A 533,600-nucleotide genomic window follows, 5' to 3' on the forward strand; every position below is an offset into this window, starting at 1 on the left:
ATCTCTCTATTGGATAGACAGATCTCTCTGATATAGTAGTATCGATGAGGGGCGGCCATAACTTTTGTGCCGTTCCTCCAAGCTCTGCCCACAACACACCCTACTCCTCCTGCGCGCCACATGGTGCTGCAATGGCAGCGGTAGTGGCGGCAATTAGCAGTTCAATGGTGTCTAAGTTAAGCACAGTCTCTTAGGTGCACAAGACCCATTTTAATGGGTCGGTCCATCCTGTTCAGGACGCCAAGGTCATTAAAGGGGTAGTCACAGTGGCAGTGACCAGGTCTGTGGGTCTGGGCATCCAAGTTAAAGGGAAGGTATTTAAAGGGGGTTGTTGTGAATAAAGAATAAAGTTTGTTTGTGATGTCACCTGTGGTATTTGGTCAGGGATGACCGACGCTGCTTAAAGAGGTCCACTGGGAAAGATGTTATTGCTGCAGGGATGGTATGGCTTCCCACAGGTGAAGCTTAGTCCCCAGGGCTCCTGGTGTAGTAGGCAAAGATGGTAGATGGTGTGGTGCCAGAAAGAATTAGAGGACACAAGGCTGTGGTCTCTTTACCTTTACTGGTAGTATGCAGCCATAGTCCGGGGTACGGATCACAGGTGATGGTGAGGTCTGGCCAGCCTGGAAGCAATTCGGAATCCCCCTAGCCAGGTGGGGTTGGAAGCCTTCCTTATTGTGCTGTGTTGCAGTCTCTTGCTGCGTAAGGCTTCACACAAGGTCTTCACTTTCTCTCTCTGTCCTATTAATAGGATTGATAGGACAATATCCGTACGGCAGACAACTTAAGCCTTTTTACAGGTGTCCCTACTTGCGGCGACTCCGGGCTCTATATGCTGCTATGTAATGATGGACAGGTGACTTGAAATCTCCTGTCCGCCGGTTTCTGCTGTGGGGCATACAGTTATCCCCACAACCTCAGAATTCTGGCTTCTGGTTTCTTGCGCTGATTCTGGAGTGAGCCCTCTCGCAGCTCCACTCCCAGTATCTTTCCTCTCCTTTGCTCCTTCTCCCCTCACAGTCTCTTACAATCTGCTCTGTATCTCTCTCCTCTTTCCAGGAGCTGCAGAACCTCATGTCTGCCAGGCTCTCTCTGATAGACTCTCTCTGACAGACTAACTCCTCCCCAGGCAAGAATATATATAGGAAACCGGGTCTAGAGCTCCCCCTTCTGGCCTGGAGTCAGAGCAGAGTTTGTCATGATAATATAAATATGCCATATTATGAGTATAGTTCTGGAAGGTTCCATGGCACACACACACTCTGCAGATTCGATCCCCCCTCCTTTTTTCCCCCACAGCAGCACCAAGCAGCTATGCCACACTGCCTGTCAGCTCTGTGTAATCCTATACTCCTTTCCCCCTCCCTAAGGAATGCTTTTGTTTGCAGCCATGCGTCTTCTGAGTTGTGTGAGAATTATTCATGATGAATAATTCGACCTCAGGTAGTGTCAGAGATATGAAAGTTATATATTTGGGATGTGCCACGATAGGGCTACACACCTGTGTGTTTTCTAAGCACAGTGCCTAACAGAAACAGAGAAACAGATTACTGCTTTACCGGGGTTCATACCCACTTCGTGTTTATACTTAAATGAACCCCCATGTCATGGTGAGCATAATGATAATTTTGTCTTTCTTCTACAAGGTTCATATGCCGAGATATGAGTAATAGAAGATTTTACATAACTTCCAAAAAGGGAGGGCATTCCAGGGTGCAGCCCACTCAGTGAGTTCATCAAGCAGAGCATATACATTTAGGAGCTGAGTTAGGAGGGGTAGCTTTCGCCCAGGGAGTCAGATGAGAGGCTCTGCAAATCTGCCTGATGCATTGGGAAATATGCTCCCCTTCCCCCAGCTGCATGGTCTGCTATAATAATTATAATAATAATAATAAAATGACTTAAGAACTGTAACTGTTTTTCTTCCTTTAATCCCTGTTTATTTTGTAATTGTCTGTACATACGATACTTGTCTCCTTTTATAATATTTTTTATACGTTTGTAAACACTGCCTGCCTTTTGGAGTAAAATATATAAAATTACTAGCTTCATTTCTCCTTGCTCTATAACGTACTGTCACGTCCTCTGAAGTAAATTACACTACTAATTGGGTTGGCTCCTGACCCATTATTAATTAAGAAATAGGAGCTGGTGGCAAGCGAAGGGTCCTGCGCTGGTGGGTAACGCTGGCAGTGACAGAACGGGGTTTTTATAGTGTATTGCTCGGCTGTGGCTGGGAATAATTATATCACCCTTTTTGCAGTGTGTGCTGTCATGATTCCCCAATGGCATGGGAACATCAGAAGCACCAAATAACAGACTAGCTGTCGGGTGATGGAACCTCAAGCTGACCGTGACCTAAATCTACCACACAACTAACAGTAGCCAGGGAGCATTCCTACGGCTGCCTAAATGCCACGCGCCAGCCGGAGAACTAATTACGCCTGGAAGAGGAAGGAACAGACCTGGCTTACCTCTAGTGAAATTCCCCAAAGATGATAGTAGCCCCCACATATATTAACGGTGAGTTCAGAGGAAAAGACATACACAGTATGAAGGTAGATTTAGCAAAGCGAGGTCCACTTACTAGATAGAGGAAGGATACAAAAGAGGACTTCACGGTCAGCTGAAAAACCCTTTCAAAAACCCATCCTGAGATTACTTTAAGACTCCTGTGTCAACTCATGACACAGGAGTGGCAATTTCAGTCCACAAGAGCTTCCAGTAACAGGGAATGACAAAACTGTAAACTGGACAAAAAAATACAAAACAAAAAGGACAAGAGTCCACTTAGCTGATCAGCAGACTAGTAGCAGGAACATGCAACTGAATGACTCAGGTTACAATGATGACCGGCAAGGAAGTGACTGGAGAGCAAGGCTAAATAGGGAACTCCCAAAACTGATGGAAACAGGTGAGCTGAGGGAGAAAAGCACACACAAGCCTCCAGTACCACCAGCCACCACCAGGGGAGCCCAAAAAGCGGATCACAACAGTACCCCCCCCTTAAGGAGGGGGCACCGAACCCTCACAAGAACCGCCAGGGCGACCTGGATGAGCCCTATGAAAGGCACGAACCAAATCCGAGGCATGAACATCAGAGGCAGTTACCCAAGAATTATCTTCCTGACCATAGCCCTTCCACTTAACCAGATACTGGAGTCTCCGCCTGGAAATACGGGAGTCCAAGATCTTCTCTATAACGTACTCCAATTCACCCTCAACCAGCACAGGAGCAGGAGGCTCAGCAGAAGGAACCACCGGCACCTCGTATCTCCGCAACAACGACCGATGGAACACATTATGGATAGCGAAAGATGCCGGAAGGTCCAAACGAAAGGAAACAGGGTTAATAATCTCCAAAATCCTATAGGGACCGATGAACCTAGGCTTAAATTTAGGAGAAGAAACCCTCATTGGGACAAAACGGGAAGACAACCACACCAAGTCCCCAACACGAAGGCGAGGACCAACCCGACGGTGGCGGTTAGCAAACCGCTGAGTCCTCTCCTGGGACAAATTCAAATTGTCCACCACTTGTCCCCAAATCCGATTCAACCGATCCACCACAGCATCTACTCCAGGACAATCCGAAGATTCCACCTGACCAGAAGAAAAACGGGGATGAAACCCCGAATTGCAAAAGAAAGGGGAAACCAAAGTGGCAGAACTAGCCCGATTATTAAGAGCAAACTCCGCCAACGGCAAAAAGGCAACCCAATCATCCTGATCCGCAGACACAAAACACCTCAAATACGTCTCCAAAGTTTGATTAGTTCGCTCCGTCTGGCCATTAGTCTGAGGATGGAAGGCAGACGAAAAAGACAAATCAATGCCCAACCTGGCACAGAATGCCCGCCAAAATCTAGAAACGAACTGGGTACCCCTATTAGAAACGATATTTTCAGGAATACCATGCAAGCGAACCACATTTTGAAAAAACAAAGGAACCAACTCAGACGAGGAAGGCAACTTCGGTAATGGCACCAAATGAACCATCTTAGAAAAACGGTCACACACCACCCAGATAACAGACATCCTCTGAGAGACAGGAAGATCAGAAATAAAGTCCATAGAGATGTGCGTCCAAGGCCTCTTTGGAATAGGCAAGGGCAACAACAACCCACTAGCCCTAGAACAACAAGGCTTGGCCCGAGCACACACATCACAAGACTGCACAAAAACACGCACATCTCGAGACAGAGATGGCCACCAGAAGGATCTAGCCACCAAATCCTTGGTACCAAAAATTCCAGGATGACCCGCCAGCGTAGAAGAATGAACCTCCGAGATGACTCTACTGGTCCAATCATCAGGAACAAACAGTCTACCAGGTGGACAGCGATCAGGTCTATCCGCCTGAAACTCTTGCAAAGCACGTCGCAGATCTGGGGAAATAGCGGATAATATCACCCCATCCTTAAGGATACCTGTAGGTTCCGAATCACCAGGGGAATCAGGCTCAAAACTCCTAGAAAGGGCATCCGCCTTCACATTCTTAGAACCTGGTAGATATGAGACCACAAAATTAAACCGAGAGAAAAACAACGACCAGTGCGCCTGTCTAGGGTTCAGGCGCCTGGCAGACTCAAGGTAAATCAGATTCTTGTGATCAGTCAAAACCACCACCTGATGTCTAGCACCCTCAAGACAATGACGCCACTCCTCAAATGCCCACTTCATGGCCAAAAGCTCCCGATTACCGACATCATAATTTCTTTCGGCGGCAGAAAATTTTCGAGAAAAGAACGCACAAGGTCTCATCACTGAGCAATCGGAACTTTTCTGCGACAAAACCGCCCCCGCTCCGATCTCGGAAGCATCGACCTCAACCTGAAAGGGGAGAGAGACATCGGGCTGGCGCAACACAGGGGCAGACGAAAAGCGGCGCTTAAGTTCCCGAAAGGCCTCCACAGCGGCAGAGGACCAATTGGCAACATCAGCACCCTTCTTAGTCAAATCCGTAAGAGGCTTAGCAACACCAGAAAAACCAGTTATAAATCGACGATAAAAATTAGCAAAGCCCAAGAATTTCTGAAGACCCTTTAGAGAAGTAGGCTGCGTCCAGTCACAAATAGCCCGAACCTTGACAGGGTCCATCTCAACAGAAGAAGGGGAAAAAATGTACCCCAAAAAAGAAATCTTTTGAACCCCAAAAACACACTTAGAACCCTTTACACACAGAGAATTCTCCCGCAAGACCTGAAAAACCCTCCTGACCTGCTGAACATGAGACTCCCAGTCCTCAGAAAAAATCAAAATATCGTCCAAATACACAATCATAAATTTATCCAGATATTCACGGAAAATATCATGCATAAAGGACTGAAAAACTGAAGGTGCATTAGAAAGGCCGAAAGGCATCACCAAATACTCAAAGTGGCCCTCAGGCGTATTAAATGCGGTTTTCCACTCATCCCCTTGCTTAATTCGCACCAAATTATACGCCCCCCGGAGATCAATCTTGGAGAACCACTTAGCCCCCCTAATACGAGCAAACAAATCAGTAAGCAGCGGCAACGGATACTGATATTTGACTGTAATTTTATTCAGGAGTCGATAATCAATACAAGGCCTCAGCGAGCCATCCTTTTTAGAGACAAAGAAAAACCCAGCTCCTAAAGGTGACGAAGGACGAATATGTCCCTTTTCCAGGGACTCCTTAACATACTCTCGCATGGCAGCATGCTCAGGTACAGATAGGTTAAACAAACGACCCTTTGGAAATTTGCTGCCTGGAATCAGATCTATGGCGCAATCACACTCTCTGTGGGGAGGGAGAGAACCAATTTTAGGCTCCTCAAAAATATCCCCAAAATCCGACAAAAAAGCCGGAATCTCAGAGGGAATAGATGACGAGATAGAAACCAAAGGTATGTCCCCATGAGCCCCCCGACATCCCCAGCTTAACACAGACATAGTTTTCCAGTCCAGTACTGGGTTATGAGATTGTAACCATGGTAATCCAAGCACTAAAACATCATGTAGATTATGCAACACGAGGAAGCGAATCACCTCCTGATGGTCTGGAGTCATACGCATAGTCACTTGCGTCCAGAACTGTGGTCTATTACAAGCCAGAGGTGTAGAATCTATCCCCTTTAGAGGTATAGGAACTTCCAGAGGCTCCAAATCAAACCCACAGCGCCTGGCGAAGGACCAATCCATGAGACTCAGAGCGGCGCCAGAGTCCACATAGGCATCCACGGTAATAACTGATAATGAACAAATCAGAGTTACAGACAGAAGAAATTTAGACTGTAAAGTGTCAATAGAAACAGACTTGTCAACCTTCCTAGTACGTTTAGAGCATGCTGATATAACATGCGCGGAATCACCACAGTAGAAGCACAAGCCATTTTTGCGCCTATAATTCTGCCGCTCGCTTCTTGACAGAATTCTGTCACATTGCATTTTCTCTGGCATCCCTTCAGAAGATACCGCCAAATGGTGCACGGGTTTGCGCTCCCGCAAACGCCGATCAATCTGAATCGCCATTGTCATGGACTCATTCAGACCTGTGGGCGTAGGAAACCCCACCATGACATCCTTAACGGCATCAGAAAGGCCCTCTCTGAAATTTGCCGCTAGGGCACATTCATTCCACTGAGTAAGCACAGACCATTTACGAAATTTTTGGCAGTATATCTCAGCTTCATCTTGCCCTTGAGACAGGGCTATTAAAGCTTTTTCAGCTTGAATCTCCAAATTAGGTTCCTCATACAGCAACCCTAAAGCCAGAAAAAACGCATCCACATTGAGCAACGCAGGATCCCCTGGTGTCAATGAAAATGCCCAATTTTGAGGGTCACCTCGCAGCAAAGAAATCACAATCTTAACCTGCTGAACAGGATCTCCAGAGGAGTGAGGTCTGAGAGAAAGGAATAATTTACAATTACATTTGAAATTCAGAAACCGAGATCTATCTCCGGAAAATACCTCTGGTGTAGGAATCTTAGGTTCAGAAATAGGAGTACGTATAACATAATCTTGTAAATCCTGAACCTTCGTAGCAAGATTATTAAAACCTGCAGCCAAACTCTGAGGGTCCATCCTTAAACCGGAGAGATCAGAGCCATTCAAGGGTTAGAAGGAGAGGGAGACAAAGACTGCAATTAGAGCTGAAATGCAACTGATTCAACTATAAAGCAAGCACCAAGGAAAAAAAAAAAAAAAAAATTTGCAGACTTCTTTTTCTCTCCTTTCTTCTGCCAACAGTTTTAACAGTGGCCGGTCATACTGTCATGATTCCCCAATGGCATGGGAACATCAGAAGCACCAAATAACAGACTAGCTCTCGGGTGATGGAACCTCAAGCTGACCGTGACCTAAATCTACCACACAACTAACAGTAGCCAGGGAGCATTCCTACGGCTGCCTAAATGCCACGCGCCAGCCGGAGAACTAACTACGCCTGGAAGAGGAAGGAACAGACCTGGCTTACCTCTAGTGAAATTCCCCAAAGATGATAGTAGCCCCCACATATATTAACGGTGAGTTCAGAGGAAAAGACATACACAGTATGAAGGTAGATTTAGCAAAGCGAGGTCCACTTACTAGATAGAGGAAGGATACAAAAGAGGACTTCACGGTCAGCTGAAAAACCCTTTCAAAAACCCATCCTGAGATTACTTTAAGACTCCTGTGTCAACTCATGACACAGGAGTGGCAATTTCAGTCCACAAGAGCTTCCAGTAACAGGGAATGACAAAACTGTAAACTGGACAAAAAAATACAAAACAAAAAGGACAAGAGTCCACTTAGCTGATCAGCAGACTAGTAGCAGGAACATGCAACTGAATGACTCAGGTTACAATGATGACCGGCAAGGAAGTGACTGGAGAGCAAGGCTAAATAGGGAACTCCCAAAACTGATGGAAACAGGTGAGCTGAGGGAGAAAAGCACACACAAGCCTCCAGTACCACCAGCCACCACCAGGGGAGCCCAAAAAGCGGATCACAACAGTGTGCCCCACAGCCAGTACATAGCAGGCAGCCTTTCTGGCAACTAATTATTCTAGGTGCAGTTCCCTGACTGACCTGTGGTTAAGGGGGCGCCAGAGAGCTGTGAGTTCCAAACCAGAACTGGGAAGTGGGATATAAATAAATCCCCTTCGGAAAAGAACCACGGCCAATCAAACAACCCTAGTTCATGACATATTGGTGTCAGCAGTGGGGATGATAAAAATATCCTCCCTGTGATTCTTAACATATTGGTGGATAATAAAAATATCCCCCTGTGATTCGTGACATATTGGTGGCAGAGCAAAAGGAGAAGGCTGATATAAGCAGCATACCGAGGACACTCTAACTGCCCTTTGCGGGTTGAGGCAGATTTGTTGCAGAGTGCGTCTTCTTGCAGTCACCGCTGTAGTTAGGAGAGCTTCAATCAGCAAGATATCTTGAGTAAACAGTCTTTACTTCATACTGGATAAACATGAGATACAATTCAGTGTCACACAGTCCGTGCACTGAGGCATATAACACATTCAAGAAGAAGAATGAATAATCAGGAAGTAAGAAAAACAACCAACAATTGCGAGCTTCCCTCCCCACATTACAGCAAGTATATAACTTTACACACTATCGCCATCTGCTGTCTGGTTAGTATAAAGTCCTCCTTTCACTTATAATAAGTCCTAATCTGTTGCATATGCCAACACCCTTTCTCAACAATAAGGACTTATTCAATCAAACCCAACTTTTTTATTAGTCTCTGATGTTTATCAGCATTCAACGCCTTCGTAAAGATGTCTGCTGTCATTTCTTCAGTAGGACAGTACTCTAACTTCAAGACTCCTTGTTCCTGATGATCTCTCAAGAAATGATATTTCACATCAATATGCTTGGTTCTTGGATTGACTCTTTCCATCTGAGCAAGAACAAGACATCCTTGATTGTCCTCTTTCAGTTTTGTTGGTGCCAACTGTGGTTGTCCTAATTCTGTCAACAATTGTCTTAACCACAGTACTTCTTGACTCGCATGTGCTGCGGCAACATATTCTGCTTCTGTTGAAGACAGTGTCACAATTGACTGTTTCTTACTTGTCCAACTTATTGGTCCACCTGAGAGAAAAAAAATATGTCCACTGGTAGATCTTCTGTCAGTTGGATCTCCAGCCCAATCTGCATCAACATATCATGTTAGAATGCAATCATCACTTGTGGGTAATTTCAGCTTAACATTGCTAGTTCCTTTCAAATAACGCATTACTCTCTTCACGGCATTCCAATCAGCTTTATTTGGTTTTGATACCTTTCTACTCAGGATTCCTACTGCTGCTGCGATGTCTGGTCTTGTAACGGTCGCTAGATACAGTAGTTTTCCTATTGCTGTTCTGTATTCTTCATTATTTGGTAGCATATTTTTTTTCACTGTTCATCTCTTTGAGATAATTAGTTTCCATTGGAGACTTTACTGTTTTTGCATCCTTTAATCCAAATTTTTCTGTTATGTTTTGAATCATGTGATTTTGATACAGTAGGAAACTTCCGTCTTCTTCTCTTTCTACCTGTATTCCTAGATATTGTTTTACATTTCCCAAGTCTTTGATTTCGAAATGTTGCTTCAGGATTTTTAGAATGTTTTCGTTATCCCTTTCTTGTTCAAAACAAATCAAAATGTCGTCTACATATATGAGTATATAAATCCATCTATTAATCAGCCTTTTTGTGTATAAGCATGGATCAGCTTTGCTTCTTTGAAATTTTTCATTTGTAAGTACTTCCGTGATTTTGTCATTCCACGCTTTAGCTGCTTGCTTTAAACCATATATGCTTTTCTGTAGTTTACAAACTTTGTTTGGATTTCTTTCATCTTTGAATCCTGGAGGTTGTTCCATATAAATGTCTTCTGTTAAATCTCCATTCAGAAAAGCTGTCTTTACATCCAGATGTCTCAGTTGCATCTGTTTCATTGCTGCAACTGTAAGTAAAGTTCTTATTGTAGTGTGTTTGACAACTGGAGCAAATGTCTCATCATAGTCTTCTCCATATTTTTGAGAATACCCTTTAGCTACGAGTCTTGCTCGGTATCTTTCAGCTGTGCCATCTGTTTGGTATTTAACTTTAAAAATCCATTTACATCCTATGGTTTTTCTTCCTTCTGGTAAATCTGTTAGTGTCCATGTATTTGAGTCTTGCATGGATTTAATTTCTGTTTCTGTTGCTTCTATCCATTTATTAGCTTCTTCTACAGGAAGGTTAGATATGTCTTCCCAAGAGGTAGGCTCATAGATTTTTCTTATGCTTGTCTTGTATGAGAGACGTTTTGGTGGTTTTCCTTTGTTCTCTCTCATTGAACGTCTTGGTTCTGTGTTTGTTTGTAGTTGTGATTCTGCACTTTCAGTATTTTGTTCTTCGTTAATTTCTGCTTCTTTCTCATCAGATATTTCTTCAGTTGTGTCACTACTGGTTTTCTCATTTTTTGTTTCAACTGAAATCATAATGTCTTCATTTAAATCTTCAATGAATGTCACACTGTTACTCACTGTAACTCTGTCTGTTTTGGGATCTAGGATTCTGTATCCTTTGCAATTTTCACTATATCCAACAAATATTCCTTCCATGGATCTGTTTTGAAGTTTGGAACGTTTTTCTGTTGGAATGAATATGAAAACTTTACAACCAAAAACTTTTAAATGATTGACACTTGGTTTCATACCTTGCCACAGTTCATATGGAGTTTTCGGGAAAAAAGTCGGTTCTGTAGATATGTAGCTGTCATTGCTGCCTCACCCCAATATTTCTCTGGTAGTTTGGAATCTGTCAGCATACATCTTATCATTTCTGTTAGAGTTCTGTTTTTCTTTCTGCTACTCCATTTTGTTCAGGTGTGTATGGAACCGTTTTCTGGTGTTCTATTCCATTTTGTCTTAAATAGTCTTCTATTCTGTGACCTAGGAGCAAAAAGAATGCAGTCATATAATCCAATAAAAACCACTTTTTATTAATAACATGAAAGAAACTAGTCACCCGGGAACTAACGTCCCCAGTGGTGGTCCGGAATCAGCCCGTACAGGTAAAGGGGCATATAGTACAGCGCAGGATCAGTGCACAAAAGGTATCAAATAGTCACAGTGTCTGTAACCTAGTATAACCAGGAATATCCAGCAATACCGTGGCTATAAATAGGGAAGAAGCACTGAAGTAGACATATCACCTGCTATGAAGAGTCCGGTCCAGCCCAGGGGACGTCAGATCACCCCATCTGACGTCCCCTGGGCTGGACCGGACTCTTCATAGCAGGTGATATGTCTACTTCAGTGCTTCTTCCCTATTTATAGCCACGGTATTGCTGGATATTCCCGGTTATACTAGGTTACAGACACTGTGACTATTTGATACCTTTTGTGCACTGATCCTGCGCTGTACTATATGCCCCTTTACCTGTACGGGCTGATTCCGGACCACCACTGGGGACGTTAGTTCCCGGGTGACTAGTTTCTTTCATGTTGCTTTAGGCGTACTTTCCATCTACTGGTCTCACCATATACTGTTTGGTCTTCTATTTATGTAATTTTACTGATTATTAATAAAAAGTGGTTTTTATTGGATTATATGACTGCATTCTTTTCGCTCCTAGTTTACTATGTGTTGGCAGTTATCCGTATTGTCCATACACGGGTGGTGCATTTATCTGGTGTTTCAATACTAATATCCGTGCGATCTATATGCACCACCAATGTTGTCTATTGGAATTTCTATACTTATTCTGTGACCTGTAAATTCACCTCCATTATCACTTCTGATGACAATTGGCTTCCTTTGAAATTTGTTACTTGATCCTGTTACATAGTCTACAAGTTTATCAAAAACTTAACTTTTGTTTTTAATTATGTGACTGTGTATCTTGAGTAATCGTCTATAAAAGTCAACATGTATCTATTGCCTCCTGATGTAGTCACTTTCATGAGTCCACATACGTCAGTATGCACCAAATCAAGTGGTCTTTCGCTTTTCATCTCACTTTCTTTTGGAATAGATATCCTTGTGGCTTTGGATTTTATACAACATTCACATCTTATGGTAATTGAGAAATCTGATATCTTTAAATCTTTTGTCAATTCTTTTCTCTGTAGTTCCCTTATACTGTCAGGGTGTCTATGTCCTAGACATCTATGCCACATGTGAATACAGTTTTTGTGATCATGTGTACATACCTTCATCTGTTCCTTTGGTGTGTCAAAATGATATAATTGTTCATCTGCCTTGACTTTGGTTATCACCTTGTTTCCTGCAATAATTGCACACTCATTGTCTTTGAATTTCACTGTAAGGCCTTTTGCTGTTAAACGTTTCACAGATAATAATCCACCTTCCAATTTTGGAACATACAACACATCCTGTACAAGTATCTTTGAATCTTGTCCGAACTCGTTTGAACAATTTAGCATACCTTGTCCGATACCTTCTGCGGTTATTTTGCTTCCATCTGCAAGATAAATGGCTTCTTTCTTATCTAAATCAAGATCAGTAAAGAAATTCTTGTCACTTGTCATCCTTAGATAACAACATCTCTACTTTGAATTTCCATAACTGATAATTTTCACTATTCAGTTTAGCTACTGTAAATTTCAGTTCTGTTACTCATCATCTTTATATAGTCTTAAGGCCCCGTCTCACTAAGCGATTTACCAACGATCATGACCAGCGATACGACCTGGCCGTGATCGTTGGTAAGTCGCTGTGTGGTCGCTGGGGAGCTGTCACACAGACAGCTCTCTCCAGCGACCAACGATCAGGGGAACGACTTCGGCATCGTTGAAACTGTCTTCAACGATGCCGAAGTCCCCCTGCAGCACCCGGGTAACCAGGGTAAACATCGGGTTACTAAGCGCAGGGCCGCGCTTAGTAACCCGATGTTTACCCTGGTTACCAAAAAAAACAAACAGTACATACTCGCCTTTCGGTGTCCAGGTCCCTTGCCGTCTGCTTCCTGCTCTGACTGAGCCGCCGTACAGTGAGAGCAGAGCGCAGCGGTGACGTCACTGCTGTGCTCTCACTTCTCACTGTACGGCCGGCAGTCAGTGAGAGCAGGAAGCAGACGGCAAGGGACCTGACGGACATCAGAAGGCGAGTATGTATTGTTTTTTTTTTTTTACATTTACGCTGGTAACCAGGGTAAACATCGGGTTACTAAGCGCGGCCCTGCGCTTAGTAACCCGATGTTTACCCTGGTTACCAGTGAAGACATCGCTGGATCGGTGTCACACACACCGATTCAGCGATGTCAGCGGGACCTCAACGACCAAAAAAAGGTCCAGGCCATTCCGACACGACCAGCGATCTCACAGCAGGGGCCTGATCGCTGGTACGTGTCACACATAGCGAGATCGCTATGGAGGTCGCTGTTGCGTCACAAAACTTGTGACTCAGCAGCGATCTCGCTAGCGATCTCGCTATGTGAGACGGGGCCTTTACTTGTTTAGAGAGTTGTTCTGAAGATAATCTCCTGTATGTCCAGCTCCTGGGATCATGAATTCCTCTGTCACTCTGTATTTATTTCCTTCTGTTTACAGAGCTTATCTGTGTGCTCCATTATCTGGGGTTATAAACCAGAATCCTGTGCCTGGGCTTGTAGTGCAGACCTGTAGTGTCTGGGGTGCCTGGGCCCATAACCTTTTGCAGAGTGCGTCTTCTTGCAGTCACCACTGTAGATAGGAGAGCTTCAATCAGCAAGATATCTTGAGTAAACAGTATTTACTTCATACTGGATAAACATGAGATACAATTCAGTGTCACACAGTCCGTGCACTGAGGCATATAACACATTCAAGAAGAAGAATGAATAATCAGGACGTAAGAAAAACAACCAACAATTGCGAGCTTCCCTCCCCACATTACAGCAAGTATATAACTTTACACACTATCGCCATCTGCTGTCTGGTTAGTATAAAGTCCTCCTTTCACTTATAATAAGTCCTAATCTGTTGCATATGCCAACAAGATTGACGCCACGGGCAAAAACAAAAGCCAACTGGTCGTGGCTCTGATGCAACTGGAAATCGCTCAGAGCCCAGCGGACGCAGAAGCCGGCCCAAGCGAAAATGGTACTGCAGCAGAGTTTCAACCACTGAATGCCGGCCCTACTTGCAACCAGGGTGGATTGGATCCCCACCTGCTGGCGGCCTTGGATCAACTCCCCGCCGATGACCATGATGGACGTCTGCAGCTCATCCAACAATGCCAAGAGAAAGCGGAAAAGCTGGAGGCGGAGAGAGCCCAGCGGGAGGAGGAGAGAGCCCAGTGGGCCGAGCGGGAGGCCCAAGCTCAGAGGGACCAGGAACTGCAGATGGCCCAACTCAGAGCTGTACCATCTACCACGCGGAGCAGTGAGTCCAGCCACGCACCATTCCCTAAACCCCGGCTAGAGCACTTTCCTGTGATGGAAAAGGACAGACTTGAACACTTTTTTGAGGGCCTTTGAGAAGGCCTGCAGACAGTATCGGCTGCCAGATGACGAATGGGCCCAATACCTGACCCCTGAGCTAAGAGGAAAAGCTCTGGAGGCATTTGCTGCTCTCCCTCAAGACTAAGATGGTGACTATGAGGCCATCAAGCAGGCCCTGATAAAGTACCAACTGACTCCTGAGATTTACCGTAGAAAGTTCCGGAACCTTAATGTGGCCCACACGTCAGCTACGGCGATGTGGCGCATGGACTCGGGACCCACTTTGACCAGTGGACCCAAGGACTGTCAGAGTCCACCTTTGCACAGCAGGATAAGGCAGGGTAGATTGCCGTCGACTATGAGGCCAACCGTAAATCGAAGGTCTGGAATCCAGTCACTTACAGCTGGAGAGGGTAAGCCTGCAACCAACCTCAGCAACCCCACCAGTCAACTCACCGGAGGCCCTGTCCCCATTGCCAACAGCACCAGACCTACCACCGATCTTCACAAGTGTTTTGCCTGCAATAGGACTGGTCATATCAGTGCCCACTGTCCAGAGAAGCAGAAGAACCCTCCAGCCAAGGACCCAGGGCCTAATGCAGCAGTTCTTTTGGTGAGTGGGGCAGTTGGGAGGATGTATGACAATGTGCAGCACGTCACCGTGGAGGGCCATGTCGCTCAATGCCTCAAAGACACCGGGGCTGAACTAGCGGCCCATGAAGAGATTATTCCGGGGAAAATCCTGACTGTCACCGGGATTTGGGGACATTCGCTGTTCCCTGCCAATGGCCCGGGTGTTTATAGATTGGGGTGGAGGGAACAGGGTAAAGGAAGTGGGGTTGTCCGATAACTTGCCCACCAATGTTTTATTGGGGACTGGTTTGGGGCGGATGGTTGCATATTATGTCACTGACCCACCTCCCCAATCTAATGCTGATGATAGCAATGGGAAATTGCATGTGTTACCCGACAACGCTTTACCGTTTAATGAGTTACCTGATAACCATTTTTCTGAAAATGCCAAGGGTGATACTGATGATGGTAATGTAAATGTGCATGTGTTACCTGCTAACCGTTTATCTCCTAATGATGATGTGTCTACAGGTGCAGGAGTGCTCAGTCACATCACTCTGCGGGGTGGGATGGCTGAGGAACCTCTAACAGGAGCAAGCGATGGTGCTCGGGGAGATGCATGGGAACCGTGAGGAGGATGATGCCGTGCAACTGACCAATGCCACAGAGGAAGGTAACTGCCCCATAAATAGCACTGCTCCTGAGGTGATGGGGGTGGATGGGGAGATAGTACCCATCTCTGGGTCTATATAAATTCCCGGGAGACAGCCTACGTAGCTGCTGTCACCCGCAGTCAGAGTGCCCGGACCGCAGATAACGTTCTGCCTTCTGGACCCTCCTCAGTCACAGGGGTGACTGAACCAGAGATGGACCCAGAGCAGGTCCCAGAGGGTTCCCGTGGGGAAGGGACCCTGACGTTGCTTCTGGCTGCCCCTGGCCAGGAGTTCCAGGCTGCTCTGCACTCAGATGCAAGCCTGGAGAATTTGAGACACCTCGCCGAGATGCCCACCTCTGTGCCTGATAAAGAGAAGGTGTTCTGGGAAAGAGGGAGGTTATACCGTGAGACACGGTTGATGCTTGATTCTATCCTGCCGACTACGCCACTTGTAAGGTGCCAGAGAGTGGTCGAACTGCTGCCCAATGATGCTCTAGAACTTTGCAGAAAAATTATATCCCAGTCCCAGTGTGCTGTCTCGTGTAGGGTGCGTTACACTGATTTGTAGGCCACATGCATCCGCTGTCTTAAATTCTCCATGTTCAGGAACAGCCGAACACAACTCATGGGACACCTGGATTGTTAGAAAACATAAAAATTTACTGGACAGTTCAAGTACATCACATTGTATCAAGCATTATTGGGCACAGCCCCTTGTTTCAGTAATACAGTACATTTCCCACTTTGCTTTCCGTTCTTCCTGAACTATCCCTACATCCACTGATCCTGTCAGCCGCAGCTATTTCTTGTTTAGTCCCGCAGTATATTCGAGATCCGTTACCTTTCACTCACGTGGTTCAACATCCATCTTTCTCTGTACTGAAGGGGTTAAGGTGCTCTCCATAGCTCCTGTATCGAGCTGTAGCCTTCGGACGTTGCAGGAAGGTCCGCAGTGTTACTGCCCAAAACACATTGTACTCGCTTCTTCCTACACAACAGCACCATTACCTAAAACATTATGCACTATTACACATTACATTCCTAAAACTGCATGACTTAGTTCACACTTCACATATTACAATACATGTACAAAAAACGCATGATGCTATTCACTTTATGCGATTGTTGTCTTCTGGGGCAAGAAAAAAGGCAGTCACTGTCCACATCCTTACAGATAGGAGTTAGACTTGCGACAACCAGCTGATGTCTCTCAAGAGAAGACATTTTTTGACAGGTTGTCTTTGATGAGACAACCACTTGAATTGCTGTGTTAACCTTAGAGTTATAAGCATTCTGCATTTACTTTAGAGCACAGGTGGTCAGCGGGTGCTCTGGTACGCTAGCCGAAACCACATGTACCAGGGCATATCCCACCAAACGCTCACATTCCTTTTACAGTTGGCGTAATACTACACAGACAACACGGTGAGGGTAAAACAGTGTGGCAATACTTTATTGAACCACAAAATAGGCAAGTAACACATAGAACAGTCCAAGCAAAATACCTAAGTTGGTGCAAAATTACAAAGTCTCACCTTTCCGCTGACTCGCCGGGATTAGAGCAACTGCGACTCGGGGTATTCCAGGGCCAACTACCTCACCTGTGGCATGCACAGAATGGAGGTAGTGACAACTTTAGGAAGTTGATAGTCCATTGAGGTACAAGGTCAGTTGACCAGAGGGTCACAACCTGGCTTCTCCGAAACTCTCCATGGAAACAGGTGATCGGTGGGTCCAAATCCTGACTACCCCAAACATTTCCATGGGTTCAGTGATGGTCAGTGGAGCAGATCTGTATTCATTCAGCCGGGCCTATGGTCCCATAAGCTGGCATCCTGTAGAATGAAAAATCTGTGTCCCTCGTGATTGAGCTATGATATCTTGGCTGCTGTCTTGTAAAGAGTCTCTGGTTCTTTCGATCTCTTGGATGTCTGGATGTCTCTCTGTCTATGGAGGTGTTTTTATAGATAACAACTGTCCTTCAAGCCAGCATCCAGAGGTAAAGGGGAAAAATGGAGACAAGATCAACTAGCATTGTTTAATTATTTAATATATTTGCATAATTTCTCTTCCTCTGTGTCACGACCCAACAGGTGTCGGTCCAGCGGACTGCACAACACACACAACGGGAAGGAAAAAGGTGGAGGAAGGCTCTAACAATAGGGAACGAGGGAAGAGGCACCTCCTAAACAACAACCTGTGCCTAACCCTAAGCTCCCCTAAAGCCCTATGCGGGTCCTACCCCCACCGCCGTCACGTGCCTAGTCCCTAGCTGTCAACTCATTATACCCTGGCTAGTGCACTGGCCGGCAAGCACACTAGCCTCACCGCTGCAGATGGTATTAACACAGGGGGTAGTGACAAGCACGAGACAGACAAGGAAAGGAACAATGAAAAACTTAGCTCAAGCTTCTGCTGCAAGCTCCACACAGCAGAGGATACGGAAACAGGACCTCAAGCAGCTGATACACAGGAGGCACAAGAGAGCTCCCAACTTTTAGGCTGGTCTCCAGAGAAAAACTCTACTACCAGCAGTCAGCTGGTGCATCATGTGACTATTTAAAGGATGGATTGAGTGGTCACCAACCACATCAGCTGCCAGCAATACAGCAGCTGCCAGCAAGGAAACGGACATTAACCCTTGCTGGCCCAAAAGTAAAAACCACGTTTAAATTTAATGCAGAACCAGAGCTGTCACGAATCCAAAAATGAGTCATGATAGTCTGCTTTGCAAGTCAGCAAGTTAGCTGGCCTGGAAAATGTGTAATACACATATCAGCAAACATCATTGTTCAATTATCTTGCATCTCTAATCATCCAGGATAACGGCACAATATATTACATCAAATGTCAACTTACAAGTCAATATTACAGGCTTATACGAACAAAAGTCTGTGTTTTCTTAACCAACCAGAAAGAAACACATACAGCTCTGGCAAAAATTAAGAGATCACTGCAAAATATTGTTTGTGTGATTTTTCTCTTTATATGTATATTTTTGAGTAAAATGTTAACTGTTCTTTTATTCTATAAACTTCTGACAACATGTCTCCGAATTTCCAAGCAATAAATTTTGCTTTTTTTTTCTCAAAAGGAGAAATGGTGAAAATTAAAAAAAAAAAACAGTGCTTTCAGACCTCAAATAATGCAAAGAAAACAAGTTCATATTCATTTAGAAACAACAATACTAATGTTTTAACTCAAGAAAAGTTCAGACATCAATATTTTGTGGAATAAGCATGATGTTTAATCACAGCTTTCATGTGTCTTGGCATGCTTTCCACCAGTCTTTCACACTGCTTCTGGGGCAAAAATGTAAGCAGTTCTTCTTTGATGGCTTGAGACTATCTATCATCCTCTTGATTACATTCCAAAGGTTTTCAATGGGGTTCAGGTCTGGAGCAAGTGATTCAAAGAATGTCATAGATTGTAAGCTTGCAAGCAGGAATCTCACTCCTCTTGGTATCTGCTAAATTGTGTTTACTCTGTTATATTTTTATTGTCTTTAGAAGTCCCATATTTAATGTAAAGTGCTGAGGAATATGTTGGCACTGTAGAAATAAAAATTACTTTTATTATGTCATAAAAGGATCTTTTAAAAAACTTGGTAATTAAAACTAAACTAAAACCATTGAGTAAACTGTGTCCTTTTGCCATCTTCCTACCAGAAGAACATAAGCTAAAGATCACAAAAGTGTTTCTAGCCTAGAAGTGAATTAACCCCTTCTTAAAGTCACTATTATTTGGTAAGAGATGAAAAAAACAATAATGGCTTGCCTCTGAATCAGATAAAGCATCTTCTACTCTTATCTATTTAATAAGATCGCTAGCAGAAAAAAGCTGAACAAAACAATGGTCATTGTAGTCAGCAAATAGGAAAAAAGTAGTAGTCTCAAGATGTCTAGTGATTAGTGAAGATAAGAAAATGGAAGTCAGAAAGGTAGAGACCAAAAAGGCTAAAAATGAAATTATTCCAAACTCTAATTTAGAAAACCATTGTTCTACCATTTTAAAGGGAACCTGTCACCTGAATTTGGCGGGACCGGTTTTCGGTCCGATGGGCGGTGTTTTTGGGTGTTTGATTCACCCTTTCCTTATCCGCTGGCTGCATGCTGGCCGCAATATTGGCTTGAAGTTAATTCTCTGTCCTCCGTAGTACACGCCTGCTCAAGGCAATCTTGCCTTGCACACGCGCAGTATGCTTTGCCCAACTGCGGGCAAAGCCGAAAAGCATTTGTGCGCATGCGCTGGCGCACTATGTCCCGGAAGTATTTCGCTGTGTTCCGGGACATAGTGCGCCGGCGCATGCGCAATAATTCAATATCTAAAATCTGCTCCATTAGTGCATTAGTGACAGAATAGGGTCACAAGAAACAGTCACACAACCAGGACCCCCCCCCCCCCATGGTTTATAATAAGATGGACTTTGAGCCAAACATCGATCAGATTTTCTTGTTTTGGAGGAAGTCAAAGTCTTGCGGCCATAAGAGATGCTAAAACATGGCCACATTTGTAGCAGGCTGCGTCATAATTGCCTCGTGTGCACATTATATCAAGGTGACGTGAAACAAGTGACCCAAGTACAGTTACATTTGTGGCAGAATGTCTCTCTAAGCCTCAAAAAAACAAAACAAGTCATGACTATTGCGGCCCTGTTATCTAAAGGACTGATCCGAGAATGCAAGACGTACAAGTCGGTGCCATCTTCCATCCGTTCCAGGCAGATGGTCACTATGATTATAGGCAAAGGAGGCCACGTACATATGATATTCAGTGCACCCTCCCGCTGTGTGTATAGACAGACATTTGTATAAGTTTTGGGATAATACCCAGCTATGCTTTTTCAACTGCTTATCATAGACCACTAATTATGTATCCATGTGTTTCTATGTGAACTATTGTGGTTAATTGTTTTTGTTTGAACCATGCTGTCTAATCAGCTGTGTGGCCCCTCTGATGTTGCCTGCAAGTCCTGTTAAAACTATGAAGGGACCATTATCTTTATTCAATCGCCATAGTTTCTATAGGATTCATTAGTCCAAATCAATTATATTAACTTTTTGTGGAAGTCCTATTTAAATGTCAAAAACCATACATCTAATTTATATGATCTCAACAGGATTTGTGTTAGTCTAAACCTGACTATTGCAGGGAGACTATTATTTTTGCCTTTATTAGGCCAGTCTCACACGTCCAGATAATTCCAGTACTGGAAAAATCGGTACCAGAGTTATCCGTGTGTCCGTGTGCTCACGTGGCACATCAGTGTGGCACACGTGCGGCAGCTGTGTGCCGCCCGTGTGCCGACTGGGTACCACACGGACCGTGCAGGAGACAGCGCTACAGTAAGCGCTGTCCCCTGCTTTGGGTGCTGAAGCCGCCATTCATTTCTTCTCTCCAGCAGCGTTCCTCCTATGGGAGGTGGAGCCGCATATTCATCACTGTAATGAGCGGCACCACGTGACCCCTCATACAGGACAAGCTGCGACGCTGAGAGGAAGCATCGAGGGAGCTGGGTGAGTATTTTATTTCCAGCGGGCGGGCGCACAGGGGGTGGGAGGGGGTTGGTTACCGGGAACTTTATTTCAACCGCAAAAAAAATAAAAAAACAATGATTTTTCATTCCTTCTCTCCAGCGAACGCTGCTGGAAAGAAGAAATGAATGGCGGCTTCAGCACCACAAGCTGGGGGGACAGCGCTTACTGTAGCGCTGTCTCCTGGATGGTCCGTGTGGTACCCAGTCGGCACACGGGCGGCACATGGCTGCCGCACGTGTGCCACACTGATGTGCCACGTGAGCACACGGACACGGTGTAGCGCTGTCTCCTGCACGGCACACGGACGGCACACGGACAGCATCCGTGTGCGGTACGTGTTTCACACAGACCCATTGACTTTAATGGGTCCGTGTGATCCGTGCGCTCCCACGAACACTGACATGTCTCCGTGTTTTTCAAACTGACACACGGTCCGTGAAAACACACTGACATGTGCAGAGACACATTGATTTTAATGTGTCTACATGAGTCAGTGTCTCCGGTACATGAGAAAACTGTCACCACACGTACCGGAGCCACTGACGTGTGAAACAGGCCTTATATGAGGGCACAAACACTTTAAATAACCTGTTCTTTGTAAATTGATATGTACTATCCCTTCATCTCTTTTTATAGACATCTCTCCATTACTAAACCATGGGCTTGATGCCACCAAACAATACAAAGGTGACATCAACTCCATTAATAAGAACCCCACTTGCCACTGAGTCAGGGCAAGTGGGAAGAGCCGGGCAAAGCACCAGAACAGGCACATCTAATAGATGTGCCTTTTTTGGGCGACTATTTTTAGGCTGGGAGGGGGGCAATATCCATGGCCCCTTACAAGCCTCAGAATACCAGCCCCCAGCTGTCAGCTTTAGAAAGGCTGGTTGTCAAAAATGGGGGTACCCTATGCCTTTTTTAAAATTATTTAAAAAAAAAAAAAAAAGACAGCGTGGGCACCCCTCTTTTTTTGATAACCAGCCTTGCTGAAGCTGACGGTTGCAGCCCCCAGCTGTTAGTTTTGTCTGGCTGCTTATAGAAAATACAGGGGAACCTACACCAAATGAATATTCCCAGCAGCCGATCCTGATGTCAATGTTATTAGCGGCAGCAGGTGTAGGCTGATGGGAGTAATAGTCCCATCAGCTGCCGCCTGCTATTTCTGTTATCACTTGAATATAACACTCATCATTCTACCCTGCTTGCACCGATCCCCGGCAGAGCAGGGGAGAATGATGAGAGCCGTGTTCAGCACCAGCCGCCGGGGAACAGCGCTGTCTGTACTGCAGCTTTCTGACGCCTGTGCTACAGATGCTGGATATACTACTGTGCGGGCTGTGCTGTATATACTGTGTGGGCTGTGCTGTATATACTACTGTGTGGGCTGTGCTGTATATACTACTGTTTGGGCTGTGCTGTATATACTACTGTGTGGGCTGTGCTGTATACTGCTGTGTGGGCTGTGTTATCTACTATGCGGGCTGTGCTATATACTATGGGAGGTATATTATCTTCTATGGGGAGGTCATGTTATGTACTATGTGGCTGTGGTATATACTATTGTGGGGGTATATTATATTCTATGGGGGAGGTTGGGTTATATACTATGGGGGAGGTTGTGTTATATACTATGGGGGGCTGCATTATATTCTATGGGGGGCTACATTATATATTATGGGGAGGTGGGCTGTATTATATTCTATGGGGTTACATTATACTCTGTGGGGTGGCTGCATTATACTCTGTGGTTGCCGCATTATATTCTGTAGGGTGGTGGCTACATTATACTATATGTGGGCTGCATTATACTGTATCGAGGACTATTGGGAATACATTATACTATATGAAGAACTATGGGGTGCATTATACTATGGGAAGTGAATTGTACTACATGGATGACTATGGCGGTGCATTATACTATATGGAGCACTATGAGGAGTGTATTATGCTATATGGAGGACTATGAGGAGTGTATTATACTATGTGGAGGACTGAGCAGTGTATTTTAATATATGGAGGACTTTAGGGAGTGTATTATACTATATGGAGGACTGTGGTGCACATTATAATATATGGAGGACTATGGGGTGTATTTTACTAAACAAGTAAAATGCTGCATATTCAGATTGTTTTTGCCGGAACAAAAATCATTGTTCTCAGCAGCATATCGCCGGTGTAAACTGTAGATGTGCTGCTAACATAATACTCTATGGTGATCTGTTAGTGATCTATTAGTGATTGTTATGTCCCATCATTATTTCTTAGACGGTGGAAAGAGGCCGGGAAACAAGCGTTGAACAACTTCAGTATTGTGGATCAAAATCATTTAGCGGCCTGAACTCAGAGCTTGTAAATACAACTGAAATGCTTTTGTGTGATGTGCAATATGTTAGCATTTGGGGCCCCATTTTAAACTTTGCCTAGGGCCCCACTTTGCCTAAAACCGGCCCTGCCTACAAGTGTACAAAGATATTATACAGTCACCATGTGACAAGTGGGCCTGTGTAACTTCAAATGCCAGGGCTGAATTTTAGTCCCAGTCCGGCCCTGGTCCCTCTGCAATGTAAAGTGCTGCGAAATACCTTGGCGCTAGACAAATTATGTTTTTTGATGCTGAAGAAAACTATATCATCATTTTTACTGTAATCATTTTACAGTGAATGCAGCTAATTGTTATTAGTTGTATTCACTGTAAAATGATAATTACAGTAAAAATAATTTTATAGTTTTCTTCAGAGTAAAAAAAAAAAAGTAATCACTTTTTTTAAGGACAGAGCAGAAAAGTGTCCTATTTGTACGGATAGGCCTGGGATTCCTGGGCGGTTGGCAACCGTGCGTCTTTTCTCCATTGTTTCTGTGGCCGTCACAGACAGGTATATTGCCAGCTAGATACCATGCCCTATGGTCAGAGCTATTTTGGGGCGGCTATGGACACCATTATGCCAAGAGCTCTCGCGTATACTTTATGGCTCAGTGAGGCACAGCAGCACCCTCACATAATACAGCTGGAGCTGTGCCGTGCACAGGTGCTGGCCGCACTGAGCCAAGTACTGGAAGCCACGTGACAGAATGGCAGCGCACCAACAACACACGTGACGTCACCCGGACCTGTCCCTCGCCGGCTCCCGTCCTACGAACAATCCTCGCGTCCCTGAGAGGCGGAGTCTCTTGCTGTTGACCTCCAGTATCTCAGCGCAGATACCGGGCGGAGACCTAGTGGAGTCATGTTCCGGCTAGAAGGTGTTGGGCCAAAAGCCGATCCCGAAGAGATGCGGGCCAAGATGCGGCAGGACGTGCTCAGCTCAGTGCGGAACTTCCTCATCTATGTGGCCGTGCTGCGGATCAGTAAGTAACGCGCATGCGCCCTATACTATACAGTCTCTTCCCCTTGTATATGGAGCCACGAGGACTCCCGAGCACGGACGGTCGGTGCGGCGTGCAGCTCCTGTTACTAATATGGCCGTTCTGCTTTTTGACAGCTCCTTTTATCCTGAAGAAGCTGGACAGTATATGATGAGGCGAGCCTTGCCTGCAGCGGATGCCTCCTGCACTGGCCTCACCTCCAGATAAGGACTTGTGTGGGGCATGAAGGTGACTGTGGGCTGGTGGCACTATGCTGCCAGAGCCAGGCGCCATTCCTTCTCTGCAGCAGCCGGACACAAGCCGAGGCCTTCCCGGACTCTTCTGGCTTTTGTGTATTGTAATAAAGTAGAGCTGTTTCCTGACACGTCTCCAAGATTATTCACGTGCTTTCTGGAAAAGAGCCAGTCCCCTGAATACCGGCCATACTTGTCAAAGGGAACCGAGAGCAGCTTTACCCCTGATAGCTAATGGCGGTGCTGCATTCATCAGGTAACGCTGACCTCCAGCAACCCCGAGCCAAAGGGCAAGTGCGCAGCGTCATCCCAACATTCGGCCCAGCCACCCAGTATGGCGCCCACGGAGGTGCGGGTGTAGCGCCCTCCGCCTGCTCCTGCATCACACACTGCAGTTAGCCAGTAGAGGACATCCCTTTACCTGTGACCCAATAAGTCCTGCTTACCTCAGCCACAGCATTAGCTTTAAGTTCGTCTGTGAAAAAACAGTAACGGTGCCATCAGGGTGTCAGCGGTGTACGGTCCGTGTGCCCATTTATACCATCAGTGTTTAGGATCAGGGTGTCAGCGGTGTACGGTCCGTGTGCCCATTTATACCATCAGTGTTTAGGATCAGGGTGTCAGCGGTGTACGGTCCGTGTGCCCATTTATACCATCAGTGTTTTGGATCAGGGTGTCAGCGGTGTACGGTCCGTGTGCCCATTTATACCATCAGTGTTTTGTGTCAGGGTGTCAGCGGTGTACGGTCCGTGTGCCCATTTATACCATCAGTGTTTTGGATCAGGGTGTCAGCGGTGTACGGTCCGTGTGCCCATTTATACCATCAGTGTTTTGTGTCAGGGTGTCAGCGGTGTACGGTCCGTGTGCCCATTTATACCATCAGTGTTTTGGATCAGGGTGTCAGCGGTGTACGGTCCGTGTGCCCATTTATACCATCAGTGTTTTGGATCAGGGTGTCAGCGGTGTACGGTCCGTGTGCCCATTTATACCATCAGTGTTTTGTGTCAGGGTGTCAGCGGTGTACGGTCCGTGTGCCCATTTATACCATCAGTGTTTTGGATCAGGGTGTCAGCGGTGTACGGTCCGTGTGCCCATTTATACCATCAGTGTTTTGTGTCAGGGTGTCAGCGGTGTACGGTCCGTGTGCCCATTTATACCATCAGTGTTTTGGATCAGGGTGTCAGCGGTGTACGGTCCGTGTGCCCATTTATACCATCAGTGTTTTGGATCAGGGTGTCAGCGGTGTACGGTCCGTGTGCCCATTTATACCATCAGTGTTTTGTGTCAGGGTGTCAGCGGTGTACGGTCCGTGTGCCCATTTATACCATCAGTGTTTTGGATCAGGGTGTCAGCGGTGTACGGTCCGTGTGCCCATTTATACCATCAGTGTTTTGGATCAGGGTGTCAGCGGTGTACGGTCCGTGTGCCCATTTATACCATCAGTGTTTTGGATCAGGGTGTCAGCGGTGTACGGTCCGTGTGCCCATTTATACCATCAGTGTTTTGTGTCAGGGTGTCAGCGGTGTACGGTCCGTGTGCCCATTTATACCATCAGTGTTTTGTGTCAGGGTGTCAGCGGTGTACGGTCCGTGTGCCCATTTATACCATCAGTGTTTTGTGTCAGGGTGTCAGCGGTGTACGGTCCGTGTGCCCATTTATACCATCAGTGTTTTGTGTCAGGGTGTCAGCGGTGTACGGTCCGTGTGCCCATTTATACCATCAGTGTTTTGTGTCAGGGTGTCAGCGGTGTACGGTCCGTGTGCCCATTTATACCATCAGTGTTTTGTGTCAGGATGTCAGCGGTGTACGGTCCGTGTGCCCATTTATACCATCAGTGTTTTGTGTCAGGGTGTCAGCGGTGTACGGTCCGTGTGCCCATTTATACCATCAGTGTTTTGTGTCAGGATGTCAGCGGTGTACGGTCCGTGTGCCCATTTATACCATCAGTGTTTTGTGTCAGGGTGTCAGCGGTGTACGGTCCGTGTGCCCATTTATACCATCAGTGTTTTGGATCAGGGTGTCAGCGGTGTACGGTCCGTGTGCCCATTTATACCATCAGTGTTTTGTGTCAGGGTGTCAGCGGTGTACGGTCCGTGTGCCCATTTATACCATCAGTGTTTTGTGTCAGGATGTCAGCGGTGTACGGTCCGTGTGCCCATTTATACCATGAGTGTTTTGTGTCAGGGTGTCAGCGGTGTACGGTCCGTGTGCCCATTTATACCATCAGTGTTTTGTGTCAGAATGTCAGCGGTGTACGGTCCGTGTGCCCATTTATACCATCAGTGTTTTGTGTCAGGATGTCAGCGGTGTACGGTCCGTGTGCCCATTTATACCATCAGTGTTTTGGATCAGGGTGTCAGCGGTGTACGGTCCGTGTGCCCATTTATACCATCAGTGTTTTGGATCAGGGTGTCAGCGGTGTACGGTCCGTGTGCCCATTTATACCATCAGTGTTTGCACTGTAAAGAGGTTGTCTGGGACTTTAACGTTGATGGCCGATCTGTGGGGAGCAACATTCAGTACTCCCGCCTATAAGCTGGTGTCGGCAGCTGCTGGAACTGCTACGGAGCTGTACAGGTATGTCAACTGTATAGTAGCCATGGCCGGGTACTGCGCATCTGTCACCTATCCAAATAAATAGCGGGCAGATGTGCTATATACGGCCACTATTCCATCTGCTTAGCTGTGCAGCTCTGCAACTGAGCAGTTCCATCCGCCGACACCAGGAACAGCTGATTGGCGGGGGCTGCTGGGTATCGCACCTCACCGATCAGACATTGATGACCTATGCTAAGGAAGGGCCATCACTGGTAAAGTCCCTGACAACCCCTTTAAATATGGACTGCACAAATATGGCAAATGAATGCCATTTGTGTGCTGTATTTGTTTTTCATGGACCCATAGACTTGAATTAGTCCTTCTCATCCGTGATACTTTATAAAAACATGATATGTCTGCATGAATTTTGCATGAATATGAAAAAAGTAACAGCCCAAATATTATAAGATAAAAAATGCCTAATTACATAAAAATGGGGAGATACCTACTCCCTACAAATAAGGCAAGATAATAGAAAAAAACGCTACATAAAAAGTGATTGGCAGACCATTCGGTGTACTAGAAGAACAACAAAGAACCCTATATATGGAAGTCAACAAATTTGCGCCTTACATATGGAAGGTAAAGAAATATGTATACACATTAACCAAATTAAAAATAGACAAGATAAAAACGTAATAGAATATAAAAATGCCTTTATTAAATTTTAATATAATGGGCAAAAGTGGCACTTACAAAAGTGTGCCTGTACCTGGAGGTAAGTATAGACTATATGCTAAAAAGATATATATATGTGAAGATACACTAGCACCAATTAAGCGGACACAAAAAAGGCCAGGTATGTATATAGGAGAAATGCCTGAAATTCATTTGCTCGAACCACGAGGCACACAAAAGTGCATCAAGAGGTATATATAAAGTGCAACACACTATAAAAAAATTCATACAACTGCAGAAAAAGTGCATATAATAAAAACTAGAAAATGTGTGTGCAAAAAGTACAAATAAAGTGCACTAGTGCGAAAACAGATATATGTGAAGCCTGTTATAGGCAAAAATATGAACAGTGTATGTATACCAATGTAAGTAGCAGTATATGCGCCAAGAAATAATATATAGTAATAATAGTATATGTGAACTATATAAGTGGTAGTATTTGCACCCAGAACACACATAATGAGTGCCAGGTTCAGTAAGCAAGAATAAATGAAGTATATACCTTATCCTTTTAGGGGTCCGAATTTTGCATGGACACTGTAAAAAACATGAACAGCACCCTAAATTACAGTGGGTATGTTTTATATCCCTGAAAAAACATGCTAAACGGATGTGCAACGGAAGTCTGAATGAGGCCTTAAAGTGTGCATAGGGAACAGATGGAACGAAGTAAAGCTAGGATCAAGAAATGTTTAGTTTCTACAATTAACCCCTTCACCCCTGGAGCTGTTTTCGTTTTTCGCTCCCCTCCTTCCCAGAGCCATAACTTCTTAATTTTTCCGTCAATATGGCCATGTGAGGGCTTATTTTTTGCAGGATGAGATGTACTTTTGAACAATATCATTGGTTTTACCAGGCCGTGTAACAGAAAATGGGAAAAAAATTCCAAGTGCGATGAAATTGCAAAAAAAGTGCAATCTCACACTTGTTTTTTGTTTGGCTTTTTTGCTAAGTTCACCAAATGCTAAAACTGGCCTGCCATTCTGATTCTTCAGGTCATTTCGAGTTCATAGACACCAAACATGTCTAGGTTCTCTTTTGTCTAAGTGGTAAAAAAAAATTCCAAAGTTTGCTAAAAAAAAAAATTTGCGCCATTTTCCGATACCCGTAGCGTCTCCAATTTTCGTGATCTGGAGTCAGATGAGGGCTTATTTTTTGCGTGCCGAGCTGGCGTTTTTAATAATACCATTTTGGTGCAGATACGTTCTTTTGATCGCTTGTTATTGCATTTTAATGCAATGTTGCGGCGACCAAAAAAATGTAATTTTGGCGTTTTGATTTTTTTTCTTGCTACGCCATTTAGCGATCAGGTTAATCCTTTGTTTTTATTGATCAGGCGATTCTAAATATGTGTAGGTTTGATTTTATTTTTTTTTTATTGTTTTATTTTGATTAGGGCGTAAGGGAGGTGATTTTAACTTTTATATATTTATTTTTTTTATATTTTTAAACACTTTTTTTAATTTTGGCATGCTTCAATAGCCTCCATAGGAGGCACAACTCGATCGCCTCTGCTACATAGAGGTTAAGCACAGATCACCTCTATGTAGCAGAAATGTAGGGTTGCTTTGAACGCCGACCACAGGGTGGCGCTCAAAGCAATCGGCCATCAACAACCATAGAGGTCTCAAGGAGACCTCTGGTTGTTATGGCAATGCACCGATGACCCCCGCTCATGTGACGGGGGTCAGCGGTGCGAGTACTTCCGGCTGTGCGGCCGGGAGCGCTAGTTAAATGCCGCTGTCAGTGCTTGACAGCGGCATTTAACTAGTTAATGGGCGCGGGTGGATCGCGATTCCGCTAGCGCTCATTGCGCGCACATGTCAGCTGTACAAAACAGCTGACATGTCGCGGCTTTGAGGTGCGCTCACCGCCGGAGCCCACCTCAAAGTGGGGGTTCTGCCAGCTGACGTACTATTCCGTCAGCTGGCAGAAAGGGGTTAAAGGGAACCTGTCAGCAGGATTGTGCTCAGTAACCTACAGTGTCAGGTCACCCCCGTTATACTGATTAATATGATATTTTGGTTGATGAAATCAGTCTGGTGGTTGTTGTTAAATCTTTTTTTTTTTTTTTTTCAGGTTTAAGAAATATATTTAATAACACATGCAATTTTCCTTGTGAAATCTGGTAACAACAGTGTTAGACACATTGATTTACAAACATCAACCATATTACCATCCTAATACAACCAGTGATTCGCAGCCCAAGTCCCACGCCTAATCGGTGTAATGGTGTCCAATCTGCCATTCTCGCTGACTAACAATGATCTTCTCCATAGGATCTTTTCAAAATATGGTAAAGTAGTCAAAGTTACTATCCTAAAGGACGAGTCCCGGAGAAGCAGGGGCGTTGCGTTTGTGCTGTTCCTAGATAAGGAGCCTGCGCAGACCTGCATCCGAGCGCTGAACAACAAACAGCTCTTTGGCAGGGTAATAAGAGCTAGTATTGCTATCGACAATGGCCGAGCAACAGAGTTCATCCGGAGGCGGAACTACACGGACAAGTCCAGATGCTATGAGTGTGGTCACAGGTCACTTGAGTTATGCCTGTCCAAAAAATATGCTAGGAGATTGGGAACCTCCACAAAAGAAAGAGAAGAAAAGAAAGCAAAGGGTAGAAATGGAAGAAGTAGTTGAAGATGAACAGAGTGAGGATGAAGGTGAAGATCCTGCTCTTGACAGTCTCATCCAAGCCATACCATTCCAGCAAGCAAGAATGGAAGAAGAAAAAAATCAAATTCAGACAAGCAGCGGGGGAAACCTCCACATCCAGAGACTCAAGGCGACCAAGAATCAAAAAGAGCGCGTACTTCAGCGATGAAGAAGAACTTAGTGACTGAGTGTATACGGGAACACAACTGCGCTCCAGGAGGACTTGTCATTAGTCGGTTCCAGACTTACCTCGAACATTGCATCTTCCCAAGGGACTATTAAGATTTTGCTTTACTTCGTTTCCACAGTTTAATCTTTATTTTGAGGTAATGATATGCTCGTGCTTTGGGGTGGCCTGTGGAGGGGGAGGTCTTCATGTGGTGCTCTGCTTAGGTATTCATCTGTATGGGTTATGACGGATCACTGTTCTCAGTGACCTGCCCCCTATCATTTTAATCAGTATAATGACACCAACCTGACAATGTCTGTAGGTTACTGAGCGAAACCCTGCTTACAGGTTCCATTTAACATAAACATTTAACCCCTTTCTGACATATGTAGTAAAAATATGGCCCTGGGCCTATCTGACCAGGGACATATTATTACTGCATGGCAATCGTGCACGCACTTGGGCCTTGCGCAGGCGATCGCCGCTGGGTGTCAGCTGATTCTGACAGCTGACACCCAGCACTAAGTACCAGGAACGGTCACGCATTGCTCCCATTCCTTTAAGAGAGAAGTATAATATCTGATAGTCCAGAATTAGTATCCACAAAAATATATAACCAAAACTAATATTTACAATACCTTTATTTAAATCAGAAAATAAGATTAAAAACTGACACAACACCCAAACCCCTCTTAGTGGGAGTGGGTCAATAAAAACCTGGCCCGATGATTAGAGGGCAATGGGTGGGAGCAAAAAAGTGGAGTATAAACTCTACGCGTCCCTAATATGCTCACGCCTGTCTGCGGAGGTTGGCACCCTCTTGGACGCAATGTGGTGCCCCCGCTCCTCGACGGCTAGCCCTATAAGCCCTGCCGGTCCCTTAACTAATCAAAATGTCCCGGTAAAGAAGGCCTGGTCTGACCGTACACAACCCCTGACCATATATACCCGACCTACTCAAATGGCTAGTACACCCTCCAGAGTCCCTAATTGGACCACCCTGCCTACCAGCGGAGGTTGGCACCCTCTGGAGCGCAAAATGGCGCCCCCGCTCCTCGGCGGCTGTCCCTGTTGGCCCTGGCCGAATCCCTATAAAAAATTGGGGATCCTATAAATGTGGTGGTGCCTAGGGGGCTACACTAGTGAACCACAATAGCGGACATCACAGCAAGTAGTAATGTCTGTCAACCAAACAGGTTCCTGGCATTACGCACAAACCTTTAAGTGCCCTGTACCTTATATTTGTCAATACTATGTTAAAGCGCCCAGACTGCCCACTCACTTATTATTCGTGGGCTCCAGTGCACATATGCTCTGCTATCATCAGTAAGCCCTATGGGCCCCTCATGCAGGCGTGTCACACAAATGTTAATAGAATGATGTCCTAGCGGTGCGCTCAAAAGTTGCAAATTCAAGGTGATACGTACAATATCCCCCTCTAGTGTGGACTCATCAAAGATATATTTCCTAAAGATGATATCTTCCAGGTGGGCACAAATATGCCCACAAATGATAATTTTCAATGACCCTATATCAGTCAGCAAATCCCCAAACCACAATTAACTTATCCTAGAGCCTTTATACAATGGCTACTTGGGAGTTATAATTTTTGATCAAACTCCTGTGTCTCTACATTATATGCTGCAAACCATCTAATAGGTCTGCACGGCCGTCCTATTCATATCAGGGGAGCAGGAATGAAACCGGCGAAGACAATTCACACGAAGCAACTATAGGTTAACCACTCATTAAGTCCTCTAGGGACCACTGACTCCATCCTAAATATCCACTGGGTTTCTTTTTGCTGGATAACCCTGTCCCAGTTCCCTCTCCTCCCATTTTGCTTCACCACCTCCAGGACACAGAAGGAGAGTACCTTATTGTCACCCTGGTGTGTCTCCCAGACGTGACGTGCTATGGGGGTGTCTCTGCAATTCTTAATATCTCCCAAGTGTTCCCCGATCCTCCTCAGCTCTCTTTTGGTCTTCCCTATGTAATTTTTCGGACATGTACACGTAGCCATGTAAACCACCCCGGTGGTCTTGCAGTTAGAAAAATCCCTGCAAAAAAAGTCTTCCATTGGAAGCACTGGCAAAGCTCTTAAATGGTACTATATAATCACAGAATGAGCAATTTCCACATCTGAACGTACCATTAACCCGTCTGTCAAGCCAGGTTCCTTCATGTTTTTGTCTTTTATAATGGCTGTGTACAAGCCGATCTTTGAGAGAGCGTCCCCTCCGGAAGGTGATCTGGGGTCTACTTGGGACGATATCTATCAGAGTTTCATCCATCTGTAGAATACTCCAATATTTTTTGAGGACACTGAAAACACAATTAGCCTGATTATCATAAGTTCCAATGATCCTCGGAGTACCCTCAACTTCCGGTTTTCTCTTAGTATGTAGGAGAGTTCGTCTATCTCTACCCATAGCATTCCTAAAGGCTGGATCCAGGACCTCATCCGGGTAGCCTCGATCCCGGAATCTCTCCCTCAGATCATAGGCTTGTGTCCTGAAGGTGGCAGGACTGGAGCAATTCCTCCATGCCCTCAGGTATTGGCCCCGAGGAATGCCCCTCTTCAGGGGAGCCGGATGATGACTCTCCCACCGAAGAAGGGCATTAGTAGCTGTTGGCTTACGGAACAATCTTGTATCTAACATGCCATTAGCGTTGATGGTGACTTTTACATCCAGAAAGGCCAGTTCACGCATGTCACTTTCCGATGTAAATCTCAAGCCAACCTCGTTGTTATTTAACCCTTGTACAAATCTGTTAAACTCCATTTTTGTACCACTCCATATGACCAGGACATAATCTATATATCGGAACCATGCCGATATTTTGTTGTTCCACCATTCCTCAACTCCAGGGAACACTACGGTTTCCTCCCACCAGCCCAGGAGCAGGTTTCATTCCTGCTCCCCTGCTCCCCTGATATGAATAGGACGGCCGTGCAGACCTATTAGATGGTTTGCAGCATATAATGTAGAGACATAGGAGTTTGATCAAAAATTATAACTCCCAAGTAGCCATTGTATAAAGGCTCTAGGATAAGTTAATTGTGGTTTGGGGATTTGCTGACTGATATAGTGTGTCATTGAAAATTATCATTTGTGGGCATATTTGTGCCCACCTGAAAGATATCATCTTTAGGAAATATATCTTTGATGAGTCCACACTAGAGGGGGATATATATAGGGCTTACTGATGATAGCAGAGCATATGTGCACTGGAGCCCACGAATAATAAGTGAGTGGGCAGTCTGGGCGCTTTAACATAGTATTAACAAATATAAGGTACAGGGCACTTAAAGGTTTGTGCGTAATACCAGGAACCTGTTTGGTTGACAGACATTACTACTTGCTGTGATGTCCGCGCGGCGTTTATGCTGCTAAGGAGACGGCGCCTGCGCATTTGCAGAGGCCGATTGAGATGTAGAAGGGTCTACAACAAAATGGAGACCGGGAGCGCATGCGCTGTTGTAAAGGTGAAAATAGACCTCTAGGGTCTGAAAACGGCGCGTGCGCAGTGTAAGGACGCCAATGAACTTACAGGGATAATGGCGGCCATAACGCTCAACCAGAGATTCTGGAGCCTGGATACAGGCCCTGGTTCTGGGACGAATTATTAGTAATTACGTACAGGTATGAATTATCCCCTTGATTTTATCCCTTAGGGCGGGGGCTATTTAATGTCGTCTTTGTCAGTGTAATCCCTACACCTGCAATCAGGCACAGCACGTATCTCTGATGTGGTTTAAGCACACGGAATGTCTTTTTCCCATATGCCTCCTGAGGAACCATATCATGGGGGGAAACGCGTAGAGGCGAGACCTGAACACAGATAAGTGTATCAGTGCTTTTTAATTGTTTGTGTACTGGTTTTTCACCATCTGTGGATTCATAAACAGGGTATGGATTTGCACTTAGGCTACTTTCACACTAGCGTTAACTGCATTCCGTCACAATGCGTCGTTTTGCCGAAAAAACGCATCCTGCAAAAGTGTTTGCAGGATGCGTTTTTTCACCATTGATTAACATTAAGTGACGCATTGTGACGGATTGCCACACGTCGCACCCGTCGTGTGACGGATGCGTCGTGCAGTGGCGGACCGTCGGGAGCAAAAAACGTTGCTTGCAACGTTTTTTGCTCCGTCGTAAACGTCTTTTCCGACCGCGCATGCGCGGCCGGAACTCCACCCCCACCTCCCCGCACTTCACAATGGGGTAGCGGATGCGCTGGAAAAATGTATCCGCTGCCCCCGTTGTGCGGCGGAGACAACTCTAGCGTCGGGAACGTCGGCCCGACGCACAGCGACGGGCCGAGCCCGACGCTAGTGTGAAAGTAGCCTAAGCTGTATTTTTTGCGTACATCAATAACTATTATACAGCTTAGAATATAAGATGTATCTGAACTGGGCTAAAATGCTACCATAAGTATACCTGCATTTGTGTATATCTGGGGAGTGGAGTTATCACACCTCCCCCCTGTTTGTGTGAAATAGTTGCAACTTAATCTGGTGGGTTGTATAAAAATATCCTGGTTTCTGACTGCCTGGTTTATATGTTTTATATCAATGTTGGCTTTAATCTTGGTTGTACCGAGATGTATCTACCCGCTATTGTGATTCACTAGTGTAGACCCTTAGGCACCACCACATTTATAGGATCCCCAATTTTTTTATAGGGATTTGGCCAGGGCCAACAGGGACAGCCGCCTAGGAGCGGGGGCGCCATTTTGCGCTCCAGAGGGTGCCAACCTCCGCTGGTAGGCAGGGTGGTCCGATTAGGGACTCTGGAGGGTGTACTAGCCATTTGAGTAGGTCGGGTATATATGGTCAGGGGTTGTGTACGGTCAGACCAGGCCTTCTTTACCGGGACATTTTGGTGAAATACCACCTGGCATCGATTTGTGTATAGTATCTCTGAGCCCTGAGGTGTGGGCAACTTAGGGTTATCCACAGTAGTATAGCACTTCCATATTAGTTGAGGGACCGGCAGGGCTTATAGGGCTAGCCGTCGAGGAGCCGGGGCGCCACATTGCGTCCAAGAGGGTGCCAACCTCCGCAGACAGGCGGGAGCATATTAGGGACGCGTAGAGTTTATACTCACTTTTTTGCTCCCACCCATTGCCCTCTAATCATCGGGCCAGGTTTTTATTGACCCACTCCCACTAAGAGGGGTTTGGGTGTTGTGTCACTTTTTAATCCTATTTTCTGATTTAAATAAAGGTATTGTAAATATTAGTTTTGGTTATATATTTTTTTTTCTCCCATACCTTTAACCCTTAAATGCTGCAATCACAGCATTCCAGAAGCTGGCAGAGGGCTGACAGCCCCTCTTCCTTTGAATTGGAGACCCCGCGGCTTGTCACTTGGTCCCGATCGTTGCCATGGTGACCCAATGTCGTCGTCATGACATCCAGGTCACCAGAGCTAGTAAAGTTGCTTGATCTGATCATATGCAGTGCATGATAAGCAGGTTTCTCTCAGTGCAGAGCTGACAGTTTGTACAGCACAGGGATGCTGCTGCATCCCCATGCTGTACAAGCGGTCAGCCTGCAAAAAATGATAATCCCAAAGTGGGACAAGTAAAAAAAAAATAAAAAAATTTTAAATTGTAAAAAGTTTTTTTTTTTTTTAAATGAATACATACTGTATCTATAAATATTTGTATGCCAAAAAAAATAAACTATAAAAGTACACATTTGGTATCGCCGCGTCTGCAGCAACCCGACCTATAAAACTGTCCCACTAGTTAACCCCTTTAGTTAACACCATAAAAAATAAAAAGGCAAAAAACAATGCTTTATTATACTGCCAAACAAAAAGTGGAATAAAACGCAATCAAAAAGATGGATATAAATAAACATGGTATAGCTGAAAACGTCATGTTATCCTGCAAAAAAAGCCCCCCATACAGCTACATCAGCAGAAAAATGAAAAAGTTATATCTCTCAGAATAAAGCGATAGAAAAATAATTATTTTTTCTATAAAATAGTATTTGTATAAAAGCACCAAAACATAAAACTATATAAATGAGGTATCGCTGTAATTGTACTGATCCGAAGAATAAAACTGCCTTATCAATTTTACCACACGTGGAATGGCATAGTGATAATGAAACAGTGTCCGGCATGATTGTAAATGGCCGATACGTGTCGCAGAGGGGGTCTGCGCTGTAAGCCTTTAGTATTGCTGTTCTGGGACCTGTAGTCCCACAAGTATTTGTATAGTTAAAAGGGAGGCTTGCAGGGTTAGTCGGAGAGCTGGGTGGGACTGACTAACCACACACACACCTCCCACCTATGGGGGTGGTTACAGCTACATAATGTGATTAGGGTTTGGACACATGGTTCAGAATGTATGGACCTGAATGTTCAGAGTGTGAGGTCCTGTGAATGGCCTGTGTGTTGGAATGTCCTGGAGTGGACTGGATTCCTGGAAGCACATGGTGAGGCCGTGGACTGATGGCCTGTGTGTTGGAAGTGCCAGGGACTGGACTTCCTGAATAGCGCACGGAGAGGCCGTATCTGCAGAGCCTGTGATGGCTACTGTTTTGGGGAAGCTACAGTTGCGTCTGCAAGTCTGGACTATCTGAAGTGCCCTGGTCAAGGACGTGATCCCAGTTCGGCAGCTTCCCTGAGAACCAGGACTGACAGGAGTCAGTGTGTGGAGCAGGAGCTCCTGTAAGGCAACTCCAGATAAAGGGGGTTACAGGCAGAGAAGTATCTGCCATTGGAACAGACTGTCAGTGGTTTAATGTGTTCCATTGATGTATAATAATGAACTGTTTGTGACGTGGTTTATGGGTCTAAATAAACCGGAATAGACTGTTTTTTGAGAAACCGTGACTGAGTGCTTTAATCCCGTTGCCAAGCGAGTGTCTCCCAACCCACTCAGGTAGCGCTATCTCACATACACGAGGAACGGTGTAAAAAATAAAGCCAATTCTTCACCTGCTGTTAATTTATTTTATTTTTTTATTCTGCCTCCTAAAGATCACAGTAAGGCTCAGCACACATTTATCCTGCGCTCTGTGCTGAACACTTACACCGTGGTTTCCATGTAAATCTCTGAAATACGTAATTGAAACAGAACCTCTGGCGGAAGATTCCCTATAATGAGACAGATGGAGGCACTGTGGACGCCGTAGGACCTGTGGTCTGGCGGTGTCTGTCTTTTAGGATTGCATAAATGTGCCGTCAGCCACAGTTTTGTGCACTTCTGAAAAGGACACCACTGAACAGAGGCCAGAAGGAGTCCAGAGTAAATCTGCTGCCTCATAGTGAATAGAGCGCTGGACAAATGTGATCCCAAACGTTATGTAAAATGTTCCCAATGAAAGCTTCAACTCAATCCACAAAAAAAGTCCCCACTCAAGTCTGTCATCTGTTAACGGAAATATAGGGGGCTTTCACATTACTGGTAGCACAAAGGCTCTAGAAAAGCTAAATGGCTCCTCACCCGCCAAAAGAAATTTAGCAAATTCTTTGCTCCCAAATCCAAATACCCCCCTCCCTTCTGAGCCCCACAGTGTACCTAAGTCACATATAGCGTCCACATATTTGGCATTTCTGATGTGATGAGAGCCTGCCTAACTTACGGGTGCATGCCTCCAGAAGCACGGGCTGGGCATAATGTACTGGTGACTGCAAGGTACTGTTCACTACAGCGGCAGTTTGCAATTTTCACTCGCCAACATTAATTGCTGTTTGTTTCTGCAAAATAACCATGGAGTCAAAATCGTCAGTACACCTGTAGATACATTTTCCAAGGGGTATAGTTTCCCGTATAGGGTCACTTGAGGGGGGATTCTGCTCTTCTGGCAATTAGGGCTCTATATAGAGTCCGCAAACTGTTCTAGGAAAATCTGCGCTCCAGGAGGCAAATAGCGCTCCATTCCTCCCGAGTCTCTCCATATGGCTAAGTAGTACTGTACAGCTATATATGGGGTATTGCCACGTTCAGTAGACATTGTGGGGCAAATTATGGTGCTATTTTTACCCACTTCTTGTGTGAAAATGTAAAATCTGGGGCTAAAACTACATTTTGGTGGTAAAAATATATTATTATTTTGTCTTTTGCCCAATGGTATAAAATTCTGTGACACACCTGTGTTGTCAATATGATCACTGCTCCCCTAGATGAATTCATTGAGAGGTGTAGTTTGTAAAATGGGGTCACTTATGGGGGGTTCTGCTGTTCTGGCACCTCATGGGCTCTCCCAGTGGGTCATGACACCTGCAAACCATAACAGTAAAATCTGGCGCTCCTTGCCTTCTGAGCTTTGCACTGTGCTTTAAAAATATTTCCTGATTACATGTAGGGTATTGGCACACTCAGGAAAAAATGGACTTCAGTTTGTTGTAAAGAAAATTCCTATTAGCCCTTAGAAGAATTAAAACCTTGGGGCTAAAACAACATTTTAGTGGTAAAAATGTAATTTCTTTCTTCACCGCTCAGTGGTATAAATTTCTGTGAGGCACATGTGGTGTCAATATGATCACTGCACCACTAGATGAATTCATTGTTGAGTGTACTTTGTAAAATGAGTTCACATATAGGGGGTTTCTGCTGTTCTGGCACCTCAGGGGCTCTGCCAATGTGACATGGCACCCTCAAACCATTCCAGCAAAATCTGAACTCCAGTATGGCGCCTCTTCCCTTCTGAGTTTTGCACTGCGTCTCAAAAGTAGTATTCCTCTACATATGGGGTATCGGCGTACTCAGGAGAAATTGCACAGCAAACTGTATGGTGTAATTTCTCCTGTTACCCTTATGAAAATGCAAAGTTTGGGGCCAAAATAACCTTTTTGTGGTTAAAATTTGATTTTTTTTATTTTCACGGCTCAATGTTCTAAGAAGCCCTTGGGGGGGGGGGGGGGTCAAGGCACTCACCATGCATCTAAATACATTTATTGAGGTGTCCAGTTTTCAAAATGGGGTCACTTCTAGGGAGTTTTCACTGTCTAGGCACATCAGGGGCTCTCCAAACATTGACATGTCCGCCAATTGTTCCAGCAAATTTTGCATTCAAAAAGTCAAATGGCGCTCTTTCCCTTCCGAACTCTGCTGTGCGCCCAAACAGTGGTTTTCTCCCTCATATGGGGTATCTGCATGCTCAGGAGAAATTACACAACACATTTTGTGGTCCATTTTTTCCTGTTACTCTTGTGAAAATTAAAAAATTTGGATCTGAAGTAAATTTTTTGTGGAAAAAAAAAGTTAAATGTTCTTTTTTTTTTTTCCCCACATTCCAAAAATTCCTGTGAAGCACCTGATGGGTTAATAAACTTCTTGAATGTGGTTTTGAGCAACTTGAGAGGTACAGTTTTTAGGCCTTGTGCCCACGTTGCGGATTTGATAAATCCGCAGTGAAACACCGCTGCGGTTTTTACTGCGGATTTATCGCGGTTTCTAGTGCGGATTCCTCTGTGGGTTTTCACCTGCAGATTTCTATTGGAGCAGGTGGAAACCCGCAGCGGAATCTGCACAAACAATTGACATGCTGCGGAAAATAAACCGCTGCGTTTCCGTGCGTTTTTTTCCTCAGCATGTGCACTGCAGATTTCGTTTCCCATAGGTTTACATTGTACTGTAAACTCATGGGAAACCGCTGCGGATCCGCAGCTGCGGAAACGCGGTTCCGCAGCGAAATCCGCAGCGTGTTAACATACCCTTAGAATGGTGTAACTTTTGGGTATTTTCTACCATATAGACCCCTCAATATCACTTCAAAAATGGTTTTGTAAATTTTGTTGTAAAAATGAGAAATTGCTGGTCAACTTTTAACCCTTATAACTCCCTAAGAAAAAAAAATTTGTTTTCCAAACTTGTGCTGATGTAGAGTAGACATGTGGGAATTAAATATTTTGTGTGACATATCCCTGTGATTTAAGGGCATGAAAATTCAAAGTTGGAAAATTGCAAAATTTTCATTTTCTTCACAAATAAATGCAAGTCATGCCAAATAAATTTTATCACTATCATGTAGTACAATATTGTCACACAAAAATAGTTTCAGAATCACCAGGATTCGTTGAAGCGTTCCAGAGTTATTACCTCATAAAGGGACAGTGGTCAGAATTGTAAAAATTGGCCCGGTCACCAACGTGCAAACCACCTTCGAGGGTAAAGGGGTTAATATGTACATGGGCAATAATTTGAAAAACACATATACTGCTTCCTGGTAGGAAGTTAAAGGGGTTGTCTGCCCTTAGGAACAATTTAAATAATTTTTGCAATTGGATTCCTTAAAAATGTTGCACCATTTTGCCTTTGTATTGTGCTGTCCGTGCAGAATGAGTTAAATGAAAAATCATCAGTCATCCTGCTATGACAGGCTGGCCATACACATTTAATGGCTGTCAGTCATATGAAGCTTTGGTCAGCAGCCAGCCCCCCCATAATACAGGAGCTCTCGTTCGGACGAGCGATCCTAAGTGCTCTATGAGAAAGAGGCTAACTGACGCATTGGGCAACAACTTATCTCTGGGAAAACAATGCGATGATCAGTCAAAAATCAGACATGCATGATCAAAATGTATTCTGGCCATCAGTCGGCCTGTGTCACCATATACATTGCACTGTCAGCCAAACCCATTAATATTAGCGGGTGCTGCCAACAGTAGCCTAATGAGTATGAGGGCCTTAAAGGGGTTGTCCCACGAACAAAGTACATTTTAATGAATAGAAAAAATATATATATAAATCTGGTATTGCTGTAATCGTACTGACCCGGCAAACAAATGGGTCTTATCACTTTTACTGCATGGTAAATGGTGAAAAAAATAAAAACAACTGAATTGCTGGTTTTTGTTCATTCTGTCTTTGACAAATCTGAATAAAAAGAGATTAAAAAAAAAAAAAAATTGTGCCCCAAAAAATCTGCAACTCAAAAATAAGCCCTCATACAGCTTTGTTCACCAAAAAATAATAAAGCTACAGCTCTCATAATATGGTAGCAAAACAACTACTTTTTATTTTTTTAAAAAAAGCATTTTTACTGTGTGATAGCAGCAAAACCTAAAAAAATATATAAATCTGGTATCACTGTAATCGCACCGATCCGTAGAATAAATCCGCCTTATCACATATATCGCATGGTGAACAGTGCAAAAAATAATTACTATTCCTGTACTGCTGTCTAGTTGTTTATTCTGCCTCCCAAAAATCGCAATAAGGCTTGGTTCACATTTATCCTGTGCTCTCCTCTGAGCGCTTACATCGGGGTTTCCTTGCAAATTCCCCGAAACTGCGATTCAGACAAAACACCCGACGGAACCACTCACTTATGAGGCAGATTGAGTAACTTTGGACTGGTCTGTGTTTCAGCAGTGTCCCATCATTTTAGATGTCTTTTTACTTCACAAGTGTGGACGAACATAGATCTGTGCACTCCTAAAAAGATGGAAACCACTGAAACAGATGCCAAACGGAGGCCAAAATGTCTCCTGCCTCAATATGGTGGGTGGTTCCATCGTGGGTTTCATCTGAATCACATTTTTGTGGGATTTACACGAAAACCCCGAGGTAAGTGCTCAGCATAGAACACAAGAGAGCACTTAACAATTTACAGGTGCATGTCTCCAGAAGCACAAGCTGGGCACAATGTATGGGGGTGCTTCAGTATATGGAGGCTCTACACTTTATGAAGCACAATGTCTGGGCACTAAACTGTCAGATTAGCAATTCTCTAGAATAAAGCGTAGCGTGGACTATTAAGAAATAGTCACTGCAGTCATAGATGAATTAATTGAGAGGTGCAAATTGATAGGTGTAATTCCTACAATGGGGTCACTTTTTGTTTTTGTTTCTGCTGTTCTGGCACCTTTGGGGCTCCGCAAATTACATTCACATCAGATGGACATGGGAGATTCCCCATCAAACACTACATATACTGCTGCTCTGCCTACGTCGTCTACTATGCCAAAAGTATGTGCTCACAAATATATGTTGGCCTCACCTCACAACAACTACGTTTGAGAGTACGTGAGTACATACATGACATAGTGAATGCACAGAAGGTAGACGACATGGCAACCTTAAAAATGTTGCCAAGACATTTCTTGCTACATAACAATCGTTAACCAAAAAGTTTGCAAGTGCGTGGAATCGACTGTGTCCATGGTGGAATTCGGGGAGGTGATGTTAAACGATCCTTGGCACAACTTGAATGCCAATGGATCGTGGATTTAGATACCATGACCCCCAAAGGCCTAAATGAAAAATTAAGTTTTTTTCCGTTCCTCTAGGAGAAATATTAGAGATTAATTGACCATTAATTCCTGACACCTTTTTGTTCCAGATTTTAATTTGTATGTCTTATCTGTTTTTAGTCACATTGATGAAAATATCTGTCTTTTTTCAATTTGAACAAGTGCCTGCGGCCAGAAAGGACTCTCCATTTTCTGGATGAACAGCTTGCCTTATCTTTATATTATTTTATTTGTATTTTACATTGCAATTTGTTCCATGTGCATTTTTCAATTTCACCTCAATACTCATCCTTTCCCCCATCTATGTCATTCACTTGGCTCTTTTTCTTCCCCTCCCCTTTTCTTATCCCCCCTCCCTTGTTTTATGTATAGGTTTGTCACACTTATAATAATTATTATTATAAGTATTTATATTAACAACTATATAACCATGTGTATAACCTGTATTCTATTTAGCAAAAAAGAGAAGCCAGCACTGCTTGTGGTCAGGACACAATACATAAGGTGCACATGCACATACTAAATTCTATCTGTATTTCAAATATGAGACATTTAGCAAACAATTGATCAATTCTTTGAGCTGCCCCGCCACTTCACGGCATTCTCATAATGGGGCAGTCCTACTCTACGTATTTTATTTACATTGTGCCATTACGGCCTCCTAAATGTATTAAGAGTGAGAAAAAAAAAAAAAGGAAAGACCACATTAAATAACATTACCATAACATGCAAGCTGTACCTGGAGCATTTCAGAATCACTCCCCTGGTGCCGGGAAAGGCAAGCGCAGGTAAAAGCCGATCAGGTCCTGTGCAGTTGGAGCGCCCCCACACCGCCGCAGGGCCGAGGGGTACCCGGAGCCGGGCCTCTGAGAGTCTGTTCAGTTCTGGGGTTGTCACGGTGGCTAGACCCGGTCCGTGGCCCTGTCTGTCAGTGGGGGACGTCCGATGCAATAAGTGGTGTTAATGGTGCAGTTGTGGGGTGCAGGTCGCGATAAATAACGAGGACACCAGGTTGCAGTCTCTTTACCTCTTTACTGAAGATCTCTGGGTCCTCAGTCCAGAATACGGTTCACCAGGCTGCGCATGTCCGGCCGGACCAATGGCACCTCCAGAGTTCTCTTCACAGGTGGAAATCTGTGCCTTCCTGCTTGCGCTATGTGTTGTGGTCCTTCCCTGCTGTGCTTACGGAAAGTCCCCACAACTGTTGTGTCTGTTTCTTAAGTTCCCTCACAACTCGATTAGATGATGTTCTGCTAATCCTCCGTCCCTCCCTGATGTTCTGGTTGGGACGGCACCCGTTTGACGGGTAGGCTCGGAGCTCTTCCGGGACCCTAGAGTCGCCCCTCTCCACAAGTTGCCCCCCAAGACTGCATAGGTGATTTAGGTGAGACAGCCCGCCTTAGACTGACTGTCCTGCCGCTGTTTAGAGTATTGCTTGAAGCTGAATGTTATAATACTCTCTCGGCGTTCTGGCCACCGGTTGTGCGCCTCAGTAGGATGTTGCCTCGGTCTTACAGCACGACTCCTACTGGTATTCTCCTATCGCTTTGATCTCGTTTCTCACTCAGCACAATCTATCTCGCTTCTAGTCCCTCCTTGGGCACCGCCGCTATCCTGAGCAGGCACGGTCCCGTTACATTCGTTCAAGTTGCCAAGCCTCTGTCAGGATCCCACCCCTGACAGAGACCCTACTGTATCTTCCCCCACAACACCCTCTGCCACAAGGTGTTGCCTGGTTCCAACCCAGTCAGCTTCTAACTAACTTCCTGCCTGACCCCCAGTTTACCCACTATGGTGGGGAGTGGCCTAGTGAATAGAACCCTTAGCTCCCCCCGGAGGCCCGGCTGTGAAATGTATTGGTGTCTGTGATACCTGGTCAGATGAACTCCTTCAGTGCCATCAGACGTACCATAGCTCCCCATAGTGGCGGAGCCACAGTACTGCAACGACCAGGACTCTGGGGCGCTGCACGGACATTTCAGATCTGGCTTCCACACTGCCGAACCACAGGACCAAATGTCCGCACAGGACCTGATCGGCTTTTACCTGCGCTTGCCTTTCCCAGCACCAGGGGAGTGATTCTGAAATGCTCCAGGTACAAGCTGTACCTGGAGCATTTCAGAATCACTCCCCTGGTGCATGTTATGGTAATGTTATTTAATGTGGTCTTTCCTTTTTTTTTTTTTTTTTTTTTTCTCACTCTTAAAACATTTAGGAGCCGTAATGGCACAATGTAAATAAAATACGTAGAGTAGGACTGCCCCATTATGAGAATGCCGTGAAGTGGCGGGGTAGCTCAAACAATTGATCAATTGTTTGTATTTCAAATATGAGACATTTATCACATAGAATTTAGTATGTGCATGTGCACCTTATGTATTGTGTCCTGACCTTAAGCAGTGCTGGCTTCTTTTTTTTTTTTTATGTCTTTACATTGGTAAGTGGCTGACCACCACTGTTGCCGCGCACGCTGGGTTAGGTGCGCCTTTTTTTCTATGTTCATTGTGATTGATAGGCTGCTATTCACACACACAGCAGCCCTGCCCTGCCTCAGGCTCTAGTTAATTGTGCACCTGTGTCTCAGCCTGTCTCACCTTTTAACTTTGGTGCTGGTTTGGCAGTGTGGAAGCCAGATCTGAAATGTCCGCACAGGACCTGATCGGCATTTTCCTGCGTGTTGTGAATTCCGTTCTTGGGCTCCATCCTGTGGTCATGAATGGTATTTTTGGGAGTTCTGCTCTTGGGCTCCCTCTGGTGGTTTCAAGTGGAACTTAGCAGCTGCTTTCACTAATCGGTGCCCTGGCCTTGTTATTTAACTGGGCTTTAGGCTGTAGTTGATGCCAGCTGTCAATGTTTCTTCCTGTGGATTCAGTCCTTTCCTGGAAGTTCTCTGTTGGCCAGTCCATTTCAGCTTAAGATAAGTTCTGCTAGTTTTTGGGTGTTTCCCTGCTTATGACCTTCTGTTCAGTTTAAGTTATGTCTCTTTTGTCCAGCTTGTCATTATGAATTATTCCGGCTAGTTGGAAGCTCTGGGGTCGCAGATTTGCTCCTCCACACCGTGAGTCGGTGTGGAGGTTATTTTTTGTAAACTCTGCGTGGACTTTTAGTTTTTATACTGACCGCACAGTAGCCTTTTCTATCTCTGTCTATTTAGATAGTTTTGGCCTCCTTTGCTAAATCTAGTTTCATTTCTGAGTTTGTCATTTCCCTCTCCACTCACCGTCAATATTTGTGGGGGGCTATCTTTCCTTTGGGGGTTTCTCTGAGGCGAGAGAGTTTTCCGTTTCCATCTTCAGGGGTAGCTAGTTCTTAGGCTGTGAAGAGGCGTCTAGGCAGAGATAGGCACACTCCACGGCTATTTCTAGTGTTGGTGTTAGGAGTAGGGATTGCGGTCAGTAAAGCTACCACCTCCCCAGAGCTAGTACTTTATTTGTTTTACCCACCAGGTCATTTCAGTTCTCCGTAATCACTAGGTCATAACAGTGATTACTGTCGGTGGAGCTGCCACCTCCGCTGAGCTTGTCCATGATTGGTCTTACCCACCAGGTCATCTTAGTACTGCTCCGTAACCACCAGGCCATAACAGTACAGCTGGCCCACAATGTGTTAAATGCATCTCAAAAGAGGGAAAAGAAAGTTCTGAGTCATTGTTTTTTTTTTTCTTGTTGCCTGTTTTGTCTTTTTTTTTTCCCCTTGATTTTTGGATGGTGCAGGAGCTTGGTGCTGATATGGAGGTTCAGGGTCTGTCTGCGTGTGTTGATCATCTCGCTGCAAGGGTACAGAGTATCCAAGACTATGTTGTTCAAACTCCTGTTTCTGAGCCTAGAATTCCTATCCCTGATTTGTTTTCTGGGGATAGATCTAAGTTTTTGAACTTTAAAAATAATTGCAGATTGTTTTTTGCTCTGAGACCCCGTTCCTCTGGTGACCCCATTCAGCAGGTGAAGATTGTTATTTCTCTGCTGCGTGGCGACCCGCAGGACTGGGCATTCTCCCTTGAGCCAGGGAATCCTGCATTGCTCAATGTAGATTCATTTTTTCAAGCACTTGGACTGCTTTATAACGAACCTAATTCTGTGGATCAGGTAGAGAAAATTTTACTGGCTCTGTGTCAGGATCAGGAAGCAGCAGAGATATATTGTCAGAAATTTAGAAAGTGGTCTGTGCTTACAAAATGGAATGAGGATGCCCTGGCAGCTATTTTCAGAAAGGGTCTTTCTGAAGCCCTTAAAGATGTTATGGTGGGGTTTCCCACGCCTGCTGGTTTGAATGAATCAATGTCTCTGGCCTTTCAGATTGATCGGCGCCTACGTGAACGTAAGATGGTGCACCATATGGCGGTGTCCTCTGGGCAGAGTTCTGAGCCTATGCAATGTGATAGGATTTTGACGAGAGCAGAATGGCAGGAGTTCAGACGTCAGAATGGGCTGTGTTTTTACTGTGGTGACGCTACTCATGCTATCTCTGACTGCCCGAAGCGAACTATGAGGGTTGCTACGTCGGTTACCATCAGTACTGTACAGCCTAAATTTCTCTTGTCTATTACCCTGATTTGCTCATTGTCGTCCTTTTCTGTAATGGCATTTGTGGATTCTGGCTCTGCCCTGAACTTAATGGACCTAGAATTTGCCAAGCGCTGTGGTTTTTCCTTGGAGCCTTTGCAGAGCCCTATTCCCTTGAGGGGGATTGATGCTACGCCATTGGCCAAGAATAAACCTCAGTACTGGACACAGTTAGCCATGAACATGGCTCCAGCACATCAGGAAAATATTCGCTTTTTGGTGTTGCATAATTTGCATGATGTGGTTGTGCTGGGGTTTCCATGGTTACAGGTACATAATCCAGTGCTGGATTGGAAATCTATGTCTGTGACTAGTTGGGGTTGTCAGGGGATACATAGTGACATCCCCCTGATGTCAATTTCCTCGTCCCCTTCTTCTGAAGTTCCTGAGTTTTTGTCGGATTTCCAGGATATATTTGAGGAGCCTAAATCCAGTCCTCTGCCTCCTCATAGGGACTGTGATTGCGCTATTAATTTGATTCCTGGCTGTAAGTTCCCTAAGGGTCGACTTTTCAATCTGTCTGTGCCAGAGCATGCCGCTATGCGGAGTTATGTAAAGGAGTCCTTGGAGAAGGGGCATATTTGCCCGTCTTCGTCACCGTTGGGAGCGGGGTTCTTTTTTGTTGCCAAGAAGGATGGCTCCTTGAGGCCCTGTATAGATTATCGCCTTCTCAATAAGAGCACGGTCAAGTTCCAGTACCCTTTGCCTTTGCTCTCTGATTTGTTTGCTCGGATTAGAGGGGCTAGCTGGTTTACCAAGATTGACCTTCGAGGGGCGTATAATCTTGTTCGCATCAAACAGGGTGATGAATGGAAAACAGCATTTAATACGCCCGAAGGCCATTTTGAATATCTTGTGATGCCTTTCGGGCTCTCTAATGCTCCATCTGTGTTTCAGTCCTTTATGCATGATATTTTCCGGGAGTATCTGGATAAATTCATGATTGTATATTTGGATGATATTTTGGTTTTTTCCGATGATTGGGAGTCTCATGTGAAGCAGGTCAGGATGGTATTTCAGATTCTCCGTGCTAATACACTGTTTGTGAAGGGGTCTAAGTGCCTTTTTGGAGTTCAGAAGGTTTCTTTTCTGGGGTTCATTTTTTTTCTCCCTCCGCTATTGAAATGGACCCTGTTAAGGTCCAGGCTATTTATGATTGGACTCAACCCACATCTGTGAAGAGCCTTCAGAAATTTTTGGGCTTTGCTAATTTTTATCGCCGCTTCATTGCTAATTTTTCTACTGTGGTTAAACCTCTGACCGATTTGACCAAGAAAGGTGCTGATGTGGTGAATTGGTCCTCTGCGGCTGTGGAGGCCTTTCAGGAGCTTAAGCGTCATTTTACTTCTGCCCCTCTGTTGCGTCAGCCAGATGTTTCTCTCCCTTTTCAGGTTGAGGTTGATGCTACTGAGATTGGGGCAGGAGCTGTTCTGTCTCAGAGAAGTTCTGATGGCTCTGTGTTGAAACCGTGTGCTTTCTTCTCCAGAAAGTTTTCGCCTGCTGAGCGTAATTATGATGTCGGCAATCGGGAGTTGTTGGCTATGAAGTGGGCATTTGAGGAGTGGCGACATTGGCTTGAGGGAGCTAAGCATCGTGTTGTGGTCTTGACCGATCATAAGAATCTGATTTATATTGAGTCTGCCAAGCGGTTGAATCCTAGACAGGCTCGGTGGTCTTTGTTTTTCTCCCGTTTTGATTTTGTGGTCTCGTATCTTCCAGGATCTAAGAATGTGAAGGCTGATGCCCTGTCTAGGAGTTTTTTGCCTGATTCTCCGGGAGTCCGTGAGCCGGCTGGTATTCTCAAGGAGGGGGTGATTCTTTCTGCTATCTCCCCTGATTTGTGGCGGGTGCTTCAGGAGTTTCAGGCTGATAGACCCGACCGCTGTCCTGTGGGGAAATTGTTTGTTCCTGATAGATGGACTAGTAAGGTGATTTCTGAGATTCATTGTTCGGTGTTGGCCGGTTATCCTGGGATCTTTGGTACCAGAGATTTGGTTGCCAGGTCCTTTTGGTGGCCTTCTTTGTCACGGGATGTGCGTTCCTTCGTGCAGTCCTGTGGGACCTGTGCCCGGGCTAAGCCCTGCTGTTCTCGTGCTAGTGGGTTGCTTTTGCCTTTGCCTATCCCTGAGAGGCCCTGGACGCATATTTCCATGGATTTTATTTCTGATCTTCCTGTTTCTCAGAAGATGTCTGTCATCTGGGTGGTTTGTGACCGGTTTTCTAAAATGGTCCACTTGGTGCCTTTGCCTAAGTTGCCTTCCTCCTCTGATTTGGTTCCTTTGTTTTTCCAGCATGTGGTTCGTTTGCATGGTATTCCGGAGAATATTGTGTCTGACAGAGGTACCCAGTTTGTTTCTAGATTTTGGCGGTCCTTTTGTGCTAGAATGGGCATTAATTTGTCTTTTTCTTCGGCATTTCACCCTCAGACAAATGGACAGACGGAGCGAACCAATCAGACCTTGGAAACCTATTTGAGATGCTTTGTGTCTGCTGATCAGGATGATTGGGTTACCTTCTTGCCGTTGGCCGAGTTTGCCCTTAATAATCGGGCTAGTTCGGCTACTTTGGTTTCGCCTTTTTTTTGTAACTTCGGTTTTCATCCTCGTTTTTCTTCAGGGCAGGTTGAGCCTTCGGACTGTCCTGGGGTAGATTCTGTGGTGGACAGGTTGCAGCGGATTTGGACTCATGTGGTGGACAATTTAACATTGTCTCAGGAAAAGGCTCAACGTTTTGCTAACCGCCGTCGGTGCGTTGGTCCTCGGCTTCGGGTTGGGGATTTGGTCTGGTTGTCTTCTCGTCATGTTCCTATGAAGGTCTCTTCCCCTAAGTTCAAGCCTCGTTTTATCGGTCCTTATAGGATTTTGGAAATTATCAATCCGGTGTCTTTTCGTTTGGCCCTTCCAGCTTCTTTTTCCATTCATAATGTGTTCCATAGATCTTTGTTGCGGAGATATGTGGTGCCCATGGTTCCCTCTGTTGACCCTCCTGCTCCGGTGTTGGTTGAGGGGGAGCTGGAATATGTGGTGGAGAAGATTTTGGATTCTCGTCTTTCAAGGCGGAAACTTCAGTATCTGGTCAAGTGGAAGGGTTATGGCCAGGAGGATAACTCTTGGGTTTTTGCCTCCGATGTCCATGCTGCCGATTTGGTACGTGCTTTTCATTTGGCTCGTCCCGATCGGCCTGGGGGCTCTGGTGAGGGTTCGGTGACCCCTCCTCAAGGGGGGGGGTACTGTTGTGAATTCCGTTCTTGGGCTCCATTCTGTGGTCATGAATAGTATTTTTGGGAGTTCCGCTCTTGGGCTCCCTCTGGTGGTTTCAAGTGGAACTTAGCAGCTGCTTTCACTAATCGGTGCCCTGGCCTTGTTATTTAACTGGGCTTTAGGCTGTAGTTGATGCCAGCTGTCAATGTTTCTTCCTGTGGATTCAGTCCTTTCCTGGAAGTTCTCTGTTGGCCAGTCCATTTCAGCTTAAGATAAGTCTGCTAGTTTTTGGGTGTTTCCCTGCTTATGACCTTCTGTTCAGTTTAAGTTATGTCTCTTTTGTCCAGCTTGTCATTATGAATTATTCCGGCTAGTTGGAAGCTCTGGGGTCGCAGATTTGCTCCTCCACACCGTGAGTCAGTGTGGAGGTTATTTTTTGTAAACTCTGCGTGGACTTTTAGTTTTTATACTGACCGCACAGTAGCCTTTTCTATCTCTGTCTATTTAGATAGTTTTGGCCTCCTTTGCTAAATCTAGTTTCATTTCTGAGTTTGTCATTTCCCTCTCCACTCACCGTCAATATTTGTGGGGGGCTATCTTTCCTTTGGGGGTTTCTCTGAGGCGAGAGAGTTTTCCGTTTCCATCTTCAGGGGTAGCTAGTTCTAGTGTTGGTGTTAAGAGTAGGGATTGCGGTCAGTAAAGCTACCACCTCCCCAGAGCTAGTACTTTATTTGTTTTACCCACCAGGTCATTTCAGTTCTGCTCCGTAATCACTAGGTCATAACAGTGATTACTGTCGGTGGAGCTGCCACCTCCGCTGAGCTTGTCCATGATTGGTCTTACCCACCAGGTCATCTCAGTACTGCTCCGTAACCACCAGGCCATAACACCTGCGCTTGCCTTTCCCGGCACCAAGGGAGTGATTCTGAAATGCTCCAGGTACAGCTTGCATGTTATGGTAATGTTATGTAATGTGGTCTTTCCTTTTTTTTTTTTCTCACTCTTAATACATTTAGGAGGCTGTAATGGCACAATGTAAATAAAATACGTAGAGTAGGACTGCCCCATTATGAGAATGCCTTGAAGTGGCGGGGTAGCTCAAAGAATTGATCAATTGTTTGCTAAATGTTTCATATTTGAAATACAGATAGAATTTAGTATGTGCATGTGCACCTTATGTATTGTGTCCTGACCTTAAGCAGTGCTGGCTTCTCCTTTTTTTTTTGTCTTTACATTGGTAAGTGGCTGACCACCACTGTTGCCGCGCACGCTGGGTTAGGTGCGCCTTTCTTTGTGTTCATTGTGATTGATAGGCTGCTGTTCACACACACAGCCGCCCTGCCCTGCCTCAGGCTCTAGTTAATTGTGCACCTGTGTCTCAGCCTGTCTCACCCTTTAACTTTGGTGCTGGTTTGGCAGTGTGGAAGCCAGATCTGAAATGTCCGCACAGGACCTGATCGACTTTTACCTACGCTTGCCTTTCCCGGCACCAAGGGAGTGATTCTGAAATGCTCCATGGCTTCTTTAAAAGATCCTCTTGATAAGAAGGCAGATTCGTTTCTTAAAGGGACTTGGTAGATGTCGGCTGGTGCTCTAAGACCTGCAGTAGCTGCGACTTGCGCAGCCAGATCGATGATGGTCTGGCTGGACCAACTAGGGTCTAAGCTAGAAGATGGAGCCTCTAGGGAATCCATGTTAAAATCCCTGCCCACAATCCAGAATGCTGCTGCTTTTCTTGCTGACGCGTCCGCAGATTCTGCAAGGATGGCAGCTAGGGCTGCAGGGTTATCAAATGCGGCAAGTAGGGCCCTATGGCTGAAGTGTTGGCCCGGGGACATTCAGGCCTGATCCCGTCTTTGCTCTATTCCGTGCGAAGGAGAATACCTGTTCGGTCCGGTTCTAGACAAACTGCTGGAGAAGGCCGGAGACGAGAAAAAGAAATTTCCCAGTCTACCGACCACTTCTTATAGGCGTCCCTTCACAGGGAAAAGGTTCTTTCGCAGAAGGCTGGCTAGGGACCAGGGCAGATGGGACGATAAAAAGATAAATAGATAAAAAGAAAAAAGGTACTGGATTCATGTTTGGAGGTGGGGGACGTCAGGAGCCATCCCGTGAGATCAAAAAGCCACCCCAATGACTAGTCGCGCCGGTGGGAGGTAGACTAGCTGCCTTCTACCCAGCCTGGTCCAAAATTTCCAGTAGAAATTGGATTCTGGGAATAATAGCTACGGGTCTACGGCTAGAGTTTACTTCTATCCCTCATAATGTCTTCAGGGTTACCCCGCTCAGGTCCTCTCCAGCAGAACAGATGGAAAAGGATATTCACGACCTGCTCAGTAAGAAGGTCCTATCAGAGGTTCCGGAAGAAGAATGGGGTAGAGGATTCTACTCTTCTCTATTCCTTTTCCAAACGTTTTTATTGATTTTGCAAAATTTTTATGAAGGTAAGGGACGAGGGGTAGGGAAAATAGGTAAGGGGAAAGAAAAGACAGGTGTATCAATGTACATATACATGCTTTCGAAGATTGCGTAGTTATTTGTAGCTAGTTACGGCATTGAAGTAAACCTAAAGACCTGTAAGAAAAGCAAGTTAATTAAAGTAAAAGTACAATAAATTCTTTCGTACACGTAGGCCCGTCGTGTCTGGAAGCGCCCTAAGGCGATCCTAAACTGAGTGGGGGGAAAGTTCGGTTCTTAGGAGTAGTTAAAAAAGTGGAAAAGGTTCTTATAGTAGTGAAGAAGTAACATAAAGTTCTCTTAGTCAGGACAACCGGAGCCAGTATCCACGAGATCCAGGTTTTTTGTAGAGAAATGTCTGGAAGAGACCGCTGAGAGTTTGATTCCAGCACCTTTAAGGAAAACTACTCCCTCCTCCGGAGAGAGTATATGAATAAATTCACCGGTGTATTTCACTCTGGGGGTTGAGGACCTAGTCCAGGTATAGGGAATCCCAGCTTGTAGAAGAGCACGTGTGGTTTGGGAAAATGCTTTCCTTTTTTGTAGAGTTTCTTTTGAAATGTCTTTGAAAAAAATTAAGTGGTTGTATGGAGATGAAAGAAATTTTTGCTCCTTTGACATGTCCAGGAGAGCGTTTCTCAGCCAATTTGGGTAGAACGACACTATGACATCTGTAGTTAAATCATGCGAAAGAGAAGGCGGTCTGCGGATTCTAAATGCTTTATCAATCAGATGGCTCCCAGCGGTACCAGGAAACAAATGAGAGACCATTGAGGAGACATAACTCTTAAGTTGAGAAGTTTGGATCGAATCAGAAATTCCTCTAATCTTGATATTATTTTTTCTCCTATAATTCTCATAAATGTCCAGATCGGATCTGAAGAGGGCAATGTCTCTTTGGATATTATTTATGGATTCTGGAATTGTGGGAAGAGTTTGCGTAGTGTTGGGTTTACTTTTTTTTATAAGTGGCATAGTTAGCTTTGCCCAAGGTTCTGGATGAAGCAGAGAAATCATCACTGGCCACTGACATTAGTGTGTCCTGGAAGATCTTTTTAACAAAGGTTTCTGTAGCTTTGGGGTTATTTGTCAACGTGGACTCGGGCCATTTAATCTTGAGGCCATCCGGTATAACTCTGTGGTTATCTTTAATATGTGGCAAAGAATCAAATGAGTTTAGGAAAGCTTTCAATATCATGATCATGAAACCTTCTGTGGGATGGTAATTTTCCGCTGGGATTTCATCTAATTGTGAAAAGAAAGGAGAAAAACACTCGGGGTTGGAGTTTCTAGCTGGCTTAAAATAATCATGTGAAGACGCGTTATCTGAAGAGGAACATGAGGACGAGGTTTCGTTGGAAGAGTCACTGAGTTTATGGTCAGATGAGCCTGTATCAATAAAGAATTCCTCTGAGTGTATGCTCTCTAGATTCTCTCGTGAGCTGAGAGAGCCATCCGAGTGACTTGACGGAGTTTCATTATCCGAGTTGACTGCGTAAGCTTGCAGGTCATCTGTTTTATATGAAGATCTACGCCTTTTTAAGTAATCTATAAAGTCATCAATAGAGTCATGGCCATTTGGTTGTGTTATGGGGGCATACGACTTCCCATCCCCCTCGGTAGACCCAATTGATTCCCCTGTATTATACTTATTGGGGCTAAGCTGTATGTTAGAAGTAAAGAGTCTGTGATGAACTGTTCACCTGCGCAGATGATGCCTTGGAATTACTTTTTGTCTGGTGTGTCCCCATAGATAGTGTCCCCCTGTATGATCTCTGTGATTTTCGTGCAGCTATTAGGGGATTTAGGGGTGGCACACCTCAATTGAAAACTATGGGGCTGCTGCATACTGTAGCATTGTTGGATCTGAGTAGTGCAGCCGACATCGTTATTTCTCATAGGTGTGGGTATAATGCGGTCTTTTAGGCTGTTAGGCTGCAGGGCTTTTGTTAGCAAGGGTGTCCTTCTCCGGACTCCCTTATTACCCCGGCGTGTAAAAGTATTGCCATCCCCCTGCAGTGTGATCAGACTATCAGCTGCCGCCATCTCTCCCATCTCCCCGCAATCCTCTGCCTTCTGGCACCTTCCACAGCTGGCTCCCGCATTCTCACCAGTTTGCCGCTCCCCGGACCGGTCCCGCTGCATCGGCGTGCTGTCCCTCTCTGGTGTGGCTGTGCTCCGCTGCTGTATCTCTTCAGCCGACCGCAGCCTCGGCACAAACTCCGGAGCGTTGTGCCTCAGTTGCAGCGGCGCCATCTTGTTTTCCTGTCTGCGCCCGACAGGCTGAATCACCTCTTCCTCCCCGCTCGTCGCTCCATACTGCAGGCAAATCCCGGGCGCTCTATTCTGTGCCTGTTGCGGAGGCACTGCTGAGTCTCCTTCTTTGCTGTGCCGATCCACGGCACTTGAGATCCGCTCTGCCGGGCTGCTCCTCTGGTCCCGGACGATCAGCTGTTGCTCGCCGATCAGCTGTTTCATGCCGGGTGACTGCTGCAGAGAGATCGCTGAATCATCTCTCGCTGCACTCCCCTTCATGTCGGCTCTCGGGCTTGCCGCGGTCGGCCTCCTTACTCCGAGGTCGCCGGCCACTGCTGTTAAGTCCTCAATTAGGGAAGGTTTTTGCCCGGCTGGGGTCACAAGAGTCTGTTTCTTGTTGAGGGTCTCCGCTTTCCCCATTGACCGGCGAGAGGACAGCGTTTGCTTCATAATCCCGGCCTGATTACCTCCAGGCACTAGACGGCCATGCTTGTGAAAGCGTCCTCCAGGTCTCTCACTGCTTCTCAGTCCTGGTAGTGGCTTTTCCTCTGTGGGAGCAAGTCTTTTCTTGGTTTGGCTGGAAATAGGCATGTTATAAATGCCTTCTTGTCCAATATTTCCACTTTTTGTAAGCTTTTTTAAGCTAAAAACAGGGAATTGGCAGGATCTCTTGTTGAGCACGACTGCTCAGTTCCCCATGCAAACTACGCCCCCCCCCCCCCCTCTTCTCTATTCCTAATACGTAAACCAGACGGCTCCTTCAGAACTATTATCAACCTTAGGGCTCTTAATAATTTTCTGACCATGCAACCGTTTAAAATGTAGACTAATAATACTGCAATAAAACTACTGTTTAAAAATTGCTTTATGGTGGTGTTGGATTTAAAGGACGCCTACTGCCTTATCCCCATTTATGCAGGACACCAACGATTCCTGAGGGTAGCGGTCCGGTTAGATGGGGTGGTCAGACATTTCCAGTATAGGGCCCTCCCTTTTGGTATATCGGTCGCCCCCCAGGTATTTACTAAAGTCATGGCTGAGGTCATAGCCCACCTACATGAGTCTGACATTCTGGTAATCCCCTACCTCGACGATCTCCTTATCGTGGGTAAAACATCGGATCACTGTTTAGAACAATTACAAAGAGTAATGTCTGACCTGGAACGTCTAGGATGGTTACTAAATGTCAAAAAGTCCCGGTTGCAGCCCATGAAAGTATAGCGATTTTTAGGCCTGACCTTGGATTCCCAGGATCAGGAATGCCGTTTACCTCACGAAAAAATAGATCGCCTGCATCTTCAGGTGCTAAACTCATCCAAAAACCCCACCATGTCACTTAGGAAAGCGATGTCTCTGTTAGGCTCTCTCTCGTCCTGCATTCCAGCGGTCCGATGGGCCCAGTATCATACAAGGGTACTTCAGGGCGAAGTATTATTACAACAAAAGATTTTGGGGGGTCACCTAGAAAGCCAGCTGACCTTGTCCCAAAACACTATTGTATCCCTCGAATGGTGGCTAGACCGAAATAACCTGTCCACGGGGGTCCCCTGGGAATATAACGTAACCCGTATAATCCCCCCAGACCTAGCCCTTCTGGTTGGGGGGCTCACATGGGTGAAATTATAATTCAGGGACTTTGGGACCAGCTTCAGACGGAAATGTCCTCTAACTTGAAAGAGTTAACAGCGGTGGAGCAGGCAGTTAAAAAACTCCTTGTTTATCTACAGGGTCACCACGTGATGATATTCTCCGACAATCGGGTCACCGTGGCATATATCAATCATCAAGGCGGAACCCGTTCCAAATCCCTGATGAACGTGGCAAATCGTCTGTTCCAGCTAGCAGAGCAACACCTCTCATTGACGGCTCTTCATATAAGAGGAGCAGGAAATACTATGGCGGATTACTTAAACCGCAACACCTTGAGGCAGGGAGAATGGTCACTAAACGACGCCATCTTCAACCTCATTGTGGAAAGGTGGGGTCAACCGGAGGTAGATCTGTCATGAATCCCCAATGGCTAGGGATAGCACAGGACAAGCAAAGTACAAATAAATAATGGACGAGCTCTAGGGTGATGGAACCTGGGCTGACCGCTGCCCTACGCCTGACAAACGCAACTAGAGATAGCCAGGGAGCGTGCCTACGTTGGTTCTAGACGCCACGCACCAGCCTAAGAGCTAACTAGTACTGCAGAGAAAATAAAGACCTCACTTGCCTCCAGAGGAATGAACCCCAAAAGATATAGTTGCCCCCTCACATGTATTGACGGTGAAATGAGAGGAAGGCACACACATAGAGATGATATATATAGATTTAGCAAATTGAGGCCCGCTGTAAACTAGAAAGCAGAACGATACAAAAGGGGACTGAGCGGTCAGCAAAAAACCCTAATCAAAAAAACCATCCTGAGATTACAAGAACCCATGTGCCAACTCATGGCACATGGGGAGAACCTCAGTCCACTAGAGCTACCAGCTAGCATAGAGACATAATAAGCAAGCTGGACAAAAAACCAAACAACTGAAAATCAGCACTTAGCTTATCCTGAAAGATCTGGGAGCAGGTAGGCAGGAACCAAACAGAGCACATCTGAATACATTGATAGCCGGCAAGGGAATGACAGAAAGGCCAGGTAAAATAGGAAACACCCAGCCTCTGATGGACAGGTGGAAACCAAAGGCCGCAACCCACCAAAGTCACCCAGTACCAGCAGTAACCACCAGAGGGAGCCCACAAACAGAATCCACAACAGTACCCCCCCCTTGAGGAGGGGTCACCGAACCCTCACGAGAACCCCCAGGGCGATCAGGGTGAGCTCTATGGAAGGCGCGGACCAAATCAGTCGCATGAACATCGGAGGCGACCACCCAGGAATTATCCTCCTGACCATAACCCTTCCACTTAACCAAATACTGGAGTTTGCGTCTGGAAACACGAGAATCCAAGATCTTCTCAACAACATACTCCAATTCTCCCTCCACCAGCACCGGAGCAGGAGGCTCAACCGAAGGAACAACGGGCACCTCATACCTCCGCAACAACGACCGATGGAACACATTATGAATAGCAAACGATGCTGGGAGATCCAAACGAAAAGATACAGGGTTAAGAATCTCCGAGATCCTATAAGGACCGATGAACCGAGGCTTGAACTTAGGAGAAGAGACCTTCATAGGGACAAAACGAGAAGACAACCACACCAAATCCCCAACAAGAAGTCGGGGACCCACGCGGCGACGGCGATTAGCAAACTGCTGAGTCTTCTCCTGAGATAACTTCAAATTGTCCACCACCTGATTCCAAATCTGATGTAGCCTGTCCACCACCATGTCCACTCCAGGACAATCCGAAGACTCCACCTGACCAGAGGAAAAACGAGGATGAAACCCCGAATTACAAAAAAAAGGAGAGACCAACGTGGCAGAACTAGCCCGATTATTAAGAGCAAATTCGGCCAGTGGCAAAAAAGCAACCCAGTCATCCTGGTCAGCAGAAACAAAACACCTCAAATAAGTTTCCAAGGTCTGATTAGTTCGCTCCGTCTGGCCATTCGTCTGAGGATGGAATGCAGACGAGAAAGACAAATCAATGCCCATCTTGGCACAAAACGTCCGCCAAAATCTAGACACAAACTGGGATCCCCTGTCAGAAACGATATTCTCCGGAATCCCATGCAAACGAACCACGTTCTGAAAAAATAAAGGGACCAACTCAGAGGAGGAAGGCAACTTAGGCAAGGGCACCAAATGAACCATCTTAGAAAAGCGGTCACACACAACCCAGATAACGGACATTTTCTGTGAAACCGGGAGATCAGAAATAAAATCCATGGAAATGTGCGTCCAAGGCCTCTTCGGGATGGGCAAGGATAACAACAACCCACTGGCCCGAGAACAGCAAGGCTTAGCTCGAGCACACACTTCACAAGACTGCACAAAGGTACGCACATCCCTAGACAAGGAAGGCCACCAAAAAGACCTGGCCACCAAGTCTCTAGTACCAAATATTCCAGGATGACCAGCCAACACAGAAGAATGGACCTCGGAGATGACTCTACTGGTCCAATCATCCGGAACAAACAGTCTTTCTGGTGGACAACGATCCGGTTTATCCACCTGAAACTCCTGCAATGCACGTCGCAAGTCTGGGGATACGGCGGACAATATTACCCCATCCCTAAGGATACCAGTAGGCCCAGAGTCTCCAGGAGAGTCAGGCACAAAACTCCTGGAAAGAGCATCTGCCTTCACATTCTTTGAACCTGGCAGGTATGAAACCACGAAATTGAAACGAGAAAAAAACAACGACCAACGAGCCTGTCTAGGATTCAAACGCCTGGCAGACTCAAGGTAAATGAGATTCTTGTGATCAGTCAAGACCACCACACGATGTTTAGCACCCTCAAGCCAATGACGCCACTCCTCAAATGCCCACTTCATGGCCAAAAGCTCCCGATTACCCACATCATAATTGCGCTCGGCGGGCGAGAATTTTCTAGAGAAGAATGCACATGGCTTCATCACCGAGCCATCAGAACTTCTCTGTGACAAAACCGCCCCCGCTCCAATCTCGGAAGCATCAACCTCAACCTGAAAAGGAAGTGAAACATCTGGTTGACACAACACAGGAGCAGAAGAAAACCGGCGCTTAAGTTCCTGAAAGGCCCCCACAGCCGCAGGAGACCAATTAGCAACATCAGCACCCTTTTTAGTTAAATCAGTCAAAGGTTTAACAATACTGGAAAAATTTGCAATGAACCGACGATAAAAATTAGCAAACCCCAAGAACTTCTGTAGGCTCTTAACAGATGTAGGTTGTGTCCAGTCACAAATTGCCTGAACCTTAACGGGATCCATCTCAATAGTAGAAGGAGAAAAAATGTACCCCAAAAAAGAAATCTTCTGGACTCCGAAGATACACTTTGAGCCCTTCACAAACAGAGAATTGGCCCGCAGAACCTGAAACACCTTCCTGACCTGTAGAACATGAGACTCCCAGTCATCAGAAAACACCAAAATATCATCCAAATACACAATCATAAACTTATCCAGATATTCACGGAAAATATTGTGCATAAAGGACTGGAAGACTGACGGAGCATTGGAGAGTCCAAAAGGCATTACCAAATACTCAAAATGGCCCTCAGGCGTATTAAATGCGGTTTTCCACTCATCACCTTGTTTTATCCGCACCAGATTATACGCACCGCGAAGATCTATCTTAGTGAACCACCTAGCCCCCTTAATGCGAGCAAACAAGTCAGTCAATAATGGCAATGGATACTGATATTTGACTGTAATCTTATTCAGAAGGCGATAATCTATACAAGGCCTCAGGGAACCATCTTTTTTTGCCACAAAAAAAAAACCTGCTCCCAGAGGGGACGAAGATGGACGAATATGTCCCTTTTCCAAGGACTCCTTAATATAATTCCGCATAGCAGTATGCTCTGGCAGTGACAGATTAAATAAACGACCCTTAGGGAACTTACTGCCAGGAATCAATTCTATAGCACAGTCACAATCTCTATGAGGAGGGAGCGAATTGAGCTTAGGCTCCTCAAAAACATCCCTATAGTCAGACAAAAACTCAGGGATCTCAGAAGGAGTAGATGAAGCGATAGAAATCGGAGGTGCATCATCATGAACCCCCTGACATCCCCAGCTTAACACAGACATTGTTTTCCAGTCCAGGACAGGATTATGAGTTTGTAACCATGGCAGACCCAGCACTAGTACATCATGTAAATTATACAGTACAAGGAAGCGAATCACCTCCTGATGAACGGGAGTCATGCGCATGGTCACTTGTGTCCAATACTGCGGTTTATTCATAGCCAATGGTGTAGAGTCAATTCCCTTCAGAGGAATAGGGACTTCCAGAGGCTCCAGACTAAAACCGCAGCGTTTAGCAAATGACCAATCCATAAGACTCAGGGCAGCGCCCGAATCCACATAGGCATCAACGGAAATGGAAGACAGTGAAAAAAATCAGTCACAGACAAAATGAACTTAGGCTGCAGAGTACCAATGGCAAAAGATTTATCAAGCTTTTTTGTGCGTTTAGAGCATGCTGATATAACATGAGCTGAATCACCACAATAAAAACACAATCCATTTTTCTGCCTATAATTTTGCCGTTCACTTCTGGACTGAATTCTATCACATTGCATAGTCTCAGGTGCCTGTTCAGAAGACACCGCCAACTGGTGCACGGGTTTGCGCTCCCGCAAACGCCGATCAATCTGAATGGCCCTAGCCATAGACTCATTCAGACCTGTAGGCGTAGGGAACCCCACCATAATATCCTTAATGGCCTCAGAAAGACCATCTCTGAAGCTTGCAGCCAGGGCGCACTCATTCTACTGAGTAAGCACCGACCATTTCCGAAATTTTTGACAAAATATTTCCGCTTCATCATGCCCCTGAGAGAGGGCTAATAAAGCCTTTTCAGCCTGAATCTCCAGGTTGGGTTCCTCATAGAGCAATCCCAATGCCAGAAAAAACGCATCCACACTGAGCAATGCAGGATCCCCTGGTGCCAATGCAAATGCCCAATTCTGAGGGTCGCCCCGCAGGAAAGATATTACAATCCTGACCTGTTGAGCAGGGTCGCCAGAGGAGCGAGATTTTAAAGAAAGAAACAATTTACAATTGTTCCTGAAATTCAGGAAGGTAGATCTATCTCCAGAGAAGAACTCTGGAATAGGAATTCTAGGTTCAGACATGGGAGTGTGAACAACAAAATCCTGTATGTTTTGAACTTTTGCCGCGAGATTACTCAGGCTGGAAGCCAAACTCTGGACATCCATGTTAAACAGCTAATATCAGAGCCATTCAAGGGTTAAGAGGAGGTAAGAAGCAGCTAGACAGCAATTAAGGGCTAGGCAGCAAAACTCTGAAGGGAAGAAAAAAAAAAAAAAAATTTCCCTTAAACACTTCTATTTCTCCTGCTTCAGCCCAAACAATTAACACTTTGTGGGCCGGCTATACTGTCATGAATCCCCAATGGCTAGGGATAGCACAGGACAAGCAAAGTACAAATAAATAACGGACGAGCTCTAGGGTGATGGAACCTGGGCTGACCGCTGCCCTACGCCTGACAAACGCAACTAGAGATAGCCAGGGAGCGTGCCTACGTTGGTTCTAGACGCCACGCACCAGCCTAAGAGCTAACTAGTACTGCAGAGAAAATAAAGACCTCACTTGCCTCCAGAGGAATGAACCCCAAAAGATATAGTTGCCCCCTCACATGTATTGACGGTGAAATGAGAGGAAGGCACACACATAGAGATGATATATATAGATTTAGCAAATTGAGGCCCGCTGTAAACTAGAAAGCAGAACGATACAAAAGGGGACTGAGCGGTCAGCAAAAAACCCTAATCAAAAAAACCATCCTGAGATTACAAGAACCCATGTGCCAACTCATGGCACATGGGGAGAACCTCAGTCCACTAGAGCTACCAGCTAGCATAGAGACATAATAAGCAAGCTGGACAAAAAGCCAAACAACTGAAAATCAGCACTTAGCTTATCCTGAAAGATCTGGGAGCAGGTAGGCAGGAACCAAACAGAGCACATCTGAATACATTGATAGCCAGCAAGGGAATGACAGAAAGGCCAGGTAAAATAGGAAACACCCAGCCTCTGATGGACAGGTGGAAACCAAAGGCCGCAACCCACCAAAGTCACCCAGTACCAGCAGTAACCACCAGAGGGAGCCCACAAACAGAATCCACAACAGATCTTTTCGCCACAGAGGAAAACAGAAAAGTGACACAATTCTGCTCTCTGAACCCCAGAGAAAATCATCTGTCAGTAGACGGCCTCCTTATAGACTGGAACTTCAGGCTAGCTTACGCCTTTCCTCCCCTGTCTCTACTTCCTCTGGTGGTGAGGAAAATCAGGAAGGACAAAGCCAGAGTTATAGTAATTGCCCCGTTCTGGCCCAGAAGGACGTGGTTTTCATGCCTCAGGACCATGTTGATATCTGACCCATGGGTCTTACCAGACATTCCAGATCTCCTATCCCAGGTCCCAGTCTACCATCCATGGGCGGTTGGCCTTCATCTGACGGCGTGGATTTTGAGCGGTCACTATTAAGAGATAGAGGTTTCTCACCGGGCCTGATTAACACTCTGCTGAAAAGCAGAAAAATAATCACCACAAAAATTTGTCAGGATCTGGAAAAGATTTCTTCAAAACTCGGGGGTAGTAGCTGGTCAATCAACACCAATAGACCAGTTTTTGGAGTTGTTATTATTATTTATTTATATAGCATCATTGATTCCATGGTGCTGTACATGAGAAAGGGTTACATATAAGTTACAGATATCACTTACAGTAATCAAACTAACAATTACAGACTGATACAGAGGGGCGAGGACCCTGCCCTTGCGGGCTTACATTCTACAGGATTATGGGGAAGGAGACAATAGGTTGAGGGTTGCAGGAGCTCCGGTGTTGATGAGGCGGTAGCTTCGGTAGTGGTGAGGAGGCAGCAGGGTCAGTGCAGGCTGTAGGCTTTCCTGAACAGATGGGTTTTCAGGTTCCGTCTGAAGGATCCGAATGTGGTTGATAGTCGGATGTGTTGGGGCAGAGAATTCCAGAGGATGGGGGATATTCGGGAGAAGTCTTAGAGGCGATTGGATGAGGAGCGAATAAGTGTGGAGGAGAGAAGGAGGTCTTGGGAGGACCAGAGATTACGTGAGGGAAGATATCGGGAGATTAGTTCAGAGATACATGGAGGAGACAGGTTATGGATAGCTTTGTAGGTCGGTATTAGTAATTTGAACTGGATACGCTGAGGGAATGGGAGCCAGTGATGAGATTTGCAGAGGGGGGAAGCGGAGGAGTAGCAAGGAGAGAGATGAATTAGTCGGGCAGCAGAGTTAAGGATGGACTGGAGAGGTGCAAGGGTGTTAGCAGGAAGGCCACAGAAAAGGATGTTGCAGTAGTCAAGGCGGGAGATGATGAGGGCAAGCACAAGCATTTTAGTAGATTGACGGATGAGGAAAGGACGGATTCTGGAGATATTTTTGAGATAGAGGCGACAGAAGGTGGACAGAGCTTGGATGTGTGGTTTGAAGGACAGGGCAGAGTCAAAGGTTACTCGAAGCAGCGGACTTCCGGTACGGGGGAAAGCATGATGTTGATTGCGATAGATAGGTCAGGTAAGGAAGATCTATGGGATGAAGGAAAGATGATGAGTTCAGATTTGTCCACATTGAGTTTGAGGAAGCGAGAGGAGAAGGAGGAGGATATGGCTGATGGACACTCTGGGATTCTTGACAGCAGAGCGGTGACGTCTGGGACAGAGAGGTAGATCTGAGTGTCATCAGCATAGAGGTGGTACTGGAATCCATGGGACTTTGAGTTGTCCCAGGCCAAGTGTATAGATTGAGAAGAGTAAGGGTCCTAGAACAGAGCCTTGGGGGACTCCAACAGAGAGAGGGTGGGATGAGGAGGTAGTGTGGGAGTGGGAGACGCTGAATGTGCGGTTGGAAAGGTACGAGGAGATCCAGGATAGGGTGAGGTCTTTGATGCCAAAGGAGGAGAAGATCTGTAGTAGGAGGCAGTAGTCAACTGTGTCGAAAGCAGAGGACAGGTCTAGAAGGAGCAGTACAGAGTATTGTCCGTTAGCTTTGGCGGTAAGTCATTAGTGATTTTGGTCAGGGCTGCCTCAGTTGAGTGATGGGGGCGGAAACCAGATTGTAGATTGTCAAAGAGCAAGTTAGATGAGAGGTGGGAGGAAAGTTCAGAGTGGACGTGCTGCTCCAGGAGTTTGGAAGTGAATGGGAGCAGCGATATTGGGCGATAGCTGGACATACCAGTTGGATCGAGGGTTGGCTTTTTAAGGATAGGTGTGTTGTTTAAGGATAGTTCTTGCAAAAGGTGTTGGATATGGGGTTATCCCCAAACACTCTTAAAGGGCCACTGTCACCCCCCTCCAGCCGTTATAAACTAAAAGAGCCACCTTGTGCAGCAGTAATGCTGCATTCTAACAAGGTGGCTCTTTTAGTTTTAGGTTCAAGCATACCCCAAATAAAACGTTTTTATACTTAGCCACAATTCCTGTCTCTAGCCACGTAGGCGGGTCCTTACTCCCCAGCTTGGCCAGCTCCTCTGCCGTCACTCCAATCTTCCTGCGCTTTCGGCGCCGCCCCCTCAGCGCTGTTATCTTTTCAAATCCGGCATCTGCGCTGTGTACTGGTGTCCTGCGCAGACGCAGTAAGCTCTGGCCGTCTGATGTAATGGCTGATACCAGAGAACAAAAGACATCCACAGAACACCAGGATGGATCTGCTGCACAGCAAATAGCTGTAGGACCTGCGATGATGTCACTGCCATGTGATTAGGGCAAAGGGGGGTGACAGTGGCCCTTTAAAGTACAGGTGTCAGCCTTAGGGGCCCTCTTTGGCTACATTTCTGAAAATTACTGAGTCAGCAGATTCATCAAGGCAACAAAGCGGTCTAGACCAATGGTGAAGAATAGGGTCATGCCGTGGGACTTAAACTTAGTCCTCTCGGCCATGACAGAAGCCCCATTTGAGCCAATTTCTTCAGCCTCTATTAAAAATCTGTCTCTTAAAGTAGCCTTCCTGGTGGCCCTAATGTCAGCTCGTAGGATAGGCGACATCCAGGCATTATAATCAGGCTTCCCCCTTACATGCAACTTAGAGATGATAGAGTGATACTTTCCCCTGATCCAGCATATCTTGCTAAATTAGTGTCTAGGTTCCATAGAACACAGGAGATAGTTCTTCCATCTTTCCTCCCTAATCCTACTACACTGTGTTCCAAATTATTATGCAAATTGGATTTAAGTGTCATAAAGATTTAATTGTTTTGTTTTTCAAATAAACTCGTGGATGGTATTGTGTCTCAGGGCTCAATGGATCACTGAAATCAATCTTAAACACATTTCCAGGTGATTCTAATTAAAGGAAAACTACTTAAAAATGATGTTCCACATTATTAAGCAGGTCACAGTTTTCAAGTAACATGGGAAAGAAAAAGGATCTCTCTGCTGCTGAAAAGCATCAAATAGTGCAATGCCTTGGTGAAGGGATGAAAACATTCGAAATTTTCCAAAAACATAAGCGTGATCATCGTACTGTTAAGAGATTTGTGGCTGTATCTGAGCACAAATGTGTTTGTGCTGATAAAGGCATAATGAGGAAGATTTCTGCCAGGCAAGTTCATCGGATTAAGAGAGCAGCTGCTAAAAAGCCATTACAAAGCAGCAAACAGATATTTGAAGCTGCTGGTACCTCTGGAGTCCCTCGAACCTCAAGGTGTAGGCTCCTTCAAAGGCTTGCTGTGGTGCATAAACCTACTATTCGGCCACCCTTAAACAGTGTTCACAAGCAGAAATGGTTGTATTGGGCCCACACATACATGAAGACTAATTTCCAAACAGTCTTGTTTACTGATAAGTGTTGAGCAACCCTGGATGGTCCAGATGGATGGAGCAGTGGATGGTTGGTGGATGGCCACCATGTCCTAACAAGGCTGCAACGTCAGCGAGGAGGTGGAGGAGTCATGTTTTGGGCCAGAATCATGGGAAACAGCTGGTAAGGCCCATTAAGGTTCCTGAAGGTGTGAAAATGACCTCTGCAAAGTATATAGAGTTTCTGACTGACAACTTTCTTCTATGGTCTAAAAAGCAGAAACGTGCCTTCAGGAGCAAAATCATCTTCATGCTGACAATGCCCCATCTCATGCTGCAAAGAATACCTCTGAGTCATTGGCTGCTATGGGCATAAAGGGAGATAAACTCATGGTGTGGCCACCATCTTCCCCTGACCTCAACCCTATAGAGAACCTTTAGAGGATCATCAAGCAAAAGATCTTTGAGGGTGGGAGACAGTTCACATCCAAACAGCAGCTCTGGGAGGCTATTCCAACTTCATGCAAAGAAATACAAGCAGAAACTCTCCAAAAACTCACAAGTTCAATGGATGCAAGAATTGTGAAGGTGACATCAAAGAAGGGTCCTATGTTAACATGTAACTTGGCCTGTTGGGATGTTTTGGCATTAAATAACTTTTTTGTTCAGTGAATGTGACCTCCTAATGCTGCAAATTCCACAAATGAGCATTTTCAGTTCTTTAAAACATATGAAATGTATAAAAATTCTACTGTGCATAATAATTTGGAACAGTGCATTTTGAGTTTTTATTCATTTTGGAGATTATACTGTTATCATTGGGAGGTTTCTTCAATAAAATTCGATGTATAATCTAACAGGTGATGACTTTTATTAGACTGACTGTCATTTGCACCGACCATTTAGGAAAATCTGATAAAAATGTAATTTGCATAATAATTTGGAACATAGTGTAATGATAAAGAAAGGAAACTACACACTTTAGACGTAAGAAGATGTATCCTAGAGTATCTAGCAGTGACTGATCCCTGGAAGATAGATAACGCCCTATTCGTGTCCTATCAGGGTAGTAGGAAAGGTCATAGAGCATCAAAATCTATGCTAGCTAGGTGGATCAGGGAGGCTATTTCGCTGGCATACGTCTCAAAGGGCAAGCCGGCGCCTGAAGGTCTAAGAGTGCATTCCACTAGAGCTATGGCTGCCTCGTGGGCGGAGAGGTTAGAGGTGTCGATCGACCAAATATGTAAGGCTGCTACTTGGTCTTCTCCAAACACATTCTATACCCATTATAGATTAAACCAGGGTGCTTCCTCGGACCTCTCTTTTGGTGTAAGGGTGTTGCAAGCAGTAGTCCCTCCCTATACAGTTACTCTCTGTAATTCTCTCCGTGGTGCTGTCATGGACGACCGATAAAGTCTTAGTTACTCACCAGTTAACGGTGTTTTTCAGAATCCATGACAGCACCCGTACATACCCTCCCGTCTTATTAAGTTCTGGGTGTACACCTCTTCCCTTTTTTTTTTTATATAATCCACTCGTGGTGAATAGTTAGTTAGCAGTAGTATCTTTGTATATAAATTATGCTGTTAACCTTGGTGGTCCTTTTGTGCTCTGTAAACCAACTGATGCGTGGGAGAGGTGCCACCCTTATATATCTGTAGGTTTCCTGTTCCTGAAGGGCGGATCCCCTCTCTCCGTGGTGCTGTCATGGACTCCGAAAAACACTGTTAACCAGTGAGTAACTAAGAATAAATATAAATATATATATATATATATATATATATATATATATATATATATATATACAGTGGGGCAAAAAAGTATTTAGTCAGTCAGCAATAGTGCAAGTTCCACCACTTAAAAAGATGAGAGGTGTCTGTAATTTACATCATAGGTAGACCTCAACTATGGGAGACAAACTGAGAAAACAAAATCCAGAAAATCACATTGTCTGTTTTTTTTATCATTTTATTTGCATATTATGGTGGAAAATAAGTATTTGGTCAGAAACAAACAATCAAGATTTCTGGCTCTCACAGACCTGTAACTTCTTCTTTAAGAGTCTCCTCTTTCCTCCACTCATTACCTGTAGTAATGGCACCTGTTTAAACTTGTTATCAGTATAAAAAGACACCTGTGCACACCCTCAAACAGTCTGACTCCAAACTCCACTATGGTGAAGACCAAAGAGCTGTCAAAGGACACCAGAAACAAAATTGTAGCCCTGCACCAGGCTGGGAAGACTGAATCTGCAATAGCCAACCAGCTTGGAGTGAAGAAGTCAACAGTGGGAGCAATAATTAGAAAATGGAAGACATTCAAGACCACTGATAATCTCCCTCGATCTGGGGCTCCACGCAAAATCCCACCCCGTGGGGTCAGAATGATCACAAGAACGGTGAGCAAAAATCCCAGAACCACGCGGGGGGACCTAGTGAATGAACTGCAGAGAGCTGGGACCAATGTAACAAGGCCTACCATAAGTAACACATTACGCCACCATGGACTCAGATCCTGCAGTGCCAGACGTGTCCCACTGCTTAAGCCAGTACATGTCCGGGCCCGTCTGAAGTTTGCTAGAGAGCATTTGGATGATCCAGAGGAGTTTTGGGAGAATGTCCTATGGTCTGATGAAACCAAACTGGAACTGTTTGGTAGAAACACAACTTGTCGTGTTTGGAGGAAAAAGAATACTGAGTTGCATCCATCAAACACCATACCTACTGTAAAGCATGGTGGTGGAAACATCATGCTTTGGGGCTGTTTCTCTGCAAAGGGGCCAGGACGACTGATCCGGGTACATGAAAGAATGAATGGGGCCATGTATCGTGAGATTTTGAGTGCAAACCTCCTTCCATCAGCAAGGGCATTGAAGATGAAACGTGGCTGGGTCTTTCAACATGACAATGATCCAAAGCACACCACCAGGGCAACGAAGGAGTGGCTTCGTAAGAAGCATTTCAAGGTCCTGGAGTGGCCTAGCCAGTCTCCAGATCTCAACCCTATAGAAAACCTTTGGAGGGAGTTGAAAGTCTGTGTTGCCAAGCGAAAAGCCAAAAACATCACTGCTCTAGAGGAGATCTGCATGGAGGAATGGGCCGACATACCAACAACAGTGTGTGGCAACCTTGTGAAGACTTACAGAAAACGTTTGACCTCTGTCATTGCCAACAAAGGATATATTACAAAGTATTGAGATGAAATTTTGTTTCTGACCAAATACTTATTTTCCACCATAATATGCAAATAAAATGATAAAAAAACAGACAATGTGATTTTCTGGATTTTTTTTTCTCAGTTTGTCTCCCATAGTTGAGGTCTACCTATGATGTAAATTACAGACGCCTCTCATCTTTTTAAGTGGTGGAACTTGCACTATTGCTGAATGACTAAATACTTTTTTGCCCCACTGTATATATATACATACACACACACACACACACACACACACACACACACACACACACACACACACACACACACACACACACACACACACACACACACATATATTCACAGTACAGACCAGAAGTTTAGACACACCTCATTTAAAGATTTTTCTGTATCTTCATGACTATGAAAATTGTACATTCACACTGAAGGCATCAAAACTATGAATTAACACATGTGGCATTATATACTTAATTTCAGTTGTTTCACACTTTTTTATTATGTCTTATATTCTAGGTTCTTCAAAGTAGCCACCTTTTGCTTTGATGACTACTTTGCACACTCTTGGCATTCTCTTGATGAGCTTCAAGAGGTAGTCACCGGGAATGGTTTTCAATTCACAGGTGTGCCCTGTCAGGTTTAATAAGTGGGATTTCTTGCCTTATAAATGGGATTGGTACCATCAGTTTGTGTTGTGCAGAAGTCTGGTGGATACACACCTGATAGTCCTACTGAATAGACTGTTAGAATTTGCATTATGGCAAGAAAAAAGCAGCTAAGTAAAGAAAAATGAGTGGCCATCATTACTTTAAGAAATGAAGGTCAGACAGTCCGAAAAATTGGGCAAACTTTGAAAGTGTCCCCAAGTGCAGTGGCAAAAACCATCAAGCGCTCCAAAGAAACTGGCTCACATGAGGACCGCCCCAGGAAAGGAAGGCCAAGAGTCACCTCTGCTTCTAAAGATAAGTTTATCCGAGTCATCAGCCTCAGAAATCGCAGGTTAACAGCAGCCCAGATTAGAGACCAGGTCAATGCCACACAGAGTTCTAGCAGCAGCCACATCTCTACAACAACTGTTAAGGAGACTTTGTGCAGAAGGCCTTCATGGTAAAATAGATGCTAGAAAATCACTGTTAAGGACAGGCAACAAGCAGAAGAGACTTGTTTTGGCTAAAGAACACAAGGAATGGACATTAGACCAGTGGAACTCTGTGCATTGGTCTGATGAGTCCAAATTTGAGATCTTTGGTTCCAACCACCGTGTCTTTGTGTGACAAAGAAAAGGTGAACGGATGGACTCTACATGCCTGGTTCTCACTGTGAAGCATGGAGGAGGTGTGATGGTGTGGGGGTGCTTTGCTGGTGACACTGTTGGTGATTTATCAAAATTGAAGGCATACTGAACCAGCATGGCTACCACAGCATCTTGCAGCGGCATGCTATTCCATCCGGTTTGCGTTTAGTTGGACCATCATTTATTTTTCAACAGGACAATGACCCCAAACACACCTCCAGGCTGTGTAAGGGCTATTTGACCAAGAAGGAGAGTGATGGGGTGCTACGCCAGATGACCTGGCCTCCACAGTCACCAGACCTGAACCCAGTTGAGATGGTTTGGGGTGAGCTGGACCGCAGAGTGAAGGCAAAAGGGCCAACAAGTGCTAAGCATCTCTGGGAACTCCTTCAAGATTGTTGGAAGACCATTCCCGGTGACTACCTCTTGAAGCTCATCAAGATAATGCCAAAAGTCATCAAAACAAAAGGTGGCTACTTTGAAGAACCTGGAATATAAGACATAATTTCAGTTGTTTCACACTTTTTTGTTAAGTATGTAATTCCACATGTGATAATTCATAGTTTTGATGCCTTCAGTGTGAATGTACAATTTTCATAGTCCTGAAAATACAGATAAATCTTTAAATGAGAAGGTGTGTCCAAACTTTTGGTCTGTACTGTGTATGTGTATATGTGTGTGTATATATATATATATAATATATAGGCTAAGGGGTACTTACGTCTTTCTGTCTGTCCTTCTGTCTGTCTTTCTGTCTTTCTTTCTGTCACGGATATTCATTGGTCGCGGCCTCTGTCTGTCATGGAAACCAAGTCGCTGATTGGTCTCGCCAGCTGCCTGTCATGGCTGCCGCAACCAATCAGCGACGGCCACAGTCCGATTAGTCCCTCCCTACTCCCCTGCAGTCAGTGCCCGGCGCCCGCTCCATACTCCCCGCAGTCACTGCTCACACAGGGTTAATGCCAGTGGTAACGGACCGCGTTATGCCGCGGGTAACTCACTCCATTACCGCCGCTATTAACCCTGTGCGACCAAGTTTTTACTATTGATGCTGCCTATGCAGCGTCAATAGTAAAAACATCTAATGTTAAAAATAATAAAAAAAATCATTATATACTCACCATCCGCCGCCTTTCCTGCTCCTCGCGACGCTCCGGTGACCGCTCCATGCAAGCAGCAGGTTCCGGTGGCAAGGAAGGTCTGCGAGAAGGACCTGCCATGATGTCACGGTCATGTGACCGCGACGTCATCACAGGTCCTGCGGGAGAAGGACCTGCCATGACGTAACGGTCATGTGACCGTGACGTCATCACACCCTGGGACCGGAAGCTGCCACCTGCACCACACACAGGCGACAGAACTATTACAAGGCGCCCTCGGAAGGTGAGTATATGTTTATTTTTTATTTTTTAACCTGTGACATACGTGACTGGCCAATATACTACGTGGCTGGGCAATATACTACATGGCTCTGTGCTGTAAACTACGTCGCTGTGCAATATACTCTGTGGCTCTGTGCTGTATACTACGTCGCAGTGCAATATACTACGTGGCTCTGCTGTATACTACGTAACTGGGCAATATACTACGTGGCTGAGCAATATACTACGTCAATGGGCAATATACTACGTAACTGGGCAATATACTACATGGCTCTGCTGTATACTAAGTTACTGGACAATATACTACGTGGCTAAGCAAAATACTACATCACTGGGCAATATATTACATAACTGGGCAATATACTATGTGGCTCTGTGCTGTATACTACGTCACTGGGAAATATACTACGAGGCTGGGCAATATACTACGTGGCTGGGCAATATACTATGTGGGCTGTGCAGTGTACTATGTGGGCTGTGCAATATACTACGTGGACATGCATATTCTAGAATACCCGATGCGTTAGAATCGGGCCACCATCTAGTGTATATATATATATATATATATATATATATATATATATATATAATATATATATATATATAATATAGATAGAGAGGGATAGATATATAGTACACACACACACACACACACACACACACACATTTTAGGGGTATACATCGGGGTGTGTATATATTACTTAGGTATATAGGAGAGGTGTACATGCATATATATATATTTTTTATATATATGCATATATATATTGTTATATATATATATACACACACACACACACACACACACACACACACACACACACACACACACACACACACACACACACACACACACACATTATACGGGTATACAGCATAGTCTGTATATATTACTCAGGTATATAGCAGGGGTGTACATACATATACTGTACATTATAGTGGTATACATCTGGGTGTGTATATATTACTCAGGCAGATAACAGGGGTGTACATACACTATGTTCCAAATTATTATGCAAATTACATTTTTCTCGGATTTTCCTAAATGGTCGGTGCAAATGACAGTCAGTTTAATAAAAGTCATCACCCATTAGATTATACATCAAATTTTATTGAAGAAACCTCCCAATTATAACAGTATAATCTCCAAAATGAATTAAACCTCAAAATGCACTGTTCCAAATTATTAGGCACAGTAGAATTTCTAAACATTTGATATGTTTTGAAGAACTGAAAATGCTCATTTGTGGAATTTGCAGCATTAGGAGGTCACATTTACTGAACAAAAAAGCTATTTAACTCCAAAACATCCTAACAGGCCAAGGTACATATTAACATAGGAACCCTTCTTTGATATCACCTTCACAATTCTTGCATCCATAGAACTTGTGAGCTTTTGGAGAGTTTCTGCTTGTATTTCTTTGCATGAAGTCAGAATAGCCTGCCAGAGCTGCTGTTTTGATGTGAACTGCCTCCCACCCTCATAGATCTTTTGCTTGATGATACTCCAAAGGTTCTTTATAGGGTTGAGGTCAGGAGAAGATGGTGGCCACACCATGAGTTTATCTCCTTTTATGCCCATAGCCGCCAATGACTCAGAGGTATTCTTTGCAGCATGAGATGGTGCATTGTCATGCATGAAGATGATTTTGCTCCTGAAGGCACGTTTCTGCTTTTTAGACCATGGAAGAAAGTTGTCAGTCAGAAACTCTATATACTTTGCAGAGGTCATTTTCACACCTTCAGGAACCTTAAAGGGCCCTACTAGCTGTTTCCCCATGATTCTGGCCAAAAACATGACTCCTCCACCTCGCTGACGTAGCAGCCTTGTTGGGACATGGTGGCCATCCACCAACCATCCACTACTCCATCCAGTGGACCATCCAGGGTTGCTGGACACTCATCAGTAAACAAGAAAATTAGTTTGAAAATTAGTCCTTCATGTATGTGTGGGCCTACTGCAACCATTTCTGCTTGTGAACACTGTTTAGGGGTGGCCGAATAGTAGGTTTATGCACCACAGCAAGCCTTTGAAGGAGCCTACACCTTGAGGTTCGAGGGACTCCAGAGGTACCAGCAGCTTCAAATATGTGTTTGCTAGTTTGTAATGCTATTTTGGCAGCTCCTCTCTTAATCCAATGAATTTGTCTGGCAGAAACCTTCCTCATTATGCCTTTATCTGCATGAACCCTGTCTGTGCTCTTTTTCAGTCACAAATCTCTTCACAGTATGATGTTCACTCTTAAGTTTTCATGAAATATACAATGTTTTCATACCTTGTCCAAGGCATTGCACTATTTAACGCTTTTCAGCAGGAGAGATATCCTTTTTATTTCTCATATTGCGTGAAACCTGTGGCCTGCTTAATAATGTGGAACATCATTTTTAAGTAGTTTTCCTTTAATTAGAATCACCTGGAAAACTAATTATCACGTGTTTAAGATTGATTTCAGTGATCCATTGAGCCCTGAGACACAATACCATCCATGAGTTTATTTGAAAAACAAAACAAATGTTTATGACTCTTAAATCCAATTTGCATAATAATTTGGAACACAGTGTATATATACTGTACATTATATGGGTATACAGCTTGGTGTGTATATATTAGGATGATAGCAGGGGTGTACATATATGTACTGTACATTATATGGATATACACAGGGTGTGTATATATTACTCAGGTATATAACAGGGGTGTACATATATATACTGTACATTATATGGGTATATAGCACGGGAAGATGTATGCTTGCTTTGTGGATTTTAGAAAGGCTTTTGACTCAGTTGGCACCCAGACCTGTTACTGAAACTGCTGGAGAGTGGAATAGGAGGAAAGACCTATGATGTCATCAAAAGTTCCTACGTGAACGGTAGAAGAATGGCTGATTTCCAGCAGAGCCACGGAGTCAGACAGGGCTGCACCCTAAGCCCAACGCTCTTCAACATTTACATCAATGAGTTGGCCACCGCTCTGGAATCTTCCACGGCACCAGGTCTCACACTCCATGATGCCCAGGTGATATTCTTGCTGTATGCAGATGACCTACTGCTGCTGTCACCAACTGAGAAAGGTCTCCAAGAAAACCTGAAAATCCTGGAGAAATTCAGCTCCACATGGGCACTGCTGATCAATGCAAAGAAAACCAACATTATGGTGTTCCAGAAGAGAAAGCCAAGACCGAACCAGCACGTTCCATTCGTGCTAAACAACTGTGCTCTTACAGAAACGGACAAATACACCGACCTGGGCCTGGAAATTCATCAGTCAGGGAGCTTCAAACAAGCCATAGAGACCCTGAAGGACAAGGCCTGCAAAACTTTCTATGCCAGCCGAAGGAAACTCTACCATCTGAAGCCTCCAGTGATGGTCTGGCTAAAAATCTTCAATGCCATAATCACCCCAATCCTCCTGTATGGCAGTGAAGTCTGGGACCCTCACACATACCCAGGCTGGTCAAAGTGGGATTCCAGACCAATAGAAATATTCCTCCAGGAATTCTGTAAACACCTCCAGGTCCATCAGAGCACCACCAACAGTGCCTGTCGGGCTGAGCTGGGCAGATTCTCACTGAACCTAGCAGTCCTGAAGAGGGTGCTACCCTTCCAGGGTCACCTACAGAGTAGCAACCCAAGCTCCCATCACCATAAAGCCATGCTACATATAGGTGGTCCCCACAAACCAGGACCCCCAAAACAACTCACCCAAACCCAACCTGACCAAACCATCAACCAAAACAACCTGACAAAAGCCACAATCAGGAAGATGGTAGAGGAGGGGCAGGAGAGGTACGTTAGAGTCTGGAGGAACGAGATCAGCAGCTCACAGAAACTGAACAGTGTACCAGAGACTACAGACTGGCTCCATATCTGGAGAAACTCCAGGATCCCAGAGACCGCCAGATCCTGAGCTGGTATAGACTCAGTGCCCACAATCTGGCCATCGAGGTCGGCCAGCACAGACAGAGCTGCAAGCCCAGAGAAGACAGAATTTGCCTACACTGTGACCTGGAGGCCCTAGAGGATGAGACCCACTTCCTGCTACACTGCCCCAAATACTCAGCAGTGAGGGACACTCACTTTAAGAGACTCTCCGATCTCTTCTCGGATTTCAGGTCCATGAAGGAGGAAGACAAAACATATATCCTGCTGGGGGAGGAAGAGAGCGCAGTGGAGATAGCAGCGCAGTATGCGAGTGCTTGCCATAGACTGCAAGAAAGACAACCATGATATGCCATGGACTTCCTTAGCCCCCACCCTGTACCCCATTCATTGTCCCCACAGTCCCCACCCATTATCCTCACAGTCACTACTCCCTATTCCCTACTGTACACGTGCTTTGGCAAAACTAATGTTTATTTGGTCCTGCCATTAAAGCTTCATTGAATTAAATTGAATATATTACTCAGGTATATAGCAGGGGTGTACATATATATACACTGTGCATTACATGGGTATACAGCAGGGTGATCAATGCAAACCGCTGTCATCTGGGTAATTTCGCAATGCATTCTGGGAACAGAAGATGGCGGCAGCCGCGCGCTCATCGCCAGAGCTTCGCTGGATCCCTGCGGGTGAGTATATAACTTTTTTATTTTAATTATTTTTTTTTAACAGGGATATGGTGCCCACACTGCTGTATACTACGTGGGCTGTGTTATATACCGCGTGGCTGCTGTATACTACGTGGCCAGTGTTAGATACTATATGGGCTGTGTTTTGTACTTCGTGGGCTGTGCTATCTATTACGTGGGCAGTATTATATACTGCGTGGCCTGTGTTATATACTGCGTGGCCAGTGTTATATACTGCGTGGCCAGTGTTATATACTGTGTGGGCTGTGTTATATACTGTTTGGGCTGTGTTATATACTGCGTGGCCACTGTTATATACTGCGTGGCCACTGTTATATACTACGTGGCCTGTATTAAAGCATCGGGTATTCTACAGTATGTATGTATGTATGTATGTATGTACACTCACTGGCCACTTTATTAGGTACACCTGTCCAACTTCTTGTTAACACTTAATTTCTAATCAGCCAATCACATGGCGGCAACTCAGTGCATTTAGGCATGTAGACATGGTCAAGACAATCTCCTGCAGTTCAAACCGAGCATCAGTATGGGGAAGAAAGGTGATTTGAGTGCCTTTGAACGTGGCATGGTTGTTGGTGCCAGAAGGGCTGGTCTGAGTATTTCAGAAACTGCTGATCTACTGGGATTTTCACGCACAACCATCTCTAGGGTTTACAGAGAATGGTCCGAAAAAGAAAAAAAATCCAGTGAGCGGCAGTTCTGTGGGCGGAAATGCCTTGTTGATGCCAGAGGTCAGAGGAGAATGGGCAGACTGGTTCGAGCTGATAGAAAGGCAACAGTGACTCAAATCGCCACCCGTTACAACCAAGGTAGGCCTAAGAGCATCTCTGAACGCACAGTGCGTCGAACTTTGAGGCAGATGGGCTACAGCAGCAGAAGACCACACCGGGTACCACTCCTTTCAGCTAAGAACAGGAAACTGAGGCTACAATTTGCACAAGCTCATCGAAATTGGACAGTAGAAGATTGGAAAAACGTTGCTTGGTCTGATGAGTCTCGATTTCTGCTGCGACATTCGGATGGTAGGGTCAGAATTTGGCGTAAACAACATGAAAGCATGGATCCATCCTGCCTTGTATCAACGGTTCAGGCTGGTGGTGGTGGTGTCATGGTGTGGGGAATATTTTCTTGGCACTCTTTGGGCCCCTTGGTACCAATTGAGCATCGTTGCAACGCCACAGCCTACCTGAGTATTGTTGCTGACCATGTCCATCCCTTTATGACCACAATGTACCCAACATCTGATGGCTACTTTCAGCAGGATAATGCGCCATGTCATAAAGCTAAAATCATCTCAGATTGGTTTCTTGAACATGACAATGAGTTCACTGTACTCAAATGGCCTCCTCAGTCACCAGATCTCAATCCAGTGGAGCATCTTTGGGATGTGGTGGAACGGGAGATTCGCATCAGGGATGTGCAGCCGACAAATCTGCGGCAACTGTGTGATGCCATCATGTCAATATGGACCAAAATCTCTGAAGAATGCTTCCAGCACCTTGTTGAATCTATGCCACGAAGAATTGAGGCAGTTCTGAAGGCAAAAGGGGGTCCAACCCGTTACTAGCATGGTGTACCTAATAAAGTGGCCAGTGAGTGTATATAGCAGCCACATTGTATATAGCACAGGCCACGTACTGTTTGTCTGCTATATACTACATGGCTCCTATATACTACGTGGCCTGTGCTATATACTATATGGCTGCTATATACATACATACATACATACATACATACATACATACATACATACATACATAAAAAATCAAATGGTTACCCCAGCAATGGAGGACGCATATATATTATAGTTTAACGAACATAAATAATGAATATAAGGCGTCCCAAATACTGGAAATAGATAAACGTTCAACGCTATATGGATACAATCAGATAAAGGAATTGCGTGTATAGAACAATTGATATAATAATCTTTATTAGAAAACAGAAAAAAAATTATATACAAGGGATATAATCCCTATAAGACATACAATACTTTAAGATTGGTAGCCACAGGTGTGTCACAATGATGAGCCAAAACGATATATGTGGCACCACTGCTGAGTGTGAACTATAACAAAGTATAATGAAACTAATTAGCCATGTTGCCAACGCTGGCAGATAGCACTAAATACATATAAATATAGAGCTACAGGCACACAATCGGTACAAAAATACACCGTTACATTGAGCCACTGTGGTGTGTGCCAAAAGTAACTACACAGAGTTATATGGCCAGAGTTGATAGCAACATGACAGATAGTTGGTATAACATAAGAAAAACAATATCTAGTACATACCTACACTCAGAAGATGGTGCCACAGCCCCTACGCGCGTTTCGGCAACGTGCCTTCGTCAGGGGGAGTGGCATCATGTTCCAGGAAGCCCCTTTTAAACTAAAGAAAACCAATGGTGCGATGATTACACCCACAGAACGGTCACATGGTGTCGGCGTGAATGCCGGGACTTGTAGTCTCTATGATCGCCATAAGCACAGATGTGTCACGGCGCACGCGACACTAACACTCATCAGGGGGGCAGGATGAACAGGCGTGCCCGCAGCGGTCGGTGACGCGCCGGACATAAGCAACCTACCATGCGGCCGTACATGGACGGAAGCCCAGCCCAGCAGACCGCCCACCGCCGGTGACGAACATCAATGCCAGCCGCCTCCCCAAGGTAGTAGTGCACATGCGCACCGACAATAATCATCTCAGAGAGCTCGACCATAATATATATAGCAGGATGGTGCTTCTAGACCCAACAGAACAATTCAAAATATTAAAATGTATGAATATTATAGCGTCCATACTTTTATTAAGTGTAATAAATATTATAAAAATGCAACATTAATTCGGTGCACAGGAAAAGTGGTGTGCGGCCATAATAAGAATACTGTGCCTATAGATCAAGTGAAAATAACTAACAAAGACTAAAACCGATAAGTTGACAAGTGCAGACTTTAATTGGTGATAAAATAATGTGACAAATGCACAATAAAATCAATATCTCAGTGAGGTGGCTACATAATACCATGGGTCAAAAAGATGACCAATGAATATAAAAAAGTGATACAGATCAATAAAACCAAGTGCATAGTAGTATGTCCAAATATAACTTGGCAAAACTATAAATAACCGTACCAAGAGTGAAAAATGACCAAACAAAGTGAACCAAAAGCAAGAGAAATAAAGTGCAAAATAATGCAAAAATATATAAAAATATGTAAAAAATAATAATATATGGCCGGATATACCCCTGGCCATGGCCGTAGGTGCAAATAGAAGAAAGTGCAAACGTGCAAAAATACAACTATGTAATAGCATGTAATCACATAAATACAGGACACAGAGTGCATAGAACACCATCATAAAAAATAATAATAAAACATCATCCTTATCTACAGATTAAAACCTTCATCGAAAGGACCCCCCGCCCAGGGCCGAAGAATAGGAAGTCCAATCCAACAATATGTGAGGTGAGTATAAGATCTCAATGTTCATTTAGATAATAATGATAGTTAACTCAGCCCAAGTCCATGTGTTTTGCGGAATGAAGGAGCCTAATATACATCCTCCTTATATGGAAGTTCTTCTCTCCTTTTTTCCCCTTTTATAGTTTCTCCTCCACTCGAAACCAGCCAAGAAGAAGACGGGGACCGAAGAGAACACCAAATCGAAACAACAACAAGGTAATCAATACATCGATCTCCCATGGTACACTGAGGGGCATAAAAGTAGCAGATGTTAATACCAAGATAAAAACACCATAAAAGCATATAAAAACATCATTATAAATATACATAAAAAGACAAAATATGAACAACAATATGCCAAAAATTAAAATAGAACATTGCACGGGGTCAGAATTTAGATAAACGGAATAAAGCTTAAAGTCTCATTGAGTCCATCTGGTTGGAGCGTGCGTAGTGTCCAAATCCATTTGGCCTCTTTCTGTGCCAAACTGCGACTAACATTGCCCCCCCGAAGGTTAGATCTAATGTGGTCAATACCTTTTACTTTCAGGCCGGATGGATCGCATGAATGGTATTTCCTGAAATGTCTCGGGATAGTTTTAAGTTGTTCCAGGTCGTCTTCTTTAGCCGCTGCGAGAATATCGCGGACATGTTCTCTTACTCTGACCTTGAGGGCCCGTGTTGTGAGGCCTACATATACTAGTGCACAAGGGCAACTTGCATAGTATACAACTGCCTGAGTCAGACAGTTGATGCTATGAGTGATAGTAAATCTCCTGCCATCAGATGACAGAAATTCCTTAGCCTCCTCTACATTTGGGCATGCTATGCATTTCCCGCAAGGTCTACATCCCCACACATTAATAGATTTAATATTTTTCCTACCTGTAAAGATAGATGGTTGGTTTGTGGGTGTGTAGTAGCTCCTCACCAAGTGATCCCTCAAATTGTCACAACGTCTTGCAGTTAATGTGGGCATTGAAGGTAAATATTGTCTCAGGGTCTTGTCCGCCAATAGAATTGGCCAATGTTTTTTCATGACTTCGTACATTCTCTGCCACTGGGAATGGTACTGCGTAACCATCCTTGGAGACTGCGACCTCTGCCTCAACTGTTTCGAGTACATCAGATCATGGCGATCAACATTCCTAGCCCGATTATAGGCATATTTCACAGAGCGTTTACTGTAACCTCTCTCATAGAACCTTTTCTTCATCTCATTCGCTTGTTCCTCAAAATCACTGTTGGTTGAACAGATTCTTCGTATCCGTAGAAACTGACTAATAGGGATGGATTTTACAACATGTGACGGATGAGAAGAAGTTGCATGTAAAATCGCGTTTACGGCTGTTTCTTTGCGGAAGATGTCTGTCTGTAGGGAACCAGAAACATCCTTTTTTACCATAACATCCAGAAATTCAATCTGGGTAGCATGATATTTAAAGGTCAATTTGATATTACAGTCATTAATATTGATGTCATGGAAAAACTTCTCCAAGGTGTTAACTGTCCCCCGCCAGATCAGGAATATGTCGTCGATGTACCGGGCCCATAAAATGACCCGGTCCATCGACGAACACTGATCCGCGGAGAATATGTCCCTCTCCCACAGCCCCAGGAACAGGTTGGCATATGATGGTGCACAAGAAGCCCCCATCGCTGTCCCCTGGAGCTGTAGGTAGAGGGACCCATTGAAAATGAAAAAATTGTGTGTAAGAAGAAAATCCAAGAGTTGAAGCAAAAAGTCAATCTCGTCACGAGACATTGTGGTGGTGGAAAGGTAATGTTTGACAGCCCGCAATCCATCATGATGTCTGATACTTGTGTAGAGGGACTCCACATCACATGTGACGAGCAACATGTCCTCATCAATGTGTATGGAGTCCACTCTACGCAAGAAATCAGAAGTATCCTGTAAAAAGGATGGGATTGTTTCAACCAGTGGTTTTAGGAAGGAGTCAATATATTTGCCCACATTCTCGGTTAGTCCCCAATTCCCAGATATAATGGGCCTACCTGGAGGGTTCTTAATGTCTTTATGTATTTTTGGTAGTAGATATAGCGTTGGGGTGACCGGGTCTTTTGTCCACAAGATATTTCGTACTTCCTGGGTAATGATGCCCATATCCATAGCTGGTTGAAGAATCTTTCCCAACTTTTCCCTGTATGACAACATAGGATTAAACGTGAGTTTTTTATAACAGGTTGAATCTCTGAGTTGGCGGTAGGCCTCAACTTCGTACATCCTATTCGGCCACACTACAATATTTCCCCCTTTATCAGCGGGTTTGAACGTAACGTCATCTAGCCTTTTGAGACGCTTTAAACAAATACGTTCAGATGTCGTCATATTATCATTGTCAATCTTGGAGGATATATTTTCAAAATCTTTTGCTACCAATTGTACAAAAATTTCAATGTTTGGGCATATTGATAGTGGAGGAAACTTCTTAGATTTTGGTTTAATTGTTAAAGGTACAATACCTAAAGTTGGCATCTCATGCTCTCTGCTCAATTCCTCCAATATTTGCAACGCCTCCTGTTCTTCAGGCATCGGAAAAGTTGATCTTGTCTCCTCATTGTGGAACCATTTTTTAAAAACAAGTAATCGGGCAAAAACATGGAGATCTTTCACAGCCGTGAACAGATCAAACCTACTACTGGGCGAAAAAGTTAGACCTTTAGACAATAGATCAAGTTCAACATTAGAGAACGAATGTTTAGAGAGGTTAATCACCTTAGGTACATTTGTTGATTTATGCGCCCCCCTCTTGGTGTTCGGGAGTTTATGTTCCCCTTTGCGTTTGTTGTTACCAAAATGAGTCTTCATCGATTTATATGAAAATTGTGAACTATCCGATGCCTCACCAACAGAGGATGCAGATGACATTGAAGCTGACCTTTTATCACGTACCCTTACCCCTCGTCTACGCCACCTATATACTTGATTTTGTTGATAATCAGAGGTGTCACGTGTCAACTTCTTGGCCTGTGTAGACTTAATCTGTTCCTCCCATTCCTCAGATTTTTTTGTCATAAGTGTATTGAAGGCAGCGATTGTCTCTGGAGTACCGTCCTTTTGTAGTGTGGTGTATAGTTCATCAATTTCACTTTCAATTGTGCTGATTGAATTTCTGTTCAATTCAATTAGTAATTCCATCAATTGAAATGATCCCCTATCACAGACATCCTCCCATTTTGAAATAAAGCTCTCATCTTCCACCGGGAATGAGGGAAAAATTTGAATCCTAAGGCCTCGTGGAATAAATTTCTTTTTACTGTAGTTTTCAAGGAACGCCCTGTTCCACCAGATTTTAGTTCTTTTATGCATGAGCCTTTGTATTTTTGCTTGTAGCGTACTCAAATCATTGTTTATTCCTGACCCCGTGCAATTTGACTCACCAAACACTTGTGCTACTTTTGTCAGCCAGACGCTATCCCTGGCTTTAAAGTCCATGACTGCAGGGGTGCTTTATTCTGTGAAAATACACAGCAAGATTATGTAAAAAATCAAATGGTTACCCCCAGCAATGGAGGACGCATATATATTATAGTTTAACGAACATAAATAATGAATATAAGGCGTCCCAAATACTGGAAATAGATAAACGTTCAACGCTATATGGATACAATCAGATAAAGGAATTGCGTGTATAGAACAATTGATATAATAATCTTTATTAGAAAACAGAAAAAAAAATATATACAAGGGATATAATCCCTATAAGGCTGGGGTCACACATGCGTGTTTTACGTACGTAAGAGCGCAAAAACTACGTACGTAAAACTCGCATTACATACGGCACAATGCTTCTCAATGGGGCTGCTCCTATTAGCCGTATATTACGGTTCAGTATTATACGGCGTTCTACGGCCGTACAAAATCGCAGCATGCTGCGTTTGTCAGCGTATTGCGCAAATAATACGCCAATGAAAGTCTATGGGGGCGAGAAAAATACGGATTCCACACGGACCAGCAGTGTGACTTGCGAGAAATACGCAGCGCTGTTAGTGAAAAGTCGGTAATTCAATTGCCGGCTTTTCATTTCTCCTGCACAAACCCGACAGGATATGAGACGTGGTTTACATACAGTAAACCATCTCATATCCCCATTTTTTTTGCATATTCCACACTACTAATGTTAGTAGTGTGTATGTGCAAAATTTCAGCGCTGTAGCTGCTGAAATAAAGGGTTAAATGGCGGAAAAAATTGGCGTGGGCTCCCGCGCAATTTTCTCCGCCAGAGCGGTAAAGCCAGTGACTGAGGGCAGATATTAATAGCCAGGAGAGGGTCCATGGTTATTGGCCCCCCTGGCTAAAAACATCTGCCCCCAGCCACCCCAGAAAAGGCACATCTGGAAGATGCGCCTATTCTGGCACTTGGCCACTCTCTTCCCACTCCCTGTAGCGGTGGGATATGGGGTAATGAAGGGTTAATGCCACCTTGCTATTGGAAGGTGACATTAAGCCAGATTAATGATGGAGAGGCGTCAATTATGACACCTCTCCATTATTAATCCAATTGTAGGAAAGGGTTAAAAAACACACACACATGATTGAAAAGTATTTTAATGAAATAAACACAGCGGTTGTTGTAATAATTTATTGTTCTCTCAAATCCATTTGCAGTCCCTCGCTTGGCAACATAATAAACGCACAAGATACATACCTTCTGATGTACTGTCAGGTCCAACGATGTAATCCATCTGAAGGGGTTAACTAATATTACAGGCAGGAGCCCTGCTAAATGCAGCGGTGCTCCGTGCCTGTAATCCCCGGCGAATGAATGAAATGTAGGTCATTGACCTACATTTCATTCATTCGCGGTGATGCGCCCCCTGGTGGATGTCCTCATATGACCTGGAGCGTGGGAAAAAGTTCCCAGGCTGCAGTTCATGAGAACATCCACCAGAGGGCGCCTCACCGCGAATGAATGAAATGTAGGTCAATGACCTACATTTCATTCATTCGCCGGGGATTACAGGCACGGAGCACCGCTGCATTTAGCAGGGCTCCTGCCTGTAATATTAGTTAACCCCTTCAGATGGATTACATCGTTGGACCTGACAGTACATCAGAAGGTATGTATCTTGTGCGTTTATTATGTTGCCAAGCGAGGGACTGCAAATGGATTTGAGAGAACAATAAATTATTACAACAACCGCTGTGTTTATTTCATTAAAATACTTTTCAATCATGTGTGTGTGTTTTTTAACCCTTTCCTACAATTGGATTAATAATGGAGAGGTGTCATAATTGACGCCTCTCCATTATTAATCTGGCTTAATGTCACCTTACAATAGCAAGGTGGCATTAACCCTTCATTACCCCATATCCCACCGCTACAGGGAGTGGGAAGAGAGTGGCCAAGTGCCAGAATAGGCGCATCTTCCAGATGTGCCTTTTCTGGGGTGGCTGGGGGCAGATGGTTTTAGCCACGGGGGGGCCAATATCCATGGACCCTCTCCTGGCTATTAATATCTGCCCTCAGTCACTGGCTTTACCGCTCTGGCGGAGAAAATTGCGCGGGAGCCCACGCCAATTTTTTCCGCCATTTAACCCTTTATTTTAGCAGCTACAGCGCAGAAATTTTGCACATACACACTACTAACATTAGTAGTGTGGAATATGCAAAAAAAAGGGGGATATGAGATGGTTTACTGTATGTAAACCATGTCTCATATCCTGTCGGGTTTGTGCAGGAGAAATGAAAAGCCGGCAATTGAATTACCGGCTGTTCACAGATATCGCGCTGATTGAAATCTAAATACAGAATATATATATATGTGTCACAATGACATATATATATATATATATATATATATATATATATATATATATATATATATATATATATATACTGTATATATGTTTTCCCGAACATTTGAGCACATAAATCCATTAGATGTCGGTTTTGCAAGCCTGCGCGAAAATCTCGCAGTACGGATGCCATACGGATTACATACGGAGGATGCCATGCGCAAAATACGCTGACACACCCTGACTACGGATCACTATTTTGGGAACATTTCTCCGTATTACGGCCGTAGTACGGACGTATAATACGTGGCGTATTGTCTTACGCCATGTGTGACCCCAGCCTAAGACATACAATACTTTAAGATTGGTAGCCACAGGTGTGTCACAATGATGAGCCAAAACGATATATGTGGCACCACTGCTGAGTGTGAACTATAACAAAGTATAATGAAACTAATTAGCCATGTTGCCAACGCTGGCAGATAGCACTAAATACAAATACATATAAATATAGAGCTACAGGCACACAATCGGTACAAAAATACACCGTTACATTGAGCCACTGTGGTGTGTGCCAAAAGTAACTACACAGAGTTATATGGCCAGAGTTGATAGCAACATGACAGATAGTTGGTATAACATAAGAAAAACAATATCTAGTACATACCTACACTCAGAAGATGGTGCCACAGCCCCTACGCGCGTTTCGGCAACGTGCCTTCGTCAGGGGGAGTGGCATCATGTTCCAGGAAGCCCCTTTTAAACTAAAGAAAACCAATGGTGCGACGATTACACCCACAGAACGGTCACATGGTGTCGGCGTGAATACTATCTGGCTGCTATATACATACATACATACATACATACATACATACATACAGTTAGGTCCATATATATTTGGAAAGAGACAACATTTTTCTCATTTTGGTTATAGACATTACCACAATTTAATTTTAAACAAAACAATTCAGATGCAGTTGAAGTTCAGACTTTTAGCTTTCATTTGAGGGTATCCATATTAAAATTGGATGAAGAGTTTAGGAGTTTCAGCTCCTTAACCTGTGCCACCCTGTTTTTAAAGGGACCAAAAGTAATTGGACAATTGACTCCAAGGCTATCTCATGGGCAGGTGTGGGCAATCCCTTCGTTATGTCATTCTCAACTAAGCAGATAAAAGGCCTGGAGTTGATTTGAGGTGTGGTGCTTGCATTTGGAAGGTTTTCCTATGAAGTAAACATGCGGTCAAAAGTGCTCTCCATGAAGGTGAAACAAGCCATTCTTAAGCTGTGAAAACAGAGAAAAAACCCATCCGAGAAATTGCTACAATATTAGGAGTGGCAAAATGTACAGTTTGGTACATCCTGAGAAGGAAAGAAAGCACTGGTGATCTCATCAATGCAAAAAGACCTGAGCGCCCACGTAAGACAACAGTGGGGGATGATCGCAGAATAATCTCCATGGTGAAGAGAAACCCCTTCACAACAGCCAACCAAGTGACCAACACTCTCCCAGAGGTCGGCGTATCAATATCCAAATCTACCATAAAGAGAAGACAGCATGAAAGTAAATACAGAGGGTTCACTGCACGGTGCAAGCCACTCATAAGTGTCAAGAATAAAAAGGCTAGACTGGACTTTGCTAAAAAACATCTAAAAAAGCCAGCACAGTTCTGGAAGAACATTCTTTGGACAGATGAAACCAAGATCAACCTCTACCAGAATGATGGAAAGAGAAAAGTATGGCGAAGGCGTGGTACCGCTCATGATCCAAAGCATACCACATTATCTGTAAAACACGGCGGAGGCAGTGTGATGGCTTGGGCATGCATGACTGCCAGTGGCACTGGGTCACTAGTGTTTATTGATGATGTGACACAGGACAGAAGCAGCCAAATGAATTCTGAGGTATTCAGAGACATACTGTGTGCTCAGATCCAGCCAAATGCAGCCAAACTGATTGGTCGTCGTTTCATACTACAGATGGACAATGACCCAAAACATGAAGCCAAAGCAACCCAGGAGTCTATTAAAGCAAAGAAGTGGAATATTCTTGAATGGCCAAGTCAGTCACCTGATCTCAACCCAATTGAGCATGCATTTCACTTGTTAAAGACTAAACTTCAGACAGAAAGGCCCACAAACAAACAGCAACTGAGAACCACCGCAGTGAAGGCCTGGCAGAGCATCAAAAAGGAGGAAACACAGCGTCTGGTGATGTTCATGAGTTCAAGACTTCAGGCAGTCATTGCCAACAAAGGGTTTTCAACCAAGTACTAAAAATGAACATTTTATTTAAAATTATTGAATCTGTCCAATTACTTTTGGTCCCTTTAAAAACAGGGTGGCACATGTTAAGGAGCTGAAACTCCTAAACCCTTCATCCAATTTTAATGTGGATACCCTCAAATGAAAGCTGAAAGTCTGAACTTCAACTGCATCTGAATTGTTTTGTTTAAAATTCATTGTGGTAATGTCTATAACCAAAATGAGAAAAATGTTGTCTCTGTCCAAATATATATGGACCTAACTGTACATACATACATACATATATACATATTCTAGAATACTCAATGCGTTAGAATCGGGCCACCATCTAGTATATTATATAGGTATTTAGCAGGGGTGTACATACTGCACAGGAGCTGGTGGATGGAACCCCACACACAACATGCTATGATGTCACGTGACTGTGATGTCACAATAGACTCCAGAGACCGGAACTCAGAGATAAGGTGATGTGACATCACTGGAAGTCAGAACACAGAGACCAAGTGACCAGGACAGCAGCTCAGATAACAGAGGGATAAGAAGAAGCAAGGTAAGTCCACAGGAGCTTCTCTGGGGCAGGTGGTTCTCATGACAGGGACTTGTGAAGTATTGGACAACTGGTGATGGGCAGTGTGGATTTCTGGAAGTCAGTGTTATCTGCTGCCGACAACAGCCATTTTAATTCCCATGAGACTGCAAGCGGCTCTTGGTCGCCGACACTCATCACTCATATTTATAGGGATATACAGCAGAGTGTGTATATATTACACAGGAGTAAAGCATGGGGCGTTCATATATACACACACATTATAGGGGTATACAGCAGGGTGTATATATTACGCATGTATACAGCAGGAGGTGTGTGTATATATATATATATATATATATATGTATATATATATATATATATATATATATATATATATATATATATATATACATACACTGTACATTATAGGGGGGTATACAGCAGGGTCTGTATATATTACTCAGGTATATAGCAGAGGTGGACACATATATATATATATATACACACACACATAGGGGTATACAGCAGGGTATGTATATATTACTCAAGTATATAGCAGGGGGTGTACATGTATATACTGTACATTATAGGGGTATACAGCAAGGTCTGTATATATTACTCAGGTATGTAGCAGGGGTGTACATATACAGTATACACATTATAGGGGTATACAGAATGGTGTGGATATATTACTCAGGTATATAGCATGGGTGTACATATATGTACTTTACATTATATGGGTATACAGCAGGGTGTGTATATATTACGCAGGGGTGTACATATATGTACTTTACATTATATGGGTATATAGCAGGGTGTGTATATATTACTCAGGCATATAGCAAGGGTGTACATATATATACTGTGCATTACATAGTGTGAGGCTGTGGCCTCTGATACAGCTAGGGGGCGCTGTTTGTTCTCCCCAGAATGTGCATGCAGACAGATGAAGTCCATAGGTGTGCATGAGAGTCACGGATTTCCGGTCCGGGTTTTCCATGTGGCTGAAGGCCACAGGTTTGTGTGTGTGTTTAAAAACCCTGCAGTAAGGGGTATGGGTGTGTCAGGTGTGCGTCAGTGTCAGTCTGGTGTGTGCTGGTCTGCAGAGTGCATGGAGGCCAGCAGAGCCAGCACCCAGGACAGCTGAATAGCCTGGCACCTGCAGCGTACACAGAGATGCAAGTCGTCCATGGTACTGGTCTCGGATGTGGACAGTCCTGTGCCTGGAGGTGGATGTCCTGTGCCTGAAAGAGGACTAGCATGTGCAATGATTGCAAACAGGTGGATATGGTGCCCGGCTGCTATCCGGAGGATATTCTGAACTGTGTACGACTGTGTGAGTAAAGAGTCTGTAAAGAGACTGTGATACAGCGATGCAGGACACCCACGAGAACTAGTCAGAGGAGGGCTGGCATGTGTAGTGTCTGCAACATATGAGGCTGTGTGTATGGAGATGTATAGAGACTGTGAGATGGCGTGCGGTCGCCCAGGGAAACTGGACAAGGGAAGTCTGGCCTGTTTAGGGACCGCAAATCTAAAGCCATGTGATATGTATTGCTTTGAACCAGGTGTAAACTGCTCACTGATAATTTCCACTGAAGTTATATGCATTTATGTGAATTGGACTTTAATGATGTGAAGAAACACATTAAAAGAGACTTTGTGTTTGAATTTGTGGGTCACTGCCTCTTCACTGCGTACGATGCTACTAAAGCTTTACATATGGTGGAGAGAATGCAGGCAGTGTTAACTGAGGCATATCCCAAAGCGTGCTGCATAGCATTGTGCAAAGTCGGCTGGAATTTTTTTTTTTTCTCTCTCAAGACTGTCTTGCTGTGGCTCGGCGGGGCCATGAAGATTGAAGGCTTCTGGCGGTAACTCAGTGGGGTTACGAAGATTTGCTGTGGATCGGCGGGTCCACGAAGTCTGTGCAGCAGGAGCTGCAGTTCTGGCAGCAACCGCTAGAGGCGCTGCAGTTGCAGCAGAGAATGTGTTTATGTACTGTTTTGGGCATAGAACCTGAAAATATTGAGATACCTGCCATAGGGGTCGCCAAATTAGGGTCAGAGTGTAATCCCGATAGGCTTCCCCTAGAGGTATTGGCAGGAGAAACTGAAAACGTTGTTTTGGGCGGGGATGTCACAGGGTCATACGGATGCCTTATTATCTCGCTCCCATACGGGGTAACAAGTGTTCAACCCCACAGGTATGAACAGGGGGGGGAGGATATGTGAGGCTGTGGCCTCTGATACAGCTAGGGGGCGCTGTTTGTTCTCCCCAGAATGTGCATGCAGACGGATGAAGTCCATAGGTGTGCATGAGAGTCACGGATTTCCTGTCCTGGTTTTCCATGTGGCTGAAGGCCACAGGTTTGTGTGTGTGTTTAAAAACCCTGCAGTAAGGGGTATGGACGTGTCAGGTGTCTGGCCAGGTGTGCGAGGTGCACGTCAGTGTCAGTCTGGTGTGTGCTGGTCTAAAAAGTGCATGGAGGCCAGCAGAGCCAGCACCCAGGGCAGCTGAATAGCCTGGCACCTGCAGCGTACACAGAGATGCAAGTCGTCCATGGTACTGGTCTCGGATGTGGACAGTCCTGTGCCCGGAGGTGGATGTCCTGTGCCCGAAAGAGGACTAGCATGTGCAACAATTGCAAACAGGTGGATATGGTGCCTGGCTGCTATCCGGAGGATATCCTGAACTGTGTACGACTGTGTGAGTAAAGAGTCTGTAAAGAGACTGATACAGCGATGCAGGACACCCACGGGAACTAGTCAGAGGAGGGCTGGCGTGCGTAGTGTCTGCAACATATGAGGCTGTGTGTATGGAGACGTATAGAGACTGTGAGATGGCGTGCGGTCGGCCAGGTAAACTGGACAAGGGAAGTCTGGCCTGTTTAGGGACCGCAAATCTAAAACCATGTGATATGTATTGCTTTGAACCAGGTGTAAACTGGTCACTGATAATTTCCACTGAAGTTATATGCATTTATGTGATTTGGACTTTAATGCTGTGAAGAAACACATTAAAAGAGACTTTTTGTGTTGGAATTTGTGGGTCACTGCCTCTTCACTGCGTACGATGCTACTACAGCTTTACAATGGGTATACAGCAGGTGTATGTATGTATGTATGTATGTGTATATATATACACTCACTGGCCACTTTATTAGGTACACCATGCTAGTAACGGGTTGGACCCCCTTTTGCCTTCAGAACTGCCTCAATTCTTCGTGGCATAGATTCAACAAGGTGCTGGAAGCATTCCTCAGAGATTTTGGTCCATATTGACATGATGGCATCACACAGTTGCCGCAGATTTGTCGGCTGCACATCCCTGAACCGTTGATACAAGGCAGGATGGATCCATGCTTTCATGTTGTTTACGCCAAATTCTGACCCTACCATCCGAATGTCGCAGCAGAAATCGAGACTCATCAGACCAAGCAACGTTTTTCCAATCTTCTACTGTCCAATTTCGATGAGCTTGTGCAAATTGTAGCCTCAGTTTCCTGTTCTTAGCTGAAAGGAGTGGTACCCGGTGTGGTCTTCTGCTGCTGTAGCCCATCTGCCTCAAAGTTCGACGCACTGTGCGTTCAGAGATGCTCTTAGGCCTACCTTGGTTGTAACGGGTGGCAATTTGAGTCACTGTTGCCTTTCTATCAGCTCGAACCAGTCTGCCCATTCTCCTCTGACCTCTGGCATCAACAAGGCATTTCCGCCCACAGAACTGCCGCTCACTGGATTTTTTTTCTTTTTCGGACCATTCTCTGTAAACCCTAGAGATGGTTGTGCGTGAAAATCCCAGTAGATCAGCAGTTTCTGAAATACTCAGACCAGCCCTTCTGGCACCAACAACCATGTCACGTTCAAAGGCACTCAAATCACCTTTCTTCCCCATACTGATGCTCGGTTTGAACTGCAGGAGATTGTCTTGACCATGTCTACATGCCTAAATGCACTGAGTTGCCGCCATGTGATTGGCTGATTAGAAATTAAGTGTTAACAAGAAGTTGGACAGGTGTACCTAATAAAGTGGCCAGTGAGTGTATATATATACACTCACTGGCCACTTTATTAGGTACACCTGTCCAACTTCTTGTATATATATATACACACACATTATAGGGGTATACAGCAGGGTGTATATATTACACATGTATACAGCAGGATGTGTACATATATCTACTGTACATTATAGGGGTATACAGCAATGTGTGTATATATTACTCAGGTATATAGCAGGGGTGTACATATATATACTGTGCATTACATGGGTATACAGCAGGGTGTGTATATATTACATAGGTATATAGCAGGGGTGTACAGACTGCACAGGAGCTGGTGGATGAAACCCCTGCACACCACGTGGTATGATGTCACGTGACTGTGATGTCACAATAGACTCCAGAGACCGGAACTCAGAGATAAGGTGACGTGACATCACTGGAAGTCAGAACACAGAGACCAGGTGACCAGGACAACAGCTCAGATAACAGAGGGATGAGAGGAAGCAAGGTAAGTCCACAGGAGCTTCTCTGGGGCAGGTGGTTCTCATGACAGGGACTTGTGAAGTATGGGACAACTAGTGATGGGCAGTGTGAATTTCTGGAAATCAGTGTTATCTGCTGCCGACAACAGCCATTTTAATTCCCATGAGACTGCAAGCGGCTCTTACTTGGTCGCCGACACTCATCACTCATATTTATAGGGATATACAGCAGAGTGTGTATACAGTTAGGTCCATATATATTGGGACAGAGACATCATTTTTCTAATTTTGGTCATAGACATTACCACAATGAATTTTAAACAAAACAATTCAGATGCAGTTGAAGTTCAGACTTTCAGCTTTCATTTGAGGGTATCCACATTAAAATTGGATGAAGGGTTTAGGAGTTTCAGCTCCTTAACATGTGCCACCCTGTTTTTAAAGGGACCAGAAGTAATTGGACAGATTCAATAATTTTAAATAAAATGTTCATTTTTAGTACTTGGTTGAAAACCCTTTGTTGGCAATGACTGCCTGATGTCTAGAACTCATGGACATCACCAGACGCTGTGTTTCCTCCTTTTTGATGCTCGGCCAGGCCTTCACTGCGGTGGTTTTCAGTTGCTGTTTGTTTGTGGGCCTTTCTGTCTGAAGTTTAGTCTTTAACAAGTGAAATGCATGCTCAATTGGGTTGAGATCAGGTGACTGACTTGGCCATTCAAGAACATTCCACTTCTTTGCTTTAATAAACTCCTGGGTTGCTTTGGCTTTATGTTTTGGGTCATTGTCCATCCGTAGTATGAAACAACGACCAATCAGTTTTGCTGCATTTGGCTGGATCTGAGCACACCGTATGTCTCTGAATACTTCAGAATTAATTTGGCTGCTTCTGTCCTGTGTCACATCATCAATAAACACTAGTGACCCAGTGCCACTGGCAGCCATGCATGCCCAAGCCATCACACTGCCTCTGCCGTGTTTTACAGATGATGTGGTATGCTTTGGATCATGAGCTGTACCACACCTTTGCCATACTTTTCTCTTTCCATCATTCTGGTAGAGGTTGATCTTGGTTTCATCTGTCCAAAGAATGTTCTTCCAGAACTGTGCTGGCTTTTTTAGATGTTTTTTAGCATAGTCCATTCTAGCCATTTTATTCTTGATGCTTATGAGTGACTTGCACCGTGCAGTGAACCCTCTGTATTTACTTTCATGCAGTCTGCTCTTTATGGTAAATTTGGATAATGATATGCCGACCTCCTGGAGAGTGTTGTTCACTTGGTTGGCTGTTGTGAACCATGGAGATTATTCTGCGATCATCCCCCACTGTTGTCTTCCGTGGGCGCCCAGGTCTTTTTGCATTGATGAGTTCACCAGTGCTTTCTTCCTTTCACAGGATGTACCAAACTGTAGATTTTGCCACTCCTAATATTGTAGCAATTTCTCGGATGGGTTTTTTCTGTTTTCGCAGCTTAAGGATGGCTTGTTTCACCTGCATGGAGAGCTCCTTTGACCGCATGTTTACTTCACAGCAAAACCTTCCAAATGCAAGCACCACACCTCAAATCATCTCCAGGCCTTTTATCTGCTTAATTGAGAATGACATAAAGAAGGGATTGCCCACACCTGTCCATGAAATAGCCTTGGAGTCAATTGTCCAATTACTTTTGGTCCCTTTAAAAACAGGGTGGCATATGTTAAGGAGCTGAAACTCCTAAACCTTTCATCCAATTTTAATGCGGATACCCTCAAATGAAAGCTGAAAGTCTGAACTTCAACTGCATCTGAATGGTTTTGTATAAAATTCATTGTGGTAATGTCTATAACCAAAATTAGAAAAATGTTGTGTCTGTTCAAATATATATGGACCTAACTGTATATTACACAGGAGTAAAGCATGGGGCGTTCATATATACACACATTATAGGGGTATACAGCAGGGTGTGTATATATTACACATGTAGGCCGGCGTCACTCAGCGTAAGACAATACGGTCCATTTTTTACAGCTGTAATACGGCCGTAATACGGAGAAATGTTCCCAAATAGTGGTCCGTATGTCATCCGTAGGCAGGGTGTGTCAGCGTATTTTGCGCATGGCATCCTCCGTATGTAATCCGTATGGCATCCGTACTGCGATATTTTCTCGCAGGCTTGCAAAACTGACATCTAATGGATTTATGTGCTCAAATGTTTGGTAAAACATATATACAGTATATATATATATTTTTTTTTTGTCATTGAGACACACATATATATATTCTGTATTTATATTTAATTCAGCGCGATATATGTGAAAAGCCGGTAAATCAATTGCCGGCTTCTCATTTCTCCTTCACAAACCCGACATGATATAAGACATGGTTTACATACAGTAAACCATCTCATATCCCCTTTTTTTTTTGCATATTCCACACTACTAATGTTAGTAGTGTGTATGTGCAAAATTTGGGTGCTGTAGCTGCTAAAATAAAGGGTTAAATCGCGGAAAAAATTGGCGTGGGCTCCCGCGCAATTTTCTCCGCCAGAGTGGTAAAGCCAGTGACTGAGGGCAGATATTAATAGCCAGGAGAGGGTCCATGGTTATTGGCCCCCACTGGCTACAAACATCTGCCCCCAGCCACCCCAGAAAAGGCACATCTGGAAGATGCGCCTATTCTGGCACTTGGCCACTCTCTTCCCACTCCCGTGTAGCGGTGGGATATGGGGTAATGAAGGGTTAATGTCACCTTGCTATTGTAAGGTGACATTAAGCCAGATTAATAATGGAGAGGCGTCAATTATGTCACCTATCCATTATTAATCCAATTGTATGAAAGGGTTAAAACACACACACGTTATTAAAAAGTATTTTAATGAAATAAACAAACAGGTTGTTTTAGTATTTTATTGCTCTCTCAATCCATCCGGAAGACCCTCGCTTGGCAAAATAATAAACCAACAATACACATACCTTCGGATGAACTATCAGGTCCCACGAAGTAAATCCATCTGAAGGGGTTAAATCATTTTACAGCCAGGAGCTGCGCTAAAGCACTCGCTCGTGGCTGTAAAAACCCCGGGTGCTGAAAGGAAAGCTGGGTGATCTGTACTTACATTGAGTCGCAGTGAGGCGCCCTCTGGTGGATGAACTCATATGAACTCGAGAGTGGGACCTTTTCCAAGGCTGCAGTTCATGAGAACATCCACCAGAGGGCGCCTCACCGCAACTCAATGTAAGTACAGATCACCCAGCTTTCCTTTCAGCACCCGGGGTTTACAGGCACGAGCGAGTGCTTTAGCGCAGCTCCTGGCTGTAAAATGATTTAACCCCTTCAGATGGATTTACTTCGTGGGACCTGACAGTTCATCCGAAGGTATGTATATTGTTGGTTTATTATTTTGCCAAGCGAGGGTCTTCCGGATGGATTGAGAGAGCAATAAAATACTAAAACAACCTGTTTGTTTATTTCATTAAAATACTTTTTAATAACGTGTGTGTGTTTTTTAACCCTTTCATACAATTGGATTAATAATGGATAGGTGACATAATTGACGCTTCTCCATTATTAATCTGGCTTAATGTCACCTTACAATAGCAAGGTGACATTAACCCTTCATTACCCCATATCCCACCGCTACACGGGAGTGGGAAGAGATTGTCCAAGGGTCAGAATAGGCGCATCTTCCAGATGTGCCTTTTCTGGGGTGGCTGGGGGCAGATGTTTGTAGCCAGGGGGGGCCAATAACCATGGACCCTCTCCTGGCTATTAATATCTGCCCTCTGTCACTGGCTTTACCACTCTGGCGGAGAAAATTGCGCGGGAGCCCATGCCAATTTTTTCCGCGATTTACCCCTTTATTTTACAAGCTACAGCGCCCAAATTTTGCACATACACACTACTAACATTAGTAGTGTGGAATATGCAAAAAAAAAGGGGATATGAGATGGTTTACTGTATGTAAACCATGTCTCATATCCTGTCGGGTTGGGGAAGGAGAAATGAAAAGCCGGCAATTGAATTACCGGCTTTTCACTAACACCGCTGCGTATTTCTCGCAAGTCACACTGCTGGTCCGTGTGGAATCCATATTTTTCTCGCCCCTATAGACTTTCATTGGCGTATTTTTTGCGCAATACGCTGACAAACGCAGCATGCTGCGATTTTGTACGGCCGTAGAAAGGCGTATATTACGGATGCGTTATATACGGCTGATAGGACCTGACCCATTGGGAATAATTGGGCCGTTTGTTAGGCGTGTTTTACGGACGTATTTTATGCGCTCTTACGTCCGTAAAACTCGCTAGTGTGACGGCAGCCGTATACAGCAGGAGGTGTACATATATATCTATTGTACATTATAGGGGTATACAGCAGGGTATGTATATATTACTCAAGTATATAGCAGGGGTGTACAGGTATATAGTGTATATTATAGGGGTATACAGCAGGGTCTGTATATATTACTCAGGTATGTAGCAGGGGTGTACATATACAGTACGTACACATTATAGGGGTATACAGAATGGTGTGTATATATTACTATGGTATATAGCAGGGGTGTACATATATATACTGTACATTATATGGGTATACAGCAGGGTGTATATATATTATATAGGTATGTAGCAGGGGGTGTACATACTGCACAGGAGCTGGTGGATGGAACCCCACACACAACACGGTATGATGTCACGTGACTGTGATGTCACAATAGACTCCAGAGACCGGAACTCAGAGATAAGGTGATGTGACATCACTGGAATTCAGAACACAGAGACCAAGTGACCAGGACAGCAGCTCAGATAACAGAGGGATGAGAGGAAGCAAGGTAAGTCCACAGGAGCTTCTCTGGGGCAGGTGGTTCTCATGACAGGGACTTGTGCAGTATTGGACAACTAGTGATGGGAAGTGTGGATTTCTGGCAGTTTCATCAGCTGCCGACAACAGCCATTTTTATCCCCATGAGACTGCAAGCGGCTCTTACTGGGTCGCCGACACTCATCACTCATATATATGTTTATAGGGATATACAGCAGAGTGTGTATATATTACACAGGAGTAAAGTATGGGGGGTACATATATATATACATACATTATAGGGGTATACAGCAGGGTGTGTATATATTACATATGTATACAGCAGGAGGTGTACATATAAATACATTATAGGGGTATACAGCAGGGTATGTATATATTACTCAGGTATATAGCAGGGGTGTACATATATATACTGTACAATACAGGGGTATACAGCAGTGTTTTATATATTACTCAGGTATATAGCAGGAGTGTACCTATTATATATATTTTTTAATTATATGGACTGAAAACAACCGATGGACGGGCTGTTTAGGCTTTGCACCCGAAGCTAAGTATAGGATTTGTGCTGTTCCAATTTTTTTCTATTATGTCTGGAAATTTTTGCACATATATAATTTATTTATTGACTTTCTCTAACATCCTTAAGCCATTTTGTGGGAACATGGATGGAGTTACCATGGACCCGGGGTTTTTTAACTATACGGCTGAAGATGAGGAACGTATTTTGAGTAACATAGAGGGGGATGCAGCTTTCTTGAAGATACCCTCACATACTGATATGAAGCATAAGTATTAGAATGGAGATGTGGGCTTAATAAATACCTGCACATTGTCTCAAAGAAAATGGAGTGCTGCCTGCTTTTTTGAATTATATATATATATATATATATATATATATATATATATATATATATATATATATTTATATTTTGTAGCATAGCGCCTACTACGTGTCTTGGGGATACTCGCTTGGCAGCAGAATCAAAGCACTCGGGCACGGTTTTCTATCAAAAACACAGTCTTTTCGGTTTATTTCACACAATGTAAACCACATCCACAGGAACCTGGTAACAGTTTGAACACAGTCTGCATATATTCATCTTTACCACAGTTCGTCTCTTACCCCGGTCAGCATTATACACGGTTTTCAGACCGTTACCCGTTGGCAACCTTTACGGGTTCCTGGACACCCCTTGGCCTCCGAGGTGCCCATACACAATGTCTCTTACTCTAACCCCGGTCAGTATCACACGGTTCCTTCCTGTTACCTGTTGGTGCCACACAGGTTTCCCGGATCCCTCTTCTCCACAGAGGTATCCATCAGACGTTTCTCACTCACACTGACTTCAGGTCAGTCCCAGGTCCTCAACACAGACCTATTAACTATTACATAGGTATATAGGGGTGTACATACTGCACAGGAGCTGGTGGATGGAACCCCACACACAACACGGTATGATGTCACGTGACTGTGATGTCACAATAGACTCCAGAGACCGGAACTCAGAGATAAGGTGACGTGACATCACAGGAAGTCAGAACACAGATACCAAGTGACCAGGACAGCAGCTCAAGTAACAGAGGGATGAGAGGAAGCAAGGTAAGTCCACAGGAGCTTCTCTGGGGCAGGTGGTTCTCATGACAGGGACTTGTGAAGTATTGAACAACTAGTAATGGGCAGTGTGGTCTTTTTTTGGAGAGATGGATCATTTGGATTCCAAGCGGATCCCAATTTATTATATACTAACCTGTGTATACAAATTATGGTAAAATCAACAGAATCAAATGTGGATGAAACCCCGTCCACCTACAGTCAGCCAATAGCAGCATTATTCAGGATGGATGTCTAACATTCAGTTTCATCAGTCACGGACAACAGCTATTTTTGTCCCCATGAGACTGCAAGCAGCTCTCACTGGGTCGCCCGCACCCATCACTATGGCCAACCCCTTTAAGCTTGAGAAAAACGATATTGACAGTAATATGGAAGGATTTGTCCTGGTAATGTAGTAGTGTGCCCGATACCAGACTCACAGGAGTCGCTCAGGTCTGTGCACTCAGTATAAAGAATTCTTCCATTACTGGTGATCCCTGTGTAGGATCCAGGTTACAAAGTGTGAACAGAAAGACGTCACTGATATTCTGCTCCAGACGCCAAAAAGGTCTTCTCAGAAGCTGAAGTTTTCTCTGCAAGATTAAAGGGGTTTTTCCATGAACAAAGTATATTTTAATTAAAAGATCTTTCAATAATAATAAGTTCCACAATTGGATTTGTTAAAAAAAAAAAGTTCCTGTGCTGAGAGATCTAATAAATGTGTCCCTTAAATGTATTGTGTAATGGCTGTGTCTGACCGTGCAGGAACCATACCACATCATACCACAGCTCCTGGGCAGGGGAGGAAGCAAAAAAGCATACAGGCATTACAGCATGGCAGAGGTGTAGCAAGGTTTTGGTTCAGGGGGGCTAAGCTTCTGAGTGGGCCCCTAACTAGGTAACCTTCATTACAATTCGGTGACGCGGAGGAGAACCTCAGCAGATGACCGTGCTATTACTGAAGATAATCTCTATATAACGACCAACATGGATATTACCGCCATATGGTCAGTGGTAAATACCAGCCCTACAGAACATGTAAGAGATCACAGCACAGTTACAGATAAATACTTACTGCTGACTTTCTTTCTGATGGAATCGTTCACTTTTCCCGTCTTTTCCATCTGGCCCAAACCAACATGACAACTTCAGAAAAAAGGAATGTAGTCAGCTTACCGGTCTTAGACGAAATCCCCAGACCTGCCAACGCCCAGCACGGTTCGGGGTGAGCACCCACAGCAAATGAAGACAAAAAGAGAAATGATCCAGCTGGAGGTGGAGGCAGTTCAGACTTTGTGAGACTTTATTAGACAACTAAAGCGATAAATAGTTCTTCAAAAAGAAAAATCTTTACATAGCAAACACCTGGCACACCAGTGAGGAGGATCAACGCGTTTCAACTATGAAGTCTTACTCAGATCATGAGTAAGACTTCATAGTTGAAACGCGTTGATCCTCCTCACTGGTGTGCCAAGTGTTTGCTATGTAAAGATTTTTCTTTTTGAAGAACTATTTATCGCTTTAGTTGTCTAATAAAGTCTCACAAAGTCTGAACTGCCTCCACCTCCAGCTGGATCATTTCTCTTTTTGTCAACATGACAACTTCTTCCACCCAGGACTCCTCTGCAGAGAATACAACAAAGACGCATTTCACTTCTCATATTCCAGCCATCACCGTCTATTCCCAACCTGCACAAACCCCTTATCCTAATGATATCCCAATACTGAGCTGCTGCTGCTGCCGTGTGTGTCCCTATTACTGCACCTGCTGTGCGGTTCTGTGTGCCTTCTAAATTCTAAAGCACCCCTCTATAATATAGTAATGCCGGGTGCAAGTGCCCTAGAAAACAGTACTCACATTTTTCTCCCTAGAAAGTAATATTGCCATGTGTGCCCCTTTGATAGTCACAGTAACCTGAGATCCCCTATAACAAGAAGTGCCCACCTTACATTTAATAATGTCCCGAGTTTGCCCCCCTGTACAGCTTCCCTATACAGTATAATGCTCCCTCACTGTATAGTACCATCCACACAGTATACTGACCCCTTAGTAGCCCCCTAACTGTTTGATGGCTCCAATACTGTATGATGACCCCTTCACTGTAATCTCCACACTGTATGATGGCCCACTAGATGGCCTCCATATAGTATAATGCACCAGATCATCCTAAATATAGTATAATGCACTCCCCATAGGTCTCCATATAGTATAATGCACTCCCCATAGGACTCCATATAGTATAATGCACTCCCCATAGGCCTACTCTATAGCACAAGGCAGTACCCATAGGCAGACTATAGCACAAGACACCACCCCATAGGCAGACCCTGTAGTATAAGGCTATGTTCACACTTTGCGGGTTTTGCCGCGGATCCGCAGCGGATTTGACACTGCGGATCCGCAGCAGTTTTCCATGCAGGGTACAGTACAATGTTACCCTATGGAAAACAAAACCCGCTGTGCCCACGCTGCGGATTTCCGCGGGAAAAGCCGCGCGGCTTTTCTGCGGAAAAAAAGAAGGAGCATGTCACTTCTTGGTGCAGAATCGCAGCGATTCTGCACCCATAGAAATGCATTGATCCGCTCACTTCCCGCATGGGGCTGTGCCCACGTTGCGGGAAGTTAAGCGGATAATGTGCCGATGGTACCCGGGGTGGAGGAGAGGAGACTCTCCTCCAGGCCCTGGGAACCATATTTTGGTGTAAAAAAAAGAATTAAAATAAAAAATGAAGCTATACTCACCTCTCAGTGCTGCCCGCGGCGTCCGGTCTTCAGTTTGCTATGCCAAACAGGACCTGTGGTGACGTCGCGGTCACATGACTGTGATGACGCCGCGGTCACATGACCGTGACATCACGAAGGTCCTTGTCGGCACAGCCGGGTGCAGCGCCGAGGAGATCGCGACGTCAGAGGGTGAGTATAACCAATTTTTATTATTTTTTACATTGCTATTGATGCTGCATATTGCTGCATATGCAGCATCAATAGTATAGGCGGAAACCCGCAGCGGAAACCGCGGAACAAACCGCGATAAATCTGCAGGGATAACCGCAGCGGGTTTGCCCTGCAGATTTATCAATTCCGCTGCGGGATTAACCCGCAGAGCAGGCCGCACAGTGTGAACGTGGCCTAAGGCAGCCCCACTATAGGCAGATCCTGAAGTATAAGGCAGCACCCCTATAGGCAGATCCTGAAGTATAAGGCAGCCCCCCTATAGGCAGATCCTGAAGTATAAGGCAGCCCCCTATAGACAGATCCTGAAGTATAAGGCAGCACCCTTATAGGCAGATCCAGAAGTATAAGGCAACATCCCTATAGGCAGATCCTGAAGTATAAGGCAGCCTCCCTATAGGCAGATCCTGAAGTATAAGGCAGCCCCCTATAGGCAGAACCTGAAGTATAAGGCAGCACCCCTATAGGCAGATCCTGAAGTATAAGGCAGCCCCCATAAAAAAAACAAATACTCACCTCTCTTCCTCCTTGTTCCAGCCGTGCTCCGACCTCCCGATCATCTTCTAACAGAGGGCGCCGAATGGTGACGTCATGGCGCCCACTGTCGGCATCCGTGACACCGGCCGCTGACAGGGGGATGATGGGAAAAGGAGCGCAGCCCCTTTTCCCTCATCCCTGCGTGCGCCGATACGGTTACATTAGCGTAGCTCCGGGTGGGCCCCCTCTGAGCAGAGGGGCGATGGCCCCCTCTGCCCCTCCGGTAGCTACGCTACTGCAGCACGGGATCTCAGCTGGTTCTTCTGTGAGACAAAATATTTCACTGCCTATTTTAAAGCAATGCTTTACCTCAAAGAAAGAGTCAGCTGTGATCACCAGCTATAATGGCTGTATACTCTTTTACTTCCTCCTCTGCTCAGGAGATGTAGCATGATCAGACTATGTCAGTACATAGCAGGGGCTCATTTATATGATTATTATATGATTAACATTTTTTTAAATACATCCAATTGGGGAACTTACATTTATATGATTATATGATTATTATATGATTAACATTTTTTAAACACATCCAATTCGGGAAACTTATTATTATTCAAAGCTCTATTAATTCAAATGTTGATTCCTGGAGTGGAAAACGATAAAGGAAAAAAAGCTGGAAAAACTAGTCATTGTAGAACAAATAGGTTCCAATATCTGTGTTGGTGTGTGCCCTCCAGGCCAGCCCATGTATGTTGGTTTGTGGCCTCCTGTTCCCTGTGTGTGAAGGGACCGGAGGCCAAACCCCAGCTCTGAGGGGACCGAAGGCAGCACCCGAACTCGGTGGGTACCGTAGGCTGCATCCCAGCTGAGAGGGGATCGGAGGCCACACCCCAGCTCAGAGAGGACAGGAGGCCACATCCACACTCGGAGGGTATCGGAGGCTATACCCCATCTGGGAGTGTAGTGGAGGCCACACCCCAACTCAGAGGGTATCAGAGGCCACACCCCAGCTTGAAGGGTAGCTAAGGCCACACCCCAACTCGGAGGGTATCAGAGGACACACCCCAGCTTGAAGGGTAGCTGACGCCACACCCCAACTCGAAGGGTAGCGGAGGCCACACCCCAAATCTGAGGGTAGCAGAGGCCACACCCCAGCTCGGAGGGTACTGGAGGCCACACCCCAAGAGTCCACACCTCAAATCAGAGGGTAATCGAGATCACACCCCAAAAGACCACACCCCAACTCGGAAGGTAACAAAGGCCACACCCCAACTTGGAGGGTACCGGAGGCCACACCCCAACTTGGAGAGTACCAGAGGCACACCCTAGCTCGGAGGGTACCAGAGGCCACACCCCAGCTTGGAGGGTACTGGAGGCCACACCCTAATTTTGGGGGGTACTCGGAGGCCACACCCTAAGAGGCCAAATTCTAACTCAGAGGGTACCGAAGGCCTCACCCCAATTCGGAGGGTACCGAAAAACACACCCCAACTTGGAAGTTATCAGAGGCCACACCCCAGCTCGGAGGGTGCCGGAGGCCACACCCCAAGAGTCCACACCCCAACTCAGAGGGTAATCGAGGTCACACCCCAAGAGGCCAAACCCCAACTCGGAGGGTACCGAAGGCCACACCCCAACTCGGAAAGTACCACATGCCACACCCCAACTCGGAGGGTACCGGAGGCCACACCTCAAATTGGCAGGTACTGAAGCCACACCCCAACTTGGAGGGTACTTGAGGCCACACCCTAGCTCGGAGGGTACCGGAGACCACACCCCAGCTCGGAGGGTACTGGAGGCAACACCCCAGATCGGAGGGTACACAGAGGCCACACCCCAATTGGGACTGTACCAGAGGCTGCACCCCAATTTAGCAGGGAACCAGAGGCCACACCCCAATTTGGAGGGTACCAGAGGCCACACCCCAATTTGGAGGGTACAAGAGGCCACACCCCAATTAGGAGGGTACTGGAAACCACACCCCAACTCGGAGGGTATTGGAGGCCACACCCCAGGTCAGAGGGTAGCAGAGGCCACACCCCAAGAGTCCACACCCCAACTCGGAGGGTACTGGAAGCCACATCCCAATACGGAGGGTACTCAGAGGCCACACCCAAATTTGGAGGGTAATGGAGGCCACACCACAAGAGGCCACACCCCAACTCAGACGGTACCAAAGGCCACACCCCAACTGGGAGGTAACCAGAGGCCACCCCCCAACTCGGAGGGTACCCGGAGGCCACACCCCAACTTGGAGGGTGCTCGGAGGCCGCACCCCAAATCTAAGGGTACCCGAAGGCTACTCCGCAACTCCAAAGGTGCCTGAAAGGTAACGGATGCCACACCCAACTCGGAGGGTACCGGAGGCCACAAGCCAAATCGGAGGGTACCTGGAGGCCACACCCCAACTCAGAGGGTACCAGAAGCCACACTCCAAATCGAAGGGTACCAGAAGGCTACACCCCAAATCCGAGGGTGCCTGGAAAGTAATGGATGCCACTGACCCATTCAGAGGGTACCGGAAGCCAAACCGCAACTCGGAGGGTACCCAGAGGCCACACCGCAACTCAGACTTTGCCTGCAGGACACACCCCAACTCAGAAGGTATCAGAGGCCACACCCCAACTCGGAGTGTAACAATGGCCACACCCCAACTCGGAAGGTATCGGAGGCCACACCCCAGCTTGGAGGGTAGCGGAGACCAAACCCCAACTCGGAGGGTAGCGGAAGCCACACCCCAATTTGGAGGGTACTGGAGGCCACACCGCAATTTGGAGGGTACCTTTGGCCACACTCTAATTCGGAGGGTACCAGAGGCCACAGCCCAAATTGGAGGGTACCAGAAACCACACCACAACTCGGAGGGTACCGGAAACCACACCCCAACTCGGATGATATCGGAGGCCACAGCCCAGCTCAGAGGGTACCGCAGGCCACACCCCAAGAGTCCACAGCCCAACTCAGAGGGTACTGGAGCCCACACCCCAATTCGAAGGGTACTCGGAGGCCACACCCAAATTTGGAGGGCAATGGAGGCCACACACACCCCAACTGAGAGGGTATAGGAGGCCAAATGCCAACTCGGAGGGTAGCGGAGGACACTCCTCAACTCGGAGGGTATCGGAGGCCACACCCCAACTTGGAGGGTACCGGTAGCCACACCCCAACTGGCAGGGTGCCCGGATGCCACACCCCAACTCGGGGGTTACCAGAGGCCACACCACAAATCGGAGGGTACCCGAAGGCTACACCCCAACTCCGTGGGGGGGCCTGGAAGGTAACAGATGCCACACCCCAACTCGGAGGGTATCGTAGACCACACCCAGACTCGGACCGTACTGGAGGTAACACCCCAATTCAGAGGGTATCGGAGGCCACACCACAATTTGGAGGGTACTGGAGGTCACACTCCATTTTGGAGGGAATCGGGGGCCACACCCCAACTCGGAGGGTAATGGAGGCCACACCCCAACTCGGAGAGTACCGAAGGCAACACCTCAACTTGGAGGGTACCGGAGGTCACACTCCATTTTGGAGGGAATCGGGGACCACACCCCAACTCGGAGGGTAAAGGAGGCCACACCCCAACTCGGAGGGTACTGGAGGCAACACCCCAATTCAGAGGGTATCGGAGGCCACACCACAATTTGGAGGGTACTGGAGGTCACACTCCATTTTGGAGGGAATCGGGAAGGCCACACCCCAACTCAGAGGGTACCAGCAGGCCGCATCCGAAGTCCGAGGGTGCCTGGAAGGTATCGGATGCCACACCCCAACTCGGAGGGTATCGGAGGCCACACCCCTGCTCACAGCATACAGGAGGCCACACCCCAACTCGGAGGGTATCGGAGGCCACACCCCAACTTGGAGGGTATCGGAGGCCACACCCCAGCTCTGAGGGTATCAGAGGCCACACCCAAACTCGGAGGGTATCAGAGGCCACACCCCAGCTCAGAGAGTACAGGAGGCCACACCCCAACTTGGAGGGTACCAGAAGCCACCCCCTAAATCGAATTGTGCCCGGAGGTCAGACCCCAACTTGTAGGGTACTGGATGCCACACCCCAATTCGGAGGGTACCAAAGGCCATACCCCAGCTCGGAGGGTACCGAAGTCCACACCCCAACTTGGAGGGTAGCGGAGGTCACACCCCATCTTAGGCGATACCCGAAGGCCACACCCCAAGTCCAAGGGTGACTGGAAGGTACTGGATGCCACACCCCAACTCGGAGGGTACCCAGAGGCCACACCCCAATTCGGAGAGTACCAGAAGCCACTCCCCAACTCGAGGGTAATGGAGGCCGAAACCCCAGCTTGGATGGTATAGAAGGCCACACGCCAAGCATCCACACCCCAACTCGGAGGGTAATGGAGCCCACACCCCAAGAGGCCACACCCCAACTCGAAGGGTACCGATGGCCACACCACAACTTGGAGGGTACCGGAGGGTACACGCACCCCAACTCCGAGGGTACCGGAGGCCACACCCCAACTCGGAGGGTATTGGAGGCCAAACCACAACTCGTAGGGTAGCGGAGGCCACAAACCAACTTGGAGGCTACCGGAGGTCACACTCCAAACTGGAGGGTACTGGAAACCACAACCCAACTCTGAGGGTATCGGAGGCCACAGCACAACATGGAGGGTACCGGAAACCACACCCCAACTAAGAAGGCATTGGAGGCCAGAGCCCAGCGCCGAGGGTACCGCAGGCCACACCCCAAGAGTCCACACCCTAACTAAGAGGGTACTGGAGCCCACACCCTAATTCAGAGGGTATTCGGAGCCCACATCCAAATTTGGAGGGCAACGGAGGCCACACCCCAACTTTGATGGTAACGGAGGCCACAACCCAAGAGGCCACACCCAAACTCTGATGGTACTGAAGGCCACACCCCAAATCAGACAGAAGCAGAGACCACACCCCAGCTTGGACGGTATCGAATGCCACATGCCAAGTATCCACACCCCAACTCGGAGGGTAATGGAAACCACACCCCAAGAGGCCACACCGCAACTCGGAGGGTACTGAAGGCCACACCACAACTCAGAGGGTAGCGGAGGCTACGCACACCCCCACTTTGCTGGTACCGGAGGCCACACCCCAGCTCTGATGGTACTGAAGGCCACACCCCAAATCAGACGGAAGCAGAGACCACACCCCAGCTTGGACAGTATCGAAGGCCACACGCCAAGCATCCACACCCCAACTCAGAGGGTAATGGAGCCCACACCCCAAGAGGCCACACCCCAACTCGGAGGGTACTGAAGGCCACACCACAACTCATAGGGTACCGGAGGCTATGCTCACCCCAACTATGCTGGTACCGGAGGCCACACCCCAACTCGGAGGGTATTGGAGGCCAAACCCCAACTCATAGGGTAGCGGAAGCCACAAACCAAGTCGGAGGCTACCGGAGGCCACACCCCAAATTGGAGGGTACTGGAAACCACACCCCAACTCTGAGGGTACCAGAGGCCACAACACAACTTGGAGGGCACCGGAAACCTCACCCCAACTCGGAGTGTACCGGAAACCACACCCCAACTAAGAGGGCATCGGAGGCCACAGCCCAGCACTGAGGGTACCGCAGGCCACACCCCAAGAGTCCACACTCTAACTAAGAGGGTACTGGAACCCACATCCAAATTTGGAAGGCAACGGAGGCCACACCCCAACTTGGAGGGTAATGTAGGCCACAACCCAAGAGGCCACACCCCAATTCGGAGGGTACCAGAGGCCACCCTCCAATTCGGAGAGTACCAGAAACCACACCCCAACTCGAGGGTATCGGAGGCCACACCCTAGCTTGGAGGGTATCGGAGGCTACACCCCAAGCAACCACACCCAACTCGGAGGGTAATGGAGACCACACCCCAATTTGGAGGGTACTCGAAGGCCACACCCAAGTTTGGTGGGTAACGGAGGCAACACTCCTACTTGAAAGGTAATGGAGGGCACACCCCAAGAGGCCACACCCCAACTCGGAGGGTACCAAAGGCCACACCACAACTCAGAGCGTACCGAAGGCTACGCACACTCCAACTCTGTGGGTACCGGAGGCCACACCACAACTCAGAGGGTATTGGAGGCCAATCTCCAACTCATAGGGTAGCGGAGGCCACACACAAACTCGGAGGCTACCGGAGGCCACACACCAAATTGGAGGGTACCGGAAACCACACCCCAACTCAGAGGGTACCAGAGGCCATACCACAACTTGAAGTGTACCGGAAACCACACCTCAACTCTGAGCGTACCGAAGGCCACACCCCCAACTTGGAGGGAAGCGGAGGCCACAACCCAACTTGGAGGCCACAACCCAATTCGGAGGGTACCGGAGGCCACACCCCAATTCGGAGGGTACCAGAAACGACACCCCAACTCGAGGGTATCGGAGGCCACACCCCAGCTTGGAGGGTATCGGATGCCAAACCCCAACTAGTAGGGTAGCGGAGGCTACAAACCAACTCGGAGGCTACCTGAGGCCAAACCCCAAATTGGAGGGTACCGGACGCGAAAACTTCTGAGGGTATCGGAGGCCACACCCCAACTCTGAAGGTATCGGAGGCGACAACGAACTCGGAGGGCCCAAAGGCCATACCCCAACTCGGAAGGTACAGGAGGCCACATCCCAACTCGTAGAGTACCGGAGGCCACACCACAAATAGGAGGATACCGCAGGCCAAACCCCAACTCGGAGGGTACCGGATGCCACACCGCAACTCGGAGGGTACCCGGAGGCCACACTTCAACTTGGAGGGTGCCCAGAGGCCACAATGCAATTTGGAGGGTACCGGAGGCCAAACACAAAATCAGATGGTATCGGAGGCCACATACCAACTAGGAGGGTGCATGGAGGCCACACCCCAACTCAGAGGGTAACAGACGCCACATTTCAACTCGGTGGGTACCGGATACCACACCCCAACTCAGAGGGTACTGGAGGTCACACCTCAATTCAGAGGATACCAGATGCCACATCCCAAGTGGCAATACCCCAACTCAGAGAGTACCGAAGGTCACACCCAAACTCAGAGGTTACCGAATTCCACACCCCAATTCGTAGGGTACTGAATGCTACACCCCAAATCGGAGTGTACTGGAGGCCAAACCCCAACTCAGAGGGTACCGGAGGCCACATCCGAGGGTCCACACCTCAACTCGGAGGGAATCGAGGCCATACCCCAATTCGGAGGGTACTAGGAGGCCACACTCCAATTCGGAGGGAACCGGAGGTCACACCCCAACTCAGTGTGTACAGGATGCCACACGCCAACTCGTAGGGTAGTGGAGGCCACAAACCAAGTCGGAGGCTACCGGAGGTCACACCCTAAATTGGAGGGTACCGGAAACCACACCCCAACTCTGAGGGTACCAGAGGCCACAACACAACTTGGAGGGTACCGGAAACCTCACCCCAACTCGGAGTGTACCGGAAACCACACCCCAACTAAGAGGGCATCGGAGGCCACAGCCCAGCACCGAGGGTACCACAGGCCACACCCCAAGAGTCCACACCCTAACTAAGGGGGTACTGGAACCCACATCCAAATTTGGAAGGCAACGGAGGCCACACCCCAACTTGGAGGGTAACGTAGGCCACAACCCAAGAGGCCACACCCCAACTCTGAGGGTACCGAAGGCCACACCTCAAATCGGAGGGAAGCGGAGGCCACACCCCAACTTGGAGATACCAGAGGCCACACCCCAATTCGGAGGGTACCAGAAGCCACCCTCCAATTTGGAGAGTACCGGAAACCACACCCCAACTCGAGGGTATCGGAGGCCACACCCCAGCTTGGAGGTTATCGGAGGCTACACTCCAAGCGTCCACACCCAACTCGGAGGGTAATGGAGACCACACCCCAATTTGGAGGGTACTCGAAGGCCACACCCAAGTTTGGTGGGTAACGGAGGCAACACTCCTACTTGGAGGGTAATGGAGGGCACACCCCAAGAGGCCACACCCCAACTCAGAGGGTACCAAAGGCCAAACCCCAACTCAGAGGGTACCGGAGGCCACACCCGAGGGTCCACACCTCAACTCGGAGGGAATCGAGGCCATACCCCAATTCGGAGGGTACTAGGAGGCCACACTCCAATTCGGAGGGAACCGGAGGTCACACCCCAACTCAGTGTGTACAGGATGCCACACGCCAACTCGTAGGGTAGTGGAGGCCACAAACCAAGTCGGAGGCTACCGGAGGTCACACCCTAAATTGGAGGGTACCGGAAACCACACCCCAACTCTGAGGGTACCAGAGGCCACAACACAACTTGGAGGGTACCGGAAACCTCACCCCAACTCGGAGTGTACCGGAAACCACACCCCAACTAAGAGGGCATCGGAGGCCACAGCCCAGCACCGAGGGTACCACAGGCCACACCCCAAGAGTCCACACCCTAACTAAGGGGGTACTGGAACCCACATCCAAATTTGGAAGGCAACGGAGGCCACACCCCAACTTGGAGGGTAACGTAGGCCACAACCCAAGAGGCCAAACCCCAACTCTGAGGGTACTGAAGGCCACACCTCAAATCGGAGGGAAGCGGAGGCCACACCCCAACTTGGAGCTACCAGAGGCCACACCCCAATTCGGAGGGTACCAGAAGCCACCCTCCAATTTGGAGAGTACTGGAAACCACACCCCAACTCGAGGGTATCGGAGGCCACACCCCAGCTTGGAGGTTATCGGAGGCTACACTCCAAGCGTCCACACCCAACTCGGAGGGTAATGGAGACCACACCCCAATTTGGAGGGTACTCGAAGGCCACACCCAAGTTTGGTGGGTAACGGAGGCAACACTCCTACTTGGAGGGTAATGGAGGGCACACCCCAAGAGGCCACACCCCAACTCAGAGGGTACCAAAGGCCACACCACAACTCGGAGTGTACCGGAGGCTACGCACTCCCCAACTCTGTGAGTACCGGAGGCCACACCACAACTCAGAGGGTATTGGAGGCCAATCTCCAACTCGTAGGGTAGCGGAGGCCACACACAAACTCGGAGGCTACCGGAGGCCACACACCAAATTGGAGGGTACTGGAAACCACACCCCAACTCAGAGGGTACCAGAGGCCATACCACAACTTGAAGTGTACCGGAAACCACACCTCAACTCTGAGGGTACCGAAGGCCACACCCCCAACTTGGAGGGAAGCGGAGGCCACAACCCAACTTGGAGGCCAATAGAGACCACACCCCAATTCAGAGGGTAACGGAGGCCACACCCCAATTCGGAGGGTACCAGAAACAACACCCCAACTCGAGGGTATCGGAGGCCACACCCCAGCTTGGAGGGTATCGGATACCAAACCCCAACTCGTAGTGTAGCGGAGGCTACAAACCAACTCGGAGGCTACCTGAGGCCAAACCCCAAATTGGAGGGTACCGGATGCGAAAACTCCAACTCTGAGTGTACTCTGATGCCACATTCCACCGCAGAGGGTATCGGAGGCCACACCACCAACTCAGAGGGTATTGGAGGCCACACCCCAACTCAGAAGGTACCAAAGGCCTCACTCCAACTTGGAGGGTACCTAAGGCCACACCCCAACACGGAGGGTATCAGAGGCCACACCCAGCTTGGAGTGTAGCGCAGGCCACAACCCAGTTTGGAGGGTAGTGGAGGCCACAACCCAACTCGGAGGGTACTCAGAGGCCACATCCCAATTAGGAGGGTACCGGAAACCACACCCCAACTCCGAGGGTACTGGAAACCACACCCCAACTCTGAGGGTACTGGAGGCCACACCCCAATTAGGAGGTTACCAGAAACCACACCACAACTTGGAGTGTTATGGAAACCATACCATAACTCAGATGGTATCGGAGGCCACACCTCAACTCGGAGGGCACCAAAGGCCACACCCCAAGAGTCCACACCCCAACTCAGGGGGTACTGGAACCCACACCCCAAATTGGAGGGTACTTGGAGGCCACACCCAAATTTGGAGGGCAACGGAGGGCACACCCCAATTTGGATGGAGGCGGTGGCCACACCCCAACTTGGAGGCTACCAGAGGCGATACCCCAATTCGGAGGGTACCAGAAACTACACCCCAACTCGGATGGTATCGGAGGCCACACCCCAGCTTGGAGAGTATCGGAGGCCACACCCCAAGCATCCACACCCCAACTCAGAGGATAATGGAGCCCACACCTCAATTTGGAGGGTACTCGGAGGCCACACACCAATTTGGAGGGTAACGGAGGCCATACCCCAACTTGGAGGGTAATAAAGGCCACACCCCAACTCGGAGGGTACCAAAGGCCACACCACAACTTGGTGGGTATCCGGAGGCCACACCCCAACATGGAGGGTATCCGGAGGCCACACCCCAACTCAGAGGGTGCCTGGAGGCCACACCCCAAATCACAGGGTATCCAAAGGCTACACCCAAACTCCGAGGGTGCCTGGAAGGTAATGGATGCCACACTCCAACTCGGAGGGTACCAGATGCCACACCCCAACTCGGAGGGTACTAGAAGCCACAACCCTATTCAGAGGGTATTGGAGGCAGCACCCCAATTCGGAGGGTACCAGAGGCCACACTCTATTTCGGAGGGAATCGGGGGCCACACCCCAACTTGGAGGGTATTGGAGGCCACACCCTAATTCAGAGGGTAACGGAAACTACATCCCAAATCGGAGGGTATCGGAGGCCAAACCCCAGCTTGGAGTGTACCGGAGGCCACACCCAAACTTGGAGGGTACCCGTAGGCCACACATAAACTCTGAAGGAGCCAGGAAGGTACTGGATATCTCACCCCAACTAGAAGGGTACCAGAGGCGACACCCCAGCTTGAAGGGTACTGTAGTCCACACCCCAATTTGGAGGGTACCGGAGGCCACACCCCAGCTCAGAGACTAACGGAGGCCATAACTTAACTCGGAAAGTATCGGCCACACTCACACCCGGAGGATATCAGAGGCCACACCCCAACTCGGAGGGTATCGGAGGCCACACCCTAACTTGGAGGGTATCAGAGGACACACCCCAACCTGGAGGGTATCGAAGGCCATACCCCAACTTGATGGGTATCGGAGGCCACACCCCAGCTCGGAGGGTACCGGAGGCACTTCCCAAGAGATCACAGCCCAGCTACTGTGGGTAACCGAAGGCTAAACCCCAACTACGAGGGTGCCTGAAAGGTACTGGATGTCTTACCCCAACTCAGAGGGTACCAGAGGCCACATCCCAGCTGGAGAGTACCGGAGGCCACACACCAACTACGAGGGTGCCTGAAAGGTACTGGATGTCGCACCCCAACTCGGAGGGTACCAGAGGCCACACCCCAGCTTGCATGGTACTGAAGGCCACACCCCAACTCTGAGTGTATCGGCAGCCACACCCAAACTCAGAGGGTACCAGAGGCCACACCCCAACTTGGAGGGTGCGCAGAGGCCAAACTCCAACTCGGATGGTACCGTAGGCCGCACCCCAACTAAGAGGGTATCGGAAATCCACACCCCAGCTCGAAGGGTTCTGGAGGCCACTTCCCAATTCTGAGGGTATCGGAGGCCACACCCCAACTCTGAAGATATCGGAGGCGACTCACGAACTCGGAGGGCCAAAGGCCACACCCCAACTCGGAAGGTACAGGAGGCCACACCCCAACTCATAGAGTACCGGAGGCCACACCACAAATAGGAGGATACCACAGGCCAAACCCCAACTCGGAGGGTACCGGATGCCACACCGCAACTCGGAGGGTACCCGGAGGCCACACTTCAACTTGGAGGGTGCCCAGAGGCCACAATGCAATTGAAGGGTACCGGAGGCCAAACACAAAATCAGATGGTATCGGAGGCCACATACCAACTAGGAGGGTGCATGGAGGCCACACCCCAACTCAGAGGGTAACAGATGCCACATTTCAACTCGGAGGGAACCGGATACCACACCCCAACTCGGAGGGTACTGGAGGTCACACCCCAATTCAGAGGATACCAGATGCCACATCCCAAGTGGCAATACCCCAACTTAGAGAGTACCGAAGGTCACACACAAACTTGGAGGCTACCGGAGGCCACACACCAAATTGGAGGGTACCGGAAACCACACCCCAACTCAGAGGGTACCAGAGGCCATACCACAATTTGAAGTGTACCGGAAACCACACCTCAACTCTGAGGGTACCGAAGGCCACACCCCAAGAGTCCACACCCCAACTCAGAGGGTACTGGAGCCCACACCCCAAATCGGAGGGTACTCGGAGGCCGCACCCAAATTTGGAGGGCAACGGAGGGCACACCCCAACTTGGATGGAGGCGGTGGCCACACCCCAACTTGGAGGCTACCAGAGGCGATACCCCAATTCGGAGGGTACCAGAAACCACATCCCAACTCGGAGGGTATCGGAGGCCACACCCCAGCTTGGAGACTATCGGAGGCCACACCCCAAGCATCCACACCCCAACTCAGAGGATAATGGAGCCCACACCCCAATTTGGAGGGTACTCGGAGGCCACACACCAATTTGGAGGGTAACGGAGGCCATACCCCAACTTGGAGGGTAATAAAGGCCACACCCCAACTCGGAAGGTACAGGAGGCCACACCCCAACTCGTAGAGTACCGGAGGCCACACCACAAATAGGAGGATACCGCAGGCCAAACCCCAACTCGGAGGGTACTGGATGCCACACCGCAACTTGGAGGGTGCCCAGAGGCCACAATGCAATTTGAAGGGTACCGGAGGCCAAACACAAAATCAGATGGTATCGGAGGCCACATACCAACTAGGAGGGTGCATGGAGGCCACACCCCAACTCAGAGGGTGACAGACACCACATTTCAACTCGGAGGGTATCGGATACCACACCCCAACTAGGAGGGTACTGGAGGTCACACCCCAGTTCAGAGGATACCAGATGCCACATCCCAAGTGGCAATACCCCAAATCAGAGAGTACCAAAGGTCACACCCAAACTCAGAGGTTACCGAATGCCACACCCCAATTCGGAGGGTACTAGGAGGCCACACCCCAATTCGGAGGGTACCGGAGGTCACACCCCAACTCAGTGTGTACGGGATGCCACACGCCAACTTGAAGAGTACTTGGAGGCAACACCCCAACTAGGAGGGTACTGGAGACCAAACGCCAACTCGGTGGGTACCGGAGGCCACACCCCCACTCAGAGGCTACCAGATTTCACACCAAGATTCATAGGGTACCGGATGCCGCACCACAATTTGGAGGGTTCTGGAGGCCACACCCCAACTCGGAGGGTACTAGAGGCAAAACCCCAAGTTGGAGGATACCAAAGGCCACACCCCAACTCGGAGGATACCGGAGGCCACACCCCAACCCGGAGGCTACGGAATGGCACACCCCAACTCGGAGGGTAGCGGAGGCCACACATCAATTAGAGGGCACCCGGTAGCCACAACCGTCTCGGAGTAAACAAAAAGACCACATCCCAAATCGGAGGGTTCCCGGAGGCCACACCCCAACTCAGAGGCTACCAAATTCCACACCCTAATTCGAATTGAATCCTCCAAATTTTGGTGTGGCATCCTATAAGCTCTGAGTTAGGGGGTGGCCTCCGGTACCCTCCGAGCTGGGGTGTGGCCTCTGGTACCCTCCAAATTGGGGTGTGACCTGAGAGTAACCTCCAAATTTGGGTGTGGCCTCCAGTTTCCTCCTAGTTGGGGTGTGGACTCTGGGGTTGTGGCCTCCGGTACCCTGAGAGCTGGAATGTGGCCTTCGGTACCCTCCGAGTTGAGGTGTGTCCTCCGATATGTCAGAGTTGGGGTGTGGTCTCCGTTACCCTCCGAGTTGGGGTTTGGCCTCCGATACAGTTAGTTGGGGTGTGGCCTCCGACATCCTCTGAGTTGGGGTGTGGCCTCTTGAGGTGTGGCCTCCGGTACCCTCCGAGCTGAGGTGTGGCCTCCAATACCCTCTAAGTTGGGGTGTGGTTTCCAATACCCTTCAAATTGGAATGTTGCCTCTGGTACCCTCCAAATTGAGGTGTTGCCTCCAGAAACCCTCCAAATTGGGGTGTGGCCTCCAGTACCCTCCTTGTTGGGGTGTGGCTTCCAGTAAACTTCGAGCTGGGATGTGTCCTTCGGTGCCCTCCGAGTTGAGGTGTGGCCTCCGATACCATCTGATTTGGGGTGTGGTTTCCAACACCCTCTGAATTGTGGTGTAGCCTCTTGTACTCTCCGATTTGGGATTTGACCTTTGGTACCTTCCAGGCACCCTCTGATTTGGGATGTGGCATCCGGTACCCTCCAAGTTGGGGTGTGGCCTCCTGTACCCTCCGAGTTGGGGTGTGGCCTCTTGTACTCTCTGAGTTGGGGTGTGGCCTCAGATGCCCTCCGATTTGGTGTGTGGCCTCCGGTACCCTCAAAGTTAGGGTATGGCCTCCGAAACCCTCAGAATTAGGGTGTGGCTGTCTGTACTCTCTGAGTTGGGATGTGGCCTTTGGTACCTTCCAGCACCCTCTGATTTGGGGTGTGGTTTCCTTTGCCCTCAGAGTTAGGGTGTGGACTCCATTACCCTCAGAGTTAGGATTTGGCCTCCAGTGCCCTTCGAGCTGGGGTGTGGCCTCCGGTACCCTACGAGTTGGGGTGTGGACTACGGTACCCTACGAGTTGGGGTGTGGCCTCCAAAATGCTCCGAGCTGGGGTTTGTCCTTTGATACCCTCCGAGTTGGGGTGTGGCCTCTTGTACCTTCCGAGTAGGAGTGTTGTTCCCCGTCACCCTGCGAACTGGGGTGAGGCCTCCGATACCCTCTGAGTTCGGGTGTGGCTTCCGGTACCTTCCAGGCACCATCCGAGATGGGGTGTTGCCTCCAGGTACCCTCTGCTTTGGGGTGTGGCCTCTGGTACCCTCTGAGATGTGGAGTGGCCTCCAGTACCCTCCGAATTGTGGTGTGGCCTCCGAGTAACCTTAGAGTTGGGGTGTGGCTTACGGTACCCTCCGAGTTCGGGTGTGGCCTCTGGTAACCTCCGAGTAGGAGTGTGGTCTCCGGTACCCTGCGAGCTGGGGTGTGGCCCCGATACTCTGCGAGCTGGGGTGTGGACTCCGGGTACCCTCCGAGTTGAGGTTTGGCCTCCGGTACCATCCAAGCAGGGGTGTGGCCTCCAGTATCCCCTGAGTTGGAGTGTGGCATCCAGCTACTGACCTTCCAGGCACCCTTGGAGTTGGGGTGTGCCCTCCAGTACCCTCCGAGTTGAGATGTGGCCTCCGAGCACACTCTGAATTGGGTTGTTGACTCCTGGAACCCTCTGAGTTGGGGTGTGGCCTCTGGGCACCCTCTGAGTTGGAGTGTGGCCTCTGGTACCTTCCAGGCACCTTCTGAGATGGTGTGTGGCCTCCAGGTACCCTCTGGTTTGGGGTGTGGCCTCCAGTACCCTCCGAGTTGGAGTTCCAGTACCTTCTGAATTGTGGGGTGGCCTCCAGCACCCTCTGAATTGGCATGTGGCATCTGAGTAATGTCAGAGTAGGGGTGTGGCCTATGGTACCCTCCTTGTTTGGGTGTGGCCTCTAGTACCCTCTGAGTAGGGATGTGGTTGCCAGTACCCTGCGAGCTGGGCTGTGGCCTCCGATACCGTTCGAGTTAGGTGTGGACTCTGGTACCTTCCAGGCACCTTCCGAGATGGGGTGTGGCCTCCAGATATCCTCTGCCTTGGGGTGTGACCTCCAGCGCACTCCGAGTTGGGGTGTGGCCTCCGGTACACTGGCCTCCAGTACCCTGCAAATTGGAGTGTGGCCTCCAAGTAACTTCAGAGTTGGGGTGTGGCCTACTGTTCCCTTCGAGCTGGGGTGTGGCCTCCGGTACCCTACGCGTTGGGGTGTGGACTACGGTACCCTACGAGTTGGGGTGTGGCCTCCAAAATGCTCCGAGCTGGGGTTTGTCCTTTGATACCCTCCGACTTGGGGTGTGGCCTCTTGTACCTTCCGAGTAGGAGTGTTGTTCCCCGTCACCCTGCGAACTTGGGTGAGGCCATCGATACCCTCTGAGTTCGGGTGTGGCTTCCGGTACCTTCCAGGCACCATCCGAGATGGGGTGTTGCCTCCAGGTACCCTCTGCTTTGGGGTGTGGCCTACGTACCCTCTGAGTTGGGGTGTGGCCTCCGGTACCCTCTGAGATGTGGAGTGGCCTCCAGTACCCTCCGAATTGTGGTGTGGCCTCCGAGTAACCTTAGAGTTGGGGTGTGGCTTACGGTACCCTCCGAGTTCGGGTGTAGCCTCTGGTAACCTCCGAGTAGGAGTGTGGTCTCCGGTACCCTGCGAGCTGGGGTGTGGCCCCGATACCCTGCGAGCTGGGGTGTGGACTCCGGGTACCCTCCGAGTTGAGGTTTGGCCTCCGGTACCATCCAAGCAGGGGTGTGGCCTCCAGTACCCTCCGAGTTGGAGTGTGGCATCCAGCTACTGACCTTCCAGGCACCCTTGGAGTTGGGGTGTGCCCTCCAGTACCCTCCGAGTTGGGATGTGGCCTCCGAGCACACTCTGAATTGGGTTGTTGACTCCTGGAACCCTCTGAGTTGGAGTGTGGCCGCTGTGCACCCTCTGAGTTGGAGTGTGGCCTCTGGTACCTTCCAGGCACCTTCTGAGATGGTGTGTGGCCTCCAGGTACCCTCTGGTTTGGGGTGTGGCCTCCAGTACCCTCCGAGTTGGAGTTCCAGTACCTTCTGAATTGTGGGGTGGCCTCCAGCACCCTCTGAATTGGCATGTGGCATCTGAGTAATGTCAGAGTAGGGGTGTGGCCTATGGTACCCTCCTTGTTTGGGTGTGGCCTCTAGTACCCCCTGAGTAGGGATGTGGTTGCCAGTACCCTGCGAGCTGGGCTGTGGCCTCCGATACCGTTCGAGTTAGGTGTGGACTCTGGTACCTTCCAGGCACCTTCCGAGATGGGGTGTGGCCTCCAGATATCCTCTGCCTTGGGGTGTGACCTCCAGCGCACTCCGAGTTGGGGTGTGGCCTCCGGTACCCTGGCCTCCAGTACCCTGCAAATTGGAGTGTGGCCTCCAAGTAACTTCAGAGTTGGGGTGTGGCCTACTGTGCCCTCCGAGTTGGGGTGTGGCCTCCGGTACCCTCCAAGTAGGGGTGTGGTCTCCAGTACCCTGAGAGCTAGGGTGTGGCCTCTGATACCCTGCAAGCTGGCCTCTGGGTACCCTCCGAGTTGAGGTTTCACCTCCATACCCTCCAAGCTGGGATGTGGCCTCCAGTACCTTCCATGGAACCTAGGAGTTGGGGTGTGGCCTCCAGTACCCTCAAAGTTGGGATATGGTCTACGGCCGGGCACACTCCGATTTGGGGTGTGGCCTCTTGGAGCCCTCTGACTTGGGGTGTGGCCTCTGATATGCTCCAAGCTTGAGTGTGGCCTCTGATACCCTCCAAGTTGGGGTGTGGCCTCTGGTACCTTCCAGGCACCTTCCATGATGGGTTGTGGCCTCCAGGTATCCTCTGGTTTGGGTTTTGGCCTCCAGTACCTTCCGAATTGGGGAGTGGCCTCCGTTACCCTCTGAATTGTGATGTGGCCTCCAGTACCATCCGAATTGGGGTGTGGCCTCGAGTAACCTCAGAGTTGGGGTGTGGCCTACATGGTACCCTCAAAGTTGAGGTGTGGTCTCTGGTACCTCACAAGTTGAGGTGTGGCCTCTGGTACCCTCCGAGTTGGGGTGTGGCCTCCAGTACCCTCAGAGTTGAAGTGTGGCCTCTGGTACCTTTCAAGTTGGGGTGTGGCCTCTTTTATCCTTCGATTTGGGGTTTTGCATCTGGTACCCTCCGAGTTTGCCTCCGACGCCTTCTGAGTTGGCGTGTGGCCTCCAGTACTCTCCGCTACCCTCTGAGTTGGGGTGTGGCCTTTTGGGGTGTGGCCACCGATACCTACGGTACCTTCCAGACACCCTCCAAGTTGGGGTGTGGCCTCTGTTATCCTCTGAATTGGAATGTGACCTCCGGTACCATCCGACTTGGGGTGTGGCCCTTTGAGGTGTGGCCCCCCCATACCCTACGAGCTGAGGTGTGGCTGCCGATACCCTGAGAGTTAGCCTCCGGTACCCTACGAATTGTGGTGTTGCCTCCTGTACCCTGCGAGTTGGGGTGTGGTTTCCGAGTACCCTCTGAAATGGGGTGTGGCCTCCAATACCCACCGAGTTGGGGTACAGACTCTTGGGGTGTGGCCTCCGTTACCCTCCAAGCTGGTGTGTGGTATCCGATATCCTCCGAGTTGGGGTATGGTTTAGGCCCCACCTCAACTCGGATGGTAACGGAGGCCAAACCCCACCTTGGAGGGTACCCGGAGGTCATACCCAACTCAGAGGGTAATGGAGGCCACACCCCAACTGGGAGGTTTCCGCCAGAGGCAACACCCCAACTTGGAGAGTAACGAAGGCAACACCCTGACTCGGAGGGTACGGAATACACACCCCAACTCGGAGGGTACCCGGAGGCCACACCCCAAGTCACAGGGTAACAGAGGCCACACCCCAACTCAGAGGGTGCCTGGAAGAAGGCCACACCCCAACTCGGAGGGTAATAGACTAAATACCCCAACTCGGAGGGTACCCCAAGTTGGAGGTATCAAAGGCCACACCAAAACTCAGAGGGTGCCCGGCCAGAGGCCACACCCCAAGTCGGAGGGTACCGGAGGTGACACCACAATTCGGAGGTTACTGGAGGCCACACCCCAACTTGCAAGGTGCCCGTAAGCCACACCCCAACTCGAAGGGTGCCTGGAAGGTACCGGTGGCCACAACCCAAATAGGAGGATATCGTGGCCACACCCCAGCTTGGAGGGTACCGGAGGCCACACCCCAATAGGCTTCACACCCCAAGCAAGAGGGTACCAGTAGGCCACACCCAAACTTGGAGGGTAACGGAGGCCAAACCCCATGGAACTCAGATGGTGCCCGAAGGCCACACCCCAACTGGCAGGGTTCCTGGAGGCCACACCCCAACTGGGAGGCTAACACAGAGGCCACATCCCAACTCGGAGGGTAACACAGAGGCCACACCCCAACTCGGAGGACAATGGAAACAAAACCCCAGCTCAGAGGGTACCGGAGGCTACACCCCAAGTTGGAGGGTATATGAAGGCCACACCCAAACTCTGAGGGTGCCTGGAAGGTCCCCGAGGCCACATCATCAGAGGTTGCCCGGTGGCCACACCACAATTCGGAGGTTACTGGAGGCTACACCCCAACTTGGAGGGTACCTGGAAGTTAACAGAGGAAACACTCTATTAGCTTAGAGGGTACCGAAGGCCGCACCAAGAGTCCACACCCCAACTTGGAGGGTACCGGAAGCCACACCACAACTCGGAGGGTACCAGAGGCCATACCCCAACTCAGAGGGAACTGTAGGCCAGACCCCAACTCGGAAGGTATCGGAGGCCACACCACAAGTCAGAGGGTACCTGGAGACCACACCCCAACTCGGAGGGTGCCTGGAAGATACCGGAGGCCACACCCCAACTCGGAGGACAGTGGAAACAAAACCCCAGCTCAGAGGGTACCCGACGCTACACCCCAAGTTGGAGGGTATCTGAAGGCCACACCCAAACTCTGAGGGTGCCTGGAAGGTCCCTGAGGCCACATCATCAGAGGGTGCCCGGAGGCCACACCACAATTCGGAGGTTACCTGGAGGCCACACCCCAACGTGGAGGGTACCTGGAAGGTAACAGAGGAAACACTCTATTAGTTTAGAGGGTATCGGAGGCCGCACCACACCCCAACTTGGAGGGTACCAAATGTGTTGTGAAATTGGATTTTGGGCTCCCCCGGTGGCCACTGGTGGAATTGAACTGGTGTGCATCATCCTCTCTGTTCACCTGTTTCCATCAGGATGTGGGAGTCGCTATTTAGCCTTGCTCCTCTGTCACTTCCATGCCGGTCAACATTGTAATCAGAAGCCTTTCTGTGCATGTTCCTGCTGCTAGACAACTCCCAGCTAAGTTGGACTTTAGTCCTTGTTTGTTTTTGCATTTTGTTCCAGTTCACAGCTGTAGTTTCGTTTCTGTGTCTGGAAAGCTCTTGTGATCTGAAATTGCCACTGTGATGTTATGAGTTAATACTAGAGTCTTAAAGTAATTTCAGGATGGCGTTTTGATAGGGTTTTCAGCTGACCATGAAAGTGCCCTTTCTGTCTTCCTGCTATCTAGTAAGCGGACCTCAATTTTGCTAAACCTATTTTCATACTACGTTTGTCATTTCATCTCAAATCACCGCCAATATTTGTGGGGGCCTCTGTCTGCCTTTCGGGGAAATTTCTCTAGAGGTGAGCCAGGACTATATTTTCCTCTGCCAGGATTAGTTAGTCCTCCGGCCGGCGCTGGGCGTCTAGGGATAAAACGCAGGCTACGCTACCCGGCTACTGTTAGTTGTGCGGCAGGTTTAGTTCATGGTCAGTTTAGTTTCCATCCTTCCAAGAGCTAGTTCTTATGTTTGCTGGGCTATGTTCTCTTGCCATTGAGAACCATAACAGTTTGACCGGCCATAAAGGGTTAAATTAATTGACAGAGAAAGGAGAGAAAAGAGAAGTCTGCTGAAGATTTTTTTTTTTTTTTTTTTTTTCCTTCAGTTCTGAGTGTGCTTGTAATTGAATCTCTTGCAAGTCTGCCTATATTGCAGCCTTTCTCTCTCTCCTTCTAATCCTGGAATGGCTCTGTGTTCACCTGTTTAAAATGGATATTCAGAGTTTAGCTGCAGGTTTGAATAATCTCACCACGAAAGTTCAGAATTTACAAGATTTTGTTGTTCATGTTCCTATATCTGAACCTAGAATTCCTTTGCCTGAATTTTTCTCGGGGAATAGATCTTGCTTTCAAAATTTCAAAAATAATTGCAAGTTGTTTTTGTCCCTGAAATCTCGCTCTGCTGGAGATCCTGCTCAGCAGGTCAGGATTGTGATTTCCTTGCTCCGGGGCGACCCTCAGGATTGGGCTTTTGCATTGGCTCCAGGGGATCCTGCGTTGCTCAATGTGGATGCGTTTTTTCTGGCCTTGGGGTTGCTTTATGAGGAACCTCAGTTAGAACTTCAGGCGGAAAAGGCCTTGATGTCCCTATCTCAGGGGCAAGACGAAGCTGAAATATACTGCCAGAAATTCCGTAAATGGGCTGTGCTTACTCAGTGGAATGAGTGCGCCCTGGCGGCGAATTTCAGAGAGGGTCTCTCTGATGCCATTAAGGATGTTATGGTGGGGTTCCCTGTGCCTGCGGGTCTGAATGAGTCCATGACAATGGCTATCCAGATCGATAGGCGTCTGCGGGAGCGCAAACCTGTGCACCATTTGGCGGTGTCTACTGAGAAGACGCCAGAGAATATGCAATGTGATAGAATTCTGTCCAGAAGTGAACGGCAGAATTTTAGACGAAAAAATGGGTTGTGCTTCTATTGCGGTGATTCAACTCATGTTATATCAGCATGCTCTAAGCGTACTAAGAAGCTTGATAAGTCTGTTTCAATTGGCACTTTACAGTCTAAGTTTATTCTATCTGTGACCCTGATTTGTTCTTTATCATCTATTACCGCGGATGCCTATGTCGACTCTGGCGCCGCTTTGAGTCTTATGGATTGGTCCTTTGCCAAACGCTGTGGGTATGATTTGGAGCCTCTTGAAACTCCTATACCCCTGAAGGGGATTGACTCCACCCCATTGGCTAGCAATAAACCACAATACTGGACACAAGTAACTATGCGGATTAATCCGGATCACCAGGAGATTATTCGCTTTCTTGTGCTGTATAACCTACATGATGTGTTGGTGCTTGGATTGCCATGGCTGCAATCTCATAACCCAGTCCTTGACTGGAAAGCTATGTCTGTGCCTGAACATGCTGCTATGCGAGAATATATAAAGGAGTCCTTGGAAAAGGGACATATTCGTCCTTCGTCATCTCCCTTAGGAGCCGGTTTTTTCTTTGTGGCTAAGAAAGATGGCTCTTTGAGGCCGTGCATTGATTATCGGCTTTTGAATAAAATCACGGTTAGATATCAATATCCGCTGCCACTGCTGACTGATTTGTTTGCTCGCATAAAGGGGGCCAAGTGGTTCTCTAAGATAGATCTCCGTGGGGCGTATAATTTGGTGCGAATTAAGCAGGGGGATGAGTGGAAGACCGCATTTAATACGCCCGAGGGCCACTTTGAGTATTTGGTGATGCCTTTTGGTCTTTCAAATGCCCCTTCAGTCTTTCAGTCCTTTATGCATGACATTTTCCGTGATTATTTGGATAAATTTATGATTGTGTATCTGGATGATATTTTGATTTTTTCGGATGACTGGGACTCTCATGTCCAGCAGGTCAGGAGGGTTTTTCAGGTTTTGCGGTCTAATTCCTTGTGTGTGAAGGGTTCTAAGTGCGTTTTTGGGGTTCAAAAGATTTCCTTTTTGGGATATATTTTTTCCCCCTCTTCCATCGAGATGGATCCTGTCAAGGTTCAGGCTATTTGTGATTGGACGCAACCCTCTTCTCTTAAGAGTCTTCAGAAATTTTTGGGCTTTGCTAACTTTTATCGTCGATTTATTGCTGGTTTTTCTGATGTTGTTAAACCATTGACTGATTTGACTAAGAAGGGTGCTGATGTTGCTGATTGGTCCCCTGCTGCTGTGGAGGCCTTTCGGGAGCTTAAGCGCCGCTTTTCTTCTGCCCCTGTGTTGCGTCAGCCTGATGTTGCTCTTCCTTTTCAGGTTGAGGTCGACGCTTCTGAAATCGGAGCTGGGGCAGTTTTGTCGCAGAGAAGTTCCGATTGTTCCGTGATGAGACCTTGTGCCTTTTTCTCGCGTAAATTTTCGCCCGCCGAGCGGAATTATGATGTTGGGAATCGGGAGCTTTTGGCCATGAAGTGGGCTTTTGAGGAGTGGCGTCATTGGCTTGAGGGGGCTAGACATCAGGTGGTGGTATTGACTGACCACAAAAATCTAATTTATCTTGAGTCCGCCAGACGCCTGAATCCTAGACAGGCGCGCTGGTCGTTGTTTTTCTCTCGGTTTAATTTTGTGGTGTCCTACCTGCCGGGTTCTAAGAATGTTAAGGCGGATGCCCTTTCTAGGGGTTTTGAGCCTGACTCCCCTGGTAATTCTGAACCTACAGGTATCCTTAAGGATGGAGTGATATTGTCTGCCGTTTCTCCAGACCTGCGGCGGGCCTTGCAGGAGTTTCAGGCAGATAGACCTGATCGTTGCCCACCTGGTAGACTGTTTGTTCCTGATGATTGGACCAGTAAAGTCATTTCTGAGGTTCATTCTTCTGCGTTGGCAGGTCATCCTGGAATCTTTGGTACCAGGGATTTGGTGGCAAGGTCCTTCTGGTGGCCTTCCCTGTCTCGAGATGTGCGAGGCTTCGTGCAGTCTTGTGACGTTTGTGTTCGGGCCAAGCCTTGTTGTTCTCGGGCTAGTGGATTGTTGTTGCCCTTGCCTATCCCGAAGAGGCCCTGGACGCACATCTCGATGGATTTTATTTCGGATCTTCCTGTTTCTCAGAAGATGTCTGTCATCTGGGTGGTGTGTGATCGTTTTTCTAAGATGGTCCATTTGGTTCCCCTGCCTAAGTTGCCTTCTTCTTCCGAGTTGGTTCCTCTGTTTTTTCAAAATGTGGTCCGTTTGCATGGTATTCCGGAGAATATCGTTTCTGACAGAGGTACCCAATTCGTGTCTAGATTTTGGCGAGCATTCTGTGCTAGGATGGGCATAGATTTGTCTTTCTCGTCTGCTTTCCATCCTCAGACTAATGGCCAGACCGAGCGGACGAATCAGACCTTGGAGACATATTTGAGGTGTTTTGTGTCTGCAGATCAGGATGATTGGGTTGCTTTTTTGCCTTTGGCGGAGTTTGCCCTCAATAATCGGGCCAGCTCTGCCACCTTGGTGTCTCCCTTTTTCTGTAATTCGGGGTTTCATCCTCGATTTTCTTCTGGTCAGGTGGAATCTTCGGATTGTCCTGGAGTGGATGCTGTGGTGGAGAGGTTGCATCAGATTTGGGGGCAGGTAGTGGACAATTTGAAGTTGTCCCAGGAGAAGACTCAGCTTTTTGCCAACCGCCGGCGTCGGGTTGGTCCTCGGCTTTGTGTTGGGGACTTGGTGTGGTTGTCTTCTCGTTTTGTCCCTATGAGGGTTTCTTCTCCCAAGTTTAAGCCTCGGTTCATCGGCCTGTACAAGATATTGGAGATTCTTAACCCTGTGTCCTTCCGTTTGGACCTCCCTGCATCTTTTTCTATTCATAATGTTTTTCATCGGTCATTATTGCGCAGGTATGAGGTACCGGTTGTGCCTTCCGTTGAGCCTCCTGCTCCGGTGTTGGTTGAGGGCGAGTTGGAGTACGTTGTGGAAAAAATCTTGGACTCCCGTGTTTCCAGACGGAAACTCCAGTATCTGGTCAAATGGAAGGGATACGGTCAGGAGGATAATTCTTGGGTGACTGCCTCTGATGTTCATGCCTCCGATTTGGTCCGTGCCTTTCATAGGGCTCATCCTGATCGCCCTGGTGGTTCTGGTGAGGGTTCGGTGCCCCCTCCTTGAGGGGGGGGGTACTGTTGTGAAATTGGATTTTGGGCTCCCCCGGTGGCCACTGGTGGAATTGAACTGATGTGCATCATCCTCTCTGTTCACCTGTTTCCATCAGGATGTGGGAGTCGCTATTTAGCCTTGCTCCTCTGTCACTTCCATGCCGGTCAACATTGTAATCAGAAGCCTTTCTGTGCATGTTCCTGCTGCTAGACAACTCCCAGCTAAGTTGGACTTTAGTCCTTGTTTGTTTTTGCATTTTGTTCCAGTTCACAGCTGTAGTTTCGTTTCTGTGTCTGGAAAGCTCTTGTGATCTGAAATTGCCACTCTGATGTTATGAGTTAATACTAGAGTCTTAAAGTAATTTCAGGATGGCGTTTTGATAGGGTTTTCAGCTGACCATGAAAGTGCCCTTTCTGTCTTCCTGCTATCTAGTAAGCGGACCTCAATTTTGCTAAACCTATTTTCATACTACGTTTGTCATTTCATCTCAAATCACCGCCAATATTTGTGGGGGCCTCTGTCTGCCTTTCGGGGAAATTTCTCTAGAGGTGAGCCAGGACTATATTTTCCTCTGCCAGGATTAGTTAGTCCTCCGGCCGGCGCTGGGCGTCTAGGGATAAAACGCAGGCTACGCTACCCGGCTACTGTTAGTTGTGCGGCAGGTTTAGTTCATGGTCAGTTTAGTTTCCATCCTTCCAAGAGCTAGTTCTTATGTTTGCTGGGCTATGTTCTCTTGCCATTGAGAACCATAACACAAATGGCACACCACAACTCGGAGGGTACTGGAGGCCACATCCCAGCTTGGAGGGTATGAGAGGTAAATCACCAACTCGGAGGGTACCCAGAGGCCACACCCCAACTCGGAGGCCACACACCAACTCAGAGGGTATTGGAGGACATACCCCAACTCGGAGGGTACCGGAGGCCACACCCCAACTCAGAGGATACCCGGAGGCCACACCCCAACTCTGAGCGTACCGTAGGCCACACCCCAACTCAGGGGGTATCAGAAGCCACACCCCAACTCGGAGTGTATAGGAGGCCACACCCCAATTCGGAGGGTATTGGAGGCCACACCCCAATTCGGAGGGTAATGGAAGGCCACACCCCAACTCAGAGGGTACAGAAGGCTACACCCCAACTCGGAAGGTACATGAGGCCACAACCCAACTCAGAGGGTACCCGAAGGCCACACCTCAACTCCGAGGGTGCCTGGAAGGTACCGGATGCCACACCCCAACTTGGAGGGTAGTGGAGGCCACACCCCAACTCGGAGGGTAGTGGAGGCCACACCCTAACTAGGAGGGTATCAGATGCCACACCCCAACTTGTAGGGTATTGGAGGACACACCCCAACTCGGAGGATACCCGGAGGTCACACCCCAACTCAGAGCATACCGTAGGCCACACCCCAACTCGGAGGATATCGGAGGCCACACCCCAGCTTGAAGGAAACCGCAGGACACATCCCAATTCTGAGGGTACTCTTAGGCCACACTCCAATTCGGAGGGTACTGTAGACCACTCTCCAATTAGGAGGGGACTGGAGGCAACACCTCAATTCGGTGGGTATCGGAGGCCACACCACAACTCGGAGGGTACCAGAAGCCACACCCCAACTTGGAGGGCACCCGGAGGTCACACCCTAAATCGGAGGGTGCCCGGAAGCCAGACCCCAACTCGGAGTTACCGGATGCCACACTCCAATTTGGAGGGTACTGTAGGCCACACCCCAGCTCGGAGGGTACTGAAGGCCACACCACAACACGGAGGGTAACGGAGAACACACCCCAACTCGGAGGGTATCGAAGGCCACACCCCAACTCGGATGGTATCAGAGGCTACACCCCAACTCGGAGGGTACCCTAAGGCCACACCCCAAGTCTGAGGGTGCCTGGAAGGTACCGGATGCCACACCCCAACTCGGAGGGTACTGGAGGCCACATCCCAGCTTGGAGGGTATCGGAGGTAACTCACCAACTTGGAGTGTATCCAGAGGCCACACCCCATCCCTGAGGGTATCGGAGGCCTCACCCCAACTCAGAGGGTACGGGAGGCTATACCCCAGCTCGGGGGGTAACGGAGGCCACACTCCAAGAGGCCACACCCCAACTTGGGAGGGTACCAGAGGCCACATCCCAACTCTGAGGGTGCTCGGATGTCACCTCAATTCAAAGGATACCGGAGGCCACACCACAATTTGAAGGGTACCGGAGGCCGCACCCCAACTTGGATAGTACCGGAGGCCACACCCCAACTCGGAGGGTACCCAGAGGCCACACCCCAACTCTAAGTGTACCAGAGGCCACACCCCAACTTGGAGGGTACCATGGACCACACCCCAATTTGGAGGGGTACAGGAGACCACACTCCAACTCGGAGGGTAATGGAAGGCCACACCCCAACTCGAAGGGTACAGAAGGCTACACCCCAACTCAGAAGGTACAGGAGGCCACAACCCAACTCAGAGGGTACCCGAAGGCCACACCTCAACTCCGAGGGTGCCTGGAAGGTACCAGATGCCACACCCCAACTCGGAGGGTAGTGGAGGCCACACCCTAACTAGGAGGGTATCGGATGCCACACCCCAACTCGGAGGGTATTGGAGGTCACACCCCAACTCGGAGCATACCATAGGCCACACCCCAACTCGGAGGATATCAGAGGCCACACCCCAGCTCAAAGGAAACCGCAGGACACATCCCAATTCTGAGGGTACTCTTAGGCCACACTCCATTTCAGAGGGTACTGGAGACCACTCTCCAATTAGGAGGGTACCGGAGGCAACACCCCAATTCGGAGAGCACCGGAGGTGACACCCCAACTCAGAGGGTATCGGAGGCCACACTCCAACTTATAGGGTACCCGGAGGCCACACCCCAACTCTGAGCGTACCGGAGGCCACACCCCAACTCAGAGGGTACCGGAGGCTACACCCAGCTCTGAAGGTACTTGGAGGCCAAACCTCAATTTGATGGGTATCGTAGGCCACACCACAACTTGTAGGGTACCAGGAGCCACACGCGAACTTGGAGGGCACCCGGAGCTCACACCCTAAATCAGAGGGTGCCCGGAGGCCAGACCCCAACTCAGAGGGTACCGGATGCCATACCCCAATTTGGAGGGTACCGGAAACCATACCACAACTCAGAGGGTACCGGAGAACACACCCCAACTCAGAGGGTATCGAAGGCCACACCCCAACTCGGACGGTATCGGAGGCCACACCCCAACTCGGAGGGTACCCAAAGGCTACACCCCAAGTCCAAAGGTGCATGGAAGCTAGTGAATGCCACAACCCATCTCGGAGGGTACCCAGAGGCTACACCCAAACTTGTAGGGTGTCAGAGGCCACACCCCAATTCAGAGGGAAAGGGAGGCTACTCCCCAGCTCGGGGGGTAAAGGAGGCCAAACCCCAAGAGGCCACACCCCAACTTGGGAGGGTACCAGAGGCCACACTCCAACTCTGAGGGTACTCAGATATCACCCCAACTCATAGGGTACCCAAAGGTCAGACCCCAACTCGGAGGGTACCAGATCCAACACCCCAACTCGGAGGGTACCATAGACTACACCCCAATTTGGAGGGGTACAGGAGACCACACCCCAAATCGAAGGATACCAGAAACCACACCCCAAGAGTACACACACCAACTCGGAGGGTACTGGAGGCCACACCCCATTCAGAGGGTACTTGGAGGCCACACCCAAATTCGAAGGGTATTGGAGGCAACATCTCAATTCATAGGGTACCAGAGGCCACACCTCAACATGGAAGGTATCGGAGGCTACACCCCAACTAGGAGGGTAGCGGAGGCCACACCCCAAATCGGAAGGTACAAGAGGCCACACCCCGACTCTGAGGGTACCAGAAGCCACACCCCAACTCTGAGGGTACCCGGAGGCCACACCCCAAATCAGAGGCTTCCAGGAGGCCAGACCGTAACTCAGAGCGTACCAGAGGCCACAACCGAATTCGGAGAGCAGCGGAGGCCACACCCCAACTCGGAGGTTACCGTAGACCACACCCCAACTCCAGGGTGCCCGGAGGCCAGACCCTAACTTGGAGGGTACCAGAGGTCACACACACCAACTCGAAGGCTACGGGATTCCACACCCCAATTTGAAGGGTTTCGGAGGCTACACCCCAGCTTAGAGGGTACTGGAGGCCACACCCCAACCTCAGAGGGTATCAGAGGTCACACCTCAGCTCGGAGGGTATCGGAGGCCACACCCCAACTCGGAGGGTATCGGAGGCCACACCCCAATTCGGAGGGTACCGGAGGCCACACCCCAATTTGGAGGGTAACGGAAGGCCACACCCCAACTCGGAGGGTACGGAAGGCTACACCCCAACTCGGAAGGTACAGGAGGCCACAACCAATCTCAGAGGGTACCCGAAGGCCACACCTCAACTCCGAGGGTGCCTGGAAGGTACCGGATGCCACAACCCAACTCAGAGGGTACTGGAGGCCACACCTTAACTAGGAGGGTATCGGATGCCACACCACAACTCGGAGGGTATCGGTGGCCACACCCCAAATTGGAGGGTATTGGAGGACACACCCCAACTAGAAGGGTATCGAACGCCACATCCCAACTCGGAGGGAACCAGAGACCACACACCAACTCGGAAGGTATCCGGAGGCCACACCCCAGCTCGAAGGAAACCGCAGGACACATCCCAATTCTGAGGGTACTCTTAGGCCACACTCCAATTCGGAGGGAACTGGAGGCCACTCTCCAATTCAGAGGGTACAGGAGGCAACACCCCAATTCGGAGGGCACCAGAGGCCACACCCCAACTCGGAGGGTACAGGATGCCACACCCCAACTTGAAGGGTACTTGGATGCCACACCCCAACTCAAAGGGTACCAGAGGCCAAATCCCAACTCGGAGGGTATCGTAGACCACACCCAATCATGGAGGGTACTTGGAGGCCATACCCCAACTAGGAGGGTGCCGGAGGCCACACCCCAACTTGGCGCCTGGAGGCAACAACCCAACTCGGAGGGTGCCCAGAGGCCACACCCAAATTTTGATGGAACTTAAAGCCACACCTCAACTCGGAGGGTACCAGATTCCACACCCCAAATCAGAGGGTATCCGAAGGCCACACCCAAATTCCGAGGGTGCCTGGAAGATACCGGATGCCACACCCCAACTCGGAGGGAACCAGAGACCACACCCCAAATTGGAGTGTGCCCAGAGGCCATAACCCAACTCAGAGGGTACCGGAGGCTATACCCCAACTCCAGGAGCCACACCCCAACTCGGAGGGTACTGGAGGCCACACCCCAGATTGGAGGGTACCAGAGGCCACACCCCAGCTTGGAGGGTACCAGAGGCCACACCCCAACTCGGAGGGTACAGAAGGCCACACCCCAACTCTGAGGTTACTCGGAGGCCACACCCCAATTCGGAGGGTACTGGAGGCCAGGGTACCAGAGGCCACACCCCAACTCGGAGGGTACTGGAGGCCACACCCCAAAGCAGAGGGTACCTGGAGGCCAAACCCCATCTCGAAAGGTTCCTGGAAGGTACCGGAGACCACAGCCCATCTCGGATGGTATCAGAGGCCACAATCCAGCTCGCAGGGTACCGGCAACCACACCCCTACTAGGAGGGTACCAGAGGCTGTCACATCCCAACAAGGAGGGTTCTGTAGGCCACACCTTTACTCTGTCGTTACTCAGAGGCCACACCCCAATTCAGAGTGTGCTGGAGGCCACACCACAATTCAGAAGGTACCAGGAGGCCACACCCCAACTCGGAGGGTACTGGAGGCCACACCCCAAACCAGAGGGTACCTTGAAGCAACACCCCATCTCAGAAGGTGCCTGGAAGGTACCAGAGGCCACACCCCAACTCAGAGGGTGCCCGGAGGCCACATCCCAACTCGGAAGGTACTGAATGCCACACCCCAACTCGGAGGGTACTGGAGGCCACACCCCAGCTTTGAGGGTATGGCCACACCCCAGCTGGAGGGTACCAGAGGCCACAACCCAACTCGGAGGGTACAGTAGGCCACACCCCAAGTCGCAGGGTATCGGAGGCCACATGCCAACTCCAAGGGTGCCTGGAAGGTACTGGATGCCACACCCTAACTCGGAGGGTACTGGAGGCAACACCCTAGCATGGAGGGCACCGGAGGCCACACCCCAACTCGGAGGGTGCCAGATGTCACACCCCAACTCCGAGGGTGCCTAGAAGATACTGGAGGCCACACAGGGGGGTATCGGAGGCCACACCCCAGCTCGCAGGGTACCGGAGACCACACCCCAACTTGGAGGCTACTGGAAGCCACACCCCCACTCGGAGGGAACCAGAGGCCACACCCCAACTCGGAGGGTACCGAAGGCCACACCCCAACTCGGAGGTTACTCGGAGGAGGCCACACCTCAATTCGGAGGGTACTGGAGGCCACACCACAATTTAGAGGGTATTGGAGGCCACACTGGGCCCAATTCGAGGGTACTGGAGGCCACAACCCAAACCAGAGGATACCTGGAGGCCACACCCCATCTCGGAAGGTGCCATGAAGGTACCAGGGGCCACACCGCAACTCAGAGGGTATCGGAGGCAACACTACAGCTCGGAAGGTACCAGAGGCCACACTCCAACTCAGAGGGTACTGGAGGCCACACCACAATTCATAGGGTACCGGATGCCACACTTCAATTCGGAGAGTTTTGGAGGCCACACCCCAACTCGGAAGGTACTTGAGGCAACACCAAAAATTGGAGGATACAGGAGGCCACACCCCAACTCGGAGGGTACTGGAGGCCACACCCCAACCCAGAGGCTGCCGAATGGCACACCCCAACTCGGAGGGTAGCGGAGGCCACACATCAACTTAGAGGGTACCCGGTGGCCACAACCGTCTCGGAGTATACAAGGAGGCCACACCCCAAATCGGAGGGTGCCCGGAGGCCACACCCCAACTCAGAGGCTACCAAATTCCAAATGTTGTTCTCTATGGAGTCGGACCGGTGACCCAATGTGACGGTGACTTCAGTTCACATTACAGCTCAGATGAGTTACATGGCTAACTGTATACGCTGTGACCTTTGCTTTGACCCTATCAAGGACAGTATCTGATTCATGAGCTGTAACTCTATGATGGTCCTCGGACATAATATGGGATATTGTGAATTATGGTGTTAGATTGGTGACTCAGTGTGATAGTTTTCTGGGTCCACAATATAGCCTAGATGGACTGTGACTATTTTTTGACCCTATTTAGGGTAGTGCTTGATTTATGAGCTGTGATTATATGGTGGCTCACGGCATTTCTATGTCTGAGGATATTCTGTATATTGGAGTCTGACTGGCGACCCAATGTGGACAACAATTTCTCTTTCTACCACTAGGCATTTATGACCAATTATAATAAGATCTTTATTGATATATTTTTGGTGGGAGAGAGATGGTAAGAGAGAAATAAATAAATATCTGTTTTTTCTCTCCTAAATGCATTTGAACAAATGAGATAAGCAAACAATTCTGTTGCACTCTACCTGCCTTTAGGCTGTTTTGGTTACTATGCCATAAAGGGGATTATTTATCTTCCATTTTTGGGTTAAATTTAGGCCTTCATTGTAAGGACAAAAATCTCCTCATTTATTATTTATGTTTTTTCATTTTTTCTATTTTTGTGTTTTTCATTTTTTTGTATTTTTTCATGGACAATGGGTGTAGTGGGACACTTTTTTACCATAGGGACATATAGGGACAGAAGGACGAGCCGCCGCTGAGTGTGGGCGCCTACCACTGAAAATTAGGGTGCCAACTTCCACTGTCAGGTAGGGTCTTATTTAGTATTTTCATAGGGCCCATTAGGACATATTGTGTTACCTACCTGAATCCCTGTGGTAATTTGAAATCTATAGTGCTTATTTCCAAATCTGGAATATTTTAAAACTTTATATATTAAAAGTTATTTTTTAGGGGTCCTTGTTTTTGCTTTGGTGTTGTTTTACCAAATTCCACACCCTAGTTCGAATTGTACCCTCCGAATTGTGGTGAGGCATCCTATACACTCTGAGTTAGGGTTTGGCCTCCGGTACCCTCCAAATTAGGGTGCAGCCTCCAGTTCCCTCCTAGTTGGGAGTGTGGCCTCTGGGGGTGTGGCCTCCGGTACCCTCCGAGCTGGAATGTGGCCTTTGGTACCCTTCGAGTTGAGGTGTGTCCTCCAATACGTCTGAGATGGGGTGTGGCCTCCAATACCCTCCAAGTTGGGGTTTGGCCTCCGATATACTTAGTTGGGGTGTGGCCTCCGGCACCCTTTAAGTTGGGGTGTGGCCTCCGATACCCTTCGAATTGGGTTGTTGCCTCCGGCACCCTCTGATTTGGGATGTGGCATTCGGTACCCTCCGAGTTGGGGTGTGGCCTCCTGTACCCTCCGAGTTGGGTGTGGCCTCTTGTACTCTCTGAGTTGGGGTGTGGCCTCCGGTACCTTCCAGGCACCGTCTGATTTGGGGTGTGGTTTCCGGTACCCTCAGAATTGGGGTGTGGCCTCCTGTATCCTCGGAGTTGGGGTGTGGCCTCTTGTACTCTCCAAGTTGGTGTGTGGCCTCCGATACCCTCAGAGTTAGGGTGTGGCCTCCAAAAAGCTCCGAGCTGGGGATTGGCCTTCGATACCCTCCGAGTTGGGGTGTGGCCTCTTGTACCTTCCGAGTTGAGGTGTGTCCTCCGATACGTCCGAGATTGGGTGTGGCCTCCAATACCCTCCGAGATGGGGTTTGGCCTCCGATACATTTAGTTGGGGTGTGGCCTCCGGCACACTTTGAGTTGGGGTGTGGCCTCCGATACCCTCCAAGCTGAGGTGTGGCCTCCAACATCCTCTACGTTGGGGTGTGGCCTCCGATACCCTTCGAATTGGGTTGTTGCCTCTGATGCCCTTCGAATTGAGGTGTTGCCACCGGAACCCTCCGAATTGGTGTGTGGTCTCCAGTACCCTCCTAGTTGGGGTGTTGCCTCCAGTGCCCTTCGAGCTGGGATGTGGCCTTCGGTGCCCTCCGAGTTGAGGTGTGGCCTCCGATACCAACCGAATTGGGGTGTGGTTTCCAACACCCTCTGAATTGGGGTGTAGAATCTTGTACTCTCTGAGTTGAGGTTTGGCCTTTGGTACCTTCCAGGCACCCTCTGATTTGGGATGTGGCATCCGGGACCCTCCAAGTTGGGGTGTGGCCTCCTGTACCCTCCGAGTGGGGTGTGGCCTCTTGTACTCTCTGAGTCGGGTGTGGCCTCCGGTACCCTCAAAGTTAGGGTGTGGCCTCCGAAACCCTCAGAGTTAGGGTGTGACCTTCGGTACCTTCCAGGCACCCTCTGATTTGAGGTGTGGTTTCCAGTACCCTCAGAGTTGGGGTGTGGCCTCCTGTACCCTCGGAGTTGGGGTGTGGCCTCTTGTAATCTCTGAGTTGCTGTGTGGCCTCCGATACCCTCAGAGTTAGGGTGTGGCCTCCAAAAAGCTCAGAGCTGGGGATTGGCCTTCGATACCCTCCGAGTTGGAGTGTGGTATCTTGTACCTTCTGAGCTGGGGTGTGGCCTCTCATACCTTCCAGGTACCTTCCGAGATGGGGTGTGGCCTCCAGGTACCCTCTGGTTTGGGGTGTGGCCTCTGGTACCCTCCGAGTAGGGGTGTGGTGCCCGACTCCCTGCGAACTTGGGAGTGGCCTCCGATACCCTCTGAGTTGGGGTGTGGCCTCCGGTACCCTCTGAGATGTGGAGTGGCTCCAGTACCCTCCGAATTGTGCTATGGCCTCCGAGTAACCTCAGAGTTGGGGTGTGGCCTACTGTACCCTCCGAGTTGGGGTGTTTCCTCCAGTACCCTCCAAGTAGGGGTGTGGTGTCCGGTCCCCTGCAAGCTAGGGTGTGGCCTCCGATACCCTGCGAGCTGGGTGTGGCCTCTGGGTACCCTCCGACTTGAGGTTTCACCTCCGGTACCCTCCAAGTTGGGGTGTGGCCTCCAGTACCTTCCAGGGACCCTTGGAATTGGGGTGTTGCTTCAAGTACCCTCCGAGTTGAGATATGGTCTCCAGGGAGGCACACTCTGATTTGGGGTGTGGCCTCTTGGAACCCTCTGAGTTGGGGTGTGGCATCCGATACGCTCCGAGCTGGGGTGTGGCCTCGGATACGCTTCGAGTAGGGGTGTGGCCTCTGGTACCTTCCAGGCACCTTCCGAGATGGGGTGTGGCCTCCAGGTATCCTCTGGTTTGGGATTTGGCCTCCAGGCACCTTCCGAGATGGGGTGTGGCCTCCAGTTATCCTCTGGTTTGGGATTTGGCGTCCAATACCCTCCGAATTGGGGTGTGGCCTCCGAGTAACCTCAGAGTTGGGGTGTGGCCTCTGGTTCCCTCCAAGTTGGGGTGTGGTCTCCGGTACCTCACGAGTTGGGGTGTGGCCTCTGGTACCCTCCGAGTTGGGGAGTCGTACTTCGGTACCCTCTGGGTTTGGGTGTGGCCTCCGGTACCGTCAGAGTTGGGGTGTGGCCTCTGGTACCCTCCGATTTGGGGTGTGGCCTCTGATATCTTCTGAGTTGGGGTGTGGCCTCCTGTACTCTCCGGTACCCTCTGAGTTGGGGTGTGGCCTTTTGGGGTGTGGCCTCCGATACCATCCAAGTTTTGGTGTGGCCTACGGTACCTTCCAGCCACCCTCCGAGTGGGGGTGTGGCCTCTGGTATCCTCCAAATTGGAGTGTGGCCTCCGGTACCCACCGACTTGGGGTGTGGCCCTTTGAGGTGTGGCCTCCCGTACCCTACAATCTGAGGTGCGGCTGCCAATACCTTGTGAGTTGGCCTCCGGTACCCTATGAATTGGGGTGCTGCCTCCGGTACCCTGCGAATTGGGGTGTGGTCTCCGAGTACCCTCTGAAATGTGGTGTGGCCTCCAGTACCCTCTGAGTTGGGGTGCGGACTCTTGGGGTGTGGCGTCCGTTACCCTCCAAGCTAGGGTGTGGCCTACGATATCTTCTGAGTTGGAGGGTACCCGGAGGCCATACCCCAGCAGGACTCACAGGATACCGGAGCACACCCCAAGAGACTGCACACCCCAACCAAGATGGCCTCCGATATCCTCTGAGATGGGCTGTGGTTTCCGATACTGGAGGCCACACCCCAACTCAGAGGTTACTCCGCGGAGGCCAAATTCCAAATCAGAGGGTATCAGAGGACACACCAAGAGTCTGCACACCCCAACCAAGAGGGTACCAGTAGGCCACACCGCAACTGGGAGGTTTCTGCCAGAGGACACACCCCAACTTGGAGGGTACAGGGGACCACAACCCACCTTGGAGGGTAATAGAGGCAACACCCCAACTCAGACGGTATGGAATCCACACCCCAACTCGGAGGGTAACAGAGGCCACAACCCAACTCGGAGGGTAACGGAGGCCACAACCCACCTAAGAGGGTGCCTGGAAGGTGGCCACACCCCAACCCGGAGGGTATCGGAGGCCACACCCCAGCTCGGAGGGTATCGGAGACCACACCCCAGCTCTGAGGGTATCGGAGGCCACACCCCAACTCAGAGGGTATCGGAGACAACACCCCAGCTCGGACGGTATCCCAAGTTGGAGGGCATCAAAGGCTACACTGTTGTGAATTTACTTTTTGGCTCCCTCTAGTGGCTACTAGTGATTTGACTCTGGGTTTGTCAGTCATTCCTTTTATGCTCACCTGGGTTGTTAGGTCAGGGGAGTTGCTATATAAGCTCCCTGGACCTTCAGTTCAATGCCTGGCAACGTTGATATCAGAGCTAATCTGTAGTGCTCTTGTCTACTGATCCTGGTTTCCTGCTTGATTAAGTTAAGTCTGCTTTTTGCTTTTTGCAATTCGTTTTTGTTTGCATTTTCTGTCCAGCTTGTATATAATCTGTATCCTGACCTTGCTGGAAGCTCTAGGGCGGCTGGTGTTCTCCCCCCGGGCCGTTAGACGGTTCGGGGGTTCTTGAATCTCCAGCGTGGATTTTTTGATAGGGTTTTTGTTGACCATATAAGTTATCTTACTATATTCTGCTATTAGTAAGTGGGCCTCTCTGTGCTAAACCTAGTTCATCTCTGTGTTTGTCATTTCCTCTTACCTCACCGTTATTATTTGTGGGGGGCTTGTATCCTACTTTTGGGGTCTTTTCTCTGGAGGCAAGAGAGGTCTTTGTTTTCCTCTTCTAGGGGTAGTTAGCTCTCCGGCTGGCGCGAGACATCTAGCGACCAACGTAGGCATGATCCCCGGCTACTTCTAGGGTTGGCGTTAGGAGTAGATATATGGTCAACCCAGTTACCACTGCCCTATGAGCTGGATTTTTGTACTTTGCAGACTTGCTGATATCTCTGAGACCCTCGCCATTGGGGTCATAACAGTTTGCCAGGCCAGTATTAAATGTTAAATGCATTGCAGAAGTGGGATTATAAGAAAGAAAGCTCTGAGTTTTTTTTTTCTCTTTCTCATTTTTTTTTCTTTTCCCCTTTACCTTTGAGTGGCTTGTGATTGCTGCAGACATGAATGTCCAGACCTTGATTACAAGTGTGGACCAGCTTGCTGCTCGTGTGCAGGGCATACAAGATTATGTTACCAGAAATCCTATGTTAGAACCTAAGATACCGATTCCTGAACTGTTTTCCGGAGATCGATTTAAGTTTAGAAATTTCAGGAATAATTGTAAATTGTTTTTATCCCTGAGACCCTGTTCCTCTGGAGACTCCGCTCAGCAAGTGAAAATTGTTATTTCTTTTTTACGGGGCGACCCTCAGGATTGGGCTTTCTCGCTGGCGCCAGGAGATCCGGCATTGGCTGATATTGATGCGTTTTTTCTGGCGCTCGGTTTGCTTTATGAGGAACCCAATCTTGAGATTCAGGCAGAAAAAGCCTTGCTGGCTATGTCTCAGGGCCAGGACGAGGCTGAGGTGTATTGCCAGAAATTTCGGAAATGGTCCGTGCTGACCCAGTGGAACGAGTGTGCATTGGCTGCAAATTTTAGAAATGGCCTTTCTGAAGCCATTAAGAATGTGATGGTGGGTTTTCCCATTCCCACAGGTCTGAATGATTCCATGGCCCTGGCAATTCAAATTGACCGGCGGTTGCGGGAGCGCAAAACCGCAAATTCCCTCATGGTGTTATCTGAACAGGCACCTGATTTAATGCAATGTGATAGAATCCTGACTAGAAATGAGCGGAAAATTCATAGACGCCAGAATGGCTTGTGTTACTACTGTGGTGATTCTGCACATGTTATCTCAGCATGCTCTAAGCGCCTTACTAAGGTTGTTAGTCCTGTCGCTATTGGTAATTTGCAACCTAAGTTCATTCTATCTGTAACTTTGATTTGCTCACTGTCATCGTATCCTGTCATGGCGTTTGTAGATTCAGGTGCTGCCCTGAGTCTTATGGATCTGTCATTTGCCAAGCGCTGCGGTTTTGTTCTGGAGCCATTAGAAAATCCTATCCCTCTTAGGGGTATTGACGCTACGCCATTGGCAGAAAATAAACCGCAGTTTTGGACACAGGTTACCATGTGCATGACTCCTGAACATCAGGAGGTGATACGTTTTCTTGTTCTGCATAAAATGCATGATTTGGTTGTTTTGGGGTTGCCATGGTTACAGACCCATAATCCAGTCTTAGACTGGAAGGCAATGTCAGTGTCAAGTTGGGGCTGTCATGGAATTCATGGAGATTCCCTGCCCGTGTCTATTGCTACTTCTACGCCTTCGGAAGTTCCGGCGTATTTGTCTGATTATCAGGATGTCTTCAGCGAGTCTAGGTCAAGTGCATTGCCTCCTCATAGGGAATGTGACTGTGCAATAGATTTGATTCCAGGCAGTAAGTTTCCTAAGGGAAGACTGTTTAATCTGTCGGTACCTGAACATACCGCGATGCGTTCATATATCAAGGAGTCTCTGGAGAAGGGGCATATCCGTCCTTCTTCTTCCCCTCTTGGTGCGGGATTCTTTTTTGTGGCTAAAAAAGACGGATCTTTGAGGCCTTGTATTGACTATCGGCTTTTAAATAAGATCACTGTCAAATTCCAGTATCCTTTGCCGTTGTTGTCAGACTTGTTTGCCCGGATTGAAGGTGCCAAGTGGTTCACCAAGATAGACCTTCGCGGTGCGTACAACCTTGTGCGCATTAAGCAAGGAGATGAATGGAAAACCGCATTCAATACGCCCGAAGGTCATTTTGAGTACTTGGTGATGCCATTTGGGCTCTCTAATGCACCTTCAGTTTTTCAGTCCTTTATGCATGACATTTTCCGGAAGTATCTGGATAAATTTTTGATCGTTTATCTGGATGATATTCTGGTTTTTTCTGATGATTGGGACTCGCATGTGGAGCAGGTCAGGATGGTTTTCAAGATTTTGCGTGAAAATTCTTTGTTTGTTAAAGGCTCAAAGTGTCTCTTTGGTGTACAGAAGGTTCCCTTTTTAGGGTTCATCTTTTCCCCTTCTGCTGTGGAGATGGACCCAGTCAAGGTTCGAGCTATTCATGATTGGACTCAACCCTCGTCAGTTAAGAGTCTTCAGAAGTTCTTGGGTTTTGCTAACTTCTACCGTCGTTTTATCGCTAATTTTTCTAGCGTTGTTAAACCATTGACGGATATGACCAAGAAAGGCTCTGATGTGGCTAACTGGGCTCCTGCTGCCGTGGAGGCTTTCCAGGAGTTGAAGCGCCGGTTTACTTCAGCGCCTGTTTTGTGCCAGCCTGATGTCTCGCTTCCCTTTCAGGTTGAAGTGGATGCTTCGGAGATTGGGGCAGGGGCCGTTTTGTCGCAGAGAAGCCCTGGTTGTGCTACTATGAGACCTTGTGCCTTTTTCTCTAGGAAGTTTTCGCCGGCAGAGCGAAATTATGATGTGGGCAATCGGGAGTTGTTGGCCATGAAGTGGGCATTTGAGGAGTGGCGTCATTGGCTCGAGGGTGCTAAGCATCGTGTGGTGGTCTTGACTGATCACAAAAATCTGATGTACCTCGAGTCTGCTAAACGCCTGAATCCTAGACAGGCCCGCTGGTCATTGTTTTTCTCCCGTTTTGACTTTGTGGTTTCGTATTTACCAGGTTCTAAGAATGTGAAGGCCGATGCTCTGTCTAGGAGCTTTGTCCCTGATGCTCCTGGAGTCGCTGAACCTGTGGGTATTCTTAAGGAAGGAGTTATCCTGTCAGCTATTTCTCCAGATCTGCGACGTGTGTTGCAGAGATTTCAGGCTGGTAGGCCTGACTCTTGTCCACCTGACAGATTGTTTGTGCCTGCTAAATGGACCAGCAGAGTCATTTCCGAGGTTCATTCCTCTGTGTTGGCAGGGCACCCGGGAATTTTTGGCACTAGAGATCTGGTGGCCAGGTCCTTTTGGTGGTCTTCCTTGTCAAGAGATGTGCGGTCATTTGTGCAGTCCTGTGGTACTTGTGCTCGAGCTAAGCCTTGCTGTTCTCGTGCCAGCGGGTTGCTCTTGCCCTTGCCTGTCCCGAAGAGACCTTGGACACACATCTCTATGGATTTCATTTCGGATCTTCCGGTGTCTCAGGGCATGTCTGTCATCTGGGTGATATGTGATCGTTTCTCCAAGATGGTCCATCTGGTTCCTTTGCCCAAACTGCCTTCCTCTTCTGATCTGGTTCCTGTGTTCTTCCAGAACGTGGTTCGTTTGCACGGCATTCCTGAGAATATTGTGTCGGACAGAGGATCCCAGTTTGTTTCCAGGTTCTGGCGATCCTTTTGTGGTAGGATGGGCATAGATTTGTCGTTTTCGTCCGCTTTTCATCCACAGACTAACGGACAAACGGAACGAACTAATCAGACTCTGGAGGCGTATTTGAGGTGTTTTGTCTCTTCTGATCAGGATGATTGGGTGACCTTCTTGCCGTTGGCTGAATTTGCCCTTAATAATCGGGCTAGTTCTGCCACCTTGGTTTCGCCATTTTTCTGCAACTCTGGTTTCCACCCTCGTTTTTCCTCGGGACATGTGGAGCCTTCTGACTGTCCTGGGGTGGATTCTGTGGTGGATAGGTTGCAGCGGATCTGGAATCATGTGGTGGACAACTTGAAGTTGTCACAGGAGAAGGCTCAGCGTTTTGCCAACCGCCGCCGCGGTGTGGGTCCCCGACTTCGTGTTGGGGATTTGGTATGGCTGTCTTCTCGATTTGTTCCTATGAAGGTCTCCTCTCCCAAATTTAAGCCTCGATTCATTGGTCCTTACAAGATATTGGAGATCCTTAATCCTGTATCCTTTCGCCTGGATCTTCCGGTGTCGTTTGCCATTCACAACGTATTTCATAGGTCCTTGTTGCGGCGGTACGTTGTGCCTGTGGTTCCTTCTGCTGAGCCTCTTGCTCCGGTGTTGGTTGAGGGCGAGTTGGAGTACGTGGTGGAGAAGATCTTAGATTCTCGTCTCTCCAGGCGGAGGCTTCAGTACCTGGTCAAGTGGAAGGGCTATGGTCAGGAGGATAATTCCTGGGTGGTCGCCTCTGATGTGCATGCGGCCGATTTAGTTCGTGCCTTTCACGCCGCTCATCCTGATCGCCCTGGTGGTCTTGGTGAGGGTTCGGTGACCCCTCACTAAGGGGGGGGTACTGTTGTGAATTTACTTTTTGGCTCCCTCTAGTGGCTACTAGTGATTTGACTCTGGGTTTGTCAGTCATTCCTTTTATGCTCACCTGGGTCGTTAGGTCAGGGGAGTTGCTATATAAGCTCCCTGGACCTTCAGTTCAATGCCTGGCAACGTTGATATCAGAGCTAATCTGTAGTGCTCTTGTCTACTGATCCTGGTTTCCTGCTTGATTAAGTTAAGTCTGCTTTTTGCTTTTTGCAATTCGTTTTTGTTTGCATTTTCTATCCAGCTTGTATATAATCTGTATCCTGACCTTGCTGGAAGCTCTAGGGCGGCTGGTGTTCTCCCCCCGGGCCGTTAGACGGTTCGGGGGTTCTTGAATCTCCAGCGTGGATTTTTTGATAGGGTTTTTGTTGACCATATAAGTTATCTTACTATATTCTGCTATTAGTAAGTGGGCCTCTCTGTGCTAAACCTAGTTCATCTCTGTGTTTGTCATTTCCTCTTACCTCACCGTTATTATTTGTGGGGGGCTTGTATCCTACTTTTGGGGTCTTTTCTCTGGAGGCAAGAGAGGTCTTTGTTTTCCTCTTCTAGGGGTAGTTAGCTCTCCGGCTGGTGCGAGACATCTAGCGACCAACGTAGGCATGTTCCCCGGCTACTTCTAGGGTTGGCGTTAGGAGTAGATATATGGTCAACCCAGTTACCACTGCCCTATGAGCTGGATTTTTGTACTTTGCAGACTTGCTGATATCTCTGAGACCCTCGCCATTGGGGTCATAACACTACACCCAAACTTTGAGGGTGCCTGGAAGGTCACTGAGGCCACACTCCAACTCAGAGGGTGCCCGGCCGGGGGCCACACCTCAACTCGGAGGGTACCGGAGGTGACACCACAATTCGGAGGTTACTGGAAGCCACACCCCAACTCGAAGGGTGCCTGGAAGGTATCGGTGGCCACACCCCAAATCGGAGAATATCGGAGGCCACACCACAGCTCGGAGGGTACTGGAGGCCACACCCCAATAGGCTGCACACCCCTACCAGGAGGGTACCAGTAGGCCACACCCCAACTTGGAGAGTAACAGAGGCCAAACCCCATGGAACTCAGATGGTGCTCGAAGGCCACACCACAACTGGCAGGGTTCGCGGAGGCCATACCCAAACTCTGAGGGTAACACAGAGGCCACACCCCAACTCGGATGGTAACACAGAGGCCACACCCCAACTCGGAGGACAATGGAAACAAAACCTCAGCTCAGAGGGTACCAGAGGCTACACCCCAAGTTGGAGGGTATCTGAAGGCCACAACTAAACTCTGAGGGTGCCTGGAATGTACCCGAGGCAACATCAGAGGGTGACCGGAGGCCACACCCCAACTTGGAGGGTACCGGAGGCCACACCACAATTCGGAGGTTACTGGAGGCAACACGCCAACTTGGAGGGTACCTGGAAGGTACCAGAGGCCACACTCTATTAGCTTAGACGGTACCGGAGGCCGCACCAAGAGTCCACACCCCAACTTGGAGGGTACCGGAAGCCACACCACAAATTGGAGGGTACCAGAGGACACACCGCAACTCAGAGGGTACCGTATGCCACACCCCAATTCGGAAGGTACCGGAGGCCACACCACAAATCGGAGGGTACCTGGAGGTCACACCCCAACTCGGAGGGTGCCTGGAAGGTGCTGGAGGCCACACCCCAACTGGGAGAGTATCGGAGGCCACACCCCAGCTCGGAGGGTATCGGAGGCCACACCCCAGCTCTGAGGGTATCAGAGGTCACACCCCAACTCGGAGGGTATCGGAGGCCACACTGTTGTGAATTTGGATTCTGGGCTCCCCCGGTGGCTACTGGTGGAATTGAACTTGTGACATCATCTTCCCTGTTCACCTGTTCTGATTAGATCTGGGTGTCGCTATATAACCTGGCTTCTCTGTTAGATGCTTGCCGGTCAACAATGTTATCAGAAGCCTCTCTGTGCTTGTTCCTGCTCCCAGACATCTACTAGATAAGTTGGACATTCGTCCATGTTTTGTTTTTGTATTTTGGTTCCAGTTCACAGCTGCAGTTTCGTTACTGTGTCTGGAAAGCTCTTGTTGATCAGGAATTGCCACTCTGGTATTATGAGTTAATGCCAGAGTCCTAAAGTAATTTCTGGATGTGTTTTGTTAGGGTTTTCTACTGACCATGAAAGTATGCTTTCTGTCTTCTGCTATCTAGAAAGCGGACCTCAAATTTGCTAAAACTATTTTCCTGCTGCGTTTGTTGTTTCATCTCATATCACCGCCAATATATGTGGGGGGCCTCTGTCTCCTTTTTGGGCATTTCTCTAGAGGTGAGTCAGGTCTTATATTTCCCTCTGCTAGCATTATTTAGTTCTCCGGCCGGCGCTGGGCATATAGGGATAAAAAGTAGGACATGCTACCTGGGTACTTCTAGATGATGCGGTAGGTTTAGTTCATGGTCAGTATAGTTACATCTTCCAAGAGCTTGTTCCTATAGAGGCTTATGCTAGTTCTCTGGCCATGGAGATCATGACAGTTTGACCGGCCCACTAAAGGGTTAAAATCCTTGGCTGAGAAAGGAGAGAAATAAGAAGTCTGCTGAGAGTTTTTTTTTTTTTTTTTTTTTTTTCTCTGTGCTCTTAATTGGATCACTTGCCAGTCTGTCTATGCTGCAGTCTTTCTTTTTTTTTCTCTCTCCTTATAATCTTTGAATGGCTTTGTGTTCACCTGTTAATAATGGATCTTCAGAGTGTAACTGCAGGTTTGAATAATCTCACCACGAAAGTACAAAATTTGCAAGATTTTATTATTCATGCTCCGGTATCTGAGCCGAGAATTCCTTTGCCGGAATTCTTCTCAGGGAATAGATCTAGCTTTCAGAATTTTAGAAATAATTGTAAGCTATTTTTGTCCCTGAAATCTCGTTCTGCTGGAGACCCTGCACAGCAGGTTGAGATTGTGATTTCCTTGCTCCGCGGCGACCCTCAAGACTGGGCTTTTGCATTGGCACCAGGGGATCCTGCGTTGCGCAATGTGGATGCGTTTTTTTTGGCCTTGGGCTTGCTGTATGAGGAACCTCATTTGGAACTTCAGGCAGAAAAAACTTTGATGTCCCTATCGCAGGGGCAAGATGAAGCTGAAATTTACTGCCAAAGATTCCGTAAATGGTCTGTGCTTACTCAGTGGAATGAGTGTGCCTTGGCGGCTACTTTCAGAGAGGGTCTCTCTGATGCCATTAAGGATGTTATGGTGGGGTTCCCTGTGCCTGCGGGTCTGAATGAGTCCATGACAATGGCCATTCAGATCGATAGGCGTCTGCGGGAGCGCAAACCAGTGCACCATCTGGCGGTGTCCACTGAGAAGACGCCAGAAAGCATGCAGTGTGATAGAATTCTGTCCAGAAGCGAGCGGCAGAATTTTAGACGGAAAAATGGGTTGTGTTTCTATTGTGGGGATTCTACTCATGTTATATCAGCATGCTCTAAGCGTACTAAAAAGCTTGATAAATCCGTTTCCATTGGCACTTTACAGTCTAAATTTATTTTGTCTGTGACCCTGATTTGCTCTTTGTCATCTATTACTACTGACGCCTATATCGACTCTGGCGCCGCTTTGAGTCTTATGGATTGGTCCTTTGCCAATCGTTGTGGGTATGATTTAGAGCCTTTGGAAACTCTTATTCCTCTGAAGGGGATTGACTCCACCCCATTGGCTAATAATAAACCACAATACTGGACACAAGTGACTATGTGTATTAATCCGGATCACCAGGAGACTATTCGTTTTCTAGTGCTGTATAATCTACATGAGGATTTGGTGCTGGGATTGCCATGGCTGCAGTCTCACAACCCAGTCCTTGACTGGAGAGCTATGTCTGTGTTGAGCTGGGGATGTAAGGGGACTCATGGGGACGTACCTTTGGTGTCCATTTCATCATCTATCCCCTCTGAAATCCCTGAGTTCCTGTCTGACTATCGTGACGTCTTTGAAGAACCCAAGCTTGGTTCACTACCTCCGCACCGTGAGTGCGATTGTGCTATAGATTTAATTCCGGGTAGTAAATACCCAAAGGGTCGTTTATTTAATCTGTCTGTGCCTGAACATACTGCTATGCGAGAATATATAAAGGAGTCCTTGGAAAAGGGACATATTCGTCCATCGTCATCTCCCTTAGGAGCCGGTTTTTTCTTTGTGTCAAAAAAAGACGGCTCTTTGAGACCATGTATTGATTATCGGCTTTTGAATAAAATCACGGTTAAATATCAATACCCATTGCCGTTGCTGACTGATTTGTTTGCTCGCATAAAGGGGGCCAAGTGGTTCTCTAAGATTGATCTCCGTGGGGCGTATAATTTGGTGCGGATCAGGCAGGGGGATGAGTGGAAAACCGCATTTAATACGCCCGAGGGCCACTTTGAGTATTTGGTGATGCCTTTTGGTCTTTCTAATGCCCCTTCAGTCTTCCAGTCCTTTATGCATGATATTTTCCGCGATTTTTTGGATAAATTTATGATAGTGTATCTGGATGATATTCTGATTTTTTCGGATGACTGGGACTCTCATGTCCGGCAAGTTAAGAGGGTTTTTCAGGTTTTGCGGTCTAATTCTCTGTGTGTCAAGGGTTCTAAGTGCGTTTTTGGGGTTCAGAGAATTTCCTTTTTGGGATATATTTTTTCTCCCTCTTCCATTGAGATGGATCCTGTCAAGGTTCAAGCTATTTGTGATTGGACGCAGCCCTCTTCTCTTAAAAGTCTTCAGAAATTTTTGGGCTTTGCCAACTTTTATCGTCGATTTATTTCTGGTTTTTCGGATGTCGTTAAGCCATTGACCGATTTGACTAGACAGGGTGCTGATGTTGCTAATTGGTCCCCTGATGCTGTGGAGGCCTTTCAGGAGCTTAAGCGCTGTTTTTCTTCTGCCCCTGTGTTGCGTCAGCCTGATGTGACTCTTCCTTTTCAGGTTGAGGTCGACGCTTCTGAGATCGGAGCTGGGGCAGTGTTGTCGCAGAAAAGTTCTGACTGCGCCGTGATGAGGCCTTGTGCCTTCTTTTCCCGTAAATTTTCGCCCGCTGAGCGGAATTATGATGTTGGGAATCGGGAGCTTTTGGCCATGAAGTGGGCGTTTGAGGAGTGGCGCCATTGGCTCGAGGGGGCCAGACATCAGGTGGTGGTATTGACTGACCACAAAAACTTGATTTATCTTGAGACCGCCAGGCGCCTGAATCCTAGACAGGCGCGCTGGTCATTATTTTTTTCTCGGTTTAATTTTGTGGTATCGTACCTACCAGGTTCTAAGAATGTTAAGGCGGATGCCCTTTCTAGGAGTTTTGAGCCTGATTCACCTGGCAACTCTGACCCCACAGGTATTCTTAAGGAGGGAGTTATCTTGTCAGCCGTTTCTCCAGACCTGCGGCGGGCCTTGCAGGAGTTTCAGGCGGATAGACCGGATCGTTGTCCGCCTGATAGGCTGTTTGTTCCTGATGATTGGACCAGTAAAGTCATCTCTGAGGTGCATTCTTCTGCGTTGGCAGGTCATCCTGGAATTTTTGGTACCAGGGATTTGGTGGCAAGATCCTTCTGGTGGCCTTCCCTGTCACGAGATGTGCGAGGCTTTGTGCAGTCTTGTGACGTTTGTGCTCGGGCCAAGCCTTGTTGTTCTCGGGCTAGTGGATTATTGTTGCCCTTGCCTATTCCTAAGAGGCCTTGGACACACATCTCGATGGATTTTATTTCAGATCTGCCTGTTTCTCAGAAGATGTCTGTCATCTGGGTGGTGTGTGACCGTTTTTCTAAGATGGTTCATTTGGTTCCCCTGCCCAAATTGCCTTCTTCTTCCGAGTTGGTGCCCCTGTTTTTTCAAAATGTTGTTCGTTTGCATGGTATTCCTGAGAATATCGTTTCTGACAGAGGAACCCAATTTGTGTCTAGATTTTGGCGGGCATTTTGTGCTAGGATGGGCATAGATTTGTCTTTTTCGTCTGCTTTTCACCCTCAGACTAATGGCCAGACCGAGCGGACTAATCAGACCCTGGAGACATATCTGAGGTGTTTTGTGTCTGCTGACCAGGATGATTGGGTTGCTTTTTTGCCATTGGCGGAGTTCGCCCTCAATAATCGGGCCAGCTCTGCCACCTTGGTTTCCCCGTTTTTCTGTAATTCGGGGTTCCATCCTCGATTTTCCTCCGGTCAGATGGAATCCTCGGATTGTCCTGGAGTGGATGCGGTGGTGGAGAGATTGCATCATATCTGGGGGCAGGTGATGGACAATTTAAAGTTGTCCCAGGAGAAGACTCAGCTTTTTGCCAACCGTCACCGTCGTGTTGGTCCTCGGCTTTGTGTTGGAGATTTGGTGTGGTTGTCTTCTCGTTTTGTCCCTATGAGGGTCTCATCTCCTAAGTTTAAGCCTCGGTTCATCGGTCCGTATAAAATATTGGAGATTCTTAACCCTGTTTCCTTCCGTTTGGACCTCCCTGCATCCTTTTCTATTCATAACGTTTTTCATCGGTCGTTATTGCGCAGGTATGAGGCACCGGTTGTGCCTTCCGTTGAGCCTCCTGCTCCGGTGTTGGTGGAGGGTGAGTTGGAGTACGTTGTGGAAAAAATCCTAGACTCCCGTGTTTCCAGACGGAGACTCCAGTATCTGGTCAAGTGGAAGGGATACGGCCAGGAGGATAATTCTTGGGTCACTGCATCTGATGTTCATGCCTCTGATCTGGTTCGTGCCTTTCATAGGGCCCATCCTGATCGCCCTGGTGGTTCTGGTGAGGGTTCGGTGCCCCCTCCTTGAGGGGGGGGTACTGTTGTGAATTTGGATTCTGGGCTCCCCCGGTGGCTACTGGTGGAATTGAACTTGTGACATCATCTTCCCTGTTCACCTGTTCTGATTAGATCTGGGTGTCGCTATATAACCTGGCTTCTCTGTTAGATGCTTGCCGGTCAACAATGTTATCAGAAGCCTCTCTGTGCTTGTTCCTGCTCCCAGACATCTACTAGATAAGTTGGACATTCGTCCATGTTTTGTTTTTGTATTTTGGTTCCAGTTCACAGCTGCAGTTTCGTTACTGTGTCTGGAAAGCTCTTGTTGATCAGGAATTGCCACTCTGGTATTATGAGTTAATGCCAGAGTCCTAAAGTAATTTCTGGATGTGTTTTGTTAGGGTTTTCTACTGACCATGAAAGTATGCTTTCTGTCTTCTGCTATCTAGAAAGCGGACCTCAAATTTGCTAAAACTATTTTCCTGCTGCGTTTGTTGTTTCATCTCATATCACCGCCAATATATGTGGGGGGCCTCTGTCTCCTTTTTGGGCATTTCTCTAGAGGTGAGTCAGGTCTTATATTTCCCTCTGCTAGCATTATTTAGTTCTCCGGCCGGCGCTGGGCATATAGGGATAAAAAGTAGGACATGCTACCTGGCTACTTCTAGATGATGCGGTAGGTTTAGTTCATGGTCAGTATAGTTACATCTTCCAAGAGCTTGTTCCTATAGAGGCTTATGCTAGTTCTCTGGCCATGGAGATCATGACACCACACCCCAGCTCAGAGCGTACAGGAGGCCACACCCCAAGTCGGAGGGTACCAGAGGCCACACCCTCGCTCGGAGGGTATCGGAGGCCACACCCCAGCTCTGAGGGTATTGGAAGCCACACCCCAACTCAGAGGGTATCGGAGGCCACACCCCAACTCGGCGGTTACCGGAGGCCACAACCCAACTCTGAATGTACTCGGAGGCTACACCTCAATTTGGTGTGTATCGAAGGCCACAACACAACTCGAAGGGTATTCGGAGGCCACACCTCAACTCGGAGGGTACCAGAGGCCACACCCCAAATCGGAGGATACCAGAAGGCTACACCCCTACTTCGAGGGTGCCTGGAATGTAACAGATGCCACACCCCAACTCAGAGGGTACCGGATGCCACAACCCAAGTCAGAGGGTACCAGAAGCTACACCCCAGCTTGAAGGGTACTGGAGGCCACACCCCAATTTGGAGGGTACTCTGAGGCCACACCCAAAATTGGAGGGCAAGGAGGCCACACCACAGCTCGGAGGGTACCAGAGGCCACACCCCAGCTCAGAGAGTAACGGAGGCCACAACCTAACTCGGAAAGTATCGGAGGCCACACCCACACCCGGAGGATATCAGAGGCCACACCCCAACTTGGAGGGTACCGGAGGCCACACCCCAAGAGACCCCACCCCAAATACTGAGGGTACCCAAAGGCTACACCTCAACTCCGAGTGTGCCTGGAAGGTACTGTAGGCCACATCCCAATTCTGAGGGTATCGGAGGCCACACCCCCAACTCTGAAGGTACAGGAGACAACACCCCAACTCGTAGAGTACCGGAGGCCACACCACAGAAAGGAGGATACCGCAGGCGAAACCCCAACTCGGAGCGTACCTGAGGCCACACCGCAACTCGGAGAGTACCCGGAGGCCACACTCCAACTTGGAGTGTGCCCGGAGGCCACACCGCAATTCGGAGGGTACCGGAGGCCAAACCCAAAATCAGATGGTATCGGAGGCCACATCCCAACTAGGAGGGAGCATGGAGGCCACACCCCAACTCGGAGGGTAACAGATGCCACATTTCAACTTGGAGGGTACCGGATACCACACCCCCAATTTGGAGGGTATTGGAAGCCACACCCCAACTTGGAGGGTGCCTGGAAGGTACTGGACGCCACACTCCAACTCGGGGAGAGTACCGGAGACAACACCCCAGCTCGGAGGGTACAAGGCTACACCTTAACTCGGAGGGTACTGGAAGCCACACCCCAACTCAGAGAGTACTGGAGGCCACACCCCAATTCAGAGGATGTCGGACGCCACATCCCAAGAAGCAATATCCCAACTCAGAGAGTATCGAAGGTCACACCCAAACTCGGAGGTTACTGAATGCCACACCCCAACTTGGAAGGTACCGAACGCCACAGCCCGAATCGGAGGGTACCGAAGGCCACATCCTAACTCAGAGGGTAACAGAGGCCACACCTCCAATTTTGAGGGTACAGAAGGTAAAACCACAATTCGGAGGGTATCGGAGGCCACACCCCAAGTCAGAGGGTATTGGAGGTCAAACCCCATTTCAGAGAGTATCGGAGGCCACACCCCAACTAGGAGGGTGCCTGGAGGCCACACCCCAATTTGGATAAAACTGGAAGCCACACCCCAACTCGAAGGGTACCAGATTCCACACCTCAAATCAGAGGGTATCCGAAGGCCATACCCAAACTCCGAGGGTGCCTGGAACATACCGGATGCCACACCCCAACTCGGAGGGTATCGGAGGCCACACCCCCAATCAGAAGCTACCAAATTCCACACCACAATTCATAGGGTACCGGATGCCACACTCCAATTCAGAGGGTTCTGGAGGCCACACCCCAACTCGGAGGGTACTGGAGGCAACACCCCAAATTGGAGGGTACCGGAGGCCACATCCGAACTCAGAGGGTACCGGAGGCCACCCCCCCCCAACTCAGTGTGTACAGAAGGCAAAACCACAATTCGGAGGGTACCGGAGGCCACACCCCAAGTCAGAGGGTATTGGAGGCCAAACCACAACTCGGAGGGTATTAGAGGCCAAACCCCAACTGGTAGGGTTGCGGAGGCCACAAACCAACTCGGAGGCTACCGGAGGCCACACCCCAAATTGGAGGGTGACGGAAACCACACCCCAACTCGGAGGGTATCGGAGGCCACACCACAACTCGGAGTGCACCGGAAACCACACCCCAACCAAGAGGGCATCGGAGGCCACAGCCCAGCTCGGAGGGAACCGCAGGCCACACCCCAACTCAGAGTGTACTGAAGCCAACACCACAATTCGGAGAGTACTCGGAGGCACACCCAAATTTGGAGGGCAACAGAGGCCACATCCCAACTTGGAGGGTAAGAGAGGCCACACCCCAACTCGGAGGGTAAGAGAAGCCACACCCCAACTCGGAGGGTATCGGAGGCCACACCCCAGCTTGGAGGGTAACGGACGCCACACCCCAAGAGACCACACCCCAACTACTCAGGATACCCAAAGGCTACACCCCAACTGCGAGGGTGCCTGAAAGGTACTGGATGTCTTACCCCAACTCAGAGGGTACCAGAGGCCACACCCCAGCTGGGAGGGTACCAGAAGCCACACGCCAACTCCGAGGGTGCCTGGAAGGTACTGGATGTCTCACCCCAACTCGGAAGGTTCCAGAGGCCACACCCCAGCTTGCAGGGTACTGGAGGCCACACCCCAACTCGGAGTGTATCAGAGGCCACACCCCAACTCGGAAGGTACAGGAGGCCACACCCCAACTCGTAGAGTACCGGAGGCCACACCACAAATAGGATACCGCAGGCCAAACCCCAACTTGGAGGGTACCGGAGGCCACACCGCAACTCAGAGGGTACCCAGAGGCCACACTCCAACTTGGAGGGTGCCCGGAGGCCACACCACAACTCGGAGGGTACCCGGAGGCCACACTCCAACTTGAAGGGTGCCCGGAGGCCACACCGCAATTCAGAGGGTACGGGAGGCCAAACCCAAAATCAGATGGTATCGGAGGCCACATCCCAACTAGGAGGGAGCATGGAGGTCACACCCCAACTCGGAGGGTAACAGACGCCACATTTCAACTCGGAGGGTACCGACACCACACCCCAATTCGGAGGGTATTGGAGGCCACACCCCAACTTGGAGGGTGCCTGGAAGGTACTGGACGCCACGCCCCAACTTGGGGAGAGTACCGGAGACAACACCCCAGCTCGGAGGGTACGAGGCCACACCCCAACTCGGAGGGTACTGGAGGCCACACCCCAACTCGGAGGGTACTGGAGGCCACACCCCAATTCAGAGGATACCGGACGCCACATCCCAAGAGGCAATACCCCAACTCAGAGAGTATCAAAGGCCACACCCAAACTCGGAGGTTACCGAATGCCACACCCCAACTCGGAGGGTACCGAACGTCACACCGCAAATTGGAGGGTACCAGAGGCCACATCCCAAATCAGAGGGTAACGGAGGCCACACCCCCAACTCTGAGGGTACAGAAGGCAAAACCACAATTCGGAGGGTACCGGAGGCCACACCCCAAGTCAGAGGGTATTGAAGGCCAAACCACAGAACACAGAGGGTATCGGAGGCCACACCCCAACTAGGAGGGTGCCGGAGGCCACACCCCAACTCAGTGGCCGGAGGCAGCACCCCAACTCGGAGGGTGCCCGAAGGCCACACCTCATCTCCGAGGGTACGGGAAGCCACACCCCAATTTGGATGGAACTGGAAGCCACACCCCAACTCGGAGGGTACCAGATTCCACACCCCAAATCAGAGGGTGTCCGAAGGCCACATCCAAACTCCAAGGGTGCCTGGAAGATACCGGATGCCACACCCCAACTCGAAGGGTACCAGAGGTCACACACCAACTCGTAGGCTATGGGATTCCACACCCCAAAGGTATCGGAGGCCACACCCCAGGTTGGAGGGTATCGGAGTCCACACCCCAAGAGTCCACACCCCATCTCAGAGGGTGCTGTAAGCTACACCCCAATTCGGACGGTAGTCGGAGGCCACACAACAATTCGGAGGGTAGCGGAGGCAACACCTAAATTCATAGGGTACCGGAGGCCACAACCCAAATTGGAGGGTATCAGAGGCCACACCCCAACTCAGAGGGTACCAGAGGCAACACCCAAAATCTGAGGGTACCAGAGGCCACACCCCAAATCAGAGGGTGCCCGGAGGCCAGAACCCAACTCGAGGGTGCCCGGAGGCCAGACCCTAAGTCGGAGGGTACCGGAGGTCACACACACCAACTCGAAAGCTACCGGATTCCACACCCCAATTCGGGGTACCGGAGGCCACACTCCAGCTCGGAGGGTATCGGGGGCCACACCCCAACTCGGAGGGTATCAGAGGCCACACCCCAACTCGCAGGGTATCAGAGGACACACTCCAACTCAAGGGTGCCTACTGGAGGCCACACCCCAACTAGGAGGGTATTGGAGGTCACACCCTAGCTCAAAGGGTACCGGAGGCCACACCCCATCTCAGAGGGTGCATGGAGGCCACACCCCAACTCAGAGGGTATTGGAGGCCACACCCCAACTCGGACGGTAACGGATGCCACACCCCAATTCGGAGGGTACCAAAGGCCATACCCCAAACTGTGAGGGTATGGAAGGCCACACCCCAACTCGGAAGGTACAGGAGGCCACATCCCAACTCAAAAAGTAATGGAGACCACACCCCAAAAAGGAGGGTACCGCAGGCCAAACTCCAGCTTGAAGGGTACCGGAGCCAACACCTCAACTGGGAGGGTACCAGAGGCCACACCCCAACTCAGAGGGTAACGGATGCCACACCCCAATTCGGTGTGGGTACCAGAAACCCCACCCCAAGAGTCCACAAGCCAACTTGGAGGAAACTGGAGGCCACATCCCAACTCAAAAAGTACCGGAGACCACACCCCAAAAAGGAGGGTACCGCAGGCCAAACTCCAGCTCGAAGGGTACCGGAGCCAACACCTCAACTCAAAGGCTACCGGATTCCACACCCCAACTCTGAGGGTAAAGTAGGCCACACCCCAACTCTGAGGGTATCGGACGCCACCCAACAACTCGGAGGGCACCTGGAAGGTACCAGAGGCCACACTCTTGTAGCTTAGAGGGTACCAGAGGCCACTTGGCAACTCGGAGAGTACGGTAGGCCACCCCACAACTTTGAAGGTACCGTAGGCCACACCCCAACTCGGAGGGTACCGGAGGCCACACCACAAGTCGGAGGGTACCTGGAGGCCACACCGCAACTCAGAGGGTATCGGTGGCCATACCCCAGCTAGGAGGGTATCGGAGGCAACACCCCAGCTTGGAGGGTATCGGAGGCCACACCCCAACTCGGAGGGTATCGGAGGCCACACCCCAGCTCAGAGCTTCCTGGAGGCAACACCCCAACTCGGAGGGTACCTGAAGGCCACACCTCAACTCCGAGGGTGCCTGGAAGGTACCGGATGCCACACCCCAACTCGGAGGGTACTGGAGGCCACACCCCATGGAGGGTATCGGAGGTAACACACTAACTCAGAGAGTACTTGGAGGCAACACTCAGAGTATGCGAGGCTATACCTCAGCTCGGAGGGTAGTGGAGGCCACACCCTAAGAGGCCACACCCCAACATAGGAGGGTACCGCAGGCCAAACCGCAACTTGGAGGGTACCGGAGGCCACACCCCAACTCGGAGGGTATCTGGAGGCCACACCGCAACTTGGAGGGTGCCCAGAGGCCACATCCCAACTTGGAGAGTGCCCGGAGGCCACACCCCACCTCGGATGGTGCCTGGAAGGCACTGGAGGCTACACTCCAACTTGGAGGGTATCGGAGGCCACACCCCAGCTCGAAGGGTACTGTAGGCCACACCCCAGGAGGCCACACCCCAACTCTAAGGTTACTCAGAGGAGGCCACACCTCAATTCGGAGGGTACTAGAGGCCACACCACAATTCAGAGGGTATCGGAGGCCACACTGGGCCCAATTCGAGGGTACTGGAGGCCACAACCCAAACCAGAGGATACCTGGAGGCCACACCCCATCTCGGAAGGTGCCATATAGGCACCAGAGGCCACACCGCAACTCAGAGGGTATCGGAGGCAACACTACAGCTCGGAAGGTACCAGAGGCCACACCCCAACTCGGAGGGTACTGGAGGCCACACCACAATTCATAGGCTACCGGATGCCACACTCCAATTCGGAGAGTTTTGGAGGCCACACCCCAACTCGGAAGGTACTTGAGGCAACACCAAAAATTGGAGGATACAGGAGGCCACACCCCAACTCGGAGGGTACTGGAGGCCACACCCCAACCCAGAGGCTGCCGAATGGCACACCCCAACTCGGAGAGCAGCGGAGGCCACACATCAACTTAGAGGGTACCCGGTGGCCACAACCGTCTCGGAGTATACAAGGAGGCCACACCCCAAATCGGAGGGTGCCCAGAGGCCACACCCCAACTCAGAGGCTACCAAATTCCAAATGTTGTTCTCTATGGAGTCGGACCAGTGACCCAATGTGACGGTGACTTCGGTTCACATTACAGCTCAGATGAGTTACATGGCTAACTGTATACGCTGTGACCTTTGCTTTGACCCTATCAAGGACAGTATCTGATTCATGAGCTGTAACTCTATGATGGTCCTCGGACATAATATGGGATACTGTGAATTATGGTGTCAGATTGGTGACTCAGTGTGATAGTTTTTCTGGGTCCACAATATAGCCTAGATGGACTGTGACTATTTTTTGACCCGATTTAGGGTAGTTATGATTTATGAGCTGTGATTATATGGTGGCTCACAGCATTTCTATGTCTGAGGATATTCTGTATTTTGGAGTCTGACTGGCCACCAAATGTGGACAACAATTTCTCTATCTACCACTAGGCATTTATGACCAATTATAATAAGATCTTTATTGATATATTTTTGGTGGGAGATGGTAAGAGAGAAATAAATAAATATCTGTTTTTTCTCTCCTAAATGCATTTGAACAAATGAGATAAGCAAACAATTCTGTTACACTCCACCTGCCTTTAGGCTGTTTTGGTTACTATGCCATAAAGGGGATTATTTATCTTCCATTTTGGGGTTAAATTTAGGCCTTCATTGTAAGGACAAAAATCTCCTCATTTATTATTTATGTTTTTTCATTTTTTCTATTTTTGTGTTTTTCATTGTTTTGTATTTTTTCATGGACAATGGGTGTAGTGGGACACTTTTTTACCATAGGGACATATAGGGACGGAAGGGCGAGCCGCCGCTGAGTGGGGACGCCTACCGCTGAAAATTAGGGTGCCAACTTCCACTGTCAGGCAGGGTCTTATTTAGTATTTTCATAGGGCCCATTAGGACATATTGTGTTACCTACCTGAATCCCTGTGGTAATTTGAAATCTATAGTGCTTATTTCCAAATCTGGAATATTTTAAAACTTTATATATTAAAAGTTATTTTTTAGGGGTCCTTGTTTTTGCTTTGGTGTTGTTTTACCAAATTCCACACCCTAATTCGAATTGTACCCTCCGAATTGTGGTGAGGCATCCTATGCACTCTGAGTTAGGGTTTGGCCTCCGGTACCCTCCAAATTGGGGTGTGGCCTGAGAGTAACCTCTGAATTAGGGTGCAGGGTATGGACTCTGGGGGTGTGGCCTCTGGTACCCTCCGAGCTGGAATGTGGCCTTCGGTAGCCTCCGAGTTGAGGTGTGTCCTCCGATACGTCTGAGATGGGGTGTGGCCTCCAATATACTCCAAGTTTGGGTTTGGCCTCCGATATACTTAGTTGGGGTGTGGCCTCTGGCACCCTTTGAGTTGGGGTGTGGCCTCCGATACCCTCCGAGCTGAGGTGTGGCCTCCAACATCCTCTAAGTTGGGGTGTGGCCTCCGATACCCTTCGAATTGGGTTGTTGCCTCTGGCACCCTCTGATTTGGGATGTGGTATCCGGTACCCTCCAAGTTGGGGTGTGACATCCTGTACCCTCCGAGTTGGGGTGTGGCCTCTTGTACTCTCTGAGTTGGGGTGTGGCCTCCGGTACCTTCAAGGCACCGTCTGATTTGGGGTGTGGTTTCCGGTACCCTCAGAATTGGGGTGTGGCCTCCTGTATCCTCGGAGTTGGGGTGTGGCCTTTTGTACTCTCCGAGTTGGTGTGTGGCCTCCGATACCCTCAGAGTTAGGGTGTGGCCTCCAAAAAGCTCCGAGCTGGGGATTGGCCTTCAATACCCTCTGAGTTGGGGTGTGGCCTCTTGTACCTTCCAAGTTGAGGTGTGTCCTCCGATACGTCCGAGATTGGGTGTGGCCTCCAATACCCTCCGTGTTGGGGTTTGGCCTCCGATACATTTAGTTGGGGTGTGGCCTCCGGCACACTTTGAGTTGGGGTGTGGCCTCCGATACCCTCCAAGCTGAGGTGTGGCCTCCAACATCCTCTACGTTGGGGTGTGGCCTCCGACACCCTTCGAATTGGGTTGTTGTCTCTGGTACCCTCTGAATTGAGGTGTTGCCACCGGAACTCTCCGAATTGGTGTGTGGTCTCCAGTACCCTCCTAGTTGGGGTGTGGCCTCCAGTGCCCTTCGAGCTGGGATGTGGCCTTCGGTGCCCTCCGAGTTGAGGTGTGGCCTCGATACCAACCGAATTGGGGTGTGGTTTCCAACACCCTCTGAATTGGGGTGTAGAATCTTGTACTCTCTGAGTTGAGGTTTGGCCTTTGGTACCTTCCAGGCACCCTCTGATTTGGGATGTGGCATCCGGTACCCTCCGAGTTGGGGTGTGGCCTCCTGTACCCTCCGAGTTGGGGTGTGGCCTCTTGTACTCTCTGAGTCGGGTGTGGCCTCCGGTACCCTCAAAGTTAGGGTGTGGCCTCCGAAACCCTCAGAGTTAGGGTGTGGCCTTCGGTAACTTCCAGGCACCCTCTGATTTGGGGTGTGGTTTACGGTACCCTCAGAGTTGGGGTGTGGCCTCTTGTACTCTCCGAATTGGTGTGTGGCCTCTGATACCCTCAGAGTTAGGGTGTGGCCTCCAAAAAGCTCTGAGCTGGGGATTGGCCTTCGATACCCTCCGAGTTGGGGTGTGGCCTCCGCTACCCCCTGAGTTGGGGTGTGGCCTCTCATACCTTCCAGGCACCTTCCGAGATGGGGTGTGGCTTCCAGGTACCCTCTGGTTTGGGGTTTGGCCTCTGGTACCCTCCGAGTAGGGGTGTGGTCCCCAACTCCCTGCAAACTTGGGTGTGGCATCCTATACCCTCTGAGTTTGGGTGTTACCTCCGGTACCTTCCAAGCACCCTCCAAGATGGGGTGTTGCCTCTAGGTACCCTCTGCTTTGGGTGTGGCCTACCATACCCTCTGAGTTGGGGTGTGGCCTTCGGTACCCTCTGAGATGTGGAGTGGCTTCAGTACCCTCCGAATTGTGCTATGGCCTCCGAGTAACCTCAGAGTTGGGGTGTGGCCTACTGTACCCTCCGAGTTGGGGTGTGGCCTCCAGTACCCTCTGAGTAGGGAAGTGGTCTCCGGTCCCCTGCGAGCTAGGGTGTGGCCTCCGATACCCTGCGAGCTGGGTGTGGCCTCTGGGTACCCTCCGAGTTGAGGTTTCACTTCCGGTACCCTCCAAGCTGGGGTGTGGCCTCCAGTACCTTCCAGGGACCCTTGGAGTTGGGGTGTGGCTTCCAGTACCCTCCGAGTTGGGATATGGTCTCCAGGGAGGCACACTCCGATTTGGGGTGTGGCCTTTTGGAACCCTCTGAGTTGGGATGTGGCATCCGATATGCTCTGAGCTCGCGTGTGGCCTCGGATACCCTCCGAGTAGGGGTGTGGCCTCTGGTACCTTCCAGGCACCTTCCGATATGGGGTGTGGCCTCCAGGTATCCTCTAGTTTGGGATTTGGCCTCCAGTACCTTCCGAATTGGGGAGTGGCCTCCGGTACCCTCTGAATTGTGATGTGACCTCCAATACTCTCCGAATTGGGGTGTGGCCTCCGAGCAACCTCAGAGATGGGGTGTCGCCTACGGTACCCTCCAAGTTGAAGTGTGGCCTCTGGTTCCCTCCAAGTTGGGGTGTCGTCTCCAGTACCTCACGAGTTTGGGTGTGGCCTCTGGTACCCTCCAAGTTGGGGAGTCGTACTTCGGTACCCTCTGGGTTTGGGTGTGGCCTCCGGTACCCTCAGAGTTGGGGTGTGGCCTCTGGTACCCTCCGATTTGGGGTGTGGCCTCTGACACCTTCTGAGTTGGGGTGTGGCCTCCTGTACTCTCCGGTACCCTCTGAGTTGGGGTGTGGCCTTTTGGGGTGTGGCCTCCGATACATCCAAGTTTTGGTGTGGCCTACGGTACCTTCCAGCCACCCTCCGAGTTGGGGTGCGGCCTCTGGTATCCTCCGAATTGGAGTGTGGCCTCCGGTACCCACCAACTTGGGGTGTGGCTCTTTGAGGTGTGGCCTCCCGTACCCTACAATCTGAGGTGTGGCTGCCGATTCCTTGAGAGTTGGCCTCCGGTACCCTATGAATTGGGGTGTGGTCTCCGAGTACCCTCTGAAATAGGGTGTGGCCTCCAGTACCCTCTGAGTTGGGGTGCGGACTCTTGGGGTGTGGCCTCCGTTACCCTCCAAGCTGGGGTGTGGCCTCCGATATCCTCCGAGTTGGGGTATATACGGTTTCCGATACCGGAGGCCCCACCCCAACTCGGAGGGTACCCGGAGGCCATACCCCAGCAGGACTCAGAGGATACCGGAGCACACCCCAAGAGGCTGCACACCCCAACCAAGATGGCCTCTGATATCCTCTGAGATGGGGTGTGGTTTCCGATACTGGAGGTCAAACCCCAACTCAGAGGGTACCGGAGGCCAAATTCCAAATCACAGGGTATCAGAGGACACACCCCAACCAAGAGGGTACCAGTAGGCCACACCCCAACTTGGAGGGTAACGGAGGCCAAGCCACAACTTGGAGGGTACCCGGAGGTCACACCCAACTCGGAGGGTAATGGAGACCACACCGCAACTGGTAGTTTTCTGCCTGAGGACACACCCCAACTTGGAGGGTACAAGGGACCACACCACAACTCAGAGGGTACCTGGAGGCCACACCCCAACTCGGAGGGTAACGGAGGCCACAACCCAACTCAGAGGGTGCCTGGAAGGTGGCCACACCCCAACCTGGAGGGTATCGGAGTCCACACCCCAGCTCGGAGGGTATTGGATACCACACCCCAGCTCTGAGGGTATCGGAGGCCACTCCCCAACTCGGAGGGTATCGGAGACAACACCCCAGCATGGACGTTACCCCAAGTTGGAGGGCATCAAAGGTGACACTCAAACTTTGAGGGTGCCTGGAAGGTCACTGAGGCCACACTCCAACTCAGAGGGTGCCCGGCCGGAGGCCACACCCCAACTCGGAGGGTACCGGAGGTGACACCACAATTCGGAGGTTACTGGAGGCCACACCCCAACTCGAAGGGTACGGGAGGCCACACCCCAATAGGCTGCACACCCCTACCAAGAGGGTACCAGTAGGCCACACCCCAACTTGGAGGGTAACGGAGGCCAAACCCCATGGAACTCATATGGTGCTCGAAGGCCACACCACAACTGGCAGGGTTCGCGGAGGCCACACCCCAACTCTGAGGGTAACACAGAGGCCAATCCCCAACTCGGATGGTAACACAGAGGCCACACCCCAACTCGGAGGACAATGGAAACAAAACCTCAGCTCAGAGGGTACCGGAGGCTACACCCCAAGTTGGAGGGTATCTGAAGGCCACAACCAAACTCTGAGGGTGCCTGGAATGTACCCGAGGCAACATCAGAGGGTGCCTGGAGGCCACACCCCAACTCGGAGGGTACCGTAAGCCACACCACAACTCAGAGGGTACCAGAGGACACACCGCAACTTGGAGGGCACCGTAGGCCACACCCCAACTCAGAAGGTACCGGAGGCCACACCACAAGTCAGAGGGTACCTGGAGGCCACACCCCAACTCGGAGGGTGCCTGGAAGGTACCGGAGGCCACACCCCAACTGGGAGGGTATCGGAGGCCACACCCCAGCTCGGAGGGTATCGGAGGCCACACCCCAGCTCTGAGGGTATCAGAGGCCACACCCCAACTGGGAGGGTATCGGAGGCCACACCCCAGCTCAGAGTGTACATGAGGCCACACCCCAAGTCAGAGGGTACCAGAGGCTACACCCTCGCTCGGAGGGTATTGGAGGCCACACCCCAGCTCTGAGGGTATTGGAGGCCACACCCCAACTCGGAGGGTATCGGAGGCCACACCCCAACTCAGCGGGTACCGGAGGCCACAACCCAACTCTGAAGGTACTCGGAGGCCACACCTCAATTCGGTATGTATCGAAGGCCTTGTGGTATCCGGGGGCCACACCTCAACTCGGAGGGTGCCCGGAGGCCACACCCCAGCTCGAAGGGTATCGGAGGCCACACCACAACTCGGAGGGTACCGGAAACCACACCCCAACCAAGAGGTCATCGGAGGCCACAGCCCAGCTCGGAGGGAACTGCATGCCACACCCCAACTCAGAGTGTACTGGACCCCACACCCCATTTCGGAGGGTACTCGGAGGCACACCCAAATTTGGAGGGCAACGGAGGCCACACCCCAACTTGGAGGGTAAGGGAGGCCACACCCCAACTCGGAGGGTATTGGAGGCCACACCCCAGCTCTGAGGGTACCGGAGGCCACACCCCAAGAGACCGCACCCCAACTACTGAGGGTACCCAAAGGCTACACCCCAACTACGAGGGTGCCTGAAAGGTACTGGATGTCTTACCCCAACTCAGAGGGTACCAGAGGCCACACCCCAGCTTGGAGGGTTCTGGAGGCCACACCCCAACTCGGAGTGTATCAGAGGCCACACCCCAACTCGGAAGGTACAGGAGGCCACACCCCAACTCGTAGAGTACCGGAGGCCACACCACAAATAGGATACCGCAGGTCAAACCCCAACTCGGAGGGTACCGGAGGCCACACCGCAACTCGGAGGGCACCCGGAGGCTACACTCCAACTTGGAGGGTGCCCGGAAGCCACACCGCAATTCGGAGGGTACGGGAGGCCAAACCCAAAATCAGATGGTATCGGAGGCCACATCCCAACTAGGAGGGAGCATGGAGGCCACACCCCAACTTGGAGGGTAACAGATGCCACATTTCAACTCGGAGGGTACCAGACACCACACCCCAATTCGGAGGGTATTGGAGGCCACACCCCAACTTGGAGGGTGGCTGGAAGGTACTGGACGCCACGCCCCAACTTGGGGAGGGTACCAGAGACAACATTCCAGCTCTGAGGGTATGAGGCCACACCCCAAATCGGAGGATACTGGAGGCCACACCCCAACTCGAAGGATACTGGAGGCCACACCCCAATTCAGATGATACCGGACGCCACATCCCAAGAGGCAATACCCCAACTCAGAGAGTATCAAAGATCACACCCAAACTCGGAGGTTACCGAATGCCACACCGCAACTCGGAGGGTACCGAACGTCACACCGCAAATCGGAGGGTACCGGAGGCCACATCCCAACTCAGAGGGTACCGGAGGCCACACCCCCAACTCTGAGGGTACAGAAAGCAAAACCACAATTCGGAGGGTACCGGAAGCCACACCACAAGTCAGAGGGTGTTGGAGGCCAAACCACAACTTGGAGGGTACCGGAGGCCACACCCCAAGAGACCCCACCCCAACTACTGAGGGTACCCAAAGGCTACACCCCAACTCTGAGGGTGCCTGGAAGGTACTGGAGGCCACATCCCAATTCTGAGGGTATCGGAGGCCACACCCCAACTCTGAAGGTATCGGAGGCAACACCCCAACTCTGAGGGTATCGGAGGCCACACACCAACTCGGAGGGTTCCAAAGGCCACACCCCAACTCGGAAGGTACAGGAGGCCACACCCCAACTCATAGAGTACCGGAGGCCACACCACAGAAAGGAGGATACCGCAGGCCAAACCCCAACTCGGAGCGTACCGGAGGCCACACCGCAAGTCGGAGAGTACCCGGAGGCCACACTCCAACCTGGAGGGTGCCCGGAGGCCACACTGCAATTTGGAGGGTACCGGAGGCCAAACCCAAAATCAGATGGTATCGGAGGCCACATCCCAACTAGGAGGGAGCATGGAGGCCACACCCCAACTCGGAGGGTAACAGATGCCACATTTCAACTTGGAGGGTACCGGATACCACACCCCAATTCGGAGGGTATTGGAAGCCACACCCCAACTTGGAGGGTGCCTGGAAGGTACTGGACGCCACACTCCAACTTGGGGAGAGTACCGGAGACAACACCCCAGCTCGGATGGTACAAGGCCACACCCCAACTCGGAGGGTACTGGAAGCCACACCCCAACTCGGAGGGTACTGGAGGCCACACCCCAATTCAGAGGATGTCGGATGCCACATCCCAAGAAGCAATACCCCAACTCAGAGAGTATCGAAGGTCACACCCAAACTCGGAGGTTACCGAATGCCACAACCCAACTCGGAGGGTACCGAACGCCAGAGCCCAAATCAGAGGGTACCGAAGGCCACATCCCAACTCAGAGGGTACCGGAGGCCACACCTCCAACTTTGAGGGTACAGAATCAAAACCACAATTCGGAGGGTACCGGAGGCCACACCCCAAGTCAGAGGGTATTGGAGGCCAAACTACATCTCAGAGAGTATTGGAGGCCACACCCCAACTAGGAGGGTGCCAGAGGCCACACCTCAACTCGCTGCCTGGAGTCAACACCCCAACTCGGAGGGTGCCTGGAGGCCACACCTCATCTCCGAGGGAACAGGAGGCCACACCCCAATTTGGATCGAACTGGAAGCCACACCCCAACTCGGAGGGTACCAGATTCCACACCTCAAATCAGAGGGTATCCGAAGGCCACACCCAAACTCCGAGGGTGCCTGGAAGATACCGGATGCCACACTCCAACTCGGAGGGTAAAGGAGGCCACACCCCCACTCAGAGGTTACCAAATTCCACACCACAATTCATAGGGTACCGGATGCCACACTCCAATTCGGAGGGTTCTGGAGGCCACACCCCAACTCGGAGGGTACTGGAGGCAACACCCCAAATTGGAGGGTACCGGAGGCCACATCCCAACTCAGAGGGTAGCGGAGGCCACCCCCCCCCAACTCAGTGTGTACAGAAGGCAAAACCACAATTCGGAGGGTACCGGAGGCCACACCCCAAGTCAGAGGGTATTGGAGGCCAAACCACGACTCGGAGGGTGTCGGAGGCCACACCCAAGCTCGAAGGGTATCGGAGGCCACACCACAACTCGGAGGGTACCAGAGGCCACACCCCATCTCAGAGGGTATTAGAGGCCAAACCGCAACTGGTAGGATAGCGGAGGCCACAAACCAACTCGGAGGCTACCGGAGGCCACACCCCAAATTGGAGGGTACAGGAAACCACACTCCAACTCAGAGGGTACCAGAGGCCACACCACAACTTGGAGAGTACCGGAAACCAGACCACAACTCGGAGTGCACCCGAAACCACACCCCAACCAAGAGGGCATCGGAGGCCACAGCCCAGCTCGGAGGGAACCGCAGGCCACACCCCAACTCAGAGTGTACTGGACCCCACACCCCAATTCGGAGGGTACTCGGGGCACACCCAAATTTGGAGGGCAACGGAGGCCACACCCCAACTTGGAGGGTAAGGGAGGCCACACCCCAACTCAGAGGGTATCGGAGGCCACACCCCAGCTCGGAGGGTGCCGGAGGCCACACCCCAAAAGACCGCACCCCAACTACTGAGAGTACCCAAAGGCTACACCCCAACTACGAGAGTGCCTGAAAGGTACTGGATGTCTTACCCAAACTCAGAGGGTACTAGACACCTCACCTCAACTTGGAGGGTACTGGAGGTCACACCCCAATTCAAAGGATATCAGATGCCACATCCCAAGTGGCAATACCCCAACTCAGAGAGTACCGAAGGTCACACACAAACTCGGAGGCTACCGGAGGCCACACACCAAATTGGAGGGTACCGGAAACCACACCCCAACTCAGAGGGTACCAGAGGCCATACCACAACTTGAAGTGTACCGGAAACCACACCTCAACTCTGAGGGTACCGAAGGCCACACCCCCAACTCGGAGGGAAGCGGAGGCCACAACCCAACTTGGAGGCCACTAGAGGCCACACCCCAATTCGGAGGGTACCGGAGGTCACACCCCAATTCGGAGGGTACCAGAAACGACACCCCAACTCGAGGGTATCGGAGGCCACACCCCAGCTTGGAGGGTATCGGATGCCAAACCCCAACTGGTAGGGTAGCGGAGGCTACAAACCAACTCGGAGGCTACCTGAGGCCAAACCCCAAATTGGAGGGTACCGGACGCGAAAACTCCAACTCTGAGTGTACTCTGATGCCACACCCCACCTCAGAGGGTATCGGAGGCCACACCCCAACTCAGAGGGTATTGGAGGCCACACCCCAACTCGGAAGGTACCAAAGGCCTCAATCCAACTTGGAGGGTACCTAAGGCCACACCCCAACACGGAGGGTATCAGAGGCCACACCCAGCTTGGAGTGTAGCGCAGGCCACAACCCAGTTTGGAGGGTAGTGGAGGCCACAACCCAACTCAGAGGGTACTCAGAGGCCACATCCCAATTAGGAGGGTACCGGAATCCACACCCCAACTCCGAGGGTACTGGAAACCACACCCCAACTCTGAGGATACTGGAGGCCACACCCCAATTAGGAGGTTACCGGAAACCACACCACAACTTGGAGTGTTATGGAAATGCAAATTTGGAGGGCAACGGAGGGCACACCCGAACTTGGATGGAGGCAGTGGCCACACCCCAACTTGGAGGCTACCAGAGGCGATATCCCAATTCGGAGGGTACCAGAAACCACACCCCAACTCGGAGGGTACCAGATTCCACACCTCAAATCAGAGGGTATCCGAAGGCCACACCCAAACTCCGAGGGTGCCTGGAAGATACCGGATGCCACACTCCAACTCGGAGGGTAAAGGAGGCCACACCCCCACTCAGAGGCTACCAAATTCCACACCACAATTCATAGGGTACCGGATGCCACACTCCAATTCGGAGGGTTCTGGAGGCCACACCCCAACTCGGAGGGTACTGGAGGCAACACCCCAAATTGGAGGGTACCGGAGGCCACATCCCAACTCAGAGGGTAGCGGAGGCCACCCCCCCCAACTCAGTGTGTACAGAAGGCAAAACCACAATTCGGAGGGTACCGGAGGCCACACCCCAAGTCAGAGGGTATTGGAGGCCAAACCACGACTCGGAGGGTGTCGGAGGCCACACCCAAGCTCGAAGGGTATCGGAGGCCACACCACAACTCGGAGGGTACCAGAGGCCACACCCCATCTCAGAGGGTATTAGAGGCCAAACCGCAACTGGTAGGATAGCGGAGGCCACAAACCAACTCGGAGGCTACCGGAGGCCACACCCCAAATTGGAGGGTACAGGAAACCACACTCCAACTCAGAGGTTACCAGAGGCCACACCACAACTTGGAGGGTACCGGAAACCAGACCACAACTCGGAGTGCACCCGAAACCACACCCCAACCAAGAGGGCATCGGAGGCCACAGCCCAGCTTGGAGGGAACCGCAGGCCACACCCCAACTCAGAGTGTACTGGACCCCACACCCCAATTCGGAGGGTACTCGGGGCACACCCAAATTTGGAGGGCAACGGAGGCCACACCCCAACTTGGAGGGTAAGGGAGGCCACACCCCAACTCAGAGGGTATCGGAGGCCACACCCCAGCTCGGAGGGTGCCGGAGGCCACACCCCAAAAGACCGCACCCCAACTACTGAGAGTACCCAAAGGCTACACCCCAACTACGAGAGTGCCTGGAAAGTACTGGATGTCTTACCCAAACTCAGAGGGTACTAGACACCTCACCTCAACTTGGAGGGTACTGGAGGTCACACCCCAATTCAAAGGATATCAGATGCCACATCCCAAGTGGCAATACCCCAACTCAGAGAGTACCGAAGGTCACACACAAACTCGGAGGCTACCGGAGGCCACACACCAAATTGGAGGGTACCGGAAACCACACCCCAACTCAGAGGGTACCAGAGGCCATACCACAACTTGAAGTGTACCGGAAACCACACCTCAACTCTGAGGGTACCGAAGGCCACACCCCCAACTCGGAGGGAAGCGGAGGCCACAACCCAACTTGGAGGCCACTAGAGGCCACACCCCAATTCGGAGGGTACCGGAGGCCACACCCCAATTCGGAGGGTACCAGAAACGACACCCCAACTCGAGGGTATCGGAGGCCACACCCCAGCTTGGAGGGTATCGGATGCCAAACCCCAACTCGTAGGGTAGCGGAGGCTACAAACCAACTCGGAGGCTACCTGAGGCCAAACCCCAAATTGGAGGGTACCGGACGCGAAAACTCCAACTCTGAGTGTACTCTGATGCCACACCCCACCTCAGAGGGTATCGGAGGCCACACCCCAACTCAGAGGGTATTGGAGGCCACACCCCAACTCGGAAGGTACCAAAGGCCTCAATCCAACTTGGAGGGTACCTAAGGCCACACCCCAACACGGAGGGTATCAGAGGCCACACCCAGCTTGGAGTGTAGCGCAGGCCACAACCCAGTTTGGAGGGTAGTGGAGGCCACAACCCAACTCAGAGGGTACTCAGAGGCCACATCCCAATTAGGAGGGTACCGGAATCCACACCCCAACTCCGAGGGTACTGGAAACCACACTCCAACTCTGAGGATACTGGAGGCCACACCCCAATTAGGAGGTTACCGGAAACCACACCACAACTTGGAGTGTTATGGAAATGCAAATTTGGAGGGCAACGGAGGGCACACCCGAACTTGGATGGAGGCAGTGGCCACACCCCAACTTGGAGGCTACCAGAGGCGATATCCCAATTCGGAGGGTACCAGAAACCACACCCCAACTCGGAGGGTATCGGAGGCCACACCCCAGCTTAGAGAGTATCGGAGGCCACACCCCAAGCATCCACACCCCAACTCAGAGGATAATGGAGCCCACACCCCAATTTGGAGGGTACTCGGAGGTCACACACCAATTTGGAGGGTAACGGAGGCCATACCCCAACTTGGAGGGTAATAAAGGCCACACCCGAACTCCGAGGGTACCGAAGGCCACACCACAACTGGGTGGGTATCCGGAGGCCACACCCCAACATGGAGGGTATCCGGAGGCCACACCCCAACTCAGAGGGTGCCCGGAGGCCACACCCCAAATCACAGGGTATCCGAAGGCTACACCCAAACTCTGAGGGTGCCTGGAAGGTAATGGATGCCACACCCCAACTCAGAGGGTACTAGAGGCCACAACCCTATTCAGAGGGTATTGGAGGCAGCACCCCAATTCGGAGGGTACCAGAGGCCACACTCCATTTTGGAGGGAATCGGGGGCCACACCCCAACTTGAAGGGCATTGGAGGCCACACCCTAATTCAGAGGGTAACAGAAACTACATCCCAACTCGGAGGGTATCGGAGGCCAAACCCCAGCTTGGAGTGTATCGGAGGCCACACCCAAACTTGGTGGGTACCCGTAGGCCACACATCAACTCTGAAGGAGCCAGGAAGGTACTGGATATCTCACCCCAACTAGAAGGGTACCAGAGGCGACACCCCAGCTTGAAGGGTACTGGAGTCCACACCCCAATTTGGAGGGTACCGGAGGCCACACCCCAGCTCAGAGACTAACGGAGGCCATAACTTAACTCGGAAAGTATCGGCCACACCCACACCCGGAGGATATCAGAGGCCACACCCCAACTTGGAGGGTATCAGAGGACACACCCCAACCTGGAGGGTATCGAAGGCCACACCCCAACTTGATGGGTATCGGAGGCCACACCCCAACTTGATGAGTATCGGAGGCCACACCCCAGCTCGGAGGGTACTGGAGACACTTCCCAAGAGATCACAGCCCAGCTACTGAGGGTAACCGAAGGCTAAACCCCAACTACGAGGGTGCCTGAAAGGTACTGGATGTCTTATCCCAACTCAGAGGGTACCAGAGGCCACACCCCAGCTTGGAGGTTACCGGAGGCCACACACCAACTCCGAGGGTGCCTGAAAGGTACTGGATGTCGCACCCCAACTCGGAGGGTACCAGAGGCCACACCCCAGCTTGCAGGGTACTGAAGGCCACACCCCATCTCTGAGTGTATCGGCGGCCACACCCAAACTCAGAGGGTACCAGAGGCCACACCCCAACTTGGAGGGTGCGCAGAGGCCAAACTCCAACTTGGAAGGTACCGTAGGCCGCACCCCAACTCAGAGGGTATCGGAATTCCACACCCCAGCTCGAAGGGTTCTGGAGGCCACTTCCCAATTCTGAGGGTTTCGGAGGCCACACCCCAGCTCTGAAGGTATCGGAGGCGACACACGAACTCGGAGGGCCCAAAGGCCACACCCCAACTCGGAAGGTACAGGGGGCCACACCCCAACTCGTAGAGTACCGGAGGCCACACCACAAATAGGAGGGTACTGAATGCTACACCCCAAATCGGAGGGTACTGGAGGCCAAACCCCAACTCAGAGGGTACCGAAGGCCACACCCGAGGGTCCACACCCCAACTCGGAGGGTATCAGAGGCCGCACCCCAATTCGGAGGGTACTAGGAGGCCACACCCCAATTCGGAGGGTACCGGAGGTCACACCCCAACTCATTTCTACAGGATGCCACACGCCAACTCGAAGGGTACTTGGAGGCAACACCCCAACTAGGATGGTACTGGAGACCAAACCCCAACTCGGAGGGTACCGGATGCCACACCCCAACTTGGAGGGTACTGAATGCTACACCCCAAATCGGAGGGTACTGGAGGCCAAAGCCCAACTCAGAGGGTACCGAAGGCCAAACCAGAGGGTCCACACCCCAACTCGGAGGGTATCGGAGGCCACACCCCAATTCGGAGGGTGCTAGGAGGCCACACCCCAATTCGGAGGTTACCGGAGGTCACACCCCAACTCAGTGTGTACAGGATGCCACACGCCACTTCGAAGGGTACTTGGAGGCAACACCCCAACTAGGAGGGTACTGGAGATCAAACGCCAACTCGGAGTGTACCGGAGGCCACACCCCCACTCAGAGGCTACTAGATTCCACACCAAGATTCATAGGGTACCGGATGCCACACCACAATTTGGAGGGTTCTGGAGGCCACACCCCAACTCGGAGGGTACTAGAGGCAAAACCCCAAGTTGGAGGATACCAAAGGCCACACCCCAACTCGGAGGATACCGGAGGCCACACCCCAACCCGGAGGCTGCGGAATGGCACACCCCAACTTGGAGGGTAGCGGAGGTCACACAACAATTAGAGGGTACCCGGTAGCCACAACCGTCTCGGAGTAAACAAAAAGACCACATCCCAAATCTGAGGGTTCCCGGAGGCCACACCCCAACTCAGAGGCTACCAAATTCCACACCCTAATTCGAATTGAATCCTCCGAATTTTGGTGTGGCATCCTATACGCTCTGAGTCAGGGTGTGGCCTCCGGTACCCTCCGAGCTGGGGTGTGGCCTCCGATACCCTACAAATTGGGGTGTTGAGTCCAGTACCCTACAAATTGGGGTGTGACCTGAGAGTAACCTCCGAATTTGGGTGTGGCCTCCAGTTCCCTCCTAGTTGGGGTGTGGACTCTGGGGGTGTGGCTTCTGGTACCCTGAGAGCTGGAATGTGGCCTTCGGTACCCTCCGAGTTGAGGTGTGTCCTCCGATACGTCCGAGTTGGGGTGTGGTCTCCGATACCCTCCGAGTTGGGGTTTGGCCTCCGATACACTTAGTTGGGGTGTGGCCTCCGACACCCTCTGAGTTGGGGTGTGGCCTCTTGAGGTGTGGCCTCCGGTACCGTCCGAGCTGAGGTGTGGCCTCCAATACCCTCTAAGTTGGGGTGTGGTTTCCAATACCCTTCAAATTGGGGTGTTGCCTCTGGTACCCTCCGAATTGAGGTGTTGCCTCCAGAAACCCTCCAGTAAACTTCGAGCTAGGATGTGTCCTTCGGTGCCCTCCGAGTTGAGGTGTGGCCTGCGATACCATCCGATTTGGGGTGTGGTTTCGTTTCCAACACCCTCTGAATTGGGGTGTAGCCTCTTGTACTCTCCGAGTTGGGGTTTGACCTTTGGTACCTTCCAGGCACCCTCTGATTTGGGATGTGGCATCCGGTACCCTCCAAGTTGGGGTGTGGCCTCCAAAATGCTCCGAGCTGGGGTCTGTCCTTTGATACCCTCCGAGTTGGGGTGTGGCCTCTTGTACCTTCTGAGTAGGAGTGTTGTTCCCCGTCACCCTACGAACTGGGGTGAGGCCTCCGATACCCTCTGAGTTCGGTTGTGGCTTCCGGTACCTTCCAGGCACCGTCCGAGATGGGGTGTTGCCTCCATGGAACCCTCTGCTTTGGGGTGTGGCCTATGTTCCCTATGAGTTGGGGTGTGGCCTCCGGTACCCTCTGAGATGTGGAGTGACCTCCAGTACCCTCCGAATTGTGGTGTGGCCTCCGAGTAACCTTAGAGTTGGGGTGTGGCTTACGGTACCCTCCGAGTTCGGGTGTGGCCTCTGGTAACCTCCGAGTAGGAGTGTGGTCTCCGGTACCCTGCGAGCTGGGGTGTGGCCCCGATACCCTGCGAGCTGGGGTGTGGACTCCGGGTACCCTCCGAGTTGAGGTTTGGCCTCTGGTACCCTCCGAGTTGGAGTGTGGCATCCAGTTACTGACCTTCCAGGCACCCTTGGAGTTGGGGTGTGGCCTCCAGTACCCTCCAAGTTGGGATGTGGCCTCCGGGCACACTCTGAATTGGGTTGTTGACTCCTGGAACCCTCTGAATTGGGGTGCGGCCTCTGGGCACCCTCTGAGTTGGAGTGTGGCCTCTGTTGCCTTCCAGGCACCTTCTGAGATGGGGTGTGGCCTCCAGGAACCCACTGGTTTGGGGTGTGGCCTCCAGTACCCTCCGAGTTGGGGTTCCAGTACCTTCTGAATTGTGGGGTGGCCTCCAGCACCCTCTGAATTGGGATGTGGCATCTGAGTAACGTCAGAGTAGGGGTGTGGCCTATGGTACCCTCCTTGTTTGGGTGTGGCCTCTAGTACCCTCTGAGTAGGGATGTGGTTGCCAGTACCCTGCGAGCTGGGCTGTGGCCTCCGATACCGTTCGAGTTAGGTGTGGACTCCGGTACCTTCCAGGCACCTTCCGAGATGGGGTGTGGCCTCCAGATATCCTCTGCATTGGGGTGTGACCTCCAGTGCACTGCGAGTTGGGGTGTGGCCTCCGGTACCCTGGCCTCCAGTACCCTGCAAATTGGGGTGTGGCCTCCAAGTAACTTCAGAGTTGGGGTGTGGCCTACTGTGCCCTCCGAGTTGGGGTGTGGCCTCCGGTACCCTCCAAGTAGGGGTGTGGTCTCCGGTACCGTGCGAGCTAGGGTGTGGCCTCCGATACCCTGCAAGCTGGCCTCTAGGTACCCTCCGAGTTGAGGTTTCACCTCCATACCCTCCAAGCTGGGATGTGGCCTCCAGTACCTTCCAGGGAACCTAGGAGTTGGCGTGTGGCCTCCAGTACCCTCAAAGTTGGGATATGGTCTCCGGCCAGGCACACTCCAATTTGGGGTGTGGCCTCTTGGAGCCCTCTGACTTGGGGTGTGGCCTCCGATACGCTCCGAGCTGGAGTGTGGCCTCTGATACCCTCCAAGTTGGGGTGTGGCATCTGGTACCTTCCAGGCACCTTCCGAATTGGGGATTGGCCTCCGTTACCCTCTGAATTGTGATGTGGCCTCCAGTACCCTCCGAATTGGGGTGTGGCCTCTGAGTAACCTCAAAGTTGGGGTGTGGCCTACACGGTACCCTCAAATTTGAGGTGTGGTCTCTGGTACCTCACAAGTTGGGGTGTGGTCTCTGGTACCCTCCGAGTTGGGGTGTGGCCTCCAGTACCCTCAGAGTTGAAGTGTGGCCTCTGGTACCTTTCAAGTTGGGGTGTGGCCTCTTTTATCCTTCGATTTAGGGTTTTGCGTCTGGTACCCTCCGAGTTTGCCTCCGACGCCTTCCGAGTTGGCGTGTGGCCTCCAGTACTCTCCGCTACCCTCTGAGTTGGGGTGTGGCCTTTTGGGGTGTGGCCACCGATACCTACGGTACCTTCCAGACACCCTCCAAGTTGGGGTGTGGCCTCTGTTATCCTCTGAATTGGAGTGTGACCTCCGGTACCATCCGACTTGGGGTGTGGCCCTTTGAGGTGTGGCCCCCCCCCCGTACCCTACGAGCTGAGGTGTGGCTGCCGATACCCTGAGAGTAAGGGCCCCGTCTCACATAGCGAGATCGCTAGCGAGATCGCTGCTGAGTCACAAGTTTTGTGACGCAACAGCGACCTCAGTAGCGATCTCGCTATGTGTGACACGTAGCAGCGACCAGGCCCCTGCTGCGAGATCGCTGGTCGTGTCGGAATGGCCTGGACCTTTTTTTGGTCGTTGAGGTCCCGCTGACATCGCTGAATCGGTGTGTGTGACACCGATCCAGCGATGTCTTCACTGGTAACCAGGGTAAACATCGGGTTACTAAGCGCAGGGCCGCGCTTAGTAACCCGATGTTTACCCTGGTTACCAGTGTAAATGTAAAAAAAAAAAACAGTACATACTCACCATCTGATGTCCGTCAGGTCCCTTGCCGTCTGCTTCCTGCTCTGACTGAGTGCCGCCGTACAGTGAGAGCACAGCACAGCAGTGACGTCACCGCTGCGCTCTGCTCTCACTGTACGGCGGCACTCAGTCAGAGCAGGAAGCAGACGGCAAGGGACCTGACGGACATCAGATGGTGAGTATGTACTGCTTGGTTTTTTTGGTAACCAGGGTAAACATCGGGTTACTAAGCGCGGCCCTGCGCTTAGTAACCCGATGTTTACCCTGGTTACCCGGGTGCTGCAGGGGGACTTCGGCATCGTTGAAGACAGTTTCAACGATGCCGAAGTCGTTCCCCTGATCGTTGGTCGCTGGAGAGAGCTGTCTGTGTGACAGCTCCCCAGTGACCACACAACGACTTACCAACGATCACGGCCAGGTCGTATCGCTGGTCGTGATCGTTGGTAAATCGCTATGTGAGACGGGGCCTTTAGCCTCCGGTACCCTACGAATTGTGGTGTTGCCTCCGGTACCCTGCGAGTTGGGGTGTGGTTTCCGAGTACCCTCTGAAATGGGGTGTGGCCTCCAATACCCACCGAGTTGGGGTGCGGACTCTTGGGGTGTGGCCTCCGTTACCCTCCAAGCTGGTGTGTGGCATCCGATATCCTCCGAGTTGGGGTATGGTTTAGGCCCCACCTCAGCTTGGAGGGTACCCGGAGGCCATACCCCAGCAGGACTCAGAGGGTACCGAAGCACATCCCAAGAGGCTGCACACCCCAACCAAGAGGGTACCAATAGGCCACACCCCAACTCGGAAGGTAACGAGGCCAAACCCCACCTTGGAGGGTACCCGGAGGTCATACCCAACTCAGAGGGTAATGTAGGCCACACCCCAACTCGGAGGGTACCCGGAGGCCACACCCCAAGTCAGAGGGTAACAGAGGCCACACCCCAACTCAGAGGGTGCCTGGAAGAAGGCCACACCCCAACTCGGAGGGTAATAGACTAAATACCCCAGCTCGGAGGGTACCCCAAGTTGGAGGGTATCAAAGGCCACACCAAAACTCAGAGGGTGCCCGGCCAGAGGTCACACCCCAAGTCGAAGGGTACCGGAGGTTACACCACAATTCAGAGGTTACTGGAGGCCACACCCCAACTTGCAAGATGCCCGTAAGCCACACCCCAACTCGAAGGGTGCCCTTAAGGTACCGGTGGCCACAACCCAAATAGGAGGATATCGTGGCCACACCCCAGCTTGGAGGGTACCGGAAACTACACCCCAATAGGCTTCACTGTTGTGAAATTGGATTTTGGGCTCCCCCGGTGGCCACTGGTGGAATTGAACTGGTGTGCATCATCCCCTCTGTTCACCTGTTTCCATCAGGATGTGGGAGTCGCTATTTAACCTTGCTCCTCTGTCACTTCCATGCCGGTCAACATTGTAATCAGAAGCCTTTCTGTGCATGTTCCTGCTGCTAGACAACTCCCAGCTAAGTTGGACTTTAGTCCTCGTTTGTTTTTGCATTTTGTTCCAGTTCACAGCTGTAGTTTCGTTTCTGTGTCTGGAAAGCTCTTGTGATCTGAAATTGCCACTCTGATGTTATGAGTTAATACTAGAGTCTTAAAGTAATTTCAGGATGGTATTTTGATAGGGTTTTCAGCTGACCATGAAAGTGCCCTTTCTGTCTTCCTGCTATCTAGTAAGCGGACCTCAATTTTGCTAAACCTATTTTCATACTACGTTTGTCATTTCATCTAAAATCACCGCCAATATATGTGGGGGCCTCTGTCTGCCTATCGGGGAAATTTCTCTAGAGGTGAGCCAGGACTATATTTTCCTCTGCCAGGATTAGTTAGTCCTCCGGCCGGCGCTGGGCGTCTAGGGATAAAAAACGTAGGCAACGCTACCCGGCTACTGTTAGTTGTGCGGCAGGTTTAGTTCATGGTCAGTTTAGTTTCCATCCTTCCAAGAGCTAGTACTTATGTTTGCTGGGCTATGTTCTCTTGCCATTGAGAACCATAACAGTTTGACCGGCCCAAAAAGGGTTAAATTAATTGACAGAGAAAGGAGAGAAAAGAGAAGTCTGCTGAAGATTTTTTTTTTTTTTTTTCCCCTTCCCTTCAGTTCTGAGTGTGCTTGTAATTGAATCTCTTGCAAGTCTGCCTATATTGCAGCCTTTCTCTCTCTCTCTCTCCTTCTAATCCTGGAATGGCTCTGTTTTCACCTGTTTAAAATGGATATTCAGAGTTTAGCTGCAGGTTTGAATAATCTCACCACGAAAGTTCAAAATTTACAAGATTTTGTTGTTCATGTTCCTATATCTGAACCTAGAATTCCTTTGCCTGAATTTTTCTCGGGGAATAGATCTTGCTTTCAAAATTTTAAAAATAATTGCAAGTTGTTTTTGTCCCTGAAATCTCGCTCTGCTGGAGATCCTGCTCAGCAGGTCAGGATTGTGATTTCCTTGCTCCGGGGCGACCCTCAGGATTGGGCTTTTGCATTGGCTCCAGGGGATCCTGCGTTGCTCAATGTGGATGCGTTTTTTCTGGCCTTGGGGTTGCTTTATGAGGAACCTCAGTTAGAGCTTCAGGCGGAAAAGGCCTTGATGTCCCTATCTCAGGGGCAAGACGAAGCTGAAATATACTGCCAGAAATTCCGTAAATGGGCTGTGCTTACTCAGTGGAATGAGTGCGCCCTGGCGGCGAATTTCAGAGAGGGTCTCTCTGATGCCATTAAGGATGTTATGGTGGGGTTCCCTGTGCCTGCGGGTCTGAATGAGTCCATGACAATGGCTATCCAGATCGATAGGCGTCTGCGGGAGCGCAAACCTGTGCACCATTTGGCGGTGTCTACTGAGAAGACGCCAGAGAATATGCAATGTGATAGAATTCTGTCCAGAAGTGAACGGCAGAATTTAAGACGAAAAAATGGGTTGTGCTTCTATTGCGGTGATTCAACTCATGTTATATCAGCATGCTCTAAGTGTACTAAGAAGCTTGATAAGTCTGTTTCAATTGGCACTTTACAGTCTAAGTTTATTCTATCTGTGACCCTGATTTGTTCTTTATCATCTATTACCGCGGATGCCTATGTCGACTCTGGCGCCGCTTTGAGTCTTATGGATTGGTCCTTTGCCAAACGCTGTGGGTATGATTTGGAGCCTCTTGAAACTCCTATACCCCTGAAGGGGATTGACTCCACCCCATTGGCTAGTAATAAACCACAATACTGGACACAAGTAACTATGCGGATTAATCCGGATCATCAGGAGATTATTCGCTTTCTTGTGCTGTATAACCTACATGATGTGTTGGTGCTTGGATTGCCATGGCTGCAATCTCATAACCCAGTCCTTGACTGGAAAGCTATGTCTGTGTTAAGCTGGGGATGTAAGGGGACGCATGGGGACGTACCTGTGGTTTCCATTTCATCATCTATTCCCTCTGAGATTCCTGAATTCTTGACTGAATTTCGTGACGTTTTTGAAGAACCTAAGCTTGGTTCATTACCTCCGCACCGGGAGTGCGATTGTGCCATAGATTTGATTCCGGGTAGTAAATACCCTAAGGGTCGTTTATTTAATCTGTCTGTGCCTGAACATGCTGCTATGCGAGAATATATAAAGGAGTCCTTGGAAAAGGGACATATTCGTCCTTCGTCATCTCCCTTAGGAGCCGGTTTTTTCTTTGTGGCTAAGAAAGATGGCTCTTTGAGACCGTGTATTGATTATCGGCTTTTGAATAAAATCACGGTTAAATATCAATATCCGTTGCCACTGCTGACTGATTTGTTTGCTCGCATAAAGGGGGCCAAGTGGTTCTCTAAGATAGATCTCCGTGGGGCGTATAATTTGGTGCGAATTAAGCAGGGGGATGAGTGGAAGACCGCATTTAATACGCCCGAGGGCCACTTTGAGTATTTGGTGATGCCTTTTGGTCTTTCAAATGCCCCTTCAGTCTTTCAGTCCTTTATGCATGACATTTTCCGTGATTATTTGGATAAATTTATGATTGTGTATCTGGATGATATTTTGATTTTTTCGGATGACTGGGACTCTCATGTCCAGCAGGTCAGGAGGGTTTTTCAGGTTTTGCGGTCTAATTCCTTGTGTGTGAAGGGTTCTAAGTGCGTTTTTGGGGTTCAAAAGATTTCCTTTTTGGGATATATTTTTTCCCCCTCTTCCATCGAGATGGATCCTGTCAAGGTTCAGGCTATTTGTGATTGGACGCAACCCTCTTCTCTTAAGAGTCTTCAGAAATTTTTGGGCTTTGCTAACTTTTATCGTCGATTTATTGCTGGTTTTTCTGATGTTGTTAAACCATTGACTGATTTGACTAAGAAGGGTGCTGATGTTGCTGATTGGTCCCCTGCTGCTGTGGAGGCCTTTCGGGAGCTTAAGCGCCGCTTTTCTTCCGCCCCTGTGTTGCGTCAGCCTGATGTTGCTCTTCCTTTTCAGGTTGAGGTCGACGCTTCTGAAATCGGAGCTGGGGCAGTTTTGTCGCAGAGAAGTTCCGATTGTTCCGTGATGAGACCTTGTGCCTTTTTCTCGCGTAAATTTTCGCCCGCCGAGCGGAATTATGATGTTGGGAATCGGGAGCTTTTGGCCATGAAGTGGGCTTTTGAGGAGTGGCGTCATTGGCTTGAGGGGGCTAGACATCAGGTGGTGGTATTGACTGACCACAAAAATCTAATTTATCTTGAGTCCGCCAGACGCCTGAATCCTAGACAGGCGCGCTGGTCGTTGTTTTTCTCTCGGTTTAATTTTGTGGTGTCCTACCTGCCGGGTTCTAAGAATGTTAAGGCGGATGCCCTTTCTAGGAGTTTTGAGCCTGACTCCCCTGGTAACTCTGAACCTACAGGTATCCTTAAGGATGGAGTGATATTGTCTGCCGTTTCTCCAGACCTGCGGCGGGCCTTGCAGGAGTTTCAGGCGGATAGACCTGATCGTTGCCCACCTGGTAGACTGTTTGTTCCTGATGATTGGACCAGTAAAGTCATTTCTGAGGTTCATTCTTCTGCGTTGACAGGTCATCCTGGAATCTTTGGTACCAGGGATTTGGTGGCAAGGTCCTTCTGGTGGCCTTCCCTGTCTCGAGATGTGCGAGGCTTTGTGCAGTCTTGTGACGTTTGTGCTCGGGCCAAGCCTTGTTGTTCTCGGGCTAGTGGATTGTTGTTGCCCTTGCCTATCCCGAAGAGGCCCTGGACGCACATCTCGATGGATTTTATTTTGGATCTTCCTGTTTCTCAGAAGATGTCTGTCATCTGGGTGGTGTGTGACCGTTTCTCTAAGATGGTCCATTTGGTTCCCCTGCCTAAGTTGCCTTCTTCTTCCGAGTTGGTTCCTCTGTTTTTTCAAAATGTGGTCCGTTTGCATGGTATTCCGGAGAATATCGTTTCTGACAGAGGAACCCAGTTCGTGTCTAGATTTTGGCGAGCATTCTGTGCTAGGATGGGCATAGATTTGTCTTTCTCGTCTGCTTTCCATCCTCAGACTAATGGCCAGACCGAGCGGACGAATCAGACCTTGGAGACATATTTGAGGTGTTTTGTGTCTGCAGATCAGGATGATTGGGTTGCTTTTTTGCCTTTAGCGGAGTTTGCCCTCAATAATCGGGCCAGCTCTGCCACCTTGGTGTCTCCTTTTTTCTGTAATTCGGGGTTTCATCCTCGATTTTCTTCTGGTCAGGTGGAATCTTCGGATTGTCCTGGAGTGGATGCTGTGGTGGAGAGGTTGCATCAGATTTAGGGGCAGGTAGTGGACAATTTGAAGTTGTCCCAGGAGAAGACTCAGCTTTTTGCCAACCGCCGGCGTCGACTTGGTCCTCGGCTTTGTGTTGGGGACTTGGTGTGGTTGTCTTCTCGTTTTGTCCCTATGAGGGTTTCTTCTCCTAAGTTTAAGCCTCGGTTCATCGGCCCGTACAAGATATTGGAGATTCTTAACCCTGTGTCCTTCCGTTTGGACCTCCCTGCATCTTTTTCTATTCATAATGTTTTTCATCGGTCATTGTTGCGCAGGTATGAGGTACCGGTTGTGCCTTCCGTTGAGCCTCCTGCTCCGGTGTTGGTTGAGGGCGAGTTGGAGTACGTTGTGGAAAAAATCTTGGACTCCCGTGTTTCCAGACGGAAACTCCAGTATCTGGTCAAATGGAAGGGATACGGTCAGGAGGATAATTCTTGGGTGACTGCCTCTGATGTTCATGCCTCCGATCTGGTCCGTGCCTTTCATAGGGCTCATCCTGATCGCCCTGGTGGTTCTGGTGAGGGTTCGGTGCCCCCTCCTTGAGGGGGGGGGTACTGTTGTGAAATTGGATTTTGGGCTCCCCCGGTGGCCACTGGTGGAATTGAACTGGTGTGCATCATCCCCTCTGTTCACCTGTTTCCATCAGGATGTGGGAGTCGCTATTTAACCTTGCTCCTCTGTCACTTCCATGCCGGTCAACATTGTAATCAGAAGCCTTTCTGTGCATGTTCCTGCTGCTAGACAACTCCCAGCTAAGTTGGACTTTAGTCCTCGTTTGTTTTTGCATTTTGTTCCAGTTCACAGCTGTAGTTTCGTTTCTGTGTCTGGAAAGCTCTTGTGATCTGAAATTGCCACTCTGATGTTATGAGTTAATACTAGAGTCTTAAAGTAATTTCAGGATGGTATTTTGATAGGGTTTTCAGCTGACCATGAAAGTGCCCTTTCTGTCTTCCTGCTATCTAGTAAGCGGACCTCAATTTTGCTAAACCTATTTTCATACTACGTTTGTCATTTCATCTAAAATCACCGCCAATATATGTGGGGGCCTCTGTCTGCCTATCGGGGAAATTTCTCTAGAGGTGAGCCAGGACTATATTTTCCTCTGCCAGGATTAGTTAGTCCTCCGGCCGGCGCTGGGCGTCTAGGGATAAAAAACGTAGGCAACGCTACCCGGCTACTGTTAGTTGTGCGGCAGGTTTAGTTCATGGTCAGTTTAGTTTCCATCCTTCCAAGAGCTAGTACTTATGTTTGCTGGGCTATGTTCTCTTGCCATTGAGAACCATAACACTTCACACCCCAAGCAAGAGGGTACCAGTAGGCCACACCCAAACTTGGAGGGTAACGGAGGCCAAACCCCATGGAACTCAGATGGTGCCCGAAGGCCACACCCCAACTGGCAGGGTTCCTGGAGACCACACCTCAACTCGGAGGCTAACACAGAGGCCACATCCCAACTCGGAGGGTAACACAGAGGCCACACCCCAACTCGGAGGACAATGGAAACAAAACCCCAGCTCAGAGGGTACCGGAGGCTACACCCCAAGTTGGAGGGTATATGAAGGTCACACCCAAACTCTGAGGGTGCCTGGAAGGTCCCCGAGGCCACATCATCAGAGGTTGCCCGGTGGCCACACCACAATTCGGAGGTTACTGGAGGCTACAACCCAACTTGGAAGGTAACAGAGGAAACACTCTATTAGCTTAGAGGGTACTGGAGGCCGCCACAAGAGTCCACACCCCAACTTGGAGGGTACCAGAAGCCACACCACAACTCGGAGGGTACCAGAGGCCACACCCCAACTCAGAGGGAACCGTAGGCCAGACCCCAACTCGGAAGGTATCTGAGGCCACACCACAAGTCGGAGGGTACTCGGAGGCCACACACCAATTTGGAGGGTAACGGAGGCCATACCCCAACTTGGAGGGTAATAAAGGCCACACCCCAACTCCGAGGGTACCGAAGGCCACACAACTGGGTGGGTATCCGGAGGCCACACCCCAACATGGAGGGTATCCGGAGGCCACACCCCAACTCAGAGGGTGCCCGGAGGCCACACCCCAAATCACAGGGTATCCGAAGGCTACACCCAAACTCTGAGGGTGCCTGGAAGGTAATGGATGCCACACCCCAACTCAGAGGGTACTAGAGGCCACAACCCTATTCAGAGGGTATTGGAGGCAGCACCCCAATTCGGAGGGTACCAGAGGCCACACTCCATTTTGGAGGGAATCGGGGGCCACACCTGTTGTGAATTTGGATTCTGGGCTCCCCCGGTGGCTACTGGTGGAATTGAACTTGTGACATCATCTTCCCTGTTCACCTGTTCTGATTAGATCTGGGTGTCGCTATATAACCTGGCTTCTCTGTTAGATGCTTGCCGGTCAACAATGTTATCAGAAGCCTCTCTGTGCTTGTTCCTGCTCCCAGACATCTACTAGATAAGTTGGACATTCGTCCATGTTTTGTTTTTGTATTTTGGTTCCAGTTCACAGCTGCAGTTTCGTTACTGTGTCTGGAAAGCTCTTGTTGATCAGGAATTGCCACTCTGGTATTATGAGTTAATGCCAGAGTCCTAAAGTAATTTCTGGATGTGTTTTGTTAGGGTTTTCTACTGACCATGAAAGTATGCTTTCTGTCTTCTGCTATCTAGAAAGCGGACCTCAAATTTGCTAAAACTATTTTCCTGCTGCGTTTGTTGTTTCATCTCATATCACCGCCAATATATGTGGGGGGCCTCTGTCTCCTTTCTGGGCATTTCTCTAGAGGTGAGTCAGGTCTTATATTTCCCTCTGCTAGCATTATTTAGTTCTCCGGCCGGCGCTGGGCATATAGGGATAAAAAGTAGGACATGCTACCTGGCTACTTCTAGATGATGCGGTAGGTTTAGTTCATGGTCAGTACAGTTACATCTTCCAAGAGCTTGTTCCTATTGAGGCTTATGCTAGTTCTCTGGCCATGGAGATCATGACAGTTTGACCGGCCACTAAAGGGTTAAAATCCTTGGCTGAGAAAGGAGAGAAATAAGAAGTCTGCTGAAATTTTTTTTTTTTTTTTTTTTTTTTTTTTTTCTCTAGTAGTTTGTGTGCTCTTGATTGGATCACTTGCCAGTCTGTCTATGCTGCAGTCTTTCTTTTTTTTCTCTCTCCTTCTAATCTTTGAATGGCTCTATGTTCACCTGTCTATAATGGATCTACAGAGTGTAACTGCAGGTTTGAATAATCTCGCCACGAAAGTACAAAGTTTGCAAGATTTTGTTGTTCATGCTCCGGTATCAGAGCCGAGAATTCCTTTGCCGGAATTCTTCTCAGGGAATAGATCTAGCTTTCAGAATTTTAGAAATAATTGTAAGTTATTTTTGTCCCTGAAATCTCGTTCTGCTGGAGACCCTGCACAGCAGGTTGGGATTGTGATTTCCTTGCTCCGCGGCGACCCTCAAGATTGGGCTTTTGCATTGGCACCAGGGGATCCTGCGTTGCGCAATGTGGATGCGTTTTTTCTGGCCTTGGGCTTGCTGTATGAGGATCCTCATTTGGAACTTCAGGCAGAAAAAACTTTGATGTCCCTATCGCAGGGGCAAGATGAAGCTGAAATTTACTGCCAAAAATTCCGTAAATGGTCTGTGCTTACTCAGTGGAATGAGTGTGCCTTGGCGGCTACTTTCAGAGAGGGTCTTTCTGACGCCATTAAGGATGTTATGGTGGGGTTCCCTGTGCCTGCAAGTCTGAATGAGTCCATGACAATGGCCATTCAGATCGATAGGCGTCTGCGGGAGCGCAAACCAGTGCACCATCTGGCGGTGTCCACTGAGAAGACGCCAGAAAACATGCAGTGTGATAGAATTCTGTCCAGAAGCGAGCGGCAGAATTTTAGACGGAAAAATGGGTTGTGTTTCTATTGTGGGGATTCTACTCATGTTATATCAGCATGCTTTAAGCGTACTAAAAAGCTTGATAAATCCGTTCCCATTGGCACTTTACAGTCTAAATTTATTTTGTCTGTGACCCTGATTTGCTCTTTGTCATCTATTACTACGGACGCCTATATCGACTCTGGCGCCGCTTTGAGTCTTATGGATTGGTCCTTTGCCAATCGTTGTGGGTATGATTTAGAGCCTTTGGAGACTCTTATTCCTCTGAAGGGGATTGACTCCACCCCATTGGCTAATAATAAACCACAATACTGGACACAAGTGACTATGTGTATTAATCCGGATCACCAGGAGACTATTCGTTTTCTGGTGCTGTATAATCTACATGATGATTTGGTGCTGGGATTGCCATGGCTGCAGTCTCACAACCCAGTCCTTGACTGGAGAGCTATGTCTGTGTTGAGCTGGGGATGTAAGGGGACTCATGGGGACGTACCTTTGGTGTCCATTTCATCATCTATTCCCTCTGAAATCCCTGAGTTCCTGTCTGATTATCGTGACGTCTTTGAAGAACCCAAGCTGGGTTCACTACCTCCGCACCGTGAGTGCGATTGTGCTATAGATTTAATTCCGGGTAGTAAATACCCAAAGGGTCGTTTATTTAATCTGTCTGTGCCTGAACATACTGCTATGCGAGAATATATAAAGGAGTCCTTGGAAAAGGGACATATTCGTCCATCGTCATCTCCCTTAGGAGCCGGTTTTTTCTTTGTGTCAAAAAAAGACGGCTCTTTGAGACCATGTATTGATTATCGGCTTTTGAATAAAATCACGGTTAAATATCAATACCCATTGCCGTTGCTGACTGATTTGTTTGCTCGCATAAAGGGGGCCAAGTGGTTCTCTAAGATTGATCTCCGTGGGGCGTATAATTTGGTGCGGATCAGGCAGGGGGATGAGTGGAAAACCGCATTTAATACGCCCGAGGGCCACTTTGAGTATTTGGTGATGCCTTTTGGTCTTTCTAATGCCCCTTCAGTCTTCCAGTCCTTTATGCATGATATTTTCCGCGATTTTTTGGATAAATTTATGATAGTGTATCTGGATGATATTCTGATTTTTTCGGATGATTGGGACTCTCATGTCCGGCAAGTTAAGAGGGTTTTTCAGGTTTTGCGGTCTAATTCTCTGTGTGTCAAGGGTTCTAAGTGCGTTTTTGGGGTTCAGAGAATTTCCTTTTTGGGATATATTTTTTCTCCCTCTTCCATTGAGATGGATCCTGTCAAGGTTCAAGCTATTTGTGATTGGACGCAGCCCTCTTCTCTTAAAAGTCTTCAGAAATTTTTGGGCTTTGCCAACTTTTATCGTCGATTTATTTCTGGTTTTTCGGATGTCGTTAAGCCATTGACCGATTTGACTAGACAGGGTGCTGATGTTGCTAATTGGTCCCCTGATGCTGTGGAGGCCTTTCGGGAGCTTAAGCGCCGTTTTTCTTCTGCCCCTGTGTTGCGTCAGCCTGATGTGACTCTTCCTTTTCAGGTTGAGGTCGACGCTTCTGAGATCGGGGCTGGGGCAGTGTTGTCGCAGAAAAGTTCTGACTGCGCCGTGATGGGGCCTTGTGCCTTCTTTTCCCGTAAATTTTCGCCCGCTGAGCGGAATTATGATGTTGGGAATCGGGAGCTTTTGGCCATGAAGTGGGCGTTTGAGGAGTGGCGCCATTGGCTCGAGGGGGCCAGACATCAGGTGGTGGTATTGACTGACCACAAAAATTTGATCTATCTTGAGACCGCCAGGCGCCTGAATCCTAGACAGGCGCGCTGGTCATTATTTTTCTCTCGGTTTAATTTTGTGGTATCGTACCTACCGGGTTCTAAGAATGTTAAGGCGGATGCCCTTTCTAGGAGTTTTGAGCCTGATTCACCCGGCAACTCTGACCCCACAGGTATTCTTAAGGAGGGAGTTATCTTGTCAGCCGTTTCTCCAGACCTGCGGCGGGCCTTGCAGGAGTTTCAGGCGGATAGACCGGATCGTTGTCCGCCTGATAGGTTGTTTGTTCCTGATGATTGGACCAGTAGAGTCATCTCTGAGGTACATTCTTCTGCATTGGCAGGTCATCCTGGAATTTTTGGTACCAGGGATTTGGTGGCAAGATCCTTCTGGTGGCCTTCCCTGTCACGAGATGTGCGAGGCTTTGTGCAGTCTTGTGACGTTTGTGCTCGGGCCAAGCCTTGTTGTTCTCGGGCTAGTGGATTATTGTTGCCCTTGCCTATTCCTAAGAGGCCTTGGACACACATCTCGATGGATTTTATTTCAGATCTGCCTGTTTCTCAGAAGATGTCTGTCATCTGGGTGGTGTGTGACCGTTTTTCTAAGATGGTCCATTTGGTTCCCCTGCCCAAATTGCCTTCTTCTTCCGAGTTGGTGCCCCTGTTTTTTCAAAATGTTGTTCGTTTGCATGGTATTCCTGAGAATATCGTTTCTGACAGAGGAACCCAATTTGTGTCTAGATTTTGGCGGGCATTCTGTGCTAGGATGGGCATAGATTTGTCTTTTTCGTCTGCTTTTCACCCTCAGACTAATGGCCAGACCGAGCGGACTAATCAGACCCTGGAGACATATCTGAGGTGTTTTGTGTCTGCTGACCAGGATGATTGGGTTGCTTTTTTGCCATTGGCGGAGTTCGCCCTCAATAATCGGGCCAGCTCTGCCACTTTGGTGTCCCCGTTTTTCTGTAATTCGGGGTTCCACCCTCGATTTTCCTCCGGTCAGATGGAATCCTCGGATTGTCCTGGAGTGGATGCGGTGGTGGAGAGATTGCATCATATCTGGGGGCAGGTGATGGACAATTTGGAGTTGTCCCAGGAGAAGACTCAGCTTTTTGCCAACCGTCACCGTCGTGTTGGTCCTCGGCTTTGTGTTGGAGATTTGGTGTGGTTGTCTTCTCGTTTTGTCCCTATGAGGGTCTCGTCTCCTAAGTTTAAGCCTCGGTTCATCGGTCCGTATAAAATATTGGAGATTCTTAACCCTGTTTCCTTCCGTTTGGACCTCCCTGCATCCTTTTCTATTCATAACGTCTTTCATCGGTCGTTATTGCGCAGGTATGAGGCACCGGTTGTGCCTTCCGTTGAGCCTCCTGCTCCGGTGTTGGTTGAGGGTGAGTTGGAGTACGTTGTGGAAAAAATCCTAGACTCCCGTGTTTCCAGACGGAGACTCCAGTATCTGGTCAAGTGGAAGGGATACGGCCAGGAGGATAATTCTTGGGTCACTGCATCTGATGTTCATGCCTCTGATCTGGTTCGTGCCTTTCATAGGGCCCATCCTGATCGCCCTGGTGGTTCTGGTGAGGGTTCGGTGCCCCCTCCTTGAGGGGGGGGTACTGTTGTGAATTTGGATTCTGGGCTCCCCCGGTGGCTACTGGTGGAATTGAACTTGTGACATCATCTTCCCTGTTCACCTGTTCTGATTAGATCTGGGTGTCGCTATATAACCTGGCTTCTCTGTTAGATGCTTGCCGGTCAACAATGTTATCAGAAGCCTCTCTGTGCTTGTTCCTGCTCCCAGACATCTACTAGATAAGTTGGACATTCGTCCATGTTTTGTTTTTGTATTTTGGTTCCAGTTCACAGCTGCAGTTTCGTTACTGTGTCTGGAAAGCTCTTGTTGATCAGGAATTGCCACTCTGGTATTATGAGTTAATGCCAGAGTCCTAAAGTAATTTCTGGATGTGTTTTGTTAGGGTTTTCTACTGACCATGAAAGTATGCTTTCTGTCTTCTGCTATCTAGAAAGCGGACCTCAAATTTGCTAAAACTATTTTCCTGCTGCGTTTGTTGTTTCATCTCATATCACCGCCAATATATGTGGGGGGCCTCTGTCTCCTTTCTGGGCATTTCTCTAGAGGTAAGTCAGGTCTTATATTTCCCTCTGCTAGCATTATTTAGTTCTCCGGCCGGCGCTGGGCATATAGGGATAAAAAGTAGGACATGCTACCTGGCTACTTCTAGATGATGCGGTAGGTTTAGTTCATGGTCAGTACAGTTACATCTTCCAAGAGCTTGTTCCTATTGAGGCTTATGCTAGTTCTCTGGCCATGGAGATCATGACACACACCCCAACTTGAAGGGTATTGGAGACCACACCCTAATTCAGAGGGTAACGGAAACTACATCCCAACTCAGAGGGTATCGGAGGCCAAACCCCAGCTTGGAGTGTATCGGAGGCCACACCCAAACTTGGTGGGTACCCGTAGGCCACACATCAACTCTGAAGGAGCCAGGAAGGTACTGGATATCTCACCCCAACTAGAAGGGTACCAGAGGCAACACCCCAGCTTGAAGGGTACTGGAGTCCACACCCCAATTTGGAGGGTACCGGAGGCCACACCCCAGCTCAGAGACTAACGGAGGCCATAACTTAACTCGGAAAGTATCGGCCACACCCGGAGGATATCAGAGGCCACACCCCAACTTGGAGGGTATCAAAGGACACACCCCAACTTGGAGGGTATCGAAGGCCACACCCCAACTTGATGGGTATCGGAGGCCACACCCCAGCTCGGAGGGTACCGGAGGCACTTCCCAAGAGATCACAGCCCAGAAACTGAGGGTAACCGAAGGCTAAACCCCAACTACGAGGGTGCCTGAAAAGTACTGGATGTCTTACCCGAACTCAGAGGGTACCAGAGGCCACACCCCAGCTTGGAGGGTACCAGAAGCCACACACCAACTCCGAGGGTGCCTGAAAAGTACTGGATGTCGCACCCCAACTCGGAGGGTACCAGAGGCCACACCCCAGCTTGCAGGGTACTGAAGGCCACACCCCAACTCTGAGTGTATCGGCGGCCACACCCAAACTCAGAGGGTACCAGAGGCCACACCCCAACTTGGAGGGTGCGCAGAGGCCAAACTCCAACTCTGAGGGTATCGGAATTCCACACCCCAGCTCGAAGGGTTCTGGAGGCCACTTCCCAACTCTGAAGGTATCGGAGGCGACGCACGAACTCGGAGGGCCCAAAGGCCACTCCCCAACTCAGAAGGTACAGGAGGCCACACCCCAACTCATAGAGTACCGGAGGCCACACCACAAATAGGAGGATACCGCAGGCCAAATCCCAACTCGGAGGGTACCGGATGCCACACCGCAACTCGGAGGGTACGCGGAGGCCACACTTCAACTTGGAGGGTGCCCAGAGGCCACAATGCAATTTGGAGGGTACCGGAGGCCAAACACAAAATCAGATGGTATCGGAGGCCACATACCAACTAGGAGGGTGCATGGAGGCCACACCCCAACTCAGAGGGTAACAGACGCCACATTTCAACTCGGAGGGTACCGGATACCACACCCCAACTCGGAGGGTACTGGAGGTCACACCCCAATTCAGAGGATACCAGATGACACATCACAAGTGGCAATACCCCAACTCAGAGAGTACCGAAGGTCACACACAAACTTGGAGGCTACCGGAGGCCACACACCAAATTGGAGGGTACCGGAAACCACACCCCAACTCAGAGGGTACCAGAGGCCATACCACAACTTGAAGTGTACCGGAAACCACACCTCAACTCTGAGGGTACCGAAGGCCACACCCCCAACTCGGAGGGAAGCAGAGTCCACAACCCAACTTGGAGGCCACTAGAGGCCACACCCCAATTCGGAGGGTAACGGAGGCCACACCCCAATTCGGAGGGTACCAGAAACGACACCCCAACTCAAGGGTATCGGAGGCCACACCCCAGCTTGGAGGGTATCGGATGCCAAACCCCAACTCGTAGGGTAGCGGAGGCTACAAACCAGCTCGGAGGCTTCCTGAGGCCAAACCCCAAATTGGTGAGTACCGGACGCGAAAACTCCAACTCTGAGTGTACTCTGATGCCACACCCCACCTCAGAGGGTATCGGAGGCCACACCCCAACTCAGAGGGTATTGGAGGCCACACCCCAACTCAGAGGGTATTGGAGGCCACACCCCAACTTGGAAGGTGCCAAAGGCCTCACTCCAACTTGGAGGGTACCTAAGGCCACACCCCAACACGGAGGGTATCAGAGGCCACACCCAGCTTGGAGTGTAGCGCAGGCCACAACCCAACTCAGAGGGTACTCAGAGGCCACATCCCAATTAGGAGGGTACCGGAAACCACACCCCAACTCCGAGGGTACTGGAAACCACACCCCAACTCTGAGGGTACTGGAGGCCACACCCCAATTAGGAGGTTACCGGAAACCACACCACAACTTGGAGTGTTATGGAAACCATACCATAACTCGGATGGTATCGGAGGCCACACCTCAACTCGGAGGGCACCGAAGGCCACACCCCAAGAGTCCACACCCCAACTCAGAGGGTACCGGAGCCCACACCCCAAATCGTAGGGTACTCAGAGGCCGCACCCAAATTTGGAGGGCAACGGAGGGCACACCCCAACTTGGATAGAGGCGGTGGCCACACCCCAACTTGGAGGCTACCAGAGGCGATACCCCAATTCGGAGGGTACCAGAAACCACACCCCAACTCGGAGGGTATCGGAGGCCACACCCCAGCTTGGAGACTATCGGAGGCCACACCCCAAGCATCCACACCCCAACTCAGAGGATAATGGAGCCCACACCCCAATTTGGAGGGTACTCGGAGGCCACACACCAATTTGGAGGGTAACGGAGGCCATACCCCAACTTGGAGGGTAATATAGGCCACATCCCAACTCGGAGGGTACCGAAGGCCACACCACAACTTGGTGGGTATCCGGAGGCCACACCCCAACATGGAGGGTATCCGGAGGCCACACCCCAACTCGGAGGGTGCCCGCAGGCCACACCCCAAATCACAGGGTATCCGAAGGCTACACCCAAACTCCGAGGGTGCCTGGAGGGTACCGGATGCCACACCCCAACTCGGAGGGTACTAGAGGCCACAACCCTATTCAGAGGGTATTGGAGGCAGCACCCCAATTCGGAGGGTACCAGAGGCCACACTCCATTTTGGAGGGAATCGGGGGCCACACCCCAACTTGGAGGGTATTAGAGGCCACACCCTAATTCAGAGGGTAACGGAAACTACATCCCAACTCGGAGGGTATCGGAGGCCAAACCCCAGCTTGGAGTGTATCGGAGGCCACACCCAAACTTGGAGGGTACCCGTAGGCCACACATCAACTTTGAAGGAGCCAGGAAGGTACTGGATATCTCACCCCAACTAGAAGGGTACCAGAGGCGACACCCCAGCTTGAAGGGTACTGGAGTCCACACCCCAATTTGGAGGGTACCGGAGGCCACACCCCAGCTCAGAGACTAACGGAGGCCATAACTTAACTCGGAAAGTATCGGCCACACCCGGAGGATATCAGAGGCCACACCCCAACTTGGAGGGTATCAAAGGACACACCCCAACTTGGAGGGTATCGAAGGCCACACCCCAACTCGGAGGGTATCGGAGGCCACACCCCAACTTGGAGGGTATCAGAGGACACACCCCAACCTGGAGGGTATCGGAGGCCACACCCCAACTTGATGGGTATCGGAGGCCACACCCCAGTTCAGAGGGTACCGGAGACACTTCCCAAGAGATCACAGCCCAGCTACTGAGGGTAACCGAAGGCTAAACCCCAACTACGAGGGTGCCTGAAAGGTACTGGATGTCTTACCCCAACTCAGAGGCTACCAGATGCCACACCCCAGCTTGGAGGGTACCGGAGGCCACACACCAACTCCGAGGGTGCCTGAAAGGTACTGGATGTCGCACCCAAACTCAGAGGGTACCAGAGGCCACACCCCAACTTGGAGGGTGCGCAGAGGCCAAACTCCAACTCGGAAGGTACCGTAGGCTGCACCCCAACTCGGAGGGTATCGGAATTCCACACCCCAGCTCGAAGGGTTCTGGAGGCCACTTCCCAATTCTGAGGGTTTCGGAGGCCACACCCCAACTCTGAAGGTATCGGAGGCGACACACGAACTCGGAGGGCCCAAAGGCCACACCCCAACTTGGAAGGTACAGGAGGCCACACCCCAACTCGTAGAGTACCGGAGGCCACACCACAAATAGGAGGATACCGCAGGCCAAACCCCAACTCGGAGGGTACCGGATGCCACACCCCAACTCGGAGGGTACTGAATGCTACACCCCAAATCGGAGGGTACTGGAGGCCAAACCCCAACTCAGAGGGTACCGAAGGCCACACCCGAGGGTCCACACCCCAACTCGGAGGGTATCGGAGGCCACACCCCAATTCGGAGGGTACTAGGAGGCCACACCCCAATTTCGGAGGGTACCGGAGGTCACACCCCAACTCATTTCTACAGGATGCCACACGCCAACTCGAAGGGTACTTGGAGGCAACACCCCAACTAGGAGGGTACTGGAGACCAAACCCCAACTCGGAGGGTACCAGATGCCACACCCCAACTCGGAGGGTGCTGAATGCTACACCCCAAATCGGAGGCTACTGGAGGCCAAACCTGAGGGTCCACACCCCAACTCGGAGGGTATCGGAGGCCAAACCCCAATTCGGAGGGTATCGGAGGCCACACCCCAATTCGGAGGGTACCGGAGGTCACACCCCAACTCAGTGTGTACAGGATGCCACACGCCACCTCGAAGGGTACTTGGAGGCAACACCCCAACTAGGAGGGTACTGGAGACCAAACGCCAACTCGGAGGATACCGGAGGCCACACCCCCACTCAGAGGCTACTAGATTCCACACCAAGATTCATAGGGTACCGGATGCCACACCACAATTTGGAGGGTTCTGGAGGCCACACCCCAACTCGGAGGGTACTAGAGGCAAAACCCCAAGTTGGAGGATACCAAAGGCCACACCCCAACTCGGAGGATACCGGAGGCCACACCCCAACCTGGAGGCTGCGGAATGGCACACCTCAACTCGGAGGGTAGCGGAGGCCACACAACAATTAGAGGGTACCCGGTAGCCACAACTGTCTCGGAGTAAACAAAAAGACCACATCCCAAATCTGAGGGTTCCCGGAGGCCACACCCCAACTCAGAGGCTACCAAATTCCACACCCTAATTCGAAGTGAATCCTCCGAATTTTGGTGTGGCATCCTATACGCTCTGAGTTAGGGTGTGGCCTCCGGTACCCTCCGAGCTGGGGTGTGGCCTCCGGTACCCTACAAATTGGGGTGTTGAGTCCGGTACCCTCCAAATTGGGGTGTGACCTGAGAGTAACCTCCGAATTTGGGTGTGGCCTCCAGTTCCCTCCTAGTTGGGGTGTGGACTCTGGGGGTGTGGCCTCCGGTACCCTGAGAGCTGGAATGTGGCCTTCGGTACCCTCCGAGTTGAGGTGTGTCCTCCGATACGTCCGAGTTGGGGTGTGGTCTCCGATACCCTCCGAGTTGGGGTTTGGCCTCCGATACTCTTAGTTGGGGTGTGGCCTCCGACACCCTCTGAGTTGGGGTGTGGCCTCTTGAGGTGTGGCCTCCGGTACCCTCCGAGCTGAGGTGTGGCCTCCAATACCCTCTAAGTTGGGGTGTGGTTTCCAATACCCTTCAAATTAGGGTGTTGCCTCTGGTACCCTCCGAATTGAGGTGTTGCCTCCAGAAACCCTCCAGTAAACTTTGAGCTGGGATGTGTCCTTCGGTGCCCTCTGAGTTGAGGTGTGGCCTTCGATACCATCCGATTTGGGGTGTGGTTTCCAACACCCTCTGAATTGGGGTGTAGCCTCTTGTACTCTCCGAGTTGGGGTTTGACCTTTTGTACCTTCCAGGCACCCTCTGATTTGGGATGTGGCATCCGGTACCCTCCAAGTTGGGGTGTGGCCTCCTGTACCCTCCGATTGGGGTGTGGCCTCTTGTACTCTCTGAGTTGGGGTGTGGCCTCAGATGCCCTCCGATTTGGTGTGTGGCCTCCGGTACCCTCAAAGTTAGGGTATGGCCTCCGAAACCCTCAGAATTAGGGTGTGGCTTTCTGTACTCTCTGAGTTGGGGTGTGGCCTTTGGTACCTTCCAGCACCCTCTGAATTGGGGTGTGGTTTCCTTTACCCTCAGAGTTAGGGTGTGGACTCCATTACCCTCAGAGTTAGGGTTTGGCCTCCGGTGCCCTTCGAGCTGGGGTGTGGCCTCCGGTACCCTACGAGTTGGGGTGTGGACTACGGTACCCTACGAGTTGGGGAGTGGCCTCCAAAATGCTCCGAGCTGGGGGCTGTCCTTTGATACCCTCCGAGTTGGGGTGTGGCCTCTTGTACCTTCCGAGTAGGGGTGTTGTTACCCGTCACCCTGCGAACTGGGGTGAGGCCTCCGATACCCTCTGAGTTCGGGTGTGGCTTCCGGTACCTTCCAGGTACCGTCCGAGATGGGGTGTTGCCTCCAGGTACCCTCTTCTTTGGGGTGTGGCCTATGTTCCCTCTGAGTTGGGGTGTGGCCTCCGGTACCCTCTGAGATGTGAAGTGACCTCCAGTACCCTCCGAATTGTGGTGTGGCCTCTGTTGTGAATTCTGTTGTGGATTCTGCTCTTAGGCTCCCTCCGGTGGTTATAAGTGGTAGTGCTGCTGTTTGTCCTTCACAACAGTCATCAGCTGCTTCCACTTTGGACGGGGCTATTTAGTCTGGCTCCTTCCTTTATTGAGTGCCAGTTGTCCATGGTTTTCTAGGGATCCACATCTCTGCTTGGTTTCTCCTTCTGGATTGTCCAAATCATCAAAGATAAGTCCTGGCTCTGTTTTTGCAGTCCACATGCGGTGGACTTAATAGTTCTGTGAATTGCTATGTTTTTTCTTGTCCAGCTTTGTCTGTGTTAGGATTTACTCAGCCAAGTTGGAAGCTCTGGAGTCACAGAGTTACCTTCCATGCCTTTAGTTAGGTGTGGAGATTTTTGTATTCTCTGTGGTGGATTTTGTAGTATTTTTATACTGACCGCATAGTACTCTTTCCTGTCTTTTCTTTCTACGTAGCGTGGCCTCCTTTGCTAAATTCTGTTTTCAGTCTGCGTTTGTAATTTCCCTCTCCTCTCACAGTCAATATTTGTGGGGGGCTGCCTTTCCTTTGGGAATTTTCTCTGAGGCAAGATAGTATTCCTGTTTCTTCCTTTAGGTGTAATTAGTCCTCCGGCCGTGACGAGGTGTCTAGGGAGTGACAGGAACATCCCACGGCTACTTCTAGTTGATGTGTTAAGTTCAGGGTCTGCGGTCAGTATAGAGGCCACCTACTCCAGAGCTCGTCCATGCTGCTCCTAGGCCACCAGTTCATAACAGGCCTCCGAGTAACCTTAGAGTTGGGGTGTGGCTTACGGTACCCTCCGAGTTCGGGTGTGGCCTCTGGTAACCTCCGAGTAGGAGTGTGGTCTCCGGTACCCTGCGAGCTGGGGTGTGGCCCCGATACCCTGCGAGCTGGGGTGTGGACTCCGGGTACCCTCCGAGTTGAGGTTTGGCCTCCGGTACCATCCAAGCAGGGGTGTGGCCTCCAGTACCCTCCGAGTTGGAGTGTGGCATCCAGTTACTGACCTTCCAGGCACCCTTGGAGTTGGGGTGTGGCCTCCAGTACCCTCCGAGTTGGGATGTGGCCTCCGGGCACACTCTGAATTGGGTTGTTGACTCCTGGAACCCTCTGAGTTGGGGTTCGGCCTCTGGGCACCCTCTGAGTTGGAGTGTGGCCTCTGAGTAACGTCAGAGTAGGGGTGTGGCCTATGATACCCTCCTTGTTTGGGTGTGGCCTCTAGTACCCTCTGAGTAGGGATGTGGTTGCCAGTACCCTGCGAGCTGGGCTGTGGCCTCCGATACCGTTCGAGTTAGGTGTAGAATCCGGTACCTTCCAGGCACCTTCCGAGATGGGGTGTGGCCTCCAGATATCCTCTGCATTGGGGTGTGACCTCCAGCGCACTCCGAGTTGGGGTGTGGCCTCCGGTACCCTGGCCTCCAGTACCCTGCAAATTGGGGTGTGGCCTCCAATAACTTCAGAGTTGGGGTGTGGCCTACTGTGCCCTCCGAGTTGGGGTGTGGCCTCCGGTACTCTGCAAGTAGGGGTGTGGTCTCCGGTACCCTGCGAGCTAGGGTGTGGCCTCCGATACCCTGCAAGCTGGCCTCTGGGTACCCTCCGAGTTGAGGTTTCAACTCCATACCTGTTATGAGCTGGTGGTTTAGGAGCAACATGGGACGTGCTCTGGAGGAGGTGGTACCTGTACTGACCGCAGTTCCTGAGCTTAACACAACACTAGAAGTAGCCGTGGGATGTTCCTGTCACTCCCTAGACACCTCGTCACAGCCGGAGGACTAACTACCCCTAAAGATAGAAACAGGAAAGCTATCTTGCCTCAGAGAAAATCCCCAAAGGATAGGACAGCCCCCCACAAATATTGACTGTGAGTGGAGAGGGAAATGACATACGCAGAATGAAACCAGGATGTAGCAAAGGAGGCCAGTCTAACTAGATAAATAGAACAGGAAAGAATACTGTGCGGTCAGTATTAAAAACTAGAAAAATCCACCACAGAGTTTACAAAAATCTCCACACCTGACTAAAGGTGTGAAGGGTAAATCTGCTTCCCAGAGCTTCCAGCTTAGCTGAATAAATCCATACTGACAAGCTGGACTAGAAAAAACATAGAAAGTGCAGAAAGATTAAGTCCACAACAAGTGGACTGCAAAAGAACAAAGCAAGGACTTATCTTTGCTGAACTGGTCAGAATATCAGGGAAATCCAAGCAGAGATGTGAATCCAACCAGGAACCATTGCCAACTGGCACAGGCTGAAGGATAGAACCAGGCTAAATAGTCGAGCCAGAAAGACAATCAGTGGAAGCAGCTGCTGACTACTAAATCCAAGGAGCAGCAGTACCACTTAAAACCACCGGAGGGAGCCCAAGAGCAGAACTCGCAAAAATGCCACTTACAACCACCGGAGGGAGCCCAAGAGCGGAATTCACAACAGTACCCCCCCCCCTTGAGGAGGGGTCACCGAACCCTCACCAGAGCCCCCAGGCCGATCAGGACGAGCCAAGTGAAAAGCACGAACCAAATCGGCGGCATGGACATCGGAGGCAACAACCCAAGAATTATCCTCCTGGTCATAACCCTTCCACTTGACAAGATACTGAAGCCTCCGCCTTGAAAAACGAGAATCCAAAATTTTCTCCACCACATATTCCAACTCCCCATCAACCAACACCGGGGCAGGAGGATCAACAGAGGGAACAACGGGCACCACATATCTCCGCAACAAAGATCTATGGAAAACATTATGGATGGCAAAAGAGGCTGGAAGGGCCAAACGAAAAGATACCGGAATGATAATCTCAGAAATCTTATAAGGACCAATAAACCGAGGCTTGAACTTAGGGGAAGAAACCTTCATAGGAACATGACGAGAAGATAACCAGACTAAATCCCCCACCCGAAGCCGGGGACCAACACACCGACGGCGGTTAGCAAAACGTTGAGCCTTTTCCTGAGACAACGTCAAATTGTCTACCACATGAGTCCAAATCTGCTGTAACCTGTCCATTACAGAATCCACACCAGGACAATCAGACGGCTCAACTTGCCCCGAAGAAAAACGAGGATGAAAACCAAAATTACAAAAGAAAGGCGAAACCAAAGTAGCCGAACTAGCCCGATTATTAAGGGCAAACTCGGCCAACGGCAAGAAAGCCACCCAATAATCCTGGTCAGCAGACACAAAGCATCTCAAATAGGTTTCCAAGGTCTGATTAGTTCACTCAGTTTGGCCATTTGTCTGAGGATGAAATGCCGAAGAAAAAGACAAATCAATGCCCATCCTAGCACAAAAGGCCCGCCAAAACCTAGAAACAAACTGGGAACCTCTGTCAGACACAATATTCTCCGGAATGCCATGCAAACGAACAACATGCTGAAAAAACAATGGAACCAAGTCAGAGGAGGAAGGCAATTTAGGCAAAGGTACCAAATGGACCATTTTAGAGAACCGGTCACAAACCACCCAGATAACAGACATCTTCTGGGAAACAGGAAGATCCGAAATAAAATCCATGGAAATATGCGTCCAGGGCCTCTCAGGGACCGGCAAAGGCAAAAGCAACCCACTAGCGCGGGAACAGCAAGGCTTGGCCCGGGCACAAGTCCCACAGGACTGCACAAAAGAACGCACATCCCGCGACAAGGAAGGCCACCAAAAGGACCTAGCAACCAAATCTCTGGTACCAAAAATCCCAGGATGACCAGCCAACACCGAACAATGAACCTCAGAAATTACCTTACTTGTCCATCTATCAGGAACAAACAGCTTCCCCACAGGACAGCGGTCAGGTTTATCAGCCTGAAATTCCTGAAGCACCCGCCGTAAATCAGGGGAGATGGCAGAAAGAATCACCCCTTCCTTAAGAATGCCAACCGGTTCAAGGACTCCAGGAGAATCAGGCAAAAAACTCCTAGAGAGGGCATCAGCCTTAACATTCTTAGATCCTGGAAGATACGAGACCACAAAATCAAAACGGGAGAAAAACAGGGACCATCGAGCCTGTCTAGGGTTCAGCCGCTTGGCCAACTCGAGGTAAATCAGATTCTTATGATCGCTCAAGACCACAACGCGGTGCTTGGCTCCCTCAAGCCAATGTCGCCACTCCTCAAATGCCCACTTCATGGCCAACAACTCCCGATTGCCGACATCATAATTGCGCTCCGCAGGCGAAAACTTTCTGGAAAAAAAGGCACACGGTTTCATCAAAGAACCATCAGAACTCCTCTGAGACAAAACGGCCCCTGCCCCAATCTCAGAAGCATCAACCTCAACCTGAAAAGGAAGAGAAACATCCGGCTGACGCAACACAGGGGCAGAAGTAAATCGGCGTTTAAGCTCCTGAAAGGCCTCAACAGCCGCAGAGGACCAATTCGTCACATCAGCGCCTTTCTTCGTCAAATCGGTCAGGGGCTTAACCACACTGGAAAAGTTGGCAAAGAAACGGCGATAAAAGTTAGCAAAGCCCCAAAATTTCTGAAGACTCTTCACAGATGTGGGTTGAATCCAGTCATGAATGGCTTGGACCTTAACAGGATCCATTTCTATAGACGAGGGAGAAAAAATAAAACCCAAAAAAGAGACCTTCTGAACTCCAAATAGGCACTTAGACCCCTTCACAAATGAATAAATAATAAATTAATTATATGAATAAATCCATACTGACAAGCTGGACTAGAAAAAACATAGAAAGTGCAGAAAGATTAAGTCCACAACAAGTGGACTGCAAAAGAACAAAGCAAGGACTTATCTTTGCTGAACTGGTCAGAATATCAGGGAAATCCAAGCAGAGATGTGAATCCAACCAGGAACCATTGCCAACTGGCACTGGCTGAAGGATAGAACCAGGCTAAATAGTCGAGCCAGAAAGACAATCAGTGGAAGCAGCTGCTGACTACTAAATCCAAGGAGCAGCAGTACCACTTAAAACCACCGGAGGGAGCCCAAGAGCAGAACTCGCAAAAATGCCACTTACAACCACCGGAGGGAGCCCAAGAGCGGAATTCACAACACATACCCTCCAAGCTGGGATGTGGCCTCCAGAACCTTCCAGGGAACCTAGGAGTTGGGGTGTGGCCTCCAGTACCCTCAAAGTTGGGATATGGTCTCCGGCCGGGCACACTCCGATTTGGGGTGTGGCCTCTTGGAGCCCTCTGACTTGGGTTGTGGCCTCCGATACGCTCTGAGCTGGAGTGTGGCCTCTGATACCCTCCAAGTTGGGGTGTGGCATCTGGTACCTTCCAGGCACCTTCCGAATTGGGGAGTGGCCTCCGTTACCCTCTGAATTGTTATGTAGCCTCCAGTACCCTCCGAATTGGGGTGTGGCCTCTGAGTAACCTCAGAGTTGGGGTCTGGCCTACACCGTACCCTCAAATTTGAGGTGTGGTCTCTGGTACCTCACAAGTTGGGGTGTGGCCTCTGGTACCCTCCGAGTTGGGGTGTGGCCTCCAGTACCCTCAGAGTTGAAGTGTGGCCTCTGGTACCTTTCAAGTTGGGGTGTGGCCTCTTTTATCCTTCGATTTGGGGTTTTGCGTCTGGTACCCTCCGAGTTTGCCTCCGACGCCTTCCGAGTTGGCGTGTGGCCTCCAGTACTCTCCGGTACCCTCTGAGTTGGGGTGTGGCCTTTTGGGGTGTGGCCACCGATACCTACAGTACCTTCTAGACACCCTCCAAGTTGGGGTGTGGCCTCTGTTATCCTCTGAATTGGAGTGTGACCTCCGGTACCATCCGACTTGGGGTGTGGCCCTTTGAGGTGTGGCCCCCCGTACCCTAAGAGCTGAGGTGTGGCTGCCGATACCCTGAGAGTTAGCCTCCGGTACCCTACGAATTGTGGTGTTGTCTCCGGTACCCTGCGAGTTGGGGTGTGGTTTCCGAGTACCCTCTGAAATGGGGTGTGGCCTCCAATACCCACCAAGTTGGGGTGCGGACTCTTGGGGTGTGGCCTCCATTACCCTCCAAGCTGGTGTGTGGCCTCCGATATCCTCCGAGTTGGGGTATGGTTTAGGCCCCACCTCAACTCGGAGGGTACCCGGAGGCCATACCCCAGCAGGACTCAGAGGGTACCGGAGCACATCCCAAGAGGCTGCACACCCCAACCAAGAGGGTACCAATAGGCCACACCCCAACTCGGAAGGTAACGGAGGCCAAACCCCACCTTGGAGGGTACCCGGCGGTCATACCCAACTCAGAGGGTAATGGAGGCCACATGGAGGTTTCCGCCAGAGGCCACACCCCAACTTGGAGAGTAACGGAGGCAACACCCTGACTCGGAGGGTACGGAATCCACACCCCAATTCGGAGGGTACCCGGAGGCCACACCCCAAGTCAGAGGGTAACAGAGGCCACACCCCAAGTCGGAGGGTACCAGAGGTGACACCACAATTCGGAGGTTACTGGAGGCCACACCCCAACTTGCATGGTGCCCGTAGGCCACACCCCAACTCGAAGGGTGCCCTTAAGGTACCGGTGGCCACAACCCAAATAGGAGGATATCGTGGCCACACCCCAGCTTGGAGGGTACCGAAGGCCACACCCCAATAGGCTTCACACCCCAAGCAAGAGGGTACCAGTAGGCCACACCCAAACTTGGAGGGTAACGGAGGCCAAACCCCATGGAATTCAGATGGTGCCCGAAGGCCACACCCCAACTGGCAGGGTTCCTGGAGGCCACACCCCAACTCGGAGGCTAACACAGAGGCCACATCCCAACTCGGAGGGTAACACAGAGGCCACACCCCAACTTGGAGGACAATGGAAACAAAACCCCAGCTCAGAGGGTACCGGAGGCTACACCCCAAGTTGGAGGGTATCTGAAGGCCACACCCAAACTCTGAGGGTGCCTGGAAGGTCCCCGAGGCCACATCAGAGAGTGCCCGGTGGCCACACCACAATTCGGAGGTTACTGGAGGCCACACCCCAACTTGGAGGGTACCTGGAAGGTAACAGAGGAAACACTCTATTAGCTTAGAGGGTACCGGAGGCCGCACCAAGAGTCCACACCCCAACTTGGAGGGTACCGGAAGCCACACCACAACTCGGAGGGTACCAGAGGCCACACTCCAACTCAGAGGGAACCGTAGGCCAGACCCCAACTCGGAAGGTATCGGAGGCCACACCACAAGTCGGAGGGTATCTGTAGGCCACACCCCAACTCGGAGGGTGCCTGGAAGATACCGGAGGCCACACCCCAACTCAGAGGGTATCGGAGGCCACACCCCAACTCGGAGGGCAGTGGAAACAAAACCCCAGCTCAGAGGGTACCGGAGGCTACACCCCAAGTTGGAGGGTATCTGAAGGCCACACCCAAACTCTGAGGGTGCCTGGAAGGTCCCCGAGGCCACATCATCAGAGGGTGCCCGGAGGCCACACCACAATTCGGAGGTTACCTGGAGGCCACACCCCAACGTGGAGGGCACCTGGAAGGTAACAGAGGAAACACTATTAGCTTAGAGGGTACTGGAGGCCGCACCACACCCCAACTTGGAATGTACCGAATGCCACACCCCAACTCGGAGGGTACTGGAGGCAACATCCCAGCTTGGAGGGTATCGGAGGTAACTCACCAACTCGGAGGGTACCCAGAGGCCACACCCCAACTCGGAGGCCACACCCCAACTCAGAGGGTATTGGAGGACATACCCCAACTCTGTGGGTACCGGAGGCCACACCCCAACTCAGAGGGTACCCGGAGGCCACACCCCAACTCGGAGCGTATCGTAGGCCACACCCCAACTCAGGGGGTATCAGAAGCCACACCCCAACTCGGAGGGTATAGGAGGCCACACCCCAATTCGGAGTGTAATGGAAGGCCACACCCCAACTCGGAGGGTACAGAAGGCTACACCCCAACTCGGAAGGTACAGGAGGCCACAACCCAACTCAGAGGGTACCGAAGGCCACACCTCAACTCCGAGGGTGCCTGGAAGGTACCAGATGCCACACCCCAACACGGAGGGTAGTGGAGGCCACACCCTAACTGGGAGGTTATCGGATGCCACACCCCAACTCGGAGGGTATTGGAGGACACACCCCAACTCTGAGGGTACCCGGAGGTCACACCCCAACTCGGAGCATACCGTAGGCCACACCCCAACTCGGAGGATATCGGAGGCCACACTCCAGCTCGAAGGAAACTGCAGGACACATCCCAATTCTGAGGGAACTCTTAGGCCACACTCCAATTCGGAGGGTACTGGAGACCACTCTCCAATTAGGAGGGAACCGGAGGCAACACCTCAATTCGGTGGGTATCGGAGGCCACACCACAATTTGGAGGGTACCAGAAGCCACACCCCAACTTGGAGGGCACCCGGAGGTCACACCCTAAATCGGAGGGTGCCCGGAGGCCAGACCCCAACTCGGAGGTACCGGATGCCACACTCCAATTTGGAGGGTACTGTAGGCCACACCCCACCTCGGAGGGTACCAGAGGCCACTCTACAACATGGAGGGTAACGGAGAACACACCCCAACTCGGAGGGTACCCTAAGGCCACACCCCAAGTCCAAGGGTGCCTGGAAGGTACCGGATGCCACACCCCAACTCAGAGGGTACTGGAGGCCACATCCCAGCTTGGAGGGTATCGGAGGTAACTCACCAACTTGGAGGGTACCCAGAGGCCACACCTCATCTCGGAGGGTGTCGGAGGCCACACCCCAACTCAGAGGGTACAGGAGGCTACTCCCCAGCACGGGGGGTAACGGAGGCCACACCCCAAGAGGCCACACCCCAACTTGGGAGGGTACCGGAGGCCACACTCCAACTCTGAGGGTACTCGGATGTCACCTCAATTCAGAGGATACCGAGGCCACACCACACTTCGAAGGGTATCGCAACCCCAAATAGGAGGGTACCGCAGGCCAAACCCCAACTCAGAAAGTACCGAGGCCACACCACAAGCCGGAGGGTACCTGGAGGCAACACCCTAACTCAGAGGGTGCCTGGAAGGTACCGGAGGCCACACCCCAACTTGGAGAGTATCGGAGGCCACACCCCAACTCTGAGCGTACAGGAGGCCACACCCCAACTCAGAGGGCACCGGAGGCTACACCCCAGCTCTGAAGGTACTTGGAGACCAAACCTCAATTTGATGGGTATTGGAGGCCACACCACAACTCGTAGGGTACCAGGAGCCACACGCAAACTTGGAGGGCACCCGGAGCTCACACCCTAAATCAGAGGGTGCCCGGAGGCCAGACCCCAACTCAGAGGGTACCGGATGCCATACCCCAATTTGGAGGGTACCGGAAGCCATACCACAACTCAGAGGGTACCGGAGAACACACCCCAACTCAGAGGGTATCGAAGGCCACACCCCAACTCGGAGGGTATCGGATGCCACACCCAAACTCGGAGGGTACCCGAAGGCCACACCCCAAGTCCAAAGGTGCCTGGAAGCTAGTGAATGCCACAACCCATCTCGGAGGGTACCCAGAGGCTACACCCAAACTTGTAGGGTGTCAGAGGCCACACCCCAACTCAGAGGGTACGGGAGGCTACTCCCCAGCTCGGGGGGTAAAGGAGGCCAAACCCCAAGAGGCCACACCCCAACTTGGGAGGGTACCGGAGGCCACACTACAACTCTGAGGGTACTCAGATATCACCTCAATTCAGAGGATACTGGAGGCCACACCACAATTCGAAGGGTATCGGAGGCCACACACCAAATAGAAGGGTACCGGAGGCCACACCCCAACTCGGAGGGTACCCAGAGGCCAGACCCCAATTTAGAGGGGTACAGGAGACCACATCATAAATCGAAGGATACTAGAAACCACACCCCAAGAGTAAACACGCCAACTCGGAGGGTACTGGAGGCCACACCCCATTCAGAGGGTACTTGGAGGCCACACCCCAACTAGGAGGGTGCCGGAGGCCACACCCCAACTCGGAGGCCACACCCAAATTTTGATGGAACTTAAAGCCACACCTCAACTCGGAGGGTACCAGATTCCACACCCCAAATCAGAGGGTATCCGAAGGCCACACCCAAACTCCGAGGGTGCCTGGAAGATACCGGATGCCACATCCTAACTCGGAGGGAACCAGAGGCCACACCCCAACTTGGCCATAGGCCACACCACAATTCAGAGAGTTCCAAGAGGCCATAACCCAACTCAGAGTACCGGAGGCTATACCCCAACTCCAAGAGCCACACCCCAACTCGGAGGGTACTGGAGGCCACACCCCAGCTTGGAGGGTACCGGAGGCCACACCCCAGCTCGGAGGGTACCAGAGGCCACACCCCAACTCGGAGGGTACAGAAGGCCACACCCAACTCTGAGGTTACTCGAAGGCCACACCCCAATTCGGAGGGTACTGGAGGCCAGGGTACCAGAGGCCACACCCCAACTCAGAGGGTACTGGAGGCCACACCCCAAAGCAGAGGGTACCTGGAGGCCAAACCCCATCTCAAAAGGTTCCTGGAAGGTACCGGAGACCACACCCCATCTCGTATGGTATCAGAGGCCACAATCCAGCTCGCAGGGTACCGGCGACCACACCCCTACTAGGAGGGTACCAGAGGCTGTCACATCCCAACAAGGAGGGTTCCGTAGGCCACAACTTCACTCTGTCATTACTCAGAGGCCACACCCCAATTCAGAGTGTGCTGGAGGCCACACCACAATTCAGAAGGTACCGGAGGCCACACCCCAACTCGGAGGGTACTGGAGGCCACACCCCAAACCAGAGGGTACCTTGAAGCAACACCCCATCTCAGAAGGTGCCTGGAAGGTACCAGAGGCCACACCCCAACTCAGAGGGTGCCCGGAGGCCACATCCCAACTCGGAAGGTACTGAATGCCACACCCCAACTCGGAGGGTACTGGAGGCCACACCCCAGCTTTGAGGATACGGCCACACCCCAGGTCGGAGGGTACCAGAGGCCACAACCCAACTCGGAGGGTACAGTAGGCCACACCCCAACTCGCAGGGTATCGGAGGCCACACACCAACTCCAAGGGTGCCTGGAAGGTACTGGATGCCACACCCTAACGCGGAGGGTACTGGAGGCCACACTCTGGCATGGAGGGCACCGGAGGCCACACCCCAACTCGGAGGGTGCCAGATGTCACACCCCAACTCCGAGGGTGGCTGGAAGGTACTGGAGGCCACAAAGGGGGTGTCGGAGGCCACACCCCAGCTCGCAGGGTACCGGAGACCACACACCAACTTGGAGGCTACCGGACGCCACACCCCCACTCGGAGGGAACCAGAGGCCACACTCCAACTCGGAGGGTACCGTAGGCCACACCCCAACTCTGAGGTTACTCGGAGGAGGCCACACCTCAATTCGGAGGGTACTGGAGGCCACACCACAATTTAGAGGATATTGGAGGCCACACTGGGCCCAATTCGAGGGTACTGGAGGCCACAACCCAAACCAGAGAATACCTGGAGGCCACACCCCATTTCGGAAGGTGCCATGAAGGTACCAGGGGCCACACTGCAACTCAGAGGGTATCGGAGGCAACACTACAGCTCGGAAGGTACCAGAGGCCACACTTTAATTCGGAGAGTTTTGGAGGCCACACCCCAACTCGGAGGGTACTTGAGGCAACACCAAAAATTGGAGGATACAGGAGGCCACACCCCAACTCGGAGGGTACTGGAGGCCATACCCCAACCCAGAGGCTGCCGAATGGCACACCCCAACTCGGAGGGTAGCAGAGGCCACACATCAACTTAGAGGGTACCCGGTGGCCACAACCGTCTCGGAGTATACAAGGAGGCCACACCCCAAATCGGAGGGTGCCCGGAGGCCACACCCCAACTCAGAGGCTACCAAATTCCAAATGTTCTCTATGGAGTCGGACCGGTGACCCAATGTGACGGTGACTTCGGTTCACATTACAGCTCAGATGAGTTACATGGCTAACTGTATACGCTGTGACCTTTGCTTTGACACTATCAAGGACAGTATCTGATTCATGAGCTGTAACTCTATGATGGTCCTCGGACATAATATGGGATATTGTGAGTTATTGTGTTAGATTGGTGACTCAGTGTGATAGTTTTCTGGGTCCACAATATAGCCTAGATGGACTGTGACTATTTTTTGACCCTATTTAGGGTAGTGCTTGATTTATAAGCTGTGATTATATGGTGGCTCACAGCATTTCTATGTCTGAGGATATTCTGTATTTTGGAGTCTGACTGGCGATCCAATGTGGACAACAATTTCTCTTTCTACCACTAGGCATTTATGACCAACTAGATTGGGGCCCGATTCTAACGCATCGGGTATTCTAGAATATGCATGTCCCCGTAGTATATGGACAATGATGATTCCAGAATTCGCGGCAGACTGTGCCCGTCGCTGATTGGTCGAGGCAACCTTTATGACATCATCGTCGCCATGGCAACCATTATGACATCTACGTCGATACTGTGACCGTCGCTGATTGGTCGAGGCCTGGCGGTCTCGACCAATCAGAGACGCGGAATTTCCATTATGACATCTACGTCGATACTGTGCCCGTCGCTGATTGGTCGAGGCCTAACGGCCTCGACCAATCAGAGACGCGGGATTTCTACGTCGATACTGTGCCTGTCGCTGATTGGTCGAGGCCCAGGCGGCCTCGACCAATCAGAGACGCGGGATTTCCTGTACAGACAGACAGACAGAAAAACCCTTAGACAATTATATATAAAGATTATAATAAGATCTTTATTGATATATTTTTGGTGGGAGAGAGATGGTAAGAGAGAAATAAATAAATATCTGTTTTTCTCTCCTAAATGCATTTGAACAAATGAGATAAGCAAACAATTCTGTTGCACTCCACCTGCCTTTAGGCTGTTTTGGTTACTATGCCATAAAGGGGATTATTTATCTTCCATTTTGGGGTTAAATTTAGGCCTTCATTGTAAGGACAAAAATCTCCTCATTTATTATTTATGTTTTTTCATTTTTTCTATTTTTGTGTTTTTCATTTTTTTGTATTTTTTCATGGACAATGGGTGTAGTGGGACACTTTTTTACCATAGGGACATATAGGGACAGAAGGACGAGCCGCCGCTGAGTGGGGGCGCCTACCGCTGAAAATTAGGGTGCCAACTTCCACTGTCAGGCAGAATCTTATTTAGTATTTTCATAGGGCCCATTAGGACATATTGTGTTACCTACCTGAATCTCTGTGGTAATTTGAAATCTATAGTGCTTATTTCCAAATCTGGAATATTTTAAAACTTTATATATTAAAAGTTATTTTTTAGGGGTCATTGTTTTTGCTTTGGTGTTGTTTTACCAAATTCCACACCCTAATTCGAATTGTACCCTCTGAATTGTGGTGTGGCATCCTATACACTCTGAGTTAGGGTTTGGCCTCCGGTACCTCCAAATTAGGGTGCAGCCTCCAGTTCCCTCCTAGTTGGGGTGTGGACTCTGGGGGTGTGGCCTCCGGTACCCTCCGAGCTGGAATGTGGCCTTTGGTACCCTCCGAGTTGAGGTGTGTCCTCCAATACGTCCGAGATGGGGTGTGTCCTCCAGTACCCTCCAAGTTGGGGTTTGGCCTCCGATACACTTAGTTGGGGTGTGGCCTCCGATACCCTCCGAGCTGAGGTGTTTCCTCCAATATCCTCTAAGTTGGGGTGTGGCCTCCGATACCCTTCGAATTGGGTTGTTGCCTCCGGCACCCTCTGATTTGGGATGTGGCATTCGGTACCCTCCGAGTTGGGGTGTGGCCTCCTGTACCCTCCGAGTTGGGGTGTGGCCTCTTGTACTCTCTGAGTTGGGGTGTGGCCTCCGGTACCCTCAGAATTGGGGTGTGGCCTCCTGTATCCTCAGAGTTGGGGTGTGACCTCTTGTACTCTCCGAGTTGGTGTGTGGCCTCCGATACCCTCAGAGTTAGGGTGTGGCCTCCAAAAAGCTCCGAGCTGGGGATTGGCCTTCAATACCCTCCGAGTTGGGGTGTGGCCTCTTGTACCTTCCGAGTTGAGGTGTGTCCTCCGATACATCCGAGATTGGGTGTGGCCTCCAATACCCTCCGAGTTGGGGTTTGGCCTCCGATACATTTAGTTGGGGTGTGGCCTCCGGCACACTTTGAGTTGGGGTGTGGCCTCCAATACCCTCCAAGCTGAGGTGTGGCCTCCAACATCCTCTACGTTGGGTTGTGGCCTCCGATACCCTTCGAATTGGGTTGTTACCTCTGATACCCTCCGAATTGAGGTGTTGCCACCGGAACCCTCCGAATTGGTGTGTGGTTTCCAGTAACCTCCTAGTTGGGGTGTGGCCTCCAGTGCCCTTCGAGCTGGGATGTGGCCTTCGGTGCCCTCCGAGTTGAGGTGTGGCCTCCGATACCAACCGAATTGGGGTGTGGTTTCCAACACCCTCTGAATTGGGGTGTAGAATCTTGTACTCTCTGAGTTGAGGTTTGGCCTTTGGTACCTTCCAGGCACCCTCTGATTTGGGATGTGGCATCCGGTACCCTCCTAGTTGGGGTGTGGCCTCCTGTACCCTCCGAGTTGGGGTGTGGCCTCTTGTACTCTTTGAGTCGGGTGTGGCCTCCGGTACCCTCAAAGTTAGGGTGTGGCCTCCAAAACCCTCAGAGTTCGGGTGTGGCCTTCGGTACCTTCCAGGCACCCTCTGATTTGGGGTGTGGTTTCCGGTACCCTCAGAGTTGGGGTGTGGCCTCCTGTACCCTCGGAGTTGGGGTGTGGCCTCTTGTACTCTCCGAGTTGGTGTGTGGCCTCCGATACCCTCAGAGTTAGGGTGTGGTCTCCAAAAAGCTCCGAGATGGGGATTGGCCTTCGATACCCTCCGAGTTGGGGTGTGGTCTCTTGTACCTTCCGAGCTGGGGTGTGGCCTCCAGGTACCCTCTGGTTTGGGGTGTGGCCTCTGATTCCCTCCGAGTAGGGGTGTGGTCCCCGACTCCCTGCGAACTTGGGAGTGGCCTCCGATACCCTCTGAGTTGGGGTGTGGCCTCCGGTACCCTCTGAGATGTGGAGAGGCTTCAGTACCCTCCGAATTGTGCTATGGCCTCCGAGTAACCTCAGAGTTGGGGTGTGGCCTACTGTACCCTCCGAGTTGGGGTATGGCCTCCAGTACCCTCCGAGTAGGGGTGTGGTCTCCGGTCCCCTGCGAGCTAGGGTGTGGCCTCCGATACCCTGCAAGCTGGGTGTGGCCTCTGGGTACCCTCCGAGTTGAGGTTTCACCTCCGGTACCCTCCAAGCTGGGGTGTGGCCTCCAGTACCTTCCAGGGACCCTTGGAGTTGGGGTGTTGCTTCCAGTACCCTCAGAGTTGGGATATGGTCTCCAGGGAGGCACACTCCGATTTGGGGTGTGGCCTCTTGGAACCCTCTGAGTTGGGGTGTGGCATTCGATACGCTCCGAGCTGGGGTGTGGCCTCGGATACCCTCCGAGTAGGGGTGTGGCCTCTGGTACCTTCCAGGCACCTTCCGAGATGGGGTGTGGCCTCCAGGTATCCTCTGGTTTGGGATTTGGCCTCCAGGCACCTTCCGAGATGGGGTGTGGCCTCCAGTTATCCTCTGGTTTGGGATTTGGCCTCCAATACCCTCCGAATTTGGGTGTGGCCTCCGAGTAACCTCAGAGTTGGGGTGTGGCCTACGGTACCCTCCAAGTTGGAGTGTGGCCTCTGGTTCCCTCCAAGTTGGGGTGTGGTCTCCGGTACCTCACGAGTTGGGGTGTGGCCTCTGGTACCCTCCGAGTTGGGGAGTCGTACTTCGGTACCCTCTGAGTTTGGGTGTGGCCTCCGGTACCGTCAGAGTTGGAGTATGGCCTCTGGTACCCTCCGATTTGGGGTGTGGCCTCTGACACCTTCCGAGTTGGGGTGTGGCCTCCTGTACTCTCCGGTACCCTCTGAGTTGGGGTGTGGCCTTTTGGGGTATGGCCTCCGATACTATCCAAGTTTTGGTGTGGCCTACGGTACCTTCCAGCCACCCTCCGAGTTGGGGTGTGGCCTCTGGTATCCTCCGAATTGGAGTGTGGCCTCCGGTACCCACCGACTTGGGGTGTGGCCCTTTGAGGTGTGGCCTCCCGTACCCTACAATCTGAGGTGCGGCTGCCGATACCTTGAGAGTTGGCCTCCGGTACCCTATGAATTGGGGTGCTGCCTCCGGTACCCTGCGAATTGGGGTGTGGTCTCCGAGTACCCTCTGAAACGGGATGTGGCCTCCAGTACCCTCTGAGTTGGGGTGCGGACTCTTGGGGTGTGGCCTCCGATATCCTCCGAGTTGGGGTATATACGGTTTCCGATACCGGAGGCCCCACCCCAACTCGGAGGGTACCCGGAGGCCATACCCCAGCAGGACTCAGAGGATACTGGTGCACACCCCAAGAGACTGCACACCCCAACCAAGATGGCTCCGATATCCTCTGAGATGGGGTGTGGTTTCCAATACTGTAGGCCACACCGCAACTCAGAGGTTACTCCGCGGAGGCCAAATTCCAAATCAGAGGGTATCAGAGGACACACCCCAAGAGGCTGCACACCCCAACCAAGAGGGTACCAGTAGGCCACACCGCAACTGGGAGGTTTCTGCCAGAGGACACACCCCAACTTGGAGGGTACAGGGGACCACAACCCACCTTGGAGGGTAATGGAGGCAACACCTCAACTCAGACGGTACGGAATCCACACCCCAACTCGGAGGGTAACAGAGGCCACAACCCAACTCGGAGGGTAACGGAGGCCACAACCCAACTCAGAGGATGCCTGGAAGGTGGCCACACCCCAACCCGGAGGGAATCGGAGGCCACACCCCAGCTCGCAGGGTATTGGAGGCCACACCCCAACTCGGAGGGTATCGGAGACAACACCCCAGCTCGGATGGTATCCCAAGTTGGAGGGCATCAAAGGCCACGCCCAAACTTTGAGGGTGCCTGGAAGGTCACTGAGGCCACACTCCAACTCAGAGGGTGCCTGGCCGGAGGCCACACCCCAACTCGGAGGGTACCGGAGGTGACACCACAATTCGGAGGTTACTGGAGGGCACACCCCAACTCGAAGGGTGCCTGGAAGGTATCGGTGGCCACACCCCAAATCGGAGAATATCGGAGGCCACACCACAGCTCGGAGGGTACTGGAGGCCACACCCCAATAGGCTGCACACCCCAACCAAGAGGGTACCAGTAGGCCACAACCCAACTTGGAGAGTAACAGAGGCCAAACCCCATGGAACTCAGATGGTGCTCGAAGGCCACACCACAACTGGCAGGGTTCGCGGAGGCCATACCCAAACTCTGAGGGTAACACAGAGGCCAAACCCCAACTCGGATGGTAACACAGAGGCTACACCCCAACTAGGAGGACAATGGAAACAAAATCTCAGCTCAGAGGGTACTGGAGGCTACACCCCAAGTTGGAGGGTATCTGAAGGCCACAACCAAACTCTGAGGGTACCTGGAACGTACCCAAGGCAACATCAGAGGGTGCCGGGAGGCCACACCCCAACTCGGAGGGTACCGGAGGCCACACCACAATTCGGAGGTTACTGGAGGCCACACGCCAACTTGGAGGGTACCTGGAAGGTACCAGAGGCCACACTCTATTAGCTTAGAGGGTACCGGAGGCCGCACCAAGAGTCCACACCCCAACTTGGAGGGTACCGGAAGCCACACCACAAATTGGAGGGTACCAGAGGACACACCGCAACTCAGAGGGTACCGTAGGCCACACCCCAACTCGGAAGGTACCGGAGGCCACACCACAAGTCGGAGGGTACCTGGAGGTCACACCCCAACTCGGAGGGTGCCTGGAAGGTACTGGAGGCCACACCCCAACTGGGAGAGTATCGGAGGCCACACCCCAGCTCGGAGGGTAGCGGAGGCCACACCCCAGCTCTGAGAGTATCAGAGGTCACACCCCAACTTGGAGGGTATCGGAGGCCACACCCCAGCTCAGAGCGTACAGGAGGCCACACCCCAAGTCAGAGGGTACCAGAGGCCACACCCTCGCTCGGAGGGTATCGGAGGCCACACCCCAGCTCTGAGGGTATTGGAGGCCACACCCCAACTCAGAGGGTATCGGAGGTCACACCCCAACTCGGCGGTTACCGGAGGCCACAACACAACTCGAAGGGTATTCGGAGGCCACACCTCAACTCGGAGGGTGCCCGGAGGCCACACCCCAACTCAGAGGGTACCAGAGGCCACACCCCAAATTGGAGGGTACCAAAAGGCTACACCCCTACTCCGAGGGTGCCTGGAATGTAACAGATGCCACACCCCAACTCGGAGGATACCGGATGCCACACCCCAACTCAGAGGGTACCAGAAGCCACACCCCAGCTTGAAGGGTACTGGAGGCCACATCCCAATTTGGAGGGTACTCTGGGGCGACACCCAAAATTGGAGGGCAAGGAGGCCACACCCCAGCTCAGAGGGTACCAGAGGCCACACCCCAGCTCAGAGAGTAACGGAGGCCACAACCTAACTCGGAAAGTATCGGAGGCCACACCCACACCCGGAGGATATCAGAGGCCACACCCCAACTTGGAGGGTACCAGAGGCCACACCCCAAGAGACCCCACCCCAAATACTGAGGGTACCCAAAGGCTACACCTCAACTCCAAGCGTGCCTGGAAGGTACTGGAGGCCACATCCCAATTCTGAGGGTATCGGAGGCCACACCCCCAACTCTGAAGGTATCGGAGGCAACACCCCAACTCTGAGGGTATCGGAGGCCACACACCAACTAGGAGGGTTCCAAAGGCCACACCCCAAGTCGGAAGGTACAGGAGGCCACACCCCAACTCGCAGAGTACCGGAGGCCACACCACAGAAAGGAGGATACTGCAGGCGAAACCCCAACTCGGAGCATACCGGAGGCCACACCGCAACTCGGAGAGTACCCGGAGGCCACACTCCAACTTGGAGTGTACCCGGAGGCCACACCGCAATTCGGAGGGTACCGGAGGCCAAACCCAAAATCAGATGGTATCGGAGGCCACATCCCAACTAGGAGGGAGCATGGAGGCCACACCCCAACTCGGAGGGTAACAGACGCCACATTTCAACTTGGAGGGTACCGGATACCACACCCCCAATTTGGAGGGTATTGGAAGCCACACCCCAACTTGGAGGGTGCCTGGAAGGTACTGGACGCCACACTCCAACTTGGGGAGAGTACCAGAGACAACACCCCAGCTCGGAGGGTACAAGGCCACACCCCAATTCAGAGGGTACTGGAGGCCACACCCCAATTCAGAGGATGTCGGACGCCACATCCCAAGAAGCAATATCCCAACTCAGAGAGTATCGAAGGTCACACCCAAACTCGGAGGTTACTGAATGCCACACCCCAACTTGGAAGGTACCGAACGCCACAGCCTGAATCGGAGGGTACCGAAGGCCACATCCCAACTCAGAGGGTAACGGAGGCCATACCTCCAATTTTGAGGGTACAGAAGGCAAAAAAACAATTCGGAGGGTACCGGAGGCCATACCCCAAGTCAGAGGGTATTGGAGGTTAAACCACATCTCAGAGCGTATCGGAGGCCACACCCCAACTAGGAGGGTGCCTGGAAGCCACACCCCAAGTTGGATCAAACTGGAAGCCACACCCCAACTCGGATGGTACCAGATTCCACACCTCAAATCAGAGGGTATCCGAAGGCCACACCCAAACTCCGAGGGTGCCTGGAAGATACCGGATGCCACACCCCAACTCGGAGGGTACCGGAGGCCACACCCCCAATCAGAAGCTACCAGATTCCACACCACAATTCATAGGGTACCAGATGCCACACTCCAATTCGGAGGGTTCTGGAGGCCACACCCCAACTCGGAGGGTACTGGAGGCAACACCCCAAATTGGAGGGTACCGGAGGCCACATCCGAACTCAGAGGGTACCGGAGGCCACACCCCCAACTCAGTGTGTACAGAAGGCAAAACCACAATTCGTAGGGTACCAGAGGCCACACCCCAAGTCAGAGGGTATTGGAGGCCAAACCACAACTCAGAGGATATCAGAGGCCACACCCCAGCTCGAAGGGTATCGGAGGCCACACCCCAACTCTGAGGGTACCAGAGGCCACACCCCAACTCGGATGGTATTAGAGGCCAAACCCCAACTGGTAGGGTGGCGGAGGCCACAACCCAACTCGGAGGCTACCGGAGGCCACACCCCAAATTGGAGGGTACCGGAAACCACTCCCCAACTCGGAGTGCACCGGAAACCACACCCCAACCAAAAGGGCATCGGAGGCCACAGCCCAGCTCTGAGGGAACCGCAGGCCACACCCCAACTCAGAGTGTACTGGAGCCCACACCCCAATTCGGAGGGTGCTCGGAGGCACACCCAAATATGGAGGGCAACAGAGGCCACATCCCAACTTGGAGGGTAAGGGAGGCCACACCCCAACTCAGAGGGTATCGGAGGCCACACCCCAGCTTGGAGGGTACCGGAGGCCACATCCCAAGAGACCACACCCCAACTACTCAGGGTACCCAAAGGCTACACCCCAACTAGGAGGGTGCCTGAAAGGTACTGGATGTCTTACCCCAACTCAGAGGGTACCAGAGGCCACACCCCAGCTTGGAGGGTACCGGAGGCCACACACCAACTCCGAGGGTGCCTGGAAGGTACTGGATGTCTCACCCCAACTCAGAAGGTACCAGAGGCCACACCCCAGCTTGCAGGGTACTGGAGGCCACACCCCAACTCGGAGTGTATCAGAGGCCACACCCCAACTCGGAAGGTACAGGAGGCCACACCCCAACTCGTAGAGTACCGGAGGCCACACCACAAATAGGATACCGCAGGCCAAACCCCAACTTGGAGGGTACCGGAGGCCACACCGCAACTCGGAGGGTACCCGGAGGCCACACTCCAACTTGGAGGGTGCCCGGAGGCCACACCACAACTCGGAGGGTACCCGGAGGCCACACTCCAACTTGGAGGGTGCCCGGAGGCCACACCACAATTCGGAGGGTACGGGAGGCCAAACCCCAAATCAGATGGTATCGGAGGCCACATCCCAACTAGGAGGGAGCATGAAGGCCACACCCCCATCTCGGAGGGTAACAGACGCCACATTTCAACTCGGAGGGTACCAGACACCACACCCCAGCTCGGAGGGTACGAGGCCACACCCCAACTCGGAGGGTACTGGAGGCCACACCCCAACTCGGAGGGTACTGGAGGCCACACCCCAATTCAGAGGATACCGGACGCCACATGCCAAGAGGCAATACCCCAACTCAGAGAGTATCGAAGGCCACACCCAAACTCGGAGGTTACCGAATGCCACACCCCAACTCGGAGGGTACCGAACGTCACACCGCAAATTGGAGGGTACTGGAGCCACATCCCAGCTCAGAGGGTACCGGAGGCCACACCCCCAACTCTGAGGGTACAGAAGGCAAAACCACAATTCGGAGGGTACCGGAGGCCACACCCCAAGTCAGAGGGTATCGGAGGCCACACCCCAACTAGGAGGGTGCCGGAGGCCACACCCCAACTCAGTGGCCGGAGGCAGCACCCCAACTCGGAGAGTGCCCGAAGGCCACACCTAATCTCCGAGGGTACGGGAAGCCACACCCCAATTTGGATGGAACTGGAAGCCACACCCCAACTCGGAGGGTACTAGATTCCACACCCCAAATCAGAGGGTATCCGAAGGCCACACCCAAACTCCGAGGGTGCCATGCACCAACTCGTAGGCTATGGGATTCCACACCCCAATTCGAAGGGTATCGGAGGCCACACCCCAGGTTGGAGGGTATCGGAGTCCACACCCCAAGAGTCCACACCCCATCTCGGAGGGTACTGGAAGCTACACCCCAATTCGGAGGGTAGTCGGAGGCCACAGAACAATTCAGAGGGTAGCGGAAAAAACACCTAAATTCATAGGGTACCGTAAGGCCACAACCCAAATTGGAGGGTATCAGAGGCCACACCCCAACTCAGAGGGTACCAGAGGCAACACCCAAAATCTGAGGGTACCAGAGGCCACACCCCAAATCAGAGGGTGCCCGAAGGCCAGAACCCAACTCGAGGGTGCCCGGAGGCCAGACCCTAAGTCGGAGGGTACCGGAGGTCACACACACCAACTCGAAAGCTACCGGATTCCACACCCCAATTCGGGGTACCGGAGGCCACACTCCAGCTCAGAGGGTATCAGGGGCCACACCCCAACTCGGAGGGTATCAGAGGCCACACCCCAACTCGCAGGGTATCAGAGGCCACACTCCAACTCAAGGGTGCCTACTGGAGGCCACACCCCAACTAGGAGGGTATCGGAGGTCACACCCTAACTCGAAGGGTACCGGAGGCCACACCCCATCTCGGAGGGTGCATGGAGGCCACACCCCAACTCGGAGGGTAACGGATGCCACACCCCAATTCGGAGGGTACCGGAGGCCATACCCCAAACTGTGAGGGTATGGAAGGCCACACCCCAACTCGGAGGGTACGGAAGGCCACACCCCAACTCGGAAGGTACAGGAGGCCACATCCCAACTCAAAAAGTACCGGAGACCACACCCCAAAAAGGAGGGTACCGCAGGCCAAATTCCAGCTCGAAGGGTACCGGAGCCAACACCTCAACTCAAAGGCTACCGGATTCCACACCCCAACTCTGAGGGTAAAGTAGGCCACACCCCAACTCTGAGGGTATCGGACGCCACCCAACAACTCGGAGGGCACCTGGAAGGTACCAGAGGCCACACTCTTGTAGCTTAGAGGGTACCAGAGGCCACTTTGCAACTCGGAGAGTACCGTAGGCCACCCCACAACTTTGAAGGTACCGTAGGCCACACCCCAACTCGGAGGGTACCGGAGGCCACACCACAAGTCGGAGGGTACCTGGAGGCCACACCGCAACTCAGAGGGTATCGGTGGCCACACCCCAGCTAGGAGGGTATCGGAGGCAACACTCCAGCTCGGAGGGTATCGGAGGCCACACCCCAACTCGGAGGATATCGGAGGCCACACCCCAGCTCAGAGCTTCCAGGAGGCAACAACCCAACTCAGATGGTACCTGAAGGCCACACCTCAACTCCGAGGGTGCCTGGAAGGTACCGGATGCCACACCCCAACTCGGAGGGTACTGGAGGCCACACCCCATGGAGGTTATCGGAGGTAACACACTAACTCACACTCAGGGTATGCGAGGCTAGACCCCAGCTCGGAGGGTAGTGGAGGCCACACCCCAAGAGGCCACACCCCAACATAGGAGGGTACCGCAGGCCAAACCGCAACTTGGAGGGTACCGGAGGCCACACCCCAACTCGGAGGGTATCTGGAGGCCACACCACAACTTGGAGAGTGCCCAGAGGCCACTTCCCAATTTGGAGGGTGCCCAGAGGCCACACCCCACTTCGGATGGTGCCTGGAAGGCACTGGAGGCCACACTCCAACTTCGAGGGTATCGGAGGCCACACCCCAGCTCGATGGGTACTGTAGGCCACACCCCAGGAGGCCACACCGCAACTCTGAGGCTACTCAGAGGAGGCCACACCTCAATTCGGAGGGTACTGGAGGCCACACCACAATTCAGAGGGTATCGGAGGCCACACTGGGCCCAATTCGAGGGTACTGGAGGCCACAACCCAAACCAGAGGATACCTGGAGGCCACACCCAATCTCGGAAGGTGCCATGAAGGTACCAGAGGCCACACCGCAACTCAGAGGGTATCGGAGGCAACACTACAGCTCGGAAGGTACCAGAGGCCACACCCCAACTCGGAGGGTACTGGAGGCCACACCACAATTCATAGGGTACCGGATGCCACACTCCAATTCGGAGAGTTTTGGAGGCCACACCCCAACTCGGAAGGTACTTGAGGCAACACCAAAAATTGGAGGATACAGGAGGCCACACCCCAACTCGGAGGGTACTGGAGGCCACACCCCAACCCAGAGGCTGCCGAATGGCACACCCCAACTCGGAGGGCAGCGGAGGCCACACATCAACTTAGAGGGTACCCGGTGGCCACAACCGTCTCGGAGTATACAAAGAGGCCACACCCCAACTCAGAGGCTACCAAATTCCAAATGTTGTTCTCTATGGAGTCGGACCAGTGACCCAATGTGACGGTGACTTCGGTTCACATTACAGCTCAGATGAGTTACATGGCTAACTGTATACACCTTGACCTTTGCTTTGACCCTATCAAGGACAGTATCTGATTCATGAGCTGTAACTCTATGATGGTCCTCGGACATAATATGGGATACTGTGAATTATGGTGTCAGATTGGTGACTCAGTGTGATAGTTTTTCTGGGTCCACAATATAGCCTAGATGGACTGTGACTATTTTTTGACCCTATTTAGGGTAGTGCTTGATTTATGAGCTGTGATTATATGGTGGCTCACAGCATTTCTATGTCTGAGGATATTCTGTATTTTGGAGTCTGACTGGGGACCCAATGTGGACAACAATTTCTCTTTCTACCACTAGGCATTTATGACCAATTATAATAAGATCTTTATTGATATATTTTTGGTGGGAGTGAGATGGTAAGAGAGAAATAAATAAATATCTGTTTTTCTCTCCTAAATGCATTTGAACAAATGAGATAAGCAAACAATTCTGTTGCACTCCACCTGCCTTTAGGCTGTTTTGGTTACAATGCCATAAAGGGGATTATTTATCTTCCATTTTGGGGTTAAATTTAGGCCTTCATTGTAAGGACAAAAATCTCCTCATTTATTATTTATGTTTTTTCATTTTTTCTATTTTTGTGTTTTTCATTGTTTTGTATTTTTTCATGGACAATGGGTGTAGTGGGACACTTTTTTACCATAGGGACATATAGGGACAGAAGGGCGAGCCACCGCTGAGTGGGGACGCCTACCGCTGAAACTTAGGGTGCCAACGTGCACTGTCAGGCAGGGTCTTATTTAGTATTTTCATAGGGCCCATTAGGACATATTGTGTTACCTACCTGAATCCCTGTGGTAATATGAAATCTATAGTGCTTATTTCCAAATCTGGAATATTTTAAAACTTTATATATTAAAAGTTATTTTTTAGGGGTCCTTGTTTTTGCTTTGGTGTTGTTTTACCAAATTCCACACCCTAATTCGAATTGTACCCTCCGAATTGTGGTGTGGCATCCTATACACTCTGAGTTAGGGTTTGGCCTCCGGTACCCTCCAAATTGGGCTGTGGCCTGAGAGTAACCTCCGAATTAGGGTGCAGCCTCCAGTTCCCTCCTAGTTGGGGTATGGACTCTGGGGGTGTGGCCTCTGGTACCCTCCGAGCTGGAATGTGGCCTTCGGTAGCCTCCGAGTTGAGGTGTGTCCTCCAATACGTCTGAGATGGGGTGTGGCCTCCAATATACTCCAAGTTGGGGTTTGGCCTCCAATATACTTAGTTGGGGTGTGGCCTCTGGCACCCTTTGAGTTGGGGTGTGGCCTCCGATACCCTCCGAGCTGAGGTGTGGCCTCCAATATCCTCTAAGTTGGGGTGTGGCCTCCGATACCCTTCGAATTGGGTTGTTGCCTCTGGCACCCTCTGATTTGGGATGTGGTATCCGGTACCCTCCGAGTTGGGGTGTGGCCTCCTGTACCTTCCGAGTTGGGGTGTGGCATCTTGAACTCTCCGAGTTGGTGTGTGGCCTCCGATACCCTCAGAGTTAGGGTGTGGCCTCCAAAAAGCTCCGAGCTGGGGATTGGCCTTCGATACCCTCCAAATTGGGGTGTGGCCTCTTGTACCTTCCGAGTTGAGGTGTGTCCTCCGATACGTCCGAGATTGGGTGTGGCCTCCAATACCCTCCGTGTTGGGGTTTGGCCTCCGATACATTTAGTTGGGGTGTGGTATCCGGCACACTTTGAGTTGGGGTGTGGTCTCCGATACCCTCCAAGCTGAGGTGTGGCCTGCAACATCCTCTACGTTGGGTGTGGCCTCCGATACCCTTCGAATTGGGTTGTTGCCTCTGGTACCCTCCAAATTGAGGTGTTGCCACCGGAACCCTCCGAATTGGTGTGTGGTCTCCAGTACCCTCCTAGTTGGGGTGTGGCCTCCAGTGCCCTTCGAGCTGGGATGTGGCCTTCGGTGCCCTCCGAGTTGAGGTGTGGCCTCCGATACCAACCGAATTGGGGTGTGGTTTCCAACACCCTCTGAATTGGGGTAGAATCTTGTACTTTCTGAGTTGAGGTTTGGCCTTTGGTACCTTCCAGGCACCCTCTGATTTGGGATGTGGTATCCGGTACCCTCCGAGTTGGGGTGTGGCCTCCTGTACCCTCCGAGTTGGGGTGTGGCCTCTTGTACTCTCTGAGTCGGGTGTGGCCTCCGGTACCCTCAAAGTTAGGGTGTGGCCTCCGAAACCCTGAAAGTTAGTGTGTGGCCTTCGGTACCTTCCAGGCACCCTCTGATTTGGGGTGTGGTTTCCGGTACCCTCAGAGTTGGGGTGTGGCCTCCTGTACCCTTGGAGTTGGGGTGTGGTCTCTTGTACTCTCCGAGTTGGTGTGTGGCCTCCAAAAAGCTCCGAGCTGGGGATTGGCCTTCGATACCTTCCGAGTTGGGGTGTGGCCTCTTGTACCTTCCGAGCTAGGGTGTGGCCTCCGCTACCCCCTGAGTTGGGGTGTGGCCTCTCATACCTTCCAGGCACCTTCCGAGATGGGGTGTGGCCTCCAGGTACCCTCTGGTTTGGGGTGTGGCCTCTGGTACCCTCCGAGTAGGGGTGTGGTTCCCGACTCCATGCGAACTTGGGTGTGGCCTCCTATACCCTCTGAGTTTGGGTGTGGCCTCCGGTACCTTCCAAGCACCCTCCGAGATGGGGTGTTGCCTCTAGGTACCCTCTGCTTTGGGTGTGGCCTACCATACCCTCTGAGTTGGGGTGTGGCCTCCGGTACCCTCTGAGATGTGGAGTGGCTCCAGTACCCTCCGAATTGTGCTATGGCCTCCGAGTAACCTCAGAGTTGGGGTGTGGCCTACTGTACCCTCCGAGTTGGAGTGTAGCCTCCAGTACCCTCCGAGTAGGGGAGTGGTCTCTGGTCCCCTGCGAGCTAGGGTGTGGCCTCCGATACCCTGCGAGCTTGGTGTGGCCTCTGGGTACCCTCCGAGTTGAGGTTTCACTTCCGGTACCCTCCAAGCTGGGGTGTGGCCTCCAGTACCTTCCAGGGACCCTTGGAGTTGGGGTGTGGCTTCCAGTACCCTCCGAGTTGGGATATGGTCTCCAGGGAGGCACACTCCGATTTGGGGTGTGGCCTTTTGGAACCCTCTGAGTTGGGATGTGGCATCTGATACGCTCCGAGCTGGGGTGTGGCCTCGGATACCCTTCGAGTAGGGGTGTGGCCTCTGGTACCTTCCAGGCACCTTCCGATATGGGGTGTGGCCTCCAGGTATCCTCTGGTTTGGGATTTGGCCTCCAGTACCTTCCGAATTGGGTAGTGGCCTCCGGTACCCTCTGAATTGTGATGTGACCTCCAATACTCTCCGAATTGGGGTGTAGCCTCCGAGTAACCTCAGAGATGGGGTGTCGCCTACGGTACCCTTCAAGTTGGAGTGTGGCCTCTGGTTCCCTCCATGTTGGGGTGTGGTCTCCAGTACCTCACGAGTTGGGGTGTGGCCTCTGGTACCCTCCAAGTTGGGGAGTCGTACTTCTGTACCCTCTGGGTTTGGGTGTGGCCTCCGGTACCCTCAGAGTTGGGGTGTGGCCTCTGGTACCCTCCGATTTGGGGTGTGGCCTCTGACACCTTCCGAGTTGGGGTGTGGCCTCCTGTACTCTCCGGTACCCTCTGAGTTGGGGTGTGGCCTTTTGGGGTGTGGCCTCCGTTACCCTCCAAGCTGGGGTGTGGCCTCCGATATCCTCCGAGGTGGGGTATATGCGGTTTCCGATACCGTAGGCCCCACCCCAACTCAGAGGGTACCCGGAGGCCATACCCCAGCAGGACTCAGAGGATACCGGAGCACACCCCAAGAGGCTGCTCACCCCAACCAAGATGGCCTCCGATATCCTCTGAGATGGGGTGTGGTTTCCGATACTGCAGGTCAAACCCCAACTCAGAGGGTACCGGAGGCCAAATTCCAAATCAGAGGGTATCAGAGGACACACTCCAACCAAGAGGGTACCAGTAGGCCACACCCCAACTTGGAGGGTAACGGAGGCCAAACCCCAACTTGGAGGCTACCCGGAGGTCACACCCAACTCGGAGGGAAATGGAGGCCACACTGCAACTGGGAGTTTTCTGCCTGAGGACACACCCCAACTTGGAGGGTGCAGGGGACCACACCCCAACTTGGAGGGTAACGGAGGCAACACCCCAACTCAGACGGTACGGAATCCACACCACAACTCAGAGGGTACCCGGAGGCCACACCCCAAGTCGGAGGGTAACGGAGGCCACAACCCAACTCGGAGGGTAACGGAGGCCACAACCCAACTCAGAGGGTGCCTGGAAGGTGGCCACACCCCAACCCGGAGGGTATCGGAGGCCACACCCCAACTCTGAGGGTATCGGAGACCACACCCCAGCTCTGAGGGTATCGGAGGCCACACCCCAACTCGGAGGGTATCGGAAACAACACCCCAGCTTGGACGGTACCCCAAGTTGGAGGGCATCAAAGGCCACACCCAAACTTTGAGGGTGCTTGGAAGGTCACTGAGGCCACACTCCAACACAGAGGGTGCCCGGCCGGAGGCCACACCCCAACTCGGAGGGTACCGGAGGTGACACCACAATTCGGAGGTTACTGGAGGCCACACCCCAACTCGAAGGGTGCATGGAAGGCATCAGTGGCCACACCCCAAATCGGAGAATATCGGAGGCCACACCCCAGCTCAGAGGGTACGGGAGGCCACACCCCAATAGGCTGCACACGCCTACCAAGAGGGTACCAGTAGGCCACACCCCAACTTGGAGGGTAACGGAGGCCAAACCCCATGGAACTCATATGGTGCTCGAAGGCCACACCACAACTGGCAGGGTTCGCGGAGGCCACACCCCAACTCTGAGGGTAACACAGAGGCCAATCCCCAACTTGGATGGTAACACAGAGGCCACACCCCAACTCGGAGGACAATGGAAACAAAACCTCAGCTCAGAGGGTACCGGAGGCTACACCCCAAGTTGGAGGGTATCTGAAGGCCACAACCAAACTCTGAGGGTGCCTGGAACGTACCCGAGGCAACATCAGAGGGTGCCTGGAGGCCACACCCCAACTCGGAGGGTACCGGAAGCCACACCACAACTCAGAGGGTACTAGAGGACACACCGCAACTTGGAGGGTACCGTAGGCCACACCCCAACTCGGAAGGTACCGGAGGCCACACCACAAGTCAGAGGGTACCTGGAGGCCACACCCCAACTCGGAGGGTACCTGGAAGGTACCGGAGGCCACACCCCAACTGGGAGGGTATCGGAGGCCACACCCCAGCTCGGAGGGTATCGGAGGCCACACCCCAGCTCTGAGGGTATCAGAGGTCACACCCCAACTCGGAGGGTATCGGAGGCCACACCCCAGCTCAAAGTGTACATGAGGCCACACCCCAAGTCAGAGGGTACCAGAGGCCACACCCTCGCTCGGAGGGTATTGGAGGCCACACCACAGCTCTGAGGGTATTGGAGGCCACACCCCAACTCAGAGGGTATCGGAGGTTACACCCCAACTCAGCGGGTACCGGAGGACACAACCCAACTCTGAAGGTACTCGGAGGCCACACCTAAATTTGGTATGTATCGAAGGCCACAACACAGCTCGAAGGGCATCCGGAGGCCACACCTCAACTCGGAGGGTGCCCAGAGGCCACACCCCAACTCAGAGGGTACCAGAGGCCACATCCCAAATCGGAGGGTACCAGAAGGCTACACCCCTACTCCGAGGGTGCCTAGAATGTAACAGATGCCACACCCCAACTCGGAGGGTACCAAATGCCACACCCCAAATTGGAGGGTACCAGAAGCCACACCCCAGCTTGAAGGGTACTGGAGGCCACACCCCAATTTGGAGGGTACTCTGAGGCCACACCCAAAATTGGAGGGCAACGGAGGCCACACCCCAGCTCAGAGAGTAACGGAGGCCACAACCTAACTCGGAAAGTATCGGAGGCCACACCCACACCCAGAGGATATCAGAGGCCACACCACAACTTGGAGGGTACCGGAGGCCACACCCAAAGAGACCCCACCCCACTTACTGAGGGTACCCAAAGGCTACACCCCAGCTCTGAGGGTGCCTGGAAGGTACTGGAGGCCACATCCCAATTCTGAGGGTATCGGAGGCCACACCCCAACTCTGAAGGTATCGTAGGCAACACCCCAACTCTGAGGGTATCGGAGTCCACACACCAACTCGGAGGGTTCCAAAGGCCACACCCCAACTCGGAAGGTACAGGAGGCCACACCCCAACTCGTAGAGTACCGGAGGCCACACCACAGAAAGGAGGATACAACAGGCCAAACCCCAACTCGGAGCGTACCCGAGGCCACACCGAAACTCGGAGAGTACCTGGAGGCCACACTCCAACTTGGAGGGTGCCCGGAGGCCACACCGCAATTTGGAGGGTACCAGAGGCCAAACCCAAAATCAGATGGTATCGGAGGCCACATCCCAACTAGGAGGGAGCATGGAGGTGACACCCCAACTCGGAGGGTAACAGACGCCACATTTCAATTTGGAGGGTATCGGATACCACATCCCGATTCGGAGGGTATTGGAAGCCACACCCCAACTTGGAGGGTGCCTGGAAGGTACTGGACGCCACACTCCAACTTGGGGAGAGTACTGGAGAAAGCACCCCAGCTCGGAGGGTACAAGGCCACACCCCAACTTGGAGGGTACTGGAAGCCACACCCCAACTCGGAGGGTACTGGAGGCCACACCCCAATTCAGAGGATGTCAGACGCCACATCCCAAGAGGCAATACCCCAACTCAGAGAGTATCGAAGGTCACACCCAAACTCGGAGGTTACCGAATGCCACACCCCAACTTGGAGGGTACCGAACGCCACAGCCCAAATCGGAGGGTACCGAAGGCCACATCCCAACTCAGAGGGTACCGGAGGCCAAACCTCCAACTTTGAGGGTACAGAAGGCAAAACCACAATTCGGAGGGTACCGGAGGCCACACCCCAAGTCAGAGGGTATTGGAGGCCAAACCACATCTCAGAGAGTATTAGAGGCCACACCCCAACTAGGAGGGTGCCGGAGGCCACACCTCAACTCGGTGCCTGGAGTCAACACCCCAACTCGGAGGGTGCCTGGAGGCCACATCTCATCTCCGAGGGAACGGGAGGCCACACCCCAATTTGGATCGAACTGGAAGCCACACCCCAACTCGGAGGGTACCAGATTCCACACCTCAAATCAGAGGGTATCCGAAGGCCACACCCAAACTCCGAGGGTTCCTGGAAGATACTGGATGCCACACTCCAACTCGGAGGGTACCAGAGGCCACCCCCCCAACTCAGAGGCTACCAAATTCCACACCACAATTCATAGGGTACCAGATGCCACACTTCAATTCGGAGGGTTCTGGAGGCCACACCCCAACTCGGAGGGTACTGGAGGCAACACCCCAAATTGGAGGGTACCGGAGGCCACATCCCAACTCAGAGGGTAGCGGAGGCCACACCCCCCAACTCAGTGTGTACAGAAGGCAAAACCACAATTCGGAGGGTACCAGAGGCCACATCCCAAGTCAGAGGGTATTGGAGGCCAAACCACAACTCGGAGGATATCGGAGGCCACACCCCAGCTCGAAGGGTATCAGAGGCCACACCACAACTCGGAGGGTACCGGAGGCTGCGCACACCCCAACTTGGAGGGTATCGGAGGCCACACCCCAGCTCGAAGGGTATCGGAGGCCACACCACAACTCGGAGGGTACCAGAGGCTATGCACACCCCAACTCTGAGAGTTCCAGAGGCCACACCCCAACTCAGAGGGTATTAGAGGCCAAACCCCAACTGGTAGGATAGCGGAGGCCACAAACCAACTCGGAGGCTACCGGAGGCCACACCCCAAATTAGAGGGTACCGGAAACCACACTCCAACTCGGAGAGTATGGGAGGCCACACCACAGCTTCGAGGGTACCGGAAATCACACCACAACTTGGAGTGCACCGGAAACCACACCCCAACCAAGAGGTCATCGGAGGCCACAGCCCAGCTTGGAGGGAACCGCATGCCACACCCCAACTCAGAGTGTACTGGACCCCACACCCCATTTCGGAGGGTACTCGGAGGCACACTCAAATTTGGAGGGCAACGGAGGCCACACCCCAACTTGGAGGGTAAGGGAGGCCACACCCCAACTCGGAGGGTATTGGAGGCCACACCCCAGCTCGGAGAGTACCGGAGGCCACACCCCAAGAGACCGCACCCCAACTACTGAGGGTACCCAAAGGCTACACCCCAACTACGAGGGTGCCTGAAAGGTACTGGATGTCTTACCCCAACTCAGAGGTACCAGAGGTGTTGTGAATTCCGTTCTCGGGCTCCCTCCTGTGGTCATGAGTGGTACTGTGTGAGTTTGTTCTTGGGCTCCCTCTGGTGGCCTTTAGCGATATGGCTGGGCTCAGCTGCTTCATTTCCTTCTATGCTGGGCCTATTTAACTCACCTGGACCTTCATTTGTTGCCTGCTGTCGGTGTATTCAGTCCTGATTCTGAGCTCTCCTGAATATTCCTTGTGACCAGTCTCCTGCTGGAGAAGCTAAGTTTGCTTGTTCATTTTGCTCATTATTTCCTTGAAAACGTTTCTCAGTATATGATGAGTTCAGTCCAGCTCGCTTTTATGTGATTTTTTGCTTGCTGGTTAGTTCTGGGGTGCAGAGGGTGCCCCTCACATCGTGAGTCGGTGTGGGGGTTCTTGTATTCTCTGCGTGATTTATTTTTGATAGTTTTTGTACTGACCGCACAGATTCCTATCTATTTTCTGTCTATCTAGTGTTAGCGGGCCTCATTTGCTAAACCTGTTTCATTTCTACGTTTGTAATTTCCCCTTAACTCACCGTTATTATTTGTGGGGGGCTGTCTATAACTTTGGGGTTATTTCTCTGAGGCAAGTGAGGTCTTTGCTTTCTCTCTAGGGGCAGTCAGTTTCTCAGGCTGTGAAGAGGCATCTAGGTTTTTAGGTAACGCTCCACGGATGCCTTTAGTGTGTTGGATAGGATCAGGATTGCGGTCAGTATAGCTTCCACATCCCCAGAACTTGTCCTATCATTCTGGTTATATGTGTCAGGTCAGTTTTGAGATCCTACCACCGGATCATAACAGTACAGCAGGCCACAAAGTGTTAATGCAGCAAAGAGGGAAAAAAGAAATCCTGAAGTCATTTTTTTTTTTTCTTCTCTGCACTGTGTTTAGTCTCTCTCCTCCCCTTAATCTCTGGGTGGTTCTGAACTCAGCTGCAGATATGGACATTCAGAGTCTGTCTTCTAGTGTGGATCATCTCACTGCAAGGGTACAGGGCATTCAGGATTATGTAGTCCGCAGTCCTATGTCAGAGCCTAAAATACCAATTCCTGAGCTGTTCTCCGGAGATAGATCTAGGTTTTTGAACTTTAAGAATAATTGTAAGTTATTCCTTTCTCTGAGACCTCGCTCCTCTGGTGATTCTGTTCAGCAAGTTAAAATTGTTATTTCTTTGTTGCGTGGTGACCCTCCAGATTGGGCGTTCTCTCTGGCGCCAGGAGATCCTGCATTGCTAAATGTGGATGCGTTTTTTCTGGCGCTTGGAGTGCTTTATGAGGAACCTAATCTGGTAGACGAAGAAGAGAAGGGTTTTGCTGGCTCTCTCTCAGGGTCAAGATGAAGCAGAGGTTTACTGTCAGAAGTTTAGGAAGTGGTCTGTGCTCACTCAATGGAATGAGTGCGCCCTGGCGGCGATTTTCAGAATGGGTCTTTCTGAAGCCCTTAAAGATGTTATGGTGGAGTTCCCCACGCCTGTGGGTCTGAATGAGTCTATGTCTTTGGCCATTCAGATAGATCGGCGTCTGCGGGAGCGCAAACCTGTGCACCATCTGGCGGTATTTTCTGAGCAGAAACCTGCGCCTATGCAAAGCGACAGGATTCTGACCAGAGTTGAACGGCAAAACCACAGACGTCAGAAGGGGTTGTGCTTTTACTGTGGTGATTCTACTCATGTTATCTCAGAGTGTTCTAAGCGCACAAAAAGGTTCGCCAAGTCTGTCACCATTGGTACTGTACAACCTAAATTCATTTTGTCTGTTACTTTGATTTGCTCTCTGTCATCCTACTCAGTTATGGCTTTTGTGGATTCAGGTGCCTCCCTGAATTTGATGGATTTGTCATTTGCCAGGCGCTGTGGTTTTATCTTGGAGCCTTTACAGTTCCCTATCCCACTAAAGGGAATTGATGCTACGCCATTCGCCAAGAATAAACCTCAGTACTGGACCCAAGTGACCATGTGCATGGCTCCTGCACATCAGGAGGTGATTCGCTTTCTTGTACTACATAATTTGCATGATGTTGTCGTGTTGGGTCTGCCATGGCTGCAGGCTCATAATCCAGTCCTGGATTGGAAAGCAATGTCTGTGTCAAGTTGGGGTTGCCAGGGAATTCATGGCGATGCTCCTTTGGTGTCAATTGCTTCTTCTACTCCTTCTGAAGTCCCTGAATTTTTGTCGGACTACCAGGATGTATTTGATGAGCCCAAATCTAGTGCTCTACCTCCTCATAGGGATTGTGATTGTGCTATAAATCTGATTCCTGGTAGTAAGTTCCCTAAGGGACGACTTTTTAATTTATCTATACCAGAACATGCCGCTATGCGGAGTTATATAAAGGAGTCCTTGGAGAAGGGGCATATTCGCCCGTCCTCGTCCCCTTTAGGTGCGGGGTTCTTTTTTGTGGCCAAGAAGGATGGTTCTCTGAGACCCTGTATAGATTATCGCCTTCTAAATAACATCACGGTCAAATTTCAGTACCCTTTGCATCTGCTGTCCGATCTGTTTGCTCGGATTAGGGGGGCCAGTTGGTTCACCAAGATAGATCTTCGAGGAGCGTATAATCTTGTGCACATAAAGCAGGGCGATAAATGGAAAACAGCATTTAATACGCCCGAAGGCCATTTTGAGTACTTGGTGATGCCTTTTGGGCTTTCTAATGCCCCCTCTGTGTTTCAGTCCTTCATGCATGACATCTTCCGAGAGTATCTGGATAGATTTATGATTGTGTACCTGGATGATATTTTGGTCTTTTCTGATGATTGGGAATCTCATGTGAAGCAGGTCCGGATGGTATTTCGGGTCCTGCGAGCCAATGCCTTGTTTGTGAAGGGCTCTAAATGTCTCTTCGGAGTCCAGAAGGTTTCCTTTTTGGGCTTTATTTTTTCTCCTTCTACTATTGAGATGGATCCAGTCAAGGTCCAGGCTATTTATGACTGGACTCAACCTACATCTGTGAAGAGTCTTCAGAAGTTCTTGGGTTTTGCTAATTTTTACCGTCGCTTCATCACTAATTTTTCTAGTGTGGTTAAGCCTTTCACGGATTTGACTAAGAAGGGTTCTGATGTGACGAATTGGTCTCCTGCGGCCGTGGAGGCCTTTCAGGAGCTGAAACGTCGATTTTCTTCGGCTCCTGTCTTGCGCCAGCCCGATGTCTCTCTTCCCTTTCAGGTCGAGGTTGATGCTTCTGAGATTGGAGCAGGGGCTGTCTTGTCGCAGAGAAGCTCTGATGGCTCTGTGATGAGACCATGTGCTTTCTTTTCAAGAAAGTTTTCGCCTGCCGAGCGGAATTATGATGTTGGTAATCGTGAGTTGTTGGCAATGAAGTGGGCATTTGAGGAGTGGCGACATTGGCTTGAGGGAGCCAAGCATTGTGTGGTGGTCTTGACGGATCACAAGAATTTGACTTATCTTGAGTCTGCCAAACGGTTGAATCCGAGACAGGCTCGATGGTCGCTGTTTTTCTCACGTTTCAATTTCGTGGTTTCATATCTTCCGGGTTCGAAAAACGTGAAGGCTCATGCCCTTTCTAGGAGTTTTGTACCTGACTCCCCGGAAGTTTCTGAACCGACTGGTGTCCTCAAAGAGGGGGTGATTTTGTCTGCCATCTCTCCTGATCTGCGATGGGTGTTGCAGGAGTTTCAGGCCAATAGACCTGACCGTTGTCCACCGGAGAGACTGTTTGTCCCGGACAGATGGGCCAGTAGAGTTATTTCCGAGGTTCATTCTTCGGTGTTGGCAGGTCATCCTGTGATTTTTGGTACCAGGGATTTGGTGGCGAGGTCCTTTTGGTGGCCTTCCTTGTCGCGGGATGTGCGTTCCTTTGTGCAATCCTGTGGGATTTGTGCTCGGGCCAAGCCTTGCTGTTCTCGTGCCAGTGGATTGCTTTTGCCTTTGCCTGCCCCGAAGAGGCCTTGGACGCATATTTCCATGGATTTTATTTCGGATCTTCCTGTCTCTCAGAGGATGTCTGTCATCTGGGTGGTTTGTGATCGTTTTTCTAAAATGGTCCATTTGGTACCTTTGCCTAATGTGCCTTCCTCCTCCGATTTGGTGCCACTGTTTTTTCAGAATGTGGTTCGTTTACATGGTATTCCGGAGAACATTGTGTCTGACAGAGGATCCCAGTTTGTGTCCAGATTTTGGCGGTCCTTTTGTGCTAAGATGGGCATTGAATTGTCTTTTTCATCGGCCTTCCATCCTCAGACGAATGGCCAAACCGAACGAACTAATCAGACCTTGGAGACTTATTTGAGATGTTTTGTTTCTGCTGATCAGGATGATTGGGTGACTTTTTTGCCATTGGCTGAGTTCGCCCTCAATAATCGGGCTAGTTCTGCTACTTTGGTTTCACCTTTCTTTTGCAATTCTGGTTTTCATCCTCGTTTTTCCTCGGGTCAGGTTGAACCCTCTGACTGTCCTGGGGTGGATTCTGTGGTGGATAGGTTGCAGCAGATTTGGAACCATGTGGTGGACAATTTGACGTTGTCCCAAGAGAAGGCTCAGCGCTTTGCTAACTGCCGTTGCTGTGTGGGTCCCCGACTTCGTGTGGGGGATTTGGTGTGGTTGTCTTCTCGTTATGTCCCGATGAAGGTTTCCTCTCCTAAGTTCAAGCCTCGTTTCATCGGTCCTTATAAGATTTTGGAAATCCTCAACCCTGTGTCATTTCGTTTGGACCTCCCAACATCGTTTGCCATTCATAATGTGTTCCATAGATCATTGTTGCGGAGATATGTGGTGCCTGTGGTCCCTTCTGTTGATCCTCCTGCTCCTGTCTTGGTCGAGGGGGAGTTGGAGTATGTGGTGGAGAAGATCTTGGATTCTCGTATTTCAAGATGGAAGCTTCAGTACTTAGTTAAATGGAAGGGCTATGGTCAGGAGGATAATTCCTGGGTTGTCGCCTCCGATGTCCATGCGGCCGATTTGGTTCGTGCCTTTCATTCGGCTCGTCCTGATCGGCCTGGGAGCTCTGGTGAGGGTTCGGTGACCCCTCCTCAAGGGGGGTACTGTTGTGAATTCCGTTCTCGGGCTCCCTCCTGTGGTCATGAGTGGTACTGTGTGAGTTTGTTCTTGGGCTCCCTCTGGTGGCCTTTAGCGATATGGCTGGGCTCAGCTGCTTCATTTCCTTCTATGCTGGGCCTATTTAACTCACCTGGACCTTCATTTGTTGCCTGCTGTCGGTGTATTCAGTCCTGATTCTGAGCTCTCCTGAATATTCCTTGTGACCAGTCTCCTGCTGGAGAAGCTAAGTTTGCTTGTTCATTTTGCTCATTATTTCCTTGAAAACGTTTCTCAGTATATGATGAGTTCAGTCCAGCTAGCTTTTATGTGATTTTTTTGCTTGCTGGTTAGTTCTGGGGTGCAGAGGGCGCCCCTCACATCGTGAGTCGGTGTGGGGGTTCTTGTATTCTCTGCGTGATTTATTTTTGATAGTTTTTGTACTGACCGCACAGATTCCTAGCTATTTTCTGTCTATCTAGTGTTAGCGGGCCTCATTTGCTAAACCTGTTTCATTTCTACGTTTGTAATTTCCCCTTAACTCACCGTTATTATTTGTGGGGGGCTGTCTATAACTTTGGGGTTATTTCTCTGAGGCAAGTGAGGTCATTGCTTTCTCGCTAGGGGCAGTCAGTTTCTCAGGCTGTGAAGAGGCGTCTAGGTTTTAAGGTAACGCTCCACGGCTGCCTTTAGTGTTTGGATAGGATCAGGATTGCGGTCAGTATAGCTTCCACATCCCCAGAACTTGTCCTATCATTCTGGTTATATGTGTCAGGTCAGTTTTGAGATCCTACCACCGGATCATAACACAGAGGCCACACCCCAGCTTGGAGGGTACTGGAGGCCACACACCAACTCCGAGGGTGCCTGGAAGGTACTGGATGTCTCACCCCAACTCAGAAGGTACCAGAGGCCACACCCCAGCTTGCAGGGTTCTGAAGGCCACACCCCAACTCGGAGTGTATCAGAGGCCACACCCCAACTCGGAAGGTACAGGAGGCCACACCCCAACTCGTAGAGTACCGGAGGCCACACCACAAATAGGATACCGCAGGCCAAACCCCAACTCGGAGGGTACCGGAGGCCACACCGCAACTCGGAGGGTACCCGGAGGCCACACTCCATCTTGGATGGTGCCCAGAAGCCACACCGCAATTCGGAGGGAACGGGAGGCCAAACCCAAAATCAGATGGTATCGGAGGCCACATCCCAACTAGGAGGGAGCATGGAGACCACACCCCAACTCGGAGGGTAACAGATGCCACATTTCAACTCGGAGGGTACCAGACACCACACCCCAATTCAGAGGGTATTGGAGGCCACACCCCAACTCGGAGGGTACTGGAGGCCACACCCCAACTCGAAGGATACTGGAGGCCACACCCCAATTCAGAGGATACCGGACGCCACATCCCAAGAGGCAATACCCCAACTCAGAGAGTATCGAAGATCACACCCAAACTCGGAGGTTACCGAATGCCACACCCCAACTCGGAGGGTACCGAACGTCACACCACAAATCGGAGGGTACCGGAGGCCACATCCCAACTCAGAGGGTACCGTACGCCACACCCCCAACTCTGAGGGTACCGAAAGCAAAACCACAATTCGGAGGGTACCGGAGGCCACACCCCAAGTCAGAGGGTATTGGAGGCCAAACCACAACTTGGAGGGTACCGGAGGACACACCCCAAGAGACCCCACCCCAACTACTGAGGGTACCCAAAGGCTACACCCCAACTCTGAGGGTGCCTGGAAGGTACTGGAGGCCCCATCCCAATTCTGAGGGTATCGGAGGCCACACCCCAACTCGGAGGGTACCCGGAGGCCACACTCCAACTTGGAGGGTGCCCAGAAGCCACACCGCAATTCGGAGGGTACGGGAGGCCAAACCCAAAATCAGATGGTATCGGAGGCCACATCCCAACTAGGAGGGAGCATGGAGGCCACACCCCAACTCGGAGGGTACTGGAGGCCACACCCCAACTCGAAGGATACTGGAGGCCACACCCCAATTCAGAGGATGTCGGACGCCACATCCCAAGAAGCAATACCCCAACTCAGAGAGTATCGAAGGTCACACCCAAACTCGGAGGTTACCGAATGTCACACCCCAACTTGGAGGGTACCGAACGCCACAGCCCAAATCGGAGGGTACCGAAAGCCACATCCCAACTCAGAGGGTACTGGAGGCCACACCTCCAACTTTGAGGGTACAGAAGGCAAAACCACAATTCGGATGGTACCGGAGGCCACACCCCAAGTCAGAGGGTATTGGAGGCCAAACCACATCTCAGAGAGTATTGGAGGCCACACCCCAACTAGGAGGGTGCCGGAGGCCACACCTCAACTCGTGCCTGGAGTCAACACCCCAACTCGGAGGGTGCCTGGAGGCCACACCTCATCTCCGAGGGAACGGGAGGCCACACCCCAATTTGAATCGAACTGGAAGCCACACCCCAACTCAGAGGGTACCAGATTCCACACCTCAAATCAGAGGGTATCCGAAGGCCACACCCAAACTCCGAGGGTGCCTGGAAGATACCGGATGCCACACTCCAACTCGGAGGGTAGAGGAGGCCACCCCCCGACTCAGAGGCTACCAAATTCCACACCACAATTCATAGGGTACCAGATGCCATACTCCAATTCGGAGGGTTCTGGAGGCCACACCCCAACTCGGAGGGTACTGGAGGCAACACCCCAAATTGGAGGGTACCGGAGGCCACATCCCAACTCAGAGGGTAGCGGAGGCCACACCCCCCCAACTCAGTGTGTACACAAGGTAAAACCACAATTCGGAGGGTACCGGAGGCCACACCCCAAGTCAGAGGGTATTGGAGGCCAAACCACAACTCGGAGAATGTCGGAGGCCACACCCCAGCTCGAAGGGTATCGGAGGCCACACCACAACTCAGAGGGTACCAGAGGCTACGCACACCCCAACTCTGAGAGTTCCAGAGGCCACACCCCAACTAAGAGGGTATTAGAGGCCAAACTCCAACTGGTAGGGTAGCGGAGGCCACAAACCAACTCGGAGGCTACCGGAGGCCACACCCCAAATTGGAGGGTACCGGAAACCACACTCCAACTCAGAGGGTACCGGAGGCCACACCACAACTTGGAGGGTACCGGAAACCACACCACAACTCGGAGTGCACCAGAAACCACACCTCAACCAAGAGGGCATCGGAGGCCACAGCCCAGCTCGGAGGGAACCGCAGGCCACACCCCAACTCAGAGTGTACTGGACCCCGCACCCCAATTCGGAGGGTACTCGGAGGCATACCCAAATTTGGAGGGCAACGGAGGCCACACCCCAACTTGGAGGGTAAGGGAGGCCACACCCCATCTCAGAGGGTATTGGAGGCCACACCCCAGCTCGGAGGGTACCGGAGGCCACACCCCAAAAGACCGCACCCCAACTACTGAGGGTACCCAAAAACTACACCCCAACTACGAGGGTGCCTGAAAGGTACTGGATGTCTTACCCCAACTCAGAGGATACCAGAGGCCACACCCCAGCTTGGAGGGTACCGGAGGCCACACATCAACTCCTAGGGTGCCTGGAAGGTACTGGATGTCTCACCCCAACTCGGAGTGTATCAGAGGCCAAACCCCAACTCAGAGGGTACCGGAGGCCACACCGCAACTCGGAGGGTACCTGGAGGCCACACTCCAACTTGGAGGGTGCCCGGAAGCCACACCGCAATTCGGTGTGTACGGGAGGCCAAACCCAAAATCAGATGATATCGGAGGCCACATCCCAACTAGGAGGGAGCATGGAGGCCACACCCCAACTCGGAGGGTAACAGACGCCACATTTCAACTCGGAGGGTACCAGACACCACACCCCAATTCGGAGGGTATTGGAGGCCACACCCCAACTTGGAGGGTGGCTGGAAGGTACTGGACGCCACGCCCCAACTTGGGGAGGGTACCGGAGACAACACCCCAGCTCTGAGGGTACGAGGCCACACCCCAACTCGGAGGGTACTGGAGGCCACACCCCAACTCGAAGGGTACTGGAGGCCACACCCCAATTCAGAGGATACCGGATGCCACATCCCAAGAGGCAGTACCCCAACTCAGAGAGTATCGAAGATCACACCCAAACTCGGAGGTTACCGAATGCCACACCCCAACTCGGAGGGTACCGAACGTCACACCTCAAATCGGAGGGTCCCGGAGGCCACATCCCAACTCAGAGGGTATTGGAGGCCACACCCCCAACTCTGAGGGTACAGAAGGCAAAACCACAATTTGGAGGGTACCAGAGGCCACACCCAAAGTCAGAGGGTATTGGAGGCCAAACCACAACTCAGAGGGTATCGGAGGCCACACCCCAACTAGGAGGGTGCCAGAGGCCACACCCCAACTCGGTGCCCGAAGGCAGCACCCCAACTCGGAAGGTGCCCGGAGGCCACACCTCATCTCCGAGGGTACGGGAGGCCACACCCCAATTTGGATGGAACTGGAAGCCACACCCCAACTCAGAGGGTACCAGATTCCACACCCCAAATCAGAGGGTATCTGAAAGCCACACCCAGACTCCGAAGGTGCCTGGAAGATACCGGATGCCACACCCCAACGTGGAGGGTACCAGAGGTCACACACCAACTCGTAGGCTACGGGATTCCACACCCCAATTCGAAGGGTATCGGAGGCCACACCCCAGGTTGGTGTAAGGACGCTGAACATTTTTTACCTTTTGTGCATTACTGCCCTTTACCAAGATGGCGTCTTTGGTCTCATGTGCACTGTCTTCCTGCTATAAACTCCACCCCAGCCTTCAGTCTGTGCTAGAGTATTCTGCCTTGCATCCAGCTCCTGACCTCTGATTACTCCCTGGCTATATACCTGCTCCTGTGAACCTGTGTGGTGATCCTGCTACTCTGCTCTGAGTTCCTGCTGCATACACCAGTTTCCAATAATCCTCCTTCTTCTGCTGCTCGTGCTTACTTCCATCTGCATTTGCTGGACATGTAAGCTGTTTCTGCTCTGCAAAAACCTGAGACAATTAACCAGGCCTCCCTGGTTGAGCTAAGATATGATTTGAACTGCCTTATAAGCTTATCTATCTATGTTTGGACTAAGACAAAGATTTATTCATGTCAAGTATCCGCAAGAATAACTGTGCTTCATAGACTTTCTGCTTGATTGCATTTTCCTCTGAAGTTTCCCTTAGACTGCTAAGCTGCGTTTAATATTTACACCAAGTGTTGTGGACTTGAGTTTCTCTCTGCACCTGTTTGAATCACCGTGTGATAATATAGACTTTACCACTTATAAAACTGTGTCCTGTAGTTGTCTTGTTCCACGCAAAGAGTCTCCTGAGTTATCCCCTATAATTATTACAGTTGGAGGGTATTGGAGTCCACACCCCAAGAGTCCACACCCCATCTCGGAGGGTACTGGAAGCTACACCCCAATTCAGAGGGTACTCGGAGGCCACACAACAATTCGGAGGTTACTGGAGGCCACACACCAACTTGGAGGGTACCTGGAAGGTACCAGAGGCCACACTCTATTAGCTTTGAGGGTACCGGAGGCTGCACCAAGAGTCCACACCTCAACTTGGAGGGTACCGGAAGCCACACCACAACTCGGAGGGTATCAGAGGACACACCGCAACTCGGAGGGTACCGTAGGCCACACCCCAACTCGGAAGGTACAGGAGGCCACACCACAAGTCGGAGGGTACCTGGAGGCCACACCCCAATTCGGAGGGTGCCTGGAAGGTACCGGAGGTCACACCTCAACTGGGAGGGTATCGGAGGCCACACCCCAGCTCGGAGGGTATCGGAGGCCACACCCCAGCTCTGAGGGTATCAGAGGTCACACCCCAACTCGGAGGGTATCGGAGGCCACACCCCAGCTCAGAGCGTACAGGAGGCCACACCCCAAGTCAGAGGGTACCAGAGGCCACACCCTCGCTCGGAGGGTATCGGAGGCCACACCCCAGCTCTGAGGGTATTGGAGGCCACACCCCAACTCAGAGGGTATCGGAGGCCACACCTCAACTCGGCGGTTACCAGAGGCCACAACCCAACTCTGAAGGTACTCAGAGGCCACACCTCAATTCGGTGTGCATCGAAGGCCACAACACAACTCGAAGAGTATCCGGAGGCCACACCTCAACTCGAAGGGTGCCCGGAGGCCACACCCCAACTCAGAGGGTACCAGAGGCCACACCCCAAATTGGAGGGTACCAGAAGGCTACACCCCTACTCTGAGGGTGCCTGGAATGTAACAGATGCCACACCCCAACTCGGAGGGTACCGGATGCCACACCCCAACTTGGAGGGTACCAGAAGCCACACCCCAGCTTGAAGGGAACTGGAGGCAACACCCCAATTTGGAGGGTACTCTGAGGCCACACCCAAAATTGGAGGGCAACGGAGGCCACACCCCAGCTCAGAGGGTACAGGAGGCCACACCCCAGCTCAGAGAGTAACAGAGGCCACAACCTAACTCGGAAAGTATCGGAGGCCACATCCACACCCGGAGGATATCAGAGGTCTCACCCCATCTTGGAGGGTACCGGAGGCCACACCCCAAGAGACCCCACCCCAACTACTGAGGGTACCCAAAGGCTACTCCCCAACTACGAGGGTGCCTGGAAGGTACTGGAGGCCACATCCCAATTCTGAGGGTATCGGAGGCCACACCCCAACTCTGAAGGTATCGGAGGCAACACCCCAACTCTGAGGGTATCGGAGGCCACACACCAACTCGGAGGGTTCCAAAGGCCACACCCCAAGTCGGAAGGTACAGGAGGCCACACCCCAACTCGTAGAGTACCGGAGGCCACACCACAGAAAGGAGGATACCGCAGGCGAAACCCCAACTCGGAGCATACCGGAGGCCACACCGCAACTCGGAGAGTACCCGGAGGCCACACTCCAACTTGGAGGGTGCCCGGAGGCCACACCGCAATTTGGAGGGTACCGGAGGCCACACTCCAGCTTGGATGGTACCGGAGGCCACACCCCAAGAGACCACACCCCAACTCGGAGGGTACTCAGAGGCCACACCCCAACTTGGAAGGTGTCGGAGGCCACACCCCAACTCAGAGGGTATGGGAGGCTACTCCCCAGCTCGGGGGGTAATGGAGGCCACACCCCAACTTGGGAGGGTACCGGAGGCCACACTCCAACTCTGAGGGTACTCAGATGTCACTTAAATTCAGAGGATACCGGAGGCCACACCACAATTCAAAGGGAATCGGAGTTCACACCCCAAATAAGAGGGTACCATAGGCCAAACCCCAACTCGGAAAGTACCGAGGCCACACCACAAGCCGGAGGGTACCTGGAGGCAACACCCTAACTCAGAGGGTGCCTGGAAGGTACCGGAGGCCACACCACAGATCGGAGGGTATCAGAGGCCACACCCCAACTTGGAGAGTATCGGAGGCCACACCCCAACTCTGAGCGTACAGGAGGCCACACCCCAACTCAGAGGGCACCGGAGGCTACACCCCAGCTCTGAAGGTACTTGGAGACCAAACCTCAATTTGATGGGTATTGGAGGCCACCCCACAACTCGTAGGGTACCAGGAGCCACACGCGAACTTGGAGGGCACCCGGAGCTCACACCCTAAATCAGAGGGTGCCCAGAGTCCAGATCCCAACTCAGAGGGTACCGGATGCCATACCCTAATTTGGAGGGTACCGGAAGCCATACCACAACTCAGAGGGTACCGGAGAACACACCCCAACTCAGAGGGTATCGAAGGCCACACCCCAACTCGGAGGGTATCGGATGCCACACCCCAACTCGGAGGGTACCCGAAGGCCACACCCCAAGTCCAAAGGTGCCTGGAAGCTAGTGAATGCCACAACCCATCTCGGAGGGTACCCAGAGGCTACACCCAAACTTGTAGGGTGTCAGAAGCCACACCCCAACTCAGAGGGTACGGGAGGCTACTCCCCAGCTCGGGGGGTAAAGGAGGCCAAACCCCAAGAGGCCACACCCTAACTTGGGAGGGTACCGGAGGCCACACTACAACTCTGAGGGTACTCAGATATCACCTCAATTCAGAGGATACTGGAGGCCACACCACAATTCGAAGGGTTTCGGAGGCCACACACCAAATAGAAGGGTACCGCAGGCCAAACCCCACCCCAACTCGGAGGGTACCGGAGGCCACACCCCAACTCGGAGGGTACCCAGAGGCCAGACCCCAATTTGGAGGGGTACAGGAGACCACACCATAAATCGAAGGATACTAGAAACCACAACCCAAGAGTAAACACGCCAACTCGGAGGGTACTGGAGGCCACACCCCATTCAGAGGGTACTTGGAGGCCACACCCCAACTCGGAGGGCACCATAGGCCACACCCCAACTCAGGGTACTCGTAGGCCACACCTCAATTTGTAGGGTACTGGAGGCCACACTACAATTCGGAGGCCACACCCCAAGTCGGAGGGTACCTGGAGGCCACACCCCAACTCGTAAGGTGCCTGGAAGGTACCGGAGGCCACACCACAATTCGGAGGGTATCGGAGGCTACACCCCAGCTCGGAGGGTATTGTAGGCCAAACCCCAACTTGGAGGATATCGGAGGCCACTGTCAGGAATCCCACTGCGCTGCCACCAATATGTCACGTATCATGCAAGATATGTCAGGGATCCTACAAATCTGTCATGGTTCACAGGGAAAATATCTTTATCATTCCCACCACTCACACCAATTTGTCACGAACTGCGGTTGTTTGGTTGCCCCTGGTTCCTTCTGAAGGGGATTTACCTATATCCCACTTCCTAGTTACGGTTTGGAACTTGCAGCTCTCTGGCGCCCCCCTTTACCCTCAGGTCTGTCAAGGTACTGCACCTAGGGTAATTCTTCGCCAGAAAGGCTGTCTGCTATGTACTAGCTATTTGGCACGCTGCAGCGAGGGAGATATAACTACTCCCACTCAGGTGGGAACAATAATTATCAACGCCGTTGGTCGCTACCAAGCCTCCCAATTGCACAGGACAAATTCTGCTGCCACCAGCTCTGACTTCATAATTATTATCGGGTCCAGAGCAAATCCAAATTAGTAGCGTAATTCACTTCAGAGGATGCGACCGTACGTTATAGAGCAAAGAGAGACAAGCTAGTAATTTTATATTTTACTCCAAAAAAGGTAAGCAGTGTTTACAGAGGTAAAAAAAAGATATTATAAAGGAGACAAATAACGTATGTACAATGCAATTACAAATAAAATGGGATTAAAGTTGAAAAAAAATTACATAGCGTTCAGATCATTTCATCTCCTGGTTGCCCATGTGCTCAGGAGATACATGAAGATGCATATCACATCTGTATAGCAGCTGGACCCTAGACAAAAGACGTGTGAAGACTGCTTGCTTCACTACTTATTTCCAAAACCCAGGCACTCCACCTGTGGTGACATCACTTAGAGGCTGAAACCTCCCCTTTTCTTAGAGGTATGAAGAAATGCCATTTTTATGCATATCTCGCTGTATGAACCTCGTAAAAGAAAGACACGATGATCAGAATGTGCCCCACATCATGGGGATTCTTTTAAGTGTAAACACAGAGCAATTACCTGAACCGCATACGGAGAAATCCATGCTGTGCACTCGTTGCGCTTAGCTGCTAGCAGCTTCGGTGATTTATAGATCTGTCATGGGACATCCTGAATATATAATTCTTATATCTCTAGACCAGATCGGTGCCAATATATATCCCTTTAATAGAACAAAGAGACCCATGCAGTTTGGAAGTGGCTATACCAGTTTTGGCTGGTATTACGCGGGAGGAGGGAATGAGTAGTTTTAGGGAGACTGGTCTGCCTGCAGTATAGAACCATAAAAATTCTTGTGGGAGGGGTGAAATGAGGGGTTTTGGATTTACACACACACACGCAGCAAGCAGAGTGAGAAGAGGGGGGATTGGAATGGCTTACAGGGTGTGTCTACTCAAACATGGCATATTCACATTACCGTGACACGACCCCCTTTTGGATTGCACTACGAAGGCAGAACCTCTCGGTACTCCTCCATTCTCACCTCAGCAGGTTCGCCCCAGCGGGACAACCCATCTGAATTGTCTTGCTCCCTGCCCATTTTGTGTTTGACTGTAAAGTGGCACTGCTGGAGGACAAGGCTTCAGCGTAGCAACCTTCCATTGGTTCCACACATGGCTTGTAGCCAGTGCAGAGGGTTGTGGCCCGTCACCACAGTGAAGGTGCGACCATACAGGTAGGGCTGCAAACGTTGCAGGGCCCAGACTATTGCCAAGCACTCCTTCTCGATGGTGGAATTAGCCTCTTTCCTCGGCAGAAGCTTCCGGCTCAGGTACAACACATGGTGATCCTGGTTCTCCAAGTCGACCTGACTGAGTACAACACTGAGGCCATACTCCCTGGAGTCGGTCTGCACCAAGAACGGTCGACTGCTGTCAACTTCCCCCTTCACAGCCGTCAGTCCAGTCGACTACAGTATTTCGGGCAGCTTCTTCCTGATGTTGTCTGTCAAGGGTTTTGCCAGGCTACTATAGTTCTGTACCCAGCGCCTATAGTACCCTGCAGTGCCCAGGAAGGACATCACCTGTTTCTTGGTCCTGGGGTGGCGTCCACTTTTAGAGGCACTGGCCTTATGGACTTCCGATCGACCCGGTGCCCCAGGTAGAGGACTTCTCTCATGCCCATCTGGCACTTTCCCGGCTTGATGCTCAGACTGCCTCGGTAAATTCACCTGAGCACCTCCTGGAGATGCTGCAGGTGTTCACTCCAGGAGGAACTGAAGATGGCAATGTCATCCAAGTACGCCACCGCATACTTCTCCAGTCCCTGAAGCAGGTGGTTGACCATCCTCTGGAAAGTGGCAGGGGCATTCTTCATGCTGAAGGGCATGACTGTGGACTCGTACAGTCCGAAGGGTGTGATAAAGGCAGACTTCTCCTGCGCCTTGGGGCTCAGGGGAATCTGCCAGTATCCTCGACTCAGATCCATTATGGTCAGATATTTTGCACAAGCTAACCGCTCAAGCAGTTCCTCGATAAGCGGCATTGGGTGCGCGTCAGAGGCTGTGATGGTGTTGAGCCCCCTGTAGTCCACGCAGAACCGGGTGGTCCTGTTATGGTGACCTGGTGGTTAGGAGCACTAGGAATGACCTGATGAGCAAACTAATAATACAGGACCAGCTCTGGGAAGTGGGAGCTCTGCTGACCGCAACCCCTAATCCTATCACAACAACTAGAAATAGCCGTGGAGCGTACCTGACTCTGCCTAGACGCCTCTTCACAGCCTAAGAGCTAACTACCCCTAAAGATAGAAAATAAAGCCTACCTTGCCTCAGAGAAATTCCCCAAAGAAAACAGGCAGCCCCCCACAATTATTAACTGTGAGTTAATATGGAAGTCACAAACACAGGAATGAAATAGGTTTCAGCAAAAGGAGGCCAGACTTAACTAAACAGACTGAGGATAGAAAAGGCAACTTTGCGGTCAGCACAAAAAACTATAAAAACCACGCAGAGTGTGCAAAAGAGACCCCCGCACCGACTCACGGTGCGGAGGTGCCACTCTGCATCCCAGAGCTTCCAGCTAGCTTGGCAAAATCATGATAGCAAGCTGGACAGAAAACAGAGATAAACAATTTAACTAGCAGGGACTTAGCTTTTGCTGGAGTAAACAGGTCATCTGCAAGATCCAAGAGAGAACTGAACCAGTACTAGAACATTGACAGCTGGCATCAAGTAACGATCTGAGTGGAGTTAAATAGAGCAGCCAGCCTAGAACTAAATGAGGTCAGCTGGAGAAGGAATCTCAGAACCAGCATCTCCACTCACAGCCACCAGAGGGAGTCCATGGACAGAACTCGCCGAAGTACCATTCATGACCACAGGAGGGAGTTCGAGAACAGAATTCACAACATGGTCCGATCCTTCTTTGGCACGAGACTTACAGGTGAGGCCCACGTGCTCTTTGACTGTTAAATCACCCCCAGCTGTAACATCTCATCGATCTCCTGGCGCATAACCTGCTGCACCTCGTCGGAGATCCGATAGGGTGTTCGTCGTAGTGGGGTATGATTCCCGGTGTCCACCTCGTGAACTGCTATCTCAGTCCTTCCAAGTTGGAGAACACGACCCGGAAGGGTTCCTGTATGGTCCGCAACTGCGACCACTGGGGTTTGGTTAACAAAGCGCTGGGCAGGCTGCAGACCGTAGGACATAAGCTTCACGTTCATGACGAGCCTTCATCATATTGATGTGAAAGGCCTTTCGCCTACCCCGAGTGTGGTCAAGCGTGACCACGTAGGTGACTGGGTTGAGCTGTTAGTGGACAATGTACGGGCCTTCCCAAGCTGCCTAAAGCTTATCATTTGCTACGGGGACCAGCACCCACACCTTTTGACCCACCTGGTAGGCCTGCTCTCGGGCGGTCTGGTTGTACAAGTGCTTCTAATCAGTCTGAGCTTGCGTTATGTTGTCATGCACCAACTGCGTCAAGGTCTGCATTTTGTCATGGAAGCGCATGACTACTCCACTATGGACCCTTCAGAAGGGTTCGGCTCCGCTTCCCAGGATTCCCTTACCAACTCAAGGGGTCCTTAAACTCGCCTGCCATACAGGAGCTCGAAGGGGGAGAACCCTGTTGAGGCCTGCGGAACCTCTCGGTAAGCGAATAGCAGGTGTGGGGTTGCTCCAAGTCGCATCCTTGGGTCTCAACCAGCATGCGTAGCATCTGTTTGAGGCTACCATTGAAGCGCTCACACAATCCATTGGTATGTGGGTGATACGCACTCGATACCAGACGCTTCAACTGCATTTTCTTACAGAGAGCCTCCATTAGGCGAGACATGAATTGGGTCCCTTGATCGGTCGGTAAGCATCTCCTTGGGAAATCCTACCAGTGAAAAGATGGCCAACAGTGCATCCGCCACCCTATCCACCCTGATTGAGGACAGAGCCACTGCCTCTGGGTACCGGGTAGCGTAGTCTACCACAGTGAGGACGTATTGCTTTCCAGAGCTGCTGGGGACTGCCAGCGGGCCCACAATATCCACCGCGATCCTCTAGAAAGGTTCCTCTATCACTGGCAAAGGGATCAGGGGAGCCTTAAGAGCAGGCCCTGCTTTCCCCACTCTTTGACAAGTGATACATGTCACGATATTATGTGAAATGTAATATAAGTTTTAGCTTCTCTTGCTAGCCCATGCTGTGGGCTAAAACCCCCCTTCTCTGAGTTCCTTTTCTGAGATGTGTATGTGCAGTTCCCAAACCACTCATGCCCCTCCCAAAAGAATTTTTACGATCGCTTGTGTCAGCTCAAACCTTCCTCCAGCAGAAACTGGTCTGATCTCCTTCATTAAAGGCAAAAAGTCCTTTGTTCCATTGTAGTGAGATATTGGGCCAACGGTTTAAGCTAGGAAAATAATACGTCCAGTTTGTGAATCTCCATCGGCGGATCTATCGGCCACGGTAAACGCGAGCTTCTAGTTCCAACAAGGACAGAGTATGGATTTCTCTGGAACTGTGCGTCACAAATAGCACAAATTTGGTCTCATTAGAACGCCAATGTTAATACAAGATGAATGCTGGGTGTGTTATGATTCTGACATGTTCTGTAGCGGAGATACAGGCATTAGACAAACTTGTGTTAAATTTACTAAGACTGAAGAGATAGGAGGGTCTAAGGAAACCAGCCCTGTTCGTGATGTCACAAGGCTGTGGATATTTAAGTGACTCCACTTTACCCAGCCTGGAGAGTCTGTCAGAGTCTGTCTGAGTCTTATCTGATGAGTCCTGACTGCCAGTCCTGATGCATTGGGACATATGAGAACTCCACCCACTAGCCTGGTTGCCTGCAATGTCCTGAGAACATGTGAGTGTTACCTTTTCTCATTTAATCCCTTTACTTTATAATTACCTTGTACATTTTCAATTGTCTCATATTGTAACATCTTTTATACCTTTTTATAAACACTGCCTTAATCGTTAATGGAGTAAAATATTTAAAATACTAGATTTGTTCTTCATGCTCTAAAACGTACCCTAAGTCTTCTGAAGGGAATTACGCTACTGTTTTGGGTTAGCTTCGGACCCATTTAATCGAAGCTGGTGGCAGCATACCTTTGTACTGGGTAGTTGGGAGTCGTTGTAGTGACTGCGGCGTTGATAATTATTGCTCCTGCCTGAGTGGGAGTAGTTATATCACCTCGCTGCAGCATGCCCAATAGCCAGTACATAACAAGCAGCCTTTCTGGTGACTAATTACCCTAGATGCAGTACCTAATCTGACCTGAGAGTAAGGGGGGCACCAGAGAGCTGCAAGTTCAAGTGGAACTGTAAAGTGGGATTTACATAAATCCCTGCAGTTCGTGGTATATTGAAGAGCAGTGGGATAACTAAAATAAGCCCCTGCTGTAAACTAAGAGGTCAATAGCCTTGTGTGTTTTTTCATCACATTGTAGCAGTGGAGGGATAACTAAGATAAGCCCCCCTGCACATCACATGTGATAGCCGTCTGTTGGCCTAAAGTCACCCCGATCCGTGACGTAGGGGTGACGGTCATGGTGTGAATCGTGACAAATTGGCAAGGCGGTGGGATCTTAGAGCATTAGTGATTTGGTTTGAGCAATCATTCCTCTCACTAAAAACTTGCAAAGTTCTTGCGAGGACTCTGCGCAAATAAGTTTGGAGAACAAACTCAGTGTTTATTAGTCCTGAGACAATTGTGTGTACTGGTAATTATCCCTTCCCTTTCTCTTCGTTTTTCTATTCTATCTTTTATTTGGCAACCATGCTGCGAAAGGAGAAGCCTGGTACGCCCAGCAGAAGAAGGACACTCTTGCTGGGGTATGCACGTACCATGGCCTGAACTCCCAGAGTAAGACCAAGGCTCAAATGGTCGCTGACCTGGTGCAATTTGAAGCAGACCAAGCCAGGCCACAGAGCCCAGAGGCCGCAGAAGCCAGCACTAGCGAACATGATGCTGCAGTAGAGGTCCAACCACTGAGTGCCGGCCCTACTAGCAATCAGGGCGAATTGGACCCCCATCTGCTGGCGGCCTTGGAAGAATTCCCCACTGACGACCATGAGGGATGTCGGCAGCTGATTCAGCAATACCGGCAGGAGGCCCAGGCCCAGCGAGCCGAGCGAGAGGCCCGAGCTGAGCGGCAAGCGGAGCGAGAGTACCAGCTGCAGTTAGCCCAACTGCAAATGCAGGGGTCGTCCCAGTCCAGCCGTGAGCCCAGCAGCACCCAGATACCGAAGCCCAGGCCCGATCACTTTCCTGTTATAGAAAAGGACAGGGACTTGGACACTTTTCTGCGGGCCTTTGAGAAAGCCTGCAGGCAGTACCAGCTGCCTACAGAAGAATGGGCACAATACCTGACCCCAGGGCTCTGGATGCGTTTGCTGCCCTCCCTCAAGAACAAGATGGTGACTATGAGGCCATCAAGCAGGCTCTGATAGCCAAGTACCAGCTTACACCCGAGGTGTACCGCAGAAAGTTCCGGAACCTCCAACGTGGCCCACACGACAGTTACAGTGATGTGGCACATGGACTGGGGACCCACTTTGACCAGTGGACCCAAGGACTGTCAGTGACCACTTTTGCACAGCTGTGAGACCTGATGATCAAAGACCAGTTCTTACATCATTGTCCAGCTGAGGTGCGACAGTTCATGATGGACAGAGAACCCAAAGACGTGACGAAAGCAGCGCAGATTTCCGATGCCTATGAGGCCAACCGTAGATCGGAAGTGCGGAAGCCAGTCACCATCAGCTGGAGAGGGGGTAAGCCTGCAACCAACGCCAGTACCCCTGCCAGCCAACACCCCAGAAGTCCTGTCCCCGTAGCCAACAGCATCAGACCTACCACCGAACCTCGCCAGTGTTTCGTCTGCAAGCGGACTGGTCATATCAGTCCCCACTGTCCAGACAGGCCTCCCTGAAGAACTCCCAATCCAAGGCCCAAGGGCCTAATGCAGCAGTTATTTTGGTGGGTGGTGTGGCTGGGAGGGTGTGTGACAACGTACAGCACGTCACTGTGGGAGGCCATGTTGCTACAGGCCTCAAGGACACCGGGGCTGAACGAACCCTCATCCGACCCGAACTGGAGGCCCCTGAAGAAATCATTCCGGGGAAAACCCTAACTGTCACTGGGATTGGGGGCATCAGCTGTCCCTTGCTAATGGCATGGGTTTATATTGATTGGGGTGCCGGGAGCGGGGTGAAGGAAGTGGGGCTGTCTGATAATTTGCCCACTGATGTTTTGTTGGGGACTGATTTGGGGAGGATGGTTGCATACTACGTCCCTGACACCCCTCCCTAATCTGCTAATAAGGGTAACGTTAACCCTGATGATGATGATGGGAAATCGCATGTGTTACCTGACCATGCTTTATCTTGTAATGATGCATCTGATAACCATTTTTTCCCTAGGATTGGTGGTGAAAATTTTGTACCTGCGCCAACTGAACCTGATGATGATTTTTCTGTGAAAGTTGATGTGTCCATAGGTACAGGAATGCTCAGCCAAGTCACTCTGCGGAGTGAGACGGCTGAGGAACCCCTAGCAGGGGCAAGTGTCGGTGCTACAGGAAATGGGGAGATACATGGGAACCGTGAGGAAGGTGATGCCATGCAATTGACCAGTGCCACCGAGGAAGGTAACTGGCCCATATGTAGCAATGCTCCTGAGGTAATGAAGGTGGATGGGGAGGTAGAGCCCATAGCAGCGTCGGCTGATGGGTCTGTAGAAATCCCTGAGGAGACAGCCTACGTAGCTGCTGTCACCCGCAGTCAGAGAGCCCGGAACGCAGATAACTGTCTGCCTTCCGGACCCTCCTCAGTCATCATTGTGACTGAACCAGAGGTGGACCCAGAGCAGGTCCCAGAGGGTTCCAGTGGGGAAGGGACCCTGACGCCGCTTCTGGCTTCCCCTAGCCAGGAGTTTAAGGCCGCTCTGCACAGATACGAGCCTAGAGAGTTTGAGGCAACTCGCGGAGACGCCCACCTCCATGACTGATAAGGAGAGGGTGTTCTGGGAACGAGGAAGGTTGTACCGGGAGACAGTACCCGGAAAATCGCAAAAGGAGTGGTTGAGGGAAAGACAGCTGGTCGTCCCGCAGCAATTCCGGGGTGAGTTGTTACGGATTGCCCATGAGATCCCGCTAGCTGGACACTTGGGGGATCAGCAAAACTAAGGCCCGGCTGTCTCAACACTTCTATTGGCCTAAGATGGGGACAGATGTGTCAAACTACTGCCGCTCCTGTATCACCTGTCAAAGAGTGGGGAAGGCGGGGCCTGCTCTTAAGGCTTCCCTGATCCCTTTGCCAGTGATAGAGGAGCCTTTCCAGAGAATCGCGGTGGACATTGTCGGCCCGCTGGCCATCTCCAGCAGCTCTGGAAAGCAATATATCCTTACTGTGGTAGACTACGCTACCCGGTACCCAGAGGCAGCAGCTCTGTCTTCAACTAGGGCAGATTAGGTGGTGGATGCCCAGTTGGCTATCTTTTCACGTGTAGGATTTCCCAGGGAGATGCTTACTGATCAAGGGACCCAATTCATGTCTCGCCTAATGGAGGCTCTCGGTAAGAGAATGCAGGTGAAGCACCTGGTATCGAGTGCGTATCACCCACAGACCAATGGCTTGTGTGAATGCTTCAATGGTACCCTCAAACAGATGCTATGCATGCTGGTTGAGACCCAAGGGCACAACTGGGAGCGGTACCTCCCCCACCTGCTATTCGCTTACCGAGAGGTTCCGCAGGCCTCGACGGGGTTCTCCCCCTTCGAGCTCCTGTACGGCAGGCGAGTCCGGGGACCCCTTGGGTTGGTAAGAGAATCCTGGGAAGAGGAGTCGAACCCTTCTGAAGTGTCCATAGTGGAGTATGTCATGTGCTTCCGTGACAAGATGCAGACCTTGACGCAGTTGGTGCATGACAACATGACGCAGGCTCAGGCTGACCAGAAGCACTTGTATGACCAGAACGCCCGGGAGCGGACCTACCACGTGGGTCAAAAGGTGTGGGTGCTGGTCCCCGTACCAACGGATAAGCTTCAGGCAGCATGGGAGGGCCCGTACGTCGTCCACCAACAGCTCAACCCGGTCACCTACGTGGTCACGCTTGACCACGCTCGGGGTAGGCGAAAGGCCTTTCACGTCATATGCAGCTTACCCGAAGATGGGGAGGAAGACACCCTCCTGGACATGCTGGCCCAAGCCAAGGCCGGTGGGTCCATCGAGGATGTGGAGGTAAGCTCCTCCCTAACGGAACCACAGCAGTCGCAGTTGCGGACCAAGCTGGAACCCTTCCGGGCCGCGTTCTCCAACCGACCTGGAAGGACTGAGTTAGCCGTCCACGAGGTGGACACCGGGAATCATGCCGCACTACGGCGAACACCCTATCGAATCTCCGACCAGGTGCAGCAGGTTATGCGCCAGGAAATCGATGAGATGTTACAGCTGGGGGTGATTCGATGGTCAAAGAGAGCGTGGGCCTCACCTGTAGTTCTCGTGCCAAAGAAGGACCGGACCACCCTGTCACGATATGGTATGAAATATCATATAAGTTTAGTTCTCTTGCTAGCATGCTGTGGGCTAAGCCCCCCTTCTTGGAGTGACTCTGCAACAGCTTGTAGCTGCAAATTCCTGACTTTCAGCTCACAAGCCCTCATCCCCCTCGCCAAGGTATTTACGACCGGCATTTCCTGTAGTGGAAAGTGACCAGCTTTAACTGGATGAGAAACTTCCAGAATCATGAAAGTCCTTTGTTCTGTTTTTGTAAGATATTAGGCAAATCATTTAAGATAGGAACACAAAAATATATATTCTAACTTCCCCTCGGTGGAGCTATCCATCACTCTAAAGACGAGTTTCTAACTCCATCTGGTAAAGAAGTAGGGATTTCTCTGTAAATATACATCGCAAATAGGACATATTTGATCTCCCTAGAATGCTAGCGATAACACGAGATGAATGCTGGGTGGGGTATGATTATGACATGTTCTGTAGCGAAGTTACGGGCATCAGATATATTTAATGCCCAGTTAGTAAAACTGAAGAGGTAGGAGGGTTTGGAAAAGCCAGCCCTTTCTGTGAGGTCACAGGCTGTAGGTTTTAAGTGCTGGCAGGCGTCCAAGAGATTCAGATTTGAGTTTTTACCTGAAGAGCCCAGAGTGCACGCCCTGATGCACTGGGATAGATGGAAAGTTCACTAGCCGGGTTGCCTGCAATGCTTTGAACAACTGTAAGTGTTATTTCTCATGTAATCCTTGTTTTTTTTTTATATAATTACTTTGTACATATTTGCAATTGTCTCATATTGAAACATCTTTATAGAACTTTTTATAAACACTGCATAAACTTTATGAGTATAATAATTAATACTAGACTCGTTCTCCTGCTCTAAAAACGTACCCTGTCTCTTGAAGGGAATTTACTCTACTGTTTTGGGTTAGCTTCGGACCCGTTTAATCGAAGCTGGTGGCGGCACTACCGTGTGCATGCCTTTGGGTGACATTGCAGCGACTGCGGCATTGATAATTATTGTTCCTGCCTGAGTGGGAGTAGTTTATCGCGTCGCTGCAGCGTGCCCAATAGCCAGTACATAGCAGGCAGCCTTTCTGGCAACTAATTACCCTAGGTGCAGTACCTAATCTGACCTGACAGTAAGGGGGGCGCCAGAGAGCTGCAAGGTTTAAGTGGAACTGTAAGCGGGATATACACAAATCATGGTATATGGAAGAGCAGTGGGATACCTAAAATAAGCCCCTGCTGTAAACTAAGAGGTCAATAGCCTTGTGTGTGTTTTTTTTTGTCACATTGTGGTAGTGGAGGGATAACTAAGATAAGCCCCCCCTGCACATGTGATAGCCGTCTGTTGGTCTAAAGTCACCCCAATCCGTGACATATTGGTGGCAGTGGTCAGGAATCCCTGGGGATTTTGTGACAAATGCTGGCCGCGGCTAAGGGATCGTGACACACCCGGTTCTGCATGGACTACAGGGGGCTCAACGCCATCACAGCCTCCGACGCGCACCCAATGCCGCACATCGAAGAGCTGCTTGAGAGGTTAGCTGGCGCAAAATACCTGACAATAATGGATCTGAGTCAAGTATACTGGCAGATTCCCCTGAGCCCCGAGGCGCAGGAGAAGTCCGCCTTTATCACAGCCTTTGGACTGTACGAGTCCATGGTCATGCCCTTTGGCATGAAGAATGCCCCTGCCACTTTCCAGCGGATGGTCAACCTCCTGCTTCAGGGACTGGAGAAGTACGCAGTGGCGTACTTGGATGACATTGCCATCTTCAGTTCCTCCTGGAAGGAACACCTGCAGCATCTCGAGGAGGTGCTCAGGCGAATTCACCAAGCAGGACTGACTATCAAGCCCGGAAAGTGCCAGATGGGCATAAGGGAGGTCCACTACCTGGGGCACTGGGTAGGCGGAGGCACCCTAAAGCCAGAGCCTGAGAAAGTGGGAGCGATCGTGGACTGGCCCACTCCCAGGACCAAGAAACAGGTGATGTCCTTCCTGGGCACTGCAGGGTACTATAGGCGCTTCATACAGCGCTACAGTAGCCTTGCAAAACCCTTGATGGACCTCACCAGGAAGAAGCTACCCCACATCGTCAACTGGACCGATGGCTGTGAGGGGGCATTCCAGGCATTGAAAACAGCACTGTGCAACGCCCCTGTGTTGAAAGCAGTCGACAGCAGTCGACCGTTCTTGGTACAGACCGATGCCAGCGAGTTTGGCCTTGGTGCTGTGCTCAGCCAGGTTGACTCGGAGGACCAAGAGCACCACGTGTTGTACCTGAGCCGGAAACTTTTGCCGAGAGAAGTGGCCTACTCCACCAATGAGAAAGAGTGCCTGGCCATAGTCTGGGCCCTGCAGCGCCTGCAGCCCTATGTGTATGGTCGCCCCTTCACTGTGGTTACTGACCACAACCCTCTGCGCTGGCTAAACGCCATGGGTGGAACCAACAGCAGGTTGCTACGCTGGAGCCTTGCCCTTCAGCAGTTTGACTTCACCATTGAACACAAAATGGGCAGGGAGCATGGCAATGCATATGGACTGTCCCGCCAGGTTGAACCTACTGAGGTGCGCATGGAGGCATACCGAGGGGTTCTGCCTCCGTAGCGCAGACCAAAAGGGGGAGGTGTCACGATATTATATGAAATGTAATATAAGTTTTAGCTTCTCTTGCTAGCCCATGCTGTGGGCTAAAACCCCCCTTCTCTGAGTTCCTGTTCTGAGATGTGTATCTGCAGCTCCCAAACCACTCATGCCCCTCCCAAAATAATTTTTACGATCACTTGTGTCAGCTCAAACCTTCCTCCAGCAGAAACTGGTCTGATCTCCTTCATTAAAGGCAAGAATCCTTTGTTCCATTATAGTGAGATATTGGGCCAACGGTTTAAGCTAGGAAAATAATACGTCCAGTTTCTGAATCTCCATCGGCGGATCTATCGGCCACGGTAAACGCGGGCTTCTAGTTCCAACAGGGACAGAGTATGGATTTCTCTGGAACTGTGAGTCACAAATAGCACAAATTTTGTCTCATTAGAACGCCAATGTTAATACAAGATGAATGCTGGGTGTGTTATGATTCTGACATGTTCTGTAGCAGAGATACAGGCATTAGACAAACTTGTGTTAAATTTACTAAGACTGAAGAGATAGGAGGGTCTAAGGAAACCAGCCCTGTTCGTGATGTCACAAGGCTGTGGTTATTTAAGTGACTCCCCAGCCTGGAGAGTCTGTCAGAGTCTGTCTGAGTCTTATCTGATGAGTCCTGACTGCCAGTCTTGATGCATTGGGACATATGGGAACTCCACCCACTAGCCTGGTTGCCTGCAATGTCCTGAGAACATGTGAGTGTTACCTTTTCTCATTTAATCCCTTTACTTTATAATTACCTTGTACATTTTCAATTGTCTCATATTGTAACATCTTTTATACCTTTTTATAAACACTGCCTTAATCGTTAATGGAGTAAAATATTTAAAATACTAGATTTGTTCTTCATGCTCTAAAACGTACCCTAAGTCTTCTGAAGGGAATTACGCTACTGTTTTGGGTTAGCTTCGGAGCAATTTAATCGAAGCTGGTGGCAGCATACCTTTGTACTGGGTAGTTGGGAGTCGTTGTAGCGACTGCGGCGTTGATAATTATTGTTCCTGCCTGAGTGGGAGTAGTTATGTCGCCTCGCTGCAGCGTGCCCAATAGCCAGTACATAGCAGGCAGCCTTTCTGGCAACTAATTACCCTAGGTGCAGTACCTAATCTGACATGAGAGTAAGGGGGGCGCCAGAGAGCTGCAAGTTCAAGCGGAACTGTAAAGCGGGATATACATAAATCCCTGCAGTTCGTGGTATATTGAAGAGCAGTGGGATAACTAAAATAAGCCCCTGCTGTAAACTAAGAGGTCAATAGCCTTGTGTGTTTTTTCATCACATTGTAGCAGTGGAGGGATAACTAAGATAAGCCCCCCTGCACATCACATGTGATAGCCGTCTGTTGGCCTAAAGTCACCCTGATCCGTGACGTAGGGGTGACAGTCACGGTGTGAATCGTGACAATACAGGTGTGGCAATAGCTAGTCACATCTGTCCCCATCTTGAGCCAATAGAAGTGTTGAGACAGCCGGGCCATAGTTTTGCTGATCCCCAAGTGTCCAGCGAGCGGCATCTCATGGGCAATCTGCAACAACTCACCCCTGAATTGGTACAGGACGACCAGCTGTCTTTCCCTCAACCACTCCTTTTGGGATTTTCCGGGTACTGTCTCCCGGTACAACCTTCCTCGTTCCCAGAACACCCTCTTCTTTTCAGTCATGGAGGTGGACATCTCGGCAAGGTGTTTCAAATTCTCCAGGCTCGCATCTGAGTGCAGAGCAGCCTGGAACTCCTGGCTAGGGGCAGCCAGGAGCAACGTCAGGGTCCCTTCCCCACGGGAGCCCTCTGGGACCTGCTCTGGATCAATCTCTGTGGCCTGTGACTGAGAAGGGTCCAGAAGGCAGAACGTTATCTGCGTTCCGGGCACTCTGACCGCGGGTGACATCAGCTATGTAGGCTGTCTCCCCGGGGATTTCCACAGACCCATACGCCGGTGCTGCTCTGGGTACTACCTCCCCATCTACCCCCAACATTTCAGGAGCACTGCTACTTATGGGGCAGTTACCTTCCTCTGTGGCACTGGTCAGTTGCACGGCATCACCTTCCTCATGGTTCCCATGCATCTCCCCATTTCCCTTAGCACCATCGCTTGCTCCTGTTAGGGGTTGCTCAGCCATTCCACCCATCAGCGTGATGTGGCTGAGCACTCCTGCACCTGTGAACACATCATTCTTGGGACACAAATGGTTAGCAGGTAACACATTATTATTATTATTTATTTATATAGCACCATTGATTCCATGGTACTGTACATGAGAATGGGTTACATACAAGTTACAGATATCACTTACAGTAAACAAACTAACAATGACAGACTGATACAGAGGGGGCGAGGACCCTGTCCTTGCGGGCTTGCATTCTACAGGATTATGGGGAAGGAGACAATAGGTTGAGGGTTGCAGGAGCTCCGGTGTTGGTGAGGCAGTATCTCCGGTAGTGATGAGGAGGCAGCGGGGTCAGTGAGGGCTGTAGGCTTTCCTGAAGAGATGGGTTTTCAGGATCCATCTGAAGGATCCGAATGTGGTTGATAGTCGGACATGTTGGGGCAGAGAATTCCAGAGGATGGGGATATTCTGGAGAAGTCTTGGAGGCGGTTGGATGAGGAGCGAATAAGTGTGGAGGAGAGAAGGAGGTCTTGGGAGGACCGGAGATTACGTGAGGGAAGATATCAGGAGATTGGTTAAGAGATATATGGAGTAGACAGGTTATGTATGGATGGCTTTGTAGGTCAGTACTAGTAATTTGAACTGGATACGCTGAGGGAATGGGAGCCAGTGAAGAGATTTGCAGAGGGGGGAAGCGGAGGAGTAGTGAGGAGAGAGATGAATTAGTCAGGCAGCAGAGTTAAGGATGGACTGGAGAGGTACAAGGGTGTTAGCAGAAAAGGATGTTGCAGTAGTCAAGGCGGGAGATGATGAGGGCATGCAGAAGCATTTTAGTAGATTGACGGTTGAGGAAAGGACGGATTCTGGAGATATTTTTGAGCTGGAGGCGACAGGAGGTGGACAGAGCTTAGATGTGTGGTTTGAAGGACAGGGCAGAGTCAAAGGTTACTCCGAGGCAGCGGACTTCCGGTAAAGCATGATGTTGATTGCGATAGATAGGTCAGGTAAGGAAGATCTATGGGATGAAGGAAAGATGATGAGTTCAGATTTGTCCACATTGAGTTTGAGGAAGCGAGAGGAGAAGAAGGAGGATATGGCTGATAGACACTCTGGGATTCTGGACAGCAGAGCGGTGACGTCTGGGACAGAGAGATAGATCTGAGTGTCATCAGCATAGACGTGGTACTGGAATCCATGGGACTTTATGAGTTGTCCCAGGCCAAGTGTATAGATTGAGAAGAGTTGGGGTCCTAGAACAGAGCCTTGGGGGACTCCAACAGAGAGAGGGTGGGATGAGGAGGTAGTGTGGGAGTGGGAGACGCTGAATGTGCGGTTGGAAAGGTACGAGGAGATCCAGGATAGGGCGAGGTCTTTGATGCCAAAGGAGGAGAGGATCTGTAGTAAGAGGTAGTGGTCAACTGTGTTGAAAGCAGAGGACAGGTCTAGAAGGAGGAGTACCTCTCATATTGTCCGTTAGCTTTGGCGGTAAGTAGGTCGCTAGTGATTTTGGTAAGGGCTGTCTCAGTTGAGTGATGGGGGCTGAAACCAGATTGTAGATTGTCAAAGAGCAAGTTAGATGAGAGGTGGGAGGAAAGTTCAGAGTGGACGTGCTGCTCCAGGAGTTGGAAAGCGAATGGGAGCAGCGATATTGGGCGATAGCTAAACATAGCAGTTGGATCGAGGGTTGGCTTTTTAAGGATAGGCGTGATTGTGGCATGTTTGAAAGCAGAAGGTAAGGTGCCAGAAGTTAGTGATAGGTTGAAGAGGTGGGTTAGGGATGGGATAAGTGTGGTGGTGAGGTTGGGGAGGAGGTGGGATGGGGTCGAGCGCACAGGTGGTGAGGTGCGATTTGGAGAGGAGACAATTAAGCCCCCCTTCAGTGATGTTGGATAGGGAGGTTATGGGGTTTGGGCATTGGTCTGGTATACAAAGGGGTTGTGGTGGATAAACAATGAAGACTTGCCTTGTCTGGTCGATCTTATTTTTAAAGTGTGTGGCAAAGTCCTCAGCAGAGATGAGGGAAGTTGGAGGGGGCAGTGGGGGGTGGAGGAGGATGTTAAAGGTTTTGAATAACTGTTTGGAGTTGTAGGATAGGGAAGCTACGAGGGTTGTGAAGTAGGCCTGTTTAGCAGAGGTGAGAGCAGATTTAAAAGCGAGTATTGCCTGTTTGAATACAGTCAAGTCATCTTGCGAGTGTGTTTTCTTCCAACGCCGCTCTGCAATCCTGGACACTTGCCAGAGCTTTTTAGTGGTGTTATTGTGCCAAGGTTGTCTATTGATACGTCGCACTCTGCCATGGACGAGAGGGGCAACTGTGTCAATAGCTGATGTGAGAGTGGCATTGTAGAAAGCAGAGGCACATGCAATTTCCCATCGCTATCTTCAGCATTCGATTGGGGAGAGGAGTCAGGGACATAATATGCAACCATCCTCCCCAAATCAGTCCCCAATAAAATATCAGTGGGCAAGTTATCAAATAGCCCCACTTCATTCACAAAGCTCCTGGCGCCCTGTCACGATAATGCCAAAAATGCCATATTATATTGTGAGGTTATTTTGAAGGACATGGCTTTCTAGACACACACAATGCAGCTGTGACCCCCTTTCAGCCTTCCCCCATCTGCATTCCTCCACCCAAAGGCAAAGCCTAGAGCAGGGAAACTGGGTAACTTGAAACTAGTGTGTGAGCAGGGTGTGGATTTAAACTGCAGGTGACCAATCCTGCAAAGCCACCCATTGTCCCTCCCCTCTCACTCAGGAATGCCTTTGTCTGAGACTTTGGAAAAGCATAAATATCTATCAGATCAGTGCATATCATTAACCAGCCCTTTAGTGTTGTCACAGTCACAAGCTTAGAAGTCCCTATACTCTTAGCCCAGCCTTCAGTCTTGGCACGGGAAGCGATCTAACACCAGCTTGGCAAAGCTGTTCCATGCATCTGGATCTATTTATCCTCCTAAGCCACAGTCCAGCCAAGATGATACCATGACATAACCTGTAAGTTCTCTTTTCAACGATAATCCTATTTTATTTTGTAATCTGTAATGTATATATGAATTGTCTCCTTTCTAATATCTTTTTATACTTTGTAAACACTGCCTAATTTTCATGGAGTAAAATATTTAATTGCTAGCTTGTCTCTTCTGCTCTATAACGAACTGTGTCCTCTGAAGTGAATTGAACTACTGATTTGGGTTGGCTCTGGACCCGTTAATCAGAGCTGGTGGCAGCATACTTTGTTCTGTGCAATTGGGAATCTTTGCAGCGACGGCGGCGTTGATAATTATTGTTCCAGCCTGTGTGGGAGTAGTTATATTGCCCTCGATGCATTGTGCCCAGTACAGTACACAGCAGGCAGCCTTTCTGGCGACTAATTACCCTAGCTGCAGTACCTAGTCTGATCTGAGGGTAAGGGGGGCGCCAGAGACCTGCAAGTTCCAAATCGGAACTGGGAAGTGTGATATAGATAAATGTTGTGAACTCTGTTTTTGGGCTCCCTCTTGTGGTCACAAGTGGTACTGTGTGAGTGCTGTCTTTGGGCTCCCTCTGGTGGCTCTTTGTGTCTTTCTGCAGGTCTGAGGCAGATCAGCTGTCTCGTTATCTGTTAGCTGGTTTCCTATTTAGCTCACCTGGACTTTCAGTGTTTGCCTGCTGTCGATGTATTCAGTGCTATCTTGATCCTCCTGAATTCCTTCGCTATCAGTCTCTCCAAGAGAAGCTAAGTTTTCTGTTTGGTTATTTTTTGCTCATTAGTGTTCAATATGTTTCTTGGTTATTTACTTGTCCTTGTCCAGCTTGCTAATATGTGATTTCCTTGCTTGCTGGTAGCTCTAGGGGGCTGAGTTTCTCCCCTCACACCGTTAGTTGGTGTGGGGGTTCTTGTATTCTCAGCGTGGATATTTTGTATAGGGTTTTTTACTGACCGCACAGTTCCCTGCCTGTCTTCTGCTATCTAGTATTAGTGGGCCTCATTTGCTGAATCTGTTTTCATTTCTACGTTTTGTATTTTCCCCTTACCTCACCGTTAATATTTGTTGGGGGCTTACTATATCTTTGGGGTCATTTCTCTGAGGCAAGTGAGGTCTTACTTTCTCTATAGGGGTAGCAAGTTTCTCAGGCTGCATCGAGACGTCCAGGAATTTAGGCACGTTCACCGGCTACCTTCAGTGTGTTTGGTTAGGATCAGGTTTTGCGGTCAGTCCAGTTACCACCTCCCTAGAGCTCGTTCTATGTTCAGTAACTTAGCTAGTTCATTCTGTGATCCTCAGCCACTAAGGATCATAACAGTACAGCAGGCCATAAAGTGTTTAATGCATCGCAGAAGTGGGATAAGAGAAGCCCTGAGTACAATTTATTTTTTTTTCCTCTCCCTTTGCTGCAGTCTGTCCAGCTTCTCTCATCCCCTTAATCTCTGGGTGGCTTTGAGTTCAGCTGCAGACATGGATATTCAGAGTCTGACTTCTAGTGTGGATCATCTTGCTGCAAGGGTGCAAAGCATTCAGTATTTTGTTGTTCACAGTCCTATGTCTGAGCCAAAAGTACGTATTCCTGAGTTGTTTTCTGGAGATAGATCTAGGTTTCTGAATTTTAAGAATAATTGTAAATTATTTCTTTCTTTGAGACCTCGTTCCTCTGGTGATTCCGCTCAGCAAGTTAGAATTGTTATCTCCCTGTTACGTTGCGACCCTCAAGATTGGGCTTTCTCCCTGGCGCCAGGAGATCCTGCATTGCTGAATGTGGATGCGTTTTTTCTGGCGCCTGGTTTGCTTTATGAGGAACCTAATCTTGAGAACCAGGCAGAAAAGGCCTTGCTGGCTCTTTCTCAGGGCCAGGATGAAGCTGAGGTGTATTGTCAAAAATTTCGGAAATGGTCGGTGCTTACTCAATGGAATGAGTGTGCCCTGGCTGCAAATTTCAGAGAAGGTCTTTCTGAAGCCATTAAGAATGTTATGGTGGGGTTCCCCATGCCTGCAAGTCTGAATGACTCAATGGCTTTGGCCATTCAGATTGATCGGCGTTTGTGGGAGCGCAAATCTGCGCACCATCTGGCGGTGTTTTCTGAACAGAGACCTGAGTCTATGCAATGTGACCGAATTCTGACCAGAATTGAGCGGCAAAATCATAGACGTCAAAATGGGTTGTGCTTTTACTGTGGTGATTCAACTCATGTTATCTCAGCATGCTCTAAGCGCGTAAAAAAAATCGCTAAATCTGTCACCGTTGGTACTATACAGCCTAAATTCATTTTGTCTGTTACTTTAATTTGTTCTTTGTCATCCTACTCGGTTATGGCTTTTGTGGATTCGGTTGCTGCCCTGAACCTGATGGATTTGTCGTTTGCCAGGCGCTGTGGTTTTGTTCTGGAGCCTTTAGAATTCCCTATTCCACTGAGGGGAATTGATGCTACACCATTGGCTGAGAATAAGCCTCAGTATTGGACTCAAGTGACCATGTGCATGACTCCTGTACATCAGGAGATGATTCGCTTTCTTGTGCTGCATAATTTGCATGATGTTGTCGTTTTGGGTCTACCATGGCTGCAGGCCCATAATCCAGTTCTGGATTGGAAAGCTATGTCTGTTTCAAGTTGGGGTTGCCAGAGGATTCATAGCGATGCTCCTTTGGTGTCAATTGCTTCTTCCACTCCTTCTGAGGTTCCTGAGTTTTTGTCGGACTACCAGGATGTATTTGATGAGCCCAGATCCGGTGCCCTGCCTCCTCACAAGGATTGTGATTGTGCTATAAATTTGATTCCTGGTAGTAAGTTCCCTAAGGGACGACTTTTTAATTTGTCTGTACCAGAACATGCCGCGATGCGGAGTTATATAAAGGAGTCTTTAGAGAAGGGACATATTCGCCCGTCCTCCTCCTCTCTTGGTGCAGGATTCTTTTTTGTGGCCAAAAAGGATGGTTCTCTGAGACCTTGTATAGATTATTGTCTTCTAAATAAAATCACGGTCAAATTTCAGTATCCTTTGCCATTATTATCTGATCTGTTTGCTCGGATTAGGGGGTCCAGTTGGTTCACCAAGTTAGATCTTCGTGGTGCGTATAACCTTGTGCGTATTAAGCAGGGGGATGAATGGAAAACAGCATTTAATACGCCCGAAGGCCATTTTGAGTACTTGGTGATGCCTTTTGGACTCTCTAATGCTCCTTCTGTGTTCCAGTCCTTCATGCATGGCATCTTCGAGAATATCTGGATAAATTTATGATTGTGTATCTGGATGACATCTTGGTCTTTTCTGAGGACTGGGAGTCCCATGTGAAGCAGGTCAGGATGGTATTTCAGGTCCTGCGTGCTAATGCCTTATTTGTGAAGGGCTCAAAATGTCTCTTCGGAGTACAGAAGGTTTCCTTTTTGGGTTTTATTTTTTCTCCTTCTACTATTGAGATGGACCCAGTCAAGGTCCAGGCTATTCATGACTGGACTCAGCCTACATCTGTTAAGAGTCTTCAGAAGTTCTTGGGTTTTGCTAATTTTTACCGTCGCTTCATTGCTAATTTTTCTAGCGTGGTTAAACCCTTGACGGATTTGACCAAGAAGGGTTCTGATGTGACTAATTGGTCTCCTGCGGCCGTGGAAGCCTTTCGGGAGCTGAAGCGCCGGTTTTCTTCGGCTCCAGTTTTGTGTCAGCCTGATGTCTCTCTTCCTTTTCAGGTCGAGGTTGATGCTTCTGAGATTGGAGCAGGGGCTGTTTTGTCGCAGAGAAGCTCTGATTGCTCTGTGATGAAACCTTGTGCTTTCTTTTCAAGAAAGTTTTCGCCTGCCGAGCGGAATTATGATGTTGGTAATCGGGAGTTGTTGGCTATGAAGTGGGCATTTGAGGAGTGGCGACATTGGCTCGAGGGAGCTAAGCATCGTGTGGTGGTCTTGACTGATCACAAAAATCTGATTTATCTCGAGTCTGCCAAGCGGCTGAATCCTAGACAGGCTCGTTGGTCGTTGTTTTTCTCCCGTTTCGATTTCGTGGTCTCGTACCTGCCTGGTTCGAAGAACGTGAAGGCTGATGCTCTTTCTAGGAGTTTTGTGCCTGACTCTCCGGGAGTTTCAGAGCCGGCTGGTATCCTCAGAGAGGGAGTGATTTTGTCTGCCATTTCCCCAGATTTGCGACGAGTGCTGCAGAAATTTCAGGTCGATAGACCTGACCGTTGCCCACCAGAGAGACTGTTTGTCCCAGATAGATGGACCAGCAGAGTTATTTCCGAGGTTCATTCTTCGGTGTTGGCAGGCCATCCTGGGATTTTTGGTACCAGAGATTTGGTGGCTAGGTTCTTCTGGTGGCCTTCCTTGTCACGGGATGTGCGTTCCTTTGTGCAGTCCTGTGGGATTTGTGCTCGGGCTAAGCCTTGCTGTTCTCGTGCCAGCGGTTTGCTTTTACCTTTGCCTGTCCCGAAGAGGCCTTGGACGCACATTTCCATGGATTTTATTTCGGATCTTCCAGTCTCTCAGAGAATGTCTGTCATCTGGGTGGTGTGTGATCGTTTTTCCAAAATGGTCCATTTGGTGCCCTTGCCTAAGTTGCCTTCCTCCTCCGATTTGGTTCCTCTATTTTTTCAGAATGTGGTTCACTTGCACGGCATCCCTGAAAATATTGTGTCTGACAGAGGATCCCAGTTTGTGTCCAGATTTTGGCGGATCTTTTGTGCTAAGATGGGCATTGATTTGTCTTTTTCGTTGGCCTTCCATCCTCAGACGAATGGCCAGACCGAGCGAACTAATCAGACCTTGGAAACTTATTTAAGATGTTTTGTTTCTGCTGATCAGGATGATTGGGTGACTTTTTTGCCATTGGCCGAGTTTGCCCTTAATAATCGGGCTAGTTCTGCTACTTTGGTTTCGCCTTTTTTCTGCAATTCTGGTTTCCATCCTCGTTTTTCCTCGGGTCAGGTTGAGCCTTCTGACTGTCCTGGGGTGGATTCTGTGGTGGATAGGTTGCAGCAGATTTGGAACCATGTGGTGGACAATTTGAAGTTGTCACAGGAGAAGGCTCAGTGCTTTGCCAACCACCATCGCGGTGTGGGTCCCCGACTTCGTGTTGGGGATTTGGTATTGCTGTCTTCTCGGTATGTTCCTATGAAGGTCTCCTCTCCTAAATTCAAGCCTCGCTTCATCGGTCCTTATAAGATTTTGGAAATCCTTAACCCAGTGTCATTTCTTTTGGACCTCCCAGCGTCGTTTGCCATTCATAACGTGTTCCATAGGTCTTTGTTGCGGAGGTATGTGGTGCCTGTGGTTCCTTCTGTTGAGCCCCCTGCCCCGGTGCTGGTTGAGGGCGAATTGGAGTACGTGGTGGAGAAGATCTTGGATTCTCGTATTTCTAGACGGAGGCTTCAGTATTTAGTTAAGTGGAAGGGCTATGGTCAGGAGGATAATTCCTGGGTTGTCGCCTCTGATGTTCATGCGGCCGATTTGGTTCATGCCTTCATTGTGGCTCATCCTGATCGCCCTTGGGGTTTTGATGAGGGTTCGGTGACCCCTCCTCAAGGGGGGGGTACTGTTGTGAACTCTGTTTTTGGGCTCCCTCTTGTGGTCACAAGTGGTACTGTGTGAGTGCTGTCTTTGGGCTCCCTCTGGTGGCTCTTTGTGTCTTTCTGCAGGTCTGAGGCGGATCAGCTGTCTCGTTATCTGTTAGCTGGTTTCCTATTTAGCTCACCTGGACTTTCAGTGTTTGCCTGCTGTCGATGTATTCAGTGCTATCTTGATCCTCCTGAATTCCTTCGCTATCAGTCTCTCCAAGAGAAGCTAAGTTTTCTGTTTCGTTATTTTTTGCTCATTAGTGTTCAATATGTTTCTTGGTTATTTACTTGTCCTTGTCCAGCTTGCTAATATGTGATTTCCTTGCTTGCTGGTAGCTCTAGGGGGCTGAGTTTCTCCCCTCACACCGTTAGTTGGTGTGGGGGTTCTTGTATTCTCAGCGTGGATATTTTGTATAGGGTTTTTTACTGACCGCACAGTTCCCTGCCTGTCTTCTGCTATCTAGTATTAGTGGGCCTCATTTGCTGAATCTGTTTTCATTTCTACGTTTTGTATTTTCCCCTTACCTCACCGTTAATATTTGTTGGGGGCTTACTATATCTTTGGGGTCATTTCTCTGAGGCAAGTGAGGTCTTACTTTCTCTATAGGGGTAGCAAGTTTCTCAGGCTGCGTCGAGACGTCCAGGAATTTAGGCACGTTCACCGGCTACCTTCAGTGTGTTTGGTGTTGTGAAATTGGATTTTGGGCTCCCCCGGTGGCCACTGGTGGAATTGAACTGGTGTGCATCATCCCCTCTGTTCACCTGTTTCCATCAGGATGTGGGAGTCGCTATTTAACCTTGCTCCTCTGTCACTTCCATGCCGGTCAACATTGTAATCAGAAGCCTTTCTGTGCATGTTCCTGCTGCTAGACAACTCCCAGCTAAGTTGGACTTTAGTCCTCGTTTGTTTTTGCATTTTGTTCCAGTTCACTGCTGTAGTTTCGTTTCTGTGTCTGGAAAGCTCTTGTGATCTGAAATTGCCACTCTGATGTTATGAGTTAATACTAGAGTCTTAAAGTAATTTCAGGATGGTATTTTGATAGGGTTTTCAGCTGACCATGAAAGTGCCCTTTCTGTCTTCCTGCTATCTAGTAAGCGGACCTCAATTTTGCTAAACCTATTTTCATACTACGTTTGTCATTTCATCTAAAATCACCGCCAATATATGTGGGGGCCTCTGTCTGCCTATCGGGGAAACTTCTCTAGAGGTGAGCCAGGACTATATTTTCCTCTGCCAGGATTAGTTAGTCCTCCGGCCGGCGCTGGGCGTCTAGGGATAAAAAACGTAGGCAACGCTACCCGGCTACTGTTAGTTGTGCGGCAGGTTTAGTTCATGGTCAGTTTAGTTTCCATCCTTCCAAGAGCTAGTACTTATGTTTGCTGGGCTATGTTCTCTTGCCATTGAGAACCATAACAGTTTGACCGGCCAAGAAAGGGTTAAATTAATTGACAGAGAAAGGAGAGAAAAGAGAAGTCTGCTGAAGATTTTTTTTTTTTTTTCCCCTTCCCTTCAGTTCTGAGTGTGCTTGTAATTGAATCTCTTGCAAGTCTGCCTATATTGCAGCCTTTCTCTCTCTCTCTCTCCTTCTAATCCTGGAATGGCTCTGTGTTCACCTGTTTAAAATGGATATTCAGAGTTTAGCTGCAGGTTTGAATAATCTCACCACGAAAGTTCAAAATTTACAAGATTTTGTTGTTCATGTTCCTATATCTGAACCTAGAATTCCTTTGCCTGAATTTTTCTCGGGGAATAGATCTTGCTTTCAAAATTTCAAAAATAATTGCAAGTTGTTTTTGTCCCTGAAATCTCGCTCTGCTGGAGATCCTGCTCAGCAGGTCAGGATTGTGATTTCCTTGCTCCGGGGCGACCCTCAGGATTGGGCTTTTGCATTGGCTCCAGGGGATCCTGCGTTGCTCAATGTGGATGCGTTTTTTCTGGCCTTGGGGTTGCTTTATGAGGAACCTCAGTTAGAGCTTCAGGCAGAAAAGGCCTTGATGTCCCTATCTCAGGGGCAAGACGAAGCTGAAATATACTGCCAGAAATTCCGTAAATGGGCTGTGCTTACTCAGTGGAATGAGTGCGCCCTGGCGGCGAATTTCAGAGAGGGTCTCTCTGATGCCATTAAGGATGTTATGGTGGGGTTCCCTGTGCCTGCGTGTTGTGAATTTGCTTTTTGCTCCCTCTAGTGGTTACTAGTTTTTTGACTCTGGTTTTTCTGTCATTCCTTTTATCCGCACCTGGGTCGTTAGTTAGGGGTGTTGCTATATAAGCTCCCTGGACCTTCAGTTCAATGCCTGGCAACGTAGTTATAAGGGGTAGTCTGCTGTGCTCTTGTCTACTGATCCTGGTTCCAGTTATTTCAGCTAAGTCTGCCTTTTGCTTTTTGCTATTTGTTTTGGTTTTGTATTTTTGTCCAGCTTGTTGCAAATCTATATCCTGACCTTTGCTGGAAGCTCTAGGGGGCTGGTGTTCTCCCCCCGGACCGTTAGACGGTTCGGGGGTTCTTGAATTTCCAGTGTGGATTTTGATAGGGTTTTTGTTGACCATATAAGTTACCTTTCTTTATTCTGCTATTAGTAAGCGGGCCTCTCTGTGCTAAACCTGGTTCATTTCTGTGTTTGTCATTTCCTCTTACCTCACCGTCATTATTTGTGGGGGGCTTCTATCCAGCTTTGGGGTCCCCTTCTCTGGAGGCAAGAAAGGTCTTTGTTTTCCTCTACTAGGGGTAGCTAGATTCTCCGGCTGGCACGTGTCATCTAGAATCAACGTAGGAATGATCCCCGGCTACTTCTAGTGTTGGCGTTAGGAGTAGATATATGGTCAACCCAGTTACCACTGCCCTATGAGCTGGATTTTTGTATTCTGCAGACTTCCACGTTCCTCTGAGACCCTCGCCATTGGGGTCATAACAGTTTGCCAGGCCAGTATTAAATGTTTAATGCATTGCAGAAGAGGGATTATAAGAAAGAAGATTCTGAGTTTTTTTTTTTTTTCTTCTTCCCCTTTACCTCAGAGTGGCTATGCTTGCTGCAGACATGAATGTCCAGACCTTGATTACAAGTGTAGACCAGCTGGCTACTCGTGTGCAGGGCATACAAGACTATGTTATCAGAAATCCTAGGTCAGAACCTAAAATACCGATTCCTGAACTGTTTTCCGGAGACAGGTTTAAGTTTAGGAATTTCGTGAATAATTGTAAATTGTTTTTGTCCCTGAGACCCTGTTCATCAGGAGATTCTGCTCAGCAAGTAAAAATTGTTATTTCGTTCTTACGGGGCGACCCTCAGGATTGGGCTTTTTCGCTGGCGCCAGGAGATCCGGCATTGGCTGATCTTGATGCGTTTTTTCTGGCGCTCGGTTTACTTTATGAGGAACCCAATCTTGAGATTCAGGCAGAAAAGGCCTTGCTGTCTATGTCTCAGGGGCAGGACGAGGCTGAAGTGTATTGCCAAAAATTTCGGAGGTGGTCCGTGCTGACACATTGGAACGAGTGTGCACTGGCCGCTAATTTTAGAAATGGCCTTTCTGAAGCCATTAAGAATGTTATGGTGGGTTTTCCCATTCCCACAGGTCTGAATGATACTATGGCACTGGCTATTCAAATTGACCGGCGGTTGCGGGAGCGCAAAACCGCAAATTCCCTCATGGTGTTGTCTGAACAGACACCTAATTCGGTGCAATGTGATAGAAAAACCGCAAATTCCCTCATGGTGTTGTCTGAACAGACACCTGATTTAATGCAATGTGATAGAATCCTGACTAGAAATGAGCGGAAAATTCATAGACGCCGGAATGGCTTGTGCTACTACTGTGGTGATTCTACACATGTTATCTCAGCATGCTCTAAACGTATAGCTAAGGTTGTTAGTCCTGTCACCGTTGGTAATTTGCAACCTAAATTTATTCTGTCTGTAACTTTGATTTGCTCACTGTCATCTTATCCTGTCATGGCGTTTGTAGATTCAGGTGCTGCCCTGAGTCTCATGGATCTCTCATTTGCTAAGCGCTGTGGATTTACTCTTGAACCATTAGAAAATCCTATTCCTCTTAGGGGTATTGATGCTACACCATTGGCAGCAAATAAACCGCAGTATTGGACTCAGGTTACCATGTGCATGACTCCTGAACACCGCGAGGTGATACGTTTCCTGGTTTTACATAAAATGCATGATTTGGTCGTTTTAGGGCTGCCATGGTTACAGACCCATAATCCAGTCCTGGACTGGAAGGCTATGTCAGTCTCAAGTTGGGGCTGTCGTGGTATTCATGAGGATTCCCTGCCTGTGTCTATTGCTTCTTCTACGCCTTTGGAAGTTCCGGAGTATTTGTCTGATTATCAGGATGTCTTCAGTGAGTCTGAGTCCAGTGCACTGCCTCCTCATAGGGACTGTGACTGTGCTATAGATTTGATCCCAGGCAGTAAATTTCCTAAGGGAAGACTGTTTAATCTGTCGGTACCTGAACATACCGCTATGCGTTCATATATCAAGGAGTCTCTGGAAAAAGGACATATTCGTCCGTCTTCTTCCCCTCTTGGTGCGGGATTCTTTTTTGTGGCAAAAAAGGACGGATCTTTGAGACCTTGTATTGATTATCGGCTTTTAAATAAGATCACTGTCAAATTTCAGTATCCTTTACCGCTGTTGTCTGACTTGTTTGCCCGGATTAAGGGTGCCAAGTGGTTCACCAAGATAGACCTTCGTGGTGCGTACAACCTTGTGCGCATTAAGCAAGGTGATGAATGGAAAACCGCATTCAATACGCCCGAAGGTCATTTTGAGTACTTGGTGATGCCTTTTGGGCTCTCCAATGCGCCTTCAGTTTTTCAGTCCTTTATGCATGACATTTTCCGGAAGTATCTGGATAAATTTTTGATTGTTTATCTGGATGATATTTTGGTTTTTTCTGATAATTGGGATTCGCATGTGGAGCAGGTCAGGTTGGTCTTTAAAATTTTGCGTGAAAATTCTTTGTTTGTCAAGGGCTCTAAGTGTCTCTTTGGTGTACAGAAGGTTCCCTTTTTGGGGTTCATTTTTTCCCCTTCTGCTGTGGAGATGGACCCAGTCAAGGTCCGAGCTATTCTTGATTGGACTCAGCCCTCGTCAGTTAAGAGTCTTCAGAAGTTCTTGGGCTTCGCTAACTTCTACCGTCGTTTTATCGCTAATTTTTCTAGCATTGTGAAACCTTTGACGGATATGACCAAGAAGGGCTCCGATGTAGCTAACTGGGCTCCTGCTGCCGTGGAGGCTTTCCAGGAGTTGAAACGCCGGTTTACTTCGGCGCCTGTTTTGTGCCAGCCTGACGTCTCACTTCCCTTTCAGGTTGAGGTGGATGCTTCGGAAATTGGGGCAGGGGCCGTTTTGTCGCAGAGAGGCCCTGGTTGCTCTGTTATGAAACCTTGTGCCTTTTTCTCTAGGAAGTTTTCGCCTGCCGAGCGAAATTATGATGTGGGCAATCGGGAGTTGTTGGCCATGAAATGGGCATTTGAGGAGTGGCGTCATTGGCTCGAGGGTGCTAAGCATCGTGTGGTGGTCTTGACTGATCACAAAAAATCTGATGTATCTCGAGTCTGCTAAACGCCTTAATCCGAGACAGGCCCGCTGGTCATTGTTTTTCTCCCGCTTTGATTTTGTTGTCTCGTATTTACCAGGTTCAAAGAATGTGAAGGCCGATGCTCTTTCTAGGAGCTTTGTGCCTGATGCTCCTGGAGTCGCTGATCCTGTTGGTATTCTTAAAGATGGAGTTATCTTGTCAGCCATTTCTCCGGATCTGCGACGTGTGTTGCAGAGATTTCAGGCTGATAGGCCTGAGTCTTGTCCACCTGACAGACTGTTTGTCCCGGATAAGTGGACCAGCAGAGTCATTTCCGAGGTTCATTCCTCGGTGTTGGCAGGTCACCCGGGAATTTTTGGCACCAGAGATCTGGTGGCCAGGTCCTTTTGGTGGCCTTCCTTGTCAAGGGATGTGCGGTCATTTGTGCAGTCCTGTGGGACTTGTGCTCGAGCTAAGCCTTGCTGTTCTCGTGCCAGCGGTTTGCTCTTGCCCTTGCCTGTCCCGAAGAGACCTTGGACACATATCTCCATGGATTTCATTTCTGATCTTCCGCTATCTCAGGGCATGTCCGTTATCTGGGTGATATGTGATCGCTTCTCCAAGATGGTCCATTTGGTTCCTTTGCCTAAGCTGCCTTCCTCTTCCGATCTGGTTCCTGTGTTTTTCCAGAACGTGGTTCGTTTGCACGGCATCCCTGAGAATATTGTGTCAGACAGAGGATCCCAGTTCGTTTCCAGGTTCTGGCGATCCTTTTGTAGTAGGATGGGCATTGATTTGTCGTTTTCGTCTGCTTTCCATCCTCAGACTAATGGACAGACGGAGCGAACCAATCAGACTTTGGAGGCTTATTTGAAGTGTTTTGTCTCTGCTGATCAGGACGATTGGGTGACATTCTTGCCGTTGGCTGAGTTTGCCCTTAATAATCGGGCTAGTTCCGCCACCTTGGTTTCGCCTTTTTTCTGCAACTCTGGTTTCCATCCTCGCTTTTCTTCGGGTCATGTGGAGCCTTCTGACTGTCCTGGGGTGGATTCTGTGGTGGATAGGTTGCAGCAGATCTGGAATCATGTGGTGGACAACTTGAAGTTGTCACAGGAGAAGGCTCAGCGCTTTGCCAACCGCCGCCGCGGTGTGGGTCCCCGACTACGCGTTGGGGATTTGGTGTGGCTTTCTTCCCGCTTTGTTCCTATGAAGGTCTCCTCTCCCAAATTTAAACCTCGTTTTATTGGGCCTTACAAGATATTGGAAATCCTTAATCCTGTATCTTTTCGTCTGGATCTTCCTGTGTCGTTTGCTATTCACAATGTATTTCATAGGTCCTTGTTGCGGCGGTACATTGTGCCTGTAGTTCCTTCTGCTGAGCCTCCTGCTCCGGTGTTGGTTGAGGGCGAGTTGGAGTACGTGGTGGAGAAGATCTTGGATTCTCGCCTCTCCAGGCGGAGGCTTCAGTACCTGGTCAAATGGAAGGGCTATGGTCAGGAGGATAATTCCTGGGTGGTCGCCTCGGATGTTCATGCGGCCGATTTAGTTCGTGCCTTTCATGCCGCTCATCCTGATCGCCCTGGTGGTCGTGGTGAGGGTTCGGTGACCCCTCACTAAGGGGGGGGTACTGTTGTGAATTTGCTTTTTGCTCCCTCTAGTGGTTACTAGTTTTTTGACTCTGGTTTTTCTGTCATTCCTTTTATCCGCACCTGGGTCGTTAGTTAGGGGTGTTGCTATATAAGCTCCCTGGACCTTCAGTTCAATGCCTGGCAACGTAGTTATCAGAGCTAGTCTGCTGTGCTCTTGTCTACTGATCCTGGTTCCAGTTATTTCAGCTAAGTCTGCCTTTTGCTTTTTGCTATTTGTTTTGGTTTTGTATTTTTGTCCAGCTTGTTGCAAATCTATATCCTGACCTTTGCTGGAAGCTCTAGGGGGCTGGTGTTCTCCCCCCGGACCGTTAGACGGTTCGGGGGTTCTTGAATTTCCAGTGTGGATTTTGATAGGGTTTTTGTTGACCATATAAGTTACCTTTCTTTATTCTGCTATTAGTAAGCGGGCCTCTCTGTGCTAAACCTGGTTCATTTCTGTGTTTGTCATTTCCTCTTACCTCACCGTCATTATTTGTGGGGGGCTTCTATCCAGCTTTGGGGTCCCCTTCTCTGGAGGCAAGAAAGGTCTTTGTTTTCCTCTACTAGGGGTAGCTAGATTCTCCGGCTGGCGCGTGTCATCTAGAATCAACGTAGGAATGATCCCCGGCTACTTCTAGTGTTGGCGTTAGGAGTAGATATATGGTCAACCCAGTTACCACTGCCCTATGAGCTGGATTTTTGTATTCTGCAGACTTCCACGTTCCTCTGAGACCCTCGCCATTGGGGTCATAACACCTGCGGGTCTGAATGAGTCCATGACAATGGCTATCCAGATCGATAGGCGTCTGCGGGAGCGCAAACCTGTGCACCATTTGGCGGTGTCTACTGAGAAGACGCCAGAGAATATGCAATGTGATAGAATTCTGTCCAGAAGTGAACGGCAGAATTTAAGACGAAAAAATGGGTTGTGCTTCTATTGCGGTGATTCAACTCATGTTATATCTCTAAGCGTACTAAGAAGCTTGATAAGTCTGTTTCAATTGGCACTTTACAGTCTAAGTTTATTCTATCTGTGACCCTGATTTGTTCTTTATCATCTATTACCGCGGATGCCTATGTCGACTCTGGCGCCGCTTTGAGTCTTATGGATTGGTCCTTTGCCAAACGCTGTGGGTATGATTTGGAGCCTCTTGAAACTCCTATACCCCTGAAGGGGATTGACTCCACCCCATTGGCTAGTAATAAACCACAATACTGGACACAAGTAACTATGCGGATTAATCCGGATCATCAGGAGATTATTCGCTTTCTCGTGCTGTATAACCTACATGATGTGTTGGTGCTTGGATTGCCATGGCTGCAATCTCATAACCCAGTCCTTGACTGGAAAGCTATGTCTGTGTTAAGCTGGGGATGTAAGGGGAAGCATGGGGACGTACCTGTGGTTTCCATTTCATCATCTATTCCCTCTGAGATTCCTGAATTCTTGACTGAATATCGTGACGTTTTTGAAGAACCTAAGCTTGGTTCATTACCTCCGCACCGGGAGTGCGATTGTGCCATATATTTGATTCCGGGTAGTAAATACCCTAAGGGTCGTTTATTTAATCTGTCTGTGCCTGAACATGCTGCTATGCGAGAATATATAAAGGAGTCCTTGGAAAAGGGACATATTCGTCCTTCGTCATCTCCCTTAGGAGCCGGTTTTTTCTTTGTGGCTAAGAAAGATGGCTCTTTGAGACCGTGTATTGATTATCGGCTTTTGAATAAAATCACTGTTAAATATCAATATCCGTTGCCACTGCTGACTGATTTGTTTGCTCGCATAAAGGGGGCCAAGTGGTTCTCTAAGATAGATCTCCGTGGGGCGTATAATTTGGTGCGAATTAAGCAGGGGGATGAGTGGAAGACCGCATTTAATACGCCCGAGGGCCACTTTGAGTATTTGGTGATGCCTTTTGGTCTTTCAAATGCCCCTTCAGTCTTTCAGTCCTTTATGCATGACATTTTCCGTGATTATTTGGATAAATTTATGATTGTGTATCTGGATGATATTTTGATTTTTTCGGATGACTGGGACTCTCATGTCCAGCAGGTCAGGAGGGTTTTTCAGGTTTTGCGGTCTAATTCCTTGTGTGTGAAGGGTTCTAAGTGCGTTTTTGGGGTTCAAAAGATTTCCTTTTTGGGATATATTTTTTCCCCCTCTTCCATCGAGATGGATCCTGTCAAGGTTCAGGCTATTTGTGATTGGACGCAACCCTCTTCTCTTAAGAGTCTTCAGAAATTTTTGGGCTTTGCTAACTTTTATCGTCGATTTATTGCTGGTTTTTCTGATGTTGTTAAACCATTGACTGATTTGACTAAGAAGGGTGCTGATGTTGCTGATTGGTCCCCTGCTGCTGTGGAGGCCTTTCGGGAGCTTAAGCGCCGCTTTTCTTCCGCCCCTGTGTTGCGTCAGCCTGATGTTGCTCTTCCTTTTCAGGTTGAGGTCGACGCTTCTGAAATCGGAGCTGGGGCAGTTTTGTCGCAGAGAAGTTCCGATTGTTCCGTGATGAGACCTTGTGCCTTTTTCTCGCGTAAATTTTCGCCCGCCGAGCGGAATTATGATGTTGGGAATCGGGAGCTTTTGGCCATGAAGTGGGCTTTTGAGGAGTGGCGTCATTGGCTTGAGGGGGCTAGACATCAGGTGGTGGTATTGACTGACCACAAAAATCTAATTTATCTTGAGTCCGCCAGACGCCTGAATCCTAGACAGGCGCGCTGGTCGTTGTTTTTCTCTCGGTTTAATTTTGTGGTGTCCTACCTGCCGGGTTCTAAGAATGTTAAGGCGGATGCCCTTTCTAGGAGTTTTGAGCCTGACTCCCCTGGTAACTCTGAACCTACAGGTATCCTTAAGGATGGAGTGATATTGTCTGCCGTTTCTCCAGACCTGCGGCGGGCCTTGCAGGAGTTTCAGGCGGATAGACCTGATCGTTGCCCACCTGGTAGACTGTTTGTTCCTGATGATTGGACCAGTAAAGTCATTTCTGAGGTTCATTCTTCTGCGTTGACAGGTCATCCTGGAATCTTTGGTACCAGGGATTTGGTGGCAAGGTCCTTCTGGTGGCCTTCCCTGTCTCGAGATGTGCGAGGCTTTGTGCAGTCTTGTGACGTTTGTGCTCGGGCCAAGCCTTGTTGTTCTCGGGCTAGTGGATTGTTGTTGCCCTTGCCTATCCCGAAGAGGCCCTGGACGCACATCTCGATGGATTTTATTTCGGATCTTCCTGTTTCTCAGAAGATGTCTGTCATCTGGGTGGTGTGTGACCGTTTCTCTAAGATGGTCCATTTGGTTCCCCTGCCTAAGTTGCCTTCTTCTTCCGAGTTGGTTCCTCTGTTTTTTCAAAATGTGGTCCGTTTGCATGGTATTCCGGAGAATATCGTTTCTGACAGAGGAACCCAATTCGTGTCTAGATTTTGGCGAGCATTCTGTGCTAGGATGGGCATAGATTTGTCTTTCTCGTCTGCTTTCCATCCTCAGACAAATGGCCAGACCGAGCGGACGAATCAGACCTTGGAGACATATTTGAGGTGTTTTGTGTCTGCAGATCAGGATGATTGGGTTGCTTTTTTGCCTTTAGCGGAGTTTGCCCTCAATAATCGGGCCAGCTCTGCCACCTTGGTGTCTCCTTTTTTCTGTAATTCGGGGTTTCATCCTCGATTTTCTTCTGGTCAGGTGGAATCTTCGGATTGTCCTGGAGTGGATGCTGTGGTGGAGAGGTTGCATCAGATTTGGGGGCAGGTAGTGGACAATTTGAAGTTGTCCCAGGAGAAGACTCAGCTTTTTGCCAACCGCCGGCGTCGGGTTGGTCCTCGGCTTTGTGTTGGGGACTTGGTGTGGTTGTCTTCTCGTTTTGTCCCTATGAGGGTTTCTTCTCCTAAGTTTAAGCCTCGGTTCATCGGCCCGTACAAGATATTGGAGATTCTTAACCCTGTGTCCTTCCGTTTGGACCTCCCTGCATCTTTTTCTATTCATAATGTTTTTCATCGGTCATTGTTGCGCAGGTATGAGGTACCGGTTGTGCCTTCCGTTGAGCCTCCTGCTCCGGTGTTGGTTGAGGGCGAGTTGGAGTACGTTGTGGAAAAAATCTTGGACTCCCGTGTTTCCAGACGGAAACCCCAGTATCTGGTCAAATGGAAGGGATACGGTCAGGAGGATAATTCTTGGGTGACTGCCTCTGATGTTCATGCCTCCGATCTGGTCCGTGCCTTTCATAGGGCTCATCCTGATCGCCCTGGTGGTTCTGGTGAGGGTTCGGTGCCCCCTCCTTGAGGGGGGGGTACTGTTGTGAAATTGGATTTTGGGCTCCCCCGGTGGCCACTGGTGGAATTGAACTGGTGTGCATCATCCCCTCTGTTCACCTGTTTCCATCAGGATGTGGGAGTCGCTATTTAACCTTGCTCCTCTGTCACTTCCATGCCGGTCAACATTGTAATCAGAAGCCTTTCTGTGCATGTTCCTGCTGCTAGACAACTCCCAGCTAAGTTGGACTTTAGTCCTCGTTTGTTTTTGCATTTTGTTCCAGTTCACTGCTGTAGTTTCGTTTCTGTGTCTGGAAAGCTCTTGTGATCTGAAATTGCCACTCTGATGTTATGAGTTAATACTAGAGTCTTAAAGTAATTTCAGGATGGTATTTTGATAGGGTTTTCAGCTGACCATGAAAGTGCCCTTTCTGTCTTCCTGCTATCTAGTAAGCGGACCTCAATTTTGCTAAACCTATTTTCATACTACGTTTGTCATTTCATCTAAAATCACCGCCAATATATGTGGGGGCCTCTGTCTGCCTATCGGGGAAACTTCTCTAGAGGTGAGCCAGGACTATATTTTCCTCTGCCAGGATTAGTTAGTCCTCCGGCCGGCGCTGGGCGTCTAGGGATAAAAAACGTAGGCAACGCTACCCGGCTACTGTTAGTTGTGCGGCAGGTTTAGTTCATGGTCAGTTTAGTTTCCATCCTTCCAAGAGCTAGTACTTATGTTTGCTGGGCTATGTTCTCTTGCCATTGAGAACCATAACAGTTTGGTTAGGATCAGGTTTTGCGGTCAGTCCAGTTACCACCTCCCTAGAGCTCGTTCTATGTTCAGTAACTTAGCTAGTTCATTCTGTGATCCTCAGCCACTAAGGATCATAACAGATAAATCCCCTTCAGAAGGAACCAGGGGCAACTAAACAACCCCGCTTCGTGACAAATTGGTGTGAGTAGTGGGGACGATAAAAATATCCTCCCCGGGATCCCTGACACATTGCTGGGATCCATGACATAGTGTTGGCAGCACGGTGTGAACCGTGACACACCCCAATCTACATAAACCTGGGCCATTGGCAGGGGACAGCTGATGCCCCCAATGCCGGTGACAGTCAGGGTTTTCCCCAGAATAGTCTCTTCAGGGGCAGCCAGTTCGGGTATGATGAGGGTTCGATCAGCCCCGGTGTCCTTGAGGCCTGTAGCGACATGGCCCCCCTGGGTCCCCCTGCATCCCCTCCTGCCCGCCGGATTCTTCATCCGGTAAGAAAATGGCGGGCGCATGCGCAGGGTTGGGGCTAAATTTAGAGTTAGGGTTGGGGCTAAATTTAGGGTTAGGGCTAGGGTTAGGGTTGGGGCTAAAGTTAGGGTTAGAGTTGGGATTAGGGTTAGGGTTTGGATTAGGGTTGGCATTAGGGTTACTTTTGGGATTAGGGTTAGGTTTTGGATTATGGTTAAGGATAGGGTTGGGATTAGGGTTAGGGGTGTATTGAGATTAGGGTTAGGTTTGAGGTTAGGGTTGAGATTAGGATTAGGGGTGTGTTGGATTTAGGGTTTTGATTAGGGTTATGGTTAGGGTTGAGATTAGGGTTGTTTTGGGGTTAGGGTTGTGATTATCATTAGGGTTGTGATTATGATTATGGATCGGGTTGGGATTAGGGTTAGGGGTGTGTTGGGGTTAGGGTTGGAGTTAGAATTGGGGGGTTTCCACTGTTTAGGTACATCAGGGGGTCTCCAAACACGACAGCCAATTTTGCGCTCTAAAAGTCAAATGGTGCTCCCTCCCTTCTGAGCTCTGCCGTGCGCCCAAACAGTGGTTTACTGTCATGATTCCCAATGGCAGGGACTTAGGCAAAAAACGGACAAGCTCTAGGAAGGATGGTATCTTAGGTAACCGCGATACTGAACCTAACACGCAACTAAAAGTAGCCAGGGGGTGTGCCTACGTTGTCTCTAGACACCTCGCGCCAGCCGGAGAACTAACTACCCCTAATAGAGGAATACACAGACCTGACTTGCCTCCAGGGAAACCCCAAAGGTTATAGTAGCCCCCCACATATAATAACGGTTAGGTAAGAGGAAAACACAAACGCAGTATGAATATAGATTCAGCAAAGCGAGGCCCTCTGACTAGATAGCGGAATATACAAAAGAGGACTTCGCGGTCACCTCAAAACCCTGAACAGCCATCCTGGAATTACCTTAACTCCGTTGTCAACTCATGACACCGGAGTAGCAATTCCAGATCACTAGAGCTTCCAGCCGCACGAGATATGTAAATGCATGCTGGACAAAACAAACCCAAAAAGCCAAAGATTCAACTTAGCTGACTTGCAGACTTGGAGCAGGAAACAAGCAACAAGGTGCTCTGATAACATTGATTGCCGGCACTACAATGACTGGGAAGCCAGACTAAATAGGAGACTCCCAATTTCCTAATGGAAACAGGTGCACTGGAAAAAACAAGACACCAGTCAACCAGTACCACCAGTAACCACCAGAGGGAGCCCAAAAACAGAATTCACAACAGTACCCCCCCCTTAAGGAGGGGGCACCGAACCCTCATGAGAACCACCAGGGCGATCTGGATGCGCCCTATGAAAGGCGCGAACCAAATCCGAAGCATGAACATCAGAGGCAGTCACCCAAGAATTATCCTCCTGACCGTATCCCTTCCATTTAACCAAATACTGAAGTCTCCGTCTGGAAATGCGAGAGTCCAAAATCTTCTCCACAACATACTCCAATTCACCCTCCACCAGCACAGGAGCAGGAGGCTCAACAGAAGGAACAACCGGTACCTCGTACCTCCGCAACAACGACCGATGGAAGACATTATGAATGGTGAAAGGTGCTGGTAGATCCAAACGAAAAGATACAGGATTAAGAATCTCCAAAATCTTATAAGGACCTATAAACCGAGGCTTAAACTTAGGAGAGGAGACCTTCATAGGGACAAAACGAGAAGACAACCACACCAAGTCCCCAACACGGAGATGATGACCCACACGACGATGACGATTAGCAAACTGCTGAGTCTTCTCCTGAGACAGCTTCAAATTGTCCACCACATGACTCCAAATCTGGTGCAGTCTATCCACCACAGTGTCCACTCCAGGACAATCCGAAGATTCCACCTGGCCAGATGAAAAACGAGGGTGAAACCCTGAATTGCAAAAGAAAGGAGAAACCAGAGTGGCAGAACTGGCCCGATTATTGAGGGCAAACTCTGCCAACGGCAAAAAGGCGACCCAATCATCCTGATCAGCAGACACAAAACACCTCAAATAAGTCTCCAAGGTCTGATTAGTTCGCTCCGTCTGGCCATTAGTCTGGGGATGGAACGCAGACGAAAAAGACAAATCAATGCCCATCCTGGCACAGAACGCTCGCCAGAACCTGGACACAAATTGAGATCCCCTGTCAGAAACGATGTTTTCCGGGATACCATGTAAACGAACCACATTCTGAAAAAACAAAGGAACCAACTCCGATGAAGAAGGCAATTTGGGCAAGGGTACCAAATGAACCATCTTAGAAAAACGGTCACACACCACCCAAATGACAGACATTTTCTGAGAAACCGGGAGATCCGAGATAAAGTCCATAGAGATGTGCGTCCACGGCCTCTTCGGAATAGGCAAGGACAACAACAATCCACTAGCCCGAGAACAGCAAGGCTTGGCCCGAGCACAAACATCACAAGACTGCACAAAGGTACGCACATCCCGAGACAAGGAAGGCCACCAGAAGGATCTGGCCACCAAATCTCTGGTACCAAAAATTCCAGGGTGGCCTGCCAACACAGAAGAATGAACCTCTGAGATGACTCTACTGGTCCACTCATCTGGAACGAACAATCTCCCAGGCGGACAACGATCAGGCCTATCAGTCTGAAACTCCTGCAAAGCACGCCGCAAGTCTGGGGAGACAGCAGACAAAATCACTCCATCCTTAAGGATACCCGTAGGCTCAGAATCACCAGAGGAGTCAGGCTCAAAACTCCTAGAAAGAGCATCTGCCTTCACATTTTTCGAGCCCGGCAAGTATGAAACCACAAAATTAAACCGGGAGAAAAACAAAGACCAGCGCGCCTGTCTAAAATTCAGACGCCTGGCAGACTCAAGATAAATCAGATTCTTGTGATCAGTCAAGGCCACCACCTGATGTCTAGCACCCTCAAGCCAATGACGCCACTCCTCAAATGCCCACTTCATAGCCAAGAGCTCCCGATTACCGACATCATAATTTCGCTCGGCGGGCGAAAATTTTCGAGAGAAGAATGCACATGGTCTCATCACTGAGCAATCGGGACCTTTCTGCGACAAAACCGCCCCTGCTCCAATCTCGGAAGCATCAACCTCAACCTGAAAAGGGAGCGAAACATCAGGCTGACGCAACACAGGGGCAGAAGAAAAGCGGCGCTTAAGCTCCCGAAAGGCCTCCACAGCCGCAGAGGACCAATTGGCAACATCAGCACCCTTCTTAGTCAAATCAGTCAGAGGTCTAACCACACTTGAAAACCCAGTTATAAATCGACGATAGAAATTAGCAAAGCCCAAGAACTTCTGAAGACTCTTCAGGGAAGTAGGCTGCGTCCAATCACAAATAGCCCGAACCTTGACAGGATCCATCTCAACAGAAGAAGGGGAAAAAATATACCCCAAAAAGGAGATCTTCTGAACCCCAAAAATGCACTTTGAACCCTTTACAAACAAAGAATTGGACCGCAAAACCTGAAAAACCTTCCTAACCTGTTGAACATGCGACTCTCAGTCATCCGAAAAAATCAAAATATCATCCAAATACACAATCATAAATTTATCCAGGTATTTACGGAAAATATCGTGCATAAAGGACTGAAAGACTGAAGGAGCATTAGAAAGACCAAAAGGCATTACCAAATACTCAAAATGGCCCTCGGGCGTATTAAATGCAGTTTTCCACTCATCTCCCTGCTTAATCCGCACCAAATTATACGCACCCCGAAGATCAACCTTAGAGAACCACTTTGCCCCTTTAATACGAGCAAATAAATCAGTCAATAGTGGCAAAGGATACTGATATTTGACTGTAATCTTATTCAACAAGCGATAATCAATACAGGGCCTCAGGGAACCATCTTTTTTACCCACGAAAAAAAAACCTGCTCCTAAAGGGGATGAGGATGGACGGATATGTCCCTTTTCCAAGGACTCCTTAATATACTCTCGCATAGCAGCATGCTCAGGCACAGACAGATTGAACAAACGACCCTTGGGAAACTTGCTGCCAGGAATCAATTCTATAGCGCAATCACAATCCCGGTGAGGGGGAAGAGAACCAAGTTTAGGCTCCTCAAAAACATCACAAAAATCAGACAAAAATGCCGGAATTTCAGAGGGAGTAGATGAAGCAATGGAAACCAAAGGTACTTCCCCATGAGCCCCCCGACATCCCCAGCTTAACACAGACATTGTTTTCCAGTCGAGGACTGGATTATGAGTTTGCAACCATGGCAATCCAAGCACTAAGACATCATGCAAGTTATGCAACACAAGGAAGCGAATCACCTCCCGATGGTCAGGAGTCATACACATAGTCACTTGTGTCCAGAATTGTGGTTTATTCCTAGCCAAAGGTGTGGAGTCGATACCCTTCAGAGGGATAGGAACTTCCAAAGGCTCTAGGCTAAACCCACAGCGTCTGGCAAAGGACCAATCCATAAGACTCAAGGAAGCGCCAGAATCCACATAGGCATCCACAGTGATAGATGACAATGAACAAATCAAAGTTACAGACAAAATAAACTTAGATTGTAAGGTGCCAATTGAAAAAGACTTATCAACCTTTTTTGTGCGTTTAGAGCATGCTGATATAACATGAGCAGAATCACCACAGTAGAAGCACAACCCATTTTTGCGCCTATAATTCTGCCGTTCACCTCTGGACAGAATTCTATCACATTGCATAATCTCTGGTGCCTGCTCAGAAGACACCGCCAAATGGTGCACAGGTTTGCGCTCCCGTAAACGCCGATCAATCTGAATAGCCATAGTCATGGATTCATTCAGACCTGTGGGCGTAGGAAACCCCACCATGACATCTTTAACGGCGTCAGAGAGACCTTCTCTGAAATTCGCCGCCAGGGCGCACTCATTCCACTGAGTAAGCACAGACCATTTTCGAAATTTTTGACAATATATTTCAGCTTCATCATGCCCTTGAGAGAGGGCTATTAAGGCCTTTTCAGCCTGAATCTCCAAATTAGGTTCCTCATAGAGCAACCCCAGTGCCAGAAAAAACGCATCCACACTGAGCAGCGCAGGATCCCCTGGTGCCAATGCAAATGCCCAATTCTGGGGGTCACCCCGCAACAAGGAAATAACAATTTTAACCTGCTGAGCGGAATCTCCAGCGGAGCGAGATCTCAGAGAAAGATACAATTTACAATTGTGCTTAAAATTCAAAAAACGAGATCTATCTCCAGAAAAGAACTCGGGTATAGGGATCTTGGGTTCAGACACAGGAGCATGCATAACATAGTCTTGGATATTTTGAACCTTAGAAGCGAGAGCATTTAGGTTTGAAGCTAAACTCTGGATATCCATTTTTCAACAGCAGAGATCTGAGCCATTCAGGGGTTAATAGGAGAGAAAAAAAAAAAACAGCAGACTGCAATTATGGCTAGACAGAACTTCTGAGCAAAAAAAAAAAAAAAAGTGTCAGAAACTTCTTTTTTCTCTCTTTCTTCAGCCAATACTCTTAATACATTAGGCCGGCAATACTGTCATGATTCCCAATGGCAGGGACTTAGGCAAAAAACGGACAAGCTCTAGGAAGGATGGTATCTTAGGTAACCGCGATACTGAACCTAACACGCAACTAAAAGTAGCCAGGGGGTGTGCCTACGTTGTCTCTAGACACCTCGCGCCAGCCGGAGAGCTAACTACCCCTAATAGAGGAATACACAGACCTGACTTGCCTCCAGGGAAACCCCAAAGGTTATAGTAGCCCCCCACATATAATAACGGTTAGGTAAGAGGAAAACACAAACGCAGTATGAATATAGATTCAGCAAAGCGAGGCCCTCTGACTAGATAGCGGAATATACAAAAGAGGACTTCGCGGTCACCTCAAAACCCTGAACAGCCATCCTGGAATTACCTTAACTCCGTTGTCAACTCATGACACCGGAGTAGCAATTCCAGATCACTAGAGCTTCCAGCCGCACGAGATATGTAAATGCATGCTGGACAAAACAAACCCAAAAAGCCAAAGATTCAACTTAGCTGACTTGCAGACTTGGAGCAGGAAACAAGCAACAAGGTGCTCTGATAACATTGATTGCCGGCACTACAATGACTGGGAAGCCAGACTAAATAGGAGACTCCCAATTTCCTAATGGAAACAGGTGCACTGGAAAAAACAAGACACCAGTCAACCAGTACCACCAGTAACCACCAGAGGGAGCCCAAAAACAGAATTCACAACAGTTTACCCCCACATATGAGGCATCAGCATACTTGGGATAAATTGGACAACAACGTTTGGGGTCCAATTTCTCCTATTACCTTTGTGAAAATAAAAACTTGGGGGCTAAATAATCTTTTTTGTGGAAAAAAAATATTTTTTATTTTCACGACTCTGCATTATAAACTTCTGCGAAGCACTTGGGCATTCAAAGTTCTCACCACATATCTAGATAAGTTCCTTGGGGGGTCTAGTTTCCAAAATGGGGTCACTTTTGGGGGGTTTCTACTCTTTAGGTACATCAGGGGCTCTGCAAATGCTACATAACGCCCGCAGACCATTCTATCAAAGTCTGCATTCCAAAATGGCGCTCCTTCCCTTCCGAGCTTTGCAGTGCGCCCAAACAGTGGTCCCCCCACACATGGGGTACCAGCATACTCAGGACAAATTGGACAACAACTTTTGGGGTCCAATTTCTCTTGTTACCTTTGTGAAAATAAAAACTTGGGGGCGAAAAAAAAATTTTTGTGGAATAAAAATGTTTTTTATTTTCATAACTCTGCATTATAAACTTCTGTGAAGCACTTGGGCATTCAAAGTTCTCACCACACATCTAGATAAGTTCTTTGGGGGGTTTAGTTTCCAAAATGGGGTCACTTGTGGGGGGGGTTTCTACTATTTAGGTACATCAGGGGCTCTGCAAACGCAACATAATGCCCGCAGACCATTCTACTAAAGTCTGCATTCCAAAAAGGCGCACCTTCCCTTCCGAGCTCTGCCGTGCGCCCAAACAGTGGTTTACCCCCACATATGGGGTATCAGCCTACTCAGCATAAATTGCACAATAAATTTTGGTGTCCAATTTCTCCTGTTACCTTTGTGAAAGTAAAAATTTGGGGGAGAAAATTCATTTTTGTGGAAAAAATATGATTTTTTTATTTTCATGGCTCTATATTATAAACTTCTGTGAAGCAGTTGGGGGTTCATAGTGCTCACCACACATCTAGATAAGCTCTTTGGGGGGGTCTAGTTTCCAAAATGGGGTCACTTGTTGGGGGTTTCTACTGTTTAGGTACATCAGGAGCTCTGCAAATGAAACATGACGCCCGCAGACCATCCCATCAAAGTCTGCATTCCAAGCGGTGCTCCTTCCCTTCCGAGCCCCGATGGGTGCCCAAACAGTCCCCCCCCCCCCACATATGGGGTATCAGCGTACTCAGGACAAACTGGTCAACAGATTTAGGTGTCCAATGTCTCCTGTTACCCTTGAGAAAATAAAAAATTGCAGGCTAAAAAATCATTTTTGAGGAAAAAAAAAGGATTTTTTATTTTCACGGCTCTACTTTATAAATTTCTGTGATGCACTTTGGGGTTTAAAGTGCTCACCACACATCTAGATAAGTTCCTTAAGGGGTCTAGTTTCCAAATTAGTGTCACTTGTGGGGGGTTTGTACTGTTTAGGCACATCAGGGGCTCTCCAAACGCAACATGGTGTCCGATCTCAATTCCAGCCAATTCTACATTGAAAAAGTAAAACGGCACTCCTTCTCTTCCAAGCTCTGCGGTGCGCCCAAACAGTGGTTTACCCCTACATATGGGGTATCGACGTACTCAGGAGGAATTGCACAACAACTTTTGTGGTCTAATTTCTCCTGTTACCATTGTGAAAATAAGAATTTGTGGGCGGAAAGATCATTTTTGTGTAAACAAATGCGAGTTTTTATTTTCACGGCTCTACGTTATAAACTTCTGTGAAGCACTTGGGGGCTCAAAGTGCTCACCACACATCTAGATAAGTTCCTTAAGGGGTCTAGTTTCCAAAATGGTGTCACTTGTGGAGCGTTTCCACTGTTTAGGCACATCAGGGGCTCTCTAAACGTGACATGGCATCCGATCTCAATTCCAGCCAATTCTGCATTGAAAAAGTCAAACGGCGCTCCTTCTCTTCCAAGCTCTGCGGTGCGCCTAAACAGTGGTTTACCCCCACATATGGGGTATCGACGTACTCAAGAGAAATTGCACAACAACTTTTGTGGTCTAATTTCTCCTGTTACCCTTGTGAAAATAAAAATTTGGGGGCAAAAATATCATTTTTGTAGAAAAAATGCGATTTTTTTATTTTCACGGCTCTACGTTATAAACTTCTGTGAAGCATCTGTTGGTTTAAAGTGCTCACCACACATCTAGATAAGTTCCTTAAGGGGTCTAGTTTCCAAAATGGTGTCACTTGTGGGGGGTTTCCACTGTTTAGGCACATCAGGGGCTCTCCAAACGCGACATGGCGTACGATCTCAATTCCAGCCAATTCTACATTGAAAAGGTAAAACGGCACTCCTTCTCTTCCAAGCTCTGCTGTGCGCCCATACAGCGGTTTACCCCTACATATGGGGTATCGATGTACTCAGGAGAAATTGCACAACAACTTTTGTGGTCTAATTTCTCCTGTTACCCTTGTGAAAATAAGAATTTGTGGGCGAAAAGATCATTTTTGTGTAAACAAGTGCGATTTTTTATTTTCACGGCTCTAGGTTATAAACTTCTGTGAAGCAGTTGGGGGCTCAAAGTGCTCAACGCACATCTAGATAAGTTCCTTAAGGGGTCTAGATTCCAAAATGGTGTCACTTGTGGAGCGTTTCCACTGTTTAGGCACATCAGGGGCTCTCTAAACGTGACATGGCGTCCGATCTCAATTCCAGCCAATTCTGCATTGAAAAAGTCAAACGGCGCTCCTTCTCTTCCAAGCTCTGCGGTGCGCCCAAACAGTGGTTTACCCCCAAATATGGGGTATCGGCGTATTCAGGAGAAATTGCTCAACAAAATTTATGGTTAAATTTCTGTTTTACCTTGTGAAAATAAAAAAAATGGTTCTGAAGTAAAATGTTTGCAAAAAAAAGTTAAATGTTCATTTTTTCTTCCACATTGTTTCAGTTCCTGTGAAGCACGTAAAGGGTTAATAAACTTCTTGAATGTGGTTTTGAGCACCTTGAGGGTGCAGTTTTTAGAATGGTGTCACACTTGGTTATTTTCTATCATATAGACCCCTCAAAATGACTTCAAATGTGATGTGGTCCCTAAAAAAAAATGGTGTTGTAAAAAGGAGAAATTGCTGGTCAACTTTTAACCCTTATAACTCCCTAACAAAAAAAAATTTTGTTTCCAAAATTGTGCTGATGTAAAGTAGACATGTGGGAAATGTTATTTCTTAACTATTTTTTGTGACATATCTCTCTGATTTAAGGGCATAAAAATGCAAAGTTTGAAAATTGCAAAATTTTAAAAATTTTCGCCATATTTCCGTTTTTTTCATAAATAATTGCAAGTAATATCGAAGAAATGTTACCACTAACATGAAGTACAATATGTCACGAAAAAACAGTCTCAGAATCAGCAGGATCTGTTAAAGCGTTGCAGAGTTATAACCTCATAAAGTGACAGTGGTCAGAATTGTAAAAATTGGCTAGGTCATTAAGTACCAAATTGGCTCTGTCACTAAGGGGTTAATATTGGCACAGTGAGAGTATTTGTTTACATTGTTTTCCAATACTATATATCTATGTATAACATGGAATTGTCTCTCTTACCCTAACTACCTATTCTTGGGGCACTTATTGTGGATCCTATTTTTCTTACCTCTACGTCTTTGTTTGACATGTTACGTTATGTATAATTGTATTAATTAAATCATGTTTATTTTATGAATTCAGCACTCCAATTTTATTTATATCCATACAGGAGTTTCTTCTTTACTTTAGTCCCCCTTCGATTATGACTTTATTGTGGATTATGTTGATTACATTTCCTTATTTCTTATAATCAGTGTCCCCGCGAACTGTTTAACCCCTTTCCGAAATCGGGCGTAATAGTACGCTGACGTTGGACTCCCTCCCTTTGATGTGGGCTCCGGCGGTGAGCCCACATCTTTCCCGGCGCCTGTCAGCTGTTTTGAACAGCTGACAAGTGCCCGAAACAGCCGTGGGTGGAGTCGCGATCCACCCACTGCTAATAACCCGTTAAATGCCACTGTCAAATGTCAAATTTAACACACGCTTCCTGGAATCGTGCTGGAAATCGGCCCACTGGTGACCCTCGTCACCTGATCGCGGGTCACCGATGGGTTGGCATGACAACCCGAGGTCTTCTGGAGACATCTATGGTTGTCACTGCCGGCTTGCTGTGAGTGCCGCCCAGTGGTCGGCCTCATAGCATGTGAGTAATTCAACTATATACAGGCAGGGCCGGTTTTAGGCAAAGTGGGGCCCTAGGCAAAAGTTTAAAATGGGGCCCCAAATACTAACATATTGCACATCACACAGAAACATTTGGTTGTATTTACATGCGCTGATTTCAGGCCACTAAACGAGTGTGATCAACAATGTTGAAGTCATTCGCCACTTGTTTCCTAGCCTCTTTACACTGGCTGAGGAATAATGGTGAGGACAGAATGATCACTAGTAAATCAATCTGTCCCCATACAGTATCATCTTAGCAGCATATCTGCAGTTTTCGCTGGGCGATGTGCTGATGAGAACAATGATTTTTGTTCTGGCATAACCAGTCCAATTACTTGATGAATATCCTACATTTTGCACTCCGTCTAGTCCTCCATATAGTCCTGCAGTAACCACCGATCGACCAAACCACTGTACGACCAGCTCTATCCTCACCTACTGTATCCTCACCCATCCCTTGTAGATTGTGAGCCCTCGCGGGCAGGGTCCTCTCTCCTCCTGTACCAGTTGTGACTTGTATTATTTAAGATTATTGTACCTGTTTTTATTATGTATACCCCTCCTCACATGTAAAACGCCATGGAATAAATGGCTATAATAATAAATAATAATAATATAGTATAATACACCCCCATAGTCCTCCATATAGTATAATGCACCCCCATAGTCCTCCATATAGTATAATATACTCCCCCTAGTCCTCCATATACTGTAGTATAATACACTCGCCATAGTCCTCCATATAGTATAATACACTCACCATAGTCCTCCATATAGTATAATAGACTCCCCCTAGACCTCCATATAGTATAATACACTCCCCATAGTCCTCAATATAGTATAATAGACTCCCCATAGTCCTCTATATATTATAATAGACTCCCCATAGTCCTCCATATAGGATAATAGACTCCCAATAGTCCTCCATATAGTATAATACACTGCCCATAGAGTATAATACACTCCCCAGAGTCCTCCATAGAGTATAATACACTCCCCAGAGTGCTGCATAGAGTATAATACACTTCCCATAGTCCTCCACAGAGTATAATACACTCCCCATAGAGTATAATACACACCCAGAGCCCTCCATAGAGTACAATACACTCCTCAGAGTCCTCCATAGAGTATAATACACTCCCTATAGTCCTCCATAGAGTATAATACACTCCCCGTAGTCCTCCATAGAGTATAATACACTTCCCATAGTCCTCCATAGAGTATAATGCAGTCCCCATATAGAATATAATTCTGACCTCATATAGTATAACGCAACCCCACATAGAATATAATTCAGCCCCCCATAGAATATAATGCAGTCGCCCATAGATTATAATTTAGTCCTACAGTATTATGGCCACCATGTACTCACTCGCTCACTGATATATACCGTATTCATGGGCGTGCAGAGCAGTGAATATTCATTCCCTTTAGTAGCGGGCACACAAGATTGCCCAGCAGCAGGAAGCCAGCAGCTGCGGCTACTGTGCCCGCTATTAAAGTGAAATGAATATTCACTGCTTTCCACTCCTATTGTCCCACCCATCTCTCGGCGCCGGCTTCAGTGCATAGCGGTGGGAGGGACTATGGGCGTGGGGAGCAGTGAATATGAATTTCTCTTTAACAGATTGCCCTCATTATTGCAAGCAGGGGCATACATAGCAATCACAGAGCCCTCTCAGCTCTAAAAAATATATATTTATATTTTTTCACTGAGATGGAGATACATACACATTGATACCTGTGTACATACATACACACATATACCGTACATACATACACCGTACATACACAGATACACATACAAATACAGTTTATGCAAACACATATACCATACATACACATAGATACATGTACATATACCGTCATACATACCGTACATACACACATGCATATACCGTACATTCACACACATACCGTACATACACACAGATACACATACATATACCGTACATACATACATATACCTTACATGCATACACACACATATACCGTACATACAGATACACATACACGTACCATACATACATACACACATACCGTACATACACACATACAGTTATATACCCATATAGTATACCCATACCGTACATACATATACCATACATACACACAAATACAAATACATATACCGTACATACATACACATACTGTACATATACCGTGCATACGTACATATAGCGTACATACATACATATACCGTACATACATACAAACATATACCGTACATACATACAGATACACATACATGTACCGTACATTCACACATACAGTATATACACATATAGTATACACATACCGTACACACATATACATACATATATACCATATATACATACAAATTTATTGCACATACAGATACACACATATACTGTACATACATACACATACACATATACTGTACATGCATACACACAGCCATACAAATATACCATACATACACACATATACTGTACATATACACAGATAGAAACATACACATAGATACACACACATACACAGATGCACACATACATACTCACACATACAAGCATATACATACACACATACTAATCTGTGATATCAGGTGATCAGATGAGCCCTGGATGAGGCCACATAGTTCAGCTGGAGAGGGCTGCAGAACCCACTGTGGGGGATGGGGACACAGAGCAGACAGCACTGATATCAGCCCCCTGGTGCTGCCGTGTTGTCCCGTGCAGTGAGCTCCTCCCCATCTCTTCACAGTGAGGAGACGCTGCAGCCTGCCGAGAACAGAACAGTGGAGGGAGCAGAAGACACACTGTAAGTCCTGCTCTTCCTCCACTGCTGTCTCTATGTGCTGTGCGGCGGGGCCCCTGACTGTAGGTGAGCACTCACCATTGGGACGCTCCATGCAGCAGGACAGACGGCAGCCAGTGAGCACTCTCCTCAGTCTGCTGAGGAAAGCGTTCATTGGCCAGCGTCTCTCCCTGCATGACACGCCCCCTTTTTGATCTCCTGCACTTCGCGCCCCGCTCTCTCCCCGACACCAGTGTTCCATGATTACAGGAGGGAGAGGGGCCCTATCCTGCATGATACCGGGCCTGCCTGCAGGGGCCCCCCTCCACCTCTGGGCCCCGGAGCAGTGCCATCAGCAGTATGTCCGCCCCTGCCTGGGGGCCCCTAGGGTAGTGGGGGCCCTAGGCAGCTGCCTAGTCTGCCTGCCCCTAACGCCGGCCCTGTATACAGGCAAGAATTACGTTTTTTTGGTCGCCACGACATTGCATTAAAATGCAATAACGGGTGACCAAAGATCGTATCTGCACCAAAATGGTATCATTAACCCCTTCCTGACATCAGACGTACTATCCCGTCGAGGTGGGGTGGGCCCGTATGACCGCCGACGGGATAGTACGTCATACGCGATCGGCCGCGCTCACGGGGGGAGCGCGGCCGATCGCGGCCGGGTGTCAGCTGCATATCGCAGCTGACATCCGGCACTATGTGCCAGGAGCGGTCACGGACCGCCCCCGGCACATTAACCCCCGGCACACCGCGATCAAACATGATCGCAGTGTACCGGCGGTATAGGGAAGCATCGCGCAGGGAGGGGGCTCCCTGCGGGCTTCCCTGAGACCCCCGGAGCAACGCGATGTGATCGCGTTGCTGCGAGGGTCTTACCTCCCTCCCTGCCTGCAGGTCCCGGATCCAAGATGGCCGCGGCATCCGGGTCCTGCAGGGAAGGAGGTGGCTTTCCGAGTGTCTGCTCAGAGCAGACACTTGGTAAGCCTGCAGCCCTGCACAGCAGATCGTCGATCTGGCAGAGTGCTGTGCACACTGCCAGATCAATGATCTGTGATGTCCCCCCCTGGGACAAAGTAAAAAAGTAAAAAAAAAAATTTTCCACATGTGTAAAAAAAAAATAAAAAAAATTCCTAAATAAATAATTAAAAAAAATAATATATTATTCCCATAAATACATTTCTTTATCTAAATAAAAAAAACAAAACAATAAAAGTACACATATTTAGTATTGCCGCGTCCGTAACGACCCAACCTATAAAACTGCCCCACTAGTTAACCCCTTCAGTAAACACCGTAAGAAAAAAAAAAAAAAAACGAGGCAAAAAACAACGCTTTATTACCATACCACCGAACAAAAAGTGGAATAACACGCGATCAAAAAGATGGATATAAATAACCATGGTACCGCTGAAAGCGTCATCTTGTCCCGCAAAAAACAAGCCGCCATACAGCATCATCAGCAAAAAAATAAAAAAGTTATAGTCCTGAGAATAAAGCGATACCAAAATAATTATTTTTTCTATAAAATAGTTTTTATCGTATAAAAGCGCCAAAACATAAAAAAATGGTATAAATGAGATATCGCTGTAATCGTACTGACCCGACGAATAAAACTGCTTTATCAATTTTACCAAACGCAGAACGGTATAAACGCCTCTCCCAAAAGAAATTCATGAATAGCAGGTTTTTGGTCATTCTGCCTCACAAAAATCGGAATAAAAAGCGATTAAAAACGGTCACGTGTCCGAAAATGTTACCAATAAAAACGTCAACTCGTCCCGCAAAAAACAAGACCTCACATGACTCTGTGGAGCAAAATGTGGAAAAATTATAGGTCTCAAAATGTGGAGACGCAAAAACTTTTTTGCTATAAAAAGCGTCGCTGGTTTCACACTTGCGTTTTTGTCTGCAGCGTTTTTTGCACAAAAAAACGCATGCGTTTTTCCCTATATTTAACATTGAAAACGCATGCGTTTTTTTTGTACGCGTTTGGTCGCGTTTTCAAACGCATGCGGTTTTTTTCTGCATGCGTTCATTTTCAGAAATACAACCTGCAGTATTTTCTTGCGTTTTTAAGCACATGCGTTTGTTTGCGTTAAAAACGCATGCATTTTTATCGAAAAAAAAAACAGAAAACACACTGAAAAGCCACCCACCACCATCAAGGTGATAAAGGGATCCTAACCCTAACTCTACCCCTAACCTCACCCCTAACCGTTTAATGAACATTTTCTGACAGTCATAGTGCCACGTATTTCAGTGCCACGTATTTCAGTGCCACGTATTTCAGTGCCACGTATTTCAGTGCCACGTATCACGTATTTCAGTGCCACGTGTTTCAGTGCCACGTATTTCAGTGCCACGTATCACGTATTTCAGTGCCACGTATCACGTATTTCAGTGCCACATATTTTAGTACCACGTATTTCAGTGCCACGTATTTCAGTGCCACGTATTTCAGTGCCACGTATTTCAGTGCCACGTATTTCAGTGCCACGTATTTCAGTGCCACGTATTTCAGTGCCACGTATCACGTATTTCAGTGCCACGTGTTTCAGTGCCACGTATTTAAGTGCCATGTATCACATATTTCAGTGCCACGTATTTCAGTGCCACGTATTTCAGTGCCACGTATTTCAGTGCCACGTATTTCAGTGCCACGTATTTCAGTGCCACGTATCACGTATTTCAGTGCCACGTGTTTCAGTGCCACGTATTTAAGTGCCACGTATCACGTATTTCAGTGCCACGTATTTCAGTGCCACGTATTTCAGTGCCACGTATTTCAGTGCCACGTATTTCAGTGCCACGTATTTCAGTCACGTTTAGGGTTAGGGTTAGGGGTAGGGTTAGGGTTAGGGCTAGGGTTGGAGGTAAAGTTAGGGTTGGGGCTAAAGTTAGGGTTGGGGCTAAAGTTAGGGTTAGGGTTTGGATTACATTTACGTTTGGATTAGGGTTGGGATTAGAATTATGGGTGTGTCAGGGCTAGGGGTGTGGTTAGGGTTACCGTTGGGATTAGGGTTAGGGGTGTGTTTGGGTTAGGGTTTCAGGTAGAATTGGGGAGTTTCCACTGTCCAGGCACATCAGGGGCTCTCCAAGCGCGACATGGCGTCCAATCTCAATTCCAGCCAATTCTGCGTTGAAAAAGTAAAACAGTGCTCCTTCCCTTCCGAGCTCTCCCGTGCGCCCAAAAAGGGGTTTACCCCAACATATGTGTTATCAGCGTACTCGGGACAAATTGAACAACAACTTCTGGGGTCCAAGTTCTCTTGTTATCCTTAGGAAAATAAAAATTTGGGGGGCTAAAAATCATTTTTGTGGGAAAAAAAAGATGTTTTATTTTCACGGCTCTGCGTTATAAACTGTAGTGAAACACTTGGGGGTTCAAAGTTCTCACAACACATCTAGATAAGTTCCTTGGGAGGTCTAGTTTCCAATATGGGGTCACTTGTGGGGGGTTTGTACTGTTTGGGTACATCAGGGGCTCTGCAAATGCAACGTGACGGCTGCTGACCAATCCATTTAAGTCTGCATTCCAAATGGCGCTCCTTCCCTTCCGAGCTCTGTCATGCGCCCAAACAGTGGTTCCCCCCCACATATGGGGTATCAGCGTACTCAGGACAAATTGGAAAACAAATTTTGGGGTCCAATTTATTCTGTTACCCTTGTAAAAATACAAAGCTGGGGGCTAAAAAATCATTTTTGAGAAAAAAAATAAAAATTATTTTCACGGCTCTGCGTTATAATCTGTAGTGAAACACTTGGGGGTTCAAAGCTCTCAAAACACATCTAGATAAGTTCCTTAGGGGGTCTACTTTCCAAAATGGTGTCACTTGTAGGGAGTTTCAATGTTTAGGCACATCAGGGGCTCTCCAAACGCAACATGGCGTCCCATCTCAATTCCAGTCAATTTTGCATTGAAAAGTCAAATGGCGCTCCTTCCCTTCCAAGCTCTGCCATGCGCCCAAACAATGGTTTACACCCACATATGGGGTATCATCGTACTCAGGACAAATTGCACAACATTTTTTGGGGTCCAATTTCTTCTCTTACCCTTGGGAAAATAAAAAATTGGGGGCAAAAAGATCATTTTTGTGAAAAAATATGATTTTTTATTTTTACGGCTCTGCATTATAAACTTCTGTGAAGCACTTGGTGGGTCAAAGTGCTCACCACACATCTAGATAAGTTCCTTAGGGGGTCTACTTTCCAAAATGGTGTCACTTGTAGGGAGTTTCAATGTTTAGGCACATCAGGGGCTCTCCAAACGCAACATGGCGTCCCATCTTAATTGCAGTCAATTTTGCATTGAAAAGTCAAATGGCGCTCCTTCCCTTCCAAGCTCTGCCATGCGCCCAAACAATGGTTTACACCCACATATGGGGTATCAGCGTACTCAGGACAAATTGCACAACATTTTTTGGGGTCCAATTTCTTCTCTTACCCTTGGGAAAATAAAAAATTGGGGGCGAAAAGATCATTTTTGTGAAAAAATATGATTTTTTATTTTTACGGCTCTGCATTATAAACTTCTGTGAAGCACTTGGTGGGTCAAAGTGCTCACCACACATCAAGATAAGTTCCTTAGGGGGTCTACTTTCCAAAATGGTGTCACTTGTAGGGGGTTTCAGTGTTTAGGCACATCAGGGGCTCTCCAAACGCAACATGGCGTCCCATCTCAATTCCAGTCAATTTTGCATTGAAAAGTCAAATGGCGCTCCTTTCCTTCCGAGCTCTGCCATACGCCCAAACAGTGGTTTACCCCCACATATGGGGTATCAGCGTACTCAGGACAAATTGTACAACAACTTTGGGGGTCCATTTTCTCCTGTTACCCTTGGTAAAATAAAACAAATTGGAGCTGAAATAAATTTTGTGTGAAAAAAAGTTAAATGTTCATTTTTATTTAAACATTCCAAAAATTCCTGTGAAATACCTGAAGGGTTAATAAACTTCTTGAATGTGGTTTTGAGCACCTTGAGGGGTGCAGTTTTTAGAATGGTGTCACACTTGAGTATTTTCTATCATATAGACCCCTCAAAATGACTTCAAATGAGATGTGGTCCCTAAAAAAAAATGGTGTTGTAAAAATGAGAAATTGCTGGTCAACTTTTAACCCTTATAACTCCGTCACAAAAAAAAATTTTGGTTCCAAAATTGTACTGATGTAAAGCAGACATGTGGGAAATGTTACTTATTAAGTATTTTGCGTGACATATGTCTGTGATTTAAGGGCATAAAAATTAAAAGTTGGAAAATTGCAAAATTTTCAAAATTTTCGCTAAATTTCCATTTTTTTCACAAATAAACGCAAGTTATATCGAATAAATTTTACCACTAACATGAAGTACAATATGTTACGAGAAAACAATGTCAGAATCGCCAAGATCCGTCAAAGCGTTCCAGAGTTATAGCCTCATAAAGGGACAGTGGTCAGAATTGTAAAAATTGGCCCGGTCATTAACGTGCAAACCACCCTTGGGGGTGAAGGGGTTAAAAACATCAGCTTGGCACGCAAAAAACAAGTGTGGGATTGCACTTTTCGCAATTTCACCGCACTTGGAATTATTTTCCCGTTTTCTAGTACAATACATGGTAAAACCAATGGTGACGTTCAAAAGTACAACTTGTCCCGCAAAAAATAAGCCCTCATATGGCCATATTGATGGAAAAATAAAAAAAGTTATGGCTCTGGGAAGGAGAGGAGCAAAAAAAGAAAACGGAAAAATGAAAATTCCCCTGGGGGTTAAGAGGTTAATATCTCCAGAATAAAGCATAGCGTGGATATTACGAAATAGTCACTCCAGCCGTAGATGAATTAATTGAGAGGTGCAAATTGATAGGTTCAATTTCCACAGTGTGGTCACTTTTGGGTTTTTGTGCTGTTCTGGCATCTTCGGGACTCTGCAAATTATGCCTGGAAACTATTGTAGTAAAATCTGTGCCCCAAAAGCCAAATAGCGCTCCTTTCTTCTCAGCCCTGACGTGTGGCCTAACAGTAATTTGTGACGACATATGGGGCATCACCGCGTTTGGGACAAATTGTGCAATAAATTGAGGTTCAGTTTCACTTATTAACCCTTGTATATCTGAAAAATTTGCAGCAAATACAAAAATTACATTTTTACAACTAAAATGTCATATTTCCACATCTCAATGTTATAAAATTCTGTGAGGCACCTATGGGTTCAAAATACTCACTACACTCCTAGATGAATTCCTTAAGCAGTGAAGTTTCCAATACGGGGTCACCTGGGGGTTTCTGCTGTTTTGGCACCTCAGGGGCACAGCTAATGGAGCCCACAATCTATTAAAATGAAATCTGCATTATAAAAGCCAAGTAGCGCTCCCTCCCATACAATCCCTGCCATGTGCTCCAACAGTAGAGTTCAACCACACTGCCACATTCGGGAGAAATTGCATTAAAAATTGTGGGGTCCAATTTACCCCATTACCCCAAGTGTAAATGATAAATTTGTTGCTAAACAGTATTTTAGTGGAAATATTTTTTGTTCTCACATCTACCGTATATACTCGAGTATAAGCCAACCCGAGTATAAGCTGCGCCCTAATTTTGCAACAAAAAACTGGGAAAACTTAATGACTCGAGTATAAGCCTAGGGTGGAAAATGCAGCAGCTACCGGTAAATGTCAAAAATAAGAATAAATACCAATAAAAGTAAAATTAATTGAGACATCAGTAGGTTAAGTGTTTTTGAATATCCATATTGAATCAGGAGCCCCATATAATGCTCCATACAGTTCATGATGGCCCCATAAGATGCTCCATACAAAATACACACCATATAATGCTCCATACAGTTCTTTATGGTCCCATAAGATGCTCCATATACAAATATACCCCATATAATGCTCCATGCAGTTCTTTATGGCCCCATAGATGCCCCATATAATGCTCCATGCAGTTCATTATGGCCCCATAGATGTTCCATATAACATTGTGCCACATGTAATGCTGCTGCTGCTGCACTAAAAAAAATTTTAAAAAAATGACATGCTCACCTCTCGTCGCGGCCCGCTGCTCCTCAGCATCCTGTCTCTCCGCAGTAACTGTTCAAGCAGAGGGCGGCGTGCACACTAATATGTCATCGTGCCCTCTGACCTGAACAGTCAGTGCAGAGGACGCGGAAGATGAAGCGTCAGTGGAACGTGGAAAGGTGAATATGAAATACTCACCTGCTCCCGGCGCTCCTGACGCGGTCCCAACATGTCCCACAGTCTCCGGGCACGGCAGCTTCTTCCTGTAGTGAGCGGTCACATGGTACCGCTCATTACAGTAATGAATATGCGGCTCCACCCCTATGGGAGTGGAGTCCATATTCATTACTTTAATGAGCGGTACCAGTGATCGCTGAACAGGGGAAGAAGCTGTCGCGCCCGAAGACCGTAGGACATGCAGGGACCGCGTCAGGAGAGCCGGGAGCAGGTGAGTGACAGTCGTCACTCCCCCTCACCCACCGACCATGACTCGAGTATAAGCCGAGAGGGGCACTTTCAGCCCATTTTTTGGGGCTGTTTTCACACATCAGGGGCTCTCCAAATGCATTATGGCATATGACAATATGAGAAATTGCGTAACAAATTATGGGGTCCGTGTTCACCTATTATCCATTTTGAAAATTACAAATTTGGGTCTAAAACAAAATTTGAGAAAAAATGAAAATTTTCCATATGATGACCTAATGTTATCAAATTCTGTGCATTATCTGTGGGTTCAAAATGCTCACTATACTCCTTAATAAAATCATTGAGGGGTGTAGTTTCCAAAATGGGGTCACTTGTGGGGGGTTTCCACAGTTTAGGCACATCAGGGGCTCTCCAAAATCGACATGATATCCGCAGACCATTCCATCAAAGACTGCTTCCAAAACAGCACTCCTTCCTTTCCGATTCCTGCAGTGCGCCCAAACTGTAGTTTTCCCCCACATATAGGGAATTGGCATACTCAGGAGAAATTGCACAACAAATTTGTGGGTCAATTTTATTTTTTTTTGTTACCCTTGCGAAAATTAAAAAGGGCTAAATTAACATTTTTGCGAAAAATAAGTAAAATGTTAATTGTTTCTTTCCACATTGCTTTAGTTCCTGTGAAGCACCTGAAGGATTAATAAACTTATTGATTGTGGTTTTGAGGACTTTGAGAGGTACAGTTTTAAAAATGGTGTCACTTTTAGCTATTTCTGTCATATAGGCCCCCCAAAGTCACCTCAAATGTGATGTGGTTCCTAAAAAATGGATTTGTAAATTTTGTTGGATAAATGAGAAATCGCTGGTCAACTGTTAACCCTTCTAACTTCCTAACAAAAAAATATGTTTACAAAATGATGCAGATGTAAAGTAGACATGTGGGAAATGTTATTTATTAATTATTTTATGTGACATAACAGCAACATTTTCACCAAATTTCCATTATTTTCACAAATAAATGCAAGTCATATCGAACACATTTTACTACTATCATGAAGCACAATATGTCACAAAAAAACATTCTCAGAATCAGTAGTCAAATTAAAAAAAAATTGGCAGGATTATTAAGGTCAAAATTTACTCTCACTAAGGGGTTAACATCCAGGCTTTTTTCATGTCCACTGTTCATATGCCTTGTGTGCATAGCAATTTTAACCAACGTCATAGTTCTATTTATACTATGTTCACTACAGTCAATACAACTTTTCATGTATATTCCTACAATCAGCTAGAAATACCATAATTGACAATCAGATTTTATTTAAAAAAAAATATCACTTCTTCCATGAGAAACCTTTTCATTATCGCTGTAGCCGAGCAGCAATTATTGACAATATGGCAGAAAATCTGGTCTAGACAAGAAAAAAATCATTATATGTCATTTTATGCAGACAGTGCTAATGTTCTTAGGAAGAGGGGAAATGTCTGCATTCTATCATGTATCCTAGGTATTTATTTACTTTTAAGACAATTGTGAACATAGAGATATTGCTTCTTCTCAACCGAAGAACAGCGAAGAAGAAAAATACATTTTAGCTGACATTTTTGCATTTGTATAGAGTGACCTCCATTTTAGTACTTTAATACGAAAAGCAGCCCATGTACCTCGTAGAGAGAGACCGCAATGACTCTTCAGATTAGGCAAAGGCGCAACAATTGCTTGCACTTTGTGGCAAAACTTCATCATGGTGATTCGGGTACATTATTTTTGCAATTAGATTACGAACTCAGTACAGTAAATGTTTTTTCACATGTCCTTTTTCTTTAAATGGACGATGGACCATCAAGAAAAACAACTAAAAAAACAGAGACATGTCCTACTTTGATGTGTGCCAAGCTTACCAATGCAAGTTAATGGCCGCATGAATAAAAAATAAAAAGCCCATCGATGTCATGTGCTGTCTGTATTTTACTGCTCCAATGGATAGGAAAAAGTAGGGATTTTATTTTTGCATCCTAAAAAATGGATGCAACAATGATTGTAAAAATTAACAGACAAACCAAAAAATGGGTCCAGCACTTTGAAAAGAAAACTGGAACGCTTTTGCTCATATGAGGAAGAAAGTCCTGATGTGTGAAACCGGTCTTAATCTCCTGTCGCACTTTATCTACCTTATTTTTATAAACTTTTTATTTTTATTTATTTTTTCTTCCAAAGGGGGAAGAGTAAGAACTGTACAGAATAAGCACAATTATACTGTAAGTGCTTTAAAATTGTGGTAAGGAAAATGTAGTAAAGTTGTCACGACTGGGCCAAGCTCTTTCTGCAACATAGAAGGGACAGGTCTATGTTTTCTCAAGTTTCTAAATTGACTATAAAGAAATTTTGTTTTTAGGTGCTAAAGTACTAAAAATTCTAACTGTTGTAGGGAGGATTGTTGGTGGGACAATGATGTAATGTATTTTTATATATCTAATATTTCCCTTTGAGAAATCGGACCGCCTCTGGGTGAGTATAATCTAACCTCTTTTTCTCATCTTTCAGGTTACATCTGGGGCTTATCTACAGCATTACAGAATGCTGTAGATAAGCCGCTGATGGCGGTGGCCAAAGTTTATATACGAAAAAGTAGGTGACAGATTCCCTTTAATGTGCGCTTAGACTGGAGTCTCAATCACTTCTTGTAAATGTTCTGTCAAGAGACGCAGTTGAGACGCTAGTCGGTACGTGATCGCAAAAAATGCAAATCGCATGCCTGCAGTGACGACTGCTGGAGTAGGCAAGCAAAGCTGATTCCTAATGTTTTGTGTGTCACACACTGTTGTGATTCGGCAAGCTATAGCACTTTCTGAAGATTTTACAGGAGGTGGACAATTCATTTAATCTGTTATGAGATAGTTTGAGATATATAATCTATATAAAATTTCAACTGCTCTGAAGAAAATATTTTAATATGTATTATGTGCATACGGAGCAGATTTTCCATACAGCTTTTTCAGATGGAAAATCAGCTACCTATTAAAGTACCAGCATTGTGGTTGACCTTTCACAAAATCTCATCCACGCTCTCTAAAAAATGTTTTTGTAGGGATAGTTAACTTAAAGGGGTAGTCTTAAATTGTCTCTTAAACAGAAGTTCTAATGAGCAGCTGAGCTATAGTATTAGTAGAACTATAAAGCTCAGCACAAGTTCTGCTATAACACATTCAGCTATCAGTGGTTTATTCTGAGGCTACACTATTATCACTATCATTATCACAATTATCACTATATTTATATGTGAAGATAACAAGGCACTTGAACAAGAGTACTGCTCTGGACAATTACATCTGTGATCAGGAGACCTGCTCTGAAAGCTGTCAATGCTGGAGGCTGGTGATTTTGGTGAGTAGCTTGTGAAGAGCTTTGAGGGACAGGGAAGGAGGTGAGTATTTAACTACTGTATAGAAATCAATTGGATGAAGAGAGGTCTCTGGTAACTACTGTGCACATGCAGCCATGATCTGTGCAGGCACTACTGGCCAGGCTCCATGAAAATTAGCTGTACACTATGAAAGATAAAAGCTCTCATTGCATGGAGAATGACAACAGATAAACAAATTTGCAATTGACTTGTTTCTTCTATTTTCATGCTGTCTAACTACCGTATTTTTCGGACTATAAGACACACTTTTTTCCTCCAAGGTTTTGGAGGTAAGTGGGGTGTGTGTCTTATAGTCCAGATGTACCTTACCTTGTAGTCTGGCTGTAGATGGGTGGGGGGACCAGTAACGGCAGGTTGCAGCGGGTCATAGGTGAGGTAGGAGCGGCTGCCGCAGCTACCACAGCTACCACATGTGCCTTGTGCCTGTTACTAAAGAAAATTAATATTTACTGCTTCCCACACCCATATTCCCTCCCACCTCTATGCACTGAAGCCGGCATCGAGAGGTGGGTGGAACTATGGGTGTGGGGAGCAGTGAATATTCGGTTTAATAGTGGGCACAGTGTTTCCTGCAGTGGCTTGGTGATCACGTGTGCCCACTATTAAAGAGAATGAATATTCATTGCTCTCCACTCCAAAGTGATCGCCCACTAGCTGCAGGAAGCTGGCAGCTGCGGCAAACAATATGCCTGTTATTAAAGATGAATATTCACTGCTCCCCATGACCATAGTCTCGTGTGTGGGGAGCAGTGAATATTCTGGCAGCTGATCTTGGCATGTGATGGCGCATGGCAGTGACATCATGCGCTGCTTACACGCTGCAGACAGCTGCTGACATCAGCACAGGACGCAGCGCTGCGAGGGAGAGGAAGAAAGGAGAGTATAATCATCTTTTTTTTTTGCATATGTGCACCATGATGGTGGCCATGGATACCAGGATGGGGGATAAGATGGCCACAGACACCAGGAAGGGGGATAAGGTGGCCATGGATACCAGGATGGGCATATGGGGGCCATGGATACCAGGATGGGCATTATATATACAGTACAGACCAAAAGTTTGGACACACCTTCTCATTTAAAGATTTTTCTGTATTTTCATGACTATAAAAATTGTAAATTCACACTGAAGGCATCAAAACTATGAACTAACACATGTGGAATTATATACTTAACAAAAAAGTGTGAAACAACTGAAAATATGTCTTATTTTCTAGATTCTTCAAAGTAGCCACGTTTTGCTTTAATGACTGCTTTGCACACTCTTGACGTTCTCTTGATGAGCTTCAAGAGGTAGTCACTGGAAATGGTCTTCCAACAATCTTGATGGAGTTCCCGGAGATGCTTAGCACTTGTTGGCCCTTTTGCCTTCACTCTGTGGTCCAACTCATCCCAAACCATCTCTATTGGGTTCAGGTCTGGTGAGTGTGGAGGCCAAGTCATCTGGCGTAGCACCCCATCACTCTCCTTCTTGGTCAAATAGCCCTTAAACAGCCTGGAGGTGTGTTTGGGGTCATTGTCCTGTTGAAAAATAAATGATGGTGCAACTAAACGCAAACCGGATGGAATAGCATGCCGCTGCAAAATGCTGTGGTAGCCATACTGGTTCAGTATGCCTTCAATTTTGAAAAAATCCCCAACAGTGTCACCAGTAAAGCATCCCCACACCATCACACCTCCTCCTCGATGCTTTTTTGTGTGCGAACCAGGCATGTAGAGTCCATCCGTTCACCTTTTCTACGTCGCACAAAGACACGGTGGTTGGAACCAAAGATCTCAAATTTGGACTCATCAGACCAAAGCACAGATTTCCACTGGTCTAATGTCCATTCCTTGTGTTCTTTAGCCCAAACAAGTCTCTTCTGCTTGTTGCCTGTCCTTAGCAGTGGTTTCCTAGCAGCTATTTTACCATGAAGGCCTGCTGCACAAAGTCTCCTCTTAACAGTTGTTGTAGAGATGTGTCTGCTGCTAGAACTCTGTGTGGCATTGACCTGGTCTCTAATCTGAGCTGCTGTTAACCTGCGATTTCTGAGGCTGGTGACTTGGATAAACTTATCCTCAGAAGCAGAGGTGACTCTTAGTCTTCCTTTCCTGGGGCGGTCCTCATGTGAGCCAGTTTCTTTGTAGCGCTTGATGGTTTTTGCAACTGCACTTGGGGACATTTTCAAAGTTTTCCCAACGTTTGGGACTGACTGACCTTCATTGCTTGAAGTAATAATGGCCACTCGTTTTTCTTTACTTAGAATTTGTATTATGGCAAGAAAAAAGCAGCTAAGTAAAGAAAAACGAGTGGCCATTATTACTTCAAGAAATGAAGGTCAGTCAGTCCCAAAAGTTGTGAAAACTTTGAAAGTGTCCTCAAGTGCAGTTGCAAAAACCATCAAGCGCTACAAAGAAACTGGCACACATGAGGACCGCCCCAGGAAAGGAAGACCAAGAGTCACCTCTGCTTCTGAGGATAAGTTTATCCGAGTCACCAGCCTCAGTATTTTTCATTTTCACGGTTCTGCGTTATAAACTTTAGTGAAGCACTTGGGGGTTCAAAATTCTCACAACACATCTAGATAAGTTCCTTGGGGGGTCTAGTTTCCAATATGGGGTCACTTGTGGGGGGTTTCTACTGTTTAGGTACATCAGGGGCTCTGCAAACGCAACATGATGCCTCCTGACCATTCCATCTAAGTCTGCATTCCAAAACGGCGCTCCTTCCCTTCCGAGCTCTGCCATGCGCCCAAACAGTGCTTAACCCCCACATATGAAGTATCAGCATACCCAGGACAAATTGGACAACAATCTTTGGGGTCCAATTTCTCCTGTTACGCTTGGGAAAATAAATAATTGGCGAAAAGATAAATTTTGTGAAAAAAATATTTTTTATTTTTACGGCTCTACATTATAAACTTCTGTGAAGCACTTGGGGGTTCAAAGTGCTCACCACACATCTAGATAAGTTCCTGAGGGGATCTACTTTCCAAAATGGTGTCACTTGTGGGGGTTTCCACTGTTTTATGCACAAGAGGAGCTCTCCAATCGCGACATGGCGTCCTATCTCAATTCCAGCCAATTTTGTATTGAAAAGTCAAAACGCGCTCCTTCCCTTCCAAGCTCTGCAATGCGCCCAAACAGTGGTTTACCCCCACATCTGGGGTATCGGCGTGCTCAGAACAAATTGTACAACAACTTTTGGGGTCCAATTTCTCCTGTTACCCTTGGTAAAGTAAAATAAATTGGATCTGAAGTAAATTTTTTGTGAAAAAAGTTAAATGTTCATTTTTTTTTAAACATTCCAAAAATTCCTGTGAAGCACCTGAAGGGTTAATAAACTTCTTGAATGTTGTTTTTAGCACCTTGAGGGGTGCAGTTTTTAGAATGGTGTCACTTTTGAGTATTTTCTATCATGTAGACCCCTCAAAGTGACTTCAAATGTGATGTGGTCCCTAAAAAAAATGGTGTTGTAAAAATGAGAACTTGCTGGTCAACTTTTAACCCTTATAACTTCCTAACAAAATTGTGCTGATGTAAAGTAGACATGTCGGAAATGTTACGTATTAATGTTATTAAAGTTATTTATTAAGTATTTTGTGTGACATATCTCTGTGATTTAAGGGCATGAAAATTCAAAGTTGGAAAATTGCGAAATGTTCAAAATTTTTGCCAAATTTCTTGTTTTTTTCACAAATAAATGCAGGTAATATCAAAGAAATGTTACCACTGTCATGAAGTACAATATGTCTCGAGAAAACATTCTCAGAATCACCGGGATCCATGCAAGCGTTCCAGAGTTATAACCTTATAAAGGACAGTGGTCAGAATTGTAATAATTGGCCCGGTCAGTAACATGCAAACCACCCTGGGGGTTAAGGAGTTAAAAGTGTTGTCGGGAAATTTTTTAACCATTCAGATGCTACACATGAATTAGGCTACGTTCACATTTGCGGTCAGCGCCGCAGCGTCGGGCGCCGCAGCGGCGCCGCATGCGTCATGCGCCCCTATATTTAACATGGGGGCGCATGGACATGCGTTGTGCTGCGTTTTGCGCCGCATGGCCGCAAGCGTTGGACGCAAGAAACGCATCAAGTTGCATTTTTTTTGCATCCAACTTTCGGCCAAAAACGACGCATGCGGCGCAAAACGCAGCGTTTTAGCGTGCGTTTTGCCGCGTTTTTGTTTGCGTTGTGCGCTGCGGCGCCGACGCTGCGGCGCACAACGCAAATGTGAACGTAGCCTTAAAGCAAAATGGAAGGAAAAAAATATTAAACTTTACCTCTAAAATTTGCTTTAGCCCCAAATTTCTCACTTTTGCAAGAGGTAACACCAAAAAGTGAACATTGTTTGTTATCCACTTTCTTTACGAGTGCGGAGATACCTCACATGTAGTCAAAAAGTTCTGTTTGGACAAAGGGCAGGGCTCTAATCATTTCTGCGTCACTGGTCTCCTTTTATCCTACACTTAGATGAGGACAGTATTGATGAAAAACCCTTACTATGTTTTTGATTTTAAAAATAGAATAATACAACTTGTAAGGTGGCTAATGGTCGAGTAGTTGATGGGAGGTATGTGTCACAGAGATGGCTGCTCTCTGTGATGTAACCCGGAGTATTTTCTATAGTGCACAGAAGCACTAAGAGGTCCATTTGTTGCACCGGGGACCGGGGGTTACGGGTAGCTGTAAGAGATGGGTGGGTCTGGCTTGCCACATATTTCACCTCTGGGTGTGGTTACAGCCTATATAATGGAGGCTGTTGTTTGGTACATGGTCTGTATGTTGGAAGGGAGAAGGCCTCCTGTGTGTTTGTTTCCAGACCGAGCCTGAATATTGGACGCTACTCCCAGCCTGTGTGTCATACAGGCCTGGCAGAGCAGAGACCAGCTAAGGACCTGTTTACATTGTTTGCCTGATCTAAAGGCTGTTTGATTTTCTGTTCGGCTTCTGTGTTTTTAAAGCAATAAACCCACACGAACTTTAAAGGAACAAGCCTCCTGTTTTCCTCCCGTTGCACTCAAGTGAGTAAAACCACTACAAGGTATACAACAGTTAGTGACATTAAAGGGTGTGCAATTTATTGGAAATAGCAATCCTAAAAGTTAACATAGACTCTTTAACGAGCCTTGCCACTTAGGACTAAGGCTAGGTTCATATTGCATTAACAGCAGCCCGTTCAACACATGCGTTAACGGGCTGCTGTTAATGCAAGTGCCGACATTCCATCGCGCTAGCGCAGATAGAGCTAGCAGATGCTCCATATGCGCTAGCAGTGACGGACCCGGAAATGCTGCAGCCCGCGTCCCAGGGTCCGTAACTCAATGACGGCACATCGCTAGTGCACGCCCATTGTGGGCGTGCGCTAGCGATGCATCCAACATAGGAAATAACGGCGGCGTTAACGGACTGCGTTACACTGAGTTATGCCGCGGTGTAACGTAGTCCGTCTAACGGACGCCTGCAACGCAGTGTGAACCCAGCCTTAGGATAAAAGCCAAACCAGAATCCTAATTTGCAGACATGGTGTTTCGGGGCATGTCACTCTCCACGATGAGAGACGTTATCTCTTAGACACCAGTCAGAGGAATCTTATACAGACAAATCAGATCGCATGCTTTGCACTGAGGAGAGGCAACATTCGGGAAACACGTATCTGCAAAACCTGGCCAAAGGTATAGATGGAGAAAAGTAGATGGAGGTTACTGCTGGGCCACTGAACAGTGCTGAGCTCAGAGAGTTCACCGCTGTTCACTGTGAGAAATTTCTCCAGGTGAACTCACCGCTGCACCGTGAAGCTTTTTCTCACTGTGCTAGTGGGGATCTCACCGCAGTTCAGGGGCCCGTTAGTCTCGGTGACGTCACCGCTGGTCACTAATGCTGAGCTCGCAGCACTTCAGTCACTAGTGGTTCTCAGCCTGGACGGTCGCATCTTGGCACCGTCCAGGTTGAAAACTGTTTATCTCCAGACATGGATTACGGCGTGGGACAGAACGTCGGAGAGGTGAGGGATATTGTTGTTTTTTATTTTGTTTTTTTTACAAGAGATGATGGCTTCAATGGAATGGGTGATGACATGAGTATAGTTTAATTTAGAATCATTAACCCCTTCACCCCGAAGCCTGTTTTCACCTAAGTGACAGGGCCAATTTTTAGAATTCTGACCACTGTCACTTTATGAGGTCATAACTCTAAAACGCTTCAACGGATCCTGGTGATTCTGACATTGTTTTCTCGTGACATATTGTACTTCATGATAGTGGTAAAACTTCTTCGATATGACTTGCATTTATTTGTGAAAAAAACAATAATTTGTCGAAAATTATGAAAATTTAGCAATTTTCAAACTTTTAGTTTTTATGCCCTTAAATTAGAGAGTTATATCTCATAATATAGTTAATAAACAACATTTCCCACATGTCTGCTTTACATCAGCACAATTTTGGAAACATAATTTTTTTTTGTTAGGGAGTTATAAGGGTTAAAAGTTGACCAGCGATTTCTCATTTTTGCAACAAAATTTGCAAAACCATTTTTTTTACGGACCACCTCACACTTGAAGTGACTTTGAGGGGTCTATATGACAGAAAATGCCCAAAAGTGACACCATTCTAAAAACTGCACCCCTCAAGGTACTCAAAACCACATCCAAAAAGTTTATTAACCCTTCAGGTGCTTCACAGGAATTTTTGGAATGTTTAAAAAAAATTGAACATTTAACTTTTTTTTCACAAAATTTTTACTTCAGATCCAATTTGTTTTATTTTACCAAGGGTAACAGGAGAAATTGGACCAAAAAAGAATTGTCCTTAGTACGCCGATACCCCACATGTTGGGGTAAACCATTGATTGGGCACATGGCAGAGCTCGGATGGGAAGGAGAGCCATTTGACTTTTCAATGCAAGATTTGCTGGAATTGAGATCAGAACCCATGTCGCGATTGGAGAGCCCCTGATGTGCCTAAACAGTGGAAACCCCCACAAGTGACACCATTTTGGAAAGTAGACCCTCTAAGGAACTAATCTAGATGTGTGGTGAGCACTTTGAACCTCCAAGTCCTTCACAGAAGTTTATAATGTAGAGCCGTAAAAAAAAAATTCATATTAATTTTCACAAAAAATGATCTTTTTGCCCCCAATTTTTTATTTTTCCAAGGGTAACAGGAGAAATTGGACCCCAAAAGTTGTTGTGCAATTTGTCCTGAGTACGCTAATACTTCATATATGGGGATAAACCACTGTTTGAGCGCATGGCAGAGCGCGGAAGGGAAGGAGCGCCATTTGACTTTTCAATGCAAAATTGGCTGGAACTGAGATCGGAACCCATGTCGTGTTTGGAGAGCCCCTGACGTGCCTAAACAGTGGAAACCCCCACAAGTGACACCATTTTGGAAAGAAGACCACCTATGGAATTTATCTAGATGTGTGGTGAGCACTTTTAACCTCCAATTGTTTCACTAAAGTTTAGAATGTAGCGCTGTGAAAATTAAAAAATCATTTTTTCTTTCCACAAAATGATGTTTTAGCCCGCAATTTTTTTTTTCCCAAGGGTAACAAGAGAAATTGGACCACAAAAGTTATTGTCCAATTTGTCCTGAGTACGCTGATACCCCATACATTGGGGGGAACCACTGTTTGGGCGCACGACAGAACTCGGAAGGGAAGGAGCGCCGTTTGAATTGCAGACTTAGATGGATTGGTCTGCAGGTGTCATGTTGCATTTGCAGAGCCCCTGATGTACCTAAACAGTAGAAACCCCCCACAAGTGACCCCATATTGGAAACTAGACCCCCCAAGGAACTTATCTAGATGTGTTGTGAGAACTTTGAACCAACAAGTGTTTCACTACAGTTTATAACGCAGAGCAGCGAAAATAAAAAATATATTTTTTTCCACGAAAATGATATTTTAGCCCCCACGTTTTTATTTTCCCAAGGGTAACAGGAGAAATTAGACAACAAAAGTTGTTGTCCAGTTTGTCCTGAGTACGCTGATACCCCATATATGGGGGGAACCACTGTTTGGGCGCACGGCAGAGCTCGGAAGGGAAGGAGCGCCGTTTGAATTGCAGACTTAGATGGATTGGTCTGCAGGTGTCATGTTGCATTTGCAGAGCCCCTAATGTACCTAAACAGTAGAAACCCCCCACAAGAGACCGCATATTGGAAAGTAGACCCCCCAGGGAACTTATCTAGATGTGTTGTGAGAACTTTGAACCAACAAGTGTTTCACTACAGTTTATCACGCAGAGCCGTGAAAATAAAAAATATTTTTTTTTCCACGAAACTGATATTTTAGCCCCCACGTTTTTATTTTCCCAAGGGTAACAGGACAAATTGGACCGCAAAAGTTGTTGTCCAACTTGTCCTGAGAACGCTGATACCCCATATGTTGGGGGAAACCACTGTTTGGGCGCACAGGAGAACTCGGAAGGGAAGGAGCACTGTTTTAGTTTTTCAAAGCAGAATTGGCTGGAATTGAGATCGGACGCCATGTCACGTTTGGAGAGCCCCTGATGTGCCTAAACAGTGAAAACTCCCCAATTCTAACTGAAACCCTAACCCCAACCCTAACCCCAGCCCTAACCCTAGCCCTAACCCCAACCCTAACCCTAGCCCTAACCCTAGTCCTAACCCTAGCGCTACTTTCACACTAGCGTTTTTTTGCATACGTCGCAATGCGTCGTTTTGGCGAAAAAACGCATCCTGCAAAGTCATCTGCAGGATGCGTTTTTTCCCCATAGACTAACAATAGCGACGCATTGACACACGTCGCAACCGTCGTGCGACAGTTGCGTTGTGTTGTGGCGGACCGCCGGCAGCAAAAAACGTTACATGTAACTTTTTTTGTGCCGACGGTCCACCATTTCCGACCGTGCATGCGCGGCTGGAACTCCGCCCCCACCTCCCCGCACCTCACAATGGGGCAGCGGATGCGTGGAAAAACAGCATCCGCTGCCCCCGTTGTGCGGCGCTTGCACAGTATGCGTCGGTACGTCGGGCCGACGCAGCGCGACGGCCCCGTACCGACGCTAGTGTGAAAGTAGCCTAACGGGAAAATGGAAATAAATATATTTTTTAAAATTTTATTATTTTTCCCTAACTAAGGGGGTGATGAAGGGGGATTTGATTTACTTTTATAGCGTTTTTTGGCTGGATTTTTATGGTTGGCAGCCATCACACACTAAAAGACGCTTTTTATTGCAAAAAATAGTTTTTGCATCACCACATTTTGAGAGCTATAATTTATCCATATTTTGGCCCACAGAGTCATGTGAGATCTTGTTTTTTGCGGGACGAGTTGACGTTTTTATTGGTACCATTTTCGGGTACATGACATTTTTTGATCGCTTTTTATTCCGATTTTTGGGAGGCGGAATGAACAAAAACCAGCAATTACTGAAATTCTTTTAGGGGGGGGGGGGGGCGTTTATACCATTCCACGTGTGGTAAAATTGATAAAGCAGTTTTATTCTTCAGGTCAGTACGATTACAGCGATACCTCATTTATGTAATTTTTTTATGTTTTGGCGCTTTTACACAATAAGAACTATTTTATATAAAAAAAATAATTGTTTTTGCATCGCTTTATTCTGAGAGCTATAACTTTTTTATTTTTCTGCTGATGATGCTGTATGGCGGCTTTTTTTTTGCGGGACAAGATTATGTTTTCAGCGGTACCATGGTTATTTATATCCGTCTTTTTGATCGCGTGTCATTCCACTTTTTGTTTGGCGGTATGAGAATAAAGAATTGTTTTTTGCCTCGTTTTTTTTTTTTTTTTTACGGTGTTCACTGAAGGGGTTAACTAGTGATATAGTTTTATAGGTGGGGTCGTTACGGACGCGGCGATACTAAATATGTCTACTTTTATTGTGTGATTTTTTTTTAATTTAGATAAAGAAATGTATTTATGGGAATATATATATATATTTTTTCTTTATTTAGGAATTTTTTTTTTCTTTTTTTTTTACACATGTGGACATTTTTTTTTAAACTTTTTTACTTTGTCCCAGGGGGGGACATCACAGATCGCTGATCTGACAGTGTGCACAGCACTCTGTCAGATCACCGATCTTAGAGGCACGTTACAGAGGCTTGCCGGCGCCTGCTATTAGGAACTCTCAGCAGGCGCCGGCAAGCTAGGTCATCTCATGACCCGGAAGGAGTCCCGCGGCCATCTTGGATCCGGGGACTCCTTCCAGGTCACCGGAGCAGCGCGATCTCATCGCGTTGCTCCGGTGGGAAAGCGCAGGGAGCCCCCGTCCCTGCGCGATCCCCCTCTATGCCGCTGTCACTATTGACAGCCGCATCAGAGGGGTTAAATGCCCGCGATCGGCGATAGCGCTGATCGTGGGCATTGCTGCGGGGTGTCAGCTGTCATATACAGCTGACACCCGCACCCGATCACCGCGGCGCTCAGCGCGAGACCGCGGTGATCGAGCCGCCGTACTAGTACTGCGGCTGGCACAAATGCAGTGCCGGCAGCGCCGTACTAGTACGGCGGCTGTCGCGAAGAGGTTAAAGGAGTCTGTAATTCTTTCAATTAAAGGACTTTATTCTGGCTGTGTGTTAATTTACAATACAATTTTTTTTTAATTACCGTATATACTTGAGTATAACCCGACCCGAGTATAAGCCGAGACCCCTAATTTTGCCACAAAAAACTGGGAAAACTTAATGACTCGAGTATAAGCCTAGGATGGACAATGCAGCAGCTGCCGGTAAATGTCAAAAACAAAAATAGATAATACCAATAAAAGTAAAATTAATTGAGACATCAGTAGGTTAAGTGTTTTTGAATATCCATATTGAATCAGGAGCCCCATATAATGCTCCATACAGTTCATGATGGGCCCCATAAGATGTTCCATACAAAATACACCCCATATAATGTTCCATAAAGTTTATGATGGGCCCCATAAGATGCTCCATATTAAAATATGCCCCATATAATGCTGCACAAATGCTGATTATGGCCCTATAAGATGCTCCATAGAGACATTTGCCCTATACAATGCTGCACAAATGTTGATTATGGCCCCATAAGATGCTCCATACAGACATTTGCCCCATATAGTGCTGCACAAATGCTGATTATGGCCCCATAAGATGCGCCATAGAGACATTTGCCCCATATAATGCTGCACAAATGCTGATTATGGCCCCATAAGATGCTCCATAGACACATTTGCCCCCTATAATGCTCCACAAATGTTGATTAAGGCCCCATAAGATGCTCAATAGACTATTATGCCCATATAATGCTGCACAAATGCTGATTATGGCCCCATAGGATGTTCCATAGACTATCATGCCACATATGCTGTTGCTGCTATAAAAAAAAAAAAAAAAGACATACCTCTCGTCGCTCAGGCCCCCGGCACTTGCTATAGTCACCTTTCCCCGTTCCACCACCGGGCGCCGCTGTGTCTTCCCCGTCCTCCGCACTGACGCTCAGGCAAAGGGCGCGCACTAACCACGTCATCGCGTCCTCTGACCTGAGCGTCACAGACAGATGACACGGAAGACGGCGCCCGGCGGTGGAACGAGGAGAGGTGAATATCTCAGTGCTCCCCCTCCCCATTATACTTACCTGCTCCCGGCACGGTCACTGGCAGCTTCTCTGATGGACTCTCCGGGCGCGGCAGCTCTTCCAGCTTTGAGCGGTTACTGGTACCGCTCATTACAGTAATGAATATGCGGCTCCACCCCTATGGGCGTGGAGTCGCGTCCATATTCATTACTGTAATGAGCGGTACCATGTGACCGCTCAAAGCTGGAAGAGCTGTAGCGCCCGGAGACCATCGGACATGCAGGGACCTCGACAGGAGCAGGTGAGTATGTCATAGCCGCCTCTCCCCATCCCCCGCCGACCCCCCCATGGACAATGACTTGAGTATAAGCTGAGAGGGGCACGGTCAGCCTAAAAATATGGGCTGAAAATCTCGGCTTATACTCGAGTATATACGGTATTTATTTAGAGCGAGGGTAATGAATACTCATCAGCGGCTTCTGCTCTCGCTGTTATTAGCGGCAGCAGGCTGATGGGAGCCATAGTCCCACCAGCCAACGCCAGTGACCAGAGGTAAGCTTTATACCTCTGATCACAGCTGCGTGCTCATGCTGTCATTTGACAGCGTGGTAACTTCAGCTCTCTCACCGGCGGGGATGATTTAACCTCCGATCAGAAGCGGTGTTTGCCGTGCTGCCATGCACATGGCAGCGCATCAAACACCCAGTGTTCGGGGGGCCGAACCTGAACAGTAACACACAGACTTCCTGGTGAAGTCCGTGTTCGGTGTCCATGCCCGAACAGTAGGTGTTAGGTACAGACGCCGAACTTTACTGTTTGGGATCGCCCATCTCTGGACATAGGATTTCTGGCTGCTGTGGGTTTGATGCTGCACAAGTAAGTAGAATTAAACCCACAGCATTCTGGATCGTGGGCACATACCCTGAGGCTATGTGCAAACGTTGCGGATTAGCCTTAGGAATTTCTGATGCGGATTCTGCCTCTCCTGGCAGAAAACGCATCTGCGGATTTGTCGCGTTTTTTGTGCAGATCCTCAGCGTTTTTTGTGCGTTTTTGCTGCGTTCTTTTGCGGATTTGCTGCGTTTTTTACCCTTGCGGAATTCTATAATGGAATGGGTACAAAAACGCTGCAGATTCTCAAAAAAGAAGTGACATGCTACTTCTTTTAACCCCTTTCTGACCTCGGACGGGATAGTACGTCCGAGGTCAGAAGCCCCTCTTTGATGCGGGCTCCGGCGGTGAGCCCGCATCAAAGCCAGGACATGTCAGCTGTTTTGAACAGCTGACATGTGCCCGCAATAGGCGCGGGCAGAATCGCGATCTGCCCGCGCCTATTAACTAGTTAAATGCCGCTGTCAAATGCAGACAGCGGCATTTAACTACCGCATCCGGCCGGGCGGCCGGAAATGACGGCATCGCCGACCCCCGTCACATGATCGGAGGTCGGCAATGCTTCTCCATTGTAACCATATATGGTTACAGATCCCCGGCAGCTGTGAGCGCCACCCTATGGCCGGCGCTCACAGCACACCTGATTTTCTGCTACATAGCAGCAAACAGCAGATCACTGCTATGTAGCAGAGCCGATCATGCTGTGCCTGCTTCTAGCCTCCAATGGAGGCTATTGAAGCATGGCAAAAGTAAAAAAAAAAAGTAAAAAAAAATTTGAAAAAAATAAAAAAAAAATAAAAGTTTAAATCACCCCCCTTTCGCCCCAATCAAAATAAATCAATAAAAAAAAAAATCAAACCTACACATATTTGGTATCGCCGTGTTCAGAATCGCCCGATCTATCAATAAAAAAAAGCATTAACCTGATCGCTAAACAGTGTAGCGAGAAAAAAATTCGAAACGCCAGAATTACGTTTTTTTGATCGCCGCGACATTGCATTAAAATACAATAACGGGCGATCAAAAAAACGTATCTGCACCAAAATGCTATCATTAAAAACATCAGCTCGGCACGCAAAAAATAAGCCCTCAACCGACCCCAGATCATGAAAAATGGAGACGCTACGAGTATCGGAAAATGGCGCGATTTTTTTTTTTTTAGCAAACTTTGGAATTTTTTTTCACCACTTAGGTAAGAAAGAACCTAGTCATGTTAGGTGTCTATGAACTCGTACTGACCTCCTGGAGAATCATAATGGCAGGTCAGTTTTAGCATTTAGTGAACCTAGCAAAAAAGCCAAGCAAAAAACAAGTGTGGGACTGCACTTTTTTTGCAATTTTACTGCACTTGGAATTTTTTTCCCGTTTTCTAGTACACGACATGCTAAAACCAATGATGTCGTTCAAAAGTACAACTCGTCCCGCAAAAAATAAGCCCTCACATGGCCAAATTGACGGAAAAATAAAAAAGTTATGGCTCTGGGAAGGAGGGGAGTGAAAAACGAACACGGAAAAAAGAAAAATCCCAAGGTCATGAAGGGGTTAAACCGCAGCGGATTTTCCGCAACATGTGCACAGCTTTTTTTTTTCTCTCATTGATTTACATTGTACTGTAAATCAATTGCGGATCTGCAGCGTTTCTGCAAAAAACACTGCGGATCCGCAGAAAATCCGCAACGTGTGCACATAGCCTAAGGGTGACTATAGGGGCATTTGGGCCTGTCGCAAGCTTAAGGGGGCATCTATCGGTGGCACAATGTTATAGGGGCATTTGGGCCTGTCGCAAGCTTAAGGGGGCATCTATTGGTGACACAATGTTATAGGGGCATGTGGGCCTGTCACATGGTTATGGGGGTCTATCGCAGGCACAATGTTACGAGGCTGAAGTTGGTTTCTTATTAGTTCAGTTTCTTATTCGGAGTTGAAGTTGGTTTCTTATTCATCAGTTTCTTACTCGGCAATTTTTTCTTTTCTGTTTTTTATAGGTTTAACAACAAAAAATAAGCATCATAATAATAAAACACAATGCAGTGAGGTGCCATGATAGCCCGGTTCACTATGTATTGATTTAGGCCTTCGCCGGAATTTTTTGGAGAGTCTGAAAACTATACATTTTTGGAAAGGTTATAGTATAAGCAATACGAAAAACAATGTTTCCATTTGCCCCGAGTCCCACGTGACCGCCATATTGGATTTTACAAAATGGCTGACGTAAAACCAATTTTCGTTAATATCTCAGCTTATAAATAACATAAAAATAAAATTTGACAGCTAAACATACATTTTAGGGCTAAGAAATGCAATATTACTAGTTGCAGATGTGTTTTAGATATTTACTACAGCAGTTTTTTATAATTAATTAGTATTGACATAATAATACATAATGACAGGAATCACATGTTTTTTTTTTCTTTTATTACAGGAGTTGAACATGACAGACAAACCACAAGCTACTGAAGTCACTTGTGAAGGTGAGGCACCTATCAACTGGAAGCTATGTATGCTCTGTCAGTCTTCCAATGGCAATGAGAAGTTGGTGCAAAATCCTCGGATACAGTCTTACCAGCGCGTTTTGGACATAGTAGCAGAGAGGGCAAGTTTACAAGATGGCAACTATGTTGATATCCATCGACGGATTAGCAACAGGAAAGACACAATCGCTACACATCAGGCAGTCTACCATCGAAGTTGTTACACAAATGCAATTAACAACGACCAAATACAACGAGCCCGGGACCGTTATGCACATGCATTAGCTACTGGTAGCCACATTACCAAGAAACGAGGATTAAAAAGAGGACGTGCTGAAATGGACGAATCAGGTTAATTAACATCTGACTCTTCATCACCATTCACGAGGTCACATACATGGCCACTGGATAAGGAAAAATGTTTCTTTTGTCAGAACGATGAGAATGAGAAGCTTTATAATGTGAGGACAGTCAACGCAGGGAAATCGTTGAAACAAGCTATTGAAACATCAGATAATTTAACACTGAAAACAAGACTGAACACATGCATTGCACCAGGGGATGCACATTCTATTGACGTCCGGTACCACAAAAGCTGTTGGACAAAGCATGTTTTTCATGGACAACGAGAACGTAGTACCAACAGAACAGACCACAAAGAACCCTTATTACAACGTGCAAGTCTGCTAGAGTTGCTAAACCTAGTGGATATTCAAACACAGAACCAATCATATCTATCTATACAAGATATCGAAACCACTTATTTGAATATGCTTGGTATAGAAGGCGTGGAAAATCACAAACCTACATTCACTAGAAAGTGGCTCAAAGAAATTATAATGAATGCCTTGCCACATCTGAAATCCTGTCTTTCAAAAAACAGAAGGGAATCAGCAGTTCTTTATTCACCAGAAGCCTGTGAGGAAATCATGGTTAATTCTGCAATGGAATGTCGTAGTGATGATGCAGACAATCTACAAAGCAGCACAGTTAATTAGGAAAAGCATTGCTAATTTTACAACGGAAGTCAATGATAAAAACACCATAATGGTCACTAGTGACATACACGACGTTCCAGCAGAATTATATTCCGCTATCCGTTGGATCATAACAGGGCCGATTAACAGCCTTGAAACTCAAAGAAGGACCAAAATTGTTGACCGAGCAGCACTCACTATGAGTCAGAACATCATGTATGAATTCAAATCAAAACGCCAGGTCAACTACAAGCCAAAAACCGAATCATCAGTATTCAGACAACCCAACGCACGAGAAAACCCACAGGTCCTGGGGCTAGCTCTGACTGTTCATCACACCACTCGCGATAAGAAATTAATGAATCTTCTTAGTTCACATGGGTTTTGTGTTCCCTATGGCCGTACCCTACGAATGGAAACTGCTTTGGCTAATGCTGTTGTAGAAAACACCCGAGAGTTAAAAGGTCTTTACGTGCCACCATTCTTGAAGAAGGGTACCTTTGTGTTCTTTGCAGTTGATAACACAGACTTTGCAGAGGATACCCCTGATGGGAAAGGAACCACACATGGAACTATTACTGCTGTATATCAGCAAGTAGATGCTGTTGGAGAACCAGTTGCACCACCCTTGAAGATAACAGATGCCCACACTTTATCTGTCACTCCATACCATGTACATATGTTGCACTGTGACAAGCCAAAAGTACAACATACCCAAAGATCAGAACACTTTGTCACAAACAAGGAAATATCAGGTTCTTCCCAACTTTCACAATTTGGATGGATTGTTGCTACTGCTGTATCCAGAATGCAGCAACTAGAGAAAGCATCGAGCAAAATTCCTGGATGGTCAGGATACAACTCACTGTTGTCCGAAAGCAAGCGATTTACCAACGTTGGAGCCTTACCACTGCTACCAGAGCTAGCACACGAGTGGTCAACCTTGCTGACTGTGATCATGCAAGCAAGTGAACTGAGGAAGTTGACTGTTGGTGAAGATCATCCCACTGTTATTTCATTTGATATGGCTCTGTATGAGAAGGTTGTCCAACTTCTAGATGCAAGATCTGATCTGAAACGCACCGTTGTTCCACGACTGGGAGAGCTACATGTTGTAATGGCTGCCCTGCGCGCTCTGGGTACCTCTACGGAGAACTCGGGTATTGATGATGCATGGATAGAAGGTGATGTGTATGGGTCTGCAACAACAAGGCAAATACTGAAATGTACCCATTACAAGCGTGCTCTTCGTGCTCACACATATACATATGTTGCTCTGTATGAACTGTTGCTGGACGAGTTCTTCATTGATAATCCAGAACTAAAACAGGTGTGTTTGATGGCAACAGAGGGAATTGAAGCTGCCTGTTCTGAGGAAAACAAGAACACAAAAAGTAAGTCAGTGAAACAAGCAAGCACTTCCCTACTAGAGGCCTTGACCACTGCTGACATAATCACAGTCTTTCAAACATGGGTGAAACAGAGATCCAAAAATGCAATGTTCAAGTCAATGATGAACTACCTACAGCGAGTGGAAACAATCCTTTTATTTGTTGCTGCAACCAGGAATGCAGACCTTGAGCTTCATCTTCAAGCCGGAGAGCAGCTCAGCAAGCTCTTCTTTGCATTTGACCGGATGAAATACAAGCGATTGTGGCCAAGGTATATCACGGACATGCATGACCTTAAAATAAATCACCCTCAAACATGGGAAGAAATGAAAGCGGGTAACATTTCAGTCACGAAAAGTGCTATCCCATTTGTATCCATTGGGGCGGACCATGCATGCGAGCATCTGAACAAGCTGATGAAAATCCATGCTGGCATAGTCGGCATCTCGAACAATGCCAATGCTCGTCAGAGATTCTTCATGGCCACACCTGAACTCTCCCGAGTTGTCAAAGAATATACCAGACAGTTTGATTTAGAACGTGACAAAACCAGAGAGCATCACGATCTTGGGCCAAGTGCAGTCAAGAAGTGTCATCATGTTATTGACAAGATTAAGGAAGCAATTTTGAAACATGGCAACCCATTTGCTGTTGTAGGTGACAAGTTGCACAATGTAATCACCCATGCCTACATCCCTGATGAGTACGTAAAAATGATCCTGAATGCAGATGAGACAGGTCAAAAGCTGTATGAAGACTATGTGTTGGCGCGAATCAATGGGGATGTTAGCCTATGGGCACCAGTAAAGAAGGAGAACAACAGGATGTTCATGTCGGCAAACAAGAAAACCACAGTAAAACTCCGAGACAAGACTGTTGATCTTAAGGAGACCAAGGACTTGTATGGAAGAATGATGGTTTTGGCAAGGTCCAACAGAGACATAAACCAGAAAGTGGCCATTGGGAACTACGAATTCACTCTGACCCCAAGAGCCTTTTTTGCTCCAGATGGTACAATGTTACCATGCCATGACAAATCAAAACTGATCAGTCTCCTTAACAAGTTGGTTATAGTAGAAACTCCACAGAAAGATCTGCAGCCAGAAGATAGGATGGACACAAGATCAGATGCTCCAAGTCGCAAGATAGCCCTGGTAGATGGAATGGTTCTTCTGCAAAAGATGGCCAAGAAACCGGCAACACTAGTGACAGTCAAAGATCTCAGTTACTGCTTCAATGACAGGCTTATGTCTCTCACAGAAAATTACGATGAAATAATCCTTGTGTTTGATACGTATAGGGAAAATTCTCTCAAGGATGCTACCAGGGATAAAAGAAGAAAAGGAAAGGCACCAATTCAGTACCAGGTCAGAGATGAAACAAACATTAATCATATTCCAATGAACAGGTTCCTTTCACATGACAAGACAAAGGCTGACCTGACCAACTATCTTGCTGCAAAGACTCTAGAGTTCAACAGTTCATCACAAAAACTGGTCATCACTTGTTCTTCAGGGTGTACCAGGAGCAACAAAAACTTAGTTTTCGACGACAACAATCACGAAGAAGCAGACACACTGTTGATCTACCAAGCTGTCTTGGCAACACAACGAAACCCACCGGATGCAAGGATGGTTTTCTTCTCCCCTGATACCGATGTACTGGTGTTGGTCATAGCTAACTATGACCTCATGCTGAAGAATACATCGATTTCAATGGTCTCTGGGATGATCGAGATAGAGCCAATAAGGCGAGTCATAGGGGCAGACAGAGCAAAGGCTTTGACAGCCTTCCATGCATTCACTGGTGCTGACACAACTGGAAGGTTCTCTCGAATTGGCAAAGCAATCTGGCTGCAAGCTTACATGAACGCAACACCAGATGTAATCAGTTCTCTGCAGATGCTTTCGACTGAAAAAGAAGTGAGCGAAACTATGTTGTCAACTCTTGCTACCTTCGTATGTTTTGCTTACTCTCCAAAAGGCATTTTTATTAAGAATATTCCCGAACTGCGATGGCATCTATTTTGCAAGCATATGGCAGAAAGTGACAGGTTACCTCCTACACTCGGAGCTCTAAAACAACATGTCCTCAGAGTCCATATCCAAGCCAGAGTGTGGGGACAAGCTAACATTGCTTTGCAGGATTCTCAGCTGGATCCCGAGAAGAATGGCTATCACAAAGGGTTGGATGGACAGTTGAAACCAACCATGACAGATGTTCTTCCAGCTCCAAAAGCAATAATCGAGATGATTAGTTGTCAATGCAAACATGACTGTTCTTCTTCAAGGTGTTCGTGCCGAAAAAATAACTTATCCTGTACCGATCTTTGTCAGTGTGACAGCGAGTGTATGAATGACGAGGACACTCAGACCAAATATGAAACTGATGATGACAGTGATGGTGGCGATATGTAAAGACACTCTGGTTGTTCAAAAGTTAAAAACATTAACTCTCTGCTTTTCGAGTTCGAAAATTTGTTCAAATATAAACCGATACAATTTGTAGTCGTATATAGAGTATTTATTTGGATACCACTGCATTTCTTAGTACTCAAAATGTATGTTTAGCTGTCAAAATTTAAGTTTTACGTTACTTACAAGCTGAGATATTAACGAAAATCGATGTAAATCAGCCATTTTGTAAAATCCAAGATGGCGGCCACTTAGGACTCGGGGCAAATGGAAACATTGTTTTTCTTATTGCTTATACCATAGCCTTTCCAAAAATGTACATATTTGAAACTCTCCAGAAAATTCCGGCGAAATTACATAGTGAACCGGACTATGATGTGAATACACTTAAAAACGGCTACAAAAACAATAAAACTGGCACAAAAGTGGGCATCAAAGTGGGCATCAAAGAGCATTGAAGAAAGGGTTAAATGACTTTGGGCCACTGATCTTACACTGCACACAAATAGAACAGGGAGCCCTACATCAAAACCAGGTATCTCCAGCCTGGCCCAAATGGGTTCTGGGCACCAGAATTGGCATAAAAGTGGGCAAACAGCCAATTTTCACATATTTGAAAAAATGATGTTTTTAAGGGGTTAAATGCCTTTGGCCCACTAATACCACAGTGCATACATATAGAACATGGAGCCCCACATCAAAACCAGGTCTCTTCAGCCTGGCTCAAATGGGTTCTGGGCATCAGAACTGGCATCAAAGTGGGCCAACAGCCCATTTTCACAGATTTGAATAAGTTACTGATGATTTTAAGGGGTTAAATGAATTTGGGCCACTGATCTCACACTAAGAAAACACAGACAGTGATGGCCCGCATCAAACCCAGGTCCCTCTAGCCTGGCCCAAATGGGTTCTGGGCATCAGAATTGGCATCAAAGTGGGCAAACAGCCGATTTTCACAGATTTGAATAAGTAACTGTTTTTAAGGGGTTAAATGACTTTGGGCCACTGATCTGACACTTAAAATACACAGATAGTTATTCCCTGCATCAAACCCAGGTCCGGAAAGCCTGGCCCAAATGCGTTCTGGGCATCAGAATTGGCATCAAAATGGGCAAACAGCCCATTTTCACAGATTTGAATAAGTAACTGATGTTTTTAAAGGGGTTGTCCACTACTTTCAATTTACCCCCCAATGTATCCCCCCGGGGCCCCTGATGAATTGTGTAATTACCTTCCGTTGCCGTTTTTGCCTGTGAGCGGCGCTATTCCAGCGGCTGAGTCCGGGTCACGTGACCCCCAGGCTGCAGCCGCTGCTTATTTCCGCCGACGTCACGTCAATTTCCAGACTCTGGAAATTGACGTGACGTCAGTAGCAGGCGTGAGCCAGCCTCACAGTCAGCAGTCACTCATCAAGAGTGACTGGGCTGTGGGCGTGGCTGGTGGCTGCAGGCCTGTGCTGGGGGTGGGCGGGGCTAGGCAGGGATGTGCGGGCGGGGCTAGGCAGGGATGATTGTGCGGGCGCCGGTGCTCTGCGGTCCGGCGCTGGTGCTCTGCGGTCCGGCGCCGGTGCTCTGCGGTCCGGCGCCAGTGCTGTGCGGGCCGGCGCCGGTATGTGCTGGGGTCTGCTGGGGGGGTGGTCTTTGGGGTGTGTGTGTGTCTCTGTGTGCAGTCATTGTCCGATGGGACTACAAGTCCCATCGGGCTCTGCCTGCTACAGTGACAGTGAGTGACACATTAGCCAATGATGGGACAGTAGTAGTCCCATCATCCGGCTAATGTGTTGAATGTAAAAAAATAAAAAATAAATACACATATACAGCACATACATACATACATACATACCACACACCATGTGACAACATGCACCATGCGATATGCGAAAACATGCAACATGCGCCATGCGACAACATGCGGCATGCACCATGCGACAACATGCATCATGCGACGACATGCGACATGTACCATGCATGCAATGACATGCACCATGCGACGACATGCGACATGTACCATGTGATGACATGCACCATGCTGCGACATGCACCATGGGACGACATGCACCATGCGACGACATGCACCATGGGACAACATGCACCATTCGACGACATGCGACGACATGCACCATGCGACGACATGCACCATGCGAGGACATGCGACATGCACTATGCGACGACATGCTACATGCGACGCCATGCAACATGCGATGCCATGCAACATTTGACATGCGACGACATGCACCATGCGACGACATGCACCATGCGGCAACATGCACCATGCGGCAACATGCACCATGCGGCAACATGCGACGACATGCAACATGTGACATGCGACATGCCACATACAGTACGTACATACATACAACATACATACAGACATACAGTACATGTAACATAGAGTACATACTCACCATCACTTGTCACCTTGATCCCCGAAGCCATTGTCATCTGTAAAAAATATTAAAATAATAAACAACCAATATACTCCCTGATCCGCAGAAATCCAATTAAAACGAGTGTCCCTCGACGATCACCCGTGGAGAGCAGGAGCATCTGCTGATGCGACTGCTCTCCAGGGGCTCCAGGAACACAATGATGGAAGGTATCCTTCCACAATGTATTCCTCACAATGTATTCCTACGCCCCTGTGAGAAAATAGTCCCTAGTCTCACTTTATGGCATTGCTGTATGAGAAATTTTCCCACGCAGCTTTTTGCCATAAAGTAAGACTTTGAACTTTAGTAACCTCAGTGATGCACTGCAGGAGCCATTGTCTCCTGTCAGTGTGTCACTGAGGGTCCTATAGAGCAGTGACATCACCCGATGTCACTGTTCTATAAGGGAGATCGTCGTGGGACACTCGTTATTAATTGGACTACGGCGGACAGGTAGTATACGGTTTATTATTTTACGTTTTTTGCAGGCGCTAAAGTATGGTAAGTATGGTTAAATGAAGAATATTAAAATACTTTTTTCCTAATGTGTCTGTGTTTTATTAACCCTTTATTACTATTGGATTAATAATGGATAGGCGTCTTATTGACGCCTCTCCGTTATTAACCCGGCTTAATGTCACCTTACAATAGCAAGGTGACATTAACCCCTTATTACCCCATATCCCACCGCTACACGGGAATGGGAAGAGAGGGGCTAAGTGCTGGAATTGGCGCATCTTACAGGTGCGCCATTTCTGGGGCGGCTGCGGACTGGTATTTGTAGCCGGGGGGGGGGAACCAATATCCATGGCCCCTCTCTAGGCTATGAATATCAGCCCGCAGCTGTCTGCGTAGCCTTTCTGGCTATAAAATATAGGGGGACCCCACGTCATTTTTTTTGGGGGGTCCCCCTATTTTAATAGCCAGTAAAGGCTACGCAGACAGCTGCGGGCTGATATTCATAGCAGGCTACAAATATTGGCCCCCTGCCGTCGGCTTTCCCCCTCTGGCGCAGAAAATTTTCCCGGGAGCCTACGCCGTTATTTTCCGTCTTTTTATTAAATTAAACGCTCATTAAGGCCTCTTTCACATTTGCGTCGGTACGGGTCCATCGCTATGCGTCGGGCCTACGTACTGACGCACATTGTGAAATTTGTGCACGTCGTGGGCAGCGGATGCAGTTTTTCAACGCATCCGCTGCCCATTCTGAAGTCCGGGGAGGAGGGGGCGGAGTTTTGGCCGCGCATGCGCGGTAGAAAATGGCGGACGCGACAGACAAAAAAACGTTCACTTTAACGTTTTTTGTGATTAGCAAACATTGGGGCATGCTTGGCAGATGCTTGCCTGGCATAAAGGAATTGCAATTACCGCCGTTATACTCTTATAGACGTAACAAGAATATAAAAGATTTTTTGGTTAAGTCCGATATTGGTCCGAGAAAAAAGAGCAATTATCCATAACAGGCTTAGAAAAAACTGGTTGTTTCCCATGTTTAAATTGTGTGAACTGCACCTCTATGGTGAAGGGAGCAACGTTTGAACATCCAAAAACAAAGAAAAAATATGACATTAAACATTATTTGACATGCAGCTCAGATTATGTGTATCTCTTGATGTGTCCTTGTAAGTTGTGGTACGTCGGGGAAACGACGTGAGAGTTTAAAGTACGAATGAACCAGCACTGATATTCTATTAGGAAAAAGAGGACCGATCTCCCGGTCCCTAAACATTTTGTGGAATGCAATCATTCGGAAAAGGACTTAAAATTTAAAATAATTGATAGGGTACCAGTTAATAGGAGGGGGGGTGATAGGGAGCTGATCCTCCGCAAAAGAGAAATGATGTGGATCTATAAACTGAACACACTTAGGCCAATGGGCCTTAATGTAGATTTTAAATTACATGCAATTATATAAGAGAACGTTCCTACATTAGTACTGTATAATTAAAAGTTTGGTATTTTTTATCCTTGGGAATACTTTGTTTGTATAAGTATGTTCCTAATTTTATTCTGTATATGTTTTGTCCAGGTACTGTTGCTGTCTAATGTAATGGAAGACCCTGATTGGAGAGACATATATCCTGGAGGAATAATTTGTCTAAGAAATACACACATTTATACTAGATATTTATATAATTTTTTTGAGAATATTCTGTAATATGCACGTGGATGGTGGGAGGCCAACTAATAAATTATTAAAATTTCCCTGTTTGTCTTTTATAATTTTTTAGTTATTATTGATGCTATGGCCATAAAGGGTTAGGTGTAATATGTACATTGGTCAATCTCAGTAGATGAAACCACATTTTGTTCATATTAGCCAGGACTACTGTGCTACTGCAATACAGAGGTCATGTGTAGTGTTGAGCGATACCGTCCGATACTTGAAAGTATCGGTATCGGAAAGTATCGGCCGATACCGTCACAGTATCGGAATCCAATCCGATACCGATACCCGATACCAATACAAGTCAATGGGACTCATGTATCGGACGGTATCCCTGATGGTTCCCAGGGTCTGAAGGAGAGGAAACTCTCCTTCAGGCCCTGGGAACCATATAAATGTGTAAAAGAAAGAATTAAAATAAAAAATATCGCTATACTCACCTGTCCGACGCAGCCGGGACTTCAGCGAGGGAACCGGCAGCGTTGTTTGTTTAAAAATCGCGCTATTACTTGGTTACGTGAATTCCCGGCTTGTGATTGGTCAGGTCGGCCATGTTGCCGGGACGCGGACCAATCACAGCAAGCCGTGACGAAATTACGTCACGGCTTGCTGTGATTGGTCCGCGTCCCGGCAATATGGCCGCCCTGACCAATCACAAGCCGGGACGTCACGGGAGGCTGGACACGCGCTCATTTTAAAATGGGCGCGTGTCCAGCCTCCCGTGACGTCACGGCTTGTGATTGGTTGCGCCGCGATCAACCAATCACAAGCCGGGAGGCTGGACGCGCTCATTTTGAAATGGGCGCGTGTCCAGCCTCCCGTGACGTCACGGCTTGTGATTGGTTGCGCCGCGATCAACCAATCACAAGCCGGGAGGCTGGACGCGCTCATTTTGAAATGGGCGCGTGTCCAGCCTCCCGTGACGTCACGGCTTGTGATTGGTTGCGCCGCGATCAACCAATCACAAGCCGGGAGGCTGGACGCGCTCATTTTGAAATGGGCGCGTGTCCAGCCTCCCGGCTTGTGATTGGTTGACCGCGACGCAACCAATCACAAGCCGTGACGTCACGGGAGGCTGGACACGCGCCCTTTTTAAAATGAGCGCGTTTCCAGCCTCCCGTGACGTCACGGCTTGTGATTGGTTAATGGCGGCCATGTTGCCGGGACGCGGACCAATCACAGCAAGCCGTGACGTATTTTCGTCACGGCTTGCTGTGATTGGTCCGCGGCCCGGCAACATGGCCGCCCTGACCAATCACAAGCCGGGACTTCGCGTAACCATGTAAAAGCGGGAATTTTAAACAAACAACGCTGCCGGTTCCTGCGCTGAGGTCCCGGCTGCGTCGGACAGGTGAGTATAGCGATATTTTTTATTTTAATTCTCTATTTTACACATTTTAACATTAATGTTGTTCCGATACCCGATACCCGATACCACAAGAGTATCGGAATCCCGGTATCGGAATTCCGATACAGCAAGTATCGGCCGATACCCGATACTTGCAGCATCGGAATGCTCAACACTAGTCATGTGTGGAGGCGCCTAGTCCGGAGGGGTGAGGGGCACCCTCGAGACACTGTATGAGTGCCAGGTGGGGGTCTGAATTAAGACACTCCTTGGTAATTCATAGCAGGATTGGACACAGTATATATGAGTCCATATGGCATATAAGGAGCGGGGTTGCTCCTGTGAACGCTCAGGTGGTTAACTGATAATACCATATGTCTTTTAATGAGTATGGAATTCTCCGCAAATTTTGATAATACCATGTGTCTTTTAATAAGTATGGAATGCTCTGCAAATTTTGATATATAGATATGACCTTTAGGACACTATGAGATAATTTGCTGCCAAATTAATGGTGTCTTTTTAATACTTTGCTGTTACTAGCAAAATGTCCATAGGCACCTTCCTATCTATACCGCTTCTAAAGCAACACTGTGGAGGTCATTGCATGATCTCTAATGAGATCGCAACTACTGGCGCTACGGCGCATGCGCAGTGGGCTAACGAAGCCAGTCTATTCCTTATCCAAGATGGAGAGCCTGAGCGCTACTGCGCACGCGCGTGACGTCATATAGACACTAGTGCTCCTATTGGCCCCCCACCTAACATGTGGTCACTATGTACATAGAAGCGCTCTGACATGCGCAGTAGCGCTTTGAGTATGCCGATAACACGCTGCTTCCTCCATGACTGATATGTCTCTCCTAAGGTATGTTAGCTAATTGTATGAAGGAGTTGTTTTATGTATCTTTAATAGTACACCGCTGGCACCAATGCACATGTAGATGAAATGTAATTACTTGCAAATTAATGGGATTCACTAATTGGCTGGATTTAGGGGATGATGGGGTTTTGTCCCTATATACACTCACCGGCCACTTTATTAGGTACACCATGCTAGTAACGGGTTGGACCCCTTTTCCCTTCAGAACTGCCTCAATTCTTCGTGGCATAGATTCAACAAGGTGCTGGAAGCATTCCTCAGAGATTTTGGTCCATATTGACATGATGGCATCACACAGTTGCCGCAGATTTGTCGGCTGCACATCCCAAAGATGCTCCATACAAGGCAGGATGGATCCATGCTTTCATGTTGTTTACGCCAAATTCTGACCCTACCATCCGAATGTCGCAGCAGAAATCGAGACTCATCAGACCAAGCAACGTTTTTCCAATCTTCTACTGTCCAATTTCGATGAGCTTGTGCAAATTGTAGCCTCAGTTTCCTGTTCTTAGCTGAAAGGAGTGGTACCCGGTGTGGTCTTCTGCTGCTGTAGCCCATCTGCCTCAAAGTTCGACGCACTGTGCGTTCAGAGATGCTCTTAGGCCTACCTTGGTTGTAACGGGTGGCGATTTGAGTCACTGTTGCCTTTCTATCAGCTCGAACCAGTCTGCCCATTCTCCTCTGACCTCTGGCATCAACAAGGCATTTCCGCCCACAGAACTGCCGCTCACTGGATTTTTTTTCTTTTTCGGGCCATTCTCTGTAAACCCTAGAGATGGTTGTGCGTGAAAATCCCAGTAGATCAGCAGTTTCTGAAATACTCAGACCAGCCCTTCTGGCACCAACAACCATGCCACGTTCAAAGGCACTCAAATCACCTTTCTTCCCCATACTGATACTCGGTTTGAACTGCAGGAGATTGTCTTGACCATGTCTACATGCCTAAATGCACTGAGTTGCCGCCATGTGATTGGCTGATTAGAAATTAAGTGTTAACAAGAAGTTGGACAGGTGTACCTAATAAAGTGGCCAGTGAGTGTATATGCTGTAAAGAGGCTTGTGCACTGCTTGAGAAAGGCTCAGCTAGAGCCGAAACGTTGCATGGAGGTGTGGGCAGAATAAACACCTGCATATTGACCTAAAGAATATGGAGTGCTGCCTGTTTTTGTGAAGTTTATGAATTGGAAACAACCGAGGACGGGATGTCTGGGCTTTGCACCCGAAGATAAGTAGTGGAGTGTGCTGTTCCATTTTTTCTACTATATTTATAGATAGATATATCTATAGATACATAGATGTATCTATCCATATATTTGGCTGCTTTCACACATCAGGTTTTTGCCGTGAGGCACAATCCGGCGAGTTTTGAAAAAAACGGATCCATTTTTTTCCGCCGGATCCATTTTTTCTCATAGAGTTGTATTAGCGCCGGATTGCGCCTGATGGCCACACGTTTCATCCGTTTTTTGCCGGATCCGTCAAAAAAGCTGTTTCCGCCGGATGGAAAACACATACAGAGGAACGTTTTTTCTGTCCGGTGAAAAAACGCACAGCGACGGATCCTGCAAAAAAACGTATGAAACTGAGCTGTGAAATGATGAATCCGGCCTTGGAATCAGTTTTTTCATGCATGTTTCCATTCAAATCATGCACATTTTCCGTTTATTTACTTATTTCCAAAAACGGCATTAAAACCGCGCATAAACCGCACCAAGAACTGCATCAAAACCGCACCTAAGACTGCATCAAAACCGCACCAAAACTGCACCAGGTTTCGATGCAGTGAAGAAAAAAACGCGTCCTGCAAAGTTGTCTGCAGGATGCGTTTTTTTATTATTTTTTTTTTTATTAGCGACGCAGCGCGACGGCCCCTTACCGATGCTAGTGTGAAAGCAGCCTAAGGCTACTTTCACACTTGCGTTTTTAGCAATCCATCTTTTTGGGGAAAAAACGGATCCTGCAAATGTGCTCGCAGGATGCGTTTTTTACCCATAGACTTGTATTAATGACGGATCGCGACGGATGGCCACACGTCGCGTCCGTCGTGCAACGGATGCGTCGTGTTTTGGCGGACCGTTGGCACGAAAAAACGTCAGAATGGGCAGCGGATGCGTTGAAAAACTGCATCTGCTGCCCACGACGTGCATAAATTTCACAACGTGCGTCAGTACGTAGGCCCGACGCATAGCGATGGACCCATACCGACACAAGTGTGAAAGAGGCCTTAATGAGCGTTTAATTTAATAAAAAAATGGAAAATAACGGCGTGGGCTCCCGCGCAATTTTCTGCGCCAGAGGGGGAAACCCGACGGCCGGGGGCCAATATTTGTAGCCTGCTATGAATATCAGCCCGCAGCTGTCTGCGTAGCCTTCACTGGCTATTAAAATAGGGGGACCCCCCCAAAAAAAATGACGTGGGGTCCCCCTATATTTTATAAGGCTACGCAGACAGCTGCGGGCTGATATTCATAGCCTAGAGAGGGGCCATGGATATTGGTTCCCCCCAGCTACAAATACCAGTACGCAGCCGCCCCAGAAATGGCGCATCTGTAAGATGCACCAATTCTGGCACTTAGCCCCTCTCTTCCCACTCCCATGTAGCAGTGGGATATGGGGTAATAAGGGGTTAATATCACCTTGCTATTGTAAGGTGACATTAAGCCGGGTTAATAACGGAGAGGCGTCAATAAGACGCCTATCCATTATTAATCCAATAGTAATAAAGGGTTAATAAAACACACACACACATTAGGAAAAATGTATTTTAATATTCTTCATTTAACCATACTTACCATACTTTAGCGCCTGCAAAAAACGTAAAATAATAAACCGTATACTACCTGTCCGCCGTAGTCCAATTAATAACGAGTGTCCCACGACGATCTCCCTTATAGAACAGTGACATCGGGTGATGTCACTGCTCTATAGGACCCTCAGTGACACACTGACAAGAGACAATGGCTCCTGCAGTGCATCACTGATGTTACTAAAGTTCAAAGTCTTACTTTATGGCAAAAAGCTGCGTGGGAAAATTTCTCATACAGCAATGCCATAAAGTGAGACTAGGGACTATTTTCTCACAGGGGCGTAGGAATACATTGTGAGGAATACATTGTGGAAGGATACCTTCCATCATTGTGTTCCTGGAGCCCCTGGAGAGCAGTCGCATCAGATGCTCCTGCTCTTTACGGGAGATCGTTGAGGGACACTCGTTTTAATTGCATTTCTGCGGATCAGGGAGTATATTGGTTGTTTATTATTTTAATATTTTTTACAGATGACAATGGCTTCAGGGATCAAGGTGACAAGTGATGGTGAGTATGTACTCTTTGTTACATGTACTGTATGTCTGTATGTATGTTGTATGTATGTACGTACTGTATGTGGCATGTTGCATGTCACATGTTGCATGTCGTCGCGTGTTGCCGCATGTCGCCGCATGGTGCATGTCGCCGCTTGGTGCATGTCGCCGCATGGTGCATGTCTGCCGCATGGTGCATGTCGCCGCATGGTGCATGTCGCCGCATGGTGCATGTCATCGCATGGTACATGTCATCGCATGGTACATGTCGCATGTCGTAGCATGTCGTCGCATGGTGCATGTCATTGCATGTTACATGTCGCATGGCGTCGCATGGTGCATGGCGTCGCATGGTGCATGGCGTCGCATGGTGCATGTCGTATGTTGCATGTTTTCGCATATCGCATGGTGCATGTTGTCACATGGTGTGTGTTGTATGTATGTATGTATTGTATATGCGTATTTATTTTCTTTTTTACATTCAACACATTAGCCGGATGATGGGACTGCTACTGTCCCATCATTGGCTAATGTGTAACTCACTGTCACTGTAGCAGGCAGAGCCCGATGGGACTTGTAGTCCCATCGGACAATGCCTGCACACAGAGACACACACACACCCCAAAGACCACCCCCCCAGCAGACCCCAGCACATACCGGCGCCGGCCCGCACAGCACCGGCGCCGGACCGCAGAGCACCGGCGCCCACAATCATCCCTGCCTAGCCCCGCCCGCACATCCCTGCCTAGCCCCGCCCTCCCCCAGCACAGGCCTGCAGCCACCAGCCACGCCCACAGCCCTGTCACTCTTGATGAGTGACTGCTGACTGTGAGGCTGGCTCACGCCTGCTACTGACGTCACATCAATTTCCAGAGTCTGGAAATTGACGTGACGTCGGCGGAAATAAGCGGCGGCTGCAGCCTGGGGGTCACGTGACCCGGACTCAGCCGCCGGAATAGCGCCGCTCACAGGCGAAAACGGCAAAGGAAGGTAATTACACAATTCATCAGGGGCCCCGGGGGGATACATTGGGGGGTTAATTGAAAGTAGTGGACAACCCCTTTAAGGGTTTAAATGCCTTTGCGCCACTGATACCACAGTGCATACATATAGAACAGGAAGCCCCACATCAAAAACAGGTCTCTTCAGCCTGGCTCAAATAGGTTCTGGGCATCAGAACTGGCATCAAAGTGGGCAAACAGCCCATTTTCACATATTTGAATAAGTAACTGATGTTTTAAGGGGTTAAATGACCTTGGACCACTAATCTCACACTAAATATACACAGATAGTGATGCCCTGCATCAAATCAAGGGTTCCTCCAGCCTGGCCCAAATGGGTTCTGGGCATCAGAATTGGCATCAAAATGGGCAAACAGCTCATTTTCACAGATTTGAATAAGTAACTGATGTTTTTAAGGGGTTAAATGCCTTTGGGCCACTGATACCACAGTGCATACATATAGAACAGGAAGCCCCACATCAAAAACAGGTCTCTTCAGCCTGGCTCAAATAGGTTCTGGGCACCAGAACTGGCATCAAAGTGGGCAAACAGTCCATTTTCACATATTTGAATAAGTAACTGACGTTTTAAGGGGTTAAATGACCTTGGACCACTAATCTCACACTAAGAATACACAGATAGTAATGCCCTGCATCAAATCCAGGTCCTTCCAGCCAGGCCCAAATGCGTTCTGGGCATCAGAATTGGCATCAAAATGGGCAAACAGCCCATTTTCACAGATTTGAATAAGTAACTGATGTTTTTAAGGGGTTAAATGACTTTGGGCCACTGATCTCACACTTATAATACACAGAGAGTGATGCAGTTTGTCAGGAAATAGGAAGAAGTTGTTATTACTTTAGTTACACATACAGAGCTCTCAGCTGTAGTTTCCTATGCCTGCCAGCAGAAGGCTGGAATTCTAAGCCACTCTCCCTTCCTCCCCCCTGCTATATAGTTGTAATTTGAGACCAGCGGGCCAGCAACACTCACTGGAATCGCTGAGGAATTTTTATGGCTCTGAGCTGAGAAAGCCAGTCTCTCCCTAAATCCCTCATCCCCCTCCCGCCTGATACTAGCTAAAACTGGTACAGCCATCTCCAAAATGCATGGGACTCTTTCGTTCTTTTAAAGTTATGTATACTGGCACCGATCAGGGCTAGAGCTGTAAGGATTATATATTCTGGATGTCCACCGAGAGATCTATAGCTCACTGAAATTGCTAGGAGCTAAACCCAACGAGTTGCAAGGAGCGGATTTCTCCATAAAGCGGGTCATGTATCTATGCCGTGTTTATACTTAAAAGAACCCCCCTGATGTGGTGAACATCCTAATCATTGTGTCGTTCTTATACAAGGTTCATACAGTGAGTTATGTATAGAAATGGTTTGTCATAACTGCAAGAAAGGGGAGGCTTCAGCCTCTGAGTGAGGTCACCACAGAGGGAGTGCCTTGGTTTTGGGCTGGGAGATAAGTGAGACATCAGTCTTCACTAGTCTTTTGTCCTGGGTCTAGCTGCGAGACAGGTGTGTGATACATTTAGATGTGTGCCCCTCCCCCACAGCACCCGATCAGCCATGAGATGAAACGATATGAACGAAATGTGGTTTTGAACTTTAATCCTATTTTATTTGTAATTGTACTGTACATACGATACTTGTCTACTTTTATAAGATATTTTTATACTTCTGTAAACACTGCCTACCTTTTTGGAGTAAAATATATAAAATTACTAGCCTTGTCTCTCCTTGCTCTATAACGTACTGTCACGTCCTCTGAAGTGAATTACGCTACTAATTTGGGTGGGCTCCGGTCCCGTTATTAAGAAATGGGAGCTGGTGGCAGCGGATTTGTCCTGTGCACTTGGAAGACTTTGCAGCAACGGATGGCGTTGATAATTATTGTTCCTGCCTGAGTAGGAGTAATTATATCGCCCTCGCTGCAGCGTGCCAATTAGCCAGTACAAAGTAAAGCAGCCTTTCTGGCGACAAATTATCCTAGGTGCAGTACCCGGTCTGACCTGAGGGTAAGGGGGATGCAAGAGAGCTGCAAGTTCTAAACCAGAACTGGGAAGTGGGATATAGATAAATCCCCTTTAGAAAGAACCAGGGGAAACCAAACAACCCTGGTTCATGACAAATTGGTGTGAGCGGCGGGGATGATAAAGGTATCCTCCCCGTGAACCGTGACACACAGCATCACTATCTGTGTATTCTAAGTGTGAGATCAGTGGCCCAAAGTGATTTAACCCCTTAAAAACATCAGTTACTTATTCAACTTTGTGAAAATGGGCTGTTTGCCCACTTTGATGCCAATTTTGGTGCCCAGAACCCATTTAGGCCAGGCTGGAGAGATAAGGTTTTATACGAGGCATCACTATCTGTGTATTCGAAGTGTGAGATTAGTGGTCCAAAGTCATTTAACCCCTTAAAAACATCAGCTACTTATTGAAATGACCAAAATTGACTGCCCACTTTGATGCCAGTTCTGATGCCCAGAACCCATTTTGGGCAGGCTGGAGGGACCTGGGTTTGATGTGGGGTGCCCTATTCTATATGTCTGCAGTGTGAGATCAGTGGCCCCAAGGCATTTAACCCTTTAATTTAATGCTCTTTGGTGCCCAATTTGATGGCCAGTTTTGTGCCATTTTTCTTGTTTTTGTAGCTGCTTTTAAGTGTATTCACATCAGGGCTCCTCGCTGCATTGTACGTTACAGTATTATTGTGATGATTACTTTTTGTTGTTAAACCTACAAAAAAAAAAACAGAAAAGAAAAAACCGACGAATAAGAAACCAACTTCAGCTCCGAATAAGAAACTGAACGAATAAGAAACCAACTTCAGCCTGGTCACAATGTTATAGGGGCATCTGACTAAGGCCGGCGTCACACTAGCGAGTTTTACGGACGTATGAGCGCATAAACTACGTCCGTAAAATACGCATTGCACACGGCCCAATGAATCTCTATGGGGCCCAGCTCCTATCTGCCGTATATTACGCATCCGTAATATATGGTCTTGTACGGCCGTAGAAAATCGCAGCATGCTGCGTTTGTCACCGTATTGCGCAAAAAAATCACCAATGAAAGTCTATGGGGGCGAGAAAAATATGGATTACACACGGACCATGCGTGTGACTTGCGAGAAATACGCACCGGTGTTAGAGAAAAGCCGGTAATTCAATTTCCGGCTTTTCATTTCTCCTTCACAAACCCGACAGGATATGAGACATGGTTTACATACAGTAAACCATCTCATATCCCTTTTTTTTGCATATTCCACACTACTGATGTTAGTAGTGTGTATGTGCAAAATTTGGGCGCTGTAGCTTGTAAAATGAAGGGTTAAATGGCGGACAAAATTGGCGTGGGCTCCCGCACAATTTTCTCCGCCAGAGTGGTAAAGCCAGTGACTGAGGGCAGATATTAATAGCCTAGAGAGGGTCCATGGTTATTGGCCCCCCTGGCTAAAAACATCTGCCTCCAGCCACCCCAGAAAAGGCACATCTGGAAGATGCACCTATTCTGGCACTTGGCCACTCTCTTCCCACTCCCGTGTAGCGGTGGGATATGGGGTAATGAAGGGTTAATGTCACCTTGCTATTGTAAGGTGACATTAAGGCTACGTTCACATTTGCGTTGTTGTGTGCTGCGTCGGCGACGCAATGCACAACGCATGCATAACGCAGCGTTTTGTGACACATGCGTTCATTTTTTTAACGCAAAAAAATTGCTACAGGCAGTGTTCTCTGCGCCATGACAGTTGCGCCAAAAATGACGCATGAGTCACAAAACGCGAGACAAGCATGTCCATGCGCCCCCCATGTTAAATATAGGGGCGCATGACGCATGCGTCGCCGCGGCTGCGCCCGACGCAACGCAAATGTGAACGTAGACATTAAGCCAGATTAATAATGGAGAGGCGTCAATTATGTCACCTATCCATTATTAATCCAATAGTACGAAATGGTTAATAAAACACACACATTATTTAAAAGTATTTTAATGAAATAAAGACACAGGTTGTTGTAATATTTTATTATACTGGTAATCCACCTGAAGACCCTCGTTCTGTAACAAAGGAAAAATAAAAAAACAACAATATCTCATACCTTCCGTCGCTCAGGTCAAGTCCCACGAAGTAAATCCATCTGAAGGGGTTAAATAATTTTACAGCCAGGAGCTCTGCTAAAGCAGTGCTCGTGCCTGTAAAACCCCCGGGAATGAATGGATTGCAGGGGAATGACCTGTAGTTACCTTGAGTTGCGGTGAGGCGCCCTCTGCTGGATGTCCTCATATGAACTCGAGCGTGAGAACTGTAAGGGTGCGTGTCCACGATCAGGATGGCCGGCGGTATCGCCGCTCGGCGCTAAGCCCCGCCCCCTTTCTGGGACGCGATGATGCCGGATGTGTACTGTACACATCCGGGATCATCGCACCCTTCGCCATAGGGCCCTGTGATATTACCTGCGGCGACGCAGCGTCGCCGCAGGTAGCACGGACATGCTGCGATCTGAAAAGACACGCATGTCCGGAGTCGCAGGCCCGCCGCGTGCGGGTTTCCACGCATAGTGGACACGGGATTTCAAAAAATCCCCTCCACTATGCTGGAACATCTGGACGCTGCGTGTTTGACGCTGCAGCGTCAAACAAGCAGCGTTTACTTACCGTGGACACACACCCTTACCAGGCTCCAGTTCATGAGGACATCCAGCAGAGGGCGCATCACCGCAACTCAAGGTAACTACAGGACATTCCCCTGCACTCCATTCATTCCCCGTATTTTTACAACCACGAGCATAGCTGCTTTAGCAGAGCTCCTGGGTGTAAAATGATTTAACCCCTTCAGATGGATTTACTTCGTGGGACTTGACCTGAGCGACGGAAGGTATGAGATATTGTTGTTTTTTTATTTTTCCGTTGTTACAGAACGAGGGTCTTCAGGTGGATTACCAGTATAATAAAATATTACAACAACCTGTGTCTTTATTTCATTAAAATACTTTTAAATAATGTGTGTGTGTGTTTTATTAACCATTTCGTACTATTGGATTAATAATGGATAGGTGACATAATTGACGCCTCTCCATTATTAATCTGGCTTAATGTTACCTTACAATAGCATGGTGACATTAACCCTTCATTACCCCATATCCCACCGCTACACGGGAATGGGAAGAGAGTGGCCAAGTGCCAGAATAGGTGCATCTTCCAGATGTGCCTTTTCTGGGGTTGCTGGGGGCAGATGTTTGTAGCCAGGGGAGGCCAATAACCATGGACCCTCTCCTGGCTATTAATATCTGCCCTCAGTCACTGGCTTTACCACTCTGGCGGAGAAAATTGTGCGGGAGCCCACGCCAATTTTTTCCGCCATTTAACCCTTTATTTTACAAGCTACAGCGCCCAAATTTTGCACATACACACTACTAACATTAGTAGTGTGGAATATGCAAAAAAAAGGGATATGAGATGGTTTACTGTATGTAAACCATGTCTCATATCATGTCGGGTTTGGGAAGGAGAAATGAAAAGCCGGCAATTGAATTACCGACTTTTCACAGATATCGCGCTGAATTAAATATAAATACAGAATATATATATATATATATGTGTGTCTCAATGACATATATATATATATATATATATATATATATATATATATATATATATATATATATACTGTATATATGTTTTAACGAACATTTGAGCCCATAAATCTATTAGATGTCAGTTTTGCAAGCCTGCGAGAAAATATCGCAGTATGGATGCCATACGGATTACATACGGAGGATGCCATGCGCAAAATACGCTGACACACCCTGCCTACGGGCTTGTTTCCACTTGCGAGAAACACGTCCGTGTCTCGCATGTGGAAACCAAGCTGTGGCGCCGGCACTTTGGAGCGGAGCGTGCAGCTCCATGTGTTCCTATGCGGCCGCACGCTCCGCTCTGGAGTGCCGGCGCCACAGCTTGGTTTCCACATGCGAGACACGGACGTGTTTCTCGCAAGTGGAAACAAGCCCTACGGATGACATACGGATCACTATTTTGGGAACATTTCTGCGTATTACGGCCGTAAAATACGGACCGTATTTTCATACGCTGAGTGTGACGCCGGCCTAATGCTGAGGACACGCTGTACCCCAGGATGTGAGCAGCACCCCAGGATGTGAGCAGCACCCCAGGATGTGAGCAGCACCCCAGGATGTGAGCAGCACCCCAGGATGTGAGCAATCCCACAGCCCGGCCTCTGGCAGCCATCTTCCCACACAGCTGTAGTACGCTAGGCCGGGCAGGATGTAACCCTGCTGCTGTCTGTGCTGACAGTCCCGGTGCCTGCAGAGGCTGCTGCTGAGTGCTGGGTGACCACCACATGATGGAGTTACATGAGCCGCACAGCTCCCTCCTTTCATCTTTACGACTCTTTCCTTCGCTCCCTCAAGTCTCTATGGTGCTGAGTGGAAACAACAGGAGGGGCTCCGCTTCTCCAGCCCGACTCTATGGTAGTAGCGGCTGCGGCAGCAGTGTCCGGGAGGCTGCGGTGCAGAGTGGCGGGCTCCGGTAGGCTCCGTGTCTGTGTGGAAGTTTCCTGGCGGGCGCTTGTTATGTGGCAGTGTGCTGCAGGCGGGGAGAGCTGCGGTGCCGGCCGGGCTGCATCTGCGCATGGTGTGTGGTGATGCTGGAGGCGCAGGTACCACAGGAGCGGGAAGTGTGTGCTGCTGTAATGTGCTGGGCTGTGTGTGTGTGCTGCTGTAATGTGCTGGGCTGTGTGTGTGTGCTGCTGTAATGTGCTGGGCTGTGTGTGTGCTGCTGTAATGTGCTGGGCTGTGTGTGTGCTGCTGTAATGTGCTGGGCTGTGTGTGTGCTGCTGTAATGTGCTGGGCTGTGTGTGTGCAGCCGTAATGTGCTGGGCTGTGTGTGTGCAGCCGTAATGTGCTGGGCTGTGTGTGTGCAGCCGGAATGTGCTGGGCTGTGTGTGTGCAGCCGGAATGTGCTGGGCTGTGTGTGTGCAGCCGTAATGTGCTGGGCTGTGTGTGTGCAGCCGGAATGTGCTGGGCTGTGTGTGTGCAGCCGTAATGTGCTGGGCTGTGTGTGTGCAGCCGTAATGTGCTGGGCTGTGTGTGTGCAGCCGGAATGTGCTGGGCTGTGTGTGTGCAGCCGGAATGTGCTGGGCTGTGTGTGTGCAGCCGTAATGTGCTGGGCTGTGTGTGTGCAGCCGGAATGTGCTGGGCTGTGTGTGTGCAGCCGGAATGTGCTGGGCTGTGTGTGTGCAGCCGTAATGTGCTGGGCTGTGTGTGTGCAGCCGGAATGTGCTGGGCTGTGTGTGTGCTGCTGTAATGTGCTGGGCTGTGTGTGTGCAGCCGTAATGTGCTGGGCTGTGTGTGTGCAGCCGTAATGTGCTGGGCTGTGTGTGTGCAGCCGGAATGTGCTGGGCTGTGTGTGTGCTGCTGTAATGTGCTGGGCTGTGTGTGTGCAGCCGTAATGTGCTGGGCTGTGTGTGTGCAGCCGGAATGTGCTGGGCTGTGTGTGTGCAGCCGGAATGTGCTGGGCTGTGTGTGTGCAGCCGGAATGTGCTGGGCTGTGTGTGTGCAGCCGGAATGTGCTGGGCTGTGTGTGTGCAGCCGGAATGTGCTGGGCTGTGTGTGTGCAGCCGGAATGTGCTGGGCTGTGTGTGTGCAGCCGGAATGTGCTGGGCTGTGTGTGTGCAGCCGGAATGTGCTGGGCTGTGTGTGTGCAGCCGGAATGTGCTGGGCTGTGTGTGTGCAGCCGGAATGTGCTGGGCTGTGTGTGTGCTGCTGTAATGTGCTGGGCTGTGTGTGTGCTGCTGTAATGTGCTGGGCTGTGTGTGTGCAGCCGTAATGTGCTGGGCTGTGTGTGTGCAGCCGTAATGTGCTGGGCTGTGTGTGTGCAGCCGGAATGTGCTGGGCTGTGTGTGTGCAGCCGGAATGTGCTGGGCTGTGTGTGTGCAGCCGGAATGTGCTGGGCTGTGTGTGTGCAGCCGGAATGTGCTGGGCTGTGTGTGTGCAGCCGGAATGTGCTGGGCTGTGTGTGTGCAGCCGGAATGTGCTGGGCTGTGTGTGTGCAGCCGGAATGTGCTGGGCTGTGTGTGTGCAGCCGGAATGTGCTGGGCTGTGTGTGTGCAGCCGTAATGTGCTGGGCTGTGTGTGTGCAGCCGGAATGTGCTGGGCTGTGTGTGTGCTGCTGTAATGTGCTGGGCTGTGTGTGTGCAGCCGTAATGTGCTGGGCTGTGTGTGTGCAGCCGGAATGTGCTGGGCTGTGTGTGTGCAGCCGGAATGTGCTGGGCTGTGTGTGTGCAGCCGTAATGTGCTGGGCTGTGTGTGTGCAGCCGGAATGTGCTGGGCTGTGTGTGTGCAGCCGTAATGTGCTGGGCTGTGTGTGTGCAGCCGTAATGTGCTGGGCTGTGTGTGTGCAGCCGGAATGTGCTGGGCTGTGTGTGTGCAGCCGGAATGTGCTGGGCTGTGTGTGTGCAGCCGTAATGTGCTGGGCTGTGTGTGTGCAGCCGGAATGTGCTGGGCTGTGTGTGTGCAGCCGGAATGTGCTGGGCTGTGTGTGTGCAGCCGTAATGTGCTGGGCTGTGTGTGTGCAGCCGGAATGTGCTGGGCTGTGTGTGTGCAGCCGGAATGTGCTGGGCTGTGTGTGTGCAGCCGTAATGTGCTGGGCTGTGTGTGTGCAGCCGGAATGTGCTGGGCTGTGTGTGTGCAGCCGGAATGTGCTGGGCTGTGTGTGTGCAGCCGTAATGTGCTGGGCTGTGTGTGTGCAGCCGGAATGTGCTGGGCTGTGTGTGTGCTGCTGTAATGTGCTGGGCTGTGTGTGTGCAGCCGTAATGTGCTGGGCTGTGTGTGTGCAGCCGTAATGTGCTGGGCTGTGTGTGTGCAGCCGGAATGTGCTGGGCTGTGTGTGTGCTGCTGTAATGTGCTGGGCTGTGTGTGTGCAGCCGTAATGTGCTGGGCTGTGTGTGTGCAGCCGGAATGTGCTGGGCTGTGTGTGTGCAGCCGGAATGTGCTGGGCTGTGTGTGTGCAGCCGGAATGTGCTGGGCTGTGTGTGTGCAGCCGGAATGTGCTGGGCTGTGTGTGTGCAGCCGGAATGTGCTGGGCTGTGTGTGTGCAGCCGGAATGTGCTGGGCTGTGTGTGTGCAGCCGGAATGTGCTGGGCTGTGTGTGTGCAGCCGGAATGTGCTGGGCTGTGTGTGTGCAGCCGGAATGTGCTGGGCTGTGTGTGTGCAGCCGGAATGTGCTGGGCTGTGTGTGTGCTGCTGTAATGTGCTGGGCTGTGTGTGTGCTGCTGTAATGTGCTGGGCTGTGTGTGTGCAGCCGTAATGTGCTGGGCTGTGTGTGTGCAGCCGTAATGTGCTGGGCTGTGTGTGTGCAGCCGGAATGTGCTGGGCTGTGTGTGTGCAGCCGGAATGTGCTGGGCTGTGTGTGTGCAGCCGGAATGTGCTGGGCTGTGTGTGTGCAGCCGGAATGTGCTGGGCTGTGTGTGTGCAGCCGGAATGTGCTGGGCTGTGTGTGTGCAGCCGTAATGTGCTGGGCTGTGTGTGTGCAGCCGGAATGTGCTGGGCTGTGTGTGTGCAGCCGGAATGTGCTGGGCTGTGTGTGTGCAGCCGTAATGTGCTGGGCTGTGTGTGTGCAGCCGGAATGTGCTGGGCTGTGTGTGTGCTGCTGTAATGTGCTGGGCTGTGTGTGTGCAGCCGTAATGTGCTGGGCTGTGTGTGTGCAGCCGGAATGTGCTGGGCTGTGTGTGTGCAGCCGGAATGTGCTGGGCTGTGTGTGTGCAGCCGTAATGTGCTGGGCTGTGTGTGTGCAGCCGGAATGTGCTGGGCTGTGTGTGTGCAGCCGTAATGTGCTGGGCTGTGTGTGTGCAGCCGTAATGTGCTGGGCTGTGTGTGTGCAGCCGGAATGTGCTGGGCTGTGTGTGTGCAGCCGGAATGTGCTGGGCTGTGTGTGTGCAGCCGTAATGTGCTGGGCTGTGTGTGTGCAGCCGGAATGTGCTGGGCTGTGTGTGTGCAGCCGGAATGTGCTGGGCTGTGTGTGTGCAGCCGTAATGTGCTGGGCTGTGTGTGTGCAGCCGGAATGTGCTGGGCTGTGTGTGTGCTGCTGTAATGTGCTGGGCTGTGTGTGTGCAGCCGTAATGTGCTGGGCTGTGTGTGTGCAGCCGTAATGTGCTGGGCTGTGTGTGTGCAGCCGGAATGTGCTGGGCTGTGTGTGTGCTGCTGTAATGTGCTGGGCTGTGTGTGTGCAGCCGTAATGTGCTGGGCTGTGTGTGTGCAGCCGGAATGTGCTGGGCTGTGTGTGTGCAGCCGGAATGTGCTGGGCTGTGTGTGTGCAGCCGGAATGTGCTGGGCTGTGTGTGTGCAGCCGGAATGTGCTGGGCTGTGTGTGTGCAGCCGGAATGTGCTGGGCTGTGTGTGTGCAGCCGGAATGTGCTGGGCTGTGTGTGTGCAGCCGGAATGTGCTGGGCTGTGTGTGTGCAGCCGGAATGTGCTGGGCTGTGTGTGTGCAGCCGGAATGTGCTGGGCTGTGTGTGTGCAGCCGGAATGTGCTGGGCTGTGTGTGTGCTGCTGTAATGTGCTGGGCTGTGTGTGTGCTGCTGTAATGTGCTGGGCTGTGTGTGTGCAGCCGTAATGTGCTGGGCTGTGTGTGTGCAGCCGTAATGTGCTGGGCTGTGTGTGTGCAGCCGGAATGTGCTGGGCTGTGTGTGTGCAGCCGGAATGTGCTGGGCTGTGTGTGTGCAGCCGGAATGTGCTGGGCTGTGTGTGTGCAGCCGGAATGTGCTGGGCTGTGTGTGTGCAGCCGGAATGTGCTGGGCTGTGTGTGTGCAGCCGGAATGTGCTGGGCTGTGTGTGTGCAGCCGGAATGTGCTGGGCTGTGTGTGTGCAGCCGTAATGTGCTGGGCTGTGTGTGTGCAGCCGGAATGTGCTGGGCTGTGTGTGTGCAGCCGGAATGTGCTGGGCTGTGTGTGTGCAGCCGTAATGTGCTGGGCTGTGTGTGTGCAGCCGGAATGTGCTGGGCTGTGTGTGTGCTGCTGTAATGTGCTGGGCTGTGTGTGTGCAGCCGTAATGTGCTGGGCTGTGTGTGTGCAGCCGGAATGTGCTGGGCTGTGTGTGTGCAGCCGGAATGTGCTGGGCTGTGTGTGTGCAGCCGTAATGTGCTGGGCTGTGTGTGTGCAGCCGGAATGTGCTGGGCTGTGTGTGTGCAGCCGGAATGTGCTGGGCTGTGTGTGTGCAGCCGTAATGTGCTGGGCTGTGTGTGTGCAGCCGGAATGTGCTGGGCTGTGTGTGTGCAGCCGGAATGTGCTGGGCTGTGTGTGTGCAGCCGTAATGTGCTGGGCTGTGTGTGTGCAGCCGGAATGTGCTGGGCTGTGTGTGTGCTGCTGTAATGTGCTGGGCTGTGTGTGTGCAGCCGTAATGTGCTGGGCTGTGTGTGTGCAGCCGTAATGTGCTGGGCTGTGTGTGTGCAGCCGGAATGTGCTGGGCTGTGTGTGTGCTGCTGTAATGTGCTGGGCTGTGTGTGTGCAGCCGTAATGTGCTGGGCTGTGTGTGTGCAGCCGGAATGTGCTGGGCTGTGTGTGTGCAGCCGGAATGTGCTGGGCTGTGTGTGTGCAGCCGGAATGTGCTGGGCTGTGTGTGTGCAGCCGGAATGTGCTGGGCTGTGTGTGTGCAGCCGGAATGTGCTGGGCTGTGTGTGTGCAGCCGGAATGTGCTGGGCTGTGTGTGTGCAGCCGGAATGTGCTGGGCTGTGTGTGTGCAGCCGGAATGTGCTGGGCTGTGTGTGTGCAGCCGGAATGTGCTGGGCTGTGTGTGTGCAGCCGGAATGTGCTGGGCTGTGTGTGTGCAGCCGGAATGTGCTGGGCTGTGTGTGTGCAGCCGGAATGTGCTGGGCTGTGTGTGTGCAGCCGGAATGTGCTGGGCTGTGTGTGTGCTGCTGTAATGTGCTGGGCTGTGTGTGTGCTGCTGTAATGTGCTGGGCTGTGTGTGTGCAGCCGTAATGTGCTGGGCTGTGTGTGTGCAGCCGTAATGTGCTGGGCTGTGTGTGTGCAGCCGGAATGTGCTGGGCTGTGTGTGTGCAGCCGGAATGTGCTGGGCTGTGTGTGTGCAGCCGGAATGTGCTGGGCTGTGTGTGTGCAGCCGGAATGTGCTGGGCTGTGTGTGTGCAGCCGGAATGTGCTGGGCTGTGTGTGTGCAGCCGGAATGTGCTGGGCTGTGTGTGTGCAGCCGGAATGTGCTGGGCTGTGTGTGTGCAGCCGGAATGTGCTGGGCTGTGTGTGTGCAGCCGGAATGTGCTGGGCTGTGTGTGTGCAGCCGGAATGTGCTGGGCTGTGTGTGTGCAGCCGGAATGTGCTGGGCTGTGTGTGTGCAGCCGGAATGTGCTGGGCTGTGTGTGTGCTGCTGTAATGTGCTGGGCTGTGTGTGTGCAGCCGGAATGTGCTGGGCTGTGTGTGTGCAGCCGGAATGTGCTGGGCTGTGTGTGTGCAGCCGGAATGTGCTGGGCTGTGTGTGTGCAGCCGGAATGTGCTGGGCTGTGTGTGTGCAGCCGGAAAGTGCTGGGCTGTGTGTGTGCAGCCGGAATGTGCTGGGCTGTGTGTGTGCTGCTGTAATGTGCTGGGCTGTGTGTGTGCTGCTGTAATGTGCTGGGCTGTGTGTGTGCTGCTGTAATGTGCTGGGCTGTGTGTGTGCAGCCGTAATGTGCTGGGCTGTGTGTGTGCAGCCGTAATGTGCTGGGCTGTGTGTGTGCAGCCGGAATGTGCTGGGCTGTGTGTGTGCAGCCGGAATGTGCTGGGCTGTGTGTGTGCAGCCGGAATGTGCTGGGCTGTGTGTGTGCAGCCGGAATGTGCTGGGCTGTGTGTGTGCAGCCGGAATGTGCTGGGCTGTGTGTGTGCAGCCGGAATGTGCTGGGCTGTGTGTGTGCAGCCGGAATGTGCTGGGCTGTGTGTGTGCAGCCGGAATGTGCTGGGCTGTGTGTGTGCAGCCGGAATGTGCTGGGCTGTGTGTGTGCAGCCGGAATGTGCTGGGCTGTGTGTGTGCAGCCGGAATGTGCTGGGCTGTGTGTGTGCAGCTGGAATGTGCTGGGCTGTGTGTGTGCAGCCGGAATGTGCGCTGCTCCGTACCGCAGTGTTTGCGTACGCAGGGAGCAACCTATGTGCCGCTACATGCCAAGTGCTGTGCCTTTAAATTAACCTGTGATGTGCTGTTTCTTGCTTTGTCTGACTGCCACAGTCCATGGATTGGGAACCTTTCCTTTACCAATGTTATCACAGTAGCACATTGGGGTTGTCTAACTTTGGGAACCGTTTTGTTTTTAAAAAAACAAACAAATTTAAATTCATGTATTTGGGGCTAAAATCATTTTTGTAATTGGGTTTCATTAAAATTGTCTGCACCGTTTCTCTTCTATGTCCTCTGTAATAGATCAGACGGCCATATATATATTGGAACGCAATGTACGGACTGGCCAGCGGCTCTCCCAACCTGAGCCTGACATCTGCATAGAAATACGTGGAGAGCTGCCGGCCAGTCCATGCTGAGGTCAGAACGCATTGTACCTACTGGCCGGCGGCTTTCCCGACCTGAGTGTGACAGCTGCATAGAAATACACAGCTGCTGACCAGTCCGTGCTGAGGTCAGAACGCATTGTACGGACTGGCTGGCGGCTCTCCTGACCTAAGCCCGACAGCTGCATAGAAATACATGGAGAGCTGCCGGCCAGTCCGTACTGAGATCGGAATGCAGTGCATGGGCTGGCCAGCAGCTCTCCCGACCTGAGTGTGACAGCTGCATAGAAATACATGGAGAGCTGCCATCCAGTCCGTACTGAGATTGGAACGCAGTGCACGGGCTGGCCAGCAGCTCTCCCAGCCTGAGTGTGACAGCTGCATAGAAATACATGGAGAGCTGCTGGCCAGTCTGTGCTGAGATCAGAAAGCATTGTATGGACTGGCCAGTGGCTCTCTCGACCTGAGAATGACAGCTATGTAGAAATACATGGAGAGCTGCCGACCAGTCTGTGCTGAGATCGGAACGCAATGTACGGACTGGTCAGTGGCTCTCTCGATCTGAGCGTGACAGCTGCATAGAAATACATGGAGAGCTGCCAGCCTGTCCATGCTGAGATGGGAACGCAGTGAACGGGCTGGCCAGCAGCTCTCCCAACCTGAGTGTGACAGCTGCATAGAAATACATGGAGAGCTGCTGGCCAGTCTGTGCTGAGATCAGAAAGCATTGTATGGACTGGCCGGTGGCTCTCTCGACCTGAGAGTGACAGCTATGTAGAAATACATGGAGAGCTGCCGACCAGTCTGTGCTGAGATCGGAACGCAATGTACGGACTGGTCACTGGCTCTCTCGACCTGAGCGTGACAGCTGCATAGAAATACATGGAGAGCTGCCAGCCTGTCCATGCTGAGATGGGAACGCAGTGCACGGGCTGGCCAGCGGCTCTCACAACCTGAGCGTGACAGCTGCATAGAAATACAGGGAGAGCTGCTGGCCAGTCCATGCTGAGATCGGAACGCAATGTACGGACTGGCCGGCGGCTCTCCTGATCTGAGCTTGACAGCTGCATAGCAATAACTGCCGGCCAGTCCATACTGAGATCGGAACGCAGTCTACATACGACCCGGCAGCTCTCCCAACCTGAGCCTGACAGCTGTATAGAAGTACATGGAGAGCTGCCGGCCAGTCCGTGCTGAGAATGGAACGCATTGTATGGACTGGCTGGCGGCTCTCCCGACCTGAGCGTGACAGTTGCATAGAAATACATGGCGAGCTGCCGACCAGTCCGTGCTGAGATCAGAAGGCATTGTACCTACTGGCTGACGGCTCTCCCAACCTGAGCGTGACAGTTGCATAGAAATACATGGCGAGCTGCCGACCAGTCCGTGCTGAGATCAGAAGGCATTGTACCTACTGGCTGACGGCTCTCCCGACCTGAGTGTGACAGCTGCATAGAAATACATGCTTGTCCATGCACTGCTTTCCAATCATCACGATATATACAGCTGTTTCACTGCACCATTAGGCCGGTTTCACACGTCAGTGGCTCCGGTACGTGAGGTGACAGTTTCCTCACGTACCGGAGACACAGACACACGTAGACCCATAAAAATCAATGCATCTGTGCAGATGTCATTGATTTTTTGCGGACCGTGTCTCCGTGTGCCAAACACGGAGACATGTCAGTGTTCGTGGGAGCGCACGTATTACACGGACCCATTAAAGTCAATGGGTCCGTGTAAAACACGGACCGCACACGCACGGTCTCCGTGTGCAGTCCCTGTGGCGTGCAGGAGACAGCGCTAGAGTAAGCGCTGTCCCCCCCACATGGTGCTGAAGCCGCCATTCATATCTTCTCTGCAGCAGCGTTTGCTGCATAGAAGATATGAATAATAGTGTTTAAAAGAAAGATCTATGTGTCCGCCGCCCCCCCACCCCCTGTGCGCCCCCCCGCTGTTCAGAAAATACTCACCCGCTCCCATGTTGGCTGTCGCTGCTTCCTGGTCTGGCCCCATCTTCTCCTGTATGCGGTCATGTGGGGCCGCTCATTTACAATCATGAATAGTCGGCTCTGCCCCTATGGGAGGTGGAGCCGCCTATTCATGATTGTAAATGAGCGGCCCCACGTGACCGCATACAGTGGAAGCCGCGGCCAGACCAGGAAGGAGCGACAGCCAACGAGGGATGCGGGTGAGTATTTTCTGAACAGCGGGGGGGCGCACAGGGGGTGGGGGTGCGGCGGACACATAGATCTTTCATTTAAACACTATTATTCATATCTTCTATGCAGCAAACGCTGCTGCACAGAAGATATGAATCGCGGCTTCAGCACGATGCAGGGGACAGCGCTAAACTTTAGCGCTGTCTCCTGCACGCTCCGTGTGGTACCCACTCGCCACACGGGAGGCACACGTGTTCCGCACGTATGGCCTACGTGAGCTCATGGGCACACGGACACGGATAACTCCGGTACCGAATTTTCCGGTACCGGAATTATCTGGACGTGTGGGACAGCCCTTAAACTGTCTAGAATACTTTACCTGAAAATCCATCAGGGAGCTCATTTGGATAGAATGATGCAAGAGTTTCTTACTCATTGGCTTTATTTTCTGAGCTCCTTCCTCTCAGTGGATTGGTGACCACATCAAAGCTCATTGTGCAGCAACGCTCATTGTGTGTCAGGAATGACCTCCGGGTCATTGCGATTACAGGCAAAACTTGTAGAGATTTAGTTATTATCTTTAAAGGTTTTTTTTACATTTTTCTGAATTTTGCATATACAAAAAAAAAATACTAAAAATCGTTTTGCGCTGCCATTTTTTGAGGCCCAAGTTTTTTTTTTTCTGTTGATGGAACTGAACATGGTATTGTTTTGTACGTTCCAAGCTGTAGTCTTCATTGAAGCCATTCTGAGTTGCAAATTACTTTTTGATCTTTTTATTGCATTTTTTAAATTCTGGCGTTGTATTTTTTTTTTCTTTACCTTATGGGTTAAATATTTTATTATTTTGAGAGATTGGACCTTTGCAGATGCAGCAAAGCTAAATTCTTTATTTTTTTAAATTGGGAGGATGATTTAAAATTGTTTGTTTTCTTTAAAAACATTACTAACATCTAAATGGTTAACAGCTGCAGATGTTGGCTGTTTTTTATTTTTTTGCAATGATTTATGAGAACAGTCTACTGAGTTGTTCTGTAGAAAAAGTAATATCGGCTCATCCCTTTGAAGAATAGCAAAAAAGCACCCTCTGTTGGGTGAATGGGAGTCTAAGGGTATGTTTCCACGTTCAGGATTGCATCAGTCTTTGGTCAGGATTTTATGCAAGTAAAATCCTGACCAAAACTGCACCTGAGGTCACTGGCAGGTCACCTGCGGTGTGCCTGCGTGTTTTGCTCATAGTAGCAACATGCAGCGTTTTGAAAAAACGCACAACGCATGCGTTTTCGCGGCAAAAACGCATGCGTTTTTAAACGCATAGTGGAGTCTGGATTTCATAAAATCCCATCCACTATGCTGTAACATCTGGACGCTGCGTTTTTGACGCAGCAGAAAAATGCAGCGTCAAAAACGCAGCGTTTCCTGAACGTGGAAACATACCCTAAGACCACGTTCACACTATCAGTATTTTGTCATTATATTTTACATCAGTATGTGTAAGCCAAAACCAGGAGAGGAACAATCAGAGGAAAAGTATAAGGCTATGTGCACAGCACACGTTGTGGATTTCTGTGCTGATTTTTCAGCTGAGTTTTTGATTACCTGTGGATTTACCTCAGATTTCCAGCGTTTTTTGTGCGGATTTCACCTGCGTTTTACCACCTGCGGATTCCTATAAAGGAACAGGTGTAAAACGCTGCGGAATCCGCATAAAGAATTGACATGCTGCAGAAAATACAATGCAGCGTTTCCGCGCTGTATTTTCCGCAGCATGTGCAGTGTGGATTTTGTTTTCCGTAGGTTTACATGGTGCTGTACAATGCATGGGAAAACTGCTGCGAATCCTCAGCGTCCGATCCACTGTGGATCCGCCGGCAAATCCGCAACGTGTGCACATACCCTAATAGAAACACGTCACCACTTCTGTATTTATCACCCACTCCTGGTTTTGGCTTACAAATACTGAGGTGAAATACTGACCAAATACTGAGGTGAAATACTGACCAAATACTGAGGTGAAATACTGACCAAATACTAAGGTAAAATACTGACCAAATACTGAGGTAAAATACTGACCAAATACTGAGGTAAAATACTGACCAAATACTGAGGTAAAAAACTGACCAAAATACTGACCAAATACTGAGGTCAAATACTGACCGTGTGAATGGGACCTAAAGGCTCATGTTGACTTCTGTGCAAATTTGTCAGATTGTAGACCGCAAAGCATAGACTGGCTGACGACTGTCTTGACCCAAGTGTGACTGCTTCATATATTTCTATGAAGCTGGAAGACGCGCAGCCAGTCTGTGCATTACAGTTCGGAACAATTTGCATGGACATCTGCATGAGCCCTAACACAGTTATTATATGAGCCTGAAGCTTTCAAGACAGATACAGTTGAAGTCAAAAGATTGCATACACTTTGGTTGAAGTCAATACAACTCATATTGATCCCTCCACATGGTCCACAAACTCTAATTTTTAGCCAATTATTTATATCTACTTTGCACATGACACTTCATTTTTACTTAATTGTATCAAAATTCCACTATGTCAGAAGTTTACACAGACTCAAAAATCCAGAAAACAAGAACATGACTTTAGAATATTCTGATCGGCTAATCAACATAATTTTAGTTAATAGGAGATGTACATGTGGTGTTTTTTTTAAGCCCTTCCTTCAAATGCATACTTACTACTTTGCTTGACATCATGGGAAAATTACAACAAATCAGGCAAAACATCACAAATATTATTTTGGCTCTCCATAAGTTGGGTACGTTCTTGAGAGCAATTTCCAAACACATGAAGCCACAGTCATCTGTTCATACAAAACACCTTGGGACAACGTAGCCTTCAACACTAAAAACCACCAAAGAACAGAGCAGAAAAATTCCAAATACCATAATTAATAAAAAATACAAAGTTTATTTAAATGGTACAAAAAATAGCAATACAGCTAAAAACTCTTAGATATATCTCTGCTGTAAGCAGTATATATTAATACAGAGGTATCGCAGGGAAAACATATCGGTACACCGGATTATTCGTGGGCAACCCAATTCATCCCTGGGTTAAGAGGCAAGTATATGCGCATATATATATATAAAGCAGAAAGCTAATTGGCCCTGTATAGATTTATAAATCTCAGTATCCTTATATAAACGGGTCCATAGTCTGCTATATAACAAATAATGATGTACACTTACCCATAGTAACAGTCAGGGGAGCAACCCACAGTTCACCCGGCGGCCCCGGACGCGCGTTTCGCGGTATAGCTTTTTCAACAGGGGTTAACCAAATGCATATCCCATGTGTTTAAATGTGATTAGCACCGGAAGTGTGGCCAGAAGAACGCGGCGCATGCGCACTAGCGGTCCCCGCGTCTCTCCATCAGGGGCCATCATTACAGAGCGCACATAGAGGCGGAATACCACCCAGTGACGTCATGTGATATGCGCGCTGTGCTCTGTACCGATATGTTTTCCCTGCGATACTGTTGTGAATTTGCTTTTTGCTCCCTCTAGTGGTTACTAGTTTTTTGACTCTGGTTTTTCTGTCATTCCTTTTATCCGCACCTGGGTCGTTAGTTAGGGGTGTTGCTATATAAGCTCCCTGGACCTTCAGTTCTATGCCTGGCAACGTAGTTATCAGAGCTAGTCTGCTGTGCTCTTGTCTACTGATCCTGGTTCCAGTTATATCAGCTAAGTCTGCCTTTTGCTTTTTGCTATTTGTTTTGGTTTTGTATTTTTGTCCAGCTTGTTCCAAATCTATATCCTGACCTTTGCTGGAAGCTCTAAGGGGGCTGGTGTTCTCCCCCCGGACCGTTAGACGGTTCGGGGGTTCTTGAATTTCCAGTGTGGATTTTGATAGGGTTTTTGTTGACCATATAAGTTACCTTTCTTTATTCTGCTATCAGTAAGCGGGCCTCTCTGTGCTAAACCTGGTTCATTTCTGTGTTTGTCATTTCCTCTTACCTCACCGTCATTATTTGTGGGGGGCTTCTATCCAGCTTTTGGGTCCCCTTCTCTGGAGGCAAGAAAGGTCTTTGTTTTCCTCTACTAGGGGTAGCTAGATTCTCCGGCTGGCGCGTGTCATCTAGAATCAACGTAGGAATGATCCCCGGCTACTTCTAGTGTTGGCGTTAGGAGTAGATATATGGTCAACCCAGTTACCACTGCCCTATGAGCTGGATTTTTGTATTCTGCAGACTTCCACGTTCCTCTGAGACCCTCGCCATTGGGGTCATAACAGTTTGCCAGGCCAGTATTAAATGTTTAATGCATTGCAGAAGAGGGATTATAAGAAAGAAGATTCTGAGTTTTTTTTTTCTTCTTCCCCTTTACCTCAGAGTGGCTATGCTTGCTGCAGACATGAATGTCCAGACCTTGATTACAAGTGTGGACCAGCTGGCTACTCGTGTGCAGGGCATACAAGACTATGTTATCAGAAATCCTAGGTCAGAACCTAAAATACCGATTCCTGAACTGTTTTCCGGAGACAGGTTTAAGTTTAGGAATTTCGTGAATAATTGTAAATTGTTTTTGTCCCTGAGACCCTGTTCATCTGGAGATTCTGCTCAGCAAGTAAAAATTGTTATTTCGTTCTTACGGGGCGACCCTCAGGATTGGGCTTTTTCGCTGGCGCCAGGAGATCCGGCATTGGCTGATCTTGATGCGTTTTTTCTGGCGCTCGGTTTACTTTATGAGGAACCCAATCTTGAGATTCAGGCAGAAAAGGCCTTGCTGGCTATGTCTCAGGGGCAGGACGAGGCTGAAGTGTATTGCCAAAAATTTCGGAAATGGTCCGTGCTGACACATTGGAACGAGTGTGCACTGGCCGCTAATTTTAGAAATGGCCTTTCTGAAGCCATTAAGAATGTTATGGTGGGTTTTCCCATTCCCACAGGTCTGAATGATACTATGGCACTGGCTATTCAAATTGACCGGCGGTTGCGGGAGCGCAAAACCGCAAATTCCCTCATGGTGTTGTCTGAACAGACACCTAATTCGGTGCAATGTGATAGAAAAACCGCAAATTCCCTCATGGTGTTGTCTGAACAGACACCTGATTTAATGCAATGTGATAGAATCCTGACTAGAAATGAGCGGAAAATTCATAGACGCCGGAATGGCTTGTGCTACTACTGTGGTGATTCTACACATGTTATCTCAGCATGCTCTAAACGTATAGCTAAGGTTGTTAGTCCTGTCACCGTTGGTAATTTGCAACCTAAATTTATTCTGTCTGTAACTTTGATTTGCTCACTGTCATCTTATCCTGTCATGGCGTTTGTAGATTCAGGTGCTGCCCTGAGTCTCATGGATCTCTCATTTGCTAAGCAATGTGGTTTTACTCTTGAACCATTAGAAAATCCTATTCCTCTTAGGGGTATTGATGCTACACCATTGGCAGCAAATAAACCGCAGTATTGGACACAGGTTACCATGTGCATGACTCCTGAACACCGCGAGGTGATACGTTTCCTGGTTTTACATAAAATGCATGATTTGGTTGTTTTAGGGCTGCCATGGTTACAGACCCATAATCCAGTCCTGGACTGGAAGGCTATGTCAGTCTCAAGTTGGGGCTGTCGTGGTATTCATGGGGATTCCCTGCCTGTGTCTATTGCTTCTTCTACGCCTTCGGAAGTTCCGGAGTATTTGTCTGATTATCAGGATGTCTTCAGTGAGTCTGAGTCCAGTGCACTGCCTCCTCATAGGGACTGTGACTGTGCTATAGATTTGATCCCAGGCAGTAAATTTCCTAAGGGAAGACTGTTTAATCTGTCGGTACCTGAACATACCGCTATGCGTTCATATATCAAGGAGTCTCTGGAGAAAGGACATATTCGTCCGTCTTCTTCCCCTCTTGGTGCGGGATTCTTTTTTGTGGCAAAAAAGGACGGATCTTTGAGACCTTGTATTGACTATCGGCTTTTAAATAAGATCACTGTCAAATTTCAGTATCCTTTACCGCTGTTGTCTGACTTGTTTGCCCGGATTAAGGGTGCCAAGTGGTTCACCAAGATAGACCTTCGTGGTGCGTACAACCTTGTGCGCATTAAGCAAGGTGATGAATGGAAAACCGCATTCAATACGCCCGAAGGTCATTTTGAGTACTTGGTGATGCCTTTTGGGCTCTCCAATGCGCCTTCAGTTTTTCAGTCCTTTATGCATGACATTTTCCGGAAGTATCTGGATAAATTTTTGATTGTTTATCTGGATGATATTTTGGTTTTTTCTGATAATTGGGATTCGCATGTGGAGCAGGTCAGGTTGGTCTTTAAAATTTTGCGTGAAAATTCTTTGTTTGTCAAGGGCTCAAAGTGTCTCTTTGGTGTACAGAAGGTTCCCTTTTTGGGGTTCATTTTTTCCCCTTCTGCTGTGGAGATGGACCCAGTCAAGGTCCGAGCTATTCTTGATTGGACTCAGCCCTCGTCAGTTAAGAGTCTTCAGAAGTTCTTGGGCTTCGCTAACTTCTACCGTCGTTTTATCGCTAATTTTTCTAGCATTGTGAAACCTTTGACGGATATGACCAAGAAGGGCTCCGATGTAGCTAACTGGGCTCCTGCTGCCGTGGAGGCTTTCCAGGAGTTGAAACGCCGGTTTACTTCGGCGCCTGTTTTGTGCCAGCCTGACGTCTCACTTCCCTTTCAGGTTGAGGTGGATGCTTCGGAGATTGGGGCAGGGGCCGTTTTGTCGCAGAGAGGCCCTGGTTGCTCTGTTATGAAACCTTGTGCCTTTTTCTCTAGGAAGTTTTCGCCTGCCGAGCGAAATTATGATGTGGGCAATCGGGAGTTGTTGGCCATGAAATGGGCATTTGAGGAGTGGCGTCATTGGCTCGAGGGTGCTAAGCATCGTGTGGTGGTCTTGACTGATCACAAAAATCTGATGTATCTCGAGTCTGCTAAACGCCTTAATCCGAGACAGGCCCGCTGGTCATTGTTTTTCTCCCGCTTTGATTTTGTTGTCTCGTATTTACCAGGTTCAAAGAATGTGAAGGCCGATGCTCTTTCTAGGAGCTTTGTGCCTGATGCTCCTGGAGTCGCTGATCCTGTTGGTATTCTTAAAGATGGAGTTATCTTGTCAGCTATTTCTCCGGATCTGCGACGTGTGTTGCAGAGATTTCAGGCTGATAGGCCTGAGTCTTGTCCACCTGACAGACTGTTTGTCCCGGATAAGTGGACCAGCAGAGTCATTTCCGAGGTTCATTCCTCGGTGTTGGCAGGTCACCCGGGAATTTTTGGCACCAGAGATCTGGTGGCCAGGTCCTTTTGGTGGCCTTCCTTGTCAAGGGATGTGCGGTCATTTGTGCAGTCCTGTGGGACTTGTGCTCGAGCTAAGCCTTGCTGTTCTCGTGCCAGCGGTTTGCTCTTGCCCTTGCCTGTCCCGAAGAGACCTTGGACACATATCTCCATGGATTTCATTTCTGATCTTCCGCTATCTCAGGGCATGTCCGTTATCTGGGTGATATGTGATCGCTTCTCCAAGATGGTCCATTTGGTTCCTTTGCCTAAGCTGCCTTCCTCTTCCGATCTGGTTCCTGTGTTTTTCCAGAACGTGGTTCGTTTGCACGGCATCCCTGAGAATATTGTGTCAGACAGAGGATCCCAGTTCGTGTCCAGGTTCTGGCGATCCTTTTGTAGTAGGATGGGCATTGATTTGTCGTTTTCGTCTGCTTTCCATCCTCAGACTAATGGACAGACGGAGCGAACCAATCAGACTTTGGAGGCTTATTTGAGGTGTTTTGTCTCTGCTGATCAGGACGATTGGGTGACATTCTTGCCGTTGGCTGAGTTTGCCCTTAATAATCGGGCTAGTTCCGCCACCTTGGTTTCGCCTTTTTTCTGCAACTCTGGTTTCCATCCTCGCTTTTCTTCGGGTCATGTGGAGCCTTCTGACTGTCCTGGGGTGGATTCTGTGGTGGATAGGTTGCAGCAGATCTGGAATCATGTGGTGGACAACTTGAAGTTGTCACAGGAGAAGGCTCAGCGCTTTGCCAACCGCCGCCGCGGTGTGGGTCCCCGACTACGCGTTGGGGATTTGGTATGGCTTTCTTCCCGCTTTGTTCCTATGAAGGTCTCCTCTCCCAAATTTAAACCTCGTTTTATTGGGCCTTACAGGATATTGGAAATCCTTAATCCTGTATCTTTTCGTCTGGATCTTCCTGTGTCGTTTGCTATTCACAATGTATTTCATAGGTCCTTGTTGCGGCGGTACATTGTGCCTGTAGTTCCTTCTGCTGAGCCTCCTGCTCCGGTGTTGGTTGAGGGCGAGTTGGAGTACGTGGTGGAGAAGATCTTGGATTCTCGCCTCTCCAGGCGGAGGCTTCAGTACCTGGTCAAGTGGAAGGGCTATGGTCAGGAGGATAATTCCTGGGTGGTCGCCTCTGATGTTCATGCGGCCGATTTAGTTCGTGCCTTTCATGCCGCTCATCCTGATCGCCCTGGTGGTCGTGGTGAGGGTTCGGTGACCCCTCACTAAGGGGGGGGTACTGTTGTGAATTTGCTTTTTGCTCCCTCTAGTGGTTACTAGTTTTTTGACTCTGGTTTTTCTGTCATTCCTTTTATCCGCACCTGGGTCGTTAGTTAGGGGTGTTGCTATATAAGCTCCCTGGACCTTCAGTTCTATGCCTGGCAACGTAGTTATCAGAGCTAGTCTGCTGTGCTCTTGTCTACTGATCCTGGTTCCAGTTATATCAGCTAAGTCTGCCTTTTGCTTTTTGCTATTTGTTTTGGTTTTGTATTTTTGTCCAGCTTGTTCCAAATCTATATCCTGACCTTTGCTGGAAGCTCTAAGGGGGCTGGTGTTCTCCCCCCGGACCGTTAGACGGTTCGGGGGTTCTTGAATTTCCAGTGTGGATTTTGATAGGGTTTTTGTTGACCATATAAGTTACCTTTCTTTATTCTGCTATCAGTAAGCGGGCCTCTCTGTGCTAAACCTGGTTCATTTCTGTGTTTGTCATTTCCTCTTACCTCACCGTCATTATTTGTGGGGGGCTTCTATCCAGCTTTGGGGTCCCCTTCTCTGGAGGCAAGAAAGGTCTTTGTTTTCCTCTACTAGGGGTAGCTAGATTCTCCGGCTGGCGCGTGTCATCTAGAATCAACGTAGGAATGATCCCCGGCTACTTCTAGTGTTGGCGTTAGGAGTAGATATATGGTCAACCCAGTTACCACTGCCCTATGAGCTGGATTTTTGTATTCTGCAGACTTCCACGTTCCTCTGAGACCCTCGCCATTGGGGTCATAACACGATACCTCTGTATTAATATATACTGCTTACAGCAGAGATTGATCTAAGAGTTTTTAGCTGTATTGCTATTTTTTGTACCATTTAAATAAACTTTGTATTTTTTATTAATTATGGTATTTGGAATTTTTCTGCTCTGTTCTTTGGTGGTTTTATGTTCTTGGAGCTATTCAGTATATTTGACACCTCTGGGGTGTCTAGGGAGGGGATTTCGCCCTCAGTTACAATACGTACTTGTGCTTTCTGGTTATGTGTATATATGTAGACTTCAACACTATCCAGGAAAGAGACGCGTTCTGTCCTCCAGAGATGATAGTACTTTAGTGTGAAAAATTTGAAACAGTCCAAAAACAATAGCTAATGACTTTCTGAACATTTGGGGAAAACAGCTACAAAAGTATCTATGATGAGTAAAATGTGTACTCTGTCGACAAGATGAAGAAAGAAGCCACTGTTCCAAAATCACCAATCAAAAAATATGTAGCAGTTTAGAACTTCATGTGGAGACACAGATCTTTTTTACAGAAATGTCCTGTGGTCCAATGACACAAAAATCAAACTGTTTGGCCATAATGACCATTGGTAAGTGTGGAGGCTTGCAAGCCAAACAGTGAAACATGGTGGCTTCGTGTTGTAGGGTTCCCTTATAGAACAGATGGCATCAACCAGCTCTGACTAACCAAAAGCAGCCCTGTGGATCCTGGAAGGTAAGTGATTCGTGAGACTACTGACCTGGCCGGTGGACTAGAGCCCCACAAATTCATCCAAACATCTATAATCCTACAATGCAAGGATAGAAAAAAGCGAAATAGCCAGCTCACTGACAGCTACTGACGCTTTGATATCAAAACTTTCATAAAGATCGCTGCTGCGATTGAAACGCATCACTTGTTTCCCCTTGTCCATATATGACTGTGGCTCTGGAGCATCTGTTATTTTAACATGGATGGAATAAAGTCTGGATTTTACAAAGGTGCTGGAACAGTTTAATCCTTTTACATCTATAATCCTAACTAATTCTAAATATACGAAAAGTGTAAACAATTGAGAAAAAGATGAGTTTTAATGAATGTGGCTAATGTGTATGTAAATGTATGACTTCAACTGCACACTAAATATATTGACATAACCTGTAAACGGAGGTTAAGGCCTCATTCACACTTTCGGTATTTGGTTAGTATTTTCCATCCCTATTTGTAAGCCAAAACCAGGAGAGGAACAATCAGAGGAAAAGTATAATAGAAACACATCACCAGTTCTGTATTATCACCCACTCCTGGTTTTGGCTTACAAATACTGAGGTAAAAAACTCACCAAATACTGAGGTAAACTACAGTACTGATTAAATACTGACGTAAAATTATAACCAAATACTGAGGTAAAATACTGACCAAGAACTCAGTTTGTGAATGTGGCGTAAAGACGTTTTCCACTTTTCAAAAAGGGGACCCTAGTCACTCTGATCATAGTAAAAATGGATCACAAATAATACTTACGCTTCATTGGTCCAGTGCTGGCTCCTCACCAGTCAGCAGCTCTAGTGTTGATGAGCTCAGTGACTGGCTGCAGCTCTTATGCATGCTACATCCATTACGTTGACACCAGAGCAGTGGCGGGGAGACGGTGCTACTATATCAGAGGTTAGAGTTGACTTTTCTAAAAATGGATAACTCCTTTATAGGGAACCTGTCACATTGAAAATGCAATCCACATTGTTGCCTGCTTGCTAAAGAACAGTTGAAGCTGAACAGATTGTTATATATTTTTGTGGCTCTAAATCTGTTTATTCTTGGCTTCTCAGTCAATTAATGAGGGTTTGACAGCCTTCCCTGTTTAAAGGGAACCTGTCACCCCCAAAATGGAAGTTGAGCTAAGCCCACCGGCATAAGGGGCTTATCTACAGCATTCTGTAATGTTGTAGTAAGCCCTGATGTAACCTGAAAGATAAGAAAAACAGGTTATATTATACTCACCCAGGAGCGGTCTGATCCGATGGGCATTGGGGTCCGGTCCGGGGCCTCCCATCTTACGATGACGTCCTCTTCTGGTCTTCACGCTGCGGCTCTGGCGCAGGCGTACTTTGTCTGCCCTGTTGAGGGCAGAGTAAAGTACTGCAGTTTTTCAGGCGTCGGGAAAGGTCAGAGAGGCCCGGCGCCTCTCTGACGTCATCCTATGAAGATGGGAGGCCCCGGACCGCGACACCCATCGGACCGCACCGCATCGGGACTGCCCCTGGGTGAGTATAATCTATCCTCTTTTTCTCATCTTTCAGGATACATCGGGGGCTTATCTACAGCATTCCAGAATGCTGTATATAAGCCCCTGATGCCAGTGGGCTTAGCTCAACTTCCATTTTGGGGGTGACAGGTTCCCTTTAAGTGTGCATACAAAGATAGCGATCAGTCACTGAGAAGTCTAGATTAAGCAGATATTTAATTGGTTAAAGCACAGGTTTTGCTGAATATGGCCGAATCTCGCATGGTAAAACCCAGCTCTGTCGTCGGCACTCCCGAGCGGAGCGTGCGGCCGCATAGCAATACATGGAGCTGCACGCTCCGCTCCCAAGTGTCAGCGACAGAGCTGGGTGTTATCATGCGAGACTCGGCCATATTTCACGCAAGTGAGTAGGAGCCCTAAGGCTACATTCCCACATTGAGCTTTTGGTGAGTCTTTGATATTACAGATTTCCTCCAGCATTTCTGCACCCATTAAGCAAAATTGGTTGCTTTCATTTTTTTTTTAGGGGACAACTCTTTAAGCATGTGAAAACTGGCTGACAAAGGGATAAAATGTAGCCTTTATTATAACAATATTGCATTAAAAAATAATAAACAGACAGTGCTCTAACTGTTCACACCCTGATGGTTAGCCAGAGAGTGACAAAGAGACAGACCTATACCCCATGTCTCTACATATTGGGTGCAGTGCATCAAGCACCATCACTTTCACAAGTCCCTTGTCTCTACGCGTTTCGTCGTCCAATCTACAAACGACTCATCAGGAGACTTCTATATGTAATTTCTGGTGCTCGGATAAGGTGTTTTCTGGGCATGCTCGGGTGCTAACAGAGTGTCTTCGGCATGCTCGAATAATATGATCGAATCCCCACGGCTGTTTGACAGCCACAACACATGCAGAGATTGCCTACCAAACAAACATTTTTCGATCTCGCCAGAGACACTCGGTTAGCACCCGAGCATGCTCTGACACCTTATCCCAGCACATTCAGCACTAGTAATAAATAACCTATATTTTAGTTTACCAAGACTCCACACTAAACCCTGTAAAATGATAAAAGTATATCACAACACACTACTATACCTTTCAGGACAAGTTAGAAAATTGATTGAACACCCGAAAGACTCCTATCTATTTATAATGAGTTATCAAATATATGTAAACATATGTTACACTGCTCTAGCGGCCAAATAATTGTCTACGATGTGCCAAGGGTTTTTTTTTTTTTATTATGTATTGTGTTACTAGTGGATCATAATCAATAAGTTTCAGGTACTTGAGTGCATGTGGACAGACAAAATGGAAACATTGCTACGATTTCATTCCAGCCATTAAAATATCTCTTCACTTGCAGAATGAAAGGCATGTCAGGGGAGCAATAGGTCTCAACAGGCACAGTACACTGATTAGAACACTCACTTGTAAACAAGTCTCATTATCAAGTATAACCAGAGACTTTTCCATATTGGCCTCCTGAGATCACAGGGATAGTCACACGGAGACAAAGAGGCCACAGTCTAGAGCCTAGGACATTTTACTTTCCATGACCTAAGTAGAGATTTCTAAAAAGAAAAAAGCATAAATGGTAGACTGTAAAATCAGAGGAACCTTGTTAAAAGGGTTGTCCACTACTAGAACAACCCCTTCTGAATTTTAACTTCTTAGTGACCGGGTCAAATTTTGTATATCTGACCACTCACTTTATGTGGTAATAACTCTGGAATGCTTCAACATATCCTATTGATTTTGAGACTGTTTTTTCATGGCACATTATAAGTTATGATAATGGTAAATTTAGGTTGATTTGTTTTGTGTTTTATTTAGAAAAAAAAAAATTCAGAAATTTAACAAAAATGTAAAAAAAAAATTGCAATTTTCTAACTTTGAATTAAATTAAAGTATAAGACAAATTTCACTAGTATCATTTTGTTGTAATGTACCACAATAGCCAGATATTACTTATAAAATATATTTATGGGGCTTATAAAATCCGTCTATTTTTTTTTTTTTATTTTAAGATCATACCAGGCCTAAAAGGGGTTGGATAGGTGATAACTTACTTGATTGGTTGGCGTTCAACCGTTGGATCTTTCACCGATCGGCAGAACAGGATTTTTTTATTTTTAACAAGACACTTTCATGCCCAACAGTCACTCCATTTTATTCTGTATGAGGCAGTTAGAAAAAGCTGAGATCAATAGGGAATGCACTGAGGCTGCGTTCACATCTGGGTCAGTGAACTGTGGTGACCTCCCTCCGGTGAGATCACCGCTAGCACAGTGAGGAAAAAGTCTCACGGTGAAGTGGTGAGTTCACTGGGAGAATTCCACTATTGCCCCCCATTTTTAATAACCATTAAAGGCTAAGCAGAGAGTCGGGGGTTGATATTAACAGTCTGGGAAGGTCCTTAGATATTGGCCCCTACCCAGACTAATAAATTCAGCTCACAGATTTACTTTACCTTAGCTGGTTATTAAAAATAAAGGGAACCCCACACCATTTTTTTTCACTTATTTATGAACCAGAAATATCAGGACGTGTGAAGGGGGCCTTAGTGCCTCTCTGGTACAATTGTAGCGTCAGAGCAGTAGGGCAAATACAGACCCTTTTGGCATGCCTAGAGTGGCCTGCCAGTATAAAACTGAGAGGGATATTACACTGCTTTACAAACACAGATGTCACAAGATGGGCATATAAAAACAGCGATATATTCCTTTTTATTTGTTTAGACACAGGTATGAAACCTAAGATACCTTTTACTCAATGAAAATCAAATTTGTTGACCAATAGAAACCATGGAGAGTAGTTGTTAATTATGTAGGATGCATTTCTTCGCTACTTCTGTGCTGTGTAATTTATCTTGAGTTTATGCTTCTATGTTGGCTAAAACGTTTCTTTTATCTTTGCTGAGTAGATAACATATTACGGTAATTGAACCAGCATTGGGACTGAAGAACACAAAATGAAGATGAAGCTGAAAGATGGAAGTAAAGACAGAAAACGTTAAGAAAGGTAAAGTACTAACCGAATTCAGAAGGATAAGATTTGGGGAATTTTAGAATAATGTTAGTAACGCACAGTGGCTGTAAATGAAATGAATGTTATATATTTATAGCATGATTTATTGCATTTGCTCTCCACAGGATACTATGGAGATTGGTGGGCTACCACTTGAACTCTGGCGTTTGATTTTAGCATACTTGCCTTTGCGTGACCTCGGACGATGTGGCTTGGTCTGCAGGTCATGGCATGACCTTATAATCAGTCTGGACAATACCAGATGGCGACAACTGTGCTTGAGTTGTGTAGAATGTAGACATCCCAACTGGCCTATCAAGCCTGAAGTAGAACCAAGGTCATGGAGAGAAGCTTTCAAACAGCATTATGTAGCTTCCAGAACCTGGACAAAGAACGCTCAGGACCTGGAGTCCTCCAACTGCTTATATCTGTTTAGGAGAAAGAAGGATAGAAGAGTTCTCTATGTTGGTTATGGCTGTGAGTTTGAAAACCTCAGGACTGCCGTAGCATCAGCTAACATTTATGACCGGATTATCCTCCAACCTGGTGTCTATGAAGAGCAAAATGAGATTATTCTAAAAGTTCCTGTAGAGATCATGGGACAAGGAAAGCTTGGAGATGTGGCTTTACTTGTCTGCATTGACCAGCAGTGTCCTACTTCTCGACTATGCAATTTGGTTTTTATGCCTGCTTGGTTCACACCAATAATGTATAAGGTGAGAATAATTGTGAATGTGTAAAACAATATTTCACGTATTCTCTGGCTTCATTTGACCTCACCTCAATCGAGCAACTTTATCTCTTCTGGTCTACTCTGTTGAGGGGCGTCACTGCTGATGTCATGCTGATTGACAGCCGGCTCCCCGCATCTAGGCATCGCGGAACCAGCTGTCAATACCCGTCATCAGAGAATACCAGAAGAGAGAGGGCTGCTCTGACGTGAGGACAAATGAAGACAGAGCATCACCGTCTGCGTCTGGAGAGATGTCGCAGGTAGGTAGATATCTGCAGGTAAGTTCTTAGGGTACTGTCACACAGTGCAATTTTGATCGCTACGACGGTACGATTCTAGCGATATCGTTACGATATCGCAGTGTCTGACACGCAGCAGCGATCAGGGATCCTGCTGAGAATCGTACGTCGTAGCAGATTGTTTGGAACTTTCTTTCGTCGCTTGATCTCCCGCTGACATCGCTGGATCGTTGTGTGTGACAGCGATCCAGCGATGTGTTCGCTTGTAACCAGGGTAAACATCGGGTTACTAAGCGCAGGGCCGCGCTTAGTAACCCGATGTTTACCGTGGTTACCAGCGTAAACGTAAAAAAAACAAACAGTACATACTCACATTCCGGTGTCTGTCCTCCGGCGTCTCAGCTTCTCTGCACTGTGAGCGCCTGCCGGCCGGAAAGCGAGCACAGCGGTGACGTCTGACGTCACCGCTCTGCTTTCCGGCTATGGCGCTTACACAGTGGAGAGAAGCAGAACGCCGGGGGACAGACACCGGAATGTGAGTATGTACTGTTTGTTTTTTTTACGTTTACGCTGGTAACCAGGGTAAACATCGGGTTACTAAGCGCGGCCCTGCGCTTAGTAACCCGATGTTTACCCTGGTTACCCGGGGACTTCGGCATCGCTCCAGCGCCGTGATTGCAACGTGTGACCGCAGTCTACGACGCTGGAGCGATAATCATACGATCGCTGCGACGTCACGGATCGTGCCGTCGTAGCGATCAAAATTGCACTGTGTGACAGTACCCTTAGTCTCATGAAGAAGGGAAAAAAAAGCCCAAAGTACCGTTCATGAGCTATCAACACTTTTTTTTTTTTTTACAGCTTATCTAGGAGTCCAACTACTACTGCTGTCTAGCAATGGTGGTCTTTTCTATTGAGCTTGTATGCGCATCTTTATAGCTGACCAGGATGGCTGGAGCACCTAATCTTGGCCAGCTTCCGTATAGTGCTTATAATGTTTGTCTCCTAGGCAATGAACTATAAACCAAAGAAAATGTGTTTTTCATATATCTCTAAAATGGCTGTAAATATATATATATATATATATATAGATATATAGATATATAGATATATAGATATATAGATATATAGATATATATATATATATATATATATATATATATTCTTAGCAAGCACGATCAAACAATAGCCATCTATGAAGATGAGAATAACCCATTTTAAAGGGAATCTGTCACCAGGTATGTGCCACTTAATTTGAGAGCAGCGTAATGTAGAGACAGAAACCTTGATTTCAGCAGTGTGTCATTTATTGGGCTGCTTGCTGTAGCTTTGAAAGCATCACTGTTTTATAAGCAGGAGATTATCCCTAGAGGACTAGTATACCTACTACCATGTAGTCCTGCATATTCATAAGCCCTGTATAGCCTCACCCCAACCATTGATTAGTAGCTTTCTACCTATGCACAGTATACATAAGCTGACAATCAGTGGTGTAGGTTGGGTTATGCAGAACTCAGCATTCAGAGAACTAGATCAGCATCAGATAAAAGTGTATTTATAAAAGCTGCAGTATGCGGGCCAGTAAGTGACACGTCGCTGGCATCAGAGTCTCTGCCCCTGCATCACGCAGCTCTCTAATGGGGAACCTAAAAGCAGGTGACAGATCTCTGCAAAGGAGGGGTTCTACCCTCTTATAATTAAAAATGTGTGCTTCTTTTGTGGTAAGTTTAGAATTGTGGTAGTTCTGCAGAACCTATTGAAGGGAATCTGTCAGCAGGTTAGTTACCTAATCTGAGAGCAGCATAATGCAGGATCAGAGAAACCTGATTTCTGTAATGTGTCACTTGCTCAGCAGATTGTATTGACACTACAGGAATCAGTGTTTTATTAGCAGCAGATTATCACTAGAGGACCTGGTGTTCCATGTAGCCAGTCGAGCTAGTCGGTGTAACCTTGCCCCTGCCACTGATTGGCAGTTGCTGACAATGCACAGTATACTCAGGAAGCTGTCAATCAGGGGGGTGTGCGGCGTTATACACAGCTCGGCATTCTAACCACTGCTATATCTACAGCAGAGGAATTCTATCAAAAGTACACCAAGCATCCCAGTAAGTGACATATCACTGATAGCTGGAATCAGGCTTTCTGCCTCTACATCATGCTTCTTTCAGATTCCATAGCAAAAACTTGCTAACAGATTCCCTTTGGCACTGGTGAAGAGAAGAGCATGGGATACATTTTTAGGGCTCAGTCAAATAGGTGGAAATGAAGTTGTAAAGTGCTCTACCATTGTAGTATGATGGCAAAAACTGCATGTTTATATTTGACATAAAAAGCATGTATTTTTGGGGGGGAATCTTTTTTGCAACTGGGTTCCATTATAATTGTGCACCATTTGCTTCTATAGCATGTATGTGGCACTGTCTGTTGCTGGCTGCAGAATGAGTTACTGAGAATCAGTCAGTGAGCATGTTCTGACCAGAGAGCTTAGAACTCCTATTTTTTCTGAGCTTCTCTCGCTGATTTGTGACCACAAGGTACAGCTCTGCTGTATGTGTAACATTGCAGTATCATGAGAAAAGCTGCTGGTGTACATATGGAAAGAAATCCCTGCAGGCTTGTATATCCCTGGGTATGGTGTGGACCCGGCCCTACACTAGATCCAGTTCTTTATGCCAAGCATGGTCATTAATGGAAGCCTTGGTATTTATTGAAAACCTTTATCACAAAAACCATCTAGCGGTCTAACTCCACATTGATCATTTATTGATTCATACTCTTAGACAGAGGCCAATTATGGGCACTGTGATCCTTGCTGTGAGAATATATACCGTTAATATCTCTGTGCTTTAGACCATGTTTTTTTCACTTTTGTTTCTTTTATAGCTTATGCGCTGGGTCTGCTGTTCTGGCATTTTTCTCTAAAGACTTTTAATTTCCAAATTCGGTATTACAAAAGAAATGGCATTCCTCCTCCATCTTCTACTGGATCCAGTGTCATTTTCGGGGTGGAAAAGGCAAGATTGAGGCTCTTATTGTAGAGCTAACAACCCATAATTCATTAATGGGTAATTTTAAGCGATGGCCATTAGTGATGAGCGAATATACTCGTTAATCGAGATTTCCCGAGCATGCTCGGTTGTCCTCCAAGTATTTTTTAATGATTGGCGATTTAGTTTTCATTGCCTCAGTTGAATGATTTACAGCTATTAGCCATCATAAGTACATGTGGAGGTTGCCTGGTTACTAGGGAATCCCCACATGTAATCAAGCTGGCTAGTAGCTGTAAATCATCCAGCTGCGGCGAAAAAAACTAAATCTCCGAGCACTAAAAAATGAGTACATTCGCTCATCACTAATGGCTATGCATACTACTTGACCACGTTTTATTCAGCAAAGTAAACCTATAAATATAATCCATTATTATTTGTATAATCGAGATTTGATTGTCTTTTTCTTTCACTAGACATCCATTGGTTATGTCCAGTTTGACAACTGCAACTTTGAGAATGGGCAGCTACAGATCCACGCTCCCGGAACGTGCCAGATTAAATTTTGCACTTTTAACCAGTCCAGCATACATTTCCACAACGTGGCGCTCAGTGTGCTTGAGAACTGTGAATTTATTAACAGTGAAAATGCCTCCGTGACTGTGGAGGGATCGCCCACTTCTGACAAAAACTGGGCTTGTAAGCATCTCTCCACCTCTGCCAAGTCAAGGGCCATCCTGTACACGGCTTCTGAGACCTCTCTGTCTGGGAATACTGATTATTTAGCTGCTGGGTCACCCGGCGCAAAAATGAGGACATGTGAGATCTTAGTTAATGGAGACCAAAGCCACTTACTTCCTCAATCAAAATCTCAAATATTAGAAGATCACACCAATGATAAGGAAAACGAACTGAATGGAAACTTTTACATGGGTAAGGATGGGGAGGCCATGACTCTGGATACAGATTACAGTGACAGTGAATTGAGCACAGTCAGTGAGAACGAAGACGATGACCAGTCAGTGTACAAATTGTCTTATCATTCTCATGGGCTTAGTCACATGCTAGCCAAATCTCTACACTGCCGGCCACAGACGAATGGGCTCCTCGCTTTACAGAGTGACATGGCTTTGAAAAGTTTGCATCAAGAGCTACAAAAGGACAAGGAATTGCAATCTATTGCCAACTCGGTTCTAGGATGTCTTGTATGGAAGTGCCTTTTTAGAGATGGTAAAGGTGGCATCTTTATTTGCTCACAGGGGCAAGCAAGACTGGAAGGTTGTATATTTCGGGATCTAACCTATGCAGTAAGGTGCATTCAAAATAGCAAGGTAAGTGGACTGAAATTAATATTCAAAATGAAAGTGACCTTGCCATGCGTAATGCATAAAAGGACATTTTAGTGCCAAAACGTAGAGAAAAAAAGAGTTTGATGGCTAACTGCAGTACAGATCTAAAGACATGACAGCTGTTCCTAATCTCACTGCTGGCACTACAGGAATCTAAATCCCCATAACTAGCGTTGGTGTTGGATGTGCACATGTCCCCATGGGAAAGCAGAACAAGCCCAGGTGTGCTGTACAGGTTGTAAATGTAGCTGCATGTGTTTGCAATGGAATACATTTTCTGTTAAGGCTTGCATTATGATACACATCAACCTAATTCAAACATCGTGATTGTTATTTGTACGTAAAAACAAAATCCAATTTTGATCAGGGTTTTGGATCAGAATTTCATCAGTGTATCTCCTCATTCATTTTCTCATATACCGAGAAAAAGAAAAATTGTAAAACATCTTCTACCCGATACAATGTTAAAATTGGACTTCATACAGATTGCACACAGATTTTCTTCTCCCATGAACATATAGACTTGTATGGGTAACTTTGTCCTGATCAAAAAACGGACATGCTTCCGTTATTATATTTTTTTGCAGACACACGATCATCCAAAAAACACAGACCACGCCGATTACTATAATAGGTACGTGTTCTATCCTTGGAAAACGCAGACCACATATGTGAAAATTTGATGTCTGAATGAGTCCTTAAAACAAGACATGCCTTAAAAAATATACACAACTCCCATCCTAATACTACTAATGTGAAAATAGATGTATTAACATAGGGACAGACTACATTATGTGCAATTACAGCCAACTTAATGGGGTTCTTCTCCATGATGACCTCTCCATGGGCAGGGCCATATTTAGAGTTTGTGCTGCCCTAGGCACTTTTCGTGCTGCCTCCCCCATTGGTATGACTAAGGGTTCATACTCACATGTAAGACACTCGGATGAGTGTCGCACATCAATACCCGGCACTGAGATCGGAGCCTGTGGCCGCATAGCAGTACACGCTCCGCTCCTGAATGCCGGGTATTGATGTGCAACACTCATCCGAGTATCTCGCATGCGAGTATGAGCCCTAATGCAGACACTGTCGGCAGTGACTTAGGCTACTTTCAGATCAGCGATTTTTGCCATTCTCAGAACACACACATACAGCTCCGCACACACACATACAGCTCTGCGCACACACACATACAGCTCTGCACACACACATACAGCTCCGCACACACACACGTACAGCACCACACATACACATACAGCCCCGCACACACACATACAGCCCCGCACACACACATACAGCCCCGCACACACACATACAGCTCCGCACACACACATACAGCTCCGCGCACACACACACATATAGCCCCACACATACAGCTCCGCACACACATACATACAGCTCCACGCACACACACAGCTCCGCTCCGCACACATACAGCTCCGCACACATACAGCTCCGCACATACAGTACAGACCAAAAGTTTGGACACACCTTCTCATGTAAAGATTTTTCCGTATTTTCATGACTATGAAAATTGTAAATTCACACTGAAGGCATCAAAACTATGAATTAACACATGTGGAATTATATACTTAACAAAAAAGTGTGAAACAACTGAAAATATGTTTTATATTCTAGGTTCTTCAAAGTAGCCACCTTTTGCTTTGATGACTGCTTTGCACACACTTGGCATTCTCATGATGAGCTTCAAGAGGTAGTTACCGGAAATGGTTTTCACTTCTCAGGTGTGCCCTGTCAGGTTTAATAAGTGTGATTTCTTGCCTTATAAATGGGGTTGGGACCATCAATTGGGTTGTGCAGAAGTATGGTGGATACACAGCTGATAGTCCTACTGAATAGACTGTTAGAATTTGTATTATGGCAAGAAAAAAGCAGCTAAGTAAAGAAAAACAAGTAGCCATCATTACTTTAAGAAATGAAGGTCAGTCAGTCTGAAGAATTGTGAAAACTTTGAAAGTGTCCCCGATTGCGTCCCCGATTGCAGTTGCTAAAACCATCAAGCGCTACAAAGAAACTGGCTCACATGAGGACCGCTCCAGGAAAGGAAGACCAAGAGTCACCTCTGCTTCTGAGGATAAGTTTATCCGAGTCACCAGCCTCAGAAATCGCAGGTTAACAGCAGCTCAGATTAGAGACCAGGTCAATGCCACACAGAGTTCTAGCAGCAGACACATCTCTACAACTTTTAAGAGGAGACTTTGTGCAGCAGGCCTTCATGGTAAAATAGCTGCTAGGAAACCACTGCTAAGGACAGGCAACAAGCAGAAGAGACTTGTTTGGGCTAAAGAACACAAGGAATGGACATTAGACCAGTGGAAATCTGTGCTTTGGTCTGATGAGTCCAAATTTGAGATTTTTGGTTCCAACTACCGTGTCTTTGTGTGACGCAGAAAAGGTGAACGGATAGACTCTACATGCCTGGTTCCCACCGTGAAGCATGGAGGAGGAGGTGTGATGGTGTGGGTGTGCTTTGCTGGTGACACTGTTGGGGATTTATTCAAAATTGAAGGCATACTGAACCAGCATGGCTACCACAGCATCTTGCAGCGGCATGCTATTCCATCCGGTTTGCGTTTAGTTGGACCATCATTTATTTTTCAACAGGACAATGACCCCAAACACCCCTCCAGGCTGTATAAGGGCTATTTGACCAAGAAGGAGAGTGATGGGGTGCTACGCCAGATGACCTGGCCTCCACAGTCACCAGACCTGAACCCAATCAAGATGGTTTGGGGTGAGCTGGACCGCAGAGTGAAGGCAAAAGGGTCAACAAGTGCTAAACATCTCTGGGAACCCCTTCAAGATTGTTGGAAGACCATTTCCGGTGACTACCTCTTGAAGCTCATCAAGAGAATGCCAAGAGTGTGCAATGCAGTCATCAAAGCAAAAGGTGGCTACTTTGAAGAACCTAGAATATAAGACATATTTTCAGTTGTTTCACACTTTTTTGTTAAATATATAATTCCACATGTGTTACCGTATATACTTGAGTATAAGCCGACCCCCCCTAATTTTGCAACAAAAAACTAGGAAAACTTATTGACTCGAGTATAAGCCTAGGGTGGAAAATGCAGCAGCTACCGGTAAATGTCAAAAATAAAAATAGATACCAATAAAAGTAAAATTAATTGAGACATCAGTAGGTTAAGTGTTTTTGAATATCCATATTGAATCAGGAGCCCTATATAATGCTCCATGCAGTTCTTTATGGCCCCATAGATGCCCCATGTAATACTCCATGCAGTTCTTTATGGCCCCATAGATGCCCCATATAATGCTCCATGCAGTTATGGCCCCATAGATGCCCCCATATAATGCTTATGCAGTTATGGCCCCATAGATGCTCCATATAATGCTCCATGCAGTTATGGCCCCATAGATGCCCCATATAATGCTCCATGCAGTTATGGCCCCATAGATGCTCCATATAATGATCCATGCAGTTATGGCCCCATAGATGCCCCATATAATGCTCCATGCAGTTATGGCCCCATAGATGCCCCATATAATGCTCCATGCAGTTATGGCCCCATAGATGCTCCAAATAATGCTCCATGCAGATATGGCCCCATATAATGCCCCATATAATGCTCCATGCAGTTATGGCCCCATATAAAGCTCCATGCAGTTATGGCCCCATAGATGCTCCATATAATGCTCCATGCAGTTATGGCCCCATAGATGCCCCATGTAATGCTCCATGCAGTTATGGCCTCATATAATGCCCCATATAATGCTCCATGCAGTTATGGCCCCATAAATGCCCCATATAATGCTCCATGCAGTTATGGCCCCATATAATGCTCCATGCAGTTATGGCCCCATATAATGCTCCATGCAGTTATGGCCCCATATAATGCTCCATGCAGTTATGGCCCCATATAATGCTCCATGCAGTTATGGCCCCATATAATGCTCCATGCAGTTATGGCCCCATATAATGTCCCATGTAATGCTCCATGCAGTTCATTATGGCCCCATAGATGCCCCATGTAATGCTCCATGCAGTTCATTATGGCTCCATAGATGCTCCATGCAGATATGGCCCCATAGATGCTCCATATAATGCTCCATGCAGTTATGGCCCCATAGATGCCCCATATAATGCTCCATGCAGTTCTTTATGGCCCCATAGACGCTCCATATAGCATTGTGCCACGTGTAATGCTACTGCTGCTGCAATAAAAAAAAAATGACATACTCCCCTCTCGCCGCTGCTCCTCAGCGTCCCGTCTCTCCGCACTGACTGTTCAGGCAGAGGGCGGCGCGCACACTCATACGTCTTCGCGCCCTCTGACCTGCACAGTCACAGCAAGAGGACGGGAAGACGGAGCGCTGCCCGGCGGATGGAATGCGGACAGGTGAATATGAAATACTTACCTGCTCCTGGCGCTCCTGACGCGGTCCCTGCCTGTCCCATGGTACCGCAGCATCTTCCTGTAATGAGCAGTCACTGGTACCGCTCATTACAGTAATGAACATGCGGCTCCGCCCCTATGGGAGTGGAGTCCATATTCATTACTTTAATGAGCGGTACCACGTGACCGCTGAATAGAGGAAGAGCTGCAGCGCGGGAGACCGTGGGACAGGCTGGGACAGCGTTAGGAGCGCCGGGAGCAGGTGAGTATGCGACAGTCCTCTCTCCCCCTCACCTGCCGACCCCGCCGCCGATCATGACTCAAGTATAAGCCGAGAGGGGCACTTTCAGCCCAAAAATTTGGGCTGAAAATCTCGGCTTATACTCGAGTATATACGGTAATTCACAGTTTTGATGCCTTCAGTGTGAATGTACAATTTTCATAGTCATGAAAATACAGAAACATCTTTAAATGAGAAGGTGTGTCCAAACTTTTGGTCTGTACTGTATATGTAGAAAAAAAAAGGGGAAACAGCACAGCACACTTCCAGAAAAAAAAGTGATTTTTATTGCCCAAATGGCGTGGCGACGTCACTGATATACTATAAGCAGTGGGGGAAATAAGTATTTAATCCCTCGCTGATTTTGTAAGTTTGCCCACTAACAAAAGACATGAACAGTCTATAATTTTAACGGTAGGTTAAATTTAACATTGAGAGATAGAATATCAAAAATAAACTCCAGAAAATCACATTGTATAAATTATATAAATTTATTTGCATTTAAGACACTAGGACCCAGGACACTAAAAATGGGCTGTGGCTTGGTCTACCAGCAAGACAATGATTCAAAACATACAGCCAAGGCAACAAAGGCGTGGCTCAAAACGAAGCACATTAACCCCTTTCTGCCAGCTGACGGAATAGTACGTCAGCTGGCAGTATCCCCCGCTTTGAGGTGGGCTCCGGCAGTGAGCCCACCTCAAAGCCGCGACATGTCAGCTGTTTTCAACAGCTGACATGTGCTCGCAATGGGCGCGAGCGGAATCGCGATCCACCCGCGCCCATTAACTAGTTAAATGCCGCTGTCAAACGCTGACAGCGGCATTTAACAAGCGCTGCCGGCCGCGTGGCCGAAAGTACACGCACCGCTGACCCCCGTCACTTGATCGGGGGTCATCGGTACGTTGCTATCACAATCAGAGGTCTCCTCGAGACCTCTATGGTTGTTGATGGCAGATTGCTGAGAGCGCCACCCTGTGGTCGGCGCTCATAGCAAGCCTGTAATTCTGCTGCATTAGAGGTGATCTGTGCATCACCTCTATGTAGCAGAGGTGATCGAGTAGTTGATGCTTCTAGCCTCCCATGGAGGTTATTGAGGCATGCCAAAATTTAAAAAAAAAGTGTTTAAAAATATATATAAAAATATATATATATAAAAGTTGAAATCACCCCCTTTTCACCCCAATTAAAATAATACAATAAAAAAAAATCAAACCTACACGTATTTGGTATTGCCGCTTTCAGAATCACCCGATCTATCAATAAAAAAAAGGATTAACCTGATCGCTAAACAACGTAGCGAGAAAAAATATAAAAACGCCAAAATTACGTTTTTTGGTCACTGCGACATTGCATTAAAATGCAATAACGGGCGATCAAAAAAACGTATCTGAACAAAAGTGGTATAATTAAAAACGTCAGCTCGGCATGCAAAAAATAAGTCCTCACCCAACCCCAGATCACGAAAAATGGAGACGCTACAGGTAACGAAAAATTGCGCAATTTTTTTTTTTTTCAGCAAACTTTGTAATTTTTTTTTTACCACTTAAATAAAAGAGAACCCAGACATGTTTGGTGTCTATGAACTCATAATGACCTGGAGAATCATAATGGCAGGTCAGTTTTAGCATAGCCCCATGCGGGAAGTAAGCGGATCAATGCATTCCTATGTGTGCGGAATCCCCGCGATTCCGCAAATTAATGAACATGCTGTGTTTTTTTCCGGAATGCGTTTCCACTCAGGAAAAAAACGCAGCATGTGCATACAAAATGCGGATTGCACTCTTTTAATAGGATGCTTAATGTGAGCGTTTTTTTCGCTTTTAAAAATCTGGAACTTCTGCACACAGCCTAACAGTTGCGAAACATATCAACATGTCATTCGAGCACCTGCGATACTCTGTGCATACCCGAGCACAATAGGAAAACACGAATAAATAACACTTGCGCTTATCACTAATCCTTAATAAAGATATTATTTAAAGGACCCCTCTGCTGGATTTCTACATTTTTCTTGAAAGTGAACTCTTGTCGTACTTCAAGGCTTTATCCACGCAGCAGGGATCCTTGTTCTGTGAATGAGCTGATTTTTTTTTTTAATTCTTGTATTGCTATTGAAAACCTGCAATACTTATATTGTACCAAACTTTTTGGTTTTCCCCTTCCAGATTGTTATGTTGAGCAATGACGTTTACCACTGTAAAGCATCGGGAGTCTTTCTGCGCCTGGCAGCAGGAGGTCTCATAGCTGACAACAACATCCATTCTAACACCGAAGCAGGAGTGGATATCCGCAAAGGAGCCAATCCTGTTATACTGGTATGTGAAACTACATAGAAATGTGTGTGTTAAAAGCAGTACAGGGCTTTCATGTGTGTAGATATTAAAAAATTTTTTTTGCTACTCTGTGACTGCAGACTTCTGAATTCTAACAGCGTGCTCACCGTACACTGTTAGGATTCTTCGGTGTCTGGATGTCTACATTACTACTAGACTTGCTTGACTTCGCTAAATTCAAGTGCATTGAGCAAGCCTGCAATTTTTTAACTCCATACTTCACGGTGTCTTGCTCATGCTATCTTCTGATGATCTAATATAGTGAAAAGTCAGAGAGCGAGAGTCTTTAAAGGGAAGGTGTCAGTCGATTCATGCTGTCCACACCATGCATGTTTGCAGCCATGTGTGTTTTTCTCTTAAATGCTGCAGCCTTTCAGAGAAAATTTAGTTCCATCCAGGCTGGTCTCTCTCTGCGACACTCCAGGTGATTTGACAGGTCCCCCTGTGGAAAAGCCAAACTGATGTGGCTCTGAACTCGTTTTGTGTCTGCCTATGGTCCCCAGCTGGATCTTCAAAGACAAAAACCTACCTGGCTGCAACCGTGCAGCTAGTCTCTGATTGAGCAGCATGAATGGACTGAGCGCTTCTCTTTGAAGGCTTGTGTAGCATATAGCTCCACCACATACTTTAAGAACAATGCATTTCGAGAAATAAAGAAGTGACTGCATTGTTCATACAGTCATGTTTGCCTTTAGCTTCACTATTGACAGATAATATAGCACAGATATTAACAATCTACGGTAAGTTCAGTTTTCTTTATAGCATTGCGCCCATGGCCCTACGAGTCCTCTTCCTCCATGTTTCATATCTCACCGTCATCTGCTTCCAGTTGGTTTTCTTGACATTTGCTTTAGGAGTTGACGTTCTCTAGCAGACCCCAGCAGTTTGACACTCTGTATTTTGTTGTAGGCAGGCTTTATTTTTCTGCAGAGGATTTTTGCTTTGCTATTCTCCTCTGAATACTGTGAATAGTAAAGCATTTTGGCTGCAGTTCTATGGAAATTGATGCTGTAGTGCTATTTCTGTCAATATTATTTGCATTGTCAGGTCTTAACCCCTTAAGGATACAGCCAGTTTCAGCCTTAAAGGGGGTTATCCGGGATATGAAAAAAATGTTTGGCAGGAAGTGTGCTAAAATAAAAAAAAAATGGCAAGGGAATGGACTGACTGTTAATTCCCTGGCCACTCTTGTGGTCCCTATTGTTCACTGGTCCTGCAGATGGAGTGTAGCAACTATGGACATGCAATCTATGCACTGAGCACTGTACCAAGCTGTGATGTAGCAGACTAAGCTGAGACCAGTAACTGTCTGCAGCGGTTGCATGCGAATGGTAGGCACATTATCACTGCAGGACTGCTAAAATGGTGCTGCTGTAGCTATGTGGACTTTGATTGGGTGTTTTTCATTGGTACTGTAATTGTGTACAGGTAAGCAAATTGAAGATGAAATGATCTCTAAAAAGCCTAAAGTTAAAGGTGACATTTAATTTGTATTTTAGGAGAAGAATATACATTGTCATTTTTTAACATTTTAAAAATTACTAATCGGAAAATGGGCCAATGTTAATTTTGGGCACCCTTGAAAATGTGTGTGCTCAGATAACTTTGACCAAGGTTTCAGACCCTAAAAGGGGTATTCCCATCTCCAAGATCCTATCCCAATATGCAGTAGGTGTAATAATAGTAATATTAGCAAATACCTCTAATAGAAATTTAGTATAGTTCTTCAGATTCGCTATGTCTCTTTCGTCATGTGCAGGCATTGTAGGGCCTTGGGTATCTATGGTTTTCGATGGATGAAATGTGAGGCCATCAGTTGCTATTACAAGTCTATGAGAAAAAAACGGATTCGGCCGCATCAGTCACTGGATCTGTTTTTTTCAAAATTCGACGGATTGTGACTGATGGCAAAAAACTGATGTGTGAAAGTGGCCTTACATAGCCTATAGGCTGCAGGTTTGCTATCTGCATTGTATTAACTCTGCATTGTGTGATTTTGAAGCAGTAATTATCATATTTTTAAGTTTGGACATATTTGTGAATGGTCATCACCTAGAGATCAGTTATTTAATTACAAAATTTGTTAACCTCTGCCTGACCTTTGCCATATATATGAGTACATGCACAGCATAATATAGTGCCATCTAAACATTTGGGCATCCCTGATCAAAATTATTGTTATTGTGAACAGTTAAGCAAGTTGATGATGAAATGATCTCCAAAAGGGCATGACAAGACAAAGTAAAGTTTTTTGTGTACGTCGCCATCCGTCGTTTGCTAAAATGGAAGCCTATGGCGTCAGATCCGTCAAATGACGGAATCCAGCGACTGATTCCGTTTTTTTCAACTGAGCATGCTCCGATCCAATTAGCCAAATACACTAGTCGGATCCGTCCAAAAAACGGATCTGTCGCATCAGTTTTTCACAATCTGCGACGGATCTGTCGAGCTAACGGATTGTGGCTAGCGGCAAAAAACTGATGTGTGAAAGGGGCCAAAGGTAACATACAGAACGAGCAGGGACTGGTATCATATGTTCCCATTGAAGTGGATTATCTGGGGAACCGTACACCGTGTTCTATAGCAGTATGAGGTATTTGATAGCATATGATACCAATAATTCATGTTTTGTATTCTTTACTTTCTTTTCCATGTGAACATAATGTAACTGGCAGTGTAACAGGATACACAGTGGCCTCCGCTCTGGCATTGTTGTCCTAGGCAACGGGAAAGGCAGCATCCGCAGCAATCAGATCTATGGGAATAAAGAAGCTGGCATTTATATATTGTACAATGGGAACCCTGTGGTGAGGTATGTTCTTAAGCTCTCATTATAGTCTTTCTGTTTCTTTGGCTATATTTTTTGGATGTTTAGAGCTTTAATTTGACAGAATGTCTCCAAAGCAGTGTTCTGAAGAAAACGGAGCTAGCTACAGTGGATATAAAAAGTTTACACACCCCTATTAAAATGTCAGGTTTCTGCAATGAAAGAATACCGTAATTATTTCAGAACATTTTCCATCTTTAATGTCACCTATAATCTGTACAATTCAATTGAAAAACAAGCTGAAATCTTTTCTGGTGAAAAATAAAGAACTAAAATAATGTGGTTGCATAAAGTAACCCCACTTCTTTGCAGTAGCACTCCAAATCTGTCAGATGGTAATGGCCTCTCCTGCCTACAGCATTCTTCATTTTAATTGGTTTCAGGTCTGGGCTCTGGTAGGGCCATTTCAAAACTTTGATCTTCTGGTAATGCTATTTTGTTGATTTGGAGATATGCACAGGGTTGTTTTTATGCTGAACGGTGACATTCATCTTCAGTTTTTTAACAGAGGCCTGGATGTTTTGATACAAAATTGAGCAATTTTTGGAAATGTTCATAATTTGCTCCACCTTGACTATAGCATCAGTTCCAGCTGCCGAAAAACAACCCCAAAGAATACTCCTGCCCCCAACATGCTTCACTGTGGCTATGGCGATTTTTGGTGATGCACAGTGTTGGCAAACATACCGTACCATTTGAAATTTTGGCCAAAAAGTTGAACCTTGGTCTCATCGGACCATAACACGTTTTCCCATATGCTTGTGGCAGATCTGATGTAGAGTTTGGCAAAACATAGCCGGTGTTGGAAGTTTTTCTTTGTAAGAAAAGGCTTCCACCTTGCCACCTGTCATACAGGCCAGACCTAAGGATAATGTTGGAGATTATTGTTACATGCAATACACAACCAGAAGTTGCCGGAAATTCAAGCAGCACCTTTAATGTTTCTGTAGGCCTTTTGACAGCCTACGGGACCAGTTTTCTTTTTGTCTTTTCATTAATTTCTGAGGAATGTCCAGTTCTAGGTAATGCCACTGTTGTGCCAAATTTAAGCCACTTCTTGATAATCCTTGTTAACAAATTTTAACAACCCTTTGCTGTGTTATAAGTTGCTTACGGACAATGCCTTCTTCTGTAAATGCAATTAAGGAAATGTCAGTTAAACCTACTAGAACATCTACCTTATATTGGGTTAATGGGAATTTCTTTAACCCCTTCATGACCTTGGAAGTACCCAATACGTACTGGTTGGGAAGGGGTTGCCAACCTAGGACATATGGGTACGTTCTGGCGATTGTGTGGGCACAGTAGCTATGCCCGCTTGATCGCCTCCAGGAGCTCAGCTTACATGACAGCTGAGACCCAGCTCTCACAGTTTGAAGCGGTGCCTACACAGTCCCCTGCTGTTTAATCCCTAAATGCCGGAAGCAATATTGATCACAACATTTAGGAGGCTGGGAGAGGGAGAAGGCCTGATCGTTGCCATGGCTTACTCAGCTATGGGAAACCTGTTAAACTAGAGCATGGTCTAAGAGGCAGCACTGCCAGGTATAAAGCATTGCAATTCATTATACCAGTTCCATAGAGAGTCTAAGTAAGAAAGTAAAAAAGATTAAAATATGGTGCAATTTATATTTTAAAATCATAAAATACATATTTTTATGTTAAAAATATAATAAACAAACAAAAGTACATATGTTTGGTATCGCTGTGTACGGAAAGACCAGACCTATAAAACGATCACACTAGTTAACCCCTTCAGTGAACAACATAAAAAAGAGGCAAAAGCACGTCGGGGCTGCACAGGACATCACATCACGCAGGCATTTACATGGGTAAGCTGGCTTGATCTATTTGGGGTATTGACTTCCATAGCCTAACCTATGCCTGATTGCTTCACTCCACATATGGCTATATTGAGGGTATGAGTACCAAGTATTTTGATACTGGCATGTGTGCAATGGATTACTTTGGTCAAAATAGGTCATGTTAACATTATAACATTGGGCTATGGTTGTTAAATGTAATTTGCACTAGAGCACCTTATACGTCTGTATATATGCTGTACAGCTTCCCCTGACCCTGTTTTACAATAAGTGATTATGTCCTCTACACCTGAGCCTCTGCTGTTTTTGTAGAAAAGCCGCGGAGACTCCATCACGTGTTTCTCAACGCAAGCAATGAATAGCCAGGTCTTTCACCGGGAAGGAACAACCACGGGAAGGGCAGCATCCAATAAAGGAAAACCACCTATGCCAAAACATGGTATCCATCCACAGACAGCTGTTTCGGGGTATTTGTCCCTCATCAGTGTGGAGTAGGAAACTGGCTATTAGGAGCAGTGCCTAGTGAAAAGGCTATAAACGTAAGGATGAATGACCTCGGGGAAATCAAAACATCCAACACCGCGGAGACACCATCACGTGTTTCTCAACACAGTGATCCAGAACACTGCCCCCATCCCTTATGGGAAATATGCAAATGCATGTAGAAAAGCATGTAGAAAAGCCTTTATTCGATGCTGCCCTTCCTGTGGTTGTTCCTTCCTGGTGAAAGACCTGGCTATTCATTGCTTGCATTGAGAAACACATGATGGTGTCTCCGCGGCTTTTCTACATGCATTTGCATATTTCCCATTAGGCATGGGGCAGTGTTCTGGATCACTGCATTGAGAAACACGTGATGGTGTCTCCGCGGTGTTGGATGTTTTGATCTCCCCGAGGTCATTCACCCTTATGTTTATAGTCTTTTCACTAGGCACTGCTCCTAATAGCCAGTTTCCTACTCCACACTGATGAGGGGCAAATACCCCGAAACAGCTCTGTGGATGGATACCATGTTTTGGCATAGGTGGTTTTCCTTTCTTGGATGCTGCCCTTCCCGTGGTTGTTCCTTCCCGGTGAAAGACCTGGTTATTCATTGCTTGCGTTGAGAAACACGTGATGGTGTCTCCGCGGTGTTGGATGTTTTGATCTCCCCTAGGTCATTCACCCTTATGTTTATAGTCTGCTGTTTTTGTGACTTGTACTGTCCACATTTTCTGTGATTTATTTTATGCCTCATTATTTAATAAATTTGTTGAATTGTTACTTTTTTGGACTATAGCACCGTGTGTTTTGTAGGATTGAGTATATACGGAGTGTCCATTAACATTTTTGCTGGTCTTATAGTGTGGCATTGGGCCAGTTCATATGGATTTATAGTATGTGTATGTTTCAGTGGATTTTGAGTTAAAACATAAAAAAGATATAAAGTCGATTTTCTGTGATGGTCATGTAAAATTTGATTACTGATTGCCCCATATTGGGTGCTGGTTCATTTTCTGTCCTGAGAAATCCATGAAATTTGTATGCATAGGAGTCCAGTAGGCGGTCCTGCTAGCTCTGTGTGCAGTGTCGTGCAGGTCAGTCTGTCAATCATTGTCAAAGACTTGTGTGCATAGAAACACCATGGGTTTCAAGGAATAAAATTTACTGTAGGTTTTAATTAAACTTTTCCCACAAAAATGTATACCAATCTGCTCCACCTCTCCTGCCCTATAACATCCTGCCTGCAGATCAGATACCATTTTCAATATGCCAGGTGTACTTTTAGATTATATTTCTCGATTTTGCATAAATTGACCAAAGTGGGCAAATGAAGATCAGATTGGTCTGACCATGAATAAAGAAAACTGTAATAATGTACGATGAAAGGAAGGGACTGATGAGGCATTGACCCAGAGAATGCATTGAAGCTTGTCCATTGGGACTGCATTGTTTTAAAACCGTATTCCTTATCTTTTGCTTTGATTTAAGTTGGCTTACTTACAGCAATTGCATCAATAGCTTAAGCGAAGGACAATTTGGGAGAGGTATATTAGGATTTTACAGATTAAATGTATTGATAATTTATTATTTTACTCCAGATGGGCTTTTTTCTAATGATTTACATAGTGGTTGTATTTTACATTGTGTTACAGCCTCAATCTTGACTATGGGTTTCCTAATAAGAGCCTCATATTTGCCTATAAACCTGTTGGTCCAGGTTAGGAGACCCGCTGTCGAGCTGTGACTTGTAGCCGTAACAGACAGTAGCGTAAGTCCACTATATGGTCATGTGCATACACCTTTAGTGTTTGTTCAAACAATATTAAAGCTGTGAAAACTGAGCAGAATAAAGTTGTTGTGAAAACTAGTATGGACAGTATTTAAAGAGTTTTTTTCAGGCGTTTTCTAGTGCAGATGCCGCCTCTATTTTACCATAACAGAATAAGCCTTATTTACCGTCTATGGTTCCACTGCTGCCTTGCCATCGCTGACCCCAGTCTTTGTTGACATAGCTGCAGCTTTGATATAAAGATAACAGCATATGACTACTGCAGCCAATCACTGGGCTCACTGGTCAGGCCAATGTAGTCAACATGAGATTACTGAGTCCAAAGATTGTCTGCAGTAGTATTGTTCTGTAGTCATAACATCAGTATTTCAGCTGGACACTAACACTCAATCTAGTGCAGAACTTTAGAAATAATAGTTATTAACCTTGAAGGGGTTGTCAGGTCAAAACCGATAAGTCTGTAGTCACTCTGTGTGACTGCAGACTTATGAATACCCCCAGCACGCACTGTGGGTCTGAAACCGGCGAATCTGCAGCAAAAGGTGTGAGAGCAGAGGGGATTCATAAGTCTGCAGACTTATCGGTTTTAACCAGACGACCCCTTGAACACCCACCACATTAATAGCCAATCAGGAATATTTTAATTATAGGTATAGGTATAATAATATTTTTCAGTTATGTTTTAATATAATTTCCCCTATTTGAAAACTGATGCAATACATGTATAAATAGGAAAGGTGATTTTGCTGTCTCTGTTGTGATTTGGAAACTTTTCTGCAGTCGCCTATGTTAGAGAATTAAAATAGACGATAACCAGCATAGCCCATTGTATCAACATAACCAGCTCTTTTATTTTGTTTGAAGGAGATGTCTCAGACACAACTTAGGAGGAATACTAGCCCTCAATAAAGAGACCTATCTTTGCATGGAGACTTATCGAGAGGCAGTATCCCTCTTGAGCTACATCTAAGGCATCTCATTGAGCCAAGCAGTACCTTCTCTGTAATGATGAGGGGCAAAAGCTCCAAAACTGTACAGTCTACAGATTAGTCTCTGATTTAGCTAGTATGAGCAACGGTACTTTACACATTTATCTGAACAAGTTTTAATGGAAATAAAATTCACATTTTTGCACAGTATATCGATGTGTTTGTGTCGTGAATAGTTGGGTTCTCCTTCAATAGTAGAGGCCAGAATAACATAGAATGTTAGGAATGCTAGAGATAAGCACACTTTCCAGAAGTATGGTTATGCAAATAGACTCCTCAGTAAGAAAGAGGCCAGGAACTCTAGTACCTCCTATTGGAGGTAGCAATCCCATAAGTCAATATGGACCCTTTAAGGAGCCTTGCAACATAACTTAGGATAAGAAGCCGAACCAGAAACTTCATTTGCAGACGTTTGTTTTTTTGGTTGTTTGACCCTCATCAGTGCAAAGAGTGAGATGAGATTTGATTTGACTTGGTGACAGGCCTCAAACAGCGGGTTTAAGGGGTAAAGTTTCTTCTTTTATAGATTCCCATGTCAGGGTAAGGAAACTTACAGGCCATGCAATGCTTTTCTGAGAATTTAAATGTCCAAAAAGCCTCTTCAGGGAGAAGGGGGACAGGGGAGCTCTACTGTCACCTATTTGAGGTAGCAATCTTAAAAATCAATATTGACCCTTTAATGAGCCTTGCTGCACGACTTAGACTAAGATGCCAAACTAGAAACGCAATCTCGATACAGTGTTTCAATGTTTTTGCCCCTCATGAGTACAAAGCAGGAGAGTTGATTTTGGCTTAATTATAAATGGGTTGAACTTTGGCTCATTGCTTGTCGGGGGAATAACTCTATAATACAGCGCTATGTCTGGCACACAGGGACTGTAGCTCAGTAATATTAAATTGCAATGTGAGCTTTAAAGTAGTGTGCATGTTTTATTATAGTGCTATAGATAAAATGATGTATCAGCTTGAATTTTAGTATAAAGCTGTCCGTCTTGTTGTTTTCTTCACACAGGCTATTTATAAATGATGTACTAATACCGGTGAGACTCTGTTGCTGTAGTATGTTGCGATCTGATGAACCGTGTAAGGTGCTTTGGCAAATAGTACAAGCTGGTTGTTCCTCTAGACTGAATTGCTGAAGATAATATCAAAAGTAAAGAAAAAAAGCTACATATTATGTGGGTGGATCATCAGTGTTTAATTTTATTGTTTATTCCGTTGTGATCATACGAACATTTAGCTTGTATGAAAACATTTGTACACGACTATATATGCAGATGTTTTGTCACCTTGATCTTCCAGATGTGTGTATGAAATCATTACTTTGCATGAGGAATGAGGAACATATTACTATTGCTGTTATATCAGGTGAAGAGGCTTTTTTAAGCGTTGACGCTCTTTCATGTGAATGAGAAGTCCTACAACATACACACATTGCCATCTTCTCGAAGGTCATTACAGTACACGATAAGTGTTGCTGTTTTAGATAGATCTTGCTCGAAGATATAAAACATGGTACATATAAAAGCAGATTTACTGATCAAAAAGGAAGCCGTTGTGGCTGCTGACCCCCGTGTATCTATAATTTATCACCTGTGAATTAAACATGATCTTTCTGGCTCATTATAAGCAGATTAATTTATCATACTCAATTATTATAATAGACTGGCATTTTATTCAGACATTGTCGAAAATGAAAAATAAATAGTTCAAAGGTGTGCTTGCTTTTCTTATTAGCAGCCTCATTTATGGTATACTTGCAATACATTGAATGCGTTTCAGGTCCTACTGTATGTTAAAGAAGTTGTCCACTACAATAACCTTTTTTTTTTTTCCATAAATCTTGCTATTATGTGCCACTGAAAACATCCACTGTGTTTATTTTAGCAATATTACCTTTTATCATGCTGTAGCAGCACATTTTCAGTGCTGGATTCAGCTCTCATGGGGTTAATCGACAACTTCCTTTCTCCTGAGTTACTGTGCTCTAATACTACAAGTTCCATGATGCATTGCACTGCTACTAAGCACGAACCTACCACACCCACTCCAAAACACACCCAATCCCTCCCTCCTCCCCCTCCTCTAGCTTCAAAAAGATTTGTGATGTCATTTCTGTCCGACCTCCTCTTTTACATCTGTCCAACCCACACTCCATTACAGATAGAGAGATAGATAGATAGATATAGGATAGATAGATATAGGATAGATAGATAGATAGATATGGGATAGATAGATAGATAGATAGATATAGGATAGATAGATAGATAGATAGATAGATAGATAGATAGATAGATAGATACAGATATATCTATGTCTATTTCCATACATATGTCCATATCCATGTTTCTAAACCCCTTTACCCCTGGAGCTTTTTTGTTTTCGTTTAGCGCTCCCCTTCTTTCCAGAGCCATCATTTTTCCATCAATATGGCCATGTGAGGGCTCATCTTTTGCGGGACAAGTTCTACTTTTGAACGACACCATTGGTTTTACCATGTCGTGTAACAGAAAATTTGCAAAATAAGGCAAAGTGCAATGAAATTGCAAAAAAAGTGCAATCCCACACTTGTTTTTTGCTTGGCTTTTTTGCCAGGTTCACTAAATGCTAAGGCTGTGTGCACACATTGTGGATTTGATTGCAGATCCGCAGGGTTTTTTGCCGCACAGAATTGCATCAAATCCGCAGTGTAGTGTACAACCAATGTAAGTCTATGGGAGCCGCAGACTTGTTGTGCACATGCTGCGGAAAAGGTCGCACCGAAACGCAGCTTTTTTTTTCTCTGCAGCATGTCACTTCTTTTGTGCCGAACTGCAGCGTTTCTGCACCCATAGACTTTTATGGAGTCGGGCACATCCGCAGCAAAACCGCAGATGTAAAAAAGATCTGCAGTTTAGATGCGGATGTGGGTCCGAGAAACGCTGCAGTTCGGGAGGAAGGAAGTGTGTGGGCGGCAGGGCCGGACTGGGACTAAAATTCAGCCCTGGCATTTGAAGTTACACAGGCCCACTTGTCACATGGTGACTGTATAATATCTTTGTACACTTGTAGGCAGGGCCGGTTTTAGGCAAAGTGGGGCCCTAGGCAAAGTTTAAAATGGGGCCCAAAATGCTAACATATTGCACATCACACAAAAGCATTTCGGTTGTATTTACATGCGCTGATCTCAGGACGCTTAATGAGTTTGATCGACAATACTGAAGTTGTTCAATGCTTGTTTCCCGGCCTCTTTCCACCGTCTGAGAAAGAATGATGGGACAGAACGATCACTAATAGATCACTAACAGATCACCATACAGTATCATGTTATCAGCAGGACATCTACAGTTTACAGCGGCGATGTGCTGCTGAGAACAAGGATTTTTGTTCCGGCAAAAACAATCTGAATATGCAGCATTTTACTTGTTTAGTAAAATACACTCCATAGTCCTCCATATATTCTAATGTGCACCACAGTCCTCCATATAGCATAATACACTCCTCATAGTCCTCCATATAGCATAATACACTCCTCATAGTGCTCCATATAGTATAATGCACCGCCATAGTCATCCATGTAGTACATTTCACATCCCATAGTATAATGCACCCCATAGTCCTTCATATAGTATAACATATTCCCCATAGTCCTCGATACAGTATAATGCAGCCCACATATAGTATAATGTGGCCACCACCCTACAGAATATAATGCGGCAACCACAGAGTATAATGCAGCCACCCCACAGTATAATGCAGCCACCCCACAGTATAATGCAGCCACCCCACAGAGTATAATGCAGCCACCCCACAGAGTATAATGTAACCCCATAGAATATAATAAAGCCCACCTCCCCATAATATATAATGTAGCCCCCCATAGAATATAATGCAGCCCCCCATAGTATATAACACAACCTCCCCCATGGTATATAACCCAACCTCCCCCATAGAATATAATATACCCCCACAATAGTATATACCACAGCCACATAGTACATAACATGGCCTCCCCATGGAAGATAATATACTCCCCATAGTATATAGCAAAGCCCGCATAGTATATAGCACAGCCCGCATAGTAGATAGCACAGCCCACACAGTAGTATATACAGCACAGCCCACTCAGTAGTATATACAGCACAGCCCACACAGTAGTATATACAGCACAGCCCGCACAGTGGTATATACAGCACAGCCCGCACAGTGGTATATCCAGCACAGCCCGCACAGTGGTATATCCAGCACAGCCCGCACAGTGGTATATCCAGCACAGCCCGCACAGTGGTATATCCAGCACAGCCCGCACAGTGGTATATCCAGCACAGCCCGCACAGTGGTATATCCAGCACAGCCCGCACAGTGGTATATCCAGCACAGCCCGCACAGTGGTATATCCAGCACAGCCCACACAGTGGTATATACAGCAGAGACCGCACAGTGGTATATACAGCAGAGCCCACACAGTGGTATATCCAGCACAGCCCGCACAGTGGTATATCCAGCACAGCCCGCACAGTGGTATATACAGCACAGCCCGCACAGTGGTATATACAGCACAGCCCGCCTAGTGGTATATCCAGCACAGCCCACAGTGGTATATACAGCAGAGCCCGCACAGTGGTATATACAGCAGAGCCCGCACAGTGGTATATCCAGCAGAGCCCGCACAGTGGTATATCCAGCACAGCCCGCACAGTGGTATATACAGCACAGCCCGCACAGTGGTATATCCAGCACAGGACGCACAGTGGTATATCCAGCACAGCCCACAGTGGTATATACAGCACAGCCCGCACAGTGGTATATACAGCACAGCCGGCATCTCCTCCTCCCCCATCCCCCCCCCCCGAGAATGTCCCCACAGTCCGGTAAAAAAAAAAAACACTCCTCACCTTTCCTCTTGCCCGCGTTGCTTCCTGCTCCTGTCTCGCCGGCAGCAGTCTGTCCGGGACACAGCAGGTGCGCGATGATATGACATCATCGCGCACCCGCAGTGTGAGAGGCAGAGCGGGGAATGATGGGAGAGGGAGCGTCTGTAGACGCTCTCTCCTCCATCATTGCATTCAACTGTACCGGCGTCATAAACGCCGGTATAGTTGAATGCGACGGCAGGGGGGTGAGTCGGCGGCGGCAGGGGGCGGAGGATCGAGCGGCCCACGACTGGCACCGGCACTTCTGGCATTTGCCAGAAGTGCCCGATGGCATGTCCGGCCCTGGTGGGCGGAATGTGGGCAGTGACGGTGTGCGTGTATGTGTGTGCTGGGTCTGCGGGCTGTTCGGATGTGTGCGGCGCTGTGCGGGACTGATCAGGTGTGTGCGGGGTCTGCGGGCTGTTCGGATGTTTCTGGGGAACTGTTTGGATGTGTGTGGCGCTGTGCGGGACTGTTCGGGTGTGTGCGGGGATCATCCAATGGTACTACAAGTACGCAGCATCCAATCTGCAGCTATTTCGGATGTAATCCTGACAGTGGACACGCACCCTACACTATCAATACATCTATCAATAGATATATCTATCCACATATATCTATAGATAGATATAGGAATAGATAGATGTATGCATCTATAGATCTATCTATATGTAGCTCTGTCTATCCATTTCATCTATCATCTATATGTCTATCTGTGTGTAATTGAGTGTGGGTTGAACAAATGTAAAAGAGGAGGTTGGACAGAAATGACATCACGCAATAATGTTCAATAATACATCTTTAGCTTTCAAAAACGCATACAAAAACGCACAAAAAACGAAACGCATACAAAAACGCACAAAAAACACGCAAAAACCGCACCAAAAATTTTTTAAAAAGCATCAAAAGCACGCAAAAACTGCAACAAAAACTGCATCATAACTGCACCCAAAACTGCATCAAAACCGCACCAAATACTGCATCAAATCTTCACCAAAAACTGCATAAAAAAGCATCAAAAACCTAATCAAAACCACGCAAAAAAACGCACCAAATACTGCAGCAAAAAATGAATCAAAACCGCGCAAAAACCACACCAAAAACCGCACCAAGAACAGCATCAAAACCACACAAAAAAGCCTCATCAAAACCGCGCAAAAAACCGTGAAAAAAAATGCATCCAAAACGCAGCTGCGTTTTCTGCAAGGAGATGCAGATTTTGTGCAGACAATTCTGCACCCAAATCTGCAATGTGTGCATACAGCATAAAACTGACCTGCCATTATGATTCTCCAGGTCATTACGAGTTCATAGACACCAAACACGTCTAGGTTATTTTTTATCTAAGTGGTAAAACAAATTTCAAAACTTTGCTAAAAAGAAATAAAATAATGGCGCCATTTTCTGATACCTGTAGCGTCTATATGTTCTGAGATATCGGGTCGGGTGAGGGCTAATTTTTTGCGTGCCGAGCTGACGTTTTTAATGATACCACTTTTGTGCAGATACGTTCTTTTGATCGCCCATTATTGCATTTTAATGCAATGTCACGGAGACCAAAAAAACATAATTTTGGCTTTTGATTTTGTTTTCTCGCTATGCCGTTTAGCGATCAAGTACATTTTTTATTTTTGTATTGAAAACAGCTGACATGTTGCCGCTTTGAAGTGGGCTCACCGCGAAGCCCACCTCAAAGTGGGGGATACTGCCAACTGACGTACTATTCCGTCAGCTGGCAGAAAGGGGTTAATAAACACTATGGTTATGTAATTAAAAAAAAAAAAACGGCGTGGGCTCCCGCGCAATTTTCTGCACCAGAGGGGGAAAGCCGACGGCCGGGGGCCAATATTTGTAACAAATAGAGGAGAAAATCCAGCTTCCAAAAATATCAAAATTTATTGAAGATAAAATCCAAGATCCAAAAACATGGTTCACAGAAGAAGAAATGGCAGCATGCTACATGTTTCGAACAATAAGTTATTTTTCAAAGCATTTTTCAGCTTTGAAAAAGAACTTATTGTTCGAAACATGTAGCATGCTGCCATTTCTTCTTCTGTGAACCATGTTTTTGGATCTTGGATTTTATCTTCAATAAATTTTGATATTTTTGGAAGCTGGATTTTCTCCTCTATTTGTTCCATTGCCTCACGTGAAGACTGCACGTTATCCGGGCTTCCCCACAACAAATGCCTAGTAGGTGAGCTGGTTTTGTCACATTTTTTTTTTCTCTTTTGTTATAGGCCAATATTTGTAGCCTGCTATGAATATCAGCCCACAGCTGTCTGCATAGCCTTTACTGGCTATTAAAATAGGGGGATCCCCCCAATAAAAATGACGTGGGGTCCCCCTATATTTTATAGCCAGAAAGGCTACGCAGACAGCTGCCGGCTGATATTCATAGCCTAGAGAGGGGCCATGGATATTGGTCCCCCCCGGCTACAAATACCAGTCTGCAGCCGCCCCGGAAATGGCGCATCTGTAAGATGCGCCAATTCCGGCACTTAGCCCCTCTCTTCCCACTCCCGTGTAGCGGTGGGATATGGGGTAATAAGGGGTTAATGTCACCTTGCTATTGTAAGGTGACATTAAGCCGGGTTAATAACGGAGAGGCGTCAATAAGACGCCTATCCATTACTAATCCAATATTAATAAAGGGTTGATAAAACACACACACATTAGGAAAAAAGTATTTTATTATTCTTCATTTAACCATACTTACCATACTTCAGCGCCTGCAAAAAACGTAAAATAATAAACCGTATACTACCTGTCCGCCGTAGTCCAATTAATAATGAGTGTCCCACGACGATCTCCCCTATAGAACAGTGACATCGGGTGATGTCACTGCTCTATAGGACCCTCAGTGACACACTGACAGGAGACAATGGCTCCTGCAGTGCATCACTGAGGTTACTAAGGTTCAAAGTCTTACTTTATGGCAAAAAGCTGTGTGGGAAAATTTCTCAACAGCAATGCCATAAAGTGAGACTAGGGACTATTTTCTCACAGGGGCGTAGGAATACTTTGTGGGGAATACATTGTGGAAGGATACCTTCCTCCCCTCATTGTGTTCCTGGAGCCTCTGGAGAGCGGTCGCATCAGAAGATGTTCCTGCTCTCCACGGGAGATCGTCGAGGGACACTCGTTTTAATTGGATTTCTGCGGATCAGGGAGTATAGTGTTTGTTTATTTTAATATTTTTTACAGATGACAATGGCTTCGGGGATCAAAGTGACAAGTGATGGTGAGTATGTAATCTATGTTACATGTACTGTATGTCTATATGTATGTTGTATGTCTGTACTGTATGTCTGTACTGTATGCGGCATGTCGCATGTTGCCGCATGTCGTCGCATGCTGCATGTCGTCGCATGCTGCATGTCGCATGTTGTCGCATGGCGCATGTCGTCGCATGCTGCATGTCGCATGTTGTCGCATGGTGCATGTCGTCGCACGCTGCATGTCGCATGATGGCGCATGTCGTCGCATGGTGCATGTCGTCGCATGGCGCATGTCGTCGCATGGCGCATGTCGTCGCATGGCGCATGTCGTCGCACGCTGCATGTCGCATGATGGCGCATGTCGTTGCATGGTGCATGTCGTCGCATGGCGCATGTTGTCGCATGGTGCATGTCGTCGCATGGCGCATGTCGTCGCATGCTGCATGGCGCATGTTGTCGCATGGCGCATGTTGTCGCATGGCGCATGCCGTCGCATGGCGCATGTCGTCGCATGCTGCATGGCGCATGTCGGCGCATGTCGTCGCATGCTGCATGGCGCATGTCGTCGCATGGCGCATGTCGTCACATGCTGCATGTCGCATGTTGTCGCATGTTGTCACATGGCGCATGTCGTCGCATGGTGCATGTCGTCGCATGCTGCATGTCGCATGGCGCATGTCATTGCATGGCACATGCTGCATGTCGCATGTCGTCGCATGTCGTCGCATGGCGCATGTCGTCGCATGGCGCATGTCATTGCATGGCGCATGTCGCATGCCATCACATGGTGCATGTCGCCGCATGGTGAGTGTCGTCGCATGGCGTATGTTGTCGTATGGTGTGTGTTGTATGTATGTATGTATGTATGTATGTATGTATGTACGTACGTACTGTATATGTATATGTGTATTTTTTTTTTTTTTTTTTTTTATTACATTAAACACATTAGCCGGATGATGGGACTACTACTGTCCCATCATTGGCTAATGTGTCACTCACTGCCACTGTAGCAGGCAGAGCCCGATGGGACTTGTTGTCCCATCGGACGATGCCTGCAGACACACACACACACACACACACACACACACACACACACACACACACACACACACACACACACACACACCACCCCCCAGCACATACCGGCGCTGGTCCGCACAGCGCCGGCGCCCGGGACCGCACATCCCTTCCTAGCCCCGCCCGCCCCAGCACAGCCCCGCAGTCAGCCTCAGCCCCGCCCACAGCCCAGTCACTCTTTATGAGTGACTGCTCTCTGTGGAGCCTGGGGACACGCCTGCTACTGACGTCACGTCAATTTCCAGAGTCTGGAAATTGACGTGACGTCGGCAGAAATGAGCGGCGGCTGAAGCCTGGGGGTCACGTGACCCGGACTCAGCCACCAGCATAGCGCCGCTCACAGGCGAAAACGGCTAAAGAAGGTATTTACACAAATCATCAGGGGCCCCGGGGGGATACATTGGGGGGTTAATTGAAAGTAGTGGACAACCCCTTTAAGCAGTGTTCTAATTCAGCAGTGATTCTGCCCTACACATTTTGCTATATGGGTAATGTGGTGGGTCATGGCATTTACTGCAGCAGTGGTGCCCAGCAGAACTGGTACAGTCACTGACATGCGAAACTCCAGTGTCGATAGGAAACCTTCATCTTTATGCCCTTGAGAAGAGTATGCCCTTTAATTAAAACTGTAACTCCTTTTTAATTAAAACTTAATTCAAGACTGTACCAAGTTACAAAGGAAGGTAATCTGTACTGTCTTATACTGGTAAACATGCCAGAGAAGATGTGATCATCAATACCCTTGAGCCAAAGGAACCACACTATTTTTTTTTTAATCATTTATTTAAATAATTGAAAAAAACCTTGTGGAACCCCTCTTTTCTTGATAACCAGCCATGATGAAGCTGATAACTGATGGTTGCAGCCCGCAGCTGTCAGTTGGTTGTCAAAAATAGAAGAGACCTTAAGTCATATATATATTTTTTTTATTTATAGCATAGGCCTGTTCTCTGTGTAATCAGCAACAGCAGGCATAGGCTGATGGGAGGAGTACTCTCACATGAGCAGACGCCATTTTACCGCCGGTCACATCTGCTGGCTCACACTGTCATCTGACAGCGTGGGAAGCGCAGCTCTCTCACCGGAGCTGCTTGCGTTTCTCAGACTATCTTGCAGATGACAGTGTGGGAAACACCCGATGTTCGGGCTGCTGAACCCGAACAGTAACACAGACTTCCTGAAGAAGTCTGTTTGGTGTCCGAGCCAGAACACTAGGTGTTCGGTACGGACCCCGAACTTTTCTGTTCAGGTTTGCCCATCTTTAATTATGAAAGACATAGGGGAAATGTTTCAGAAGTAGAAAGTAAACGTGGAGTAGTTTCCCATTTCATTTTTCAGAGGGCCTTTAAAAAAATGCAAGCAATTTGTGTTCTCTCTGTGATAAAATCACTTTTAAAATGCAATTCCTACAATTTCGGCAATAAAAGATTGTTTTTATTTCTTTTGTCCTTCCTTTTGGGTTCAGCGATAAGTAGGAAATCTGTATTGTTCTTCCACTAATGTATATACAGTGGGGAAAAAAGTATTTAGTCAGCCACCAACTGTGCAAGTTCTCCCACTTAAAAAGATGAGAGAGAGCTGTAATTGACATCATAGGTAGACCACAACTATGAGAGTCAAAATGAGAAAACAAATCCAGAAAATCACCTTGTCTGATTTAGCAAGATTTATTTTGCAAAATTTGGTGGAAAATAAGTATTTGGTCATTAACAAAAGTTCATCTCAATATTTTGTTATATATCCTTTGTTGGCAATGACAGTGGTCAAACGTTTTTTGTAAGTCTTCACAAGGTTGGCACACACTGTAGGTGGTATGTTGGCCCATTCCTCCATGCTGATCTCCTCTAGAGCAGTGATGTTTTGGGCCTGTCACTGGGCAACTCGGACTTTCATCTCCCTCCAAAGGTTTTCTATGGGGTTGAGATCTGGAGACTGTCTAGGCCACTTCAGGACCTTCATGTGCTTCTTATGAAGCCACTCCTTTGCTGCCCTGGCGGTGTGCTTGGGATCATTTTCATGCTGAAAGACTCATTCATGTTTAATCTTTAATGCCTTTCCTGATGGAAGGAGGTTTGCAATCAAAATCTCACGATACATGGGCCCCATTCATTCTTTCATGTACACGGATCAGTCGTCCTGGTCCCTTTGCAGAGAAACAGCCCAAAGCATGATGTTGCCACCCCCATGTTTCACAGTAGGTATGGTGTTCTTTGGATGCTCAGCATTCTGTCTCTTCCAAACTCGACGAGATTTGTTTCTATCAAACAGTTCTACTTTGGTTTCATCAGACCATATGACATTCTCCCAATACTACAGTATTCTGGATAATCCAAATGCTCTCTAGAAAACTTCAGACGGGCTCAAGCATGTACTGGCTTAAGCAGGGGGACACTTCTGGCACTGCAGAATCTGAGTCCCTGGCGGTATAGTGTGTTACTGATGATAGCCTTTGTTAAAGTGGTCCCAGCTCTATGCTGGTCATTCACTAGGTCCCCCGTGTGGTTCTAGGATTTTTGCTCATCGTTCTTGTGATCATTTTGACCCCATGGGGTGAGATCTTGCGTGGAGCCAGAGATCGAGGGAGATCATCAGTGGTCTTGTATGTCTTCCATTTTCTGATTATTGTTCCCACAGTTGATTTAATCACACCAAGCTGCTTGTCTATTGCAGATCCTTTCTTCCCAGCCTGGTGCAGGGCTACAATTTTGTTTCTGGTGTCCTTCAACAGCTCTTTGGTCTTCACCATAGTGGAGTTTGGAGTGTGACTGTTTGAGGTTGTGGACAGCTGTCTTTTATACTGATAACAAGTTCAAACAGGTGCCATTACTACAGGTAATGAGTGGAGGACAGAGGAGCCTCTTAAAGAAGAAGTTACAGGTCTGTGAGAGCCAGAAATCTTGCATGTTTTTAGGTGACCAAATACTTATTTTCCACAATATTTTGCAAAATAAATCTTGCCAAATCAGACAAGGTGATTTTCTGGATTTGTTTTTTCGTTTTGACTCTCATAGTTGTGGTCTACCTATGATGTCAATTACAAGCCTCTCTCATCTTTTTAAAGTGGTATAACTTGCACAATTGGTGGCTGCCAAAATACTTTTTCCCCACTGTACATGCTACAAATAACAGTCTAATGATCTAATAGTGACTTTTATCAGCAGTAAGGTTTAAAGGGAATCTGTCAGTAAGATCAACCCTCCTAAGCCATCTAAATGAGCATGCAGGTCATAGGAAGCTGAATAAAATGATACCTTGATATTTTCAATTCAATATCTTGTTCCAGAGAAATCCACATTTTCCTTAATTTGTAAATGAACTATGGGAAAAAAAAACACAGTACACAGGTAAAGGTGCTTACCTGTCGCGACCTCCAAACAAATGCACTATCAAGGTGCAGTGGACCGAAGTTAAAATGGCAATTACACAGGTGCAATAATACCGATGAGGCAGCCAAATCAATCCCTGGAATCATCATGGAAGGAGGTGTTACCAGACCAAGTCATGTCATAACTGACAGTCTGCTCTTCTTATCTACATGTCTCACACTGGTAATTCCACATTTCATTTTAAATAAGCTGTGGAGGCAGATTCTCAGGAGATCTATGTCTGGCCCATAGATCTTAAAGGGAACCTGTCAAAAGGCGTTTTTAACTAAAAGAGCCACCTTGTGCCGCACTAATGCTGCATTCTGTCAAGGTGGCTCTTTTAGTTCGGGTCCCTGCAAACGCTGCAATAATCGCTTTTATAATTTGTCCCTGATACCTTGTAATTTGTCCCTGATACCTTGAAATAGACCTGGGGGCAGGTCTTTTCCCCCAGACAAAATCGCCCCCCAGACAAAATCGCCTCCCAGCCGTCACTCAGGGCCTCTGCGCGCCGGGCGTCGCCTCCTCTTTCTTCATTAGCGTCCCCGGCGCATGGGCTGTAAGTTTGAAGGGCAGCACAACTGCGCATGCCCGAAAAAAACTTACAGCGCATGCGCCGGGAACGCTAATGAAGGAAGAGGAGGCATCGCACAGAGGTCCTGAGTGACGGCTGTGGTGCGTCTGTGTCAGGGGGGAAAGACCTGCCCCCCTGACAAATTCGAGGTATGAGGGGCACATTATAAGGCCGGCGTCACACTAGCGAGTTTTACGGACGTATGAGAGGTGCAGAAAATACGGATTGCATACGGTACAATGATTCTCTATGGCCCAGCTCCTATCTGCCGTATTTTACTGATACGTATTATACGGTCTTGTACGGCCGTAGAAAATCGCAGCATGCTGCGTTTGTCACCGTATTGCGCCAAAAAATCACCAATGAAAGTCTATGGGGGCGAGAAAAATACACACGGACCAGCAGTGTGACTTGCGAGAAATACGCAGCGGTGTTCTATAGAAAAGCCGGTAATTCAATTGCCAGCTTTTTCTTTCTCCTTCACAAACCCGACATGATATGAGACATGGTTTACATACAGTAAACCATCTCATATCCCTTTTTTTTTTTTTTTTGCATATTCCACACTAATAATGTTAGTAGTGTGTATGTGCAGAATTTGGGCGCTGTAGCTTGTAAAATAAAGGGTTAAATCGCGGAAAAAATTGGCGTGGGCTCCCGCGCAATTTTCTCCACCAGAGCCGTAAAGCCAGTGACCGAGGGCAGATATTAATAGCCTAGAGAGGGTCCATGGTTATTGCCCCCCCCCCTGGCTAAAAACATCTGCCCCCAGCCACCTCAGAAAAGGCACATCTGGAAGATGTGCCTATTCTGGCATTTGGCCACTCTCTTCCCACTCCTGTGTAGCGGTGGGATATGGGGTAATGAAGGGTTAATGTCACCTTGCTATTATTTAAGCCAGATTAATAATGGAGAGGCGTCAATTCTGACACCTATCCATTATTAATCCAATAGTACGAAATGGTTAATAAAACACACACATTATTTAAAAGTATTTTAATGAAATAAAGACACAGGGTGTTGTAATATTTTATTATACTGGTAATCCACCTGAAGACCCTCGTCCTTTAAAAAAGGTAAAATAAAAAATCAACAATATCCCATACCTTCCGTCGTTCTGTCAGTCCCACGATGTAAATCCATCTGAAGGGGTTAAATCATTTTACAGCCAGGAGCTGTGCTAATGCAGTCGCTCCTGTCTGTAAAATGTTGTGAATGTAATGCAGAGGAATGTCCTGTAGTTACCTTGAGTCGCGGTGATGCGCCCCCTGCTGGATGTCCTCATATGAACTCGAGTGTGGGAGAGAGGTCTGTAATTGACATCATAGGTAGACCACAACTATGAGAGTCAAAATTGAGAAAACAAATCCAGAAAATCACCTTGTCTGATTTGGCAAGATTTATTTTAATTTCCATTATCCACCAGTCTTCTACTTCCATGCTCTGGTTCCTCCTGACTTGTTGACTTAATAACCTCACTTGTTGGCAAGTATGTCTCATCATAATCTACCTCTTGAGACACTAATTGCCGTTCTCCACGTCATTTTCTTCTGACCGTGGAGGCTCAAATATTTGGGCATCACTGCACACAAGCTCCTCATGTCCCTCTTGAAGCATGCAGGGTGAGAGGCCAGAATCAATAAATGGAAATGGAAAGCACTCCTCGGAGTGTCCAAGTGTGGGATCACTTGTCTCCTGGGAGTTGGCATGGTGGGAGGAAGGAGGATCGGGGTGAGGATTATGTGGTCCAGGCGATTGGCTAGTGAAACTGGACCATGTGGAAGATGGGGTGGTTCTGGGAAATATACTGGAAGCATTATCTGGTATCCAACCGACCACCTGTTCGTACTCTGGCTTCAAGAGTGGAGTCCCGTGCCCCCCTGCAAAGTGGATGTGCGTGTTGTGCTCCTGCAGCAGGCAGAGTTTCACCTGGCCCACGGCTTCAGCCTCTGCGTGCACCATCAGCAGCATGACTACTTCCCCCCCCCCCCCCTTTACCGCACACCTCGCGCATTTCAAATTAGGTATATATTTATATGCCTGCAAACTTTCAGGTATTTATAAGAAAAAGAAAATATGGAGCACTGAAAAGGACTTTTCTTTTAACCCCTTCACGACATTGGGGTTTTCTGTTTTTGTGTTTCTGTTTTGTGCTCCTTCTTCCCAGAGCAATAACTTCTTTATTTTGTGGTCAATATGGCCATGTGAAGGCTTGTTTTTTTTTGCAGAACGCATTGTATTTTGAACTACACCATTGGTTTTACTATATCGTTTACTAGAAAATGGGGGAAAAAAATGAAAGTTCCGTGAAATTGCACATAAAAGGGCAATTCCACAATTGTTTTGTTTGTTTTTTTTACCATGTAAACTAAATGCTAAAACCGACTTGCCATTATGATTCTCCAGGTCATTACGAGTTCACAGATAGAAAACATGTCTAAGTTCTGTTTTATTCAGGTGGTGAAAAAAAATCCAAAGTTTGCAAAAAAAATAAAATGGCGTCATTTTTCTGGGGCTGGCTGAGAGCTTATTTTTTGCTCGCCGTGCTGACGTTTTTATTGATATCATTTTGGTGTAAATATGAAGTTTTAATCACCTGTTATTGAATTTTATTGCAATGTTATGTTGACCAAAAAACATAATTCTGGCATTTTGATTTTTTTTTCTCGTTATGCAGTTTACTGATTGGATTAATTCTTTTTATATTTTGATCTGTCGATTCGGAATGCGGCGATACCAAATATGTACACTTTTTGTTAATTGTTTTTATTTTGAATGGGGGGTGATTTGAACTTTTTATCATTTTTATTTTTTTATATACAGTACAGACCAAAAGTTTCGACACACCTTCTCATTTAAAGATTTTTCTGTATTTTCATGACTATGAAAATTGTAAATTCACACTAAAGGCATCAAAACTAGGAATTAACACATGTGGAGTTATATACTTAACAAAAAAGTGTGAAACAACTGAAAATATGTCTTATATTCTAGGTTCTTCAAAGTAGCCACCTTTTGCTTTGATGACTGCTTTGCACACTCTTGACATTGTCTTGATGAGTTTCAAGAGGTAGTCACCGGGAATGGTTTTAACTTCACAGGTCTGCCCTATCAGGTTTAATAAGTGGGATTTCTTGCCTTATAAATGGGGTTGGGACCATCAGTTATGTTGAGCAGAAGTCTGGTGGATACACAGCTGATAGTCCTACTGAATAGACTGTTCGCTGCATTTTTCTTGCAATAATACAAATTCTAACTAAAGAAAAACGAGTGGCCATCATTACTTTAAGAAATGAAGGTCAGTCAGTCCGAAAAATTGGGAAAACTTTGAAAAGTGTCCCCAAGTGCAGTTGCAAAAACCATCAAGCGCTACAAAGAAACTGGCTCACATGAGGACCGCCCCAGGAAAGGAAAACCAAGAGTCACCTCTGCTTCTGAGGATAAGTTTATCCAAGTCACCAGCCTCAGAAATTGCTGGTTAACAGCAGAAAAAGTTAACGGATGGACTCTACGTGCCTGATTCCCACCATGAAGCATGGAGGAGGAGGTGTGATGGTGTGGGAGTGCTTTGCTGGTGACACTGTTGGGGATTTATTCAAAATTGAAGGCATACTGAACCAGCATTGCTACCACAGCATCTTGCAGTGGCATGCTATTCCATCCGGTTTGCGTTTAGTTGGACCATCATTTATTTTTCAGCAGGACAATGACCCCAAACGCACCTCCAGGCTGTGTAAGGGCTATTTGACCAAGAAGGAGAGTGATGGGGTGCTACACCAGATGACCTGACCTCCACAGTCACCAGACCTGAACCCAATCGTGATGGTTTGGGGTGAGCTGGACCGCAGAGTGAAGGCAAAAGGGCCAACAAGTGCTAAGCATCTCTGGGAACTCCTTCAAGATTGTTGGAAGACCGTTTCCGGTGACTGCCTCTTGAAGCTCATCAAGAGAATGCCAAGAGTGTGCAAAGCAGTCATCAAAGCAAAAGGTGGCTACTTTGAAGAACCTAGAATATAAGACATATTTTCAGTTGTTTCACACATTTTTGTTAAGTATATAATTCCACATGTGTTAATTTATAGTTTTGATGCCTTCAATTTACAATTTTCATAGTCATGAAAATACAGAAAAATCTTTAAATGAGAAGGTGTGTCCAAACTTTTGGTCTGTACTGTATATATTTTTTAAAACTTTTTTTTATGTTTCACTGGCTTCAATAGTCTCAATTGGAGACTAGAAGCTGCGATCATCTGTTGGCTTGTGATACACATAGCAGGGCTTTGGACCTGTTATGTGTAGCTAAAATGATCATCTGCTATGAGTGCCACAGGGCTGCGCTCATAGCAATCCAGCAATGGCAATCACAGGGGTCTCCTGCAGACCCCGGGTTGTCATGTCAAGCGATCAGCGTCCCGCAGTCATGTGACATGGGTGCGGCTTGTGAGCCTGCATGGAATGCAGGACACTACCTATGATGTACCTAAACATCATAGGTTGTGAAGGGGTTAATGGTGCATCCGTGGTATGCAAGTACTGCAATAGCAATATTAAACCCTGACTGTATGCCTGCTCTAAAATAAGCTTTCCTTCCTTTAACAACTCTCCTTGAACTCCTACCCAAGCATCGCGTCACCGGGTCTTTTATAAGACACCGTAATGCAATTCGGAGGCCAGTCACAGTAATGCCAGTATCCAACATGGCTATGGCATTACCGTGTATGTCAAGCAATCCAGTCATGTTTATTGACTGTCTATTAGCTGTCTGACAAGCGCCAAACGTGAGGCAGGGACTCAAGCATGGCAATCGAGTATTGAGCAGTGGCGAGCCTGCTTGCTCATCACTATTTAGCACTTTTGGGAACTCCTTTCAAGGCTGTTTGAAAGCCTTTGGGTTATAATGCAAGGGTGTTATTCTCAGACATGGCATCTCCAGTGGATTCTGCTCTTCCTAACAGCTGGTAGAACAGCCCAACTAGTAGTAGGGAAGATGGTAATGTAGGTATGGGTAAGACTGTGTGGTGGTTATAGGGAATTCTATACTCGGGAAGAGAGAATAAATTGTTTCCGAGACTGACGTTTCCTGTCTTTCTGGTGCCATAGTTTGGCATGTGGTGGAAATGGTTGATAAATTACTGCTGGGATTTGGTGATGATCCAGCTGTTGTTGTCCACATTGGAACCAATGACCGAATAAGTGGTAGATAAAGGATCCTTAAAAATTATTTTGATAAATTTGGCTGCAAGCTGAAGGGAAGGACCTCCAAGGTAATATTCTCTGGAATTCTTCCTGTGCCATGCAGAATTCAGAAGTGACATTAGGAGCTTAAGGGGGGAACCTGTCATCACGATGTAGTATGGTAAAATAAAGGAATGACCATATTGGTGCTTTTTTACTAATTTAATAGATACCTGTAGGGAAGAAATCTGCATCCTGGTTCTTGTTTAATTCACGTTAGAAGTTTTGGTGCAATATCCTCTTCGTGCATCAGGGCAGGACTGTGGGTAGGGTTTTCGGCTCTGCCGCAGCCCTTTTGCATTTGTACGAGCCTACTTTTTTAAAGTTTGCACTCATACCGCTCTTGCTTGCGCACATTCATCTCCCAGTGGTCTTCAGCAAAATGGCACAAATATGTTTAGTCTGTGTGTGTAATATAAATATATATCTATATTTCTATATCGTCTACAGCTGTTTTAAATTGGTGCTGGTATCCAAAAATAACCCGGCACTCAAATTTGTGAAAAGCAGAAAATACAGTTTATTTTTATCCAGACATAGAGCCAGTTTGTTTGTTGAACGTTTGCGGTCCCAGGTGGACCTTCTTCAGAACAGTTCAATTTATCTGGAATAATAGGATAATACGTATGGCCAGTAGGGAAGTCCCTCTGATAATATATTAGCTATCACCAACACTAAATGCAGCGTATAGACCTAGGGTGGGTAGTGCACTAAGGCGCTAAGGGGATCCGGTGGTCAGCACGTGGTGAAGCTCCAACGCTGGTGGCGTTCTATGTCGCTGAAACACAGCGAGCTTCCCCTCCCCTTTGCTTTTCACAAATTCTTGAGTGCCGGGTTATTCTTGGATATTTGCTATTGAGGGTTGGATACCCTACTCGAGCACCAAAACTCATATTTCCACAGAGTGCCGTGTTTATTTACTTTTAAATTGGTGCTGGCTCCTATCTGCCCTTTAAATTTGTAAGCTTTTAGCTCGGAAGAGACATGTTTGATAAATATTAGGATAAAGTGCCATCAAATAAAAGTATGACTTGTCGCGGTTGGTAGACTATCATGAATTGGACAATTTATGCGCTAATAGCTTCATTTTTAAAAGTATATTTTATATTGCAGTAAAGCAGTCCAATTTTCAATGTATATATACACCTTAGTGCTTACAGAATGCTGCTGTATTCTTTTGTTTGCAAAAAAGTGGGAAAAGTGGTTGTTGATGGTGTATATATTTTCCCTAGGTTCCTGTCTTATACTAAATATACCAGTGTAAATAAACCAGCCTGGTAGTAAGGTGATTGTGTATGTTCCCTGCTCCACATCACTACTCTGGGTGTCCGTGATGATCCTGGCTAATCACCTGCAATGCTCATGTATGGTCTAAAAGGTCAAAGGGTCCAAAACTGACGGCTCTCTCTGCTCCCATGTGGGGAAAGCAGTTGTTTGTTTGGTTGGAAGCTGTGCACTAGGCTCTGCTCTCATGAACCAGGATTTGCATGTATAGTCAGCGACTCAGCGGCCAACCATTCTAGGATTCTATTTTGTATCATTTGTGTTTTTCTTTGGCTGATGTGTATACGGAACCAACAAAACAGGTTGCGGACAATTGTATTAAAGTTATCTGGTTTGAACGGTGCCTTGGCGTGACTTTTGTATCTATCTGACCAAGGAGATGGCAATCCTGTGAGCTAATCCCTTAACCTGACACACAAAAAAATATATTATATCTATCAATAGATATTTATGTATATTGTAATGATTCACACAGGCAGTGGATTCTTGTGTCAAAACAATGTGATGTTGATTTCCACTGGTTGCAAAGCACTGGAAAAAAAAGCACAAACTCCCTAGAATTATTCTGGCGGTATCTAAACAAAGTAGACCCTGGCTACTTATACATGGCTGAGCTATTCCCAATTCGGCCAAACAAAACCACTATTGTCTGTAGAAATCGGTGATACTTGCAGTTTGGTGTACACGGACCTGTGCAGCCATCTTTCAGAGACTCTGGTTTATATCTCCCAGCTCCAACACAACCCACTCTGCTCAGCTTCCCCCAGCTGACTGACTTCAGTAACATGGCCTGGTTCTATGCCCAGCTAGCCAGGTGCACCTAATTACCGTATTTTTCGGACTAGGACGCACTGGACCATAAGACGCACCCCAAATTTGGGGGGAAAATTGCAGAAAAAAAGATTTTTTTATAAGATGGGGGTCCGTCTTATTGTCCGAATTTACAGTATCTTACCTGAGGGCTGGCGGTGGCAGAGCAGGGTGACAGGAGGCATGGTGTCAGCAGAGGTGGGGTGATGCGGTACGGTGTGCTCCTGAGCAGGGTCCCTTCCTGCTTAGGTGGGCGTCGCCACGGCCTGGTGTCCATGGGAGGGTTGCAGCAGTGCTGTGGCGACAGCAGAGGTGCGGGGATAATGAGCAGTATGGCGTGAGCAGGGTCCCTTCCACAGGTGAGGTGACTCAGCGGAGCCGGGTTAATACAGGCTTACCGGCAGAGGTGCAGCTGTGGCAGAAGTGCGGGGATGAGGAGGCGCAGTGAGCGGTATGGCGTGCCGAGTTCGCAGATTTAGATCTTGGATTCAGGAAAATGGCCGCCGCGATCTCCATCTGCGCACGCGCGGCCTCCCGCGGCCATTTTCCGGAAGCCCCGGGAAGCAGAGCACTCCATCTGCGCACGCGTGGCCTCAGGAAGATGGCCGCCACCACTGATAACATGATTCACCCGGCTCTGCTGCTTACCGGGCTGCTGCATCACCTCACCTGTGAAAGGGACCCCGCTCACGCCATACCGCTCACTGCGCCTCCTCATCCCCCGCACCTCTGCCGCCGCCGCCACCACACCACTGCGGGTAAGCCTGCATTACGACTATTAGACGCACCCCCTATTTTCCCCCTTTTTTTGGGGGGGGGGGGGGGGAGTGCGTCTTGTAGTCCGAAAAATACGGTAGTTCCCCTAGTGCTAGGATTTATCTCCTAGCTGGCTTTCCTACAGTATACTGTAGTGTTCAAAATAATAGCAGTCCAAGATGACTAACCAGATCAATCACTGTTTTGTGTATAAATTATATTACCACATGTCAAACAATTTACCCGTTGGTGCAGTATATTCTAAGAAAACCACCAGACTCAGCATTCATGATCTGCATGTTTTTGAGTCTGTGTTAGAATAATTGATTGAAAGGGGCAGTGTTCAAAATAATAGCAGTGTGGAGTTCAATTAGTGAGGTGAATCAGGTGGCCCTTATTTAAGGGTGAAACCAGGACATGTTATACATGCATTTCTCTTTTGAGGCTTTGTTCAGAAGAACTGTTACTTGGATTAACCCCTTCACGACCTTGCCCTTTTCCATTTTTGCATTCTCTTTTTTCACTCCCCTCCTTTCCAGAGCCATAACTTTTTTATTTTTCCATCAATATGGCCATTGGAGCACTTGATTTTTGTGGGACAAGTTGCACTTTTGAACGACATCATTGGTTTTAGCATGTCGTGTACTAGAAAACGGGAAAAAAATTCCAAGTGCGGTGAAATTGCAAAAAAAGTGCAATCCCACACTTGTTTTTTGTTTGGCTTTTTTGCTAGGTTCACTAAGTGCTAAAACTGACCTGCAATTTTGATTCTCCAGGTCATTACGCGTTCATAGACCCCAAACATGTCTAGGTTACGTTTTATCTGAGTGGTAAAAAAAAATTCCAAACTTTGCTAAAAAATAAATTAAAAAAATTGCTCAATTTTCCGATACCCGTAGCGTCTCCATTTTTCGTGATCTGGGGTCGTGTGAGGGCTTATTTTTTGCCTGCCGAGCTGACGTTTTTAATGTTACCAATGTTGCGGCGGCCACAAAAACGTAATTCTGGCGTTTCTAATTTTTTTCTCGCTACACTGTGTAGCGATCAGGTTAATCTTTTTTTTATTGATAGGGCGATTCTGAACGATACCAAATATGTGTAGGTTATTTTTTTTTTTTTTATTGTTTTATTTTGAATGGGGCGAAAGCGGGGTGATTTAAACTTTTATATATATATATATTTTTTTTTTTTTTCCATATTTTTTTAAACTTTTTATTTTTTACTTTTGCCAAGCTTCAATAGCCTCCATGGGAGGCTAGAAGCTGGCATAGCCTGATCGGCTCTGCTACATAGCAGCCATCATCAGATCGCTCCTATGTAGTAGATTTACTGCATTGCTATGCTGACGCATCGCTGACCCCCGATCATGTGATGGGGCCGGCGATGCGCTAATTTCCGGCCCGATGGCTGGAAGCGCCGGTTAAATGCCGCTGTCAGCATTTGACAGCGGCATTTAACTAGTTAATAGCGGAGGGTGAATCGCGATTTCACCCGCCGCTATTGTGGGCACATGTCAGCTGTTCGAAACAGCTGACATGTCCCGGCTTTGAGATGGGCTCAGCGCCGGAGCCCACATCGAAACAGGGGATCCGACCTCCTCAGTAATAGTACGGCGGAGTTCATGAAGGGGTTAAAAAGTTGATTGGAGAGGGTAAAACTTATAAAGAAGTGCAGACAATGATAGGCTGTTCAGGTAAAATAATCTCTGATGCTTTAAAATGGAAAGCCAAACCAGAGAGACGTGGAAGAAAACGGAAGTCTACCATTCGAATGGATGGAAGAACAGCTAGAATGGCAAAGGCTCAGCCAATGATCAGCTCCAGGATGATCAAAGACAGTCTCAAGTTACCTGTGAGTACTGTGACAGTGAGAAGACGCCAGTGTGAAGCTAATCTCTTAGCAAGAAGTTCCCGCAAAGTCCCACTGTTAAAAAGACATGTACTGAATAGAATACAATTTGTCAAAGGACACATCAATTGGCCTAAAGAGAAATGGAGAAACATTTTGTGTACTGATGAAAGTATAATTGTTCTTTTTGGGTCCAAGGGCCGCAGACAGTTTGTCAGACGACCCCCAAGCCCTGCATTCAAGGCACAATACACTCTGAAGACAGTGAAGCATGGTGGTGCAATTATCATGATATGGGCATGTTTCTCTTACTATGGTGTCAGACCTATTTACCGCATACCAGGGAGCATGGACCAGTTGGCATATATTAAAATACTTGATGAGATCATGTTGCCGTACCCTGAAGAGGATAGGCCCTTGAAATAGACGTTTCAACAAGACAATGACCCTAAACACACCCGTAAACGACCAAAATCATGGCTCCAGCCAACAAAATTGCGGTTCTGCAGTGGCCACCCAATCCCCGGACCTTAATCCAATAGGACACTTGTGGGTGACAAATGCAGTTTCTGAGGCAAAGCCAACAAATGCCGTAAAATTGTGGGATGTAGTCGAAGCATGCTGGGCTGAAATAACAGTGACAGGTGCCAGAAGTTGGTTGACTCTATGCAACATTGATATGAAGCAGTTCCTACAAACTGGATATGCAACTAAATATTAGGTCAGTGATCTGCAGGAATGCTAAATCGTCATAAAAATACATATTGTGAATTTGTAAAGACAAATGCAGACACTGCTATTTGTAGAACAGCCCAATGTTCATGTTTTGATATCTTCTGTAAGGTAGTTAAAACTCTATACATTTCTCTTCATATAGAAAATCGTGTGCAATGTTCCCAATGCAGGAAATAAAAACTAGTGTAAATATTTTGTGATTAAGGCTACTTTCACACTAGTCCGTCGGTACAGGCCGTCGCAAACCGTCGGCCCGACGTACCGACGGACAGTGTGCTAATTAATCACAACGTGGGCAGCGGATGCAGTCTTGCGACGCATCCGCTGCCCAGTGTGATGAGCGGGGAGGAGGGGGCGAAGTTTCGGCTGCGCATGCGCGGTCGAAAATGGCAGACTCGACGCACAAAAGAAGTTACATGGAACGTTTTTTTGTGCCGACGGTCTGCCAAAACACGACGCATCCGTCGCACGACAGATGCGACGTGTGGCCATATGTCGCAATGCATCGCTAATGTAAGTCTATGGGGAAAAAACGCATCCTGCAGACAACTTTGCAGGATGCGTTTTTTTCTCCTAAACGACGCATTGCGACGTAGGCAAAACTACGCTAGTGTGAAAGTAGCCTAAGGCCTCTTTCACACTTCTGTCACAATCCGTCGATTTTTGAGAATGCAGGATCCTGCAAAAAAATTAGCAGGATCCTGCATTTTTCCCATAGACTTGTATTAGCGACGGATTGTGACGGATGGCCATCCGTTTAATCCGTCTTTCACTGGATCCTGCATAAAAAAACGGTGCGTCGGGCAGAAAAAACGTTCAGAGGAACGTTGTTTCTGCACGTCGGAAAATCGGTCAGTGACGCATCCTGCGCTGCCTGTGAAAAGCAGGAATCCAGCGACGGGTCCAGTCTTTTCAAAGAGAGCATGCGTGGAAGAATTTCCCGTCAGGGAAATTCTCTCTCGCTCACTCTCTTTCTCTTTTTACTATTGATGCTGCCTATGCAGCATCAATAGTAGCAAGATAGAATGTGAAAAATAATAAAAAAAATAAAAAAATCGCAATATCCTCACCTACCGGCGTTCCCGTGCAGCGATGCTTCCGGCAGCTAGCGTTCATAGTAATACATTGCGACTTCTCGCGAGATTTCGCAATGTATTGCTAGGAACGCTAGCTGTCGGGAGCATCGCTGCGCGGGAATGCCGGTAGGTGAGAATACTGCAATTTTTTTATCTTTTTTTAACCTGGTATGTGTTGTGTATGAGTTTTCGCAGCGGAAAGCCCCTGCGAAAACACATACACAACAGGTGCACATAGCCTCGACGGGTCCGTCAGAAAATCGGGCTGAGTGCACACGTTTTCCACAATCTGCACAGGATCCGTCATTTCAACGTCTTGACGGATCCTGTGCAGATTTGGAAGACGGAAGTGTGAAAGTAGTCTTAAAGAATGCTGTCAAAATTTTGCACTATATTCATGCGGTTTTATTTATTATTTACGCCATCTTGAAACTGTTTGTTTCCAAAATTGTAATTGAGATTTTCTGCTCTATTAGTCAAGCATCTTGCACTGGGATGGTCAGTAAATTGCTTTATGACTTTCTATTAATACCTGCCAGACTTTAATCATTCTCTTCATGCATCTTGAATGAAATGATTGTGCCGTTGAAATACATTGTACATTAGTTTTGGACTTCAACAAATACGGAATGTAGCACTCTGTAAAATGTGCTTTTAGGGTATGTAGGCTATGCATTGTATGCATCCTAATTTGAATACATATTTGTTTTACAGTGGTAACCATATCTTTCAAGGCCGGGCTGCTGGCATTGCAGTGAATGAAAATGGAAGAGGTCAAATCACAGGTATGCAATATTGAATACCATATATGAGTTATACATAGCAAGCCTTTTGACTTACTTTTGATAAAATTATGTTATTATATGAGTACACGACCAGCCTATTTTGGGGCTTTTAAGGCCTGTTATTTGCTTTTGTGTCTTTTTGGCTGCACTACAAGAACCTTTCTTTTTCATTCATTGTAGCCCTAGGAGTGTTATGTGTTTTGCAGGAGCAATTGTTTTTATTGGCCGCATGTTGGAGTGCAGATACTTTGTTTTTTTTCTATTTTTACTTTAAGCTTTTTGTTGTAAGGGAAATTGAAATAAAAATGATTTACCCTTCTTTGCCACCTTTATTTTCATTGTGTACTGTGTGTGTGAAAAATATATTAGCATTGTAATGATATAAACTTTTTTTGTAACTGTTTTTGTACATTTGCTGCATTCCAAGAAACATAACTTTATTACTTTCCCATTATCAAGCATGTGGACTTATTCTATTGTGGGGCTTCTATGGTACCTCATTATCAGACTATGATTGTGCTATTGAGCTGGCAGAGGTAGGGTCTTGCCTTTGTCAAACCCCTGACATGTTAGAAGCTGCTGAATTCCAGCATATAACTAAAATCCTGGCAGTATTTCTCAAATAATAAGGGTATGTGCACACGTCAGGATTTTGTCAGGATTTTGTCAGGCTTTTTCATCAGGTTTTGGACTATGACTTTTTAATTGTTTTTTTTTTTTAAATAAAAACAAAAGGGAGGTGATTTGAACTTTTGTTTTTTAGTTCATATTTTTAAAAACTTTTTTTCCCATTTTAGGCTAAGTTCACACGTTGCAGAATTGCCGCGGAAATTTCCGCGGCAATTCTGCGCCTCCTGCCGCGGGTATATCGCATGCAGAATTAGCATGCATATACCCGCAGAAAACTAGCGTTTTGCAAGCATAATTAGCTTGCAGAATGCTAGAGTTTTCCAAGCGATCTGTAGCATCGCTTGGAAAACTGACTGACAGGTTGGTCACACTTGTCAAACATAGTGTTTGACAAGTGTGACCAACTTTTTACTATAGATGCAGCCTATGCAGCATCTATAGTAAAAGATCGAATGTTTAAAAATAATAAAAAAAAAACAAAACATGGTTATACTCACCTGCAGACCTCAGCGGCGTCCGTTCCTATAGCTGGAGTGCAGTGAAGGGCCTGCGATGACGTCACTGTCTTGTGATTGGTCGCGTGAGTCACATGAGCGGTCACGCGACCAATCACAAGACAGTGACGTCATCACAGGTCCTGAACCACATCATCTATAGGAACGGAAGAGAGATCATGCACCGGAGAGGCGGGAACACTTCGGGGGCCATCAGACGGTGAGTATAGGACTATTTTTTATTTTAATTCTTTATTTTTTACCAATTATATGGTGCCCAGTCTGTGGAGGAGAGTCTCCTCTCCTCCACCCTGGGTACCAACCGCACATGATCTGCTTGCTTCCCGCATGGTGTGCACAGCCCCGTGCGGGAAGTAAGCAGATCAAAGCACTCCTATGGGTGCAGAATCGCCGCGATTCCGCAATTTTAATGAACATGCTGCGTTTTTTTCTGGAATGCGATTCTGCTCAGGAAAAAAAATGCAGCATGTGCACAAAAAATGCGGAATGCATTCTATTACATAGGATGCTTAATGTAAGCGTTTTTTTCGTGGTTTTATAGCGTTTTTATAGCGAAAAACCGAGAAAAAAACGCGAAAAATATGCTACGTGTACACACAGCCTTATACTGTTTTTCTTAGTCCCCTTGGTGGACTTGAAGCTGCGATCATCTGATCATCATGATCTCCTTTGATCGCCAAATACAGGCTGGCTTTCACAGGAGAATCGTCATGACAAGTTTGGAGGTCTTCAGAAGACTCCTAGTTGTGATTGTAACCCAGGATAACAGGCTCACACACCTAACCCGTGGCTGTTAGAGGCAGATGTTGGCTGTTTAAATCAGCCATCATTTGCTTGGAAGCCGAGCCCACATCAGAGTCTGGGACATGTGTAAAGTTTGTCGGGGTCGAGGGGCTGTGTTCCCATGCCCTGGCACTCCACAAATAAACAGTGTCCCAGTCCCTTAGGTTGTGTGCAGTGCATTCACATTCAGGCCTGGAGGCCTCCGCTGCATCTATGTCCACTGGTCCGGGATCAGCCACACATAAATAAGGGTCACTTGCTTCATACCACACAGCTCAACTTTACTTAGCAGCCCATGTTCCACTGATAATATGGCACAGTACATTTCCATGTTCTCTGTATGTTCAGCATGAGCTATCCCTTTGCTTAATGGCTCCCTTGGCCCCTGGGATACTCCATCCGACCTCGGAGCTCTCATGAGACCCATCCGATCTCTCTCATGCGCCTCCCCTTCTGGCCTCCATTAGTTGGAAGGCAATAAGGCACACTTTACAATGCCTAGTTCTGGTCTTAGGCCCTGAACATTGCAGAGATATCGGCAGAAGACAGTAACCAGCGTTCTCATACTGCCTGAACAGTTTGTACTACTCTTGTCCTCTGTCCTTGAGCACTGCTCTCACTTTCTTTATCTTGCAAGCTAATCTTTAACTCCAGACTCTCTGCACTAATCAGTTTAACTCCAGACTTCTAACTGCACTTAACTGACCTTGCACCCTCCCATGCTGGACTGGCCCCAAACATTTTAACTGTATACTAACCTGTGCAATATACTTCCTACTTCCTATATCTAGTATGCCCACAACTGAATCTTTCACCTTTCCAACTTAATCCCTAAGTCCTATGCTATGTCTTATACTGTACACTCTGTCCTCTATCTAAACTCACTGTCTCTAACCTAAGCACCAAACTGTATCCTAAACTTTCCCTTTCCCAAATTTACACAAATAAATTGAATTATACATTAATCATATATTGCATTACCAAAGTACATTAGTGCCTATAAAACTTTAAGCAGTTTCACATATCATCACAATCACATTACTCACAAAATACAATAAAACCACGTCTCAATACATATTTAAATACACTCCTTGAAGACGTTGTCTTTAGGGGGCAGAGGCGTATGATGTCTCTTGTCACACCCTTACATAAGACATAGGACGTACATTTACGTCTTATATCGTAAAGGGGTTAAATGGATCTCATAGTTTTTAAGGTTGAAGGTAGACATAAGTTCATCAAGTTCAACCTGTCGATCCAGAGGAGGTAAAACCCCATGGGGCATATGCTAATTGCTCAAAATTACAGCAATCAGACTAGTTCCCTGAATCATTGTGCCATCACAGAATTTAGTCCTCTTAACCTGTAATATTATATTTTTCAAGAAAGGAATCTAGGCACTTCTTGAACTGTGAGATTATTTGAAGTGTACTTTTTTTTTTAAATCCACTTGTGAAAACCTGCATAATTCTTTTTTTAACGTTTTCCCCATGATATCAATATGAACGCTAAGTCTGTACTCATACAGTTGTGCTCAAAAGTTTACATACCCCGTGTCACGGATCCCACTCCGTGCTGCCACTAATTCGTCACGTATCCGCTCTCAGCATGTGACTTGGGGTTGTGCCTGCAAGAGTTAATCTATCTCCCCTCTCTCAGTCCAGCATTCAACCTCTGTCCTATGCTGTAATGGGAGTATAAATCACACACCGACCCAGACCACACACCCACTCATACACGCTGCCACCACTCACCGAATGCACAGGCGATGAATCCCAGAAATATTACTAATACTGTCTACCACTCATAAGGCTCACACACCTTAGGCTATGGATTCTTTAGAACATACAAGGTTCAACTGTTAAAGTTTTATGCTTTAATATAAAAAGGTTCAGTGCTTACAGTAAATAAAAAGGTATAAAAATATGATAATAAAAAGACATACAACTATGCAAAACAGTATAAAATAAACAGGAGAAAACTTACAGAAATACCTAACTTGTAGTCTGCTTCTGCTCCCTGAGGGTAGGATGAATATAGACTGGATCACATCAGCTTCCCAGGCTGCCCTCACCTGTGAACGATTTTGAATATATACAAGCCAAATTTATAGAGTCACCCTGGAGGTCAGATTTCTAGACCAGCCCCTCAAGTTGATATTCTAATTGCTTGTTTTTGATTGGACCACGGCCGCGCCCCCAATGAATATATTTTTTTCTCTGAGATTCTTTGTGTAAAGCTTCCCACAGATAGATAGTGTCAGGCTGTAATTGACATCTCTCTTCAAAGAGCTAGGAGGTGTCAAGCGCTTCCTCTCTTTCCTGGTCCTAGCTAGGCACCCTGGCGAGATTGGAGACAGAACTCTGCTGTCTCGGGAAAATACATATTAACACCTGGGTGAGACCTGCAGCCTTCAGGACAGATGTTAAAGTATTACTAGTCACACAATAAACCTATACATAGTACACTGCACACATGTATAATAGAATTTTTGCTTTCTTGGCTTTTTTCGGAGAGTAAGAATGATAACACCAAAACTTTTTCTCCACTCATGGTTAGCGGTTGGGTGAAGCCATTTATTGTCAAACTACTGTGTTTTCTCTTTTTAAATCATAATGAAAACCCCAAACATCCAAATGATCCTGATCAAAAGTTCACATACCCTGGTGATTTTGGCCTGATAACATGTACAGAAGTTGACACAAATGAGTTTGAATTGGTACTAAAGGTAACATCCTCACATGTGACTGATTGCTTGTAATCAATGTATGTTCATAAAAGCTGAGTGAGTTTCTGGGATCCAGACAGACTCTTGCATCTTTCATCCAGCCACTGACATTTCTGGATTTTGACTCATGGAGTAAGAAAAAGAATAGTCAAGAATGTGCCTTGGGAGAAGCCAGCCAGAAGCATGGTCCTGGCCTAATCTATAAGCTGTGTTTTCTCTCTGAAACACTGGAGCAAATTGGAGAAAAACATTACTTGGCTGCAGTCATCTAGCCAATCTACAATTCATTCTGCCCGTGGTTTAGCATGAATCAGGTGAAAGGCTCCCTATAACTATATAGATCAAGGGTGCACAGCCTGCCTCCTGGGGCCCACATGCAGACCACGATGCCAATCCTCTAGACACGCGCAAGTCGCCCCCACTAGACACGCGCAAGTCGCCCCCACTAGACACGCGTCACTTGCCCCCATTAGATATGCGTCACTCGCCCCACTAGACTCGCATCACTCCCCCCTAGACACGTCACTCACCCCCCCAGACGCGTCACTCACCCCCTATACACGCGTCACTCACCCCCCCAGACACGTGTCACCCACCTAGACACGTCGATCACCCCCCCCAGACACGTGTCACTCACTCTCCCTAGACACATGTCACTCACCCTCCCTAGACACGCGTCACTCACCCCCCTAGACACGCGTCACTCGCCCCCCCCTAGACACGCATCACTCGCCCCCACTAGACACCCGTCACTTACCCATTAGATGGCACAGTTCCTGCCTTCTTGACAGCGAAGACTTTGGCATCCCTACTGCAATAATGAATAGCACAGAATTATCCCCGCTTCTTTCCTGTGACCATGCACTCAATAGCAACATAGCGTCAGTGCCCAGTCCTCAGTTAGTACCCCCTCTAATTGTCCACTAGGTCTCTCCTTCCTTCTCTGTTCTCCTGTTTATTCTTTTACAACTGCCTCTCACACCTGTTCTTGCTTTCTTACCATGCCTGCCTCCTGTGTTCCTTCCATTTTCTGCAGGGCCAGATTCTTCTAATCCACATCTTCTCCTGCAGCAGCCTCCTCACCCATACACACAAAGTGGGCAAGCATGACCGCTATCTCTTTAGGGCATTTTGACACAGTTTTTTTTTTCTTTTACCAGGATTTAGATGCAGATTTTTACTGCAAATCCACATTAGAAAAATGCTTCAAACACTCTTTGAATAAGCTAATAAGCTTCCTATTAGTTTTACTGCAAACTGTTCAAAATAACGTGAAAAAAAAACACTGAAAAAGTTTCCGACTCAGTCAAAATCCTCATTAAAAAACTCATTGTGAACATACCATTAGAGTGCTGATTTTTGGAGGAAAGACTACTGTAATTAGAATTTGTACTTCATTTATGGATTTATGGTATACCTCTTTCATTTTTAGTGTAGCCTCCGAATTGGTTCAGTATGAATATGGCTCTTGGACCAAATAAGGTTGTGTGCCCCGGTTACAGATGTTTTGCGATTGTCCGTGCTCTTATTGACTTCAGATCCTTAAAATTCTGTAGAGTATTCATCTATAACAATATGCATTGTGCAGAAAAATGAGCGGGAAATAATTCCAATAGTCCTCCTTCTCCCTTTTATTCTTCTTTCAAGGTGTCAAACTCGAGGCCCAACATAGAAGGACCGGATCTCCACTTTCTTCTGTGCAGAGAGCCAGTTGTAGCAGTGTTGAAATGTGTGCCGTGGCTTAAAATCTAAGATGGCAGCTGCATCCTGCGTCCTCTGCCCTTTTTACTAATTACAGGCTTCGTTCTAAATTGACACAGCTAGTGCTTAGCAGAGGGGGCGAAGCGAGCACTGGGAGCTGATTTGATCTTGTAATCTGACATGATGTAGCCCGCAGTTAGTAGAGGGGGCAGCCCCGGCATAAGTGTTTGCCATCTTTGTGAGTGAACAATGTGTGCAGTGATAGCAGTCAGCCTGCACAAACGGTGAACGCAGTTAGCCTGCACAAACGGTGAACTCAGTCAGCCTGCACAAACGGTGAACGCAGTCAGCCTGCACATACGGTGAACACAGTCAGCCTGCACAAACGGTGAACGCAGTCAGCCTGCACATACGGTGAACACAGTCAGCCTGCACAAACGGTGAACGCAGTCAGCCGGAATGTTTGCGTGGTTCCATCTGTGAATCGGAGCAGACACAGCCAGTACTTGGCATAGGGAGCAGTCCATCTTGGACTCTAAGGCTGTGTTCACACGATGCAGATTTGCTGCGGATCCGCAGCTGATTTTTCCGCGCAGAAACGCTGCAGATCCACACTGTGATTTACAGTACCATGTAAATCAATGTTAAAAGAAAAAAGTTGTGCAGATGGTGCAGAAAAATCAGTGTGGAATTGCTGCGGATTTTACGTGCACGTCACTTCTTTTGTGCGGATCTGCAGCGTTTCTGCACCCCTCCATGATAGAAATCCGCAGTGGCAAAAACTGCAGAAAATCCGCACAAAATCCGCATAAAAACCGTGGTAAATCTGCGGCTGCGGAGATACAGATTTTGTGCAGAAAATTCTGCACCACTTTTCCTACGTGTGCACATAGCCTTAGATCTGGTACAGCTGTTAGCCCTAACTACCCAGAGACCGCTTTCTTAGTCCTACTACCCAGAGACAGTTCTTTTAGCCCTACTTCCCAGGGTCAGCACTCATAGACCTACTACTCAGGAGCACCTTTCATAGCCCTACTACCCAGGAGCAGTACTCTTAGCCCTAATATGCAGGTGCAGCTCTATTATAGTCCTACTGCCTAGGGACAGCAGTCTTATAGCCTCTGGCCAGTCTGTGCATTGCAGTCCGTGCTCATACCATGTTGCACAGACGTTTGTATGAACCCTTACAATTACAAGCATCCCTTTGAAGGCAATCATAATGTGGATGTGGCCCTCGGTGAAAATTAGTTTGACACCCCTGGTTTAGATAGAATAACTTTCCTCCATATCTATATTCTTATTAACAGCAGCTTTTCACTGGTGACAATGTACCAGTGCAGCATCTAACTGGATTTCATGGGAAATTTGATCCTCCATCTTAGTATAATTGCTTTTCTAAATGAGATGCCAATTCCTGTACTCAGGGAAAAGCTCCCATTACATCTGTAAGAATTCTTTACGTCTGAGTAGCTGCAGCACAGGAATTTATTCTAAGCCCTAGAATGACATGTGTGATGTCTAAGTCTCTTGTTAGCAAGGCTTTATTGTTGTAGACAGATTCATGCAAGCATTTCTGATCTAGCAGCCTTGACTGGATTCTCTGAAAACAAGCCATACTTTAAATGTAGCAAATTACTGGGACGGCGAGCGCATATTCTCTGCAGAGAAGACTGCACCAGCAGTACAGGTACAACAAGGCTTGTAACAAGAGTAGGCAGGTCTTGTGGTTTGATACCCGTTTCCCATCATATAGCTTGTTGCAGATTACTTTAGCAGTAAGTAGGTCAGTGACATTCAGCTGGATACTTGTTCTCAAAGCCCCCAGGAACATTCTTTTCTAAATGTATTTTTAAAAGGACAGATGAAACATGAATGGCGTCCTTAGAAAAATAAAAATTTTACTGCACATACTCCTTATTACACAATTTGGTTCAAATTATTGACCATTTGGGACATCTTTTTAAAAATTATTAATGTGATTAAACTACAGATTGCATTTTTTTTTCTATTTTACCAAACAAATAAAAAGTGTAGAAAAGGCAAAATACAAAAAGCATACTTGAAATGATTGTTCAAGCATATGTGCTTCTGTTTTTTTTAAGCTAGATTTGATCCTTTTTCCATGATTGACATCTCTGGGTTTACAGGATCCAGAGCAGAGGGTAGATAAATGTAAAACAAATAGGTGAGCTGAACTGTTTGGCCTTGTCCAAGGTGTACCAAGCGCCTGTTCTTGGTTTGAACAGTCATTTTGTGTTGACAGACTCCCTGTAATTGGAGGGTATAGGAGAACTGAATGAAAAATTTCCACTTCTTATTAAGGATTTTTTATGGATCATGAGCTAAAATAATGCCAACATAGTTTGCCTATTCATTGATTCTACATTTCAGTTCTTACCTTACCCTTTTTATAATAAAATTGAGAACCTATATGTTGTCATTGATGCCAAAAGATGCTAATGGTGCCCAGCCTTACTTGCCTAATCTGTGCCATGTTACAACCTCAAGGATCAGATTTCTTACTATTATCACTCTATTTCTATGAAACTATTATTAAAATGCAAAGTTGTATGTTGGAAGTCCTTACAAAGTTTCATAAAAGTATACCTATCACCTTCAAGCTGGGTTCAGAAAGGCACTCTTCTTGGTTTGAATAAGGACAGCAACTACCAGTCTTGTAGCCTGAAATTACAACCTCATGTATTCCTATGAAGCTCTTAATTCATGTTTGTAGACCAGCAGTCAGTCCAGGCATCAACAAACCGTAAAATACTGACATATGTCCCCTTCCTTACATTGTTATGTTGTCATTCCAAATAAATGTTGTTGTTTTTTTTCCTTTGACAGAAAATGTCATCCGTGAAAATCAGTGGGGTGGTGTGGACATTCGAAGAGGTGGTGACCCAGTTCTTAGAAGTAACCTTATATGTTGCGGCTATTCTGATGGAGTGGTTGTTGGAGAACGAGGCAAAGGTCTTATTGAAGGAAACACTATATATGGTAAACATATCTGACATGTGTTGTAGATTTTGTAATGACTGCAACATGAGGCACAGTACTTACTTTGAAAATCCATTTCAGTGTGGCTGTATAATCCTATCAAATTGAGCAATCTAAGTTCAGCTAGAGAGTAAGGTCTTTTTCACAGTCCTGATATTTCTGGTACTGGAAAAAACAGTACTGGAGATGTCTGTGTGTTTCATACTCGTGGCAACCATGTGCCACATCAGTATCACATGTACCGGCGCTTGAGAAAAGCCGACAGAATTCTCTGTGTTCTCGGGCGTCTGGTGCTGAAGACAGCTCACATCATTGTCTCCTGCTCTCCCTGCTATCAGCCCGAGCAGGGGACAGTGTTGAGAGTTGTATTCAGCCCCCACTGTCTACATCGAGTGTAAAATGAAGAATAAAAAAAAAACATTATGCGCTCCTTAACACCTAATCCTCTGAAGCCATTGTCCCCTGTAAAGAAACAAAAATGAAAAACAACAATACAGTATGTCCGAAGTTAAAAGAATCCAGAGTGTCCCACTGTACGACATTTGCTCATCATCATGAGATGAGGTCTGTGCAGGTCCCCGTGAGTTCTGTTCTCCCTTCAATCAGTCATTCGCCCCTTCTCCTCAGTGTGAGCGGTCACCTTAGTCCACCGCTCATGATGATGAGAAAACGTTGTGTAGATGGATTACGGCGTGGGACACTCTGGATTCTTTCAACTTCAGACAAGTGAGGTATATTGTTTTTTTTTATTTACAGGGGACAATGGCTTCAATGGATTAGGTGTTAAGGTGCGTATAATGTTTTTATTTTATTCTTCATTTTACACTCGATGTACAGTGTGGGCCATTTATGTGGATACACCTAAATAAAATGGGAATGGTTGGTGATATCAACTTCCTGTTTGTGGCACATTAGTATATGGGAAGGGGAAAACTTTTCAAGATGGGTGGTGACCATGGCGGCCATTTTGAAGTTGGCCATTTATTTTTTTCGATGGGAAGAGGGTCATGTGCTGCACATCTCGCATCTTCACAGCATAGACAATTGCCTTCAGATGACCCCAAAGGTAAAAGTCTAAGGGAGTCAGATCAGGAGACCTTGGTGGCCATTCAACTGACCCATGACAACCTTCACACCGGCCCACTGACGTGTGAAGGGGGCCTAAGAAAGCATTCGAGTCCCAAGCCGCCTATTCAATATCCACCTACCCATCCTGACCGCTGCAGCTTGATCTGAGCAGCAGTGGGGAGGAGTTATGTTGAAATAAACTCGTACATTAGGCTATGCGAGCAATGATTTCAATATATTTGGACTCTTGAGCTCTCTCGGTCTCTCATTATTCTCATGAAAATATAAGTTTAACCCCTTAATGACAGCCAATACATCTTTTAACTGACCTGAGATATAAGAGAATAGCCTCCCCATACAGGTGACAATCCAACAGCTGTCGGCTATACACTATAGATGACAACTTGCTGCATCAGCCACGATCAGTGTTTGCACCAACCATATCTGTTTAACCCCTTAGATGCTGCTGTCAATAGTGACTACATCAATATAAATGGTTAACGGAGTGTGGGGGCTTCCTCTTTATTCCAATTGGTGCCCTGAGATCATGATTGTGTGGTCCTGATGTTTGCCATGGCAATTCACCACCAAATAGTGGCCTTAGAGTCCGACGGCTATAGTAATCTGTTCAGTTTTAGGTGGTAAAAATGCACATTTTCATTTTTGTCATACCACTTTGCATTAATTCCTGAAAAGCACCTGAAGGGTTAATAAACTACCTGACTGCAGTTTTCAATATATCAGGGGGTGCTGTTTTTAAAATGGTATCACTTTTGGGCGTTTCCCAATATATAGGACCCATAAAGGCACTTCAAACCTGGATAAGTCCCTAAAAAATAAATTTTGTAAATTTCCTTGAAAAAATGAAAAATTACTGCTACATTTTTAAACCTCCTAAAATGCTAATAAAGTAAAATAACATTTTACAAATGGTGCTGATGTAAAGCAGACATGTGGGAAATGTTATTTATTAATGGTTTGCTGTGGTATGACTATCTGGATTAAAGGGATAATCATTCAAAGTTTGAAAATTGCTAATTTTTTAACATTTTTCTCAAATTTCTAATATTTTTTATAAATAAACACAAAACATATCGACTAAAATTTACCATTATCATAAAGTATAATGTGTCACTAAAAACATTCTCAAAATCAGTGAGATTTGTTGAAGCGTTCCAGAGTTATTACCACATAAAGTCACACTGGTCAGATTTAAAAAATGTGGCTCCGTCACTAAGGGGTTAATATTCCTTATCACTCTGACATGAATTTTCTAAATAAGTGCACCAGCCTCAAAATGTCTAAAGGTTCTATATACCGTAATAATGTATTCAGTTTGTATTGTGAAATCTGGAGATAGATTTTCTGAAAAAACAAAACAACATGCACCAGCTCTTTCCTCATCAAATAGATGATTAGGACAGTGTGCTGGATCTTCATCCTGCATCATCAAATTTGCAATGTTCAAGCTATTCACAATGCTGATGGCATAACTTTGAACAAGAACATTTGTGGTTCATTTGTTTATCCTGTGAACAATCACCACATGGTCCTGTAACTTAACAAAGGTAAAAGTTGACTTGGACAAACTGAGTGTTGTGTGTGAGTGAGCATCCATTCGACACATGAATTTCTAGATGCATAAATGTGAATTTATGCATCCTGGGTACTAATGTGCTAGCATCATATGTTCTAGGAGAAGGAAAATTAGGAGTGTTAGCAAGATCACACACTAAATAACTGCATTCATTTAGCAGCTTCTAAGACCAGCAGCAAATGGACATGTATAAAGAGGTATGAACTTGCTGAAAAGTACCTGATACTACCACTTTACGAAGCGTTAGTGCAACCTTTTCTGGAATATGTAGTTCTTTCCTGGGTACTAGCTCATAAAATGGGTGGAGCCAGAAAAAGTGCAACGTAAAACCACAAAACTGATAAATGGCATGGAGAATCTTGGTTATAAGGAATGATTACATTTATTTTAGTCTTGAGAAGAGACGTTTAAGGGGCATGATTAACTTTTCTACAAGTACATAAATGGCCTATACAAAAATATAGTCAAAAGCTGTTTTATGTAAAAGCGCCTCAAAAGACAATTAGAAACTCCCTCCATCTAGAGAAAAAATGGTTCAATTTCAAGAAGAGACAAGGCTACTATGAGAACTATTTAGCAGAGCAGAGTTGATTATGTAGTATGAATGTACCTATATTCCGTATCGGACTGACCCATCGGAGGATCTTCACAATATAGTATTGCAGCAGTTCACTTGCTGCTCACTGTTCTTCTCCAACAACCCGGGAGAGCAGTGCTGCAGTTATAAAACCTGCTGCAGCTCACTTCCAACCGAGCAGAAGGCTGCCTTCTTTGGTCACCTGATTGCGATCACCATTCTTTTCCAGGTTGTAAGACCTGGAGGTCAGTGCTGCTACAGTTATTCAGCCTGACATGGACTGCAAAACAGCCTGCCAGAGTTAGGGTGGTTTTTTACCCTCTGGTTCCACCTACTCAGAAAAATTGTAAAAATCAAACTAATGAAAATGGCTTGGACAAAAATGATGATACCTTTTAGAAAAGATTGAAAACAATTTGACTATGAACACGTTAAACTAAGATGCGTTGTGTAATTGGCATCACTGGTGTCTACAAACTTGTATTCAGTCAGCCTGCCTATTTAAAGGGTAAAAAATAGTAACTTTTGAAGAGACTGATCTTATGAATGGTAATCAAACCGCTCAGAACAACTTCCAAACAGATTAAAGATGAACTCCGAGGTCAAGGAACATCGGTTTCAGATCACATCAGCCATTGCTGTCTTGGCCAAAATGGACTTCATAGAAGACAACTGAGGAGGAAACCACTGTTGAAAGCAAATCATAAGAAAGCTACACTGCAATTTGCCAAAAATGCGTATTGACTATCCAAAAAGCTTCTGGGAGAATGTTCTTTGGACAGATGCGACAAAGCTTTCTGACAAGTCACATCAGCTGTATGTTCATAGACAAAAAAATGAAGCATGCAAAGAAAAGAACATTGTACCTACTGTGAGAGGTTGATTCACTCAGCTGCTTTCCAAGGTACACAAAGGAACGCTTCTTATGGTAAAACACCTGCTGGTTTATTGGGGAACAGCATAAACAAATAGGATTTTTGCCCATTTCTCAAGGCAAAATTGCCCATTTCTCAACACTGCTGTAGCTCCTTCAAGTTAGATGATTTCCTTTGGTGAACAGCAGTCTTCAAGTGTGACCACAAATCCCAATTGGATTAAGGTCTGGGCTTTGACTAGACCACTCCAAAGTGTTTACACGTTTCCCCTAAACCACTCGAGCGTTACTTTAAGGTACCTTCACACGAAACGACTTTGTAACGATATCGCTAGCGATCCGTGACGTTGCAGCGTCCTGGCTAGCGATATCGTTTAGTTTGACACGCAGCAGCGATCAGGATCCTGCTGTGATGTCGCTGGTCGCTGAATAAAGTTCAGAACTTTATTTGGTCGTCCGATCGCCGTGTATCGTTGTGTTTGACAGCAAAAGCAACGATACCAGCGATATTTTACACTGGTAACCAGGGTAAACATCGGGTTACTAAGCGCAGGGCCGCGCTTAGTAACCCGATGTTTACCCTGGTTACCAGTGTAAAATGTAAAAAAAACAAACAGTACATACTTACATTCGCATCCCCCGCTGTCTGCTTCCCACACTGACTGAGCGCCGGAAAGTGAAAGCACAGCACAGTCAGTCAGTCAGTGCAGGAAGCGGACGCCGGGGGACGCGAATGTAAGTATGTACTGTTTGTTTTTTTTACATTTTACGCTGGTAACCAGGGTAAACATCGGGTTATTAAGCGCGGCCCTGCGCTTAACAACCCGATGTTTACCCTGGTTACCCGGGGACCTCGGCATCGTTGGTCGCTGGAGAGCGGTCTGTGTGACAGCTCTCCAGCGATCAAACAGCGACGCTGCAGCGATCGGCATCGTTGTCGCTATCGCTGCAGCGTCGTTTCGTGTGAAGGTACCTTTAGCAGAATGCTTTGGGTCATTGTTTTGTTGGAAGATGACCCTCCGTCCCAGTCTCAAATCACTAACAGACTGAAACAGGTTTTGCTCAAGAATATCCCTGTATTTCACACCATCCATCTTCCCCTCGACTTGGACAATTTTCCCTGTCCCTGCTGCTGAAAATGATGTTTCACCATGAGGATGGTGTTCTTGGGGTGATGAGCTGTGTTGGTTTGGCGCCAAACATAGCGTTTACCTTGGTGGCCAAAAAGTTCAATTTTGGTCTCATCTGACCACATCAACTTCCTCCATAAATTTGGGGAGTCTCCCACATGTCTCAACTCAAAATTAGCTTTACAATTTTTGTGTGTAAGTAAAAGCTTTTTTTCAGCCCACTATTCCGTAAAGGCCACCTCTATGGACTGTACAGGTTATTATGGTCATATGGACAGATACTCTAGTCTCTGCTTGGGCACTCTCTCTCTGATTAATGACCTCTTTGTCCGGGCTGAGAGTATTGGTGAGTGGCCCTGTCTTGGCAGGTTTGTTGTGGTACTATGTTCTTTCCATTTGATTATAATAGATTTGATGGTGCTCCGGGGGATCATCAGAGATTGGGATATTTTTTATAACCCACCCTGACTTGCACTTCTCAATAACTTTGTCCCTGACTTGTTTGGAGATCTCCTTGGTCTTCATGATATTGTTAGTGCTGCCTCTTGCTTAACGCCTATGCCTATTTTTTTCTCACTTCATTTTACCAACTTAGACTATTAAATGCTGATGCATCATACCGAAATCAGGTTACAAAAATATTTAACCCCTTATTGACATGAGACGGGATAGTACGTCCGATGTCAGTATCTCCCGCTTTGATGTGAGCTCCGGCGGTGAGCCCACTTCAAAGCCGGGACATGTCAGCTGTTTTGAACAGCTGTCATGTGCCCGCAATAGCCACGGATGGAATCGCAATCTGCCCACGGCTATTAACTAGTTAAATGCCGCTGTCAAACTCTAACAGCGGCATTTAACAAGCGCTTCCGGCCATCTGGCCAGAAATATGCCCACCGGTGATCCCCGTCACATGATCGGGGGTCATCAGTGCGTCGACATGACAACCAGAGGTCCCCCTTGAGACCTCTGTGGTTGTTGATGCTGGATTGCTGAGAGCACCACCCTGTGGTCGGTGCTCATAGCGAGTCTGCAATTCAGTTACATAGAGGCGATCTGAGCATCGCCTCTATGTAGCAGAGCCGATTAAGTTGTGGCAGCTTCTAGCCTCCCATGAAGGCTATTGAAGCATGCCAAAAGTAAAAAAAAAAAAAATGTTTTTAAAAATATGAAAAAAAAAAAAACCATAAAAGTTCAAATCACCCCCTTTTGCCCCATTCAAAATAAAACAATAAAAATAAAATCAAACATACACATACTTGGTATCGCCGCGTTCAGAATCGCCCGTTCTATCAATAAAAAATTTTTTTTATCACTTAGATAAACCTAGACATGTTTGGTGTCTATGAACTTGTAATGACCTGGAGGATCATAATGGCAGGTCAGTGATAGCATTTAATGAGCCTAGCAAAAAAGCCAAACAAAAAACAAGTGTGGGATTGCACTTTTTTGTAATTTCACCGCACTTGAAAATTTTTCTCCGTTTTCTGTTACACAAAATGATAAAACCAATGGTATCGTTCAAAAGTACAACTCGTCCCACAAAAAATAAGCCCTCACATGGCCATATTGACGGAAAAATAAATAAGTTATGGCTCTGGGAAGAAGGGGAGCGAAAAACAAAAACGCAAAACCGAAAAAAGCTCTGGTCATGAAGGGGTTAAGCACAGGTTGTAATGTAACAAAATAGGTCAAGAGCTAAGGGAGTGAATACTTTTGCAAGCCACTGTAGACGTCAGGTTCTCTTTAAAAGGAACATGGAGTAGATATGTATTCTAATTGACCCATAATTGTGAGTGGAGACTTGGCAGTAGACACATTGAATAAAATCTACTACAAACACTATTTTAATTGAAGTGTAAGAAAACTTGTTAGCAGATTGGAAGTAGTTAGTTATTTGGCTAAACAGGTACTTTCCCCAATAAAAATTATACCTTCTAATGAAGAATTTACTATAGAAACTACCGTATTTTGCAGATTGTAAAAAGCACTGGACCATAAGACACACCACAAATTTTGGGGCGGAAAAACATTTTTTAAAACAAAAATTGTGGTATGTCTTATAGTCCGTTTTAACAGTGGTAATGGTAACCCGGAGTAACAAGAGGCAGAATTGATGCTTCAGGAGTAGGTGCGATGCTGCGGTGCTCTCATAAGATGTCTGCGCTAGTGAGCAGCCACTTTTCTCATTGGCTTCCCTGCGATGGACATCGGGAAAATGACCGCCGAAGGTGGCTCATACGCAGGGTGAGAGGAAATTTGGAGGAAAAAAAGGTGCGTCTTATAATCTGAAAAACACGGTATATCCAAATCAGATGTAATTGTATTTGGGGCATGTCTGTGTGTTTGGAAGAAGCAGTCTTTTTGCAAGTGCCAGTCTTTTTCCATGTCCACAGTGCACTTCAAGCCTGATTTACAAATTTCTTCTATGCTAGATGTCTTGTAAATGGAACATTACATCTCTCTAAAAAAAAAAATGGTACAATTTTTACATAGCATGGTGGCTCAGTGGTTAGCACTCTTGCTTTACAGTACTTGAGTCCTGGGATCAAATCCCACTAACGGCAACATCTTTAAGGAGATTGTATGTTCTCCTGTGTTTGTGTGGGTTTGCTGCCACACTCCAAAGACATGCTGATGGGGAATTTATGTTGTGAGCCCCAATGGGACAGTGATGATAATGTCTGGAATATGATAGATAGATATAAGAAAGTAAAATAAATAATAGAGGGACAAGCACTAATCCAGCCATACTACTTTTTCCAAATGTTAAAACCTACTGTCTAGTTCCCTTTAACTTGTCCAGATAATACTTTGATAGAAAACTCTTGAAATGATTATGTGCAGAAAGTGGTTCAATAGTGCACTCTGAAGTTCTGTCTTGGGACCAATGCTATTTAATGTGTTTATAAATCCTATAGCGTTTGAAGTGAAGTACTTAGCCGTGTTTGCAGTTGATGTAAAGCTGCGTTATACTGAGTCAGCAGGATACGTTCCCTTAGTAGCTGACCTGAGTAAATTAGTAGGTTGGGCTTAAAACTGCAAACTTGGCCAAATTTATTTATATTTTTAGTAAATAGAAAATACACCCATAAGCTTGGCCTTGTTTATTGCAGACCAAGTGCGTACAATCCATATAATGAATGCATTATAGAACTTTTAGGAATTTTTGTCAAATATATTTTTGGGAGGGAGCAATTTTGGCAGAACTTTATACTGCTGTTTAGTGTTATAGCAATACCCAATGTATGTATTTTTTTTACTATTTTTGCATTCAACAAAAAAAATTGTTTTTGTGTAAACAAATATAATAATACTCACAAGATAGCATTGGCTATAGACAAAAATTGCATTTTATTATAGGTTTAATAATGCACAGTTTATATGTACTGCATACTATGCTTGATAACCTTGGATGCAAATATGTATGTAACACAGTTTATTTTGTTGTTAATAAACGAATTTTAAAAAAAAATTGTTTTTGTGTCCATACATTCCAGGACTTAGCTTTTTTTATTCCTTTTAATTAATTTAATTATATTTTTGGCTGCAGAATAAGCAAAAAAGAAACATCATTTCTAGCATTTCTTCATTTTCACTTTTGCTGTTCACTGTTAATTTTAACAACAGCATAAAAATACATTTTAACAGTATTTAATACCTACATTGGACGAAGCCATAAGTCCAGATCAGTAGGTACTTGCCGACTTCGGATGTATGGACACGTCATATCTCTAATGCGGCACCGCCACCGCAGTTACAGTGACCACATTAAGGTGCCTGCTGAATCTTCTAGCTGGGCACATGGAGTCATCATCCCAGGGGGTGGCGATAACCCCCTTCCCCCTGCAACTACGAATGCTGTGATTGGCTGTTCAATTCTTCAATGCACAGCATTTTCAAATGATAGACAGCTTCTTGGTCTCTTAATTTATTATTATTATTATTATACATTTTTATAGCGCCATTTATTCCGTGGTGCTTTACATGTGAATACGGGGCAAATATAGACAAATACATTAAACATGAGCAAAAAACAAGGCACACAGGTACATAAGGAGGGAGGACTGCCCATGAGGGCTCAGTCTGCAGGGGATGGGTGAGGATACACTAGGAGAGGGTAGAGCTGGTTGTGCGTCGGTTCAGTAGGTTGAGGATCACTGTAGGCTTGTCGGAATAGGTGAGTCTTCAGGTTCTTTTTGAAGGTTTCTATGGTAGGCGAGAGTCAGATGTGTTGGGATAGAGAGTTCCAGAGTATGGGGAAAGCACGGGAGAAGTCTTGGATGCAGTTGTGGGAAGAAGAGATGAGAGGGGAGTAGAGAAGGAGATCTTGAGAGGATCGGAGGTTGCGTGTAGATAGGTACCGGGAGACCATGTCACAAATGTATGGAGGAGATAGGTTGTGGATGGCTTTGTATGTCATAGTTAGGGTTTTGCACTGGGGTTTCTGGGCGATATGAAGCCAGTGAAGGGCTTGGCATAGGGGGGAGGCTGGGGAATAGCGGGGATACAGGTAGATTAGTCGGGCAGCAGAGTGTAGGATGGATTGGAGTGGTGCTAGAGGGGAGTCCAGAGAGTAGGAGGTTGCAGTAGTCAAGGCGGGAGATAAGGGCAAAAACTAGTGTTTTTGTGGTGTCACGGTCAAGGAATGCGCGGATCCGGGAAATATTTTTGAGTTTGAGACGGCAGGAAGAGGCAAGGGCTTGGATATGTGGCTTGAAAGAGAGTAATACAACTTACTAATGTGCTTGTTATCCATGATGCCTTAATGTGAAGACAGCCACCCCTGTTCTGGGTCCCGACAGATTCACAATATGTGAAATATGTAAAGAAGGCTGCCTAACTGGCTCATTTCAGTACGAATCAGGACCAGAGTAGAAATCTGAAAATCAAGGCACTTTGGGTAATTGGTACATGTAAGCATATCAAGGTTTTTTATTATTTTAGGCACGTTTCATAATAATTTTTTTTAATATGTAATCTCTTTTTAAGCCTAAATGTTTGTGTAGCACCATTACCCTAGGGAATTACATTTTAGCAGTTTATTTATAGCAAATCAATAGCTCTATCAGAAGCTGTATGGTTTCCTATAGATAGCAGACTGATTAACCCATTACTACTTAATCTACAGTGGTTCTGGCTTCAAACAAAGAAGAACTGCTTACATTTTTGCGCACAAGCAGTGTGAAAGACAGGTGGAAAGCATGCCAAATTGCATGAAAGCTGTGTTTAAAAATCATGGTTATTCCACAAAATATTGATTTCTGAACGCTTCCTGAGTTAAAACATCAGTATTGTTGTTTCTAAATGATTATTAACTTGTTTTCTTTGCACTATTTGAGATCTGAAAGCACTGTTTGTTGTGTTTTTTTTTGTTTGTTTTTTTTACCATTTCTCCTTTTCAGAAAAAAAATACAAAATTTATTGCTTGGAAATTCGGAGACATGTTGTCAGAAGTTTATAGAATAAATGAACAATTACATTTTACTCAAAAAATATACCTATAAAGAGAAAAATCAGACAAACTGAACATTTTGCAGTGGTCTCTTAATTTTTGCCTGAGCTGTATATTTCATAACTAGAGAAAAAAAAGACGCTGACATCTGAAATTCATACAAAATTACAAAACTGAAAATGAGGTTTTTAGCTCAACAATCTGATCCGTCTGTATGAAGCCCACTGCCACATCATGACAAACATCTCAGTCGGTCCCTAGCCTAAAAAATGCAGTGCCATCTGCTGACCACCACTGGGGTGACAGCGCACCAGCAGGGGAGCGACCTGATGCCCCACAGCACCCATGTTATAAGGCAAAGCATCCATGGCTCCAGACCACACCATCACAGGAGCAATGGCTGCCACATAGCACCAACACCAAGTGAAAAAAAAACTCTCCTTCCACATGTTCTCCAACTGTGAGCTGAGAGCAAAACATAAGCGGAACCTTGCAGTCTCCTGTTAATTTAAAAACACTTGGGTCACCTGTAGGGTGGCCTGAAGCTGTGGGGACTTTGCCTTGCAGCATGGGTGTTGTCGCTCCGGCGGTGGTTTGTGCATAGTGCCGCACCTTTTAGATTAGGGAGCCACTGAGCAGTTCACTGTGACATGGTAGTGGGCTTCAAACCCTTTCTGACGTTGCGTGGAACAGTACATCCACGTCGGAATCCCTCCCTTTAATGTGGACTCCATGCTGAGCCCACATCTTTTCTTGCACATGTCAGCTGTTTTGAGCAGCTGACATGTGCCTCTTAACAGCTGCGGGATGAATCGCGATCCACCAGCAGCTGTTAACCTGTTAAATGCCGCTGTCAATCTCTAACTGCAGCATTTAACTCGTGCTTCCGGTAAGCATGCCGGAAATCCCGCCAATCGGTGACCTTGTCACGTGGTCGCGTGTCACCGATGGGTTGGCATGACAACCAGAGATCTCCAGCAGACCTCAAAAAAATTGACCGTCACATCCAATCATATTCCATGATTCATGTTGGATGTGACGGTCAGTTTTTTGAAATCTGTATTCATTAACCTTCTGACTGAGCACTCCTCCACCACTTAGCCACATGTGTTTTAATCGCAGCAGGTCCATTACCCCTCCATAGAGAGAAATTTAGTCTAAGAAGAGGATTCACAGGTACCCATTCAGATGAAGACGTTTATTCTCAGCGAGGAAAGGAAAGTTTAGGACCTGGTATATGACAGATGCCTTAATGTGGCTACCAGGTACACATGAATTGGCCATTTTATGCGCTAAGCGCTCTCATGTTTTCATATTTCTTGTGCAGTAATGCGGTTCAATTTTCATGTTTGCATGTTTTAGCACCGCAGTGTGCTGCCTTATTTATTTGACTATGAACTTGTAAAGACCTGGAGTCTCATAATGGTGGGTCAGTTTTAGCATTTAGTGAACATGGTAATAAAAACAACCCAAGAAACAAGTGTGGAATTGCACTTTTTTGCAACTTGGAATTTTTTTCCCGTTTTCCAGTACATATGTTATGTACCAACATAAAACCAATCTTGTCATTCAATAACACAACTTGTCCTGCAAAAAAACAAGCCACATGGCCATTTTTGCAAAAAAATAAAAAAGTTATGGCTCTGGGAAGAAGGGGAGCAAAAAACGAAAATGCAAAAACCTCATGTTCAGTTTTGTAAAAAAAAAAAAAAAAAAAGAAAAATTATAAGTGCATTAGATCAATGTATGATTTTCGGATGTGCAGTCCATGTTCTTTTTCTACAGTTATAGGAAATATATTTCAGCAACAGAGAAGGCAGTCTTCTCAGTCATTTACGTTTTTGTCTAGACAGTTATTGCATTATGTTGTCCTCGGCCACCCTGAACAAGCCTAATTGCACCAGATAAGCAAACATCACATGGTGTTGAATGATGACCTTAATATATTTCCTGAATGAAAACAGCCAAAGCGCTGGTGTAGAAATAAAGAATGTACAGTTTCATCTAGTGGACGGGCAGCAGTCTGGAAAAACACGGGGAAATTCTTCTGCCATTGTATTATCATACCTCCTATCACCAGAATACAAGTACCTTAAAGGGTGTAATTGAGCAAGAGTGAAGTAATGTAAGAAGGCAGAAGAGTGCCTTTTCAGTGGGAAAATAATGACTACAAGTCGAGAAAGGGTGCTTGAAGGAAATGGCATTGAGCTGTAGAAATTTTCTTTTAAATGGTATCGGACTAGAAATTGCTTTCTTGGGTGGCTGGTAATTTAGGAGTACAAATGAAACAGCTAAGAGGTTGAATTGCTTATAAAAATCTATTACAAGTGATGACCTCTGAGGATACGTTGTACCATCTATGTATTTATCGGCCAGGGCCAAAGATGGATTGCTATATGTTGTTCAAAGCATAAACTGCAAGTGAAAAGGATGATGCATAAAGGCACAAATGCACTTATATACTATGTAGAAATGAGTCTACATTTTCAGTAGTTACATGAAAATCCTCAGTGTGGTAGATGTGTTTGTGTTTAAATGTGTTTTTTCTAACTCTTTTCTAGGTAATAAAGGCTGTGGAGTGTGGATTATGTCTTCGAGCCTTCCTCACATCACTAGCAACCAAATAGGTCACAACAGCATTTATGGAGTAGCTGTTTTCTGTCGGAAAGATGATGCTAGCGACTATCCTGCTAACCAGGCGGGAAATGAAAATTTTAATGATGAAGGGGAAGCAGCAAGCTGGGAAAATGATTTAGATAGTGAAGATGACCGCTTCTCATCACGGAGGCCAATAAATGTAGCACTTGTTGAGTCCAACAGTATTAACCACAATGGAGGTGAGGTGGGAAGAGACTAGATAAATGTAAATGATTTTTCGGTTGTTCGTAGTTTTCAGAGCAATTAAAACGTATAGTAAGCAAAGGGCAAGTATATATTTTATCCTACATGGTAAGTAAGTGTGGTGTAAGACTCGCTGACTTTACAGAGACTACAGAATCTTACAATATCCATTAGATTAGTAACATTTTTCATCTAAGGGTACTGTCACACAGTGCCATTTTGATCGCTACGACGGCACGATCTGTGACGTCGCAGCGATCGTATGATTATCGCTCCAGCGTCGTAGACTGCGGTCACACGTTGCAATCACGGCGCTGGAGCGATGCCGAAGTCCCCGGGTAACCAGAGTAAACATCGGGTTACTAAGCGCAGGGCCGCGCTTAGTAACCCGATGTTTACCCTGGTTACCAGCGTAAACGTAAAAAAACCAAACAGTACATACTCACATTCCGGTGTCTGTCCCCCGGCGTCTCAGCTTCTCTGCACTGTGTAAGCACAGCGGCCGGAAAGCAGAGCGGTGACGTCAGACGTCACCGCTGTGCTCGCTTTCTGGCTGGCCGGCGCTCACAGTGCAGAGAAGCTGAGACGCCGGAGGACAGACACCGGAATGTAAGTATGTACTGTTTGGTTTTTTTACGTTTACGCTGGTAACCACGGTAAACATCGGGTTACTAAGCGCGGCCCTGCGCTTAGTTACCCGATGTTTACCCTGGTTACAAGCGAACACATCGCTGGATCGCTGTCACACACAACGATCCAGCGATGTCAGCGGGTGATCAAGCGACGAAAGAAAGTTCCAAACGATCTGCTACGACGTACGATTCTCAGCAGGATCCCTGATCGCTGCTGCGTGTCAGACACTGCGATATTGTAACGATATCGCTAGAACGTCACGGATCGTACCGTCGTAGCGATCAAAATGGCACTGTGTGACAGTACCCTAAGTTAAAACGTAGCTCAATAGGAAAGACTCACACAACAGGATAATAGCAAACAATTCATTAGCTCTTGACACTACCTTAGCTTGTTACTAAGCACCGTATAAACATAGACAAACACACTTAAAGAGGACCGGTCAGAGGTGGGCAGTTTTTGGCCCTTTTGTATATATGTATTTTTTTCTTAAATCCACTATACGTTTCCAGAAATATGGGCTTTTTTATTTTGTGCTAATTTTTATGGTCTGTACAAGTGGGGTGGTGCTCACAGGATAATAAGGCAGTGCAACCTAAAGACATGCCCCGAAGAATCCTATAAGCCACCCCCTTTTGGCAAAGACCATAAAAATTAGCACTAAATAAAAAGTTGCATTATCTCTGGAGCCATATGGCAGATTGACAAAAAGCAAACAAACATAATACTCATGAGAATTGAGAATAAAATAAGAGCAAATGCTATTCGTATTTGAGCTATTTACAGGTCCTCTTTAGAATTGGTTTCCTATTTTTTATTGCAAGCCCTGCACAGTCAGTCTTGTTTCAACCTCAGAAGTGAATAAAATATGATGTAGTCTAGGCAATTCTACGGTATGTGAGATAAACCCCTCTACATTTGTGCTGCTAGTGAAATTAATTAATTATAGTTTTCTACAATTACCATAATCAGTCTGGAGCCCACAGAGCACTGTCTAGATGAGATACTATTGTATCCACTTTTTTGAACACAGCCAATATAAAATATGTTTATTATTTCCCAGTCTTCTGGTCCTGGTCTTGTTAAATTCCTCAATATATTACTCTTGTGGGCTAGAGACGGAAATTACATTATTAAAGGGCAACATATGATTGAAAGTGACTTGCCAAGAGTATGACATAATGAGTAATAGCCTCTGATGTTGCAATTTGGAATTTGTGTTTTTCCTTTTTTGCCTAAATTTTAGTAAACGTTGTTTTTGTCTGTTGCAGCTGCGGGGCTCTACATTAAGAGCAGTGAAGCACTGAATATTATAGCTAATGCCGTACATGCCAACCATGACAGTGGAGTGGCAGTATTTCAGAGCACTCAGCTTGTACGCATTGGAAACAACAGCATTTCTTGCAACCGATTGAGTGGTGTCCACGTGGAAACAGGCTGCCGAGTGGAGTTACGTGGAAATGGCATTTATGACAACAGAAGTCATGGCATTATCTCCAAGGGGGATGGGACCATCATAGAGAATGATATCATAGGAAATCGTGGTTGTGGCCTACAGCTCATACAGACTGCTGACATGAAGGTATAGTCCTTGGGAGCAGCCAGTTCTCTGAGAAGTAATACAATTCTGAGATTTTTAGAGGTTATGAACACCTAGTTTGTTTTTCTTAAAGACATGCATTTTTGCATTAGGGTTTAATTTGGATGGTGTGGCTTCTACATCCTCTATGTATTTCTCTGCATAGTGGAATGCAGAATGAATAAAAAGTGAAATCCATAAGAGAGCTTCTAACAGCAGGGTCTGTAACCAAAGTTGTCTATATCATATCCTTTAGAATTCCGATTACATATATGTGTACCTTCTGATGGCTGCTTCAGATAGAGGCTGCATCCTTATTTAGTGTCTGTAAAATTCATCCATGCAATTCTACACTAATTTTGCCCAAAAAACTGCTGTACATTGTGGTTCACATTTCTTACTTGCTCAACAAGGGGGCTGAATCAACAGCAAGGATTGTGGTTTTTCAAACAAAGAGGTGTGACCCAAAATGCAACAAAAAACTGCACCTACCAATAGTGTAAACTATATACAGTCTAAGGACTCAGACATCATTTTATTTCTTGAATAGAAACATATAACCAATTGCATAATGAATGTGCATAATGCCACTGCCTGTGGTCAAAAAAAAATACCCACATAGCAAATTTGAACCACTCCAGAATAACACCGTATAAACAGGAGGAAACTTGGAGTTTAATTGGTTAAAAAGTTTGTTTTATTAAATACAAAAAATGTTGCATAGAAAGATAATATATACAACGTACTGAAAAAGACAGATAGGTAACAATCGCTGACAAATTGTAAATATGTAAGCAGAAATCCGGTTAGGCCATGTTCACACAGTGCGTTTTTTACTGCAGAACCGCAGCGGTTTTGCCGCTGCGGTTCCGCAGCTGTTTTCCATGCAGGGTACAATACAATGTACCCCTATGGAAAACAGGAACCACTGTGCACACGGTCCTGAATTTCCCTTAAAAAGCCGCGATGAATCGGTGCGGGAAAAAAGAAGGAGCATGTCACTTCTTTCCCCGAAACTGCAGCGGTTCTGCACCCATAGACCTCCATTGTGAGGTCAAACCCGCAGTAAAACCCGCAGATCAAAAATATATCTGCGGGTTTTATTGCGGTTTGTGGTGCAGAACCGCTGCAGCCGGAAGTGCGGGGAAGCGGCCGGAAGTGCGTGGGCGGAAGTGCTTGGGCGGAGAGACATGGAGGCGTACCGTCGCATGGGGATCGTGTCGGCCGTTTGATTGAATTGGTGTGTGTGTGTGTGTGTGTGTGTGTGTGTGTGTGTCCCCATGCGACGCTAGTGCCACCATTGTGCTAAGTCGCCGTATGGGACTACTACTCCCATCCGGTATTAGGATGGGAGAGTTGTCCCTGTGTCCGGCGACTTAGCACAATTGTAAAGTTACACAAAACACCTACACACAATACACATACATGACACACAGTACATACAACACATAACAGAGTATATACTCACCAACAGCACACTTGTAGGCGAAGCCCTCGATCCTCCAGGAAAAAATCACAAAATAAAAAATCAAATTCATACTCCCTGTCCGCAGAATCCATAAAACGAGTGTCCCACGCCGATCCCCTGCTCTCCGGCGATACACTGCCAGGAGCGAAGCTCCTAGCAGTGTATCGCGTACTGTTCCGGAGTTCAATGACTCCGGCGTCTCGGTTAACGGCAGTACAGCTGCGTTGAACTTTCCCACGCAGCACTGCCGTTAAGCGAGAGTGCCGGGGTCAATGACCGCCGGTAAACTCGCTCGCGCATGCGCAGTGACACACCGACAGGAACTATGGCTCCTGTCAGTGTGTTGCTGCAGCCGTGGAGAGCAGACATGTCTCTGGATGTCTGTTCTCCATGGAAAATCTTCGTGGGATACGTGGCACTTAAATACGTGGCAATTAAATACGTGGCACTTATACGTGATACGTGTCACTTAAATACGTGATACGTGTCACTTAAATATGTGGCACGTGGCACTGAAATACGTGATACGTGGCACTGAAATACGTGGCACTTAAATACATGGCACTTAAATACGTGGCACGTGGCACTGAAATACGTGGCACGTGGCACTGAAATACGTGATACGTGGCACTGAAATACGTGGCACTTAAATACATGGCACTTAAATACGTGGCACGTGGCACTTAAATACGTGGCACGTGGCACTTAAATACGTGGCACTGAAATACGTGGCACTGAAATACGTGGCACTGAAATACGTGGCACTGAAATACGTGGCACTGAAATACGTGGCACTGAAATACGTGATACGTGGCACTGAAATACGTGGCACTGAAATACGTGATACGTGGCACTTAAATACGTGGCACTGAAATACGTGATACGTGGCACTTAAATACGTGGCACTGAAATACGTGATACGTGGCACTTAAATACGTGGCACTTAGGCTATGTTCACATTTGCGTTGTGCGCCGCAGCGTCGGCGCCGCAACACACAACGCAAACAAAAACGCAGCAAAACGCATGCACAACGCTGCGTTTTGCGCCGCATGCGTCCTTTTTTTGATTGATTTTGGACGCAGCAAAAATGCAACTTGCTGCGTCCTCTGCACCCGGATGCGTGCGCTGCAGTGACGCATGCGGCGCAAAACGCAAGTGCGACGCATGTCCATGCGCCCCCATGTTAAATATAGGGGCGCATGACGCATAGCTGGATAGAGCTGGATCCGCGGGCTGTGATCTGGCCTACGCTCCGCACTCTGCGGAGCGCTGTCATTCAAAACACGTCCACTCATTTTGGTGTTTAGTCCCAAAATGGAGGATGGAAGAAGAAAAGGGTTGGACAAGGAAATGACATCATTTCTTTTTTTTTTTTCCCCCACTGCAGTTAAAGCTTTATTTGTGTCAAACACAGACAATCTGCAGAGAAAACTGCATAAAAAACCGCACTAAAAACCGCATCAAAAACGCGCCAAAAACGCACCAAAAACGCACCTGCGTTTTCTGCCAAGAGCTGCGGTTTTTGTCCTGAAAAAAAAAAAGGATTGAAATCAGGATCGTGTGAACATACCCTTATACTCACTAGGTGTGTGTGCAATCTCCCAAAGTAGTGACACAATGGTCAAAAAATATCCACAATTAGATCCTATAATTTTACTCACAAATAAAAGGAGAGACCACTTTACCCACTGCTAGTCAGCTAGACTTTTTACCAAAGAAATTGGAACATCCTAGATATCACTGAATGAAATATTTCAGTTGCAAATCTTTATTCATTACACAGTAGAATGTATTGAGAACAATCAAATATAAAAATGATCAATGTAAATCAAAATTAATATCCCATGGAGATCTGGATTTGGAATGATATTCAAAATCAATATTGGAAAATCAAATTACAGGCTGATCCAACTGCAGTAGAAATGCCTCAAGACAAGGAAATGTTCAGTTGTGAGTGTGGCCTATACGCGCCTGTATGACCTCCCTACAATGTCTGGGCATGCTCCTGATGAGGCGTTGGATGTTCTCCTTAGGGATCTCCTCTCAGACCTGGATTAAAGCATCAGTCAACTCCTGGATAGTCTGTGGTGCAATGGAATGAGACCTAATGTTCCAGATATGTTCAATGGGATTCAGGTCTGGTGAATGAGCAGGCCATTCCATAGCATCAATGCCTTCATCATGCAGGAACTCCTGACACACTTCAGCCACATGAGGCCTAGCATTGTGATGCTTCAGAAGGAATCCTGGGCACCTGCATATGGTCTCACAATGTGTCTGAGGATCTCAGGTTGGTACCTAATGGCAGTCAGAGTACCGTATCTCAGGCTAGCACATGGAAGGCTGTGCGGCCCTCCAAAGAAATGCCTCCCCACACCACTGACCCACTGGCAAACCTGTCATGCTGGAAGATGTTGCATGCAGCAGCACGTTCTCCACGGCGTCTCCAGACTCTGTCACGTCTGTCATAAGTGCTCAGTGTGAACCTGCTCTCATCCGTGAAGAGCACATGGGGCTAGTGTCGATTCTGTCAGTCTTGGTGTTCTCTGGCAAATGCCAATCGCCCTGTACAGTGTTGGTCTGCAAGCACAACACCCTCTTGTAGACAGGCCCTCATACCACCCTCATGGAGTCTGTTTCTGACAGTTTGAGCAGACACATGGATGTTAGTGGCCTGCTGGAGGTCATTTTGCAGGGCGCTGACACTGCTCCTCTTGTTCTTCTTTGCACAAAGGAGGAGGTAGTGGTCCTGCTGCTGAGTTGTTGCCCTCCTACGGCTCCCTACATGTCTCTTGGTGTATTGGCCTGTCTCCTGATATCTGCTACGTGCTCTGAACACTGTGCTGAAAGACACAGCTACACTTCTTGCCACAGCTCGTATTGATGTGCCATCCTGGATGAGCTGCACTACCTGACCAACTTCTGTGAGTTGAAATGTAGACACCGCCTCATGCTACTGTACCTCTAGGGGTGAGAGCAATGACAAAATGCCAAAGTGACCAAAACAGCCAAAAAAGATGAGAACAGAGAAAAGGTCTGTGGTCACCACCTGCAGAACCACTCCTTTTATAGAGGTTGTCTTACTAATTGCCTATCATGTCAACCTGTTGTCTGTTCCATTTGCTCAACAGCAGTAAAAATTAATTCACAATCAGTGTTGCTTCATAACTGGACAGGTTGATTTTCACAAAAGTGTGATTGACTTGGAGTTACATTGTGTTGTTTGAGTGTTCCCTTTATATTTTTTGAGCAGTGTATAATACATATAACACATTAAACAGCACCAAAATACCCAAATGAAGTGCAACAAATCGCACAATAACAGGTACACCATAATTGAATAACATTGGAAACATGGTAACATTATCAGATTATAATATATATCCATGCAGGTGATCTGTTAGTAGGTGCTTCAATTTGTGATCCATGATGTGTGATTAATTAAAAATACAGAAAGACTATTACATGTCAACGAACTGCTAACACAACACAAAGAAAAACAATTAAAACAATGAATAAAAATCAGCTAAAAATGGAGCGTAGCGGGATAGTCCACAGACTATATCAAACAATTACCTATAAAGGGGGGCACTGCTAGACCTAATATTAACAAACAGGCCAGACCGCATATCAAATATAAGGGTTGGGGGTCACTTGAGGAATAGTGATCACAAAATAATAAGTTTTCGTGTATCCTTTAATAAGATGTGTAGTAGAGGGGTGACAAGGACACTAAACTTCAGGAGGGCAAATTTCCAACGGATGAGAGATGACCTTGGTGCAATTAACTGGGACAATATCCTGAGACATAAAAATACACAAAGAAAATGGGAGACGTTTATTAGCATCCTGGATAGGACCTGTGCACAGTATATACCGTATGGGAATAAACATAATAGAAATAGGAGGAAACCAATATGGCTAAATAAAGCTGTAAGGGGCGCAATAAGTGACAAAAAGAAAGCATTTAGAGAATTAAAGGAAGTAGGTAGTGATAAGGCATTAAATAAATACAGAAAATTAAATAAATTCTGTAAAAAGCAAATCAAGGCAGCAAAAATTGAGACAGAGAGACTCATTGCCAGAGAGAGTAAAAATAATCCCAAAATAGTCTTTAACTACATAAATAGTAAGAAACTAAAAAATGAAAGTGTTGGCCCCCTTAAAAATAGTCTGGTCTGGAGGAAATGGTGGATGAGGATGAGGAAAAAGCCAATATGCTAAATTACTTTTTTTCATCAGTATTTACACAAGAAAATCCCATGGCAGACAATATGATCAGTGATAACAAAAATTCCCCATTAACTGTCACCTGCTTAACCCAGCAGGAAGTACGGCGGCGTCTAAAAATCACTGAAATTGACAAATCTCCAGGCCCGGATGGGATACACCCCCGAGTACTGCAGGAATTAAGTACAGTCATTGATAGACCATTATTTTTAATCTTTAAAGAGTCCATAATAACAGGGTCTGTACCACAGGACTGGCGTATAGTAAATGTGGTGCCAGTATTCAAAAAGGGGACAAAAACTGAACTCGGAAATTATAGGCCAGTAAGCTTAACCTTTACTGTGGGTAAAATCCTGGAGGGCATTCTAAGGGATGCTATACTGGAGTATCTGAAGAGGAATAACCTCATGACCCAGTATCAGCACGGGTTTACTAGGGACCGTTCATGTCAGACTAATTTGATCAGCTTCTATGAAGAGGTAAGTTCTGGACTGGACCAAGGGAACCCAGTAGATGTAGTGTATATGGACTTTTCAAAAGCTTTGATACGGTGCCACACAAAAGGTTGATACATAAAATGAGAATAATGGGGATAGGGGAAAATATGTGTAAGTGGGTTGAGAGCTGGCTCAGGGATAGGAAACAAAGGGTGGTTATTAATGGATCACACTCTGACTGGGTCGCGGTTAGCAGTGGGGTACCACAGGGGTCAGTATTGGGCCCTCTTCTTTTTAACATATTTATTAATGACCTTGTAGGGGGCATTCAGAGTAGAATTTCAATATTTGCAGATGACACTAAACTCTGCAGGGTAATCAATTCAGGGGAGGACAATTTTATATTACAGGATGATTTATGTAAACTGGAAGCTTGGGCTGATAAATGGCAAATGAGCTTTAATGGGGATAAATGTAAGGTCATGCACTTGGGTAGAAGTAATAAGCTGTATAACTATGTGCTTAATTCTAAAACTCTGGGCAAAACCGTCAATGCAAAAGACCTGGGTGTATGGGTGGATGACAAACTCATATTCAGTGGCCAGTGTCAGGCAGCTGCTACAAAGGCAAATAAAATAATGGGATGCATTAAAAGAGGCATAGATGCTCATGAGGAGAACATAATTTTACCTCTATACAAGTCACTAGTTCGACCACACTTAGAATACTGTGCACAGTTCTGGCCTCCGGTGTATAAGAAAGACATAGCTGAACTAGAGTGGGTGCAGAGAAGAGCGACCAAGGTTATTAGAGGACTGGGGGGTCTGCAATACCAAGATAGGTTATTACACTTGGGGCTGTTTAGTTTGGAAAAACGAAGACTAAGGGGTGATCTTATTTTATTGTATAAATATATGAGGGGACAGTACAAAGACCTTTCTGATGATCTTTTTAATCATAGACCTGAGACAGGGACAAGGGGGCATCCTCTACGTCTGGAGGAAAGAAGGTTTAAGCATAATAACAGACGCGGATTCTTTACTGTAAGAGCAGTGAGACTATGGAACTCTCTGCCGTATGATGTTGTAATGAGTGATTCATTACTTAAATTTAAGAGGGGAGTGGATGCCTTTCTTGAAAAGTATAATGTTACAGGGTATATACACTAGATTCCTTGATAGGGCGTTGATCCAGGGAACTACTCTGATTGCCGTATGTGGAGTCGGGAAGGAATTTTTTTCCCCAATGTGGAGCTTACTCTTTGCCACATGGTTTTTTTTTGCCTTCCTCTGGATCAACATGTTAGGGCATGTTAGGTTAGGCTATGGGTTGAACTAGATGGACTTAAAGTCTTCCTTCAACCTTAATAACTATGCAACTATAAAAAAGGCAGAAAACTTAAGTGATTAATTTGATCCCACATGAGTCATGGTGCCCAAAGTAGCAATCCAGTTGGTCTCATGTTGTTATTATTATTATTATTATTTATTGTTATAGCGCCATTTATTCCATGGCGCTTTACATGTGAGGAGGGGTATACATAATAAAAACAAGTACAATAATCTTAAACAGTACAAGTCATAACTGGTACAGGAGGAGAGAGGACCCTGCCCGCGAAGGCTCACAATCTACAAATGTTGTTGAGTTTTTTTATAACCCCCCCTCCCCATGTGGATTGCGTCATGACCTTTTATCTTAAGAGATTTGGGATCACTATTATGAAAAATTCAGAAGTGATGGGGGATTGTCTTCCATTTTCAAATATCACCAATGTCCCTCATATGCTCACACACCCTAACTCTTAGTTCCCTTGATGTAAGACCTACATAAATCAGGGCAACCACAGATAGCATAGTAGTTCACATTTGTGGTACTGCATGAGATGTGATGGTTTATATGGAAATGTTTCTTCCCATCAGCTGAGTCGAAGGTGGTGCAAAGGACATTGGCGCAGACAAGACAGTGGCCGCATGGATAACATCTCATAATCAACCCCCTTGAGCCAAAGGGGTTCAGTTTCTTCAGAATATTAGTTTTTGCTTCTAAGTTCTTAGAGCGCCTGGGTCATAAGGAGTAGTTCAGCAAGAAAAGGTCCCAGAGAAGGTTCCGGTTTAAGTATGGGCCAATGTTACTCCAAGATTGCTCTCATTAATCAATTTATGATTATATGTTGAAGTGAACCAGATTGTATCATCTTGATTCTTTTTCCAATTCTGTTGGTACACAAATTGTTTTCGGGAACTGGACTTTGCTCTCATACTCATTCTTGATACACCTATCACTGTACCCCTTCTGTTCAAATCTCCTCCTAAAGTCCTTGGCCGCACCTAAAATTTATCCTCAGATGAGCAAATCTGCCTCATCCTGAGGAGTTGTCCAACTGGGACAGCCCTGATAACGGCAATGTGATGAGCAGATGTTGCATGTATTAGATAATTGACAGATGTTGATTTTCTACAGACATCAATCTTTATAGAGGAATCTTGGTCCACCTCAAGACTGATGTCTAAAAAGTCAATTCTCCGAGCATCACAGTTGTAAGTCAATTTAATATTCAAAGGATTAGTATTCAGTTGACTCACAAATGAATCAAGCTGCTGCACTGTCCCCTGTTAAAAGTATAAGTACATCATCAATGTACCTTAGCCAGCATAGCACTGGTCAACGGCCCACGCCTCCTCATCGCCAAAGATGGTCCTCTCCCTCAATTCCAGGAAGATTATGGGAGAGGATTGGTGTATGAAGGCATCCAGGCCACTTCCCTGGCTGCGCCACGCCTCCGTTAATTAAAATGAATCTTTAAAAGCAAAAAAATTATGAGTGAGGACAAAGTACAGCAGCTCGAGAATAAGATCAAATAGATATGCTGTCGCGGTTGTCATTCTCCAGGAAGAGGCGGACCACTTCCAAACCATCTTGATGGTTAATGCAAGTATAAAGAGATTCTTCATATGCTGTCAGTAGTGTATCGGTTTCCACAAAGACACCATCAACCCTGGTGAGGACGTCCGTTGTGTCTTTTACATAAGATGATAATGTCTCCACAAGTGGTTTTAGGTAGAAATCAATAAATCTACTGGGTCACATAGACCTTCAATACCTTACACAACCGGACATCCAGAATGGTTGATGGAATCTTTGTGGACCTTAGGGAGGAGGTACAGCTTAAGGATTTTGGGGAACCTGACGGTAAGTCCACCAAGTACCTTCTGATTAATAATGCCCTCTTCAAAGGCCCTATTGAGAATAGCTTGTAGTTGGTCAGAGAAAGAGGTTACCAGATTGGAGGACATCTTAGTACATGTATTTGTATCTTTTTATTGACGATATATTTCCTGTTCATATTTGACAGTGGACCAAACAACAATGTTCTTCCCCATGTCCGCTGCCTTATATATGACATCCTCATAGGACTGTAATTCACGCAGATAATGTAAATGGTCATGTTTCCATCTTGTGGATAAGTTTTAAATCATCCAATACCAATTTGGTAAATATTTCAAAAGAGAGACGAGGGGAAACTGTTATGATCCTTAGTGGTTGAGGATCACAAAATACTACAGCTAAGTAACAAAACATAGGACAAGCTTTAGGGAGGTGGTAAACTGGACTGACCGCAAATCTGAACCTATCCAACACACTAGAGGTAGCCGGTGAACGTGACTAAAATCCTAGACGTCTCGAGCCAGCCTGAGGAACTAACTACCCCTAGAGAGAAAGAAAGACCTCACTTGCCTCCAGATAAATAATCCCCAAAGATATAGAAGCCCCCAACAAATAATCACGGTGAGGTAAGAGGAAGGCACATACGCAGGGGTGAAAGCAGATTCAGCAAATGAGGCCCACTAATACTAGATAGCAGAAAATAGAAAAGGGGTCTGTGCGGTCAGTAAAAAACCCTTACAAAATATCCACACTGAGATTTCAAGAACCCCCGCACCAACTAACGGTGTGGGGGGAGAAACTCAGTCCCCTAGAGCAACCAGCAAGCGAGGAAATCACATTTTAGCAAGCTGGACAAGAAACATGATGAATGCTGATAATCAAAAAATAAACAAACAAAAACTTAGCTTGTCTTGGAGAGACTGGGAGCAAGGTAGTCACAAGGAATCTGAAGAGCACTGAATACATTGAGAGCAGGCAAGGAACTGAGTATCCAGGTGAGCTAAATAGGAAACCAACCAAGGATAACGAACCAGCTGATGCTGGCAACCTGCAGAAAGACAACACTACACAGTACCGCTTGTGACCACTAGAGGGAGCCCAAAAATAGAGTTCACAACAGGAAACCTTGTTGATTTCGGAATGATATACTGTGGAAACCTACCTTGGGCATCTGATATTTGTTCACTAAGCAAATCCTCCAAAGCTAGCAAAGCCTCCCTCTTGACCGGGCTCTGAAACTTATGCAATGATGGATTCTTATGATGTATCTTTTTCAGAATAAGTTTCTGAGAAAATGTGTAGATCTTTTAGGGCTGTAAAATAATGAAAACAGTCAGAAAGAAAGTCAAACGTTTACCCAAAACCTCAAACTGTACCTTGGTAAATACTTGCGAGGGCAGATTGATTACCCGTAGCTCACTCTGGGACTTATTTCCTTGCTGTTTCCCCAGAGGTCATTTGTTTTTAGAAGCCTGCCTGGTCTTAACTCTCTGTGTGGATTTGGTGCCCCCATCTTCTCCATCCTGGATATTCCTATGTGTGGATTGGAGAACTTCACCTGAAGTAAAGGATTTAAATGATGCAGATATTTTGCGATATGTTGAGCCTGCTCTGAAGAAAGAGCATGATCGGTCATTAATAGTTCTCCATTTATACATTCTATATTAGATTGTTTGTTATTCAAATCTCTTTGAAATTTCTTAAATTTCACTATTTGTATTTCTGATGCAAATTTTTGGCATTCCTGATCTAACTCCTCATTAAATTTCTTCATACCATCCCCAGACATTTCCCTTTTCAAAGTATATTATAACTTTTCTATTTTAATCTCCATTTCTCTCAGGGAGTTTCTATTGAGATCCCTCAATAACTCCATGTATCAATTAGAGCACACATTGGCTAGCTGTTCCCATCTCGTTTTAAATGCATCCTCACCAATGGGGGAAAGATGGGAACACCTGAGCTCTCAAACCTCTAGGGATTAACCCCTTTTGCAAATACCTCTCTAAGAAAGCGTGATTTCACTAGATCCTTGTTCTTTCTCTTAACAAATCTTAAATTTTTTCAGAATTGAAGATAATCCCCCGTCACTTCCGAATTTTTCATCATAGTGATCCCAAATCTCTTTAAGATAACAGGTATTGACGCAATCCACACAGGTATCGGGGAGGGGGGGTGAATGTAAAAAAAACTCGCTCAACATCAAAGTGGATTGCTCTTTGGGCACTATGACTCCTATTGGATTAAATTAATCACTTAGTTTTGCGCCTTTCTTATAGGTAATTGTTTATTGATAAAGTATATGTGGATTGTCCGCTACTCTCCATTTTTCGCTGATTTTTATTGTCTTAATTGTTTTTTCGTGTTAGCAGTTCGTTGTGTTAGTAATAGTCTTTCCTGGGCCTTTTCTTCTTTCCTTATTTTGAATTCATCGCACATCATGTATTACAAATTGAAGCACCTACTAACAGATCACCGGCATGGATGCACATTATAATAATCTGACAATATTACTATGTTTCCAATGTTATTCAATTATGGTGTACCTGTTATTCTGTGATCTGTTGCACTTCATTTGGATACAGCTGAAACTAGAAGTTTACTTACACTATATAAAAAGACACACATGCATATTTTTCTCAATGTCGGACATGAATGCCAAATGCCAGAATAATGAGAGAGCAAGAATGTTTTAAGGCATTTTTACTTACTGCAAAGTGAAGATTACATACACTAAGATTACTATGCTTTTAAACAGTTCTGTACTGCCCATATTATTATGTCATGTGTTTGGAAGCTTCTGGTTTTTGACAATATCTGAGTTAGAGACACACCTGTGGTTGTATTTTAATGCACACCTGAAACACACTGCTTCTTTGTGTAGCATCATGGGAAAGTCTCAAGAAATCAGCCAAGATATCAGGAAGAGAATTGTGGACTTGCACAAGTCTGGTTCATCCTTGGGTATAATTTCAAGATACCTGAAGGTGCCTCATTCATCTCTACAAACAATTGTACTGAAGTACAAACAAGAAGGGAATGTCCAGCCATCATACCGCTCAGGAAGGAGACTGGTTCTGTGTCCCAGACATGAACATGCTTTGGTCCGACATGTGCATATCAACCCAAGGACAAAAGCAAAAGACCTTGTGAAGATGATGGCGGAAACTGGTAAGATTGTTTCAATATCCACAGTGAACCAAGTACTAGATCAACATGAGTTGAAAGGCCACTCTGCCAGGAAGAAGCCATTGCTCCAAAAGAAACAAAAAAAGCCAGATTAATGTTTGGTAATGCACACAGGAACAAAGACCTTAATTTTTGGAGACATGTCCTGTGGTGTGAAGAAACGAAAATTTAACTTTTTGGGCATAATGACCATTGTTACGCTTGGAGGAAAAAGGGAGAAGCTTTGAATGCTAAGAACACCATCCCAACTGTGAAACACGGAGGTGGCAGCATCATGTTGTGGGGTTGTTTTGCTGCAGGAGGGACTGGTGCACTTCACAAAATAGATGACATCATGAGAAAAGCAGATTATGTGGCAATGCTAAAGCAACATCAAGATATCAGCCAGCAAGTTAAAGCTTGGGCGGAAATGGGTCTTCCAAATGGACAATGACCCAAAGAATACTGTTAAAATGGTAACAAAGTGGCTTAAGGATAACAAAGTCAATGTTTTGGATTGGCCATCACAAATCCCTGATCTCAATCCTATTGAAAATTCATGGGCAAAACTGAAAAGGCAAGTGCGAACAAGGCAGCCTACAAACCTGGATCAATTACACCAGTTTTGTCAGGAGGAATGGGCCCAAATTCCAACCAACTATTGTGAGAAGCTTGTGGAAGGCTATCCCAAACGTTTGACCCAAATCATTCAGTTTAAGGACAATGGTACCAAATACTAATGAAATGTATGTTAACCTTTGACTTTGCAGTAAGTAATAAAAATTCCTGAAAGCATTCTCTCTCATTACTCTGGCATTTGGCAAATAATAATTATGGTAATCCTAATTGACCTAAAACGGGAAAGTCTTGAATCAAATTCACCAACTTGATGGGTCCGTTAACCCCTCCCCCCAAGGCTGTTTGCACCCTCCTGACCCAGGCCAAATTTTACAATTGTGAACACTGTCACTTTATGAAGTAATAAATTTGGAAGGCTTCCGACTGATTCTGAGATTGTTTTTTCATGACATATTGTACTTCATGATAGTGGTAAAATGTATTCAACATGACTTGTGTTTATTTATTAAAGACATGGAAATTTGGCAAATTTTGAAAATTTGGAATTTTTAAACTTTTCATTTTTATGCCCTTAAATCAGAGAGATATGTCACACAAACTAGTTAATAAATAACATTTCCCACATGTCTACTATACAGCAACACAATTTGTAAAACAGATTTTTTTTTGTTAAGAAGTTAGAAGGGTTAAAACTTGACCAGCAATTTCTCATTTTTACAACATGCAAAACTATTTTTTTAGGGACCACATCACATTTGAAGTGACTTTGTGGGGCCTATGTGACTGAAAATATCCCAAAGTGACCCCATTCTAAAAACTGCACCCCTCAAGGTGTTCAAAACCACATTCAAAAGTTTATTAACCCTTCAGGTGTTTCACAGGAATGAATGGAATGTGGAAGAAAAAATGATCATTTTACTTTTTTCACAAAACTTTTACTTTAGACCCAATTCTTTTTATTTTGACAAGGGTAACAGGAAAAAAATGGACCCCAAACTTTGTTGTGCAATTTTTCCAGTGTATGCCGATACCAAATACGTGGGAGAATACCACTGGGCGCACAGCAGGGCTGGGAAGGAAGGGAACGCCATTTGACTTTTTGAAAGCAAAATATGATGGAGTAATTAGGGAACACCATGTCGCGTTATGAGAGCCCCTGATGTGCCTAAACAGTGAAAACCACCCACAAATGAAACTATCTTGGAAACTAGACTCTTCAGGGAACTTATCTGGATATGTGGTGAGCACCATGACCATAGGTGCTTCACAGAAGTTTGCAAATTGTCTCTTCGGAGAGGAATAGGACTAGAACTCTAGTGCCACCTATAGGAAGTAGCAGTCCTAAAAGTCACTATCTACTCTCCAACAAGCCTTGTCACATGTCTTAGGATAAAAGCCAAAACCAAAATCTCAATTTACAGACAGTGTTTCGGGGTATTGCTCCTCATCAGTGCAAAGATAAGGTTTGGCTGGGTGAGAGGTGTCTGACCAGGATCCAAGGGGTTACGATTCTCCTTGCGGAGAGTGACATTGCTACTTCCTATTGGTGGCACTAGAGTGCTAGTCCTCTTCCTCTCTGAAGGGACAATTTGCATATTTCCCAGAGGAACATTGCGACCTAAGTCTCCTCACCTCGGCATGCTTGACATGTCACTCTCCACAAGGAGAAAAGTTACCCCTTGGATCCCGGTCAGATGTCTCTCGCCCAGACAAACCAGATCTCAAACTTTACACGGACGTGGGGCAGAACCCCGAAACAATGTCTGCGAATTGATGTTTTGACTTATATCCCAAGTCATGTGACAAGACTTGTTGGAGAGTCGATATTGACTTTTAGGATTGCTGCTAGAGTTCTAGTCCTCTTCCTCTCTGAAGAGACAAATTGCATACTTCTCACTGAAGTATATAACGTTGAGCAATGAAAATTAAAAAAAAATCAAATTTTTCCCACAAAAATGTTTTTTATATCCCAAATTTTACATTTTCATAAGGGTAACAGGAGAGTTTGCACGATACAATTTGTTGTGCAATTTCTCCTGAGTATGCCAATGCCCAATATGTGGAGGAAAAGTACTGTTTGGCCGCACGGCAAGGAAGGAGCACCATTTGACTTTTTGAATGCAAAATATGCTGGAATAATTAGTGGACGCAATGTCGAGTTTGGAGAGCCTCTCATGTGCCTAAATAGTGGCAACCCCCCACAAGTGACACTATTTTGGAAACTAGACCCCTCAGGGAACTTATCTAGATGTGTGGTGAGCATCTTGACCATAGGTGCTTCACAGAAGTTTATAACGTACAGCCGTGAAAATAAAAAAACATCACATTTTTCCCATAAATATGTTCTTTTCGTCTCAAATTGGCGTGGTCCAGGGCCAGTAAGTTCTAGCCAACCTATTTTATTTTCTATTTCTTGCGTGCTACCCAGTAACGTATATAGATGCCACAGCTCAGCTGGGAGCACACATGGATAAACACACATAAAATGGTTCGCTGTGCATATGGGTGCAGATTTTCAATAACAATGAATACCAAGATAACAGTTGCTAATAGTTTTCCTCCATATTATATTTAGGTGACCAGAAACAGGATTCAGTCTCTTCATGACTATGGCATTGCACTCCTTGATCAAACCAAAAGTCTTGTACACGAAAACCTCATATTTCAAGGAAAATCCGGACTAAACATCTTGCAACAAGTGTCCAACAATGAAGACTGCATAGTACAACATAACAAGCTTCTCACCTACAAGAAAAAGTAGGTATTCTTGTGCCTGGCGTTGTAATGTGTGTAGGGATCTGTCCTCACTCAGCTGTTGTTGAGGTAGGATAAACTTCTCTGGTTAGAAAAAACAAATGAATAGCCTTTCCCGGCACAGAGTAACAAACAGGAAAAAAAAGGTACACAGTCCTTGTAGTACAGCGGGTCCGCCCGCACAGGTCAGTGTTTTTACAACACACAATGGAGGTCTCCACACCTCCAGCCATAGACACTGAATGAGACGCAGCCCCCAATTTATTCAGCAAAACACTCCCCTGGGGTGGGATATGTGAGCGGTTATTCCCACCCATCTCTTATGACTGCTCATAAAACCTGGCCCAGGATTGGCCCAAACAATCCTCTCAGCACTATATGTGCTGGAACATACCTCAGAGTTCACATTACCACAGATAATAGCCACGATGACACATATCTCCCCTCAAGGACTTGTCCGGCAGCCATCTAACATGTGTTTTTGGTATAGATTTCTATGTTGACCGAGGATTGTTCCCCTCAAAAAACAGAAGATGCATTACTAGTTACACATTTTTACTAGCATAGCAATACTCGTAGCCAGGCAATGTGCAGCAAAAAAAAGTTAAAGCGACTGTTTCTTAGGATTTGTCGTGGGGGTTTAGGCATAAAGCGCAAACTGATAAGTGTATGGCATATCCTAATGGTAAGATGGGAGTACGACTTTAATCCTCCACTTATTGCATTCAGTGTGGTACAGGGCAGTTGTAAAGTATGTGAATGAACATCATTGTGTTTTATTAATTAAGTTCTTAACTCTTGCAGGCCAGATGTTACATGGAAGTTAGAAAACCCACCCGCGAGGCCGTATATTGAAGGATGCACAAGAGGCGTCTCCAGTACTCAGAGTAGTCAGAGGGTTGCTAATGTCACAACCAGGATTGCAGCAAGAGTGGAAGGACGTTGTCACAATAATGGCAGCATCTTCTGTACTATCCTTTGACTACTACAAATTGCTCATGTTCTACTTCAATAACCACTGAAAACCAATCGTTTATTACTATATCATCAGCTACTTGCGATAAGGACATTAGATTAGATGGAGGAGACTAGGTCCTACCAAAGCACATCTAGTCTGTTAGATGCAGCATTCTAAATACAGTTTCATGATACATTTCTGGCGGCATTATTCACCTAGAAGCTTTAATAACATCTTTAATTTGCTGGATGCCAACAAATATAGTACTTATGACCACTTTTTCCATGTCTAGTTAATATAGTAATAGAATATAAATTTGGATACAATCTATTTATTCTGAAGTCATCTCTCACTATATTAAACCTACATATTCCTAGTGTTGTTGTTTACGTCTACCCTAGATGACAAGTACAAAGGCCATTTTATTTGCAGGACTGATACTCACTACCAGTTGTAGATGATCTCCGGCAGGAATTAATATTGATCACAAAGTCATATGTGCCATATAGAGTTACATTTATTTTTTGTATAATACTTTTTTGGAGTAAAAATGAAAAACAAAATATAATATCTAATTTGTTTTGCTGGTACTGCTTTTTGGAAGACAAGAACATCTGCACGCTTATTGTGTATTCAAAGTATGGCACCACCTAATTCACTTATTTAGCGGTACCGAACATATCATGACATCTGATGTCACAGCCTTATTTATTACAAGGTGCAATAAATCGAAGTCTATAGATATTTCTCTGTACAACTGTATTTCAAACTTCCTTTGTGAAAAGAGTGACTGTAGATTAAATGGCGGTTTCATGTATTATCAACATTATCGTCCTTATATGGTGGAAAAATTAGTTTCACGTAAAAAATATACAGTATACGTCTCTAAGCTAGAGAACTGAATATTCAAGAATACAATACTGGCTGTATTTGAAAATACATTATAGCTAATGTGTCTCATATCACGATGAAACCATACCCTGGCAAATTCATACCTCTGTTATAACCGGTTATGACATTAGGCCATGATTGTTATATAGCCCCAACTATTTAGAGTACTCAGTACAACAATATCAGGAAATATTAAAAGTTTAGTTTTTCAGATACTAGTGAAATTATTAACTAATTCTAGAGTAAGAGTATAAATTTGGAGTAGTGGGTTTAAATAATGCAAATTTCACAGCAATATTATATAAATTAAGAAGTCAAGAAAGAGATTCCAGAGACCAAAATACAACCCCAATTCCAAAAAAGTTGGGATGCTATGTAAAAAAAACAAGAATGCAGCGATTTGGAAATCTTTTATAGCCATATTTTATTCATAGCAGAACACATATCAGAAGTTGAAAATTAGACATTTTCTCCATTTCATTCTCCTTTAGAAAATGAAAATCTCAAAAAAGTTAGGACAGGGTTAACATAAGGCTGGAAAAGTAAGTGGTACTAATGAAATAAAACAGCTGGAGGGTCACATTTCTACTAAGTCACATGCCAATTGTTGTGTATTAAAAGAACATGTTAGAGAGGCAAAGTCTCTCAGAAGCAAACATGGTCAGCCGTTTACTAATCCATGAAAAATTGCATCTAAAAAATGGGGAACAATTTAAGAACAATGTTCCTTAATGTAACATTACAAAGACTTTGAATATCCCGCTATCTATAGTACATAATATAACGAGACTCTGGAGAAATCTATGTGCACAAGGGACCCTCAAGTGGCACTATTTTAAAGACAACTGATATCACCGTGCAATCCACACATGTAAGTTACATCACTTTCATGCTAGAAAGAAACCATATATGAACACAATACACTGCCATATTCTGTGGGCAAAAATTCCTTTAAAATTGACTGAGTAAAAATGAAAAACTGTTCCTCATACAACAATATAACTCCAACAATTGGTCTTCTCACGTCCCTGATGTTGACAGACTGTTGTATGAGGAAGAGTGGATGCTATACAATAGTAGAAATAGCCCTGTCCCAACTTTTTTGAGAAGCATTGCTGCCATCAATTTCTACCGTATATACTCGAGTATAAGCCGACCCGAGTATAAGCCGACCCCCTTAATTTTGCCACAAAAAACTGGGAAAACTTAATGACTCTAGTATAAGCCTAGGGTGGGAAATGCAACAGCTATCGGTAAATTTCAAAAGTAAAAATAGATACCAATAAAAGTAAAATTAATTGAGACATCAGTAGGTTAAGTGTTTTTGAATATCCATATTGAATCAGGAGCCCCATATAATGCTCCATACAGTTCATGATGGGCCCCATAAGATGCTCCATACAAAATACGCCCCATATAATGCTCCATACAGTTTATGATGGGCCCCATAAGATGCTCCATATTAAAATATGCCCCATATAATCCTGCATAAAGGTTAATATTGGCCCCATAAGATGCTCCATAGACACATTTGCCCGATATAATGCTGCACAAATGTGGATTATGTCCCCATAAGATGCCCCATAGCGATATTTACCCCATATAGTGCTGCACAAACTTTATGGCCCCATAGGATGCTCCATAAAGATATTTTCCCCATATAATGCACAAACGTTAATTATGGCCCCATAAGATGCTGCATACAGACATTTGCCCCATATAGTGCTGCACAAATGTTAATTGTGGCCCTATAAGATGCACCATAAAGATATTTGCCCCATATAGTGCTGCACAAACGTTAATTATGACCCCATAAGATGCTCCATAAAGATATTTGTCCCATATAGTTCTGCACAAATGTTAATTATGGCCCCATAAGATGCTCCATACAGACACTTGCCCCATTTGCTGTTGCTGTGATAAAAAAAAATCACATACTCACCTCTCGTTGCTCAGGCCCCCAGCACTTTAAATATTCACCTTTCCTCTTTCCGGCCGCCGCTCTGCCTTCAGCATCTTCTGCACTGACATTCAGGCAGAGGGCGAGCACTAACCACATCATCGCGCCCTCTGACATGAGCCTCACTGCAGAGGACGCTGAAGACGGTGCGGCGGCTGGAACGAGGAGAGGTGAATATCGTGCAGTGCTCCCCCTCCCCATTATACTCACCTGCTCCTGGCGCGGTGCAGTCCCTGGTTCCCCGACTCTGCAGTTTCTTCCTGTATTGAGCGTTCACATGGTACTGCTCATTACAGTAATGAATATGCGGCTCCACCCCTATGGGAGGTGGAGCCACATATTCATTACTGTAATGAGCGGTACCATGTGACCGCTCAGTACAGGAAGAAGCTGAGGCGCCAGAACCAAGGAACTTGCAGGGACCGCGCCAGGAGCAGGTGAGTATTATTACACAGCCCCCCCCTCCCCGCCGACCCCTGGGTATGACTCGAGTATAAGCCGAGAGGGGGACTTTCAGCCCAAAAAAATGGGCTGAAAATCTCGGCTTATACTCGACTATATATGGTAAATGTTTTTTTTTTTTTTATTAAATTTAAAAAAAAAGCAATTGAGGTTTTACACTGAAGTACAGACAGATTAGTTAAAAGGAGGGCATCAGCACAGGCAGTGAGGATGCACGCCTCTAAGGACTCAGAGGGAAACAGTCTTATACCTCATCCAGAATTGGCTTTACACCTACTCTGCTGTTTGATGCTGTATAATTTTCTCCATGTGGTAGCTACATCACCTGTCTTATCTATGGAATTTTTCTGTGCTGTATAAATATGTGATTCTTCAGAATTTCTTTTAGTCTATGCCTGATGAAGAGACCTGTGTAGTCTCGAAAGCTTGCAATTTGTTACCATCTTTTCAGTTAGCCATTAAAAGGTATCAACCACTGAGGACTCTCAATTCTAAATATTTTTCTATCCACTGGCTAACACGGTACCAAGGTATATATCTTTCCTGTAACAGAAAGGTACAGTTACCCTTTAATTTTACATACAGTCCTATTGGATATTTAAGGTAGTAAAGGCCATTTAGCGTCGACCTGCATTTATTTCTATATTTAGGTGAATCCGGCTGGCGTGTTAGGTCAAGGTTGTCACTTTATGCAAGGCTGGACTTACACAATGTTTGGACTTTACATTTGATTAAATCGTTGGAAGTAAAGCACCAAATATGCACCCTACAAATAGGAAACTAGACGCCTGTACAAGGGAAAAAATGCAAGGGAAACATAATGATATAAATATTTGCCTCTTCTTGGCTTTGGACATGCGGCATGTAAACAATCAAAGCATCGTCTGTAGGTACCATGCTATCCTTAAGACCTGCTTTTAGAGACCTAACTGCAGCATACCCAGTGCTTTCAACAGTAAGCGTTATTTTAAGTTTTATTTCATAAAACAATAATACACATGAAAATAAGCAACTTTGTAATACATCTCTGCAGAGAAATCTGCTTCTTTGTCAAAATTGATCATTATGAAAATTCTCAATTTTGAGGTAAAATCTGTATTCAGTGTAGCAGACTTAACTATTACTGAGATGGGAGATGGCGGCTGATACTGGTAAGATGCTATCTGTATAGGAGGGGGAGGAGCTCTGCCTCTAGCTCCTCCCTCCTACATAGAATTGTATCCCCAGCAACTGACCTCTCCTATCTGAGTAATGGGAAAGTCGGCTACACTGAATACAGATTTTACCTCAAAATTGAGAATTTTCATAATGATCAATTTTGGCAGAGAAAGAAGCAGATTTCTCTGATAAGAAAAAATACAGAGTTTCTCATTTTCATGTGGACTATTGATTTATGAAATAAAAATTAAAACAATGGTTACTCTTTAAAGAGAACCTGTCATCAGGATTATGCCTGTTCAGATAAAGTTATGGCCATAATGGCGTTATAATACTCATTGAACAGATACCTTCAGTGAAGAAATCCGCCGCCTGATTGTTGTTTAATCATCACTGGAAGTTTGGGTTTCCTAAGCAGTCTTCAGGAAAATGACTGCACCTGTTCAGATCTCAGCTCAACCTCAATCTGCGCATGCACCACCATTATGCTGAAGACTGCCGGAAGATCAATCTTTGCAAGTGCCGCATGTGGTCAGGATGTGCTGGCACAAAATTTAAAACAGGAAGAAGATAGAGACACCAGCGGTAGTGGAGGGGCTGGGGCAGAGCCAAAGACTCTAACCACAATGTTAGTCTTAGGAAACCCAAACTTCTAATGATGATTAAACAACAAACAGGTTGATGATGATGATTATTATAATGCCCTATGTATTCATGTGTAAATGAGTATTCTGGATAAACAAAGATGGTCGCAAGCTTCTAAAAGCTATCAAACTTTCCAATATACTCCTTTAAGTTTTTCAGACCCCCACCGATCTTATATTGATGTTCTTGTAGTGGGGAAGTCGCTTTCTTTTTTAGGTCAAAAGTAAAAAAGTAGTGGACAACCCCATTTGAATGTTAACTGCTCATCCTAACCCCATTTTTTTTTATACAAGTTAATCTTACTGTATTCATATAGTAATTTAAACGAAGGGTTGGGTCCAGGGGGGGCCAAAAATGTTACCCACCGTGAACTTAAAATATCTCTTTTAAGAAACTTTGTGCAGAATGGATCTACTGAATAATCTAACATCTGTTTTGTGCATTATACATTCGGTCCATCTGATGTAGCCTTTGTCCTGAAGTCTATAACCTATATAATCATTATATATCTTTAACTTGTATCAAACGAACAGCATTTGCCTATGTTGTTTTTTAAGAAAAAAAAAAAGATTTGTGAAAACTACAATGACAAAATACATTAAAGCTATATTTTATACACTCGTTTTTGTGTCATTTTTATACCCGTTTCAAAAATAATGGACATTATAAAAATACTAGATGGTGGCCCAATTCTAACGCATCGGGTATTCTAGAATATGTATGTATGTATGTATATAGCAGCCACATAGTATAGCACAGGCCACGTAGTATATAGGAGCCATGTAGTATATAGCAGACAAATACTACGTGGCCTGTGCTATATGCATTTGTAAGTTTCTTTGAATATTTGTAATGCTAGAAGTTCAACTGATTTTCAGTTTTCAAGGATTTTTTTTGTTAAAAAAAAACGTGCTTTTGTAGGATTTTAGTCACTGCAACATCACAGTTCAATACACAACAGACTGGATCAAACATTATAAAGTAAAAATTAATTTTCATTCAATCTTGACATCTTTTTATCATGTAGACAAATCTAGATTTGGCAGGAGTTACATTAATAATAATAATCTCTTTATAGCGCCAACATATTCCGCAGCGCTTTACAGTTTTGCACACATTATCATTGCTGTCCCCAATGGGGCTCACAATCTACATTCCCTATCAGTATGTCTTTGGAAACCCACGCAAACACGGGAAGAACATACAAACACCTTGCAGATGTTGTCCTTGGTGGTATTTGAATCCAGGACTCCAGCGCTGCAAGGCTGCAGTGCTAACCACTGAGCCACCATGCTGCCATTAGTTTGTTTTATTTATTTTTTAAGGCAATGATGGTGGCATTTTATGGATCTCGTTGTTGCTGGATGTTGACTTAAAGTATATAATAAAAATGCTAGGATATGGTTGACTTCCAGTCTTAGCAGACGCAGCTATTAGCGCAGGGGTGCACCTTTTTTTTTTTTTTTTTTTTTTTTTTTTTTTTATGGAAAAGGACCATCTTTTTCTAATTCAAGGTGCAGCAATAAAACTAAAGCTCCTTCATGGATCATACTAATATGGCATAGGACTCAAGTGGTGGCTAAATAAATGATCATATATACTGTATGTATAGGATTGCTTCGTACCTGCTGCTGTTTAGGTCCTATTCCATTTAAATATAGCACACACATCACTCACATACAGCGCACACACTGCTCACATACCACATACTGCGCACACATTGCTCACATATCAGACACATACAGCGCACACACTGCTCACATACCATACACATACAGCGCACACACATACACATACAGCGCACACGCTCACATATCAGACACATACAGCGCACACACTGCTCACATATCAGACACATACAGCACACACTGCTCACATACTGCGCACACATTGCTCACATAGACACATACAGCGCACACACTGCTCACATACCATACACATACAGCACACACACTACTCACATATCAGACATACAGCGCACACACTGCTCACATATCAGACACATACAGCGCACACACTGCTCACATATCAGACACATACAGCGCACACACTGCTCACATATCAGACATATACAGCGCACACACTGCTCACATACCATACACATACAGCGCACACACATACACATACAGCGCACACACTCACATATCAGACACAGCGCACACACTGCTCACATGTCAGACACATACAGCACACACTGCTCACATACTGCGCACACATTGCTCACATATCAGACACATACAGCGCACACACTGCTAACATACCATACACATACAGCGCACACACTACTCACATATCAGATATACAGCGCACACACTGCTCACATATCAGACATATACAGCGCAGACACTGCTCACATACCATACACATACAGCGCACACACTGCTCACATATCAGACACATACAGTTCACACACTGCTTACATACCACATACTGTGTACACATTGATCACATATAAGACACATACAGCGCACACAATGCTCACATACCATACACATACAGCGCACACACCACTCACATATCAGACACATACAGCGCACACACTGCTCACATATCAGACACATACAGTGCACACACTGCTCACATACCACATACTGCGCACACATTGCTCACATATCAGACACATACAGCGCACACACTGCTCACATACCATACACATACAGCGCACACACTGCTCACATATCAGACATACAGCGCACACACTGCTCACATATCAGACATACAGTGCACACACTGCTCACATATCAGACATACAGCGCGCACACTGCTCACATCAGACATACAGCGCACACGCTGCTCACATATCAGACACATACAGCGCACACACTGCTCACATCAGACACATACAGCGCACACACTGCTCACATATCAGACACATACTGCGCACAAATTGCTAACAGATCAGACACATACAGCGCACACACTGCTCACATACCATACACATACAGCGCACACACTGCTCACATATCAGACATACAGTGCACACACTGGTCACATACCATACACATACAGCGCACACACCGCTCACATATCAGACACATACAGCGCATACACTGCTCACATATCAGACACATACAGGGCACACACTGCTCACATATCAGACACATACAGTTCACACACTGCTCACATACCACATACTGTGCACACATTGATCACATATCAGACACATACAGCGCACACACTGCTCACATACCTGTTGTGGATTCTGTTTTTGGGCTCCCTCTGGTGGTTACAACTGGTACTGGGTGACTTTGGTAGGTTGCGGTCTCTGGTTTCCATCTGTCCATCTGAGGCTGGGTGTTTCCTATTTAACCTGGCTTTCCTGTCATTCCCTTGCCGGCTATCAATGTACTCAGATGTGCTCAGTTTGGTTCTGACTACCTGCTTCCAGATCTCTCAGGATAAGCTAAGTTATGCTTTTCAGTTGTTTTGTTTTTTGTCCAGCTTGCTAAATATTACTCTATGCTAGTTGGAAGCTCTAGTGGGCTGAGGTGCTCCCCATGTGCCATGAGTTGGCACATGGGTGCTTGTAATCTCAGGATGGTTTTTGATTAGGGTTTTTTGCTGACCGCTCAGACCCCTTTTGTATCCTGCTTTCTAGTTATAGCGGGCCTCGTTTTGCTAACTCTATTTTCATATCTATGTGCGTGCCTTCCTCTCATTTTCACCGTCAATACATGTGGGGGGCAACTATACCTTTGGGGTTTATTTCTCTGGAGGCAAGTTAGGTCTTTATTTTCTCTGCAGTGCTAGTTAGCTCTTAGGCTGGCGCGAGGCGTCTAGAATCAACGTAGGCACGCTCCTTGGCTATTTCTAGTTGTGTTTGTCAGGAGTAGGGCAGCGGTCAGCCCAGGTTCCATCACCCTAGAGCTCGTCCGTTATTTGAGTTATTTTTTGCTTGTCCAGTGCGATCCCCTAGCCATTGGGATCCATAACACATACCATACACATACAGCGCACACACCACTCACATATCAGACACAGCGCACACACTGCTCACATATCAGACACATACAGCGCACACACTGCTCACATATCAGACACAGCGCACACACTGCTCACATACCACATACTGCGCACACACTGCTCACATACCATACACATACAGCGCACACACTGCTCACATATCAGACATACAGCGCACACACTGCTCACATCAGACATACAGCGCACACGCTGCTCACATATCAGACACATACAGTGCACACACTGCTCACATACCATACACATACAGCGCACACACTGCTCACATCAGACACATACAGCGCACACACTGCTCATATATCATACACATACAGCTCACACGCAGCTCACATATCAGACATACAGTGCACACACTGCTCACATATCCGACATATACAGCGCACACACTGCTCGCATACCATACACATACAGCACACACGCTCACATATCAGACATATACAGCCCACACACTGCTCGCATACCATACACATACTGCGCACACACTGCTCACATATCAGACACATACAGCGCACACACTGCTCACATTCCGTACACATACAGCGCACACACTGCTCACATATCAGACATATACAGCGCACACACTGCTCACATACCATACACATACAGCACACACACTGCTCACATATCAGACATATACAGCGCATGACCTTGGCAAGGTTGACTCTGTGACCTTCCCCCTTTCCTTTGAATAAACACGCCACACCAGTACTTTTTGGATAATAACGGCCACAGCAGCCAATTTATTATTAATAATAATAATTAAAGACACTTGGTGGGGCCCTCGAAGCTAACCCGATCCTGGTCTGGTGATTAAACCATCAGCATTGCCTCTTCCCTCCCAGCCTTACTTCCAGCCGCGTTTTCCTCCAGGCTCAGAAGCACCATGAATTGAGGGAAGAGGTTGCCTCCACACCGTTAAACCTGTACCCGACTTCCATCGTCGGGTACCCACCCATCGGTACCGTGCACCCGACCTCCAACATCGGGTGGCCCTCCAGGTCCCATGATAATGTGACCCCGACTTGCCTCGTCGGGTATCACCCAAGTCTCACCAGACCACCAACAACCTGTAACCATCCACTGTAAGGGGTTCCCCGCAATGCAAGAATCCCCCCCTTACCGAACTTTTTTGCCAGCTTTGAGGACCCACCAACGCCACACCGAGAGCACTTGACCCCCACCTTCAAGTGCTCGAGACCCCACCAACCAGCCGTGCTGTGGCCCTCTATCCCCTCTCGCATCGCAGGCCCTCAATCTACAAATCCGTTCCCACGGTGTTTAAATGCACCCCATCCTCTGGCCAGCAATCTTTCCGTAGAATCCAAGCCTGCGTGATGTATCAACACCTCCCCCCCCCCCATTCCGCGATACAAACTTAGATACCTCTTTGTTAACTTTGACCCAGGCTTTGTTAATCTTTTCGACTGACCGTGCCCCTCGCCACTGCTTGCATACCATACACATACAGCGCACACACGGCTCACATACCAGACACATACAGCGCACACACTGCTCACATATCAGACATACGGTGCACACACTGCTCACATATCAGACACATACAGCGCACACACTGCTCACATACCATACACATACAGCGCACACACTGCTCACATATCAGACATATAGTGCACACACTGCTCACATACCATACACATACAGCACACACTGCTCACATATCAGACTCATACAGCACACACTGCTCACATATCAGACACATACAGCACACACTGCTCACATATCAGACATACAGCACATACACTGCTCACATATCAGACACATACAGCACACACTGCTCACATATCAGACATACAGCACACACTGCTCACATATCAGACACAGCACACACTGCTCACATATCAGACACATACAGCACACACTGCTCACATATCAGACATACAGCACACACTGCTCACATATCAGACACATACAGCACACACTGCTCACATATCAGACACATACAGCGCACACTGCTCACATATCAGACACATACAGCGCACACTGCTCACATATCAGACATACAGCACACACTGCTCACATATCAGGCACATACAGCACACACACACTGCCCATATGTCAGACACATAGATCACACACTGCTCACATATCAGACACGTACAGCACACACACTGCCCACATGTCAGACACATAGATCACACACACAGCTCACATGTCAGACAGAGCACACACACTGCTCACATTTCTGACACAGGTAGTACACAGATACCACTCATATCACATGTTGGTAAAATGATGCACATCAAGAAACAACACTTGAAGGGGTTGTCTGACAGCCGCATTTAATACACACTGATACGGGGTGCAGCATTTAACATGCGATGGGCATGTGAGCACGTCATTCCATGCACCATTGACGTGATCGGGTGTCATCGATGGATTGCTATGACAGCCGGAGGACTAATGAACACCCCCATGCTTATCATTATGGAGCTCCTTTGAAACTCTGCCTGTGGCCAGCTTTAAAGGAGACTGTCATTTTTACTACATGTATCGATGCTGTGGTATTCCTGTATATAGCATAAGTGATCAGATGACCTCATCTTCAAGTCCCCTAAGTGGACTAACAACAATATTAAAAAAGAATGTTCAAATCAGCCCCTTTACCTTGCCAAAACCAAGCCCTCATATGTCTATGTGGACAAAAAATAAGAGTTATGGCTCTGAGAAAAGGAAAAAAACGGAAATTGGCCCTAGGGGGTTAAGCTCCTCAAGCAAGAGTGGCCTCTGATCACGTCCCCAATAAAAGCCGATCTCAATCTTTAGCTTCATACTGTTGCTACACACGCCTGCTCAATTTTATAACTCAATGGGTTAAAATGTCTGACCAGACTGAGGTTTTTATATAAGAATATAAAACCTATAATAAATATTCAACCTTCTGAGATGCTTTGTAGCTGCAGGGTCTTAATTCCTCCATTTCATTCATTAAAAGGGGTGAGTCTGAGTCACCCAGCCAGGGCAGTGGGTACTCAGTACCGGGTCAGGTCTGCAGGGGGGATGTCACGGTGGCTGTGACCCGGTCCGTGGCCCTGGGGCTCAACATTAAAGGGGAACGGTCTTTAAAGGGGAAAATGTTCAAAGTCTGTTGTGACGCCACCTGTGGTGTTCGGTCAGTAGTGGGATCGACGCTGCATTGAAGGGTTCCCCTGGGGGATGTTGTGGCAGCACGGGTGTTATACTTCACACAGGTGAAGCGGGGTCCCCAGGGGTCCTATAGTGTGTGGCCAAGATGGTGGTACGTGCCGATGAATAAGTGGAGGACACAAGTTGTAAGTCTGTAACTGGTTTACTGTAGTTGGCAGGCCACAGTCCAGGGTACCAGGTACGGGTGATGGTGGTCCGGCCGGCTCAGAGGCAATGGAGGGTTCCCTTGTTCCAGTAGAGGTCCGTGAGCCTTTCCATCTAGCGCTTGCTGTATGTGAGGTCCCTGCTGCCTGAAGTTTCCTCCAGAGTCCTCTATTCCCCCTGTCCTAAGACAGGTAGCTGCATGACAGGCAGCTTGAGCCTTTTTACAGGGACTCTATCATGACCTGGGCTCCTCAGGTGCTGCTGCGTCTCAGGTGTGGTGTGGGCCAATCACAAAGTTCTTAGTCCTCCAGTTCTGCCAAGTGTCATGCAGTTCCACTAAGGCCTCGGGCTCCCGGTACCCGGCTTCTGCGCTATGGCTCTGAGGGTGTCCTATCGCTGTTCCCCTCTGAGCCCTGTTCCTCTCCTTTGCTCCTTCCCTTCCAGCTACTCCATATCCAACCCCTCCAGGTTATCTGTCCTTTCAGAGGCTGCAGCTCCCTCGTGGATGCCAGGCCTCCCTCGTCTGCTCCAGACGTCCTTCCACTTCAGTCTTCCTGTCCAACTAGCCTCCTTGGTCTCCTAGGACCAACTGTTCAACTCCTCCTCCAGGTCAGGATACATAAAGCTTAGGGAAGCTCCCCTTAATTCGGGAAAAACAAAGGAAGGAAAAGGAAAAACAGGCATTACAGGTAAAAACAATCTTTTTAGACATGCATGTCAACAGGTGAAACAGGTTAACTTAAGCATCTCTTTATGGAAGGTACGATTCTTGAACGTTGCAAAAATAACATAGAACATAAGTGCACACAGGTAAAAGTGCAAACATTGTAGTAAGCAAGGCACATTGACCAGTCCTGGTCTCTTTTGAGCCATGCAGTTCTGCTCCTGTAAAGCAAAACAGGTATACTCATACAGTTCTGCTCACGCTACCAGCGCGCGGCAATATCAAAGAGAAAGGCCACCGGAACAGGTGCCAAACTATTTGGGAAAGCAGTTTCCAGGAAAACAGTGATCCATATTTATTGAAAAGAAACAAACATCAAAACAACATATGTACAACTGGTTCTTTCATGCAGGTGAATGTCTTTTACTTCTGCTTCTTCCAGGGCAGGTCCTGGTGTGTACATCTTCCTGACTGGGGAAGTTCATTAACACAGAGGTCAGAAAATGACTCCTTAGAAGAATGTTCAAGTTCCAAAGTTTGTGTAGCCCAGGTTTGCTGTTCACTCACAGTGGTTGCATAGTCATAAGCATGTTGAATTGGGCACCTTTTTACGTGTAGGGCATAATATCCCCTTTCTCCATGGTGCCGGGTATAAGTCACTCTGTCACCAGCGTATAAATCACGATCAGGGTGTCCCCTTAAGAGGTGCGATTCCACATCCCTGCGGTTGACAAACAGTTCTCTATGTCCGATTTGTTCTCTTATGAATCCCCATCCTCTGTCCAAATTGAAGAAGACTACAGTTCCAGATCTAATAGGTCCTCTACTGGCAGGTTAATGGTGCGGGATTGGGTTTTGGCTAGGTTCTTTTGTTCCATGGCCTCCCATTTAGTCTTGCCGGTGGCAGTGTCTTGTTTTGCCTCCCCCACTGGGGTCTGGATCACTTGTTGCTACGCCTGGTCCGCAGGCTGCAGGGCCTGGTGCTGCGGGGTTGACGTCTCGGCTGTCGGTGTCTCGCTTTCTGGCTGGGCCTCACTTTCTGGGTCTGTCTGGGCAGCAGTCGCGAAGTCCAGGTTTTCCGTCGATGGTGTCGCCTCACGTTCTGGCAGGGTCTTACTTTCTGGCTCTGTCGGGGTTGCAGTCGCGAGGTCCGGATTCTCCGTTGGCGGCGTCTCATTCTCCAGCAACGCATCACCTTCCCGCTCCACTTGGGTCGAAGGTGCAGGCTCCGCTAGGGCCGGGAGTGCGGCCGGTGAGTACTGTCATTGCGGCCGGGTGGTCATAATTCTCTGGACCAGGGATTCTTTCCAGGCAGCCACCGCTGTCATCTGGGCCTTTAGAAGTCGCTGGACCAGCTCCTCCATTTCTGTGGCGAGGAGCTCTGGGTCCAGGGTAGGTTGCAGGTCCGAGGTTTCTTGCCGCTGCGGACGAGGGACATCTTTCAGGGTATCTGCTAGTTCTGGCAGCGCTTCTCCGCTGTCCACCAGGGTCTCAACCAGGTTGCGTGCAGCCATTCTGCTGCCACGCTGTTCCACGTGCTTCTTTCCCACGCTTCTCAGGCTCTATCTTCTGCAGTGCCTCCCGCACTTTCCCACCCACCATCTCTCGGGGCGGGCCCGTCCTGGTGACAGACATCTTTGTTTAGCATTAGAGTCTCTGAAGGGGGAGGTTCCAGCTTTCACGCCGATTCTTAAACTCCACCCATGGCAACACATCTTTTCCTGTTCTCTGTCCACCTCGTGGGACAGCAATGGCAGCCATATTTCAATTTCATACAGTACAACACAGTCCATTGTAATCCATGGCGCACAATACCCGGCAATGCCAGGGCACAATATCCTGTTTGTGACGCCAAAGTTGAGCCGCCCAGCCAGGGCAGTGGGGTACTCGGTACCGGGCCCGGTCTGCAGGGGGGATGTCATGGTGGCTGCAACCCAGTTCGTGGCCCTGGGGCTCAATGTTAAAGGGGAACGGTCTTTAAAGGGGGAAATGTTCAAAGTCTGTCATGACGCCACCTGGGGTGTTGGTCAGTAGTGGGACCGAAACTGAGTTGAAGGGGTCCCCTGGGGGATGTTGTGGCAGCATGGGTGTTATACTTCCCACAGGTGAAGCGGGGTCCCCAGGGGTTCTATCATGTGTGGCCAAGATGGTGGTATGTGCCGATTAATAAATGTAGGACACAACTTGTAAGTCTTTACCTGGTTTACTGTAGATGGCGGGCCACAGTCCAGGGTACCAGGCACGGGTGATGGTGGTCCGGCCAGCTCAGAGGCAATGGAGGGTTCCCTTGTTCCAGTAGAGGTCCGTGAGCCTTTCCATCTAGCGCTTGCTGTACGTGAGGTCCCTGCTGCCTGAAGCTTCCTGCAGAGTCCTCTATTCCCCCTGTCCTAAGACAGGTACCTGCATGATGGGCAGCTTAAGCCTTTTTACAGGGACTCTATCATGCCCTGGGCTCCTCAGGTGCTGCTGCGTCTCAGGTGTGGTGTGGGCCAATCACATAAAGTTCTTAGTCCTCCGGTTCTGCCAAGTGTCATGCAGTTCCACTAAGGCCTCGGGCTCCCAGTACCCGGCTTCTGCGCTATGGCTCTAAAGGGGGGCCTATCGCTGTTCCCCTCTGAGCCCTGTTCCTCTCCTTTGCTCCTTCCCTTCCGGCTACTCCACATCCAGCCCCTCCAGGTTATCTGTCCTTTCAGTGGCTGCAGCTCCCTTGTGGCTGCCATGCCTCTCACATCTGCTCCAGACGTCCTTCCACTTCAGCCTCCTGTCCAACTAGCCTCCTTGGTCTCCTAGGACCAATTGTTCAACTCCTCCTCCAGGTCAGGATACATAAAGCTTAGGGAAGCTCCCCTGAATCCGGGTCTTGAGCTCCCCCTCTTGGCCTTAATTCAGAATGTGTTGCTTGTGTGTGCCTTACATGGTGAAGAGAACTCAATTGCCTCTGATCATGGCATTACTGTCCCCGAAGAAAAAGCAACATCACTGCAGCAAGCGGTTACCTGGGGTGCTGCAAGTCCACCAAAAGGAAAAGTACGTAGCTTGCACTGTACTTAAATATCTATTCCTTCTGGGTTAAAGTTATTTCGTTTCTAAATGACCTCATGGCTACCCCAGTGACACTTACTGGGCTTTTTTGACTGGCCCCACTCAACAGCAACTATTTCCACCATGTTACATGAGACCTTGTTGCAGGCCAGAAAATTAATTGGTCAATTATGGAGGAGTTAAAACCTCTTGCCCAATGGATATCCCGCATAAGTGCATCTTTACTGTGCAGGAAATGAATATAAATTATTATAATTACAGAGGAATTCCAGGCAGGTATTATGCAATCTGGGAGCCTTGGCTTGATTCATAGGGGTCATAGTGCCAGCTATGGACAAGATTTACAGCCAATGCCTGAGAATGTGAAAAACCAAGACACTCTTCTGTTTTGTAGCGGTTGTCCTAGGATTAGACATGCCAATATATTTTTCAGGTGCGTATACTTTTGCCTTCTGAGAATAACTTTGTACTGGTTTTATTTGCTTCTAGTCTTTATATTGTCTGATTATGATGACAGATTGCTATAAGGCAATATGCTCTGTACCTGTCTGCCCATTGATCTGTACACCTGTTTTGTTACATCAGTAAAACAGTTTCAAACAAAAAAAAAAATCATCTTGACAATAGCTTCCCACTTTAGCTTTTTGCTGGTCTACATGCTGTCATTTTGATCACTGCTTTCTCTGCTGCAGATTTAGCAGTGCTCAGAATGTTGAGCTCTGTATAACCCCGTTCCCACCACTGATTGGCAGCTTTCTGTCAGTGGACAGTGTACACAGAAAGCTGCCAATCAGTGGTGGTGGCGTGGTTACACAGAGGAGCTGACTAGGACTAGTTCTCTAGTAAATCTGCTGATAAAACACTGATTTTATTGAAACAGCAACACACAGCCTATTAAATGACACAAGACTTGAATCAGGGTCTCTGCCCCTACATCATGCTGCTCTCAAATAGCATAGCAACAACTTGCCTTTTAAGTAATGACCACACAGACAAGTTAAACAATTTTACTTGAATAACTGTCAGGAACTCTGTTGGACGTGGCAAAGCCTTGGGACCAGATTGGCTACCTTTACAGAAATTCCTCAAATGACAAGAAAATATCCTTCTTTGACTTCTGGATATAAACTTGCCTCAAACACCAGGGCCTCCTAAACACCATTGATGAAGCTTTCTACTTAGCCTTGTTAAATCCGGACAAGGATTCACTAGATGGTGGCGTCTATTGGTCTATTGTTACATTAACTCGTGGCATACAAGATATTAACTAAGGAATTTTGCCAAAGGTCTTCCATCCACACTTGATCGATCTGGATAAAGCCAGATTAATTCCACGACAAAGTTCTTGCAATCTAGATCGTCCTTAAATAGTTACATCTCAGATGGGTGCTGCTTTGCATAAAGTGGTAATATCTTTTTCAAATCCTACCTAACATATTCCTTTGTCCCAACATTTATTCCTTAGCTTTCCATACATGTAAAAAACACAAGACATAAATTTCAGTAAGTAGCTTACTTTCAACCTTCTTTCCCCCAAGAAAAGGCTCCATGTCAAGAGTGATCTTTATATCATTTGTCTCCTCTCTCCCGCACCCCCATTATTTGCAAATGCTATGGAGGCTTTACCCATTTGACTTTGAAGTGATCCTCATTATTCTGGTATATTTATGACTCAAGTAGAGGTTGCTTAGTTTTCTATTAGAATGGTCTGTTCTTGTGTATATGCCATCCCTATTTTGCCGTAACCCCGTCCCAACATGACCAATTTCTATTCTCGTTTTTTTCTCCCATTCTTCCATAAAAGAAGTGTAAGAAGAAGAACCGGACCAGGGGTACCTCTCTTGTGCCGGGTCCGGAACTGTCGGGGCCGTCTCCTCTGTTGTCCGGGGGGAAAGGTTAGGGGACCGGACCGACCTTTGCACTGGACTGTACAGGGCGTAGCTAAGGGGAAAAGGCAGAGCACGCGCAGAAGTGGTCAGACTTGGCGGGAGCGTTCAGGGCACAGCGGGGAGAAGAGAGTGCTCCGTCCCTAGAGCACCGCAGCAGTAAAGGCCCGCACCGCAGCGTTCCCGGTGATACTCACAGAGACTGTGATCAGACTCGTGCTGAGTGCCCGTTGGTTCCCACAACACAAGGGGCTGTGAGTACCGCGCGCGCACCGCTAAAAAGAGACTGGGGTTGCTACCGTGAACTGTATTCTGATCCCCCGGTCCATGTCTGCCAGCTACATTAGGTTCTGGCGACTCTGTTAACTGTGTTATTCTTCCTTTGCTGGATCCCGGATCAAAGAACCCACGAAAGACACCAGAGGCTAAACGTCAACGCCAGGACCCTGCTCATCGACATCGCAAGGATTGAACCGGACAAACAACACGCTAACCATTGTTAGTGCCATTCTCCATCCTGTGGACATTGCTTACTGGATGTCGTCAGGACCGGATAAGTTATACCGTGAACCTTGTTGTTATTGTTGAACCATGCATTTCCCCAAACTCCTTATCCTTTATTCTATATATATATATATATATATATATATATATATATATATACCCGTCTCCCCATCCTCCTCCCTTCGTGGAGCATACACCTGGTAGATTTAAAACCGTTAACCCTTGCTCTGCCTCGGGTCCGTTACTGCATCCCGCTTCCTGCTCACATAAGGAGAACTTTTTTTTTATTTTTCTGTCTACATAGACATATGGAGGTTTGTTTTCTTGCAGGATGAGTTGTACATTTGAATGACACCATTAATTTTACCACTTGTTGCATTGGAAAATTGGGAGGGGCGAGGAGTGCAGTGAAATAAAACAAAAATAAAAAATCCGATATTGTTTTTCTGGAATTGTTTTTCAGGTATACATTGTGTGGTACAAATGACCTTGCAATATGATTCTCATCAGTACGATTACTGTGATACCAAACTTGTCCAGTTCTTTTTTTATATACATTTAGTGGTGAAAACAAAATTAGTAATTGGAAAATAACAACATATATACAGTACAGACCAAAAGTTTGGACACACCTTCTCATTTAAAGATTTTTCTGTATTTTCATGACTATGAAAATTGTACATTCATACTGAAGGCATGAAAACTATGAATTAACACATGTGGAATTATATACTTAACAAAAAAGTGTGAAACAACTGAAATATGTCTTATATTCTAGGTTCTTCAAAGTAGCCACCTTTTGCTTTGATGACTGCTTTGCACACTCTTGGCATACTCTTGATGAGCTTCAAGAGGTAGTCACCGGGAATGGTCTTCCAACAATCTTGAAGGAGTTCCCAGAGATGCTTAGCACTTGTTGGCCCTTTTGCCTTCACTCTGTGGTCCAGCTCACCCCAAACCATCTCCATTGGGTTCAGGTCTGGTGACTGTAGAGGCCAGGTCATCTGGCGTAGCACCCCATCATTCTCCTTCTTGGTCAAATAGCCCTTACACAGGTATGTTTGGGGTCATTGTCCTGTTGAAAAATAAATGATGGTCCAACTAAACGCAAAACGGATAGAATAACATGCCACTGCAAGATTCTGTGGTAGCCATGCTGGTTCAGTATGCCTTCAACTTTGAATAAATCCCCAACAGTGTCACCAGCAAAGCACCCTCACACCTCCTCCTCCATGCTTCACGGTGGAAACCAGGCATGTAGAGTCCATCCGTTCACCTTTTCTGCGTCGCACAAAGACACGGAACCAAAGATCTCAAATTTGGATTCATCAGACCAAAGCACAGATTTCAACTGGTCTAATGTCCATTCCTTGTGTTCTTTAGCCCAAACAAGTCTCTTCTGCTTGTTGCCTGTCCTTAGCAGTGGTTTCCTAGCAGCTATTTTACCATGAAGGCCTACTGCACCAAGTCTCCTCTTAACAGTTGTTGTAGAGATGTGTCTGCTGCTAGAACTCTGTGTGGCATTGACCTGCTCTCTAATCTGAGCTGCTGTTAACCTGCGATTTCTGAGGCTGGTGACTCGGATAAACTTATCCTCAGAAGCAGAGGTGACTCTTGGTCTTCCTTTCCTGGGGCGGTCCTCATGTGAGCCAGTTTCTTTGTAGCGCTTGATGGTTTTTGCCACTGCACTTTGGGACACTTTCAAAGTTTTCTCAATTTTTCAGACTGACTGACCTTCATTTCTTAAAGTAATGATGGGCACTCGTTTTTCTTTACTTATATGCTTTTTTCTTGCCATAATGCAAATTCTAATAGTCTATTCAGTAGGACTATCAGCTGTGTATCCACCAGACTTCTGCACAACACAACTGATGGTCACAACACCATTTATAAGGCAAGAAATCCCACTTATTAAACCTGACAGGGCACACCTGTGAAGTGAAAACCATTCCCGGTGACTACCTCTTGAAGCTCATCAAGAGAATGCCAAGAGTGTGCAAAGCAGTCATCAAAGTAAAAGGTGGCTACTTTAAACAACCTAGAATATAAGACATAATTTCAGTTGTTTCACACTTTTTTGTTAAGTATATAATTCCATATGTGTTAATTCATACTTTTGATGCCTTCAGTGTGAATGTACAATTTTCATAGTCATGAAAATACAGAAAAATCTTTAAATGAGGTGTGTCCAAACTTTTGGTCTGTACTGTATACCCCCCCATTCCCCAGTACTGTTTCCTCATATATGCCCCCATTCCCCCGCACTGTTAGCTCATACATGCCCCCATTCCCCCATACTGTTTCCTCATACATGCCCCCATACTGTTTCCTCATACATGCTCTTCATTCCGCTGTACTGTTTCCTCATATATGTCCCCCATTCTCCTGTACTGTTTCCTCATACATGCCCCCCAATCCCCAGTACCGTTTCCTTATACATGCCCCCATTCTGTTTCCTCGTACATGCCCCTCATTCCCCAGTACTGTTTCCTCATACATTCCCTCCATTCCCCGTACTGTTTCCTCATACATGCCCCCCATCTCCCCCTTTGCTCTTCATTTTGTGTCCTCAAATCTCCCCCACATATTAAATCCCACATTCCCACTACAAATCTCCCCACACAATAAATAACCCCATCTCCACTCCAAATCTGCCCCCACACATTAAATCCACCATCCCCACTCAAAATCTCCCCCCACACATTAAACACCCCCATCACCATGATAAATCTCCCCCCACACATTAAATTCACCATCCCCACTCCAAATCTCCCCCTACACATTAAACACCCCCATCCCCATAACACATCTCCCTACCCACACACATTAAATCCCCCACACATTAAATCCCCCATCCCCACTCCAATTCTCCCAACACACAATAAATCCCCATCCCCACTCAAATTCTCCCCCCACACAATAAATCCCCCATCCCCACTCCTATTCTCCCCACACACAATAAATCCCCATCCCCACTCACATTAAATCTCCCCCCCAATAAATCCCCCAATCCCCACTCACATTAAATCTCCCACAATAAATCCCCCCATCCCCACTCACATTAAATCTCCCCCCCCACAATAAATCCTCCCATCCCCACTCAAATTCTCAACCCACACAATAAATCCCCCATCCAAACTCCAATTCTCCCCCCACACAATAAATCCCCCATCCCCACACCTATTCTCCCCACACAATAAATCCCCCCTTCCCCACTCAAATTCAATCTCCCCCACATTAAATCCGCCCATCCCCACTCACATTAAACCTCCTCCCACAATAAATCCCCCATCCCCTCACATTAAATCCCCCACAATAAATCCCCCCATCCCCACTCACATTAAATCTGCCCCCCACAGTAAATCCCCCCATCCCCACTCACATTAAATCTCCCCCCTGCACCTTCGGTGTCTTCAGCTCCACTGGAGCACTTACCACCGATCTGCGTCTCTGACTCTGTAGCGCCGGCGAGTGATGTCACCAGCGTGATCACATGACATGATCACGCTGCTGGTGTCGTGCTGACCTGGCAACTCACAGCTTCAATTGTACTTGTGTCTGAAAGACAAGAGTACAATTAATCTCTGGCAGCCGGTGCGCTGCAGCTTCTCTGTGCCGGCTGTCAGCTTGACAGTCGGCACAGAGAATAGCCGAATCCCAGTCCTGGGGGCGGCAGAATGCAGCTGCCGGGGGAGACACTGTGGACCGCTGCATTAGGCGGCCCGACTGCCCCCCCTGCTAGTTGCACCTGGGGCACATGCCCCGGATGCCCCCCTAGGTACGCCTCTGGTGACAACATATGCCCTCTTGTCATTTCGGTATCGCTGTAATGACCAGCGGGTGCGGCACCCAACAGCATGTCTCCAGCCTGAACTGAAGATCGTAAGCCATCAACTTGGTGAGCTCCTATACTCCCTCCATCATTTACCTGCACATTATTCTGTATGCTCGCAACTGGATGTATCTATATATATAATTGCTTTTCCGTCTTTCTGTCGGCAACTTCCGTCACGGATATTCATTCGCTGATTGGTCTCGCCAGCTGCCTGTCATGGCTGCTGCGACCAATCAGCGACGGGCACAGTCCGATTAGTCCCTCCCTACTCCCCTGCAGTCACTGCCCAGCGCCCGCTCCATACTCCCCGCAGTCACGGCTCACACAGGGTTAATGCCAGCGGTAACGGACCGCGTTATGCCGCGGGTAACTCACTCCGTTACCGCCGCTATTAACCCTGTGTGACCAAGTTTTTACTATTGAGGCTGCCTATGCAGCCTCAATAGTAAAAACATCTAATGTTAAAAATAATTAAAAAAAATAACAAATCATTATATACTCAGCTTCCGCCGCCTTTCCGACGCTCCGGTGACCGGTCGATGCAAGCGGCAGGTTCCGGTGCTAAGGTTGGTGTGCGACAAGGACCTGCCATGACGTCACGGTCATGTGACCGCGACGTCATCACACCCTCGGACCGGAAGCTGCCGCCTCAACCGAACACAGGCGACAGAACTACAAGGGGCCCCTCGGAAGGTGAGTATGTTTATTATTTATTTTTTAACCTGTGACATACGTGGCTGAGCAATATACTACATGGCTGGGCGATATACTACATGGCTCTGTGCTATATACTATGTCACTGGGCAATATACTACGTGGCTCTGTGCTGTATACTACGTCACTGGGCAATATACTACGTGGCTCTGTGCTCTATACTACGTGACTGGGCAATATACTACGTAACTGAGCAATATACTACGAAACTGGGCAATATACTACGTGGCTCTGTGCTGTATACTACGTCGCTGTGCAATATACTACGTGGCTCTGTGCTGTATACTACGTAACTGGGCAACATACTACGTCACTGGGCAATATACTACATGGCTGTGCAATATACTACGTCACTGGGCAATATACTACGTGGACATGCATATTCTAGAATACCCGATGCGTTATAATCGGGCCACCATCTAGTATTGTATATTAGGCTAGTTTCACATTTGCATTAGAATCCGCAGCGTTTAACCGCAACTGCAAATGAAGGAAAAACTGCTTTGAAACACGTACAAACGCAGTGTTTTTTAGACGCATACGTTGACACATGCGTTTAAAAAATGCTGCGTTTTCACGCTTTTCCATGCATTTTGCATGCGTTTGCGTTTTTTGTACGCATGGTGAAAAATTTAACAGAAACAAAATCTAGATAAACAGACACCGCCAATGGGACTACAAGACTGACCCTTGGACTGCTGAAATCTTCACAGTTTGCTATTGTATCCTGTGTCATGATGGATCTTTGCATGGAGAGCTTTTAGTTCAACCTGGATTTAAGAATCAAGCTGTTTCTTGCCTGTGCGTTTGCTTGGGAGCAACAAAGAAATAGAGAATGACAGAGAAGGACATGGCGTAGGTGTTTTTGGAGACACCCCATTATTGAACTCCGGGAGAGCCGTGGAGCCTACCATCTATATGGCGAGCTTAATGCCAACCCGGACAAATTCCCAGAATACACCAGGATGTCTCAAAACTCTTTCTGGGAATTGCTTGGCCCTGTCCAAGGAGCCATCCGGAGACAGGACACCCAGCTCCGTAGAGCGATTCCAGCAGAGGAACATCTCCTGGTTACATTAAGGTACATGAAAAACAACAAAAAAGGAAAAATTCAAGAAAACACACCAAAAACAGGCAGAGATGCTTACCTGTCTAAATTGGCCTCAATACAAATGCACAAGCAGGGTGCAGCGGACCCAAATAAAATAGCAAATGCACAGGTGCAATACCTAATGAAACAGCCAGCCTTCAATAAGGGTTTGGCCGTGTGGCACACCAATGCACTAAGATACATACTCTGTATGTGGCGTGTTCACACAAGGAATGCAAGCATCTGGCTCCAGCCTATTAATGACGCCCTATGGCGGGCTGCCCAGTGCTAAAATGCATCCTGTGCGAACAGAGGCCACAGTGTACAGAACCATTTTATTTGGATGCATTTTAGCATTGGGCAGCCCGCCATAGGGCATCATTAATAGGCTGGAGCCAGATGCTTGCATTCCTTGTGTGAACACGCCACATACAGAGATATTGGAGCCGATTCCTGCGAATCCTGGAATCAACAATTTCCTCCACCACAAATTGTTCTTGCCCATCAATCACCACAGGCTGCGGAGGTGGCACAAATGTCCCTGGAAGGTATTAGGAGATACAGGCTTTAGTAAAGATACATGAAAAACTGGGTGTACCTTCATAGTCCTAGGCAGCTTCAGCCGGCAGGCCACAGAGCTCACAATACCGTTGATCTTGAAAGGGCCAATGAATTTCTGTCCAAGTTTTAGTGAAGGAACGTTTAACTTCAGATTCTTAGTTGCTAACCACACGGAATCTCCTACCTTGAACATGGGTGCAGGTTTACAGAATCTATCAGTCGATCTCTTATAAAGTTCTTGAGCTGTGGTCAGGGATTCCTTCAGAACCTCCAGATTTTGCCTCATCGCAGTCAGCCTTTCCTCATCGCAGTCAGCCTTTCCTCCACTGCCGGAACTGGAGAATTAATTGGAGATCTAGGTAAGATACACGGATGATAACCCAGATTGGCAAAGAAAGGTGTAAATTTAGTGGAGGCGCTCTGAGAATTGTTATATGAAAATTCGGCTAACGGCAGCAACTTCAACCAATCATCCTGGAGATGGCTTGACATAGCATCTTAGATATTGTTCCAGCTTCTGGTTGGTACGCTCAGTCTGACCATTTGTCTGGGGATGGTAAGTGGAAGAGAGACAGACATTAATATTAAGTGCAGAACAAAACCCCTTCCAGAATCTTGAAGTGAACTGCGCTCCACGGTCAGAGATGATCTCATCCGGAACCCCATGCAACCGAAAGACATTCTGTATAACCAAGTTCACTGTATCTTTAGCTAAGGGGAGGCCGGTGCACGGAACAAAATGAGCAGCTTTAGTCAGGCGATCAACTACCACCATGATTGTATTCATGCCCCCCGGTGTAGGCCGCTCCACAATAAAGTCCATTGATATAGACCCCCAAGGGCGGGACGGAACAGGTAATAGTTGTAGAAGACCCGTAGGTGCCACATGAGGAGTCTTGTAACGAGCACATACCTAGCAAGAGAGAACATAGTCCTTGGTATCCTTCAGGCAAGTTGGCCACCAGAAGAATCGGCTCAGGAACTCTTGGGTCTTCTGTACCCCCCTGTGACCAGCCAACTTGGAGTCATGTACCAACTTGAGGCTCTGCAGACGGACGACCTCAGGGACGTAGATACGTCGATCTCTGAACCACATGCCACCCTTAAAGACAAGATTAATATCCACAGGTGGGTTGGCCAGAAATACATCACCGTCATAGGCCTCCCTGCACTCCTTCCACAAGTCCTGATCATGGATAACTCAGATGAAATTGGCATCAGATAGAATGGTCTTGGATGGGGCTCCAGGTACGGAATCCGCAGCATGGATTCGGGATAAAGCATCAGCCTTTAAAAATAAGTTCCAACGAGCCTGACGAGGAGAAAGACATCTTGCGGATCTAAGGAACTCTAAATTGCGATGGTCAGTTAGCACTATGATCTGCTGTGCAGCTCCTTGCAGATGATGCCTCCATTCTTTGAAAGCCGCAATAATAGCCAGCAATTCCTTGTCTCCCAAGTCGTAATTCTTCTCTGCTGAGGTTAGTCTATGGGAAAAGAAAGCACAAGGATGTAGCAGACCCTTCTCTCCAGTTCTTTGGGAGAGAATAGCCCCCAAAGCATTATCAGAAGCGTCCACCTCCACAATGAAAGAAAGTGTTGGATCTGGGTGTATCAACAGCGGTGCTGATGTGAAACAGATCTTAAGCCGATCAAAAGCTTCTTGAGCCTGCGATGACCACTTAAAGGGCTTTTCCTTCTTTGTCAAGGAAGTAATGGGACGGACAATATCAGAAACATTTCGAATGAAGCGTCTGTAGAAATTTGCAAAACCAATAAAACGTTGGACCTCCTTAACGTTCTTGGGTACCGGCCAGTCAAGGATAGCCTGAATCTTACCATATTCCATGTTCAGCCCCTGGGGAGAGATGATATAACCTAAGAACTGTATCTTAGAACGATGGAACTCACATTTCTCCTGCTTAATATACAGATGGTTCTCTTTCAGACGTCTTAAAACAGTTTTGACATGTTCTACTTGTTCCTGTAGAGAGTCAGAAAAGATTAGTATGTCATCCAAATAGATCACTACAAACTGGTCCAACAAATCTCTGAAAATGTCATTAGCAAGGTGTTGAAACGTTGCAGGGGCGTTACAAAGCCCAAAGGGCATCACAAGAGATTCAAAGTGTCCATACCGGCATCTGAATGCTGTCTTCCACTCATCCCCTGGATGAATACGCACCAAATTATAAGCCCCACGAAGATCCAGTTTAGAGAACACCTTAGCATTGTGGACTCTTTCCAGTAATTCGGGAATCAGAGGCAAAGGGTAACGGTTTCGTACGGTTACCTTATTGAGTTCCCGATAGTCAAAACAGGGTCTCAGGGTCCCATCCTTCTTCTTTACAAGAAATATAGGTGCCCCTGCTGGTGAGGAAGAAGGACATATGAAGCCTTTGGCCAGATTTTCATCAATATACTCCTTTAAGGCTTGAAGCTCAGGTGCCGCCAAAGGGTATACGTTACCAAAAGGAATAGCTGCCCCAGGAAGCAACTCAATGGGACAGTCATAATACCTGTGTGGAGGAAGCTGATCTGCATTCTTCTTGTCACAGATGTCAGAGAACTCTCTATATGCTGGAGGTAAAGAAAATACCTATACAAGTGGTTCCGTAGCCGTGGACTCAGGGACAGTTAATGCTGAGTTGCTCCTTGTTGGAAAGATAATCTCCTTGGTCTCCCAGTTGATAATTGGGTTCTGAGAATGCAACCAAGGAATGCCTAAAATCACAGGAAAATGAGAAGAAATTAGCAAGAAAGAGAGTTGCTCCTGATGATTAGGCTCCAACAAAATTTCAAGGGGTACGGTCTCCTGATCCACTGGCCCAGAGATTAAAGGTGACCCATCCACTGTTTCCATGGTAATTGGAGAGGCTCTTTGCTGAATTTCATTACCATGTTCCTTGGCAAATGCGCTATCCATGAAATTGCCACCTGCACCAGAGTCAATCATAGCTGCACTGGAAATCCACTGTCCTGAACACAGGATCTTAATAGGGAGAGAACAGTGAGAGTTCTTTTCCTTAAGCTCCTTGGGGGGTGAAGTCATAGAAAGTGAATGGAATACAGCGTTTAAAGGCAGGCTACATTCAGAGATGTCAGATTCATCATCACAGTTGTCATACTTCCCTACTGCTGCTAGCACCTTGTTAGGCCGTGTAGGACACTTAGGACAATTGATCAAGAAGTGGTCAGACTGGCCGCAGTAGAAACATAGACTTTCACGAAGGCGATGCTCCCGGCGCTCATTGATCTCGCGCCTCTGAACGGAATCAATTTGCATGGGCACCTCCTCCACCTCCCGAGATGTTTTACCTGCAGGCTCTTTGGAAGGAAGGGAAAAGTTAGAAATACGGTTATATGCAGCAAACTTCTCCTGCCTACGCTCAGTAAGGCGAATGTCAATGCGCACACAATGCTGTATAAATGTCTCTAGCTCTTGTGGTGACTCAGAGCGAGCTAGTTCATCTTTTGCAATACTAGACAGACCCCTTTTAAAAATAGGCAATTGTGCATAACTGTCCCAATTGGTATCTACCGCTAATCTCCTGAATTCAGTAGCATACTCAACAGAACGTTTCGCCTGGCGTAAAGACAATAAAGCAGATTCAGCGGTTGCACAGCGATTAGGATCATCAAACATTAATGCCATAGCGGCCAAGAAATCATCCAAGTTATTTAACCGTGGGTCACGAGACTCAATCATCGGATTCGCCCAGGCGAGCGCTCGTGCGATCAGCAGCATTATTACACACAATACTTTGGATCTATCATTAGGAAAACGGTCAGCATGCACATCAAAATATTGCATACATTGATTCACAAAGCCAAGAAATTTTTTGCGATCACCATTAAATCTGAATGGGGGCAACTTAGGTGGGCTAGTTGGTGGCGGCTGCCCAGAGGGAAAAGTCGCTTGTGCAGCTATTTGCGTGCTTATGTCCTGAAAAGCCCATCCATACTGGGACTCTATGCCAGCAAGATTGTTTTCCTGGGCTGCCATGCGGGTGCTTAAGTCCTGCAAAGTCTGTCCAAACACTTGTTGATTGTGTTCAAAGCTTCCAAACTTCTTTTGCAGACCTTCCACATCTTTCTGCAGTGATCTAATTATGGAAAACACCTGCTCTAATCTGCTTTCTGCAGTCATTGTTCCAGCAGTCTACTTTTTTTTTTTAGGCTAGAGTATCCTGTAATAATTATAGGGGATAACTCAGGAGACTCTTTGCGTGGAACAAGACAACTACAGGACACAGTTTTATAAGTGCTAAAGTCTATATTATCACACGGTGATTCAAACAGGTGCAGAGAGAAACTCAAGTCCACAACACTTGGTGCAAATATCAAATGCAGCTCAGCAGTCTATAGGAAACTTCAGAGGAAAATGCAATCACGCAGAAAGTCTATGAAGCACAATTACTCTTGAGGATACTTGACACGAATAAGTCCTTGCTTAATCCAAAACACAGATAGATATGCTTATGAGGCAGTTCAAATAATATCTTAGCTCAACCAGGGAGGTCTGGGTAATAGTCTCAGGTTCTTGCAGAGCAGCAACAGCTTACATGTCCAGCAAATGCAGATGGAAGTTGTTATGGATCCCAATGGCTAGGGGATCGCACTGGACAAGCAAAAAATAACTCAAATAACGGACGAGCTCTAGGGTGATGGAACCTGGGCTGACCGCTGCCCTACTCCTGACAAACACAACTAGAAATAGCCAGGGAGCGTGCCTACGTTGATTCTAGACGCCTCGCGCCAGCCTAAGAGCTAACTAGCACTGCAGAGAAAATAAAGACCTAACTTGCCTCCAGAGAAATAAACCCCAAAGGTATAGTTGCCCCCCACATGTATTGACGGTGAAAATGAGAGGAAGGCACGCACATAGATATGAAAATAGAGTTAGCAAAATGAGGCCCGCTATAACTAGAAAGCAGAAGGATACAAAAGGGGTCTGAGCGGTCAGCAAAAAACCCTAATCAAAAACCATCCTGAGATTACAAGCACCCATGTGCCAACTCATGGCACATGAGGAGCACCTCAGCCCACTAGAGCTTCCAACTAGCATAGAGTAATATTTAGCAAGCTGGACAAAAAACAAAACAACTGAAAAGCATAACTTAGCTTATCCTGAGAGATCTGGAAGCAGGTAGTCAGAACCAAACTGAGCACATCTGAATACATTGATAGCCGGCAAGGGAATGACAGGAAAGCCAGGTTAAATAGGAAACACCCAGCCTCAGATGGACAGGTGGAAACCAGAGACAGCAACCCACCAAAGTCACCCAGTACCAGTTGTAACCACCAGAGGGAGCCCAAAAACAGAATCCACAACAGTACCCCCCCTTGAGGAGGGGTCACCGAACCCTCACGAGAACCCCCAGGGCGATCAGGATGAGCTCTATGGAAGGCGCGGACCAAATCAGTCGCATGAACATCAGAGGCGACCACCCAGGAATTATCCTCCTGACCATAACCCTTCCACTTAACCAAATACTGGAGTTTACGTCTGGAAACACGAGAATCCAAGATCTTCTCAACAACATACTCCAATTCTCCCTCCACCAGCACCGGAGCAGGAGGCTCAACCGAAGGAACAACGGGCACCTCATACCTCCGCAATAACGACCGATGGAACACGTTATGAATAGCAAACGATGCTGGGAGATCCAAACGAAAAGATACAGGGTTAAGAATCTCCAAGATCTTATAAGGACCGATGAACCGAGGCTTGAACTTGGGAGAAGAGACCTTCATAGGGACAAAACGAGAAGACAACCACACCAAGTCCCCAACACGAAGTAGGGGACCCACACGGCGACGGCGATTAGCAAACTGCTGAGCCTTCTCCTGAGACAACTTCAAATTGTCCACCACCTGATTCCAAATCTGATGTAGCCTGTCCACCACCACGTCCACTCCAGGACAATCCGAAGGCTCCACCTGACCAGAGGAAAAACGAGGATGAAACCCCGAATTACAAAAGAAAGGAGAAACCAAAGTAGCAGAACTAGCCCGATTATTAAGGGCAAATTCGGCCAGTGGCAAAAAGGCAACCCAGTCATCTTGATCAGCAGAAACAAAACACCTTAAATAAGTTTCCAAGGTCTGATTAGTTCGCTCCGTCTGGCCATTCGTCTGAGGATGGAATGCAGACGAGAAAGACAAATTAATGCCCATCTTAGCACAAAACGTCCGCCAAAATCTAGACACAAACTGGGATCCCCTGTCAGAAACGATATTCTCCGGAATCCCATGCAAACGAACCACGTTCTGAAAAAATAAAGGGACCAACTCAGAGGAGGAAGGCAACTTAGGCAAGGGTACCAAATGAACCATCTTAGAAAAGCGGTCACACACAACCCAGATAACGGACATTTTCTGTGAGATCTGAAATAAAATCCATGGAAATGTGCGTCCAAGGCCTCTTTGGGATAGGCAAGGATAACAACAACCCACTGGCCCGAGAACAGCAAGGCTTAGCCCGAGCACACACTTCACAAGACTGCACGAAGGTGCGCACATCCCTTGACAAGGAAGGCCACCAAAAAGACCTGGCCACCAAGTCTCTAGTACCAAATATTCCCGGATGACCAGCCAACACAGAAGAATGGACCTCGGAGATGACTCTACTGGTCCAATCATCCGGAACAAACAGTCTTTCTGCTGGACAACGATCAGGTTTATCCGCCTGAAACTCCTGCAATGCACGACGCAAGTCTGGGGAGACGGCGGACAATATTACCCCATCCCTAAGAATACCAGTAGGCCCAGAGTCTCCAGGAGAGTCAGGCACAAAACTCCTGGAAAGAGCATCTGCCTTCACATTCTTTGAACCTGGCAGGTATGAAACCACAAAATTGAAACGAGAAAAAAACAACGACCAACGAGCCTGTCTAGGATTCAGACGCCTGGCAGACTCAAGGTAAATCAGATTTTTGTGATCAGTCAAGACCACCACACGATGTCTAGCACCCTCAAGCCAATGACGCCACTCCTCAAATGCCCACTTCATGGCCAAAAGCTCCCGATTACCCACATCATAATTGCGCTCGGCGGGCGAGAATTTTCTAGAAAAGAACGCACATGGCTTCATCACCGAGCCATCGGAACTTCTCTGTGACAAAACCGCCCCCGCTCCAATCTCGGAAGCATCAACCTCAACCTGAAAAGGAAGTGAAACATCTGGTTGACATAACACAGGAGCAGAAGAAAACCGGCGCTTAAGTTCCTGAAAGGCCTCCACAGCCATAGGAGACCAATTAGCAACATCAGCACCCTTTTTAGTCAAATCAGTCAAAGGTTTAACAACACTGGAAAAATTAGCAATGAACCGACGATAAAAATTAGCAAAACCCAAGAACCTCTGAAGACTCTTAACAGATGTAGGTTGTGTCCAGTCACAAATCGCCTGAACCTTGACGGGATCCATCTCAATAGTAGAAGGAGAAAAAATGTACCCCAAAAAAGAAATCTTCTGGACTCCGAAGAGACATTTCGAGCCCTTCACAAACAGAGAATTGGCCCGCAGGACTTGAAACACCTTCCTGACCTGTAGAACATGAGACTCCCAGTCATCAGAAAACACCAAAATATCATCCAAATACACAATCATAAACTTATCCAGATATTCACGGAAAATATTGTGCATAAAGGACTGAAAGACTGAAGGAGCATTAGAAAGTCCAAAAGGCATTACCAAATACTCAAAATGGCCCTCAGGCGTATTAAATGCGGTTTTCCACTCATCACCCTGCTTTATCCGCACAAGATTATACGCACCGCGAAGATCTATCTTAGTGAACCACCTAGCCCCCTTAATGCGAGCAAACAAATCAGTCAATAATGGCAATGGATACTGATATTTGACTGTAATCTTATTCAGAAGGCAATAATCTATACAAGGCCTCAGGGAACCATCTTTTTTAGCCATGAAAAAAAAACCTGCTCCCAGAGGGGACAAAGATGGACGAATATGTCCCTTTTCCAAGGACTCCTTAATATAATTCCGCATAGCAGTATGCTCTGGCACTGACAGATTAAATAAACGACCCTTAGGGAACTTACTGCCAGAAATTAATTCTATAGCACAGTCACAATCCCTATGAGGAGGGAGCGAATTGAGCTTAGGCTCCTCAAAAACATCCCGATAGTCAGACAAAAACGCAGGGACCTCAGAAGGAGTAGATGAAGCGATTGAAATCAGAGGTGCATAATCATGAACCCCCTGACATCCCCAGCTTAACACAGACATTGTTTTCCAATCCAGGACTGGATTATGAGTTTGTAACCATGGCAGACCAAGCACTAGTACATCATGTAAATTATACAGTACAAGGAAGCGAATCACCTCCTGATGAACGGGAGTCATGCGCATGGTCACTTGTGTCCAGTACTGCGGTTTATTCATAGCCAGTGGTGTAGAGTCAATTCCCTTCAAAGGAATAGGAACTTCCAGAGGCTCCAGACTAAACCCGCAGCGTTTGGCAAATGACCAATCCATAAGACTCAGGGCAGCGCCCGAATCCACATAAGCATCGACGGAAATGGATGACAGTGAACAAATCAGAGTTACAGACAAAATGAACTTAGACTGCAGAGTACTAATGGCAAAAGATTTATCAACCTTTTTTGTGCGTTTAGAGCATGCTGATATAACATGAGCTGAATCACCACAATAAAAACACAATCCGTTTTTCCGCCTATAATTTTGCCGTTCACTTCTGGACTGAATTCTATCACATTGCATAGTCTCAGGTGCCTGTTCAGAAGACACCGCCAACTGGTGCACAGGTTTGCGCTCCCGCAAACGCCGATCAATCTGAATGGCCATAGTCATAGACTCATTCAGACCTGTAGGTGCAGGGAACCCCACCATAATATCCTTAATGGCCTCAGAAAGACCATCTCTGAAGTTTGCAGCCAGGGCGCACTCATTCCACTGAGTAAGTACCGACCATTTCCGAAATTTTTGACAATATACTTCCGCTTCATCATGCCCCTGAGAGAGGGCTAATAAAGCCTTTTCAGCCTGAATCTCCAGGTTAGGTTCCTCATAGAGCAATCCCAGTGCCAGAAAAAATGCATCCACACTGAGCAATGCAGGATCCCCTGGTGCCAATGCAAATGCCCAATTCTGAGGGTCGCCCCGCAGGAAAGATATTACAATCTTGACCTGCTGAGCAGGGTCTCCAGAGGAGCGAGATTTCAAAGAAAGAAACAATTTGCAATTGTTCCTGAAATTCAGGAAGGTAGATCTATCTCCAGAAAAAAACTCTGGAATAGGAATTCTAGGTTCAGACATAGGAGTGTGAACAACAAAATCCTGTATGTTTTGAACTTTTGCAGCGAGATTATTCAGGCTGGAAGCCAAACTCTGGACATCCATATTAAACAGCTAAGGTCAGAGCCATTCAAGGGTTAAGAGGAGGTAAGAAGCAGCTAGACAGCAATTAAAGGCTAGGCAGCAAAACTCTGAGGGAAAAAAAAAAAAATTCCCTTCAACACTTCTTTTTCTCCTGCTTCAGCCCAAACAATTAACACTTTGATGGCCGGCTATACTGTTATGGATCCCAATGGCTAGGGGATCGCACTGGACAAGCAAAAAATAACTCAAATAACGGACGAGCTCTAGGGTGATGGAACCTGGGCTGACCGCTGCCCTACTCCTGACAAACACAACTAGAAATAGCCAGGGAGCGTGCCTACGTTGATTCTAGACGCCTCGCGCCAGCCTAAGAGCTAACTAGCACTGCAGAGAAAATAAAGACCTAACTTGCCTCCAGAGAAATAAACCCCAAAGGTATAGTTGCCCCCCACATGTATTGACGGTTAAAATGAGAGGAAGGCACGCACATAGATATGAAAATAGAGTTAGCAAAACGAGGCCCGCTATAACTAGAAAGCAGAAGGATACAAAAGGGGTCTGAGCGGTCAGCAAAAAACCCTAATCAAAAACCATCCTGAGATTACAAGCACCCATGTGCCAACTCATGGCACATGGGGAGCACCTCAGCCCACTAGAGCTTCCAACTAGCATAGAGTAATATTTAGCAAGCTGGACAAAAAACAAAACAACTGAAAAGCATAACTTAGCTTATCCTGAGAGATCTGGAAGCAGGTAGTCAGAACCAAACTGAGCACATCTGAATACATTGATAGCCGGCAAGGGAATGACAGGAAAGCCAGGTTAAATAGGAAACACCCAGCCTCAGATGGACAGGTGGAAACCAGAGACAGCAACCCACCAAAGTCACCCAGTACCAGCTGTAACCACCAGAGGGAGCCCAAAAACAGAATCCACAACAGGAAGTAAACACGAGCAGCAGATGAAGGAGGATTACTGGAACTGGTGTATGCAGCAGGAACTCAGAGCAGAGTAGCAGGATAACCCCACAGGTTCACAGGAGCAGGTATATAGCCAGGGAGTCACCAGAGGTCAGGAGCTGGATGCAAGGCAGAATACTCCAGCACAGACTGAAGGCTGGGGTGGAGTTTTATAGCAGGAAGACACAGTGCACATGAGACCAAAGACGCCATCTTGGAAAAGGGCAGTAATGCACAAAAAGGTAATAAAAAATGTTCAGAGTCCTGACATAACCAAACATTATTGGGGGCAAAAAACATTATTATTTATTTTTTAACAAAAAAAAATTAACTGCGCCTGCTTGGGGTAGAGTGACGGAACTGGGGTGTGTGTAGCTGTGAGGCCTGGCTAAGTGTGGACGACGCAGGGGTGGCAGGAGAAGGGGCAATCAATGTAGTGGGATCTGGGAGTTCAGGGATGGGGCTTGACGCATGAGAGGGCTGAGACACACTGGAAGGGTGAGACAAACCTGACATTACAGACACATTGGGAGGTGAGGGGGAGGAATAGAGATAGTCAGCTATTTCTTTTTCCCTTTTTGGGATCGGGGCTGTGGTCTGGGGAGCCTCGGTGGGCTCATTTCTTGTGGCCTGGTCATAGTGGCTGAACTGTCTGGGTCTTTGTGCCGCTGCTGCTGCTGCATGGTTGCGGTTGGAGGTTGGAAGTCCATGCCAGGGTCCTGCTGCTGCATGGTGGAGTGGAAGGCCATGCCAGGGTCCTGCTGCTGCATGGTGGAGCGGAAGGCCATGCCTGGGTCCTGCTGCATCGTGGTGGTGGAGCGGAAGGCCATGCCAAGGTCCTGCTGCTGCATGGTGGTGTCAGTGGAGGAGGTCCAAGCAGGAGCAGCAGTTGTCATAGTGGTGGCGGTGGGCTGTCCAACAGCACTCGGCATGGTGGTGGTGCTGTAGTGGTGTCCGGCAGTGCTTGGAATGGAGGTGGCCGTGCAGGAGTATGCAGCAGAGCTCGGCACTGATGTCAAGCGTGACAGTGTTGGCACAGGTGGATATGCCACCACTGTCTGCTGAAAATACCGACTCTGCTGCATAGCCTGCACGTAAGCAGCATTGCAGGCCTGCATTACACTAAGCTGGAGATCAGGAGTAAGGTGTTCCGACATGCCCTGTTCAATTTGATTGAAAAAATTATGTGCTGGCTTCTAGAGGTTGGCTTTCACTTGGTCAAGGCTTTTGGTGACCTCCTGGATACGTGTATTCATATGGCTAATGGCAGTATCCAGTCGGTCACCCATTGCTTTGAGTCCACCATGAAAGACCGAGCTCAAGTGCAAAAACTCGGGCATGAGTGACCTGTCCGAGGCCCTCTGCCGCTGCTGGGAAGAGCCCAAAAAAAAGGGGCAGAGGACTGGGAAAGGGGAGCACCTGATGGACCAGCTTCCTGGTCTCCAGTTTGTGTGGCAGGCCCACTTGCTGCAGCACTGTTGGATGGCTGGGACGGGTCCGTGGCTGTCTGATGAAGGACCGCTCCAGAACCAGGGTCAAGAGTGCTGCTCCATGTGCTGTGAAAAAAGAAGAAAAAAAAATGAATACCAAACATTTACAAAACGCCAACTCCTGTGGAATAGAAACATACAGATTATGGCAATACAACACAACCTAATACACCAAAAAATACTTACTTTCTCTGGGCAAGGACCGGTCTCAAAAATGCAAGAATGCGGTGGTATTTATATTTTCGGATCCTTGTTCCCGAACCACTAGGAAGCCGGCTCTCTTGACGAAGGTCCTTGTTAAAGCAATCCTTCATCGAACGCCAACGAGTTTTGACTTTGAACACTGTTGAAAAAAACAAAAAAGAATGGTTAGACAATGGACTTTTGGCCGTGATCACACAACTGTGTGTGATGAGAGAAACTCCTGAGAGTTTCTCTCATCACACACAGTTGTGTGATCCCGGCCAAGGTCACTGCTGCAGCACACCGCATTGCAATACTTACAAAATGCATTTCGGACCCGAGTCGGGGAGTTGTCCCAGCCATCCCACATCGTTTTGGCCACCTCATTCCATAGCCGCCGGATCGTCACGTTGTCCGAGTGCTGCGGATAAACTGTTATAAACTCTAGTGAAACACTTGGGGGTTCAAAGCTCTCAAAACACATCTAGATAAGTTCCTTAGGGGGTCTACTTTCCAAAATGGTGTCACTTGTGGGGGGGTTTAATGTTTAGGCACATCAGGGGCTCTCCAAATGCGACATGGTGTCCCATCTCAATTCCAGTCAATTTTGCATTGAAAAGTCAAACGACGCTCCTTCCCTTCCAAACTCTGCCATGCGCCCAAACAGTCGTTTACCCCCACATATGGGGTATCAGCGTACTCAGGACAAATTGCACAACAACTTTTGGGGTCCAATTTCTTCTCTTACCCTTGGGAAAATAAAAAATTGGGGGCGAAAAGATCATTTTTGGGAAAAAATATGATTTTTTATTTTTACGGCTCTGCATTATAAACTTCTGTGAAGCACTTGCTGGGTCAAAGTGCTCACCACACATCTAGATAAGTTCCTTAAGGGGTCTACTTTCCAAAATGATGTCACTTGTGGGGGGTTTCAATGTTTAGGCACATCAGGGGCTCTCCAAACGCAACATGGCGTCCCATCTCAATTCCAGTCAATTTTGCATTGAAAAGTCAAATGGTGCTCCTTCCCTTCCGAGCTCTGCCATGCGCCCAAACAGTGATTTATCCCCACATATGGGGTATCGGCGTACTCAGGACAATTGTACAACAACTTTTGGGGTCCATTTTCTCCTGTTACCCATGGTAAAATAAAACAAATTGGAGCTGAAATAAATTTTGTGTGAAAAAAAGTTAAATTTTCATTTTTATTTAAACATTCTAAAAATTCCTGTGAAACACCTGAAGGGTTAATAAACTTCTTGAATGTGGTTTTGAGCACCTTGAGGGGTGCAGTTTTTAGAATGGTGTCAAACTTGGGTATTTTCTATCATATAGACCCCTCAAAATGACTTCAAATGAGATGTGGTCCCTAAAAAAAACTGGTGTTGTAAAAATGAGAAATTGCTGGTCAACTTTTAACCCTTATAACTCCCTAACAAAAAAAATTTTAGATCCAAAATTGTGCTGATGTAAAGTAGACATGTGGGAATGTTACCTATTAAGTATTTTGTGTGACATATCTCTGTGATTTAAGGGCATAAAAATTCAAAGTTGGAAAATTGCGAAATTTTCAAAATTTTCGTAAAATTTCCGTTTTTTTCACAAATAAACGCAAGTTATCTCGAAGAAATTTTACCAGTATTATGAAGTACAATATGTCACAAGAAAACAGTGTTAGAATCGCCAAGATCCGTTGAGGCGTTCCAGAGTTATAACCTCATAAAGGGACAGTGGTCAGAATTGTAAAAATCGGCCCGGTCATTAACGTGCTAACCACCCTCGGGTCTTAAGGGATTAAAGACCTTTCCCCCATTTACAACGGACGTCCCTAGGGCCACAGACCGGGTCAGCCACCGTGACTTCCCCACTGAGAACCCAAGGACCCGGTACCGAGTACCCCATTGCCCGTACTTGGGGGCGCTCCATATATTAGATTGTAAGCTCTTAGGAGCAGGGTGTATATTGTATATTAGATTGTAAGCTCCTAGGAGCAAAGTTTATTTATCCTTTCCCTTCCAAATCGACTCTCCTGAGCTTGTAACACATGTAGATATACAGCAATATACAACAGGACAGGTGTGATCCAGGGAAATATCCAATCGCCTCAACTGGGGTCGGGAAAGAATTTTTTCCTTCATTGAGGCAGAACTATCCGGGGTGGGGGTGGGGGGTGGGGTTGAGGGGTTTTCCTTCACCTTCCTCTGGATCTTTTGGTCCAGTGGCTCTCAGCTGGTCCTCAATGCCCATAGCTAGTTCTGTGGTCTGTATAGGGCCTGACCTGAGAGTCATTGTGACCATGGTTTAGTTTCTTAAAGGGTTAGTAATATTTTTATTACAGTGTTGCTTATTGATATTCCAATAAAAAATTAAAAGAGAAAATAAAAGTGTCATGGGAATTTTTTTGCATTCACTTTCTTTTTACACAGCTACAATGATGTTCATAACTACCCTCAATACTCTACAAGTTGAACCAGGAATTATAGGGGGGCACCTGTTGTGAAATTGGATTTTGGGCTCCCCCGGTGGCCACTGGTGGAATTGAACTTGTGTGCATCATCCCCTCTGTTCACCTGTTCCCATCAGGATGTGGGAGTCGCTATTTAACCTTGCTCCTCTGTCACTTCCATGCCGGTCAACATTGTAATCAGAAGCCTTTCTGTGCATGTTCCTGCTACCAGACAACTTCCAGCTAAGTCGGACTTTTGTCCTTGTTTGTTTTTTGCATTTTGTTCCAGTTCACAGCTGCAGTTTCGTTTCTGTGTCTGGAAAGCTCTTGTGATCTGAAATTGCCACTCTGATGTTATGAGTTAATACTAGAGTCTTAAAGTAATTTCAGGATGGTGTATTGATAGGGTTTTCAGCTGACCATGAAAGTACCCTTTCTGTCTTCCTGCTATCTAGTAAGCGGACCTCGATTTTGCTAAACCTATTTTCATACTACGTTTGTCATTTTCATCTTAAATCACCGCCAATATATGTGGGGGCCTCTGTCTGCCTTTCGGGGAAATTTTTCTAGAGGTGAGCCAGGACTATATTTTCCTCTGCCAGGATTAGTTAGTCCTCCGGCCGGCGCTGGGCGTCTAGGGATAAAACGCAGGCTACGCTACCCGGCTACTGTTAGTTGTGCGGCAGGTTTAGTTCATGGTCAGTTTAAGTTTCCATCCTTCCAAGAGCTAGTTCCTATGTATGCTGGGCTATGTTCTCTTGCCATTGAGAACCATAACAGTTTGACCGGCCTTAAAGGGTTAAATTAATTGGCAGAGAAAGGAGAGAAAAAAGAAGTCTGCTGAAAAATTTTTTTTTTTTTTTTTTTCCTTCAGTTCTGAGTGTGCTTTCAATTGAATCACTTGCAAGTCTGCCTATATTGCAGCCTTCCTCTCTCTCTCTCCTTCTAATCCTGGAATGGCTCTGTGTTCACCTGTTTAAAATGGATATTCAGAGTTTAGCTGCAGGTTTGAATAATCTCACCACGAAAGTTCAAAATTTACAAGATTTTGTTGTTCATGTTCCTATATCTGAACCTAGAATTCCTTTGCCTGAATTTTTCTCGGGGAATAGATCTTGCTTTCAAAATTTCAAAAATAATTGCAAGTTGTTTTTGTCCCTGAAATCTCGCTCTGCTGGAGATCCTGCTCAGCAGGTCAGGATTGTGATTTCCTTGCTCCGGGGCGACCCTCAAGATTGGGCTTTTGCATTGGCTCCAGGGGATCCTGCGTTGCTCAATGTGGATGCGTTTTTTCTGGCCTTGGGGTTGCTTTATGAGGAACCTCATTTAGAGCTTCAGGCGGAAAAAGCCTTGATGTCCCTATCTCAGGGGCAAGATGAAGTTGAAATATACTGCCAAAAATTCCGTAAATGGTCTGTGCTTACTCAGTGGAATGAGTGCGCCCTGGCGGCGAATTTCAGAGAGGGTCTCTCTGATGCCGTTAAGGATGTTATGGTGGGGTTCCCTGTGCCTGCGGGTCTGAATGAGTCCATGACAATGGCTATCCAGATCGATAGACGTCTGCGGGAGCGCAAACCTGTGCACCATTTGGCGGTGTCTACTGAGAAGACGCCAGAGAATATGCAATGTGATAGAATTCTGTCCAGAAGCGAACGGCAGAATTTTAGACGAAAAAATGGGTTGTGCTTTTATTGTGGTGATTCAACTCATGTTATATCAGCATGCTCTAAGCGTACTAAGAAGCTTGATAAGTCAGTTTCAATTGGCACTTTTCAGTCTAAGTTTATTCTATCTGTGACCCTGATTTGTTCTTTATCATCTATTACCGCGGATGCCTATGTCGACTGTGGCGCCGCTTTGAGTCTTATGGATTGGTCCTTTGCCAAACGCTGTGGGTATGATTTAGAGCCTCTTGAAACTCCTATACCTCTGAAGGGGATTGACTCCACCCCATTGGCTAGTAATAAACCACAATACTGGACACAAGTAACTATGCGAATTAATCCGGATCATCAGGAGATTATTCGCTTTCTTGTGCTGTATAATCTACATGATGTGTTGGTGCTTGGATTGCCATGGCTGCAATCTCATAACCCAGTCCTCGACTGGAACGCTATGTCTGTGTTAAGCTGGGGATGTAAGGGGATGCATGGGGACGTACCTTTGGTTTCCATTTCGTCATCTATTCCCTCTGAGATTCCTGAATTCTTGTCTGACTATCGTGACGTTTTTGAAGAACCTAAGCTTGGTTCATTACCTCCGCACCGGGAGTGCGATTGTGCCATAGATTTGATTCCGGGTAGTAAATACCCTAAGGGTCGTTTATTTAATCTGTCTGTGCCTGAACATGCTGCTATGCGAGAATATATAAAGGAGTCCTTGGAAAAGGGACATATTCGTCCTTCGTCATCTCCCTTAGGAGCCGGTTTTTTCTTTGTGTCTAAGAAAGATGGCTCTTTGAGGCCGTGTATTGATTATCGGCTTTTGAATAAAATCACGGTTAAATATCAATATCCGTTGCCACTGCTGACTGATTTGTTTGCTCGCATAAAGGGGGCCAAGTGGTTCTCTAAGATAGATCTCCGTGGGGCGTATAATTTGGTGCGAATTAAGCAGGGGGATGAGTGGAAAACCGCATTTAATACGCCCGAGGGCCACTTTGAGTATTTGGTGATGCCTTTTGGCCTTTCAAATGCCCCTTCAGTCTTTCAGTCCTTTATGCATGACATTTTCCGTGATTATTTGGATAAATTTATGATCGTGTATCTGGATGATATTCTGATTTTTTCGGATGACTGGGACTCTCATGTCCAGCAGGTCAGGAGGGTTTTTCAGGTTTTGCGGTCTAATTCCTTGTGTGTGAAGGGTTCTAAGTGCGTTTTTGGGGTTCAAAAGATTTCCTTCTTGGGATACATTTTTTCCCCCTCTTCCATCGAGATGGATCCTGTCAAGGTTCGGGCTATTTGTGATTGGACGCAACCCTCTTCTCTTAAGAGTCTTCAGAAATTTTTGGGCTTTGCTAACTTTTATCGTCGATTTATTGCTGGTTTTTCTGATGTTGTTAAACCATTGACTGATTTGACTAAGAAGGGTGCTGATGTTGCTGATTGGTCCCCTGCTGCTGTGGAGGCCTTTCGGGAGCTTAAGCGCCGCTTTTCTTCCGCCCCTGTGTTGCGTCAGCCTGATGTTGCTCTTCCTTTTCAGGTTGAGGTCGACGCTTCTGAAATCGGAGCTGGGGCGGTTTTGTCGCAAAGAAGTTCCGACTGCTCCGTGATGAAACCTTGTGCTTTTTTTTCTCGTAAATTTTCGCCCGCCGAGCGGAATTATGATATTGGGAATCGGGAGCTTTTGGCCATGAAGTGGGCTTTTGAGGAGTGGCGTCATTGGCTTGAGGGGGCTAGACATCAGGTGGTGGTATTGACCGACCACAAAAATTTAATTTATCTTGAGTCCGCCAGACGCCTGAATCCTAGACAGGCGCGCTGGTCGTTGTTTTTCTCTCGGTTTAATTTTGTGGTGTCATACCTACCGGGTTCTAAGAATGTTAAGGTGGATGCCCTTTCTAGGAGTTTTGAGCCTGACTCCCCTGGTAATTCTGAACCTACAGGTATCCTTAAGGATGGAGTGATATTGTCTGCCGTTTCTCCAGACCTGCGGCGGGCCTTGCAGGATTTTCAGGCGGATAGACCTGATCGTTGCCCACCTGGTAGACTGTTTGTTCCTGATGATTGGACCAGTAAAGTCATTTCTGAGGTTCATTCTTCTGCGTTGGCAGGTCATCCTGGAATCTTTGGTACCAGGGATTTGGTGGCAAGGTCCTTCTGGTGGCCTTCCCTGTCACGAGATGTACGAGGCTTTGTGCAGTCTTGTGACGTTTGTGCTCGGGCCAAGCCTTGTTGTTCTCGGGCTAGTGGATTGTTGTTGCCCTTGCCTATCCCGAAGAGGCCTTGGACGCACATCTCGATGGATTTTATTTCGGATCTTCCTGTTTCTCAGAAGATGTCTGTCATCTGGGTGGTGTGTGACCGTTTCTCTAAGATGGTCCATTTGGTTCCCCTGCCTAAGTTGCCTTCTTCTTCCGAGTTGGTTCCTCTGTTTTTTCAAAATGTGGTTCGTTTGCATGGTATTCCGGAGAATATCGTTTCTGACAGAGGAACCCAATTCGTGTCTAGATTTTGGCGGGCATTCTGTGCTAGGATGGGCATAGATTTGTCTTTCTCGTCTGCTTTCCATCCTCAGACTAATGGCCAGACCGAGCGGACGAATCAGACTTTGGAGACATATTTGAGGTGTTTTGTGTCTGCAGATCAGGATGATTGGGTTGCTTTTTTGCCTTTAGCGGAGTTTGCCCTCAATAATCGGGCCAGCTCTGCCACCTTGGTGTCTCCTTTTTTCTGTAATTCGGGGTTTCATCCTCGATTTTCCTCCGGTCAGGTGGAATCTTCGGATTGTCCTGGAGTGGATGCTGTGGTGGAGAGGTTGCATCAGATTTGGGGGCAGGTGGTGGACAATTTGAAGTTGTCCCAGGAGAAGACTCAGCTTTTTGCCAACCGCCGGCGTCGGGTTGGTCCTCGGCTTTGTGTCGGGGACTTGGTGTGGTTGTCTTCTCGTTTTGTCCCTATGAGGGTTTCTTCTCCTAAGTTTAAGCCTCGGTTCATCGGCCCGTACAAGATATTGGAGATTCTTAACCCTGTGTCCTTCCGTTTGGACCTCCCTGCATCTTTTTCTATTCATAATGTTTTTCATCGGTCATTGTTGCGCAGGTATGAGGTACCGGTTGTGCCTTCCGTTGAGCCTCCTGCTCCGGTGTTGGTTGAGGGCGAGTTGGAGTACGTTGTGGAAAAAATCTTGGACTCCCGTGTTTCCAGACGGAAACTCCAGTATCTGGTCAAATGGAAGGGATACGGTCAGGAGGATAATTCTTGGGTGACTGCCTCTGATGTTCATGCCTCCGATCTGGTCCGTGCCTTTCATAGGGCTCATCCTGATCGCCCTGGTGGTTCTGGTGAGGGTTCGGTGCCCCCTCCTTGAGGGGGGGGTACTGTTGTGAAATTGGATTTTGGGCTCCCCCGGTGGCCACTGGTGGAATTGAACTTGTGTGCATCATCCCCTCTGTTCACCTGTTCCCATCAGGATGTGGGAGTCGCTATTTAACCTTGCTCCTCTGTCACTTCCATGCCGGTCAACATTGTAATCAGAAGCCTTTCTGTGCATGTTCCTGCTACCAGACAACTTCCAGCTAAGTCGGACTTTTGTCCTTGTTTGTTTTTTGCATTTTGTTCCAGTTCACAGCTGCAGTTTCGTTTCTGTGTCTGGAAAGCTCTTGTGATCTGAAATTGCCACTCTGATGTTATGAGTTAATACTAGAGTCTTAAAGTAATTTCAGGATGGTGTATTGATAGGGTTTTCAGCTGACCATGAAAGTACCCTTTCTGTCTTCCTGCTATCTAGTAAGCGGACCTCGATTTTGCTAAACCTATTTTCATACTACGTTTGTCATTTTCATCTTAAATCACCGCCAATATATGTGGGGGCCTCTGTCTGCCTTTCGGGGAAATTTCTCTAGAGGTGAGCCAGGACTATATTTTCCTCTGCCAGGATTAGTTAGTCCTCCGGCCGGCGCTGGGCGTCTAGGGATAAAACGCAGGCTACGCTACCCGGCTACTGTTAGTTGTGCGGCAGGTTTAGTTCATGGTCAGTTTAAGTTTCCATCCTTCCAAGAGCTAGTTCCTATGTATGCTGGGCTATGTTCTCTTGCCATTGAGAACCATAACAGGCACCATTTACAGAAGGCAGACCACATATCTCCACCCATTGTGTTATCATAATGTCAACTCCTGTCCCATGTTACATTAACCCCTTAGTGACAGAGCCAATTTGGTACTTAATGACCAAGCCAATTTTTCCAATTCTGACCACTGTCACTTTATGAGGTTATAGCTCTGGAACGCGTAAACGTATCCCACTGATTCTGACACTGTTTTTTAGTGACATATTGTACTTCATGTTAGTGGTAAAATTACTTCGATATGACTTGCGTTTATTTAAGAAAAAAACAGAAATTTGGCAAAAATTTATAAAATTTTGCAATTTTCCAACTTTTAATGTTTGTACACTTAACCTCTTTCTGACCTCGGACGCATCAAAGCCGGGACAAGTCAGCTGTTTTGAACAGCTGACATGTGCCCGCAATAGCGGCGGGTGAAATCGCGATTCACCCGCCGCTATTAACTAGTTAAATGCCGCTGTCAAACGCTGACAGCGGCATTTAACCGGCGCTCCCGGCCGGGAGGCCGGAAATGAGCGCATCGCCGACCCCCGTCACATGATCGGGGGTCAGCGATGCTTCTGCAGAGTAACCATAGAGGTCCTTGAGACCTCTATGGTTACTGATCCCCGGTAGATGTGAGCGCCACCCTGTGGTCGGCGCTCATAGCACACCTGCAATTCTGCTGCATAGCAGCGATCTAATGATCGCTGCTATGTAGCAGATCCGATCGAGTAGTGCCAGCTTCTAGCCTCCCATGGAGTCTATTGAAGCATGGCAAAAGTAAAAAAAAGTAAAAAAAATGTGATTTTTTTTTTTCTAAATATAAAAGTTTAAATCACCCCCCTTTCGCCCCATTCAAAATAAAACAATAAAAAAATCAAACATACACATATTTGGTATTGCCGCGTTCAGAATCGCCTGATCTATCAATAAAAAAAAGCATTACCTGATCACTAAACGGCGTAGGGAGTAAAAAATTCGAAACACCAGAATTACGTTTTTTTGGTTGCCGCGACATTGCATTAAAATACAATAAAGGGCGATCAAAAGAATGTATCTGCACAAAAGTGGTATCAGTAAAAACGTCAGCTCGACACGCAAAAAATAAGCCCTCAACTGACCCCAGATCCCGAAAAATTGAGATGCTACGGGTATCGGAAAATGACGCAATTTTTTTTTTTTTTAGCAAAGTTTGGAATTTTTTTCACCACTTAGATAAAAAATAACCTAATCATGTTTGGTGTCTATGAACTCGTAATGACCTGGAGAATCACAGTGGCAGGTCAGTTTTAACATTGAGGTAACCTAGCAAAAAAGCCAAACAAAAAACAAGTGTGGGATTGCATTGTTTTGCAATTTCACTGCACTTGGAATTTTTTTCCCATTTTCTAGTACACAACATGCTAAAACCAATGATGTCTTTCAAAAGTACAACTTGTCCTGCAAAAAATAAGCCCTCACATGGCCATATTGATAGAAAAATAAAAAAGTTATGGCTCTGGGAAGGAGGGGAGCGAAAAACGAACACGGAAAAACAGAAAATCCCAAGGTCATGAAGGGGTTAAGGATGATTTTAAATATAGACACACACCTCCCCCTCGCTCATCCGTTCGGTCATTTCTGAACAAATATAACCCTGCAAGTTAACAGCCCAGTCATGGCTCACATCCAGCCATGTTTCAGATATCCCCACCAAAGTATGCGATTTTCACACCACCAGCCACATTCCAGCTAATTGTACTCGGCTTTGTTAATGTCACTTGTATTGAGCCAGGCCGTGCACGTCTAGTTAGCACGTGACTGCATGTATGCCAATCGCATAATTACAGTAGATGCAAGGGTTGCAATCGCACCCAGGCCCTGGAGCCTAGAGGACCCCAAAAGTCCATTTGGCCTATATAAAAAGACCAATGCTATTAAAGACTTGCAATAATTGGGGGCCCCATTAGAGCTTTTGCTTTGGAGCTCACGCTGTGCAAGTTACAACACTGCACATGATCAACAACTCCCAGTGCCAGCACCGGAGAATCCTCACAGCATGCAAGCTTTGTGAGGACTCAGATGTCCGCAGTCACATAGAGTCACTGCAGACTTTATCTTCAAGCTTGGGTAACAACTCAAACCAAAAACACTGTGCTGAGATTGATATTACCGCCGTACAGTGACAATATAATGGTAACATCCATTTAAGGGCTCATTTCCACTGGCGAGGAAAACGGACGAGTGCAATCCGATAAAAAATCGGATTGCACTCGGACCAATGTTATTCAATAGGTGTCTTTTCATTTGCGATTTTTTTCTCGGCCGAAATCGGACTGAGAAAAAAATCGCAGCTTGCTGCGATTTGCTGCGAGTCTCGGACGAGACTCGCCAATGCAAGTCAATGGGTGCGAGAAAAAAATCGCACAGCACTCGCACCATGCGAGTTCTGTCCGATTTTTACGCACCGGTGTCCTTTGAAAAGCCGGCAATTCAGCGTGGTGTACAGTAAAATCACACTGACAGGTTAGAATAGACTAGATATATACACATAGAATAGGTATATATACATATATATATGTCAGTGAGACACCTATATATGTATATTTATATTTAATGCAGCGCTAGATAGCATAAAAGCCGCTAATTCAATTGCCGGCTTTTGCTCTCTCCTTCACAAACCCGACATGATATAAGACATGGTTTACATACAGTAAACCATTTCATATCCCCTTTTTTTTTGCATATTCCACACTACTAATGTTAGTAGTGTGTATGTGCAAAATTTGGCCGCTGTAGCTGCTCAAATGAAGGGTTAAATGGCGGAAAAAATTGGCGTGGGCTCCCGCGCAATTTTCTCTTCCAGAGTGGTAAAGCCAGTGACTGAGGGCAGATATTAATAGCCAGGAGAGGGTCCATGGTTATTGGCCCCCCCTGGCTACAAACATCTGCCCCCAGCCACCCCAGAAAAGGCACATCTGGAAGATGCGCCTATTCTGGCACTTGGCCACTCTCTTCCCACTCCCGTGTAGCGGTGGGATATGGGGTAATGAAGGGTTAATGCCACCTTGCTATTGTAAGGTGACATTAAGCCAGATTAATAATGGAGAGGCGTCAATTATGACACCTATCCATTATTAATCCAATTGTTTGAAAGGGTTAAAAAACACACACACATGATTTAAAAGTATTTTAATGAAATAAACACAGCGGTTGTTTTAATATTTTATTGCTCTCTCAATCCATTTGCAGACCCTCGCTTGGCAAAACAATAAACACACAATATACATACCTTCTGCTGACCCGTCACGTCCCACGAAGTAATCTATCTGAAGGGGTTAAAATAATTTACAAGCAGGAGCCCTGCAAATGCAGCTGTGCTCGTGCTTGTAATTCCCCGGCGAATGAAGGAAATGTAGGTCATTGACTTACATTTCCTTCAGTCGCGGTGATGCGCCCCCTGGTGGATGTCCTCATATGACCTGGAGCGTGGGAAAAAGTTCCCAGGCTGCAGTTCATGAGAACATCCAGCAGGGGCGCATCACCGCGACTGAATGTAAGTATAGATCACTCTGCTTTCCTTTCAGCACCCGGGGATTACAGGCACGAGCGAGTGGTTTATCGCAGCTCCTGCCTGTAATATTAGTTAACCCCTTCAGATGGATTACCTCGTGGGACCTGACAGTTCATCAGAGAGGGTATGTATATTGTGTGTTTATTGTTTTGCCAAGCGAGGGTGTTGCTGATGGATTGAGAGAGCAATAAAATACTAAAACAACCTGTTTGTTTCTTTCATTAAAATACTTTTAAATCATGTGTGTGTGTTTTTTAACCCTTTCAGACAATTGGATTAATAATGGATAGGTGTCATAATTGACGCCTCTCCATTATTAATCTGGCTTAATGTCACCTTACAATAGCAAGGTGGCATTAACCCTTCATTACCCCATATCCCACCGCTACCCGGGAGTGGGAAGAGAGTGGCCAAGTGCCAGAATAGGCGCATCTTCCAGATGTGCCTTTTCTGGGGTGGCTGGGGGCAGATGTTTTTAGCCACGGGGGGGGGGGGCCAATAACCATGGACCCTCTCCTGGCTATTAATATCTGCCCTCAGTCACTGGCTTTACCACTCTGGCGGAGAAAATTGCGCGGGAGCCCACGCCAATTTTTTCCGCCATTTAACCCTTTATTTGAGCAGCTACAGCGGCCAAATTTTGCACATACACACTACTAACATTAGTAGTGTGGAATATGCAAAAAAAAAAGGGGATATGAGATGGTTTACTGTATGTAATCATGTCTCATATCATGTCGGGTTTGTGAAGGAGAGAGCAAAAGCCGACAATTGAATTAGCGGCTTTTATGTTATCTAGCGCTGCATTAAATATAAATATACATATATAGGTGTCTCACTGACATATATATATGTATATACACACATTCTATGTGCATATATCTACTCTATTCTAACCTGTCAGTGTGATTTTACTGTACACGGCGCTGATTTGCCGGCTTTTCAAAGGACAGTGGTGCGTAAAAATCAGACAGCAATACGGATATCATACTGATGTCATACGGATGGTAATCGCATTGCACTCGCATGACACTCGCATGACAATCGCATACGTTACATCCGTTTTTTCGGTCCAGATTACGGACCGATTTGTCTCTCGCCAGTGGAAATGAGCCCTTACACCAGTGATCTGCAGAGAATATATGTGTATATTGTGCAGGTTCTCGCTCTTTGTTGTCAATCATTTTCCCTTTTCCTTTGCATTCGGTCCAGACCACCATGACCTCTTATTTAATTTATAATTCGTCCCTGCAAAATGTAAAACACAAACGTCTTGACTTTACTGATTTTCCAGGACCCTCCACCTTCTACCACCTCTACACAAATCACAACTTGTGATACCTTATAATAATTCCCCTGTACCTCCTTTAATAATGCCCCCCTTGACCTCTTATAATGACCCTGTACCTCCCCATAATAATAAAAATATCCCTTGTTCTCTTATATTAATAGCAATGACTCCTTGCTTCCCCATAATGATAACGATTCCCCCATTGTGCCTCCTTGTAATAATGAACACAATGTCTCTATATTGTAATAATGCTCCTGAGCAGGGGCGTACATAGAAATAACAGGCGCCCCTTAGATCATATCACAGTAAAAGAAGAGCATATCTCCCAACATTTTAATAAACGTAGAAGCAAGTGTATTGCAGCACTTAGACAGTTATTTTGCTCCTACTGAAGCCCGAGTGGTCTCACTCACTATGATAACCCCATTCATGACCCCCATAGAATATTATGCCTCCACAAAGTGTGATATCGATATCGAGGTGTACCGTACTGACAAGCGGTGGACTCCACGTCATACCCCGGACCCGCAGTGAGCTGCTTATTTTCCATCCTTCTTGTTGGATGCTCTACCAGTAGTAAGAAGCATAACGGATCAGGATTTAATCTGATCACCACTACCGTTTTTCCAAGTCTATAAGTACGTTATTGAAGAAGGTCGCCTTAGACCGAAACGTTTATTGGTACTACACAATAAACACTGAGCTTCCTATACTTAAGTTGAGTGTCAGGATCTTTTTATATCGATGTCACATGGTGTGGGTACCTACCTGTGCACCCTTCCAGTAGTGCTCACGTTTTATTTATCCACAAAGTGTGATGACCCCACACAGTATGATTTTCCCACAAACCTTACACAAAGTATGATGCCCCACAGCACACCACACAGTAAGATTGTCACCACAGCCTTCTATACAGTATGATATCCACCACAGACCCCTATATAAAGCCTGATGTCCACCAAAGCCCCCAAGAGTATGAGGACCCCACAGCCCATATACAGTATTATGTCCCCAATAACCATCCCATACAGTATGATATCACCACAGCCCCCAACATAAGTATAATGTAATCCATAGACCTCCAGAAGGTATCATTTCCACCACAGTCACCCCAAACAGTATGATGTTCACCACAACTACCCCACACTGTAAGCTGGTCCTCCCCACAGCCACCCCACACAGTATGATAGATCCGTCATACACTATTGAGATCCCCCATTATATGTTATGATGGTACACCTCACAGTTCCTATGTAGTATCATGGTTCCACCAACAATCACCCATATACAGGTCCTTCTCAAAAAATTAGCATATAGTGTTAAATTTCATTATTTACCATAATGTAATGATTACAATTAAACTTTCATATATTATAGATTCATTATCCACCAACTGAAATTTGTCAGGTCTTTTATTGTTTTAATACTGATGATTTTGGCATACAACTCCTGATAACCCAAAAAACCTGTCTCAATAAATTAGCATATCAAGAAAAGGTTCTCTAAATGACCTATTACCCTAATCTTCTGAATCAACTAATTAACTCTAAACACATGCAAAAGATACCTGAGGCTTTTAAAAACTCCCTGCCTGGTTCATTACTCAAAACCCCCATCATGGGTAAGACTAGCGACCTGACAGATGTCAAGAAGGCCATCATTGACACCCTCAAGCAAGAGGGTAAGACCCAGAAAGAAATTTCTCAACAAATAGGCTGTTCCCAGAGTGCTGTATCAAGGCACCTCAATGGTAAGTCTGTTGGAAGGAAACAATGTGGCAGAAAACGCTGTACAACGAGAAGAGGTGACCGGACCCTGAGGAAGATTGTGGAGAAGGACCGATTCCAGACCTTGGGGAACCTGAGGAAGCAGTGGACTGAGTCTGGCGTGTGCAGGAAATGGGCTACAGGTGCCGCATTCCCCAGGTAAAGCCACTTTTGAACCATAAACAGCGGCAGAAGCGCCTGACCTGGGCTACAGAGAAGCAGCACTGGACTGTTGCTAAGTGGTCCCAAGTACTTTTTTCTGATGAAAGCAAATTTTGCATGTCATTCGGAAATCAAGGTGCCAGAGTCTGGAGGAAGACTGGGGAGAAGGAAATGCCAAAATGCCTGAAGTCCAGTGTCAAGTACCCACAGTCAGTGATGGTGTGGGGTGCCATGTCAGCTGCTGGTGTTGGTCCACTGTGTTTCATCAAGGGCAGGGTCAATGCAGCTAGCTATCAGGAGATTTTGGAGCACTTCATGCTTCCATCGGCTGAAATGCTTTATGGAGATGAAGATTTCATTTTTCAGCACGACCTGGCACCTGCTCACAGTGCCAAAACCACTGGTAAATGGTTTACTGACCATGGTATTACTGTGCTCAATTGGCCTGCCAACTCTCCTGACCTGAACCCCATAGAGAATCTGTGGGATATTGTGAAGAGAAAGTTGAGAGATGCAAGACCCAACACTCTGGATGAGCTTAAGGCCGCTATTGAAGCATCCTGGGCCTCCATAACATCTCAGCAGTGTCACAGGCTGATTGCCTCCATGCCACGCCGCATTGAAGCAGTCATTTCTGCCAAAGGATTCCCGACCAAGTATTGAGTGCATAACTGAACATTATTATTTGATGGTTTTTTTGTTTGGTATTAAAAAACACTTTTATTTGATTGGTCGGGTGAAATATGCTAATTTATTGAGACAGGTTTTTTGGGTTATCAGGAGTTGTATGCCAAAATCATCAGTATTAAAACAATAAAAGACCTGACAAATTTCAGTTGGTGGATAATGAATCTACAATATATGAAAGTTTAATTGTAATCATTACATTATGGTAAATAATTAAATTTAACACTATATGCTAATTTTTTGAGAAGGACCTGTATTATGATGTTTAGCCTCATAGCCCCCTCTATAGTATGATGGTCCACATCACAGCCCCCTATATAGTATGAGGGTCCACCTCAAAGCCCCCCCATATAGTATGATGGTCCCTACAATAGCCCACTATATTGAAGAAAAATAGGGGTAACCAAAGGCAAACAATGTCTATAGAATATCATTTGGGAAAAGTAATAAACAAAATTATATACTGATTAGAAATAATGAATGAATAACTCCCAAATGAATTTATTTTTGCCTTAGTACTGGATCAAGACAGTTATCCTGAGCATTATACAAACGAGGGGGAGGAAATAAATCCAAATAGATAACTTTAATGTCTTTTAAGTAAAATTGCTTTATTAACAGTGCAAGATAGGAGGGCAATGGTGACAACACAGTCACCCAACAGTGATTAAAAACAACTAATACACATAGAACACCGATAGGCCGCCTGCTGACCCATATAAAACATTATATTAGTTGAAATTATACATCATTTGGATCAAGATTTATAAAACTTCATAGGGGAACTCAAACCTGTATAGTGAAAAAATCCATTAAAACAGTCACCATATCAGAAACTAAATACCATTACTGATAATACCATTACCACTGGTATCTGATACTTAGTGCTGCCACACTGGCATATGCTCAACTACAACTTAGTGCATAAGGAAACAGCAGTAAAGAAAATTAATCCATTACCCTAGAGTTATAGTGTTCCAACAAGTGTAGTCGCATTAGCATATACCAGGATGCTGTAAAGTGCACAGGAAAAGAGCGGTAAAAATAGCGGTAAAGATAGTTAATACATCACCCTAGAGTTGCGGTATTTTGGCAGGTGCAGCGTCTCGGTGTCCGCCCCAACGCGCGTTTCGGAACACCTTCGTCAGGGGGCGCATCCCTGACGAAGGTGTTCCGAAACGCGCGTTGGGGCGGACACCGAGACGCTGCACCTGCCAAAATACCGCAACTCTAGGGTGATGTATTAACTATCTTTACCGCTATTTTTACCGCTCTTTTCCTGTGCACTTTACAGCATCCTGGTATATGCTAATGCGACTACACTTGTTGAAACACTATAACTCTAGGGTAATGGATTAATTTTCTTTACCGCTGTTTCCTTATGCACTAAGTTGTAGTTGAGCATATGCCAGTGTGGCAGCACTAAGTATCAGATACCAGTGGTAATGGTATTATCAGTTATGGTATTTAGTTTCTGATATGGTGACTGTTTTAATGGATTTTTTCACTATACAGGTTTGAGTTCCCCTATGAAGTTTTATAAATCTTGATCCACATGATGTATAATTTCAACTAATATAATGTTTTATATGGGTCAGCAGGCGGCCTATCGGTGTTCTATGTGTATTAGTTGTTTTTAATCACTGTTGGGTGACTGTGTTGTCACCATTGCCCTCCTATCTTGCACTGTTAATAAAGCAATTTTACTTAAAAGACATTAAAGTTATCTATTTGGATTTATTTCCTCCCCCTCGTTTGTATAATAGCCCACTATAGTATGATGGTCCCCTTAACACCTCCTATATAGTATGATGGTACACCTAACAGCTCCTATGTAGTATGATGGTTCACCTCATAGCCCCCTACATAATATGATGTCCACCTCACAGTCCCCCCATTTACTATGGTGCTCCACCCCACGGCCCCTTATATACTTTGATGGTCCAACTCACAGTGCCCTATATAGTGTAATGGTCCCCACAACCACCCAAAGATTTAAAAAATCCCTATAATCACCTAATTCAGACATCTCATCCTCAGCAGCATCTGACTCCTCTTCTATCCATTTTCGCAGTTGATGATGGCGGCACGATGTAGTGACGTTATTGCACTGACGATGTCACCTGTTGGTGCTGGCCTCTGGCAGGTCGCAGCCAGAATGGACACCCCCGACCTGCTGTGGCAAGTGACGTAGCCAACAACTTTGTGCTCCGTCACAACTGTTAACAGTATTGGCGTCTTGAGGATGCAGATTCTGATAACAAGGTAGCAGACAAGGCGGCTCACGACCAGACAGGCCCTTCTGGCATTTGCCAGAATTGCCAGATGCCCAGTCCGGCCCTGAGCGGAAGTATAGTTTTTAATATAACAACATTTTCAGGGACAAAAAATTACATTTACAACATACTGTAATTCGACATGCGAGAAATTAGTTGTTTCACCATGTGATATACGGAATCACTTCTCAAATGTGAGCCTGCCTAAATCTATTATCTGGAAACACAGCTGTTCAAGATACCTGACAGATTTTCTAAATCTTCCTACTTTGTGGTCCATTGCTGAACAACCTAACATTTACTATCCATTGGAGCCTTTATCTAGGCAATAAGGAATAGTAAAAAGTCTGATGGGAATCTAGGAAGATTACGCTGCTTTAATGGTCTGCCATCTGAGACCTCTTTCGTAAAATTTAGATGCGCAACACCTAGCATTCCACAAGTGTCCCACTCTGGATAAATTACAGACTAAACTTTGCGTTCTTTCAGTTCATTAAGTACAGTTTAAGGCCATGGTCACACGTTCAGTATTTGGTCAGTATTTTACCTCAGTATTTGGTGAGTTTTTTACCTCAGTATGAGGTGACGTGTTTCTATTATACTTGTCCTCTGATTGTTCCTCTCCTGGTTTCGGCTAACAAACACTGCTATAAAATACTGAAATATTGAAAATTTTACAAAAAAAAAAAGAGAATTTGGCAATTTAAAAAAAAAAAAATTATTATTTTTTTTTTTATTTTTTTCTTCCCCTTCTTCCAAGAACCATAACCTTTTTATTTTTTCATCAATATAGCCGTATGAGGGCTTCTTTATTGTGGGACGAGTTGCACTCTTGAACAACATAATTCATTTTACCACATAGCGTACTGAAAAACGGGGAAAAAGGAAACAAGTTCCAAGTGAGATGAAATTGCAAAGAAAGGTGCAATTCCAAAGTTGCTTTTTTTTTTTTTTTTGCTTACTTGTTTTTTATTTACCATGTTCACTATAGGGTAAAACTGACCTGGCAGTATAATTACCCATTTCAGTACAAGTACACAAACACCAAACACATGTATAGTTTTTTATGTTATTCAAAGGCGTACTACAATAAATGTAATCAAAATAAATAATCAAAATAAATAAATACATTTAAATATTAATAAATACCTTTTGTGGCAAACCCGCACCTCACTATCCTGCCTGACATCACTACTATGATGGAGGTATCACGCAGTATGGTCTTCGCATTTGTACCAACTTGATGTTCCGCACCTCCTGGGGACACATAAGATCAGCTTGGCACAGTTTTACACAGACACTCCCTGTGCACACGGGCCTAGGGAGGCACGGAGAGTGAGAGGATATGGCCACGCAGTTGTTCACGTGGCATTACACCCCCTCACAACCCTGACAGGCTGAGAGGACCCTTTCCAGCTCAGTAGGACTGAAACCAGTTTCTCGTTAGATATAAGACTGGTCTGTTAACGAGATTATATCGGTCCAGAAACAGCCCCGGGAGCATGGAAAGTACAGCCCAGAACACAGACGTGTCGACTCATGGATCGAGATAAAAGAGCAGACCAAGGTTAAATTTTATATTTATATTTAACCCCTTAATCCCATTGGACATACTATCCCGTCGAGGTGACCTGGGACTTAATTCCCAGTGACGGGATAGTACGTCCACGCTTCCTCCGTGAACGCGGCTGATCGCGGCCGGGTGTCAGCTATAGCAGCTGACATCTGGCACTATGTGCCAGGAGCGGTCACGGACCTCTGATGGCACATTAACCCCTGGAACACTGCGATCAAACATGATCACAGCGTTCCAGCGGCACAGGGAAGCATCGCGCATCTGCGTGCTTCCCTGAGACCCTCGGGTCTCCTACCTCCTCCTTCCTGCAGGTCCCGGATCCAAAATGGCCGTGGGGGGCCTTCCGGGTCCTGCAGGGAGGTGACTTGCAAGCGCCTGCTCACCTCCCTGAAGTGATTGTCAGATTGCTGATCTGACACAGTGCACTGCAAAGTGTCAGATCAGCGATCTGACACTACAGTATGATGTCCCCTCGGGGCAATGTTACAAAGTAAAAAAAAAAAATATTTACAAGTGTAAAAAAAAATCTAAATAAAGAAAATATATATATATATATATATATATTGTTCCAATAAATACATTTCTTTGTTTAAATAAACAAAAACAAAACAATAAAAGTACACATATTTAGTATCACCACGTCCGTAACGACCTGACCTATAAAACTGTCTCACTAGTTAACCCCTTCATTGATGACCGTAAAAAAAAAAACGAGACAAAAAACAGAGCTTTATTATTATTATACCGCCAAACAAAAAGTGGAATAACACGCGATCAAAAAGAGGGATATAAAAAATCATGGTACCTCTGAAAACGTCTTCTTCTCCTGCAAAAAACGAGCTGCCATACAGAATCATCAGCAGAAAAATAAAAGTTATAGTCCTCAGAATAAATCGATGCAAAAATAATTATTTTTTATATAAAATAGATTTTGTCGTATAAAAGCGCCAAAACATAAAAAATTATATAAATGAGGTATCGCTGTAATCGTACTGACCCAAAGAATAAAACTGCTTTATCAATTTTATCAAATGCGGAACAGTATAAACGCCCCCCCACCCCCAAAAAAAGAAATTCACGAATTGCTGGTGTTTGTTCGTTCGGCCTCACAAAAATCGAATAAAAATGTCAACTCATTCCGCAAAAACAAGACCTCACATGACTCTGTGGACCAAAATATGGAAAAATTATAGCGCTCAAAATGTGGAGACGCAAAAACTATTTTTTTGCAATAACGTGTCTTTTAGTGTGTGACAGCTGCCAATCATAAAAATCAGCTAAAAAACCCGCTATAAAAGTAAATCAAACCCCCCTTCATCACCTCCTTAGTTAGGGAAATATAATCAAATTTAAAAAATGTATTTATTTCCATTTTCCCATTAGAGTTAGGGGCTAAAGTTAGGGTTAGGGTTGGGGCTAAAGTTAGGGTTAGGGCTACAGTTAGGATTGGGGCTACAGTTAGGGTTGGGGCTACAGTTAAGGTTGGGGATACAGTTAGGGTTAGGGTTGGGGCAACAGTTAGGGTTAGGGTTGGGGCTACAGCTAGGGTTAGGGATGGGGCTAAAGTTAGGGTTGGGGCTACAGTTAGGGTTAGGGTTGGGGCTAAAATTAGGGTTGGGGCTAAAGTAAGGGTTAGGGTTGGGGCTAAAGTTAGGGTTACAATTAGGGTTGGGGCTAAAGTTAAGGTTAGGGTTGGGGCTAAAGTTAGGGTTAGGGTTTAGATTACATTTACGGTTGGGATTAGGGTTAGGGGTGTGTCAGGGTTAGGGTGTGGTTAGGGTTATAACTGGGATTAGGGTTAGGGGTGTGTTGGAGTTAGGGGTGTGGTTATGGTTGGGATTAGGGTTAGGGGTGTGTTCGGGTTAGGGGTGTGGTTAGGGTTATGGTTAAGGTTGGAATTAGGGTAGGGGTGTGTTTGGGTTGGGGTTTCAGTTAGAATTGGGGGGTTTCCACTGTTTAGGCACATCAGGGGCTCTCCAAACGCGACATGGTGTCCGATCTCAATTCCAGCCAGTTCTGCATTGAAAAAGTAAAGCAGTGCTCCTTCCCTTCCGAGCTCTCCCATGTTGCATAACAGGGGTTTACCCCAACATATGGGATATCGGCGCACTCAGGACAAATTGGACAACAACTTTTGGGGTCCAACTTCTCTGTTTACCCTTGGGAAAATAAAAATTTGTGTGGCTAAAAAATAATTTTTGTGGAAAAAATAATTTTTATTTTGACGGCTCTGCGTTATAAACTGTAGTGAAACACTTGGGGGTTCAAAGTTCTCAACACATCTAAATAAGTTTCTTGGGGGGTCTAGTTTCCAATATGAGGTCACTTGTGGGGGGTTTCTACTGTTTAGGTACATCAGGGGCTCTGCAAATGTAATGTGACGCCTGCAGACCATTCCATCTAAGTCTGCATTCCACACAGCTCTCCTTCCCTTCCGAGCTCTGCCATGCGCCCAAACGGTGGTTCCCCCCCACATATGGGGTATCAGCATACTCAGGACAAATTGGACAACAACTTTTGCTGTCCAGTTTCTCCTGTTACCCTTGGGAAAATACAAAACTGGGGGCAAAAAAATAATTTTGTGGGAAAAAAACATTTTTTTTTTTTCACGGCTCTGCATTATAAACTGCAGTGAAACACTTGGGGGTTCAAAGTTCTCAATACATCTAGATAAGTTCCTTGGGGGGTCTAGTTTCCGCAGGACAAATTGGACAACAACTTTTGTGGTCCAATTTCTCCTGTTACCCTTGGGAAAATACAAAACTGGGGGCTAAAATATAATTACACACTAATTTAAACCTCATATAAAACAAATTAGGCAAAATTTTAGCACAAGTGGAGAGTTGCTGGATCTTTAGATTAGGTACTCTTGCCCTCCAAGGCCTCAACGAGACTTGTGGCTTTGGTGCTTTTTTGTGATAATGACTGTTTATGTTTATATATATTATATTGTCTTCCTTAGTTGTTAGACATCCGTTTTTTAACTTTACTGTAGTTGTATTTAGTGTTGTGGTTTTTTTTGTGGGGTGGGTAGAAATAAATTATGGTTTTAATTAGTGTGTATATATGTTAATTTATCTTTTCTCACCTAGATACTTACGTCATCAATGGCCGGTCGTTATACAGTCAAGGGATGGTTGGTTGTTCGTACCTTTCCTTGAGGATGTCACCCTATGAAGGAGGAGGAATCTTTGACAGCAGTTTTGTGATTTTCCTTGGATTTTTACTGTATGAAAATCTAGAAACTCGTTTGAAGGTAGAATCCAGACTTTTGAATACAAAAAATCCCTTTTTCAGGTCTCTCCAGAAATGCTCAATTGGGTTTAGGTCAGGGCTCTGGCTGGGCCAGTCAGGAATGCTCACAGAGTTGTTTTGAAGCCCCTTCTTTGTTATTTTAGCTGTGTGCTTAGGGTCATTGTCTTGTTGGACCAGAGCACTCTGGAAGAGGTTTTCATCCAGGATATCTCTGTACTTGGTAGGATTCATGTTTCCTTCGATTGCAACCAATAGTTCTGTCCCTGCAGCTGAAAAACACCCCCATAGCATGATGCTGCCACCACCATGTTTCACTGTTCGGATTGTATTGGGCAGGTGATGAGCAGTGCCTGGTTTTCTCCACACATACCGCTTAGAATTATCATCAAAAAGGTCTATCTTCGTCTCATCAGACCAGAGAAACTTATTTCTTATAGTCTGGGAGTCCTTCAAGTGTTTTTTAGCAAACTCTATGCGGGCTTTCATATGTCTTGCACTGAGGAGAGGCTTCCGTTGGGCCACTGTGCCATAAAGGCTCGACTGGTGGAGGGCTGCAGTGATAGTTGACTTTGTGGAACTTTCTCCCATGTCCCTACTGCATCTCTGGAGCTCAGCCACAGTGATCTTGGAGTTCTTTCTTTACCTCTCTCATCTAGGAAGACATCTGGTGGTCCCAAACTTCTTCCATTTAAGGATTATGGAGGCCACTGTGCTCTTAGGAGCCTTGAGTACTGCAGAAATTCTTTTGTAACCTTGGCCAGATCTGTGCCTTTGAAAAATTCTGTCTCTGAGCTCCTTGGCCAGTTCCTTTGAGCTCATGATTCTCATTTGGTCTGACAAGCACTGTGAGGTCTTATATAGACAGGTGTGTGCCTTTCCAAATCAAGTCCTATCAGTTTAATTAAACACAGCTAGACTCCAATGTAGAAGGAGAACCATCTCAAGGAAGATCTCAAGGAAATTGACAGCATGTAACTTAAATATGAGTGTCTGAGCAAAGGGTCTGAATACTTATGACTAGGGTTGAGCGAAACGGATCGGACATTTTCAAAAGTCGCCCACTTTCAGCAAAGTCGGGTTTCATGAAACCCGACCCGATCCCACTGTGGGATCGGCCATGCGGTCGGCGATCTTCGCGCCAAAGTCGCGTTTCATATGACGCTTTCCCCACCATTTTTTCAGCCAATGAAGGAGTGTGGGCAGCGTGATGACATAGGTTCCGGCTTGCTTTGTGCGGCGTCACAGGGGGTAAAACCGCCATCTTAACGTTTGGGATATAGCGATTTGCACAGTGAAACACAAACTTTGCAGGGACGGAGGAGAGAGAGAGAGAGAGAGAGAGAGAAAAAAATATATCCCCATTGACCTGCATTGGGTTTCGTGTTTCGGTTGGCCCCCGACTTTTCACAATAATCGGCCGATTTCACACGATCCGACTTTCGAGACAGTCGGGTTTCACGAGACCCGACTCGATCCTAAAAAAGCAAAAGTCACTCAACCCTACTTATGACCATGTGATTTCAGTTTTTTTTAAAAAAAAAAAATTCTACATTTCTGTTTTTTTCAGTCAAGATGGGGTGCAGAGTGTACATTAATGAGAAAAAAAATGAACTTTTTTGAATTTACCAAATGGCTGCAATAAAACAGTGAAAAATTTAAAGGTTCTGAATACTTTCCGTGCCCACTGTAAATAAGGCTTATTACAAATTTGGAACACTATGAAGTATAACATGTCTATTCCTTAAATGGGGCTTTTTCATAGACGATGGAGGAGAAATTATCAAAAGACTATTTTGCTGTCATGGGTACTTGCCTGTGTCTGTTCGCCAGGCTAAGTAAAACTACACTTCTTGCAGTTTTTTGAACTTGTGGCTGACATTGGATCTATTATTAGTTGACTGAAGTTCAGATATGGGAGGCAGAGTATATGACGAACTGACGGTTCTTCAACACTGTATGTTGGCATTATCACTGTGTTACATCAAATAAACTTTCTTCACGGTGTCACTTTATACAGCTTCTCTTATAATTGGGCTTTGTGCAATAACATTTTTTACGACAATTAATGATGAGCGTGTATACTCGTTACTCGAGAATTCACGAGCATGCTCGAGTGGTCTCCGAGTATTTCGGCGTGCTCGGAGATTTAGTTTATGTTGACGTAGCTGCATGATTTGAGGCTGCTAGCCAGCCTGAATACATGTGGGGGTTGCCTGTTTGTTAGGGAATCCGCACATGTATTCAACCTGTCTAGCAGCCGCAAATCATGCAGCTGCGTCGACATAAACTAAATCTCCGAACACGCCGAAATACTTGGGAGCTCACTCAAGCATGCTCGGGAAATCTCGAGTAACAAGTATACTCGCTCATCGCTAATGACAATATTTACAATATCTATACATTAGTTAATGTGGGTGGACATTTCACCAATGGTTTTGGGTCACTTAGGTTTTTATATACACTGCTCAAAAAAATAAAGGGAACACTGAAACAACAGAATATAACTCCAAGTAAATCAAACTTCTGTGAAATCAAACTGTCCACTTAGGAAGCAACACTGTTTGACAATCAATTTCACATGCTGTTGTGCAAATGGAATAGACAACAGATGGAAATTATTGGCAATTATCAAGACACACTCAATAAAGGAGTGGTTCTGCAGGTGGGGACCACAGACCACATCTCAGTACCAATGCTTTCTGGCTGATGTTTTGGTCACTTATGAATGTCGGTTGTGCTTTCACACTCGTGGCAGCTTGAGACAGACTCTAGAGCCCACACAAGTGGCTCAGGTAGTGCAGCTCATCCAGGATGGCACATCAATGTGAGCTGTGGCAAGGTTTGCTGTGTCTGTCAGTGTAGTGTCCTGAGGCTGGATGCGCTACCAGGATACAGGCCAGTACACCAGGAGACGTGGAGGGGCCATACGAGGGCAACAACCCAGCAGCAAGACCGCTACCTCAGCCTTTGTGCAAGGAGGAACAGGAGGAGCATTGCCAGTGCCATGCAAAATGACCTCCAGCAGGCCACAAATGTGTATGTGTCTGCACAAATGGTTAGAAACTGACTCCATGAGGATGGTCTGAGTGCCCGATGTCCACAGATGGGGGTTGTGCTCACAGCCCAACACCGTGCAGGACGCTTGGCATTTGCCACAGAACACCAGGATTGGTAAATTCACCACTGGCGCCCTGTGCTCTTCACAGATGAAAGCAGGTTCACACTGAGCGCATGTGACAGTCTGGAGATGCTGTGGAGAGCGATCTGCTACCTGCAACACCCTTCAGCATGACCTGTTTGGCAGTGGGTCAGTAATGGTGTGGGGTGGCATTTCTTTGGAGGGCCCGCACAGCCCTCCATGTGCTCACCAGAGGTAGCCTGACTGCCATTAAGTACCGAGATGAGATCCTCAGACCTCTTGTTAGACCATATGCTGGTGCGGTTGGCCCTGGGTTCCTCCTAATGCAGGACAATGCCAGACCTCATGTGGCTGCAGTGTGTCAGCAGTTCCTGCAAGATGAAGGCATTGAAGCTATGGACTGGCCTGCCCGATCCCCAGACCTGAATCCGATTGAGCACACCTGTGAATTCATGTCTCGCTCCATCCACCAATGTCACATTGCACCACAGACTGTCCAGGAGTTGGCAAATGCTTTAGTCCAGGTCTGGGAGGGGATCCCTCAGGAGACCATTTGCCGCCTCATCAGGAGCATGCCCAGGCATTGTAGGGAGTTCATACAGGCACGTGGAGGCCACACACAATACTGAGCATCTTTTCCTTATCATGAGGCATTTCCACTGAAGTTGGATCAGCCTGTAATTTGATTTTCCACTTTGATTTTGAGTATCATTCCAACTCCAGACCTCGGTGGGATATTCATTTTGATTTACATTGATAATTGTTATGTTTTATTGTTCTCAACACATTCCACTATGCAATGAATAAAAATTTGCAACTGGAATATTTCATTCAGAAATATCTAGGATGTGGTATTTTAGTGTTCCCTTTATTTTTTTGAGCAGTGTATTTTCTTGTGTATTCATCTGTGGTTGTATGATTCAATACATTTTTATGGTACTAGTATCACTATGGGTTGCTCTTAATATTATTCTACTCTTATCTGATCCAATAAACTTTCTATGGTATTAGTATCACTATGGGTCACTTTTACTATTATTCTACCTTTATCCAACTTTTTTGTATATTTTTCATGCTGAAATACTCGAAGACCATCAGATCATGCTCGGAGAAACTTGAGTAACGAGCATACTCGCTCATCACTAGTTGCGTATCTTTGTCAGAAAATACACTGTTCCGATCATTTAATATTGGTGAAGAGCGAGTATGCGTGGCGAAGCTTTCCATAGCGAAACGCGCGTCGGGTGTGGTGGGTCTCTGGCTTGTGGCTCTTACTTGGTAACTATTACCGTTGCATATTTATTGTGGGTCTAGTCAGTTACCTTTTTTGTTGTTTGTTTGTTTGCGTACCTGCTCTGCTCATGGAATCCTGGAACCACCTTTCCTTACTATTACATTGATATGATTTATTACTATTATTAATGTCACTACTTTTCTGCTAATGCGGTTCTCTGGTTTCCCCCATGGACTGAGCATATTTACTGAATCTTGATTGCATTTCTTTGCACACTTATTTATATGATATGAATTTATATGAGCATTTGCATTTTATCTACTATATAATTGTCTAAGGGTCACTTCCGTCTTTCTGTCTGTCCTTCTGTCTTTCTGTCTGTCTTTCACAGATATTCATTGGTCGCGGCCTGTCTGTCATGGAAATCCAAGTCGCTGATTGGTCGCGGCAAAACGGCCACGACCAATCAGCGACGGGCACAGTCCGGCGGCAAAATGTCCGCTCCTTCCTCCCCGCAGTCAGGGCCCGCTCCATAATCCCCTCCAGTCAGCGCTCACACAGGGTTAATGGCAGCGGTAACGGACCGCGTTATGCTGCGGGTAACACACTCCGTTACCGCTGCTAATAACCCTGTGTGACCAACTTTTTACTATTGATGCTGCCTATGCGGCATCAATAGTAAAAAGATCTAATGTTAAAAATAATAAAAAAAAAAAAATAAATCGTTAAATGCTCAACGTCCGTCGGGCCTTCGGATCCAGAACCGGCCTTTCCCGGTCCTCGCCTCGCTCCGGTGACCGCTCCAGGCATTGCGGTCTCGCGAGACCGCTACGTCATCATATCGCGAGACCGCAATGCACTCTTGGGACCGGAGCGCGGGAGGAGCGTCGGTAACCGCTTCGTCTGGATCCGGGGCCAACGGAAGGTGAGTATATAACTTTTTTATTTTAATTCTTTTTTTTAACAGGGATATGATTCCCACATTGCTATATACTGCGTGGGCTGTGCAATATACTACGTGAGCTGTGCAATATACTACGTGAGCTGTGCAATATACTACGTGGGCTGTGCAATATACTATGTGGCTGTGCAATATACTACGTGGGCTGTGCAATATACTGCGTGGGCTGTGCTATATACTACGTGGGCTGTACAATATATTACGTAAGCTGTGTTATACACTACGTGGCCTGTGTTATACACTACGTGGCCTGTGTTATACACTACGTGGCCTGTGTTATACACTATGTGGGCTGTGTTATACACTACGTGGCCTGTGTTATACACTACGTGGGCCGTGTTATATACTGCGTGAGCTGTATTATATGCTACGCGGGCTGTTATAAACTATGTGGCTGTGTTATGTTATGTGGGCTGTTATACACTCCGTGGGCTGTGCTATATACTACGTGGGCTGTTATATACTACGTGGCTGTGCTATATACTACGTGGCTGTGAAATATACTACGTGGCTGTGCAATATACTACGTGGCTGTGCTATTTACTACGTGGGCTGTTATATACTACATGGCCGGCAGCGAACAATCAGCGACAGGCGCAGTCTGGCCGCGAATTGGCGCGGGATTTGAACCACGCTTCGCTAATGGGTCGCGGCCGGACTAATCCTGTGTATTCAATGTATTATTCTAAACTCTTCATAAATAAACTACATACATATTCTAGAATACCCGATGCGTTAGAATCGGGCTACCATCTAGTTTAATATAATTATGTACCCCCCCTTATTTATGCATTGTTATGTTTTGCGATTTTAAGCCATACCCACTATTTTTCTCCTGTATGGTGTCACCCCCCATTAGTTTTTTTTATGATTTTTATGAACCCTTGTGGTTGTTTTATTGATTGTAAACAATACAATCTACTCATTTAATAGTCACTCTTGTAAAGCGTTATTGTTGGTGTTGCGTATTACTAGACATGGCATAAATACTTACTTCATGCTCTCCTATTACTGCTGCTCTTCTCCCCATGTGTGTTTTTTTATGGTTTGAGGCACCCCTGTTTTAATAAGTCTGTTTTGTCTATTTTAATCTATTTGAAATAAAATATTTTTGCATTTTATCTTATAAGTGTGTAACACTCTTGATCTACATGCAACTTAATAGCTGCATGATCTGTATGGTGCTATGTGTTTTCCAGAAACAAGCAGCAGTGGATGTTGCCGAGTGAAATTTGCAAACTGCCGTTGTAGTGACAAGTACATTATGCTCAGCTCTTACTTCTGGAGACATGTACCAGTAAATTTGGTGGGCTCTTATTGCTACAGAAATGCCAAACATGTGGTTTAGGTACACTGTGGGGCTTAGAAGTGAGGGGGCATTTGGATTTGGGAGTGCAGAATTTGTTGGTTTCTTTTGGGGGGTGCTTTTCCAGAGCCTTTGCATTACCAGTAACATGGAAGTCCCCTATATTTCTGTTAACAAATGATGGACCTGAGTGGGGGACTTATTTTGTGGATTGAGTTGAAGCTTTTATTGGGAACATTTTACATAACATTTTAGATCACACGTTGAACACTTTGGGGTTTCCATCTAAATCTGAGTGACGTGATTCAGATGAAACCCCAGAGGGATCCATTCACTATAATGAGGCAGCAGAGTTACTTCTGGCCTCTGTTCAGTGGTGTCCTGTGGCGAACTGCACTTTTACGCATGCCTAATAAAAAGACGGACACTGCTGGATCACAGCTCCTATGGCATCCGTAGTGCCTCCATCTGCCTCATTATAGGGAATTTTCCATCTGGGGTTCCATCTGAATCACGTACAGTATTTCAGAGATTTACAAGGAAACCAAGGTCTAAGTGCTCAGGGTAGAGCACAGAATAAATGTGATCTGAGCCTAACTGTGATCTTTGGGAGACAGAATGAACAAATCAACAGCAGGTGAACAATTGGTTTTATTTATTTTTTATGCTGTTCCTCGTGCGGTATAAGTTATTAGATTAATTTATTCTTCAGGTTGGTGCAATTACAACAATACCAGATTTATATCAGGTTTTTATGTTTGGCTGCTGTCACACACCCAAATTTTTTTTTTTTTACAAAATCAAGTTTTTGCATCGTAATATTCATGTGAGGGCTTGTTTTTAGCGGGACAAGTTGACGTTTTTATTAGTACCATCTTCGGGCACTTGACTTTTTTTTATCACTTCTATTCAGATTTTTGAAAGGCAGAATAAGCAACAACCAGGAATTCAAGAATTGTTTGTTTTTATTGCCATTCCATGTGTGGTAAAGTTGATAAGACAGCTTTATTGTTCGGGTCAGTACGATTACAGCGATACCACATTTATATCTTTATGCTTTGCTGCTTTTACCCAATAAACACTCTTATAGAATAGAATAGAGTTGTTTTTACGTCACTCTATTCTGAGAACTTTTTTTTATTTTTCCATTGATTGAGCTGTAGGTCAGCTTGTTTTTCAAGATGGTGTTTTCATCGGTACCATTTTTATTTCCACTCGACTTTTTGCTAGTTTTATTCCATTTTTTGTTTGACAGTATGAGAAAGTTTTTTGCTCCATTTTTTTTACGGTGTTCACTGAAGGGATTAACTTTTGAGACAGTTGTATAGAGGGTCAGGTTGTTCCAGACGTGGCGATACTAAATGTGTACTTTATTTTTTTTTTTTACATACATATATGTATTTATTGCTTTAAATATTTTTCTTTTTTATTTTCTGAATTATTAAATAATTTTAAAATATTTTTTTGCATTGTGTTTATTTAGTCCCTGTATGGGACTTCAATTTTTATTCCTCTGGTCACTGGTCTCATGCATTGCAATACACATGTACATTATGTTCCAAATTATTATGCAAATGACATTTTTCTCTAATTTTCCTAAATGGTTGGTGCAAATGACAGTCAGTCTAATGAAAGTAATCACCCGTTAGAGTATACATCGAATTTTATGGACTAAACCTCCCAATGATAACAGTATAATCTCCAAAATGAATAAAAACTTAAAATGCACTGTTCCAAATTATTAGGCACAGTAGAATTTCTAAACATTTGATATGTTTTAAAGAACTGAAAATGGTCATTTGTGGAATTTGCAGCATTAGGAGGTCACATTCACTGAACAAAAAGCTATTTAACTCCAAAACATCCTAACAGGCCAAGTTACATGTTACCATAGGACCCTTCTTTGATATCACCTTCACAATTCCTGCATCCATTGAGTTTCTTCTTGTATTTCTATGCACGAAGTCAGAATAACCTCCCAGAGCTGCTGTTTTGATGTGAACTGCCTCCCACCCTCATAGATCTTTTGCTTGATGATACGCCAAAGGTTCTCTATAGGGTTGAGGTCAGGGGAAGATGGTGGCCACACCATGAGTTTATCTCCTTTTATGCCCATAGCAGCCAATGACTCAGAGGTTTTCTTTGCAGCATGAGATGGTGCATTGTCATGCATGAAGATGATTTTGCTCCTGAAGGCACATTTCTGCTTTTTATACCATTGAGGAAAGTTGTCAGTCAGAAACTCTATATACTTTGCAGTGGTCATTTTCACACCTTCAGGAACCTTAAAGGGCCCTAGCAGCTGTTTCTCCATGATTCCGGCCCAAAACTTGACTCCTCCACCTCCTTGCTGTTGTTGCAGTCTTGTTGGGACATGGTGGCCATACACCAACCATCCACTACTCCATCCATTTGGACCATCCAGGGTTGCTCAGCACTTATCAGTAAACAAGAATGTTTGGAAATTAGTCTTCATGTATGTGTGGGCCCAATGCAACCATTTCTGCTTGTGAACACTGTTTAAGGGTGGCCGAATAGTTGGTTTATGCACCACAGCAAGCCTTTGAAGGAGCCTACACCTTGAGGTTCGAGGGACTCCAGAGGCACTAGCATCTTCAAATATCTGTTTGCTGCTTTGTAATGGCTTTTTAGCAGCTGCTCTCTTAATCCGATGAACTTGCCTGGCAGAAATCTTCCTCATTATGCCTTTATCAGCACAAACACATCTGTGCTCAGATACAGCCACAAATCTCTTAACAGTACGATAATCACGCTTAAGTTTTCGGGAGATTTCTAATGTTTTCATCCCTTCACCAAGGCATTGCACTATTTGATGCTTTTCAGCAGCATAGAGATCCTTTTTCTTTCCCATGTTACTTGAAAACTGTGACCTGCTTAATAATGTGAAACATCATTTTTAATTAGTTTTCCTTTAATTAGAATCACCTGGAAAACTAATTATCCCATGTGTTTAAGATTGATTTCAGTGATCCATTGAGCCCTGAGACACAATACCATCCACGAGTTTATTTGAAAAACAAAACAATTAAATCTTTATCACACTTAAATCCAATTTGCATAATAATTTGGAACACAGTGTATTGCATTGCATGAGACCTGACAGTTTTACACTGTCAGATTGTTTGTTAGACTCAGCTGCTGGCTGAGTCTTAGGATACTTTCACACTAGCGTTTTTTTTTTTAATCCGTCGTTTTGGGCAAAAAATGGATCCTGCAAATGTGCCTGTAGGATGCGTTTTTTGCCCATAGACTTGTATTAGTGACGGATGGCCACACGTCGCGTCCGTCATGCAACGGATCCGTCGTGTTTTGGTGGACCGTCGGCACGAAAAAAACGTTCAAGGGAACGTTTTTCCGTCCGTCACGTCCGCCATTTTCTACCACGCATGCGCGGCCGAAACTCCGCCCCCTCCTCCCCGGACTTCAGAATGGGCAGCGGATGCGTTGAAAAACTGCATCCGCTGCCCACGTCGTGCACAAATTTCACGTGCGACGGTACGTCGGCCCGACGCATAGCGACAGACCCGCACCGACGCAAGTGTGAAAGTAGCCTAACAGGTCACCGTAGCTGGCAGACCTGGAGGTCATGTGATCTTCGGCTGCCATGACAATGCTCAGCTTCCCCGTGGGTGAAACGGAGACCGCTCAACGCTGGAAAAAGCTGTCAGCGCCTGGAGACCGGAGATGCAGGGACCGCTCCAGGAGCAGATGAGTATAATGGGGAGGGGGAGCACTGCGCAATATTCACCTTTCCTCGTTCCGGGAGCTGCTCCGTCTTCCGCGTCCTCTGCAGTGACGCTCAGGTCAGAGGACACGATGACGTGGTTAGTCCGTGCCCTCTGCCTGAGCGTCAGTGCAGAGGATGTGGAAGACAACGGCACCGGAACGAGGACCGGTGAGTATTGCAAGTGCCGGGGGCCAGAGTGACGAGAGGCATGTCATTTTTTTTTTAATCGCAGCAACAGCATATGGGGCAAATATTTCTATGGAGCATCTTATGGGGCCATAATCAACGTTTGTGCAGCACTATGAGGCAAATATATCTATGGAGCATCTTATGGGGCCATATTCAACATTTGTGCAGCATTATATGGGGGCAAATATCTCTGGAGCATCTTATTGGGCCATAGTCAACATTTGTGCAGCATTATACATTTTGAATAAATTCCCAACTATTTTCTTAAGGGTAGCCCCAAACATGCAAAGATCCCCCCACCATGTTTCATTATTTTGCCTGCAAACAGACACTCATAGATCTGCTCTCTAACCCTTCAGCAAATAAAGTACCCTTTGTTACAGCCTAAAATATTCCAAATTTTGACGCATCAGTCTGGAGAACATGTTGACATCTTTCAGCAACGCAGTTCATGTTTTCCTGTTTAGTGGAGTCACTTAGCCTTGTTTCCATATCAGAGGTATGGTTTTTGGACAGAATTCTTCCATGAACACTACTTCTAGTAAGATTTCTCCAAATAGTAAATGGGTGTAGCTGGGTCCACTTGTTGCTGCCAGTACCGAGTTGATGGCATTGCTACACAACTTCCGATTTCAAAGGGAAGTAAGCATGATTTGTGCCCTTCATCTGCTACATGAAGTTTCCTTATCAGACCACTGCATCTATTGTACTAAACATTGCCCATTTCATAGTGCTGCGATATAGAGGCAGATATTTAGTAATCATGCAATACCATAAGGGAGACATCTAATTGGCACCAAATTTATTCTACAGCAAGACTACAACCCCAAACAGCTAATTTTATTCAGTGTAAAAAAGTCGCTGAAGTTATGATATGGCCCCGACAGAGCCCTGATATCATCATCGAGTCTGCCTTGGATGATCTGAAGAGACAGAGGAATTTACTCAAGCCTACAATCACAGAAGATCTGTGGTTAGTTGTCAAAGATGTTTAGAACAACCTCCCTGCTGAGTACCTTAAAAAAAACTACTGTTCAGAATGCAAAGGGGAAGGGGGGTCACAACAAATACTGGTTGGATTTAGATTTCTCCTTTTTCATTTACTCTTTATTCTGTTAATTGATAAAAATAAACTATCACTTCTATTTTTGAAAGTACTCACACTCGGCATTTTTTTCCCCCACACTTGATAAACCAAAAGAAAAAAAAAAATCACTATTCAAAAAAAGAAATGGAATATATGCATAAATAGGTATGAAAAGTATTTTTATTAATATAAAATGAACAATCCAAAAGGATAAACAAGTTTACAGGCAATAAAAACATAAAATAGCATATACATTGCAAAGGCAGAAGAGCATTAGGAAAAGAATAAATGATAAAGACATACAAATATGTATCAAATATATTCAATTAATAGATGGGGTTAATAAATGGACAGAAATGGCAAAGAGGTACGTAAATAATATATGCATAAGTAATCAAAATGTAATAAATAGTTCAAATAATTATCAAAAGGCGGTGTAAGTCATTAATGAAAATTGCTGATCCAAATATCTTATAGTACCATATGAAACATGTTAAAAAAATCAGAGTACCATGATTGTGTAGACAATAGTGAAAAAAAAAGGGCCAATGATGCACTGTATTAACCTAATATGCTGCAAGAACCATGCTGCTCCTTCATCCCACATTCTGATGTGCGTTTCGCGTAGCTTCTTCAGGGAGTGATAAAAGGGCCCTAATATAGCAATAGCGATAATTACCCAAACCGCTGCTGAAGTCACATTGTAGGGCACCTGGCACACATCACCCGTCTGCCCACTGGAAGAAGAAAAAAAAAAGCGTCATATAACGCAGTTTTGGTAATCCCCAGTGGGCCGCATCAGGAGTACACTAGATCGGACATGCACAGTCTGACACACAATGTCTAACTCAACATTGAAACAAAGGTAATAGGGCCAAATGTGAATGTGTCAGAATAGGGGGAAATGAGGAAAAAATAAAAAGGCAGAAAGAACATGTGGGTCACCAATGACTGAATAGGAAAATAAATGAAACATAAAATATGCAGATTAAAAATATATAAATTAAGTGAATGAAAAGAAACTATTTGAATGAATGATATGTCATCAAAGAGGTTAACAAAAAGAAAAAGAAGGTGATTGAGTAAAGTGAATACAAATTAAAAATACAATGGATGGGAATGACAATTCTATGAAATAAATTCATTAAAATGAGAACTCATATGGTGTGATGATTAAAGTGAAGAACAAGATTATGATGTATAATAATACAGAACTATGTAGGGGTGACAAATGGTTGTGGTGTGGTGTAATTGATGTTGCAAAAGGTGGTGACTTATTAAGGAAGCCAACAAAAGTTTAAAGGAGTTACAATAAAGTGAATGGAAGAAATAAAAGCTGCGAAATGAACAAGTACTTAATGTGTGTGAAAGTTGGGGGAAAAAAAGAGTGAAATAACAAAAGAGGCCAAAAATGAATGTGTTTGTGTGTGTAGGGGGGGGGGGGCTGGGGGCAGAGGTGGAAAGGTAAAGATGCTAAATATAACAAGTGTAGACGATATAGCATGGGGAAACGAGTGATGAATGAATGTGATTTAAACTAAATGAATGTGAGAGACTGAAGAAAAAAAGGGATACAAAAATTCCGATGGCCCATGGAAGAAGAGTGTATACAATAGGTGGAATATGAAGCAATAAAATTAGAAGCATAACGTAAGCTATGAATAGGGAAGTGACTGGATCAGGTGAGATACAGTGAAAAAGGTTTATCTATAAGATGACAAGCGCATACAATTATAAATTAGAAAGTGCAGACTCACAATATTTAGAATAGTTGTGCACTTACATCTGACTTTGCCAGATTTTAAGAATTCCACCCATTAATTCTTTTTTTTGATGATATGATCTATTCCTCTGATCTCAAATTTGATCGTTTTAGGTTTTCCAATGTTTTAGGAGTGGTTTCAAACTCCTCAACTTGTGCATGACATCGGGCCCACTAAGCTGAATCTGACAGACTGTCCTGATCTCTTTAATATGTTCAAGGATGTGAACGTGCATTTCCCTTGTTGTAAGACCTACAAATATCTTGCCACAAGTGTATGTTAGATAACATATACAGTCCTGCAATTTCAAAAGAACGAGAATTGAAGACCAAATCGGTCCTATTTACCATTTTACTTTTACATGTACTGGAATTCGCACAATATCTCAAACTCCATGTGGGGCAAGATGAATTAAACATAAAAATATATTTTGGAGCAATATAATAACTGTATATTAAAGTCTCACCAATGATTTTGGCTTTCTTGGCTACAATCCGAGGTCAACTTTTACGTTCGAATCCTGTTTTAGAATGGACCAATACTGTTTGCAAATATCCATCTGGTTCTAGTGACCATGAGAATTTGTGATAGTTAAAATTATCTTATCTGTTGGTCTTCGATTTCTTTGCAGAAGTTATGGGTTGTTGCCGATCCATGGATTTGACCTCTTGATGGCGATGATAATATTCTGTTTTGTTTTTTTTTCAGCAAGATTGTCGAAATGTAGAGTAAAAGATCTGGTGCTTGTCTGCCAAATTCATCAGGTAAATCACTGATGTGCTGGGCTTATACAATTGTTTCAATGGAATGGCCATATAGAGAATACATTGAATTAGCATGTAGAAAGCTATTCACACTGGTAGGTTTGCACGGAATAGTTGTATATAATGTGCCCATGTTGACCACTTAGTTTAAAAAATTTAAGAGTTCCAAATTGTTTAGTGTGACAAGTCAGACTGATATTGCAATTACTACTGTTAAGACAAAATAGAAAAAGGTTTAGTGGCTCATAAGTACTCTGCCATATGAAGAGCACATCATCTATAAAGCACATCCACTTGTTGACAGTTCCCTGATCAGGGAAATCTAAGACATTACTCGTTTTAGTATCTATCTCAAGAATAAGTTTGCAAGGATGGGACACACCTCACACCAATTGCCACACTTATGCATTACAAATTATATTTGGCCTATTTGGACAAATTCCAATAAGACCATCTTTAATTCCTAATTAAGTTCTCACAGCTATCAGGTTTTTCCTCGGCGTGAAAGTCCATGGCTGTGTTGGGTACACTTATAAAGTAATGCTACATCACATGCAATGAGGTAAAAATCTGACTCCATGTTATTGTTGTCCAGTTCTTGCAGTACATCTCTTCAATTATGCATGTACGATGGAAAAATCCAAAATGCAAGGTTGAAAATAATAGTCCATACAAAGACTAGCTCACAAACTGCCCCGTCCAGAGATGATGGGGCTTCCCGTTGCACTAATACTGCATCTATGAATATGCAGCTGGAAAGAAATGGTTGGAATGGTGGGACATTCCACCAGAAGCCCCTAACAGATGTTCCTGGTAATGATCTTTTTACCTACTGTTTGATATAGTTCAGAAAATATGGTTCACGTCATACAAGTGTTTCATAGCATTTGATGTCATGTAGTTATTTGTGTAAGAACAAAGTACTTCCAGCACTCATGTCATGGAACTTGATTGTTTTATTCAAAACCTGAAAGAGAGAGTGAGTTCTTAGATCTTATGCCGTTCATTTCCACATGCACCACAATTCATGGAGGAGTGCTGATCACTATTTGGACTACTTATGTAGTTATTTGTGGGCTTCTTGTTCATATTTTTGAATTTGTCAAAGAACAATGTTTCCACCTTTATCGGCTGGTTTAAATACTACTTCTTTGATTCGGATATGTTTTTTTAATTGACTGTTTCTGGCCAAATGATGGATTAACATATGTTCTTGAAGGTGTATTTCTCCATGTGACCATCCTACTGAGGCATAGATCGTGTAGATCACATTGGAATGTCTTGGTTTTTGATTGTTGAATCTCAGTTCCCCATTTGAAGCATGAAAATCAACGCAAACTAAATATATTCTTCAATATATGCAGGTGGGATAATGTTAAAGGGAATCTGTCACCTCATCTTTCGCATATAAGCTGCGGTAACCCCCATTAGGGGCTTTTCTACAGCATTCTGTAATGCTGTAGATAAGCCCCCGATGTAACCTGAAAGATAAGAAAAACAAGTTAGATTATACTCACCCAGGGGCGGTCCGGTGCCTCCCATCTTCATGCGATGACGTCCTTTTCCTGGCTTCTGTGCAGGCGTATTGATTTGCCCTATTGAGGGCAGATCGAAGTACTGCAGTGCGCAGGCGCCGGGAAAGGTCTGAGAGGCCCAGCGCCTGCGCACTGCAGTACTTTACTCTGCCCTCAACAGAGCAAAACAGTACGCCTGCGCCGGAGCCGCAACACGAAGCAAGGAGAACGTCATCGTATGAAGATAGAGGAGGCCCTGGACCACCCCTGGATGAGTATAATCTAACTTGTTTTTCTTATCTCTCAGGTTACATCGGGGGCTTATCTACAGCATTACAGAATGCTGTAGATAAGCCCCTAATGGCAGTGGCCATTAAGATTGATCTTGTCTAGTATTGCTGACATTTCAAAATATGCGTGACGCTTAAAAGAGACAATTTGTCTCTCCTCTCTATTGTGGAAATCCCTATTACCGTATTTTTCCGACTATAAGACGCACTTTTTCCCCAAAAAAATTGTGAGGAAAATGGGGGGTGCGTCTTATATTTGGAATGCACACTTACCGGCATTGTGGCGGCGACAGAGGTGCGGGGATGATGTGGCGCGGTGAGCTGTATGGCGTGAGCAGGGTCCCGTCCACATTTGAGGTGAATCCGCGGCCCGGTATTGATGGAGAGCAGCAGAGCAGGGTGAGTTACGGTATTTTCCGGTGGCGGCGGCCATCTTGCTGAGGCCGCGCGTGCGCAGATTCACTACTCTGCGTCCCAGGGCTTCAGGAAAATGGCCGCGGGAGGCCGCGCGTGCGCAAATGGAGATCGCGGCGGCCATTTTCCTGAAGCCGAGTTCGCAGATTGAGATCTCGGCTTCAGGAAAATGGCCGCCGCGATCTCCATCTGCGCACGCGCGGCCTCCCGCGGCCATTTTCCTGAAGCCCTGGGACGCAGAGTAGTGAATCTGCGCACCCGCGGCCTCAGCAAGATGGCCACCGCCACCGGAAAAATCCTTAACTCACCCAGCTCTGCTGCTCTCCATCAATACCGGGCCGCGGATTCACCTCAAATATGGACGGGACCCTGCTCACGCCATACAGCTCACCGCGCCACATCATCCCCGCACCTCTGTCGCCGCCACAATGCCGGTAAGCCTGCCGCCACCAGGAAAACCGTGACTCACCCAGCTCTGCTGCTCTCCTTCACTACTGCTGTGGCGTCACCTCAAATGTGGAAGGGACCCTGGCCGCCGCCACCTGAGGAAGTGACCGCACATCTGCCGCCGCCACAGCAACCTCCCCATGGACACCAGGCCATGGCGTCGCCCACCTAAGCAGGATGGGACCCTGTTCAGGTGCACGCCGTTCCGCCCACCGCACCTCAGCATCACCTCACCTCTGCCACCACCATGCCTCCTGTGACCCTGCTCTGCCACTGCCTGCCCTCAGGTAAGAGATCTTAAATTCGGACAATAAGACGGACCCCCATCTTATAAAAAAATCTTTTTTTCTGCAATTTTCACCCCAAAATTTGGGGTGCGTCTTATAGTACGGTGCGTCTTATAGTCCGGAAAATACGGTAATAATAAGATCTATGAAAAACAACAAGCTATTAAGTTGATAATTGATAACTGGATATAAGATCACACTAAAATCTAATAAGCCGAAGTGACGGGCAGTTTTTACATAATTCTTCATTTTACATTATACTGTGCATCTTTCACAGTTTTGTTTTTGCACTATTGTCTATAAAATCATGGTAATTGATAGCTTGATCTTTCATTTTTATTGCCTCTGGACACAACTTGTATCTATTATATGCTGACTTTTTTTTACTTCTACATGTTCTTACTCATTTTCAGGGCAACTTCTATCAATTCTTGTATAATTTCATATGCTATTATGAGTTCATTTGGGTCAGCATCTTTCATTTCTGACTTGCACTGCCTAATAGAATATAAATATTATAATAATAATTTTTATTTGTATAGCGCCAACATATTCCGTAGCACTTTACAATTAAGCGGGGACATGTACAGACAATTTAAACAGTGACATTAGGAGTGAGGTCCCTGCTCGCAAGCTTACAATCTACAAGGAAACGGGGGGGACACAATAGGTGAAAAGTGCTTGTTATTTCAGGTCTGGCAATTATAATAAATAGGGATTTTCATATAAAGCTGCATGATCAGGTCATCAGCCCGTGTGTTTAAGTGCAATAGTCAAGTATCAAGTGCAGTTATCATGTGCATGGAGGGTGTGGAGACGGATGAATAGTAGGGTGCAGATTCAGAATAATATTTGGAAGGAGGGAACAGGGCAAAGTTAGTTTACTGAGTAGTTGATGTGGTAGGCTTGTTTGAAAAGATGGGTTTTTAAAGCGCGCTTGAAAAGGTCGGGGCTAGGTATCAGTCTGATCGTCTGGGGAAGTGCATTCCAGAGAGCTGGCGCAGCACGAGAAAAGTCTTGGAGACGGAGGTGCGAGGTTCGGATTACGAGGGATGTTAGTCTTAGGTCGTTTGTAGAACGGAGGGCACGTGTAGGGCGATAGACAGAGATGAGAGAGGAGATATAAGGCGGTGCAGAACTGTGGAGAGCTTTGTGGGTGAGAGAGATGAGTTTGTACTGGACCCTGTAGCGAATGGGTAGCCAGTGTAATGACTGGCACAAGATGGAGGCATCGGTGAAGCGGCTGGACAGAAATATGAACCTGGCTGCCGCATTCAAGATGGATTGGAGAGGAGAAAGTTTGGTAAGAGGGAGACCGATCAGAAGAGTTGCAGTAGTCCAGACGGGAATGAATAAGAGCGACAGTAAGAGTCTTAGCAGTTTCAACGGTGAGAAAAGGTCGGATTCTGGAGATGTTTTTAAGATGCAGGTGACAGGAGCGAGTGAGTGATCATATATAGGGAGTAAAGGAAAGTTCGGTGTCGAATATGACCCCAAGACAGCAGGCATGCTGCTTGGGAGTTATGGTTGAACCCTCCAGAGTAATTTCGATGTTGGGTAGAGTGAGGTTAGTAGAAGGGAGAAAAACAAGTAGTTCAGTTTTGGAGAGATTTAGTTTTAGAAAGAGGGAGGACATGATGTTAGAGACAGCAGACAGACAATCCTTGGTATTTTGAATTAGGGTGGGGGTGATGTCAGGGGAAGAAGTGTATAATTGGGTGTCGTCAGCATAGAGATGGTACTGGAACCCAAATCTGCTGATTGTTTGTCTAATAGGGGCAGTGTATAGAGAGAAAAGGAGGGGGCCTAGGACTGAGCCTTGCGGAACCCCGATAGTAAGGGGATGAGGAGAGGAAGAGGAGCGGGCAAAAGATACAGTGAAGGAGCGGTCGGAGAGGTAGGAGGAGAACCAGGAGAGGGCTGTGTCATTGCCGGTGATCCACAGTGTCAAATGCGGCAGATAGATCCAGGAGAACCAGCAGAGAGCAATGACCTTTGAATTTAGCCGTTTAAAATTAGATTAGAGACTTTAGTGAGGGCAGTTTCAGTGCAGTGTAAATAGCGGAAACCAGATTGTAAGGGGTCGAGAAGAGAGTTATCCGAGAGATAGCGGATTTGACAGGAGTGGACCAAGCGTTCCAGGAGTTTAGAGATGAAGGAGAGGTTAGAGACAGGTCTGTAGTTAGCAGTGCAGTTCTGGTCCAGGGATGGCTTTTTAAGTAAAGGGGTAATGATGGCATGTTTAAATGAGGAGGGAAAGATACCTGAAGAAAGAGAGGTTAAATATTTTAGTCAGGTGAGTGGTGACCACTGGTGAGAGAGACTGCAGGAGAGGTGAAGGAATGGGGTCACTATTGCAGGTTGTAGGCCGAGCAGAAGTGAGGAGCTTGGAAACTTCTTCTTCTGAAACAGGCTCAAAGATGTCTAATGAGCTTGAGGTGCGGCAGGGAAGGGGATCCAGGCACTGAGGAGATTGGGCTGAGATATCCTGATGGATGTGGTTGATTTTTTCTAGGAAACAAGTGGCCAGATTCTCACCGCTGAGGTTGGTGATGGGGGCCTGTATTTTAGGTTTCAGGACGGAGTTTAAGGTTTCAAAAAGTCGTTTTGGGTTGTTGGATAATGAGGTGATGAGGGTGGTGAAGTAGGATTGTTTGGCCAGAGAAAGGACACAGTTATAGGATTTGAGCATGAACTTATAGTGGATGAAGTCTTCTGCTAAGAGAGATTTTCTCCACTGCCGCTCTGCACACCTTGAGCAACGGTGAAGAAAGCGTGTTTGCATAGTGTGCCAGGGCTGCCGTTGTCTGTGTCGGGTCTTTCTGCGTGTAGAAGGTGCTGCTTCATCCAGGGCATTCTTCAGTGTAATATTGAAGTGTGACAATGCTAAGTCTGGACAGGAGAGGGAGGAGATGGGGGCTAAAGATGTGTGGAGGTTGTCCATAAGCTGCTGGGTATTAATGGTACGTGTATTCCAATAAGTGTGGTAAGTGGGGGGTGTCCTGGGTGAGGAGACAATTCTTGTCAGAGAAGGAAAGAAGGTTGTAGTCCGAGAGCGGGAGAGAGGAGTTAGTAAAGTCGTGCAGCGATCCGGGACGGGAGAAAACCAGGTCCAGAGTATTCCCGCCCTCATGCGTAGTAGAATTAGTAAACTGTTAGAGGTTGAATTAAGAAGTTAGAGAGAGAAGATGAAAGGCAGATTGGGAGAGGGGATCATTGATGGGGATGTTAAAGTCTTTATTAATAATAATCATAATAATAATCATGTTAACCGTTATTACATATTAATTTACTTATACATATATTCTCTTTTACTTACCTGTTTGGCAGTTCTGTCTATCTTTTAACACTTATCTGTGCATTCAATATTTTATAAACTTTATTAAGAAACTGGTTTTGAAAATCTGTGGCAAAATGTAAAAAAATAAACACAATTCTCCAACCTTAATTTAACCCCTTAACGACCGCCAATACACCTTTTAATGGCGGCAGTTAAGGGTACTTATTTCTTAGCGCCACTTTTTAACGGCGCTGAGAAATAAATGTATAGCACCCCGCAGCTTCGGAAATTCTCCAGGGTCTCTACTACCGGGAGTAGCTGAGATCCCGGAGAACATGATTCTGGTCAGTTTGTACGGACACCAGTGTTGTGATTACTGTTATTCATGGAATGGCGACCACAAAAAAAAAAAAAAAAGTCAGATTCCCCATTTAATTTCTCCCTCCTCTGATGTGATCTAACACATCAGAGGAGAGAGAAATGAGGTCTCCCAAGCCACCCCGGTGCCTCCGATGTCCTCCGGTCCCTCCTGCATGCCCCGGTGATATCTTCCGGCCATCGGCGTCTTCTTCCAGGAAGAAAATCCGCCGAGATCTGCTGGCCGGCACCAATAGAAAATGTTTCCAATTGGTTCATTTTGATCACTGCGATGATCGCTGTGATAGGGTCTATCGCAGTGATCAACAATTGTAAATCAACCCCCCTTTATCTTCCCCTTAGTTAAAAATAATAAAATCTAAAAATGTATTTATTTCCATTTTTCCATTAGGGTTAGGGTTGGGGTTATAGCAGGTGTTGGGATTAGGGTGGCGTTGGTGTTGGGATTGGGGTTAGGCCCCTTTCACACATCAGTTTTTTGCCAGTCGCAATCCGTCGAATTAAAAAAAAAACGGATCCGGCCACTAAATGCAGAAAATTCAGTGCTTGAGCCCTGCCATGCGCCCAAACAGTGGCTTTCTCCCACATACAGGGTATCAGCATACTCAGGAGAAATTGCACAAATAATTTAGTGGTCCATTTTCTTCTGATACCCTTGTGACAATAAAAAAAATTGGTTCCAAAGTACATTTTTTTGTGAAAAAAGTAAAATGTTCATTTTTTCCTTTCCACATTGCTTTAGTTCTCGTGAAGCACCTGAAGGGTTAATAAACTTCTTGAATGTGATTTTGCGCACCTTGAGGGGTGCAATTTTTCAAATGTTGTCACTTTTGGGTATTTTCTGTCATATTTACTCTCCAAACTCACTTCAAATGTGAGGTGGTCCCTAAAAAAACAGGATTTGTAAATGTTGTTGGAAAAATGAGAAATCGCTGCTCAACTTTTAACCCTTATAAAAAAATATTGTATTTCCAAAATTGCGCTGATGTAAAGTAGACATGTGGGAAATGTTATTTATTAACTATTTTGCGTGATATGACTGGTTTAAGGGCACAAAAATTCAAAGTTTGAAAATTGCAAAATTTTCAACATTTTTGCCAAATTTCCATTTTTTAATAAATAAACGCGAGTAAAATGTTACAGGGTATATACACTAGTTTCCTTGATAAGGCGTTGATTCAGGGAACTAGTCTGATTGCCGTATGTGGGGTCGGGAAGGAATTTTTTTCCCCATGGTGGAGTTACTCTTTGCCACATGGGTTTTTTTTGCCTTCCTCTGGATCAACATGTTAGGGCATGTTAGGTTAGGCTATGGGTTGAACTAGATGGACTTAAAGTCTTCCTTCAACCTTAATAACTATGTAACTATGTAATATCGAAGACATTTTACCACCAACATGAAGCACAATATGTCACGAAAAAAATCTCAGAATCACTAGGATCCGTTGAAGCGTTCCAGAGCTATAACCTCAAAGTGACAGTGGTCAGAATTGTAAAATTGGCTTGGTCATTAAGGACAAAATTGTCTGTCACTAAGGGGTTAAGCTCATCAGCTTTATAATTTTTATTTTCTTAAGCAACAGAAAAACTTTGTTGCTTAAATGACCCATGTGCATTATTTCTCTATTGCAGCCAACATCGTCACCTCTAGTACCATAAATAGTGTGTCACATGGACAACTTTCAAAACAATTTTCAGTAGCTAATCTCCACCAGGAATGACAGAGGAACAGGGAATGATTTCCAGGTGCTTAAAAGGGGTGGTCCGAAAATATTCATTATATTTCTAAATTTCTATTTAATGTAAGAATCTGACCGCTTTTCAAATATATTTCAGTCTACGCTCTATAATTGTTGTATTT

The 533,600-nt window shown here is 47.1% G+C and overlaps 2 protein-coding genes, 2 long non-coding RNA genes and 1 pseudogene across 11 annotated transcripts; 3 read left to right on the plus strand and 2 right to left on the minus strand.

Moving 5' to 3' along the window:
• The first annotated feature begins 24,266 nt into the window (after positions 1-24,266).
• TOMM5 (translocase of outer mitochondrial membrane 5) lies at positions 24,267-24,885 on the plus strand. Its single transcript, XM_077251451.1, has 2 exons — positions 24,267-24,505; positions 24,640-24,885. The coding sequence occupies exons 1-2, from the start codon at positions 24,385-24,387 to the stop codon at positions 24,672-24,674; spliced, it is 156 nt and encodes a 51-aa protein (XP_077107566.1). The 5' UTR covers positions 24,267-24,384; the 3' UTR covers positions 24,675-24,885.
• On the plus strand, positions 24,880-31,521 carry LOC143765104 (zinc finger CCHC-type and RNA-binding motif-containing protein 1 pseudogene; annotated as a pseudogene). Its single transcript, XR_013213321.1, has 2 exons — positions 24,880-25,012; positions 30,112-31,521. The product of XR_013213321.1 is annotated as a zinc finger CCHC-type and RNA-binding motif-containing protein 1 pseudogene (transcript).
• Positions 31,522-82,912: 51,391 nt separating this feature from the next.
• Positions 82,913-83,721, minus strand: LOC143793160 (uncharacterized). The gene is made up of 3 exons (XR_013220073.1): positions 83,601-83,721; positions 83,348-83,520; positions 82,913-83,025 (listed from the first exon to the last, which is right to left on the minus strand). It is a non-coding gene; the product is annotated as an uncharacterized LOC143793160 (long non-coding RNA).
• Positions 83,722-93,746: 10,025 nt separating this feature from the next.
• Positions 93,747-454,580, plus strand: FBXO10 (F-box protein 10). 7 transcript variants are annotated; one of them, XM_077251514.1, is made up of 12 exons: positions 93,747-93,931; positions 363,606-363,703; positions 363,835-364,425; positions 368,148-369,002; positions 375,851-376,000; positions 378,694-378,830; positions 409,517-409,587; positions 418,792-418,944; positions 432,204-432,479; positions 434,388-434,698; positions 450,319-450,500; positions 451,302-454,580. In XM_077251514.1, the coding sequence occupies exons 3-12, from the start codon at positions 363,841-363,843 to the stop codon at positions 451,477-451,479; spliced, it is 2,898 nt and encodes a 965-aa protein (XP_077107629.1). In that variant the 5' UTR covers positions 93,747-93,931; positions 363,606-363,703; positions 363,835-363,840; the 3' UTR covers positions 451,480-454,580. The 7 variants fall into 7 exon arrangements, with proteins under 7 accessions (XP_077107629.1, XP_077107621.1, XP_077107603.1 ...); XM_077251506.1 differs by lacking the exon at positions 93,747-93,931 and adding an exon at positions 98,681-98,716; XM_077251488.1 differs by lacking the exon at positions 93,747-93,931 and adding an exon at positions 100,261-100,309.
• Positions 361,814-364,034, minus strand: LOC143765151 (uncharacterized). Its single transcript, XR_013213327.1, has 3 exons — positions 363,896-364,034; positions 363,445-363,665; positions 361,814-362,253 (listed from the first exon to the last, which is right to left on the minus strand). It is a non-coding gene; the product is annotated as an uncharacterized LOC143765151 (long non-coding RNA).
• Positions 454,581-533,600: the final 79,020 nt, after the last annotated feature.

The sequence above is a fragment of the Ranitomeya variabilis genome, chromosome 1 (assembly GCF_051348905.1).
Source record: "Ranitomeya variabilis isolate aRanVar5 chromosome 1, aRanVar5.hap1, whole genome shotgun sequence".
Taxonomy (NCBI): domain Eukaryota; kingdom Metazoa; phylum Chordata; class Amphibia; order Anura; family Dendrobatidae; genus Ranitomeya; species Ranitomeya variabilis.

What these genes read in the sequence shown, in the direction of transcription:
- TOMM5 (XM_077251451.1), top strand. Translation starts at nt 24,385, where the DNA reads ATGTTCCGGCTAGAAGGTGTTGGGCCAAAAGCCGATCCCGAAGAGATG. An exon ending in TGTGGCCGTGCTGCGGATCA is followed by an intron (nt 24,506 to 24,639) that starts GTAAGTAACGCG and finishes GCTTTTTGACAG; the next exon opens with CTCCTTTTATCCTGAAGAAG.
- FBXO10 (XM_077251514.1), top strand. Translation starts at nt 363,841, where the DNA reads ATGGAGATTGGTGGGCTACCACTTGAACTCTGGCGTTTGATTTTAGCA. An exon ending in GGTGCATTCAAAATAGCAAG is followed by an intron (nt 369,003 to 375,850) that starts GTAAGTGGACTG and finishes TTCCCCTTCCAG; the next exon opens with ATTGTTATGTTGAGCAATGA. An exon ending in TGAAGGAAACACTATATATG is followed by an intron (nt 418,945 to 432,203) that starts GTAAACATATCT and finishes ACTCTTTTCTAG; the next exon opens with GTAATAAAGGCTGTGGAGTG.